Source organism: Sebastes fasciatus, chromosome 14, assembly GCF_043250625.1.
Source record: "Sebastes fasciatus isolate fSebFas1 chromosome 14, fSebFas1.pri, whole genome shotgun sequence".
Taxonomy (NCBI): Eukaryota; Metazoa; Chordata; class Actinopteri; order Perciformes; family Sebastidae; genus Sebastes; species Sebastes fasciatus.
This window is the reverse complement of record NC_133808.1, coordinates 9,923,217-10,467,863: the sequence shown is the minus strand read 5'-3', so window position 1 is coordinate 10,467,863 and position 544,647 is coordinate 9,923,217. Positions and strand designations below refer to the sequence as shown.

The following is a 544,647-nucleotide window of genomic DNA, read 5'->3' as shown; positions in this document are numbered from 1 at the left end:
TGTTGGTGGTTGTTGGTTGTTTTGGCGAGATGCTGGCCTCTATGACTGTTGTCATATGAGTCGTGCTTCATAGACATAGAAAACACATGGTGGGACCTGCTATAGTTATGGTGGAAATCCGCTGCAGGCCGACTCTTGCAGCAAGTGGCACTCTTTTCTGTCTTATGGAGCTGCTTTTGGCTGCTGTTGTCTCCTACTATTATACAGGCTCACTTTGCTTTGGCTCACAGAATGATGCAGTAAATAAAAAGGTTGGTAGGATCTCCATGAAGGGAAGTGATGCTGATTACAACCAGGCAATGATATCAACTAAAATCAATTAGAACCTACTAAAAACAATGCTTTCACCCTTGTTAAAAAATCTTTTCAGATTGTTTATGGCTCACATATTTACAATCAGAGAGCTTTTTTTGGCAAAAGTGTGTAAACTGAGATGGTTAATCTCCAACTATTGTTTTATATTCATCTTATTTAGCAGCTGAAATCACCTCCTAATGTGCCCCTTCAGTGGTTGACCTGGTGACCTCTCCGACGGAGGAAGGTATATGACCTGTGTGGAGTGGGAAAGGTCAGCTCCTCCACACAGTGCGTCGATGCCGGTTCCTGTTCGGCTCCAGCTGAGCTGATATTGATCCGCAGAGAAGGAAGCACTTTTTTCTCTCCCCTTCTCACAGCTCCTTGTGCATTGTTGCCTGTAGGCTACTGTAAGGATACTATACTATCAGTGCACACATGCACCCAGCCGGCCTCACTTGGGCTTGCACGGAGCTTGTGTGTGTTTTTCAGCAGTCACACTTGGACTCAGGCCAAAGTTCAGGAGGAAACCTTTTGAGGTCATGTGATAAGTTCACTGAGCAATTTGAAGCGTTCTGCATGAGTGTAGTTTAAAGTGTGCGTTATTGCGCGCAGGCTGCGGTGCAGCGGAGGTATCGGAGAGGACGTGGAACTTGCTTATCCATATTTTTATTTGCGAAAAAAAGAAATTGTGCGCCCATTTGAGAGTTTTATTTATGACACAATTATAGACAGTTGAACATCATAGTTAAAGCTTCTTTTTTTTTTGCACAATGCACATCTGAATAGCCAGATATGTGTCTATTTTTTTTAATCTAACATCACATCCCTTATTCAATAAGAGAGAATGGCATTATTTTTATTATTATTTAATTCTTTTTTTGTTTGTTTTTACCATGCATGAATTCATCACGTAGACTACTTCAAGAAAACAATTCATTAGCAGTTTATAGCAGGACACAGTGTGTATTCGTTGCATTGCAGCATGAGCAAATTATTTGAAATTGACACATATTTTTATTTATTTGTTATTCCACAAAACTTTTACGTCAGTGAAGATGAGCGTTGCGCCCCCGCTGGTGTGTGTGTGTCTGTGTGTGTGTGTGTGTGCGTGTGTGTGTGAGAGAGAGAGAGAGAGAGAGAGAGAGAGAGAGAGAGAGAGAGAGACAGAGAGAGAGAGAGAGAGAGAGAGAGAGAGAGAGAGAGACTTATAGGCCGTGAGAGGGGACACATTTTCAACACCAGTTGATAGGTAAACCAGTATGAGGATATGTTGGACAACATAGTTTAAATGAAGCTTCACTGTAGTTACTAGTTCACTATATAAAAAAAGTGTTTGTGTGTGTGTGTTGGGAGGAGGTTGAAGTTTGAAGCAGAGAGCGCGTGTGATTGTAGGCCTCCAGGGAATGAAATCAAATCAGCGCGTTCAAGGGATGCAGCGCGCGCGTGTGCTTGCGTGTCCCGGGCTGTACTTGTTGGTCTGCAACCAACAGCAACACATCACACCTGTCAATCAGTACAGGTGAACAGTATTGGCTCAATGTTATTAGCATCAGTGATCGGCGTGTTTGTGGATGTGTTTTGATAATAATAATAATCTCTCTCTCTCTCTCTCTCTCTCTCTCTCTCTCTCACGCACACACACTAATTGTGCACGGTTAACTTGTTTTTCCTTGCAACGTCAGATAAATCCATATTGATGTATTAATGTAATATATGGTGTGTTTTTGCATACATATTCCTCATTTCAACGTTTAATGGTTGAATAGATGACACTATATACCTCCATCAGGGATTATTATTGCTCTAAGTCATTCATAATTCATCTTCTTATATGGCAGCATAATTCTGTGTTTATTAAAGGCAAATATTTTGTTTGCTTTTCATTTTTTCTTTTCTTTTAGTGACAGAGCCTGGTGACATAGATTTGACCTCTTCCTGACAGCCACAACCAACTTTAAGCTTTAAGATATGGAACCATATAACGCACGTGTAGGTGATGCGCAGCATTTAATAAGGACTAAATAGGTGACTTATTTACTGCAGCTTTTACATGACCGACTGCTTTATTAATTAAAAGAGTGTTGTAAAATAAATAAAAAAAATGATGTGTATGTATAATTACACAATCGATTGTTACAATGCAAATAAACAAATAAATAAATAAATAGAAAAACGCTTATAGTGTATCAAAACAACAACGAACTGATATTATTACTATAATCAGAACGTCCTTTTTTATTATTATAAGCAAACGCACACGTTTGTATATAGGCCAAAATACATTCTTTGCAAGTCAACAGCAAATTTACCTAAAAAAATCATATGGAATAAATTATAAAATAAATATTGCACATCTTCTGATGACGCGCTTTGTCCTCATTTAAATTGATTCAATTACACGTGAAGTATGCATGTTTTAGGATGAGGCCTTTCTATTTGCATCATTATGAAATCCGTCAACACCTCTACCTTTAAATTAAAGAGTTTAAAAAAAATATCCGCCTTGTTTGCACACTTTCAATTCGTCTCTTTTAAACCAAATTCGTTCCTCAGTGTGATCCTTCCCAAACGGGCCTCCTCAGTAGAAATAACACTGTGAGGAGTTTTGTCGGCAGCCATGTTTTGAGAGAAAACTTTTAAAACAAACGCCATATCCTCTAATTGAATTGGAACTGCTCTAATGAAATGAATGTGTCCGTTCGCCGGCCTTTGTTATTTATAGTCACACCAGTATCACCCCATACCAAGGGCCTGCTTGCCCTACGAATGTTTTTTGATATGGTTAATAGATTTTACAAAATATTTCATAAAACTATGTAACAATACATTAAATTAAAAAAATAATAATAAAATGTTATAGGCATAATGCAGCTTATTTTTTTCCCTGTAGTATCTACACATACCTAAAAGAAAATGTTTATGGCTTAATATGAATTAAAGTGGATTACAGAAAATGTGCTTATTTTGATGTGCATGCATGTATTAAAGGAGGCAGTCTGTGACAGGGCCTTCATGATAATCTCTCTATCTCTCTAGGTCAGCAGTTAATACAGAGGTCAGCTCAGTATGCAGAATATTATAGCTTATTACTAAGTGGAATAGATACATAATAAATATATCAACATATTAACTTTAATACAGTGTAATAATTACAGTCTTTTCTTTCTTATGGTCATTGTTTGTTTCTGTTTCTTGAGGAAAGTGATATTTCTTTCTTCCTTTCTTCCTTTCTTTCTTTCTTTCTTTCTTTCTTTCTCTCTTTCTTTCATCTCATATCTGTCTGTCTGTCTGTCTGTCTATCTGTCTGTCTGTCTGTCTGCCTGTCTGTCCGTCTGTCTGTCTGTGACATGGCTTGTGTTGTGTTTGTACTGAAGTCCATGTACAGTCTGCCTTCCTGTGCAACGCAGCCCCCGTTGGCCTTTCATCTGAGTTCAGCGGCCGCCTTTCTCACACAGATGAATGTGTTTCTGTGAAAAGAGCCGGAATGGCTGTCACTTCTCCTGGCACGGCGGAGAAACAAACAAAAACCCCTACTCCTTTAAGGAAGCTGGCGCAGGCGCCTCCCATCGGACACAAACACTACAGAGTCAGAAGCACAAATAGCCTCAAAAGCTTAACACTCTCCCTTTCATGCAGAAAAAGCTTGGCATGACTGGCCCTACTCATGCACACAGAGAAACACAAAGTGGAGAGGTGCAGAGTAAATGACATACTCGAGCTCGACTGAGGTGTGCTCATTGTTGTGGTCTCTCCCCCCAAAAAAAGTGTTAGAATTCAACTAATCCCTCACAAACTCAGCATCCTCCCCTGCTGTTGCTTTTGCAGTGAGGTTCTCAATATGGCTCCTACACAACACCTTGCCAATTCTCTGTATTCGCCACAATGGGTAATGTGCCTGTTAATACGAGGCGTTTTTCAGGTAACTCTTTTCTGCTGCAGCCAAGGCTCTTCCAAGACAGGAGCAGGTGTACCATCAAAGAGCAATTATCTGCCAGCAGAACACAGAACCTAGCAGGCACACAGTGGCGAATATCATCAGCTTTGCTTTAATGCATTCACAGTTTATGCACACCTTTTACTCCATGCATGGGACGTGTGATGTGTGTGTGAGTGCAGATGCTGAAATATAAGAAAACAAACTTGTCATGACGTCCCCCACGCAGACGTATGAGCGTAGACTTCCTCTTCCATTCCAAAACCACACTCAGCCGAGGAAATTTTCAATTTCCTCACACCTGTAAACATGCTGTTTTACCTCGGCTCCTTTGATCTTCAAACAGGCCAGAGCTGTGCCCCGGGGGGACGCAGTGCAGAAAGGGTGACTGGGTGGTGTGTGTTTTTATGTTTTATAGGGACGCTGGCAAGTAATGGAACATACCTCTTGGCCATTTTTTTTGCATTTTCATATTTTAAGCTCACGCTGGAAAAAGTCTGCCACACGTTCCTCCTCATTAGAGGTGCCATATCGTGGAAAAGCACACTTTTTCAGTGCTTGTGCACATATATTTGGGTATCTGGAGTGCCTACCAACCCACAAACTGTAAAACAAGACAACCCAGACAGTTTTTTTTGGCTCCCCTTCCTATGTCACATACAGGCTCATAGCATAGCTTTAGAACTGCCTTTGTGTTCCAATACTACCATACTATTTCTGCAGTATGCCAAAAATACCAGGATGTCATACTACATCTATTCTGACCCACAATCCTCTGGGCAGCGGATATATGAGCAAGAGGGTCAAGGTTCAAGACTAGGGCTGTCAAACGCTTAAAATATTTAATTACGATTAATTGCATGATTGGTCATGATTATTTGCGATTAATCGCAAATTTTTGTATCTGTTCAAAATGCAACTTAGATGGAGTATTTAATACTCTTATCAACATGGGAGTGGATAATTTGATTGCTTTATGCAAATGTATGTATATATTTATTATTGGAAATCGATTAACAACACAAAACAATGACAAATATTGTCCAGAAACCCTCACAGGTACTGCATTTAGCATAAAAAATATGGTTAAATCATACCATGGCAAACTCAAGCCCAACAGGCAACAACAGCTGTCAGTGTGCTGACTTGACTATGACTTGCCCAAAACTGCATGTGATTATCATAAAGATAAGATAAGATAAGATAAGATAAGATAAGATAAGATATTCCTTTATTAGTCCCGCAGTGGGTATGTCTGTAAAGGGGATACTCGTGGGTATCCATAGAACCCATTTTCATTCACATATCTTGAGGTCAGAGGTCAAGGGACCCCTTTGAAAATGGCAATGACAGTTTTTCCTCGCCAAAATTTAGCACAAGTTTGGAGCATTATTTAATCTCAAAGCTAGTAAGAAATGGTTATTACCAATGGATTTCTTAGGTTTTATAGTTTCATATGATGTTTAGCTTTAAAACTGAGTCTGCTACAACCTCCAAAAGACCGATTGCCTTAATGCGTTAAAGAAATTAGTGGCGTTAGAATGAATTTGCATTAACGTGTTATCGCATTAACTTTGACAGCCCTATTCAAGACACAATGTGTGCGTACTGCACGCAACAGTATACGTACTTTGGGAGGGCAGCTGCAGTTTGTATTAAAAGTAAAACGAAAAAGTATGCGATTTGGTACGTAACCTACCTTTGCAAAGGTACACCATATTTTTCTCACAAGCAATTCAGAGCAGACTGCGCTTTTTCTGGAGGGCTCTTAAAGAGACAGGCACTAAAACGGAGCGTTTCAGAAAGAGGGTGAATACAGGTATATTCAGACTGTATGAGAAAAGTAATGTGTTTTTTAAACATTAAAGCATGTAAACATGTTCTAGTAGAAACCCAAAATACAAATATGAACCTGAAAATAAGCATGATATATCCCCTTTAAGAAACCACCTCAGATGAAGCTGATGCGAGACCAATGTCAGACCTAGCTCAGAGTCGAGTTCAAGAGGCCAGATCAGGACCAAACTAGGGACCATGATCTTCACTGAAAACTGAATTACAAAGTGCTGCTTTAGCTCCATTTAAATCCATTATTTCAGCTTTGCAGGAAAACTAAAAATACAGCTAAAAGACTAACACGGTCAGGACAAATATATTTGGCACTTTTGATCATAGTGCTTACTTGTTTTAAGTTGGAAAAAAAAATAAGACAAAAAACGAATGAAGTGTGAGACAGAGTGTGAGTACCAGTGCTTTGTTTTGACACATTATTGGCTCAATCGGTCCTGTGTGAAAATGTGATCATGGTGAACAGCCCGGCTTTTGTCGTCTGCAAGATGTTAGTCAATATCGTTATTTAAAAAGACAGCATTGATAAGCCATTAAAGGAAGCACATTTGTGATTTTTCATCATCTTCAATAGTGAACGGCATTTGATTTGTTTTCTCTGACGTTGACAACAAAACGCTCATAAAGACGTGGAATCTGCGAACCAGCTCTCCTGGTTGATCTTTCCTGTCTGAACATTCATTGTGACACATTAGAAAAAGTTTCAGAAGGGCTGTTTTTGTTTATGCCAGTGAACCTGGGTGTGAGCACGCCTCCCCCCTCTGCTGTCACTCACATTCAATCTGAGGAAGTGATCAGAAAACAAGAGTCAGCGCTCATATTCAAATAGATTTATATGACATGACACAGGAATGAGTTGAATATGCCCCCTACTACTCCCCCTACACACACACTAGCCTCCCAGCCATCTGTCACCTGCTCCGCTTTCTCTTCTTTTCACAAACTGTTTATTGATTTCTCTCTAAAATCTTACAAGACAACCCCTTGACACAAGCTTAATCTAAAGGAAAAACAGCGACGTGAGTTCTCAGCGAACCCTCCCTTCACTTTGAGATGATTTAATTTGTGATGTGTTGTGACACGACTGTGTTGAATGTTTAATGTCTTAAAACACATCGGTGGCAAAAGGCTGTCTGACTTTTTCCACAGGTTTATCTAATGAGACAGAAATGAAAGAGGACAGGGATCAAACCAGTTGCAGTCCCCCATGATACAGACTCTTATTCAGTAAGTCATTATCACTCTGATCTTAACAGCGTTTCCACTGTCTGCTTCTCTCCAGAGGGTTCCATTCACCGGGGGAGAGAGACAAACAAATAGCACACTGGTGTAGGCTTTGTCACATGCAAATCAGCACTGCTCAACTTTTTTTTTTTTTTTTTTGCATTTCCTTAAAAAACAGCATTTGGTCACTAGATTGATACAGGCTGTTGATTGTATTTCTTCCTGAATGTTATATTTGATTGTAAATCTGAAGAGGTCAGGCACTTTTTTTCCAGCTTCAACAGTGCTAGCCTTTCTCCGCAGGGTGCCGCTCAGATTGCACCCCATAGACATCGTCAGTTCTCTCAGAAGAGGCTATGGTTTCTAGCCTCTAGTTCTCGAGTTTAGTGGGCTGGAAGGAGCTAATTTGATTGACTTTCACCTCCATTTTTTTCGCTCTCTCTCTCTCTCTCCCTTATTCCTCGCAGTCCCCTGACAGTGAGAGACCTTTCTGGTCAGTGAGTGTATTGACTGGCAGTCAGCTGGCACTTGACATGTCAATGCCCAGTCCAGTCCAGTCCTGTTAGAGTCCGGGTGTTTTTGTGTATTTCTCATTGACGGGATTGATTTTTTTGCCAGCAATCTAACAGGTTACAGCAGTGTTATCCATTGTGTAAGGCTCCTCAAGATAGTACCCCAGTATGACTATAACACTGGATAAATTAACAGTTTATAATTTTGTTCTGTTAATTTCCTTTCATTTAGCAGGCATTTATTTATAGGCATAACAGAATAAAGTGCCACAGGTTAATGCGCATTTTGTTGAACTTCTCTACCCGGATTGCCTGTTGTTATGCAAAGATGTTCCTTTTCCTACATCAACCTCTGATTTAATCTCAGCCATTTGGCCCTGAAATGTAAAACCAAACAAAAGCAACTGAAGCCACGCAAACATCTGCTGTTCAGGTAAGAAAACCACTTAGTTACTTAGTTACTCTGGCTCAAATAATTACGGGTGGCCATCGAATTCTAATTTTAAGCGTCTTTGAGTCCTTGAAAAGCGCTATCTAAGTTGAATTTATTATTATTATTAAGACATCAACCACATTGTCGAAATCATCAAAATAATCAGCCATGACATTACAATTTTTTTTAGATAACACTAAGCTACTCTTTCTATACTCCAACACAACAAACTCTGCCCGGTTGGCACACCATGGATGTATTCCACTATTCCACCATTTTGTTCCGACGACACGTCAAATCGCCAGATTTCAGAATGAGACTTCTCCTTGAGCAAAACTCTTTCCATAATGTTAGACACTTCTAATAACAATCAGAGCATGTCACGGCAAAACAAGCACTTTTATTGGACGTAAATGACGGCGCCAGCTTGCCCCAATAGGATTGCATGGCGGCCATATGAGCAGCTGCTGTCTACAGCGCTCTCCTTCAATACTGGACCAATTTTCAGAAATTGTTGTCCCTATAAGTCAGTTAGACACAAAAACATGGGAAAAGATTGAAAAATACCTAGGTTACCCTTTATGTGCTCTTTGAGCAGACATTCAAAATTGTATTTGTAAATGCTCCTGTTACTTTGCTTGTGAGGTATTAAGTGTAAACATGCACCTTCAGTAGTAAAATGAGTTGCAATTCATTTTGTGAAAGTTTTAAGACCATATTTTTTACCCATTGAAAGGCCAGTGACAAGGCCAAAAATTGAGTGGCATCATACTGATGGATAGTAGCGTGCTATGTCTGCCTACATGTGTGATAAAAAGTGTCAAGGTACCACGCATTCGTCAGTGTGCTTTTACTCTTCTCGATGTCAGGTTTATGCATATCTTTTTTTGAAGGATCCATATTTGTCTTGCGGAACATGAATATAAACATGACTCCAAAAAAAACGCCTCACGCATGGCTCTTTTCAGTGCTCCGCTGCAGACTGACATCCCCTCCTGTCTCCTGTTTTCTCCGCTCACCTGCAAAGGAGGCGTTGATGGGTGCGCGATGCCCTGCTTCAGGAGTGTTGGCTAAGTTTACTTCCCACCTAGAGTCTCCTGAGTCGGGGGAACTGAGGCTTGCCCCTCTGGAACGTCCCCCCCCTCCTGGTCCAGGAGAGCCATGCGGGAGCCCCTGTCCCACCAACACTTGAGAAATAAATCAGACACACTGTTGACAGCCGCTTACAGTGAAGCAGGAGGATGGGGAATTACATGAAAAGAGCGGTATTCATGACAGATATTTTCACGGCTGGTGGAAATAAATAAGATTTGGAGGAGGGGCTTTTTTTTTTATTTGAAGGGAAAACAGTTTAAACACACTCAGATTGAATGAGAAATTCCCCCATGTGTTAAATATTTGGAAAGTGTCATTGCTGGCTGTTGATAAAAGACAATCCTGTGCTGCATCGGGGAACAATGTAGATGACACATTGAGAAGCATCCTTGTTTTTTGTCAGATGCACAGAGAGTTTCGCCGAGAATAACAGCCCCTCTCCCCTCCCTGTGTGCTTTAACACTACACATGCACAACCTCTCTCGCTGCCTTAGATATGCCGTATTTAATGGAGAGGCTATAGACGGGGTGGTGTGAAGCTAAGGGTGGAATTACTAAAGCTTTAAAACTGATACCTTTGGGACTTAGGCCCTAATCAGGTGGCTGAGGTGACAGAGCCATGGGCAAGAGTAGAATTATGACGATTATGCGTGTTAGCACATGTCTGAGGGTGGAGTGGACAGACAGACAGATGAGTTCATCAGTGGCAGGGGTAGCTAGCTCCCATGCTGATCAGTAACTACCACACTATGTCCTCATGGCCTCTCATTAAAAGTGAAGGGAGAGTAATGGCCTATGTACACACAGGTTGTCTTGCAGAATGATTTTAAAGGGAATTCTCCATGATCAACTTATCCTCATGCAACGGTTCATATGATTAATATGAAACGTATTCCTAATTTTTTGTGCATTTCCCTACGAATGTCCAGCAACGTGTCAATTTCCGCCCATTACATACATACTGTCTTTTCAAAATAAACTTCCGTCTTCACAGGAAACAACTTTGTTAGGTTTAGGCAACATAACTACTTAGTTAGGTTTAAGAAAAGATTGTGATTTGGGTTAAAATAACTCTGGAAGTGGCGTAACAAAAGTACGGAAGTTACGTGACGGCAAGGAAAAGATTGACTAGGTTAGGATTAGTCAACAAAACTACTTAGCTAGGTTTAGGAAAAGATCGACTTAGTTTGGTTTAGGCAAAAAAACTACTTAGGTTTAGGAAAAGATCAACTTGGTTTGGTTTAGGCAAAAAAAAATACTTAGTTAGATTTAGGAAATGATCGACTTGGTTAGGTTTAGGCAAAAAAACTCCTTAGGTTTAGGAAAAGATCGACTTGGTTTGGTTTAGGCAACAAAACTACTTAGTTAGGTTTAGGAAAAGATCAACTTGGTTAGGTTTAGGCAAAAAAACGACTTAGGTTTAGGAAAAGATCGACTTGGTTTGGTTTAGGCAAAAAAACTTCTTAGTTAGGTTTAGGAAAAGATCGACTTGGTTTGGTTTAGGCAACAAAACTACTTAGTTAGGTTTAGGAAAAGATCGACTAGGTTTGGTTTAGGCAACAAAACTACTTAGTTAGGTTTAGGAAAAGATCAACTTGGTTAGGTTTAGGCAACAAAACTACTTAGTTAAGTTTAGGAAAATATCGTGGTTATGATTAGAATAACTCCGGAAGTGGTGTAACTTAAGTGCGGAAGTTACGTGATGGCAAGGAAAAGATCGACTTGGGTGAAGTTTAGGCAAAAATGTTACTTAGTTAGGTTTAGGAAAAGATTGTGGTTTGAGTTAAAATAACTCCAGAAGTGGCGTTACTTAAGTATGGAAGTTACGTGACAAATAAATCAACGTTGACTTTTGGTTTCACACGGGATACGGACAACGGCCTCCTCCCTACTTGGCGTTTGGCACACTTTATGCTTCCTGGTTCACCATTATGTTGATTACATAAGAATTGAGTTTGTAGGGTATATACGAATTACAGTGCATTCCTTTTCATAGGTATAGCTACGAACGGTGTAAGAGAACAGCCTGCCATGATTGATATTGGCTTTTTCAATGTTTTTCCTAATACAGTCAAAAAACACTGAACTGTAAACCTCACGGCGTGTTATACTGTCCGTTAAGGTCACACATCACAAGCATGCGCTAAATAAAAAACACTCTTTTCCACAATTTGAGATTTTGACTTTGTAACATGACTTTGTTATTAAAAAAAGCATAATGCTAGCAGATAACCTCTGGGAAGGAGGCTCGTCAACATTGAGCTTGTCTTTCAACATGTGTGTGAAAACATTTCATGCTTTCTGACCGTGTGTGACCCTGCATTGTCAGAGGAAAATGCACTGTAAGCTGGTCGGCATGTCAAGCCACAGTATGGGGTCCTTACTTGTGCTATAATCCCAGCCATGGCCTTTTAACCCTCTACGGCTCGCCATCTTCTCCACTGCTCTCCCCTCTCTCCGCACCTGACAGTGGAACACGGAAAAACAAATGGAGACCTTGAAAACCATAAGGCACTCCTTGTTTGCCCTCTAAGTTGTGCTTTTTTTTTCACAGCCTGTGTTTGTTTGTAGATTTACTTGTGTTTTGTTTATAAATGTAATATCTTTGGCTCAGTTGGCCCTTCCAAATTCACATGCAGCCTGGGGATGGTATTGATTTGCTGTTTGCAGAGTCTGTCTCATCTCTGATACAAGGGCTGCAGTTTATATGTAGGTGAATGTTTTCCCACCTGTCAGAAAGTCAACTCAAGATGAGATCCTGCTTGACATTAAAGTGAGTCTTTAGATGCAGACTTGTCTTTTACAGTCTTATGTGACTACTTTGAAAGATATACCCCAGAGTTTATTTTGCAAAAATGTCTCCAAAATGAAGTTGTATAAGCTTTGGAATGGATTTCTTATTGTCAGTCACAAGATTGTATGATTTAAATCTTGTTCTGATATTATTTAACCAGCCATTCATTGCTTTACATTAGACACTGATAATTAATTCTAGGATTAAGATCTGCCATCACACTTTATTGCTCTCCTACATCACAAGTACAGCTACTCCGTGAACTTGATTTCACTTTTCTCCCTTACCTCCCACCATCCCCCCTACTTTTACTAATAAAGCCATGTTCCCTGCTGATGGAAAATTGTCAGTTTACCTCGAGCTGCAGGGGGCCTGGCAATCAGCCCTTAGAAAAGCAGTGCCAGGTTAACCTGCTGTGATAGTGGACTCTAGGGACAGTGCCCCACCTCTGCCTGACATGCAGGGGCTCCGCTCACCAATAAGAGGCATGCCTAACGCACAATAGAGTTGTTACCAGCCTCTTCAGTTTAACGTTATAAACAACAACCTTCTGGTCGGACCCGTGCATGCTCAAAATTGTTTCATTATTTTCCATATACCGTCTGATTGAAATTTTGATTGTGACGAGGATTGCGCACAGTGTTTGCTTCTTTTATCGAAGCGTTTTTTCTTCTACTTTCTAATTTCATGTGAATGCGTGATTGTTTTGATTGCCTTGCTCAGTCTTGTAGAACCTTCTAGGTATAAGCCAACAAAAGCGCCATGCATTAGAAACACAAAGGGAAGCTTTTGAGAGTCAATCTCGCCAATCTCCTAGAGGAACTGTTAATGGGACACTGGCAAGTATGGGGGGCTGAGAAGTCTAGGATGGAGATGCATTTCTACACCTCTCCGCTGAACTACAGGGCCAGGCTGAATATAGGGAATCACACAGCTTGAACAATACACGGTGCTTCTTAACCTGAGCACTCCATAGCATTCCTAATGCAGATGCTCTCTGAATCACTAGCAATGCAGAATTGTAAGAGCAATGGAATTGGACAATTTGCCCGTCGTTGGATTTACATGCATGTCTATGCACTAGAGTATTTACATCACAATACACAGCCACCAATGGGCCCACAATGCAAATTTGTTTTCATGTAGAGCATGGAGATTGAGGAGGGGGGTGGGGGGAGGGGGGGGGGGGGGGGGGGAGAGTGTTGAATTGCTCTGCTATTTTTCTTCCAGCTACAGATGGAGCACCAGTTTACCCTCACAGAAGGGGTCATTATCAATCAGACCCCGGAACATACTGCAGTGTTTGGTCAGTTTATGTAGCTACAGCTATACTGCAAGCTTGAAGTGTGTAGCTGGCCTGGTGTCAAGATGCGAGGTGTCATCTGCAAGCTAATCACATTTTTCATGCAAACCCCTTCGTATTGACCACATTTGGTTTAATGAAGTGAATTAATTAGACTGAGCTGAATTTGGGAACTCAAGCAACCAGGTTGCGATGTGCCACATTCTGCTTGGCTTCTTGTTTCTGTCTTCGTCTCATGCAACTACTTTTTGACGCTCAATTAATTAATAGCCATTGGACGGCATTTTAATACAGTTCAATGTGGAGTTGATTTCACATGATGTGCTCATTATGTTTATGCTTGCAAGATGTTTCCGTATAGTTTTATTTAAAATATAATATAAAATGTCTCATTTGTATCCATGCTACAATGCGGCAATGGCTCTAGGAATGGCAATGTAAGACAGTTGGTCGGTCCACCACTTTAGTCCAGACTGAAATATCTTAACAACTACAGAATGAAATATAGATTGCCATAAAATTTGGTATAGATATCCCTGGTGCCCAGAGGATGAAGGTTAATGACCTTGGTAGCGCCACTATCGGGTCAAAGTCTTCACTCATTCTGTGAAATATCTCAACATCTACTAGATGGATTGGCACATTTTGCAGAGACATTCGTAGCTCCCAAGGATTGACTGCTAATGACTTTGGTGATCCGCTGACTTTTCGTCTAGCGCCACCATGAGTGGTAAATACTTTGGTTTATGATTAAATTCCTGCAAAGGTAATGACATTTAGACACTGCTGCATATTCTTCTTTCATAATGCTTCCTGTTCCATATCTACAAGGATGACTCCACGTCCTTCTCCGGAGTAAATATAGATTTAAAGAGGAGGCATTTTTTTATATTTTAGCACTCAGCGAAAACTTGTCGACAACAAGTGTCTCATAAAGCTTCCATACTATCATGCTGCTGCCGTTTTGATGGAGTGGGTGATCGGATTCCCAGAATATGCCTCCCCGCGTGCTGTTGTCTGCCACTTAATTAGCCTCCAGTTTTAGCACCACATGCTTCTCAGGTACATTTGTTTGTGTTTGTGTGCGTATGCAGCTGAGAAAGCGAAAGCAGGTGTCGTTTGTTTTGTAAATTGTAATTGTTGTGTTTATGTTTGTTTATGTGCAGATATATACCCATGTGTGCGAAAAGGAGGTGAGACTACAGCGTGTTGCTTACATGTGTCTTCTCATTTAACCATAAATTAACTCGTGTAAATCACTCTGAAAATGATACTTTCTGTCAAAAAACAACATTTTGAAACATAACAGATGCAGATTTTGAGCTTAAATTGGAACGTAGACACAGGAGGCATGTTGTTTTTATGATGGAAAAGTTATTCCACGAGAACAAATATCATGGAAGCAGAAAATGAAACGTAGCCTGAATGCATTCGTTGGCTTTCTCACTTCAGATAAATTAATGTTTACCCTCTTTGGCCCCTGGCTTTAATTTGTGAGCGAGGCTGACCTGACACTGTGTTGGGATATTCATTGCATCCCTTTTAGTCAATTCATTTAATTATGCCATTCTGCCCAGGGTGCCAGCAACAGAGCAGCATCTGAATGTTGCTTCTTCAATCTGCATGTATAAACAATGTCAGCAGCCAGGAGGAGCCTAGATGACCAATAGATTGGTTCATGCATTACTTGCATGTGTGTTTGCGTGATCACCATGTGCGTGGAGCGGCAGCTGAGTTTCACGGAGTACCAAGTTGATCCGCGTGTGGAGTAAATGGCAAGAGGCCTCCTCTGTGCCACACAAACTCTGTTAATTGGGAGGAAACAGCAGTTGGGATTATTGTGGAGAGGAGATGAGTGTGTAACCATTAAAAGGCTCCCCTAGTTCTTTTTAGATGTAGTAAAACACATAGCTTTCACACTTATCAGTGACATGATTTTCTTTTCTTCACGTTAGCATCTTTCGTGACATATGTGAGATCATACAGTCCTCTTCCTCCTCGTCTCTAGACCGTGTTTGCACATATGTGTGATCCCGCTGTTCAGTTCAGTTCACACATGTGCATGCCTACACCAAATTAAATTCCCCAATCAAATAGGTAATAATAATTATTGCCAGTAATTTTCAAACAGGTAACAGCAACTGGAATGCTTAATGTGAAGCAAGGTGGCTAAATGAGAGAAAATAGATCTTTTACTTGTCACCTAAAAGTTGTTCTTTTTCTGCTCGGAAGTCTGCTCGGAAGTTCGGATAACATTACTAGCTTCATCCATCTGTTAAACCTGCAGTAGGCAGAATGTTTTTGGCATCATTGGACAAAAAAATCCATAATAACCTTTCAGCATATTTTAATTCAAGTGTTCTGAGAGAAAACCCTGGCTCTGTTTTTAGGCTTTAAAAAAATCTAGCCCGTGACGAGAGACTTTGACCAATCACAGGTCATTTCAGAGAGAACGTTCCTATTGGCTGTGCTCCGGCTGGTGGGCGGTGCTTGGTATTTCCTCAATTGATCCCAACTTGGCTGCCGGGTCACAAACTTTCTAATTTTACAGCTAAACAGTACACTACTAGATGTTTCTGAAAACATCTGAGGCGAGAAGTAGGCATTACAGTAACAGAATATTGATTCATGTTTGATCGGCACTGCCTAGTTTGACTGTTTGATCGGAGTTCGCGAGTGATTGACAGCTGCTCAGAGACGGAAGCTGGACGGCAGACTCCAGATCAGCTCTGGTTGGTTGTTTTCCTCTACTCTGTGAAATCTTGCAGATGCCATTAGGAGCACCGGAGGACACAGAGGCACATGATTTTTTTTCAGATTACCTGTCTCATGCACTACTGTCAGGATATAGTGACCATTGTTTTAACCATATTTGGTCAATTTCTACCAACTGCAGCTTTAAGGCCTTTACACATTGGGGTGCCTGCAAAATTATTCATACCTGCAGCGATGCAAATTTGCGACAGTTGCCACACTAAATATGTAAAAAGTTTGAATAGATTTGAGTGAATTGATTGAATTTGAGTTCCCTCTGTTACTGTTACTGTAATACTTATAATTATACTAATCTAAAATCTACTTGAGAGTATAATCACTGAAATACATGAAGAAAACAAGGGTAGACTTGTTACACCCATGCCTTTTGGTACTTGCAGCAGCTGCAGGCTTCAGTCAAAACTGAATACGAGAGGTATCAATTTGCAAACTGAGTTGCAACAGAATTCAGTCATTTTTTTGACACGTACATAATGTATGATGGACATCATGTTCGGTGGTTGGGAAAATGGCGGCAATGATTGCTGGGATTGGCCCTCGCCCAAAAACCTCTTGTGGCTGCCACAACATGGAAGCTGAGGAGAAACAGGAGGCGGCGGAGGAGGAGGAGGAGGAGGAGGAGGAGGAGGAGGCGAAAGGAGGAGTTGGAGGAGGAGAACAGGGGCGAGCACAAGCTGTGAAAAAAATGAAAATAGTCACATGGAAATCCTCACCACATAGTCATGCATCCAGCCCACCACTGCCACCTCCTCATTACAAAAGACTCATGAGCACGTTTGCCGTCTTCCTCCGCACTCCTCTGCATACAAAAAGGTATATATTATGAGTGAATTTTAAAGGCAGAATAAATTATTTAACGAAACATGGGGGGGTTGGTGGTGGTGGTGGTGGGGGGGACAACAAAACCACTGCGGGTGGTAATTCAAAGCAAAAGAGAACTGGGACCGGCTTGTGTTAACTGAGATTATGCTCCGTGGCTAAAATACAGTGCAGAAATTCCACTGTCTCTGGCTTTCATGTCGAGGATGAAAATGAGATGTGTTGAACCAAGACTTGTGGTGGTAACGCGGTGATAAACAAACAAAACACCACATGAATACCCAATTATTGCTTTGAGTGAAGGCCCAATAGCATGTTTGGGTAGGTTCGGAGTAACCGAAGCCACTGCTTGGCCTCTCTCCACGGCCTCATCACACTTCATCATACGCTGCGGCTTATGCACTGCATGATGAGCGCCTCGCGTGGAATTTTTGCAAAGACAGTTTCCATACAAACTTGCTGTTATTGTGCCGAGACAATAAGATTTGTGTTTTGTCTAATTTGAGATGTGAGATGAAAGAGTATTCTCTCTCCTAGGAGGAGGACATGTTTGAATTGGTGGATTTGGGCAGTGTGTGTATTCTTTGGCTTTGCGAATATCTTTGTTGTGCTGAAATGGTCCCTAAGCTCTTTTTCCAGTCTGCAGTTTCTTGGCGATGACTCTGAGGAACAAGTTGTGTGTTTGTGTGTGAGTGAGTGCTCTTAATTCTGCAGCTGATTTTGAGCCAAATTTGTAATAGGGGTCAGACATCTTTTGGGTGTTTTTTGGGACTAATTTGAACATTGGAGCGCACCGCGTACAGCTGTGAACCTCTTAGCTTTTTGTGTTGTCTGTGTATCTTTGCATATACTGTATAGGTGCATAAAATGGAAAGAAGAATAAATAAAGAGAAAGAATGATGAGAAATAGATAAAATACCATTTTAAGAATGCTTTTTTTCAGTTTACAGGTATAGTAAGCTCAAATGCGTCTGTGTTTAGCCGGCGTCATCGTTGTTGTCTTTGTCAGTAGCAGGGAAATTCTCGTTAAACTGTCCGTCTTGCTTCTGTGAAGCTAACCTGTCTCTCCAGAGGTGTTCTGATATGGCAGATGGTACTAATTATCAAGGGTCACACACATGCACCCACACATACACACACAAAGTGTTTAAGGTTATTCATGGGGTGACAATACCTCTTAATATAGCTCCTAATATGTATTTTGTGAGAATCCTGCAGATGCCAGAGTTCACACGTAACCGAGGATGAAATTAGTTGATGACGCTGTAGAGAGCATACAAGCATGCATGTCTTTTTAATTTTACAACACTGGATATTTTCTTCAACTGGTAGAACACTCGATAGATTGAGTTTGGTTCTATTTCTGTGCAAAAGGCTGTCAAGTTTCATTTTCAGCCACTCAACTTCTTGCACCTCCAAAAGGAAAATGGATTGCTCTTTTTGAATTTTTCTATCTCTGCTCTCACTCATGTACTCATACGCACGCTTCCACACACACATACACACACACACACACAGTGTGGGGCATATTCTCGGCCGTGTTTAAATGTCCTCCACTTAACGGTGGCTGCAGTTCCTGGTTCTCTGCATTAACCTTTGCAGTGGTATTTAATTAAAGGTCCACACCTGTACCACCACCTCCTCAACCCCCATCCTTCGCCTCCTCCTCCTCGGCTGAGCCGGGGCTAACTGAAGGCATGCTGTACATCCGTGGCAATTAGCATGACCTTAAAAACACCACGAGAGCCTTGGCACTCACCCCCCGCACATTCCCCTTTGCCCTGTGGACCACTGGCTCTGCCTGTCCTTCTCTCTGACCCCGGTGCGCCGTGGCTATGCTCACTCTCAGTGGGGTCCGACCGATTATTGTGGCCCCTCTGCTCCACGGGGCCCTGCGGGACCACATCAGGACACAGGTAGAGGTCATAAGTTCCCTAGGTTGCTTGAAGGGAGCTTCCTTGTGTTCTAACCCCAAATCATCATTACTCAAATGGAGAGCACAGGAGGCGACTGCTGTTGGATTCAAATTGTTGCCCTTAAGGATGGCTCCACTTTGAGGCATGCTAAGACATTTTGAATTATTCTTTCCGCAGCTCCAAAGGGGTATACTCACAGCCTGCTCTAACGTCCCTAAAATGACTCGCTAGCAGTGAATTCTCGCAGCTCGCCTTCAGCGCGGAATAGAAACATCCGCCTCGTGTAACAGAATAATCTAAACTCAAAGCTCTGAAAAGCAAGTAGATCTCTGAACTTTTGTTACACATATTGTTTCCAAAGGGTCACAACTTTGGGTTACTAATTTGCAGTTAGTATATACGCTTTCTGTTGACATAATTAAGAGACATTTTTAATTTACACATTTGTTGATTCTGAACATATCAGTAAAATGTTGACTTCAGCATATTCCGCTCTTGCAATACAATATCAAGCTCAAGGCAACTAAAGGCTGTCACAGCAAACAACTATTTGCTATGTAAAGATATAGCTAGCTTTGCTTAGTTATAGATAGCTTACCCCAAGAAAACACTGTTAGTTCTGTCAGCACTGTCGCCGTTGTTTGGACTGTTTGTGCTGTTACGGCTGGACCACACAGGGAATGTCAGCAGCGCGTGGCAGCTGCCGAACCTGTTGTTTTTTATTTCGGCGTCCATGTTAACAGGTTAGAGCAGCCACACTGCCTCCGGGAGCGGCGCGGCTTGGCTTCGCGGTCTCGCCTATTTTTACCGCGTGCCGCGGGTTAAATATTGAAAAAGTCAAAAGTGACTTGAAGCACAAAGCAGGACGTGTTTGATTCATTAACATTTAACTGAAGCTACAATCAACCTAACCTTAACAAAAGCGCTTTTTTTTGTTGCCAAAACCACCTGCGCTCTGTACGTGCAGGACTTTTACACGTGTACGGTGCATAAATGTAACACATCCTACACTAGAAAACAGGGAACAACATCCAGGTAGCAATTTCATTTACCCCCAAAATGTAATTGGCAAAACATATAGTAGTGTATAAACATAATTTGTAGTAGACAGGGTTGAAGGCCAAGAATAAACTTTCATGCTCAAATAATACGCTCCTAACTCCTAACGGGAAAACATTTTTGATTATTGCATCCCATTGCATTCTACTTCTCTGTAAAAGGCACTAAAGGGTGTTAAATGAACATGCCCAAAGCACATGGCAGTCATGACAATTTCGAAATCATTAAAGACTCCCCTCTTATTATGCTACAGGCATAAGTTGATCAGTCGTCGTTCCTACATGAGCAAATCTATATTCAAGCCTTTTTGGAAATTGCTTATAGTACAGTGCCGGAGCCGCAATAATAGTGATAGCACTTATTGACCAGATAAATGTCTTGAATAGAGTCACAAGCCCACACATGATTAGCCACTCATATGTGCACCCATGCACATATGAGTGTACGCATGTGTCCACATACACCTCGCTAGCCTCTGTGGACCCCCTGTGAGGTCAGGAGCACCAGTGCCCCTGTGGCTTTCTGCCCTATGGTATCATGCTGGGCAGATATTTCTGTACGCTTGGATAACTCCTTGACATGGTGTTTATTTGGATTGGCAACTTGTTTTCATTTGAATCGATATGCAGCGCAGGAATAAAAAAGGAGGGGAGTGGCCATCAGGAGCGAGAAAGTGCCGCTATGCCCTGAACGTGAACGCCTGGAAGAAGCGGAGGAAGTAAAGTGCATCTCCTCACATCAAGGATACCTTCATTTAAAGGTTTGCTATATGATATCCAGAGCACTAATATATCAGCAAACAACTATTTGTAATGTAGCTATAATATATTAATGTTTACCTGAGCAGAGAATGAAGTCACTCTCCCTCTATGTGTGTTGTAATCCGAGTTTCTCCTTTTGTTTACATCGTCGGGCTGGCCGCGCATACCTTTTAGTGAATAGTTGTGCATGAGAGCATGCCCCACTGGCTAGCTAACGGTCGCAGCTCTGCACTGAGCTCATACGGCGGTTACAGCTGATAACGTGAACGTATTGTGTCCTCGCGGAAGCGTAGCATCACCCTCCAGTTAACACTGTTAGCTGTGTCCAAATTATGTTCCCATACAACTAAACTGCATTCTCAATTATGTTTCGAGGGAAACATATTGTCTCAAGGATTATGGTTGCCGTTTTAAACACATGGTTAATGTTATAATTTGAAACAAAATGCAAAAAAAAAAAATACTTTGTTGGGTTCAGTAAAAAAACTTCATGGTTTGGCTTAAAATAACGAAATTGAAACAAAACGCAACAAAATTACTTGGTTAGGTTTAGTAAAAAAAATCATGGTCTGGCTTAAAATGACTTTGGTTGTTACATTATTAAGCTACGGATGTATATTTAAATATGTGAACATTGATTTTTAGTTTCAAACCGGAAATGAACAGCGGTCTCCTGGGTGGAAGTCCTGTTTGTTTGACCCATCTTCCACCCCGACCTGCCTATGTGGACTTCCGCTGACCAACATTACAAACATATTTGTGATACGTCAAAAACAAACATAATCCGCAACAAAATATGTTTTTCCTTCGAAACATAATTGACAATACAATTTAGTTGTACGGGAACATAATTTTTGGGAGACAAGGCTGCTGTTTCAGGACTGTTGCCATCATTTGCACTGTTGTTGTTGGACTGTTAGCATTGTTAGCTGCTTCCGCGGATTCAGCCATTGCCATGTTGAGAGCCGTGTGGAGGCAATAGATAAGCTCTGTATTTTTAATTAAGCATCTTTAAGACTTGTATTTAAAAAAAGTCCCATCATTGCTATCAATGATGATAATCTTGCCTTAAAGAGGATCCATTTATTATTTGGAATGTGTTGTATTTGCTTTCAACTGGTCACAAAAACATCCAAAATGAAAACCCAAATGAGCCAGCCTCCACACCAGGACAGAAGAGATTTTTTATCTTGTTTATTTGTATTTGCATCTTTTTGTATTTGGATGGAATGAACAGTACAAAGAAGCTGTTTTCTGCGGCTCGCTTACCCGCCAGCACTGCCAAGGGAAGGCTAATAAAATGTCATCAGAGTGAAATGAGAGTTAAGTGGAGGGGAAAAAGCTGAATATTCACACTCATTTGGCTGACACCTGGGGGACTGCAGTCACTCATGGCTGCATTGATATGCATTGTATTATGTGCTCCTCACCCCGTTCACATTGACAATCAACAGCTTTAACACCTTTGCTTTAATTTAATTAAAGCTGTGATTGTCAGGGTGAAAACTTGATTTGCACATATACACGCATTCACGCGTGTGCTTGCCCACGCATATGCACAAAACACAAGGGTCATTGTACATGGAGGAGGGCCAATTATTTCTGTATGGATAATTAGACAACTTAAATGGTCGTCCAAGCAGAGCAGAGCGGACGTGGGCAGAAAAGTGTCAGCCCAACACATTTTGCATTGGGTCTCAGTCTACATTCAAGTTTGGAAAGCACCCCTTTCCGCAGGTGGACACCCTCAGGCTTTATCTCCTGGCCAGAGCCGAAGCTGCCTCGAGGCTCTGAGCTTGGATCAACATTCCCCTTTCTAATTCCCTCTGGAGGGAAGATGCAAACTCAACCTATATTGGTGTCTAGAGTAAGAACATTTTCCCATCCAATCTAGTGCCCCAGTGAAAATGGATCAATGTTTTAAATCGAGAAAATGTATAGGTTTTGCATTGGACCTGTATGTTTGGAAAAAAAACATATAATATGAGTTTTCAGGCTCATTACATATGCCAGAATAATGAAAACGTCAATGTGGCGTATCGTGAAAAAAATACAGTTTAAATTCAAACATAAATGCAATATGTTTAGCATTCAGTATATTTACTGAAAGAGATATCGCATACTGAGCCCCACATAGAGATGCAAAACAAATGGATCAAAGTATCAAACATTTCTCAAACCCATGTTCATGTTTAATCTTTGCTTAAACGATGGTCTTGGTGGCATTTGTGGAACATTAAAGGACCGCAGATACAGCAAGCTGATGAAAGTGCAGTCAGGTTTTTCTAAGCGAGGGGAATCACTGAGCCATTTTCTTCACCCTCTTTCATTACAGACTGGTCTTTAATGACCGCACCGATCTGTTGTCAGTTCGCTACATTTCCATGTCATCTCAGCTTACTTAAAATACACGAATAAATCTAACAGGACAGGCTTTGCATTCGTGGTGTGATAATAATTCCATTTTGAAGGAGAAATAAAGTGGCCGTTTGTGGTTGAACTTAAAGGAACAGTGTGTAGCATTCAGAGGGATCTATTGGCAGAAATGTAATGTAATATTAATAACTATGTTTCCTTTAGTGTATAATCACCTGAAAATAAGAATCGTTGTGTTTTTGTTACCTTAGAATGAGCCGTTTATACCTATAAAGTGGGTCCTCCTCATGGAGCCAGACGCCATGTTGCTACGGTAGCCCAGAATGGACAAACGAAACCCTGGCTCTAGATAGGGACATTCATGTTTTTGCATAGGCCACCGTAGTTCCCCGACACACTTGGCATACGGGAGAAGTTTCAGTTTATTGAAATCTGCAACCTCACCGCCAGATGCCGCCAGACGCACTGCACCTTTAAGCTTCATTCATATTTCTGTGTTAATGGGCCACGCCATACGTACAGCGGCTACGTGCATAGGCTCTATAGTATCTATTCTCAAGTGGGCTGATCAGCAGAAGTACTGCCAAATGGTAAGATTAAATCAAAGATTACATTTTTTGGTAATTTGCAAAGCTAGTTATTTTATATCTAAATGTGCTCAAGAATTCACACAAATAAAACAATGTTAAATTAAAATGCACAATTTCGGTGACCAGTTAGGTTTGAATATGACCACACCAATTACGACACATCATCAGGTAGACAAAACGTGTTTGCAACTGTTAGCTAGCTAACGTTCCCTCGGCTGCAGTAACACAAAGCGTGTGGTGAGGAAAAATATGACACTGAATACATGAAATCTGGATTCATAATCATTACAGCTGACCGTGGCATAACACTTGTTTACAGCCCAGTTTATTTATTTTTTCTAATTTCTGTTTTTTTTCCTCATTTATTGGGGAAAGTGGTCCTCGGAATTTTTCAGGAGTGGGCCTTACGTTTCAAAATGTTGCGCAACCCATGCTGGGCTATATGCCGTAAAGCAGATGTTTGCCTTCTCAAAAATGTAACTTTGGGGCTTCAGCGGCTACAGATATACCACAACAATTGTGACTGGTCAGCATGGGCTGCTTGTGTTATCTCCTACAAGTTTCTGATTCTGGTAGAAATTGTTGAGAATGAAGGAGATGCAAGGAAGTTAAAAATGCATGCATACACATAATAACTTCCAGCCTGATAAAAAAGTTTTAATTTCTCACTTCTTTTAAGTCATGCACTATCGGCAACTTTGTTTCCAAGAAATTACTTTTTTATACTTTGCCAGAGCAAATATGTTTGTCAGTGTTTTATCATTTTTATCAGCATAATGAAAACTAATTAAACTAACTAAAAAATAATTTGCTTTCCTTCAATATCTGCTCTTAGTAAAGCATAATTAATGTTTTTGTCAGTTATGTTTAGGCACTCACAGCACTTGCGGACCAGTGTAGCAATGGAATATGATATTATTATTTTATCTAGTGTATAATCACCTGATAATATGATTTGTAATGTTTTTGTTACCTTAGAATGAGCCGTTTATATCTTTATATGGAGCGGGTCCTCTCTTCGCGGAGTCCGCCATGTTGCTCCGCCATGTTTCTACAGTTGCCCAGAACGGACAAACCAAACTCTGTTAACTTTACCTGCTTGGGCCAGAGTCGATAACGTTACTCGCTGCTGTCGCCGCTGCTCTCTCTCCCTCGCTTCACCACTCACTTCCCACATACACACACACACTCTACACGCTGGCTCTGCTCCAAATGGCTCTGGAGAGGGTCATTTGCGTTTTCACGTCGGACACCGTAGTTCTCCAACACGCTTGGCACACAGAAGTTGGTTGCAATCTCCTCACCTCACCGCTACCGTCATATTCTACACACTGGACCGTTAAGGTTATGGTTAGATAATGGTTTTAAACATTGTGTGTTCATTAACAGCTATATCTATATCTTTATTAACATTTAACTGAAACCAGCTCACTAACCTTAACCAAAGTGCTTTTTCCTGCCTCTTGCCCTACTTCACTCAGAAAAAACTGTGCCACTCAGCAATTGCATCCCCTGCAAAACTGTATTTGACAAAAAACAAAAAAAAATAGTAGAATAGAAATGTAATTTCTAGATGACTGGGTTATTATCACCAGAGTTGCCAAAAAGGGAAGAAGATTAGCTTTCCATTCATTAATAATATGGTCAGGTGGTCAGCTTTTCACTTCTGACAGCTCTGACGCCCACAGCTGATAACCTTGCACTCCTTACTTCTTGTATCCTTGTCTCCTTGTTAAAATGTGAAACAGAATATGTAAGCTGAAAGAGTTGAGGACTTATATTATTATTCGGATATACAGTACAGTAGCCTATATGTGTTGCAAAGAGGATTAATCCTATTAAAATGACAAGGAAGACTGCTTTAATGACTTTTTAAATGTTAAAATTCCCTCTCTAATGCTACCCCCAAATTAATGTTGCTTTTATAATTTTCAGCGTCTGTAATCCTCCCACATATATGCAGGATATGTACACACACACGCACACACGCACACACACACACACACGCACACATATATAGGCCTCACACGCACATTCCCCGGGGAAGCCTTCCCTTCGCTTTCCAATTCTCACCTACTTCTGCTTTCTGTCATGTGTGTCTCATTTGTCACAACATTCACATGTTACACTTTGCTTCAATTTGATGTGTGAGATGCAGTCAAACCTGAACACCAAACAAGCCCCCCCCCCAAAAGCACTGTACATTTCACCTCCCCCTCAAAACTGATAGCCATTCTGTAAGGAACAAAACAAATGAGAGCTTTGTGTTTTGCGTTTAGCTCTCGTCCCACAAGTTTCCTACTGGCAGCATAATGATCACCTTTACGAAAATGGCAGGTTAATCTAACCCTAAATTTATTTTTCTTTCTCCTCTCCTCCTCTTCTTTTCTTCCTCTCCCTTCCTCCCCACACCAGGTGAGCATTGGCGTTTGCCTCCATCCTCTCATTGTGTGCGTTTATCCTTTTTAAAACTCTGTTCATCTCAAAAGACTGCATTTCCTTTAGGTTTTGTAGAAGCAGAGTGCATGGAGTGAGGAACAATACCTCCTCCTCCATGGCCTTCTGCACCCCCTGAAGGAGCCTTATCTTTGGGATTGTAATGTAATGAGTGGCCCCTTGAAACAAAAGGCCTGACAGCTCTAGCAGCTCTGTGGCTCCCCGGGACCGCAGCATTGTTATTAGAATCCCCAGGAGTGTTTGTGCGCAGGCACACTCTACCCTTCGGCAGCTTCGTGTCAACAAGATCCAACTAAAAATAATGCAAAATATCACAAACTAATAATAGGGCAGAAATACCATCAAAATTAGTCTTTCAAAAATGCCATTACTGGAAGCTTTGCTGCATGTGTTAAGTCAGACTAAAGAGCAATTTTCCACATGTGGACATAAGTGAATTCATCATAGCCTGGGGAGCTGTTGCCCTATTTCAATGTGTCTGTGTTGACGGATGACACAAGTCAGCTATGACTTAAACTTTAGCAGCAGACATCCCAGTGTTGACCTCTCCACCTCCCCCCCTCATATTGTCCTTGTCCCCGGTGACAATAGGCCCCCAGCGGCTCTGACATTCATCACCTGTTAGCTACACTCATCCATATGAATATGCCACTCAGTTCTGTTCTCCGGCCCGCAGGAGGATTTCAGGGCACGGGGGGATGGATTAAAACAATCAAGAAAAAACATCCTCAACACTGAGAACCAATTGTGCGAGATAACAGACCTCATCCACATTTCGGATCAATTGAAAACTGAAAATCAAAAGCGCTTTACAATTTGCCCTTTCAATCACACACACTGATGGCAGCGAGCTACTGGCCTGACCATTAGGAGCAATTTGGGGTTCAGCTTCTTACCCACTCAGCGTATCGTCATACCACAGTTTGTATGATCTCTTAAGAAAAGTTATTCCTCATTTTTCGTGTGTTTTCCTACAAATGTCCAGCAACACGTGTCAATTTCCACTCATTACATGCATACAGTCTTTTCAAAATGAACTTCCGTCTTCAATGGAAACAACTTTGTTAGGTTTAGTCGAAAAAACTACTTGGTTAGGTTCAGGAAAAGATTATGGAAGTGGCGTTACTTAAGTACGGAAGTTACATGACAAACCAGTCAACGTTTGGGTTTAAATGCGGAAGTAGCGTAACTTAAGTCCTCACAAACACCGGTTGTGTCTAGAAGGTAACCCGCAAATAGTGAAAACTTGTGAAATCTTGTGAAAACTTGCAGAAAATTCCTGTGAGATTCGCTGCCTGATGACCTATCCTATAACCATTCGAGTTCAATGCCTAAAGGCCTAGACACACCAAACCGACATCAAAGAACTAGCGGCGATGAAGGCCGACTGTTGCGCTTCCTCACGTCGCATTTGTCTTAGTTGACAAGTTGCATCTGAACACACTGCAAAGACTACAGCCAACGGCCAGTTAGCATGTACATTCTGCGTCTGCGTGAGATGAAATAACTCTCCCCATCAGCAGGTTGCTGTATTTGTCATTCAAAAAGGGAAACGGGATGACCAGGGACTGCGGATATACACGGCGTTGTTATGATACGTGCATGAAATAAAGCGATGTCTGCCGACCATTTTCACATCACTCCCCGTCGCCACTTAGCTTCATTCCAGATGGCCATGCCGTTGTGAAAATATCCGTGTATTTAAATGATCAGATGAGATGAAGCCTTCTGTGTTTTTCCTCTTGACTTTACTCATTGGCTTGCTTTCCTCACGTTTCTCTTCTCGTGCACTGATTCGCTTAAGCTGAACAGCCAATCATAGTGATTTCTATCATCGACAGGCGCCGATTCAACATGCTGAATCGGCCGAAAAAAACAACAATATGCAGAGCCGACGATGCGGGACACACTGCAAAAAATAGACCGACAGACGCTCGCCTACGGCCCCAAACTGTCCAACGACCGGCCATCGGCTTGGTGTATCAGGGTCTTTACACACGGGGTTGGGGGTGGGTTGTCACAATTATGTGGATTACATACAAATTGATTTCATCAGATATACAGTAATATGGATTACAGTGCATTTCTTTTCGTAGGTATCTCTACCAACAGTATATGAGAACAGCCTGACACACTCTACCTCATGAGCCAAAGCCATCTCAAAATGTTCTCTTTTGTCTCGATTTTGTAGTTTCTAGCCATGTAGATATGTTTTGTTTTATTTACCAAATGTTTTAGGACATCTGTCACTGAGATTTCTACTAGACTACTTTCTGCCAAAGCAGTAGTCCCTCTGAGGACTGTTGACAACCAGGTGGATTATTCAGAGTAACAGGAGCCCTGATGTTGCTTTTGATTTTTTTTTTAAGCACTGCAAACAAAATCCTTCTCTTTTCCGTTGTACTGTATAGAAAATATATATATATATATATATATATATATTTTTGTAATTTGGGGTGAACTGATCTTTCAACAGATGATGGTGGTAATGCACCAATTTGTTGTTTGCCAGCTGCAATAGATGAAAAAGGGCAACCCGGTGGATGTGGATGGCAAATGTTTAGAAAGTGTGAAACCCACTTGACACAGCAATAATATTCCATAAATACTGGAAATGTATTTGTTTTTTGAATCAAATTCTGCCACATTCTGCTGCTGTATCACAACTGGCAAAGTGGCATCCGACGGCATCCGAGTGGCGATGAAAGCAATCCGTTGTTAAAAGCTGCATGTCATGTCGCTGCCTCTCCAGTGTGTTAGGTAAATATTTCATATCTACAAGCTCCTACGTTTTGTGAGTGACATTCTTTATGAGCTAGTGAGCCACTCACCAACACAATTGTGTGTGTTAGTGTGTGTGTGTTGGGGGCTGCTTTGTTTTGCTAGCTGACAGCTCCCCTCCCCGTGTTGGGCCTGGCAGATGTAGAGGTGTCACCATGTTGATTAATTGTTTACGGTCACCTGTCTGCGTGGCTGCCTGTCTGCCATGTCGCCGTGTGCTAGGGGGATTTAGGGTTGTGGGGTCGGAGTGAAAGGGGGGGTGGGTGGATGGGGGGGTGCAGCTGAAAAGGTGAAGGAAGAGGAGACGACAGAGGGACGGTGTGCGGGAGCTTGTGCTCGTGTAAATGATGCCATGCTACCAAACCCCGGCGTCTTCCGCCGTGTCTGCTCCGAACAGCAGTGTCGTCATGTCGAACACGAATCCCAGCTAGCCGGGGCCTGGCAGGGCCCTGTGCCGCTACGCTGCTCTCTGCGGAGGGAAAAGAGGAGGGGAGCGAATTCTAAAAAGAGAGGAAAAAAGACAGAGATGAGGAAGTTTCGCTTTTTTCAAATAGATGGTATTTAGCACAACTCCTCCTGCTGGGTAAATTAAAACCCCTGACGATTGTGTGTTGTTTATTCAAAAAGAACCGGAGCCTCTCAAGTGCCGTGAGGAAATTTGTAATTAAGATTTGAAAAGCCAAACAAAATAGCCATTGCGGCAATGTAATAGTGGTTGGCGTGAGCACTGTGACACTCCCATTGGTTAGCGCTTCTGTCCATCAAAATCCCATTTTGAACACACATCACTAGCATATCTGGTGTAAAATAATGATTAATATTTGATCAAATCTGAGCAAAGAGGTTTAGTCCATTTAAATGAGATTTGAGATTCGTTCAGCAAATGATTTTTTGATCTTTTTTGATTTTCCCTTTTGCTGTTCTGTCTCTATTCTGCGCTTTATAGTTGGAGGATATTAGAGGCATGACATGAGGAGGCTTGACAGTGCTGTTCAGTACCATAGTTTGCTGTGCCCTCATGTAGAGAGACAGACACACTGGACTTCTGCATCATTGAGAACACATATCCTATTCGGTTTGAATGGCTTTTGATTTAGCCCATATTATCCATTACTTACTTATTCATAGGCCACTAGGTTTTCTTCCCTTCCATCCATTCAAATCAATATTGCAGAACCCAGTTGTGAGTGTGGGTTGGGGTTTTCTTCAAAGTGGCAATTCTTCCAACCATCTGCGCCTCTCTCTCTCTCTGTTTCTCTCTCTCTCTCTCTCTCTCTCTGCACGTTTTAAACCCGCCCTTAGTAACAAGCCACGGAGCACCAATCTGTGCCGTGATTCGGCCAAACCCTGCCTGCCGACTGGGAAGGAACATCATCAAAACTATTCTGTGTTGCCATGGAAATAGAGACCTCAATAAGTTCATCTTTTTCATGTGTTTCTTTTTTTTTTTTTTTTTTTTTCGGGGGGCTTGCTTGGCATTTGGTTGGTTGGTTGGTTGGTTGGTTTGGATGAGTGGCAGAGCTGCAAGCTGTTCCCCCCTCAGTGTTTTCTCATCCCGCTTCTTCTGCATGTAGCGTGCGTTTATTTATTTAGTCATCAAACATCAAGAATAATCATTTTCCAGCTAGGTGTGATTCTGTTTGTGTCTATTTGTGCATGCACGGTGTAAATGCATATTACAGTGTGTGTAGCTGTATTGAAATACGTAGAAGCAGGTGGATCAGCTTGTGAATTTGAATAAGAAGAGTAAAAATGCTCAGCTGCATGAATGGAAAGGAAAATGGGTCAGCAGAATACATTTGCTACAAACAATTTGTGTGATAGATGTTGTCAACATATAGGTTCTATTGCTCAGTTTTCTCCTGTATTGTGTGCATTTGACTCTGAGTGCAGCACTTGTGTTCAGCATTGATGTCTTACCGTATCAGTAAGTAGTAGTAGTAGTAGTAGTAGTAGTAGTGGAAATGGGTCCTTTTGAAGTAACTGGATCTCCCCCTTACACAAGGAGAATACAAATGTATGTTAGGCATGTCGGCGTATACAGTTTGTGTGCGTGTGTGTGTGTGAGAGAGAGAGGGAGACGAGAGGAGAGAGAGAGAGAGAGAGGAGATGTGTTCTAGGCATGTCACAGCCATGTATGATACAGCTTGATCAGATGGTTTCCAAGAAATTCTCTTTGAAGTTAATATTATTCATGTGAACTCTGTGAGGTAGTGAACGCCGGCTCTCAGAGGGGGAAACGTGAGAGATGTCTCAGTTATCTCCACCGTTCAAGCCCTAATTCACAGAAGAAAAAAACACTGCAAACTGATCTTTAAAAAAAGAAAGAAAAGAAAAACAGAATTTGGGGAGGAGTACCTAGTTCAGGGCGTGCTGGAACAGCTATATTCCATGTAATTGGACAATTAAAGTGATATCTTGGCATCTCTCGCCGCCCGCTCTGAAGCAGAGGAAACGAGAGCTCGTAATGTATTCCGACCCTCGTCTTGATATGACTGTTGGAAAATAATGCAACGTAACTCTACGTGTCTGTGTGTGGTGAAGCAAGCGTGTTTCTCGGCCTCTGAACTACTTTGCGGTGTTAATGTGATTCCGTTTGAGATGAAAGGCAGTGATGGGGTTCTGTGGGTTATTGCTGCAGAGAAACGGGGAGCGGTGGTGGCCAATTAGATCCTGTAAAATGGCTTGAAACACTGCGAGTGGGTTTTTTCTTTTCTTAAATTCATCCCTGCACTCAAGGATTTTTTTTATACCCATGACAAGAGGATGTTACTTATTTGTGCACTGTCTTGTGAAAAAAAAATCTGATTAACAGAGGCTTTAATTACGTTACTAATTAGATTTGATTAGGATAATTCATTTCTTATCTCTCAGCTGCTGTTAATAAAAGGAAAAGGGAAAATGAAAATCATGTTCAACATCACTTTTAATCCTCTGATCCAGCCAAGGTGAAGTGAGGGCTGCTTGTGTGTGTTATTGCTTATCTTTGCTTGTAATCAGGACTCCACTTCTATTTCCAAAGCTGACCCTAACTAGATGTGGCTGATAAGGCGGGCCCGCTAGATGCATCTGTATGCCGGGCCCATTGTGCTGCAGAGGAGAAGGGATGAGAGGGGGGAACAGAGAGAGAGAGAGAGAGAGAGAGCGGGGTATAGGCAAGAGGGAGGGAGAGAGGGGTTGCGTTTGCTTGAATCTCTCTGAGGGCTGGCTAACCCCCTGCTCCTTTCCTGAAATGGAGATGTTATTACATTAGCAGCTAAAAGGGTTTATTCACAGTTAGTGCAGTTTAGGCATGCAAATGGAGGATTTCAGTGTTCTGTGTTGCCTGGAGGTATAGGACAGAAAGCACAGGAGATTTGCAAGGATTAGTTCCACAGGTTCCTTTTATTATGGAAAGAACCCTCCCTGAATAAAAGGGGGAGGAAAAGGTGAGTTGAGGAGAAAGGATAGAAGAGAGAGAATTTAGGAGGGATGTTTTTTTTTTTCCTTCCTTCACCACATTAGCCCAGTTGTGAGGTATACGTGAATGATTTTTGACATCTTGACTCTCGCATGTTCTGAGGTTATGCACACAGGGCTGCTATTTTTTTTTTTTTTCGCCTCCGGCTGCCGTAACAGTTGGTAAACAGTATGCAACCCCCACGCCTGCCCTCCTTGAAGGGTGTGTGTGTGTTTTTCTGCATGAGCACGTGTACCGTGATATGTCTCACTAAACCCAATCCCGAAGCCCACTCTGAAATAAGCGGCGGTTATGATGATGAGGCCTTTTTGGCAAATTTTACAGTGCACGCTGCTCGGTGCACATGAAATGGAGGGCGGCGACCCGTTCAGATCACTCATGTTGTGGGCGCGTGTCTGAGGGACTGCGGCGCTGCAATCTGATATGCTTGAGTTGTAAAGTTAAAGCCTTCATTATCTCGGCACGAGGCGTAAGGTGTCACCTTCACTGGACCTGACACGTGCACGCTCCCCTAACCATGGGAGACCACACACACACACACACACACACACAAGTGTACATATACAACTCAAACCATGGGAGACAAGGTTGAGAGATGAAGGCTTTTGAGGAAGAGATAGACAGAAAGATTCTGAATTAATGGTTGATGGAAAAGCCAAGGTCAGTCTGGCTTGGGTTTGCTCTGGTGGTCAAGGTGATGGGTCCTGTTGGAGGCAAAGGGACACACACACACACACACACACACACACAAACACACATAGAGAAGGCCAATGGCAAATGACTCAGGTCTGTTGTTCAGCAGGGAGGAGAGAGTGATGGCGAAAATGAAGGAGGAGATTGATGGGACTGTGTGTCTCAATCAGACTCTATGTGATGTCATCTGCTGAACCGCCATCTATACTTCACTCAAACTATATTCTCTAACTTGTTTCTCTATTTTTTATTGAGTAAAGTAGATACTAAATTCAGTCTTTTATTTTGAAAAGACATATTTAAAATACAGAAAACACTGTACAGCCCTTTTACGAACTGTAGTAAAAATGTCTTTGACAATGGATGTGTGTGTGTGTGCGTGTGTGTGTCTTCCGTAAGCTGAGCAGCGGCCCTTGAGGTGAAGTGGCCTGTTAAACCCGAGACGTTGCATGAGAAAAGAAAGTGTGAGCTGTAGAATAAAAGCCTCTCTCTTCTCTGCACCAACAGCAGTCATCTGTCCTTTCTGGCAGAGCCGCTCTTTAATTGTCCGCATTTGGATGCTTTAACGCTTGTGCTGTTAGCAGCCATTAACCACGAGTGTCCTCACACAACTGTGAAGGAGAGACAAAGACTGCAAGTCGTGTGAGACACACACACACACACACACATACGAATTAGCGTAATCAAACACAGTAGATATCTTTTGCAGGCCGTCTTGTTAACAAGACAAAATGGGTAAAGTTGTCTTAGAGCAATGTTATGTCCAGTTTTCTACATGGTTGGTATAGTGTTACAGAACAGCGCATCATTTGTTAAAAGATAGTTTTACCCCAATTGCAAAACAATAACCTACCTTTATGCAAATAGTTAAAATCCTATTTGACCAGATTTTGAATGGACTTTTGTTTGTGGCATTAAAAAGTTACTTTTAAAAATCCAATTACGACACAATGTCCTGGATTTTCCACTGAAGAAATAGTCTCTATGAACACTGTTGATAGGTGGCAGCAGAAATCGAAGACACAGATACCTGAAAACGGACGTGAATAAAACAAAAACTGTCTCAATGGTCAGATGCTGTGAAAAAAAAGAGTATTTTGGTGAACTAAACCTTTAAGTGTGTGCGTAAATATTAACGTGAATGTGTACGTGGATGTTCACATTCATCAATACGTTCGTGTAAAGGTCTTAATGATAAAGATAGCATTATTTCATCATTATCATCAGACTCCATAATAAATTAATTTATCTTGATAAATATTGTCATAAGGAAAACACACATATACATGAGTTTATGCTTTCATGACAAAGGACCTCACGGTCGTCCAAGAACTATTATAAACACATAAAAGAGGTATGTTGGTTGCACTGGGTGACATATTCCTTCACTGTAATGTACACAGCTTCTCAGCTTGTAAACACAGAACCTCATCCCTGAGCATGCTCAGTGACGTCGGCTGGACGAGGAGCTATACTCTCAGCATGATTAAAAATGCATTCAGAATAACTGTCTGTGTTCATTGTAATGGAGTAATAAAGTGTCTTTAACTATTTTTGGGATGACAATGACCGTTCTGTGGCGCAGAGGCTGCAGCTGCACAGACAATTCTACGCCGTAGGATAACTTCATTGTTGGTTTTCGGTCTTTTTCAGGAGATTTGTTGTTAAACATAAAAAAAGATAGAATCCTGCCAGCTTCATCCTTTAAGGCGTGCTTTCATTTATATTCATCAGACACTTTTCTCAACTACTTTCGGTATGTCTGCTGAGTTTAACGGGCACCTCTCCTAGAAAATTGCAATGCAAGAAAAACACCCTTTTGATTTTTTACGTTTCTTTGTGCTCCTCATACCCAAAATTCCAGGTGCTATAAAAAATGAAAAAAGAGACTATTTTATTCCTGCACCCATCACTAATTCCTCCCCTTCAACATGCACAAGCCTTCACAGACACAAAACGTTTTTTTGAACACACACTTCCCAGGCCAGGTGCCCTGGGCCTGGATCCAGTCAGAACAATAGTGGAGCTGCTCCCCCTGCTGCTACTAGATGGAAACTGCTTCTGGGCCCTATCCTCTGGGCTCTGTGTGTGTGTGCCTGTGCATGTATTGGGGAGAGTTTGCGTGCTTGTTTTGCGGGTGTATGCAGCGTGCACATGTTTACCCAGCTCTCCATCCCATCACATTACACAGTGGGTCTATTTTGCTGCATCCTGCCACAAATATGTATGTGACCTCACCTTCCATTCTCTCACCCCTGTGCCGTTTGGTAACAACAGCTCCAGCATCTGCTAGCGATTGTTTGTGGTGGCTGACTGTTACCCCTTCTTGTCTGCCTGTCCCGCTATAAAAGTCTAATGATCCTGTGTGAATCTTTTTTTTTTTTCGTCTTTGCGTGAGCGTGCGTTTTCCCCGTGCGTTTGTATACATACACACTGCTCAGGATGGTTACCGCCATCCGCAGTTTTACCTTAATTGGATGAGAATGAAAACAGATTATGGAGGGAAAACAGACATTTGCACTAAATAAAAATTAACCTTGGTAACACTTAGGGCATGGAAAATCCAGCACTAAGGAGGATGTTTTCATTAAAGGGCATCTCTACTTTATTTCCCTTTCTTTTATTTTCCCTTTCTTGCAGTATACATCCAGAGAGCTTTATTGCCATTTACATTTTATCAGCCATATGGTCACCTGTCATGTTCACATGACCAAGTGATCAAAGGATGCTCTTTGGTTTAATTGTTCCCCACTGTTAGGCTTCAGCCAGGAAGGACTCTCTCCATCTCTACTTCAGCAGGTGGCGTGTGTGTGTGTGTGTGTGTGTGTGTATGTGTGTGTGTGCAAGCATGGATGTGCATAATTCTACAGTGCAGCCTGTAAATATTAGGATAGTTTTGGCTCCATATACTCCAGAATGTTTTGGATCTGGAATGAGATGATACTATGAGGTTAAAGTGTTTTTTTTAAGGCTGTTTACTTTGGATTAAAAGTGTAGGAAATGTTCATGTAGTCCCCCGAAGGCTAAAAGGGGCAACAAGTCTGTTTACCCAAGCGGAAAGTCAGCGTAATATTTTAAATTTAAAATGAAATGTACTGAAGAACCGGCGCAATGGAAAGTTGCCCTTATACTGCAGTAGTTACAAAAAGAAAAAGGTTTTTCTGCCTGCCTACGCAGTCTCTTCAAACATCCCAACACGTGTGTCTACAAATACTAAAAAACCCTTTAAATTATTATAATCAGGTTGGTTTTTGCATGCCTTTGTTCGGGGATTAAACCCCACTGTGTTGTAATTCTGAGCTGAGTCTGCTGCGGTTGCTTTGCCCGGTGTGAAGTAGAGGAATAGAGGCCGGTGCCTGAAGTCAGTGCTCCATGACAGTGCTGGGTGAGTGTGGGTCAAAGGGAGGAGGGTGTCGGGGGGCATTGGATGGGGAATGGGGGTGGGGGTGGTGGGGGTTACATGGAGGCTCACTGGAGAGGGTGATGAGGAGGAGGCTTTAGTTGGAAAGGGGCTTTGAGCGGGCCGAGAGAGATTCACATTGATTGGGTTTTAATTTGGTGGAGGGCCCCCCCTTCGACCCCCTACACCAAGCTGCACCCATCCCCCTCCATCCAAATCCCCCCCCGACACACCCATCACCCTCCCCCCCTTCCTGTCCCGATGAGAGTGAGGAGTTGAGGAGTCGGGGTGGTCTGGGTGGCTGGTCAGAGCCAGCTGATAGGAGTAAACTAAACTCAGCAGGCCTGTTGTTTGTGTTTACTCTGTGTGAGAGAGTGAGTGTGTGTGTGTGTGTGTGCGTGTGCGTGCGTGTGTGTGTGTGTGTGTGTGTGTGTGTTTCCCTCAGCTGAACAGAACAACCCTTCTATTGCTTCACATGTTCCAGCACCTTTAAAGGTTCCTATAAAAACACAATCAATCACGGTCTACTTTCACAGGTGGCCTAAGCACATCACTCTTTGTGCCCTTGCTCCTCTTTTTCCCTCCTCAAAATGTTACATTACATGTACCATTATTCGTATTATTTTCCATTATTATATTACCTTTACCCGCTCTTCCTTATCTCCCTTTAGTGAAGCTGGTGGCGTGTGAAAACCTGGTGTTGAAAGAGCTCTAAACAGTATCAGGACATTTAAAGATGTAGTCTCCCCTCCAGTATTTGTTTTAGCAATCTAATCTCAACCCTAATCTCTGACAAGTTTTCTTTTTCTTCTCTTAATTTGCCGGCTCAAAGAGGACAGAGGTAGAGGTCTAGTCTTAATTAGGTTAGTTATCTGTGCGCCAAAAGGATAGAGTTCTCTCACCAGGACTGTTTCAAATTAACCTAATTGGATTTTTAGGAGAAACTCAGCAAATAGTCCGGGTTAAATAAAGAGTGGGACATAAAGGAGGGAGTTCACGTGAACTGTGCTGCGTGAACCGAGAATAAAAGCCCTTTGGAGGGTCATGTTCAAGGTTTTCCTTTCTACTTTCTCTCAACAAACAGCAGAGAAATGCTGCAGGCTTGCTTCAAGGAGCGCTGGCCTGGCCAGGGGCACGGGAAGCCTGTGTTGGGGCCCCCAGCTCAGGCTGAGCTAACAACAGGGGAGAGAGAGGGCTGAGGCCGTGGCCACAATAAGGCACATAAATCTGAGAAAGCACACATTTAGAAAAAATAACACAAAACAAAAACAACAACATGATGCCAACATCTCCTCTCCTTCCTCATTTGGTTAGCAAACAACTAAATTGTGCATCACAGCCATTGCAGCAGCATTTAGGCCTAGTCTTTTGCCTCAAGCTCTCCATGTTTGCTTTAGCAAAACAGAACAAATGTAGGTCTAAGACATATACTGTAATCAATTTATCAATCATAATGCACTGTTATAGCCAACAGCATAATTCAAATTAGCTCCTTCTCGGCCAATGTTACTGCAACATTATAATTCTGCCTCTGTTAATGCATCAGTAATAAATCTTTATATAGCAATATAATGCTCAAAATAAAGCCATTGCTGAGTTTTTACTGTTAATATCTCTATTGGCCTACTTTAGTTTGTTTTTGACATATTTTTCTATTTTTATTATGAGGCCAGTGGATCCAACGGCTGCAGGGGGGCACTAGTTTATCTGTTGTTCACCCTCCATTCAAATGAATGCCTTCCGGTCTTTTTGAATCCGAAAATGTATAGTAAAGTTGTGTACGCAGAAATTGTTGCACCTTTAAAAATAAATACAACCTCACATTGTGTCAGTCACGTTTACACACTGACTCTGAAACTTTCGACCGTCATTAAAGTTTTTGGAACAGGTTTGATTTTCTGTGTTTTTTCGCATCCGTCAAATGCCAAAAGAGGGTTGTTTGACCACTCAGAGCCACCGTCTGTGCAAACTTCATCACCAAAAAATGGTCTGGTCTGGTAAAGTCAAATCTAGTAAAGTGATTCACTTTACTAGAAGTCTCCCAGCCCAAAGCACTTTACGATAAAGAAATAAAAGAATACAGACTAGCGCTATCCATTGCACCAATGTAAAAAAGCTTCAGTAGGCAGAACGTTTTTGGCATCATTGGGAAAAAGAATTCCATACTAACCTTTCAGCATATTGTAATTCAAGTGTTCTGGGAGAAAACTAGACTTCTGCACCTCATCATGGCTCTGTTTTCAGGCAAATCTACCCCGTGACACACAGGTCATTTCAGAGAGAGAGCGTTCCTATTGGCTGTTCATGGGCTGGTGGGCGGTGCTTGGTATATCCTCAACAGATCTCAACATGGCTGCCGGTTCACAAACTTTCTCATTTTACAGCTAAACAGTGCACCACAAGATATTTCTGAAAACATTTGAAATAGGCATTACAGTGACAGAATAATGATTGATATTTTTTCAGCGCAGCCTAGTTTGACCGTTTGAGTTCGCGATTAAAGCGTCTTGAGATAACTTCTGTTGTGATTTGACGCTATACAAAAATAAATTGATTTGATTTGATTTGATTTGATTTGATTTGATTGACAGTTGCTCATAGACGGCAACTGGACGCCAGACTCACAGCTCGGCTCTGATTGGTTGTTTTCCTCCGGTCTGTGAAATCTTGTAGATGACATTAGGAGCAGCGGAGGACAGAGAGGCACATTTTTTTCAGATTACCTGTCTCATGCACTACTGTCAGGATATATTTTATAAAAATAACTTTTTTTAAATAATATTTGGTCTATTTCTACCCACTGCAGCTTCAATTCAGTTTTGTCTCATATTGCAAAATTTTGCAACAAATATAATAATAAAATGCATCAGACTCAGTATACAAGCTTTCTGTGCACTATGTATCGGATGACGGAATAAAAATGCATACGAAAAATACGGACGGTGTGCAAAGGCCTTAAAGAGGGTAAATCTGAGAATGCTGTTTGCATGTGAAAAACTTCCATCTGCACTTCTGTAGTTTTTATGTCACTTATAGAAAATTGCATGTCCACACTGAAAAGTCAAATAACAGGAAAACCGCAAAAAATATTTTATATTCAGTTGGTAATGAAAATTACACCTACGTTCTGCAAAATCTGTTATGTTTCTATGTACCATGTAAATTCTGTGTTCTACAATTGGTTCTTTAATTTGAACAAGGTGGCAAACAAACAAAAACTGCATGTGAATAACCTCGCTTGGATTTATTTCCCACTCATATCAAAAGTCACAGGAATTATTAATAAGCTTTTTTTCCCCCTCTCTGATATTCGAATGTTATCAAATTAGCACTTCCTAAAGAAGCATGGGCTGCATTAAGAATCCCATGTTCCCCACCACGCTGAAGTGTGAAAATATTCCAGGGGGCAGTTTGATTATAACCAGAGCCGGAGGATGAAACTATTCCCTCGTTCAAGTATCTCAGGGTGAATTAATTAGTAAGAGGAGCAGTGAGACATGTGCCGTCCTCTACAAACCTGGTTAACATTAATCACAGGTGAAATGTATATCATGCTCGAATAGATGGGTTGCAATTTGAAAGGAAGAACAGTATAATGAATCATTATGTTTTAGGTTATGATAGAGGCCGTAGGAGACGTAGATAATGACGTTGATAAGAGTCTGAATGTAGAAACAAACCATATTGTTTTCTCAAAATAGCATGTGGATTCAATGTAACAATTAAAAGTGAAAATAGTTACCGTGTCCCTGACTGGCTGTGTCTATTGTGTGCAGCGGTGATGTATAGATGAGTTCATCAAGCATATTGATTGCTGCAGCAGCGATGCAGAGTGTGGATTTTTAATTAGCGCATGCTCGAGTGTGTTAAAACTCCTGCGCTCTGTCTGAGTGGAACCAAGTGGAACTGAGCACGTCAGCCGAGAACACAGCTCAATGTCCCCGCAACACGGCTCGCACCGGCACCGCGGCTGCCTCCGCTCCCATTCCAAACCGTGGATTAACTCCCTGTGTTCCACCCTCTGCCTCGAAAAGTAGAGGCCGCCATTTTAGGCCTGCCTGGTCCCTCCTGCCCTTCATTTTGAACGGGCCGGGCCCGCGGTAACCCCACTGTGTGTCCGAGCAGTTGTCCTCCCCTGAAGGTCCCTCTAAGGGGAGCTCCTTCGGACCCCCACAGATACTCATTCTCGGAGCTCATTTCATGTATCACATCTCTTCATAAATATTTCACAGTTCTGTGATCAAAGCCCACCTCTGTGAGCCCCTGTTTGGCTAATTGCTTCGGCTGAAAACAGTGTGTTCTAGTGCTTTGTGTGTGCTTTACAGTAAGCTAGCGCTGCAGAAATTATATCACAAAAAAAGATGTGGTTCACACTCATTCAGCTGCATTTCATAACCACTTATAAGCATGTGAAATTACATGTTCAGCTGAATAGAAGTAGCTATTTCTTTGTGTTTTCTTTGTTAAATGGAAGTTAACTTACTTAACTTATATCAGAAAGTCTTTTCAGCCACGTGTGGTGAAGTATCTTGTGTCTATACCTTATAATCGTGTATTTGGACAACGCTGGACAACAGCAGTGTGTGTTTCTGGTCCATATGCTGTCCACCTGTCTCAATAGTCCATTCGTCCAGCTGCAGATAGCAGAAGACTGCTGTCAAACCACTGCTTATTTTCCCTCTCTGAGGCCCACCCTGGTCTGCATACTGTAGGACGGCCTGGAGCTAACTAGCCCGTTCTGTCATACGAACCATCCGCGCTTTACTACAGGAAAACGGGCCGATGCATCGTAGTGAAGACGGTGATGATCTGAAGACGCAGGAGGAGGAGGATCGCGGTAATCGCAGAAGTTGTTGAGTAGGATGCGCTCCAAAAATATTCTTCTTCCCTCTGTCTCTAATTTTTGCATGGTTCTCCCTCTTCTCTGTGTGACAGTTAGTCAGTGGTCCAGGAATGCCCTCTCTCTCACTGCTCCCATTGATTCCTCAGCCGGCAGAGCGATGAAACAGCCGGATCACCTCGCCAGGGCTTTGCTGCTTTTCATGTTCCCTAAGTGCTTGGCTCTGTTCACTAAACTCTCCAGCACTGTTTGTTTAGACTCACTCATCAATCCAGCCGGGCTTTGTAGAGAAAGAATCCCCTCCCTTTTATCAATTGCTCAGTCTTCCCTTTTTTATTTATTTTGCATATTTGGAAGTGTATGTGAAAGTCCAGATTCTTGCCAGTGTTTGTCCTGCATGCCCTTTTGGCTCTGCAACTCCTCTGCCTCCATCTTCCCACAGCTTCCTCCACTAGTGGATCTCTGTGGATTAGGCCTCAGTGTCAGTTTAACCATCCTTATCGGTGCATATTTTCATTATGCAGATTGAGGGAGGGCCGGCAGAGCATCGCACACTGGGTAGGAGAGGATGCATGCTGCTGTTGTGTACCACTCTGTTTGGCACCCTCGCGGCTCTCCACACACGCCGCCCTCCCCGCGACACACACTTCCTCGCTGCAGTCTGTCACATTTCTTTCTACCGAGGACACATGCATGATGAGATCACACGCCAGGCCCTGGGGCCGGTGTTTATTATGTATGAGTGGGTTTATCCTCTAGGTGCCTGGTGTCCAGGTTGGGGGAAACCAGAGAACCAGGGAGAGGCCCAGCGTTTGTCAGCGGCTGACCGAGGGGTGGCGGGGGTAAGGCTGGGGCATGGGGCTCCGCGGCGCGGCAGAGGCCTGGTTCGGGCCTGGTTCATGTGCTCTGTGGGCTCCCAGGCTGGTGTGCTATAGCTCTCAATCTGGCTCTGCTTCAGACAAGCCTCCCGTGGAGGTCAGCTGTGCCGACAGCGAAACAGAGCAGAGAGGGAAGAAACGTGTTGAACAGCACACCTGTCCTCGCCACCGAGCGGGGAGTACGTCCCCTGCAGCACACCTATGGATAATGTGCTAACCAGCATTTGACAATTAGCTGATCTTTCTTTTTTCTCTCCGTCTTTCTGTCCTTTTTTTCTTTTGCTTGTTTTAAAACCTCTATTTTAGTCGTATAGTTTCCATTCAGTCTCATTTTTTCAGTGAGCGGAGGAGAGACAAGTTTGGAGGATATAGCGGCGGTCTAATAAAATGCCCGTCTCCATAGAGCAGACAGCTGAAGCCCTGGTTTGAGCTGGTCTTTGCTCCCCTGCTGGGTGTATTGATAAGCAGCACCGAACCCTGCGGTCAGTGTTTAATTGCATTATTTGGAGTCCTCTAGTCACCCTCCTCTCTCCTCCTTGATGGAAGGGGAGAACAAGTGTTTACTGGTATAGAGAAGAAAGGATCAAAAAGATATGCTGAGGGAGGGAGAGCACAGGCTAACACTCGGGAGCTGCGAGTATGATATTGACGGATAAGTGAAAGCTTCAAACCCATCGCGCTGGCTAATCCTGTAGCTATCGCAGTCATGTTATTACAACGGAGGGGAAGGCGGATGATCGAAGCATAACGGGGGCCTCGGCTTCATTCAGGTCCGACTTCACCGACCTCCCAGAAAATCTGTGGAAATCTATGACATCATTGTTCGGGCTGGCTTTTATCTTGTTGTGGCTTATCGTGCCCACTGTTCCAGACATTCACACATGCACACACACACATACACACACGCCTACAGAGGAGACTTCCAGCAGGGTGGATTAAAACGGCCTGCACACTTTGACAGACCTCAGTGGGCCCCAGCGTCTGTTCTGAGCTCTGATTGGGGACCTTGTCGGTTCTCCGGTGTAGGTGACACACATAAAAGCAGAGCGACACCTAAACATCATCATCTGTCGATCAGAAAAAGATCAACCACTGTTGAATCAGAACACTAAAATCCCTCCTTTCCATAATGTTAATTGTTAATGTTTAATTTACATCTATTACGGCGTAGTGCAGTGGGGCTAAAACCCCCTCCACCCCCTGAGAATCTTGTCTGTGTCCCATTGATAAACAGTGGGTGATGGGGCGAGACTGCTCCAAACACAAAAAGGGAGGTTAGAACAAGTTGCCATGCTTGAGCAGTGTTGTAAACCCCCTTTTTTCCTTCACCTCTGTACCCTTCCTCTCAGACTGATGATGTGTTTTTGTGGTGGCATCTGAAAGTCGCTTTGTCCACTCATCGTGCCCTCCCACGCCCCGGACCCTCTGTCTATACACACACACACACACACACACACACACACACACACACACACACACACACAATGTGCATGCACTTGCACCCACACACACAGAGGTCAGAGGAGAAGAGCATTCATTCATGTCAGCCAGCTGCACCCTCTTTCACCTGGTGACCAATCATGAATGGTCCCTGCATACAAGCATGGAACCTAAGCAAGGACCAACTAAGTATGACTCACACACACATGCACAGCAATCCACTTCTCGAAAATGCCTTCGGTTATTTGCCGCAGTTGCCTACCACACCTGCTCAAATTGTCAGACTGTGCGTTTTGTGCGACGGCGTGGAAGAGTTCCTCATTATGGCGGCCATTGTGCGTGTGCTTCTTTTCGGAGGAGCTGGGGTGGAAAGCCTACTCACTGTGGCATAGAATGGAGTGGCCATCATGTTCATTGTACAGTCTCCAAACTACACTGAAGGCATAGTGTGCTCACACATGCACACATTCACACTTGCAGATGACATGAAGCATATCCCCACTTCCTGGCACCCGACATTTCAAGGATATCAGGGCTAATTACATCATCAGCAACTCAAGCCACGCGTGTTTGCATGTGTGTGTGTGTGTGTGTGCATACGTGCTCAGTGTGACACACGCAGATCTGTGCGTGTGAGTGTCTGTCAAGTTTTAATGAGGCTCCTCAGACAGGGCTCATTGAACCTTTGGTCCGCCACTGAACGCCTCGCAGTTCTGATGCAGGCCAGTGTGTGCGCCGTCCCCCCCAAGAGCCACACAGGGACAAACACTGCTTATCAGATGGCAGAAACAGATGCACTTGCTTTCAGATAGATCAGACACCGAAGACACAAAGTGACGAGCATCGATCCCAAATAGTTCTGAAAGCGTCGTATATGTGCGGTTTTGTTTGTGGTTTTGTCTTACTGTGCGTCGCTGTCGATCTTGGAGAGTATGTGTATGTGACTGTTATGTGTGTGCCTAGGCATGTAACTGTGTGTGTGTGAGAGAGTTGTGGGGTCAGCGAGGAGTTCAGTGTGTCAGAGGTCTCAGAGCCCCGGCTCTTTGATTCCTCTCCCTTGCGGCTCGGAGAATTTCCTCTCCAGTTTCCCAGTGCTGAGCCCACGCTGGGCAAGGAGAGCCACGCCAGGAAAATTTATGTTGATGTCAGCAATGAAAACACCACCACCCTTCTACCACGTCTCACAATATTTGTCAAACAGCAGTCCGTCCATTCTTTCCCTCGTTCCCTTCGTTCTCTTCTTTCTCCCCGAATATTTCCCCATTCTTACTGATGTACGTCTCTGAAATCTTTAAATCCGTGTTGGCGAGGGGTTTCACACTTCACATGGCTTGTTGTCTCTGCGGGGACTTTGGTAACACTGCTCTCTATTGGTCTCCTCAGGGGCCGGGCCAGTTTGGGGGTGTCTTCTAAGGTGTAATCCACACATATTTCCTTCCCTAAGGCCCTGAAAGCTAAAACAAAATCACAAAAGAATTACAAATACAGCATTATCTCTCCTCCGTTTTTTTTTTTTTCTCCATAGCTTCATGTTCCTAGAATAAAGATTTGCCTCTTAATACAGGCTCATATCTTATTCATCATTGCAGCATTAATTCATCAAGTGATAAACTGTTATAACCAGTGCAGCACACCACAGTGGAAAATCAGATTGAGTTTGGAGCTCTAGTGTGTTTGTGTGTTTTTTTAATCTCCAAGGAAAGACCCATGCAGGGACGCCTGCAACCAGACGCCCCACTGATTTCACTGTCCGTACATTAAGTCAACCAATACTGAACATTTTCAGTTATCTTTTCCTTTCATGCATTCATATGCTGGTGCTGGTATGCTGAGGTATCTGAGGCTTGAGACAGAAACCTTTTTATTTCAAGAATGATTATTATCTCACATTATCCTTTTGAAGGTGTCCATGTTTGCTGAATTTATGTCTTCCAGTTTGAATTTCTGTTTCTGAGTTTGTTAATACTGCGGTTTCCCAGCCGCATCTAAACACATCGCACCTTTTTGGACTTTTCCGTTCACCTCATCTGCATTGCAACAGAATCGTAACTCAATGCCGACAGCAGTGAAAGCAGACATGATGTTAAATGTGATTAATCATTAATCTTAAAAAAGTTACACGTCTCTGCATTATAAGTTGAATTCCATACTGAAAGTATAACTGCATGGAATGTAGGGATAGTCTAAAATAAAACCAAATCTATGGATTTCTTGTAAATGTAGTCATCAGTAAACTAAATGCTTAGATAAACTTAGCTTAGGTCGAATGTTTAGCTTCAGGGATTAGCTAAAACATACCCTAACCCTTACTTTACTCACGGAAAGGTGTATAAATAGCTCAACATTACAAGGACATTCTGCGTGTCATGAAGACACATTTTAGCCGTTCGTGTGTTATTTGTACGCCGCTTTTCACATGTCATTTGTACGCCACTCAACAAAACTACGGTAAAATACGCAGTTAGGTTTAGGCAACAAAACCACTAAGTTAGGTTTAAGAACAACATTATGGTCGGTCTTAAAATGAATACGTGAAATAAGTACAATACATACAGAAACATTTCTAACATTAGTACGGAAAAACACGTCACAAACATTAATAACATAACTTACAAAACAACACACCGGTCTCCTGGTTGAAAGTCCTGTGTTTGTTGGACCGATCCACCTCCCCTCCAACCCACCATAAGCAGTCTCTCTCACTTTTTATTCTACATCACTAGCTCTGAGCGTAGCATTTTTACACGGATGCATTTACATTGCGAGCAATACAGACTACACGGCGAACACATGACATGGCAAAAGCAAGAACAGCATTCTTATTGCACGTTTTGGCCTTGCGCATTATGGTGTCATTCATACGCCTTTTTCGTGCGCCGACCATACACTGTTATGCACGAGTTACGTGAGGAGAACTCCAAGGATCATATCATTTCATATTGAGACACCGTCTGTGTCTTTTCTCATCTATTGCTCTCGCATGATATCATTTACTCGAGAGCTCATTTTTCTACTAGCTGCTGCACGAGATCCCATACTGTTGGAAGGTTGCTGTGTTTGACCGGATTTCCATGTGGTTGAAATGCGGAAAATCATTACTGCATTTGTGCTGAATGGTTTTATTGCACCCAAGCTGATGTGGTATTCATCACGCTGTGTTCTATAGATATTTATAGTGTGTTTGGCTACACCTGGAGAGTGCAGGTCTCTGAATTGCAGCGTAAGAGGCAAATTGTTTCAGCAGGTGATTGAGTTTTATGATGATATCCAGCCACATGTTTACAGTATGTGGATTATGTTGCATAACATAAAAAAAACACACTCTTTCCATTTGTCACTTCTATTAATGTTATTGTGTACCTGGGTATGTGAGCGTGAAGGGTGTTTGTTGCTTACCGTGAGATAGTATCCTGCAGGCGCTCCTCCTGCCCATGCAGAGACAGATTTGTAGACACGACACACTCCTGAATGCGTTTTGAAGACCTCCTCTCTCTGGTGTATTGTGTGTCACTTTCTCAGGAAGAAAGGTAAATCTTTTTATCTTTCCTGAACTGTCAACTTAAGCAAAATGAAGGTGGTCAAAGGTACAGCGGCCCCCTTCTAAGCTGAGGCGTCTGGCTGCTCATGCATGAGCATACACACACACATGAACATACAAACACACACATGGTTTGTCCAGTCCGTGTGTTTTTTTTTTTAAAGTCCCATTGCCTGAGGGTCAGTGATAACACTCGGTGCTGATTCTTATTGGCCGAGAGATCCACAGCCTCTCATGACACAGAAAAGACAAGCAACATGTGGCGATCTCTGCATTCTTGTGTGTTTGTAAGTGTGTGTATGTATTTGTATCGCGGGTTTAAAGTATTAGTGGCAAAGCTGGATGAGAGATGAGGGATGAGATGAGTTTCTATGGGGCCGTTGTGGTTGACCTTTTAGGTGTTGGCCTGTTGGTTTTTAGGTGTGCAGAACCCTCCATCTTGGAGAAAAACAGCTTAGTAGTGAAGAAGAGACAGATGAAACTGAGAGATTTGTGTTTTGGTATAGGATGTACAGGATGGATTCAGTCCAATAAGGCCGCTGCCTCGCTCCACCCCACCTATTCTATTCCTCATACTCACACAAACACACGTACAACAACTCTTGGTAGCCATTTACGCTGGGCCAGATTTGGACCTGAGCCATGCCCTCAGGCAGCTCCAGTCCCTTGATTCCCAGCCCCGTCCCACTGGCCCTCAACCCAGCCCCAGCCTCCCTCTACTGGGAGTCAGGCGAAATGGCTCAAGCTATTATCTGGAGCTAAATCACCAGATTGCCGTCGACTTTGCCTCTGTACTGTTTTTATTACTGATGGAATGTAGAATTAGGTGGTTTGCATATTTCACGCACAAACGCTGACACAAATAGGCTCCAACCTTGTACCACCAATGACTGAATCTGTGCTTTTTCTCTGATGTATTTTGCATTTCTACATGCTTTGAATTTGAAGCTCCTCCTTTGCATGTTTCCTATCCATAATTCATGTCATCTGCAATATTAAATGTGTAATCTGCAGCGTCTTCTTTTGTAATCTTAGAGTAGCCCCTGCACTCGTCCTGTGATATTTGCAGATTAACATATTATTGCCCCTCTGTTATTATTATTATTTTAGCCATCATGAAAGCATAAATATGTCTTTTTGCAGGAAAGCTGCTGGTTGCCGCTGGACGTAAGATACAATTTATGAAAAGTCTCCTTGATGGTAGACGTGACAAGCGGGCATTCTGGTCACGTTTCCCCTTCGCCTCCTGCATGGCATCAATCCATCATCTCATTGGTTGGCATGCCTGGCTCCTGCCATCATCACCATGGCAATGTGAGTGTCCTCCCGGTAGCCATCACCATGGCAATGGGAGTGTCCCCCAGCAACCATCAGCATGGGCCGAATGTAAGCCTCTTAACCAGGATCACCATGGCAATATGTGCCTGCCGAAACGCCGGGCCGTGGTTTGTCTGTGGGTGTCAGAAAGAGGGAAAAAAATAATTATAACAGTAACTGTATCATCCGGCATTGGTGCTAAAATTTTTTTTCTCTCTATCATGCACTCTTCCTCTGTCATCGTCTTTCTCCAGCATAGTTTTTCACATCTTACTGCATCGGCGTGGTAGTGGGAGGATGCCGTGACCTCAGTGGGGTCCGGCAGGAGGCTTAAATGGCAACTGATGGAGCCGCGGTCCATCCCATCATGCTGCCGAATACTCCGGGGCCCTTCGTGGGAGCTCACCGGCCCCGTCTGCTTGGGACATCATCTAGTGTCGGTGTCCTGACACACAATAGTGAAAGCTGACAAAACCACAGGGGGTGAATTTAGGAGGGGGTGGGGGGGGGGGCCTGGCGGAGAGAGAAGCATGCCACTGCTCTAGCAAGGACATGGACGCATGACATGCACAATGACACCCTCGTAAACAAACACCATCTCTCCCATACGCACATATTTACACAGTGCACACATACACTCGTGAAAAATGTGCTGCTACGCTTCTGTAAAGACATGAGCTCATGCACACACACACACACACTCACACACACAGAGTTAATTGTGCATATTCATGAGCATACATACAGGGTGTTCCGTTTCGCAAGGCTGACTTTTATTGTTTCCCTGGTGTGTACAGTGTATGTGTGTGCACCAACGCACATGCGGCGTGTTTATATAAGTGTGCATGTGTGAAAGTGTGTGTCTCTGCACGTGTGTGTGTGTGTGTGTGTGTGTGTGCGCATTTAGCTAAAGAGCCTGGTGGGTATCAAGAAGCATAGCTTTAAGGTATGATATGTTAATAAAATGTGTCAAGATGTCTGGAACCCTTTCTCTCTTTATAAACAAACTTACAGCCTGAGCGCTGCTAATTAGCAAGCCCATCTGTTCAGTTTAGCAAAGTTGTTGAGATTTACCACGGAAACTGTAAAAAGACAAGCTCACTTCGACACGGCAGATGACAAGTGTTATAAATCCTAAAATTCAATTCCCTACAGCCCACAGTGTAGTCTCTTATTCAATTACTTGTCTATTAATATATTTATTTATTTATTTATTTGCGAATGAATGAGAAGAGTCTTTCTTTTTTCTTTTTTTTCTCACGTCGAAATGACCACACTGGCACACTCACCGCACCAGCAGGACCGCAGTGTTCGCTGAGGCACAGCATATGAAGATACAGTGTAACATTCCCCAAACAGCATCATCCAAAGCTGTGGCAATTTGCTGGGAGAACATTAATTGCTGTGGCTGGGGCCCAGGTTTTGCATGCTAAGCACTCTGCAGATAAGTCTGTAATATGTGTGTGTTTATGAGTGAGAGAGTTTGCTTGTGTGCTGTGTATGTGTGTGTGTGTGTGTGCTAGTGTCGGGTGGAGGGGGGGTGCACAGGGGGTCCATCTGCTCTCTTCTGCTCCTCTGCACTGATATAAGATTACGTTAATCTGGGTACTTGTCAGGACAGGTTAGTGAAAGCAGACGACTGGGTGGGACTCATGCTAAACAGGTTGGCTAGAAAACGGCTGTTTTTGCCCTCAGACTCGGCGGTGTGGGCTTTTTGGCACAAGGCTGTGGATTGTGAGCAAACAGTCTCATAACTGCAGTGGGTTTTCTTCGCTGCAGATTTACAGACATTGTCATAACCTAAGAAAACGATGACTTTTCCACCACTTTAGGTGATTACGGGAACTTCTTTGCGCTGCTGTTTTCTGTGGACAGTCCTGTGGAAGTCAGGCCCTCGGTTTGCATCCCTGCCCTCCCCTTACATCACCTCTGTTGTGTTTACCCCCTTCTTCCCACCTCCCCACAAACATTTTTATTCAATTAAATAGCCCTCCTAAATCCCATCCTGCATCCTGTGCGCTTCTGTTTTCTCTGTAAGCACTTTAAGGCCGTAATGATTTTGTAACTTGTTATGCTAATTAGAGTGGCCCTCTCAGACCGTGTTGCGTGGAGAAGGATTTATTGCCCGTTTGCTTGGAGGGGAAGAAAAGGAAGAGAAGTTAGAGTAATTAATCCCGTTAACCAAGGATAATTGGGCAAAAAGTAGCCCCGCCACTGGCACTGACTGGGAGGAGTTGCAGTTAACCCTGTTTCCTGTGTTTTATTTCAAACTTAATGTTTCCTCTTGTTTAAACTTCCTCTCAGGATTCCTGCTAATCCGCTCGCCTGCGCCCCATTGGTCGATTGAGGCAGCATTGGGGGCCAGAGAGGAGGTGTCTGAATTCAATCAAACATCAGTAAGGATTTGCTTTCCTGCCCAGTGTGCCCAGTCAGGGTTTAGTTTGGTTAAAAAAAAAAAAAAAGTTGAGTTAAACTCATTATTTAGTCCATTTAAATGTTTCTTATGTTCAGGAAATTGCATTTCATTAATTAACACACTGCGCACAATTAAATGCTCCTGTTTTATGACCTTATTAACTGTGGTTAAGCTTTGTATTCCGCCTAACTGTTTTGCATTAACATGTTTTTATAGGAACAAACATTTTCCGGTTTTTACAGTGGAATTCCCATGCACGTAGCCTTTTATGATCAGCTGCAATAACAGGCAGCGCTAACTCGTTCCATACCCACAATCCTCTCCCTCAGGAAAAACACTCATCTGTTTTTGTCAGTGCCATGCCGGGACTGTATCATTCATCCACTTTCAAGGAATTTACGGGCTTAAACAAGACCTCCTTAAAGACGTATTTGTGTTAGAAAAGAAAAAAGGAAAAATAAAGGGGGGGAAAAAAACAGTTTCTGTTCTTCAAAATGGTTTGGTCAGTGTATCAAAGGGCTGCCATGTTGCTCAGGGAAGATAAGAATCTATATTCAAACATGACCTTTGATGTGATATTTCTGTCTCATTCTTTCGTCAAAGACTTTATTTCAAATGATAAAGGATTCTGTTCCTTTATTAGAAAAAAACATTACTGGTTTATATGATTTCACTGAAAATAGTTCTCTGTATTTTTGCTTTCTCTTTGTGTTTCTTTCTGACTTTTTCTGAGCTCTAAAACCAGGATTGCTATGTGAAAATGTCCCATTGACATGAAAGGCAGCAACCAATTTTGCCCGCATTAATTTGAGAATTCAACATTTCTGGGCCGCTGTTGCTAATTGCTGTTTTGATTGTTTTCAAGTTCAGTTATTAGCCACATTAGGTCAGATTAAGGACAAGCATGCCGAGACAAAGCCAGGTAATTAAGAGAGGATACGGAGGCTGGAGTCAGCCCCGTCCAGTTACACTTGACTTCATTAATACGGCTAACTTAAATCAACCGTCACAATGCTAGCAGGAAGGCTATGTTTTTCTCAATGTGAACTTGTAGTCCTGCCTCCCAGACTTCACAATGGGCTGTTTAGTATCCCCAGTATGGCTATTGTCACTGTCAGCCATAGGATAGGAGGCAAGGGCACGGCAGAGGAGAGGCTACCAGGACAAGAAGTTAGGCGGAGAGGGACCAAGGGGAGAGCACTTGACATACTCTCTTGCAAGCAAAACCCCTCATTAATTACACCCTAAAGATAATTATTTTCTTGATTTGTTTGCTCTCTCTGGTCACATTTCCTATCGTGCCGCCCGTATTTCTTTCTGCTCTTGTTTATCTATTTTTTGTGTTTATCCCCCCCCCCCCCTCCCTGTTTACACCATATGGTTGCAGATCAAATAATGTCAAACATTTTGCCCTTGCAAGTTTTTGCAATTTGCAGTTTCCAAATGTGAGACCTGTTGAAAGCAGGAGTGATAATGGGCATGCTCTACCCCCCGTCGCTTTTGTCCCACCATATCTCCCTTCAATTAATGCTACAGCGGGAGTTTCATGTAATAACACTTGCACTTCTGAGCTGTCCGCATGACAGAGGGAGAGGAGAGGGAGACGGGAGAGAACAGAAGGGAGGAGGCTGAGGCTGGGAAGAAAAAGAACAAGAGGGAGAGAGAAACAATTAAAACTGGGCTGGGATGCCACGGTGGGCCTGCATTGCGTGGCCATGTGAGTGTTGCATGTCAGCTAAATGGAGCAGAGAAGGGGACGATGTGATTGGCGTTTGGTAGAGTGCATGGTAAGCTTGTCTATCATTGTTGCCGGAGCGCAATCAAACTGGTGCCAGCAGGATGGAGGATGCGTTGACAGCTGTAATTACCCATCGCCATGGCGATCACTTTTGGCCTGCCGTGGATGGCTGGCGGAGGCCCCTCCTCCAGTCAGCCTTTAATCAGATTGGGCTGTCAGTTGTCAGGTAGACATGGGTGGGCCTCACACTCTGTATGTGTACCGTCTTGGGTCCCTAAGTGTTTTTAATTAGGTATTTCCATCCAAACAGAAGACACTGTTAAGGCATATAAAATACAGTAAACACCGCACAGTTAAACTGAGTATAGAGGAGCCACTAAGATGCTCGTCTACATGTCTGTTTTTACAGAACAGGAGCGTAGGTGGTGTTTTTGTACGAGTGGTCATTTATAGGACATATTATTACAGCTCGCAGGATGTCTCTTTGTGGTTATCTATAGCATCTCTTTGACTCTCCATATAATAGCAAACATTATCATTGTCTCAATGCGCCCTTGTTTGTTTTTGTGTTAGTTATACTTTGCAGTGATATATTTAATGTGTAGTTAAAGGTATATGAGCCTAAAGGCCCTGGGTTTTAAAAAAATCCAGATGCATGAGGAAAAAACATGTTGTGATTAAGTGAAGTTAGAGTGTCTTTAGCTTCTGTACTGTGAGCATTCCCCTGTGAAATGGAATATTTGAGCGGTGTATAGTTGCAAGAGGGATTTAAATCAAATCCTTTGCATTTGATTGGATTGCTAAAAAGTGGGCGGGCTTAGAAGTACCACCACGCACAAACCCTTTGTCGCTAAAAGCTGCATCTTACGTAAGCACACGTCATATTTTGTTTTACAGCAAGAAAAGATGATTGGATTTTGATAAATACAAAGAAATTGATTTTTTTTGTAATTTCTTTTGCATATGTTGTTTAATAGGTACACAATATGACCGGAGATGTAGTCTAAAAGAGTATTTTTCATTTCATCTTGACATAAAGTTACATTTAAGTTTTATCCAAAATGGGTAATGCTTCATGGTTCACTGATTCAGTTTTAAATTGATTGTTTCAACAACATTTTACATTATAGTAAAACCACGCTACAAGCAGCCCAGTCGCCAGGAAAAAATGTCGGCATTGTACGTTTCTGCAAACCACGGAAACGTTCATTTTTGCATTCGGTCGGAGCAAGCTAAACCTAACCCATAGTTTCCAACATATCCTCCGGTTTGTATGATATCTTACGAAAAAGTTATTCCTAATTTTTTCGTTTTCCTACAAATGTCCAGCAGCACGTGTCGAATGTCCAGCAACATGCACCAATTTCGCTCGTTACATGCATACAGTCTTTTCAAAATAAACTTCCATCTTCACAGGAAACAATTTAGTTAGGTTGAGGAAAAGATCGTGGTTTGGGTTAAAATCACTCTCCTAATTCTGGTGTTTTTTGATCCACCCATCCACCATGACGTCCTCCCTATATTCGACGTTTGTCGCTCTTTATAGTTCCCCCTTTCACAATTACGTGGATTACATAGAAATTGATTTTGTGGGATATATACGAATTGCAGCGCATTACTTTTTGTAGGTATAGCTACGAATGGTGTACGAGAACAGCCTGAACGTTTAACGTTAACCACGTGGCATTGTACGTTTCTGCAAGTATGACACAAGGCTGATATGACATGTATTTATGAAACATATTTTTCTCTCAGAAACGTTGACATTCAACGTACCCTGTGGTTTGCAGAATAGTACAATGCCGACTTTTTTTCCGGTGACTGGGTTGCTGCGAGACCAATGAAAAGCTGAATAAGTGACAAAAAGTACGAGATGCAAACTGCCAGTGCCTGTCTTGCGTTCCTACTGTATACTGACGTTGTACATGACTCACTGTCCTTTAATGCGATGCAGTGGTAGCAGCCTATAATGGTCCAGCTTAAGGTAACAGAGAACGCCAGGTACAGCCTGATAATGTCAGTGTGATAATTAGTGCAGAGAGGCTTAAACCAGCGGCCCACAGGGAGACAGCCCCTGGTGTGGAGAGATGGCACGCAGCTGGATCATACTTAATTAACTAATTGAATATCATTTTGCCAGTTAGCTGGAAATTAGCTGGGAATTAAAACATGGACAAAACACAACACTGAATGGACATTATGAAATTAATTTTGAAAGAATGCCTTTTTTTCTGCAAAAGCTAATGGTCTGGTGATGAGGCTTGATTTCATTCCATTGCACGTAATTTTTCATTACTTGATGCTCATTTTTTCATCCAAGTCATACTGTAGATTTTAAAGGGGTGTCAGGTGTTTTCATGTTCTTACCTGCCTTCACTCACACTTTTAGATATTTATTGACTCTTCACAGCCCCATAAGTGATTCATGGTGTAAATGCATGTGTGTGTGTGTGTGTGTGTGTGTGTGTGTGTGTGTACTGTACTGTATGTGTAAGTATGACTTTCATTAGTCCCATATGAGATAGCCAGAGTGAGGTTCTTGCTGTGAGGAGGGAGGAGGAATACGGCTTAAGACGGTACAAAAATATCTCTGGATGTAATAAAAAGGAGGTCAAGCTTATCCTGGGTGACACTGGAACCCAGATTAAGTTCCACTGATTTGACAGCATTTATCTAAAATTTGACATTCTGTTCCACATATAGTACTACTCTCATTTCGGAGTTTTTTTCCCCCTTTCTTGTTATAATATGTAATATTATTTTTAAAGGCCAATTTTATTGAAGTGTTCATAATATAGTTTGATCTGTTTCTAAACCAGGGTGACCCATCTTAGGTGAAATCTTAATACATTAGGTCAGTGATTCTCAAAGTGGGGTCCGAGGACCTCCAGGGGTCCGTGGCACTCTGTCAGGGGGTCCACGAAATAATTTTCTATAAGTTGTTATAATCTTTCTGTATCATTAAAAAGTACATATCTACAGATGGTGACCATTTGCACCAATAAAACCAGCAAATTGTGTCCATTACTCCCACCTACGTTAGCTTTGGGCCAATAGAAACTCTTATACTGTATAGGCTATAAATGCTCTCAAGTTGAGTCCAAATGTAATGTGAATAAAAACATCCTCTGTATGAAGTATTTAGGTTAAAAAAGTTTTAGAATACAGATAGTTCCAATGGCATCTAAGAGTGAAAATTGTAGTAAACATGTGCTTAATCAGTGTTACGATTATGAGGGGGTACTTGGAAAATTTGTCCCTGGACCCAAAACGTTTGACACCTGCATTAGGTCATTAAAGCCCTTACACTCCCATGATAAGGACATGAGGTATGTTCTGTTTTTGGCTGATTAGACTTCTTCTCCAGACTGTAGGTGTTTACACACTCTGCTTGATTGACATCTCCATCTAGTTCGCTGCACCTGTAAGGGCCAAAGAACTCACACTTTTATCAACTGTATTAGATAGAAAATAATACACTTTAATGTCCCCTTGCGTAACTCTGTCTATGACTCCACATTGCAATCTCAGATCCGTATAAATTATAGACATAAAACACTGTAAAAGACATTCATCTTAATATTGTGTTGTGAGGTTCTGGCTCTTTAACACCTCCAAACAATAGTCAATATTGTTTTATCAGCTTGATACTGAATGACCTTTCCTATTTCCATGAGAACTGCTGTTTCTCAGTGACCCCAGCTGTAACACATTGTTAAATACAATGGATTTTGTTATTCTCATATGTGATTGGTGTTTAAAGTGCTCTTTATGCAGCACTTCTATGTATTTGAACTCCTTGTATTGGAATTTTATAACAGTTTGTTAACATGAAGTTAAACCTCTCTGGGGTCTAATTCAACCCAAACATAATTAACATCACTATGATATACAATATATTTCATTTTCTGTGAATGGCTTTTGGCAAACAAAAATAATTTGTTCATGCATAGCCCATATAACATATAAAACATTCAATATTTGGTGTAAAAACAATGATTTATGGTTTGTATTTTGTCCCCATGAGGCAGAGGGACTGGTCACCACTTCAATATTTTCTATATACGGTTTTAATTAGGTCAGAATAAATGAAAAGTATTTAATGGAAAGTTTAATGCATTATTTTTACACATAGCAGTGGGGTCCGTGGGACCCCAAACAACGAGGAAGTAAGGTCAATATATGACCATAACTTTGAAATACCAACACACTACAAGTTAATTAAAATTAAATATTTATTTACAAAAATATTGAACCACTGGTAAGTAGATATTGAATAAAAAGCTAATTCTCAACTGATATATTATTATTATTATAATATTATTATATATTATTAACATTTATTTTATTGATACATAAACCACAATGATAACTGTTTTAATAAATGGAAAATCCAAGCGGTCTATAGCGTGCAACGACGTACCCTCACTGTACTGTATATTGGAGGAGAACAATGTAATACACACAGCAGATTCAGTCATCTTAATATAGGGATCAGCATGAGGCATCAGTAACCGCAGGAGAAAGCCACTCACTACTATATCCTGTTTGTTGTGCCGCCGCCACCCCAGTTGCTCTCCATGCAGTAATAAACAAATAAAGTGGGAGAAATTAATCCCTCTGGAGCCATTGTGGGCATTTCACGTCACCCGCCACCGTGCTCCCCAGCTGTTTCCGTGTGCACGCGTGTGTGTGAGAGCACATAAATTCAGGGGTGTGTGTCTATGCAGTGGCCTGCGTGTGATACAAGGCCCATACTGAGAGGAGATGAGCAGAGGACGTGTGTGTGTGTGTGACGAATGGCTGAGCAGGGATGCATTCACATTATCAATAAGGATAAAGATCAGTACATGTTTCACCTCAGCTGAAGAGAGAAGAAATCACATGATGTAAAGATATAGCTTCTTGATTTGTAATAAACGTCTACACAACACTATTTATTTTATTCATGACAATCACAAAGACCAAAGATATGCTTGCATCATTTAAAATCTCTTTATATTTTTCCCCCTCAGTGGAATAGAGACTGACAACAAAACCTATATCTGTAATTAGCTCCAGTTCCCGTATTGATTTACAGTTCAACAGCATGCTTCAAACACAACTGCTGCAAATCTGTCTTCAGTGGCAAAGTAGCGACATGCGCAAACAATTGTGCGTCCACGATTTCCTTTCCAGTCAATCACCCACGTAGTCATGTCATTTCAATAAATAAAATGATCACAAAATACAAATTCATCTCAGCCACTCAAAGAGCAAATTGGCTGAAAAGGAAAACGACTTCATATGGCGCTATGTGTTTCAGCGCGGCTGTGTTCGTCCAACGGCAAGGCAGACCACAGAGGAAATTTTTCTTCCTCAGATCTTAACACACCCACACACAATAGGCGTTTAGTATGTGTGGGTCAGCACAACAAAGGGGCTTATGGCTTGTTGTTTCCTAATTAAGAATGTGAAAGGGGATTAGGCTTCAAACGGCACAGTTTTTGTAGTTTCCTTCTTCCCCCGGCAGTCGAGGTACGGGTTACCTCTAATGGCGGCATTAGCCCATTATCATTCTCTTGTGTTATTTTTTCTAAGCACAGTTGTGGCTCTTCCTGTCCTCCTCACTGTCTACATCTCTCTCACATCCCCCTGTTTTTCATCCCCCCCCTCCTTTCCCTGGTGGCCGAAGTAGCACAAAACGTATCACTGGAACCCCCCCCCCCCCCTCCACCCAACAACCCACCCACCCACCCAAACCCCCTTTTTCTGTTTCTCTGAAATAAGCAGTATTCTCTGGCCCTGTTTGATCCTTTGACTATGCAGGGGCTTCATGTCTGGCCAGTGTTTTTGGATCAGCAGGTAGTCGCAGGCAAGCTGTTAAAGGGGTCATCATTCTTCTCTCTCTCTCCGCTCCTCACACACAGATGGGGACCTGCTGAACTCTGCCAAAGGTCAGCGCTAAATTACATATTTTATGAATTCTTGCTTTAGTTCGGGGCTTTTGAGAGGGGGGGGGACGCAGAATAATGAAACGCTGCGAGGAAAAACAATTATCCGACATTTTCATTAATCACACCGGCGGTGTTATTTTGCCGTTTCACCTTTAGATATCTATTAAGACATTTCGGAGATGTTTCTGTAAATTTCCAGCCTCTTAACTCTTATTTCATGCTCACAAGAAATTGAATTATCTCTTTTTTCTTTTTTCTTTTCCGCCAATTCGGCCTTCCCTCCACCCTGTGTGAGTTGAAAGGGCTGTCTGAAATGTGTGATGTTTGGAGAGGAGACATTTTGGCTGCCATCCAGCTCATTGTACACCAGTCTGGACCGGGCTGCCATGGCGGCTTTGACTCGCTGTACAGCAGACAGATGACAACTGCCGGCACGCCATTCAACACCTCAGAAACAACATCTCCCCACCATGTCTGATGCATTAGGAATGGAAATCAGTGTTTCTGTTGCTTTTACTGCCCATCTCCTTTGTTGTAAAAGGATGTGCTTGTTCCCATGCATGCCGAATTGGGGCTGAAATGTCTTCCAATTTTTGTTTAATAGCTACTCCGTTGCTATATGTGCACATGAGTTGAGTTAGGTTGAGGTAATGGTTTGATGTGTTTGGATAATTCAGTAGTTGCTATCAGACTGCAGCATCTGCCATCAGGTGTCTTCTCACCGGGGATTCCGAATGGTACCGGAGACGCGAGTATATCTGCTTTCACACTGCTGAACATGACATTTGAACGTGCATGTACACACAAAAAAAAGAAAAATCGGTGCGTGCACGCACACACACAAGCGCACTCGCACACTTCACAGAGGCTGTGTGAGAGCCAGAATGCAGAGCCTGAGGGCTGTTGTGTCTCTGATGTTTGTATTGTTTACTCTGTTGTCCCAGTGCATGTAGGAGATTGTTGCGCACTTAGGCCTCACTCTAGCCTTGTATTATTTACTATGACTGGTGTGGACAGCAGGTTACAGTCCAGGAGAGCTGAAAGGCCGAGCAAAGAGAGGGGGGGAAGATCGAAGGAGACAGAAAGAGATCATCGACTATACCTTTTCCTTCTATATTTGTTCACATACTGCTTTTCTCTCCTTTTCGGTTTTGTCTTTGATCCCTTCTCCTCAAACCTCTGCCCCCATGGGTCACCAGCTGTCAGACAGCCAGAGGAGGGTGCCGCCTCTCTTCTTATCCTCTCTTCTCTCACTTTTTGCCGTTTGGGATACGCACCGTTTTGCACCCGGGGAATCATTCGGGAACCCCAGGTAAGTGAACCGAAGCCACACAGATGTTAATCTCCCCTCAGCCCCCCTCGACACTCCTTCACCGCCTTCTTGGCCTCTTCCTTCCCTTTTTTTTGCCCTAAGTCTCTGAAATCTCATTGAAGACGGCAAAGTGGAAGCTGAAGTCTCTTGATTAAGTTTCTTTTTTAATGGAGGAGGAGAGGGAAGGTGTGGCAGATAGGGGAGAGGGATGTATCTCGCGGCTGGGTGTAAGGGCCTCACTTTGGGCACGCAGGCAGGTGAGCTGGTCCTCACCTCACTCTGCTCTCCCCCCTCCTCTAACAATCCGGTTATCTGTGTCTATTACAGAAGGGAGGCTGACGGTCTGGATAAGTCCTCGCTCTTCCAGACATGTTCTGGGGCCCTATCAGCTGGGGACAGGACCTTGAGCCCTGATGAGAAAACTGGTCCAGGGAAATTGAATTAGCTATTGTGCCTGGGACTTCATTGATTGCTATTAGAGTTGGCCTGGAGCTGGGTGAAGGAGAGACGAGGAGAGTTAAGCCTGTCTGAGTGGACTGCTCCAGTGGAGAACTTAAGCCATATCAGATTCAAACACTTGTCATGTTACACTCAAACTGTAATTAACAGCAGCGGAAATAAGAAATGCAGAAATATATCAAAGAAAAGTTCGAAAATAATCAGCGTAGGTGAAGGAGATTATCATGATAATGTTCATACTGCCGTGAGTAATGGTGTGAGTCAGTCATGTTAGAAGTGGATAACAATGAGAGTCAAAAGTCTATAAATGTGACAGGTCTTTTGGCTGGAGATGATGGATGGAGTCTGTGATGCAGACACTTCCTGTTTCTCTGGGTGCAGAGCCGCGGATGAAAGAGCTGCGGTGTGTTTTCAAACCGAGGAAGAACAATAGGTCAGAGGAAGAAAGAGTTCCCCTGACCTGACCCCCCCTTCTGCTGAGGCTGGGGCCTGATAGTTCTGACACCACTGATCTCTCCGGCTGACTCACACAAAGAAAGAGATAGGAGATACCTGTGGGCATTGTGCTGCTGCTGCACAGGCACCTGCCTCGTTTAGGAATTTTATTGCAATTTTAGCCTATTATGCATTTAAGAAATACAGATCAGAGCCTACCTCATGAATATGTATAATCATTAGACTTTCCCACCCCTCTGAAATTATGAGAGGTTTTCTTATTATTGCTGCCATTGTGCTTATGCCCACTTATTTACATAGTTTATTTTTAAAATGTTGGACCTACATTTTTCCCAACAACAAATATACAATTAAAGAAAAAAAGAAGAAGATTTGAGCAATTCTACATTTAAAGGTACACACACCCTCATTTTTGAAATAGTGCCCAATACTGACTTATACTACAACCAAATCGGGGAGTACATGTTCAATACTTTAGTGTCAAGATGTCATCCCAGTGGTTTAAAGGTATTGTTAATACTACATTTAAAGTGACATTTCACCCAAAATCACCATTTTGCTAAAAGATGGCTAAATATGCCACTTTTGGCAAAGCGTCAAAACTGCAAGGAGTATAATAGCGTTACACAATAGCAGTGTATTTAGCAATGTTTTGGCATATTTTAGTTTTTAATAGTGAATATTTTGACAAGCATATATGCGGCCACCCGGTCGCACAAAATGACGTATGACTGACACAATAATTCGTAAGGCATTTAGCTTGCAATAACAACACCGTTGGTGATTTTGGTGTGCCATTTGGATGCCATGTAGTTTGTGCTGACTACAATGTAAACGCATCTGCGTAAATATGCTACGCTAAGAGCTAGTGGCATAGAATAAAAAGTGAGAAAGTCTGCTTATGGCGGGTGGGAGAGGAAGACGATTTGTAAAACAAAAACAGGACTTTAAACCAGGAGACGGGTGTTCGAGACCGGTGTTTTGTTTTGTTAGTTATGTTAGTGACGTGTTTTTAAATTTAAATTTAAATTTTGTTGTACTTGTACAATGACAATGAAGATATATTCTATTAATGATGTTTTTGGCGTGTTTTCCGTACTTATGTTCCATTGTTTCCATACGTATTTCACTTAGTTAACAAAGTTATTCTTTGCCCAACGATGAAACCTAAGTGCAGCCGTCACCTTAGTTTTGTTGTGTAGTGTACAAATGACATGGGAAAAGCCTGAAATGGTCCTCATGAAACACAGATTGTCCTTCTAATGTTGTGTTCGCCTTCCCATGATATCGGGCTATGTAGACACTGCAGCAGTGAATTACACTACAAGTGTGGCTTGAGAAGTTTCTATTGACATTTTGCTACTTTTTTGGCTGTGAAAATTTGTCACCTTTGGAAATCCATTGTAGCCAAAATGAATTTAAGCCGAGTGCAGCCACAATTCTCTGTCAAGGAGCAAAATACAAACTTTGTGCAGCAACATCTCAAGCCTGCAGGGTTTAAGTGTTTCATACTAAACAGATTTTGGGTAGAGTAACATATTAATGCAGCTGGTCCTAGTGAGTAGTGTCCTGGTGTTGACAATTTATAATTAATACTATAAAAAGCAAAACAAGACCTTGGATAAAGCCCTGTGATACTAATAAGCTGAATCATGCAATATGTAACTTAGAAAGGCCTTCTGATCAGAGACATACAGTAGCATGTTCAACAGTATCATGCCAAGCTGTATACAGATCCGCTAGGGTGTTTGTGACAGCCACCTGTGCGAGTGTGTGTTTGCCTTGTCTACTACACCACCACATGTCGCTTCCTTCAGGAAACCAGCAGAGATGATTGATGATGGCTTCATTGTTTGCTTCACCGCTCTCCCTGGAATCGTGTTAGTTCAAAATGTATTTTTTTTACAATTTTGTTTTTATTATCATAGTTTTGGAAATCATTCATGTCAGTTAAGATTTAAAATGACTTTGGACACAGGGACCCCACCTTTAAATAACCAGTTTAGATGATTTTGTTGCAGTCAGACACTCCTATAAAGCTGTGCAAGCAGTGTTGAAGTGTCCACAGCCTCTACAAATAAATGAAGCAGGTTATGAAAATTTAAAAATATGCAGACTGGAGGCAAAAAAACTGTTTTTGTATTGATAGCGAGACCATCGGCATACAGTATATTCTCTGCAAACAGATGACATGCAAATCTGTGAAAACTCCTTGTTAGTAGTCTCTGATAAATGAAAATTCAAGGCACACAGAGGCATTTGTTCCATGTATTGTCTGGATGCAGAGAATGACCCTTGTACTCATTAGCATTAGTTGCTTGCAATTGTGGCAAATAAGGAAAGGGAGCCTATTCTATTGTTGCACTTAATCTCTAAATGTCTAAAAATGTAAATGAAAAAAAATGCATCTCTCTGCTTTCACTATAAAAAAACGTGAAAAGAAAAGAAAAAGTAAAGCTTCATTAACTATCTGTTGATGAGCTGCAGATTAATTGTGAATACAAACCGAGACTTTCAGTTCTCCGGCGTGTAACCTCACTTCACCCTACACGTTCAGCAGCGGCTTTCCACCCTCCATAGGTGTGGGCCCAGAAACATCCCACATGGTAGCTCACACTGTGATAGCCTCCAGCTCTTCATATGAGGTATTCTATGTGTGTGCACGTATCTGGTAGTGTGCGTGTATGTGTACGCTATAGCAGCCTCACTCTTTTATTCAGGGATAGCTCTTTCATCCTCGCTGAGAGGGCCGCAGGGTCTTGCCCTCTGAGCCCCAGAGATGAAGTCTAGTGTTTATGTGCGTTAGATTTCCATCCCACAGAGCAGGTCCTCCCCTTCTGCTCACATTAAAGAAGAGATGTGGACGACAGCTCGTGGTTTACATTTTTATATATCAGTTTCTACAAGCTGTAAGTATTTAGGACAAATAGCTGCAGGTAGACTTATCACTATTATTGCTTTTATTACTAGTTATATTGTTATAGAGTGATATTCCTCACGTCTGTTTAGATTTAGAGTTTGTTTCAACACACACAGACGAAAATAGAATAATACTTATTGATGTGTCACTCCTTAGGACACAAGCAAAAACCATACCAAACCATATAATACAAAAAGTTTTAAAGAGGACATATTATGCTTTTGTGTTTTTCCTTTTCCTCTAGTGTGTTTTATAGTTTTTTTGTGCATGTAAAAGGTCTGCAAAGCTACAAAGCCCAAAGTCCACTCCAAAGGGAGCTACTCTCCCCCACAGAAACACTGCTGCTGAACTGCCTTATATGCCTTGCTTGAAGTCCCGTCTTTTCTTCCGTAACTTGGTGATGTCACCAAGTAACACATTTGCATAATACCTGCCTAGCGGCTAGTTTGGCATGCCCTCAAATAAAGCTAGTTAGTGCGGAGCTGGAGCTCGAAATGTTTGGTTCGGTTGAACATCGCAACAGAGTGGGCCAGCTGACCAATCAGAGCAGACTGGGAAAAATAAAGCATTTTTTTAACATTAAAGTATTCACCTAAAAATTGAGCATAATAAGTCCTCTTTAAAGAAAAAATAAATCACTGTTGTGGAACTCTAAAAAGATCAACATAAAAGACAAACAGTAATACACACACACACACACACACACACACACACACTGTAACATCAAACCAGCCATGCCAAAGTGTAAAATCATCAAGATTAAATTTAAGTTATCAACATGAATGAAACATTAGAGCCTATAATCTTACAACTTAAAAAAAGTAAAAATGTCCACTGGTGTGCTGTCATATTTACTTATTTATAGCAGGGATAAATATATGAATATGAAAAGTTAAAAGGGAATGCACATCCACAAATACAAATATGCATGCACACGCTTTCACACAAATGTACATTCATGCTTTCATTCAGATCTATTCACACTCCCAGACACAGGCATGCATGTGTGCACACTGTAACACGCACACACACACGCGCGCACTATGCATAGTTGGTGGATATACACATGCACACACCCTGAGAGAGTGGCGGGTCAGATTGGTAGCAGAGGCCAGAGCTGACCTCTAGTGTGTGTGTAGATTTATTCTAATCAGTACTCTGCTTCTGACAGGTTAACTGCTGCACTCTGACCCGGGGAGCTCTCTGGGTGTCACCGTCCTTGTGTTCCCTGTCCGCTTTTATCGGCAGCAAAAAGAAAATGTAAATTAAATGCAGCATAAAAATAGATGATGGGAGCTTGTTCCTCTCATCCTTTTATTCACCCCATCTTATCTCTCCCTCCTTCCTCCGCTGCTTTTGTATAGCTGCATGCTCAAAATGTAATGGAGGACGAGGTGCTCACTATTTATTTTTTTTTCCTAATTTGCACTTGCTTTCTTTCTGCTCATCAACACATACACAGCTGGCATAATAAAAGCAATGGTGGGGTGGAGAGCAGGTAGTTTCCTGAAGCTTGAGAGGTGGTGATTGCAAGTAGAGTTATATATTTTGGTGAAGGGTTTGCTACAAATAGATTGTGATGTAAAAACCATTCATATACATCACACAGGAGAAAAACAAAAAAAAACGTCCACTGTTTAGTTCAGCCCGGTCTCACCAAATGGCGTATGAATGATACGGTATTTTGTAAGTAATTTCACGTGTCACGTGTCATGTAGTTTGTGATGACTGCAATGCAAGCGCATCTGCATAAATATGCTACGCTCAGAGCTAGTGATGTAGAATAAAAAGGGAGAGAGACTGCTTACAATGGGCTGGATGGGAGGTGGATGAGTCCAATAAGCACAGGACTTTCAACCAGGGGACTGGTGTTCGAGACTGGTGTTTGCATTGAGTGTTGTTGAGTTATTTTGAAGTTACATTAGTGACATTTGTGACAGGTTTTCCGTACTTATGTTACATTGTTTATGTATGCATTTTTCTTAGTTAATGTAGTTATTTCAAGCCCAACCATGATGTTTTTCCTAAACCTAACGTAAGTGGTTTTATTACCTAAACATAACTGCAACCATTACCGCAGTTTTGTTGCCTAAACATAACAACAACATGGCGTAAATGACGTATAAAGCTGTTTCACAACACTAAGACCATGATGATTAAATGACACATGAAAAGCCTTAATTGCGTAATCACGACACATGGAAATGCCTTGCTATTTATACGCCTTCCCATGAGATCGGGTTGGTTTTGTTAATTAGCTTAGTACATTAGAATTTCCATTTGCTGACACCATGATGTCAGCTAGTGTTTCTGGGGTCCGACGCAGAAATCACAAACAATTATATAAATTATATACATTCAAACATCACATTACATACCAAAATCTCAAATTTATTGTCATTTACGACATTGCTGAAGAAGATCAGAAGACTGGATTGTAATCTGTTCTGTACAGAAAGCCGTGAGACATTACGGTGCATTTGAAAAACATTTGTGCACATTGAACAATGGGGAGCTAATCTGGTGGCTCTGTTTTGAGCAATTTGGAATTTAGTTTTAGGTCTTTCTTAGCTGCAGATGACCAAATGACTAGACAGTATTCAAGGTGATACAACTAAAGCTTAGATCACTTGGTTCAGAGGGCTTGATGTATAACATACCCAGAATATTTCCTGGTAACGGCAATGCTCTTATTCATTTAAGTTACGATATTTTCAATGTGTTCAGTCCAAGTCTAGCAACCGACACAAGGCCGACACAATAGTTGAGGATAACTGACCAGCACATATCAAAGTCCAAACACCATACATTTTGTTTTAGAAATATTCAGCAGTACTTTCTTACCACTCAGCCACTGTTCTGAGCTCAATGCTCAGTACATCAGTTAGCTCTTGATATGTCAGTGTTGCACTGTACATAGTTGTATCATCTGCATATATAAGAACTCTTGCTTTGTCTTATACTGATGAGAGATCATTTGTGAATATAGAATACAGGAGAGGTCCTAAGCAACTACCCTTAGGAACCCCAGATTGCACCTCTTTGCCATCAGAAAAGCTACCATTAAAGAACACTATCTGCCCTCTCCTGGAAAGGTAACTCTCCATCCAGGACAAAGCAGTTAGTTTAAAACCATAGCATTTGAGTTTTCCAAGCAACAGACAATGATGGATAACATCAAATGCAGCACCAAAATCCAACATCACTGCACCCACCAGCTGATGGTGAATGACATTTATTTTATGGGGGTTCTGAATATCAATGCATGTGACGACCCACATATGAGCACACCTCACTTGTTCCATGTTGGAGACAGAAAGGGGAAACTCTGCTCCCTACACTACCTGCTCCCCATCCTTGTCTTTTCCTTTTACCACACAATACTTCACCTGCTGTTCTTTCATTCATGAATATACACTAGCACTACTGACTTACTGACTGACATTTGTTTGTGTTAGTTTCTAATAAATCAATGGTTTCTTTGCTGTAACTCCTTGTGTCACCTCTTGTTATTTGTCATGGCTTTGAGCCGGCCATGATAATGCACTTAAAAGGTGCAGAGTGTAGGACTACCCAACATTTCACAAATAGCATCAAGGTATTTCACATCTGCACCAGGCGGACTGGAACAGTAGCCGAATATTAAATGTGGTAGGTAGCCTTCCTGTAGCCACAGAGCCTCTATTTCATTCGTCATCAAGTCATAATACTGTCTGGCTGGAATATGACTCTGAACATAAATAGCAACTCCACCACTATATTTATTCCTGTCTCTTCTGAACAAATTATAGCCATGTATTGCAACCTCTGTATTCTCAAATGATGAATCCAAATGCGCCTCTGCTAGTACATGAATGTCATTTGATTCAACTAGACTGCATATTTCGTGAATCTAGTTCCTTAAGCTGCATATATTTAGGTGAGTGAACAACAATCTCTTCTTTGGAAGGTTAAAAATAGCTGGGAAAGGTTGTTTCTTTCTTTCTGTACAACTGGCCTTGGTGGTTGGAGAAGGTAGCGTTACATCTGTTGTTGTACCTTTTCAGAGCAGCAGAGAGGGCAGTCGAATTAGATAGCATTGTTATGCCTCCATCAGAGCAATTTTCCAGAAATGCCTCTAAAAGCCCTCACACACTTCATCAGTATTATTGTAATTCTTTAGCTCTAGGTTATTTGGCAGCTGCTGTGCCCCACTGGCAAATCCCATTCGTGATGCCGTCCCTTTCACCGCAGCCAGGGATCCATTGATTTTTTTCTTTTCTCTCCTCTAGCCTCGCCCAATTCATTTCGGATTGCTCGATATGAAACATTTTAATTTCTGCTCGCACCTCCACTTGGACAACAGTCAGAGGTTTCCCTTTTCTTCCTCTTTGTGCAACATCTATTTTTCCAACTCTTTAATCAGCCATGATGAGGTCAGACTAAATTGATTTACATCTTTCTTTTCAGTTATTGTTTTTGCAACGTTATTGATTGAAATGAGTTTACAAGTTACATTAATGTGAATAGCAACAAATAATCTTTTTAGCATTCCAAAAAAAATGTGAAAAGGGAGAACAAAGTCAAAAGTCAAAGATAAAATACTAACATTTCACTTGTTTATTTGGTTCACATTACAAAAAAGGAAAATGCGCTTATACGTTTTGACATGGAGCCATCATTGAAGTATACACATTCAGTTCAGTAATCTACACAAGGGCAGGCATTATTTTAGCATTGCATGTGTTTAAATGTGTGCATATGTGCAGGTGTGTAATCAGCAGTATTCCTTCTATGATTGGGCATGGATGTGCCATTATAGAAGCTATGTGCAGTCTGATGGAACCTATTGATGTTTGAGTACACAGGCCCTACTTAATTAGTCCATCACACCCACTGCTTTGGTCTCTATAGGATCCCCGTAAGTGGTGCTCCTTTGCATATGCCATGCGATTTCATAGACAAGCTCCTTTTTTTTTCTTTTAAAGTGATGGGAAGAAAAACAAACATTATATACGTCACAGGGGATAGGACTGTCTGTTTCAGTCGGAGCGTCTGTCTGACTGGCTGTCTTCCTCTCCATACACGCCTGGAGGTTTCGTCACATGTGTGTCTGACAAAATTTGTGCCACTCTGCGTTTTGCACACTAATCTTGGAGCCTTGCACTGGGCAACGCAGACATTTTGGACTGTGTCATTGATTTGGAATCGAGCTCTGCACTCCTTGTCCTTCACTTAGTGTTGAAATCAATGATGCCTGCTTCTGACCATGCATTAAAATCTGCACCTCCCCACACTCCTCCACCCTTCCTCCCCAGGACTTTGACTTGTGCTTTTAATCTGCTCTGTGGCCTGCGTTTCTCCTTCACCGCTGGACTTGGAAATGTGCCATCCATGAATATTCAGATAAGATGGTTGCCATAATATTGAACATTACCTGCTGCAACACTGAGAGAGAGACTCAACCTGCACAAACAAGTGAAGAAGAAAATGGAAAAATTACTAAAATCTCCCTTTTTTTCTCCCATTGATTGACTTTCTGACTGGAATAGCAGTCTGAGACAGCACCCTACTGTAGTGTGTGTATGTATGTTTGTGTGAGTGTATGCCTGTAGTTGAGTGTGGTGTACATATGGGCATTATATATGCTTATATGATATTTGAAGCCAAGTCACCGTACCTGTCCCCTGCAGGTTGATCTTTGACCCCTGCATTCCTACACAAAGTTTGGGCTTTTCCTTTGGTAACCACCTGGAGAGTGACTGGCCCCAGACCTCCATCTTTTTTCCAACAGCATCCATCACTCAGGAGCCAACTGGAATGGCCTGAGCCATGGAGCGTTGACTTGGGATGGGAATGGGAAATCTCTCAAAATAGAAAAGCAGAACTTTGATCTAAGTGTACATTATAGAATGTCCCAATGTTATATTGAAATTGTGGAAAAAGAGCTAAGAAATAGAAATCTTGGGCCAAAATTCCCAACCCAGTCGGCAGAAAATTTGTTTGGCATTGTTCGTTTCTGCAAACGATGTGATACGTTGAATGATCATGAAGATCATGGTTTGTGTTCAAATAATAACGTTACAGTGATGATACTGGCATCATATAAAACTAGAATCCTTTGTTACCAATGTCTACCATGTCTGGCGTGAAGGGCGTGAAGGACGTTAAATGACGCTCCAAACTTGGAATGGATATGTGAATGAAAATGGGTTCTATGGGTACCCACGAGTCTCCCCTTTACAGACATGCCCACTTTATGATAATCACATGCAGTTTGGGGCAAGTCATAGTCAAGTCAGCACACTGACACACTGACAGCTGTTGTTGCCTGTTGGGCTTGAGTTTGCCATGTTATGATTTGAGCATGTTGTTTATGCTAAATGCAGTACCTGTGAGGGTTTTTGGACAATATTTGTCATTTTTGTGTTGTTAATTGATTTCCAATAATAAATATATACATACATTTGCATAAAGCAGTATATTTGCCCACTCTCATGTTGATAAGAGTTTTAAATACTTGACAAATCTCCGTTTAAGGTACACCTTGAACAGATAAAAAAATGTGATCAATTTGCGATTAATCGCAATTAATCATGGACAATCATGCGATTAATCACGATTATATATTATAATCGATTGTAACAATATAACAACGTAGCAATGTAACAACGTAACGTAACAACGTAACGTAACAACGTAACGTAACAACGTAACGTAACAACGCAACGTAACAACATAACGTAACAACGTAATGTAACAATGTAACGTAAAAACGTAACGTAAAAACGTAACGTAACAAAGGTAGCTACCGTAAACAATCGGCAATAGCGGACTTTCTTATGTAACGTTATGTAACAAGAGTAACAACGTTACATAACAAGCGTAAACTCATTTACTTTTGGTTTCACACGGGGCAAGACCAGCGGTCTCCTGGGTGAAAGACCTTTTTTTGATTCACCCATCCACCACACTTCCCGTCCGCCCTTAGCAGACTGTCTCGCTTTTTGTACCCGTTATTTTTACCACGTAACTTTAAAAAAATTCCACATAAAAATAGAAAAAAAAACATCCACATTCAACTACTACTTCTACTAACAAATAAGCACATCTAAAGAGACCATGGTTTATTTTGAAAAGAAGCTATTATTTCCAACATAGAAGCAACCCACCATACAGAGAGAAGGTGACAATAGGTGGGAAGAAGCGAGGATAGGAGAAATAGAGCAGTTAGATGGCCAGGTGGATGGAGACGAAGCAGGAATGAACAAATGAATGGGGGCATCTCATACGCGGCTTCCCCGTGGTGCCAGGTTGAATAGACCCAGCACAGATGTCAAAGGAGAGGCCTCTCAGCCATATTGTACACCTATCTGTCCCCACACCACCCTGACAATAGCATATCCCCTGTCGGCAACTAGGTAAATATTGTGGACGGTCGGGGGTTAGAGGTGTATGCTGGACCTGTAAGATTTAAGTGAAAATCAATGCTGGTGAGCTGCTGAGGCCACAGTGGTCCATGTGTGTCGGCAGTACAGTGTGTTCACCCAGAGTGTTTGGGGTAATGGCAGGCTATCATAATCACAGGACACTTAGAAAGGTCAGCGTGTTTGGTTCAAAGTGAGCACTCTCCCCTCCTATAGAGTATATATAAGAAAATACACACAAACAATGGCGTATTGGTGGCATTCATAAGCAGCTGTTTGTATTTTCCCCCTCTGCGTCTTCTTTTATTTTTTATTCTTTCGCCGTATGTATCTATAAAAAAAAAAGGTTATAGACTCAGCTTAAATATGTGGGTGATTCCGAATATTATAAATGTTTAAAGTCCATCCTCTACCTTTTTGATTTGATTTCTCTAACCGAGAAACACAAAACCTGATTAATCAAAAACCCAGAAAACCCATTTTCTGAGGCGTACCTCTTTGCTCCCTTCGTCGACCAAGCAGAACAGCTATCGCTCACTCACTCAGTAATGAGACCCCGAGCAGGGCAGACGGGCCTTTGGGGCAAACATACACACACATACCTCAGAGAGTTGAGTTAGAGGGGTTAATAAACATAGCTCAAATGTTACTGGAACATGGGCCCGTTTTGGGTTTCATCACCTACCTAAATGTAATTCCATGTTCTAGAAGTGGAGTGGTTAACTGCTACTGCCGCGATTCTATGTTCATGTCATCTAAGAGAAATCCAAGCGTATGATTAGGCCTCGGTAGGTTTGGGTGAGGCCGAGGGGAGACTGTGGGTGGGATAGGCAGGTTGGTGTCAGGGGGACTTTCTAATAGGCATTCAGTTGGTGAGAGCTCCCCCTTTCAACACACACACACACACATACTATATCTACACTGTTATTGCTCTTTCTCCTTCTTTCTCTCTCACTCATTTGGTGATCTCATGGTGCGAGCCTTTTCCATGGAGGACAATAGCAGTGGAAATGGATTATGATTATAAAGGATAGGTAGTGGGTTGGCGGCGTACCTACACTGTGCAGCATTCATATGGTGAAGCTCCCCCCCAGGAGACTCTCTGTCCTTTCTGCTAAACTTGGTGATCGGCTGACCTGGCGTGGCATTTTTCTGTACATACTATACCGTGCCGGTGCGCTACACCTTACATATTATTTGCTGCTCTGTTCAAATCCCTCAATACGCCTCTGCTATGCAACCGAGAACCTTTGAAATCTCCTCTGGCTTTTTTTTCTCTTATGAGGGAACTCAAGTGTGAAGGTTTGATATGGTCAAATAATCAGCATTAATTTAATAGAATCACAAAAGCGATACCTTTTTTTTTTTGTCTGTCTCCTCCATCAAATAATTAGTTGCACATTTTGGATATTTGATAGCAGTTTGGCCATTAATAATTCATGCTCGCTAAATTCATAAAACATCATCGAGTCCCCAGCAAGTAACATTTGATATTACATCTAAGGCCCAGAGCAGAGATGTTTGCCAGAATCCCATCAAATGAAATTTCTAAAAATACTGACTAGCATGTTCTCCCTCAAAGGCTCTCAGTGGCCCTTTAAGAACGACTGGAGGAGGAGAGAAGTCCCCTGCTATCTATTTTCTTTGGCACCACAGCTCTTTTCTGAACGTCTTCCATTTGATTCCCTGCCCCTCTCTCTCTTTTTTCCCCTTCCCTCTCCCTCTCTTCCAGCCCCCTTCTCATGATGTCAATTTAATTCAATCTAAAGGATTTAAAGCAACCAGTATCTTTTAATGTCTGTTGGAAAGGCACTTGTAACACATCAAATTTACTCTCACCTTTCTGCTGGGATTTGGAGGGGGGGAAATAAAGATCAATTATTTGCCGAATTTGAAGTTTCATTAAAATCACTTTTCTCTCTCTGTGTCCTCGCGTCGTTTCAAGTGGGCCATCTGTCTAAACATCTCTCAGGGTTCTTTTCCCTTTTTTTCTGATCATTTCCTCGCCTTATTCATGAACCCTAGGAGTCCAGCTTTGTAGTAGTGTTGGAGCTGGAGCAGCCTACCCCCACTGAATACAGCTCTGGGCCTCAGCCTGCACAAGACTCCCCCTCTCTACCCCGTTACCTCTCCCCCAACTCTCCCAAATAGCCTCCCCTCCCCTTTACCTCCCCTCCACCTCTTCCCCACGAGGACCTACAGAATCTCTGAACTTGCTACACAGAAATGACCCGCCTTATTGAGATCGGTTATCCTCACCCTCTGTCTCTCTCTCTCTTCCCCTCTCAAACCCATTCACTGTTTGAGACCCCCCGCCTCGTCCCCGGCCTTCCCTCCTTCCCTGCCTCTCCTCCTTATTGCGGATTTGTATGCAGGCTGTGACCTGGGTGGCTACAAAGCACCGCACATTATTCTTGATCATTCCTCTGCCCCCCGCGAAGCCAGTTATGAGGAAAGATCCCTTAATGATGCTCTGACTATTAACAGTGTTTTATGTCCAAATGTCTCCCTCGTCCTCCTAACCAACCGGTCAAATATAGATACAAGAAACCGGGGGAATCTACTGTGACAAGATTTTGGTAAAATATACATAAGCCTGTTTGATTATGGCAGTAATTGCCAAGTAAAGCGCCCACTCTGATGACAGTGGCTTCTAGTAGCCTATTACTGAAGGGAAATTTGACTGTGCCTGATTTTCACAACATGGTGCACTTTTGTTAATTTCTGGGTATTTTTTCTTTTAGAGAAAGTTAGTGTTTAAATTGCTCATACTTCCTGAACATGCAGTGATTTGCATGAATAACATATTGAAGTTTTACTCTCTGAATGAATTTGTAATTTACAAAATTATAACTCCTGCATGTCAAAGGCTTGATGATTGTAGCTTGCACAATATACTAAATGATGTCATAATGCATTCTTTCCTATGTAGGACACTGAAAATATTTTTTTTCGGAAAAAGTATAAGCAGCAATTTAGATCACAGACTACATAAATATATAGTCCATGAGAGTATGTGTGTGGGTGCATGTGTGTGTGGTGCGTTTGGTTGGGCGAGATTAGTCTTGATCGGTGGCTGTTGTCACAGTGCCAGTATTGTGTCTGCAGCCAGTCCATCCAGGCCCCCGCATCTCCCATCTCGTCCCAGGCTCATCCCTCTGTCTGTGGGAAGACAAGTCACAGCGCCAGCCTGGCTCAGAGCCAGTGTGGAAGCTCTGGTTAAGTCCCTCTGCCAAGTCTGGATTACACCGAGATGTTAATCATTGGAGAGAATATTAAAAAAACACTATCGCACACTTTCAGTTTCCAAACTGAATCGACATTTCAATGACGGCAAATGTGCCACCTGCGAGCACTTTTGGATCATTGCCTTTTTATGGAGCTATACATATCAGACGATTATGTCTACTTGTCAATTTGCAGCGTTGTTTTGGTAAAGAGGAATGCCCTTTAAATTCCAGCCTCTTTTGTTGCTTCATTGTTGCAGCTTATTGTGTCATAAGTAATTCTAGCTGACTTCAAAGGAGGTTGGGGCGCAACTGTTGGGTTGTGGGAAGCACTGCGAATGTCGAACAACGCAAACGACCTCTCTCAGATGGGACTGTTACAGCGTGTCTCTTGTGAAGATAGTTTGTTTCCCGCTTTTTGTCTTCCCCTCAGATTGATATGTGACCTAAATTTGGCAAATAAAAACGTATAAAGCAGGAACCCGATGCCAAACCTGACCTCCCTATTGTGCATAATGTGTGTGTGTCTGTATGCATGGAGGTGTATTTTATGTACAAGGTTCATATTTAAATGGGTTTTGTAGAAGCGAGTGGGTGCTACCAAAATGGCAAAGGGAGGGAGCAGCACAAAAATAGATCATATTTCTGGTTTTCTGTGTTTTTTCCTAATAAACCAAAGCAATATATCAGAATTACGCATAATCACGGCTTTTCAATATTGGCTAAGTTGATTTGTGTGAGATGTGTGTAGGAGACAAGAGGTCTGTAACCAACTCACTTAGGGAGTACGTATGCATTTGGGCCCCTATAGTGAAGCAGACAGACATTCAAATTAGAATGATGAATTGTGCCGATCTCAATCTATCTATTCTGACTTTGGCTGCACTTTAGAAGACCTGTCACTCACTCATTTTCACCACTGGTTTAATCTGGTTTGAGTTGCGAGATGATGGCGCCCGTATCAGCGTAACTTATGTGGAAAGAAGGGAAATACATGTCGGCAGTCGCTGACAGGGCTGTCGCTAGGTTTCTACTGAAAGAGAGTGAGAATAATCGAGTATGAGAGAAAGACAGAAACAGAGTGAGAGAGAGAGAGCGCGAGCATGGAGAAGTAAGGCATTGTTTAGCAGAGTCGCCAGTAATCAGCAGGAGTTGGACATGCAGAGATTATTGGCGGGGCTGGAGATCGGGGGTCCATACTATCACTGTCTACCCTACTGGAGAGATCTCCGCGGGGGGAAAGAGTGCCCTCTGGCCCCCCTACACTCCCGACATATCCACCCACAGCCCTCACACCTCCTCACGCACATTCCTCACATACTCTTACTATTAGCCTGTCCATCTTCCCCTCACTCTGTGAGTCCATTTCAACTGATATCTTAACTTAACATCACAGAAAAAGGTCTTTATGCACCTCTGTTTGTTGCTGTATAGCGAGCATAGTGGAAACCTGTTGATGAGCGCACAAAAAAAAGGTGTGATCGCATTTGATACAGTAAACAGGAGTCACACTGGTTACTTCTACACTGTGATCATGTTTGCGTCTCGGCATGTTTCTGTCAAAGTTACAGTATACACTGAGGTATCGGGGAACATTTTTCTCTCTCACTGCTCGCGGTAACTGAAAGAAGTTACACCTGCATACTTGCAGCTGTCAAAATGTCCTGCTGATGCTCACATAAGGTTTTTGGAGAACACACACACACTTAACTTACACTGTGTTGCTCTAACAGAAGGAATATTCCTGGTACACCTGCAAGCACACACTGTCACGATGTTGTTGCTTCAGCTCTGTTGCAAATGTAACACACACACACACACACACACACCTTCTCAGAAGTCTTATTACAGTGTTAAAGCTAGGGTCGGTAGTGTTCTTCAAAAATATTTTTAGAAATTAGGGATGCACCGATCTGAATTTTTCAGTCCCGATAGCGATAGCAAAACCTGGGCTTTGGGTATCGTCCGATACCGAGTACAGATCCAATACCAGTGTTTAATTAATCAGCTGTATGGAAGTGACTGGGATCATTCAATTATGTGTAAAGCAACATCAGGCTTGACTTAAACATCGCATTCTTAACTTTGGAAAACAACATGTAACAAATAAATACATATGTATAAATATACTGAATTTATGTTTATTATTAAAATAATAAATCCTACACCAGCAATGTGGTAACAAATCTTCAAAATTATCAGGAATTACAATTAAAGTTTAAATCTTTTAAATGCAGCAACAAATTGGTCAAAACTTAAACAGGAAGTCAAATTCCAGTATATAATGTATATAGTGTACAAACATAGAATTGAACTGAATTGATCAGCCCCATTGTCACAATACCCGATCCAGCTATTTGAGTCAGTATCGGCCCGATATCCGATTCGGTATCGGTATTGGTGCATCCAAGCCGGTCCAATCATTTCATTTGGTCCAAAAGAAATGATTGGACGGCCTGCTTGTCTGCCTTCCTGCCTTCCTGCCTGGCTGCCTCCCTGCGTGCACTTAATGCACGTCACCAGAGTCTTCCACAAGCTGCTAGTTTGACAGCTGTGAGTACTAACAATAGTCATGTTCGTTCACAATGATAATTTTGGGGGAGTGGCTTTGGAGGGAGGTCTGAAGGGACGGACTGTCAGTCTTGCCAAGATTTAGGGACTTTTGGAGCTAGTGCTGCTAGCTGCTTTCATTGGAAAAGAGTTGGCAACACTGGGCTGGGTTTTTCGGCTTGACCATTTTTAAAATCTAGTGAACTCTTGCTAGGTTCTCAACATTATCAACCCTAGCTTTAAATGTCTCTTTATCAAATCGCTTTATAGTTTTATCCCATGGCTTATATCTGTGTGTGTAATTTAACCAAACCTTTGGATATGGCACCAACCAGCTTTCACGGTTTGATGTTGTTTCTTTTGTGTGTGTTTTTTTTTTTTTCAAGCAAGAAAGTTTCAGTTCAACAACCATGTTCCTCTCTTATGTCTTAATGAACTCATCAGTCAATAACAGTCAATGACAGCAGTTCCCCGCGTTATCAGTATTCACGCGGGAAATCGTCAGCTTTCTAATTAAGTGGATCAGAATTAATCAAGCAGCCGTTCACTGTGGCTGTGTGTCAGAGGAGGAAGCAGTTAACACACACACACACACACACACACATAATTAAAGCACATATAGATATTCGACCTTGCAAATGCATCTATTTTATACATCTCATTATAAAATTCATTAAAACTTAGTTAATTAGTAAAAGGCGTACTTTTACATTTTGTAAAATACTCAAAGTGCTCATGTTAGCCTGGATAGGCTTTTTTTTATCTTCACCCTCGCAGATTAACCTTCCTTGTGACTTCTTTACACTGATGGAAATCTAACTTTGTCTGCATCTGGAACTGTTTGGCATTTAAACTCTGGTCTTGTTGATTTTTGGATTTCACTAACCTTTTGGAGGCGAGTCTGCGCGTCTTTGGTATTTGAGCACGTGTTTGGGTACCTTGTGTGCTTTGTGAGAGAGACAGTGAAGCAGTTTGCGTGTGTGTGTGTGTGTGTGCCCACATGCACATATACGTTTACCTACAGTATGTAAGCATGTGCTTGTACAAAAAAAAAAAAAAAAAAGCAAAAAGACACACAAGAGTGTTTGTGTGTGTGCATGTGTGTGTGTTTGTGCTTTAAGGTTGTTGTTGCTCGGATGCCCTCTTCATCTTGAGCCACAGATTCGGCTGGTTGCCCTCCCCCAGCTGACCTTTTAATGTAAAATGCTTGTTTTAAGATGCCATGTTGCATCAGAGCAGAGAGGCTGCTGGATGCGACTCTAGTGTTGCGGGGAATGAGGGGGACAATTCAGAGGTGGAGAGAATTTGTCTAAGTGACCTCTCGAACCTTTGACCTTTTAATGAAGCTTTTATTACTGACATCCACATTCACTTTGTTTTGTTTTGAACTTAACCCTCATTGAACCCCGGAGTTGATGTTCTTCCCTCTCGCCTTCCCTTTCACTCCTTCCTGCCTCCTTGTTCGCGACGTATTCTCCTCTTCCCTCATCTCATTGCTGTTCTATCTTTTCTCTCTATCTTCCTTTCAACAACATGTTAAAGAATTAGTTTTTTTTATTAGGCCAAGGTCTGGTTTCACCTTCCAGTGAGAATCCCAAACTGCAGACCTATTCCTTTAAAGTTCTCAGAGATATTCAGAACATTAATATCAAACAACTCTTTGTAATGTAAAGATACAGTAACGCCTTTCTTGATTTTGAGCAAGTGTCAAACGCATCCGTGTAAATGTGCTACGCTCAGAGCTAGTGACGAATTTTCTCTGTGGGCCACTGTGGATAATTCATGGGTGCCTGTGACGAAGAGATTATTTCGCAGGTGAGGGAAGGGGGCAGTAATTTACTGATCAGATTATGTCAAGAAAGCAGCCTGAAGCAGTGTGAGATATTGGTAGTACCACACAGCCAACAGCAGGAGAATATGAAGCGGAGAAGTAGCAGCATTAGACCAAAATGTCCCTTTAAAATAACTCAACGCGTTGACTTTTGGTTTCACACAGGACACGAACAGCGGTCTCCTGAGTGGCGCAGGGATGATATATATTTTGTTGGTAAACTTGGAAGTTAGAATTTCTGTGGGTTCCCTCGACGAAATACCAATGGGATTTTTCCATTCGGTTTTGGATTATTGCAGAAAATAAGCTCTATGGCAAACAATGTTTATGATACTTTCATGTTTTGTTCAGCAAGATAATCTTCACAAATGAACACCACTTTTATGATTTTTGAAGTGGAAATGTAATTCAGAAGTAAAAAAAGCTAACGTTAGGCTATAAACAAACTACACCACAGTTGCATGAGTTTGAGTATACACACAGAGGCCAGTGGGGTAAAGAGCATCAAAATTATGTGAAAAGTCAGCCAGCTTGAGGAGCTCCTCACAAAGAAAGATCAGCTGATTGTCAGGGCCATCGAAAAAGACGAGCTCGTTCCAACGCTCACGTGGAAACCCTAGCCCAGCTGAACTACGCTCAGTCAGCTCTGAAACAGAACAATGTGACGCTCTGGAAGAAAAACTCCAAAAGCAGCTGGCTGAACAAGAGAGCCACCAGATTGAGTTCACAGAGCAGGAAGAGAGCTTCAAGAAGGAGCTCTCTGAAAAATTAGAATAGTCCAACACATGCTCTGTGAGAGTTGGGAGAGGAGTGGACCAGTGCGAAAAAGAAAAGAGAGATCTGGAGGACATGCTGCCGGTGAAATAGAAGATCTGGAAGAATATGAGGCGGCAGACAGGAAGGAGGACATCCAGTGCCTCATGGACAAAAAACATCCAGCTTCAGGTACGATGCCTCAGCTCATCTTTTGATTCAAACAACGTATTTCAGATGTCTTCAGACCTCTGGAGGTAAAATCAAATATGTTGTCTTTCTCTTTTCAGGAGCTTATAGAAACAAACAAAGAAAAGAAGAGCTTCTGGAGCTGGAGTCTGTGTATATAAACAGTAAAGGCAGTTTGTGACAATGAACCCACGCGTCCTCCTTTACCTCAGTGACCTATACGCTGGCCGGCTCCGTAAGAAAGCCAGCTGTATTTCCAAAGACCCCACCCACCCTGGACATGTACTGTTTACTCTCCTTCCGTCCGGAAGGAGATACAGGACAATTAAAACCCACACAAACAGACTACGAAACAGCTTTTACCCACAGGCTGTCAAGTGTGTAGAACCCCCCCTCTCCTCTCCCCTCAAAGGCTGAGGACACTAGCTGCTGAACCATAATCGTGGCACCTGCACTTTATGATGATCCACTTATTTATTGTTCTACTTTGTGACTGAATGTTTTTAATGTTTGTTTTTCACTGCAAAGAGCTGCTAAACTGTTTTTCGTTGTTTTCAATGACAATGACAATAAAGTCTATCTAATCTAAAAAACCTTAATCTCATCTCCCTTCTCCTTCCACCTCTCCCTCCCTACATTTCTTCCTTCCTTCATTATTACTTTTTAAATCATTAGTTAAATTCATAAACTTTAATCATATGTAGGTTTATGTGTCTCCTATGTGTGTGACAGATCTGTGTGATTGGGTCCTCTTTTATTTTTACTGTATATCAATGATTTAACATGGACTGAAGGGGCATACAAGTGCCCCATTGGGAAAGAACAGTTACATTTGACAATGCTACGGATAAACACAGCCAGTGATCTGAAAGAGCTGGACATAGAGTAGATGGGTTAACCCTGACCGTAACCTGTGATTAGATGGTCAGGTTTATATTTGGCAAACTGTTTGCACAAGTCATCACTTGCAGCTCCCAACCCAGGGTTTTAGCAATACTACGTGATTTCATAGATTATCATTATAATTCAGTGTGTGAGCCTACAACCTAACGTCTCTTCTAGAGAGACTGTTTAGGAGTTTAGTTTAATCCCTCTAGTCATATTCAGATAGTATAGACCTGAGCTGAGGCTGAGGGATTTAGTACAACATAAATTAACTGAGGATATCTCAATGTGCTGTAAAAATGTAACAGTAATTGTACCAACGTTTTTTTTTCCCACATGTCAATCATCATTATGCATACACATGCCTTTAATTCTAGCTATGTAGAGCTCAGAGACTGTGTTAATCATGCAGATTTGGTATAATGCTCCCTAATACACTATGGCAAAACGAGTCTGAGAGGCATGTAATGCATTTGTTTCAAAGCCATATTTTACTTTTTTTTAAACAATTGCGATGCCCTATGCCAAGCTGATGGAAATTATACAAGAAAATAGCAAAGCATGCATCATCATTCTTACAGAAAACCCACTATCTATACCAAATAGGTTTCACAGTAATGATGTTATTATTGTGAATCTATTAGTGCAGAGCAATTTTCATTGAGGACATGTGTTTCATAACCTCTGTTTATTATGTCTCAGTGTATGTGCAGGGTAAATATCGCAAATTAATCGCACATTTTTTATCTTATCAGAATGTACCTTAAAGGGAGATTTGCCAAGTGTTTAATACTCTTATCAACACAGGAGTGGGCAAATATGCTTGCTTTATGCAAATGTATGTATATATGTATTACTGGAAATCAATTACCAACACAAAACAATGAGAAATATTGTCCAGAAACCCTCACAAATTATTCATTTATACAAAGTCACCAGTGAGAAGACCATCGGTTTCATGTACTGAACATAGTCCTCTACTTATAGGGTATAACTTCAATCTAATCAAGGCCCTCGAGTGACAACTATCTACTGTATTCTTCACAATAAAAGGCTCTTCAGTCCAGCTGGGGTACTACGGTTCTCACCAATATCAGCACAGCGATACCGTTTCTTTCTCGCAAAACAAACTAATGATAACACTCAACCTGGAAGAATCCTTTCCCATTTCTCTCTTTAAGTCATACTGGACATTAAAGGCACTTCACTGCTATCACTGTCCACACATCAAGAAGGTGCATAAAAAAACTACGCTCAAATCATAACATGGCAAACTCAAGCCCAACAGGCAACAACAGCTGTCAGTGTGTCAGTGTGCTGACTTGACTATGACTTGCCCCAAACTGCATGTGATTATCATAAAGTGGGCATGTCTGTAAAGGGGAGACTCGTGGGTACCCATAGAACCCATTTTCATTCACAAATCTTTAGGTCAGAGGTCAAAGGACCCCTTTGAACATGGCCATGACAGTTTTTCCTCGTAATGGATTCCTTAGGATTTTCTGGTCTCATATGATAACAGTATTTTCACTGTAGCTTTAAAAGCCGCTACAACCTAAAAATCGCAAGTTGCGTTAATGCGTTAAAAAAATTTGTGGCGTTAGAACGATATTTGCTTGTTATTAGCGTGTTAACTTTGACAGCCCTGATTAAAATACAATCTTTATTTATCAAATGCATCCTGCTGTCTTTCATTTGTCAGAGGTTTATTTATCCTCCGCTGGTAGCAAAACTGATTTGTCAGGTACGGTGACACCTGTCTGTGTATCATACAAAAACAACTGTGAGTGGTTCTTGGGTCTCTTTTTTCTATTCCCTTGAGCTCTGGCAGTTAGTAGATTGAGCAGAAAACAGCAATGAAACCCTTCATTTCCCCTTTGACCAGTCCTGTTCTCTCTACTGTCCCACAGTGCACTTTGACTATGAGCTGTCTGCTTAGCCTGTGGCTGTCTGGCACACTGACCCCCTTAAGAGGCCACATTGTGTGTGTGCATGCAAGTGTGCGTGTGAAACCGTGTTTGTTTGTGAATGAGTGTGTGTGTGTGCCTCCACTCCACTCCGCTACCCTAACATCAACTCATGTCCTGGCTGTTATAAATAATTCATTGGCCATTTGAGGCCCCCGGAGCAGAAGAGCACTTGTGCGAGCCTTTAGTGATGGCCTTTAGTCACTCCTTACAAACACCCACTTAAACAGTCCTCGCACACAAGAATACACTCCTCTCAAACCTCACCAAAGCAGCCACTTAAACTGTCACAGCAGATCAATGGGGAAGCCCAAACTCAACATTATCCTCTCATACCAAAGCTGAGATTTTTTTTCTTTCCACCTGACAACACTCAGAGCAAATAGATATTTTCTTTTTTCCGGTGCGTCCAGAAACTCCAGCTAGTCAGTGCTGATGTCCTGAAGGAGGAGGAGGAGGGTGATGTGGGGTGGGGAGGCAAAGCACCTGGGTTTTTTAAGCTCCAATCTGCTGTCTGCCTCTTGTTCGTGTATTTGATGCGGCGTGCGGGTGAAAGAACGGGGCACTGGCGAGAGAACTAACCGAGAGAGGTGAGGGAGACGTGGCGTGAGCGAGACAGGGAGGAAGAGACGGAGGATGAGGCGTTGGGAGGTCAGAGTAGCATCTCGACTCCCTCGGAGAGGAAGAGAAGTGTCCGGCAGCACCTGCCTCATTACCGTCCGCCCCCCCTCCGTCTGACGTAACCCCGCTAACCCTGAAGAATATACATTAGCCGCGGGCCATACCTATGGGCCATGCGAACACATTTGTACAAGTTTTTGTCGATTAACTAATTCAGAAGTGAGCTTCATTATTCCACTGCCCTTAATTGAGATAACAATGCAAATTCCCTTCATTAACTGTGACATGGACAATTTCTCCCGGGCTCCGCAGGGACACCATTATATTCAGAGCCCATGGAGCAGGTTGCAAGGTGTCATCAGATATTCAAATGGCATGCTTGTTTAATTGCAGTAAATGTAGCATGTCCGGACAGGTTGGCGGAGGACATTTGGAGTGCGTGCCTGGCCGTTTTTGTGTCGGTATGTAGGTGTGTGTGTGTGTGTGTGTGTGTTGGGTAATAGAGGCATTTGGATGGTAGTTAAGGTAGGAGTCAGTTCAAGGTGTGAGTGAGTGTGTGTGTATATGAGTGAGTGTGCAGGGCCAATGGGCCCCCCCACCCAGGCAGCTGTTTGCAGGCCCCTGTGCGATCCCGTGGGGCTCCTGAGGGAGTGTGTTGTTGGACTCTTGTCTTTTATGGCAGCAGCAGTAAACATGACAGGCTGTTTGGAGACCATCTGTTTCCAATGGCTGCCGCATGGTAACAGGGAGCTCAACCTGAGATCTGCTCGGTGTCTGTCTCAGAGGTAACAGTCCTGTCTCCTGGCTGCTACGGGGGGATTCTGACGGGGAGAGAGAGACGGGAGGCGGATGAGAGAGAGAGGAAAAAAAGAGATCGCCCAATGATTTGAACTTGGCATCTGCATGTGCTACCTAGCATCAAACAGCACCCTGAGGACCTACAGGTACGGCCGACAGCCACACATGCACAGCAAACATGCACACACATACACAAAAAAATAGAGTCTTCGACACACAGTGCAGACACACAAACACCTCGGGCCATTAAGCTAAAGCAGTATTATACTGTAAGAGAGGCGGTCCCAGAGCGTGACAGATTGAGTCAAGTTCTTCTAACACTCTCTGGCTGCCGACACGGCGCTATGTCAAAAGCCCATGTCCCTCAACACCTCCTCTTGCCAAATTGAGATGAAGAGAAGAAGAGACTGTTGCACTCCTCTTAACACATAAGCCATTAATATGTCTCTGATGCACTCATTTGTTCACCTCACTCATTAATTTGAGTCCTTTCTCGCTTAAGCGGCATTCAAATCAAAACAGCGCGGATAGCTTTGAGGTGTGACTCGGACTGATTTGCAGGTCTTTTACCTCTGAGGACATCTTGTTGGCATTACAGTATCACAGATGCATTTTTTTTTTCTCTCTGTTGTTGAAATCAGAGTTTAGAAAAACAGCAGCCACCCAAGTGCTCCTAATGGTGGCTTGACACAGTTTTTTTTACTTTCATGAATCCAGAGGTGTATCTGTTTCGACATGGTTGGTTCTTCCTATCTTGGCCTAATTATTCGTTTAAAGTCATTTACTTTCCCATCATTACCCCGCTTAAACACACCCATCCTGAAAGGCCTTGAACCCCTAGCTCTCTCTCTCTCTCTCTCTCTTTCTGCCTTGTCATTTTATTCTCCCTGAACGTACTCACCCATTAAAGAGCCGCTGCGGTCCACCACTCATTATTGCTCAGTACATTTACATTGAATAGGTCATTGGGACCCAACTAAGTGGAACTAATGTGGGACAGAATAGTAGAGGGTTTGGGTTCAGTGTTACACAAACCCTCTGCTCTGTAATAAGGAATCTCTGATTGCTGTTAAGTAGGCAGAGTGCCTCGCTGATCTGAGTCATGTCTGAAACAAATCTGAGGGTTTGTTTGTTGTTTGTTTTATGGTTGTCTGTTGGGGCTTTTCTTCATTTTAAAGCTAGGGTTGGTAATGTTGACAAACTAGCAAGATTATGCTAGATTTTAAAAATGATCCAACTGAAAAACCCAGCCCAATGTTGCAAACTCTTTTCCAATGAATGTAGCTGGCAGCACTGGCTTCAAAAGTCCCTAAATCTAGCAAGAAAGTCGCCCAGTTGGCAATACTTACAGTCCGTCCCTTCAGGCCAGTGGGCAAATATGGGGTCTGAAAAGTGAAGCCAATACGTAAGTGCCTTAAATTTGCATTCTTTCTAATAGCCAGCAGGGGACGACAAAAAAAATAAGTCAGATTATATAGAAGTCAATGAAAAAATGACCCTACTTCTCACTTGATTTATTATCTCAGTAAACATTGTAAACATGAGTTTATTGTCTCAATCACTAGTTTCAAGTCTTCTTCAATACAGCATGATGTTCATTTAGTAAATTATGGTCTCATTTAGAGTAAAATAGACCATAAAGCAGGGTATGATTTAGGGTGCAGGCTACCACTCCACAGTCTGGGAGTTGTCCATGTTTTCGTCTTACAACTTTAATCCTTTCACAGTGTCTTTTCAGTTCATGAAAGTTAATTATAACATTTTGGTCACCTAAAAATGTCTTATTCAGTGTTTGGTTGTGCTTAGCTCCACCGTCTCGTGTCACATCTGGTTGCAAATAACCAAGATGGCGACGGCCAAAAACCAATATGGTGATGGCCAAAATGCAGAACTCGAGGCTTCAAAATGGCAGTCCACAAACCAATGAATGACGTCACGCTGACTACGTCTACTTCTACAGTCTATGGTTCAGGCCTTCCTCATCAGGCCTCATCCAAAGCCACTCCCCCAAAATTATAATTATAAACGTAAACAATGAGCATAGCTATTGTTAGTACTCACAGCTGTAGCGCTAGCAGCTTGTGGAAGACTCCGGTGACACGCAGTGAGTGCACAGGGTAGGTAGGTAGACAGGCAGTTAGACTGTCATTTCATTCGGACCAAATTAAATAATTGGACAAGGCTTTTACAGTCCTGCGACAGCCACGGATACTAAATATTGGTCTATTTTTTTGTCAGAGTATTTAATTTATTGATTGCTGTTGCTGAATTTCAACAAATATAACAAAAAAAAATTTCTGAAGAACATTACCAACCCTAGCTTTAAGGGCACAGAACAGGTCTCTTCAAATTATGAAAACATACTGGAAACCTCACTCATCTTTTACAGTATAGGAAATGTACTTTTAGAGGTTCTATTGTGTTTTTTGTTTCCGGTGAATCTTTTTTGCCCTGCATACAGTATTGGTCTTATGATTATGCAGGGACAAGGATGCAGAAGGCTAGGCCATATGGTAGATGTCTCATCGGCATCCTGACGAAGAGAAGACTCGGGACCGGGCCGCAGGGTCACTCTTTGACACCAACTACCGTACGCCATAAAGAGACAGCAATTATATAGCCAGTCAACGGTAGCCTGCAAACTGTATGATAGGACTGTATGCTTTCAGTGTTCGGTCTGTTGTACTGTGAAACATCTGTTATGTTTATGGAAATACAGTCACAGCTTTTTTTTCACGCTGACAATAAAGTCCATCTTCCTACACAACATGTGTTAGGTCTCCGGTTGAAGTAAACAGGCAGCAATTCTGTATCTAGTTTCTATTTCGTAGGCTCGTCTGTGGGTGCAGATGGGGAGGAGATGATACTTACACCTCTGGCTTAACATGGTGGGTGGGAGCACAGCAGCTGGTTGACTTTTATTAAGACTGTGTGTATGTGAGCGCATGTGCACAAGCGCGGCATGCTTTTCAACCTGTTTACATGTCCATCTCGGTGTACGAGTCTATATACACTGTGTGTTGAAGCAGACGCAATTGACTGTTCTATCAATTAACGCTAACTTCAGCTGCGTGTTACATGACGGGAAAAAAGAAGTGATTTTCTCTTGTCGGTTAGGTGGTCATTTTGCTGAACATGAGAGAGAGAGAAAGAGGAGGACGAACTGTAAGAAAAGAGGGAGTACCCCGTCTATGTGAATCCACTTCAGCTGGATTTAGCTGTATGAAGTGAGATAGATCAAATATTGAGTAAGTGAAGGAAGGGCATCTCCACATCAAAGGCATGGATCGGGAGGCACAGAGAGAGATTAAAGGCAGCCTTGAAGAAGTGGGTGAAGGAGACCAAACTGTGGTGGTTGTAGCCACGCTGGATGGGCCAGTCGATAGTCGACCCACTGCACTGCATCCTCCAAGTCGCTGCTACCTTTTTTCCCTTCTCGGGCTGCCAGATCTTACGGACTCACACAATGATCTTGAAGAGGAAAGGGTCATGAGAGTACAGGGAAGAGGAATGGAAAGGGGGAGATACTTAGTAGTAAAATTATTCCAAGGATGAACACCTTGGAAATTCTCCTTTTGGAAGAAGTTCTCCATCCTATCTTTCATCTTCCTCCTCTCTCCATGTCCCTCCCACCTTATACACCCATTATGTAAAGGTATAAAGATATTAATATCTCAAAATATTGCATATTTCTGAAGACAGCCAAATAATTGAAGGAACAATAAAAGCACAATAGCACGTAAACAAAGTTGAGTGGAGACCCAAACCCCTGCTGATTCTGGCCCAATCAGCCTGCCCTGTTCTCGCCCAGCTTGTGTGCCCGCATGCCTGCCTGAGCTTGGCTAGGTTTGAAAAGTCAGGCTTGTGGGTGGACACTACTCATGAATATGTATTTGGCTTAAGCCGTGTAGTCCCACTGCTCTCTGCTCTGCCTCGCTCACCCAAACCTTATGCTCCTCTCGCTCGTCAGTCCCTCATAAGTTATAAGGATGCAACTTCCCGGGGCATATTCATGAAAAGCTGAACAAAAGAATGATTGATGCAAGTTTTTTTTTTTTTCTGTTACAGGTTACCACTACAGGGGGATTCGACACTATGCCTGGCAGAAGGATGATTCAGTACCGCAGAGAAAAAATCCAGGTAAATGCCATCGTTGCAGAAGCAAATTCTGCCAAATAGAGAATGCAGTGAAACGGTCTAGTAGTAGATCTCACCACTGCTTTTGCTGCACCATTTCCCTGGCATTGAAGCCACACATAAACATCTAGGGATTAAAAGATTTGTGTCAAGACTGTGAAATCTTAGGAAAATCTGGACCTTACTGGGAAGCACTCTATCTATCTATCTATCTATCTATCTATCTATCTATCTATCTATCTATATGTCTACTGTATATCTATCTATCTATCTGTTTGTGTCAGTCTTCACAGATGGCTTCATTAGCACTAGCACTGATTCATTTTCAAAGCTCATTAGCAGGGGACCCTTCAAACCAACCCCATTGGAATAAGTCCTTTAATATAATTTACTGTAAATCATCCCCGCAGACGATTTCATTTTCACCTTGAAAATTGAGATACAGTATGTCCGACCGAGCACATAACCCTGATCCTGAATTTTGATTTAGACTGCAGCTAGTGTTTTTCTGAGGGTGCACTCTTTCTGTATGCGCTTCAAGTCAAAAGGCACAGAAGCTAAGACCTAAGATCTCTGCGTGTACAATCTGCTGGGAATCTGTCATGTGACGATCCCTTTTTATCTACACAGTTGGTGTGTGTGTGTGTGTGTGTGTGTGTGTGTGTGTGTGTGTGTGTGTGTGTGTGTGTGAGTAAGTGTTTGTAAGTGTATGTGTGTTTCTACGCTTGTGTGTGTGTGTATGTGGTAGCCTCATATAAGCATTGAATCACCATCTCTCTCTCTCTCTCACTCCTTTATCTCTGTTTCCTAGGGCGCCCGTTTGCAGTCAGCTTAGCGAGGACGTGCATATCCATATTCTCCAGTTATCGTAAAAGCCATGTCAGACCTCACGATAATTGATTTCCTCTTTGATTTTTACAATTGTATTTGAAGCAGTGTCTTTATCAGAAGCTCTATATTGTCAAGCCTTGTGCTGCTCCTTGCCTTTATTTTATGCTTGTGACAGTTCCTGCCCTTTTTTTTTTTTTTATTATAACACTATTATTAGGCTCAGACAGAGCAAGTGCTTATGTTCTCTGACAATTCTCAGAAATCGTTAAGATCCCCCCCGACAAACAAGACTTAATGCCTGCCTGGAAAAACATAGCTTTAGGCCTTGATCAAATAGGAAGCTTTGCTGTTGTCATTCTTAGATGCAAAGTGCAGCTGTTAGCATAGTCAGGAAGAGAGCACCCAAAGGGCACCAAGATGGTTGTTGTTCCAATGCAACTATCTAGTTAAAGTTAGATAGCGAGTCTAAAATAATAACATGATAACAGATTGATCTTCTTGTTCTTATGTGTAAAGGGTGAGAATCCCATAGCTTGGATATGCTGCTTATTTTCCTCCAGGGCTGTAAGTTGTTTCATTATATTATTATAAAGCAATATGCAACCCAACAAAAGGTGAGACATTTTCAAATTGGAGTGAAAAGACGAGCGCACCGAAAAACAAAAGCACCTCAACTAATGCTTACTACATGATTATGGTGTCTGTAGTTTAATTTATCCTCCACAAGATGTTACACTTTTATTACATAATTGTTATTATTTCTTTTTGTTACTTGGAGTACGCATTCCCCGATTAAGAAATCATCAATTAAAATGCATCATTTTGTGTGCCGTGTGCACACATGTGCTCCGTTCAAAGGCCGATAGCTAAAAAGGGATTCATCATCCATGTGACAGAGAGACTTGGGAAGATGCAGTCATTGTTCTTTATTTTTGTCTTGTTGCATGTCACCCATGTCCCACTTTTGAAACAAATGTATCATAATGTTCTGTGCCTTTTTTTTTTTTTTCAATGTGGAATGATTCTCAAGCTGGGCCAAATTATGAAATATAAATGGGATGTCAACTATCTGTCAAAACACAATAAAAACATCATGCAACATGGAATTTAGCTTTGAACGCATGAGAAAAGGGTTCCTTATGAAGGCTTGTCAGAGGAGAAGTTTAGCGCAGTGTGTCTCTTATCTGAACTGTTGTAGAGAGGATAGAAGAATGACAGTCTCCCGGCCGCGGGCCAAACCGAACCTTTCAATCTTTTCTCTGCAGGGACTGACCACTCAATTCTGCCAGCCAAGAACTGTACACCGAATGCTGCAGTAACCTTGACAGGAGCTAACCTCTGTAATTATAATCCCTATTTTCTGATGTATTGGTGCTCTTTTTGTTGCCGATTCCATGCTGTAGAATGAAACACTAACCTGGCTTTAACAAGCATCAACGCCAGGCCTCACTCCCTATTCCCATCCCCAACTCTGCTCTTATCCTTAGCTTTATGATAAGCCTTTCTTCTATACCCCCGATCCACATGCCAAGCAATATCCCGCTCCCCATCCCTACAGAAAATCACCATTCCCTCTCCTATCCTTACCCCAAGGCCCGTCCTCTCCAGGCCCAGCCCAGTGTAAACTCCTGCGTACAGTAGCCTGTCCACCCTGTGCCCTGGCTGTCAGCTTTCCAGGCCGGCTGCGTTGACAAGGGGAGGCCACTAGGGCTGTCTGTCATGGGGTTATTCTCGGGGCGGAGACGGTTCAGCTGATTCGCTGACACCGGCTGGCGTGTGCGGGGGCTGGAAGGGCGGGCATTTGGCGGGGATTTACAACGTGTGTGTGTGAGTGTGTACGTGTGTGCATTTGGCGGGGAGCTACCAGGGGTTAGCCTTGCCAGATGACAGGTATGAGGGAGGCGGGGAGAGAGACTCGGGAGGCAAAAAGAAAGAAACACAGGGCCGGCTGCATCAACACACCTACGCACAACACATAGACACGCTCACACATACATGGCCAGTTGAAGGACAATGAATAGGGTTCCAGAGCTCAGCAACACAGCTGGGAATAAATGCCCTCAAGGGAGGTGTGTTTTAATCAGAGAGCAGCGAGTAAAAACACTGGACAAAGTTCAAATCATTTTAAGTTTTACTTTGCTAAGGGTCCTGTCTACCTACAGTACCAGTTAAAGGGATAGTTCGGGTGTTTTGAAGTGAGGTTGTATACTTATTCATAGTCAGTGCATTACCTACAGTAGATGATGGGCGGCATGACCCCAGTTTGGAGAAACAGATTGGAGTCTGACACGGGAGTAAAGTAATGTACTGCTGTGGATGGGGCCGGCAGCAAAATGTATTTTATCCACCTAAAAACAAAGGCTCACCTTAAAAAAATCTATATCAGTTTAAGTGTATGCTATATTTAGATTTTTGCTGTCAGATAGTTCTTTCTGACGGGGATCTGAACTGAAAGTGGAACTTATCTGTGCTCCCTTCAAAGCCACCAGACTCAGTTGACATAAACAGTATAGATGTTTCACTTTAAGTTCAGTTCACCGTCGGAAAATATTCTAAATATAGCAAACACTTAAACACATATTGATTTCTTTTAGGTGGCTAAAATATGTTTTGCTGCCGGCCCCGTCCACAGCAGTACATTGCTATGCTCCCGTGTCGGTACTCTGGTCTGTTTCTCCAATCTGGGGGCATGCCGACCATCATCTACTGTAGGTAATACACTGACTGGATAAGTACTGTACCTCATACAACCCCACTTCAAAACACCCAAACTATCCCTTTAACACTATAATCTGCAAGTTTCTCAGTTTTTGTTAAAAGCAGCCATTGCTGTTGTTATAATTTGCTGCACTACTTAGAGACTCTACTCTGTCACATCTTTTTCTTTAGATATTGTGTTGATGATTTGTGAGTCTTTGGCATTTTAATCTTTTTTTGTTCTGCCATGATGGCTGTTTCTGGTCAGACCATAACATCTCTGTATTCCAATGTTAAGTAAATTGCAGCAACACTGTTAATTGGTCTGGAAAAGGTTGACATAATTTGATATTTTAACTGATGTGAGGATGAGACTGTAATATTTCCATTTTCACTAACTTCACTTTAACTTTATCTGTGATAAAGAGTCACATATACACTTAAAACAACTCTTGCGTGCCAGCAGCACAACATGTGCACATCTGCTAGTTTATACGATCTGAATGCCATCCCAGAACAGTCAGAGAGACCCTTGCGTCTTGTTTGGGATCTGAGGATCTAAGGACTGACATTCAAGCTATACGGTGTCTGTGCCGCTTTAGAGGGTCCCAGGCTTTGACGTCCTCCACTGTTTCTTCAGCAATCTGATGCCCCTGCTCAGATTCTGTCCTTTGGGGTGTGTGTGTGTGTGTGGCCTGTTGGGACAATAGGACCCTAGGACAGTAACTTTATAAATGTTGTTTGAGATTAAACAGCTTTTCTGTAACTATATATGTGTATAAATCTACTGAATATGCATTCTGTGTGTGTGTGTGTGTGTGTGTGTGTGTGTGTGTGTGTGTGTGTGTGTGTGTGTGTGTGTGTCTGTGTGTGTGTGTGTGTGTGTGTGTGTGTGTGTGTGTGTGTGTGTGTGTGTGAGGTGGGGATAATCCCTTGATCTCCATCAGAAGGTCCCAGCGACATGCCAATGCTGACTTTGGCCACAGGAGCCAGGACAGCCAAGGCGCCAAGGCAGCCCTGCTCCACTCATGTGGTGCCAGCACCGTGGGCCTTAAACAAACAGGGTCAGTTCACAAAGACAAAGGAGTGACATGGATCCACTGGAATCTAAGGCAAGTCTTCAGATTTGCTCTATTCATAAATCTGTCAGTCTCTCTGCACACAGGCATATTCACAGCAGCTGGGGGGGTCATTATCCAAGCAGAGATGTGTAATGTATTCGATTCATCTGAGCAAGCATCACTGCTTTGTTTGCTTTTTTTACAACTTAAAAGCGGCCCTGAGTGTCTTTCTTGTGATCACTTATTGTTAGGAATATATAGAAAAAAAGTTGCTGAATGTGAAGCATTACCCTTACTTTACCGTCTGTCTTTGAAATTACATTATACCGTGGCATTCTTTGATAATTCCTTAGCTCATATATATACATAACAAAACAATTACTGAGAAAGAGCTCACTCGATAATGTCTTCTCTGCTCTTACCTTGGACCCCAATTATCATCTTGAGAGTTTCCAAGTCTTACATTAGATGAATGGCAATTGACTCTTCTCTGTTTCCTATAATAGAAGCAGCATCCTGACACTGCAAATGAGATAGAGTTCAGACATTAGTATTCTGTTAATTTGACCCTAGGCGCCTCTATGCAATCAGATCTGAAGCCAAAGCACTTAGCCTATGCTAAGGATTAATGACGGCCATCTAAAACAATTTGGGAGCCAATCAGTTGAACTGAGGAGGGTAAATCTAATATGATAATTTATCTGCATCAACGCGACTCGCCTGGCAGGGAGGAGTATGCTAATTGCGCGACCCTTACCTAGTGACTGGATGCACACAGCTGGGTGTGCTGGCTCCGGCTCTGCTATTAGGGAACTTTGAGGGACTTTGGAGTTTGCTGAAGCGAGTTCTCCTTGGAGGGTGATGGGAAGTGAACCCCGCCGCTTCACACTGAGCTCAGCCCTGCTCCCCTCAACCCCTCCATTTCAATTTCCATAATGTGCCCGCCTCCAATGACATGACAGCAAGGCGCAAATAAGTGTCTATATTGGTATCAGATGGAGATGTAGAGGATAGGGGTTTTAATATGGTTGGAAGGCCTCCCCAAGGGACCATTTTTGCCACTACAGAACATCAGTTACACAGTTACAACAATAGTCTCTTAATTGATTCGTTTAATTAGCCGGAGATGGAGCTAGCGCTACAGCCTGTCATCCCGTATCATAGGGGGTCTCCTCGGCAGCCCGCATGGCCAGCCTCTTACCCCACACCAGTCAGACTTCCATTAAAGTGTAATTATATGTAAATGAAAACTACATAAAACCCCTTCTCAAGTTGACCAGCGAAACAATCCTGGCTTTGAGTGCCTCGTTTTTTTCCTTCTCTATTTTTTACTAATGAAAAGGGAGCATGTTGAAAATGCAGCAGCCTGACGTTTCTTTTTTTTTTTTTACACATTTGAAATCTTTTGCCCTACTTGTGAAAGACAAGCAATTAATCAGCGCTTTTGATGGAGAGGTAACTCTGCAAATCAGTTGCCTGCTTTGTATTGTAGAGAGTAAGTGCACTTGGGCGAGTTGGTGGTTTGTAAGGGAGAGTGGGGATCAGGGGGCCTGTATGGGGGTATGTAAGAGTTTCTATTTAAACTGATGCCTCTCAACAAAAACAGCCACCCTTCCAAATCCTACGCACCCACTCCCCCCTCTCCTCCGCCTTGTTGTATACCCCAGGCCCAACTTCACAAGCCCTCTTGGTATGAAGTTGGAGCCACAGAGCTAAGAGCAGGGGAGTGATTACAACTTCCTTCAGTGTGAATGGTGCAGATGTCGGCCTGGCCTCAGTGAAGCAGAACAATGCCCTCAAAGGCGTCTGGACACAATGGGCCTTTCTCCTCTGCCGGAGATGTCTCTCTATAGCAGCTTGCAGCGCGGGGATGCTAAGCAGGTGGCACACAGAGAGACAGAGACGGCACCGGCCCTTTCAAGTTCCCCTCTCGGCTGAAAAGCATTCAGTGGGTACATGTGTGGAGGAGTCGCCGTGGATTGCTTCTGTGGTCAGTCTGGGCATTAGCGTCTGGAGGTGTCATTTAGCTGTGGATTAGCCAGGCTGCCTGTTCGCTGGGGATTTTCCCCCCATTGATGGGCCACTGAGAGAAGCTGGGATTGATGCTCTCTGGCGTCTTTCTCTCTGATCTGCCATGGCTTGGTCGAAGATAGAGAGCTCTTTCGCGCTTTTTTGAGGAAGTTACAACCCCCCCCTCTCATCCCTTTCAATCCCTATTCTTATATGTGTCACTCTTTCTCTGTATTTCTGTCTCAAAGAATTATGATTTGTATTACATGTTTGTAGGTACAATATTAACCAGGTGTGACTAAAAACATTAAAACCAGTATATATAATATTCAATATTATATTTGTGTGTTTACAAATGTATACACTGTACTTGTTATGGGCTTCCGCTTGATTGTGTTTATCACACCACATGTGTTTGTGTACGAAAATGGAAGCACCCTGCTCTTATGGATTTGCAGATTTAATTATGACAGCACGAGCGTCCCACCGTGTGTTTACCACAAAGAGTCCCCCTCTATGGAGCTGAATAATTTGTTCTCCACTCCCCCAACTGCGTGGCATTACTGTGGTTTCCCTGGGCCCAGTGGAGAGCGCTGGGGACCAAATGAAGAAGAGTCACCTGGCGTCTCCTTCCAAGGTCTCGCGGAGTTAACATGTAATGAATAAATTAATATCTAATGAAGGAGAGGGCCACGATTACACTCACCCTGCACTCGTGCCATCAGGGAAGATAGAGGTTGAAGACACTAAATACTGCAGTGGATGCTGCGAATTGACAAACAACATCAAAAGACAGAAAGAGCGGTGCTAAATACTTTGTGCGCTCTCCCACTGTGCTCATTTGAGCAGAAGTTAATGTCATCTGTACTTTCGTTCTTTTGTCTTATTTGTGTTTTCATCTAGTGAGGTTCACGCTGGAACGGTGCTTTCATCACAGTGTGGGCTGATTAAAGATTTTTGACTCTTGTGAGTATTGCTTTTTTTTTTTTCAATAATAATTGTTTTAGAATAGTGAGCAATGATTTCAATCACATTTTTGGTAGTGTTGTCTCTGTCAGACAGTAGAGAGCCTCATATTAATTTTGTCAATCCAGAGGCCTGCATCTAAATGATGAACATTCACTGCCCCACACAATTACTAACTACTACTAACAATCTCAACATCCCTCTGTGTTACCGTCGTATATACAGTATGGCGTCTGGTGTATGATGGTGGCAAAAGAATGTGCCTACAGATTTACCTTTCTTGTATCTTTTGTCATTGAGGGATTTAATGCGTCATTGGCACACGTGCAAGCAGAGTCCTGCTGGGCTGTTGCTAATGTCGAGGCCCCCTCGTGAGAGTACATTATCTCTGAGCCGTCCTATTATTCTGGAACAGTATTGACTTCTAATGTGCCTATCTACACGTCCCCCGGATATCTAGCGTCATTATGAAGCGAACTAACAATCCATTATTTCCATCTCTTGTCATTATTGCAAGCAATACTCTATTAGTTTAAGTTCTCTTGTTTAGCCCTCTTAATTTGCATGAATGGCAATTTCCTGTACGGCAAGTACTGCCACAAAATTAATCTGGACAAAGTGTCACGTGATAACAGATTTTCTCCGTTGTTTGGGTGCATTGTTAGAAGAAAAAAAATGCCCAGTTTTGAGAATACAGTAGGAAACACACCAAAACTGTTGCAAAACATCTCCAAATCCCATAATAATGGTGTCTAATGAACACAATGCTATGATAAAACACTCCTCACTTAAGGAAGCTAAAAGAAAAAATATTTTCAACACGATGCATCAAATCTTAATTTCTGAAGATAAAATGTTTATTTAAGGCAGTCCGTTTAATGTTCCATATCTTGCCTAACATTTACATCAGGACATAGATTCCCATGCACATAGCACCTACTGTAATATATGTTGGATTTAAAAAAAAAATTGTGTAAAAAAATTCCCATCTTGTAAGAATAGTTACTGTAATATGGTGAAAGATTGGCTATTGATATTCTTAGATTGGCATAGATCTCTCCTTGCACCACAGTATGACACAACCTCACATTGTCCAATATAACATGAGAGCCTCTCTATAGATTCTCCCACATTACAGTAAATTTGCACACCGCTACATCACAGGTCTCTCTATTTCCATGTTGATTGTCTCTTTATATGTGACTTCATACTGAGCCAAAGGTCTGTACCTCTCTATATTCTCACACAGTGAATGAGCCTAACCAGAACCAGATTTCTCTGCATTAGGAACAAGCTCTCCAAACTATGTTTTCTATATAATACTGGTGTGAGAAAATCGTTTAAAACTGAAAGCATTTGTTGTTTTGATCACTGCATTCGCAGTTTTAGAAAGCTATTGGCAGAAGCGCATATGAACAATGGATAAATTCTGTAAAAGCGTATAGAGGTGGAAGTGGCCTCACAGAAACAAAGAAAGGGAAACTAATCAAATAAGCCACCAATCAGTGTCTGTGCTGAATGTAAACAATGTAGTTGCCAGGGGTGACATATATTAACCTCTACCCTGAATCAAATATGATATTTTTAGCTCTAGTGAGCATTCACACTGTACTTTGATCCAGTGCCCGTGCGCCAAGAAGAGATCTGTGCTGATCTGCACGTTAGCCGACTCCCCAGAGGAAATACCAGAGTGTTCTCTGGCCACGGTGCACAAAACAATAAATGCAGAGAGATATAGAGAGAAAGGGGAGAGGGTGGGGACATAGTGTAGCCATCCCTGGGCTGCACCTTGCATGGTGGGAACACAGATGTTTGAGTCTTAAAGAATTTCACAATTCATTCTTTTATTCAGAGGTCGTGAAATGAGGTTTGTCCTCTCCTTGTTTTCCCTCTCCTTGTTCAATGTCACTCACAAGTCCTTGGTGGGTGATTGGGATCTCGCTGCAGGCATCACAGTATCAGCTAATGATCGCGTAGTGATGGACCAACCTATTTTCTTAGCGCGAACCTTGTCATTATAATGTCAGCACAACAAAATCAAAATCAGGAGGAAGGGAAAACTAACTAGAATAATTAGATTGAACACAGCCTGGTTGTTAAGTCCAACTAGAATAATTATATTGGATAAAAGCTAAAACAGCATGGGACTGATGAACACAGCCTGGTTGTTAAATATGCCAACGTAAAATTTTATTAAAATAAAAGAATATTGAAATAAAACAAACAATAGTGGTCAAATTGGGAGAAATATAATGAATAAAAGAAAGTTAATTGAAATGTAATTATATCAATTTAATTAGTTTATTCTCCCACATAAAATGATAAAAAATCTTCTATTTCTGGATTATACCAGGCATCCTGAGTTAATCTCATACAGATAGTAAATCAGATTCTACATCACACATGTCGATGATGTATTTCTGCGCCTCTGAAATGGTGCCTGTAATAAGCCTGATAGGGTTTGTGATATGACGCCATAGACTTATTCCACAGAAGGAAGCCAAAAGGAACGGTTTGTAAGTGCAATTAGATTCCCTGATATTGAGTGTTAAAGTGAGCTTTCTTTCTCCACAGGAGTCAGGGGAAGCACATGCACTGTACCTCTATCTCAGATTACACAGATACTACCGGGTTACAACGCTATTGGCAGCAGAGGTGAAAACATTTCCCTGTATTTATATACATATTTTTATAAAGCATGCAACATCGCCTCTATCGCCTTCCCCGGGAGTATGACATATCTTATTGAAGTTTAGTAAAAGAAACACTTTTCTTACATTCTATTACATTTCTAGGGCATATTCTGTCTGCAGTAAATCCGATGTGTTGCCTCAGAGCCATGAATTACCTATAAATTATTGTTCAAATTCAGGCATGAGATTTTTTACTTCACGTTTACTTCTAAAAGTCTGAAAGTGACACAGTGGGTGCTTGTTTTTGCCGTTTCTCTGTTTTTTCTTTGTACAGAGTGGCAGGTGCATGTTCCCTCACCATAAATCTGTGGTATTTACGAGCAGAACCATCAGCACCACACCAAAAACAACAAAATATGTCACTGTTCTGCCTATTCTTGTGCCATGTTTGTGCAATGACATCACTGACTGCTGACTGATTAATTACTCTAATGGTCCATTCTTAGGCAAGAGGGCATTGTAAGGTCGCGACCTTGAGGATAGAGGAAATGGTTGCAATAAGCAGGGGGTCATCCTTCTGCTGATTCTTTGCGATCACCACCCCTGCGTCACCTGTGACCAACTTACTGTCCATTTACCAGTTGCTGCCCGCCCTGGTCGTCCTTTACCAACAGGAGAACAGCGAGAGGTCCCGTCCCCTGCGCTCCACTAGACAAAAGTGTGGCCCAGGAGAACAATAAAACAGTGTCAGTTTCTACAGGAAAATAGAGACAAAGTGAAAGAGGAAACAATTCGTCCACAACAGGACACACGGCCGTGGAGGATAACCTGCCTTCAAAGATGCTGGGGTGGCGTATCAGAATAGTTTAGAGGTGCCGCACTTCAAAAGGCTCGGTGCGGCTCCCGTACCGAGTCGTTTTTCCTGCTATTCTTGTGGGTTGGTTTTGGGATGCTATAAGTAGCCTGCATCCTGTCCCTCTGTGGTCTCAGGTGGATAGGTTTTGTTTTTGTAGCTGCGGCCAGGCCTTTAATGGCTCTCTGTGCTTCCACTGCTTCTGTTGGCAGGGCTGATTGGCTTGTTAGCAATGTACACATATATACTAAAGAGCTGCCAAACTGCTGTGTAACTCACAGTGGTGTAATGGGGTCCACAAAGTTCATATCAGGACAGATCATTTTATTATGTTGTGTTAGCTTTTTTAATGGCCAAGTTAGATAGTCTATCAGTGCAAAATTTTCAAAACAAAACATATGCTACTGAACAGCAGGCAGCAAGCCATGAGGACAAGAGCCAATAGCCCAAGTTTCCATTCAATTGTCAAGTGAATTTTAAGCGAACTTTTGAAATGTCGCAAAAAAAAGTGAATTAGGTGCGTTTCCACCAACTGATTTGGGGTGAATAAACTCGGCTGCAGCGTAGTTTGGTCAGAAGTTGGCGCTATAGGATACGCATGGCTTTAATCTGCCAGTAAACGGAGTAGAAGTAGAGGTTGCGAACTGGAAACCAAACAAGTCGGTAGGAATTTGTTTCAATTTGGCAAGTTTTAATTGTCATTTAATGTCAGATATTATTGGCAATGTTTCATTCTGTACGGAGACAAAGACAATCATTCCCATGTTATGGGAATATAATTTATAATAGTGACAAAAGTAATGCTTTTCAAGACTGAATCAAATATGGTCCAATCTGGTGATAAGTCCATAGTTTATCCACATAGGGTATACAGTACCTGTTTGTTTTGCAGCCTTTATTTACTGTTCATAGGCGTTTTTGTTAAGTTTTAGTCAACAAGGACGTATCACTGAAATACAATACAGTGATCTGAGTCGTTACAGCAAATGGAAGTCAGAGGCCAATAACATTTTAATAAAGTGGATATTTGAGACGTATGGTTTGTTAATGTCTTCAAATCCTCTTTGTCCTTGGGTGAGAAAGCATCTGTCCTACGCTTGTCCTAAGTGTCACTGTATCCGCCTTTATCCTCTAGAACCTCCTGGATAAATACAGGTTTGAAGACGTGCCAGTCTGCAACTTTAGTAGACCCGTCCTCCGTCCGTCTGTCTGCTTCTGGCCTCTCCCCATGCTCTCCCCCCTTTTAGAGCTTTTGTGTCCTTTTGAAACATCTCGTCCACGTTGATCAGCGGTGGTCTGCTGGTTACCTCTGCTCCTCCCACAACACTCAGAGGCACACATGGTCCATTGTTTGGAGCACCAAGCCCGATTAGCGTGCACTCACCGACGGGGTCGGTATAGGCAAGCCACTTAGTGAAGTAAATGACCTCTGTGGTGTAATTACGTACAGTCTGCGGTAACCTGGTGGTCTGAACTCCGGCCAGAGTGCACCTCTGCTCCCCCTGGCCCACCTGCACCTTTGTTAGCCACCAAGGGAAGACTGGGTGGCTAACAAAGTCCATAGTCCCCCATGCTTGCGTCCCTCTCTTCCCCTCAACGTCCCTTTCCTCTTAATGGCTTTCAACTTTGTTTGGCTTTCCTCTCCACTGCCCTGAACCGTAGGTCAGCCTCCCCATTAATTACAGCCTCTGGTGATTACGGGGTGAGAGGGAAAGTGGCGGAGTTTGCCGAGAGTGTGGCGGGTCCAAACAGGGCAGCTTTGACTGTTTATTTAACCATGATAGTATCTCAGGTTAAATATGTTCATGCCATTGTTTCCTTGTGACCCATGACCTCTGCTGCCTGAAATTAATCAAGCTGTCCATGTCGGAGGGTTCACGTTTTTTTTTCATATGACGTACCGCTTGTTTTAGTTTAGGGCTCATGGTGCGGTAAGGCTGACATAGTTATTAGCAGTATACGGTATCTAGCTTTTTTATTCATTTTTTTTTTTACCTTGTAGGAGACAAGCAGTGCCCAGCTCAGAAAAAAGGGAGGAGGGGGGCAGCAGCACACCAGCAAACTCCCACATGCTAACGGGTGCAATCACAGTCTCATATCCTGATTGTGCAGTTGGTAGTGTGGACAATGAGGGCGGAGAGAGGGAAATGTGCAAGGCAGCTTTCCATTATGAGATAGTGTGTATTACTGTAATCCAGAGGGCCTCCTGCTCGCTGTGGCGTGTGCCAGACTCCTGGGTGGGCAATCTCAGAGACGGTGGGGAGGCCCAGCTTATTTCTGGGCACATTTGGCATGGCCTATATGGCTGTTACAAGAACTAGAAGTGGAACAGAAGTCATAAAAAAGACATTTTTTGATGCTTTAAGGGGAAACTTTTTTAAGTGCTAGAGGTTAAAGGTGGGCTTTATCAATTTTTTTTGCTTTTGATTCCGTGGTAACTGTGGAAAATGGGCAGGTTGTTTAACATGATAATAACACATAGGAACATGATGGTGTTTTGGATAAAATATAAAGGATCCAGTAGTCCTGAGTGACCTCTTCCACCCTTTAAATGGCACTCTTGCCGTCATTAAAAAGAAGTGTGTTACATTTATTTCAAACGCAGGGACAAACTAGGGCTGCAATATATGACAAGACTGATTGGGCCTTTGATACAGTTTGTAATTGGACCTCAGATCCTGTCACTTATTTTCTTGTGGTTCAGCTGTCAGAGACCCTCACAGTATGAAAGCCTGCGCTGCCCTGAAAACCACTTGTTGGAGGCCTGCTGATCCTCCCCCGGGTCTGGAACGGCCTCAGGAGACTCTGAAAGCCTGTCGATGTTCTGTCAGAAAGCTTATCCCTGTGCTGATGGCACTAGGCTGGCACTGGAGCACTGCTCTCTGCTGAGACAGAAAGAGATGGTTGGTGTCCCACTGGAAATGTGGCTCATGCCTGTTAAGGTGTCTGCAGGAACATTGGCAAAAAAAAGCTTTTTGAGGGTTTCGCAATGAAAACCGCACAGAACTAGAGCTATGATCGGGCCCGAAAAATCAGGCCCGACCATACATGATCCTGCCTAGTTTCTGTCCAAGCCCAACCCAAGCCGGATCCACTACAGAAGTTTCGGGCCCGAGCCCGAAATGTATTACAAGCTAAGGTTAACTAAAGTATTTTCAGTGCTTAACAGACATTTGTGACACAATCCCTTACAAGCGCCTTCTCCTACCGAATCTTCAGCACAGTTGCACAGTAGTTTGTGAAATTGTCACGAAATTGAATGTATTGATTTGTGTACATCGACACGAATTTCACAATTGTTTCATGATGGTCAACACAAAATTAATTTGTATGTAATCCACATCATTTTGAACCGGGAAGTATAAAGAGCGGTGAACGCCACATATAGAGCAAGTCGGAGTGGATGGGTGAGTCAAAAACACAGGACCTTTGCCCAGGAGACTGGTGTTCGTGTCCCGTGTGAAACCACAAGTCAGAGTTGATTTATTTGTCACGTAACTTCCGTACTGGAAGTTACAACACTTCCGGAGATATTTTAACCCAAACCACGATCTTTTCCTAAAACTCACTGAGTATTTTTTGTGAAGTAACTTCCGTACTTAAGTTACGCTATACTTCCTTTGTTTTTTAAACTCAAACCGTGATCTTTTCCTAAACCTAACTAAGTAGTTTTGTTGCCTAAGCCTTACCAAGTTGATTTTTTCCTAGGCCTAACTAAGTAGTTTGACACGATATTGACATGTGCGTCACGTGTTGCTGAACATTCGTAGGAAAACGCACTAAAAATAAGTTGTTGAAATTGCTAAGCGTGACGAAAAAAAAGTAAATTTGTGCCTATGTACACGAATCAAATAGATTAAATTTTGTGACTATTTCACAAATTGCTATGAGACTGTGTTGGACTATAAGGTCTGCATTTAGAAATAATAATAACCAAAAAACACCAGGATATTCACATTAACATACAAACAAAGACACGCTAATGGGAGTACATTCCAATAATCACATATTTCTACAATAACACTTTAAATCAAGCTTGCACTACAGTATCTCTGATCAAGATATGATAATAAATATATTTGTTTATTATATTATTCCAGCTCAAAAACATTATATTCCAAAAAGGAAATTACTATAATCATCACATAGTGAATATCTAATGTGTGTGTATCTGCATACTACATTCACGTATATATTTAGGTCTAGAGATTCACACCCTCTATTATACACAGAGGGTGTGACTCATAGAGGCGCTTGATTGCCATAGTTACGGAAACAACAATGATGATCGTCCCAAGGTCATGACCTTGCGTGACCTAAGTTCAGGGGGAGGTTGTCTGGGATTTCCTGAGAATAATAAGTGGGAAATCTTCACTTCCCAGACCTCCCAGTAACCCTACAAAGTGGGAGATTTACGAGGCCCAACGAGGACTCCCCTGATTGGCTTTATGACAGGACTTCCACTCTGCTCTCTACTACTGTCATTTGGGGGTCCTCAACTCTAAACTTAGGCTGCTCTGGAAGGTGTAATGCTCAGAGAGCGGCTTGATACAGAAGTAAAGGACTACTAGAGCTGAGTTGCTGCAAGGGTTAATTAGTGGGGAAACAGGATGGGTTAAGGATAAGTTAGCATCGTCAGTGTCTGTAGCACTGTGCACATGTTGCTGCTTATGTAGTGGTGCACCGTACCCCTTTAAACTTGTAAACTGAAATATACTGTGCTCGCATGGATGAACAGCTGACTTTCAGTCTAATAGACACATACACATACACACTCACAGGCATGCACTGGCACTAGTGGAGACATACATGGGTCACCTGGCAGGTCATGCCCCCCCACTGGTCAGCCCTGCTGTAAGACTGCATTGATTATGTGCTTGTCTGCAAGCATGCAGTCAAGCATGTGCATTTTAGCATCTGCACGTACTCTATGTGGGCACAGGTTTTGAGATGCGTTTGTGTGTGTGTGTCTGTGTGTGTCTGTGTGTGTGTGTGTGTGTGTGTGTGTGTGTGTGTGTGTGTGTGTGTGTGTGTGTCTGTGTGTGTGTGTGTGTGTGTGTGTGTCTGTGTGTGTGTGTGTGTGTGTGTGTGTGTGTGTCTGTGTGTGTGTGTGTGTGTGTGTGTGTGTGTGTGTGTGTGTGTGAGTGTGTTTCTGTGTTGTACTGTACTTGCATGTCCATGGACCAAAGTCATCATGACAACATTTTCAAGAGGATTTACAGGATCATCGTGAGGAATTAAGGCTTGTTTTGCTGTTCACTTTATAGCATTAGATATTTACTTACAGTAAGGAGTATCTTCAGCAAAGTCAACAATAGTCAACAAAGGCACACTGATGCCTCATATTTTGTATCAAAAGTTGCCCTGGAACACACTACAAAGATTATGTGACAGCCAGCTGACGTGGAAATAATTCAATAGTCAATAGTATGTATTCTTTGAGCAAAAATGCCATTGAAAAACAAAGAAAGCATACTAGCCAACATTTTTTTTATGCTGCTGTGAACCTCATTAACAGTCTCGTCATGCCTGGAATACAAATTAAGAACATGTCTGCTGAAAAGTTGCAACATGAACTGCAACAATTGCTTTGCTTTGTTTTGCCCTGGTGTTGTCAGCTCATTGTCTTTTGCTTGTGAAAGTAAAAAAACGATATGTTTGAGGCAAAAAAAAATAAGGCGAAACCACACTAAATAAGTGAAATCATTCATTTTCTATAAGCCAAGGTCAAGAAAGCTTTCTCAAGCACAACTAAACAGCAGTTGAGAAGACCTGAATAGTGCAAAAACTTGTTGGACACACCACAAAAGTGATGGGCAGTTGTCAGCCATATAGACACTCAATGCCAGGCTAACATCACTTGATGGACAACTGTCGGCTTGTCTGTCTGACTTGTGTCTCCATGTCAGTGGCTAATAGGAACACCCACTCCCCTTCCACAGAGAGTAAGAGAAAAAGAAAGAGGGAGATGATTCTGTGAGCCCGAGTTGTACCAAATATAATTGACTGTTCAGTGCATTATGATGGCCTGTCAGATATCATCTCATTTGTTTCTTATCTCATTTGTTTTTAGAACAGAGAAATGCAGGCCTCAAGTGGCCCACAAGTGCTTTAACTGAATGCGGCCTGCTAATAGCTGTGAGAAGACACCCTGGGGGAAACCATGAAATATGTGCAAGGACCCATGACCACTGAGATAATAGCCCCTACCCCAGACCATGGATTCTCTCTGTCCACTCTCTCCTCCACTCCACTCCACTCCCACCCAGGTTCGGAGTGGCTCATGTCTCGGACAGATGGTAAGATGAGGCCCCTGTATCTCCTGGCCTAACAGGGGCAAGGACAATGCCTCGTGGGTGATTTAAGGACACACATTTTTTTATCATCACACCAGTTTAATAGCTGTTTTCTTATGATTAGACTAATCAGGCACACATGTCTGTATATGTTGCATTTGGGTAGTGTAGTTGTGTATGTACACATGTGCATAATGTCTACATTATGTCTGTAGTGCTGACATAAAATGGTGTGGTATGGTCTTTTTATTGTACAAGAAAGAAAACCTCTTTCTTGACCATGCAGGTTTATAGTCAAGGCACTAAATACAAGCCACAGTAGGTGAGTGTTGGCTATTTACTAGCAGGGAGTTTTGTGTGTAGGAGCTTTTTGTGTTCATGTGTCGAACCACATCCAGGGCAGGAAAGAAGAGAAGATGGGGACAGCTCTAATTAAAGCCAAAGGAAGAGTGTCATCTGCTGTGAACTCGCAACTAGGGGCCACAGCAAATCAATGGACAGCCAGCACTGCCATCATCATCAACAGCTCCCGATCAGAGCAATTGGAGGGGAACAAAAAGGAATGAGAAAGACTCTACCAGGAAGCTCCTACCACCTGTGCAGAGCAAGAGAAAGCAGGGGAGAGAAACACAGACACAAACAGACAGAGAGAACAAGATTCTGACGCCATGATTCAAACGCTGGAGATTTATCGCTTCTTAGTTTAGGGCAGGCAATTTTGTCATCATCACCGAGGACATCTATTTTGATAAACAAAGGTGCAATTGTATGAAGATTGGCTGTGAACAGAATGATCTAATGACCCTTTAAAGAAATATAGATTTCTTGGGCTTCTGCTAGACGATCAAACTGCTGCATACGGTGAGTGCCAATGGTAAATGTTCCTGGCAATATAAAAAGTGTTCCCCAAGAGCAGATTTAGACTATTGAACCCTGTAAGCGGTATCAGTGCTCTCCTGTCTGTGTGAACTGCGCCTCTTGGCCAGCAAGCCAAGGGAGCGCTGGATCAGATTCTTACGCAAACACAAGCACATCAACGGCATGTTCTCATGGCATTAGCATTCCAAATGTTTTTCAAGACGAATGTGAATGCGACTATTTTTGTCTCATAACCCGCTCTCTCAGATAACTCCTTTTGAATAAATGAATTCTGACAAGGGGAATCTGCATACAAAAACACAGCGGGTTTAGAGGCAGCGGCTGGTCTACTGGTGAGGGCCTCTGAAGCTCTCTCTGAATCTCTTCATTCACTGCCTGCTCCTTATGGACTTATGGTTCTTTAAATGGCCGCCTCTGTTTATCCCCTTTTCACATTGGAGGCTAGTGAGGCGGTGAGGCATACAGCCGCACATTAAGTCCTCTGTGCTTCTGGCTGGCACCTGCACATCCTTTTACCGGATGAAATCTCACACAGAAACTCAAACTTGAATTCTGAAGATGTTCTGAAAAGGTTGCAGTACAGTTTAGTGAAGAAAGACATAGAAAGGAGCATATTCATTGGGACTTTAAGTGAGATCAAATTTACCGTGTTCACAAGAATATTCTACTTGATCGACCCACTGACGTGATATTTTCTGAATGCTCCAAGTAGGAGTGTAGCACAACAATCTAAGCCCTGTGTATATGCAGCATCTAATACATCTATTCTCATGAAACTATAGTGGTTATTATGGTAATTAGAAATTAACTCATAAATAATTTAAGCAAATATTTCTTAAAAACCATACAGTATATAAAGTGTGTATGTCTTAGCTTTTTAATTTGACCATATTTTTGCCCTCTTTTGTCAATATATTTCACAACATTGTGACACAATTACTTGTACATTAGAGAACATTATGGAACATTATTTCCCTCATGGTTATTTAGGTCTTTATTGTGCCTTAACAGTGATAGGCCTGCTTGTGATACACTCTCTGTAGCTATTTCCCAAGCTTTTAATTCCGGGCCTCTTGAAGAAACAGTTTGTATGCCGAAGACTAAAAAAAATGTATAGTATAGTTTGTTGAAAAAATGGAAAAAGTCATTATAGTATGTTGAAAAAAATGCATATCATAGTATGCCGAAAAAATTTAAAATGTTAAAGTATATTATGTCAAAAAAAGAAAAAAGCATAGTATAGTATGTCGAAAACAAAATCATATTAGAGTTATGGTATTGTATGTTGAAAAAAAACTCATAGCATAGTATGTCGAAAAAATTGAAAAAACTCATATCATAGTATGTTGAAAAAAGTTATAGTATAGTAAGTCGAAAAAAATCATAATTGAGTATGTTGAAAAAATAAAAAGTCATAGTATAGTATGTCGAAAAAATGTCATAGTAGAGTATGTGAAAAAAGTTTTAGTATAGTATGTCGAAAAAAAAGCTCCTACCATATTATGTCGAAAAAATTATAAAAGTCATAATATAGTATGTCGAAGAAATAAAAAAAGGTCATAGTATAGTATGTCGGAAAAATGTCATAGTATAGTATGTTGAAAAAAAGTCATGGTATAGTATGTCGAAAAAATTGAAAAAGTCATAGTATAATATGTAAAAAAAAAAGTGATAGTGTAGTATGTTGAATTAAAAATAAATAAAATCATAGTGTAATATGTAGAAAAAAAGTCATAGTATTATATGTCGAAAACTAGAATGGCACTTGGAGAGCGCAGACCTCCGCCATGCACAATTACAATTGGAGCATCATAAAACACTTCTTTCAAACTGGACAGAAACAAAGTAACAAACCGTCATTGTTACTCTTTCCAATAATCACCCAGTGTGCTTTGGTCGAACTCAACTCTAATTTCAACGAGTTTAATGTGAAAAAACGCTGAATCTACAGGTGTCCCCCCATCCCTCCACCCACCGCTCTCTCTCTGTCCCTCTGTAGGCAGAAGAAAAGATGCAGGGTGACGCGTCATGAAAGCGCCATCAGTTACACTGCGCATGTCTTAAAACCTGTGGTGTTAATGCACAGGCTGAACGGAGTTATTAAAATAAATTCCCGAAGCCGGATCGCCACCAAAATCGAATGGATTGTTCATTGTGCCACATCCCACCTCTTCAAAAAATTTAATTCAAATCCATCACAGACTTTTGGAGTAATCCTCCAAACCAACAAACCAACGCCGGTGAAAACATAACCTCCTTCCTAGGCTTTCGGCCTTGGCGGAGGTAAAAAGTCATAGTATAGTATGTCGAAAAAGAAAAAAGTCATGAATGAAAAAATTAAATAAAAGTCATAGTGTAGCATGTGGAAAATGTTATGAAAAAAAAGTCATGGTATAGCATATCAAAAAATTTTATGAAAAATGTCATTAAAAAAACCCTCATTATATAGCATGTCGAAAAATTCGTGAAAAAAAGTCATAATACAGTATGTCGGAAAATTTTGTAAATAAAAAGTCATAGTATAGTATGTCGAAACATTTCGTGAAAAAAAAGTCAGAGTATAGCATGTCGACAAAGAAAAAAGTTATTGTATAATGTGTCAAAAAAGTCATAAAAAGCTCATAATATAGTGTGTGAATAAAAGTCATAAAAAGTCATAGAATGGTATATCCAAAAAAAAAAGTCATAGTATAGTATGTCGAAATATTTTTAAAAAAAAGTCACAGCATAGTATATCAAAAAAAGTTGTTGTATGATATGTCTAAAACATAAAAAACACATAGCATAGTATGTTGAAAATATAAAAAAGGCTAAATAGCCTATAGTATGTCGAAAAGATCATCGTATTGTATGTTGAAAAAAAAAAAAATGTCATAGTATAGTTTGTTGAGAAAAAGTCAAAGTGTAGTATGTCGAAAAAATGAAAAAATGTCATAGTATAGTTTGTGTGGTAGATAACTGGTTGGAATACTGGAGGTTGTGGGTTCGAGCCTTATGTGGTACAGTCTGTTTTCAGGTCTATCTTGTAATGACGAATTCAAATATACGAAGAGAACAGTCTCAAGTGTGTGTGGCATTGGTGGCTTGGTTGCTAAGTTCCCGGTTCTGGCTGGGGCAGCGCAGGGTTCGATTCCCCACCCTCACATCGATGCCCGGTGCCCTAACCCTAACCCTGACCTTTATGATATATAACCCTAACCTTAATCCTGACATGTATGATGTATAACCCTAACCCTGACCTTTATAATATATAACCCTAACCCTGACCTGTATGATATATAACCCTAACCCTGACCTGTATGATATATAACCCTAACCCTAACCCCGATTTATATAATATACACTATATATATATGCTATCTACTATATTTGTGCTGGTCAGTCTTCATCATCTCCTCAGCAGCCCTTGGCCGATGGCGCCACGACCAGGTGCTTAAGGCAGTTGCAGAAACAGTCACCACAGCCATTCAGTCCAGCAAACACCACCCCAGGAAGAAAACCATCCCGTTCCTCAAGGCTGGAGAGAAGCCCCATTCCCTACCACAGACCAGACCATGCCGACTGTCCACAGTCCACAGCCCCAGACTGAGAGTGGATCTTGGACAACAACTAAAGTTCCCTGAATACATACATCACTGATGATGCAGCCCAGCGTAGAAGCAGTAAAACCAAATTTCCAATTTCTGTTTTTCTGTTGCATAACCCCCCAGTTGTATCTCTCTGAAACCCTGGGAGGAGATGATCGTCTCACTCCACTGTCGGGCAACGGGCATCGATGTGAGGGTGGGGATCGAACCATGCTCTGCCACAGCCAGAACCGGGAACTTAGCACTTGGGACTGTTCTCTTCGAATATTTGACTTCGCCATTAGAAGTTAGACCTGAAAACAGACTGTACCACATAAGAATCGAACCCACATCCAGTATTCCAACCAGATATTCCAATCAGTTATCTACCACATTGAGCTATCTGACCAGCGCACTGATGTAGTGTTTGTTGTTGTATTTGAATAAATACAACAAAAAAAAATAAAAAAAGTCATAGTATAGTCATATAGGATGTCGAAAAAACTCATTAAAAAAAGTCATAAAAAGACATAGTACAGTATGTCTTTAAAATTCATGGTATAGTACATCATAAGAGTCAGAAATGGTGTTATAGTGGTGAGCAAAGCTGCCTTCCAAGCAGTTGAGCCGGGGTCGATTCCTGGCCATTGCAGTCATTTAGGAGGTTGTTTAAGTCTAAAAAAGTCCTGAAAAGCATACAAGTATAGTATGTCGAAAAAAGTCATAAAATAGTCATAGCATAGCTTGTCGAAAAAAGTCAAAGAATCATAGTATAGTATGTCGAAAAAAAGTCACAGTATAGTATGCTGAATAAAGTCATGACATTTTTTTATTATAGGATGTAAAAAAATTCATAGTATAGTATCAGCCAGCGATGGTCACTATTAAACTATTTGACTATGTCAAAAAACACTCATAGCATAGTATGTTGAAAAAAGTAAAAGTATAGCATGTTGAAAAAATCATATAGTATGTACAAAAAAGTCATAGTATAGTATGTCGAAAAAAGTCTTTAAAAAGTCATTGCATAGCATGTCAAAAAAAAGCCAAAGTATTGTAAGTCGAAAAAATAAAGTCATTGTAAAGTATGTCGAAAAAATGAAATATAGTCATACGTAGGTAGAAAAACATTCATAGTATCGTATGTCGTAATAAGTCATACTATAGTATGTCGAAAAAATTAAAAAGTCATAGTATAGTATGTTAAAAAAAAAGTCATAGCATAGTATTTCGTAAAAAGTTATAAAAAGTTAAAATATAGTATTTTGAAAAAAGTCATAGTATAGTATGTCAAAAAAGTCATAGTTCAGTATGTTGAAAAAAGTCATACTATAATATGTCGAAAAAATTAAAAAAAAGAAGTCATATTAAAGTATGTCGGAAAAAAAAAAAATTCTTAGTATGTTATATCGAAATAAAGTCATAGGATAGTATGTCGAAAAATCTATGCGCTAACAGCCCAATGGGACGGCGAGGCAACCAGAGAACCGGTGACCCCTCCGTAGCCACGGATGTGCCCCCGAGACTACCGCTCTAACCACGTACGCTACCACACTACCAATCCCCCCCCACATCCCCCCAAACAAATTCCAAGGCTCAACCAGAGTATTAGCTCCGAAAAAACTAAGTTGAACATGCAGTGGGCAGCCTGTACTTACCCTTTACGTGCCTCACAACACATAACACATGCACGATTTGACAAGAAAAAAAAGACATTCCCGAAAATCCACACACAACCTAGTGTCAAAAAACAAAACCACAACACTGACAACTTATACTCACTTAAAGCATAACACCTGTTCCAAAGTGTCTCCGTGTAGCACATTCTGCAATTTACTACTCAATTTACAAACTCTGGACGAGTGGTTCATAGACAAGTTCCACTCATTACAAACTTCATTCACAAATTACAAACTCCGCCCCTACATGTTTCATTCATACCTTACCAACTCTGCCTGCTAAGGAAAAATGCACTACTCACGTACTCAAGTACAAGTTACACAACAAAGGAACACAACAAAGGCTGAAAAAGAAGAATTAGACGAGCCTCCATTTGTTACAGCCCGGCTCTAGGACTGTGGCAAAAACGGGAGACAAACGGGTATACTGAACAAATTAAGTGATTTATTTACCAAAAAGTTTGTAAAAAGTAAGACAAAAGAATGTACGGGAGGAATCTGTAGAGTGAGCCGTGTAGGGAGTGGATGTGTGAAAACGTACTGCATGGATGTTGTGCTGTGAAAATAAGGAAAAGGAACCAAAAACCAAGGAACAGCGGTATGGTGTGCGAGGACATCTGCCAGCCACGGACTGTTGCATGCTCTGTCTTTTAAGCATGGAGCACACCGGGCCCAGGTGTGTCCCATGCCGCTAATTACCGTCAACAGGTCTGCAGCCCTGAAGAGAGAAAGCAAACACAGCAGAGGATCCAAACACAGAGGGGTCGTCACAATAGCATGTCAAAAAAAAAAAAGTCATAGTATAGTATGTCAAAAAAATCATAAAAAAGTAATTGTAACATATGTCAGAGTATATTATGTCGTAAATAGTGATAAAAGAAAAGTCATAGTATAGTATTTCAAAAAAGTCATAAATAAATCAGAGTAGATAAAAAAATACAAAAAGGCATAGTATAGTATGTCATAAAAAGCGTAAGAAGTCATTGTATAATATGTCGAAAAAAGTGATAGAAAAGACATAAAAAAGTCGTAGTATACTTTGTCGAAAAACTTATAAAAAAGTGATAGCATAGTATGTTAAAAACGTCATAGAAAAGTCATAGTATAGTATATAAAAAAGGTAATAAAAAATCATAGTATAGTGAGTTGAAAAAAGTAAAGACAAAGTCATAGTATAATGTCAAAAAAGTTATAAAAAAGTCATAGTATATAATGGCAGAAAAAGTTATAAAAAGTCATAGTACAGTATGTCATAAAAAGTCATAAAAAAATAATTGTATAGTATGTCGAAAATAAGTCATAAAACAGTCATAGTAAAATGTGTCCAAAAAAAGTCCAAAAAAAGTATAGTGTTTTTTTTTATTATTATCTACTCCTTTTTTATTCCTAAAGATCATGATGAATTACAAACACAAAATCACTCACAAAGTTTGAAAACGGAAAAAAAAGGTCCGATAAATGTTGCTGTCAGTCATTGAGTGTTCAGTGTTCACCCTAATTAAACCCCTTGAATGCCAAATATATTCTGTTCCTGACTTCCTATGACGAAAATACAACCTCACTATTTCCATTTGAAGGCAGCTTTATAAATGACATTGTTGCTCACAGGAGAAAATTCAGCAGTATGGTAATTATATGTATTAAACTCATCTGTTCGAAAGTGCACATGAGCAAGGCACTGACTGTGTCAATAATTCAAGGGCTCCTGTAATGTAAATGAAACTGAGCAAAATAATACAGTATCTAATATATGATAGAGATCTTGCATGTTTTATTCATTCAACAAAGACAAGGTCCGGATTATTATGAAAGTTGCTTTAGTTATTTATTTTCTGCAGCTAAATATGGTCTACCAATATGCTTCGTTTCATTCTGCATAAACCTTACATTAGGAGATGGTGCTGCTATTGGCACTCCACTCGTCATCCCATGTGGCACTGGTGGGCATATAGAGCAGACTTTCAAAGCAGTGCCATCTCCATATGTTCACTACGATAATCTTTTATCCGCCATCCCTGACTCTGGTTCACTCCCTTCCTCGCCTGTGGCAACAATTTTATTTCTGCATCAATTAGCACAGTGATTAATACAACAAGCAAACAGTTTAGAGGTAATGGCACACAATTAACATCTTTCCCCATCATAAAGGGTATGCTAAACACTCACACCACCACTTTCTCTGCCTGGAATAGAGAGACGTGTTTAGTCCCTAATTCATATGCTCTGGGATGGAAAACTGGAGTGGGCTTGGCTTTGTGCTATGCCATCACCACATTAATCTAATTATACATAGCTGAAAATGAGTCTTGCAAATCAGGATTGTGTGTGACACCCCTACCCCCCACCCCACGGCACCCCACACACACACACAGACACACACACACACGCTCACATTGTCCCCTAAATAGGAGAGTGAATGAGAATGCCTTTGCTTTTCAATACACTGCCACCATGCAAGTTGCCAGCCCACTCTTCAAATGCCAACGTCGCTGGTGAAAAGGCACCATTCACTTGCTTTGTATCCAAACTTGTTACTGACTTACTTTTTACCGCCTACCCCCGTTCCTCTTTTCTCTTTCCCTGTTTTCTAATTACAAACCCATTGGCACGGGTAGGGTGTGCATGGGTAAATAGAGCTGTAGGGGCCTGTCATGTGTGTAGTAGTGGAGAGAGGTCCTCGCAGCGCTGAGGGATGAGATGATTTGTTGTGATTGACAGCTACCTTGAGACTGGCCTGATGGAGTTGTCAAAGCTTTATGCTAACAGCCTGTTTCCTTACCACTGCAGATGTACTCTGCTCCGCTCCGCTGTACTGCACACACACACACACTCAGACACACACACATTTTCTAGCATTAGGCACATCATGGGAACTCAAATATTTATTAGGACAATGGTTTTTAGATGCAACTCGAGAAGAGACTGTCAGATTTCAAATCAAATGTTGCTTTCGGGGTGATTCTAGTATAAACAAGCATTTTGTACTGACAGCTTCACACTGCCACCTCTTCCATATCACAGTCTTTGTTTTTTCTGCAAAGACAAGACAGAGCTGTATTTGAGGGTGCCGTCTTGGGCTAACACCGGGTGTGAATACAATGGCAATCCTACATCTGGGAACTCAGTGGGAAAACTATCCCATTTCTCACTTGTGCTGTTAGGAGAGGGTGTTCATTTTTACAAGGTGGATAGTGTTACTACAAAATGAAGTTGTGCAAAATTCCCTGTGAAAATCTGGTTGTGAGCGTCAGCTATGATTTTGACTGGTACTATTCATCACATGGGTCCACTGAGAGTCAGCGGAGCACGTTTGTTTATGGTGGGCTGAAATCCCTTCCCACCCTTAGAGCAGGAGAGTTAGAAAATTGTCATTAAAGAGAATTATAGCAACAAAAAAAAATGAATGAAATTGAATGACTATATTTTTTTCTTTGAGTTTTTCATCACATGTAAACAGATTTATGTTCATAAATGAAGACGTATTAGGGGTAACTTTAAGGAATTGCAGCATGAGGAAAGGTGTGCCACGGCTCAGAGGCTCTTGTTTTGTAATAGCGGCTCAGCTTAAACGTTGGTATAGAATGACCAGACTCACTCTGCACATGGGTCGCCGGATTTCTGCTCTGGCCCCCAAGTCTTTTTTCCTTTTCTCTCTCGTTTTCCCTCGCGCCTCGTCCTCCTTGCAGTTATTCATCTCGGGGAACAAAAGCTAAGTGTTTAGCTGTGAGCCAGATCAAGGGCCTGCTTCTTCCTCCCAGGAAAAGGTGGAATAACAAACATGGCCGACACGTTGAAATCAGCCATACCTTCTGTTGGCTCCAGACTCCCACATCTGTGCCGCACCTCTCTCTGTCTCCCACACAGCTGCTGCCGAGGCTGGGGAGGCTTCAGCCCAGTGCCTCCCGGCTCCCATCGCCTGCGAGTCCCCTGGGAAGCAGCTGACTGGCACCCAGACTGCCATCCAGATGATGGATCCTACCAGGAGAATCAGACATGACAGGGGGAGGTGAGGCTGCAGGACTGGCCACCACTGAACCTGAGGACGAGGGGGCAAATGCGGTCAGCTGCCTCAGCTCTGTGTGTGTGTGTGTGTGTGCATGAGAGTGCGTGCTTGTGTGTGTTTGCATGTAGATATGTTAGCGTGCATGCATTTGAATGCCTATATCTGTGGGTGGTTATTTTGGCACATGCAGTTTTTTTTTGTTTTTCATTACAGTCACATTCTCCATCTGGACCTGAAGTATTTCATTAGCTGTAGGATGTTACATTTAATTTTGAAAGCTGACAAAATATCAACAGAGTTTGGCCTGGACCTTCCCAAAACTGGCATACATGCCAAATGACACATGTTGAGAACAGAAGTGGAAGAAATTACATTTCTAGACATAACAGATTTTGACATTAATCTCCTTTCGCATAACTGGTACGCAGTCAAACTGGTACCAACAGGTGAGTCCATTATATCTACAATTTGTAAGTTTCAATTATTTAAAAAAAAAAGAGAAGGAGGAAAAAAAAACGTGTTTAAAACCTTTTACTGGGCTCAGCATATTGTTTTGTCATTTCTGGCATGACCAGCTTGATCTTGTGATACCAGCTGGATGAAAGCTTCATTCTTGCCCCGCGGCGTCCTGCTGTGCCATTGCCTCAACCAGACACTGTGATGGTAAGTGACTGCTGTAATTGTTCTGCTCCCAGCTCTTACACTTCAGCCAACCAACTGGCTCCTTCCTCCTGGTCGTGCCACATTGCCCTCATGGGCCATCTTGGCACAGACCCGCGGCCACAAGGATTTAATACAACTGTACAGTTTGATGTTGATGTGGAATTTCTTTCAGATGAATGCCCGTCAACGACTGTATAGCACTTACAGAACTCTCATCCTGGTATCGATACTATCAAGAATCATTAATATTAAATAGGATTCAATGAGAAATCAGTTTTTTTGCTGACGTGTTTGATGGTGTTGATCGCCAAAATTTATTTGAAAAAAAGACTTCCACTGGCACAACCATTGAATGGAAGTAAACAGAATTTTGTTTACGGTGCTCATAATGAAAAATAGAAACATATATTTCCAAAAACAATGCCCCCTGTTTTTTTATTATTTCTTTTACATAAGACATTGTTTCATTGAAAGCATACACAGTGGGTTGAATCTAGGAAAATAAAATTAAAACCACACGGTTAGATCGAAGAGGAAATGTGGAAGATGTGTGTTTTGCATGTGTGATGAGAGTGAACCGACTTCCCATATTTTTTTTATGATCACTGTAGATATTTTTGTAAAAAAAAAAAAAAGCAGATCTTTTATTTATTTTTTTACATGGTAACAGCCATCATACTCACATCTCCATATCACTATCTACAGTAAGTGTTTACTTAGCAGCCAGCGTGTTTTCTTCATCGTCATCTCTCTCTGAGAGATTATGCATGCACTCAAATGCTCTCGTTGCCTCATGTAGCCTCGCTACTCCACCACTACACCAGCACTCACACACACACGCTGGAAAACAAACGGGAGGGGGGGAGAAAAAGATGAGGGGAGGGTTGCTCACTGTACTGTACATCAAATATTAAATTGTTTACCATGGCATATAGACTCGTCTTAGCCCAGTCTGTTTGAAGTGACAGTCATTGCTGTGCGTAGTGGGTGAAGTGGATCAGCCCTTGCCGTATAGTGGGGACCTACGACTGTAACTAAGAGACTCATTTACCATTCACTCTGTTGTGTCACTTCTTCACACACACACACACACACACACAGACACACTCTTGTTGGAAAGGCACCCACTCTGCATTAGTCAGGACTGACGCTGATATCTTTGCTTTTTGGGTGTTAACGTTGGAACCCTGTCGTGGTCTCTGTTCATTTGCTTATGTAACAAACGTCATACAGTGAAGAGGAGGAGGAGGAGGAGGAGATGAAGTCAGTGAGATATAGTAAAAGGATAGTGAACTGCTCTGCAGAAGTGTGTTAAACTATGTGCGCTAAATTCTGCCGCTACCACGCCGTCCATCCATCCATCAGCAATCCATCTCCCTTTACCTACGGGGTTTGAAAATACACACACATACACACGTGATTACGCACACTCCAACCCAACCTCAGGGATCCATGTGTCTGGCTTTTATCTTGCCTAACCACCAGTAGTCAAGTCAGGAACCTAGTGAATAATTCACTATATTTACCTGCTCCTCTCTTCAAGACTTATAATGTTTGTATTGCAGCACAAGCAAATGAATAAATAAATATATAAATGAAGCACTAGGTGAACATGAATGCATAAATAAGTAAAAGGAGCAGGGAGGCAGGCTGCCGGTGTCTGAGCCAGAGGTATGTTGCCATCTTCTGGTTTTGGAGTCAAACTTCATGGGGGAAGATGACAATTTTTTTGCCCTGAGACCTTCAGTGCTCCATCTTTCATATTTGTCACTTAAATGTAAGTCAAAATTGTCTCTTCGTGAAAAAAAAGAACTTTAAAAAAACATGTGACATTGTTATATTTCTTGATTTCACGTGAAAACAAACCGTTCGCCACTTGTTTGGTTCAGTCAGGGTTAACTTTCAAGGGTCACTTTAATTTGAGTTTTGTCTCTATATCAAAGAATCATAAATAAATGTTATTAAAGATTATGAAATCTAATCTTGTTATGCAAGAATATACATTTTTCTGATAGGTGACTCAAGGCTCTACTTTGAGGTGTCGTTGCCAGAATTTAGATGCCTTTCTTGTTCGTCTAATTTGCATGTATGATTATCCACATATGCCCTCCTGTTCCACTACTGCTCCGAAACTGATCTGTGCTGTGGCAGGGTGTTAATTGGCTTGGCCCCGCGGTGTGCATGTGCACTGGCGTGTGTCTGCGTGCGCGTCCCGTACCTCCACACAAAATGTTTGCGTATGTATATGTCAGCATGTTGACAGCGTGAGCAGTGTCGGAGTCTCTCTCCGCGGCCCGGCACATGTGGCTCTCCACCATGTCTGAGTGGCTCTTTCCTCTGTTCCTAACATGCGCTCTGTGCCTCCCCAGCCCTGTCCGGCCCTGCTCGGCTCTGTGAGGCCCTGTCCGCCACAGACAGGGCCTCACCAAGGAGCCAGCCATTTACTGTAGCTGAGGAGAGTATATTAGATTATATAGACCTATAACCACAGCTGGGCAGTAATTCAATATCATAATTTATTGACTTTCAGTGGAGTCATGCAGGATATCATGTCATGGTCTTGTTTTGCAGAATTCTACTGTATAACTTTAAGCAAATTCTAACTAAAAAACTAACATAGTAAACAGTGGATTTTTTCAATTGAACATCAATTTGATGGGATTTTGTTTATGCATTTACAATCTCATTAGAATCAGAATAAAATTCAAATTTGCAATAGTGATTTTCAGACATATTCCTTTCATTCAACATAATAATAAATATTAATGTCCATAACCATCCCTCCAGCTTTCTTTTACTGAGGCATTTGTACACACTGACAGCAACATTGTAAAAACATTTGTTTTAATCTCAGTTGAAATCTATTCAATAAACTCTACTGCTGTCATGTAACCTTGTTTCCCAGACTTTCTCAGCCAAGTCCTGTGGCATTTCTGTTCATTCCATTGTTTAGTACAAGGATGTCTCCTGGGATATGTGTGTGTGTGTGTGCCTTCCTTTATGGCTTCCAGCAACTACACTACAGCTATGTTTCATCATGTTGCAGTGTGGCGTCCAGGCCCCTGTATACCTGTGTTTGTGTTATACCTGCCAAGTGTTCATGCGAGTGTGTCTGCGTGCTCTATGTGGTCAGTGACATGAGAGGTGCTGTTTCCTTTCTGTGTCAAAAGCGTTTGTGTGACTTCACTTTGTGTGTTGCTCTGCTGTCCGTTGTGTAAAGTTTTTTGGTTAGGGTCGTCGGCGTGGGGCGCTGAATAAGCGGGATGCCACGCTGAGTGGGCACATGCCCCAGAAAGTGCCAGAGGACAATCAACACCGCCGCCAAACACACACACACACACACACACACACACACACACACACACACACGCACACACACACACACACGCACACACACACAATCTCTTGCCCTCCCTCTCTCTCTTTCTCCTTTTCCTGTCTGTATCTTTTCCCACTATCCCTCCTTCCTTCTTTTTGCCTGCGGCAAGACAGCTGTGTCCATCAGGCCGTGAGGCCCGTGACATCGGTCACACACTAAGAGCCCACTAAGATCATGGCAGCTCTTCTGGCTGTTTGTGCAGGGGAGATGTGCAGAGGCTCCGTCATGACCCTCATATACGAACAGTGAACAATACGTTTTTCTCAGCGATTTAAAGAAAAGAAAAATACATTATTTCAATTATCATTTGTCATATAGTTCACTTATTCACAATGTTCAAAGCTGATTTTGATTGTATATATTGATGCCGTACTTCATCGATAATATATTTTGGCTGTTAGATGTGATTTTGTAAATAAAAAAAACAGATCCATGACTTGCTTTCACTGCCCAGGAGCTGACACTGTGCATAATGTAATAATTTGAAAAGAGAAAGCTTGATTAAAAAAACATTTAGGGATTAAAACATAGAGCAGCAGTGAACTATAATTATAATTAGACAGATAATTCAGTCAACACAGAGATTGAAGACAGATTTTCTTTCATTCATTTTCAGTTTGCAGGCCTCACTTCACTCTATTAGATCCTTTCATGTGGTGCTGGCAGCGATAGAAGTACCAGTATGTTTTGAATGGTTCCACAATAATGAGTAGACCATCATCATAGCAGCCTCTGAATGAGATCCATTATGATTTCATGGCTGGTTGGGCAGTTTTAACTGTGTGCTCTTTAAAAAAAAGGTGTCATCAGCTTCACTCAGAATTACCTGGATCTTTTATTTTATGTTGCACGTGGAGAATATTAAAAGAAGAAATTGCGGAAAAGGTAAATCACTCACTTAATGTCATATCGGTTTTGTTTTGCCCCCCCAAGATAAAACATAAAATAATTTGCACATTATTGATGGAAGTCAAATTACTATAATAAAATTACTACCAGACAAGCTCTGGCAGGTAAAACTGAATATTTTATTAAGGCATGTTAATAAATATATAAATAGATCCAGGTTTTACAAACAATATAAGACATAAAAATAGGAAACATAACTGATTTCTAAGCTAAAATATATTTCAAAAACAGAATCACTGATTTGATTTAAATTCTATTTAAATGTTTTTTGTTTGTTTGTTTCAGTCATTTTTTACTAAAGCAGTAAAAAAGTTACCTGATGTACATAAAAAATAATAATTTCTGAATAAATGAACAGTACCACAATGCTGTCTTAAACCATAGGGCTTGAAAACATACTTTTACAATATACTTTTGGGCTCCTGAATCATTAAAAGATGCAATACAAAGGTGGCACTTCATATGTCATCATTGTATTTATCCACAATCTTTATTTTGAATTCTAAAAGAATGTATGTTTGTCCGTATGATTTCACAGTTCACATCATTTACACTTTTCTCAAGTAATACGTTTGGATTTTGTTTCTGTTGTTGTCCCACTGCAGATAGTTTTATTGTGTTCAAATTACAGTACTCCTGCTGCTGGTAATCCATTACCCCACAGCCGTGTGGAGCTGTATTTATAGTAAAAATATTGTCACAAATTGCCACAGCTGCTCCTATTCACTTAATGTCGGGCTTTAAGGAGCAGCTAAAAGCTTTGCTCCAACAGCTCTGAGTCTTTGATGTGAGGGAACTGGATATCCCCCCAGATCTGGAACACAGTTCCAGAATAAACACTGTGGTCTGGAGGTTAACTTGCAGAGCACCATATAGCCTGAATGCTGAAATCCATACGGCTTCAATGAAGGTGCCTCTCTCACCCTTCATTCATTCACTGCTCTCTTTCTCTCCCTCGCTCGGCAGCTTTTGTAACTTTGTGTAGTGTCGGCAGCGTGTGCTCCCTCTCCCTCTATCTTTCCCTCTTCATCTCTCTTTCTCTTGTCCTTTCTCTGGCCCTTTTCACTTGCGGAGGTCCGTTTGAACAGAGGAGCCGTGCTCTCTTTGACCTGTGCTTGTCAGTGTTAATTGTATGGGTTTAATTACAAAAACACATTTAGCACGTTGAAAGGGGTTTAAGTTAAACCCTTCCTCTTCAGACCAAACCTCCAGGATTTAGACGTGGCAGGGCTGTATCAGCTATCCGAGTCAGATTAGATGTCGCCTCTTATCTTACCACAGCCTGCCTTTTGAGCTGCCTTTTATTCAGCTGTCTGTCTGAGGCTTTTTGTAGGCTGCTTTAGATGCTCTTATAGCAAGGCAGCTTGATTTGTACAGTATGATGCGTCCACTCATTGCTTCCTTTAAGAATGATTTGGTGTCACCTTTTGCACATTTACTTATTAAATCAACTCTAAAACAAGCCAAGAAGTTGTGAAAGTGGTCACATTTATTTTTTATTTTTAAGAAAAGTGATATCTGCTACTTTATTAAAAGTTAATGTAAGATTTTAAGTTGGTACAAATGCTTTGGGAAATTCATTCTACTATATCTAATGCATTTATTTAATTGTTTTCATGTTCTCATAAGGTGACTTTTGGTTGGTGAAATGGTACATTTGCAAGAACAATTCAAACAATTTAAATATCAAATACTTTTATTTGAAAAAAAAGATTTTAAGACATTTTTTTAAATGCTTGAAATGCAGATTTTAAAGTTTGATCTATAAAATAAAATGTGCCCGCTCTGTAGAAACGTCTTTAGAAAATAACATAATGACATAATTGTGCGGCACAGACACGTCCAGACTTAATTCAGTTGATTCCAGTCCATTGTGAAGCAGCCAGTTGAAGCTCTGTTTAATCAGAAGGATTTGTCATGTGATTGACGGACTGTTGACAGCAGTATTGGGGCAGTATTTAGCAAGGTCTCAGGACCCCCATGGCTAAAGTGAATTTTATGGAGACACTGGTGGGTCGCTGGCATAACAAGAAGTCAGGCAGTTTTTTAAAGCCGATGCAAATGAAGGTATTTCATGTTGACATCTCACCGTCTGGGGTGTGATAGTTGATCACTTTGTGCACGGTGGGAAAAAACAAAAGTGCACGCAAAGCCAGCCCCACTGAATAGTCTGTGCAAGTGTGTGTGTGAGTGTGTGTGTGTGTGTGTGTGTGTGTGTGTGTGTGTGTGTGTGTGTGTGTGGTTACACCCACCAGTGTCCCTCTGTGTGTCTTGGAGCAGAGAGTATATTAACAGACCTAATTTACAATGTATGGACTCCGCGGACTGGAACATTTGGAGTTATGAGATAGTTAAGCGCTTGGTTAACAATGCTCGGATTGAAAATGGGGCCAATGGCTGGTGGTCACCTTGTGTGTCTTTAATTATGAGTTATTGCTGTGGATATTTTTAAAGTCAACAGTGAGGGAAAAAAAATTCCTACGTGGCCTAAAGAATTAATTTGTATGAAAGTGATTAAAGGTAAGTTAGTGAGGTGGAATTGTTAGTCTGCACATAATGTTATTTGAAATAATTAATGTGAAATAATGTCACATTATATATACTTAACCTCTTGTCATTTATATATTTATTCTTTTTTATTTTTTTTATTTTCCTATTTTTTTTATGTTTTGAAATTGATACTGACAGTACATGTTCTTTCAATATTTAATTGTATCAATACTTGAGATGGACTCATTTACGTGGATGCTGTCTGTTTTAGTTGTTTGTTTTTTCAACAGATTCCAGAATAAACTTGCCCCTAATAAATGAGGTTTTGATTCTTCTCCTTGATGCAAAAGCACGTTTGATTTATATGATTAGTTTTACCAATCACAGCACAGCCAGTGAAACTTTAATTAAGGCTCCCCTGGATTATAGGTTCTAAAAAATATTTACTCAAATAACGTGTTGACGGGTGATTACTATTATTACATTGTGATTATTATTTTTGAAGAAAAGAAAATGTAAAATGTCACACTGCTATAGGTCAAATAGTCTTCTACAATATTGCATTTGTCCATATAAGCAATGTAATCTATGATCTAAATTTTAGGATTTACATTTTAGGTTTTTCAACCTTAGAAATCACGATGAACACATGTATTACACATATCAGGTCTTAAAACTGCAACTGCAGTAATGGGCTCATTCATTCACACATCATGACTGTCAAAAACTAAAAGTAAATGTCATTGACAAAATCCACATGACATGATTTGATGTGTTATCTCTGACCTGCTTTTTGACTGGTACGTATTTCACCCTTTACAGGCAAAATAAAAACAATATTCTGTAAAGATTATACATCTTGAATGTTTTCTGACTTTTTCACTGCAGTCCTGAGGTCATGGTTTTGTGGGCAACAGTGCCTCTAGATGTAACATTGAGAACTACAGTCCTGTCAATATTACAGTTTTTAAAGGTTTAAGGATTTTTTTTGTTTAAAATAATTGCAGGTTTAAATATATTATCTGAATTCACACTAGTACCTTTGAGGTAAATTATCAAAGATCCTTCATTTTCTTGTAATTTGACTATATTTCTATTTGTCTAAATATGTGTTAGGATCTTTAAAGCTGACAGCTGGTCTCTAACCACATTAAAAAAAAAAGCAAAAAAAAAAAGCATAAGTCTTGACTCACATAAGTGATTTCAAATTTGTCTATTTCCAATGAAAGGATAAAAATGAGAATGAATGAATTGCAGCTCTGAGGTTTAATTGCTTTTTCATGATCCAGCAATCCTGCAGGAAAATGCAGCGTAAAAAAGCCCAATTAGAGTCTTTTCACTTTGTGCTGGAGACAGCAGGGTTCAGGCTGATTGTCTTTCTCTGCTAGTTGCTCTGCTCCAGAAGGTGATACTGGGTTGGACCCCTGTTACCCTCCGAGCCTTCTGTTAAATTTGGCAGAAAAAACACCGGGGCTCAAGGAAGAACAAAGGCGCGCCGGTTTCGCCATAGAACCAGAAAAAGAATCCCTGAAGAATGGATTAATTTGGTCTAATCGAGGAGACCCATTCCATGCCTACTCTAGCAATGAGAGCTATTGGAGCAAGCAGGAAGCGGCTCTCCTCCTTATTAAACTGCCTAAAAATGGCTCGGAAGTTCTTTTAGCGTGCTCCCTCTATACAGCAGATGCTCTGCATTAATTGGTCTATGAAGGCCTGACCTGGGGTTCTGTATGTGCAAGGGGTTTAAGAAGCATATCTATTATTTGCTATAACCTGGCGTACATGATGTGTGCACACAAGGGCCGTATTTCGCGATATTATACAGTTCTTAATGTTGTGTGTGCTTCAGGGAGCTGGTGTTTGGGAGGTAATGTTTTAACAGCAGGTAAGTCCTAAACACCATTCATCAGAGGCCTGCTCTCTTCCCCTCATCCGGCCACAGCCATGACTGATGGGCCTGTCTTTTGTATGAATGTTTAGCACAGTGGAAAGCCATATGCCACTGGCACTGACTACTGCCCAACACCTCCTACTGTAGCAGTTGTGGAGAGAAGAAGAAGAAGAAGAAAAGTCGGAGAGAACGGCAGGATGAGAGAGAGAAAAAAACAATTTAACACATGTCTAAACTCCTGAAAGAGCAGCTTCAAATTCTCTTCACTTACATCGGCAAAACTTTTAGTAAAACAGAGGAAGAGCCTTTGTAGTTACTCTACCACTGAGTACACATATACATCCACTCAGCTCCACACATTAATAGTGGTAGAGATGTATTTTTAATAAGAGAAGCTGTGGTGGGAGGTGAGAGGGGAGGTGGTGCCGGGCTGGTCCATCTGTCCCAAGCAGCCTCTCTCCCAGTGCTGCTGCCGCCCCCTCGTGAGAGAAGCACAGCTGTTACTGGAAAGCCCTACTGTCCAGAAAAGGGGCTCGCACTCCTCCCCTCCACCCCTTCCATCCTCCATCCCCTCTGTCCCCTCCACCTCTCTGCCCAAACGCCCCTGCAAGAGGATGAAACGAACCAGCGAGCCCAGCCCACTGTGCAGTCAGCCTGCGCGTCTGCAATTTCAAACCTCTTTAGATCATTTTTCATGCTCACCAGAAATGAATAATGCACACATTAACTGGTGCCAGTTAATAAATTTCCGTCTCACTGCACTATATTTTTCAATAAGGGGGTCTAGCTGCTTCGTTTTGTTTTGCAAAACAGCCTCAGAAGGCTCCTGCTGCAAATTATCCCACCCCTCCACCCACCACCCCTTCTCATCCACAGCCAGAGAGCTTTTTCCTTGACTTGAGAAATGATAAAAATGATCATAAATCGGCTTAAAATTTCACTGTTGCATGCAAATGTCAGCGAGTATATTAGCTCTTTTTGTTTCATCCATGAGCATTTAGTGCTTTTCTCAGCTGAAGATAATACGCCACAACATTTTTCACAAGAGTGCATCCTCAACATTCAGCCCCCAGGGCACGGCTACATAGAAACAGAATCAATCTTGGGGAACTTCCAGGCTTTGTAAGGGAGCCAAATTGGCAGACTATGTCCATTATATCAGTTCAGCAAAGCCCTGGCTAGCATCTGGCCACACTGGACGTTTTATAGCCCATCTCTAACTATTAATCATTGGCCGCGACATCACAGACTCTCAAGAGGGTGGCTGGATGCTCCGTTACAGGGAACACCACTGAAAATGCCAGGGCATGTAGACGCGACGGTCCCAATACCCACTGACAGTAGCCCTCCTTAAAATGACAGAGTGCATCCAAGCCAGACGGACAGAGTGGTGTCAGGGAAGCGCTGTGACAGGCGAGGGGACCCCTCCGAAAATGCCACCGTGCCCTAGTGGCCTACAGTGTTGTAGTGCACTGGTAGTATCTGTTCGGAGGTCGTGTCATGTAATATGATCTAGATGAAGCGGACAGGGTGGGTCCCTCTCCGGGACGTGGACGGGGTGTCAGACAAGCTGCTCCTCTAATAAGGGCTGCCATTCTAATGATCACTCAGTCAGCCTAACCTCTGACCCCTACTGTTATAAGAAACAGAGGGAGGGGCCGGCCGGGGATGGTGGGAAGGACTGCGGGTTCAAATGCGCAGTATTTACATCAATTAGACAGGCAAGATGGAGGTGCCCATCAGAGCCCATTAGGATTGTTGTGGTTGGGGGGGAGAGACAGTGAGGGCCGTACAGAGGCCCAGCGGACACATCACAGGACTGCCCTTGATCACATCCTGACACATTGATGAGAACTCTGTCAAAGCCGCTCTTTACAGATGTACGGTACGTTTGCGACTGTGCGCTTCAAGCTGCCACGCCTGCTTCCAGTCCTTCTCCAAAATACAATAAAACAACTCATGTTAGCCGCAGCATATTATTAACCTCCAAATAAAGGGTTTCCTCAACAATACAGCTGAAATTATAATTTCAAAAGGCCCTGTTCTTGCACACCCAGTCACTCAATTTTCAGGGCGACCATCACGCGTATTCCCTCCGCTGCTTCATTTAATGGACATTTCATTGTAGCAGTTTGGATAAGCCCCGTGTTTCTTTATTTTGTTGGAGGGAGGTGGGGGGCTGTTGGTGCTTATCAGATGCAAAATAGCACACCTGCTGTTCCAAAACACCCTCACTGGGTTCAAATTAGTGCTCCCCTGCTTCTTGTTCTTCTGTTGAATATGCTGCAGCAACAAAGGGATGACAATGTCTTTTTTTTTCATAACGAGTTTGTCGAATTTAGTATTACAGATTTCGGCTGTGAACAATCAAGAAGCGATTCTCCCGAATCCATTGATTACAATGATCAAAACTCATCAGTGTGATTAATAGAACACAATAAAGAGAACCCCCTCCTGGGAGTTGATTTCATCGTATCATCGTGATGGAGCATCCGAGCAGGTAAAAGGTGTACAGTGGAAAACCCAAAGAGAACAAGGAGAGGACTTCATAAGGCTGTACTATCCCCATCTTTTATTAATGTCACTCCCTAGGACAGCAGGTTTTTGTCAGTCAGAATGGATAATGAAGATGTTGGCGGGGCCGGGGAATCCATCCCTTTAATACTCACATATTTTATGATAATGAAAGGTATTCAAAGAATGATTATGATAAAAGTGGGCTCCCCCACTGATGTGCCAGCACAGCTGTGTGCTGCTAGACAGTCAGCTGCAGGCACCCAATGAAAGGATCACACGGAAAAGTAAAGAAAGGATCCATAAGTACATAAAGCGAATGGCTGACGGTTTTGTAGCCGGCCGTACATCGGCAGCACCGCGTGTTACGCTGCATGACGAAAAAATAATATGAGGGGGAAAGCTTTCCCTCTTGAATGTCACTATCCGAAGCGTTTTGATCTTATTCTGCCTGCTCCATAGCATGAAGCCCTTTCACCATACTGACCTTTTACATGAGTCTTGTTGAAACAGGTTCTCATCTTTTACTAAACAACACTTTTAAGTGTGCTGCTGTGTATATAGAGCTATTTGTTGTGGTTTCAGCTTTATCTACCGCGGACTCTTTACATCAAAGCAGCAAAAATAAAAACAGAGTTGAGCAACTAAAGGAAATTTCATCTCGTGACATTAGCTGCATATTTAGGAGAGGACATCGACGGTCGTGTGTGCTGCGGCACCCCTCCCTCCCCCGACGTGCATATCAGTAACATCTTCCGAGCATCAAAGCATCAACTGGTGTATTGTACTGTATGTGTAAACAAACTTAGCGGCCCCCGAAAAGCAAAGCCATACCAGCCCGCCAGAGCTTCAAAAGTTCCCTGCAAGCTGTAGGAAGCAGGTGAAAAAATAGAAGTGCGTTGAACTTTGACCCCGGGTGCACACTTGTTGACTGATGTTTCACACTGGGGTCGCCTTTTCCCTCAGCAGCAGCATTCTTCAAGACGATGTGTGTGTGTGAGCATGTATGTGTGTGTGTGTGTGTGTGCGTGCAAAGTCCCCGGGGAGATCATCCCCTTCTCTCTTTGAAGGCTCTGCGCTATAGAGCTGTTTTCATACAGCACCGGCCGTGGGTTTCCTGTCTCAGCTGACCCCTTGTCTCCTCGTGGACACTTCAGAAAAAACTTGCCAGCACAAACACCTTTCTCCCATTAACTACAGAGGCTTCAGGACCGGGGAGGCAAAGGGGGTTTTGAACCTCAGAGTGCCATCCCCACTCAGGAACAAAGAGACGGGCAATAATAAAAAAAACAAACACGATAACCACATTAGCCCACCAGTGGTCAGCACTAACCAGCTGATGCCTCTCACGGACAGTCAGCGTGCCTTCCTGCTTCGTATAAAGACTACATTGTGGCCGTAGTGCTCTTTGGTCCAAGCCGTAGCAGCTTTTTGAGCCTATAAGGACATTTGGAACTCCTGAAAAAGGGCCAAATCAAATAAATTTTTACAACAGATTCTCTGGATCCGCACATGCATGGTGCTCCGTCCAGCTGACACAACACAGGACAAGAGATGAAAAGAGGATGGGGTTCGCCGTGGATCAGTTCCACATGGCCTTCAAACGGAGCAACAAAACAGCACAGTGCAGACGACCATGTAACCAGCACAGGCATCCAGCACACCTGCACCCATGCACATTTCACACCCATGAAATTAAATTAGACACACAAGCAGTCTCATAGATGAAACAAGTCTCTAATAATAGTTTAAAGCTACAAAAGGACGACTTGTAACTGTGTAACGTATTGCTTTTTCCCTTATAAGAGTTTTTTTGCCCCCCAAAAGAACAAAACTAGAGCCTGATACACAGATCGTGGTCTTTATTTTCAAATGGTATAAAGCCGGAATTAGTGAGATAAAATAATACCAGTGGGCTCCCCTCAGGGTGTGGAGTGTTTAAGCTGGTCCAGTTTGCGTCGCAGCATGTTATAGTTGTCTCTGGTCCCAGGAGCCTCAGGGTCCAACTTTAGAGACATCTCGTAGTGTTTTTTTGCCAGCTCCAGCTTTCCCCAGCGATGATACAGCACAGCTGAGGAAAAAATAGAAACGTTATTTACGCTGTGGCCGTTCTAATTCTGTTCATTTAGTGCTTTCAATACAAGGGCAGGTATAGGCGGCACAATATTGCTTCTGCTAGCACGCACAAATATTCTTTTTAGCGGACAACCAAAGTTGCAGTAGCTCACCTAAATTGCCATGGCAACTAGCAGAGTTTGGGTTGATCCGGAGAGCATGAAGGAAGAAGCCCTCTGACTCCTGAGGACAAAAAACAACAACACAAAAATGATCTTTACCATTACTGTGTAGAGATTTATAGCAGCATTCCCTGCAAGGAATAAAATCATCATCACGCACAAATGAGAAAATTACTTCAGTTGAAATGTTTATACGACACTGACTGACCTTATATTTCTGTAATTTCCCCAAGACGTTGGCCAATGAAAACATGATAGTGTGGTCGTTGGGGAGGAGCCTCAGAGCTTCTCGGCCGATCAGCTCAGCTTGACCCAAGTTGCCTTGAAGACAGAAAACGACAAGTACAAAACATTTTTAGTGGTACGCACACACCACGCATGCAGCTTGGATGCTCCCATGTATTTTTAGTGTAATCTACACAACATGGTAGCCAACATATACAGTATGCTACTACAACGGTGTGTTAACATTCATACTCAGTTTAACAAAACAAATCCAGAGATACGACTGTTATACCAGCTGCTATAGAGAGAATCTGACTGCTTGCTTTATTTTGTCAGCAGTGTCTAGAGCGGAGTTTTTCCCTCTCCACACAGGAGCGGTTTAGTCTCCTAATTAAGGTTGAACACAAGGCCCACTGGGTTATTGATCTCTGTCACAGACCCGTCTGATGTCTGGCCAGAAATGGAGAAAGGAGAGACAGACAAACAGACAGTCAGAGAAGACAGACAGAAAGACAATGACAGTCACGTCCTGAGTCATGGCCTGTGCCCTTCAGACACAGCTTGCCAACATGTGACTACATGTGTCACTGCGTCTGAGCGCTTCTGCCTGAATCTACACTGATTCTGCCTTTTGTTTGTGTAATGATCAAAACAAAAGAGGAGGGGGGGTGAACACCAAAGAGAAAAGAATATTCCCAATTCCTTGCTATTTGAAAATGACACCTATTGTTCTTCTTTTTTTGGGGGGGTTTTGGTGGGGAGCTGGGGGAGAAGGGTAGAATTATTTCTGTCAGATTTTGGGGAACAAATGCGGTGGGGGGACTCTGAGGGGGCGCTGTTCTGGCTGTGCTTGCCCACGTTTGATCAGGAACATACTGGGCCCTGATTGGATAGTTCCAGTGCCCTCCTGGGAGACTCCGCCCCCACGGGAGCGGCTTCTGACAAAACGGCTCGAGCGTTTGGAAATCAGAGCATTCTCCACACGGCAGGGAAGAGTGCCTTCAAAACTCACAACACAAAGCTTTAATACATAAATTTCAAGCATTGCTGATTCCTGCTCTTCCGGTCTAATCTTGTTGGCCATTTAGATTTCCTGCCTTTCCAAAATAACAACGCTGTGTTTCTTGGCTGTTAATGCTGGAACAAGCTGCACCCAGAACACAGAGTTCTTTGAAAGTAAAGCGACTACATCAATTCACAAATGGGTGAAGCTTATTATTATTATTATTATTATTATTATTGTAATATAATCATTTGTTAGAATTATTATTATTACTACTACATGTCATTACATATTTTATATAATATTGTATCACACAAATGATAAGGTAATGTCTACGACCTGCTGAATGTCTGTCTGTTCACAATGTTCAATAAAATGATTAAAAAAATTTAATTAAATAAAAAAAAAGAAAAAGAAAATCACACAAATAATATTTATGATGTAAACAAACCTTTAGCAGCAGTGAAAGCAGGTTCCAATCATAGAAGTGATTTTGTTGTTATTAAATCACTAGAACTTGATTTTATGTAGTGTATGTACACTATCTGTATGTGTGTGTGTGTGTGTGTGTGTGTGTGTGTGTGTGTGTGTGTGTGTGTGTGTGTGTGTGTGTGTGTGTGTGTGTGTGTGTGTGTGTGTGTATGTGTGTCAATACCAGTGTTGTCCAGCAGTATGACCATGTTGTTCCAAGCCAGGCTGTGTTCAGGTTTTAGCACGGTTGCGTTCCTCCATGCGTTCAGGGCATCCACATGTCTGTTCAGGTCAGCATACTATCATGACAAGAGAGAAATAGTGTTAGAAAAACTCTGCTTTCTCTCTGTATTGCAAGAAAAACGACCAATATAAAGTAGTTTTTCCTCTTTTAATTTGGTTGGAATTTTAAAATCGCAAGTTGTAGAAGAGCACCAACTAAAACTGAATATAAACCGTATTTCTGTTTATTTAAAGCAGCACCTGCTAAACAGTGTTTACACCCTGGAGTCTTACCAAGCGTCCGAGGTTGTAGTAGCAGTCTGGGTACTTTTTCCGGAAGCGGATGGCATTCCAATAGCTCTGCTCTGCTTCCGCAAACTTCTGCAAGCTGTTCTGCACTATACCCAGATTCATCCAAGCTGCAGCAAAGTCAGGCCTGAACACAGATTATAAAAAAAATACTATCAGTAGGGAGCTTTTTCAAAATATATCTGGAGTCAGTGAAATAAATTGGTTTGTAGTAGAGAGGTGTATTCTTATGTGTTGGGGCGACGTACTGAATAGAAACAGCTTTAGACAACAGCTGCTCCGCCTCGATCAGTTCATTCCTCTCCTTTAGGATATTCCCCAGGTTGTTCATGGCGTGGACGTAGGTAGGATGTAGCCTGGAAGCCACAGGAAAAAAAATGCAGTTAACGTGACAGCCCTCTCTCACATTTATTGCCACATTTGAACTATAAAGGAGCTGTTTCGATTGCTAGTGCTTGTGAAGAGACATACCTGACTGCCTCTCTGTAATATGCGATAGCAGCGGTAGAGTTCCCTCTGTCAGCCAGGTTCTTACCGACATTATAATGGACCTGAGGAATCATCACATGAGGCGTCGAGAGTGTGACTGGTTGCAATTTATTTCCACGTGTGTACAAACATTTTACGTGTTGTACAAAGGCAGGAAAAACACACAAAAACACAGATATTTACCTTGGCATTGAGCGGACAGACAGACAGGGCGCTGGTGAAGAGGCTTTGCTCTGACCGCCACTGGTGACTGCGGAGAGCGCAGCGAGCTACATACACACACAGCAGCGCAAGCATCGACACATACAGTGGCTTCTGAGAACGGGGAGGGGGAAAAAGAAGGTGACAGAAAAAAGAGGGACATTTTAACAGCCATGTACCGCAAATCATTGTAAGCATTAAAAATCAATTATCTGTGACTCAGAGTGAACAGCCTGCACATACAGTATATCTACGCAACACGTGGACACCACCAGCTGTTATCATCCCCTTTATAGGTGAGTCATTTCTCATGTCTGTCCCCGCTCTGCATCCCTGAGCTACTGAATCATTAGAGCTGCATTAACAGGTGGTAAATAAAAAAGAGTTTAGCATAGTGTGACCTGGTGGCTCATAGAAATAGAAAGGTCACTGGGTTGGAATCTTTGCTGTGAAACTGAGGGTTATAACAGGATGTGGTATCTTTTAGTTTGGTGTGATCTTTTTGGTAGCCCTACCCTGTATTTGGGCCAGCAGCAGCAGCAGTGTCCCATGGAGTAGGCCAGCAGTAGGCAATAGCCAGCCGAAGACAAGTAGAGGACTCTCTCAGCAACGACGAAGCCCACCCTGAAAAAAATGTTACAGGCCGGCAGAAAAGGGACCACCAGCAGCACCAGGCCCAAGGTCAGTGTCCTGGCAGGGGGGAGAAAGAGGTCAGAGAATGCCAACGGATTATATATACACATGTGCATGGCACTCAAAAATGGCAGTCTGTATGGTGAAGAAATTTAGGCTAAGAAATTCAGGCTCAATAAACCACCCAAAAACACAGGAAACTTTCCCCCGCGCTCTCTAAACCAAGACAGAATTTTAAAACTCAATCGAGACGTGGTGCTCTGGTCACACTGCGGTGGATATGGTACAATTTTCATAATCAAGTGCAAGTCTAGAGAGGCCCCAACATGTACTTCATCTCATCTACGGCGTATATATGTGAGAGACGGCTGTGCTCGCTTACCTCCTTCTCTGGCTGTCCTGCGAGCATAAGGCTTGGCTTATCAAGCCTATCAGGACGCACCAGAGCAGCAGCAGCCACACCATCCTCCAATCAGTGGCTGACTTAATGAGCGGCACACAGCCCATGGACCAATCAAAACACAGCCACCAGGGACACAGCAGCAGCCAGGCATTCAGAGAGTAGTAGTAATTATAGTTCACTATCTGCCAATCAAAGAGGAACAGGAAGGGGTGCAGAGTGGGAGAGAGTAGGGGGAAGATGAGAGAAGAAAAGCATTTCAAATTCAAAGTCAATCACTGTGTTTCATGATGAAGATTACTTGGGGCAAACCAAATATTAAATGTTTGATTAGACCATTAGAGTCAGTTCATTTTGCATAGATCCTAACATAGTGTTTCTGATGTTTCAAGAAAATACAGATCATTTAAGGATGCAATTGTGTCTAGCTTTTAGGGCTGTCCCGATTCGGGTCTGAAATTAGTACCCGCCGCCCGCCTAATGCGGGTAAATTGTTGGCAGTGGCGGGTAACATCGACAGGTCTGCCTGCCACTTTGACAGGCAGGGAAAACGCTACAGATGGGAATAGAGAACCAATTCCTAGTTGTCCGATTCCTCGGCATCTCATGCCTCCGTGACTACCGATTCCTCTGTATTGATGCTTTCCGGCAGTAACGCACACACAGTGATGCAACGGCATACGCACACTGTATCATGGTTCAGTTTGTTTGGGACCGGAGACATGGTGGAGAGAAAAAAAAAGGTGCTCAAAAGCATGGCGCTACTACTTCTAAACCTGAGGGAAAGCACCCTAGTTATTCCCTGGTAATGCTGCACTGTGAACAACATATCTGTGTTGAAATCAGCAGGACGAGAGTTAGTAACGTTACCGGTTAGAAGTCGATTGGCAGCGCAGTCCTGCTAGAATAAATAACGGAGCTACTAACGTTAACGGAGGTTCCATTGAGTTACATTATGGTGCGGTCAAGTTCTATTCAGTAGGCATTGGGCGAAGGTAAATTCTACCTTTATCATGATGTGTTCAAGCGTTATTTTGTAAAATTAAGTTTTTGGCGAGAAACTTGAATAAATCCAGTCATTTGAATGAGAAGTTTTCACAGCAATATAAAATAGATAATGGAGAGGGAACACTAGATCTAAGCTGTTTTTTTGCGTAAAATATATCGAACATTGAATGGCATTAGATCTAAAATGTTATTCTTTCATTTAGCCAGTGCGTAATGCAGCCTTTGACGGCTTCCTCTCAGCCCTTTCGGCCCGAGCCCCGCATGGGTTGCGCTCCGACAAAAGCAACGGCGATGAGGGCTCTGGCTTGGCCCGTTCGTCTCCATGACATGACTCGGGAAGGACCTAGAGATGGACGGCATAGCGCTGGAACATGTGTCTTCGGGTTTAATTCAATTCAATTTAAATTTTAAGGATTCTGTTATTCTACAGTATTGTTGTATGTATTTTTATTTGTCATTGAAAAAGAAGCATTTTCCAAAAGGTTCAGTGTGTTTTATGCATGTTTGTAATCCCGAGAGGTTAAAAAAATATATATATAAGTATATCTGAATCACAAAATTGAAAACCGAATATAGATAAATGATGAAAAAAAATCTTACTCACTCTGAGAAATATATTTTCTGCAAAAGAGGCAGGGTTGTCTACTTCAGTGAATGCTGGCGGTCCTGTTCCCATGATCCTCCAGCGTGCATACAGCATTGAGAGTCCTCCAAGACCCATGAGAGCCAATCGTGTAAGCAGTCCCGTTCGCCATATCTCACTTACCTGTCAGAAAAAATATTACCACTAATCACTGATAAATAAAAAAATAAAAAATCCATGTGTTTTAAGTTACTTGTGAGAGCCGTTTCATGACTACGGCGAACTCAAATTCGTATTGCTTTACATAGACAACGTATGTGATGTGACATTAATCATACAAGGGAGTGCATAATTTATGACAGAATGGAGGGGGAGGGTATATAAACTGTAACTCACATCGAGTGGATTCTTCCTAAGGAGTAGCCTCTGGCTGAGTTCATACACATTAACATTACAGATCAGGAGGACATCAAAGGCTGCATTCACACCCTGAAGGGAAATACATCGAGAAGGAGGGAGAAATGGCATTTAAAATGTATATAGGTCAGCAAACAAAATGGATCTTTAGCTCTTATCATACATATGAAAAACATGACACTTTTTATCCACGTAAGCAAGAAGAACAAAATGAGGTCACATTAATTGGTTATTTCTTCATAAAGTGTTAACATATGAGTAATTATCATGTATGAGGTTTCTCTTTTAACATTGTTTTTTAACTGGATGTGAGGAAAGCATCAACTCACAACAAAATGGCTTTGCAAAAGAAAAAAAAGAAAAGACTTTGTACCAAGACTGTGATGCCTTGTTCTTTACAGAGCATCGCTGCAGCACACAGCAAGAGGCTGACCACAACCCACTGGACAGAAAACCTGTCATCTCTGTCACTCCCTGGGAACACAAAGCCGACACCAAGCCGGTTATGGACGGTTAAAGGCTTCAAATGTAGGCGTTCAAACAAATGGGTTAAAAAAAACAAGCAGCTCCAGAATGTTTGATGTTGGCACTGTATACATCAGCACATATGGACAGTACAGTATTAAAGTGTACGTAAAGAATCGTACCTGCGTTAGATACCTACCTCTGATGAAAGCTTTGCAGTAGGTGAGGAAAGAGAGCTGGAAGAACAGAGCGCACAAAAGATCTGCTCGACCCACGATGCCAGCCACCTTGTTGAGATGGAGAAGGAAAAAAGAGAGAAAGAGCCAGATGATAATAGATGCGATATGAAAGGCAGAAAAAAACACAAGTTCAACTACCAAGTATACATTAAGAAGCATCATTATTATATCCATCACTTCATGAATTACTGCATTTTGTATTACATCTTCCTTACATCACTTTCTCTTTTGCATGGGACATCCAGTTATGAATGGAGGCTTATTAGATTTTATTTTGAACATGTAAAAATATATAAAAATATACACACACAAGACAACACAACAAGAATACCCAGCAAACTTATACAGCAGTTTATCAATAAATACATAAAATAAGAAATAAACTTAATGTTAAACCTAAATATTCCAACTTTCCACCCCAGTGTTCACTAAACACCTCAATCAAATCAATCAAATAAAACAAAAGTGAAAAAATACAAGAACAATTCAATTAGAACTAGAATTATCTCCTTACGGTTGTATGCCTCCGCCAACCAGTCAAGTTGCAGTTAACATCCATGTCTGTCATCACTTCATCATTTTATCCTATTCGACATTTGTGTGACATTGTCATAATCGGCATATTCAGTCTTGAGTTATGGCCAAACTGTTTTGTGAGATCACAGTGACCTTTGATCAACAAATTCTAATTAGTTCATCCTTGATGTGGATGTTTGTTCCAAATTGAAAAAAAAATCCTTCCAGGCGTTCCTGAGATATCGCTTTCATGAGAACGGGACGGACGTAATGTCACAGTGACCTTGACTTTTGACCTCCAAAATCGAATTGGTTCATCCTTGAGTCCAAGCGGACGTTTGTGCCAAATTTGAAGAAATTCCCTTCTGGCATTCCGGAAATATTCAGGAGAATGGGTCAGATGTACGTATGTACGGACAGACGGACGACACGAAAACTGAATGCCTCCGGCCACAGCAGTCCCCACCGTGGAGGCATAATAAAACAACACAAATCAAAAACAACCTACGTCTCCTACTATGCCAGTTCCCCTCTCCGATCATCCATCCCATATCCATATCAAAAATAATTTAAACCTGTTAAATGCTCTAAATGTTTTTATTTCCTCACTACAGTTGTTCCATATAATAACTCCTTTGACCGTAATACAAGGATATTTAGCATGACTCCTCAGTGTTTCTTGAACATGAAAATTCCTCTCAGATCATGTTGACTTTCTCTCTCATTTGAAACAACTTTTGGATATGATTAGGTGATATGTTTTGCTCTGTAGAGTTGGATGTGTGGTTTTGTTTACAATTCTTATGTTTCTTTTTTTAAGCATGAAGATTGGATTTGTGTTTCCCCACACTTCCACACAGTCAGTTATAAATGGGACTATAAAGAAACAGTATAAGGTGTATTGTTTGATTTAGAAGATGTTTGACTTTATATAATATTGCAATTGACTTTGACATTTTAGCTTTGATATAATCTATATGTGGTATCCAGCATAATTTATTATCTATTATTACTCCAAGAAATTTTATTTCAGACACTCTTTCAATTTCTAGGGCTGCCTTTTCTTTATCAAGTAGTCGACTAATCGGTAGTTTTGGTCTTAGGCTAAGATTTCTTTAGTAGATTAGTCAGTTTTTAATGCTTTTCTCATGTTGAATGACTTATTTGCAAGAAAGTTATGAGCACATCTCTGGTAAACACAAGATTTAAAGTGGTACTTTTGTGTGACTCTTCGTGGAGAAAGTCAGCTTTACAGATCTGTCGATTAAATCAACTAATCGATTAGTCGGCAAAATCATATCAAGTGTTCGTTGACTACGAATTTCTCGTTTGGTTCCCAAAGATTATAAATTTAGTTTCATTTAAATTCAGTATCAGTTTATTAGAATCAACTCTTTAGTATTTTCTGTTATTTTTCCCGCTGTATCCAAAAGCTGATCCAAATTCTTTCTGCATCAAAATATAGAAATCTCTCATTACCAGCATTACCACCTGTTGGTGTGTGTGTTGTATACAGTGTGTGGGTACAGTATGGTTGGCATCCTGGGGTTCCCTGCTTTGATACATACAGCGGGCCTAAGCCAACAGTCTGCCCGCCTCCTACCCCCCAGGTCTCACCTAGTCCTTGACCTGCATGATTAAAGAGAATGGAGGGGGGGAATTGCTGCCTTCCAGCCAGGCTTTACAGCAAACACATATATGCTGGCAGGTCAATAAGCATCCCAACACAGCTAATAAACAGGCCGTGCTACCACATGCACCTTGGTCCTACACTCCCAGCTGAGACTGGGCTTTTGTTCTTGGCATGGAACCACTGCATGGTTAGTATTAAAAGCTCTGGACTTGTATGTCAACATGCACACAATGTGCTGCTGGAGGGAATTCATGTTCTAATCGTAGCTCAAAATCACAACCAGTGAAATGTCTCAAGGGCCTGTACATACATGCCTGTTCCTGACCCAGCCCAAGTTCAAAGCAAGAATGGTAGCAAGCATAACTGGGGAACTGCTGCATCAGACAATAGAAGGAAAATAAGCTGATCTAAATATGTAAATAACAGATTTTTTGCCATAATGGGTCATGAGTTTAACCTCTTAAACTCCCTGAGGACGCCGGCGTCCTCGGCCGACATACTGTCTTTAAGAGGCTGTAGCATGCTCAGTTTTAAAGCTAGTGAAGTTACTGGTATCGTATGAAACTAGAAACCCTAAGGAAGCCATTGGTACCAACCATGTCGGGAAAGAGGCTAAATAACGCTCCAAATTGAAGCTACAATTTGGCGAGGGAGTCCCTTGACCTTTGACCTCAAAATATGTAAAATTGGTGTTATGTGTACCTACAATTCCCCCCCTTACGGACATGCCCACTTTATGATAATCACATGCAGTTTGGGGTAAAAAAATATAAAGTTGTTTACATGCAGTACAAATGTATTATTTTCGCCTATTCTAAAATGGTGTACTTGAATATTTCTGCATACTGGGCTCCCTCTTAGAATTGCATAAATTGGGTATCACTGTAAAGCTGAGACTCTTGTGGATCCAATGAGCCCAACTGTATTCATGTGTGATGATGTCAGTTCCCATTGTAGCCATTTCATATAGTTAGACCATTTTTTTAAAACTTCACCTCACTGTATAACATGACCTGTGGTGACCTCACAGCCTCATGAAACTTTACATCCACAAACTAAAGACCTAGGGCATGCAGAGGATGTATGGCTTTCCTAGCTATATTAACAATAAGGGTTTTTTCTGAGCAGTTTCATGAACAGAAGTGCCCAATACAATCGCTGAAAAATGCAATTCTTGCAGAAATCTCCAAATATCAAAAGTTTTTTATATCAAATCACAGCATGGCTTTTTCTATGGTGTTCCTCAAGGTCTTGGTGTCTTAATGTGGTATTTTGGAGAGCTTATTGATCATTTCTTTCAATTCTCGAGTGGTAAAAATGGTTAGATTTAGCACCAAAGTTTTGTAATAAATGTATCAACCCAAAAATTGCTGCAACAACTTATGAGATATAATTGAGCATGGAAATGGCCAAAATATGCTTCCATCATAATGTTCTAAACCCTTATACTAAACTTTCAACATTTGAATAGACACCTAACCAAAACACAATTACAAAAATATGACTAGAAAAACTTGACACAGTGCTGAACTGCATCCTCATCAAATTAATCTTCAGGTTCCCGGCTTTCAGATGATGTACACTTCTTCTATGTGACACCTACTGTTGACCTGCTATCTCACCCTAATGACCCCCTGTCTCCCCTAAACAAGACAAACGTGGGTCTATGGTGGGGAGAGGGGTAGTGGAAGAGGTTAAACGCATGTCCAAGAGTTGGATGGAAGACTTTTCACACACAGATCACATAGAAAGAGTGCAGACCTCTGCTTTTTACCAATAAAGAGAAATCTGTTTCTGCAGTGTTGTCTCATTCAGTGAGGGAAAAGGTACAAAACGTTTGACTTCATAACCTGGATGAGATTAAATGCAAACACTTCAGGTTTGTCACTTACTGTGTTGAAAAAATGAAATCAGCGAGAGTAGAAAATGCAACTCTGAGACAAAGGAAGGTGAGAGTATATGGAGGGAAAATCTATTTAGGGTCAACGGTTGCACACTTTTGTTACAGTGTCATATTGGACAATGTGAGGTTCTGTCACACCGTACAAAGAAAATGTGTTTCAATAGAGCTTCCAAGCCTATCCAAAACTGTCCAATCTTCAAACCAGAGTTACAGCTTAAGGCAAGTTAGATATTTTTTTCGGGGGGTTGCCTTTAATTGACAGTAACAGTAATAGTTCTGAAAGGGGGAGAGAGAGGGGATGACATGCAGCAATGGACCGCAGGACGGAATCGAACCTCTGGCCGCTATGGTAAGGACTGAGTCTTAGTACATGGGGCGCCTGCTTTACCAGGTGAGCTACCCGGGCACCCTGATTTAAATTTTTTTTAATGCCACTCAGAATGAAATTGAAGACCAACTTAACAACCAAAATAACCGTCTGTTGGCGGGTTGTTTCTCACTCTGCATGTGGGATTCCACTGCCTTGATTCCCATCGTACCAAGTTTGAAACATTTCCTGCACAAAATACACCGTGCCCCGACTAGTATACATTGCACGGTACTGGTTTCAGCAATGCAGCGATATCTTGATTGAATAGCCAATTTTCATTGAATTTGCACTTCCCCGTGTAGTCGCTAGCTAGCAGACAGTGTATCTGCGCTGAGCATCAACCAGTGTTGATGGTCCCGCCATCCTGATCTGCGATAGGCATTCGGTAAATTAATTTAAAAAAATAGATTATATCATCTGTTTTGAGATATTAAATTGCAATGTCAGAAAAAAAAGAAACGATGAATAAAATCCTATACTTCACATGTCTTAGCATTTTCAAGACTTTTAAAAGATTGATTTAAGACATTTTAATAACAGTTAAAGCCTTATTTTTAGATGAACAAATTCAATGCCTTTTAAGACTTTTTAAAGATCTGCGGGAACCCTGTCCTTCGTATACAGAGCTTTTTTTAATTGAACGTTTTTTGTCATCACCACTAACAATTGAAGCTGTGAAACCAAAGATCTGATGTACTGCGTTAAAAAATGAAGGGTTGTTTTTCTTTCTGCTGTATCTGGTGATTAGTGTTTTCGTGCTGCATTTTCTTTTTAGACGCAATTATGTCATTTTGTGGGTTGTCTGAAAAGTTTTTGGAGCACAACATAGTTTGGAGCATGCATTTGCTGTTGTGCAAACTGAAAAACAGCTTTGATGTATGTTTCACCCACTCGCAAATCTTGCACCATTGTTTCTAACAATGCATCCAAACAACAGAGAACAAACCGTAAATGTGAATCAGTATGCACCATACAAATAACTGAAAGTGTCCAGATCTATGTATGGTTTAGCACTTTGGAGGTGCAGCAGTGTTATTCTTTATCCACATTACTGACAGCATTACATCTACTGTTCTGTGTACAAACAATACAGTGCATCCTGTTGCACTGCTTGTTTTATTTAACGCCACTGTAGGAGCCGAACATGGAAGAATTTCGGTGTGCGAAATGAAAAAAAAACCTTTTAAACTTGAACTCTACTTACACTTTCTGTGTGGACTGGGTGTGCGGCAAAGAAGAGGGCAGCAAGCAGAGAGGTCTTGGGTGCGTGGTTCAGTATCCCACCTTTCTCATCATAGGACAGTCCACCAATCAGTATGGCAAACACATCAATCATGAGGGCAGATATGACAGCATGGAGGAGGATGTTCAGCACGTGGAAGCCAATAGGGTGCAGGCCTCCCGCCAAGAGGTAGTTCAGCCTGCAACAGCAAGAGGGAGAAATACCTGATGTTAAATGTATGGCAGATGTAGGAAGGTAAAGAGGTGTGTGAGTGGGGTAAAAGCTATTGTATACATAATAGCATTGGGGTGTGAAAAAAAGGAGCCATTGTGTGTTGTATCTTTAGGCTTTGTTACATATGACAGTAACTGTGACCTTGTTGTTTAGCAGCAGATAGGACACTACTGTGCTTAATTGAAGCCTGCACCTCATTAAGACTGCATCGAGCTCCAGCAGTAACAGCCTGGAGTGAAGTGGAGGGAGGAATCGTGACCTTGCCAAGTGTCACCCTGCCACGTTGCCATGCAGCACTAGACTCAGACTAGCTCAGTGTTCACGAGTAGCCCCTAGGCGGCGACTCGACATTCCACGCCCTGAGTTAAATGTTGCTCTAAATGGAGCTGTGTAAGATGCTTGAAAATGAGCTCACAAAGGAAATTAGCAGAACTGACTGAGATGCACCAGTGGAGCTGAAGCCCATTACTTCTCCTCCAGCCAGGTTGGCCTGTTAGGGCCCAAACCGGTGCCCTGGGTGACAAGGCCGAGAGACGGAAGGTTTTCTTCTGTGGCATCACAAGTTTGACACCTAACCCACCCCTCCCAAATCCCAGTGACTACCAGTACCTGTGACAAACTGAATGCTTACCCTTGCACCTAAGTTCGTAGTAATAAGTAATGTGTCTCGGCGGAAGAGTATGCAATGCCGAGGGAATGGACCCCACCTCCATCCATTCAATAGTCCTGGACCCTCACCACCCAGCAACCAAACTGCTCAATCAGGACTACGACCACAGATTTTGTCACTCCGGGCCTGAGTAAGTGTTTGCAGAGATGAGGAGAAGCTTCTGCACATTACAGGGCCGCCAAGCCATACGGAAGCACCAGCACAGCTTTAAAGACTGCAATAAATGGGAAAGCGAAGCCAACAAGCCAGTCAGACTTGCCCAAAGCCTGCCTGAGCTCTACAAACCTCTTTCCTACATGCAAACAAACTGATTTGGAAGTTGCCGAGATGCAGATCTCTGTGCCGTTCCAGGCAGTTAAACTCAGAGACAAGCGTTTTAAATGATTCATATAAAAAATCATGTTTATTTGAAAAGCTGTAGGAGGCTCACGATGTACGTTGTCATGCGTGAGTCCTTGTTTTCCCGAATCGCTACAACGGAAGTGAGGAGTGAAAAGTTAGCACGACCCATAGAGCCAAAATAGCCACATTTATGGGAAACACACCAGTTTGAAATAAACCAGAATTTTCCTTTAACATGACATACACCCTAAAGGTTGAAGTGTTGACAGGAACTATGCTGTGGTGCCCTGTTAAATAATGTTAACATCTGCCAGCCAAACAGAAACTTTTTTTTTTGTAACTATGGTCTAACATCAGTGTTTGAGCTCGCACAAGTAGATATATGCCCTTACCGAAATGTAAGGACAGTGAGAGGTCTGTAGGATTTGTGACTAGAGTTGCTACTCAGGTTGCTTCCCCAGAAGTCATTGCTCCAGATGTTGTTCAGGGGTGTTGTTGGTTTCAAGTCCTGGAACAGAAACACAAAAATTAGACACACACATTGAATTTACTTGTAAGAAGATACAGCAGCACATTTACTTTCTTCGCAGACTCAGATCATTTGGAGCCAGTAGCCAAGTGTCCTGTTGTACTGCAGCACAGCCTGGCTCAGTAGTCTCTCTGCAAAACTTAAAACTAAACTTTATAGCCAAATCAAAATCTGCGCGAAGAACATTGGCCAACCTGTGACAGCCTCCTTTCAAGCAGCTCACAACAAGAGCATGCTCAGACTGGCCAACAGCATCTCTTCTGATCCTTTACATGTTTTAAATGGGGAATATCAACTTCTGCCCTCCAAGAGGCGATTCAGAGTCCCTACATTTAACCTGCATCAGGCTAAAGAACAGGCTTTTGTCCATCAGTCCATCTTGTTGCTATATAATAATTAATGTGCTGCTAAAGACGTGTAAATCCAGAGGACAGATGGTAATTTTGTAATGGGTTATTTATGAATAATTGTGATGTGCTTTGTTTTTTTGTCTGATGGGTCTTACTTGTCTGTCTGTTTATGGTAACAGTATGTCTATTGTATGTGTACTTTTTCTCAAACTGAGCTGCCTATGGATGCAAAATGAATTTCAGTGCAAACTGACAATAAAGTTGTATCGTATGATGCAGCACCATTGACATGCAGCAATGTTGTCACTCTGTTGATGCTGCAGAGGCAATGTCATAAAATGAATATTTGTTGCAATACAAAGGTGGTACATAAATAGGTATATGTGGTATATCATATCACTAGAAAGAGAAAAATATACCTTGTTGTTGACAATTGCTTCAGAATCATCAAACACAAACTCCCCGTCATAACTGTTGATGAAGCACAGGAGTGCCACCAGGGCGACAGTGACCTTGGCCTGGACTGGAGCAAGCTTTGGGAGGGGTATCTGGTGATCCCAATACACTTCAGATAATGCCATGATGATGCACCTGGTCTTTGGTCATTCTGTATCATCATCTAGTCCCTGAGGAGGAAGAGGAGGAGAGCAGGCAGACAGCATTACAGTCATCGGTTGTAAACACTGAGATAAGGCTCAATAAGGAAGCACTGTGTTTCCACACTGGGTGATTCATACCTTATCTGTTGAGATCATATTGTCATGAGAGGTCACCGTGTGTTGTGTAACTCCCATGTTAGCTTCTTTGCCAGCTGGCGAACTAACTAGCACACTAACTAAGAGCCAGCAGTCGTACCTGTAAACACAAACGTGTTGATTAGCTTTGCACTTTGTAAACAGAGGGTTCAAATAAGACACATGTCGGTGTTACTTGATGTGAAGGGTAAGCTTACCTTGGAGTGTTAGCAGGCTAGTAAAGCGTGACTGTAGCATGTCTTGTTTCACGTTTACACGGCGTAAACATGACGGTAGCAGCTATGTCGGGATTATCTCTTTTACATATTTTGCAGAGCACTGTAGAGGTGTTCAGTCACAGAGCCCGGTGAGCTGCAGACAGACAACTACAGGCTGTAAACAAATGTACACACGCTCAGGATACAACACTTCCTGTCTAGCGTAACGGCCACGTGTTCATTTTCAGCCAATAGATGAGCTGGTGTCTTCTGCTTCTGCTGCTTCTTCTCTGCAGACTGTTTCATTCACAATGCCACATAGATAGATAGATAGATAGATAGACAGATAGACAGACAGACAGACAGACAGACAGACAGACAGACAGACAGACAGATAGATAGATAGATAGATAGATAGATAGATAGATAGATAGATAGACAGACAGACAGACAGACAGACAGACAGACAGACAGACAGACAGACAGACAGACAGACAGACAGACAGATAGATAGATAGATAGATAGATAGATAGACAGACAGACAGACAGACAGACAGACAGACAGACAGACAGACAGACAGAGAGAGAGATAGATAGATAGATAGATAGATAGATAGACAGACAGACAGACAGACAGACAGACAGACAGACAGACAGACAGACAGACAGACAGACAGACAGACAGACAGACAGACAGACAGACAGACAGATAGATAGATAGATAGATAGATAGATAGTAACTTTATTGATCCTGAGGGAAATTCAAGTTTCCAGCATCACAGTTCCATAATGCAAAAACATGTTAGTAAAAAGGCAGTAAAAAAGATAGTAGTGCAAAGTACAAAAAAATATACCAGATATAAAAATACAAGGAGATGAAGAAAACTGTTAAAACTGAATATAGTGCAGGGTATCAACTGTGATACAGGACTATTACAAAAAAAGTGAATATAGTGTAGAAGAGACTGTTTAAAATGAGTATAGTGCAGGGTAACTCCAGTAGTTTAGTCTGTGAAAGTGCACTGTGTGCATTATTATCTGTCCTGCAGACCGTCCTCCTTTGTCCCCCCCCTCCCTAGAGAGGTGTTGTAGGCTACAGTATGATGGCTCGGGGGACAAATGATTTCCTGAGTCTGAGTCTCTGGAGCACTTGGGGGAACAGCAGCCTGCCGCTAAACGAGCTCCTCTGTTTTTAGGCTAAACAGCTGATTTTGAAGCCTCATACTCTGATGAATCTGTATAGTTTAAGAGAAGTTACTGCTGATCATGCCTTTTATTGATATTTGTCCATACTGACAGTAGGCAGGCTGTCCTTGTGTTTTAATGTGTCTTGTGCATTTGGTTTATTCATTTTTTGTCTTTCTTCCACTGGGATTTCTTTTCCCCCCTAATTTTTGTAAAGGTGTTTGGTGTAGATTTTTTGCAATGCAACAGTTTGCTTTAAAATTGATCCATCCTTTCCTCCACCCCTTCTCACTCTCCGTCTCTCTCTATTTATCTGCTACTTATTGCTGGCTCGGCCTCTGACATAATGTTCTTATCCTGTCATTGATTGTCCATCCTTGTTTTCCTTTTGCTGAACTGCTGATGCATCAGATCAGACATCAGTGCAAAGCATTGTCAATCAGGCTGGCCTACAGTATGTGAACACACACACACACACACACACACACACACACACACACACACACACACACACACACACACACACACACATTGTGTGAGTGCAGCATTCTAGTTTTTGCCAGAAACAAAGTTTAGTTACAATCTGTCTTTCTCATTTAATTTGTTTTCCATCCTACCACCTTAAAGCAAACCACCTTAAATATGAGGAACTAAACACATCAGATTGCAAGGTGATAATAGAGGTGTGTTACTATAACAGCTGCTGTGTTTTTTTTTCTAAAATGGAGAGGGTTTTGTTTTGTTTTGTTTATGCATGTTTCTATATTAGATCACCTTGTAGGGTGTAATGACGTGTACTATACGTTCCAATACCCATACTAGTATACCAGAAAAATATTTAGGATATCACAATACATAGTATGTCGAATGCAGTATGCCAAAAATACCAGGATGTCCTACTGCATCTAGTCGCATTTTGCAGTATGCAAGCCAGGATGCTTTTCTATTCCGACCCACAATCCTCTGCACGGTGGATATATGAGCAAAGTTCAAGGCGAAATGTTATGATGAAGTATGTCCCAATTGTATGCATACTGCATGCAAAAGTATGTGTATGCAAACGTAGTGTTGGTAGACACTGAGTTGTGGTTTTTGTTAGACATGTAAATGAACAGTGGTTTAATTAACTAGTTGGAGGAGCATTCATTTATGCACGGAATGGACAAAGTATAATGCAGGTTATTTGGTTTCATGTTAAGGTAAATTGTATTGTAATAGTTTACAGAAGATCTTTGGCATCACATAATCCCCATGTTATGCATGCCTCTCAAATTACTTTAATTTTTTATTCTTTACATTCTAATATGACATTGAGACGTTATTTTGAAATGCAAAGATCCAAACATAGAGATTTATGTTAGCACTAATACATAGGAAAAAAATATGTATATAGGAATATGCTAAGTTCAGCAGCTGTGGATATGTCCACCCTTTTGTCCATAGACAAATTAATTTCTTCAGCTCCGGGGTTGGATTTTTGAATTATCTTAGAAGAACCAAGTATCGTGATATGATGTATTGTATATATTTCACAAGGTGGGCAGAGCGGAGAGATAACTTTGAAGCTCAATGTTAATTTCATAATAATCCATTAAAGGTGCAGTGTGTAGGATCTGGCGGCATCTAGTGGTGAGGTTGCAGATTGCAACCAACTTAAACTTCTCCCATGTGCTAAGCGTGTAGGAGAACTACGGTGAGCGACACGAAAACGGGAATGGCCCTATCTAGAGCCTGTGTTTAGTTTGTCCATTCTGGGCTATTGTAGGAACATGGCGGAGCAACATAACGGACTCTATGAAGAGGACCTGCTCCATTATGTAGATATAAACGGCTCATTCTAAGGTAACGAAAACACAATGATTCTTATTTTCAGGTGATTATACACTAATGAAAACATACTTATTAATGTTATATTCCATTTCTGCCAATAGATCCCCATAAATGCTACACACTGTTCATTTAAATAAGGAAACTGATGAGCAAGCTTTTCCTTCACTGTCAGGGGATGCAAAACCTTGGTGTGCATTTACCATGTATTATCTTGCACTGGCATGGCCTGAACTTAAAGTGAAAGCGTTTCTGTCTGGTATGGGCGGTGCGCTTGCCTTTGTCAGTGCAGGGAATAACAGCATGGTGTATATATTTCTCTGTCATAGACTGTATGGCTGCAGTCTCAAACGCTGGGAATCTGTTGTCTGTCATAAGAGATGTTAGCAGAAAGAAGTGTTAATAGAAATATGATTGTCTGTAAGAATTAGAGGTGCTGAGGTTGTGGAGAGGCCCATGGCAGGCTCTGGGATTTTGTGCTCCACTTCACCTGTCATTGCTTCGGCAAGACAAGGAATCTCCCTAATGGCCAGAGCCAGGGGCCCAGGGCGACGAGAGGGGGGAAATATTGTCAAGGGCACATTCTCAGACCTTTAAAAATGGGTCTCAGGGTTGGTTAGAGAAGCAGACACTTATTCAGCGAGAAAGCACACATAATTAAGGCCCTGCTTCAAAACATCACCCTTTGGTATCTGCACAGTCAAATACAATTGTTATGGGTGCAACCAGTTTGGTGAAGTTTCAAGGTTTTAAGATTGGTGCCACTAAAAATGTTCAAATTAGTTCAGAGCACTCATATAATTCTTAATTTACTCATTTTTGCATGTGGCCTTGATGTTAGAAGCTTTCAGCATCATGTCTCACCAGGAACATGGATACTTTGGCAGAAGCATTTAGTACCCCCGAAATTGCCTAATTACCAGCCCATGCAAAATGCATGAAGTATGGATTTCATCTCCTGGTTCTTCACCCATGTCAGTCAGTTGGTATTCATGTTATTAGCATCACTTCCAGTGGGCTGGCCAGGGCGGGGTGGTGGAGATAATGAGGGAGAGAGGATGTCCCAGTACCACCAACAGAAGACCAAGTGGCCCAAATGCAGGGAGACAGGGCTGCCAGTGGAGACCCTGTCAGGGAGGGTCCACTGTCTCTGTGATCACGCAGAAGGTGACAGACATTGATTGTGCGCAGTCTGACATAGAATCACAGCAGAAAGGAAAGGTCAGGGTCAAATGGCGTGAAAAGTGAAGAAATGGCTGAGCATCACGCAACGTCCCGAAATGAACGATGCAGCCCGCATGTGTTTTTCATCATTAGCCGTTAATCAGAGTTGGAACAGTTTTCTTTTCTTCTGATCTCAGCGGGAGATGTACGGCGATATTCTCCAAAGCCTTGTTTATTAAAGAAAATGTTTACTAATGAAGAGCAAAGTTTATATTTGTAAAACAAGCTTTGTGGTGAAATATTCTACATGTTTTAAAGATTACAGATCTGGCAAAAATAGATGTACTAGAACAACTTTTGCACCCGGGACAAAAATAATCTCTTGGGCTAATGCGTGTTTATCCCCTTCAGACCTCAAACATGAAATATTTATGGGTTTCAGCCAATGGAAATGCATTGTTTTCAAATTTGACTTCTGCCTCGAGTTAAACTCAAAGAGTGAGAAACTTTAAGTTATGCATTTGTATACATGCAAACCTGACTTTCTTGAACTGTAATGTTGACATACTTACAATAGCCACTTACTTTGAAGATTTTTTTCAATGTTAAAAACACAGAAAGTTTTCAAAATTGAAGCTCTATCCCACTGAACATCTGGCCTAGAATAACATTCAGAAGGCTGATAACAATATTATTCTAATGGTTTATGAAGTTAGGACAATCATAAAACATACTGTTTTCTTTTACATGATACAGTCAGTTTAGATATTATCACATTAATATTGAAGATAGCAAGTCAATTCCATCATATTTTACTTGAAGACAGCTGCAGAGGCCCTGGGGCATACAATAAATTAAGAACTTCCAAAAGTACAAATGGATCAAACTGTAATAACTGGTAGTGGACATAAAAGAAATGATTTGGTATATATATATTATTTTATTTTAGAGAGAGGGGGCCGGAAATAAACAGGTCAGGAAATCTTGCGAGTGGTAAAATTTAATCTGAAAGTCTCATGTTAAAGGTGCTAAATGCAAGTTTGGGAGCATTTCTATTGCTTCTGCACGGCTCTCAACATGGCGACGGCTGAGCCGGTGACTCACAGGTAATGGTGCTAACAGTGAAAACAACGGCAACAGTGCTGACAAAGCTAACAGTGTTAACCTGGGGGGGGAACCGGAGGGTGGGTGCTACGCTTCTGCAATGGCGCCGCCGGTCAGAACGGCGTTATCAGCTGTAACCGCTGTATGAGAGCAGTGCAGAGTGGCGGCTGTGCAGCCAGTGAGGCACGCTCACATGCACTAGCATGAACAAAAAGGCACACACGGCCGGCAACAAAGTGAGGAGATAGAGATAGTATGTATCTTTTCCGTGCGTCCGAAAAGATACATACTACTGTTTATTCACACAAAAGTATGTTGAACGATTGTACACCTATTGAGTATGTAGTGCATAGACATATGAGCGAACATGCACTAAAAGGCACGCGCGTCCGGCCCGGCGATGTCAACAAAGCAAGGAGAAGCTTGGATTACAACACACACAGAGGGAGAGCGACTTCATTCTCTGCTCAGGTAGACATTACTTCTCTATATCTTTACATAGCAAATTGTTGTTTGATGCTGTATTAATGCTCTGGATATCCTAGAAAATCATCTTTAATTACCTTTAATAGCAGCTGTTCATGATATATCTTGTATTTAGAGCTGCTATATGATGTTTCCCAGGTGTGCTGTGTTGGAACATGTCCATAGTTGCAGTCAAAGAGAGTAACCTGTACTTTTTGCCCTGCAGCACACAAACTCTGCCATGGGCCCTTTCTCTGGCAATCTAGGCTTGTGTGATCTTCCGGTGTCTGGACGCGGTGCTCTGCTGCTGCGATAGAAATTGCTTTCGTGGCAAAACTACACAAGGTCAATCAAACATAGTGAGCAGCCAGACCTTAAATACAGAGAACAAAGATAGCCCAAACCAGTGTTTCTCAAAGGCTTCCTTCTTTTATTTGAAAGAGGTGATGGTTGTGCATATTTGCAATGTGCGTAAGTCTGTTACAGCCCAGTTAGGATTATTCTTATTCCTTATTCTGCTTGCTAAAACCCTAGTTGTCTCTTTTTTTTCTAGAAGCAAGAACCATTCCTTGTCTGACTATCTACAACTTCCCCCCTCATTAAAGTCACTGGACTCCAAAGTGTTCTTGGAAAACATTCCTATTTTTGTCTGGGTGACAGAGGTGGAACAGACATCTACAACAAAGGTGAGTGAGATATAATTGACTGTAAACCAGGTACTGAGTCATCGCTTGTCATGCGCCCCGTCTGAACCTCTTTAAAAGGCGCTCTTCACTCATTATTTTGATAAAGCTGCAAGCCTCACCTTTTCTGATCAAAAGTTTCTTAATATCACAATCCACAAAACTTATCCTTAAAGACAGTATTGTATCGTTATACGTGTTTCATCTCCTCTAAAGTTCTTGTAAGCGACTATTGATGCGGTGGAGCTGAACCGTCTCCTTTTGAAATGTTCACCTCAAAGGTGCTGAATCCAAATCTCTACACGATTGAGCTGAGCCACGGGGACTTCACGTGGAAAATCAAACGCCGTTTCAAGCACTTCCAAGCTCTTCATCAGGAGCTGCTGATGTTCAAGGCTCTTCTAAAGCTCCCCCTGCCAACCTGCATGTAAGAACTGCTAATTTGCTCACCTTTTGTCACTCACTTACATATGCAGCAGCACGCACACACGTGCAGAATTACACAAGACGTAGACACAGATACATGCACAAAACTGACTTTAAGCAAGAAACCTATTTATACCCGTCCTTCCTCTCTTATATCCCTGAGTGTTCATCTCTCAGCTGAGGCTACTCAGTTTCTCTTCAGCTCACTCTCATTTCCTTCTGTTCAGCAGCTTGGAAAAATACAGCATGTTCTGGCAGACAGCGAAAATTCATTTATATAACAAGCCCACTGAAGGATTTCAAAAAAACAACTTCTAGCCGAAAGAAAGCTTGCAGAGTCTGGTTAAGCATACATGGGGATTTGGAGAGAATTCTGTGTTTTTAAGAAAATCGACGGTAGTCCACACATTGAATCCTGCAGGCTTCCCAAAGTTTAATGATGCAATGTTTCAACTTTCAAAGTCCGTATCAGGCAAACATGATGTTTGAGTAGAAAACAGAGCTGTTGTCAAATACTGTGTATTATTCTATAGTCCAGTGATCCTCAAAGTAAGGTCCGTGGCACTCTGTCAGTGGGTAATAATTTACTATAAATTATAAAATTGTGCTGTACCATTAAAAAGTGCATATCTACATATGGGTATCATTTGCACCAATAAAAACAGCATATTGTGTCCATTACTCCCCCCCACGTTAGCTTTGGGATAATAGAAACTCTGATATGATTGTGACACACAGCAATAAGTTCATTAATTTAAAGTTGAAGCACTTTCTGAAAGTCAGCTTTAGACTGGTAGATCTAAATATCTGGATTTATTAGGACTATGCCAGTCTTGCTACTGTTCATTTTCTGAAAGCTTTTAAGATAAATTACTTGAAATATAGGCTATAAATGCTGTCAAGGTGGGTCCAAAATGTCTGTTTAAAAAGGTATATAAGTGGTATTAACATTCAATAACATTGCAAATTTCCCCGTTGTGGGACAAATAAAGGATTATCTCATTTTATCTTAACATGATTCAAATTGAAATGTGTTTCTGTTTATCACTATGAAACAAGTCTGAAGTATTTAGGTTGAAAAGGTTTAGAATACAAAGTTACAATGGTTAAGAGTACAAATGTTAACAAGCATAATGCTTAATCAGTTTTAAGATTAAGAGGGGGTCCTTGGAAAATTGCCATCTTGGTTGAAAGCCGTCGCCATCTGGGTTTTTGACTGTCGCCATCTTGGTTTCTTATGGAACCAGAAGTGAGCTAAGTACAAATGAATGCTGAATAAGACATTTTTAGTCGACCAAAATGTTACAATTAACTTTCATGAAGTGAAAACACACTGTGAAAGGGACAAAAACACGGGCAACTCCCAGACCGGACAACGTCAATCACAAGGTAGCCACGCCTTAAAGCATACCCTACTTTATGGTCTATTTGACTCCAAACGGGACCATAATTTACTTAATGAACATCATGCTTTATAGAAGAAGACTTGAAACTCGAGACCATAAACTCATGTTTACTGAGATAATAAATCAACTGAGAAGTAGGGTCATTTTCTCATAGACTTCATTACAATTGCACTTTGCAACCAGAGGAGTCGCCCCCTGCTGGCTATTAGAAAGAATGCAAGTTTAAGGCATTGGCTTCACTTTTCAGAACCAGAGGTTGCCACCTGATTATCCTATTAAGTCTTTTTTCTTAAATGCTTCTGACGATATCATGTAATGAATGTAATAGAATCACAACCCTGATTAAAACCTTCATATAAAGTAGTAATAATAATATTAGTTCTGTGGAGAAACAGTCATTATGCACTCTACAGCTGAGTGGAAAACAGCTGGACTCTGTCTGACAGATGCAGCTGGAGGACAACCTGAGAAACATCCTCAAAAGCGCCGTGCACAGGATCCATCTGGCGACCATAAGTGCGGCTACTTACAGTCAAAGCCTTGTCTTGTAAGAGAATGACATCAATACAGTCAACTCCATTGAAGGTGATCCATCTACACTTTAATTAGGTGTGAAAGCCAACAGTAATTTCATCCTTGTCAGAGTTCTGTGGCCTGCACGAGGAGAGTCCCTTCACAGAGGACGGTGATGGAGAATACCTTGCATTAATGAGGGGAAACACAGCAGGCAGGAGCAAAGAAACTATCACTTAAAGAGATAAGATGGCTGCTAATATCCATTGCCTAAAGAAGAAAAAGCGATGAGATGACACATTATAATAACGATGCATAAGTGCAAAGTAAGCATCTTGCAGTAAAACAAAGTCAATTTGCTCTTAAAGAATATGTGCGACAAACTGGAAGCGAGGTATTATATTCTGCTGAAAAGTTTGCAGCTTCATTAAGCTGCCAATGTGTCACAGTCACAGATAACTTCATTCTTTTCAAAGACTTGGGAGGAGAAATTGGTCATTGCAGTTTCTTTTATTCTAATCTGTTTCCTTTCAGCAAGAAAAGAAGAAGAGTCTTTATATATTTCAGAAGTTTTTAGCACTGCTGTCTGTGTGTTTTGCCTGGACTTTTTAGGCGTCAGTCAAATTTCCTTTGTAAAGAAATGTAAGTGTTTAATTTCATTGTGTTGTATGCTGATGATGACATATTATGTATTATCTGAATTATAAATGCCCAAGTTTAGAAAACTGCCAATATGTTGGTGCCTCATTTATTTAATCCCTTGTAGAATATACTTACCGTGCCACTGATACGTTTTTGTGTGTGTTTGTTGGTTTATGAAGTCAAGGGTTAATCTTGAAGCAAAGGGGAAAAAATACAATTCCAGTGTGGATCCAACGGTGCGTGATACTTTCTAAAAGATAAGAGAAGAAATGATTGCACACTATCCTGTGGTAACATTAGTCCGTATAGCTTACATCTGGTTTGAAACAGATTCAGCTCTCTACACATTGAATTCAACCATTGTGTGTGTGTTTGAGTGTGGTTCTGTGCACTTTGTAGATGTCTGGTGGGGAAGGACTCTTTTGTTCTCTACATGAGGCCGAAGGACAGCCAGGTGGGAATGGTGATCCTCTATGATAAGGGCTTTTTTCATATCAAGATGAGCACCCAGGAGACTGGCGTCCGTCACGCAGTGGCCATCGAGAACCTCTGCGGGCAGGCATCTGTTCTTATCATATTTACATTTTTTTGCTGTGATGGCATAGCTACACATTTGTGCTGACTGCACTCCTACACAGATTGCTTGTGTGGTGTGTTCTATATCTCTGTATACATGCCACATATGTCACATCCATATTGTTTGGGAACAACACATGCTGTCTCCATCAGGCTCTACCAACAAAGAGGTGCTGGACCAACACATCCTCACTCCCAACTCATATTTGGTGTGTCTGCAGGAGTAATGAAACCTGTGTAAAAACTACAGCATGCATGGCTGATCTTTGGTCTTCTTGAAGGGCACTACCACTAAAGTGTTTCACTTTTTGGTAGCCCCCCCAATTCATTCATCAAATCAATCATTTATTAATTCCATTTTTAAAAACACAGGACAGACTTTGACCTAATGACAACCACTATGGAACCTTTACCCTCATCAGGGAGAACAGAAGCACAACAATACATGTGATTTACTTTGAGCCCTTTACCAGCCAGCTACCAAAAAGAGAACATGTATCAAGCAAAAAATGCAAAGACTGTATTAGAAAACTAATGGCAATGACACCCCAGTCACAAAGTCATGGCAGTATGAGGCTGGATAAAGCTGTAGGACAATAATGGGACATTAATGTCCTTGATTCAAACTGGTTTTGCAATCTTTAAAGCTACAGTCGGTAACTTTGAGCAAATATGATAAAAAAAAATATTTTTATAAAACTGTCACTATGTCCTGACAGTATAGTGCATGCGACAAATAATCTGTGAAAAAAAATCATGTTCCTCGACCTCCTCCTAGTGCTCCTAATGGCATTTGCAAGATTTCAACTTGCCCAAAGGAAAACAACCAATCAGAGCTGAGCAGTCTCTAAAGCGGCTGTCAATCACTGCTCGGGAAACTCGCAAACTCCAACATGAAACAGGTAACCTGAAAAAATCTTTTGCCTATGTGTCCTCCGGTGTCCTCCGGTGTCCTCCGGTGTCCTCCGGTGTCCTCCGGTGTCCTCCTAACGGCATCTGCAAGATTTCACAGACCGGAGGAAAAGAACCAGTAAGAGCTGATCCAGCTGAGCCCACCCGCTGTCCAGCTGCCGTCTATGAGAGCCAGCTGTCAATCACTCGCGAACTCAGACCAAACGGTCAAACTAGGCAGCGCTGATCAAATATGAATCAATATTCTGTTACTGTAATGCCTATTTCTCGACTCAAATGTTTTAAGAAACATATTTTAGCTATACTGTTTAGCTGTAAAATGAGAAAGTTTGTTTTGAGGAAGAAATTCTCAAGCAGGGGCAAACAAAAAAAATGAATGAATGAATAAAAAACTGATGAATATTAGTTTATGCCAGAGATTCACACAAGTTCACACCAGAGGGGCGAATTATTCAGCAACACCTGCAGTCATCAACACTCCTCTCGAGACACAGACGGAGATTATTTCCTGTCCAATTCCATCAACTTTACCCAGTGCCTCCACAGGTGTCTATGGCCCTGCCTCCCAGAGTGACGGAGCCATCATAACACATCACAGCTCAGAGTGGACGAGTGGCAGCACCCAGCCAGCTATACTGTACAGTGTGGGGACCCTCGGGCACGGAGATGGGATGGACGCTCCGATCATCCGCTAGATGCCTGGGACGATTCTTTTAGGGGATGGCAGAAACATTTTGTCAGCATGTGACTCCCACAGGGTTCTTTCTTACAGGGGTCAGGATTCAGACCAGAAGAATGGTCGGATGAATCGAGTGGCCGGAGGGGGATTGTAGAAAAAAAAAAAGAAGGGATGTGTGAGACCTGGCGGTGGTTAGGTTGATTTGTTCTGTACTGTGGTCCCTGCTGTTGCCCTCTCCCTGGTGTTGCTCACAAAAGTGTTCCGCCAAAAACCCTCTTGTCGCCACGGCACCCCAGGCCCCGGCATGATTGACACTCTGTCACATTATCTTATGACAGCGCTGGTGGAGAGAGAGAGTGCTGAGGAGTGATACTGAAGTGGCTGGGGACTTGCGCACATACGCAGGCAGACACACACGGTCACACATACATATACAGTAACACACCCTCAGGAGCTCAAACACACTTTAGCTGGGTATTAGAAGTACATTTCATCAGATGTGTGTGTATGCGTGTGTATGTGCATACTCTAGAGGCAGAGATCACCAAACACTGGGGAAGGTTCATAGAGGGACGCAGATGTTTTTGCGTATACATCAAGCTGCAGAGACATGCTATTTTAGGCAGCGGGGTGTATGGTACAGTCCGCTGATTTCCTTTATGAGATGAACATCAGCTTCTAATGCTGGAGGTAGCTCCAGGCTTTTATTTATGTCATTCTATACCCAAGAGATGCTTCATTATAGCAATGTAACATCTCTGGCATATGTGTACAGAGGAGTTATAAATCAGCAAAAGAGGCCTAAAAATAGATGAAAGTCAAGCAAAGAGAGTTAAATGTTGATTTCAAGTTAATATGATGTGAGGCCCAGACAAAGCAGTTCAATCAGTGACATTCTGCTTTTATTGAGGATTTGACAGAAAAACTAGAGCTTGCTGCTTAGGAAGGCATATCCCCAGCGAGGCGCTAAATAATGTGCATTAATGCTATATTCTGTTGTATAATGGTCATGCTAATAATAGAAATGTAATGGTTAGTATTAATGGTTATTTCAATATAAAGGTAATAAGCCACCTGGACTATTATGCGCTCTACATCACCACTATAGGCTTTATTCTCTACTTGCATTCTGATGAGTGAACCTAGTTTCGGTTTCGGTTACAGCAAAATAATAAGTCTTTGCTCATGAGGAGGTACCCTTTGATGGCCAAGAACTCAGGTTGGAGTTTGTATTGCTTAACTTTGCTGAGACATTACTGAAAGCCTTGAGACAGTGTTCACTATTCATTCTAGACTACAAGTAAGCATATTGCTAGTGTTATTATTAGGAATTATGATGAGAATTTCTTTAAATGTAAGTTTTTTAAGACAAAGTCTAGCTACCCAACTAGTGTAAAAATGAGCAAGACAAGAGAGAGTAAGTTGACAAGAGAGGTAGAGCAAGTGAGACAACACTTAAAAGGACTGTTTGTAAGAATCAGAAATTGGTTGGAACAGTGACACATGTGGCCGTTAAGTCAACGAAAGTCAGCGTCCTGTTGCTCGCGCTCGCCCGTGTGCACGCGCTACCTGAATGTGAGTGAGCATCCGTCAAAACAGTGAGACGACACACGTCAGCTAAAACCACAATATCACTCTATATTTCACCTGCTTGGCAGTAATGTTAGCTGACCAGATGAAGGTGTCTCCATGAATCAATGCTGATCCTAGTGTTGGCTTTTCCTGCCTAAGCCTCCTGACCGCGGCCGGAGGGAACAGGGGAGACACCGGCACCCGGTCAGAGGCGATAACGTTTCTCGCTGCGGAGCCCCGTCCCTTCACAAGACACGGGAAACCTCTGTTGGTCTGGAGGAGCTGCAGCATTTATATCTGCACAAACGTCCACTGTACATTCACTAGATATTCTCAGAGCTAAACTAACTCTTCTGCAGTGTGGAGTGTGCGCGCATGCATGTGTAGAGGTGGAGCGAGCTGAGCGAGTGAGAACGTGCGCGCTGTGTGAGTGAAGGCAAGCAGGCAGGCAGAGGAGCAGAGTACAGCAGAGACTCCGGCCCTGGAGACCAAAGCTACGGTCTCCCCCGCGTCCAACACTGTTTTGCAAGACGGGCTTCACTAGATATAACTTTGCGGTTTTGGTGCTTCCGTGTAGTTTGTGTTGGAGTCTGAGTCTGAACAGCGTAGCCACACGCGAGCGCGCATGGGACACCGACCCGGATTGATTTATACTTGTAAGAAGTTACAAACTTTCCCTTTAACGCTCTTTGCTAATTCACTAAATAAAGCAAAAAAATAACCAGGAAACACTCACAAGCTCATTCCTAAGAAGACAGGCATCTTGCTTTTGTGGCACACTCTCAGTCTCTCTATACTCCATTTCATATCCTTTTTGCATGTTCTCCCCGTGTTAGCGTGGGTTTTCTCCGGGTGCTCCAGTTTCCTCCCGCAGTCCAAAGACATGCAGGTTAGGTTAATTGTCGACTCTAAATTGCCTGTAGGTGTGAATGTGAGCGTTAATGGTTGTCTGTCTCTATGTGTCAGCCCTGTGATAGTCTGCGGTGTACCCCGCCTTCGCCCAATATCAGCTGGGATCGGCTCCAGACCCCCCGCGACCCTGAATAGGATAAGCGGTTACAGATAATGGATGGATGGAACTATTTGGGCAGCGCAAAAGCTTCTCCACACGCCTTGCCCCAGAAAGATATTCAACCCTCAGGCCAAAACACTGCCACCCAGGCCATCACATGCCGATATCCTGCTTAGTTGTGCTTCTCTTTACTTTCAACAGACAACTTTTGGAAGTAGATCTGAACGTCTGCCACATAGTTTTCAGAAACGAACTGATTTTTATTTACCATGAAACCTCACAGTGTGACTCTACGCTAAAATACACTAAAAATATGATATGTTACAGGCTTCGGTCTTCGTCAGGAGTCGTTAAGGACAGGTTGACGCTCTCAGGTCTCTAAGTAGAACAGACAGCGTTAACCCTTTCTGTGAATGGGACTCGCAGTGGGCCACCAATGTTTGTCCACATGGGCACGACCTTTTTCGAGGGCCCGGTCGGGGCGGGCATGCCGGTAACAGCTGGGCGAGGATGATGGGTGTCAGACAACAGCACACGTCAAAAACCCAGACAAGCATCTGACAGCTGGATGACATTGAACTGGGAGTTAAGGAGAATTGTTGAGTTCATATTTATTATCGGTGAAATGATTTCATAAAACGTAATGATACGATATTTTACAGAAATGTAAATAGTATGCATTGTGTTTATTTCATTCATGCACGCCACCTGTAAGCTAAACCAGTCATTGGCAGAGAATCTGAACATTAATGTTCCCCCCATCAATTATTTGGCAGGTGTATTGAGCAGCAGAGTCAGGCCAATATGAAGTCCCCATTAGCATCTGAGGCCCACTTTAAGGGTTGATATTCATCCACCTCCGTCTCTCACACTGAGAGGTGGAGGCTAATCTCTCAGGGTACCCCCCTAACACCCTATTGCCTGTCTTTCCATTTCCTAACCCCCCCTTCTCTTCCCTCCTTTCCCCTCTGGAGGCCTGCATTAAACATAAAGACTCTGCATGGATGAGTGAGTCAACAAATTACCACAGCCAATAAATGGGAAAAAATGATCTGCCTCTCTATATGCCACCGGTCTCTTATTTTCTCTTTCTTTCCCCTTCTCTTCCTCCCTCTCTCCTCCCCCCCCTTTACCTTATATACTGACCTCCATTAGGTTATTGTCCCAGGCTTTTAAATAAACATGATCTTAGCCTGAGCTTCTCCTTATTGCATTTAGTTAGAGCATCCCTCCTCATGCTTGACTGGCCGTGTCCATCAGCTCAGGGGAGCCTGACTCGCTGCAAAATCCCAGCTAATACACACGAAACTGCTACAGCTGTTGGTCTAACCTTTGAGTGTCTCCTAAGGAGCACAGTGATATTTGCACTTAATAAAATTATGCCTACCAAGAGAATATGCCGCTGACATTTGCCATTTGTCAAGTTGAGGTGGCAGCGAGGCTTTATGAGTCATTAGTGATCGGGGTACAGTCGAGAGTTCCTCAGCCTGCAGTCGTCTATTACTGTACATGGAGGCAATCTTTGTAAAGATCATACAGTATGTAGCTACCACATTGCATGAAAGGAATCTTTTCACCCTTACACCTGCATAACACTAATTCTGTTTTTTTTTCTTTTTCATCTGTCACACAGCGTGAAGTCAATCACTCTTTCTTTCTAACGCAGTGTCGCATTTGCAGTAGTAGTAAGTGTCAAAGCAGACCTTGAGTGGTAGTGTTGTCTTCTGTGGCAGCTCTTTGCTCATGTTTCCAGAGCGATTTGGCATCAAGTTGAAGAGGAGGTTGAAGTTAAGATAAGATAAGATATTCCTTTATTAGTCCCGCAGTGGGGAAATGTGCAGTGTACAGCAGCAAAGGAGATAGTGCAAAAAACAAGATGCATCAGCTAACACAGTAAAAAAGAGCTAAACAAAGTGTAACAAAATATGAACCATTTAAATAGAAGGAAGTATAAAAATAGGAGCAGTAGATACAGTATTGACAATAAACAGACTATTAACAAAATTGCACAAGTGGAAAAAGCTATTGCACAGTGAGAATGAATGAATGAATGAATGAATGAATGAATGAGTGAATGAATGAGTGAATGAATGAAATTCTACCTGAAAATATCAGGTATATATGTATGTCCTCTATGTGTGGTTATAGATTTAGAAAGAAAGTTAACAGTTTGGATTACGGCCAGCAGCCCACAGCGTATTCTTCCCAATTTACTGTGTACATCTGTATACTAATGGTGTACCTGTACAGTACGTACTGATACATGCATGTAGGTAGTAGGGAACAAGATGTGAAGTTAAGGAATAAGGATAACTTATACTGTAAGTATTTTTTAACTAACAGGTACCTATTCTATTATTATGGGGTGCAGTAATCTGGCATTTGGGATGAATTTAAAAATAATTCATACTATGAGTATTTCTAACTACCTCTGTTTGCTTCAAAGTAAAAGCACAAATATACCCTGTAGTTATTTAATAAGTACCCCGAACCAAAAAGAAAAGAACTTCTGGTATTTAGTTTGCCTATTCTTCTTTTGTTATCGTCTGTACCCAGTGTTGGGAAGGTTACTTTTGAAATGTAATAGGTTACAGATTACTAGATACCCTGTTAAAAATGTAGTAATGTAACTATTTTAATTACTTACTCAAAGTAATGTAACTTATTACATTAGATTACTTTTCTAACAAATGTTTTAAACTAGGCAATAAAGAGGAAAATTCCGAAAAAACATAAACGTACGCCAGGCAGTGTACACAGTACTCAACAGTGATTACTGTCAAACTTTTATTAAAAGTTCTTCAATAGAACTTGTTTAGGATTGGAACAGAGCAACACAATGAATAATGAAAAATATTTAATCGCGATTAACCGCATGATTGTTCATTGTTTATCGCGATTAATCACAGATTTGTCAAGTATTTAATTCTCTTATCAACAAGGGACATGTTGATAAGAGAGCACAAAACAATGACAAATATTGTCCAGAAACCCTCACAGGTTCTGCATTTAGCATAAATAATATGCTCAAATCATAACATGGCGAACTGAAGTCCAACATGCAACAACAGCTGTCAGTGTGTCAGTGTGCTGACTTGACTATGATTTGTCCCAAACTGCATGTGATTATCATAAAGTGGTCTGTAAAGGGGAGACTTGTGGGTACCCATAGAACCCATTTTCATTCACATATCTTGAGGTCAGAGGTCAAGGGACCCCTTTGAAAATGGCCATGACAGTTTTTCCTCGCAAGGATTTAGTGTAAATTCGTAGCGTTATTTAGCCTCCTTCCTGACAAGGTAGTATGACATGGTTGGTACCAATGGATTCCTTAGGTTTTATAGTTTCATATGATGCCAGCATCTTCACTCTAACTTCACTAACTCCGCTACAACCACCGAAAGATCAGTTGCAGCGTTAATGCGTTATCGCGTCAACATTGACAGCCCTATCTACATAAGCATTTTAACCAAAAATAATATATTCAGATGTAACCAGTAACTGTAACTGATTGCAATTACATTGATTTTGTAATTTAATTACATAACTCCGTTACATGTAACTAATTACTCCCCAACACCTGTCTGTACCCCTTTACTGTTGATAAGTAGCATATTGTAATATTGAAATAAATCACAGCAATTTATTAAATGCTACAGAACTGATTACCCCATCTTCTCACAAACTTCCAGCGTTTCTGCTTAGACAGTCGTACTGTATTCCCTTATTCCCTAACTTCACATCTTGTCCACTTGTACCTACAGTATATAGTATGTATCAGTATGTACTGTACACCATTGATACAGAAAATGACACTGTAAATTGGGAAGAATTATGCTGTACATTGTGGATCATAATCTAAAGCATACTGTACATAAAAACAAGGGATCAATGAGGAGCTTAGAATCAGGGGTGCAGTTACCGTAGCAACTTTAGCCCATGCGGAGTGATAGATGTTGCAGGTGTCGTGCCCTTCCCTGATAAAGTCAAAAAGAGGTCATGCTGTGTAGGTCTGGTTCCTCCTGTTGTTGTAGGACAAGAGAAAAGGACAGAAGAAAATGTCTGCTGCAGCATTATTAACAAATGATGGGTCCTCACATAACACAGCCGTTGTTATGATCAGGATGAATTTGGCCCAGATAGTATATACGGTTGTTTGCTTGTTAGGCATTCAGAGCTTGTTGTTGGTGCTTCGAAATGTTGATTCCACTGTAGGTATGTAGGTTGTGTTTTAAAGTGCGTCTTTATTTCTAAAATTACATTTGAAGTCGTCATTGATCACAACAACAATGAGATGCAGTGGGAATACATCAGAGATATTACAATGAGCATAAAAGAAGAACACGAACAACAGAAGTAATGTACAGTGCCTATAATAAGTATTCTCTAGCCATTCCTCCTAGGCTTTTTCATGTTTTATTCCCAAGGAAAAGAAAAAGTATACCCAAGAAGTTCCTGAAAACTTTAGTAGTATTTCTAGTACAAGTGTTTGTCTGTAACATTAAATATTCATGACAAAATAAACAACAACAAAAGTTAACATTTAGAAAAAAAAAAAAAACATCCTTAGGTAAGGTCTAAAAACAGACATATTAGGAACAGTCTTTTGCATTTTGCTGTGGTTTTATGACTTTTGTTTATTTGTTAGTGTTACTGGTTATTCTGTGGTTGGATCTTTTTGTGATTGTTCATAATACATGCTTTTAAGTAATTGTTTCTTTTGTTATCTTGTTTTTTTCTGACAACCTCTATTTTAGTTGGTGCTTGCATAAAATTTATAATGTGTTAGACTCCTCGATGAGCTCTTGTTTAGATTTGCTTCCACTTCAGGACTATCCTCAAACTCACCCTAATGATTCCTATCTCAGCATTCACAGCGCTTTCCCCACATTATTTTATCCGTAATGTTTTATTCAAAAAGCAGCACAGTTACACTAAAAAAATAGACCCAAAAAAGTGTCCTTAATTGCACGCAGACTGAGATACTTTGGAAAATATAGACTGATGTTGATGTGGCTCAGAAAATCTGACAGCTGACAGGACTGATAATGCTGATATTGTGGGTTTGAATCTTGTCTGCATATTTAATTTTTTTCTCTGTGCTCCTTGAAGTACAAAACAACAAATTTACAATATACTCTAACGATATATTGTAACGATTCTCACATGACACAAGTGTAAAGAATCACTTTACTGCTGATTACCTCCATACAGCCGGAGAAAGTAGTAGTATTCATTTAACTCACCCCTCTAAAAAAACTAGAATTGCCGCCTCACGGTTGTCTTTGCCTCCACCAACCAGTCAAGTTGTTCTGCTGTATATCTATTGGTGTGTAAGTTCATTGAGAGAAACAAAAAAACAGAGTCTATTCCTTGTATGTGTTCACATGCTTGGCCAATAAAGCTGATTCTGACATGGCTACACAAAGTTGTAGAGAGCAGACAATGCTTCAAATGTGGCTCTTTGGATGCCTCACACACACAACTTCAAACCGGCAGTACAGAAGAAGATCTAGAAAAGTGTTTTTAGCAGAACATTATGATGTCACAGTGAAGTTGACCTTTGCCCTTCATTGTTTTATCCTATTAGACATTTGTGTGAAATTTGTATCATAATTAGTATATTCATTCTGAGTGTATGAGTTATGTGTTTGGTGAGGTCACAGTAACCTTTGACCACCAAAAGAATTTAAGAAATTCATGGCGTTCCTAAGATATCCACGAGAATGTGACGGATGGACAACCTGAAAAAACATATGCCTGTTGCCGACGCGGAAGCGTAAAAACAACTGCCCTCAATCTGGAACTGTTGATTAACAAGTACTTCCTGCCTACTCTTCAAAAGCTTAAAATATCGAAAGGCTGAACGCTTGTAAACAAGTTATTTGAAGTTTAATTTAATGCCATTCTTGATTTGATTTAATTCCTGTTTTAGTCTTATGTTTCCATTATGACCGATTATGCCCTCTGGTATTTGATGTAATAGTAAGCCTAACATAACACAAACAACTAACAAATAAATAGATATCACTGTAGAGAGAATGGGGTAACAGACTTTCTCCTCAGGACATTTTTTTATAAATTTGTTTACATCCCCTTGACTGATAATCGTCTGCTAAATTCGGTCTATATCTTGCTCCTCTTCCTCTTTTTGGTCATGTGAGGGTGTCATTACGTGGTCAGAAAAGGCAGCATAATGCTTTGGGGATACTTCTCTTCACTATTTCCTTTGTCTTTATAATGCATGCCAGTAAACTGACTAACCAGCTGCTGGAGCTTCCAGAAGAAGGTGTATTTGACCTAAAATCAAACATTTATTACACGCAGGTAATCTCCAGCGATTTCTAAAAACTGGCCCCACCAGTGATGATTTTAGGTGCACTATAAAGGGAGCGAATACTTTTTGAACTTAATTTGGATCCGTTTGAAGACTTTTTTTTCGTATGACATTAAAGAGTTTGTTCCTACTTAATAATTCTTCAGTGATGCAAAGTTGTAAAACCATAAAAACATGAATAAATCCCAGAGGTGGAGCTAATTTTATTGGCATCACTAAGACTTTCCTTTTGTCAATTCCTGAGTACGTAAACAAAAATGGAAACTATTCAGAGCTAATCATATGCGACTGTCTGCTCGGTGTACTACAGCGCTCCTCATTATAAACCCTTTGGAAGATCAAACTTGCGAAAAGAGCTCAGAGGGACAGAAATGGAGGCAGCCTGAACTCCAGGACGCTTCCCCCTTCTTTCACCCAGAGACTGGTACAACAAAAGCCTGTGTCAGCGCTCCAGTGAGTCCGGATCCCTTGGCCTCCATTACTCCTTACCACTGTCTTATATACAGTATGGACTAAGTTAGCAAACTTACACAACAGTCTGGTAATCCTACAATTGTGGTATTGTCTGTTTCTGTGAGTGCCCATAGAGACAGACTCCCTGTAGAGCCACATCAGTAATAATGAATTGTGTGGAGACGGGAGAGGCCCGTTTCTGGCTATACTGTAACTTCGTCCTCAACGATCGGGTCAAGCTCAACAAACCATTTGATGGTACACTTACTGAGTTGCTTGTTTGGTTTCCTTACTGTCTGTTGAACACATACAGTATGTTGTCTGTTTACCAGGAGTTTATCAAGCTGAACTGCTGAATATTCACATGATTGCAGCTATCATCTAGATCAGGGGTGCCCAACTTCTTCCCCTTCGGAGGCTAAAACTAAAACGTAATGGTGGGCCACGGGCCAAAAGCAAACACTTATTGTACTGTAAAGATGCAAAATGATACTAGGATGCCAAATTCCCTTAATTCAAATGCCTTTTGTCTGTGTGCCACTGTCTCTGCCTCTCCATTTTTTCTTACCTCACTCGCTCCAAACTGACTTTTACTGCGCAGTGTCACTCTGCCTGCCGTGCTCAGATTATGAAGAATAATTAATAATTAGTAGGGCTGTCAATCACTTAAAATATTTAATCCTGATTAATCGCATGATTGTCCATAGTTAATCGCGATTAATCGCAAATTAATTGCACATTTTTTATCTGTTCAAAATGTACCTTGAAGGGAGATTTGTCAAGTATTTAATACTCTTATCAACATGGGAGTGGGAAAATATGCTGCTTTATGCAAATGTATGTATATATTTATTATTGGGAATCAATTAACAACACAAAACAATGACAAATATTGTCCAGAAAACTGTCGAAATATGGCAAACTCAAGCCCAACAGGCAACAACAGCTGTCAGTGTGTTAGTGTGCTGACTTGACTTTGACTTGGCCCAAACTACAGAACATGTGATTATCATAAAGTGGGCATGTCTGATAAAGGGGAGACTCGTTGGTACCCAAAGAACCCATTTTCATTCACACATCTTGAGGTCAGAGGTCAAGGGACCACTTTGAAAATGACCATGACAGGTTTTCCTCGCCAAAATTTGGGGCGTTTTTTACCCTCCTTCGCAACAAGTATCTTCATCACTCTACCTTTAAAAGTGAGCCCGCCACAACCTAAAAAATTGCAAGTTGCGTGAAGTTGTATGGAATTAGTGGCATTAAAACAGATTTGCGTTAATGCGTTATTATTGTGTTAACTTTGACAGCCCTAATAATTAGGGATCCTACATTTAAAGTTAATTTTTACATCACAAAACAAATAAAACAGCATAAACACCAATTCATATTACATTTTCTTATATTTATTTTTTTCCACTAGAAACATCTGGCAGACCAAATCAAACCTTATGGCGGACCAACTTTGGCCCGCGGGCCCCACTTTGGGCAGCACTGAAATAAAGTGGGATGATTAGGTTTCCTTGGATAATTAAAATTAGGTTACAAACACGAGTAAAACAGATTTATCCCAATAATATTGTGACCAGACGAGTAGGTGACGCCAGTCCCCAGTGTAAAATTAATTGCTGTGAAGTTGTCATGCCAAATATCAAAATCTTATTTTGAAATCAGATCTACACTGTCTTAAAAGAATCAGAGCTACGCTAAGCCAAGCAGGAAATAATCAGTAACATCACACAATCCATGAAGGACACTGATTTTCACTTTGATACTGTTTGATGTCGTTTGGTTTTGTTTGTTTGCTTTTGGCGCATGTACCCACGTGCGAGTCTGTGTGCACATGAGTTTTTGGAATCTGAAAAAAATGGAGTGTGACTGCAGAGCCGCGAAAGGTTACGTTTGGAAAACAAACTATATGACAACGGCGTTCTCTTTTGATATCGTGATTGGCAATCTTCAAATGCAGCCACACAAAGAGGAATAAAAAAAAAGAGAAAAACAAAACAAAGGAAAGGCAAAATTGAAGTTGTCAGTTTGTACCTGAGTTGTCCCAAACTATCCCATTCTGCAGCCAGTGGGGGTTTCTGTCAGTCGGCAGTACACTTCTATACTTCTATACTCTGTCACCGCCGTTCCATTTCTCTGTCTGGGCTTTAACACATCTCTGGGTCTGGCTGGGGCTTGGAATGACTAGGTTGGACACAGGGGGGGGGGGGGAGGGACAGATGACAAATACATACATTAAAATCATTCACAATTTCCAGAGGAAGGGGAGGGAAATGTGGGCAGGTGCAGACCGACTGAAATTAAAGGCAGTCTTTGATCTGAGTACAATAAGAAACTACGTATGGATGCTTATTGAGCTGAGGAGGAAGCACGTTGTTCTTTTGTGTGAATGCACAATGTTCCAGCATACTATGATGGAGTCTGAGAGCCATTCTCCTTCAGCTTGACCTGACTGTAGCATGTGATGCTGGTTTCTATTTGTTTGTTTGCTTTTGAAGACTTTTACGGTCAGGTAAAAAAATTCCCAGAATACCTTGGAATGATATTGGTGTAGAAATACAGAACAAGATGGTCAGGGATGCAGCCAGGCTTTTTTTTTTTTTTTCAGAGTTGGGAGTTTTACAAAGGTATGGAGGAATGGTTTGATCTCAAGCGCAGACAGATCTTTCTTTTAGAAATCGTTCCTACACAACGCTGCTTTCTTCTGTCATTGTTAGAACATTGCAGACAAATTTCCTAATTCGCATTGCAGTGCGAATGCTTTGCTTCTTCATAATGTCATATCCATTTTCTGCTCGCTTGCTCGCAAACACCATATTCATGCACAATTTGACATAATGGCAGAGTTAAAAACATGAAATTATAAGGAAATGTCTCACCGAGGGCTATAATCACATTAAGAAATGCTTTCCCAGTGATCTGTAAGATTGCTCGCCGCAGTTTAAATTTAATAGTTTGAGCATAGCACCCCCTGCAGGCAGGCATTATTCCTTGCTAATAACACCTCAATTCTCAGGCTGAAGTGGAGACTCTCATTGTTACCCTTTCACTGCAATTACGGGCCTTTCTACTTTGATTGGTGGGTAATTGAATTGGTTTGAGCCTGTATGATTTCCTTCCGAATTTGCCACTCATATTCCAATCTTGGCTCCAGATCAGACAAAGCCCGTCTCCCAGTAATTAAAGACGCCAAAGCCAGGTGTAGAACTGGGGAACTGGGGAACCATAGCCAGATGAATGGGACTGATTAGGTGTTTAGTGAAAATGAGATTTTCTGGCTCAAAGACAAAGTACAGCCTCTCACTTGGTGCGCGGCGATCGGTGGGGTGGCAATTGACTGCTGTTGATGAGGTACATGAGGTAAAGGCCTGAAAAAAAAAAAATGACTTCCTGCATTCATCACATTTACAAAGGAGCCGCGCAGTCAAAGTCTGAGTCTCAAATCTGAGAGATGCATTTCAAGCATGAAACAGGCTTTTAAATTGAACTTATATGGAAAAATAGAAGATGTTTGCTCTAATTAGGCAGAAAACAGCCAGTCCCAGATCAGTTGTGGAGATTATGAAGCACAGAGGAAACCAGGGAAATTAGTAACAGCTTTAAAATGTGTGGAGTTGAATTTGAGTTGAGGCAGTTTTATCTCACCAATATTGTTTCTATGGGAATAATTTAATATCTTACGAGACAGTTTACCCATACATCATGGAATATGTGTTCTTTAAGTTCACATATGGGGAAAAAAAGAGACATTTAAAGGGGAACTATTACTCAAAATGCATACATGTTATTTCTATGGTCTAAGACAGTCCAAAAAATATTAGTAAACATGAAATCCAAAAACTAGAGTGCCAAAACTCAAACATGTGATGTCATAGGGTATAAAGTGTGAAACTGCTCCATAGACGAGGAAGGTTGAGAGATGTTGTAGATGACACTGAGAGCACCCCGGGGAATGTTCTGAGTATATGGGAACATTTTCTGTTTCACAATTGAGAATACAACAATATAATAAAGCTCATTTGGGTATGAAAAGAAACAGAAAACAAACATTCTGTGGGTCCACAACATCAGTCTCCCATTCATTGTCTATGGAGCAGCTCAAGACTTTATACCTTATGACATCACAAGTTTACTTACCTACTTCTCTGGTTTCTGGCTTTGAGAGAGAGGAGCTCATGTTCACAAATATTGATTGAACTTTCCGCGGCCATGGAAATAACATATTGAAGTCTTAATTTAGGTGGTGTTCCCCTTTAATTTCTTGAACATAGTAACTTAAATAAAGGTTTAATTGTACTATTGTGTGTGTACGCATGAGTACAAATACTGTGACTTTTTTTCTGCATATTCAGTGACAAGTGAATGAGGTCAAAGAATCATACATTGGTCCTATAAGTGAACGACAGCTGTGGCCAGGTCAGCGTACTTTGAGCGGTGGACGTACGCCAACTGACTGAGTGGAAAATTAGACTTTTTTTCTCCCTTCATTGAGACTGGAATGGATTTTAATCAACACATTATGCCAGTTGTTAATTGCTTTTGCCGCCCGCTGCTAAAATAATTTGCTACTTTTTTTATTGTAGTAGTAGCCATCTGTTTCAAAACACAGGGACAGGATCAGGCCTAGACCTGCAGTGTATGTTGACATGAGATACAGGCGGCTAATTTGCACTGCCGCCACCTTATTTATGAGGCTAAGGATGTGTGGAAAGGAGGGAAAGATTCACAACAAGGGTCTAAAATGGAGCGCGAGCTATGGTGAAATGATGAATCTTCAGAAAAATATACGTAAAAAAGGGGCCTTCATTCAAAATCACACTTCATTATGTAGTGACGTACCAAAAACAATAAATGACTAGTCACTTCTGTACAAATGTACACGCCGGATAATCCTATGCATCTTTTGAAATAGACGTCATTTTGGCCTTGAGGAACAATGGCCTCCTTATGAGGCTCACCTTGCTTTAACCCCTGTCCGTGTCCCTTAATTGCTCAAGGCTGCAGACAGACACTCTCAATAGTGTCTAGAAGGGACAATAGCCATGAGGAGCTCAGTGAGAGAAAGCTTTTACCCTTCCTCACCTCATATTTACTCTAATCAGTCTTACTGTTGAGGCACACATCACTGGTTGTATAGATTGAGTGCATAACGCCTCTGCTCTTCTCTTTGGTATGATCTCTGACATTTGCTCAATGGTTTACAGGCAAGTTTCTATTTGAGTGAAGGAGTGAGTGTTTGATTTTGCGCTCCTTCATGTGTTTGTTTTATGTGCAGCCATAGATTGCTGCAGGGATGACATATTTTTGCAGGCCAACCCAGAAGCTACTGGTTCCCTCGACAAAATGTCAATGGGATTCTTCCATTGGGTTTGGATTATTGCAGAAAATATGCTCCGCCGTTTCAAACAAAGGTTTATGATACTTACACGTTTTGTAGCAAGATCATCTTCACAAATGAACACCACTTTTATGATTTTTGAAGCTTAAATGCAATCGCCAGGAGTAAAAAGCTAACGTCACATCACTGATAACTTCACATCACCACCACTAAGCTAAAGGCGAACTAGTGTTTGGCGTGATGACGTTTAGTAACCTCATTTGGTCACTATAGCAACTTTTTTAGGACACGTAAAAGGCTTTCTAATAGCCGGCAGGGGCCGACTCCTCTGGTTGCAAAAAAAGTCTGATTGTATAGAGGTCAATGAGAAAATGAGCCTACTTCTCACTTGATTTATTACCTCAGTAAACATTGTAAACATGAGTTTATGGTCTCACTCGCTAGTTTCAAGTCTTCTTCAATACAGCATGATGTTCATTTAGTAAATTATGGTCCCATTTAGAGTAAAATAGACCATAAAGCAGGGGATGCTTTAGGGGGTGGCTACCATATGATTGATAGATCACTACCACGGCGTTGTCCGGTCTGGGTCACAGAGTGTTTTCAGCTCATGAAAGTTAATTACAACCTTTTTAGACGGCTGAAAATGTCTTATTCAGCATTCGGTTGCCACCCTCTTGTGTCGCTTCTGGTTGCAAACAAGATAGCGACGGCCAAATACAAAGATGCCGACAGCCAAAATGCCGAACTCGAGACTTCAAAACAGCAGTCCACAAACCAATGGCTGATGTCACTGTGACTACGTCCACTTCTTATATACAGTCTATGTGTAGAACAAAATGTTAAAATCTCTTAATAAGGTTGTGTTAACCACAGGTCTTATTTCAGGCATCTAACCAAAAACCCTTAAAAAAAAAAAAACATTAACTTCGAGACGAGGGAACTGGAAATGCTCATTCCTCACTCATTCCTGCAGCACTCTATAGAAAATAGAGAAAGTGCAGTGCGCTTTCGTCATTTTTTTCCACCGCCGTGGTGCTTCGATACCAGCAAAGGAGACACGCAATGAAGCGAGAATCCAAGTAAAGACAAAGACGGACAGTAGCTGCAGCCAAGATGGAAAGTGAATCAAGCATTGAGTTTCCTTTTTGCTCTTGGGGAAACATGTTGAAATTTGTTCGGCCAATGATAAATCAGATCGTGAGGAATCCAACCACTCGCATCTGTGCCATTCCAAACAGCAAGGATTTACACATTCAAGGGCAATCACACCTCATTTCCTGCTTAATAATCAGATAACGTGGTCACATTGTCTCTGTGTGAAGTCTCAGAGGTATAAATTCAGACTGTCTGGGGGAGGGTGACAAGTGGTGCTCTAAATCATATCTACTTCCCAACACGTCCTCCTCCAGAACTAGTTTTTAATTAGCTGTGTGGAGGGCCATTAACAAACTGCACCGGATTATGTGAAGTATGTGTGTGTGTGTGTGTCTTTTATATAAGAATCTCTGTCTGTCACGCATACAGCATTTGCATCTCCGTATGTGTGTGTGTGTGGTGGTCTTATACGACATCTTCTGTGATGCTGCTGCCGCCAGGGTTTGAAGGCGCCATCTCAACAGGAGGGGACCGAAGCCATCAAAGCCATCATGTACTTTAATTACAGGTAATCTCGACTCAGAGACACTCCTCCGCTCCCTCCGCTCTTAAGAACTTCCTCCTCAATTACCAAAGTGCCTCAATTAGGCCCTAAATAAGCAGTGGACACGCACAAGGGAGAGATGGGCAAATTGCAATAGAGAGGGTAAAAACAACAGGCCCTGTAAGAGCCAGTGCGATGCAGAGGCAATTAAAAGACAAAAAAAAGTGTTCCACCACGCAGGGCGAAAATGAGAAAAAAAGAGAAAAAGCCCTTTGATGAGCTAGTTCTGAGCTAAGTGGAGCTTAAGAGGCGATGGTTGAGGAGAAGAAAGAACGAGAAAAGAGAAATTAAAGACAGTTGATTGGCAAGAGGGCTGATGTCACACTGTTTCCCTACAGGACCATATGTCGGAGGGGTGGGTGGGGGGGCACTCACTCATCAAGAGGCTGGAATGTGTGAGTAAGTCATGATTTCTATAGAGCAAGTAGGCGTCCCACAGGCAGCTGATTCTCTACACTCCCTCGCATTCATTATCCAGCCATACACACTCCATCAACTGTGAAACTTACTGGGCATTTGAATGGACAAATGAAGACCCCGTCTCTTTTAATGGGCTAATTCTGTGTCTAACAAGGGCCCTTGTTAAGGGGAAAATGCCTTAGCTGAAGCTGGCAGTTGAGCACATTAGTCAATTAGCTCAAGTCTAACCCGGACTGATTGTCTGAGGAATTAACGAGAGAGAAATACATCATCAGGGAACACAAGGAATAAAATGAGAGGCTAATACACACACCTCTGTTTATGTTGTTTGTTTGTTTGTGTGTGTGTGTGTGTGTGTACTCACAGTGCCCGTCTACTGGATCATTCTGTGGACGGCAGATTCACGCTGACCCCGGCGGCCGGTTGGAAACTGAGCTCATCTCGGTCCACAGCAAGCTGCTCATAGCAGATGACAGGACTGTCATCATCGGTCAACGCTGTGAAATGGAGAAAGTGCTGGGCGCCAGGATGAGCAATGACTTCATATAGAGTATGTTAAGGAGGAGGGAAAAAGTATACAATTTAATGTAGTCAAAAGAAACAGCCCAGTGCACCCCAGCTTCAGGATTGAGTCAATTCTCCTTTGGTCTCTTTGGCATTTCATACATATATAGCAAAGACTGAAGTTGGGAGGGTACAATTAGGAAATGCTGAGCAGCTTATCAGGGCAGCTCAGCATGCATCCAGGAGAGGGCAGTGTTATCCAGAGAAGGCACTCTAGTGCTTGATCTGAGCAGATGTGTGCGAGGAGAATCATTAAACAGCATCTGTCCACTCAATTACCCCCTTCGTTAGTCTAATCCCAGGTTTTTTGGAAGGGGTAATTAAATTCCCCATAAATTGAATCACTGTGTAAAACAAGTCACGGTGAAGGGGGCAACAGGCTTTCTAAAGGGATCACGGAATGGCCAAAACAAGAGGGAAGACTCGTGTTACACAGGCTGCACACAACGCATTGTAGTCTATAATCAGCATGTAAAGGCATATAGAAAACTGGAAATGGGCCAAAGATTTTTGTTTTATTGTGGATTAAAAATTCCAACAGGAAAATAGTTTTAACCATATTTAGTAATTTGGGATTTAAACATTTTGAAAAACAAGTTGAAATTTAGACTTAAATTTTGTTTTTTTAAAGATTCTTTTTTGGGCTTTTTTTGCCTTTAGTTGATAGAGATAGCGTTTGTCATGAAAGGGGGAGAGAGAGCGGGGACAACATGCAGCAAAGGGCCACAGGTCAGATTCTCAGGCCGCTGCGTTAAAGTGGCAGTAGGCAGAATGTTTTTTGGCATCATTGGGCAAAAATTCCATAACCTTTCAGCATATTGTAATTCAAGTGTTCTGAGACTTCTGCACCTCCTCATGGCTCTGTTTTCAGGCTTTAAAAAAATCTAGCCTGTGACGGGAGACTTTGGCCAATCACAGGTCATTTCAAAGAGAGAGTGTTCCTATTGGCTGTTCATTCAGCGAAGGCAGCTGTCAATCACTAATGAACTCCGATCATACGGTCAAACTAGGCAGCACTGATCAAATACAAATTAATATTCTGTTACTGTAATGCCTATTTCTCGAATAAAATGTTTTCAGAAACATCTTGTAATGTACTGTTTAGCTGTAAGATGAGAAAGTTTGCTCCGGCTGGTGGGCGTTGCTTGGTATTTCCTCAACTGATCCCAACGTGGCTGCCCGGTCACAAACTTTCTCATTTTACAGCTAAACAGTACACTACAACATGTTTCTGAAAACATTTTACGCAAGAAATAGCCATTACAGTAAGAGAATATTGATTCTACCAGGTGAGCCACCGGGGCGCCCCAGACTTGACCATTTCTATAAGGACGTGTGGATGGTGACTTGTCTGCGTCTGCTAACAGTATGTAATGTAAGCGAAATTAAATCCGACAATTATTTTGCTCATAAATGCCCGTCTGGGCCTTTATTAGAATAGTTGAATATCTGATAAAGCTAAAGATTTATAATAATTTACAAAATATTTCATGTTTAAACTTTGCACAAATACATAAGATAGATTTGACTTTTAATTACATTCACAGTCATAAATCTAAATTGAATTAGCTTGTTCCCCCAACAAGAACAAGAGGCCTGGTTTCAATATAAAGTGACTATAAGAAAAATTTATACTTATATACGATTAATACTGAAGACCAGAAGAGACATTATCGGAGACATGGACTAAAACAGAAGAACAGAGACAAAGCATGAAAGGACATCACAATTTAGTGTAGCCGCGCCACCATGATTACCGGTTTCAAAAGTTGACACGAAACACCAGAACAGTAGAAAACATATAGAGCAGCAGCGTCTTGGTTTGTTGAATGCAACATGTCCTTTCGTGTCGCAGTCTGCCTTAACACCATGTGTGCCTGCATAGAAAAACTAATGAGTGGAAACCGCAGAGGAAAAGTAATACCTATCCCAGAGGTACGAAATCGTCGCCGTGTGTCAAAACGGCTGCTCAACGAATGTCTCGTCGATAACCTGCACGCACAGCCTACCATACTTTCTGAACCTGGATAAAAAGAGACTAGAAAAGGCATTGTTGTCACTGATCAGGGGAGAGCGAGAGAAAAAAAAACTTGAGTCAACCAGCAAGCTTCCCAGCTCATCTGTAGAAAAAACTGCAGGATGTGCTGCGCCTCATTCTCTAAATGTCGATGAGGTCGTCGCCGCTCTCGTCGCTCTCCACGGTCAGCTGGCGGGTCCACCACTTCTTCACCTCTGACCCCGAAGAAGCCTCGTCGTTGACAGGGCCCATCTTGCACACTATGGACTTGACACTTGTGCGACCGGCTACAACAAACACAAAGAACAACAGAGAATTCACAGCCTGATTCTTGCCATGTTAACCTGCATTTCTTTGTCTTCATTTTTTTTTTTAAATCCACATAAAGAAGGCCCTTGCCTCCTGCCAGGCCACTATTGTAAATAAGAGCTTGTTTTTTTAACTGACCTGTCTGGATGAATAAATCGTACACTTTTCCTGTAATGTAAGGTCACAATAAGCCCTGGTTTTCCATGGCAGAGAGACACTCGGTTAAGCTTTGTTCCAACTCACTTTAGAGGGATACAATAGTTCAGGTGTTTTGAAGTGGGCTTGTATGAAGTACTTATGCATAATCAGTGAATCACTTGCAGTGGATGACGATCGGCACGCCCCCAGTTTGGAGAAGCAGACGGAAGTTACTGCACGGAAGAAAAGCAATGTACTGCTGTGGACGAGGCCGGCAGCAAAACGTATTTTAGCCACCTAAAATAAAAAAATCAAGATCAGTTTAATTGTACGCTATATTTAAAATATTTTCACCCGTTTACCTTGCCGTGAGACAGCTACTCAGTCTAGGTAACTGAAGCCGTAATCTATGCTCTCGCCAAAGCCACTAGACTCCATTGAAAAAAACAGTAATTTTACCTCGCAGAACATGGGAGTGGCTGGTTTACCACTGCCTCGACCGGTTAGTTTGTTAGTGTTTTAACCGATCGAGGCAGCGGTAGACCAGCAACCCCCGTGTTCTGTGAGGTAAAATTAAAGTTTTTTTTCAATGGAGTCTGGCAGCATTGGCGAGAGCATAGATGACACGACGGCTTCAGTTTCCCTGTCAGAAAGGGCTGTCTGACAGCAAGGTAAAGTGGTGTACATATTCTAAATATAGCATACGTTTAAACTGAAATGGATTTTTTTAGGTGGGCCTTTCATTTAGGTGACTGAAATACATTTTGCTACTGCCTCCATCCAAATTAGTACATTACTCTGCTCACGTTTTGGTACTCCTGTCTGCTTCTCAAAACTGGGAGCGTGCCGACCGTCATCTACCGTAGGTAATACAATGATTATGGATAAGTACCTCATACAACCCCACTTCAAAACACCAAAACTATCACTTTAACAGAACGTCCTCTACAGAACTGTGCCACGTTGCAATAGACAGTTGACAGAGCCATACACACCTGCAGGCAGCCGCCACTGTCCCAGCTTCCTCTGGGGCCTCCCCAGGTCTGAGGAGTCCTGCCTGTAGCCTCCTCTGTCTGACAACGTGGGGCTCAGTAGCTGCTGGAGACCACTCATCTAAACAAAGAGAAGGTATCCTTTGTTTCACCACTGCAAGCGCACACCTGCAGATTATATGATGTGCTTGCTATATGTCAAGCTGTGAACATGTGTGAGTGTGTATGCGGCGTCGGTTGGTATGGGCGTCGGGCTTTACCTCAGGCTGCGAGGGGTTGTCTGGGTTGTTAGCATTATGGTCCTCACTTGGCAATGTGGTCTCTATGCTGGGAGGGTTGAGGAAGCGGCTCAGCTCCTGCTGCTGGCTCTCTCTCAGGCTGTGGATGATGCTGCACGACTGCTGCTGCTTCTGCAAGAGGCACACGGACATAATGTGGTCAGTGAGTGATACTGTAGTGTTTACCGTACATGTGTGTGTTTGTCAAAATCCCCATAGGGAATGTTGTCACAAGGCATGTTTGTGTTGAGGGACTAACCGCCCGGATGCGTTTGAGACATTTCTTGAGCCACATTCGTATGGTCTGTTTGGCAACCTCTTCTTCAATGGTGTACTCCAACTGTTCCCTGGCCAACAGCTCCTCCAGCTGGAGAGACTTTCTAATGTCCACTGAGCGGTATGACAGCATGCTGTAAGACACACACACACAAGCATGAAACAAAGCCCACACACAGAGACATACAGCCAAAAGAGGGACATACTTAGTGGAATATAATAATGCTTCCGTAAAACTAAAGATTATCAGAGCTTTAATGCAAAAACACACTTCTTACACAGGTAAAGCTGTACAAGTCAACGGTGCACAGAAGCAGCACCAAACCATCAAGATCTAACTGAAGTTTAAAGACTTCTAAACCCTGAAATGATGATATGACTCCACACTTTCAGGACCCTTATTTATTTGTTTTCAATCAGGGAGTGTCAAGTTGTTGAAGAAATGCAGTCCCCACTTCTCTTTAGAAGCAGGTGTTGTTACCTCCTGTGAAAAATTATACAGTTTCTCTAGTGATGATCCCTCAGACCAGAATTTCAATTGGACAGAAACAGCAAATATCTCTGATGCAGCTTCATGTAGAGATTTAATGTTACATTGTGTTACCCTAGTGGGTTCCATTTAAATACTAAGTGTGCTTTGCTTTCACACCTAGGGCTTACGCACCTCAGGTCCGTTTGCCCGGTTAGTACGGTTCATTTGTGGTGTGAAAGCAAACAAATCAAGCACAGGATTTTATGAAAGCGGTTCGTGATTTTAGCATGATTTCAAAAGCTAAACTAACTACTTATAAATCCAACTGCTGATCGGGAAATCTGTTCAGGAAGCGATAATATTGGTCTGTATAAGGTCACATATATACTGTAAGCACGTCAGCGCAGGTATTTTCCCTGATTAATATGTCAAAAGCTGCTGTGCTCGACTCCATGTACTTTCTCAATTCATTAACTCCATTAAAAAGTGTGTGACAGCAATCCCACGATAATACGCCTCATGTGTGTGTCAGTGCGCACCCTGGCGTTCGCACCAGTTATCTGGGAGCGCGCAAAGCGGCTTTTGTACAGTCCTGTCTCTTCCTGTACCCCATTATTCATAACATGCAATTTAAGTTATTAATCAAAGAACATAAATATACTCATCAGAAGCATTAAAGTGCTGTATAAACTTCTGTCAGTCACAGGAATTTGATTTCCCCATGTGGGTCCTGATGATGCAGGATGACAATCGCCAAAACTGTCCAATCAACAAGTTACCTGTCAGTCGTTATAACTTCATATTTACTCCTCTTGGTTAGTTTGTAAAAAAGTCAGCGTGAACAGAAACTGCACCAGAACTAAAATGTAACAATGTATAATTTTTTCCGCTTTGGTTTGGACCAAATGAACCCAACTAAAGGAGTAAAAGCACCCTCATATTGTACACTGTATCTGCGTTAAGTGTATGCAGTGGTCCATGGTCACCTGAGCACATCATGGAAGGTCACATCCCCTCCACTGTGCAGTCGCTCCATCTCGTAGCACATGTGTTTGAACAGCAACTTGTCTTTGTCCAGGTCCACCTCCAGCCTGCCTCGGAGCAGACGGAGCAGGAACTTCACCCTGGATGTGGGGATCACACCCTGGGGAAATCAAAGTCGTAGAAGTCAAAGGGTCATTCAAGAGGCGAAGGGGTCTATGATGCTGAGACTTAGACCTGGATTTTAAATCTCCAGGAGTGTCCAGTTTTCAAGCCTGAGAGGAGAAATCCTTAATGACCCTTTTTTTATTTTTGGAGGTGGTTGGGTGGGAGTGGGTAGAAGAGTCTTGGGTTTGTCAGACTACAGTTACAGCTAGAGACTGGCAAAGTTGGGGTGGGGTCATATATATTCATGTTAGGGCTGCTGCTCACATACTGCATATATTGTTGTGTATGTTATAATTGTACAATTCAAAAGAAGAGCCCACAGTTCTTCCGGATGACATCATGGATAAACTGGAGGGGGTCTACATTTTTAATCCAGCACACACTGTTTTAATTACTTTTACTCCTATTACTCAACGCCAAACTTCATTCCCTTCAGCCCTTCTCATTAGCTCCCATCATGCTTTTTATCTTCTCTATATCGTCCTTTGCTCATAGCTATATGATCATCGCCCTCTGCTGTGTCCTCATCCTCCCTCCTATTGCTAGTTTCTCACCTCCCGTTTGTCATCCACCATGTTCCAGATGATCTGGAAGTGCCTCAGGTCATTATAGCTCAGCAGCTGGTCCTCCTCGGTGGAGTAGAACAGAGAGAAGTTCTCCACGATGATGGCTGTGGCAAAAGCAGGAGATATTAATACTCACGGATGCAAATATTCCATAACATATCAATCATCTTGTATAACAGTGAATGCAATTTGTTCTGCTGACCTTTATAGCTGTAAATATCTGTTTATTTTATGGTGCCATGAGTCAAACAGCCCAGGCGTCTGGGAGATTGAATGAATCATATCACAATAATGCATTGATTGAAACCCAGACTGTTATAATAATGACTCTCATAACACGAGCTCAAGCAAGAAAACAACCCCTTTAACCCTTTTTCCACTTGATTCTCTGGTTTACTTTTATTCATACAACAATTGTTCTTGCTGTTCTTGCTATTCTTGCTTTTTTCATTCATTGCCTCTTTTGTGTGTGTGTGTGTGTGATCTTAAGGTACTTTTTTCATAATTTGTACAAGGTCATATCACAATAAGTATCTGTGGTTTATGCCTCACCATCTGTGTCTTTCCAGACAAGATTACGACCCTTATGAAAGTGAATTATACTGAAGATAACATTCAAAAAGATGTAGAAGGATGGTTTAGTTCCACCTTAAAACTCGTGCTCATTTTGATTCTACTCATGCCCTTCTGTGTATCCCATATCCTTTTTTTCTGCAATGTCATTCTGCCTCTCTCCCTCTTCTTACGTGGTGGCCTCTGATGTGAAAAAGAAATAATAATTTCTGCATGAAGGGGTTTGATCGTTGTGCTGATAATAAGCTGTAATAAAATTAAACTCTCGTCTGGAAAAAACTCTTTGTTGTCTCTTTGGGAGAGATGACAAAACCACACGTTGAGTGTGCTTTATGAGCTCTGCAGTCATCTACACAAGTTTGTCATCCTTTTGAATGGCTTTTATGCATGCTCACAGTTTTGTCCCTGAAACTGAAGGTGAGTTCCCATAATGTGGCTGTTTGACTCCGTCCCCACAATATCATCAATACAAGTACACCGACACACACTGACCTACGAGTAGGTTGAGCATGATGTAGGCTATAATCACATAGAAAGAGCAGAAGTAGATAAGTGCTCCAGCGTAGTTGCCACAGTCGGTCTCCCAGTAGCGATGTTTATCCGGGGTGCAGAATGGGGCTTGCACCTGGGGACAGAAAAAAAAACTTAAATAATTGGATTAAATGTATAGAGCATTAAAACTAGGGCTGTCAGAGTTAATACAATAATAACGCGTATTGTTTTAACGCTACTAATTTCTTTAACGCATTAACCCAATCAATCTTTCGGAGGTTGTAGTGGGCTCAATTTTAGAGCTAGAGTGAAGATACTGGTATCATGAAACTGGAAAATCTAAGGAATCAATTGGTACAAACCATGTCTTTCTAGTTTCTCGGGAAGGAAGCTAAATAACGCTACAATTTCTATGGCTAACCACGAGTCTCCCCTTTACAGACATGCCCACTTTATGATTATCACATGCTGTTTGGGGCAAGTCATAGTCAAGTCAGCACACTGACACACTGACAGCTGCTGTTGCCTGTTGGGCTTGAGTTTGCCATGTTATGATTTGAGCATATTTGTTATGCTAAATGCAGTACCTGTGAGGGTTTCTGGACAATATTTGTCATTGTTTTGTGTTGTTAATTGATTTCCAATAATAAATATATACATACATCTGCATAAAGCAAGGATATTTGCCCAATCCCATAATGAAAAGAGTATTAAATAATTGACAAATCTCCCTTTAAGGGACATTTTGAGCAGATAACAAATGTGCGATTAATTTGCGATTAATCAGATTTAACTATGGACAATCATGCGTTAAATCGTGATTCAATATTTTAATCGATTGACAGCCATAATTAAAACATACCAAATGTCCCTTGAAATGTTTTGTTAAAGGGTTGGGTCACCCAAATTACAAAAGAAAAAAAAAAAACATATCTTCTTTTATACAGAGTGATATCCAGCCATGTCAGCAGTTTTCATTGGCGGCTATTTCTTTGCTAGAAAGTGGTTCTAGTGAAAACTGCTGACAGTGAGGTCTGTGGAGTATACAAAGTTATATGAACAACTGTGAGTAACAAGAGTAACTGTTCATTCTGCTGTGAGCAGCACCACAAACAAAAATCCATTCGCCTCCATTGTATTGCAGAAAATTGAGGTGAAGCGACTCTTTCAACACAAAATATAATGTTTACAATATACAGTATTTTTTTTTTCCAGATTGGGAATAGACTGTGTGTTCTTTTGTCTGCTGGACCTGCAGCTCATCTTACCATGCAGTCATGCATGATTTTATTCCAATCTTCCCCTGTGACAATACGGAATAGAACGGTGATAGCCTTGCCCGCTGTAGAGAAGTTGGCATGCCTGTGAGGAGGGGAGACGGGACAGAATCAGACAACTCAGTGCACATCAATGGGGAAAAAAGCAGCATAATGAAGGTACCGGGCTCTGGCCAGTAAACAGAAGATCTACAGTAATCCTTACCGGTTGATGTTCTCTCCGTATTTAACAGTTCCAAAGAGAACAACGCCAGCGAATGCGTAGCAGAGGAGGAGGAGGAACATGCCCACGATGATGAAGAAGCTCTTGTACATGCTGACAACCACAGTCAGCAGCAGCATCTTCAGAGTCACCTATATTCAACACATGCACACAAAAGCATATGTTGTTGTTACAATACATATGATTTTTTTTGGCAAAAGACACTGAATTGAGCTCGCATATATACTCACATGCTTCCCACATATTGTAAAGAATCTGAAGACAATCACACATGTGCCCATCATGTACGTATAGGCGTTCTAGAGAGGGAAATTATATCGTTATTTGTTTAGTATTTGTTAAAATACTTAACATTGACTTAAAATGTTCCCTTAATGTGACAGTAGTTTGTCTAACCAGTAAGGAAAAATGCAGGACTATCCAGATGACACCCAATACCGTGACGAGCAGGTCGTAGCGATTCCGTCTGCTCTGCCAGTAACCCGCGGGTGACATGGCTATGAGCTTCATGGTCACCTGGGTAACAAAACACCAACAAGTAACATCAGTGAGACGTCTACAGGCCACCCAGAGGAGGCAATCAAACCTGAAAACTGATGCATGAGAAGATAGGGCAACAGGCTTACCTCCAGTACAAATATAAAGGTGAAGACTACTGACATGGTGGCAAGAGGAAAGGTTACTGAATCGTCTACGTCCCACTGGAGAAGAGCAGATTCACACACATGTCAATATGTAATTTTGTACTTGACATGCAAAAGAAACATAAAGTCATAGAGCATAAATAAGAAGCATACATAAATGATATGACACAATGCCATGAGGCTCTACCTTGACCGAGAGCAGCACCGACTGTGCCAGCACCAGCACAGCAATGCCCCGTTTGAAGAAGGGATGTTGAGTAATGTCGTACATCTTGGCCCGGAAACCCCCGTTTTCTGTCAGGCAGAGAGAAGACCAGAGATTTATTGATACCTGCACAGCTGCAATAACATTTCTATGTGGAACATTGTGTATTTCAACATTTTCATACAGTCAGTGGTCAAAGTTGAATGTCTGAACTGGTTGCAGCAGTGGTCTTTAAAAGTCAGCTGATGCTTGAATCTGTGGTAGCGTCCCTTACTGTCCTGCAGATGGCACTCATGGACTGCTTGGGTGTTGTTATCAGTGTGATAACACTTAATTGTGCTGCAGGTTTCACATACATTTATGTATGTAGAGGCGTTTGTGCCGAGATAAGGTATAAAAAATAAATAAAATAACACTAACAGTGCAAATGTGCCTTGGATTTTGTGAATTTTGCATATTTCACACACAGTGAGGTTACTGTTACATCACTGGCTGACTCAGTATTTCATCCTCTAAAACAAAAATTGAGCTTGAGCAGGAGACGTAGAGTCTTCTCTTAAGTCCATTAGGAAACTGTAGCTGCTTTAATGTGATTGGCTATTACTGTAGCTTCTCCTGTTCCAGCAGGAGGACTATGGCTGCGGTCGAAAAATCAAAAAATGACGTCCTAATGTCACAAGGTCAAGGAAAGATGTGAAGGAGAATTCATGAGGACTTAGGAGGAGAATCCGACTGCACTCACACTATGCTCCGTAATTATGATGCGACGGCGGCGGATGTTAGTGATGCAGGTCCGCCGTGGTGAAACTATAATGTTCCAAAGGTGGACTACAAAAGGAGCATGTTCGCCCCGTGCGTTGTTAAATAGCTCTTTCAGTGACAGACTGCTTCACCCACGGTGTGTGAAAGAGAGATACCACAAGGCCTTCTGCTGCTTTAACACTGTACATCAACATATAATAAAGGATTATCTGACTTAACGTGGACGACCGGTGAAAAATATGACTTCATTACTAAGGTTGGAATTGAAATAAAAGAGAAATATATGATAAATATGGAGTTATTTGTTCGAGTTATGGGAAAGGGGTAGGACCATATGTGTAGGCTGTACTTCTTCCTACTCCTTTTCGGACATGTAATATTTATTTATGTTGATAATTTGTGTATTGACAGTTTGCAATATGTTTACTATTAATTTTATTCGTTATTCTTGTTTTGTTTTACATGCTTGAAATAAATAATTAAAAATAAAATGGTTGTCACTGTCCACTCATATTTATCAACATGAATCCCATTAGTATATGACTGTATGAAAATAATATGCAAGATAAGCATATCGTTCGTTTTCATGAACGGCAGAATGGAGCGTCGCTTTAAATGTTGCGGCAGCAAGGACTTGTGGGGCGGCATTATCTCCGTTCCTTTCGTAAAGGATGGTCCAGTGTATCCTATGCTAAAGGAGATAAGAAAGGAAGTAGTGAAGCACCTTTCCTTAGCAATTAGAGAATTGGAACAGCTCTTATCATGGCTGCTACTGAGATACTTCAGGGTCATTAAACTCAGCTAGGAACCTTCCTAAGCAAAAAAACTCTTCGATCGCAGCCTATAACTGCACTACGGGTTTCTAAATTGTATTTCCACATTCACATGCACATTTTCAAGTTCATGCTTGTTTCATGTGTCAGCATTCTAGCTTTGAATTTGAAGAAAGTATTTTATCCTTGTCACAACAGATCCTTGCTGCAAATCCTTGTTAAAACTGTGTCCGCTTCAAAGCAGGGAGCTTAATATCTAATGAACATGAAATAGAAATGTAACAACATCCTCTGTGATAACATATGACTTCTGTCCACAGAGACAATCTTTGCAGGTACTTTGAGCAGGACCGCGTGAGTAAAGGCCAGCTCAGTGCCGTAATGATGTTCCAGTAGTGAGCGAGTGGCGCCGGTGCAGAGGGCCTTTGGATGGGGATCAAAGTCAGGTTGATACTGCTGGTGTCAGCGGCACTGCTGACTAAAACTGAAGCCATTGATTTTCCGTTAGTTCTCAGCCTCGACTGTACTAACGGGCGATTTCCCACACTGCCTCCGAGGCACTTCAACCATTCTCACGACTCTAATCGCAGGACGAAGTGCAACAGTGTGAATGTTCGGTATTCCCGTGTTGAAATGCGATCGATAGCAATATAGAGTTTGATTGTGTGTAAAATTTAAGTAAACTCAGCATTCAGTGGGGTTACTGCTCGTCCATAAATGTGAATTGAGTGTGGCTAAAGCTCACTTCAACATGTGCACATTTGATATATTCGGTGAATACATTTTCCTTAGAAGGCTGTGACATGCATGATTCAGTGTCTGAGCCATGCACGTCTTTTGTCCTCCTATTCAGCTTTTTCATTAGGGTGTCACGATGAATCCCTCGAAGCATCAATCCTCAATGAAAAACAAGGACTATTAAATATGGATTAATCCTGCAGGTGCTGCTAAACAATGCACAGGCACACACACACACACACACCACATGATCAATCAGGGAGTGGGGCAAAGACGTGACATTCATAATGTCTTGCGCTATCACTGCTTTGTATTACAGAATACAATAGAATGTGTGTGTGTGTGTGTGTGTGTGTGTGTGTGTGTGTGTGTGTGTGTGTGTGTGTGTGTGTGTGTGTGTGTGTTTTATTTTGTGTGAGCACCTGGGCGAGGGGGCAGGTGGAGAGGTTGGGCTATTTTCAATCGACTCTTCAGATCCTCCCATCTCCTCTGGTCCACTGTTAGGAGAGCAGTGCCCTGGTGGTGGGAGACACAACACATTAAAATCCTGGAGGCGCTGTTTCTGCTAGCTTGGTGGTCTAAAATGAACAACATGTAACTACAGCGTCACCAGTTTGAATTTGGCCGCACCTTGTTTGCTTCTCAAGTTTCTTTACTGCTACATAAATGTAAAAACACACCTAAAATAAGCTCAAAAAAGTAGGAAGCTGTGTCTTTATGTGTGGCTCTTACCTTGTTCTCGTTGAAGTTTGCAATAACGACGCCTACAAAAAGAGTGAGTCCAATCATGCATCCCAGAAACACAAAGACGTGGATGTAGATGCCATGGATCTGCAGGCACAGAGGTATTTAAACTGTCACATTGTCTCATTCACCAACTGTTCTTAAGAAGAAATTACTTCTTAAAACCCACTTACGCAGCTGACATTCACAAATGTTGTCTTATTTGGGATTTTTTCTTGGGTAAGAACAGAATCTACGCACACTCAAGAGCACTCTTACGCACATTTTAGTGCAAAATAATTGGTTATTGTGTTTTGTTCAATTCTACAGTTGTAGAACATAGGATTCAAATTACAATAATATTTTTAATGTTTTTTTTCATTATGTTACAAAGCATTATTGTCTTTTAAAATAAATAAACACTACATTAACACTTCAACACTGAACAAGTAATAGCATGCATCTTTATTTGTGTTATTTTATATCCACTACTGACACTAAAAACGCTCGTTTGGCATTCACTTCCTGCAGAAGTACCTCCATTTCAGAAATATTGCAAAACATTTAATTGACGTTTGAAGTAGGGCTGTCAAAGTTAACACGATGAAGCTAGACTGAAGATACTAGCATCATATGAAACCTGGGGATAGAAAAGAACAACTTTAATAATTTGATTCAATGTATTGAGCATTAAAACTAGGGTACCATTAAAACTTTGCAGTACCTGTGAAGGTTTCTGGACAATATTTGTTATTGTTTTGTGTTGTTAATTGATTTCCAATAATAACTATATACATACATTTGCATAAAGCACGCATATTTGCATGTTGATAAGAGTATTAAATACTTGACAAATCTCCCTTTAAGGTACATTTTGAACAGATAAAAAATATGCAATTAATTTGCGATTAATCGCGATTAAATATTTGAATCAATTGACAGCCCTCATTTCAATATCATTTATCATTATTTTCACTTGATCATTGATTTTCCGATGCCAAATATTATAAGCTTTGGTCCAGTGAGCCACCCTCGTTACACTTTTGTTTGAGCATTCTTGACTTGATTCTCTCTTTTCAATTTCTCTTTGCATACGGCCCTGTAGTTTCATGCCCTTTTATGGGGATAATTAGGATCAACTGGCACACACCTTCAACTTGGAGGACAATGGGATTCATCATTATAAGAACACAGGAATGAACAATTCTGCGGTTCAAGAACACATCGTGAATCTGACGTAAACTTTTCTTAGGACCTCTCTTAAGAACAAATTTAAGAACAAACTTAAGATATTGAATGAGGCCCACTGTTCTTATAATGTAAAAGTCAGGAGTGAAAAGAGCACATTGATAGAAGTGAGCGGAGAGGTAAAGTAAGGTGAGGTTCAGTACCGGTCCGACGCGGTGAATAATGACATCTCGGACCTCCACCCAGCCTTTGAGGGACAGCACTTCAAACAGAGCCAACATGGCATTTCCAACATTGTCAAAGTTAAAATTACGAGGGTTGGCCCTGAGGAGGAACAGAATGGATACGTCAATCACTGGGTAAAGAAAAAACAATCCTATATCAAACAGTAATCAAAAAAATAAAAAAGCAGCTATACCAGACTCTTGGTACCCAGAAACCAGGCTTCTTCTCTCCAGGCTTCAGTTTCAAGTTGAGGTTTTTGGAAACGCTGACATTTATTCGGAAAATACCGTGACATTCGTCCTATAACCAACAACATAGTTCACAGGAAAACACAGAATGAAGCAACCGTTAGAACAGCAAGTAAAATAGAAAATGAGTGAAGAGCTTTACTATGTATGTTGAATGAAATAAAGACTCAAACACTTCATTTGATAAATTGATAACATGGGAATATGACAATAATACTGTACTTGTTTTTGCATAATGCACCTTATCTTAAAAAAATAAAAAATCACAACAATTTGAAGACAATATTCTTCTTCTCATTGTTATGCACGTTAATGGATCATTTTAACAATCATCAGCACATTCCCAGTTCTCACCAGTTAATTTAGTGAGTCAAATTATATTACTATTAGGAAGCATAGCAAAAATTAATCAAATGTGACCTGCGAAGACCTGTTTGAGCATTATACTGTACAACATCTACAAAGGGTTTTCTATATAATAAAAGATCTACCATGGCACAAGCTGAAAAAAGTATAATAACTGTTGTTAAAGGTATAATATGCAAGAATTAACTAAAAAACAATGTATAGACTGATAATAAAAAGAATCCCTCTCAATCATCACTAATGCCCGACTAGAAATGTGTGGTGGTGTCAGTTTCTGCAGCGCAGGCCTGCCGTGGTAGTTGGTGTTACAGAAATAAAACCCATTGAGTTCATTTTCGTGTATCAGCACCGTGTTATCAATACATAGTCGGACGACGGACGCTACAAACTGAAGAGCGTGTCTGCTTCGTACAGAGTCTCAGCATAGAGCAGCAGGTGTCATATTTCAGACACACGGGACGAGAGAGAGTTGACAGACAAGACAATGGCGGAGGATTAGGTGTCTAGGCGAAAAGCAAAAGCACCTATTTGGCAATATTTCAGATTTGAACCCAATGCTATAAGGGAATCATAACGTTAAAGAGGTAATCGCCTTGAGGAGGACTATGATGTATGCAACTATGCAACTATGATCGGTGTGTATCTGTAGTTTAACGAGAGCTGCGCTGAGCCACAGCCAGCAGGCAGGAAGCCTGCATTCATTCCAAATCCGGCAACTCTGCATCTTCCCGCAGAGTTGTGTGGAGTTAGTTGTGTGTTTTAGAACGTAACTGCCGGGAAACAATCAGAAAACAACTTTTTTTTTCTCCGATTTGCTGCTTTGTTCTCACTAACACCACTCTCTCTCTTCAGTCACTCTATAGCTCACTCGACCATCGTTGCGCTCTCTCCCTCTCGGCTCGTTGAGCTGTGGCCAACTTTGAATGCGGTGTGTTTACAAACAGGAACAGACAACGGTTACATATTATACCTTTAAAACTGGATTATTGATTTGATTGGGAAAACCCCTTGTACAGATTCACTTTGTGGTTCTCTGCAGGGAGCATGGAATGGGAAGGGGTGGTTTAGTGTGGAGATTATATTTCTTGCTGTACCCGTTTCATGATATGGGGGTCGTTGCACTTGGCGAGCTTTCCGGCAAACAGTTGAACCCCGAAGCTTGCGAACACCAGCATTAATGTGAGGAGCAGAATGGAAACCTGCAGGAGAATCAATCATGAGTTTAAGGCACACAATTCAACATAACCCAAGCCTGTGAGTATACAGAGCAAGCTAAGGATGTCACACAGCTGTGGATGCAGAGACCTCAGCTGAAAAACAACCAAGTCAGACCCAGAGAGAATCGGTAACTACTGCAAGCTTCTGATGATGTAATAAAATCCTTGGTAGGCAAAGCAAAAGGTAAGCAAAGCCCAGAAATGGCCAGGAATGTAATAACAACAAGAACACAATCCAATAAAGGTGACTAAGATGCATTTCTGTACAAATCCTGGTTGTATTTTTGCATGTTTTAAGCCATGTACTATAAATCATGAATACTTTACTGCCAACCTTTTTCCAAAGCATATCATAGATTTTTACGCATCTCAGAGCTTTTTCACAACTATTTTTTTACAGTTTAACAATGTTGCATTCAGACCTTACTGTATAATTGCGTGTCAAGCAAATTAAGTTTCTGTTATACTACACTGAAGTGTAAATTAATAACTACCTGCCTAGATAAGGAAAACACAGGTAATGTTTTATCTTATGGTCACTTATGTTTCTAATTATTTAATAATAGAAGTAAGCTAAAGAGTGAGAAGACAGAGCTATGTTTATGCACACGTGCATACACCTGTAGTGCATAGAGAGGCGGAGTCTCTCTTCTTCCGCTTACCTCCGTGGGACCTTATTTCGGAAAAAACATGTACGGTAGTCAACGGCGAGAGACAAATCATTTTTGGATGCCTTTCAATTGTGCCATGAATTACACATACTGTATGATGTTTGACAATTTAAAAGATAATTTTGCAAGTCACGAAAGTCACAGTTTCTCGTAGTATCATTTAGTTTTGTGTGAAACCAACACCGGCATGGCCATTAGCGTTCTTCCAGAACAAGGGAAAAAGTATTGAAAGAGGTAACAATCACTAAGTCTGGCCATGTTGACAGATGCAGCTATGCAAAAGGAGAGTTAGTTGGTTCCTTAAATGCTAGCATGCGAGACCATCTCTACAAGGTTTCTGTGAATGTTAAATGAGCGTAATGTCAGCTAACTAATGTCACTTATGCAACTTTTGGGTGCGTAGTGTTTCTAAATACGTGTTATGTACAGTCTTATACTTAAACAGTTTTACAGCAAACTGAGACGTTCTTCACTTGCCAAATTATTTTTTTAATTGACAAACATCATTTGGGAAATTCAAAGGGGATCAAAACATTATTTGTCTCTCGTTTTTGACTATTGTACATATTTTTCCTGAAGTAATTTTGCGCTCCATTCCCAGTCGGAAATTTCAACTGGAACGCCCCCTGAAGTCGGACGAACATCACCAACCCCGACCTCAAAATCCAAGACGGCTTCTCAGCACATCAAAAGTAAAAAAAAAGCTGTTGTAATAAACGGTTTATTAGCCCTTATGTCTTATTTGTGTCTCATTAAATCAGTTGTACGCACAGCACTGTCCAACTTCTATCTGTGGATATGTTGCTACGGTGTTTGTATGCACAAAATACCGGAGTAATGCATTGTTATCAACTGGTATTGCTAACAATAGCTAACAGTGGATAACCTGGCTGGAGCAAACCCAGCAAACCCCGTTAAGTTTTCTGACTTGCTGTACTGGAATGCGGTCAACTCGGGTGTGAAATCATTCCCAGCTCCGACTTCGGATTTTCGAGGTAAATGGAACGCAGCATAAGGTCCCATGGTGCACCAGAAGGAATTGTATGTTTTAATTAATATAAAGCTCTATTTCTGCTTCTGAGGCAGAGTGAATGTAATGTGTAGTTCACCTCAATGTGGAATGTAAAAAAAAAATATCTTAAATACTTAAAAGCAAGTAGATTCTGAAAAGAGTTGCATTATTTTACCGCACACAAGTGGAAATTGTACGTGGCTAACCACTTGCCAGGAAAATCTCCTTGAATCCTTTGAGAACCTCCCGCACCACCTTCCTCATCTGGGGTACCAGCTTGAAGATCCTGAGCGGACGCAGGCAGCGCAGCATCATCAGCAGCTGAGCCCCAGACTCAGGAGGAACGTCAGGAGGCAGCCAGCACAGGAAGATCAGACTCACCTACACAGCAAGGGCAGCAGTGAATGGTTAGGGGAGAGGAAAGCAGTCTACATATTGTCATTTGATTTACGTCAGCAACCTTGTAACTGTCCCATTTCATTATCACAACCAACCTGAGACAGACGTGTTCTACTGCAACACCACTGAACAGACTAAATCCATCTTTTGCATAATTCACATGCAAATTAGATGGCCATAAGAGAGTGTTATTATAGATATAGTCATTTCAGAGAGCCAATAAAATGTGAAATGATGACAGTGAGGCCACCAAACTGAATTAAGCAATTTATAGTTACTGTCTACTAATTAAATAAGACAAATGACAAGTGATTGGTCCACCCTCCAAAGGTGCGACCAAGTCATTGTATTGCATGTCACAAGTTAAGTCTGAAGTCAGGACAGGCAAGTACCAAGTCAAGTCCCAAGTCTTGTACTTTGAGTTTTGAGTCCTAAACAAATCATAATGCACTCTTCACCAAATGTAACTGTATTTTAACAACAGAGTAACTGGCGCCAACTAGCGCTCAGCGACGTGACGTTAGTTGTTCAAGGTTTTCTCCTGCAAGTTGTTTGGATGCTGTCGGATTGGTTCAAACAAAATGGATCTGGGGAATTAAGTTAAAGATAATCAAATGCAAATCCCAATAATATTCACCAAAAATAAAGAGTCAAGAGTTCAACAAAAAAACACCACTTTTCTGGGATTCAGCAACAAACAACAAAAGATAGACATTCCGTTTGTTCAATTTAGTTCAGTTTTTTTTCCCCCCACGAGTAAATCCTCTTTCCAAACAAAGCAATAAAGGATCTCTCAAAAAGTAAATAAACTCAACAACTCCGACGCTGTCAGAGTTACCAGCAGTCAGGAGAAAAACACCACTATTCTGGGATTCGAGCAGTTGATTGTCTTTGTGCACACACTTTTAAATAACATACTTGTTTAATCTTTGGGCTTTGGGGAAGGTACGTGTCACTGGTGTTAAAGTCCAAGTCGAGTTGCAAGTCTTTTTTTCTATTTTGTAAAGTCATGAAAAAGTCATGGGACTCAAGTCCACACCTCTGCCTTGTGATTTAACCATTTTGATCAGCCTTTCGATTGGATGAGATTTCTCACAAGATAGATGAAGATGTCCATGACTCCTCCAAAGTCTCTGATGACAGCCGTGGGGGTGAAGAACAGACCGTCGGCCATGATCTTCAGGTTGAGCTCGATGCTCATAAAGATCACAAACACATACTCCCCGATCTGAAACAGAGGGCATACGGGTGTAACAGCATCTGTCCAAATCATGCATCTGCTTCACTAACTCATGCAGCCATTGATCCATCTGCTTTTTAATACCTGCAGCGAGGGGGCATGCATGACCCTGGTGAAGGGTGATTCGAACATCATGGAGATGCAGGAGCAGATGGTTACTACAATCATAACCCAGTCCAAATAGGTGACGAGGCCCAGGAGATCGCTGCGGGGACACACACATTAACATAGTTTTGCAGAGAAATAGTATATTCGGCGTAAGTAGGTCAAGAAAGCTATTTGGCTTGCAAACCAGCAAATACTCAGGGATAATTCAAGAGAAAGAGAGAGGGAGGGTGTGTGAGGAGAGGAATCAGAAAGTGAGAGTGAATAAATGTTTATGTGTGTGTATGTGCGAGCAGCCCAATCTGTTCTACAGAAGGATGTCAGTAAAAATCCCCCGGCACCAACAGTATCTGATACAAAGGACTGCCTCTCACTTTAATAATCAGACTCTGTGCTCGGGCTGAATTACGATCGGGTTGCATAATGGGTGAAATCCATTTCACAGCTCTTCATTTCGCAATCTCCATTTCTTACCGCCAGTTTTTGGGCAAGCACAACAGGCAGGTAATAAGGTGCCGAATTAATAAGTATTCCACTGTTGTAGAACGGACAGATCAATAAGAGAGTGAGGGAATCAATAATTCATCACACTTACTACAGTTGGTGGTATTTGGTGTTCTTCACTGCTCCTGTTATGGGGTCCGTTTTGGATCTAGATATGAATTCATACAAATAAAAATATATTGTCAACATTTTGACAGACAAAAAGCAAAACAAAACGGTCTTATGAGCCAAACTCACACAAGGGCATTCACCCATGTTGCTGGTGTGCTGCAGATTAAACATAGTGGAAATTGGAACAACACTGGTATAAAGGAATCAATACAACGGCGTATTAGGGCCATTGTAGGTAACGTTGCCATATGTGGTCTGATGAGTTTGATCCAACCTGGCAAAGTGGAAAAAAAATATATATATATATTTTTTTCTTCTTCTTCTAAATTTACGTCTTTAATCTCATAAATTAAAGTTTTTCTCAGAATATTACCCCCTCCCCTGGCTCTGTAATTATTATTGTTTTACTTTCAATGGCCCTAATACGCCGCCCTAAATCATAGACAGTAAATCTATAGGTTTTTTTGTGGAGTTTACTGAATGCTATGAAGCTCTGAAGTCCAATTTGTGACCATTCTGACCCATGAATGGTTGCCTAGAGAAACTTGAAAACAATAAATTCAGACCATATACAGATATAAGACTGATCTTACGCATTGAAGCGAGCTCGAACAATCATCCTGCAAAAGTTCCTGAAGCGGTGCTCCCGCCCCACAATGAAGAGAGGCTTATCAAAGTAAGGATGGTTTTCCCTCAGTTCCTCCTCCTGGACTTTTCTAAAAGCACAGATACGGGACAAACACCATTTACTATATAGCGATCAATACATACATTTACATGCACAACATAATCCGTTGTTTGCCCTTATTCCGAAAAAGTCTAGGATATTAGAATATTCCTATTAAGCTGTTAATTTGGCTAATGAAAATGAATATTCCACTAGTATTCTCGTTTACATGCAGCCACTCATACTCTGATTAACATAACCGGTGGCGGACTTGTTAGACCGTGTAAACACAGCCTCCCTCTTTCATTCCTTCAACCACCTTCTCGAAAAGGTCGGCATTGTGATATTTGCGCTTATCAAAAAAACCTGTTGCTATCCAAGACTTTCATAATGGTTAAAAGTAGGTGTGTTTCTCCTTCCAACCAGAAATGTGAGCTTTTCTTTTGGGCATGCATCTCTGCAAACTGTCAGTTGGTTCGTGTATAATGCTCCATTAGGAATAAGGCCAAATTCAGAATATCCAAACGGAACATACTGTTTATATGACCCGTATCAAATTCGTAATGTTGTCATATTCGGAATAATAGTGGAACATTAGTGTGCATGTAAAGGATTGAAGCAACAAGAACTGAATGTACAACATACATTTCTTTTTGTCAGAAAACTTACTGATATTGGGTCAATGTGTGTGTGGATACCTTTTCATCTCTGCTTGTTCTTTCTTTTCTTGGATCATCTTGATCTCACTGTCTTCTCTCTGAGCGTTACGATAGCGTACCGTACTGGAATGCTGGGGAAAGAGAAGAGACGATAGAGTGCTGCCGGAATGAGTCTTAAAACCCAGAAAAGAGTTAGCATTTTAGCACTTTTGATTCCCTCGTCTGAAAGTCAATGGTTTTTTTTAAATTGTTTTTTTTAATTAGATGGCTGAAATAAGGTCTGTGGTTAACACAAGCCATTTAACGTTTGTTCTACGATATAAAATACATCAGTAAATACCCCACTTGTGAATTAAAAAAGGCGGTTGCTAACAAGTGGCTAAATGAGACGTCATCACGCCGACTAATCCGCCTTTACAGCTTTTTACTTCTGCCGATTGCATTCACGCTTCAATAATCATAAAAGTGGTGTTTATTTGTGAAGATTATCTTGCTGAGCAAAACATGTAAGTATCGTAAACTTTTCTTTGCCTTATTTTCTGCAATAATCCAAAACCCAATGGAAGAATCCCCCTGGCTTTTTGTCGAGGGAATCACGGCGATGCAAACTTCTGGGTTGGCCTAAAAATCTACGTCACCCCTGCACCACTCTATGAAGATATAAAAGAATTTTTTTGCTACATTTCTTAGAAGTTTTAAGGAATACCGGTGGAATACATAAACAACAAAAGCCTTTGAGAACAGCTGTTCCGAGAACATATAAGCATACAGTACAATGCCAGTATTTGTGCGTGTCTCTGTGCTCACATCCTGAGTGAGCGTCTCGAGCGACTTCCCTCGGCTGATCCTCTGACTAGTGGAGCCATGTCTCAGAGATCTGCAGATACAAAAAGCAGACAGACAGGTATTGCATAGCACCATACAGGCACGTAACATTGCACTTGTTTGCATTTCTGTATGTGTGTGAGTGTGCGGTCAGACCTGCGCTCCTGCCGTATGTGATGCTGGACGCTGAGTATGGAGCGTTCTTTGGCTGGCTGGCCTTCAAAGGATCCACTTAGCATACGCTGTCTGGTACAAGCCCTGTGAAACACAAACATGGTTTTTTTCTCTCCTCATGATCAATATAATGAAGATTAAAAAAATATATCAGCGTGTGAGGTCACCAGCTGGCAAGCACAACACAGCTGGACCTGGTCCATCTTCCTGCCTAACGAGCTGTCTCCGACCTTCGTCATTCCAGGCTCATAAGAGTGGCGATCCAGACTGTTATTTTGAAACAGGTTCCAATCATTCCATTAGTCAGTGTGCGTGTGCGTGTGCGTGTGCGTGTGCGTGTGCGTGTGCGTGTGCGTGTGCGTGTGCGTGTGGGCATTCCTGTCTGTTCCGGCTAACAGCAGAGTCGTGTACCAGAACAGAGCTAATGACACTGTGGGCAGCGGCGGTGTGTGTACTTTAATCATTTACGGGGACTCTGAGCGATTACTTGTTTATTGGCAGTGAGTATGCATGAGTGCCCGCGTATACTGGACCGCGTGTATGTTTGCCTATGTTGGTGCGACTGTGGCGAGCCTAATTGTGTGTTTGTGTGGAAGATGGCGGGCCAGACAGAACGTGTTATGACTACTGATATGCTGTCTATCTTTCAGACTGACTAAATAAGTGAAGGGGGGAAGGGGAGGGAGAGGGAGCCAGATTGGACACGGTGCCGGCGAGCTAATCTACACTTAGTGCCAGCTCTGCCATGCTGAACAGCAAATTATCCATTTACTTCATGGTGACAGTAAATGAGTTTGAAGTGGGTCTGTGTGTGTTTTCCAGTTTGTGTGAGACAGAGAGAGACGCATTAACAATACCAGAGTGCTGTTACAGCAGAGCTACATCTAATATGCACGCACATTATTAGTTTCACCCACACTAACACTATGATGTATCTCATGGCTGTGGACGATGCATACTAAACACATCTACTGTAGCTGGGGTCTCCAAGGATGGTGTCAATCCAAAATGATATGATCTCCTGATTAATAACAGAAGACCACAAACAACTGATAGTCAAAAGAGGGGAGCTGTTTAAGTAGGTCAAAAGATGTCTACACGTGTGGGTTAAAGGGATAGTTTGGCTGTTTTGAAGTGGGGTTGTATGAGTTACTTATCCATAGAAGATGTATTAATTACCCCCAGCATCAAGAAACAGACAGGAGCACCAGCATCGGAGCAAAGCAATACAGTACTTTGGACCGGGACAGCAGAAATACAATTTTGGCCACCTAAAAGAAAGGCTCACCAAAAAAAAAAATTATATTCGTTTAAGTGTACGCTCTATTTTGAATATTTTCTGATGCCGAACTGAACTGAAAGTGAAATGTATCTATACTGTTTTTGTCATCTGAGCCGGCTGGCTTTGGAGAGAGAGATAAGTTTCACTTTAAGTTCAGAACCCCATCGGAAAGGAGAAGGAAAGGACTGTCTGACGGCAAGATAAAGAGGTCAAAATATTCTAAATATAGCATATACTTAAACTGATATAGATTTTTTTTAGGTGAGGCTTTCTTTTAGGTGGCTAAAATAAGTTTTTCTGCCGGCCCTGTCCACAGCACTCTATTGCTTTGCTCCGGTGTCGGTACTCCTGTCTGTTTCTCCAAGCTGGGGGTACGGCGACGGCCATCTACTGTGGATAAATACCTCATAAAACCCCACTTCTAAACCGAACTATCCCTTTAAAACTGAGCGAGATTTGGTTGAAATGTAAAACTTTTTTATAGACATCTGGGTTACATATAACCGTTGCTTGAGCAGCATTTCAGCAGCAATGACTTTTCCTGCTGCACAATGAAAGGTGGAGCAGGAAAAGTCATTAAAATGCTGCCTTAATACACATATAAAAAGACAATTCCCACCCCGGCCGCATCCGGTTCACCCTGCTGCCGTCTGGCAAGCCATACAGAAGTATATCGGCTGCTGTGCCACAAGACTACAAAGCAGCTTCTTACCTCAGGCTGTTAGACTTATCAACTCATCCTCCACGCTCCACCGTAAAAAATAGCTTTGCTTTTTTGTTTTTCTTATGAAGCATAAAGGGACTACAACTGCATTTCGTTGCACAACCCTTTGCTGTACAATGACGACAAATTAACCACGAACCTTGGATTGAAATAGTCACAGAAAAGTTGTTAAAAAGACAATAAAATTAGACCAAATTCAGCTCATTCATAACCTAGAAGTCTATTAACCGGCAAATCACCAAAACCATGCTTATTGGGGAGGTGTAGACGTGTCTTACCGCAGTATTTTATTGATAGTCGTTTCTTTTTCCAGAAGGTTACGGGCTCGTATACTAAATATTGACCTGCGAAGCTGAGAGAGCACAAAGTGACAGTCCATTAGCTGGTAGTTTGTTAAATGTAGTGTACCATCCAAAAACACACCATGCACACAACAGTGAACAATAGGAACAATCTCCTACTGCTACTGCACTTTCTTATTGGTTTATCTTCTGTATATATAGCCACGAAAATGGAATTATCACTTTCTGTGTGTGTGTGTGTGTGTGTGTGTGTGTGTGTGAGTGGGTAAGAGAGGGAATGTGTGAAAGTACCTTTTGGTCGATATACTTGTTGTCTTCGATGGCTGAGCGTTTGGAGTGGTCACAGGAGGAGGATGATGCGGAGGGGAGACGCCGGAACAAACAGCTGTTGTCCTGCTGCTGACGATCAATGAACTGCTTCATAAAGCTCTCCCTAGTGTACACAACAAACGGAACACACACACACACACACATAAACGTGGTGAATTGTAATGAATGGTTTCCTACTAAAGAACTCCATAATGCTTAAAGATAGAAGAAATAATCGCAATTGTATTATAAAGCCAAACTATGTTGGTGCAAATTCAGCTACAAAATGTGTCAGTGGAAGCTCTCGCTGCAGCAAAAAGGGCAGATGGGCTACAGAGGGGGATTTCCGGGGGAGCGAGGGACTCACCTGTGCACTAATCAGCAACTAAATGATAAAATTGATTATGGGGTCCACTGTGTTGGACAGAGTTCAGCTCCCCTGCTAAAAACTGCATACATTAAGATACAAAAGGACTTTGTGCAGCATCTTATTAGTTACCATCTACTAGGAGCGAATCTTTCCTTAAATCATGTCAGTACCGTAGAAAATGTCTGGAAGATGGTGGCAACTTTAAAATGTTTTACATTTCAAGTGCTTGTTGCAATGCTGTTCCCATAATAAACTGGGAATCTCTACTCAATAAAAAGATTGGTTTTTCCCTTAATTTCCTGTCGATGTGGTCTGTTTGGGTATGGTGGATTTTGTTGCTCATTTTAATGACCCAGTTCTTCTCTTTAGGCCAAAAAAATAACTCTTACTGTGCTTGAAACATAAAATGCTTCACTTAGTATCTGCCAAAGATTTTGTTTTTGACGAGATGCCTGTTTGCCCGTCTAGCCTGTATTTAGAACAGCAATTTAACTATTTTCATTAAACTGGCTGGAGATCACACTAATGTGTTATATTGTAACGTGATCCTAAGCAGAAAAACAGACATTTAGGTCTATACACATATCTCAAACTAGAATTAGTGGTTGCCTCCACAAAGCAGTCAAGTTGCAGTTTCCATCCATGTCTGTCCAAAATGTCATCACTTAATCATTTTATTCGATTAGACATTTGTGTACAATTGTCATAATTGGCATATGAATTCTTCAGTTATGGCCAAAAATGTGTTTTGTGAGGTCACAGTGACCTTTGAGCACCAGTCCAAGTGGACGTTTGTGCCAAATTTGAAGAAATTAGAGCAAGGCGTTCCCGAGATATCACGAGAATGGGACGGAAGTAACGTCACAGTGACCTTTTATCATCACAATCTAATCAGTTTATCCTTTAGTCCAAGTGGACGTTTGTGCCAAAGTTGAAGAAATTCCCTCCAAGCGTTCCTGAGAAATGGTGTCAACGAGAATGGGACGGACATGCGGTCACACTGACCTTAGACTACCAAAATCAAATTAGTTCATCATTGAGTCTAAGTGGACGTTTGTGCCAAATTTGAAGAAATTCCCTCCAGGCGTTCCTGAGATATCACGTTCACGAAAATGGACCAGACGGATGCATAGCGCAAAAGCATAATGCCCCCGGCCACAGCTGTCACCGTCGCTGTCGCCGGTGTGGTGGCATAGCAATAAATGCTGTATGAATTGACTTGACGTGTGTCTGACCGTGACTGTGTACCTGATCCTGGGCACGGTGAAATCGGACGGGAGCTTGGAGATCTTCACCATCTGAGGTCTGTTGGGGAACTTCTCAAAGATCCTCAGTCGTAGAGGGAGCTTTTCTTTGGTGTCAGCATTGGCTTCACTTTGCTTGAGCTAGAGGAGAGAGAGAGAGAGAGGGGAGCCGGGGGGTTGCAAGAGAACCAGTTCAGGCACAGAACAGAAGAGCAAGAACAGATACAGTAAAAGGGGAAAGTCAGCCACACTTGATGGGAATGAAGAAGAGAGAGATTCAAATAAGATACGAACGGGGAAGAAGGACACGGTTGCTGTAGTTTGGGTGTGGACAGTGTAGGGATTTTGAGAACTGCATGAAGTTACCCTTGGTATTTTATGGAGAAAAAGTATGGCATTGCAAGACACAACTGTGAAATGCAGAGGTTTCATTACGGAATTAAGAGTGCAGCTCTATGTTTCTGCCTGATGATGGCAGCAACACGCTTACCTACGACACACACACACACCACATACAGCACAGACAACCACATTTAGGATGAGATCCCACTTACTTTTAGAAAAGAATGGAGAAGGCAACAAAAGAAAAAGGAAAGATTACTTTGGAGTGGTTAATGGAGAAAAGAAAAGGTATAGCGACAGTTAGAATAATGTGCAGGCCAAGCACTGTGGCACAGGCTGGCGAATAAAAAAAAGAAAAGATGACAAAAGGAATGAAACCAATTATTTCCATTTAATTACATATGGGGGAGGCTGATTGAAATCCCCTTGCAGGTATTCTGTGTCTGGGTGCCTAGAGATAACCCCTGATGCATTGCAGATTAGGCTTGGAAGTGAAGTGCATTTGGAGCATTGGTGAATGGCAGCTTATCATTCAGAGCGGGCAAACCGCTGTGAAACATATTGACTGGGCTGCTTGGTGGATGTTTCTCTGTCCGTCATGCCGTTTGTCTGTCTGTGAATGCAGGAACGTCTCTTCACGCTGTTCCTGTGTATTGGTATTTTCTGTCTGCGCTTGTCTGTCTGCGAGCGCCCGGACGGCTGGAACAGCCCATCGTATTTGAGGGATAACAGCCGTGGGAAGGAGAGACCTGACAAAGGAGGGAATGGAAATCTGTCTATCCATTTTCTGTTTTCCAGCAGACTAAGATGTGGGAGCTTCTTTTTTTCCCTGAGTGGGTGAGCGGCGAGTGGCACACTGTGAAGACAAGGAATTATGTACCAGCATTTGCTTGCCTCGGCTTTCTGTCTATATTATGTCTCCCAAGATAGACACAGGATAGAAAGAGGCAGAGACAGAGAGAGACGGAGCATGAAGCCAAAATAAGTAAAAGAGAGAAAGGAGGAAATGTATGGGAAAATAAGTATGAGGCAAAACTTAAGGGATGATTACAAATAGACGAGTGGATTGTGGATCTAATATGGCTTAAAAGCAATAAAAACACCATCCTGAACTCCTTCAGCAGTATAAGATTGAAAATAAAAATGTGTTGAGCAAAAATAGAGAGCTTCTTCCTAGTGCTGCAGTTCTCTGGGTGAAACTTGCAGAAACTGCTGCAGTCATCTCAAATAGTACCTGTACATTTGGTCGCTGAGTTCCCAGCAAGCAGAACACACACAAACAACAATTCACAAACAAGCACGCACACACACACACAAGGCAGAATTCATATGGATCATACTGTTCCCAAAGGTCCTAATCAATTGGGCCAACTCAGCGAGATGTACAGTTTAGCCAAGGCTCTGTACCCTTATCTGCAGCAGTATCCCATTACAGCAAAACTTTCTGTGCCATGTATTGTCCTTTGCTGGTCTCCGTGTTCATCTCCACCTCTCAGAAGAATTTGCTCCTCCCCATCACAGGGAGCATCTTTCCACATCTCTTTATAAAAGTCTGCCCCGGACTCAGGATCTTAGTTTCAACTTCAGTTTCTGTTCATTGCCTCCTTCCTTCACTGATCTCCCCATTCTTCCTTCTTTTTTCATTTTCCCAAAAGAGGTAAAAGAGAGCTGCAGGGGGAGGAGGAACATTCAGAAAGAATTGCTATTAAAATCTTTTCTCATAAACACACTAGGGTTATGGGTGTTGCACACTTACTCATGTAATTCAATTTATCTGTTTATTTATTTATATGCTGCATCTGGGGAGCCACCAACTGTGGAAATAAATAAGCAAAGGACGCACTGAATTTAATTTAGATTTACCCTGGGAAAACATTGGAAACCACTGTACAATGGACCATTTAGTTTCGGGAGGGGGGGTGCTAGGGCGCCTTATACCAAAAATGTCGAGGAGGCCAATGTAAGATTTATTGTTTGTCTGCTACAGTACCAAATGTATAGTTTCCTTAATTATTGACACTGTTGTTCAGTAAAATATTAACCTAGTGAGTAGGTGCATTAATAAATTGCCATGGGTTACTATTAACTGGACGAGTTAAAGGTGCTAAATGTGAGATTGAGAGATTTTCTTCTGCCACCATACAGCTCTCAACATGGCGACAGCTGAGTCGGCAGCTCATAGCTAACGGTGCTAACAGCACTAACGGTGAAAACAAAGGCAACAGTTCTGACAGAGCTAACAGTGTTAACCTGGTGGGGAACCTGAAGGTGGGCATTATGCTTCCACGACAACGCCGTTGGTCAGGACAGCGTTATCATCTTTAACCGGCGTATTAAAGTAGCGCAGAGCGGCGGCCTGTGAGCAAGGTTGCGCCCGAAATTCCATATTAACATGCTGTTCAGTATGCTAAAACAGTATGGGAGATATCTTAGTGTGTCCGAAACCTTAGTATGGAACCAAGAGTACGTGAATTGCATACTATTTCCGGTGAAATATTACAGTATGAAATGCTGGACACTACAGCGTAATAAATATCCCACAATGCAATGCAGTAGTGACGACAACGTTCATAATGGATGTTGACGGACAGCTCTGTAACATTAATAACGCTTCAATTTAACTGTAAGTATAAGATTTCACATTTCTAGGCGTAATATATATTTTAAATTAATTAAGACTTTGATTCTCACAAACCGTCTTTTTGATCACATGAGATTGGCACGGGTTACCATGGTTACAGGTCTCCAACCGGCAAGGAGGCTCTCAGGTAGTGACGACGTAAATTACTGTTCCGTGCGTCCGAAAAGATACATACTACTGTTTATTCACACAAAAGTATGTTGAACGATTGTACACCTATTGAGTATGTAGTGCATAGACATATGAGCGAACATGCACTAAAAGGCACGCGCGTCCGGCCCGGCGATGTCAACAAAGCAAGGAGAAGCTTGGATTACAACACACACAGAGGGAGAGCGACTTCGTGCTCTGCTCAGGTAGACATTACTCCTCTATATCTTTACAAAGCAAATAGTTGTTCGCTGCTATATTAATGTTCTAGATATCACATAAAGCACCTTTAACACATTGGACCTTCAGTCTGGTCAATACATAGGATCAATAAAGCACACATGTCCATGCAAGAGCTCAGGAACAGAGCACTTACCAGAAAAAATCTATTCTCTACTGATTATTGATTTTAGGTGTTGCTGTATCATAGAAGAGGAATAGCTCTCTTCTGTATAAGTGCGCACATGCCAATATCATGCATTACATACACATTTGTGTATTTAAATGCACCCAGCATATTTATCTCTGTCAATGTACTGAAAGTGGTTATAATCAATAGTTTGTAGCAACGATTGATTACGACTTGTAGCCTATGTGAAAGGCAAGCTATCACTTGTGGTAATGAACCTGCTAGGAGAGTACACATGTGCCAGGGGGACACAAACAAGGCTCCTAATGAATGCTAATGTTGCTTTGCATCTGCCAGATGTGTGATTAGGCAACTTTGTTAACAAGTTTGTGTGGTAAAAAAGTCAGTTATTCCAGGTTTAAGTGTTAAAGGATAACTATTTCCCAGTGAGTGTGCGTGTGTGAGAAAATGCCTCTGTGTTTCTCTTTATGCCACAGTGAATGGTTGATAAATCAAAACTACTGCTTCGCTTGCCACAGATGAGATTTAGTGTATGGTGGTGTAACAATGGAGCCGAGACTAATGTGTTTTGCCTCGAGACCCATTCAGGTGACCTGCCGCTGCTTTCCCCCTCCATTCAAGCCAATTTCAGGCTCGGCTGAGCTGGGGAGCTTTTCGTCCGGGATTTCCACAGCTTTCCTGACCAACGCTGAGAGCAGAAGAAAAGCTGGGAAGAAAAGCGAACGCTGACCACTGGCATTAGACCAAATTCAGTCATAGCCACATGTCAGTCGGATCATGGGGAGAAGATAAAACAGTCAGCATCAAAATGGCCTCAGAAGACATGCGGCTGGAGAATACAGCGTGGAGTGAAAAGGAGCTGGAAGGAAAAGCATTTCAAATAAGCAAAGAGGGACAAAAGAAAGAAAACCTCTGGATAATGACATTACTTACTATTGCGCTCAGTATTAATACCTCCATGAGAACATACAAGACACTCAAGCTGTCATGACAGCTTGATTTCACAGCTGCAGGACCAGCTAAGTTCCCTCCAAGGCAGCTCCCTGCTGATAGAATGACGACAACTACACTTTGCTGAATGACTAACCCAGTGATTCTCAAAGTGGGGTCCGCGGACCCCCAGTGGCACTCTGTCAGGGGGTCCATGAAATAATTTGCTATAAATTATAAAACTGTGCTGCATCATTAAAAAGTACATATCTACAGATGGGGACCATTTGCAGCAATAAAACAAGCATATTGTGCCCATTACGACCCACGTGAGCTTTGGGCCAATAGAAACTCTGATATGATTGTGACACGTTACGTCAATCTGTCATGAATCACTTCACTCAGGGAGCAATGAACTGTACCTGCTGCTGCTTAGCTTAGCTTATTAGCCAGCTAGCTAGCTGGCGAGCATAGATAAACATTTTAATCAGTCCACATCGTCAATTGATGCTAAGCCCAAACTAGCTAAATTAAGAAAATATGACCACAGTTATATCAAGCAACAGCAGCGGGAGGCCAAAATCCGACGTGTCTGCAAACAAAGTCATGAAGCCAGCCAAGCTAAAGCAACATCCGATTACAATACACCCAGAATATCAGGGCAAAACAAAGTGGCATTAACATGATTCAAATTGAAATGTGTTTCTGTTTATCATTATCATACAGGTCTGAAAGGTTTTAGAATACAAATAGTTCCAATGGCACATAAGAGTACAAATAGTTAGTAAGCATGAAAATGTTCTCCCCTTTAAGGGGTCCCTGGCCCCAACAAGTTTGAGAACTCCTGGACTAACCCATCTGGAGGTTGGACCCTGATCTGTTCGATATGTGCAACCATAAAGTTCTTCTTTTTCAAGCTGCCCTGCAAGTAAGCGAACAGAGCACTGGATCCGATTGGAAAGAGGCAGCTAAAGGTTGGATATTATCCTTACAGCCCTTTTACAATTGATCCTCCAGCTGCACCCGAACAACTTTGAAATCACTGATATGGCAGAACAAACAAAAAACAATCTCTCTCAAGCATTCTGGTCATTTAAGCATTTTAGGATAGGCCTTCATAAAAAGCACAAGCTCAAGTTATTGACTCTGAGAGGCATGCAAATACTCGTTTTCCCACCGTGTAATTCCTCTGAACTCTCTGATCAGTCTTGTGAAAGTGCCTCGGAGACATGCAAAAATAGAGTACGGATATCTTCGAGACTAGCCAACGGAACAAAAGGGAGGTGATGAACAGCCGCCTACAAAAATGCTGCCCACACACACTCGCCTGAAAAATGAAAAATGAAAAATGTTCAAAAAAGCATAGGTAGAAATCTCAAAACATGTGTGGTCCCTGTCATACAGTACATACTAACCTATTTGCCCTCCACATTCCCTTACAGTCTTGGTTGGGTTCCCCCGGCCTTGGGTCAGTCCAGCTGTAATATCCAGGGGTGGAAGAGCTGAGAGCGAGTTAGCAGGGTCACCCTCTCCTCTCATTAGCTGGGTAATGAGCCATGCCATGGAGCTGCTGTAAAGCCACACAGCCTGTAAACCACGAATAGCTACTTCCAACACCCAAAACAACTGCGGATACCATTAATACTGTATCGGTATACTATACTTGTACTATACAGCATTCATCTGTGTGCCTTTGGGTCCAGGTCTTGTGAGAACATCCTTAGCCGGGTGGTTAGGGCTAATGCCATGCAGTAAATCACAAAATCCCAGGCGGAACCTTTATTGGAAGTCATTTCCCTCTCTTTCCCCATGTTCCCTAAGGCTAAAATTCCAAATAAAGTAATGAAAATAATGAATTTAAACATTAAAAAAACATGTGAAAAAAAACAAACACTGCGTAACATTTAGGGGGAACCATAGGCACAAATGGAATATATCATTAATTAGTATATTTTCTTTAGTGTATAATCACTTAAAAATAAGAATCGTTGTGTTTTTGTTACCTTAGAATGCGCCGTTTATATCCACATATGGAGTGGGTCCTCTTCACGGAGCCGACCGCAGATTTCTACAGTACCCCAGAATGGACAAACCAAACATTGGCTCTATATAGGGCCATTCATGTTTTTGCGTTTTTGCATTGGCCACCGTAGTTCTCCTATATGCTTGACACATGGGAGAAGTTTCAGTTGGTTGCTGCAACTTCACCGCTAGATGGCATCAGATCCTACACACTGCACCTTTAAGTGTACTCAAGTATCATGTATGTGTTAAACAAACAGCACTGGAAGACACACATCTTCATCTGCTTGGTCCATACATGTCCAACATCTGTGTGGATATTTACTATAAAACAGAGCTAGTCAGCGAAATGTACCTGTGCCTTGTACAAAATTGTTACCATTTTACCAATAGCTTAACTAAGACATTCACTTGAGTGCAAAATCTGAAAACAAAATTTTGTCCAAACACTTTTAAATGACTGCTTAACATTCCTTGGTATGCCTCCCTTTTAGCCTTCCTTTCCATTCTTTGTTTTTGCAGTTTTGTTTGCAGGAATGCTATACTCAATGGGAGAGTTTACTAAAGGTATAGAGTAACAATCTGAGCAAAATGAATGTGCGATTGCTGCCAGGTACAAATAAGCCAGAAAAAAAAATAAAAATAATAATAATATATAATAAAATAATTTGATACACAGGTATGTTCTGACCATTTTTGTGTGTGTTTTAGAACATGGCAGGGACATGGCACAGTGCCTGGAGTGTCTTCCAATAGAAAACTGAAGGTGACATTCAAGAGATAAGAACACATTGTATTGGGATTCTCCAAGGGGTGCGCTCTTCTGTTCTCTGCTCCCTCTGTCTCCGTCGCCTTTCTTCTCCTCCACTAAATCCCCAAATAAGTCCTTGGTCCATTAAATCACGTAAATGGAGGACAGGCTTCTAGCTTAACTCATAAATAATTAAATCCTTGGTGGGGAACCATAAAAGGCATACACTCCATAACGCATTTGATCAAACTAAATTCTCCTTAACAAAAATGTATATTCAATGCTGAGTGCCTTCTGAAATCCTGTAGCACAGAGCAGACAGAATGCACATGTACAAACACGCCACCCTACGCGTACACACACATGCACATATCGATATTGAAAAGAATGAGTTGTGATTTGGAGAGGCGAGCCCTTATTGTGTCACTGTTGCCACGGTGACACTGTATGTTCCTGTCACAGCTGTGGAACAGTGACTACTCATCCTAAACCTCATTTACACCCAAAGCAAACATCCATCTTCCCTCTCCTGCTGTTCCCCCTTCTCTCCCTCCCCTCCCCATGTGTTTATCTCTTCCTCCACCCTTATCGCTCACTCCATCTCCCTCACCCGCCTCCCCCTCCTCCTGTTTGATCTCTCGCAGTCAACGCCAGATCTTGCTCTGTTCGACTGACAAATATGGAACGAGAGGGTAGACGCAACTCAACTGACAACCGCACACTGTCACTGCCATGCTTCTCTCCACGCCGGCTTTGACAAGCCTGACACACTGGGGGCAGCAATCTGATTACCTCTGTGCCGCATCACACCCTCTGTCTGTTGGCCTGTGGAACTCCCCACAGTGTTTCTTTATGGATGTTCATCTGGTAGGGAGCCCTCCCTCACAACAACGTCTGTTAAACTGATAATATATTGGGAATCTGAGAGAGTAGTCATCCATCATGATCCATCATGATCCATCATACCGCAAATGATGCCCACATAGACCTCTACGGCACAAAGTGGCACACAATTATAAACACACACACCCATTCGTCTGCTCCAGCCATAAATCCTTGAGTAATAACAAATCATAATTCAAATGTTGCGTGCGTAGGCCTTGCACTAGATGGCAGTATGGTTAGATGGTACAAGCTATGAAGCAGAGCAGTCCACTTTATCATTTCTGAGGCTTTTAACTAAACCTCACACGGTCAGATAATCTGGAGATCTTATATTTACAGCGACAATTATCCTTGAGCATGTGCATGGGAAATCCTCTCTGAAGGCCATTGTGGGTCTGGCTCTAAAATAGCGAGGGACAGAGGCTACTGGGTACAAGCATGAACAGAGTACAAAGGATCAGACACCTTGAGAAATCGTCTGGAGCATGGCCAGGCCAGGAAATGAAAGGAATGCATTTGTATGTACGTCCTCTCATGAATAGCTGATGGGTTCATCTTCCCTTCCCGCTAAAATAGAGCCCAATTAATACTGTGTTTTTGAGACTAATACAAATATTGGTACTGTACTGAAGAGTTTAAATAACCAGATAATGATATGTTGGCTAATATCAATTCTTTAAATGGACTTTATGTAACCTTTTACACATATAAAGCGCTTTTTTATTACCAATGTGTGAACAGGTTGTAACCTAACCTAAAAAATTTGACCTTCCGCGACTTTCTGGGTTTCCTCTATCATCCTGTAGACTGATTTTAATGTGAAGAACCCAAGCCCATTTTTCCGGGAAAATCCAGCAGATGTGACGTCATGCGAGCTCGCAAGTGCCTTAGCCGTAGCTAACGTTCGGTGAGAAATGGAGTCCGCTAACGCCAACAAATGAGCAGCTCCCACCACAACTCAGACTCAAACACAAACTCCACGGAAGCACAACACATTTATATTTAGTGAAGCTCGTATTGCAGAACAGGAATGTGGCTGACGTCGGGCAAACACAGCAAAGCCAGTGCGAAGAGTGTGTACGTGGAAAGTGAGTGGTGAAGCAAGAGAGAGAGAGCGGCAGCGAGTGTGTGAGAAAACGAGCCAACAGCGGAGCAGAAGAGAGTTAGTTTCGCTTTGAGAATATCAAGGTTCAAGTTGCAGTTGCAGTTTGTGCAAAAAATCCATTCATGGAGGGAGCTTCATTTGGTAAACTTACATTACTGCCAAGCATTTGAAATATATAGTGATATTGTGCTTTTAGCTAGCTAATGTTGCTAACGTTAAGCAACCTGATGCCTGTCAATCAGTCTTGTGTGTGTCGGTAGTGCGCGCAAAAGCGCAAGCAACAGGGCGCTGACTGCCATTGACTTAACGGCCACAAGGGTCACTGTTAAAAAGCAATTTCTGATTAGTCCCTTTAATATTAACACATAAAATAAACTAACATTTTTGATAAGGATTTCTTAAATTTGAAAGTTGAAAAAAAAACTGTTAACAACAGGCTGAAAACCAGTTTCACTGCCCACTCAGGTTGAGATTTACGTCTGTTTGTCCTGTAATAACACCCAACAGTGATGTCACAGCGTACTGACCACACTAGAGTACACTTGTACATCACTGCAGCAAGGTCAGAAAATAAACTACTGGAGGCCAGCAAGAATAGAAGAAGCTGCTGTTAAGTTGCTCTTTCAGGAATTGTGAACAAGATACAATGTGGGTTTGTTTGTCTGATGAATAATAAACTTGTTTTTTGGTGGACAGACATGGTCATATTTCACTGTTTGTAAAATTGTATTATCTCAAACATATCTGGCATTTTGGTGCTCCTCGTTATTCGACCCACGCTGATATCTACAATATCTGCAATAACCTAATATCGGCTCATATATTTGTCTGGCCAATTTATCAACCGAGCTCTAATCTAAAAATAGACCTATCACAAAGTCAATGCCTGTGTATAATACAGTATGTGACTCCAGGTATCTGCACTCAGGGTGCCGGCTTATACTGTAGGTCATTTCTGTGTTTCTATGTTCTGGTTATAACAAACAGTAAAACAAGATCGACAAAGTAACACCGAAATTGAAATGTTATCACAGAGGTTCCTCATTTTGGCGGCAACATTGGAGAAACCAACAAGAGTGAGCTAGATTTTGAAATTATGCAACCAAAAAACCCAGCTCAGTGTTGCCAACTCTTTTCCAATGAAAGTAACCTTTAGCCTTTAGCGTCAAAAGATGTTAAATCTAGCGAGAAAGTCGCCAAGTCGGCAAGACTGACAGTCAGGCCACCCTCCAAAGCCACTTCCCCAAAATTATCATTATGAACGTAAACAACGAAAATGGCTGTTGTTAGCACTCACAGCTGTCAAGTTAGCAGCTTGTGGAAGATGCGCGCAGGTAAAAGTCAGAGAAGAAAAGCATTACTGTGCCCGTAGAGCACATGTGTCCACTCACACACACCAAACACTCACACAGCTACACCCTCTCCTCTTTGCTCATAAGAATCTGCCAGACTTTGAAGGAGAGCAAGAGAAAATGTCAAAGGACAGAGTGAGAGGTCTCAGGGCTCAATGTGCAAAGGATTCAAATGTCGGTTTGTCTGCATGCAATATGTAAACAGACTGTAGATGAAGGCAAGGTAGCTACGCTTTTAGCTTTTCCCGCTCTCTCTCCCCAGCTTTCTACTTGTTCCTTTTTAACAATTTCCCAAACGTGTTCATCATGACTCATCCACCTGGCCTGAGGACCTGTTTGATTGCCAGACATTTCCACTTTCACACAAACAGAAAGGCAAAAATTTGTGTGTACGCAAAAACGCACACGTACACACAGATTTATCACCACTGACAATTCATACTCATACACACACACAGATACACACAAACACACATTATCATCATCATCAGTGCCCTTAGGGGTAAACACCTTTCTATTTGGTTGATATCTACCGGCACAGGATAAACATTTCCCCCTCTCCCTGCACCTCCCCTTGGTCCTGCAGACATTGCTCTGTGGGCAGGAATGATTTGTTGGATGGAGATGGGCCATCAGTCTCTCCCATCATCAAAAGCCCACCGACCTGTAACACCACCGATGAAGATAGAGCAATAACGGGCAGCAACAATGTCCAATAGACAAACTTGTTGTATCAAATCACATGCAGCTATTGGCCCCTTCTTGTTGTCTTCCTCTGATTGACAAAGGGTGCTTCTTGGTGGCACTTTGACATTTTAGATGTATTGTAGGACTGTCTGCGCTTTTATGGTCACTGCCAGCTGAGGTTACATTGCAAGTTAATGAAAAAGAAGAAAAAAAGGAGACAACATCCCCTGCATTTATCCTTGGAAAAGAACAAAGACTAACGAGAAAAGAGTAAAAATGTCACCCTCTTCGGAATAAATGTGGCATTCCATTAATGGTGTCTCCAAAGTTGCTGTCTAGCATGCATGACTCACTGCCGTTCCAAGCCTGTTAATTATCCAACAATTTAGCAACCAAACACATTCTGTCGATATGCTGAGTCCCTAATTCAACAAGAGATTGAACCATTTTACCTGCAAATCACTAAAACAAATACATGGCTGCGCTGTTGTCATCTGCTCCTACGATAATCTTTAACTTAAACACAATTTCATGCGTTTCAGATTTTTAAACGATGTATAATAACCATGTGGCATCCTCCGATTCTGAAAAGTGAAGCCAGTGCGGAAGTGCCTTGAACTTGCATTCTTTCTAACAGCCAGCAGGGGGCGACTCCTCTGGTTGCAAAAAGAAGGCTGATTGTATAGAAGTCTATGAGAAAATGAAGCTCTTCTCACTTGATTTATTACCTTAGTAAACATTGTAAACATGAGTTTGTGGTCTCAATCACTAGTTTCAAGTCTTCTTCAATACATCATGATGTTTATTTAGTAAATTATGGTCCCATTTAGAGTCAAATAGACCATAAAGCAGGGGATGATTTAGGACGTGGCGACGGAAGATGGCGACAGCCAAATTTGAGGCTTCAAAACCGTAGTCCACACATCAATGGGTGATGTCATGGTGACTACGTCCACTTCTTATATAGTCTATGATAATAAATTAAAATACAGTGGAAACCGCTTATGGTGATCACGTCTGTCTGGGTCAAATTGATCACTATAAGCGGATAATTATTATAACCACATTTTTGCAGTTGTGCATCATTTCTAATGCAGATTACCATCTAATTGACATTTGTATATTTATTACATGAATACAAAGTAATGAAACGGACCGCTTCACTATTTACTGGCTCGCTGCCAATATTTCTGCCTTTTCCCTCACCAAGAGGCTTTGCCGTTTCTGGCTGGCTCTGCAGTGCGAGCGTGCGTGTAGAACGGCACCGCTTTGCCACGGCTCCTTGCTCTCTCAAGCGGTAGCGGCATGGAGGGAGACGGGCACCGGTCTGAATGTGTGCCGCAGAGCCGGTTGAGGATCGGAAAAAGTTTCCCTTTGGGGGCATTACGTGGCCAGGCATTATCAATCCACTTGACAAGGGTGCTTTTCCCATGCGCATTTGTTTTTCATGCAGAGATGACTTTCTTTTTCCCCTTTTTGATATCAATGTGCACGCAGCATCAGCCTCAGGTATCCAGCCGGAGAGCAGACGGTCAGCGAGGCAAAGTATTCAACTAAAGTTGGTCTAACATATTTTTAAAATGTTTTTATGTATGAAAAAAAACGAAAATGAATACTGTAAGCGGTCTACATGATTACTATAAGCAAATTATTTAAACAGCGTTGTTGCACTATAAGCGGTTTCCACTGTAATGTATGTCCTATGATAAGAGTGCAAGAAATCCTGGATTGTGCATTAGAATTATAAGCTAGCATGTAATTCCTGGTAGGGTTTTAATGACTTAGAAGCACTCACATACAGTAAGTCAGACAAAAGACATACAGTACGTTATTTTGATTTGTGAGTTGTGTCGTAACCAATTTCAGACAATATGCTTTGAGACTAACTCCCACATTAGCATCTCCCACCTTTATCCGTCGGAGGGGGTGCTTATTGACTCTGATCAACGCAAGCATTCATGCTTAATCTTCGTAAAAATGCATTCGTTTCGACTGTGCTGTCGCAGTATTAGCAGCGACCCCAAAGTGTACAACCAAACTCAACCAGTTTCTGCTGCACAGTATAAATGTTTTAAAATGACATTTCATGAGCAGTTCAGCACGCTCCCAAGTTCCACATCAGCCATGAACAGAAACACACCTGGGAGTGTGATGACCTGAGTGACCTGTGAGTGTGTGTGTGTGTGTGTGTGGGACGGGAGGGGGGGTGTCTACTTCCTCCCTTCACTTCTGCTTTCCTCTGCTGTCTACCTTTCTCCTGTCCCAGGCTTCATTTCATTAAAAAATTCGAGCAAGCCTAATTTCACGCAATAAACGCATTATCCTAATCAACATTGATGAGTGGAGCATGCACTGGCGCACACGTGCATATATCTCTGTGTGTGTGTGTGTGTGTGTGTGTGTGTGTGTGTGTGTGTGTGTGTGTGTGTGTGTGTGTGTGTGGGTGTGTGATTTCCTACTTCTTCTGTGCTCCTGCCTCATCATCAGTTTGGTAGAATAAGCTGGTTGTTCATTAGCTGCAGCACTGCTTACTCTCACTTGCCTAATTATTAATGACCACTTTTTATGTGTATGTACACGTGAGTGTGTATGCACACGCACTTGTGTGTGTATGGGTTTGTATGTGTTTGTGTGTCTGCGTGTGTGTGTGTGTGTGTGTGTGTGTGTTGAAAGCAAATAACTTAAATTCCTGTTCCTCAGGCTGTGATTACAATGCATGGATTCTGAACTGTTTCACTTGCCAACAGCTCACGTCACGCAACACTAAAGCAACCAGACGTTACAGCACAGCGAGCTAACACTCGTTTGCTTGATCACAGTGCAACTATCCAACAAGCCTCTGTGCAGCTTCTCCTGACGTTTCAAGCTTTGGCTCTTAGTTGGAAAAACCAAATCAAGACAAATGGTCCGTCGAGGTTGACAGATGCAAGTCATTCCCCCGAAAGGTGGGACTGCAATCAGCATACAAACGATGACAGATGTTTCGAGCTACATGCCTTATTATTGATGATGTCATTATCAAATCAGCAGACAAGGGCAGAAACAGTAGTGGTGCTGCTGCTGCTTCACACACACACACACACACACACACACACACACGCACACACACGCACACACGCACACACACGCACACACACACACACACACGCGCACACACACACACACACACACACACACACACACCTGGCTATGGCGACAGTCAAGGAGAAGTAGCTTATATGCATGGAGTGATGGGTGGAAATGTCAAACAGCCCTGATGACAACATGATGACAACCAAAAAGTGTTGCCTGGTAACTCCATCCAATGTAGGCAATAATGGAGCAGATATTTGTGGGTGGGTTGGAGAGGAGAGAAATGCCATTTTAACATTACCAACTTTATTAAAGGTGCTAAATTCGTTATCCAGAGCATTAATATAGCATCAAACAACTATTTGCTATGTAAAGATATAGAGGAGTAAGCCTATGCAGAGCTTTGGTGACATCGCCGGGCCAGCCGTGTGCGCTTTTATTACGTCTGTTTTCTGCTCTGCTCTTATACGGTGGTTACAGCTGATAACGTCGTCCCGATCTCTGTCAGCTCTTTCACCATTGTTTGAACTGTTAGTGCTGTACCATCGTTAGCTGCGTGCCTCCGACTCGTCGTCGCCATGTTGAGAGCCGTTGGGAGGCAATAGAAATGCTCCCAATCCCATATTTAGCACCTTTAAGTTGAAAAGGTAAAAGCTGTAGCATTCCATTTCCTGTCACGTACAGCAATATAGAACCTATTTACTCTGGGTATCTTACAGTATTTCATAATAATTGTAAAATACTGTTAAATATTCATCCTTTGCATGTTAATTAACTGTTAACCATAACAGTAGATAACTGTAATTTATCAGCATAACACAGTATTTTCTGTCAAGCGGTGGAAATACGCACTATCATCGCTTTACAAGTCCAGTCACTATCCATTGACATCGTACTGATGATTGTAGGCTAATGTTTCTGTTATGATGATAACACTTTTTTATCAGTCAAACTGCTCATAGCCTACTACTCAGATTTCAGTGACAAGACGTGACTGGCAATTTACATAGCAGCAGCTAAAAAAAACGATTTGGCCTCTCAGGTGTGTAGCTCTTTATGCGTTATGACTCATAGGTATTTCCCTTTCTATATTCATCCACTGACGCTTCAGTACTCACAGGGCTTTAAACAGGATGCTGCAGACCTATTATACTTAAAAGTGGAATGAATTCCCAAGATGGGTCAGTCAAACTTTTGGCTGACAGAACAACATTGTTAATAAAAGCAGGGAATGGTTTAAGAGAGGAAGCTTGCAGCCTGGAGTCAAAGATCAGGAGAGCTGTATATGGAGATCTACAAGATGTCTTTATGTCACTAGCTGGAGCACGATCATAGAACATGGGGTTGATTGATTCGTTTCACGGAGTTGTCCACAGGGAGGGTGTCAATAATAGCCTATTTTATGGGTGAGAATTGCAATTCTACAATTATTGAAAATATAAACAAATGCTTTCTATTTGAAAACGTTCAATTGTATATCGACCGCCATCCATTCAAGCAGATTCTGTCAGGCCAAGCTCACCCAAAAAGCACCCTGAGCACCATCTCTTCATTTCTAGCACCATCTGCTGCAACCCTCCAACATCGCAGATCCAATTACACTCTACACGTGTCATACCCCATAGCATTCATTCAATCCAATAGCCTTGGTTGAATGCAGGTAAATAGATCAATAAATGTGTAGATCAATAACGGCAGAACACATTGGCTGAAATGCAATCTTAGAACCCACCGGCTATTGTCTGATGATGATTTAGCTTTTTATTTGCTTAAAATTAGCTTGGAAACTACTGCTACTACTTGTGAAACAATCTGGTCGTACACGTTATCTCTCAACTTCAACTCCGGTCTCGCGTCTAAAGCTTCTAATCAGACTGTAAACAATGAGCAGCACACGGAAGAAGAAGTCTTGGCCCGGGTATCCGCTGGCTACACTGGAACCCCAGAAATATAGCCCCTTGCGCCCAGAGGCTTATCCGTCATCAGACTATTAGCCGATGGGTTCCAAGATTGTGTTAAAATCAGAAGGTCGACAGTACTGTATAATGGACGTCACATAGAACATGACATTGCCAACATACATAGAAAATCATTTGAAGAATGCTTCACTATCATCATGCATAATTGTGCGGCGCAGGCGGGCATTGTTGCTCAAAGCTCGGCTGCACATGTGAATTCTCATGTTAATGTGACACGTACGCACCGAACACACACACACAATGAAGACGGCGCTGGCACACCTGCAACCACGCACGTCCTTCATGGGTAAAAGCAAAACACAATGGCGTGTAAGGTGAGCTGACATGTTTGACTGGTTCTCCTACTGATATTTCTGACACACACGGAGCATGACGGGGAGTGGGATGTTAGGGTAAGATAAACTGTCACCAGCTACTTTCAAAAACATTTTCTCCACAGTAGCTACAAATTTCAGCGTGACAGTGAATGCAACCGTGATTAGCTCACTTAGCCAATAAATGCCACTAATTATGCCGCCAACAATGTACATTATCCCCCGTATTGTGTGTAACTTGTGTATAGCATCCCCCGCTTTCCACCATAAACACACACACATCGCTTATTTCACTTCACACAATACCGAGGCAAAAATGATATGATTTGCATGAACTCGCTCTCTGATTCGTTTATTTGGCTTCAATTTGTTATTCCATTATTTCCAATTAATTTGAACACAGCAACTGTCTGTGTGTTCGACCAACTGTGAAGAAAAAAGAATTAAAAAATGTCTCAGGGGAGAGAATACACACATGGCTTTTATGTGTCAAACTCTCTCAATCTAAATATTGATTGATATCCATCCCAGCACTCACTGAAACACACACTGTTTTTGAGATGAGAAAAATACTATTATCAGTACATGGTCATTTTTTTTTCCCTTGTTAAAGAGCTTGTCATGGTCACATTAAGGACAAATAACAAACATTACCAACTCAATGAAGTCATTCATCAAACAGCGGGCAAAAAAAATTATTCATCACATACACTGTACTTGGTTTCTCATCCCTCTCAGCCCACTTGTGTATTTCTTATAGAAAGGTTGGCCATGTCATTGGGCTTTTGCCAAATGTTTGCAGAGGCTTTCTCTTGTGGGAGGGTGATCACAATCTGTGGTCTATTTATATTCGGTCTCCGTATCCGTGATTGAAGCACCTGTAAAATAGGCAATTTTACAGTCACTGCGCCTAATCACTCAGCTGTGGGTGGGAAATAACCTGCCCAGGCAGGCTGAGACCTGCCAGCCGGCTATGAGTGCACGCCGTTTATGTGTGCATGTGTGTGTGTGTGTGTGTGTGTGTGCAAACCTGTTCATGTCAGTGATCTTATATAGATGAATTCATTTACGTTAAAGTTTTGCACCAACATGAACTGACCAGGGGCTTTAATTTAATGTGTTTCTCTCTCACTCTCTGTGACCATTAAAAAAACAATTTCCCTATAGAAGCTCATCTGCAACTGCACTTCATTTGCATTTGATGAGAGCAACTGGTTCACCCGTCGAGCAATGACAAGCGCCGAGGCCTCGTGTGTGTGCAAGTGCCAGCTTTTTCACACAACAGGGTTTTGCTTTATTAAAGCTAATTGCCCACTTACTCAACCCTCCTGAGAAAAAAACAAAAACAAAAAGGTGAGAATGAAGAAATTACTCAGAGCCCTGCCCACATGTGGGCACGTATTACAACCCTGTCACTCTTCCCAGGGTAGCAACAGAAAGAGCTCAGCTTTTGAATAAAACGTTGCAGCAAACAACGAGCAGCGGATAAATCAGCGGGTACTCCAGATCACGTGGAGAGACAATGCATGGGTAACTCTTTATAATACCCATCATTTATAAATGGTAAATTGATAGTTAATCAAACTTAGTTATGTTATTGTTAACACACACAATGAAATGATAATTAAGTGTTTATAAAGTATGAGTAATGCTTACATTAGTTTGTGTAATATGAAATAATTAGTTTATAAATCATATATTGTATCATAGCTGAGAGGAGACGATAACAATTACATTCTGATTACAATAGTAAAGTATTTAATGACATAACATTTGATATACTATATTTAAGTGTTTTTAAAATAATTTTCTTAATTCATTTGAATTGAGTATTTGTTAATGATTACCAAATGGTTTGTAAACTATTAAGAAATCATTTGTAATTATTACATAGATAGATGGACCAGAAACCAATTATAAATATGAAGTAGTTAAATATTAACTATCTATCTAAATGGTGTTTATAGATGCTTTACAAAGTGTTTATTAACCATTTAACAAGGCATTATAATCATCAGTTGCAACTTTATAGTAGCCGTCCAAATAAAGATTATAGACCGTTTACAAATTATTAACCATTAACAAAGTGTTACAAATATCTATCTATGTTGTGTTTGTAGATGTTTTACAAACTATTTCTTAAAGGTTTACAAATCATTTGGTTATCATTCACAAATATAGTATATAAAAATGTTACAATGTGTGCAACAATAAAGTGTTAAAATAACGTTACATAGCAACACATTATTATATAATTAAAACATTACGCATTGAAATATAACAAATTATAACATTACTAATAATTAGTGAACAGTAATAATTATAATTTAATGGTCAACAGTAAAATATCAATTAACTTAACTTTAGTTAACTATCAATTTACCATTTATAAATGATATGAGTACTTTTGCTATTGTTATTCTTATTGTACTGGAATACTTAGTGTGCTTGTATTCTTGCCACGTGCTACTGTGATTAATAAAAAGCCAATTATGTAAATCAAATCAATTGAAACCTTACAAATTCAAAGAATTTATGCACGGGGTGTCCATGTCTACAGGATGAAACATGCACAGTCAACTGTTTTAACATTGCACAAGTAAGAAAGAAAAAAACTGTGACATGCCCGGCGCTGAAGCTCTATGTCCTTAAAATTATGTGACAAAAAAAAAGGCAGCTGTACTGTAGTGTTTTACCAAGCTGCCAAGCATAAGGAAGGAATGAAACGCATGGAGTCCAAAGTGATCACCCTGGCGGAACATCTCTGTGAACAGTGCTGTAGTTGATCAGAATCAGCATGTGGTATGTACTCGGTACAGTAACACCGCCAAAAATAAAGGAAACAGGGTCGGTTACCAAATCACACCAACCATCCATCCGAAAATGATCAGATATCAAAATTACAGATAAAAGCGCTACTGTTCACTGCAACATATTGAAACAATTCAAATAGAACTCTTGAGGTTATATTCTCGACATGGGAAGTTGCCCTGTCATCTTTTCAAAATGAGCAAATTACTTTGTGGTTGTTTTTGCATTTCAACATAATGTTTAGGAACAAGAAAAGATATTAAAAATAGTAATAATAATTAAATAGTGGGTCATTCAAATGAACCACTTAAAGGCACCAAATGTAACAACCAGAGTCGAATGTTAACATTTTGATCAACCAGCCATGGTGGCTAAGCCTGGCAATGCCATGTCACAAATGTAGCTTTGCTCAGTGTAGTCTGGCATGGCCATGGTTGAATTAGCTTCAGAGAAACAGAAGTATGTGTACTGTAAGAGATGATTGACAGTCCTCCTCTTCAGTATAAAAAAAATCCAAAACTGTTCGAGACTTAACTGAAAGCACTCACAGCACTTGTAAAAGGGATAGTTTAGGTGTTTTGAAGTGGGGTTGAATGAGGTACTTATCCTTAGTCAGTGTATTACGTACAATAGATGGAGGTCAGTACGCCTCCATATTTTGGAGAAGCAGACAGGAGTTACTTCACAGAAGCAATGTACTGCTGTGGACGGGGGGGCAGTAGCAAAAAGTATTTTAGCCTGCTAAAAAACTCAGTACCAGTTTAAATGTACGCTATATTTAGAATATTTTCACGGCTTCACCTTGCCGTTAGACAGTCCTTCCCGACGAGGAACTGAAGCCGTTGTATCTATTTATTCTCTCGCCAAAGCCACCAGACTCCATTGAAAATAACAGCTTTACGTCGCAAAAAAAAGAACAGTTTTTCTGCTCTGGTTGCTTTGGTGAGAGCATAGATAACATAGACTATAGTCTCACGACAAGTTAAACTGGCAAAATGATTCTAAATATAGTGTACACTTAAACTGATATTGATTATTTTAGGTGGCTAAAATACATTTTGCTGCTGGCCCCGTCCGCAGCACTGTATTGCTTTGCTTCCGTGCAGTAACTGCTGTCTGTTTCTCCAAACTGGGGGCACGCCGACCGTCATCTACTGTAGGTAATACACCGACTATGGATAAGTACCTCATACAACCTCACTTCAAAACACCCAAACAGTATCCCTTTCTGATTTTTAATCCAGAAGAACAACAAACCTTCATTGTCTAACCACCTTGTCTAATTTTCCACCACAGTGAGTTTCTCAGGTGAAAATTAGGCCTTGCAGGTGGATAGGTAATAATAGTTAGCAAGGCTTGTGGGGTCGGTGAGGTTCTTCTTCTGAGATTGATTTGTAAGTTGTTGCATCTACTGTACATTTAATTTATGCAGTGAAAACTGAGCTTGCAAGCTGTAACTCCCTTGCACAAGGTAACCACTAACTCAGAGACAAATACCGTATATGCAAATGAAAGAGCTGTTCATATTCCCAGATAACGATTGCCCTTATAGATCTGAGCATGAACTTGTTTGGTCTCCAGACATAATTTGTATCGGCTTCTTACCTGTTTGAGCTTCTTCAAGTCTTCATCCAACTCAAGATTGTCCAAGATGACAGCCACAAAGAGACTGAGCAGAATCTGAAATGCAACCACAGGAGTGCATAAGAACATATATCAAGACATATCTTGAGAAAGCTTCCTGTGACCGAAATGTCTAATTAACCTTTTGTGACCCACAATAGACCAGTTTTTGTCTTTTTTAGAGGGGTGCGGGGGTTCTTTAGGAGGATATATAGCAGGTCGACAGTAGATGTCACATAGAAGTGGTGTACATCATCTGAAAGCTGGGAACCTGAAGATTAATTTGAGATGCAGATCAGCACTGTGTGTCAAATTGTTCTAGTCAGAAATAAACATGAATTAATTAATTCATTAATTAAAATAAATTGTTAAAGTGTAAAAGGGTTTAGAACATTATGATCAACGCATATGAAGGCCATTCCCATGCTCTATTATGTCTCATGAGTTGTTGCAGCAATTTTTGGTTTGATACCATTTGTCACACAAATTTGGGGCTAAATTTAACCATTTCTTACCAATCAAGAATTGATAAATATGATCCATAATCCCTCCAAAATACCACATTAAGACACCAAGACCTTGAGGAACACCATAGAAAAAGCCATGTTGTGATTTGGTATCAAAAACCTTTTACATTTGGAGATTTCTGCAAGAATTGTATTTTTCGGCAATTAGATGGCGAGGGCTTCTGTTGTGTAAACTGCTCAGAAACCCGGGAAGGCCATACATCTTCTGAATGCTCTAGGCCTTTAGTTTGTGGTTGTAAAGTGGCATGAGGCTGTGATTATCGTAGATGTCACCACAGGTCATTTTATACAGTGAAGTCAAGTTTAAAAAAATGGTCTCACTGCAATGAAATGGCTATTATGGGGACTAACATCATCACACATTAATACAATTGGGGTCATTGGATCCACAGTAGTCTCACCTTTACATTGATATGATGTAATTCTAAGACAGTTTAGGGACCCCAGTTTGCAGAAATAATAAAATATAACATTTTTGTATAGGTGGAAATAACACATTCATACTGCATTAAAAAAAACGCATGGTTTTGGTAAAAAAAATGCATGGGATTATCATAAAGTGAGCATGTCTGTAAAGGGGAGACTAGTGGGTACCCATAGAACCCATTTTCTGGTGTCATATGATATTTGTACCTTTCTACCTGGCTCTAACACTCAGCCTGATACAGCCTCTGAAAGACAGTAAAGTCGGTTGTGCTCGCCTGGATTAAATAAATCAATATCAGCAGATATGATAAGTGTGTGCGGGAATTGACTTTTTTCTTTTGAATTCGGGGGATTTGATTATCTGCAACACAACGGTGACAAAGCAAGCGGTGTGTGTGTGTGTTACCTTCTGCTCAGTGTGTGAACACCTTACAATATGTAAATGTCATTATCCCCATTACCATAAAAATAAGGCTTTTTCCAAAAGTACAAAGTCTGCTGAGTAATTACATTTGTTGCTTGTTCTGTTCTGGAAGACATCCTGTCTGTCTGGGGTTGAAGTGTGAGTCATCCGCAGACTGTCTGTGTTGTCTGAACGCTCCCCGTATTAGAAGGCCAAACACTGAAATGTCAGCACTTCTTACGCTTGCAAGTCTGATTAACTATGATTAGATGTACCACTTGAGAGAATGCTGAAGGGGTGGGGGGGCACTAATCAAGTGCATTAAGAAAACAATTCATGCATCCTTTTTGCCACTTATTTTCACCATCCTGCTTTTACTGACCACAATACCAGAATAAGAGTGTGAATAGAGTACTGCACTAAAAGACCACTTAACCAAAACGCTAAAAACTCAACAGTCTCTTCAGCTTATTTGACTCATTTGAAACAGCACAGTAAGTTCCTCACCAGGGTAGCGAACAGATGGTAGAGGATGAAGTAAATGGCCACTACCGGAGCCCACATATGACCCACAGACACCAGAGTCTGGTCCATGACGTCTACCCAGCCCTCCTGGGTTAGGATCTGGAACATGGACATGAATGCCTAGAGGGAGAAGAGCACAGGATGAGATAAAGTGAAAGAGGCAAAAGGCTAGAGAGGGCAACCGAGTACACAAGCGGAAGCGGTGGAGAGAGGGAAGAAAGACAAAAACAGGGAGGGAATTACACAGAGAAACGGACAGATCTGACATTTTGAAACATGCTTTTTCACCGGAGCGCAAATATCACACAGCCGATGCGCATTTCCCCTTCTGACCTAGCGATTGTGAGATTGTTAAATATAAGCCAGAGAAAGAACAAAGGAAGTGAGGAGACAGACATCTTTTTTTGTTTTACTCTGTCCTGCTGTCCTCTCCTCTACTTGGCAGAGGTCAGATAAAAGTGTAGAGAACAGCCAGCTGCAACACTGTGGCCCCTGGAGTCAAATGGCACGCCTGCGCCTCCTCCTTAGCGTCTCACCTTCAGACAGCGCCCCCTCGGCACCCCCTCCCTCCCTCCTACCACAACCCACGTCACTGCAGATAAAGATAACCCCAGCAACAGGTCTGCCCGTAGGGGAGACAGCCAAACATCATTAACCATGATGTGATGCGCGTCTGTGTGCATACATGTGGGTGTGTGAGGCACAAGCAATACGGAGAGAGAAAACGAGAGCGAGGACGCGGCATACAAGTGGCATCTGTTTACGAGCAACCCCTCGTGTCCCGCTGTGCCTGGGATCAGTGAAATCTTAGAGGGGAGAGGATGGAAATATGTGGCTAATGAGAGAGAAAGAAGCTCATGAGCACTTAGAAATCAAAGGAGGTACCACATCTGTCGACCCGTCGTGCAACCCATCGTCAACATCTGCAGGCCTCCCCGTTGCTTGTCTGAGGTGTCCTTCTGGAGCTGCTCATATGCATTTCTAAATTTGCATGTAGTGTATTTCACACACTTCCTTGTATCTCCTGGCTTTAATTGTATTTCATGTTTGCCTGAGAGCAAATGATTTGAACATTAAGGCATATTCAGAAAAAGTGTGTTTGGAGCAGCTGAGTCAAGTCTGCTTCACTTGTGCAGGTGAAAACAATACTATTCAAAATCAGGTGTCTGTTACTAAATAACTGCTGATAATGCTGGCTAAATAAATAAACTCAGTGCAGCATTTGTGAGTATAAGGGAGATACATTGATATCTGATAACCAGCAGTCACTCACAGGAAGCCTAGCATAATACAATGAATAGAGAGAGAAAACGACAGCCTGCAGTGGTGCTCAAAGCTGACTATTTATTCATCTATTCTTACCTGCTACGACACCCAATTCAACTGTTATCAGGCCATTAAATGTCATCGCTCGCTACTGAGGGTCAGTAGGGCCCTTCTACACTGTAAAAGTGAAAGCGAAACATAAAAGCAACAACACGTAAAACTGTATGAAATGTTACGTTTTGAACACAAACAAAACAGCATCTTTAGGTTTAGGCTAGGGATGCAACGATCCGACTTTTTCAGTCCCGATACCGATACCTGGGCCTTGGGAATCGGCTGATACCGAGTACCGATCCAATACCAGTCTTTAATTAATAAGCTGTATGCCTCACTGTGTGGAAGTGACTGGGATCATTCTTTTATGTGTAAAGCAACAACAGCCTTGACTTAAATATCACTTTTTCTAACTTTGTAAAACTAAATGTAACAAATAAATACATAGATATACATTTCCTGATTGTTATTTATCATTAAAATAAAAAATGTACACCAGCAACTTGGTAAAAAAAAATATCAGGAATTAATAGGAATTACAACTTAAACAGGAATTAAAATTCCAGTATATATAATGTATATAGTATATAAATATAGAATAGAATTGAATAGATCGGCAGCGGCACAGTAGTGAAGTGGTTAGCACTGTCGCCTCACAGCAAGAGGGTCAAAGGTTCAAGGCAAAAGGACACCCAAAGGCAAAGGCAACTATACCACTTAGTTAAGTTTAAGAAAAAAACATTGTGTTTTAGCTTGAAAATAACTACGCTTCTAAAGTAAAAGTGAAACTATACGCTTGTGAACACAAAGACGACTACACGTCGATGGTTTCACGCGGGATAAGAACCCCAGTCTCCAGGATGAATGCCATGGTAAAAGCCCTGTGTTTTGTGTTCAATCCATCGCCTCCATCCTCCAGACTTCTGCTTTTGCTCCTGTCATAATTACTACAGTCAGTAGAGGTTGGTCTTGTCTTCTTTTGTTCATTCTTTCAGCTATCAACCATGTGAATATATGACAAAACCTACTATTGGGTGTAGCAGGGCCCTACTGACTCACATCTATGAGGCTTATAACTACTGATAATGCCCCATTTAATGACCTGATAACAGTCTTATCGGCTGACTATGAACACAGACAAGCCAATTACAGTAAAGAGTTAATACATAGCAAATGTTACCCTGATTGGAACAGAATATATTTAGACTCCCGATGACAGATTTCCAAAAATCTGTTCCATAAATCAGCCATTTGTGCTTAAGCATGTGACTCAGGGTGACCTTTTAACAAGTTGTGATTCATTTATGCACAGTTTACCTAAAATAACACATACAAAATGCATCTAAGAAATAGGCTGAAGGCATGATCACACCCACAGAAGCTATCTTAAATAGATTGCTTGCGTTTTTTTCTTTCTTAATAATATATACAGATAGCCCTCTTGGTGACAGGGTGAGTGCAAGTGGTTCCTTACCCTGGGGAATGTGGTAAAGCGGTCCAGCTCCTCCACAAAGCAGAACATCTGCAGGCTGATGGCCGACATGACGATGAGGAGGCTGGCTGTGAACACCACCAGGCTGCCCAGTTTTTTCCCCGGACCAAATATCTTGTACACAAAGTCCTCCAGAGCTGGGGAAATCTTAATCAAACGCACAACACGCAGCACCTGAGGGGGGAAGAAAAACACACATTTCTACTGTAAGGTTGCTGTGGAACAGTAGTTTTATAGACCAAAGGAACAGAGAGGTAGCATTTTAAAGATGGTTCAAAAATAAATATCAAAGTTATAAAAGAAAACATAGTAGCACATTGATTAGATATTGATTACAAAAACAGGGCATTGATCTTGACCCAGTGGTAAAGGTGCAGTGATACTGTGCTCTGTCAACTGGCTTCCCTAAATTGCTTGTGGTGACAACAACCCCCAAAAGGTAATGCATACTGGTCAGGCTTTGATCGGGGGTACAGAAGAGTGGCTATTGATCGAGCTCGGCACTGATGCCCCTGGCCAAAGACTTTTCTTTAGATCCATCTCTAAGCCAAATGAATGGCTCCCTTCCATTCCCAGGACACACAGCAAAATAACGGAGCCAAACATGGGATGCCGGTCTAAAAGGGAACCTACAGTAAACAAATACAGTAATAAAACGCACAGCATGATGACAGATGGGATGGGAGGACACTATACCTTCTAGTCCTGACAGACCATGATGATGACCACTATCCATTTTACACCAGATGCAAGCTCTGGGGCTAAGAGCAAACCATAAGAGGGTAGGTTCACAGAGGATATGAGGTTAGAACTTTTAGGGCTGATCCCTCTTAGCAAATTCGTCGACTAATTGGTCCTTTTGGTCTAAGTCGACTAAGATTTCTTTAGATTATTAGTCTTTTGTTTATGCTTTTTTCATGCTGAAGGACTTATTTCTAACAAACTAATGAGCACATCTCTGGTAAAAGAGATTTAAAGTGCTGCTTTTGTGGGATTCTTGTGGAGAAACTCAGTTTTACAGATCTGCTGCTTAAATCAACTAATCGGTTTGCTGACAAAATCGTATGAGAGTTAATTAGGGCTGTGTATTGGCAAGAATCTGGCGATACCGCACGTATCATGATACTGGGGTAACGATTCAATATATTGTGATGTATTGCAATATCGTAAGCAAGGCGATATATTGCGATTTTTTTAATTAAACTTTAGGAAGACTGTGATAGTATTGAGAACACACCAGAAATACACCATTTTAGAATAGAAAAAACCCACAAATGTCTACTGCATGCAAAAAGTACATGTTTTTTGCCCCAAACTGTATGGGATAAGCATAAACTGGGCTGTCTGTAGAGGGGAGACGTGTGGGTACCCATAGAACCCATTTTCATTCACATATCTTGAGGTCAGAGGCAAAGGCACCCCTGTGAAAATCTTAGAATTTAGTTGCATATCTGCAATCGAACAAACAAATGTGACTGTTTCAATAGAAAAGCATATCTTGACTACTCATGCAGACGAGAGATGAGCAATGAACAGCCTTGAATGAAAACGCTTTGATGTGCAAAATTAATTACTTATACGAGGGGTTATCCGAACCACGGTTCAGGCTCAAGGCCAGTTCTGGAGAAGGAAACACGATAAATAACAGAATGTTGTTGCGTGGCTGAATCGAAACCTTGTGTTTTTTCCACAAAGAGTATATTGTGTGTCGGCTACCAACGATTAACTATAAACGACACTCAGAGAATGGCTCTCCAGCTGTGCCGCCTGTGTGTGCTTCTGGCTCTAGCCTCACGCAAGACAAAGCAATGCTTAACATAAAATTGAATTGCATAATGTGTCACATTGTCGCCGTCACAGATATCCCATCCAGAGTTACAAACCCATATTGGCCAAACACCAGCAACCAGAATCGGATCAGTGCATCCCGACCAGAAATGTCCAAAAATGATTCAATGCCCTGCCTTTCTGAATGACAAATGCATCGACTGAACTGTTAAATCGTGCTGCTACTGAAGTCGTTGCAATTCTGAACACACAGAAAGGAAGCGTCGATGTAGGTTGATTAAAAATCATTCTGCCAAGGGCACCGTATGGGCTCTAAAGCATGTGACATTTGGTCTAGACTGAAAGACAATTGGTAAGGCTAACCTTTAGCAGGGAAACTACCTTTGGTTGGATACAATTAAATAAAACTCTGAAACAAGCATTGATTGTATAGTCTAGTCCCTTCTCCTATAGCTGGCACACACACATCTGATTCCCTCACAGAGCCATAAGGTTAATCACTTATGACTAAATGTCACCTGTTTAAAATGGGACCTACTTGGAAAAACATCAGCAGAGACAGTGAATGAGAAATGCTTTCCCATGAGTGAGGGGTGAGGAAGACACTTAACTCCCAGTTGCTCTTTAAAAACTGCTCATTAGCCAAAAGCAGACAAATGATGTGCAAATGTAGAAAGTATTTCTGCAAATGAAAAATCTATTGACATAACACTAAAGACTTAACCCTGTTTGTATTTGTTAAAACATTTTTTTTTTTATTTGGATAAAGTCAAAGGTAGTCATCAGTTTTTTTGACACTTCTTTTGTTAAAGATAGAGTGGGTAACTTAAACAAAATAACTTTTTATCACATCTGCTTGAACCGTAGCTATTAATACATGAGACATAATCTACGAAATAATCTGGTTCCTCTGCTTCCTCCAGTGCTCCGTTATGACATATTTCAAGATTTCACCGTGCCCAAAGAAAAATAACCAATCAGAATGATTCAAAATGAGAAAGTTTGCTCTGGCCGGTGCTTGGTTTTGGCTCGACTGCTTTCAACATAGCGGCCGGGTCACAAACTTTCTCATTTTACAGCCAAACAGTACACTAACATATGATTCTGAAAACATCTGAGGAGAGTAATAGGCATTACAGTAACAGAAGGTTGTTTTCCTTCAAGCGCGGTGGAATGCCATTCTAATATCTTACCTCTCGCCAGCACATGAATGCATCATAATTTAGAAATACATAAACTTCAACAAGACTGCATTTTCATGCAAAAATAAGGTAGTGAAATTTGGGGGGGGGGGGGAAATAAAACAAGACATTGGATATTTTACTGGATTGAATTTCCAAAGTAAAGCATGTCTCAAATCATTGCAAATTAATTTTCATCTTGTACTGAAATGACACATTTAACAAAAAACATGATTGTTTGGAGCAGTAATATCCAGAATATGTTAAAAAAAATTAAAAGAACAGCCAGTCAACAATTTCTTTCAATGGAACACTGCTACAGTATACATGTTAATATGTGTTTGCCTGAGTGTAAGCATTGCACACGTATGGATGGCAGCTGTTGAGAAAGTCAGACAGGATCAGGGCAGCTTGTACGGTCAAGGCTCATTAAAGACCTATCGAGAAGCCCTTTCCCATCAGATCCTCCACAGAGCTTTTCATCGGCTACATTACGCGACCTACGGCAAGGTCACAGGGTTACATTTTGAACGGAGTGCAACACTTAAAGGCTCTGGATGGATGGTAATGCTACAAGGCACCATTGCCACATGGGTCGTAATAGACACAGTTGATTTATATTTCTGCCTTGGGAACTGGAAAAACTGGACAAACACAGGATTTATCGACAAAAATACTGCAGACCAACACTTCTACATACATCTCTAGTTGGGGTGGGAAAAAATCTTTTACTTTTATAAAAAAAAATTGTACGATTTTGAAATTGATTTTGAAAATGTCAGAATCAATATATTTGCTTCATTTGAGTCTATACAGAGGTAGAAGGAAGTTACCACTTTTATTGTATTAGTCTGAGTAATGTGACGTCATATCCGTTCCATATCTGTCAACCAAAACAAACCACAGTTGGCCGCAGTGAGCCAAAATGAAAAAGTAGAAAAAAGCGGAGGTTCCACATGGATACGACCTGAAACCTCACATTTTAAATCCAAAGTGGTAAACACTACACATACAGTAAAGTATGGTACACTTTGGGTTTCATGCATTACCAGGAAAAGCAGAGCTAGACACCATGGCTAAAGCATGCAGCTCTAGCCATGGAAAAAAATGAATGCCTGACAATGACTGATATATTTGACTTCAGGACATCTCTGGCTACATACCTGCTGAAAATCAAACATTTTTACTCTATCATATTTAGATATTTTCCAAAGTAAATGTCCCTAGAAATGTATGATTCAACTTTTTCCCATGATCTAGTATTAAAAAAGTTAACAAAAATCGCTATAAATCGGAATATCGCATCAGAATTCTTGTAGAATCGCAATACTTAAAAAATTGCAATACATATCGAATCGGCACCCAAGTAACGAGTATCGTGATAGTATCGAATCGGGAGATAGGTGTATCATCCCAACCCTAATCTCTAGTGAGGCCAAATGCATTACACATTATTGCTTCCACCTACATCGGACTTCGATCGGGACTTTCCCAGCTCTCTGCCTCACATACAGGAACTGAGGACTGTACACTCAGGCTCAGTTTTATGCTTAATATCATCAAATAAAAACCATCAGAGAACGACTCTTTTCACTGAATACATCAAATGTCCCCCAAAAATGTGTCACGACTGAAAAATGCTTCACTCAGAAATCACTTAACTGAATCTCTGTTAGACACTTGTGGCGACAGTGCATTTAAAGCATTTTGAATGAATAGAGGAGAGGTTTTCACACAGAAGACCGATATGATTGATTTGTACTCATTAATGCATGGTCACAGGAAAGAAATGTCACTAAATGATTCACAGCTTGTGTTCTGCACTGCAAATTTGATCTGAAGAAGTGTGGATGATTCGGTTTCATATTTAGGATATAAAGGGATTTATGTACAGGCATGCATTTGTGCAAGTGCATACTGTAGAAATGTGTGTATCCATACCTGGAAGTAGGTGAACTGAGAGTGGTAGAGGTCAGGGTAGATGTGCAGTGTGGTGCCCACCACCAGCAGAGATTCAAACTTGTGCAGGGAGGAGCTGATGTAGCCGGTGAAGCCCAGACACCAGATTTTCAGAAGTGCTTCGAGGTCGAATAACACAGTGAAGGCAACCTGAGATGGAATGGAGGAAATGTCAATCAGGGTTGATGTTTACTCCCTGACACCACAAGTCTCTCCCAACAATAAGCTATTCTACAACAGTTATAGATTTGGGGGATTTTATTTGTTTACACATATAAAAAAAGGTACAAGTAGAGAATACATAAACAACAACAAATGTGACGGAGAGGTGCAAAAAATCCTCGGTGGGGCATGATCAGGGCACTCTCCATTGCATACCTTGATACATTTTAAAAAGGGAATGAATTATTGAAAAGGATGGTAAAGAGATATAGAAGAAGAAAAAAGAAAAAGATATTAGCATCACATGCATTCCAAAGACAAAGTTAAATGGAATTAAGATTCACATTATAATATCATCAGTAAAAACTCATTATCAGTAAGCAATTTACAGAGATAATCCATAAGGGAAAACATTGGGGAGATAAAAACAAACCTTTTAACAGCTTTCTTAAATTGTTCTGATGACAACTTTAAAATATGAGATGGCAGAGCGTTCCATATCACTGAACCTCGATAAATAAACAATATATATAGGAGTACTTCACACTATTACCTCGAATTCTTGAAGAAAATGTTCTTTTTCTCATATGTCCCCACGGTGGAGTAAATCCCTGATGAATTGCAGTAAATGGAGGCCAAATTTACCAACAGCAAAACTATATCCAAACATCAGTTTACAAACTCTCACACAAGTATAATCCAAGTCTCGTTTAACCAGTCGTATGATCACTTCACGTACTATTTACAACACTTCCGCCACTACCGTCTTATGCTTGAATTTTTGACATAGTCTGTTGTTAAACCTGGCACCTCCATTTACTTTGTCTGTTCACCGTGGAGGCATGCGAGAAAAAGAATCAAGAATTCAAGGTAACATGCGGTGAGTAATTGATATACAAATGGTCATTTTGAGGGTGAAGAATTCCTTTAATGTAGGTAAGCTATTCCTTTAAAAGGAACAGTGTATAACATTAAGGGGGATCTATTGGCAGAACTGGAATATAATATTAATAGGTATGTTTTCTTTAGGGTATAATCGCCTGAAAATAAGAGTTGTTGTGTTTTCATTAGCTTACAATAAGCTGTTTATATCTATATAGGGAGCTTGTCCTCTCCACAGAGTCCGCCATGTTGCACTGCCATGTTTCTACAGTAGCCCAGAACAGACAAACCAAACACTGTTAACTTTTCCTGCTTGGGCCGGAGTCGATAATGTTACTCGCTGCCGTCGCTCTCTCTCTCTTGCTTCACCACTCACTTCCAACGTACACACACACTCTAAGCACTGGCTCTGCTCCAAATGACCAACGCTACTTTTACAACTGGCTCTAGATAGGGTCATTCGTGTTTTCACCAATCCCATCCCGGTTAAGCTTTTATTATAGATAGACGGACAAGATATTGAAAGTCATGAAAAGATGGATTGAGAAAATATTGGTGGTCAGCCAGTGGTGGAATGTAACTAAGCACCTTTACTCAAGTACTGTATTTACCTGTAGGTACAATGTACTGCTTATTTACTCTTCTATTGTACTAAATTTCAGAGGGAAACATTGTACTGCTCATGCTACTACATTTATTTGACAGCTATAGTTACTTGTAACTTTGCAGATTATGATTAAACATACAAAATACATGTTCAATGTATAAAATGATGCCTTGTTACAGATTAAACTACCCAATAGGATACAGTAGCTCAGCCTCCACCAGCTACCTCACTAAAATTCAGTATACAGGTAATGAAAGAAGTTTGACAACTTTAGGTTCTAACATAAGACATTGCCAAGTTGCGTTATGGGAAATGCAGGGTCTTGTGTTTTCTAAGCTTGACCCACAGTGGGGACTAAACATAAGGATATCTTGTTCTCTGCTGCATCGATTTTGACCTTTCCGTTTTAAATCTGTCTCATGCTAGTCCAGAAACTTTATGTGCAATGCTAAATCCTTGGAGGACTCCTTTAAGTAAAGCATCTGAATGCTTCTACCACCACTGTCTTCAGTTGGGGGAAATACAGTAAGAAGGAGAACATAAAATTGGCACCTCACCAATAAAACATGTATTTCTCCATTTAAGTGTAAACCCAGTGCCTCCATTTCCTATTTTCCCTCCACAGACTACACACAGATTGGAACAAATCTGCGGATCGATGGCTGTATGATATGGATGGAGGGAGTGAGAGAAGGTAATATTGTGTCTGTTTTTTTTTTCCTTCGCTTTTCTTATCTCCTCCATTCAGCTGTGTGTGAGAGGCAGAGGTATGAAGGGGACGGGGGAGGTGGGCACACTCGCCGTCTTTGTCGGCGCTTTACCACCTGCATACTGATGACATCAAACCGGCATGACACATACAGTACTGAGTCGTGTGCATGCGTGCACTACTTTAAAACAAAAATGAGTAAATTTTAAAGAGCAAATGTACAAAAGCGAATATAAGTTGATCAATTAATTCACACAAATTAAATGTCTTATGCCCATTATTGAATAATAATAAATATTCAGCTGTATGGATTATAAACTGGCTAATATCCCTAATGGCATCTTGCATAATGTGAGTGGACAGGTTAATATCATGAGGCACTGGGATAATGCCAGATTAAATCCATATTAATAACCGACCATGACATTACGACATTCCAAATAAGAACCAAAACCCACATCTGTGTCATTTAACAGGCTTTTAATAAAAGACGATCTCATACTGTTTTTATCTAATCATACAAATAAAAACAAAACTGTAAATAAAAGCCTTGGTCAAAAGGCTTGTGTTAATGTTAAAAGGGTGTGAGGTGGACATTTGGTGTAAGCAAGAAATGGAAAAAAAACAAACACACACAAACAAATAAAACATCTCACCTCTGCCAGGTAAAACTCATCATAGTGCCTGCGGTAGTTCTCGCCTTTATAATAGTTGCTAGCAGCAACGATGACGTCCACAGCGACCATGCTCAAGATGAACATGTGGAACACAGACGACCGCATCAGTTGCTGTGGAAACAGAGCAGTGTCCATTATTGCAATCAATGTAAATTGCACACAACAGGCGATGAGGAAAGAAGAAGTGCAGGGAAAATCAACGGCCATTTTCAATTCGTTTCCCATTTGAACTTGATCTCAATCCGGTTTATGAACATGAGCCAGGAATACCATGATAATAAAATACAGCATTATCTGAGATAAATCATTTCCAGTTGGATTGAAGGTTAGAAATCAGGTACAAGACAGACAGACAGGAAGATAGGTAAAATATAATGTACCTCTGAGCTAGACTGAATTATTCGGAAGAAAAGTTAAGGAAGCAGGGGTGATAAGATTTCTGAACTCACATCTGCTTTCCCTCAGTGTAAATTTTTTCTCCATATATATATATTTAAATTATATATATATATATATATATATATATATTAAGGCTGTCAAAGATAACGTGTTAACGCAAATTCATTTTAACGCCACTGATTTCTTTAACGCATTAACGCAACTTGTGATTTTTAGGTTGTAGCAAGCTCAGTTTTAAAGCTAGAGTGGAGATACTGGTACCATATGAAACTAAAAACACCCAAGGAATCATTGGTACCAACCATGCCTTACTAACTTGTTGCGATGGAGGTTAAATAATGCTCCAAACTTACACTAAATTTTGGCGAGGATAAACTGCCATGGCCATTTTCAAAGGGGTGACTTGACCTCTGACCTCAAAATCTGTGAATGAAAATGGGTTCTATGGGTACCCACGAGGCTCCCCTTTACAAACATGCCCACTTTATGATAATCACATGCAGTTTGGGGCAAGTCATAGTCAAGTCAGCCCAGTGACAGCTGTTGCTGCCTGTTGGGCTTGAGTTTACCATGTTATGATTTGAGCATATTTTTTATGCTAAATGCAGTACCTGTGAGGGTTTCTGGATAATATTTGTCGTTGTTAATTGATTTCCAATAATATATACATACATTTGCATAAAGCAAGCATATCTGCCCACAGACTGGAACACAGATGATTACTGTCAGAGTTCTTTGCTTTTTGAGGTGCCAACTGTAGACCATACTGTATATTAAGAGGAAACAGGCAAAGAGGGCCAGCAGCTAAACTGCAGCAAATTCAAAGCAATCAGGAGCCTTTCATTGGTTGCTGGGAGAAACATCCACCCAGACAGCAGAATCAGTGTGTATTCAGACAGCCGGAAACAAGGAAGGAAAGGGGCAATAAATGTATGTTATTTCCTGTGGGAATAGCAGTGGCATTGAACGCCTACAACAATATCACACAATAGAAACAATCATGACTTAAAAGAATGTGAGGGGAACTAACCCCCCCAAAAAAAGTCGGACGAAACATGCACTCCTCATTTAGACAAACACCGTTAACTGTGCGTTCCTTTGGAGACAATATGACAGATGTGATCACAGCCCTGAACTGCATGTATGTGGCATAATGAACAGCTTGAGAGTGGGTAGAATAGCTCACCCTAAAAAAAGACTTGCATGTGAGACTGGTAATAGGAAGGATTGAAAAAGTGAAGAAAAAAAATGAGAGGAAGACTTTAAGACAGATGAAGAGTGTTTGCAGCATTGCTGGAAAGATCAAATTCGCCCCAGGAAAACGGGACCACTGCCATCCACCCTCCTACACACAAATACACTTACAGTACAAACTCTTTAAACTGTAGAAAGCCTGATCTGCAATCAGTGCTTTGAAAACAAGTGACGATGATGGAATTAGTAGATAAAACTATCTGTTGGAACTTTGAACTTGGGTAAATGATGTATTGCTGTTTTAAGGAACTAAAAAAAAGTGTAAAAAAAAATCATACTTTGTGACAAACGGAGAGACCAGAGATAGAGAGAATGTCTTCACCAGAAAAAAATGGCAGCATTTAAACCAATGAAATTACTTTGTTTGCATTTACCTGACAAGGACATCTTATGATCATGAATATAATGACAATGGTAAGGGCAGAGCAAGTAGCATGATTGTTATAGCACTGTAAAAATGTAATTGAGAGGAGGTTGGGGTGAATGCTTGGGTCATCAAACTGTGTGACTTTGACATGGAAGACCACTGTTGGCATCCCATCTCCTACCTGTCCAAATTAGTTTATTTTAAACCTGATCTTCCCCTAACCTTAACATAGTAAATTTAGCTGCCTAACTAAACCGTTACCATAGGAGTGGCAAATCAGGAAGCGTTCATACACAGTAAATTAATTTCTGTAACAGTCACTTCTAAAGGCTTTGGAAGGTACTGTCAAACAATGTCATCCTGCTAATAGGGGCGCCAGATATGAAAACAGCCATATGGGTTGTTTGGAGGGTAATGACAAACAATCTATTGTGTGGTTCAGATTGAAGGACTTGTTAGTTTTCAGACCTTGAGAGAGGGCATTTTTGTAAAGTGAGCACTACTAGCCAACCACCATTTCTTCAAAGGACTGTTTGAGGTTTAAGAGTTGGTGTTTAAAGTTAAGGTTAGAACGTGTGAATGAATTCAAAATTCAGAGCATATCTAGTGCCTCCACACGGCTCTCATCATGGCGACGGCTGAGCCGGTGGCTTGCAGCTAGCGGTGCTAACAGCGCTAACAGTGCAAACAACGGCAACAGTGCAACAGAGCTAACAGTGTTTACCTGAGCGGGAACCGGAGGGTGGGTGCTACGCTTCAGCGTTATCAGCTGTAACTGCCGTATGTGCGCAGTGTAGAGCGGCGGCCGTGAGCTACCCAGTGGGGCACGCTCACATGCACAGAGTACATGTAAAGAGGAGCTCAGATTACGACACACTTCTTTCTCTGCTCAGGTAGACATTACTCCTCTATATCTTTATATGGCAAATAGTTGTTTGATGCTATATTAATGCTCTGGTTGTATCGTATAGAGAACCTTTAACCCTGCCTGAGCATCACAGGCTAGTCAAGTCTTTAGCATCTTTTAAATTTACTTCTTAAGACCCAGAAAGCCTTTTCCTCGTTTTTATGAGGTACTTATTTTGCTCTTATAACTTTGTGTTACTCTTGTGTTTTCTGCTCTTATCTTGTCTTAAATTATTAGCTTGTTATTGAACACAACATTCTATTTTAGTCACAAATGTGAATTCTTGCCATCTTCTAAGCTCGACTGATAGCCCAGACCGATAGAGCTGCTAGTCTTTGGTTGGAGTGTTTTTGCAGAACATGCACACATGCAGCCCGCTCTCCAAACACACACAGTGGTTAGGCTCCCTGACTGAGATTGGACGTGACAAAGCAGTTTGACATTTCCAGCAACCAGACGGTCTCCCCCATGGGTGTTTTTGGCTGAACGGAGTTGTGTGTGTGTGTGTGATAGTGTGTGTTTGTGTGCGTGAGGTGGGGGGGAGGGGAGGGGGAGAGGGAGCCAGAGAGATGGAGGCAAACTGACAGAGAACAGAAAGTACATGCTTGTGCGTATGAAACGGTTTTCTCAAGGTCCTGACTTTGCCCGTATTCTCTGTCAGCTTTTGGGAATCACAGGGCTAAGAGAAGCTGGAGAGCACTGTGCATCTGTGACCTCTGTCACATGGAGATACAGTCTGCCCATCCAGCTCTACCACAGAATCACTTTTTAATCTTTCCCTCACATTCCTCTTTTTCCCCCCCAAATCGGCTAAAGATGTGCCTCCATGTCGTTCCCAAAGGCAAAATGGCCCAGCCCTCCCGACGCAGCTGATGGCACTCCATATACGGCCTCAAGATGTCAGAATCAATTTAACAGCATCAAATGTGGGACAAGATGGCTCTCCCCTGCCGTTCGATGTTTCTTAGCTTGTATGTCTCTGAAATCCTTTCACACACGTTTGATGGATGCTATTTATTTGTGTCGCCTCTGGCTGGGTGCAGGTGTTCACTGTACACAAGAACAAGCATGCACACACACACAACGACACGCTGAAGTCAAGTTCTGTAAGCAGAAGCCGCACATTAAGTTGCGGCTTTTGCATTTAGCCAGGAAACATCATTCGCATCATTCCGTCTGATAGCAAAAGAAACACTTAATTTCTAACACATGACACAGTACATTCTGGAAAAATACAGCCCGTACTCAGCTCTCATTTGCTTGACTGCAACAGAATGTACAAGACAGAAATGATGTATGCAAATAGTGTTGCAGATAAAAAGACATCAGTTCAAGTGGCATGCAAATTGGTGTTTGGGGAAACAGTGCTTTCCCTGCAGTAGAAAAAAAAATGAAAAACAACATTAAAAATAAGAAGAAATAAACAACACACATTTCCCTTTTCATCAAGCCTTCTGGCTTCTTGTCAGGGCGCTTGTGTTTTTTTATCACCCAATTTATGCCCAGTCAATTTAAACAGTAAAGCAAAGCCTCACTCTCTAAAAGGCTGTCTGGTCAGCGTGACATAAACTGCAATCTCACAGAAGAGGCAGGACAACTTCCAGCTGTGCTCATGAGAGGCGTCCACATGGGTATGACTTGAATATTCACATTATAAATCCAAAGTGGTAAACACTACACATAAAGTATGGAGACACTTTAGGTTTCACACATTGCCAGGAAAAGACATCATGGCTAAAGCTGCATGCTTACTCTGTCATGGACTGGAAACGTTATTGTATTGCGGTAACATGCGGTCAAGCAACTGTAGTGCACCAATATACTGACATTGACGTCGAATGCATTCAAACGGCCCCGATGGAGCTGACCGTGGATGCATAAAGAGAACGGAGTTGACAGGAAAAGCTAGCGACGGATTTGGCGAAGTTAGCGGAAGTATACACGTGTGACTACGTCCGATTTTCATAATAAGGTGTTAACAAAGGGAACTGTATATATACAACATACATATATGGAAATAAGATTGATTGGATTGGATTCAGAAGTATAAAATATAACATATCCCTTATAAATTAAAAAATAAAATACCACTAATTTGTGAGGGAAATGTTTATTCTTTGATTTTTGGGATGCTGGAAAAAATGTAATAAATAATGCCTGACAATGACTGATATATTTGACTTCAGGACACCTTTGACTACATAAATGCTGAAAATCAAACATTTTAATGTATTAATTTAGATATTTTTCAAAGTAAAAGTCCCCATATATATATATATATGCATCACACCTGGAGCATGTCCAGTGGCTGCAACTGTAACACAACCACGACAGAGACTGACAGACCAATGACTGCTTCCTCGTGCTCCGTCTGTTCACTCAGACTGCCAAGGAGGACAAATGCTCTTTCCGCTGGTACATGAAACAGAGTGTAGCACATGTGCACATAGCTGGCAGGATATAACAGTATTCACACAGGAATTGTCACCCAACAGACGTGGCCATGTTCTGGCACTGTCTCCTGCTACAGTCTTCTCTCTCCTGTTTACTGAGATTAAGAAGAAACTGAGTGGGATTACAGACTGCTTCACTTGACTTATCTCTCAAGTCTCCTCACTGGCATTTGTTGACGATGAATAAACGTGTTTGAGTGAGTGATGATAGTGATGATAATCAAGGCCCTTTTTCACAGTATAGTACAGTATACAACTGAACAAACAGAAAGATGTAGAGCAGGTATTTTAATTCAGAAGTCCATTGTCAAACTGGTGAACATCACAGTTAACCCCTTAACAATCAGACGCCGGCGATTATTCTGTGTTTCAGAGATGGTAACGGGCTCAGTCTTAAAACTAGAGTGAAGATACCGGTATCATATTAAAGTACAAAACCTAAGGAATCCATTGCTACCAACAATGACATGCTGGCTTGTCGCGAAGGTGGTTAAATAACGCTCCAAACTTATGCTAAATTTTGGCGAGGAAAAACTGGCATGGCCATTTCCAAAGGAGTCCCTTGACCTCTGACCTCAAGATATGTGGATGTAAATGGGTTCTATGAGTACCCACGAGTCTCCCCTTTACAGACATGCACACTTTATGATAATCACATTGGGTGAAAAATCATGCAGTTGTTTACATGCAGTACAAAAGTGTTATTTTCGCCTCTTCTAAAAAGCATACTTGGGTCCCTAAACAGTCTTGGAGTTACATAAATTTGATGTTAGTCCCCATAGTAGCCATTTCATTTTATTGAGACCATTTTTTTAAACTTGACCTCACTGTATAAAATTACCTGTTGTGACCTCTAGGATAATCACAGCCTCATTAAACTTTACAGCAACAAACCAGAGACCTAGAGCATTCAGAGGATGGATGGCTTTCCTAGGTAGAATAACAAGAAGGGGGTTTCTAATCAGTTTCCAGAACAGAAGTGCTCTCCATCCAATCGCTGAAAAATGCAATACTTGCAGAAATCTCCAATTCTATGGTGTTTTTCCAAGGTGTTGGTGTCTTAATGTTGTATTTTGGAGGGATTGTTGATATTTTATCAATTCTTAAGTGGTAAAAAATTGTTAAATTTAGCACCAAATCTGTGTAACAAATGGTATCAACCTAAAAATCGCTTTAACAACTTGAGGCACAGAACATGGGAATGGTCATCACAAACTTATATCATAATGTTCTAAGCCCTTATACACTTTCACAATTTATTTTAATGAATCAATTCATTCACTTGTGTTTATTTCTTGTCAACATCTACCATTGACTATTTATCTACGCCTGAACATCCCCTGCCCCCCACCCCTACCCCTCTAAAAAAAAGCTGTTGGAATGGTAAGGGGTTAACTTGTGGCTAAGTTTGTTATCTACACAGAGTTATTTTAATCTAAAACTTTGGTCTGAAGCAGTGGGTGTGTAAAATCTTGCTGGGTGGGGGATCTAGTGAAGTGGGAGCCCCTTGGCTTATTACGGTCCGGACAAGAGCAGGCTGACTCATGTCTCTTGCTGGGAAAACAGGTCTTAATAAAACATGATGGTCTGCATGTCTGCGCCCTCCAACTTGTTTAATAATATCTGCTGTGCTTTGCCACCTCTGCGTCCACGTCCTGTCTGGCTATTCCTTATAGAGCTTTGGTTTATTTCATTTCAGCATATATCACTATATATGTGCATCTGGCTGATTGCAGTCTAGACCGAATAAACAATCCAATACAGTTGTCGCATTCTGTCTAAGACTGTTGATTTCACAGGACTGGTCACATCTTGTTCACTCACCTCTCGCAGGTCATTTTGTTTCGCATTAAACACGTATATCTACCCTGCTATGGCCCAATGTCTTTTTTCACTTTCGCCATCGATAGCAAAATTCTCACTGTGATTACTCTCTTCCTCTCCTGTTTATTTTTTCTGTCCAGCCAATTTCCCTTTTCTATGTGTCTTCCACACGGAGACAAACTGACCTTAACCTTAACCTTGACATGTTGTGTGTATGTGTGTAAGAGCTTAAAATTGTGTCACTGGGAAGATCCAGGGAGCAAAGATCGGTTGCAAGGGGGAAAGGAGGTTTCCAGAGAATCAATAACCTCTGGCTTGGGAGGGGGAGGTCAAAAAGGTGCTCCACTCTCATCGGACCTCAAGTGAGCTACTGGGTTATCCATTACTCTGTTTTTAGCTCTGTGGACAGAGGGCAGAGACGGGGGGAGTGAGTAGCATCAGCTGCTCATCGCCAAATTAATCACAAGATCCTCCTGGATTACTAGAAGTAGCATTTATCATACTTTCATACCGTTCCTAAGTGGTCATTTTAAAGCTGTTTTAATCACGCTCATACAGAAATTCCTTAGTTCATTGATTTTTATGCACAGTTGGGTTAGTCTATGTTGCATTTTAAAGATTTTACTTTTTTAATCCTCTGGTGTACACCTGTATAGAGTGCCAACCTCTATTTTTTGCTTATAGCAGGCAAAGCTCAATTCTGCAGTGTAGTTATGGTATGGTGGAGCACAAGAGGCTAATTAGTACACCAGGTCTGTGGGGAAAGAAACCTCACGCTTCATTAACCTCTACACTGGTCTTCACTGCTACTGTACCACAAGAGCAAAACTGAGAGACTCAGGAAAACTATAAACAACCTTAAAAATAATGTCTGTACTGTGAACAGTTACATGGCAATGGGATACAAACACAGTGTCTTTGGATAAATAAGTCATTACTATATTACGTGAAAGTGGACTGGCGCTTAAATGGTGTGACGCAACGACAGGCTTCTTGTGGGCAATTCCTATGTTAATAATTTGACATTAATGAATGTACTCTAAATACTCATCTGTTTAACTCTAGCTGGCACATGCAGGTCACTATTACAAATGCATATGGCCCATCCATATGTTCAGACTTACAGTCCTAAGTTTCTGAACATACAAATATGTTTCTTGCTGAAGTACAGGGAAATATGTATGAAATGATGCATCTAGAATTTCACAGTAATATCGCAGTCATTAAAATGGATTTTGGGATTTGAGTTTATTCGCTTTCTTGCCCAGAGTTAGATGAGATGGTCGATGCCACATTTATATGTGTTCATGCGATATGAAACTGGTACCAAATTGAAATTTGAACACAATACCATCTTAACAAAATGTGTTTACTCTATGCTCTACAAAACAACAAAAATATTGTTTTTGCAGAGTTTACAGATAAGTCACAAAATCTGTGTTTCCATTCAATACTCAAGTGAACTTTAAGCAAACTTTAGAAATGTCGCAAAAAAAAAAAGAAATGCATTAATTAGTATTAAATTATGAATTAGGAGCGTTTCCATAAACTGGTTTTGGAGCAAATAAACTCGGCTACAGCGTAGTTTGGTCAGATTTTGGTGCCTTAGGCTACGCATGGCTGTAACGAGAGTAGAGGAATGAGAGTAGAGGAAGTAGAGGTTGCGAACTGGAAACAAAAGTCACGTTGGCCATCTGACTATCTACGAGAGAAACATTGAGAGAGGTCTTCAGGAATTTGTTTAAATTGGGCAAGTTTTAATTGTTCTTTCATGTCAGCTGGTATTGGTCATGTTTCTCATGGTTTCCGGAGATGAAGACAAGAATTTGCACATTATAGGAATACCCGAGAAGACGTCGACAGAGAAAACAGCAGATCATTCATGTGAGTAAAATGTTCACTACGTGTTCATTTATTCTGCAAAGGCGTTTTTCCATTTCCCATTTAGCTCATAAACTTCTTTTTGATAAAGGCAAAAAACACCTTTTTTCGCAATTGAGGAAGCATTATCGGATTTTGCCATTTCCTTTTCTAATACAGTACTTCAAAATGTTCAATAAAAAATGAATGGAAACATGGCTACAGTCTGCTAGCAAGACAATTAAGACTTACACAAGCCTCCCACGCCATTGACAAAGTCAGAGACAAGAACGGCAAAATCCCCAGTTGAGATCAATAAATACTTTCCTACATTTTCAAGAATTATATCAATCAAAAAATGTACTGCTGACCTAGAAACGATCAATACATTTCTAAAAACTGTTGGCTTCCTTAGTTGGATGCTGAGGCAGTACAGGCTCTAGATGCTGAGATAACTCTAGAAGAGAGCACGACTGCTATTATGCAATTCCCAAACGACAAAGCACTGGGCCCAGATGGGTTTAGCATTGAATTCTATAAATCATATCTGTCTAATATTGCCCCCCTACTTCTACAGATGCTGAAACATTCAAAAGAAACCTCTCGCTTGCCAAAGTCTCTCTATCTTCCATTATATTGAAAAAAGACAGGGACCCTTTACATATGTCTTCTTACCGCCCCATATCCTTCCTCCAGATGGAAATGAAGATCCTGAGTACAGTAAAGTGCTGTCCAACAGGCTGTGCAATCACATACACCCTGACCAATCAGGGCTTGTACCTGTCCACCATATCGACTCCAATCTGCACTGTCTTGTCAATATAATGTATCACGATCACAAAGAGGAGTGTGCGGTCATCGCCTTATATGCAGAGAGGCATTTGATCATTTTGAATGGAAATTCATGTTATTCACCTAAACCACTCTGGCAATACGTTTATAAATTGGATTAATATCATCTACACTCCACCCCAAGCCTCCACAATGGGGAGAGTCATAGGTTCCACTTTAGAGGTGTTCGACAAGGCTGCTCTTGCTCAGCGCATTTATTTAATTTATGCATCAAAGTGCTTGCTGGTCAAATTACAGTAAACCCAGATTATAATCCTAATTAAATACATGAAAAAAAACACCAGCAGTCACTTTTTGCGGTTGACTAAACATTGTATTTATCGCGCCCTAAAATGTCTTTTCCCCCTCTTTTGTGTTTAATTGAAACTTTTGGAAGCCTTTCGGGATACACTAAGAATTGGGAAAAGAGCGAATTGCTTCCAATACCGGATAAGGCAGATCTATAGTTTCTACGCTCACTGCACTTTAAGATTGTATATAATCAAATTAAAAGTTTAGGTGTTATTGCTTTGCAAAAAATTTATGACCTCTTAAAGTCCAACTGGGAAAGTAAGACCCACAGTTGCGTCATAATACTGAATTCTGGAATACATTACCAGTCTAGTTAGCCGCATTAATACCTTAAAAATGGTTACGCTCCCTGGATTCCTGTCCAGATTCAATGCCTACAGGTCTAAGAGCAAGTGGTGAGTTTATGGTTACAGAATACTGACAGTTAATTAACAATAGAGCATAATATTGATTCAATGTAATTAGTGTATTTGCTAGACAAAAGTTGAGGTGTCAGGTAAAATGGGTTTTTGTTTTTTTGACAAAAAATCTGAGCTGAGTTCAAAAACACCACACCAATTATGGCTTATAGGATGACAAATATGCTGAGGATTATCACATTCATAAAAACATTTACAACTGTCAGAGTGGGAGGGGAGCGCTCCCTGTTTTGAGGGCTATTTTGGTTTGTAGCCCCTCATGAGGGGAAGCTGTCGTTTCATCTTTATCTCCAAAAAGAGCAGGTGGTTAATCAATTACGTGTTATCTCCAACTGCTGCAGCCCGTTGGACCCGGACAGACCAGACTGACACCCCCACACACATGCACAAATGGACAGACGTCAACATGCAGATCGACAGGCTGACAGTCAGAAACACGGAGGCCTGACTCGATACGTCCAGGTGGTTTAAAAGACAGTTGGACAGGTATGGGCGAGCCAGCGGCAGACAAACAGGACGACACACACAGGCCGCCTGTCTGTAGATAGCGCCCACCTGCCAGCCCTGAAACATTTTAATCATTTGACGGCCAATTACTCTGGAGCCAGGCAGAGCAGAACAGAAACTCACACTTCACTTCCCCGGCACTCGCAGATGGCCCTGCAGGCTGGATCTGCACTGCTTGTCTACTGAGCTAGCACTGCTCCCTTCTGATATGGGTGAAAAAGCAATGAAATAAGGTGTTTGGCGAGGCTTTATAGAAAGAGAGCAGGGGATATCCATCATTTATTGAAAATGATACCAACATAATATGACATGCCTTCTCATTCGCTGAACAAATGACAATACAAGCCATTCTGTCCTATAGCTAAACACATACATAGAGAAACAGGTGCACACTACTCTCCACAACATCCTCTATAATGCTCATGCACATTATGCAGTGATCCTATGGTACTCTAGTTAGTGAATCCATTATAATCTGTAGCCTTTCATGTGATTATATAATGACCGCATGGTAGATAATAATATCAAATAGCTTTGGGTAACACTTTATAATAACCATCATTTATAAATGGTAAATTCATAGTTAATTTAAATAAAAGTTAAAATGTAGGTCATAGTTATTTCACTGTTAACAAACCATGACAATATCATTAATAATTATCATTATCAGTTTATTGTTGCACACACAATAAACATTGTATATACTATATTATAAGTGTTTCTTAATGGTTACCAAATGATTTGTCAACTTTCAAGAAATCATTTGTAGAACATCTATAAACATTACAGAGATAAATGGGCCAGATATTTGTAACACTTTGTTAATAGTTAATAATTGGTTTGTAAACAGTCTATAAACATTATTTGGATGGCTACTATAAAGTTGCAACTGATGATTATAATGTCTTTTTAAATGGTTAATAAATACTTTGTAAAGCATCTATAAACATTATTTAGATAGATAGTTAATACTTTGTCAACGGTAATAATTGGTTCCTGGTCCATCTATCTATGTTTATAGATGTTTTACAAACACTTATATACTTAATATAGTATATAAAATGTCATAATGTGTGCAACAATAAACTGTTAATGGATAATTTATTAATTTAATCAGAATCAGCTAGGATACAATATATAATTTAAAAACAAATTATTTAAAATTACACAAACTAATGATAAAATAACAGAAATTATAGCATTACTAATAATTAGTATAGATTATTATCATTTCATTGTTTTTTTAACAGTAAAATAACTAATAACTATGTTTAATTAACTATCAATTTACCATTTATAAATGATGGTTATTATAAAGTGTTGGGTCGCTTATCAAAAAAAAAATGGTTACCATGGTTTATTATCATTTTTCATCCACGAGGAATTTGTTTGTAACTCGCCTTGCTTGCTTGTTGTAGTCATATTAGCGTGACCAATCTCTGTAGCACACACACCTGGTACGTGGCAGCCATATCCCCTCTGTAAAGAGCGTTAGATCTTGCGGTTTCCTGACACCATCAGAAAATCCAAACATTTTCAGAGTGGCTTGATGGCTTGACATGCCACAAAATGACTGTCAGTGTATGACTGGCAACTGAAAGCGACGGATGACTTTTGGAATTAAGCGCTGCGTGACGCATGTCAAAGTCACTCTCAGTACCATTCAACTTTTACGCTACTTGATTATTATTTGCCTCACGCTTGACACTTTGAATGCTCAAGTAGGCAGAAATTTAAATAACAACAAGAGAACTTTAAAGATACTTTTTTCACTAAAAATCTGGATTTTAGTGCCAAATACTCATCCTCTGTAAACTTGAAAGGTGGTTGTTAAAAGTTAGCACCCTCATCCTTATTAGAGACCAGTTCTTGTGGCCGGCTCTAATATATGTATGGATTCCAATCATTTTCAATGATGGGAAATATTAAAACATTCATGGAAACTTTTTCAGCACAATCTGGTAGTCGGCTGTCCATCTGTCTGTTCATTCTGTTCCAAATACTCAAGTTTTTACCAAAGTACTCAAATATATCGCTATACGCACTGCTTTCAATTGTAGGTCAGGCGTACAGCTGCTCCTGCTTACAATGAACACTCACAGTTTTTTCAGTCAAGTTTCTTTGGAATTCATTGTAATTGACATGCATGCAAACACCACCATTGTCTGTGAAGAAGGGAACTTTCAACTTAGTGCAGCAACCTTTTAAGCCTCTAGAGGGGTGAGTACTTAATACTGAAATTAAATTAAGATTACTAATACAGACTTTGTGTGGACTATCACTTTAAATCTGCAAAAGAAATCCACTTGCAATGGCCAGAAAGAGTTGTGTTTAAAAGATGAGTTACAGTTGTAGAGCAGCACTGCATGGGAGATGACGAGTGGAGTTAAAAACTGGAAATCACAACATCCCTCTTATAATCAAGGCATTATGCTTATTCCTTTATATTGATTGAATGATGTCATCTAATCACTATTGATGTTGATATAAATTTTGGCTTCTGTGGTGGACCAAGCTGTTCTCATACACCATTCGTAGCTATACCTACAAAAAGTAATGCACTGCAATTCATATGTATCCCACTAAATCAATTTGTATGTAATCCATGTAAACGTGAAACAGGAAGTATAAAGAGCGACAAACGCTCGCAGGGAGGAGGTCGGGGTGGATAAATGGGTTAGAAAACACCAGACTCTCGCCCAGGAGGCTGGCGTTCATACCCCGTGTGAAACCAGAAATCAACGTTGATTTATTTGTCATGTAACTGCCGTACTTCAGTTACACCACTTCCGCAGTTTTAACCCAAACACAAACTTTTCCTAAACCTAACAAAGTAGTTTGTTTACCTAAACCTAACCAAGTCAATCTTTTCCTAAACCTAAGTGGCTTTGTTGCCTAAACCTAACCAACTCAATATTTTCCTAAACCTATGAGGAACCATGAGGAAATAAGTCATCCTTAAAGATTTGTGGCTGGTGGATTCACTTGCAGAGCCGAATGTCTTCACGCAACTGTGGTTAACAGGACGTCTAGGGGCTTGACTACAATGTCTGACAAATACAGGCTGTCTGCTAGAGCCATGCTCAATGAAGGTTGCTTGAATGTCCACATCCAGTCCAATACAAAGACCCACTGCTTCTTTCTAACACTGAGAAATACTTTAACTACTAGCCTCCTTTGTTTGTTTGTTTTTACGCACAGTACCTCTCTTCTACTCTGTGACCGTGTATCACTGGCAGAGCATTACCATAAATGTCTTGTGTAACACTGGTCCTACTATGAAATATACTCCCCTGATATTAATATGAAGGAAGAATAATACGATCATTATTCCTTTTTATATTTCTCTCGTTCTATGGTGCTTTTTTTTATATGTCAGGCTCTCTTTGACAGGAGACATCTATCACAATTTCTGGGTCATTGCCCAGAGCTGAAGCACTCCCATGTGATGGAGGTGCGAGTTGTTCTGCACTCTGACCTACTAAAACACTGTGCAGCTCGGTCCGTCTCACAGGACGTCGTCTGCATCCTTAAGGCGGTGTTCAGACTTAAAAAGAAAGCGCAAGGGTCTGAGTTTAGTGTGGGTGTATAGCTACAGGTACCAGTGAGAAATATAGTTTGAATCAAAATCCATAAGTTCAAAGGCATCAAAACACAGGGAGTTTTTGTAGCAATTTTACTCTAGAAAGTTATCATGGCGGCAATCATTTCTCCTCCTCGACTGCTGCAAAGTAAATATTATGTCGTCTACATTACAAAGTAATCCACCAGGAATGTGCTCTTGAACGTATATGTAGCTAGATGATGTCATATTGCTGCAAAAGTTAAGCCGGTGTCAACTTTTTTCGCCAGACAGCCCTTCATTGTTTAGTGGGAGCCGTCTGCGTTGGGACCCCCACTTTGCCAAAGCAGCAGTCTCACTGACATGGAAACTGTGTTTTTTTGACACGGCGCTATTGTCGGTCTGAACATGGCCTAATGACTCTCTCTGTCAAATATGTTAACCCTTCATCTTCTTTTTGGCATAGGATGACAGTAATAGCTATTTTGGTTTGAGTGAATGAGGCAGATGAAGCAGCCTTTGGGTGTTCCTTGTAATGGAGCACAGGGCTCAGAGGGAAGTCAGCCGTGTTTATCCCTCTGGTTATCTAAATCTTTCCTCCAACTGATGATGAGGCTCTGGGGTACGTGCTGCTTTAATGGGAATACTGCATATTTCACATTCTGTCTTTTTCTCGTGTCTTCCCTTCTTCTCTGCCCCTCTTTCTCTATTTTTATTTGTGCTCTCTTCCTCGCTCTGGAACGGTATTTTCACCACGAGGGTTTGTTGACAGCTATCCTCCCTCTCATAGCCGTAGCGGCAATTGGCAGTATCTCACAGCGAGGGCCCAGCCTTTTACACCGCACCGCTATCAACAGTGGGCCAGCTGCGAGCAGCGCCCGCTGCTTTCAGCTTATCTTTAAAGCCCAACCGTTTGGATCACAACGTCCACGAAGGCAACAGCGGCGTCCATCATGTAGACGTCATTTAAAACGCATCTATCACCGGGGCAACATCATTAGTGAAGCTCTACACATCAAACATGAGCTTCCCCTCATTTAAAATCCCATCATTTAGTCGTTTGGCACGGCCGTTGAAGACACAGACAAATGTGAAAACAATGAGGTGATACTGCGTGGCACTTGTTAAATGGATGAGGTTTACTGATTCTATATTAATACAACGCATTTCTACATTAAGAGAGACATTCAAATAACAGAAAGTGTCGCTTTTATAGTTCAGGTAAGTTTAAAAATGATGTATGTTCAGATGTCACCTTTGAGATGAATTATGCCTGTGTGTGTGAGAGACAGACGGAAATACTTTACACCAGCAGCGTCAGCAGCATATTAATTATGCGACGTGTTTACCTGGAGGCAGGCAGGCGCTCGGCCATGTGGTTTGTTGACGTCCACAGCTACAAGCTGCCACCCCCCAGCAGAGTCTTCATGAAACATCTGTGGCACAAGGACAGCACATGAGGAGCAGAACACACACACACACAAAGAAAAAAAAATGCACACCATTTATGGCACTGGACAAAACTCAAACACACACATCTACCCTTTGGCTACATCTTCATAAAACATCTGTGGCCACAAAAAAAGCTGAAGGCATCATGAACACAGATTCGTACAGCTACTAAATACGGTATGTAGGCCTAAGGACCTAACACTAGAAATAAAAACAAACCAATATCACAGCAGAGACTTTCAAACTCACAAGAGAGCTGGCTCACTCATGAATATCAATCATTCTTCTGAAACATGAACTCTACAACTTAGTAATAAGCACTATCATGACAACTGGTTCCAAAATGCCATGTCATTCATCTTGTACTCTGTTAACTTGGCAGATGAGTTCACCTGAAGAGCAAGTTTCAGTTAGTTGTCAACCTTTGTCATAAGGAATTATGATGCAATTGTTCCTGACGCCAAAACTGCCACAGTTGTGTTACTATATGTATGTATGTAGCTGCTATATAACCCAGATGGCAACCTCCAATTCTGAAATGTGAAGCCAATGCAGAAGTGCCTCAAACTTGCATCCTTTCTAATAGCCAGCAGGGGGCGACTCCTCTGGTTGCAAAAAGAAGTCTGATTATATAGAAGTCTATGAGGAAATTACCCTACTTCTCACTTGATTTATTACCTCAGTAAACATTTTAAACATGAGTTAATGGTCTCGAGCAAGCGTAAAAACGTTTTTTTCTTTGGGGAAGTTTTTATCAAATTTCCACACAGCTTTTCTAATACGATACTTCAAGATGTTTATAAAAATGGGAATTGAAACACGGCTAATGAAAGTGAGAATTAAGTGAAATTTGAAGGTTGTTGAGGTTTCTAAAACAAAAAACTAAACTTCCAGTAGCATCACAGAGCCAATATAAAGAGCTGCCGCTTGCTTGTAGAAATCCTTCAACCACTCTGCCTCATTCATCATTCCACGCTTTAATTACATACTGTACCATTTTCCCCTTCTGTTTCAGCTTTGTCTTATACCTTCCACGTCGGCTTCACATTTTATCACAACCTAGCACCGTGCTACCCAATCAATAGCTTTTATCATCTTGCATTTAATATAACATGGCGAAGAGAATACTATCTACAACCTTGATGTCAAACACACAGGGTTTGATATCATTCAACTTCAGATAAGCCAAAGTAGAATTCAGTGTAATTCAACTTTAAGTTCAGCCCTTAATTACAATTCCTGTGAAACAAAAGTGGATTTATCCATTGTCGGTTTATCAACACAGTTAGGCTTTACAGTCTAATCTCTATTAAAAGCCTCAATAATCTGGAGAGAGTATAGCAAAGTCAAGGAATGGGTATCGTGGCATGGGTTGTGTCTCCCAGGGCCACCTTATAACAGCACTTCCTCTCTAGGGAACAACAGGAAGGGAGCATTATTGTTTCAGCCTCCGTGATTGACAGTTAAGTGTTACACCACAGCTAATTAGTTTTTCCCCCCTCTAAGATAAAGATTGGGGCATGACAATGTGATTACAATTAATTTTGATAATGGAAAGAAAGGCTAATTGTTTTCAAGGTCATAGCAGTACATACATGCCGTGGGCAGCAGCCTGTTTTCCACCAAGATTGGAGTAACAGAGGTTTTAGTTTCATGACTTTCCAGGAGTATAATTTTAATAAACAACAGTACGGAAAACAGTTCACTGCGTGTCATGACAACTCCATTATGATTAAAAATGTAAAATATTTAAAAAAGGGACTTTGGATTCTTAACAAATACAATCCAAACGTATAACTCCAGATGTGCTTCAGTGACAGGCCAATGATACCTTTTCTATTAAATCAACAAAATATCTGCAAAATACAAATGCCGATCTATGCATTGGCCCACCATATTCATTATTTATCATTGTATTTATTTATTTTTTATCATTTTAATAGCCTGCTGCCATATATACAACACCTTATGTAGTGTTATACAGTATATTCTCTGTGAATTCAGCACTGAAACAAATAACTCAGATTTTCTGCCTCCTTATCTTCACAGTTTTCAACTGTAATGTAATCACATATTTTACAAAACACTTTTCCCTCGCTCGCTCTTGATTTTCTCTGCTTCAAACCCTCTTTGTCAGTCCAGAGTAGTCTAACTGTAAGTGTGGAAGAGGCAATCAAATGGCTATAACGTCAAGAACAAAAAAAGCATTAATCAAGACCAGAGTAACAACCCCTATCATACCGGAAAGGACAATTGTAAGACAGCTAAATGTTCAAACTTGAAAATGCTAATCAAAAAACATAACTGACTGCTGTCTGGACTGAATGATGGTGAGAAATCTATGGGCATTCAAAAATGAACCTTCAAAAACTGTCACCCAAATCACTTCTTTATGACACTGAATGTGTTTTCAGGCCATAAAGTCTGTCAGTATTCCTTGTTATCTCTCTCTAGTCTATATTCGTCTATGGCCTGATCTTATGATAATTTACAAGCAGTGATAGAAAATATCTGGAGAAAAATATGAGCACAAAGAAAGCAAGTTTTGAGGTAAGAGCCTTGTAATTTGCTTTTCAACATCCATATTGGACAAAATAAAATGATGTTTAAAGTAAAATGCAAGTAGTTCAAATGAATATTAAACACTTTAGGGCAAATGTCTCTCATAATATCTGCCAAAGTTGCTAACTTAAACTTTGGGGTTGTCTCTCGCGCATTGGTTGATAATGATTTATTAATACCTTAACATTTGTAACCTTAGATATCTTGTTGTATCAAATTATTTTGGGGTGGGGGGCATTTTGTGTCTTTAATAGATAGCAATTGCAGAGAGATGAAAGGAAATGAGGGAGAGAGATGCAATAAAGATCCCCAGCCGGATCAAACCTGGGATGTGTTGGTTCATGGTCAGCGACTTAGACAAACTAATGTTAAGTCTTTTTGAAGTAACTAAATCACCATTGCTACAAAGGCAGATCATATAAGGATACACGAGGCCAGGTAGCCCACGTGTCCTTTTCCCCAGCAATATCCTCTATGTTCTGGGTCTTCTTCCAGTTAGACATGCCCAGAATGCCTCCAATAGGATGTATCTTGGAAGCATCCTGATCAGATGCCCAAACTACCTGAAAGGGTTTCTTTCAATGCCAATTCTTCTCCAAGCTCAATCCAGAGGTACAACCTCCTCACCATGGCCCTAACACCTCTTCCTTACATACAGCAACCGAGCAAACTCTGGTGAATGGAGCGCAAAGAATTGTCCAAATATATACTACGAGCGATGTGACTCTCTATAAGGAGAGTGATTAACTGGCAATTACTGTCAGCATTGTTTTTAACCAATGTAAATAGGTTGGAGGTGTGCAAATCTTCGCATAAATAGAGCCAGAGCGAGCGTTTTTTCCAACAAGCGACACGTCGCTTTGCCCGTTCACTGATGCACAGAGCAGGATAGGACATCTTCATTGGGAAAAACTGAAACAATCTGATGTTTGCTTGTTCCAAGCCCTCAGGAAGAGTGCCAGGCTTTGAAGCAAATTATTGTAGTTGCCAAACGGTGGTACTACAACTTCCGTGTCCATCACGTGATGCCATATGGCCCCAAAAATACTTTTTCCCCATAGACCTACATTGGGAAAGAGACGTTCATAAATCAGCTGATAATATTTTGGAGGTAAATCAACTTCCCTGTATGAACACTTGAACAGCCCTTTTTTAAATCATTAGGGCCTTTGTTTCCTTCCTCTGTTCATGTGAATGAGCTCCAGTCCGAAGCTGGAGCGAGGCCTGGGAGGCGGAGTTAAAGGACCGTCACTGCGCCTGCTCTATGGGCCCAATGGATGCGGAAGATCGTCGGATGATCCAGGTACTTTATCACTCGGCAGTCGGGCCATTTTGGCTTCATGCGCCACTGAGCAACTCTCATAGGAATGAACGGGCGCCCGCCTACAATGCTGTATCCAGTTCTCTTTATACTTTACATCCATGGCTCGATCGCATCGCTTATACTGTAGTTAGGAAGACGTGTAGGGGTGACCCCAGTTGTCCTGTGACAAACTATTTTCGACCACTTGCAATCTTCAATCGCATAAATTCAGTCAGTGCCCAGAGCTAATGACCTTTGGAGACTAATTGGTAAATCAAGAGCTTACCCTTCGTTCTTTACCATAACAATCTGGTATTGTTGGCGATGCACGAATCTGCTTCATCTTACCCTTACTTGTGAATAAAACCCTGTGATACCTGAACTCCTTAACCCATGTAAGTAACTTTCCTCAAACCAAAGGAAGGTCAATCTACCATTTACAGGCAGAATACCATGGCCTCAGACTCAGAGGTGCTGAATCTCATCCCAACTGTTTGAAACTCAGCTGGTGGTAACAATCTGATGAAGCCAGCATAACCATTTGATCCTGAAGTCACCAAAGCAGACACTCTCTACTGTACCTCTAGCACCAAAAAACATATCTTCAGCACGCTTAGGCTGCCAATTTTGATTTAAGTGAAGGCATTTTATTGATGACCATGCACTCTTGTAACCCTGAAGAAAGCCACTCCTGTCAAAATGTGTCTGTGTTCATTCCTTTGAATCTTCCGAATCCATGCAACTCTGATGAGCTGAACTCTGATGAATGGACACATTTTATTTTTTTTTGCACTCTGTACCAAGATGACCAGCTTTAAAGAAAGCTGGTGTTCAAGGAATGTTTAGAATCAGGTCAGATAAAGTTGTCCATGTGGCACTACTTTGTCAGCTTGTGTGTCTGCGAGTGTGATAGTTGTACCTGTGTTGTAGCGGTAGAGGTGGTGCTACTCCTTGACCCCCACATCTGCTGAAATTGCACTCTTATCTCAGCAAATGTCTCGATGATGACGGCAATGAACACATTCTGTAAAGGGAAAAGACAGAGAGAGTGAAACAGAGACAGTGAGAATGAAAGTGTTATGACAATTAAAAATAAATGACCCAGTGGAGGTCCCTCTCTTGACTTCCTTTCACTATCTGTGACATGATATTATTCTCTCATTAGCCAGAGAACATTCTACTAACAAGGGGGAATTGTTATGACTGTAGGTGGGAGATTAGGTTATGTCAATTAACCAAAACCTTTTGGTGTTCAACCATCCCCTGCTGCCATGCCATGGGAGCTGAAAGTGTTATGAAAAGTGCAGTAGAGAGAGAGACTGGCTCTAACCTTGACAAGCCATGCCAAGAAGAAAATGAGAGTTATAAAGTAGAAGTAGGAGCGCCAGCGAGGGAAACTGTCGATGGCTCTGTACATGAGGAACACCCAGCCCTCCTGTGATGCAGCCTCGTACACAGTAAAGATGCTTGTACCTAAACAAAGACAGACACAAGGAGTCAGAGATGAAAAGCAGAGATTGTTAGTGAAACAAGTGTCAGTATCGGCCTTTTGCTTAACGCGGTGGTGTCTCTGAGCTCCACACCAATTATCATGGCTCCCCTCAAACCTTTCAAAAAGACAATACCATGAGTTTCTATATAATGACAGTACATTCTGACAGCTTACAGGATGAAAAATACAGCTCCCCTTGTATCCTCCCTTCTTTATAATGACAAGACTTTGAATTCTAACTCAGACAGACTCATTAATCTGACGGAATTATTATCTTTAATGCATGTCTTTGTCACTGTCAGCGACAAATTTGGTCAGATGTAGCTAATTTATGTAAATTCTGTGAGTTGGCCAAACTACAAAATGAAACCCTTGCCCGTTTTCTGGTTAATGGACTCTTTGCAAATGAACTGTCTGTACTTTTAACACTCACCTAAAGATGATTTAGTGAGGGAAGAATAACACCCTATATCACCCTACTATTATTTTACTGTGACTGTGTCCTTTTGTGATTTAAAAAGACCAACAGTTTAGTAAATCTTTCTCTACATAGACGACCTCCCTGATCGCATCATGTCATTTTTAGACAGGTAACTTGTAGATGACAGATAGTTGTGGTCGGTATCTCCCAATTCAACTATTAAGCGCATCATATTGTTGTTTTAAGCTTATCATCATAACAGCTCTGAATCAGGGCCTCTGGGTTTCTGGGATGCAGGGCTAGAAATAGTTACTGATATACCACAGTACTACACTTTTTCCACCAGAATTAGCACGTATATGGAGTTTTTTTTTAAACATGGGAAAACCAGCTAAAAATAGGCGTTAGGCATACTCGTCTATTGGAAAAGGGAAAGGAGTGTTTCTGTTTTGTTTGTTTTTTTTCTGATGTGGTGGTTACTTCTTTTTTTATATCTGCTACTTATTTAGTCTCTCTTTCAAACTCTCAAACCAGTTAACCAATTAATGGCAAATTAATTGCATTTTGCATTATTTGTTCAAAATGTACCTTAAAAGGGAGATTTTTCAAGTATTTAATACTCTTATCAACATGGCCAAATATGCTTGCTTTATGCAAATGTATGTATAAATGTATTATTGGAAATCAATTAACAACACAAAATAATGACAAATATTGTCCAGAAACCCTCACACGTACTGCATATAGGATAGAAAAAATCGTGGGTAACCATAGAACCTATTTTCGTTCACATATCTTGAGGTCAGAGGTCAAGGGACCCCTTTGAAAATGGCAATGACAGTTTTTGCTCACCAAAATTTAGCATGTGTGATCCCGTTCACTGCCCATTTTTACACCCCATTGCCACATATGAAACAAATTGGCACGCAAACACAGCCTTCTGCTGCCATGAAAGCAAGCAAATGAACTGAGATCAACAGAGATAACATAACATTAGATTCCACCCGACATGAAAAGCCTCAGCACATCTCTCTGTGGTCCGTGTGCAGCTGGGTTATCAAGGCAGCGAGTATTTGAGACACACAGCCGGTGAAGTGATTCTGACTACTGCTGCTGGCCAGGGGCTAACGCCGTGATGCTAACACACGCTAACTGCTATCAGTCACACGGAAGGAGTGGAACATGGAGCGGACGGGCCACGGCTTTGAATTTGGAACTGTAGTACCCATTTTAAAACACTAGCTTTTAGTGCTACATGTTGCTCATATAATTGTATGTTAATAAATTATAATAACAAAGTCCCTGTTGATTTTACTTATTATATATATATATATTCACTTCAACGCATAGCATCGCACCGGAAAAGGGACGGAATCATTTATCGTGGAAATGAATGTCGATTGTAACCTTTCCCACTGAAGGCAAAAGCCAGATGTTAGTGTGTGTTAGTGGGTTTTTTGTCCAGTGGGAACAGGGTTTTACTATATTTTTATGCATAGTTTATTCCCTCTACATGGATGTGAATATTAATAGCACATCTGAATCCCCACTAAACTCTTTAAAGAGGTGAGAACCACTCCTATAAATAAGGTCGTGCATAATAATAAAATCAGGGTTTTTTTATGGTGCACTTAAGCTTCACAGTAAAAGCTACATACATATTTATAAAATGTGTTGATAGACCGATACATTTAAGCCCGTAAATTGCACTGAATGTGCCATGTTCCAGTCTATAATGTCTAAATGAAGGTGGTGTTTACTGTGAAGCTCTCACTCTCCTTCACGGCTATCTACAGATTAGGGGCACTGCACTGTGCACTGACACTGAATTTGAACAGCGTGCAGCTGATAAGAATGCAGGATGCTGCTGAATGGCACAGCTTCACGCCTAAGCTGGTATATGCAGCACTTTAGTTCTCACTTCCTCACACAGGGTCATTCTTCCACATTGCTTAACAGAATACATTTATAAGTGGAAAGAAACTGTGACAAGAGAAGTTTTTATTAATGTGAATTACTTTGAGGAAGTGGTTGTTTAGTTGTTATCAGACAGTTATGTGTTTAAATGTTTTAATAGATTGACAGCCCTAATTCAAACACAATAAATTGCATTATTGTTCATAGTATTTCATCCTCTTATCAACATGGGAGTGGGCAAACATGCTTGCTTTATGCAAATGTATGAATATATTTATTACTGGAAATCCATTAACAACACAAAACAATCACAAATATTGTCCAGAAACCCTCACAGGTACTGCATTTAGCATGAGAAATATGCTCAAATCATTACATGGCAAACTCAAGCCCAACAGGCAACAACAGCTGTCAGCGTGTCAAGTGTGCTGACTTGACTATGACTTGCCAAAACTGCATGCGATTATCATAAAGTGGGCATGTCTGTAAAGGGGAGACTCGTGGGTACCAATAGAACCCATTTTCATTCACACAATTTGAGGTCAGAGGTCAAGGGACTCCTTTGAAAATGGCCATGACAGTTTTTCCTCACCAAAATTTAGCATAAGTTTGTAGCGTTATTTAACCTCATTCGGAACAAGCTAGTATGGCATGGTTGGTACCAATGGATTCATTACATTTTTTGTAGTTTCATATGATACTTGTATCTTCACGTATCCTCTAGCTTTAAAACTGAGCCCGCTACAACCGCCAAAACATCGATTGTGTTAAAGAAATTAGTGGCGTTAAAACGAATGTATCGCGTTAACTTTGACAGCCCTAGTTTAAAAGCATTAAATGTGTAAGTGTATAGCTTATACCTAGTTCATTGAAGCCACTATAACCGAGCTCCTGTCGGCTGAGGCCCAGCTCCTCCAGGTCCACGCATTTGAAGCCATGAGGACACTGGTAGCCCTCCCCATCAGGAGAACAATGGGTGTCTGGGATGGCCAAGCTGTTCCATGTCACATTACTGACCAAATAGGGGAAGAAAAACAGTTATAAGTAATATGTATGCACTGTGTTCCCTACAACAAAACTGCATTGTGAATTACGTTTTGAGGTAAGCGTATTTTGTCGCAGATTAAGTTTGATTTTGATGCATCACAAATACATTTCTAATGTCCACAGGACGTCCACCCAATAGGCCGCTGTTCGCGTCCCGTTCAAGTCAACGTTCACTTGTTTTAATTTACGTCCATAGCTTAAATAATGTAACAAACATAATCATTTTAAGCCAAACCATGATGTTTTTTTACTAAACCGTAACCAAGGTTTGTTGCCTAAACCTTACAAAATAGTTTTGCTTTATTTTATTTAAATTTACAAAATTAATCATATGTTTAAAACGGTTTAAAACGGTTTAAAACTGCAACTGTAATCCGGGAGAAAATATGTTTCACTCAAAACGTAATTGAGATTGCAGTTTAGTTGTATGGGAACGTAATTTTGTAGGAGACAGGGCTGGTAAGCAACCTAGAATGTGGAATTAATATCTTAAAAAGAGAAAATTATATACTGTAATGTGTGAATAAACATTATTGTAACAGCAAAATGAAGACAGAACTCATGTTTCTTAAAGGTACAAGTGAATTTCAAAGTATAAATTTTGAGCCGTGAGATCATTTTAAGGTTTGACATCACGGATGTGAAGGTCAATTATTTATGCCCATTTACACATAAGAAATAAGCATAAAAAACACACATTCACAGATGAATATTGCCTGTGTGCACACACATACAGAGTACAGGCACACACTCCCCCTTTCCTTTTCTGTCCCCCTGTCTTTTAGCCACAGGTGCTATTCCAGGAGCTGCTTGATTTCTCTAATGAAAATTAATGCCTTCAAATTGGCTGCCCAGACATTCATCCAAATTGTTTATTAAGGGATACGGGATCAGAAGGGATAATTTATTGCACTATCACAAAGGGCAATCAGAGGCATAGTGATGAATCCGATAAAGCTTATTATGCTGGGCCCAATAACACCACTGTATCTTATCAAATAAATCATGTTTCTTGATGACAAAGAGGAGGTAAATGAAGCCTCAAATGAGAGACCAAATGCCCAGTAATAATGGGATATTAATAATTCGGTGAGTCAAATGAAAAACAAACCACATTTGGGATAAGACATTTTTTATGATTGGTTTTATGAATCTATTATTTGATCAGACCAAAATTAATTTGTAATGCTTTGCATAATTGAAAAATGTGAGGTCCTGTCAACAACCTCTGGCCACTCCAGCTAACACTGAATCAGTGGGTTAAGCATATCTCCATCCAATTTGAAAACAAAATAACGTTGTACAATGTAACAATGTACAATGTAAACATGTTTTTTAAGTCATATTTTTCATAGACATGCTTACACCCTCTAAAATGGTATTATTACATTAATTGGCTCAAAATATCTATCACACAAACCACAATCATGTAGCTTTTAATAAATCCATGTCCAGTTCAGTAGATCTAATTCATACTGAACAAAACTATGCATGTTATTCATTCCATGAGTTCAATTGCAGAAATCCTGACCATCCAGAAGACGAGACCCTACTTTGTTCACAAATCCAGTACCCTTTTCTAATATCCATATCAGAAAATGTCTCCCCTGCGATTTTTTCCCCAATTCCTATTAAATCCCTTGTGTGTGAAAAGCTAGGGAGCTCTGACTTTGTGCCAAGGGCATATGGCAGATAGAGATTAGACACATCAGTCCTTGTGTGACATATTTCTAAAATACCCCATTAGAAGCATATATATACGTGAGGGATTTAGGGAAAGGAGCACAGCAGCAAACAAATTAGATGCACAGCTGCCAGGCCACTTTTGGAGTGATGTTACAGAGGGACATCAGAGATATAAATGTGAGCAATGTCGTGTGCTATCTCTCCTGCTACTAATGGTCAATGTACGTGGTGTCCCTAGGGTGTTTAGGGCACACGATCAGTAAGGAGAGATAGATGGGTAGCGGTTGAGCAGGAATGAGCTTAATACATAAGGCTGGACAATGTAGGAATTTTTAATTATTATAATTAGTGCTAGCTCTCCCTGCAGCCTGGGGCTTAAACCATGATGGTCGCTTCCCCCATCTTTTATTCTCTGTATCACATCATCATCCTCAACTGAATGTTTAAATCGAATCCTTCACATATGGGTTTAAATACATAGTGATTTTGTACAGCAATGTGCCCACACTGTCACACCTTCCCAATCCCACATCTCCCCCAGTGCTAGTACCCAAGGGTTTCTATGGAATCATTAAGATACTGGTCATTTCACTTTAATTAGAATTTTTAAAAGACAATTAAAGAGTAGGGCAGTTAAATTAAAGTGCATTGAATGTTTCAATTGATTTTTATTTTTTTTCAATTTTGCCTATTTCACTTTATTTCTTTTTAAAAGACAATTAAAGAATAGGGCAGTTAAATTAAAGTCCATTGAATATTCCAATTGAATAATTGAATTTTTTTTGCCCAATAAACGCTATGTTTTCTTTTAAAGAACATGACTTCATGTCCCCACCCGCCCACAGGTTGTCGTGTTTCCTGCTGCAAGAACATGCTGACCACCAATGTTTAAAGTAAACAAGGTTTTCTAGCAGTGAGCTCCCGCCTGTGCACCCTCTAAATGACTATAATTACTAACATTGGACAAGGAAAGAAGGTTGTGCAGAGGTGCTTGTCCACATAAAACAAAGTCAATTTAAGGTGTAAGGCTGCTGCTTAGACGATCACACCAAATTGATCAGAAAAGATGAGACGCTGTCAGGATGTGTCAGACTCAGCTCGGCAGGTGACAGCTACTGACTGATCGGGCTGACCCATCATTGGTTTGCTCTGCGATAATTCATTAAAGCGGGATGTCACAATGTGGGTTGAAAACAGGATGCTGTTTTCAGTTTTTATTCACCACACCGCACACACTTTTTAACATCATTGCCTCTGTGTAACTCAGCTTTCACACTAAATGTACAGTACTACCGTGGTACTGTGCAAAGGAGGGATATTGTTTTCAAAGGAGGACACAGTCGCAATCTCGTTACCAGCTGGTCTACAAAAAGCACAGTATTATGCGTCAAGCACCAGACTGACGTAGGTCTTGACGTTAGATATTCACCATCAAGTCTTGTCTTATTCACATAACACGATTACATTAAAGAGGACCAAGTTGCCAAAGCTCCATCTCTGTTAGAACTTTTGATAACGTCCCATCTCTGGGACCATGCCAGTATAATTGCTATAAACAGCCCACCAGTACAGATATTCTTCATGATATGGATTTGGTTGTACAAGTTGTTTCAGAATGGAATGGATTTTAACTGTCATATCACAGAAATTGCAAATCACAGCATGTTAAATGTGGGGCTGCAATAACTGCAATATTGCAATACCGCAATATTGACAAGCCAGCCGCAGGGGATGGCAAGCAACCGCCACAACCGCCATGTTCACATTTTTTCTTTTTTGAATCCTTCACAATGGGAGTGCTGCATTTTTACACTTTGCTACAAACTGCAGTGACGTGACGAATGCTGAGCGTTTATTCTGCGTTGAATGCTGCCCCTATGGTGTTTTTTCTGGTCATCGAGAGGTGAAAAATGTTCGAACTTTGGGTAAAACTCCACAATAACCAACCATCATATCCTACATGTAGGCTACAAGTGCTAGACAACATCAACAATGAACGAGACATTAAAACTCATAGACCAGCGGGTCCATCCTCTCTCGCTATGTGCTTTAGCTTTCCCTTCATCCGGAGCAAGTACTCTACTTTGTGCCAACAGTTTGATATTCCGTATCATAGCAACCAGGCGTAACAAAACAGCAGCTGAAAAAAACGCTACACCTCATTGCCCTTGTTTGTTCTGCATTTAGCAATAAACAAATATTTAATTAGTTTTAAATCACTCATCTTTGTCATTTAAAAAGCAACAATATACCTAATAATAGCCTAACAATTAAGCACAGCACAAAAGACAAGTTGCAATAATACCGCATATTGCGCTGTTGAGCCAGTCCTTATAACCGCAGGGGAAAGTCCTGCAGCACGACAGCCCTAGTTTAATGGGACATATCATGAAAAACTCACTTTTTCCGTGCTTGTGCACATACATTTGGGTATCTGGAGTACCTACCAACCCACAAACTGTGAAATAAGACAAGACATGAGATATGAGATAAGATAAGACGTGAGTATCTCCGCCCACAGCTTGAGAACTACCTTTGCAAAGGTGCACCATATTTTTCTCACAAGCATATCAGAGCAGACTGGGCTTTTTCGAACATTAAAGCATGTTAACCATGTTCTAGCAGAAACCCAAAATACAAGTATGAACCTGAAAATGAGCATGATATGTCCCCTTTAAACAATGCAGCTATTAATTTAGGCAATACTACTGATAGGCCAATAAAAGCCGATGGCTTCACACTTTCTATTTAAGCTGAAACAAACGGTTATGTGAGAAGAAAAAGGTAAGCAAAAAAATTAAGAGAGAAGAGCCCTTTAGCATATATAATACACTGCAATATAAATTGCATATGGAATCTGGCAGCTGGGTGTAGTGCAATAAATACAAACCGAGTTTGTCTTTTTAAAGTTTCAGATCGTTCAGTCTAGATTGTGCAGACCCCTGCAGTGTTTCACATAGGCAGATTGTAAAACAAGCTACCACCCCTGCAAACCAATTTCCAGAACTCACAAGTAACATAAACTTTGCGAGCACAAAGCCTGCAGGAAGAACTCATCAACGCTGATGAGTGAGCCGACAGTATATTTGGGGTTTTGCAGTAGCTGTAGGCTATTTATGTTATGATCCAATATGCTTGCAGGCAAATTATTTTAGATTGGCTTTTATAGCCTGTAACGCACAGATTAAATGTCTGGCAGACGTACAGTATGCCTCAGTGTACCAATGGTGATTTGCTTGGTGCACTTAGTGTTGGCTCTATAGTCCATAAATTGTAATAAGAAAGACGCTCGATGTACAGTATGTATCTCCCAGCTTCTTAAAACTACTTCATTAACTATTATTGCTTCAGTAAACATAAAATGCATCACCTCTATTAAAGCTGGGAAAGACAAGGTGTTCATTAAAAAGCTAACGGATGAGAGTTTAGTACAATGGCTTAGTTGAAACAAGTAATAAGAACAACAAAAATGCATCCATCGTTCTTACCCTTCCTCCGTGTCATTAGTAACACAGTGATGATTGAACGTTCCAAACATCTGAACGCCCAGAATTCCATAGAGCAGGAGAAAAAACAGCAGGAAGATGGTGACACTCCAGATCTGTTCCCCGGATCGCCTGCAAAGCAGAAGAGCGAAGAGAGGCGCATATTTCACATGTGCAACTATCCATTTAATTGTGGAGACCGTAGTGAAGAGAAGTGCTCATGACAGTTTCCTACTTCAGTATGTTTGTGATGCGGGAGCGAGGAAGCTCGAAGCGGAAGTAGATCCTGAAGGCCCGGATCATAATAAGCGCTCGGGGGATCCTCAGCATTCCCCAGGGAGACATCTGATCCACAAGCTCTGCTATTTCAAACACCTAAAACAGAGAGAAATGGATTGTTAAGAAGTAATAAAAAAACAGCTACAGCTACTACAATGAATTGCCTTATGTCAAGCTGCACAAGCACTTGCGGGGGGGGGGAGGGGGGGGGGGGGGGGGGGGGGGATGGCAATATAATTGCAGAAAAACCTGTAATTGTAAATGTTGCAATATACCTGCAGCACCAGGGATACCCAGATGAAAAATACCATGAATCCATCAAACATACACCAGCGATCCTTCACATAGGAGTTATCCCCCTGTGCAGAGAGAAACAGAGAAAGAGGAGGCGTCAATATGAGGCCAAAAACGAGAAAATAATTGGAAGAGAAGAACAGGAGCAAGAAATATGAACACGAATAAATACTGTATGTATGATCATTATCCAGGGCCGTAGTTTTCCAGAAAGCTGATGTATTCAAACAATTACAAGACATCCTGTGATGTTTTAGGGCTTTAATAATGCTCGTCTTTATGGTTCTGAAAATTGCCCATATCAAGTGCCAACCATTCTGAAAATCTGACGGAAAAAGCTTTTATTGTGATAGAAAGCCTTTGTGTGGAAAAAGTAATGGCATAGCAAGATCCAAAGAAAACAACAAATTAATGTGCCCATTTTGACAGACTGGCCACAATATTCAAACAGCCTTATTTTCAACATGATAAGACAAAAGAGAAAAGATTAAGCCCCTGAAGTGTGAACAAACTGAAATGTCATGGGGCCAGCAAAAATGGGCACACTTAATTACGACTTACAGAGAGAGAGAGTCTGTAAGAAGCTCTTAGGGGGTCAGTCTTCCACAGGAAGAAAGGCTGCAAATAGGAGGGTGTGTTCCCGAAAAACACTCTACAGATAAGACCATGTTTGATTACACACTGACAAGAACAAAAGCATGCAATTACTTTACCACGCTGTGTGGAATCGTTTGTTTTGTGCAGGCTCTTTCATCAACTAGCTACAAAAATATGTCTTCCGATGTTGAATATATCAACACTCTCTCACTTTCAGTGTGTAAATGTGTAAAAAAAAAAAATGTGTAAATCAGCTTTTATTGTCACATTGTGTTGTACATATACACACAATGTACACAGCACACAGTGAAATGTAATCTCTGCATTTAACCCATCCTAGTATTAAGAGTAGGGCTGTCAATCAATTAAAATACTTAATCGCATGATTGTCCATGATTAATCACGAATTATCGCAAATTAATCACACATTTTTAATCTGTTCAAAATGTACCTTAAAGGGAGTGGGGAAATATGCTTGCCTTATTCAAATGTATACATGTATTTGTAATCAATTAACAACACAATACAATGACAAATATTGTCCAGAAACCCTCACAGGTACTGCATTTAGCGTAAAACAATATGCTCAAATCATAATATGGCAAACTTAAGCCCAACAGGCAACAACAGCTGTCAGTGTGTCAGTGTGCTGACTGGACTTGCCAAAAACTGCATGTGATTATCATAAAGTGGGCATGTCTGTAAAGGGGAGACTCGTGGGTACCCATAGAACTCATTCTCATTCACATATCTGGAGGTCAGAGGTCAAGGGACCCCTTTGAAAATGGCTGTTACAGTTTTTCCTCGCCATAATTTAACGCATGCTTGGAGCGTTGTTTAACCTCCTTCACAACAAGCTAGTATTACATGGTTGATGGTCGAAAGATCGATTGTGTAAGAAAGAAATTAGTGGCATTAAAACGAATTTGCGTTAACGCGTTATTATCGCGTTAACTGTGACAGCCCTAATTGGGCAGCTACTATAACGCACCCGGGGAGCAGTTTGGGGGTCAGGTGCCTTGCTCATGGGCACCTCAGCAGTGCCCAAGAGGTGAAGTGGCACTTCTGCAGCTACCAGTCCACAGTCGGTACTTGGTCCGTGTGAGGACTTGAACCGGCGACCCTCCGTCCTTATGGACTAGGCTACTGTCACCCCCTAAAATACATATTACTAAGAATTTCGAAATTCTACCTGACATTCACAGAAACGTTTTACGAACAACGATGGGTTTTATCTGCCTTTAAGAACTGAAAGAAACATTAAGTGAAAGACGAAGTTCCAGTTTTTGTGCTGTTTCGCTGCACTGGTGATTCTGTGTCCTCCGGTGCCTCCCTGCTTGTTATCCTTGATTTGCCAATTAAGCTGTCCACACTTTTTTATGGCTGTAATTATGGGCCTTTCATCTGCCAGCTGTCTGTTCCTGGATTCTTCTAAAGAACATTATCTGTCTACCTCAGATTTGAATTGTGTTGATTCATCTGAATTTACAGCTCAATACAACTACAGTAGTAAGGTTGAATTTAAAGTATGACTCAAATCTGACGCAACACAGAAAGCTTATGTACTTGTTCAGCGGCTGTTACCTTTGTCCTCTTACATTTTGCAAAAATTGGCTAAACGGTTATGTCTAAACTGAAAATGTGTTTTACAGGGTTCCATTGTTGTTTGACTGGACCAGTAACAGGAAGTTTGCCACCACTGTCTTCTGGCAATATCATCTGGCGACTGTATATAAAAGATGGACGATATGACAGCTCCCGAAAAGTGAAACGAAAACATCTCGATCGTCCCCTGGTGGCTGGCTGCAGTATAGGTCATAAATCCTGCCCCCTCCATGTTAGCGGATGGGACATGGGCCAAACTACAAAGTCAAGATACACGTTAACTAAATTTTTCCTAAAGATTGTTTCTGTCATTTTAGCTAGTCCTTATCACGCTGATGTATGTTCAAGTGTTCCTTTTTCTGATAAGGTTGGTTTTAATTAGTTATTTGATGCTATAAAAAGGAGGTGAGATGTTATGGTCGACAGCTGTGATTGACAGCTTTTCTGAGTGAAGTTTTCACGCAGCCGGAGGCTCAGGAAATGTACGAGAGAGGAGATGTAACTTTAACATTCCTTAACCGTTTCAAGTCTGTGTAATAGAACATGTGGCAATGTGATCATAAGTGTAGTTATAGAGTTATTATGGTTAGTTGTTGTGTTTTTCTAGCCAAACAGCTATCGTGGTGCTAACGCAGCAGCTAGGTGGCTCACGCTAGCAAGCTGGGGCCGTGCTTGGCTCGTAATTGGCTCGGACGGGTGTGTGGGCGGGGCATTGATACCGAGGCTCGGCCCACCTATCACTACTGCTCAGACTCCAGCTCCAAATGACGTCGAAATCTCAAGATGCTGGCCCCCCGGGGATATTTTGGCTTGACTTTGGTAAGGCGGGAGGAAGTGGAGATACGTCTTCCATCTTTTATACAGTCTCTGGGCGATATGCACATTAACTATGATGGCGTTATATGAATTAGTTTAGTGTGAAAGCCACGCCACTGCCGCATCACATTTTGGCATGAAAAGTTAAGCTAATCAATTCAATGCTCAATAAATTTCCATAAAGTTTCATCCAAGTTCGTTCCTTTTTTTCAATATCTTACTAACACACAAATACAAGGACAGAATGGAAAACAATGGCCACATACACAAAATAAAACATTTGATTTTCCAATCATGTAGAAAATGAAAAACTATTTGCTGAAATTCATCCCATTACTTAAAAGGATTTAATGTGTCACAGTGTAGTTTCAAAGTCACAGTGAAACAGCATTTTCCCTCTTTAGTTTGATGTATTTTCTGTTTCCTTCGTTGGCATTTTATAGTTCAATCTTTCAGTATTGTGCAATGGAAATCTTTTAATCGTGTTAATGTGCTTCCTGTGACTGTGTGACTTTGTAAGGAGCTACCTTGATGATTCCTCTGATGTGCATCTTGGCGATCATCTCGGCAGTGTACAGGAACATGAGCAGCGTGTCCAGCGTGAAGGTCACATACTGCAACGGCGGGTAGTGCTCGAATGTCTTGGGGGTGTTCATGCACACGGAGATGACACTGATGATGGAACAGGCCCGCAGCAGGGTGTGTACCCACTACAGGAAGAGGACAAAAGAAGAAATAATGACAAACGGTACTATAATATTTTGTTATATTCTTCGCTGTCCAGCTATTTGGACAACCTTGCCATATTTCTAAAACAAAATTTCATGTGGAAATACATCAAGTGTGACTTAAAAATAATAAAAATTTCTAGCATGAATGGAACATTGTGGCTAGCTGACCCCAACACACATGCGAGTACACTCACTGCTTTGTTGATCCAAAAGATGTCAGCGCTGTCTGCGAGGGTCTCATCCGGCCCAAAGTCGGTCATGGGCTGGGCCTCGACCCGTGAGCTCTGTTTCCTCTTTAGCATGCTGGGGCTCGCTGTGCTATACAGGGAGTGGATCTGACAGAGAGAAGGAGGCGAACCAAACAGTGAACAAAGATAAATAAGGAACAGGAGAACACTCTGGCTGCATCCAAGTCTGGGCAGTGGCAGTACCACTTCTTGTTAACTCCAATCATGTGGATTATAATCAAAATAAATATTTTAATGCAGCTCAGATGTATGGAGGACGGAACCTGTCAAAATAAAAAAAAATAAAAAAAATGAAAATATAAATAAATAAATGAATAAATAAAAAATAAATGCAAAAATAAATTAATTAATTAAAAATAATAAATAAATAATACATTAATAAATAAAAGGGAAAATTAAACAGAAGAGTAAATAAATAAGGGACTTAATACAAAGATAAATAAATAAAGAAGCAAATTAAAACAGAAATGTCAATTTATGTCACATTTTATCAATTAATGGCTACATTTATTTGAATATTAATTACTACATTTAATGACATTTATTTATTTATTGAGTCATTTATTTATTTTTGATTTTGGCAGGTTCCATCCTCCATACAGACGCACTTGGCTTGCCATATATGGCCACATTAACTGACTTTAAAAATACCAGTGCAGTGCACTTCTTAAAAAAATGACTAACTGGACAAAGTTAACCGTAGGTTAACCAATATTTAAATATAGCATTAATGTATTAAATAAGCTGTGTATCAATAATGGCTTCTGGTGGTAATCAGTATACTGTGATTCACTGTATATTCAGCAAAATAAACTACCCTGACTTGAATTGCCAGAACAGAGGTGTGTACTTTGAAATTAAAAATGTGTTGCATTGTTGAATGGCCACCGTGATACACAACGTAGCACACATGGAACACAGGACGAGTGTATATTCACATTGGAACAGCTCCAGTGACTTACCATCGGGAAAGATCATACACGATCTTCATCGTATTGAACACCGAGGCGCCAGTAGATTTAAGCTGTGCCACCTTCTGTACGGTGTGAGGAGGTGTGAGTTGGTTTTACTGTACCTGTGCATGACCATGTTTGTGTATGTTTGTGTGCAGAAAAAGAAAAGTGTACAGGCCGTTTCAACATAAGAACACAAGAAGAAATGACACTCTGAATGGAGACAAAGCGCACATACCAAAGGGAAAAGTAAAGCTGAAATTGCTCCAGCACTGCACATAACATGCGATCAGGCATACCCTGTAAATAACACACAACAGTTAGTCAACATCATGGCTCATATGGTATACAGTACACTACCCACATCTACAATACGCTCATAGAAGACAGGAATGCCCACCACGTCTGACATCAAGGCATATATGCGACACACTCTGTGAGTGAGTGAGTGACTGGGGTGTTGTGGCGGAAGAAGATGGGGTGGAGGAGGACCAGGGGACTCACTGTGAGGCTCCTCATTGGTGCGTTCATCCCCAGGTCACAGAGGGGTGGAGAGACCAACCAGAGAGAGAGACTAGAGATGCAAAAAGGAGAATGTCCTAAAGGCCTGGAGGTCCTGCGGCAGCAGTCAGTGAATGGTAGCAGTCATAAGAGCAGTAGAGAGGTGTGAGAGATCATATTCACAAGTGCTGCAAGGTGCAGCTTCAGCACATATCTATGTAATTAATCCGGTCCACCCAATTTACATAAAAACATATTTTCTCTGTGTAGCCATGCTGATAGTTTTGGTCATATTTGTCCATATTTTGAGATATCTATATCTCATATCTCTGGCGCCATCCCAATACAAAGTCTGTGGGGCTCTCTCAGCACATTTAAAAAAATCTCTTTCTGGAAACAACAATACCCCTTTTACTCTGGAGAATCCACAGAATACACTGCCAAAAATATTTTATGTGAACTATTTCTTTGGCAAAGTAGTTTCAATGAAAACTGTAAAAATGTTGAAGGTAAAAAATATGGGATTGGGGGCATTTCTAATGCCTCTCAACCAGTGTCCGAAATGAACTTTTTGACTCACCGGCCAAGGGGACTATATAGCAGCTGTTTGCTGCTATATTAATGCTTTGGACGAATTTAGCACCTTTAAGTTTCTTACACAGAGTAACAGAGACACAAGCTCAAGTCCATTCACCTCCGTTATAGTGGGACACAGGTAGAAATGTCAGAAATAGATACCTCAGCACAGCAGATACAGCTAAAACTATCTGTATGGCTCGATAGGATTGTGAGAAATTGCACGTTTTGTAATTTGGGTGAAGCAGTCCTTCAAGAAAAACAGCACTGAAATAATTCAGTTATGCCAGATAGTGAAGGTACATCACATCAAACAATAAATTCAATTTGTAGATGTCATGGACATGAACACAAAAAAAACAGAAAAAGAACAGGCATCAATATCCTAATGCCCAGATGAAATGTGTCACTGTCACTGCATCATGAGCGCAAAGGTTCGTGATTTTGATGTGTTCCCATCAATGACATATCTCTAAGCGGAATAAATCAAAATTATTACATTTACAGTATGTATGAATTGAGCAAGACAAGGTCTAGTAGTCTGGTAGTAGAGTTTTTTATAGTATAGTTGATAGATGAGTAAATGGTCTGAAAAGCCATCTACAGTCTCAATCAAACTTCAACATGTAAACATGCAACGAATAAATAACTTGAATACATTTTGAACCTATCCTGAACTGACTGAAATTAAACAAAGAAGTCTTTTTTAAAAGTGACAAAACCTGAATGTACACCTTTTAAAAAGTTAAATCTAAGCAGGAGAACACTTAGTTAGGATGGGAAGAACAATGTAACTGTATCACCCTTGTTTCCTTTTATGTTCCTACCAAGAAAAGAAACTGTCCATATAAAACCCCATGTAGTTAGAAGCAATTTCCCAGTGTAATTGCTACACTTAACATATGCAGATGGAGACGTGAAGAAGAGTGAAAACTAAATTACAGGGTCTAAGTGCTATTATGTGGGAGTATAGGTGGCAAAGACTGCAATTACTTTCCCATTTGGAGAGAGGACGTGTTGCTCATGGGCAGGATGCGATCACTGGGCAGATTAATTGTAACTGTGAGTATTTGTTGGAGTCTGCAAACTTTCTTCACTGGAGTTTTATTCTTTAATAGAGTGTGCTCTGGCAGTATCATCTGAGAAAAAGTTTGGTTGATGTGGGCAGCACATTTGTAAACCTCTTTGTTGGTGTCCCTAGCTGTTCTCATTGACCTTGTTTCCAGCAGCAGCAGGCATTTCTTTTCTGACAAGATGCCCTGATACTGTAAACCCACTGTATGCTACCTGCCCAGCGCCAAACAGAAGAGAAGACAGACAAAGTAAGCAACTAGCTAGTGAACATAGTGGAGCATTTAGCAGCTTAAGAGCCAGAGCGGTAGATATTTCCTTCAGGGATTGTAGGCGACCGAGACAGAGCTAAAAGGATAGTGAATATTGCGTTAGTGGCCAGAAACACAACTCCAAATGAATGCTATGCATACTTGCTAACCCTCCCATTTTTCCCGGGAGACTCCTGTTTTTCATTGTCCTCTCCCGGTTTCCTCCCAGGGTCACAATTCTCCCGATTTATGGCAATTCTTTAACACCTTTTTTTACTTTTCCTTATTTCAACTGGTCTCTGACACTGCACAGCGTGTATATTGAAATCCTCCTCATTTTTTAGGTCTCAAGGTTGGCAAGTCTGATGTTATGAGCAACTTGATGAGTAAATGGGAAACTGTTTGTGACTTTATATGCATGTCAAAGGCAAAGCTGTGTTTAGAGCCAGCTTTGCTGGGTGCTGGGCAGGCAGCATACAGTGGGTTTTATCAGAGCTTTTCTGCTGAAAGCACCTGCCTGCTGCTTCTGAAAATGACATAGATTGCAGCATAGATACATTGTTAATATCAGAATATGAATTAGAGCAGCTTCAAGGTTGAGGCATTAGGTCAAACACTCAGCCCTGAAACAAAAATACCATATCCTTGCCACAATTGACACCGTCTGTGGCATAATGCATTACAAATGTTCATTAGCATTACATACTTAATATGTTTGTGTCATTTGCATGTTAAAATGTTATCAAACAACATTCTGTTTGCAGCGAGGGATGCACCGATCCGACTATTTCAGTCCCGATACCGATTGCCGATCCAATACCAATGTTTAATTAATAAGCTGTATGCCTCACTGTGTGGAAGTGACTGGGATCATTCTTTTATGTGTAATGCAACAATAGGATTGACTGAAACATTCCTTTTAAACTTTGTAAAACTAAATGTAACAAATAAATACATAGATACAATATATATTTAATTGAATAGATCGGCCCCATCCTCACCAATACCCAACCCAGCTATTTGAGTTAGTATCAGCCCGGTATCCGATCCAGTATCGGTATCGGTGCATCCCAATTTGCAGCATTTTAGTGGTCAGTACAAATTTCATAAAGAAGTTATTGTGCGGATAACTTATTTTTTCTTGAAGAAAAATCCATATCAATCTTGGGAATCTTGTTAAAAGCTATACTTGGTCACATTAGATCTGGAGGTGGTGGCAGAGAGGAGGATGAGGAGGAAGCTGGATGCTATCCTGGATAACCCACCGACCCCCTCCATGATGAGTCATGAGGAGCACCTTCAGCCACAGACTCATCCCCCCTCGGCACAACACAAAGCGTCTGGGTCAGTCCTTCATGCTGGTAGCCATCAGGCTCCACAACCAAGGCTGACCCCCATATGAGAACTATGAGGACTAAGGCTGACCCCCATATGAGAACTATGAGGACTTTAAGAACTTTAAACATGCACTATATCTGCAACCATCTTGGACTCTAACCACTGGCGCACTTTACACTTACTTTACACTATACATCCTATATACCACTTTATAGACTGCACATATGTACATATTACATGTATTTATTATACATACTAAATTTATTTATTGACGGACTGTACACACTATGTTCACCCATTCACTCTGTATCTTTTATATCTCTATTATTGTTTTTATCATTTTTGTATACCTTTACCTCTCCTGTGTTTCACTCTGTTTGCTGATGTTGCTGCTTTGGCACCTGAATTTCCCTCTGGGGATTAATAAAGGTTCATCTTATCTTATCTTATCTTATGGCTGACCCACTATGGCCTGGCAGGCTTCAATGGGTGACTGTGAAATCCTTAAAAAACTCTTTTGGGGAAACATGCTCAACCTCCTCATCATCAACACACAACAAGCTGCTGTGTGGCATTATATATGCGTCCTGTTAAATGGCTGTTACACAACTGGATGTCAATCATGATGAAATGCACATCCATACTGAGATGGAGAGCTGAGTGAATGACGGAGCCAAGGTTACTATGGAAACGGATGAGAGCTAAGGTGCTACATTGGGGGAGAAAAACAACAACAAGCTAAACACAGGACGTATACAGAATATAGTAGGTCCTAAACGAAGCTAATAGGATATGTGACAACATGGCCACGTGGTAGTGTAGCAAATACACGACAATATTGTATATCAAGGCCTACTCCGGAGGATGAGGAGGTCTCCACTTCCTGGACAAGCTAGCGCAGCAGCAGCAGCAGCAGCATCAGTAGCATCCTTAAAAAGCACCACAGCTGGATGTCCGGTTATATAACGTTACAGTGCAGCAGCAGCGGGGTTAAGAAGACATACTGAAACACTTACGAGAGGAGGTTGTCCCTTATCTGCCTTGTCTCGTCCTGTCCATGACATCAGCTGTTTTCCGGGTGTGTATGTTTGGGACCGTGTGGGAGAGAGTGCGGGAGCGCGCGCAGGTTTCCAATCACATCAACACACAGCACCGGGCGCATGCAGCGGAGGCGCGCGCAGCCGTCTCCATGGTAACAAGTCGAAGGTCCTCAAGTTGCTGCATCACAGTTTCCCCATATATACTTTTAATTTGCCTCGATTCTCCTCACTTGTTTTGGTCCTATAATGACAAATTGTGGCAGACTAACACCTCCATGGGATGGGAGGGACCCAAAGGGATGGATTTGGGGGTGGGGAAAGGGTGGCGCACAAGTTTTTATTTAAATTATTTTTTGTTGTTAGTGGGGTTTTTGTTTGTTTTTTCTTCCTGTTTGTTTTTTTTGTTTTTTTCTTTCTTTTCTTTTTCTGTAGCTGCTTGCCAATTTCGTATTGATTAGTACATGGATATTTGTGAATATATTCTTTTACTCTATTGGTGATCTATCAAATTGTAACCCCACCCTATATAACTATGCCTAAATACCAATAAAAAGAAAAACAATTTCATTATTTTTTTGGCCTCGATTCTCCTCACTTGTGTTGGTCCTATAATGACAAATTGTGGCAGACTAACACCTCCATAATAAAAAAAAAACCAGTAGGCCTATTCTTAAAAAAACTATTTCATTATTTTTCTCTCTTCTAATTGCTGCTATTTTTAAATAGATAATTCATACAGCACCTTCTCACAAAAAAGTGCAATAAACAAGTGCAATACCTCAATCATATATCTTATATTGTATATGTTCTTAATATGACTTGTACAAAGTATTTCTTATATATGTACATTCATACTTCCTGATATGTATATGTTCTTAATATGCCTATAATACAAAGTATTTCCTTTTATTATTGTAATATAACTTATTATTTTTAATGGAGCTTCCCAGCAAAAAGCTTTTCACACGATTGTACTTGTATAACCGGTGTGACAATAAACATCTTGAATCTTGAATGTTGAATCTTGAATCTTGAATCCTTCAATGACATAAGTGACAAGTTTCCTATTAATATGTTGTTGAAGTTTTTCTATCTCCCTCCTCATGTTGCTCTTCCTGAGTTTTTTTTTTCTTCATTTTTTCCCCATTAAAGGGGACCTATTGTGCTTACTTTCAGGTGCATATGTATTTTGGTGCTCCAAATGGCATCTGCAGGATTACACAGACAGGAGGAAAACAACCAATCAGAGCCAAGCTGGAGCCTGCTGTCTCTGAGCCGGTTGTCAATCACTCGCAAACTCTGATCAAATGGTCAAACTATAGCGCTGATGAATATGAATCAATATTCTGTTACTGTAATGCCTATTTCTCGCCTCAAATATTTTCAGAAACATGTAATGTACTGTTTAGCTGTAAAATGAGAACGTTTGTGACCCGGCAGCAATGTTGAGATAAGTTAAGGACGTACCAAGCACTGCCCACCAGCTGGAGCAAACTTTCTCATTTTACAGCAAAACAGTACACTACAAGATGTTTCTGAAAACATTTGAGGAGAAATAGGCATTACAGTAACAGAATATTGATTCATATTCATCAGCACTCCCTTGTTTGACCGTTTGATCGGAGTTCGTGAGTGATTGACAGCTGCCTCTGCTGAATGAACAGCCAATACGAACGCTCTCTGAAATGGCCTGTGATTGGCCAAAGTCTCCCATCATGGGCTAAAGCCTGAAAACAGAGCCATGATGAGTTGCAGAAGTCTAGTTATCTCTCTTGAACACTTGAAATACAATATGCTGAAAGGTTATAATGGAATTTTTGCCCAATGATGCCAAAATATTAGGACCTATTATGCTTATTTACAGTTGCATCCTTGTATTTTGGGTTTGAACTAGAACATGTCTACATGCTGTAATGTTCAAAAAACACTTTAATTTTTCATACCGGCTTTACCGGCAGCACCTTTTTTCACCCTCTAGCCTCTGAAAAGCCCAGTCTGCTCTGATTGGTCAACTGAACCAAACTCTTCGGTCTCCACTCCAGCTCCACTCTAACTAGCTTTGATTGAGGCCGTGCCAAACTAGCCGCTAGGCAGGTATTATGCGAATGTGTTACTTGGTGACATCACCATGTTACGGAAGAAAGGTGGGACTTCAAGTGAGGCATTTCATGCAGTTCAGGCAGTGTTTCTGTGGCAAATTTGTGATATTGGGCTATAGGCATACATAAAATTGACTTGACTTGACTTCTAATCATTTCTAAAGTTTGCCAAGTAAAACAAAGTATAAACTTTTTTATGCATACCTCTGATTGAAGTCCTCATACATTATTGAGTACAATGCTGTCAGGTCAACTCAGAGCAGTGTAGAGTTCCTGTGGGATGAAAGGTGCAAGCTGAAAGATTCACTTCAGCCTGCTGTGTGTAGCTGACATAGCTGTTCATAGGGTATTCCTTCCTTTGGCCTGGGCTTGTATCAAACAGTTTAAATGGTGCCAGAGTACAAAATGTGCAGACCATTGTCTGGAGGAAGCATTGGATTAACATCATTGGTTGCTTAAAAAAACTCATATCAAACCAATAATGTGGTAGTCCTATGAGGTGATTCTGAAGTGAGGTAATGTGAAGGTCACCAGCTGCAACAGTGTGTGGCTAGTATTGTTTTCACTATGCAAGTCTGTGTGTGTGTCATCATGGCAAAATGTGTTCAAGGAGACACTTACTGTAACGGGAACTATCAAAGAGGCAGTTTTGAGTGCTTTGCCAGGTGTTTATATGTCTGTCTGTCTGTCTGTCTGTGGACAGATTGTGTGCAAGATGCAGACACGAAACTTTACAGGTGTGTAGTTGAGATCAACATGAACGCCACTGGCCGTTTATATTGCGTAGCAGCTGGTGTGCTCCCATTGCAAGATGGTCTCTAGTTTTGTTTTGTTTTTGTTTTTCTCTCATTTAAATAACGTGTGTTAAAACATGTTTTTGTCTATAGTTAGTAATGCACCATACCAGTAGGGGTTATTATAGTGGGTGAAAATTGTCTCAATAATTTTAATGATTTTATAAAAATCTTCAGTGAAGACTTGAAAAAAGTTGCAACTCAATTCAAGAATTTACCTTCCGTTTCTTTCATTAGAGTGCAGACAAATACTCAAATGCAGTCAGAGACACTTGGCTCGAGGACTGACCGTTTGACCATACACAGTTAGATTTAGCAGAAAAAAAACTCTGCTCTTTGGTGGAGCTCTCAATAGTCCATACAGCAACAAAGATGCTGCTGGTAGTGGCTAGAAGGTAACCAGCAAACTGGGGAAACTCTCGCAAGATTGTTAAGGTTAGGCATTTTTTCAAATCTCAGATCAGATTTTGCAATTTGCGGGCTCCCTTCTAGACACCACCGATTCTGCTGGGGGAAGTAATCCTCCCTTAAAGGGACAGTGTGTAGGATTTGGCCACATTTACTGGTGTGGTTGCAGATTTCATCCAACTGAGTACCCCTCCATTCACTCCTTCCTTACCATGACTGCGGTAACGTGAGCCACCGAGGGCAAAACCGTGGTAACACAGTTGGCCTCGCTCAGAGGCGATCCTCACCAAGATAACACTACTTTCGGAGCAACGAAAATCAGACGGCAGCTGGTGGTACCACGGTTTTGCACTCTGTGGCTCCCATTACCGCAGTTTCACAAGCATATCGGAGAACTACGGTGGCCTTCAGGTAACGTAAAACGCAAAAGAGACAGTTTTTAGTTTGTCTATTCTGGGATACTCTAGAAACATGGTGGAGCAACATGGCGGACTCCATGAAGAAGACCCGTTCCCTATGTAGATATGAAAGGCTCATTCTAAGCTAACGATACACTAATGAAAATGTAGTTATGAATATTATTTTCTATTTTTGAGCATAGATCCCTTGAAATGTTACATACTGTTCCTTTTACATACACATACATGAACACTGAGCTTAGCACATAAGGAAGAGATGGGGATGGTGGAGTGCATGCATGTATCAGCACAGTCATAAGAAGTATGAAGGATATCAATCAGTTAATAGTGTCATAGCAAGGAACTATTACTACTACTATTAAATGTCTACTGCAAAAATGTCTAAACAAGTACAACATCAGTACCCTTCCTCAGCTTACACGATGCTTCATTCATTGTTCATGCACAAGAGCAAACAAAGGTATATGTTGCATATTACTCGTCTGACTCCACTGCTATTCCAAAAACCTTCTTGGTCCAAACAACATTAGTATAGATTGGATGGTATAGTGCCTTGACTGTCACTGAACGGCAGACAGTCTTTTGAGACCCATCGAAATAGAATTTTTGCATTCAGCTTTGCTTGAAATTAAATTTGTTCTGTCGGATCAGAGTCAAATGGATGTTACTATTTCTGCAGTGTCGTTTGAGGCCCCCCTCTATTCTCCATTTTGGAAAAATACAGGTGTTACTAATAACATTAACGACGACTCTTTTTCCATCCAAGTGTCCCAGTAAGTTATGACTAAGCTATGTGTGACAGTGAGCCAGCATGCGCAATACCAGGACCCTGATCCTGGAGCAGCTAAATGGGATTGAGCCATCATTATTATGTCATCATTCGCACACATGTGCTTTTCTTACTGTGACATGTCAAAATGTATTCAGATAAAAAAGGCCTATTTCATCATAAGGAAAGATAGAAACAAAACTGCAGCACCATATAGAGAGATCATCTGGAAAAGGAATGGGAAAAAAGTGAAACAAAACATTAAAACAGTCTGCTTCTAATTACATCTCAAACTGGTGACTTAACTTTTTATTTTGGCAGTTTTCCCCGCTCCAGCTCCTGCCCAGGCCTGTGTCTGAAAGTCAAGACTAATCAAAGGCACTTGTACGGAGAGAACTGTTGGCCTCTGAAGGGACTCAGCCAGTTCAGTCCAGCCTGCTGCTCTTTCTCTCCTTCTCTCTTTTTTCTTTTCCCCTCTCACTCTCTCTTCCTGTCCTGTCTGTTTAGGGAGAGAAAGATTTGGGAAATTCCTTTAAGCTACTTTACTTCAGGTTTCTCTGGGATTTAAACATGCACTCTGAGGTTTTGGTACAGTCCATGTTGGCGCCGTTGTTTCTGATTCTGCTCTCAGCCGTGGAGGACACTTTGTTACAATCGGTGAGGTGAGTTTCTACACAGCTTTGTTTTTTCTTGTTTATTTTTGGGGTAGTCTAGAGAGCAAGATGGAAGAGGGAGGTGCAGAGTCTTGCTGACAAAGACAACATTTGGAGATGTGGGAAAGTTTAGGAGTCTCTATACATGTAGTTTGCACTTGCAGCTTTTCCGTGGAGTTTCTTTATGTGGCTTTTTCTTGCCAATAATTCTGCATGCCAAGTCATGGGAGGAAAAGTCTGCTTCTCTGTTCCCATTATTCATAGCACTTTTATAGCACTTTTTGAAAAACCTTAATTAATTTATTTTCATTTGGACACTTCTGCTGACGTGACAATGCTCTGACAGCTTTCATGGTCGTGGGTTTGGTGCAAAGAGCTTTAGTGACATTTTGGCTGGCTGGAGTGAGAGTTAGGTTTCAAAATCTTCTACTGCGCAATAACTTGTAGTCCCAACAAAAATTTAAGTAAGGAGGAAAATGCATAAACCTCATATGTGTAAACACATTCATGCTAAAAAATTGACTGCAAGAAGGAAACTTTTGTACAATACTGTATCATCTTTTTTTTGCTTTTTAATGAAATCAGGAATGTTTCACTTAAAGCAGCAGTGGGTAGAAATGGGGCAAATATTATTAAAAAAAGTTATTTTTATAAAGCGGTCACTATATCCTGACAGTACTGAAAATCATCAAAAAATCATATGCCTCTGTGTCCGTCGGTGTCCTCCTGTGCTCCTAATGGCATCTGCAAGATTTCACAGACCGGAGGAAAACAACAAATCAGAGCCAAGCTGGAGCCTTGCCGTCTCTGAGCAGCTGTCAATCACTCACAAACTCTGATCAAACGGTCAAACTATAGCGCTGATCAAATATGAATCGATATTCTGTTACTGTAATGACTATTTCTCGCTTCAAATGTTTTCAGAAAGATCTTGTACTGTACTGTTAAATGAGAAAGTTTGTGACCCGGCAGCCATGCTCGGATCAGTTGAGGTGCAGAAGTCTAGTTTTCTCTCAGAACACTTGAATTGCAATATGCTGAAAGGTTATTATGGATTTTTTTGCCCAATGATGTCAAAAACATTCTTTTAAAAAAATATCACATTTAACTGGAATCAAGTTTGAAACTGGGAAGGATGACATGAAGTCGATCACTGGAATTGGCTAAAATATGAAAAAAACAAAAAACATTTCTGTTTACCTTGGCCCTTTACAGTAGAGCATGAGTCTGCAAATCTGCTGGCTTAATGTTGCCATTTGATTCAAACTTAAATCGAATGCAGAGGGGGTGTTTTCTCCAAGCAGGTGCACCATGCCTGTGTAGTAATTATATTGTGTATGTTTATAGTGTAGCCTACACTGCATAGCATTTATTAGACAACAGTGGCAAACCCACATATGCTTTACCACAGGAAGCAACATCTCCTGAGAATCAGGTGATTATAGTGTTTTCCTCTGTTTAAATTATGCATTTCCAAACAATTCTTACCTTGCTTGTTTACCAGGTATGTCATCATAACAACTTGACAGTGGCAAAACAAGCAGGTGTGAAACAATCAATAATGAAGTTTATGTTTTGTAACATCAGTTCTAAGAACACAGGTGCAGCCACTGACTGAGCGCTATGACAATGTGCGTACAATGCTCAATCCAATCAACATCCAAAATGTCAACAATTAAGGCTGCCGAGGCAAGATTAAAGGGTAATTTTGGTATTTTTCAACCTGGACCCTATTTATATATCCTATGTTTTTGTGTCTAACTGACTAATAAGGACAACAATTTCTGAAATTGGTCCATTATTGAGTGAGATCGCTGCTCACGGCAGCTGCTCACGGGCTGCAATATTGTGCCACTGGGGCAAGCTGGCACCGTCATTTACGTCCACTAGAAGTGCTTGTTTCTGCCATGGCAGACTCTGATTGTTATTATAAGTGTCTGACATTATGGACAGAGTCTTGCTAAAGGAGAAATCTCATTTTGCAATCTGGCGAGTTGACGTGTTGCCGGAAGACAAAGATGGAAACGTGGAATACATCCATGGTGAAAACGCGAGTGACAGCCGGGCAGAGTTTATCGTGTTGGAGTACAGAAAGCGTAACTAAAAGATTTTCAATTTCATAGCTGAATATTTAGTTGATTTCAACAACGTGGTTGAGGTCTTTGAATTCGATAGCCGCCCGTATTTATTTGAGTCAGAGTATATCGATATTCAGATTTTCGCAACGGGTCCTTTCCATAATGCCTGTCAGTGACAAAAACAAGCACTTTTAGTGGACATACCGTTACATTGATGCTGCTCACTTGCCCCTGCATCTCGTTAATAATAATAGGCTGTTTAGTCAGATTCAGTGGTGTGAATATTGTTTACTATTTCTTCCTATGATGTTTTTCATTTCCTCTCATGCAGTCATAGAAGCATTAGCTTTAGTCTTTGTGTTTTGCTCAAATTAATTATTTTATAGAATTTGTGAGGCAGCATCAGCAGTTTTTAACAGAAGTGGTGAGGCGGCATTACTAAACTTGTTTGGTCCTCACTTACAGCTCAATGTGTCACAGTACTAATTGTAGGTTGCTGCTCACTGAACATATACACACATTGTACCTGCAATTATATCAGTTTATTCCATCCTGCTGGCAGAATAGGATTGTTGCTACAGTATGGACCTAGGCTAACATGTTAGTTCTTTCTTGTGTTTATTGTACAGTATGGCATTAATATCAAGAACCTCTGGTATGTTCATTCTCACAGAGGCTGTGGGTTCCTTTTTTTTCTTCTTTCCCAAATGACAGTGGGGGTAAATGCATTCAGCTGCACTGTCCTGGACGTAAAAGAACACCTGTTGTTCTTAGGTACAGCAGCAGCATGCAACTGTTTGAGAAAAATCTCCTTGGTGGGCTCAAATGGCTCCTTTGACAAAGCCATGAGCCCTACAGGAAGGAATCACTGGGTGGCTGACAGGCGCACAGTTGGCCTCCGTTGCCTCACCCTCTGAGGGAAGCATTTTGAGTTCAGATGGTGAAAGACAAATGTCTTGTTGAAACACAAGTGCCAGATAAAATAAGTTGACATAGCAGATCTGGTTTATGATGTTGTGGTGCAGCCATTACGGGCTACCCCCGAATTGACTGTTATCAGGCCATTAAATAGCTGTTATCAGTCGCTGTAAGCACCTAAAACTATCTACTATGTAATGCTCTCAACACTGGAATTATCTGCATTTGGGTCCAACTCTGTTTTCCCTGAAAAACCTTGACAGGAAGTCATCTCAATGTCATGTAGCCATGTTATCATGGGAAAAGACTGTTATCAAGTCATTAAATGGGGCGTTATCAGTGGTTATAAGCCTCATAGATGTGGGTCAGTAGGGCCCTTCTACACCCATCAGTAGGTTTTGTCATTTATTGACATGGGTTGATCACCAAAAGAAGGAATAAAAGAAGACAACAGCGATGATGGGAGCAAAAGCGGAAGTGAGGCGCTGTAGTATATACCTGTAGATAGCGTGAAACTAGGCATAGCAGGCCCCTACTGACCCACATCTATGTTGCTTATAACAAGCGATAACACACATTTAAACACACATTTAATGGCTTGATAACAGTTGAATCAGGTACAAAAGACTAGGGCTCATTCTGATTAGCAGATACATTCAAAATTCAGTGTGCTGCTTTACAGAGTAAAGGGCCATCTGTGGGTGAAGCCTGTGTGAAATGGAAGTTGTATAACCTCCCCATGACACATGGAACACACATTCTTTATTTCATTTGAATGGGAGCGTCAGGAACACTTGATCTGTGGATTGTTTGAAGTGTGTCTACTGTTTCCAGACTGGACAGTTTGGGAGGGCAGGATTAGAAAAAGAATGTCAGACGGTGTCCAAATGAAACAAATCTCACCCAGAGATCCCGTGGAGTAAAAACGAGGCTCAGCAACAGCTGCTGGAGAAAGGTGAAGCTGGTTCTGTCCTATTTGATTTGTTTGATTTATTAGCTTAATCTTTCACATTTTGTTTTGTGTTTCCTAGGCGTTTGTTTTTTTCGTGATGTAGACCCAAACAGGCTGGCTGTGTGTTTTAAGAGGTTACATTCTTCCCACTATTCTTCATCTTAGATGTGTTTTTCCTTTATGATATTGCAGTGAAATGCTCACATATTAAAGGGAAGTTGAAAATCGAATTTTTGTTATGCTCAAATTTGTATGTGCACAGTATAGGCGACAGAAGATTAAACAGTGAAGCAATGAAACTGTGTTCACTTTGCAGCTAAACACCATTTGTCAAAAGTTCCCATCAAGAGGTCACATGATCCAACAAGCACTCCCCCCTCAGTTGACCTCAGCCGTGTTGTGTGTGTCCTAGTTTAAACCACACATTTATAAAGAAATCTACAAAGAAAAGAAAAGTTTATACATGTAATAATATACAATGCATTATAACCACACGCACATAATGCGATGTAATCTTCTTATAGCACTGTAGAATCATAGGTATAAGCACTCATAAATATACACAATGCTTTATAACAATAATCACAACACATTATAAATAATTTTATATTGAATTATAAGGTCAAGTTTCATAATATTTATTATTGCTGGTGACTCACTGGTATTTTTTTGGAAGAATAGTGGTGTGATATAATTTCCATAGTTGTATGATATTTTTATAATGCATTATAATCACTGTTATAATGCGTTATAATGTGGTTATAAGTTACCATAAGTGGCCAATGTTTTGCTTTAAGTAAAGTGAAAAATTACACAATGTCATCAAATTAATTTTCACTTTACTTAAAGCAAACAATGACTGCTTGGAGTAACTAATAATCACATTAGAATAGTGATTATAATGCATTTTAAAACTTGATATATTACAACTATGGGCATTATAATACACCCTACAACCACAAGAAAATGTCAGTGAGTGACCAGCAATATTAAATGTTTATAATGTGTTATGAATTTCGTAATAAACCATTATGGATATTCATGAGCGTGAATAATTATAATTATACAGTGCAATAAGCATATTATAACGCATTAGAAATATGCTTATAATGCATTATGGACATGGGCATCATAGAGTGTTACTGGAAACGGCTCTGCATTTTGAACCTTGGACTCGTGCCTCATCTATGGGTCTCTCAAACACACTCTATTAAACTATATATAGGAGAAAATGAATGTGTATATCCATACATATATAAATACTATACATACCAAATATCATGAATGGATCCTTTTTGATGCATAAAAGGTAGACATTGCTGCCGCATCTGAGCAGCAAAGGTATTGTATCTTCGCTCAGATGTGGTATTCTGTATTTAAAACAGATACAGGTGGCGACACACTTGACCCTTGACCTCAGAAGTTTCCAAAGCTGCATAACAACTGACCTTCTTTTTTTTTCCCCCAGCCAGGTGGGTGGTGTGTGTAGGCTGTCCGCAGAGTCGTCCCTGCGCCGCTGCCGGACACCTGACAGCAAGATCTGCAGTGGGAGGGGCAAGTGTGACTGCGGCATCTGCACCTGCGAGGCCACGGATCCGGGGAAGTTCTACGGTTCGCGCTGCGAGTGCCACGACTGGGTCTGTGCTACGCTTAATGGGAAAACTTGCAATGGTATTGACACATAAGACAACTTGACGGTTTGGTGTTATAGCGAGGAGTCAAATATATCACAGCGCTGTTTTATTGGCATATTTTCTGATAAAAGTTTGACTGTCCGAGTTTCATGTGAAGTAGTGTACAGGCACATGGCTCCACATATTTTACTACTTGGGCATGGTTGTTAGTGACGGCTCAGTTATTGATGCAGCAGAGCTCCTCACTGTGGGCTTGCAACAGAGAAGCTTGGCAAATGGACTTTCCAGCTGATGTTTCGCGTGTGTTTCAGCCAGGTGCAAAGGAAGCATACAAAGCTTAAGGATGTAATTCAAAAATCTATTTGATTTATTTAGGCTTTTAATATCCCTTTCCTTTTATCATATCAAATAAAGAAACATGGATTTCACAGACTTGGAGTGGATTTAGAGCATTTCGGTTTTATTGCCAAATCAGAGGGGTGTAGTATTGTTTCTTTGAGGCATCACCATGGCAGCACTTCAAAGGGTTTCATTGGTAATAGACAGTGGGTTGATTCAAGTGCGTTATACCAAGGAATTAGCTTTTGTTGGGAGGCACAGCTTTGAACTTAGCCTGTTGCCTGAAATGTTACAAGCTCTCAGAAAGAACACTTGAGAGTGCATCAATTCACTTGAGATACTCTCCACGTTTGCACACGTGCTTTCCAAGATGAGCACAGATTTCGCAGACATGCATATTACAACAAAAGGCTACTTGTAGCTCATTGAGCAAGCTGGACATCATCAGATGAGCTAATGTATTACCAAAAGAGAAAAGTAAAACTAATACAACAGCCCTGTAATAAATCTCACCTTCATGAAGGTTACAGTTTTGTTTTTTTTAAACTAGTTTAGGTTGAGCTAACAAGCCCAGCCTAAACTAGACTAGGTGATTCTTAGCAGCAGTGGTTTTATGGTGCTCTTTTTGTTGAAGCTGCTATAATCAATATTTTTATATTAACAATAAATCAACGACTAGATGTGATGTGAGAGGGATAGCTCGTGGTGACAAACTTGCAGAGATTGATCAACTGGCCCCCCAGTTCCCCTCTGCCCTACGGAGCTTTATCCATCCATCCATCCACCCATTCATCCATCTTCAACCGCATATCCGGGGTCGGGTCGCAAGGGCAACAGCTCCAGCAGGGAGCTTCATATCGTTCTATATTTAGCATCTGTTCATAGCTTGTTGCACTTTTAAAGGTTTTTCAGTGTTTGTGCAGATGCATTTGGGTATCTGGAGTGCCTACCAACACAGAAACTGTGAAATAAGACAAACCAGTGATTTTTTTTGTGGGCTGCCTAGATCAGAAACAATGTGATTCAACAAGCCATTGAGATTTGCCTCCCCTTTCTATGTCACATGCAGGCTCATTAGAATATACCGACCCCGGCTTGAGAACTGCCTTTGCAAAGGTGTACCATATTGTGTTCAGTTGTCACCATATAACTAACAACAGTTGCTATTTTCATTTATACCAGTCAAATGACCACAGAAAACTCCTACTGTATTTCTATGGAACTACCTTTGCAAAGGTGCACCATATTTTTCTCGCAAGCCAATCCGGGCAGACTGGGCTTTTTCAGGAGGGGGTCTTAAAGAGACAGGCGCTAAAACGGAGCGTTTCAGACAGAGGGTGAATACAGGTATATTCAGACAGACCATATGAGAAAAATAATGTGTTTTTTGAACATTTAAGCATGTAAACATGTTCTAATAGAAACCCAAAATACAAGTATTAACCTGAAAATGAGCATGATATGTGCCCTTTAATGTAGGTAGGTTAAAAAGGGGTCCATTTGGGGGAAGTTTGTGGCTATGTTAAATATAGTATCACATTAAACTGAGTTTTTTTCTTACATTTAGTCTACTCTTATTGGTATAAATGTGGCAAACAAACCAGAAGAAACATCTCTCAGTATAACACAATACAACTGAACAGCACCACAAATTACACCCTCTACAATGACCACACCTATAAATCAATTCCTAACACATTAATAAACTGGCAACTGAGGTAGAGCATAAACCTATGTAAAAGAGGACTGCTTGCAACCTGTTACCAAAATTTCCCAGACATTTATCAGATGAGATATCCTTCCTGGAAGTTGTGAGAGAGGCTGGTCCTTCTGGAAGAGAAATGAACCCTCATCTTTTTGTCCGGTGTCCTCGGTAGTCACTGGGCTATGAGTGTCAGGGTTTAATGGAGATATGTGTGCACCTAGAACAGGTATAATAGAGATGTGTGTGTGTGTGTGTGTGTGTGTGTGTGTGTGTGTGTGTGTGTGTGTGTGTGTGTGTGTGTGTGTGTGTGTGCATGTGATGGGTAGAGTGATTTATTTGGGTAGACAAGTTGGCTGCTGTGAGGAGCTCATTATGGTTCAGCAGTCTGGAGCGAGAAGGCCCTTGCTTCAGCCTGATAATGGGGTTTCACTCACTGGTACACAGACTGCAAATGGAACCTAGATGCATCAGAAGAGGGATGGGTTTTAACACCCAGACACACACACACACACACACACACACACACACACACACACACACACACACACACACACACACACACACACATAGAGGATCAGGCTCATTCCCATAGTCTAACAATCATGTGCACACAGAAATGTGCACTACCAGCCACATACTCACAGAACCATATTCCCATGTGCATGAAGGCCCAGCAATTATATTCAAAGCATATTGAGAAGAGTACGCACATCCCTACCAACCCCCCCACCCCGCCTCAGTTGCTCAATGGCCCATGCAGCGTGCACGCTCTGCTGTCTGAGATCGGCAGCCAATTTCTCTCCCTGCGGCTCCCTTATCTCTGCCTCTCACAACTGCCCACTGATAAGATCCAATAGATTTTTCTCCACATAGGGATAAACTGTGCATTTTTCCTTTCCAAAAACATTAGCTTTCCTGGCATTGAGATGTTCTTTTAACTTGGATGGCATTCATCCGGCAAACCCGGGCTAATTCAGATCCTCTCAATCAGAGCAACAAGTCAAGCTGGGGATGATGCATTTTTAAATTTAGGTCTGGTAGCAATATTTTTAAAAATCCATGTGGATATTATTAGTACTATTACTGTCACCACAGGGCAAGAATGCCCTCAGTCTGAAACAACATTCTGTTCCTTTTATGGGGAGTTTTTCTGGTCTTTTCTTTTGTTGTGTGGCTTTCCTTCTGGTGCAGTCAATAGACATCAAGTGAACTGGAAGCGCTACATTCATAAACTATATGCATGCATACAGATGAATATAGTAAACTGCCCTGGGGGGGTTCTTGCACAATGTATGCTGGAATGGAGGCATTATAGAAGCAGTTCATATACTGAAATGTCCATGTTCTCTTTAGGAATGATTAGAGGAAAATAAACAGGTATCCTTGTCATTGTATTCTTAGCATATTATGTTACTTTTACATATGTATTACATTCTTTCTCACAGATACAGGCGTGCTCCTCTGTTTAAGATTTTTTTCTTTTTTTTTGTCACCTTGTGTGATCCCATACATTTTTTTTTTTAATATGCTATGGCCAGTACCATGGTAAACATTTTGGTCAAAGGCCAGAAAAAATGCCAGTAATGTTGCACATTATTTGTACCATGGAATGTTCCATTATAAAGCTGAAAATACATAGATACCAAAGACTTGATTGTGCTCCTTGTAGTTTCTGAGATACAGCCATTTCATTATCATCATATATCTACAGTAGTATTTGGGCACCACTGTTTTTTCCTAAAACATAACGGAGTCTATTGCAAAAACTGTAGTCCCGTGTGCCCAAAGACTAAATATAGTATGATAAGAAAAACTCACTTTTCAGTCAAACAGTTTGACAATTTTGAAAATGTCTTCACATTTGTGCTTAGCAAGCCTGGAGAACACCAAAGGAAATAAAAAAATTCAGTTGTGGGCACATATGGGCTAAGAAGTAACACCGGAGCATTAGTGTTAGAGAAGTTGGCAATGATTTTCTAGGATTCACATGTTTTTCCTTCCTCTGATGCATCCTACATTGTAGCAGAGCAATGGGACAATGACCTAGACTAACATCTGTTGAGCAACTGTGCAAAACATTCCTGTCATTTAATTCTGCTGTTTGTTTTGTGCTTAAATCTCCCTGTTCTGTCTCCACAGTCCCATTTAAAAAAATATATATAAGCTACAGTAGAGAAACATAACCTCTGGTAATTTAACCCTGTTTTTGAGTGTTTGAAGGAATGTTAAAACTACGCTTTTTGAGGTTCTTTTTGATATTTGTGTCATTTCTGTAATAACTCCCCTGTTTTCATAGATTAGGGTCAACGTGGCAATGTCTCCATTCTCACTTTCACAGCCTTCCCTCTTTTTTTTCTTTTTTCTCCCTCATTGACGAGCCACGTGAAATCTCCCCCACTCACTCTTGCTCCGTCTCTCTCTCTGTGTGTGTCTGTGAATCGAGCAGAGTGTTTTCCTCTGGTGTGTGTTCAGACAGGCTGTGCTTCTCTGCAATTTATGGTCTTTCTCCATTGTCAGAGACACAGCGGGTGGCCCAGGGCACTGCAGGCTAGCATTGTCCCAATGAAGAAACACTGTATAATCAACTTGTTAGTAATTACTGTTACAATACTGAGTAGCATTAGACCATTATATCAAGACTGAACCCCTTAGTGAGTGCAACCCAGTCGCCAGATAAAATGTTGGCATTGTACATTCCTGCAAACCACAGGATACGAATATGTTTCATAAATATGTTTCAGTTTTGTATCACGCTTGCTGAAATGTATAATGCTTCGTGGTTAATGTTGTAATGTATGTTTAGGCAACAAAGGTACTTGATTAAGGTTAGAAAAAAACATCATGGTTTTGTGTTGAATTAATGATGCAACAACTTAACGCAACAACTTAATGCACAACTTAATGCAACAACGTAACGCACAACGTAACGCAACAACGTAACGCAACAACGTAACGCAACAACGTAACGCAACAATGTAGCGCAACAAGGTAGCGCAACAACGTAGCGCAACAACGTAATGTAACAATGGTAACAACGTAATAAGTGTAAATAAACAACAACCACCTTAGCGGACTTTCTCACATAACGTTGTTGCGCTTAAGTCAACATTTACTTTTGGTTTCACATGGGACACAAACAGATGTTTTCCTGCGTGAACGTCCTGTGTTTGTTTGACCGATCCATCACCTCTCCCAGCTGCCTTTAGAGGACTTTCTCACTTATTAGGCCTACTCGTTATCATACCGCATAACTTACAATAACGTACGTTCAATATACTACGTCACTTGCTATGACCCAAGCCCCCAGGAAGAGCACCGGGCTTTGAAGCGAATTTCACATAGTAGCCAAACCGTGGAATTATAACTTCTGTGTCCTTCACGTGATGCCATCGGGCCCCAAAAATACTTTTTCCCATAGACTTGCATTGGCAAAGAGACGTCAGTAAATAAGCAGATACTCTTTTTGAGGTAAATCAACTTCCCAGTACGAACACTTGAATAGCCCTAATTTAAATCAATAAGTCCTAAAAGTTGTAAAAGTTAATGCCCTTCTTCCGTTCATGGGAATGAGCCCGAGCCCGAGGCTGGACCAAGGGCTGGGAGCATAGATGTAAAATAAGAACCGGATTCTAGACCCCAAGATGGCACCTATTCATTCCAATGAAAAGTGCTCGCCTTGTGCATATGCCAAAAGGGTTTTCTAACTTCCGGGTTTACTTCTGCGGTATGCGGCCCACTGAATATTTGCAGTAGTCTTTCTCCCGCTGGCCCCACCCGCGAATTTCCGCTCATTGTGATGACATCACCGATTTTAAAATCTCTTTTCTCGGCTCAAGGAAGGTTTTACAAACATAAATGGATCAAAAATTCAGAATATAAAGAGTCATAAAAATTGGAAGCAAGTTATCCAAGGTATTTAGTTCTTATCATACATCCATAGCACGTAACTAACAATAAGTTGCTCGATATACTACGTCTCTTGCTCTGACTGAACGCAAAAACGTTGACCTTCAGCATATCAGTGGTTTTGCAGAAATATTTTTTCCTGGCGACTGGGCTGTAGTGAGCAATCATTTCTGAGTTCAATCTTCATTGAAACATAATGACTCATTTATTTGAATTGTTCTTTATCAAAGAGAGTTGATAGAACACCACTTACTGTAAAACATACAATGCTTGATCAAACTCTCTGCATCTAACAGCTACCATCCCCCAGACACTGATGTAGATTGAGGCACAAAGCCAAGTACGTCTGCCATCCACAACAATCTGTAACTTTATGATTCTGGCAGACTTTAAATATGTATATCCTTCTCTCCCTATCTCAAAGGAGCAGTCGAAATGGATGGATGGTTGTTTTGAGGTTCTGTAGGAACATATGTTAGCCTCTTCCTCTCTCCCTCTCTCTCTCTCTCTCTCTCTCAGACTATGGCTTTTCAGAGCATCTGCTCTTTTCCTGGCTCAGCCCCCAGCCTCTGTGCCCCCTGCCAGAGCCAAAGAAGATCCCACCCAAGGGGGTTTTATGTCAGCAGCACATAAGAAGTCAGTTTGTCCAGTGCTGTTCCAAATCAAACTCCAGATGCACTTTCCATCAGTGTTACACAAGCTTAAGATGTTGCTTCCCAATATGGACACATCACAGACAGATTAGATAAACTAATCACGGGAGAACAACTCACTAATAGCAGTCTGTCCAACATGACTAAAAGGTTTAATACTCATTTCTGTTTCCTAAAGAGAGACAGAGAAAATAGGGACTCACAGTGGAATGCAGTCTCTCAGCCATTACAGCCCATTAAATTGTTCAGTTTTTTTTTTTTTTTTTTGTGTTAGTGCATATTTTGACGTGCTTTCACTTAGATATTCTGAGCTTTCCTGGGCAGTGTGTTCATGGTGAGTCACCTAATGATTCCAGCGTGGGCTGCAAGGAGACAAAGCCACTCAAGTCTATTCAAGTCTACTAAGGCAATTTTGATTGGGACCCATTACAGCTTCCAAAGACTTCTTGCTGTAGGAGCAAGTGTTTCTACATTGCTGTTATCATGCCAGGGAAAGGTTGGAAAAAATATGTACCTTTGTATCACAAGGGTATGATGAATCCACCAAATTTGACAAATGAATGCATGGATGGTGAAGAACAGTAAAAACCGGAAGAATGAAAAGCTGGAGTTCCTTGTTGTGGGGGCAGCGCGCACACACAGAATGAGTTATTACCTGAGACAGGTGTCTCCTAGATCTTTCCTACAGAACACTAGCTGAAGTGCTGCCGTTTCACGCTCCGCCACCCACAGGGAGAGAGAAGCATGGGGGGGGGGATAATTACTCACTGAAATGAGTATCGTGTTATGAAGAACATGATCTAAACAAAGTAAGTGCGGGAAATGACATTTGGAGACGAAAAATCAATTGCGAGTAATAAATGAGCAGAGACAGTCTCGGGGAGTTTTTAGATTTGCAACACATAATGTATGTCTTGCATTATTGCGTTGCTTATAATTGAAACAGCACTGAATAGCCTCAAGATTGCCTCAAATGTAAGTGAGAGAAGTGTTTTCTGCTCACGTAGAGGAAATTTGTTTTTGGTACATATACTTAACCAGTAATCACTCGAAGATTGCTGAATTATTATGTTCCATACAAACCTGTTTCCTTGTTTATTTCCCTCTCAATATTATACTTTGTTTATCATTAAGCAGGGACAAGGTACATTCTAAACCTGAAATTAGCTTGCTCAATGAGTCACCATCCTCTCCTCATCAGCAGTTAATCATGGTAGCGCTACATCACCTATTACAGCCACGGATGCTGGCACAGATGCACCCTCTCTTTCCGACCCCCATGGGATGCATCTGGGCACTGGTCGCAGCCTGATTGGCTGGACGTGCGTGTCGGTCGGTGGTGTGTAGCAAGGACCCTGACACCCCCAAGCTATAGAGAATTACTGCTCAGGAAGCACTAGGAAAGATAAACTGTCGACAGACAGGCACCTTCCCACACACACAAACTTTCGCCTCGCAGACAAAGAGGGTCCATTTTATATGTCAGAGTGATTGCCAAGCAGAGATTAATGGGGGCTAGTGGGTGGCAGTGACTGCTGAATTAAGTTGGAGAGACTGTAATCTAATTCTGTTTTACAGCTAAGCAATTCCCATCTGCAAAACTAAATGATAAATCCATTTTTTTGTTTCGTTTTGTCTGTACTACCATTTTCATTGATTCCTATGTATTGCACTGTGTCGCCACCTCTGTTTTGTGTTTATGTAGCCTATTGCACCAATAATAATAATAAAAAAGAAATGTCCACACTTAATGTACCATGGCTGTGGTCTGAAATATATATTTTAATTTCAATACAGCTTTGGTTTTGCTGTGTTTTAAGATGCTTTAAGGGGACATATCATGCTCATTTTCAGGTTCATACTTGTATTTTGGTTTTCTACTAGAACATGTTGACACGATTTAATGTTCAAAAAACATATTCTTTTCTCATAGTGTCTGTCTGAATATACCTGTAAACTGTCTGAAATGCTCCATTTTAGCGTCTGTCTCTTTAAGACTCCCTCCAGACAAAGCCCAGTCGGTTCTGCTCTGCACTGCTTGGTTGCGAGAAAAACATGGTGCACCTTTGCAAAGGTAGATCCATAGAAATAGAATAGGAGTAGAACGGACATTGACATGCTTTCCGTGGTTGTTTGACTGGTACAAATGAAAATGGCGATTGTTGTTAGTTATATGGTGATAACAGAACACACATCAGTGGGGCCGTACAGTGTGGTTGCAGCTTGCTAATTCCACCATGCTTTAATGCTACACTGGTTACAGAAAATTAGCCGAACAAAGTTGTCACTCATCTGGTGATAGCAATGTGCTTTCCTACGCTGTGACCAGAGTGTGTGGGTGAAGCATTAAGTTGTTAAATTGCACTCTCTAGGCTTAATAACATTACAACTCCCCTGATTGTTTAGTTGTTACTGCAAAACCTCACCACAGTGAGTCTGCGACTTGCTATAAGTCGGTTTAATTTATACAAGAGTTACAACAGTCGCAATGTCAACGGTTCACATTAAAATGGCTGCTGCTCTGACCATCCTGCTACGTTGATTTGAATGGGAATGTCCGTTCTACTTCTATTCTGTTCCTATGGGTAGTTCTCAAGCCGTGGGTAGAGATATTCCAACATGTTCTCATCCCAACTCATCACATACTGACGCCTTGTCAGACCCCTCAGCGCCACTTTTCGGTCACAGTAAACATGTGCTTAATAACCCCTCGGCGTCAATTTCCTGTCGCAGTACACAAGTCACACATTTAAAGGGACTGTTTGTAACTTCTTACACATATAAATCAATACGGGCCGGTTTCCCATGCGGGCTTGGGTATGGCTACGCTGTTCAGACTCAGACTCCAAAACAAACTACACGGAAGCACCAAAACCGCAAAGTTATATCTAGTGAAGCCCGTCTTGCAAAACAGTGTTGGCCGCGGTCGGAGGACGCGGGGGAGAACGTAGCTTTGGTCTCCAGGGCCGGAGTCTCTGCTGTACTCTGCTCCTCTGCCTGCTTGCCTTCAGTCACACACCGCACTCCTTCTCGCTATTTCACTCCACACGTGTATGTGCGCACACTACACACTGCAGAAGAGTTAGTAGCACTGAGAATATCTAGTGAATGTACAGTGGACGTTTGTGCAGAAATAAATGCTGCAGCTCCTCCAGACCAACAGAGATTTCCCGTGTCTTGTGAAGTGACGGGGCTCCGCAGCGAGAAACGTTATCGTCTCCGACCAAAACTCCGGTGTCTCCCCTGTTCCCTTCTGACCGCGGTCGGGAGGCTGAAGCAGGAAAAGCCAACACTAGGAACAGCATTGATTCATGGAGAGACCTCCATGTAGAGCGAGCACAAGCGCGAACCCGTCACTGACTTTTGTTGACTTAACAGCCACAAGTGTCGTTGTTAACAAGCATTTCTGATTCTTACAAACAGTCCCTTTTAATGTTGTAAGTAAAACAAAAATACTTGCTATGGATTAGGCAACAAAATCACAACAGTTAGGTTTAAGAAAAAACAACATGGTTGGGCTTAAACTACTACGTTTCTACAGTGGAAATGTCAATGAACCTTTTGAACACGGAAAGTGAAAGTGAGAACTTAACGCAGGGGACACAAACAGTGGTCTCCTAGATGAAAGCCCTGTGTTTTTTGGACCCATCCACCACACTTCCCGGCCATCTTGTGTGTATCTCTTTCGCTCTTCAAACTACATCACCACACTCCTGGTGCACCTTTCCTGAGCGTTTACTATTAACGCTGATGGGTTTACATTGTAGTTAAAGAAAAGCCCGGTGCGTCTCATATATATCATACGGGACATCGACAGCCGTGACAAAACATCAGTATTCAACGCCCTGGGAATGAGAACGGGCTGGATACTCAGATGGGTCGCAGTAGATTCTAATGAGCCTGCATTTGACACAGGGTGGGGAGCTAAATCTGAATGGCTTGTTGAATCACATGTTTGCTGATCCAGGCACCCCACAAAAAACTGCCTGTTTGTGGGTTCGTTGGCATTCCAGATACCCAAATGTATGTGCACAAGCACTGGAGTTTATTTCCCTCAAAATTGTATTGCCTCTGTGTTGCAGCTTTCTTTGAATGCACTTTCCATATTCTTCTTTTCCTTGAACCTGTTCCCAAGCGTCCCCTGAGACATATCGATAATGAGAAGAGACAGGGGACTTGCCTGTTGTTAATGACTGATGGATAGCCCTTGAAAAGGACACCGCATTTACACGATGAACGAGTCAGGAGAATGATTGAGTGTGACATGCAAGGCCCCTTGCTGCTAAACGCATTGGGTGCAACATTTATAATAACTTGTCAACAGCCTTCATTTGCATCATGTAATTCCTCCTGTTTTTCATATTGCTCACTACGGACATCAGAATGATGAGAAATAGTGACGCCAAACTGCCTGTGTAGGTCCTCTGAACACCGAGGCAACACTCTCATTGAGTGATTGATGAGGAAGCTAGTTTCTTATCATCCTGAAATTTTGAAACCAAAAGGGTTGTATTGCAACTAAGACTGCCTGCTTACTAGATGTACATTTATGCATCTCAAGGGAAATGTAGAACAGAGTCATTTGCGAGTACAATTGGTCTGTTACAATAATTACAAGTCAAGGGGAGTCAAATGAATCCTATAACTCCAGTTCCTGCACTCTCCTGGTAGTGCAATGTGCCATCATACCCATTTAAGATAACACTTGTGTGTGTGTGTCTTGTTTGTAGAGCGATTTGGCAAGAGGGCATGCTTTTCAACATTGATAAACAGCATGTGGCGTGTTTTTGTGTTTCCCTTTAGATCGTGGCTACTGTGACTGTGGGACGTGTGAGTGTGACGAAGGCTGGTTCGGAGATGCCTGCCAGTTCCAGGAGGAGTGCAACCTACCCGGCAAGAAGAGCAAAGAGCTTTGCAAAAACCCACAGGGGGTGGTGTGCTCCAACAGAGGTACTGCGACCACACACACGATAAGCATACACACACACACACACACACACATGTATACACACAATGAGTCTTTGTTATACACAGTTGCAAGAAAAGTGCACTCAAGTGTGAACAAAAGTCTGCATCAAACAAACAACCGGCGTTGCATATTCACAGACACATTACCCACACAGAAAACACACACAACAATCACATAGTGTCTTTTGTATTGTGCTTTTGGTACCACTTTCCAATATTGCAGTCTTTTATAAAAGATTTATAAATTGTACAGTTTAAACTAATGTCTCTTATAAATGCATTATAGACTAGTAATATGCCATTATTAAAGACAAGCTCTGGTTTGCCAGGTTGTGAAATCTACTGACATATATAACTGCAAATCTGATTTCTTATTACAAAGTCAAAAAAATCATGATTTGTAATTAATACAATTATTATTAATTACAATAAAGTAGGGCTGTCAAAGTTAATGCGATAATAACCCGAGTTAACGCAAATTTGTTTAAATGCCACTAATTACTTTAACCTATTAACAAAACTTGCGATTTTTAGGTTGTAGCGGGCTCAGTTTTGAAGCTAGAGTGAAGATACTGGCATCATATGAAACTAAAAAATCTAAGGAATCGATTGCTACCAACCATATCATAATATACTATGGTTACATATGAGTAAAAATTGGCATGGTTATTTTCAAAGTGGTCCCTTGACCTCTTCTGACCTCAAGATATGTGAATGAAAATAGGTTCTATGGGTACCCACGAATCTCCTCTTTACAGACATGCCCATGGTACATTTTGAACAAATAAAAAGTGTGATTAATTTGCGGTTAATCACGATTAACTATGGATGATCATGTGATTAATCACGATTCAATATTTTAATCGATTGACAGCCCTACAATAAAGCTATGAGCTACCACTTATAACCCACTTTAAAGTTATTGTTATTTCTTTCAGTTAAAGCGTGGGTTGGTAATCTTGAGAAAGCAAGAGTACGCAAGATTTTAAAAATGGCAAAACTGATAGCCCGTCACTTCAGGCCTCCCTCCAAAGCCACCATAATGAACGTAAACAGTGAACATAACTATTGTCAATGATTTCATTCGGCCCAAATGAAATGATTGGGCGGGCTTATTACAGTCCTGTGACATTCAGAGATCATTGATTTTTTTTTTGTCAGAGCATATTGATTGCTTATTGATTGCTGTCAGGATGCAAAGAGAATTTCAACTAATATAACACACATTTTTGAAGAACACTACCAACCCTACCTTTAATAATACTGTATTGATATGTTTGTGAAGGTTCTCAGTCATTCAGGTCAGGGTATCCGAGTAAGGGTTAAATCAGCAGCAACTGGACTTGGTTTAGATTCTTGAAGATGTTTCACTTCTCATTCAAGAAGCTTCTTCAGTTCTGGCTAAATGGCAGGGGAACCCAGGAGTTTAACATCTGTGGGGTCGTTCGCAGGATAATAGAAACCACTCAAAACATACACACATCCCGCCATCCAAAACCAACCACATACTCACAAACTTGACCTTTTTTTTTTTTTTTTTTTTTACAACAAATGAGCTTAAACTGTGTCTAAAGATGGTATCTTTAATAGGGACGTGCCACTGTGGTAGCTGCATGTGTGAGGATAAGGACAACAGGGGTCTGGTGACGGGACCTTTCTGTGAGTGTGACGACAGCGAGTGTCTGGACGAGGACACAGGAGAGGTGTGTGGAGGTATGGCCCGCAGTCCCTGTCTCACCCCCTCACTCCCCCCACTAACCTAAAGTAGAAAAAAAAGAACACCTTAGTTTAATATATGGTTATTCAAGGACTGTCCATATTTGTCACTCTGTTTGACATTAATTTGAAGTTTGAACTGTTGTCTCTAGCTGACTACATTGTTATACTTATCCCTGTTCCCTAAAGGTAGGTCCAGTGCCTGCTTGTCATTGTTAATTAGCCATTCATAATTTCCTTTTGAAAAACAAATCATGGACTTTGCTTATCAGGCGTTTGTCGGAAATACAAGTACCTTCATTTGTCTAGCAAGTCTCAAATAGTGGCAATTAAAAGCAGTAAAAACAAATGTTGAATGTTTTATTTATTTTTTTGGTAAAACATATATGATATGATATTTTGAAGAAAATGAAAAAAAAATATTGCATTTTTCTGACTTGGGTTGGCAAAAATACAACATTGTCAGAATTTGTAGTATACAGTCCCCTTAAAATACTAAAAAGTGAACATTTCAATGAGTAATTGGTAATCTGTTTAACTGACTGTCAATCTATCCAAACACGGACAAAGGTGAACTCATCAGTTGTTGCATGTGCATTCTGATCTGCTTCCAGGCCATGGCCAGTGTTACTGTGGAAACTGTTACTGCGCTGCTGGTTGGCATGGAGACAAATGTGAATTCCAGTGTGACATCAGCCCATGGGAAAGCAAGCGGAGATGCACATCTCCAGATGGCAAAATCTGCAGCAACAGAGGTCTGTATATATCTGCTTCCTAGTCTTAGTAGTTCAATTATTTTATAATTATTGATTAAATTATTGAAGCAATTTTTTTAAATGTGATACTGTCATCGAAAATTTTAAATGTATACAAAATATAACAAATAGGGCTGTCAAAGTTACGCAATAATAACGCGTTAACACAAATTAATTTTAACATCACTCATTTCTTTAATGCATTAAGACAATCAATCTCTCGGAGGTTCTAGCGGGCTCAGTCTTAAAGCTAGAGTGAAGATACTGGCATCCTGTGAAACTAAGGAATCCATTGGTATCATGTCATACTAGCTTGCCGCGAAAGAGGTTAAATAACGCTATAAACTTTTTGCTGCTAAATTTTGGCGAGGAAAAACTGTCATGGCCATTTTCAAACGGGTGCCTTGACCTCTGACCTCAAGATATGTGAATGAAAATGGGTTCTATGGGTAACCACGAGTCTCCCCTTTACAGACTTGCCCACTTTATGATAATCACATGCAGTTTTGGGCAAGTCATAGTCAAGTCAGCACACTGACACACTGACAGCTGTTGTTGCCTGTTGGACTGCAGTTTGCCATGTTATGATTTGAGTATATCTTTTATGCTAAATGCAGTACCTGTGAGGCTTTCTGGACAATATTTCTATTTTTTTTGTGTTAATTGATTTCCAATAATAAATATATATATTAATTTGCATAAAGCAAGCCTATTTGCCGGCCATGTTGATAAGAGTATTAAATACTTAACAAATCTCCCTTTAAGGTACATTTTGAACAGATAAAAAAATGTGCAATTCATTTACGATTAATCGCGATTAAATATTCTAATCGATCGACAGCCCTAAAAACAAGTAAGGAAACATTTTTTTTTTCCAATAGCCATTATGCGGATGCGGATATTTATTATCATCGGTTCACAAAGCTACAAGATACTAGAATGTTACGTATGGAAAGGGAGTTCTCTTGTTAATTGTCACTACAGCTTACAAAGAATCCACCGCATAGTAGTGATAATTGAATTGTATTGCCTGGAAACAGGGAACAAACATTGAATAAGGAATCAAGTTCATTTCCTGTCTGTTATCTAGGGGTCATTAAGAGGAGGAGATGACTCTATCCCAGCAGTGGTGAAACACAAATCTTTGATCTGTCACAGTTTCCAGCATGTATGACAAGAGAAACCCAGTTCAGTGTGTCTCCTGCTATCTGACAGATAAAAAAGAGTCATTTTTGACACCCACCTTTTGAACTGAGAATGAAGAAAGAGATGGAGATGAAGGGTGGAAACCACAGGAGAAATACAGAGAAGAGAACGCAGAGAATAGACCGATTTAAGAAATCCTCATGTAAATTCCACTCAAAGTCATCAGAGCTTGGCGGACAGGCAGTCAGAGAAAGAGCTTCACTAACCTAGCTCAAGTGATCCTGCGGGATTTCAGTAAAGCTCTCTAAAATTAATTACAGTGGACTGGCTGAGGGCTGGCTAAGTGGAAGGGCTAAATGGTATGCTACATGGACAGAGCCCCATGATTTATGGTTAAGTGCACAGCTGACTTATCATGAACAACCATCAACTGTGTTCATGGTGTAGTAGCCCATTGTGCTCCTCTTTAGTAAAGAAAAGGGCAGTCAAAGGCCGGACAATCCCAAGAGCTACCAGAGAAAAGAGCAAAAGAAATATGACTTCAATTAAAAAGAGTCCATCTCAGTTCAAATCAACCTAAAGACTGTTTTTTCTGCTTGATCAATTAGCTTGACAGCGTTTTACGATTCTTTCAAGTACCTGCTATCAATGAAATTATTAATTGACTCCTTTATTGATTCCTTTTTGATACACCGTTAGACTGTGGAAAAAGAGGTTTTATAGCTTTGATTTAGTTTTCTTACTCTCTCTGTTTCAATAAAAGCTGCACCCGATTTGACTGTTATCAGGCCATTAAATAGGCATTATCAGTCGCTATAAGCACCATAGATATGGGTCAATAGGGGCCTACTATGCCTGCTATATTGTAAAAGTGAAAGTGAAACCTAAAAGCAACACGTTCTAACATGTAATAAAACTGCATGAAACTTTATATTTTGAACACAATCAAAAATGCTTATTTAGGGTTAGGCAACACAAAAAAACATTGTGTTTTGGTTTAAAATAACTAAGAGCACAAAAACAACTACACATTATTGTTTTACATAGAACGTGAACTCAGGTCTCCTGGGTGAAAACCCTGTGTTTTGTGATCCATCCATTGTCCCTGTCCTCTACCCTTTATGGAGTTTTACGCTGTCTATACTACATCGCCTGACTTCCACTTCTGCTCATGTCATAAATACTACGGTAGCTAGAAGTCGCTGTTGTTCTTTTTTACCTTCTTTTAGCGATCTACCATGTAAATCAATGATAAAACCTACTAATGGGTGTAGTAAGCCCCTACTGACCCACATCTATGGTGCTTATAACGACTGATAACGCCTATTTGATAGCCTGACAAGAGTCTAATCGGCTGATGTAAAGAACAAACATTACGGCATGTATAGGAAATCTCAAAGATTTGACTGACAATAAAGGCACGGTCACACATACAAGAAACTAACATTCTCCTACCGTTTACTTCCATTCTATGCGATTGAAGCGGCGAAAAAACATCAGCTTCTGGTTGGGAAGCAAATTCACATCTTTGGATTCGCATGGAGTTCACCATAATCACTTCAGCAAAGTTGAACTGAGGATTCGAAGAAGCTAAGTTGATTCGGAAGCAAATTTATTTTAGCCCCTTTGCTCGCATAAAACGGAAGTGAATGGTAGGCGAATGTTATTTTTGTGCATGTGTGACCATGCCTTAACATGATACATATTATTAAAAATTGATGAAAGAAAAGAAGATGTATAATGTTTGGGAAAGATTAGAAGAAGTTACTCCTATTCAAGGCAAAAAAAAAAACATTATGATAAGGCTGCCTGCGTGGCTGTAATGTTAACTTTATAATTAATTATACTTGGGTTAACTGACGCCCTTGTGAAAATGCAACACACCTGTAACTGTTAACTGTCCAAGGCACCACTTTCCGACATGCGCTGCCAACAAATGTTGAAGCACATTGTCAGCAGTGTGACCTTTCCTCAAAATATCATAAATCCTGTATTTTTACCCCCAACAGTTTGGTAAAATATGACAACATATTCCAACATCTTTTCATTCTGCCCCGAGGGCAACAGTTCTCAGAAGTCAGACAATTTGGTACTGATTATGATGGGAACAATTCTCAATTCCAATCTCTATATGGCATGTAACCGTTTTGTTCTGAATTAATCCTCATTGTGAAGATAATTCCCGGTGATTATAGGAGATGGATCAAGAAAGATGGTTACATAAGAGGGTTGATTGGATTTCATCACCCTGTATAGATGTAGAGATGTGAAGTGTTTTGTATGAGAGTGTGAAATATCTGCTGCTCTGCTCACACTCTGAAATGAATGAGTGAATGATTTGACTGACAGTCCCCAATAGATTACGGTGTTTCATTCCAACAAACTGACAACCCCCTCCGTCTGTTGGGTTCACCTAGCCTCCTCAGTCGAGCTAATAATACACTAACTGGCGTGCTGTCAAAATGATAACAGCCACATAATGCTGGAGGCTAAATACGTGCATCTATATACGATTTCTTGATCAAAACAATTTGACTCGGAGATAATGTCGTCGCATGAGGCACGCAGGGAGGAATGATTCCCCTTTTGTGTGGAGGGGGAGGTTGCTTTTTAGCTGAAAAAACAGGGATTTAGTCAAAAACTGTCTCTGAATACAGAACGTAAATGCATTCTCTAATGAATCCTGATTTTATAGGGCGTTTATAGAACATTTCTGATCTAGTACAGGTGCTGTAATCTGCTCTGGTGAAGCCAGGCTGTGACATTTGTGGCAAACATTAAAGTGCATGGCTCTATAAATCCAGGGCTCCAGGGTTATGAGGGTGGTGAGGGAGACCGAACCAGGGCCAAGGGCCAGACACGCGCCAGCCGCAGCCCACAGGCTTGCCAGCTGGCCCTGGCTCCCCTGGGGTTCCCCGTGCTCTGTCACTGCTGATAAGAGAAAATGGGATTTCCACTGGCTGCTGTTCGGCTGATGTCCTGGCTAAGATGTAAAACAAATGAGAAAGAGACAGACAGACAGATAAAGGAAGAAAAAGTGAGACAGAAGGGGGACTTTTATTTATCCCGGTGGCTGCAGCCTAAAGTAGAAAAGTAAATCCTCCCAACCTCACCCACATCTGTGCCAGAAGCTTGTCTACCGTTTATCATATCGCAGACAATGAGTTGTATTTACCGTTGCTTTTTTTTTTTTTTTTTCAGTTCACATTAGTGATTTTATTATTGTATGACTGAAAGAACTTACAATGGAGAATTAATACAATGTGAATTTACAGTATGCGTGTATGTGTTTGCTGTGGGTGTCAGGGACCTGTGTGTGTGGAGAGTGTAACTGTCATGATGTAGATCCATCTGGCGACTGGGGAGATATTCATGGAGACACCTGCGAGTGCGATGAGAGGAACTGCCATGCAACCTACGACCGATACACGGATGACTTCTGCTCAGGTCAGCCTGCTGTTTTTTTGGAATCACATATCTGCATGCAATACATTTACAAAAAACCTGAATCCTCTTTAAAAATAGCTAAAGGAAGTGGTTCAAGATTTTGGGAAACACGCTTATTTGATTTCATGCCGAGAGTTAGATGAGAGGATTGATACCACTCTCACTGGCTCTTTCAAAAGGTAACAAAATCTGCCTACAAAAGCCAAGGTGTAAAAATTACAATTTGCTATTATATAGGGGTAAATGTGCTGGAAAATTTCTTTGCTGGAACCATAGACTGTATAAGAAGTGAGCGTAGTCACTGTGAAGTCACCAATTGTTTTGTAGACTGCCGTTTTTGAAGTCTTGAGTTCGGCATTTTGGCCGTCACTATCTTGTTTTTTTTCGCAGTGGCCATCTAGGCTATTTGCAGCCAGAAGCGACACGAAGGGTGGAGCTAAGTACAAGTACAAGTACGACCAGTAACTTCATGGAGTGTCAGATGATTGCCTGGAAGCCCAAAAAAATTCTGGCACATAATTCCCCATAAAACAGCAAGTTGTCATTTTTATTCCCACACTTTGGGGTTTGTATGAATTCCAGTTACATATTTAGCTGGGCTGCTGTATGTACATTGGAGTGATATCAATCTTCTCATCTAACTCTCTGCATGAAAGCAAACTGTTTTTCCATTTAATAAGAGAACCGACTTACGCAATGCACAACTACTGGTAGGCTATATAGCCTAATATTGTTTATGTCCATACCATATATTGATCCTCATCTTTGAATAACTGCAGTTCCAACAGCTTTCCACTTCTTATACTCTGGTGCAAGTTCGAAGCTGTGAAAGTGAACTTTCTGTATAACTTAACAATAAACTATAGGGATGGGTGGGAATGACCAAAATGAACAAAATATGATGGCTGCTACTACTGTGACTAGCGTACTAATAATTTATGTAACAGAAAACGTATCTTAGCCTCCTAGCGTATTCACAGTTAACAGTTCTTTGGGTGCATGCCTTCATGCATACTTCATTGTTCCAGAGAATACGAACACAATTCACATCTTAATGTCTTAAATCTCATCTTTCTCCATCAGTTTCTCTCTCTCTTTCTCTCCTAGACCAGACCAGGTATAATCAATGCTGGCCATCCAGCAGCTTAGAGGAGGCCAGACAGTCAAAGCTTGTTTAGCCAATGCTCTGAGGACAGTAAATCTTCTCACCTCTAGCATATCCTGCCCCTTGTTTGTTTTGCTACCTCCCTTGCTCCCTTTTCTCTCTCTCTCCCTCACACACTAGCTCCCCTTTTACCCTCTTTTCTGCTCCATAACCTATCCAACTCTCCACTTCACTCCCCCCCCCCACCTTAGTATGCTTATTAGAAATTTCCTTGTCCAAAGCCTCCACTTTGTTTCACCTCTCTGCTTCCTTCACCTCTTCATCTCCCCTCTCGGCAGGTCATGGCCAGTGTAATTGCGGCAGGTGTGACTGCAAGGAAGGATGGGACGGGAGGAAGTGCGAGCATCCTCTGTCCTGCTCCCTGTCTCTGGAGAGCAGTCTGAAGAAGTGTCGGGGAACGTCCAATTTGCCCTGCTTCGGACGAGGTACCTGGTCTTCCCATCCGCGCCTGTTGCCATGGTTACTGCAGCAGGCCGGCACTCTATCCTCACCTCTTGATGTAAAATAGGCCATTTCCAGTGTTTAACATCTCTTAATCCATCCTTAAGAGGGCTGTAAATGCACCCGGGTGCCCAGCAATCAAATCTGAGCAACCACTCAGCGTTTATTGTGTCGCACATATCACATATACATGCGGGTTCGTACAGTATTAATGCTTTTGTTCCGTTATGTGCACTTGTGCTCATGCATATGTGCATGTTTATGTGCGTGTGTGAGATTAAGGTGCACTGTCTGCCTGTAAGCTATAGCCGGAACAGCTCTTTCAGTAGAACAAGCCGTGGGTCGATGTGTCTAGATTAATTACACTGCAATGTATGCTTCATTAGTGGCCCTTCTGGACAGAGGAAACTGTTTTCTTGGAGCCTCCAAATGTCAGGCCTAATACTAATATTAGGACTACACTAAGAAACTCGTGCTAACAAAAAAGAAAAGTCCAGGTTGCTCTTCCCTTGTTGTCCCAGTCATGCACCCTTGAGCCTGCTGATTGATGATAGTAAGGTGGAAGTGGGGGAATAGATGCACTATGTGCTATAGAGGCTGTGTGTGTGTGTGTGTGTGTTACTCATGCAGTATCTGCTTGTTAGTGGAATATTCAAATATTGCTAAATCCTGTAGGCCTGGGCGATATGGTCAAAATCTTCTATCCTGATATAGGTCGTCCCATATCACGATAACGATATATATCACGATATAGCATGTTTTCTGGTAATTCAATAAATAAATAGTCTATATGAAATAACCACAAGGTAAAGCCTGTTTTATACTGTGTGAATTTAAATACTTGACAAATGAAAAGTACTGAGTATTTTTCTCATTTAATTAAGACCATTAGTGCATAATGAACAAGCGAAACTATAGAGAAACAAAATTATTAAATATTTCCAGCTACACACTCAGTATGTTTACATGCATGCAAACAAAAAAACAGAGTAATAAGATTAAGACAATAGTTTGATTTAATTGAGTTTGATCTGATTTAAAAAAAAAAAATTTAGTTGGTTTGTGGTTATTATTATCAATTTAAACGAGGAGTTCTCAAACTTTTTGGGGCCAGGGACCCCTTACAGTGGAGAACATTTTCCAAGGACCTCCTGTTAATCGTAACATTTAATCGTAATCAGCAATCGTAATTAAGCATATGCTTACTACCATTTGTGATCTCAGCCATTGGAACTATTTGTTTCTATTGGCCCAAAGTTAACATGGTTGGGAGTAAATGACACAATGCTTGTTTTATTGGCGAAAATGGTCCTCATCTGTAGAGATGCACTAATAAATGATACAGCACAATTTTATCATTTGTAGCAAATTATGTCCCGGACACCCTGGCAGAGTGCCTCAGACCCCTGGGGGTCTCCGGGACCCCACTTTCAGAATCACTGATTTAGGTGACGTAATTGTGCATCGCGATATCTTGATATATGATTTCATCACGATACGATTCCATTTAAATCAGTGAGCTGAGACAGAAACTTTGGCATAAATGTGTGTGTTTATACAGGACCCTATCGCTAAGAAAGTGATTGAGAAAATAGTTTCTTACAGTCCTTTAGATATTGTATTCCATGAATAAGAGCCTGGTTGGCATGTTAAACCCTTGAAAAACCAGGCATTTATCCACAATTACTGTTCCATGGTGGATTAAAAAAAACATATTAAAAATGGTAACAACATTGTTTTTTATCATTTCTGTTAATTAATTATTGTGTAGGAGTAAAACACCCACACTCTTAATATAATTAGTGAAGTGAGGCCAAAACATTTTTATAATAGATCGGGGGAAAACATGCAGTCAGTCCATTAACTGCTCAACTGCTACAGCAATTGATGCACAAACCAGTAATTAAGATTACACTGAACACTACACATGTGCACAGCCCCAAAGCTTCTCAGCCAAAGAGGGGAGAACAAATTACTCACCTGTTGCAAAGCTACGCCGATTAATCTTTACAGGTGGTGGACATAAACGCCCCTGGCCACGTCTACATCAGCGTTAAACTGAAATATCATAAAACTAATTGGGTGAGGTGAGGTCACATTCTGAGCTAAGCAAGCCAAATAAGTATGGCATTTATAGTCAGGTTCCATAATTGCGATTGGAAGTAAAGACAAATGACATCCTAGCAAGTGTTTTCATCCAATCGGCTGCAGGAAGAGTTTGCATTCATGACATTTGAGTAAAGAAAAAAACTGTCAATCATCTATTGTACCTGAAATTACATTAGTTGTGAGTTAATTCATCCATAGAAATACCAGACGACGAAATGCAAAGCCACAATGATGGTATAGCCTTGCCAGACAGCTGCTGAGCCTACGTCCAGAGGTAACAATGCACAATGGCCACGTTACCGTTGTTCTTAGACTGACTGACAACCTGCATTGTTCCAAAGTACGCTATGGCCATTCGTGAATAAGATAAATTGTCTAGTAGCTATGCAGGACAGTCTTCTGAGGCAGCAACCTTAATCAATCAGCTTTACAGTGCTGCTGCATGGGGCATTGTTCTCCATCCATTTTGCTAAACATTATTTTCTGGGGAATACCTATCAGTGTTCCTGCACTTCAGCATGAGAGGACAAAAAAAGAAAAGGTACAGTAAAGTCTGCTGTATTCTGTTGGTCTCACGGTGATCCAACGTCGTACAGTAGTAGCAGTCGCGACCTGCTTGGTCTCAGGGATCTGAGGATTTATCAGGGGGTTAATGTGAAGCATTGATTTCCTGTTTCATTTGACTGTGGGGAGGTCAGTGGGGAATCCACAGCTTTCAGCCGCTGTTCCAAATGAAAAGAGGGGATACGTGGATTGTAGCTTGCTGTATGTTATTATAGCGGCCATAGACGTTCCTCACACCCATGGATGGGAGAGCTGCTGATTAGATCAGGCACCTGAAACCCATAGGGCAGGGCTGCCTGCTACCATGGAGACAGCTACATTAACATCACCATGAGCCAACAATGGAACAGCGACGCCAATATGGTAAACGACACTCACATATTGTAACTACGATATGAAGCCTCGACCTCGGCTAAGTGCACTCTACAAATAGAACCAATTTTGGTGCCTTTGAATGCATCAACTCTTCATTACATATTGTGTCTGTTCCATAACAGACTTTGGTTTTGACGGCCTCAAACCAATTCCACAACAACAGAGTTGAGCATGCATGGTGGCCCCCTCACATAATGAAACAGCAAAGATTAACTTGCGCTGGGAGAGTTAATTAGCTTTAATTCCTGCAGCAGTACCTTTAAATTATCTCCAATTGCTTGCTGCAACAAAATGGAACTTTAAATTACCCTGTGCAATAGAACAATTAATGAGATCCATAAATTCTTCCTTTTAAAAATTGCATTTTCTTTTAGCCATCCCAATTTATTCAGTGGCAGTTTAAAGTGTACATTAACGACACACTGCACAGTGTTGGATACATATTTTCTTATGCATACACCTAAAGGAATAGATTCTGATTCTGATTTTTAATGTTGTCAAATGTGTACAACTGGGAAGCACAGTTTGATAGAATCAGAATTTCTAATGCCTGCTGAGGTCAACAATTTATATCTTTGAAAAGTATATATTAAAAGTATTGCACTGTAAATCGTATATATCCCACAAAATCAATTCATATATCCACCTAATTGTGAACCAGGAAGTATAAAGGCAACAAAGGTTGCGTAGGGAGGAGGTCAGAATGCATGGGTTGGTCAAAAAACACTGGACTTTTGCCCAGGAGACAGCTGTTTTTATCCTGCAAGAAAGCAGAAGTAAATGTTGACTTATTTTTAATGTAACTTCCATAGTTAAATTACACCACTTCTGTTGTTATTTTAACCCAAACCAGAAATCTTTTCCTAAACCTAAGTAGTTTTGTTGCCTAAACCTAACCAAGTATTTCAAGCATAGTTATTTTAACCCAAATGTTACTGTACATTCATAGAAAAACACAAGAAAAATGAGGAATAACTTTTCGTTGTATGAGGATATGATGCTATATTGAAAGCACTGTCTGTATATTGCTATGTAAAGTCGCACTGTCTTCTGGTCCTGTTCCTCCTCTGTTATTAGTAATAACTATCTGAATGTACTATTTACTGTCTCTGTTCAGATAGACAGAGGAGGGAAACTGTCGAGGCTGTGATAAGGAGGAAGGGTGACTGTGCGTGCATGCATACCTTAGTGTTAAGGGTGGCATGTGTGTGTGCATGCGCTTTCTTTTTCATAGGACGCCCTTTTGCTTTAGTGTTTGGAGGATCACAATGGTTTGAAAGAAACAATTGTAACAGAGTTTATTGCGAGGCTTCGGTAGATGGTAAAGGATGTGCAGGGAAAGAAAAGGGAAAGAGAGTGAAGGTCTGTGCAACACAATGAAGTGAGACAGGAAGCAGGGTGGGAGGGTAAGAGAGAGAGAGATAGAGAGAGAGAGAGAGAGAGAGAGAGAGAGAGAAAGTGAAGGAGACAGACGTAGAAAATCACTTAGGCATGGATGAATGCGGCTGGTAGAGATGGCAGCTTGAGCGGAAAAGCCTTGAAATTTGAAACAGCAGCTTCAGACCTTTTCTTCCTGAGAGGTGGAGGCAAGGCGCTTGTGGATAGCACATTCTTTCTGCTGCGGTATTTCCTGAAGGAAACACCTGCTTTCAACATCTTTCTGCTGATTCTAGGGATTCCTTTTTCTGCTCTCTGAAGTGTGGTCTGTAGTAGACATTAATTATGTGTGTCAAATTGCATATATTTAATCCAATCCAAATGTATCTACTCAGCACATTTAAAAACAACGGCAGTTGACCAAAGTGCTGTACAACAAAAAACATAAAACACAATAAATAAAGAGCACTTTAAAAGACAAAAGGGTAATAAAATAATAAAAGCAATAAGGCAACTCTCATACTGAATCAAAAGCCAAGGAATAAAGATGTGTTTTAAGACAAGATTTAAAAGTATAATATGTAATGTCGGTTCCTGTTTGTAAACACACCACATTCAAAGTTGGCATAGAGAGAGCAGCAATGGTAGAGCAAGCTATAGAGTGACTGAAGAGAGAGAGCGGCGTTAGTGAGAACAAAGCAGCAAATCTGAAATATAAAACGTTATTTTCTGATTGTTTGCCTGCGGTTAAGTTCTAAAATACATAACTAACTCCGCACAACTCCAAAATAACCCTGCTGGAAAGTCCTGAGTTGCTGGAATTTGAATGAATGCAGGCTTGCTGTCTGCTGGTTGTGGCTCAGCGCTAATCTCGTTAAACTACAGATACACACCGATAATAGCTGCACTCACAGCACAGAGAGGAGCAGGGGGCTAACGCAACCTGTTCTCATCTCTGAAATATGGTTGCTTTGTATCTAACAGAGTAAAGGGGGACTTGTGCCTCGGTATCAGAAGCCGAAGGGCATGACAAAGCGGCGGCATTTGACCACCTGAACGAGCTGCACACCCTGTGTGCTTCTAAACTTTCCAAATGTTTTCAGACTGAATTGATCAAAGAGAGTGAAATAAGTCATTCCGCTGGAGTTGTGACACTCAAAACAATTTGTCCACCAGTTACAGCTGTAACAGTAGCGACGGAGTAGGCTACGGTGGAGGCTATGATGCACTGGCTAGTGTTTTTGTAGGTAGAGGAAAACAGTTTAAAAAACAACTTTATCAAAAATAAATGTCATAAATTTATCATTGTTATTGTGGAAGATTTTTACCATGAACAATTTCAAGATCGCTTTATCGCCCAGTCCTAAAATATAGGTTTGGGCAATCATTTCAAGAGGGATATGATCAAATCCTTGAGATTTGATTGGATCCCTCACCAGTATTGTTAGATTAGAGTGAGTAAAGGGAGAAATTAATAAATTGGACAGCAACCACACTCTTCAAACACGCACCAACTACTATGATATTGCTCTGCTAGCTCATACGACCCTCGAGTTAACGGGTAAGCACAGTTTCATACTATGGGGTGGAAGTAATCACATTTGATTGGACAGATGCCCCCAAATCCGGGATGAATCATGAAAAAACATTGTAATGATTTACAGGCCTAGAAAAGATTTATGGGACAAAGGGATAATGATGTCAAAACATTCCAAAATGTTTTGTTTGACATATATTTGTTTAAGAGATAACAAATATCAACAAAGACCTTCAGCACTATCTGTGTGTTAATGGTGGAAAATCAGACCCTCTTTCTCTGTAGCAAAGGGTGGTGTGAGTACTGCTCGCCAATGCATCTAAATGGACTAATTACTGCAGCCTACTTATATTATGCACTGTTTTAAACAACTACCACACACTTAATACATCCTGATACTGGCAATACACACATTTTGATAGGCGCTTTACTTTGGGTTCTTATTTAATGCTTTCATTCACACCACAGGATGAGACAGAGCACGGAGGGGGCCGTCATTTGACTGGATTTATTATATTTGGTGGGATGCTGGACTCATTGCAGCTGTCACAGAACTGAAAATGAAATCAAGTCAAAAGAGGTGACAAGCTTTGGAGATAATGAGGCTGCCAGAGCAGTTTTAAAACTGTCAGTCCACAGTGTTATGTGATTTGCAAAATCCTGTTGAGTAGTTATTTCCACTGAATATCAGTGAATACGTTTAGGTTTTACACTGCAGCCTGATGTTTTTTGTTTTTGTCCAGCCACAAAAATGGCAGAAGCGCAAATATAGGTTCATTTTTTTGTGCTTTTGCCCATGTGTTCACAGCTCTATGGCGAGAGGAGTGTCACAGCTGGTTGTGTTTATGCAGATCAGCCAGTGCTGCACAATTTTGGTACTCATATTTTGGCATGAAAATGGCCGTGCATTTCCACTGGGTTCAGACCACTTTACTGAAAATGGGGAAAAATGTGACACTCAGTCTAGTTTGAAGAATCACACACACAGAAACATCTCCAACATCACATGAATCTTTAACTTTTGTTGAATTTTGCAGCTTTCCCTTTGATTTGAAATTGTTTAAGCTCACATTTAAATGCATATCACAACACTTCATTGTGTCCTCTGTAACACGTTACATTACTGGTTGATCCGCTAGCACTGCAGAATGTATGAGTCCCTGCAGCTATGTTCTTATCTGCACTCTTTAATTTGAAGAAGTCCTGCCAAATTGTACTTGATTCAAACAGTGGGGAATTAAAACCTCGGACATGGCACCTAGTTGCAAAATGTTAAGTACACAACCTTCTGCATTTTGGAGTGTAGACTCCCAAGCTATCCTACAGAGACTTCAGGTTTATGCATCGCAGATCATGAGGAGTATAGATGGGTTTCTGTGCAACGTCGTCACAGAGATGCGCGCGCAACAGGGGGCAGAAAGCACGGCATGTCTAGCAGAGCCAAGCTGCAAAGCAAGGAGATGACAAGGAGTTGTTGTGCAGTAAAATTGCACAAAATGGATTGAAAATGTTTCATATTTTGAAGGGATGACATGCTTTTGCTAAAGACATAAGGAGATTATGGATCCAAGCCTGGTGGGCAAAAGCATTCTAGTCACACAGCGCTAGCAAAGCAGCAGGTGCCTTATCGAGCTGTCATGCTCCACAGATCGATAAAAATGAACTGATCAACAACAGGTTGATCGACCCACACTCTAAGGAAATATTTATTTATATTATATTTAGTGACTATGACTGAAAACAAATGTGGTGCAAGACTTTGTAACGGCTTTAAATTGCTAACGTTAGAAAAACATTCATTTCAATTTGAATCGGACATATCCGCAATATTGTATTGACCTTTGGCGTTACGTTTCGGACTGAGGGCTAACCGCTAATGTTACCTAGCAACCAGCAACACGCTGTTTAATAGAGAGCCGGTAGGAGTCTAATGTTGATGTTCATCTGTCCGACATACAAAGAGCTGCTGTGTGACCAGTTGTACTAATAACATGACCAAAATCCACATGTCCAGTTTTATATTGACGGTATACCTGTTGAGGAATCGCTAAGGAAGCGTTATCAGTCGCTATAGGCCCCACAGATGTGGGTCAGTAGTGGCCTACTACACTCACTGGTGGGTTTTATCATCTATTCACATGGTAGATCACCAAAAGAAGGTATAAAAATACAGGACAGCGACCTCTAGCAACCGTAGTAATTATGACAGGAGCAGAAGCGGAAGTTAGGCGCTGTAGTATAGACGGTGTGAAACTCCATAAGGGGTTGGAATCGATGGAATTGATGGATGGGACACAAAACAGAACTTTCACCCAGAAGACTGGAGTTCCTGTATGAAACCAACAATGTGTAGTTGTCTTTGTGTTCATAGTTATTTTTATATAAAACATGATGTTTTCAAGTGTTTCTTGTTGCCTAAACCTAAAGAAGTTGTAGTTTTGTTGCCTAAACCTAGAAGCTTTCAAAGCGTGACGTTTCATTCAGTTTTAAAACATGTTGCTTTTAAGATTCACTTTCACTCTTACAACGTAGTAGGTGTAGTAGGCCCCTAAAGATCCACATCTATGGTGCTTATAGCGACTGATAATGCCTATTTAATGGCTTGATAACCAGAAAAAATGTCTGGTGATGGTCATCAAGAGGGGCTCCCTAACGGAGTATCAATCGAACAGACCCTGGCACCCCAAGTCAAATCCCACTGATATAATGTTACCCATTTCATAACAAGTGATAATAATAAACAAATCTCAGACTAACACGTCATATCATAATGGTATCTGGTGGTCGGACTCTACAGGGGTCTAGTATAGTCAACAAGAATGTACAAATAATGTGAAATCTACATTTATTACAACGGCTGCCAAAGCGGTTTTGCCACCTGAATGCACACAAACCCAGTAATGTTTGTATACAAAAAAAACATCTATAGGAGACGTCCTTAAGGAGTGCTGTACATTCATGTTTTTGGGAGGGGGCTTAGTTGCATTGGGACTCTGTCTCTTGGAAAACAGCAGTTTTCTCTTGGGAGAAGCTTGCTTGGACTCTCCTCCTATCCCATTAAGAAACTGTGAGCTGCTTTTAAAAGGAATGAGGGGAACTGACTTGATTGACCAGCCTACCCTACCACTGGCTGATTAAGTATTCATCTATTTAACAACGTATTAATCCTGCTCTAGCCCCTTTCCAGTGTGTGCTGCAGTGCACACGACTGAGCCGCAGCTGCAGCTCACTAAAATGGCAAAAATGAGTTTGCCACACCCTCGCCTCACCTGTGTTTGCACATACATTTGTGCCCTGTTTTATGAAAACAGAGCCAAGCTGGCGCCTACTGATGTGACTTTGTTCATTAAGGTGTTGCTCACCCCAGACAGGATGACAAATTAAACATCAACACACACCAACACACACTGGCGTAGACGGTTTGACGAGCACGGAGATAATCGATAAGGCAGGGGGTGTTATGACATCAGCGGTTGCTAGGGTAACTAAGTCCCCAGAGCAGATGGTGGTATGTTATATGTGAAGCTAGGGAAGAGAGGTTGCTAGTGCGTGTGGTCATAAAAAGTGACAGTGATGTGACATGGACAACACATTAGACGACACTGTCAGTCGAGTATCTTGCAGATTCACGTTCGGCACTATTTATTACCCCTAATTTCCACTCAGTGAGTCATCACAAGATAAAGGCAGGCACATACACATTATGGATATGTTTTAGGTGTTATTTAGTGGCACTAAACACAAAATGTACCCAGCAGGGAAACAAACAGGGAAACACTCAGAGTGAATAATGAGTGTGCAAAAAGGACATACCCAGCGCAATAAAAACAGGAGAAAAGAGAAAGAGAGGCGCTCGGTGTGCTGTGTTTTAACCATATGTCTTCACTGAGCTGGGAAATTCCCTTTGTGCAAGTATTTTTCATGGTGGGCAGCTTACCTATTTGTAGCCCTTCTGGGTGTATTTTGTCCACAGCTTTTGTGGGTTAGAACATTTTAAAGATATCCAACTGTGTGTGTGTGTGTGTGTGTGTGTGTGTGTGTGTGTGTGTGTGTGTTATTCATTTGTCAGAAGACCGATGCACATTTTAGAGTAATGCCTTCTATTAAGCAGTGTTTTTCTTAAGCTCTATTTAAGATAGTAATAAAAAATGTGCTCTGCATTCTTAGGTTGAAGTTGATTACATTTCACCGCTCAGAAACATTGTTGCTAATGTATTATTATAGTAACATTGTTAACCCCTTAAAACCGGACGCTATTCTGTCTTTCAGAGGTTGTTGCGGGCTTCTATTTTCAAGCTAGAGTGAACTGGTATACTGGTATTATATGAAACTAGAAAACCTAAGGAATCCATTGGTCCAACCATGTCATACTAGCTTATCTGGAAGTTCTCTAAATAATGCTACGAAGTTACGCTAAATTTTGGCGAGGTAAAACTGGCATGGCGATTTTCAAAGGGGTCCCTTGACCTCTGACCTAAAGGTATGTGGATGAAAATGGGTTCTACGGGTACCCACGAGTCTCCCCTTTACAGAAATGCCCACTTTATGATAATCACATGCAGTTTGGGACAAAACACATTCAGTTATTTGAATGCAGTATAAATATTATTATTTTCACCTATTCTAAAATGGTTTATTTGAATGTTTCTGCATACTGGGGTCCTTAAACAGTCTTGGAATTACATAAATTGGGTATCACTGTAAAGCTGAGACTCCTGTGGATCCAATGAGCCCAACCGTATTCATGTGTGATGATCCTGATAGTAGCCATTTCATTGAATTGAGACCATTTTTTTAAATGTGACCTCACAAAATGACATGTTGTGGCCTCTAGGATAATCAGAGAATCATGAAATGTTATCATTCAGAGGATGGATGGTTTTCTTAGGTACATTGACAATAAGGGGGTTTCTGAGCAGTTTCATGAACAGAAATGCTCCACTTACAATCGCCAAAAATGCAATTCTTGCTGAAATCTCCAAAAGTCAAAAGTGATTTGATACCAAATCATAGCATGTCTTTTTCTATGGTGTTCCTCAAGGTCTTGGTGTCTTAATGTGGTATTTTAGAGGGATTATTGATCATTTTTATCAATTCTCGATTGTTAAAAAAATGGTTAAATTTAGCATAAAATCTAGGTAACAAATGGGATCAACACAAAAATTGCAGCAACAATTTATGAGACATAAAAAAACATGGGAATGACCATCATATACTGCTATCATAAAGTTCTAAACTATTATACACTTCTACAATTTATTTTAGTTGATTAATTAATTCATCAATTCAATTTGTATTTCTTATTAATGACTAGAACAACTTGACACACAGTGCTGGGCCACATCTCAAATCAATCTTCAGGTTCCCAGTTTTTATGCGATGTACAGTACACCACTTTTATGTGGCATATACTGCTGACTTTTTATCTACCCCTGAACATCCCGTACCCCAACCCTACCCCTTGTAGCAAAAAGTTCAAAAATCTAACATACAAGGTGTGAGCATTGACAACAAAAAAATGATTTGCACTTTAGAAGACATTTCACCCTTTAATGTAAGTCTCCAAATATCTGTGTGTGGCCTACACTACCCCCCATAATTATCTTAACCCTGAGCAGCCTGCTGCTGTAAAATGATCAATGAGTAGGTATGCTGCACACCTCCAATGATAATTCAGAATAGATGGTGTTTTTTCTAATGAGCTCCACCATTAGCAAAGTATGTTCGCTCAGTAAGTTCCCCCGTAGCTGTCTTCACTGGCAGCTCGCTGATTGAAGTGGGATAGCAACATCTCGAGGTGTGTCTAGTATGCAGCTCATGTGAATGTTTATTAGAGTGAGTGATTTATGAGATTTCCCTGTGTGGCTTGAGGCAATGTTGTCAGGCAGACTAAGTCAAGTTTAAAGTCAGTCATCTACAGTAGGTATGCAAATGACTCCACCTGAATTACAGGTTGGATAAAAAAGTAAGAACTCAGGATGATATGACACACGTCAGGGAAAAGAAAGATAACTCTACTGAACAGCTATTGAAAACACAACTCCTGATATGAAACACTGCTCAGATGTGAGAAGATGTCTCTCTGTTTTTGTAGGTCAGTGCCAGTGTGGACAGTGTACTTGCTACCCACCTGGGGACAGCCGTGTTCATGGCAAAAACTGTGAGTGTGACGACCGTCAGTGCGAGGACATCAGTGGAGAGGTCTGTGGAGGTGAGAGCGCACACACACACACACACACACACACACACACACAAACACACATTCATCTAATCTTTGTGTCCATTAAGGGCTGCTCAAGTTGTGTGAGCAACAGAGGGAATTGACAGAATGAACAGATGGTAAGTCTAAGTTTCAACATTGCTGTTCAAACTAGAGTAGAGAAATTGGTATTTTCAGGCATCCAGTGTTTTTCTGTTCATTTTCAGCATAAACAATGGACCTCATGCAAAAACCACTTTATGAACATATGTCGCATTCACTAATTTTACTTAGAGTTTTCTTGTGGGTACGATTTAAATTCACGAGTGGATAAAACATTCTGTGTGAGTCATGTACAGATATTTCTTTACAGGTGGAGCTTAAAGCAGCAGTGGGTAGATTGGAGCAAATATGATTTAAAAAAAGTTATATATTTTTCACTATATCCTGACAGCAGTGCATGAGACAGGTATTCTGAAAAAAAATCATGTGCCTCCAGTGCTCCTAATGGAAAACAACCAGTCAGAGCCGAGCCGGAGTCTTTGACATCCGTGAGCTGGCTGTCAATCACTCGCAAACTCCGATCAAATGGTCAAACTTGGCAGTGCTGATCAAATATGAATCAATTTTCTGTTACTGTAATGCTTATTTCTCCCCTCAAATGTAAAATGAGAAATCTCAAAATGATCGAATCTCACGAACGTGCACCTACTCAAGAACATGTGACATTCCTCAGGCAGAAACAGGCAAATTTAAGACAAGTTTACCAGCGACAAAAGCAGCAAAACGGCCCAGCGTGGCCAGCTACATTGTCGCCGTTGAAGTGTTGCTCAAGCGTTCATTGACATAGGCTAGTTATGCCGTTAAACACCACCGGGAACTGGCTAACGGCATTTTTTAGACGGAACGTAACAGGGTGAAACAAAAACATATGATTGGTTGATGTTTCACCGCGTCATTGGAGCGCTGAAAAAAGTTGAAACCAGCTCAACTTTGACTTGTAGTGTGTCACGCAGCAACAAGTTTTGTTGACTTGTAGCCTGTTGCTTTGTCGCTCGTAGTGTGAACTCAGTATAAGAGAGTTTGACAAATCCAACGTGGAACGCTCGTACAACCAAGCCTCACGGAAGTGACTACGAGAGGTTTAGCTGAAGGATGAAATTTTTGCTCCAAGGTACTACAAGTCTATGTACATAAAAAAATCAACTACGATTCCTAAGGAGCCTTTCAGTAAGAAATTTAATCCCTGGAGGTAAAGTTCTGTTACCCGCAGTGGTGTAAATATCGACGTTGTAACCGGTGCAGCACACCGGGGCCCAGCAGCTGACAGTGGCCCAAAAATCACCTTCCTATACCGGGTCCTCACCTAATCCGTTATATGCACTTCTGTTGCATCATGTAAACAAACCACGTAGGCTACCTATCAGCTCTGCGCTCGAGATCAGTATGTAAACCTAACCACTTATCTTCCTTCGTTTGTTCTTTGTAAACAGGAAACACATTCAATATTGTGATGTTTACTGGAAATGACAATAAGTGACTAAAGTTCAGCTCAAAACAGCATGCCACGTCATGCATGCGTTGCTCACGGCCAGGAAATTCCAATAAAAAAGGACATGGTTCTTAAGCAGTGTTGTTAACGACTTTGCGGAGTACAAGACCTGTAGGATAAACTTATAATTGGTGAATACTAATATTTATTTATTTATTATGGAGTGGAATCTATAACACTGTAATTGTTACGTCTCATATGTTGGCTGTAGGCTGTTGAATTAGCGTTGATAAACTTTGCACTTCGGCTGCTGTCCGTGGTGCTGATCGAAGGCTGGTTTGCAGAATAGGAGTTGCATGGTGAGCCTCTCCATGGTGGCATAGCAATTGTCTGCTTTGCAATTGTCTGGAGTGTGCATACATGCGCGTGTACACACGAGCATGCTCTTGTGTTTGGGGCGAAGGCCCAAGAAAAAAATTTGCACCAGGGCCAATCACTATTTTGTTACGCTACTGGTTACCCGCTAGTGCTAACAGAAGCTAAATGTTACACTTTGTAGAAACTTGAGCAGTTTAAAATGTTTGGATTCAGAGTCTATTTTGAATGAATTCAGTCACTATGCTGTGCTATTTTCCCCCTGCCTCTGGTCGCACTCCCTCTCCTTAGTGATAGCTGCTGAGACTCATGGGTACCACAGTACTTGGAGCCATTCTTTAAGAAGAAAAACACGAGATAGACATCTACTGATGTAGACATGATTATGCACTTACACTCCTCTCCTAATTATTGCAGAGAAAACTACACACATTTTGTACAGCATACACATACACTCACCCACTTTGAAATTATGCCAGGAGCAGACGCTGAATTTGAAGATCAATACAGTGTGATCCTATCTGCTCTCTTTGATATCCACAGGCACAACCCTCTAAACCCTTGAGCTGAGTTTGAGAGAAATTGCTCCAAGCCTTTGAAGCTTCTGTTTGAGGTCTTGGGGAAGTTTGGGCTCTTAATATGAGCCATTTAGGCACAACCGCTGTAATGGATGGATCGCGCAAAAACATTAGAGGCTCAATTGAAATTGATATTTCCCTTTTGCCGCTGCTGCTGCTGCTGCTGTCAGACAGAGACGAAGAGAATACAGAGAAAGTCAGATGAAGGTGCAATTAAGAATTGTGGTGCTCCGAAAGAAATATTGGAGAAAGATTCTTCTACAGCAAAACCAACAGTCTGAAGGGAAAACTGACAAAATGTGTTATTCATTCAGCCAAAAACATAATCCTACTCTATTTGATTGCCTTTTTTTGTTTTGTTTTACTATTGTTTATGTCATCCACTGTTTAATTTGAGCATGGTAGACACACAATTCTGTATCTTTTTGATACATACATACTTCTGAAGTCTGCTTTTTTGTCTTCGCCACACTTAAAGTGCTGTAAAAGCGTGACACATGCACGGCTTTTCAAAGAGTAAACAACACAAGCGTACAGACAGATTCTTCCAAACCCCTCCCACAACAATGAGGAGCATTTCCCCTTCAGGTGTATATCCAGCAGAGGAGTCACTTTGTCAAACTCTGTTCAGGGTTTCAATCTGTTGTGTGCTTCACTCTAAGACATTCGTTGCTCAAACTATTTGTGTTCTTTCTTAAACTGACACGCAATATGTCTATTCCTTTCACCCAGCTAACACACAGATGTATACGTGTGTAAGTGCCTCTCTCTGTGTGGAGTTTTTTTTTTTTAATTGTTGCTCGTGCCATTTTGTGTCGGTGGTGCATTGCAGCATCTGAGGGTAAATTTCTCCTTTTAAAGGGGGATGCAGTATTTATGTGAATGGATTACTAGGACTCATTGTGTGCTGGGCTGTCCACAAACAATTCTTCTTGAGGCGTCAGGGGAGAGCCTGTCTGAGCACCAAACACCGACGCAGTTACAGTGCGCACATACACACACATACACGCTGTCAGGCTGACAATTAAGTCTGTGTAGTCAGAGGCCCTGTGGACGTTATTGGGTGTTTTGCTTAGAGGCCCTCTAAAGCAGGTACCTTAGAGTGGAAAGTGGGTTCAAACAAAAAGTAGATTTATGGTGAGGGGGCTGTAAAAACAAAACTTCCCAATCCAGTGTAGGCTACAGTGTTGTCAGTGCCCCTGGATGTTTGGGCCTCACTGCAGACTACAGAGAGGAGAGAAATGAGAAATGACACAGGCCCTTTGCATATAATTCAGTCTTTCAGTGTTAAGGGGGAAATATCATGAAAAACTCACTTGTTCAGTGCTTATGTACATACATTTGGGTATGTGGAGAGCCTACTAACCAACAAACTGTGAAATAAGACAACCCAGTCAGTTTTTTGTGGGCTGCCTAGATCAGAAAACGTGATTAGATTTGGCTCCCCTTCCTACGTCACATGCACATTCATTCATTCACTCATTAGAATATACCGCCAATGGCTTGAGAATTACCTTTGCAGATGATGCACCTTATTTTTCTCACAAGCCAATCAGAGCAGACTAGGCTTTTTTCTGGAGGGGGTCTAAAAGCTGTGGACATACCAAGCCGACATCACAGAACTAGCGGTGACAAAGGCCACCAGCTGTGACGCCTCAAGTCACCTTTGTTTTGGCCAAAAAGATTCGTCGACGTTCGGCGCCTGCGTGACATGAAATAACTCTCCCTACCAGCAGGTTGCGGTAGTCTGTGTTTGTCATTCAAAAAGAGAAACCGGAAGACCGAGGACTGCGGATAAACTGGCCGTTGTTATAATACGTACGTGAAACACAGCGGCGTCTGCCCACCACTTTCACATCACTCTCACTCACCACTTAGCTCCATTCCAGATGGCCATGTCGTTGTGAAAATATCCATGTATTGGAATGATCAGATGAAATGAAGATGAAAAATGAGAAGAGCCTTCTGTGTTTTTCCTCTTGACTTCACTTGTTGGCTTGCTTTCCTCACGTCCGTTTCTCTTCTCGTGCACTGATTTGTTCTAAGCTGAACAGCCAATCAGAGGGATTCTTCTCACCGACGGGCGCAGCCGGCAATTCAACATGCTGCATCGGCTGAAAAACCTACAGCACGAGCAGACTAGAGCCAATGGTGTGGGACACACCGAAAAAACTAGGCCGACGGACGCTCACTGACGGCCCCCCACACTGTGCGACAGCCGACCCTTGGCTTGGTGTGTCATATGAGAAAAATAATGTGTTTTTGAACATGTTCTAGTACAAACCCAAAACACAAATATGAACCTGGAAATGAGCACGATATGTCCCCTGTAACAAGCTTGTCAGCCAGCTCAGTCCACACTTGGCTCTCAAGGGTTTTCTCCAAACACAAAGAACAAGAGGAGCGAGCAGCCAAAATATCCACTTTAGACACTGCAGTTACTGTAAGTGCTCATTCTTCAGGCCCATCTGGTCACCTTTTGTGCACATGTGACATTTGATAGATGGATAGATGGTAGAGACGCTGACGTCTTCTGATTAGTGAGCATTCACGCCATTGGACAACTGTATAGACAGCTATATGACTGCAGAGCTGTCATACCGCTTAAAAATACTGCCACAACTGATTTGGGTTCACATGAGGTTTCAATATCAGTTTGGGTTTTCAGGCACTTCAAGTGTCAAGTCTGATAAGCAGTATCAGAGCTTTCGAAATATCCCAATTTCACAGACATAATTAGGACTCGGATGTTGACATGGATTGTATTTAAAAGTCTGAAACCAGTTATTATGTCAACCCCCATGGGACATGAGCGTGGCATTAGACATGCTGCCTGATGGGTGTCAAGGCTCTGCTCTGCTTGAACTAAACTTGTGCTTTTCCTGCTATTACATGTAAAAATGTGCTTGTGAAAAGTCCATACTGACCAAGACTGACCACTATGCCTATAGCTGGCACAGTTGGATACCTGGCTTATGTTAGCCTGAAGATCCATCTGTGACCGAATTCAGGAGCTGGTCCTCAGAGGATCCAGGGTCAAGGGTGACCCTGCTCTTCCTCCCAAAATGAGACGTCCAGTCTCCCAGAGCACAAAAATAATGTTATGTTTGAAGTGCTCCTCATTGCAACACAGTCCCACGGCCGTTAGTGAAATAGTCACAAAATTGAATCTATTTGATTCGTGTACATAGACACAAATTTCCCTTTTTTTCGTGTCGTTCAGCACGACTTTCAACAACGTACTTTTAGTGTATTTTCCAACGAATGTCCAGCAACAAATGACGCACGTGTCAATTTCCGCTCCACTCTTTTCAAAATAAAACTACTTAGTTAGGTTTAGGAAAAGATCAACTTGGTTAGGTTTAGGCAACAAACTACTTTGATAGGTTTAAGGAAAGATCACGGTTTGGGTTAAAATAACACCAGAAGTGGCATAACTTAAGTACGGAATTTACATGACAAATAAATCAACTTTGACTTCTGGTTTCACATGGGACACGAGCGCCAGTCTCCTGGGCGAAAGTCCTGTGTTTTTTGACCCACCCATCCACCCCAACCTTTTCCCTATGTGGCGTTCCCTGCTCTCTATACTCTCCGTTTCATAATTGGGTAGATTACACACAAATTGATTCTGTGCTAACCATGACGACATTTTTTTTAAATTTGTGTCTATGTACACAAATCAATACAATAATCTTTTAATGCTTTTATATGTATTTCACAAACTGCTTTGCAACTGGACTGCTCATTAACTGTTTACATCATCCATTTTCTAGGTTTAGTACCAGAAACAACAAGACAAATTTCATGATCCCCAAATCTATAGTATGATACGTATTGGCACAGACAGACAACTTCCATTTCCCTGTAACACCCTGAGATTATCAACACATCTAGACGGCAAACAAGAGGAAACAGTGGAGTTTATGCATGGCTTCCATTGTTGACATTGATTAACTGCCATGTCTTTTGCACTGATCAATGAGCAGGCAATGTCTAGTAACTACAATGTGGTCACGTTATATTTCCAAACATTATAAGCTGAGGAGGGTTGCCTGAATGCTTCATCAAGTAATTGACAGTGAACAATAGATTGTGGCATGCAGGGGTGGAGACAGACGTTGTAAACAATCAGGGCTCAACCCAAACTATAGGGGGTCCGGGGAAGATTTTTTTCCCATTTACAGAAGCTACTTGCACCATTTTTCAAGCCATTTGAAAAAAAATCCATACATCATTTGGGAAAAACATGCTAATTGCCAAGGAAAAAAGTCATCCTGTAGAGTTTACATCCTATTTTGTATGTTCTCCAACTGTCTTCATCATTCTGAAACCATAACACAACAAATGTTGGATGACTCCTGCCACCTAAAAGGAGGAAATATGTCTGATGTTACTATGTTTAAGTTACATAACATACACAGCTAGGGTAGGAATTCAGCATTAACAGCATTACTAATCTTGAAACCTATTTTCAACCTATTTAGAGTTCACAGAATGAAAGATTAGCTGATAAATTTGCTACAATTGAATCCATGCCATAATAATCTGGGCTGCTCTTGCAAATCAAGGATCCCCAACAATGTAAATGTACTGAATTACTGAATTATACAAGATTTATTTAGGGAATAGCATAATAGTAGTAGTAGTAGTAGTAGTAGTAATAGTATAGAACAACCCCCCATGACAATGTTAGGGCAAACAAAGACGACAATATTTCCCCAGTAATGGGACTTTTGCTCTATTCATTTGCCGATCCAGTCAGAGAGACTGAGGGGAAATGACACAAAGTTGAAGGTATTTTAAAAATCTAAAAGATTCTGGGCTTTTGTGAAAATATTTGGGGCTGGAGCCTTTAAAATGGGAGATGCCTTGTCAGTTTGTTATAAGGTATTTGGTCTTGAAATGTGAAATTATGAGAAGAAAGGTCCTGAACTGGGACAAACACAAAGATCTGCTTTTTATCAAGTACTACTTTTTGTCCACAATTTGAGTGCTTAATGTTTTATTTTGTTAAAAGAAGTTAAACAAATCTGCATAATGAACATTTCAACTTCTTTTTAAGTGTTTAATGTAGGTTTTTTTTTTTTAATAAAGTTTTTTCTTTATTCTAATGCATCTATCTGACTTTACGTATCAAGATACAGACACAAATTCTTGAAACAAGTTGATCTCTATCGGAAACTGGGTAACATGTATGTATTTTTTTTTTTAAAATAGGGATAATAGAACTCAGATATAAACAGATATGATTTGATAAGGTAGAAATGTTTGCAGTGCAGCAACAGCGTGTGCATACTGTAGAGGCGAGCTCATATCCTCCTCCCTCTCTTACCAGTTTTTTTTCCTCTTCACATTACCTACTCAGGTCCATCCTTTCTCTGCGACAATGAACTCTTAACCTCTGACAGACACTCTCTGCATACAGTACAGATCTTTGCTGGGTTAAATACCAGATTCACCACCACCTCCCCTTCACAGTCCATCTCTAAACGCTACAGCACAATGCATGCTCTGTGAAAGGCAGGTGCAGACTAATTGAATGAGGGCTAGGTTGCCCTTCCTCCAAAGCAATTAACCGCTCTCCCAGGCTGGCTGATTGAGGCAGCCATGCATGGCCTGCCATAGCTGCCACTCCACTCCAACTGAGACAGAAGCTAGCTAACTTTCATTTCTAACCTCCCAACAACACCACAGCCACACACACACATCGTCGATACACCATCCCCCACCTCTTCCTCTGATTGATTAAAAACATTAAAAAAAAACAACAGCATCAGGAAGCGATGCAAAGGGAGGGAGTGATAGAGATTGAGAGATAGTGAGCAAAGACGGTCAATATTGATGTATTAGTATTATAGCTGTAGAATGATCCATTGCATGGTTGATGTTTAGCTATATTCTGTCCAAGCTGTGTCCCTAGAGATTTGATTTCTCCCTCATCCATTTGCAAATACAAATCAATTATAACCTCAGTATGGGGTTTAAAGCAAGTAGTTTTTAACCTGAGCCACCAGATGGTTTGTTTACACAGAACCATCTGAGAAGTCATCATTGGAAGCTGTTTGGAAAAGGGCAGGCACTTTCAAAAATACTTGGCAGGTGATTGGCTGAACGATCTGTCAATCAAACTCTTGCCAAAGCCAGTCGGGAGAAGAGCGAAAACACCTTTTCCATAAAGAAAAGCCTTCAGTGCCGTTCTTTGCTCTTCTTTCAATGAATAAAATAACAGTGGGCAACTCTGAAAAGTGAAGCCAATGCTGAAGTGCCTTAAACTTGCATTCTTTCTAATAGCCAGCAGGGGGCGACTCCTCTGGTTACAAAAAGAAGTCTGATTGTATAGAAGTCTATGAGAAAATGACCCTACTTCTCACTTGATTCATTACCTCAGTAAACATTGTAAACATGAGTTAATGGTCTCACTCGCTAGTTTCAAGTCTAAAGTCAATACAGCATGATGTTCATTTAGTAAATGATGGTCCCATTTAAAGTAACATATACCATAAAGCAGGGTATGATTTAGGGCGTGGCTACCTTGTGATTGATAGATCGCTACCAAGGTGTTGTTCGTCTTAAAACTTTAACCCTTTCACAGTGTGCTTTCAGTTCATGAGAGTTAATTGGAACCTTTTTGGTCACCTAATGTCTTATTCAGCATTCAGTTGTTCTTAGCTCCACCCTCTCGTGTCACTTCTAGTTCCAAAAACCAAGATGGCGACAGCCGAAAAGCCAACCTCGAGGCTTCAAAGAGGCAAAACCAATGGGTGACGTCATAGTGACTACATCCACTTGTTATATACAGTCTGTGGTTTCCCCCTGCTTCCAGCCTTTATATACAAATGAGCTTAGCATACATATCTAGTATAGCGATATGTGTGATATCGAGCCTCTCGTCTAATTCTTGGCCAGAAAGCAAAAAAAAAGAATTGATAAAAATAAATTGATATCGCTATAAAAATCTTCGCATCAGCGCTTTGATACGCTTTAAATGTGTTAGTTATTGATAAGTGAATAATTTAAGTAAGTTTTACCATTCATATACAAGTCTTGGGCTGAATGTGCGACTTTAAATCTCAGCTGAGAAATCAAACTTTTATTGAACAGCTGTTTAATGCATCGATATAGCCCTACATAAAACAATTTCCAACAGCACAGTATGGATTTACAATGATGGGAAAATGTTGTGCTCATTACCACCTCTTCAACCTGGCATCTGTAACCAGATGTGAACATAAAGGAATCAATCAATGATGCTATACTGCCTGTACGTGATGTGATTTGCATTGAAGTAAGTACATTGCGAGTGATCCAAGGGTCCTGTTGGAGACGTAGGGTATGAGGTGAATGTGTGTGCTTGTTAGAACCACAGTGTCACTGTCAGCTATGAGAGCACCCAAGCACCCAACTGCCTTTTTCAACCAATTAAACATCCCTGGTTTCATGTGTGTGTGTGCATGTTTGTGTGTTTTTGTCTGCCATCACCTTTCTTTGTTTTTCATCTCTCTCTGAAGCGCTGCAGATTTATTAAGGACAGGACAAGACCAGTGATGACAGTTCCTTTCATGTCCTCAGGGAAAATACAATAAGCTTGCTGCGTCTCTCTCGTCTTCCTGTGGCTCTGTCTCCTTGTACTGCCTATTACTGTCAAGGTTCAGTGTCTGCACTGTCAACTTTCTGTGTTTATTGCCATCTTTTTGCTCTCCAGTGGCATTTCTCTTGACTTTTCACTCCATCTCTGAATGCCTTTATCTATTTATTTTTCCCTTCCATTTGTACTATTTTCTGATGGCCATGCTCCTATATTCTGTCTCCTTTAAATGAAGGCCCTTCTGCCCTCCGCCGCCAGGTCACGGTTACTGTTCGTGCGGACGCTGCATCTGCGAGGAGGGCTGGTTCGGAAAGCGGTGCCAGTTCGCGAGGTCTTGTGACATGACCGACGTTCAGAGCAAGGAGGTTTGTGAGACTTCCGACGGAGTCATGTGCAGTGGAAAAGGTGAGTGAGATGTTTTGCAATACTGCTAGGTAGAAGGTTCCATAAAAGTCCCCTTTTGGCAGTGGTGGAAGAAATATTCAGATCCATTACTTTGTACTAAGTAAAAATAACAATACCACATGAAGAAAATGTTCAGTTAGGCCTACACGTAAGAGTCCTGCATTGAAAATGTTAGTGTTATTAGCTAAATGTATTAAACATACTCATAATGCAGACAAATGCCTCCTATTATATTATTACTAGGGCTGTCAAAGTTAACGCTATAATAACGCGTAAACGCAAGTTTGTTTTAACACCACTACTTTCTTAAACGCATTAACGCAACTTGCAATTTTTAGGTTGTAGCAAGCTCAGTTTTAAAGGTAGAGAGAAGAGAATCTATTGGTACCAACCATGTCACACTAGCTTGTCGTGAAGGAGGCTAAATAACGCTCCAAAGTAAACTCCAAGCTAAATTTTGGCGAGGAAAAACTTCCATTTTCAAAGGGGTCCCTTGACCTCTGACCTCAAGATATGTGAATGAAAATGGGTTCTATGGGTACCCACGAGTCCCCCCTTTACAGACATGCCCACTTTATGATAATCACATGCAGTTTGGGGCAAGTCATAGTCAAGTCAGCACACTGACACACTGACAGCTGTTGTTGCCTGTTGAGCTGCAGTTTGCCATGTTATGATTTGAGCATATTTTTTATGCTAAATGCAGTACCTGTGAGGGTTTCTGGACAAAATTTCTCATTGTTTTGTGTTGTTAATTGATTTCCAATAATAAATATATACATACATTTGTATAAAGCAAGCATATTTGCCCACTCCCATGTTGGTAAGAGTACTAAATACTTGACAACTCTCCCTTTAAGGTGCATTTTGAACAGATGTGCGATTAATTTGCGATAATCACGATTAACTGTGGACAACCATGCGCTTAATCATGATTGAATATTTAAATCGATTGACAGCCCTAATAATTACATATAATATGGGATTATGATTACGATGCTTACTATGTAAGTACTGCTGGAGCTAATTTTAGCCATTTCATATACTATTGGGTAGTTTAATCTATAGCGATGCATCGCATTTTATAAGATTGTCATATGGTTGTGTAAAATCTTAATCTACAAAGTAACTAAAGCTGTAAAATAACTGTAGTGGAGTAAAAAGTTCATTATTTAGGGTTGAGACTATTAGTGTAAAGTAGCATGAAATGGAAACATTCAAGTACAAGGTACCTCAAATTTGTACTGAAGTACAGTACATGAGTGAAGTTACTACCACTGCCTTTTGGGTAAAGTGTTTGGCTCCACACTTGCACATATGCAGTATATACACACACGGAATTTACATATTAAAGAAATATGTAAATCCACAATCCAGATGTCATGGGTGAATTATGACACTCAAAACTGAAAGCTCTCTTTCAAAAAATGTTTAACATCTGTTGAGAGCCAATCATCTTCCTCTGAGATCTGAAATGAATGCTCCTCTGTACTCTGTAAGGCTGGAGAAATGTATATCCAGAGGCAAATTCTTGATGACAGTCAAAGGGAAAAGTTAGAAGAAAGAGAACAGCGGTATAGAAAACAACATTAAGGCACTCTATTTATGGAAGCTGGCATTTTCTTTTTTATGATTTATTTCGATGTGCTCTTCAGAGGTTTAATGTCTGTTTTTATGTCATTTCTCTTGTCTGTAGCGTATCACAAGTTGTCTTCTCCCTAAAGATCACAGAAAATGAGCAATTTCTTGAACGTACCCCTTCTCATTACCTCCTCTGGTGTAATTCAGCTCTTTCAGCATCTTAAAGGAATACTTCTCCCACAAAATGACCATTTGTATGTCAAGTACTCACCCCATGTCACCTTGAATTCTTGAAGAAAACTTTGTTTTTGTTGCATGCTTCCACGGTGAACGGAGAATCAAAAAACGAAGAAAAGACTTGATGAATTGATGTAAATGGAGGCAAGGTTTTAACAACAGCAAAACTATATCAAAACATCCGTTTGAAAACTCTCACACAACTCATGCAGTAAAATCCAAGTCTGAGTTATCCATTCATATGCTCACTACTTCCCACTCTGCCGGAAGTGTTTTAAATAGTAAGGTTGTAGTGAAGATGCCTTTTAGGGAAGTACTGAGCATACGACTGGCTAAATGAGACTTGGGACAGTTTGTAAAAGAATGTTTTTATTAGTTTTTGTGTCATTAAACGCGGCTCCCATTTACTTCAATACATCAAGTCTTTTGTCAATTTTTTGATTCTCCGTTTGCCATGGAGGCATGCAAGAAAAACAAAGTTTCCTTCAAGAATTCATGGTAACATGTGATGAGTAATTGATATACAAATGATCATTTTGTGGGTGAAGTATTCCTTTAACAAACTCTGGATTACAATTCTTGTCTCAAATCTTGCTCAACGTGTTTTGAACTACACACCAATATCTGTTCTTTGTCATAAAGTTTGTTCATTATAATGCTTCTTTTCATACTTGACAAACAGGTCTCAGTTAATGTACAGTATTTACATTCTCTGAATCATTTCCCTTCTCCTGCACATACTCCACTTGTTTTCTGTGCTAATGACACAATAGGTTTAAATGTCACTATTTCAAAACTCTTTTGATCCCCACTGCAACTGAAACAGCAGGCCATTCATGTACAAAAAGCATTTGACGAAACAATCTCTACTAAAGGTCCTCTGTCTAGCTCAACAAAAAGCATGATTCAATTATCATAAGCAGTTATACATACTGCATCTTTGTCTTGGCACTAATCTCACAAATTTACGAAACGGCTCAATCAAAAACTCTATATCTGCAGCACAATCTAACTCTAACTGGCTCTGATATGCAGTCACACTTTCTACATTAAAATGTTATACCAAGTAATTAAACTGATAGCAATGATTTTTAACAGATTTTACAAGATTAGTATAAAAATTCCATTCTGAACCCACAAGTGTGTTGCTCTGTCACAGGTTAATACAATGCTCTTTCATAATTCAAGTAATAATCTAGCCCAGATTTATTTAAGCTTCCTTTTTGTTGTAATTAGGGCTGTCAAAGTTAATGCCATATTAGCACATCAACTCAAATTCGTTTTTATAGCCACTAATTTCTCTAACGCATTAACACCACTTCTGACTTTTAGGTTGTAGCGGGTTAAATTTTAAAGCTAGAAGAAATACTGAATGAAACTAGAAAACCTAAGACATCCATTGGTACCAATCATGTCATAATAGCTTGTCGCGAAGGAGACTAAATAACGCTCCAAACTAAGGGGTCCCTTGACCTCTGACCTCAAGATATGTGAATGAATGAATGAGTTTGCCATCAGACAGCCTCCTGTAGGACTGAGCATATAACAGATTAGTTGATTGATAGGGAACTACTTAACAAAAATGTTCTCATAAATGAATTGTTCACATCATGTGTCATGCATAAACGGCCAAACAAATGTGACCATTTTCTGCTTTTCTCTGTTTCATTTCATTGTTAACTGAACATCCTTTGGTTTGGAACTGTTAAAGGAACAGTCTGTAACATTTGAGGGGGATCTATTAGCATAAATGGAATATAATATTAATAAGCCTGTTTTATTTTGTGCATAATCACCTGAAATTAAGAATCATTGTGTTTTTGTAACATTAGAATGAGCTGTTTATATCTACATACAGAGCGGGTCCTCTCCACGGAGCCAGCCGCCATGTTCCAACAGTAGCCCACAGTGGACAAACCAAACACTGGCTCTAGATGGGGACATTCGCGTTTTCACGTCGGCCACCTTAGTTCTCCTACACGCTTGGCACACGGGAGAAGTTTCAGTTGGTTGCAATCTGTAACCTCAACACTAGATGCTGCCAGACCCTACACACTGCACCTTTAATGTAACAAAACAAACAATCTGAAGGTGTCCCCTTTGGGACATTTTTCCCTATTTTCTGACATGTTGTCTACTAACTATGAATAAGTTAATCGGAAACAAAATTACCAGGTTAATTGATAACATAATAATAATTAGTTGCAACCCCATGTACTGTAGCTGCCTGACAACTGTATCCTATACATTTCTAATGAGATTCAGCACAGCGTCACTACATTGTATGTATCATTAGGTGGCAAATGACGCCACACAACAGGATTCCTTCTCTGCTGCTCAGCGTTGAATCCACAGAAATAGACAGACTGCAGTGGGTCCGGCCCTGCAGAGCAGAGCACGGTGTGAAAATGAAGATGAGCATGTTCATTCTCCTCGCTCCACTACATTCAGACACCAGAACAATCTTCCCCTCAGCTCCTTCTCTGCCTCCACCTCTCATAGTGGCTTCCTGTAACTCGGCGTGTGTTGATAGAAATTGGGGAGATTGAAAACATAGTTGCTGGACCTCTGGGTGTGAGCTTTTGGGGGGGAAAAACTGAAGCAGACAGCAGTAGATTTGTTTCCCTCTACCAATCCTTAATACCTTATTATCCTGCTGCTGCCCTTGAGAGAGAGAGAGAGAGAGAGAGGAACAGACCCTGATGGGGAAGAGAGGAAGTTTAAAGTGTGGGTGGATTGGTTTCCTGGTGGCAAAAGTATATTAGTAGCTGTTTCCTCAGGGAACATCTCATATCCACTCAGCCCAGGACTATTAATCTTCTGTGTAAAATAAAGAATTTGCAGGAAATAATACAAACAGCATTTATAAAACACACAAACAGTAAAAGGAATGGTGTTAAAAAAAACAACAACATATACACCATCAAAATGTTACTCAGCTTGGATCAGGAAAGTGCGATGTTAATTAACAGTGTTTGTGTGCGTGTTGCAGGTTCCTGTCACTGTGGCCAATGTATCTGCTCTCCTCAAGACTCCTGGGTGTCTGGAGAGTACTGCGAGTGTGACGACCGAGAGTGTGACAAACATGACGGCCTCATCTGCACAGGTAGGATACACACACACACACTAGAGGTCTTTATGGGTCCAAAATGTTGGACCAGATCCGAAACAGAATCATGGAAAAGCCACCAAAGGAGACCCGAGCATAGTCAGACCCGAGACCACATGGATAATAAGATCCAATCCAAAATGCAATTGACCCGGACTGACCCTAGCAGAATGAGGACACCAGCACCTCAGCACCATCAGTTAACAAGCAACCCCAGTTGAAAACAACAACACTATAACGAGAATGTCCGAAGAACAAATATGGAGTTACAGAAACTATTCCAAGATTAATTTGTTTGTACCTGTCAAACACTAATTGAAAGTTCTATTTTCATCTCCTGCTCTCTCCTCCTACATTTCAGACTGAAATATTCTACTTGTATCTCCACAACATTTACTAGACATCTGTAGATAATACTGTAGTTGCTTTTCACATAAAACATGCTATCAATTTATAAAATAAGATGAATTGTTACAAATTAAGCGACCCAGGAGTGACACAACTAAAACTAGAAGTGCACTCAGAGAGCGCAGACCTCCGCCAAGGCAGGTTTCATGTACGTCGCTTGTCTGCGCATGTCTTAAAGTCTGTGTTGTAAATGCACAGGCTGAGCGGAGTTATTAAAAAAACATTCCCCGAAGCCAGATCATGATCCGGATCGCCACCAAAATCTAATGGATTCTTCATTGTGCCACAACCCACCACTCCAAAACATTTCATTCAAATCCATCGCAGACTTTTGGAGTAATCCTCCAAACGGACAAACCAACCAACAAACAAACAAACAAACAAACCAACAAACCAACGCCGGTGAAAACATAACCTCCTTCCTAGGCCTTCAGCCTTGGCGGAGGTAACTAGCCCCACGTCAACCTACAAAAACATTAGAGTACCACTTACATGTTGATGTATAAATAGTATTGATCCAATAATATAATAATAATATAACACTGACAAGGGCCATTCTGTATTATGTACTTTTACTGTATATAGTTAGATACAGAAGTGCATTCTGTTACTAATGTACTTTTACTTAAAGGTGCTAAATTCGAGATTGGGAGCATTTTTATTGCCTCCGCACGGCTCTCAACATGGCGACAGTGTTGACAGAGATAACAGTGTTTACCTGAGGGGGAACCGGAAAGAGGGTGCTTTGCTTCTGCGACAACGCCGTTGGTCAGGATATTGTTATCAGCTTTATCCACCAAATGAGAACAGTGCAGAGGAAGCCCCCAGGAAGATGTTTCTGAAAACACTTGAGGCAAGAAATAGGCATTACAGCAACATAATTTTGATTCATATTTGATAAGCGCTCCCTAGTTTGACTGATTTAATCGGAGTCCGCGAGTGACTGACATCTGCCTCCGTTGAATGAATAGCCAATAGAAACGCTCTCTCTCTGAAATTACCTGTGATTGGCCAAAGATTTTGTAAAGCCTGAAAACAGAGCCATGAGGAGGTGCAGAAGTCTAGTTATCTCTCAGAACACTTGAATTACAATATGCTGAAAGGTTATTGTGGAATTTTTGCCCAATGATGCCAAAAAATCTGCCTACTGAAACTTTAAGTAAATTATATAAATACTTATTTCCACCACAGTTTAATAACATACTCATTTACACAGGTTACTGATTTCATATGCTCGAATCCACTCATTTACATATTGACAAACAGACTTGAGACTTTTGGCAGCATAATAAGACCCGACCCAATCTGATTACCAAGTATAATTTGGAGCTGGACCGACTCATCTTCCCAATTGGTTCTTGGTTCCTCAGAACTGAGTGGACCTATGACACACACACACACACACACACACACACACACACACACACACCATTGTATCTGTAGATTCTGTATCAATCCCACTAACGTGAACGGCTATGGTTGTGAGTCAGAGAAGAGAAAAATGAATTGTGACGAGACAAACCTATGTACCACACACGCACGAACGCAAGCACTTTCTCTCTCTATATAGCCGTTTATCCACAGGAGCTGTCTTCTCCCCACTGGTAAAGGAGTTCTCAGTACATGTTTATAATTATTTTTGCCCCGGGGCCTGTCAAAATCTGGACAGCTGTTCAGAAGTGTTTCTCATCATTACTCCATGACTCCAAATGTCAGCCTTAATGTCATTCAAATGAGCATCAGTGGCTCCAGATGCAGACAAGCGTTGCTTCATAATTGCGGAAAACTGGGAGGAAACAAAGGAAATGTGCGGCAGTGTCTGTTAAATGTTCCTGATGACCTTATTACTGACTGGAGTGTATATATACATGCGTGGAAATTAGCATATGCATGAGAACCATTATAATGCTATGGCGTTATACATAAAAAGGCTTGAATATGCAGGTAAAAGTAGTCACTGCTTCACCAGGTATAGCAGTGATGGAGTCATTTTTTTTCCCATGTAAATGACACAAAAATTTGTTCGGCAAGTTTGCAAACAAATTACTCTGCAACTGGAAGATTTCATGGACCCTTAAAGCCGTACAACTGATGAGTGATGTGGAAAATTCAGAGTATTAGGAATGCTTGCTGGTTAATTTCATGCACTGGATATGACAATTTCAGCAACTTTTTCAGAAAAGGGACACAAAGGACTGTTTGTCTGTGCAGCGGTGTAACAACAAACTAATTACAACATTTTGTCAACATGCAACACATTTAATTGTGTTTATCAGTTTCACCAATTAGGTTTTTTTTCCATCAGATCTATTAGAATAACCTGAAAGGTTTTAGTGTGTCTGTTGGTTTGAGTGAACTACCATTTAAACCGAGCATTGTTCCCACTCCAATCAGAATATGGGTGGTCCAATTAATAAATCATTGATTTTGCTTTTAAAACATCAAAACTGACAATGAATTCCCTACTAACAAGTATTCTAAGCCTGATATATATCTTATTTCTCTGTGCCATAGAGATCCATTGTTATCAAAAACACATAAGCGAGCCACACCGCTGGCATGTTTCTTCATCACCATGAACACACACACACACGCACACACGCACACACCTGGTAGTGTAAACAGTGACGAAAGAAGTATTTATATGGTTTACCTAAGTAAAAATAGCATGTAATTTAAATGTAATAACATGTAAACAGACTCCTGCATTCAAAATATACAAAAGTAAAGAAGTATTAACAGCAAAATGTACCATAGCTGCCAAAACATTCAGTGGACTTAAAAGTACAACATTTCCTTCTGAAATATAGTGGAAGCAGTGGTGAAATGTAACTAAGTACATTTACTCAAGTACTGTACTTAAGTACAATTTTGAGGTACTTTACTTGAGTATTTCCAATTCATGCAGCTTTATACTTCTACTTCACTACATTTGGAGGTAAATATTGAATTTTTTACTCCACTACATTTATTTGATAAAATTAGTTACTTAACAGATTCAGATTATTAATACAAAATAGAAATCAACGAATAGATTATGATGTATTATTAAGGATTAAGCTACACGGCAGCATTGAAATTAACCCCACCTGTACCAGCTGGAACATTAGTGGTACTAATTAATTGTATTAATAGTGATGCAAAATGAATCCATCAATACTTAATATAATACAATCCAGTAATACAACATGATTTTTTTATGAAATGAGCCATTCTGCATAATGAGTACTTTTGGTACTTTAAGTATATATTTTGATACTAATTACAGCCGTCAAATTTAACGCGAATTTGTTTTAACAAATTTAAAATGTTTCTAACACATTAACGCAATCAATTAACGCGATCTTTCAGAGGTTCTATTGGGCTCAGTTTTAAAGCTACTGGCATCATATGAAACTAGACAAGATAAGGAATCCATTGGTACCAACCATGTCATACTAGCATGTCACAAAGGAGGCTAAATAACGCTCCAAACTTGCGCTCAATTTTGGAGAGGAAAGACTGGCATGGCCATTCTCAAAGGGGTATCTTGACCTCTGACCTCAAGATATGTGAATGAAAAGGGGTTCGATGGGTACCAACGAGTCTCCCCTTTACAGACATGTAAATCACTTTATGATAATCACATGCAGTTTAAGGCAAGTCATAGTCAAGTCAGCACACTGACACACTGACAGCTGTTGTTGCCTGTTGGGCTTCAGTTTGCCATGTTATGATTTGAGCATATATTTTATGCTAAATGCAGTACCTGTGAGGGTTTCTGGACAATATTTGTCATTGTTTTGTGTTGTTAATTGATTTCCAATAATAAATATGTACATACATTTGCATGAAGCAGCTTATTTGTCCACTCCCATGTTGTTAAGAGTATTAAATACTTGAAAAATCTCCATTTAAGGTACATTTTGAAGAGATAAAAATGTGCTATTAATTTGCGATTAATCATGGACAATCATGTGATTAAATATTTTAATTGATTGACAGTCCTAATGCTAATACTTGAATACTTTAGTAGGATTTAAAATGCATGATTTTTACTAGTAACAGAGTATTTACACTCTGGTATAACTACTTTTACTTAAGTGAAAGATCAAAGTTGTTCTTTCACCACTGAGTGGGAGGTATAAAGTTGCGTAAAACTGAAATATTCAAGTAAAGGATAGGTACCATAACATTGTACTTAAGTACAGTACTTGAGTAATTGTACTTAGTTACATTCCAAAACTGGACATAAATGAGCTTTCCAGAGTTAAGTTTTGAGAGACAGAATAAGGCTTTGTTGGTTTTGGTCTTTTCATGGGATTTACTGACAATAAAAAGAATAAATAGAGTAAGGTCAGCCTTATCCTTTAATGAGAAGGAGGTCTGTCTAGTCTGCACCCTGGATTCAGCAGATCAACAAGCAGCTTACCTCACTTTTATTGCTCTTCTTTTCCTCACCTACTTACCCATCTCTGCTGCTTTCTGGGTTTTTTTCACATTACTTTAATCCAGTTTTTTTTGTCCATCACCCTTTTCCCTCCTCGGACTCCTCCCTCCTCTTCCACTGTGATATTGTGCAGAGGATATGTCTTTTCAGCATGCGTGACAGACAGGAGGCCAGCAGGAGTCCTCCTTTTAATCTCAGCATCCTCTGTCTGACAGCTCAGGCATCTTGTGGAGAGTTTGGGGCTACAGGATTATAACACATTCAGAGTAGGGTGTTATCCTTTATTCCTAAATATAAAAAAAAAATCCTCATACATAAATTAAAGTTTAGTAGGTTGTTTGTCCGTGCATCCTAAAACTTAAAATATGATAGTACTGCTGATCTAGCTCCACTCTTGGTTGGTCAGTTGAGGCCACTTGAACTACTTAGTTAAGGTTAGTGAACGATGGTAGGAGATGGGACATAAAGTCAAGTCTCTTGTGTTGAAATTAGTTGTAGGAGACTCCTCAATCCACCCCAAATTCCTACTTGCGACTTCTAACAACAATATTTCTTCCTTTGCTACTAAAACATGGATTGCTGCAAGCATTTTTTTCTGTAGAGGACAGTCTATAATTTATATCTAAAGTAAGGCTGTCAATCGATTACAATATTTAATCGTGATTAATTGCAAATTAATCACACCTTTTTAATCTGTTCAAAATGTACCTTAAAGGGAGATTTGTCAAGTATTTAATACTCTTATCAACATGGGAGTGGGCAAATATGCTTGCTTTATGCAAATGTATGTATATATGTATTATTGGAAATCAATTAACAACACAAAACAATGACAAATATTGTCCAGAAACCCTCACAGGTACTGCATTTAGCATAACAAATATGCTCAAATCATAACATGGCAAACTGCAGCCCAACAGACAACAACAGCTGTCAGTGTGTCAGTGTGCTGACTTGACTATGATTTGCCCCAAACTGCATGTGATTATCATAAAGTGGGCATGTCTGTAAAGGGGAGACTCGTCGGTACCCACAGAACCCATTTTCATTCACATATCTAGAGGTCAGAGGTCAAGGGACCCCTTTGAAAATGGCCATGACAGTTTTTCCACGCCAAACTTTACGGTAAGTTTGGAGTGTCATTTAGCCTCTTTTGCAAGCTACTATGACGTGGTTGGTACCAATGGATTAATTCGTTTTTTTTTTGTTTCATATGATGCCATTGTCTTCACTCTAGCTTTAAAACTGAGCCCGGTACAACATCCGGAAGATCGATTACATCAATACGTTAAAGAAATTAGTGGCCTTAAAACGAATTTGCGCTAACTGTTAATATCGCGTTAACTTTGGCAGCCCTAATATAAAGCATAAAGACTTTTATCTCTTAACTTTTCTCTTCTGCTGTGTGGAATAAACCACTAACTGTCCTGAGCAGTGAAGTCATCCTCCCTCCCCCCGCAGAGAGCTGCACCCACAGGGAACCAGGGTGTGAAAAGAGGAACCTTGTTAAAGGTCAGGCATGATGGCACAGCTCTTAATTCACAGCTTTTCTTCTCACAGGGAATGGGCTGTGCAATTGCGGCAACTGTGAGTGCTGGGACGGCTGGACGGGGAACGCTTGCGAAATCTGGCTGGGAGCCGAGTACTGAGGTGGAGAGGACGCTGGCGTTAGAAGACAAGAGAGGCCTGGCTGCCCGGAGCGACCAGGAGCACCGTTGATTGTCATACTCAAGACCAGGCTGGTAAAATCACCTCGGCCAGGAAAACCCACGGGAGGATTGGACAAGACAAAACTAAACATGGATGTAATTCTGCATATCACTAACAGCATTCATTCTTTTATTGTACTGGTTACAAGTGATTGAAAACATATTACAATGTAAACATTTGTTTCCAAAACAGCTTTTTGTATAATTTCTTTTTATAATGTAGGAATGCTTATCCAGATGGCTACACATAATAGGATGCAGGTACATGACAAATCCAAATGTTGGAATGGGAAGAATTATTAAAAGTGACAAAACAGATCTACATTATCATCCGCAGTATCCAAATACAGCGGGTGATAATGTAGTTCGTCATGTAGATCTGTTTTTGACTGGTACAGAGCGCTATGTTGTTTCACAATCGGACGGAAAGTTCACTCGAAAGCTCGAGGCAGAAGTTACTGTTTGAGGTTTTTATTTGTTTTTAATAATAAAACATTAAATGTGCCGCATGACACAACATTTTGCATGGAAAACAATGCGAAGACCTTAATCATACATGGTTACAAATTTGTTATAACATGACATAACTCCAATGGGCATACTTGCAATGGTATATATTTTTTTTTTTTGTTGAAAATAAATCATTTTTAATAGTGCCTATTCTTCTCCAGCGGGAAATCAAACCAAGCCGTCAAAAGCCACGCTGTACCACGAAGGTACGCCGTGGACGTTTCTCACTCAAACACATAACTAGTGACGAGGTTAAATCCTAAAGTGGAGGAAACAAAGAGAGGGCATACATAGTTCAGTTGTGGCATGCTGAATGTCCATGTCACTTCCAAAAGGGTGGCATCAGGGGATGAGAGCTGCATTGACACAAGAGCTCAGTCACCACTTGAAAAGAGGACCGATAAGAAGTCACAAAGAAAATTTAATGTAAATTCTACTTTGGCCTTTTTTCATGCTTTTAAACTAGCCAACCCTCTCATCCGTTTTTCTTTGTCCCATCAAAAGAATGACAGGTGCAATAATATACTGCACACTATATTGCATTGAGTATGTTACTGACATTACAGTACACCTTTATATAAATATTTTTATTCAATATGTTGTATGTGTGTATACAACAAACACAAACTGTATAGTGTAGACAAACTCGTTGCATATATGTATGTAAAATTAGCGGTACATACCAACAGTTCTTGATAGACATAGCCTACTACATGCAGTTCATCAATGCCATCCTCTCCCCATGCAACAGATGGAGGACAATGTACGAAATAAGAGGTCGGAAAAAAACAAAAGCGACGAAGAAAAACTAGAATATTCTTTTAACACATCTGAAGAGAAAGCAAAAGGTGATAGGTATCAGGAGACGACATCACGCACGACCCGTATATACGAGAGAAAAGTAAGGACGAATCAAAAAAACAAATAAATAAAAATAAAATGGTTGGCTACAGATATCCAAACAGAGATGTACATTTACACACCGGTCATTTACAAAAATAAAGTCAGCCCCGGAGGAGCCAGTTAATCTGGACTGCAGGGCCGGAGCAGCAGCCAGCCCAGCATGTAGAGTTTGTAAGAGTGGAGGATGATTGGCTGTAATGAGGACAGAACGTCGGCCCCAAATACAACTACAGTAGTTTCCAGCTCCTCTGTGTGTGTAAGTGTGTGTGTGTGTGTGTGTGTGTGTGTGTGTGTGTGGTACGCCATTTTTTATTAACAGCTTTGTACAGACAAATATTGAATTCAAACTAATGTGCTGTAATAAGAAATGATCATGTGTAATCCCAATAAAAATCATATTTACCAAATCAACTTGTTAATATAATTGCAGCACACAGCAGCAGCAACAATCTACTTCATATTATAAATCTTAAACTATTAGGATTAAAAAAATCAGTAAAAGCAAGACAAAACGTTAGAAATGGATTGATCAGATTGATAAACTGCTAACAGTCATGATGACAATGCAAAAAACAGAAAGTGCAGCGGGGGTTACCATTCGGATTAGCTGTGAGTGTGCTGTAACCTACGACATGCCCGTTCCAACTCCCGCGCCGGACTTCAGTGCTCTTCAGCTTACAACAGAGTGATACCCATACCTTGTTTCCTTATAGAAAATGCATGCACGTGATTAATTCAAGGTATACGTACTTCTCTAAAATGACATCAGTCAAAGACCTTTGGGGGGGTCTGAGCGAGCGGAGTTCTTTCGGACAGAACAAAATGCTATCACAGTGAAAGCTTCGATGAGTTGAATCAGATTTTGTTTTTTCTTTTTTTCGTAAAGAATCAGTTCGTCCCAGGATGAAAAAAAGACTTTGGTCATTTCAGAATGAATACATCTGAGTGTGGCTTCTCAATGGATAATGCTACGTGTCCTCTACATGGATGTGTCGGGTGGGTGAGGCACCTTTAGCCCAGTGGGGACTGGGAAACCTGTTTTTGCATGCCGGGAATCAAGGGTCCAAACAGGCACGTGGATAGGCCAAGATGATCAGAACTGGACTCTGCATGCTGAGCTAGGAGACAAATCCTCTCAATAATAAGAACAATATCTAGTCATTTAAAAAGTTATGATTCATAATAGTCATTTTCCCTAAGTTTTATACAGTGAAAATGTTACAATATAAGCCATCTCTTGTATAACTGCTGCAAGAAGAGAGAACACAACATTAAACCTTGCCCATGCTTTAGTTTTGCTGAACCAAATAGGGATGCAGCCAGTGTAAATGTCGCCTACTGGTTTCTCAGCCATGTTGTTTTCTGGCTTTTTAGGTAGACGCTGCCGTAAGATGGCTGCCAGTGCTGCAGTTGTAGACCATCTGGGTCAAAGCCACGAGCTTTGCCTCGGAGTCCAACAAAGTCAGTGAGTGAGGGACGGAGGCCTACAAGGCCTAGAGATATTCCTAGAGCCCACGCTCGGAAATAAGATTAAAGAAAAATAGACTTCAGGTTTTTCTATTTACCAGAGAAGGCGGACTGAACCGCTGGTGGGACTTAAGATAGTGATATGTATACACCATTCCTTACAGCGCTCTCCCACCCACACACACATCTGTTTATAAACGCGTGTGTGCGGCGTGTGTTTGTATGTGTGTAGGGAGCTCCTCGCATTGATTGCAGTGGCGGTAATTAGCACTTCATCAACTATGATTGCAGGCGCTATCTGCCAGCCTCCAGTGTGTTTTTATCAGCTGTAAAAAGCAAAACCCCCCACAAACTTTGTGTGTCTGTAAGTGTGTGTGCATGTCGTGGGCAAGACAGATTTTTTTTTTTTTGTATGTATATATATGTTTGTTTTTATGCCACATCTGTGTGAATGCGTTTCTTAGAAAATCACACAACCCCCTTGCAAAATGTTTTTATCTTTTCTAGGTTACTTGACAAAGAGAAAAGTGTGTTGACTAGAGATAGAAAGAGAGGGGAGAAGGGAACATACTCGTAAAAAATAGAGGACGACAGTCCAAATATTTACTCTATCTATACAGTCTCTATCCCAGAACATAGCTGGTGAACTGTGGTATAGAAAATAGATCTGAAGGTACACGGGCTCTGCTGCAACAGGGCGTTATAGAGAGGAGGGTTGGGGGGGAAAGGTTTCTTGAATGAACCGTCAGCAAGCAAAAGTACCACGAGCGTGGTTGTGAAACATTAGTCACATGAACTCTCACAGTTTTCAGAGGAACCTAAAGGCATTCCATGATCAGAGGTCCTCTTCCTCCCCCGTGCTGGAGAAACTCGGCCGCCTCGCAATCCGTGCGTCCATGTTGTGAGACAGCTGGAGAAAAGGGGAGGGTCCGAGGCGGAGAAAGTGGGAAGGAGGAGCGAGAGAAGAGAGGAAGGGTGGTTCGCCTGGATGTGGTCCACAGAAGGAAGAGGGTCTAGAGTCTAGTCGGGGAAAAGCCCTGCCTCCGTCACGTATCCCCCCTCAACCCCTACACCCTCTCCACACACAAACACACACACACACACACGCTGAGCACTGGTCAGGTGTGGCTATGTGGCGGGCTTGTCGGGCTTGCTTACAGGTTTACCTCCGTTCATCACTGCCGGCTCAGTTGTGCTTTTACTGGGAGGTACTGCCGCCTTGGGCACCGTCTCACCAACATCATGCAACGATGGCTCTCTGTACATGGCAACTGGAAGGAGCAGACGATGAGGAAAGGAAGCAGAGAGAAAAGAGAGAAGCCGTTAGCGAGGAACCTCTTTCCTGCACTTTTGAGTTTACCTGTCTAAATCGATTTAAGGAGCTTCTTTCCCCTAACAATACTTGCTGTTGTGTGTACTTTTTCAAAAGGTTGTTATACAGAGAAATTTATTGATGGGAAAAAGCTGATATTTTTTTTGCCTGTGGGCTTCACGCTACAATCCTGACCTGCTTCTGTCTCCATCAGGGCTGATGCTGAATCTAAGCAAATGCTTTTCATGAAAAAAACAGCAAAAAGTGTCTCATTATTCTCCACTTCACTGCCACTAGACTACAGCTGCCTTGACAGGACACTTCAACTTGATTCCATGTTTAAATGACGGGAAGCAATCAGGCTGGTAGCTGACGAGAGTGATGCTGGCATCTGCTGGACTATCAACATTTCATACTGCACTTACAGAGCTGTCCTGCCTCCTGCGCCGTACTGTACGCTTACAGCAGCAAAATCGTGAATCAGCACATAAATACAAAAATATGTCCGACAGAGACATTTCACATAGTTGGACCATTACTATAGGAGCACGCCTCATAGTATGGGGTCTTGTAATGTAAGAAGGGTAGTCATGCTCATTTTTTTTTTCAGTTTGTACTGTTTTTCACCCAAATACATCCAGATTTTTTGTCATATCTCCACCTAGACGTTATGTTTCCTGCTGCAAAATGACACCACTGTTTACAGTAACAGTGTTGACAGCTGATAAACTCCTTCAAGCGCTAAAAAGTGAAGAGAAAATGGAGAAGGAATTATGTTTTTTTTTTTTATATATATATATATATATTTTTTTTAAAGGTCACCCAAAACATTTAATTATTCACATAAATCCCTTACGGCAAGTGGAAACTGCCGAAGCAGATAGCTTTGTTGGCCTAAAATAGGAGAATCTCTGAGGAGGTTTTCACATCAGGGACCCGGGCCAGGATCCGGGTGCACTTGACCCCGAAGTCCAGTTTGTTTGATTAGTGTGAACGCTCCGTACCGTACTCTGGCACGGTTTGTTGATCCCTACTCGAGTCCACTTGAAAAGGTGGTCTGGAGTACGGTTAATGTGTACTCGGGTACGGTTCACATCAGGTGTGAAAGCCAACCGTACCGAAACACAGGAATGGACTGCTATTTAACACGAGTAACGTTAGCGGTCAGTGAGTAGTTGTGAAAGGATCGTCTTTTTTCTCCTCCGAAATCTGTATATGCGCGCAGCATGCACCGTAAAGCAGGAAGGCAGGAGAGAGGGTCCTTAAGATACAGACAATAGTAGGCGAAGGGGTTGAGTGATGTTTGTTATTTTATTTAGCTAATTTAATGGTCTGCCTCCGAAGAACAAGAGCTGCTCAGCGGGCAGAGACAGAGAGAGAGACAGTAGGGGGGAAACAGCGAGTAGAGGCATATTTTCACATCAAATTCCATTGAAGTAAGGGTTTATTTCTACCAAAACAGAGTTGGTGATTGTTGGAAAGACTAACAGCAACGGTTTTGGTGAGTTTTATTTTGTTTCTGCGAAGTTTGAATGAAGTGTTCTACGAAGCTCTGCCACTAAAACAGCTGATCTTAACATAAACAAATACACGTGGATGACCGACAGTAGTGCATGAGACTAACAGACTAATCTGTGAAAAAGATCATGTTCCTCTGTCTCCTCCTAGTGCTCCTACTGTAACGACATTTGCAAGATTTCACTGCGCCCGAACGAAAACCAATCAGCTGTCAATCTCTGCTCATGAAACTTGCGAACTCCGATCAAACTGTTAAACAAAGCAGCTCTGATCAAATATGAATCAATACTCTGTTATTCTAATGCCTATATGTCTCGCCTCAACTGTTTTCAGAAACATCTTGTTTAGCTGTAAAATTAGAAAGTTTGCGAACCAGCCGCCATGTTGAAAGCGGTCGAGCCAAAACCAAGCACCGCCCACCGACCGGAGCAAACGTTCTCATTTTTCAGCTAAACAGCACACTAAAACATTTGAGGAGATAAATGGGCATCACAGAAACAAAATCTTGATTCATATTCGATCAGCACTGCCTAGTTTGACCGGAGTTCATCGGAGTTTCATGACCGGTGATTGACAGCTGCTGTAGAGACTCCTCAGCTCTGATTGGTTGTTTTCCTTTTGGTGCTGTGAAATCTTACAAATGCCATTAGGAGGAGCACAGGAGGACACAGAGGAACATGACTTTTCATATTATCTGTCTCATGCACTACTGTCAGGTTATAGTGACCATTATATCATCTCTCAACTCGTTCCAACTCAGCCCGAAGTTCACTGGTTCCTAATGAAGATGTAAATCTTTAAAAACAGACCATTAAGGTATATAACTTGTTTTTAAAAAGGCTCAGTAATTTCCTTAAACAGTTGGGCACTGTAGTTTTTAGCAAATGATACTCAAACAGAAGGAAATAGTGCATTTTGTCAGGGACTATTTGCGGATTAATACACATTTGGTTCTCTAGTAGCAGAATGGTGTATGTGAGTTTGATAAACTACAGTGCCCATGCAATGAAGGAAACTGTCACACATGGAATTTGTTGACAAAAAGAAAACTATAAAAACATCACCACACCTATTCTTATACAACGAAAATAAAAAATGATAAATTCTCAGACTTTCACATATATTAAAAAAATAAATAAATGAGCTGTAGACATTAGCTATGCCTACCGCATCAGAAATGTAGTGTAAACTAACCCTAAGCCTCTGTAGTTTTAAAACGTTATCAGTCTGATGTGAGTGTCTATGACAGTACGTACCTTCTAATGGCTTGGGCAGGAAGTGAGCAGCTGGTTTGGTTTTTTTCACTCGGTTCCCCTTCATGGCTTGGCCGTCTTTATTGAGCCCTAGGAACCAAGCTCTCCCCGACTCCTGTTGTCTGTACAACATGGACGAGTAGATCACATAGTAGTTCTCAAACACCGACTCTTTGAACTTGCACTCCGCTGTAAAGAGTTCCTGCGGGGACAGACACAAGCACCAGATGGACGGTAAGAGCAGGCTCTTTCAAACCAAAAAACAACACACACAGGATTTCATTTGAATATAACACGTGGAAGACTCCGGTTCCAGTGGAAATGAATAAGTCATGGTTCATATTATGTAAGAATGAAACAGTTGTCAAATCCGTAATTCATATTTGAATTTTTATGGAGGTCAGCGGGACAAATGCCACCTTTAGTTCACGCTCACAACGTATAGAATAATGTTCTGGCGGGGGCAGAAACTGCCTCGCCAGTTGAAATGGACTTCATACTTCTAGCTGTCGTGAAAAGGATTAGAGTCTTTCTCGCTATAATCATGTCTCAAGCCGAGCCTAATGACCTGCTCTGATGAAATGCAACTCTCATTCTCTCCTTGGCCTTAACCTTGACATCGGATGTGAGAGCACTCGTTTAGTCAATTAGCTCATGTTCCCAGCAGAAGTATATATTGTTAGGCAATGACCCCGGCACCTCAGCACTGGAAATATCAGCACTTTTCCCCACCAGATGTCTCCTTGTTCCTCAAACATTTTTTAATTGGTAAAACCCAAATAGGATCATCCTTTCCGACTACTATGTCTTTTATTAGCAATTTGTCTAGGACTGCCTTCTGAACTTGATAGGAATCATGATATAGGACTAATCAAGTGACTCCTCCATCCTTTACGCCTCAATCTGGCCATGACGAATGAACACCGGGGACATCACATCTCTCTCTGCTGTTGCCCATTCATCTCCAACCAGAAGGGTAATAAAAAGCGTTTCCACATTGTGCGCCCTGCCAGGCTAAAAATAAAGGCATTCATCGGGTCGTATTAATCAAAGCGCACTCATCACAACGGAGAGTTTCACCACATCTGTTGTGGGCAGTTCACACTGAGCTGGCCCTTAGAACCACTGACAGTAAAATAAATCTTCTGATGCATCGCGTACTGCCGTGGGCCTCAATGTCTGGGTCTGGAGCCTTTAGGAAGATTCTCGGGGGAGCCAAAATACGGAATACTTTAATTTAGGGCTGTCCATCGATTCAAATATTTAATCGCGATTAATCACATGGTTTTCCATAGTTAATCACGAGTAATCGCAAATTAATTGCACATTTATCAAGTATTAAATACTCTTACCAACATGGGAGTGGGAAAAATACACTTGCTTTTTGCAAATATATGTGTATATTTATTATTGTAAATCAATTAACAACACAAAAAATTCAAAATATTGTCCAGAAACCCTTATAGGTACTGCATTTAGCATAAAAACAATAGGCAACAACAGCTGTCAGTGTGTCAGTGTGCTGACTTGTCTATGATTTGCCCCAAACTGCATGTGATTATCATAAAGTGGGCATGTCTGTAAAGGGGAGACTCGTGGGTACCCATAGAACCCATTTTCATTCACATATCTTGAGGTCAGAGGTCAAGGGACCCCTTTGAAAATGGCCATGCCAGTTTTTCCTCGCCAAAATTTAGCGTAAGTTTGGAGCGTTGGTTAGCCTCCTTCCCTACAAGCTAGTATGACATGGTTGGTGCCAATAAATTCCTTAGGTTTTTATAATTTTATATGATAACAGGATCTTCACTCTAGCTTTAAAACTGAGCCCGCTACAACATGAAAATCGCAAGTTGTGTTAAAGAAATTAGTGGCGTTAAAACAAATTTGCGTTAACACATTATTATCGTGTTAACTTTGACAGCTCTACTTTCATTTCTTAGTGATAACTAAGCAAAATCTAGATGCTTTTGTTGTATCTAGTGTCATCTTCCTACATTATAAATTACTTTATGTGCTAAATTAAAATAAACATACATAATCAAGGGTCTCTAATGAAGAAGATCTAAAAAAACTCGCTGATGTTTAGCAGGTGTAATGTTTACCATGTTCACAGTCTTAACATTTGCTAATTAGAATTGAACGCAAGGCTGATGGGAATATCATTAGTTTTGCAGGTATTTGGTCATAAATTAAAGTAAGATTTTGACCTGATAATGGTGCGAGATGAAAAGTTAAGGGATCACTAAAGTTACTACTTTGCTTTGCAATCTTCCCCACTTTGTAATGCAACTGCTGCACAACAATTTTACAATTAGTTTTATCTTATTACAATTCATCCTGAGAAGGATATGAATGTGTACACCAATTTGTGTGCCAATCCAGTTAGAAAGTGTTATTTTTAATTTGTGATCTAATTTATTTATTTAAAATTTTCTTATATGCCACATACTGTAAGGGACATATGATACAAAACCAATACATATGCATCCTTACAAAATATAGGAATATCAGCAAGTTATGGCAGAGTCATGAAGCCCCAAGACAAAAAGGGACACAAATTAAAAGAAAAAATAATTTAAATAAGAATCATAACATAAAATAAATATGAACTACTTGCAAAAACCAAACCAAAATTAAGAAAACAAGGCTGAAAATTAATTAATAAATAAATAAATTAACATATAAAAATCTATATACTGTATAAAAAAATTATTAAATTAAAAAGACAAACAAAAAATTGGTTCAGAATGTGAAATAACCATGAATGTCTAATGTATAATAATGTTTATAAATCTCTTGTAATGTAGCTGCACAGGACATTATTTATGGGTTAAATGCTCAGTTTCGAACACAGGACACACCATGCCACGGTGTAATTAGCCCTTTGGTGAATTACTCCTGTCAGAGCGTATCCTCCAGACAGCGTTTAGCTGGAAGCAGAGCTGAGCAGGAAGGAGCGGAGAGACACTTGGGATGAGCCGTAATGATCCTGAGGAGCACCCGGCTGTATTTTAAGTGTCCTCTCCACCCTTGATTGAGGACTCGTGGGCCTTTCTGAGTGCAAGGCACAAACGCATGATGCATAACAACAGCGCCGGCTGAGATGTCACCCGCATTGCATTTACAGTGAGAAACAGTCAAAACTGTCAGTGCCGGCGCTGAGAGGTCAGAGTGGTGGTCTGTTTATGAGAGGTAAAGTACGTGTTGGGGAATTCCTACATCCTGACTTTGGTCTGTCTCGCCAGCGATTACATTACACAAGAGAATTAACCTCAGACTGTTGGGATTAGGATCAAAATGCTGCTTCCGTAGCGGACAACAACAGCTGAGCAGAGCAATACATTGACGGGCAGACACTCAGCAGGCTGAATCAATAAAAACTGAGCCCCTTACATGATAAAACCCTGAGCAGGAGGCCGTCTGGCATGTTTAATATCATATAAATAAAGACTCCCTCCGGACGCACGGGCTCAACCCCCTCGTTATTCATTTTATCGTGCACATTAAGATTTATTGTGTGTCCGCGGCAAGCAGCAGTTTATCAAATGGCTGCTTATTATGTCCAAGTCGTCAGAAAGGCAGGTCTGTGTGTCCCGTCTGGACGGGTGACAGAATAGGATTTTACACACGGTACACATACAATTTAATAGATTTAAACTACAATTACCAACTTACCAGTCTGCCAACCAGTCAAGTTGCAGTTTACATCCACGTCTGTTCAAAATGTGATCACTTCATCATTTTATCCTATACATTTGTGTGAAATTGTCATAATGGGCAAATGAATTCTTGAGTTATGGCCAAAAATGTGTTTTGTGAGGTTAGAGTGAGCTTGATATTTGACCACCAAATTTTAAATCAGTTCATCCTCGAGTCCAAGTGGACGTTTATGTCAAATTTGATGAAATTCCATCAAGGCGTTCCTGAGATATTCACAAGAATGGGACGGACGTGAGGTCACAGTGACCCCTTTGACCTCCAAAGTCTAATCAGTTCAGCCTTAAGTCAAAGTGGACTTTTGTGCCAAATTTGAAGAAATTCCTTCAAAGTGTTCCTGAGATATCGCGTTCACAAGAATGGTACGGAGGGACGACCCGAAAACACAATTCCTCTGTCGCCAGCACGGCATGAAAACACTCGCTTGGCTGATTTCTAGCCCACAACACAGACCAAATGTCTTAATTGCACTGCTTGATCTGTTAAACCTAATAGCCTTTGTTCCCCTGAAAGAATGTTTAAACATGCTCTTTTCATGCTGAAGCAAACTCTGTTGCTGAGCCGATTAGAAGAAGGCAAACAGTTTTACCTTCATGGTTCCCTGAGTTGCCTCAATGAGGTAATTAATTATACTTTTTCCTCGTCAGGTGAGCGGCACCGCGGGTTGGTTGGCTGCTGTACTGTAATTAGACACAACATTTCGATGCCGGTCCAGGTATGGCCCGGCACTGATTACTGATCGGCACGTACAAAGCAGCCTCGAGTCAAACAAATCAAACAAGCTGGCGCCAAGGCTGTAATTGTGACTAATCAAACGCCTTCACATAGGCGAACAAAAAAAAGTGTGTCTTTGTTTACGGAGGCAAAGCAAGTGGAGGTGGTTTGTTTGCGGAAAGATGCTTGATGTCAGTCACTATAAGCAGTTTGATTTGAAGATCAGAGCACTGACGGCAGCTGACTTCAGATACATTGTTTGTTGATTGCATTTTAAGTGAGTCAAATGTAGATGACAAGCCGAATGCTTTTATCGTGTTCTTCCTTCATCTCGTCACAAAACAAGAAAGATTCTCTCCTTTGTGATCAAACATGCTTCACTCGTACGTCACAAATTGTTAGATGTGTGACCAGTCAACTGTAAATGCAACAGTGTGTAGCATTTAGGGGGATCTAGTGGCAGGAATGGAATAAGTATGTTTTCTTTAGTGAATTTAGCACCTGAAAATAAGAATCATTTCATGTTTTCGTTACCTTAGAATGAGCCGTTTATATCTATGGAGCGGGTCCTCTTCACGGAGCCGGCCACCATGTTTCTACAGTAGCCCATAATGGACAAACCAAACACTGGTTCTAGATAGGGCCATTTGCGTTTTCGCTTCGGCCACTTTAGTTCTTCTACACGCTTAGCACACAGTGGAACTTTAAATTGGTTTCAATCTGCAACCTCACCGATAGATGGTGCCAGATCCTGCACACTGCACCTTTAACAAGTTTGCCATAACAACCTAATAAAGTGATAATATGTCTGCGTCGACTGGGCATCCCCATCGTATTCATACATACTAATAAGAGAGAGTTTCTTGCTGTTTAATTCTACCCAACATATAGAGCTGCAACGAAAAACTCTGATTCCAGCTTCTTAAATGTGAATATTTTCTGGTTTCTTTACTCTGTAACAGTAAACTGAATATCTTTGAGTTGTGGACAAAACAAGACATTTAAGGACTTCATTTTGACATTGACATCTTTCACCATTTTCTGTCATTTTTTAGACCAAACAACTAATTAATTAATCCAGAAAATAATCCACATATTATTAAAAAATTTAAATAATCATTAGTTGCAGCCATACCAACATCAATCTAATATTTTTGGAAAAAATATGGGTGACATTAAAGAAGATAAAAGAGAGTGAGACAGACACAGCGCACACTTTCACACCAGTGGCAAATCGAATCGTTTTGAGGCACCAAACGGTTGATTTTCTTCCCACTCGATCCCCCCGCCCGGCGCTCCACATCAGTGGCTCCCTGCTCTGAAACGGAAGGCCATAATTGACCTTGGCCACAGACAGCGTGAGGGCCAGAACTGCTCAGCCCCACATAATCAGCCCCAGTCACCAAGGCAAAAAAGACAGCGACAGAAATAAAGGAGAGATGAGCAATCAGGTGAAGGCACAGCAAAAAAAAAAGAAAAAAAAAAGATTTACTATAGAGAGAAAGGAGCATTGTCGAGGGGAAGGGGCACATCCTGGGAGGGATACAGTTTCTACCGAAAAATAACACACAAAAAAGAGGGAGACAGATGGAGAGAGTGGGAGTTTGAAATAAAAAGAGTGAATAGAATTTAAAAGACAAGAGAGCAAAGAGAGTCACTCTGAAACAAACATCCTTTGGAACAAAAAAAATCACAAAACGGGTCGTGATTTTTGAGCATGACCGCCGAAAAGTAGGTGAGAAGAGGCTCGCGTGGGGAGGGGGACGCACATTAATATGCAGAGTGACTACTCACTACCTCACTGTGGAAACCAAGAAATTGTTTATTAATGCTGCCAGCATAAAACCTATTACTCCATGGAAAAAGGTCAACCTCCAGAAAGCTGAGCTGCATTCACAATGCTAAGCCGCCCTCATATGTATAAGAGTCACGTCGACAGTGTGTGCAGACAATGGGGGCTTCAGCAGACCTGTCTGATTATCAAACCCAGAGGAGGAAGAGGAGACAGCGACCAGATGAGGAGAGTCAACGGTAAACAGCTGGATGGATTGTGTGCACAGACGGTGTACAGTTTCAGTTTTCCTTTTTTTTTTTTATTACCTTGAATGATGTGAATACATGTGACATGACTGGAAGGATACGTGCTGATAGGACAGCCAGATTATAGCACAAAAAGATAATGAAAAATAGAAATTTTGGTTAAATAGATACAGTATGAGTTGAAGGTCTGAGAACAGTGATGGTATGTTTTTTATGAAGATTAAGCAGCAGATTTGAGTGTGACAGAATGAAAACAGTTAGTATGATCAAGGAGAGTTCCTGGCTGAGCCTCAAAGTCACAATGTCAAAGGAATGTTCCTTGACTTTGCTCTTTGTCTTCAGATACTTGATCTGCAGCCAGCGCGCTTTGCAACACTGACTCAAATGTTGTACAAGATGAGATGTAACAGATATTAGCAACAACTGATGAAGACATCTGCAATTCATGTTTCATGAATGAAATTATGATTATGAATAATTTTAAACAAAGACTTCAAAATGAATTGTTGCTGTTAGTGCTATAATGATTACTTAGTGTATTAAAAAGATGGTTTGGGTGTTTTGAAGTGGGGTTGTATGAGGTACTTCTGACGGTTGGCGCACCCCCAGCATCGAGAAACAGACAGGAGTACCGGCACCGGAGCAAAGCAATACGTGCTGTGGACGAGGATGGCAGAAAAACTTATTTTAGCTACCTAAAAAAAATTAATTATATCCACTTAAGTGTACGCTATATTTAGAATTTTTTCCGACGGCAAACTGAACTGAAAGTGAAACGTAACTATACTGTTTTTGCCATCTGAGCCTGCTGGATTTGGAGAGAGCATAGATAAGTTTCACTTTCAGTTCAGTTCCCGTCGAAAAGGGCTGAAAAGTGGTGAACATTTTTTAAATATAGTGTACACTTAAAGGGATATTGATTTTTCAAGGTGAGCCTTTCTTTTAGATGGCTAAAATACGTTTTGCTGCCGGCCCCGTCCACAGCATTGTATTGCTTTGCTTTGGTGTCGGTACTCCTGTCCGTTTCTCCAAGCCGGAGGTGTGCCGACCGTCATCTACTGTACGTAATACACCTACTATGGATACGTACCTCATACAACCCTACTTCAAAACACCCGGACTATCTCTTTAATATAAAAACTAAAAATAAAGCAAATAACAAATTTAAAAAATGATTTATTGTTGCATAATCTTGCAATTTAATCAAGTTTTGAACTATATTTCTTTAAAGTGTTTTGCATCATTTTATCTGGATACAGATGTAGTGAATTTTCATCCCCTTCTGCACTCTGTCTACTTTAATGAATAAGGAAATAAAATGTCTCCGTCTACAGATAATGAAAAACTTTCATCTCTGCAGCCATAAAACAGTGAGCCAGCAGACCGCACTCTAAAAGCCTTTCTTCAAATTTACCAGATGATATATGACTTTATTTGAATGTATTCCATATCAGACTATTTGCATATGGTCACCTTAACATGATGTTGTTGCAATCCTTCATTTTAAACCCAAGCAAAAATATACCTTTCACTGAAAAGGTGACAAAAAGCACTAACACCTTTAAGTTATTTGGCCACCAGAAGCACTTAAGTGTTCAATAAAACTTCCCTGAAGGGAGAGACCCTTTAACACTGGCACAGTACAGCTCCCCTGGCATATTTCATACACACACACACAGTCCATGCTTAGAAATGTTACACAGAAGTGTTGCTATTTTCAGGGGGAGACAAACTTGTGGCATGCAAAGTCCGATAAAGGTTTTAGGTCATGAACTGGGTTTAAAAAATGTGCTAAGGGTATCTCTCTTGATGTGCAGCTCTCTGCTAGCCAACTAAGAGACTCAACTAGGTAGAAAATGAAACAACTGAAAGGCGGTTCTGAAAAGTGAAGCCATTGCTGAAGTGCCTTAAACTTGCATTCTTTCTAATAGCCAGCAGGGGGCGACTCCTCTGGTTCCAAAAATAAGTCTGATTGTATAAAAATCGATGAGAAAATGACAACAACTTGTTCAATACAGCATGATGTTCATTTAGTAAATGATGGTCCATTTAGAGGTAAATAGAGATAAAGTAGGGTATGCTTTAGTTTAGGGTGTGGCTACCTTGTGATTGACAGGTCGTTGCCACGGTGTTGTGCGGTCTGGGAGTTGTCCGTGTTTTTTGTCTCACACCTTTAACCCTTTCACAGTGTGTTTTCAGTTCAATGGTCGCTGAAAAATGTCTTATTCAGCATTGGTTTGTCTTAGCTTCACCCTCTCGTGACACTTCTGGTTCTAAAACCAAGATGGTGACGGCCAAAAACCTAGATGGCTACAGCCAAAATGCGAAAGTCAAGGCTTCAAAACGGCAGTCCACAAACCCATGGGTGACGTCACGGTGACTACGACCATAATGCAAACTGCACTTCAGGCACAAGTGATTTAGTTTGAGTATAGAAGAGAGAAAATCAAGCTGAAGATTTAGGTCAGTTATGTCATCATGACCAAACACCACATTTTCTTCATTCAACTGTGTTCTCAGTGACGACGCTTTGAAATATGTATCAGAATGTTGAAATGATTCGCTGTTTTTGCTTTTTAAAATCTTGAAATTATGTATGTATTTATTATTTGTTGGGTGGGTTTTGAAGCTGCAATGAAAAACAGTAAACAAGCACCAGCCTAAAGTGGTTGTAAACAGCAGGGACTCAAATTCTAGGTTCATCGGGGTCAGTTTAGATAAACACACACCGAGAAAGCCACGACTGGAAAGTGGCAAACATCATAAGCCTTTGGAATAAATCATTGAAGAACACAGTAAAGTCTGCGAGAGGCAAAAATACGCTGCTCATACTAAATAAAAAAACATTGTAGGAGAGCCTTTTGGTGAGCAAACACTAAAGCAAATAAAGCACAACCGCCTACATCTAGATCAATGGGATTTCAAGTACTTCTCAGTGTGTGTGCACTTGTGTGTGTGTGTGTATGTGCGTGTACTTGTGTGTTTGTGTGTGTGTGTGTGTGTGAGAGTCCACTCTGCTGCTGTTGATCCGTAAATTGGTGCCAGATTGGTGGCAAGGCAGCCAGATTTTCGCGAGATTGGCTAGTCATTTCTTGTCAGGCAAGCCAACAGTCGGCCCTGTGCAACAAGCTGACAAGCATATAGCAGACATTTCACACACACACACACACACACACACACACACACACACTCACATACACTAATCTCTTGACGTGCCCACGCACACCCCCGCAAGTCCAAGTACACACACAAAAAGAAATAAATAGATGCTCATCGTACAGCAGAGTTACAGTGTGCATAGAGAAGGAAAAATGGAAGAGGTGTCTCCAGGTATGGAGCTGTTTCTCATCTCTGTGTGTTTCTGTCTCTTCTCTGTTTGTGTTGTTTACACCCTCAGGAGCAGTGTCCCAGTTTTTTTTTTTTTTTAAAAAGGAAGTGCATGTTCTCTCCTTGTAGATTCACTTGGCAGTGACTCTCTCTCTCTCTCTTGCTACTTTGCACTTAAACATCTTCCTCATCTCAGCTCTGAACTTTAGTGAGCATTCATTTATATGAAAAGAGCGCAGCGTGTGAGGAGAGAGCGAGAAAGTGTTGATTTTAACATTCAATGTGTTGGTCTTCTTACTCATGTTAGTAATGGTGTTTTTATTTTTAGTAGCAGCAGTGGCATTGCTGCTGTTTTTGTTGTTAGTCGAGTTTCTGGGGCTACTTTCATTTTTGTTACTGTTGTTGTTAATGGAGAAATCCAGGTCCCTCTCTGTTTTACTGGCTAACCTACAGAATTACAGCCGAACACATGGCTGAGAGGATAAGACTGTCAGTATACTATACATTTCTTATTGCCATCAAGACAGTCTGTGTATCCCAAGCCTGATATACGTATCTTATTATCTTATTCTTCTGTGCAATAGACCTCTAAAACTATTAAACACACACAGTCACTTCCACAATAGGTGATATATTCCTTCATTACCATGAACATGGGTAGTTTATTTTGAGTCAGTCCCACAAACAACATCCTGTTGCCGTTAATGCTTACTAGCATTAAATGTGTATTAATCCGCAGCTAGAAATATTTATTTGGTGACAGTAGGAACAGGTTTAGGGCTGAATGCCTCGGTACTGTTAGGGCCCTATTTAAATGATCTATAGCGCATGGTCTAAAGTGCATGGCTCAAGTGTATTTAGTGTATCCATCTCCACTTTTGCTAGTTGAATGGCACATAATCTGGGCGCAAAGTAAGGCGCAAGGGTGAAGGGGGTTGTATTTAGTCTCTTAATTAATCATAGGTGTGTTTTGGGCGTAACAGGAATTAAATCAGAGTGTCATCTACCATTCCCTTTAAATGCCAGGGGTGCCTCCACTTGCCGCATTGCTATTTAAATGGTGGATTCAGCAAATTGGAGAAGTGAGCCGTTTTCTGCAGTGAAAAGTTGTTTTTGAAAGGCTAAACGCCAACGAATATGGATGACAGCAGAATATTTCATTAGATAAAAACATGTTGTGAATGTTGGAAATGATTACATTTATCTTTATTTAAAAATTTTGGACTATTGGACTTTACAACGCTCGGAGTTCTTGGAAATGTTTGAATCACATGAGTCGGAAACAATCATAAGCAGCCACCACTGGATTCTAATCCTACAAATAGTATAATACTAAGATTTTTTTCTCTATCTGTAACTCTGCAGAAGACATTTAAACAGAATGAATAGACATTCAAAATATTTGTGGCGTGGCTACCATGTGATTTACAAGTCGCCACCACGGCGTTGTCCGGTTTGAGTGTTGTCTGTGTTTTCTTCTTAGAACCTTAACACTTTCACACTGTGTTTTCAATTCAAGAAAGTTCATTGTAACATTTTGGTCTCCTAAAAATGTCTTATTCAGCGTTTGGTTTTACTTAGCTCCACCCTCTTATGTCACTTCTTGTTCTAAAAGACCAAGTTGGAGACGGCCAACATGCGGACTTCACGGTGACTACTTCCACTTCCTATATTCTGCCTATGATTCTAACTTCATACAGTGTAAATTATCACAAATTTGAGGTTTCCCTAGAATACAACCTTAACTCCACTGACTGTTGTAGTTCATTGTCAACACCTTTACCCTTAACCACCGCGGGGCATCCTGGTGGGGGGGTTAGAGCATGTTACAAGCATTTACTTATAGATTTTTATATCATCAAACAAATCAACAAAAAATGTGAACCTTTACAGCAGGTTTAAATATCCATGTCCCTACTATCTAGATCCTTGCTTGTGTTGTACGAATTGTCTCTCAGATGTACGTCGTTTTCGACAAAAGCGTCTGCTATATGAAATTGTAAAATTGTAGAATTGTAGCATTCATTTAAAAATGGTCAGCAACAATGTAAATTATAACTGATTTGTAATTGTAGAGCTAAAACAAATATACTGGTATGATCCTTTAATGCAAAACTCCAAAGACCATTCACAGGATTATCACGTTAATATATTTTCCTTCGCAGGATTCGTATTGTTGTGTAGTTATACTTAGATTTAGAACGCCAAGTTTAAGCATAAATCAAGCCAAACCGATTACAGCTGTCTGTGTTTCTGAGAGGCATGTCAGAGGAAAGTAATATTATAAAATAAGCAAAATGAGGTTATAGTGGTTGTAATGCAGTGCATAATCTGGATGATAGAGCATTGCATAAGTAGACATACCTATTACTGCTGACATTATGAACAGTTAACCAGTGACGGTGAAACATAAAGCCAGATGTTTGAAGTGCAGTGTAGTTAACCTGAAGACCTGAACAGCTGGATCTAAAAAGCTAGACTAAAGCTGTGATTTCTTCAAAGTGCCTGGTTTAATATGTAATAGGATGGAGGGATTTGGTTAGTCCTGCTATCCCTTTGGTATTTTTGAAATTTGACTGCCGAGGGGCCATTTCACAGCGTCCATCCCTCCTGAAACCCTGTTGACAAGCAGCCAGAGCACTCAGCCTGAGTGTCTGTGCATGAGGGGAAGGCAGGAGAGGATTCCCCGACAGTCTGTCTCTCTCCGAGGATAAAATGTGGCACGGCTACAGCTGCAAGGCTGAGTGATTCAACCAGTCAGCCAGAAAAGAACCACAAAACCAACCGACCGGCCCATCAGCTGTCACATTTGATTTGGGGAAAACTGTACTGACTGTAGTCAATACTTCACCTGCAGCTGATCAAAATTCAGCTGTACTGAAGCTCTTATGAATTACTCCAATACATGTAGTCGGTCTCATAATCAAACGGACCAAACACAATTTATGGGGGAAGAATACTAATCGGTGCCTTTCTGCAATGTCTCAGGACAACCTCTATAAAAAGGGCTCTATTCGCAATTTTGAATCAATTTCTCATTTTAATACCACCCAGTGAAATTCCTAAAGGTACACTGAAGCAGCACTGTCTGCTTTTCTTCACAGAGGTCATTTTCATACAGGGTTTTAATCAATTTCTTGAGACTGACTGTTAATACTATTCATTTGTGTGTCTATATTTCAAGAAAGCTCAAGCTGATACCTGAACTTGCGATAATACCAGCGTGATAAAAAACATATATAGTTATTAGTATTATTGTACAGCCGTTTACTGCTGACCATGTATGGATGTGATATGATTACTGTCTTTGTTGTATGGCCTGGCTCAGGTTAAACCCTTTGTAAAACATGAACAAATACATACAGAGAATGAATGCTATAGAACTTTATTTTATTAGTCAGTTTGTCAGTTATGAAGAACATAAATTAATGAAGCTAGGAATAAATAATAACTCTGTATTCTCTTAGCTGTCCCCTCAGTGGACAGCCTGTATGCTAATTTGTCCTGCAGGGTGCAATACTAGGGTACTTCCACCCCCTACACATTAGCCATGCCCCCTTTCATTACTCATGAACGTAGAGTCTTGCGGGAGGTAACATTGTACTCAGCAGAGAGTTCCTTTTTCAATTATATGGGTAAACGGAAGCCTTTCATCCTTTACATTTCGTTGTTTTACTTGTTGGATTTTCGACTGTGAAATATTTTTCTCGCTCTGACTACCGTTACACTCTCCACTAGCACCGCACTGTTTTCTATCGTCAGGTGACAAACTACCTGCAATCAATTCTTCTTCACTGCTCTAAAATAGTAGTTGCCAGTGGCAGCCATGATACATCAAGGGCGACAGCAAAGTGAAGGCTACTGTTTTGGAGCGGCGAAGAAGAATGGATTTCCGGTTAAACAACTTGTATTTTTTTCTGGATTAATTAATGGTATCGGATCGGTGCATAGACTGGCGTACTCGTCAATATCCGATACCGAATTTTAGGCAGTATCGGATGTATTTCCGATACTGGTTTTGGTATCGGAACAACAAAAGCAACGGACTTTCACCCAGGAGACTGGCGTTTGTACCTTATGTGAAACCAGAAGTCAATGTTGATTTATTTGTTATGTAACTTCCACACTTAAGTAAAGCCACCTCTGCGGTTATTTTAAGCCAAACCACGATCTTTTCATAAACCTAACTAAAATAGTTTTGTTGCCCCAGACCTACCCAAGGTGTTTCCCTTGAAGACGGAAGATTATTTTGAAAAGACTGTATGCATGTAACATGTGGAAATGGACACGTATTGCTGGACAATCGTAGGAGAATGCATGAAAAACTTTTTGTAAGATATCGTGAGGATACGTTGCCCTGGGCAACTCCGGCAAAGGAGAGAATCAAGCCCCATTCAAGGGCCTGCAGGAGCCACAGCCCGTGCCAGTTTTTTGTGGTCCTTATAATGTTAAGTCCTTTGTGGTGGTCTGGGACACATGTGCAGACATGTGGAAGACATTACTGGACATATGGACACTGGTCACTTTATACAACAGGAAATTGTGTGTGACAGGGTTTGAAGTGGCTGCTTGTGTTTTTTTCTGAGAGCCATACATGTGCTGGCTTCCTTTTCCTGTGTGCATGTGAATGTTTTCTAGTACAAATAGCTTTCTAGTGGAAGAGTGTGCGTGGGCGGATCACACAATAACAGCATCTGACCTGCTGGCCTCTGTGGTGAAGCTGTGGTGTAAGTACCGTGACCACAAGTACAAACATTTACAATGTACGGGTCAGAGCTATTCTTACTACAGTATACAGTATAATTTGCATTTAATTTTGCACTACATGCACCATGTCCACCACACATCATATATGTAGAGTATAAAATTCTCCCAGTTTTTATTGAAGTTATTGTTTTCAAGTATAGGTTATGTATTTTAACACTAGTTTAGCACATGTGCACACAAACACACCTGTTCCTGGACTTGGCAGTTTCTAGTGCTCCTGCAGTACATTGTTGTGTTGCCTGACTCACGGTGTGAAGAGCCACATAGACACAGTGGAGAGAGGATTAACTCAGATTTAAGGGACGGAATTTTCATGATTTACAACCTTTCTGTACGAGCTCTCACTGTATTGATTTTTACAACTCCAGGGGTGAAGCTTGATAAAACGTTACTTTCATTTCATGGGTGGAAACAGAAAAAGGACGAAGGATTCTTGTGGAGGAGAAGAGAGGACTGTGGCTATTACACCTGCAGGCAGGCCATTGAGGACTTCTTTGTCGCAGCAAAAGAACCGCCACCACCCACACACATTTTGATCCAGCTACAGAGAACAGCTTGCACAAGACTTGAATCTAAACCCCAAAGGCATGGCATTAAAGTCCTTCTAAGGTTGTAACCATGGTAGAATAGCCGTAACCCTCCAGAATTTCTCTTTATGACTCATTCCTTGATGCTAAATACTATCAAGGAAAGATAATCTACGTCGTATACTGTATCCACTGTGACTTTCCTACGTAATGCAAGACATACATATATATTTCACACAGGTTCTTTAGACTTAGCAACTGGAAATTTGATGGTGACCCCATGTCTGTCACAATGGTGCGAGCCTCACGTGAGTATTAGGTTTTCATTGAAAAATACCTGGATTTTTCAAAAGGAGCAGATTGGTTAAACTGATTTCCACTCAGATTTTAAGTTCCCACACATCCAAAAGTTGTGGTGTTTCCTGTTACAAAAGTGGAAATGTTTACTTCAGTTTATAGTTAATGAGGTCCACTTGCAGCAAAGACAGCTCAGAATATAAATGTAGAGAACGTGCAAATGAGCTGCTGATTCTGCAGCAGAACCCCTCAGTCATTAAAAAGGGTTAGATCAAACTAAAGATTTGACCTGATGATGGCGCTAGAGGAAACGTTAAGGCGTCATGAAAAGTTATTACAATTCAAGCTAAGGGGGATATCAATGTCTGTGCCAAATTGTATGCTCAGGTCTGGTAACACCAGAGTTGCAAAAATGTGCAAATTCTTGTGAGACTCGCTGCCTGACGAACTATCCTAACCTTAACCATTTGAGGTCAATGCCTAATCTTAACCATCTCGTGAGTTTCACAATTTGGGGCATTACTGTCTAGACACTACCAAATATAGTTCCCATAGTTGAGACATTTTACACAAAATCAGAAATGTGATCCTCGTTGTGCTCGAGGAAAGGTCACAAAAGTCATTGGGGTTCATCCTGTGGGAGCCCTAAATGTATGTACAAAATTTGGTGTTGATCCATCCAGTAGATGTTGGGATATATTACTAAATGAGTAAAAGGTTTTACATGTTGGAGGTGCAACAGGGAAAGTCAGGGGATCAGCAAAGTCATTAGGATTCATCCTCTGGGCACTATGGATATCTGTGCCAAACGTCATGGCAATCCTGAGAAATTTTAAGTCTGAACCAAAGTGGTGGACACACAAACAGACTGACATTGCCATCACTAGAGCCACGCTGCTAGTATGGCTTATAACACATTGTGGTTGTGGTTGCAGCAGTGTGGCATTTTTTTATCATCTGATATTTCATATTTTTCAAATCTGATTCTCACTATTTTTACAATATCAAAGATGAGGAGGAGCTCAAACAGAGTGTTGGTGGACAGAGGATGAAAGGTGATGCAGCACAGTCGGTATGAGAAAAATAAAGTGTTTTTTGAACATTAAAGCATGTAAACATGTTCTAGTAGAAACCCAAAATAAAAGTATGCACCTGAAAATGAGCATAATAGGTCCTATTTAAAAGAAAATACTAATGCATTGTTAAACTGGAAATTATTACCCTGGAAAAACTGAAAGCATGTGTGTTGGCATATGCAGGAACTCTCTAATGGCTGTAGGCAGGAAGTCCTAAAGCATAAAGAAACTTCCCCAAGGTTGAACAGGCACATCTGGATTGGCTACTGTGATAACAGAACTAGAGTTACAAAACAGATGGACAGCCAAGAAGGACTGATATGTGCACAATCCGACGTGAGTTTGTAAGTGATCTGCATCCAGTTACTGTTTGGATATGGAGTTCCTGAGGACTACTTGTTGCTTTACGAGCCCTCATCCCTCCGCTGCTCATTTGCACATTAAACCGCTCTTGAGGCAACGAGCACAAGTGTGCCATTTGTATTTGCATGGTGCTTGACATTTACACACTGGGAAAGCAATTAGGCCAGAACTAGGGTCATTAATACAGTGAACAGGCTAGACGTGTTTGTTCTGATAGCTACTGCAATATCTTGTCATGGAGAAATGACAATGATGCCATCGACATACTAACATATCATCTGAAGGTCTCACAGAGGAACAAAGATTCAAATCTGCATTCCCCATTCTGTTAGCCTACTGTTGTTCTGTTTCGGGGGCTTGAATCTAAGCAGGTCCACTCTTTGAACAGGCATTGTCTCAAGCTGTTTCATAGGAAAACAACAAACCTTAACATTAACAGAGACTCACAGTGCTCAGTATGAATAAGTGTTGCAGATGCCAATTCAAAGTAGAAGAGGTGGGTAGGATCAGAGGTTAAAAAAACAACAAATGACTGAATCAATGAGTAATACTAATTGCTGACATGAATAGGGTTACAGTCACCATGGGTGAATGACTCAAGTCTGCTTTTAAACCTAAAAAAAGTATTTCAAAATACAGCTTTTCTGATGGAATTCCTAGGTTGGGCAAGTTTGTTTCTTTGACAAGCAAATGACCAACCTGAAGACATCACACAAAAACAACTGGTATTGGTATTGGTTGCTAGGTGACAGTGGCACTGGGGTGCATCCCAAACAATGATGGTGGTCACGACTTATGACAGATTATTGGATTTACCGCCTACCGAATCACGACTGTGCCCAAAAGTATTGTGGTGATATCTGGTTGGCAAAGATCATTTCTTCACTTCTTACATAAGCAAGAAATGTGCCACAGCTAAGCAAAGGGTGAGCATCAGTGAACTGTCTGGACAGCTACTGACTTAGGGCCCTGACACACCAAGCCAAAGGTCGGCCTTCGGACAGTTTGGGGCCGTTGGTGAGCGTCTGTCGCCTTAGTTTTTGCGGTGTGTCCTGCCCCGTCGGCTTTAGTCTGCCCGTGTTGGAATTTTTTCGGCCGATTCAGCGCGTTGAATCGGTGGCGGAGCTCGTTGAGGAGAGGAATCACTCTGATTGGCGGTTCAGCTAAAACGAATCAGTGCATCAGAAGAGAAACGGATGTGAGGAAAACAAGCAAACCGAATAAAGTTGAGGAAAAACACTGAAGGCTCTTTTCATTTTTCATCTTCTTCCCATCTCATCTCATTCCAATATACGGATATTTTCACAACAACATGTCCATCTGGAAGGAAGCTAAGTGGTGAGTGAGAGTGGTGTGAAAATGGTCGGCAGATGCGGCTTTATTTCATCTACGTATCATAACAACGGCTTGTATATCGGCAGTCCTCATTGAATACTGCCACCTGCTGGTAGGAAGAGTTATTTCATCTCACGCTGGTGCAGAACATACATGGTAGTTGGCCGTCGGCTGTAGTCTTTGCGGTGTGTTAGAATGCAACTTTTGGCCAAGACAAAGGCAACAGCAGCTGGTGGCCTTCGTTGCCGCTTTGATGTTGGGTTGGTGTGCGTGGGCCTTAATAATTGTAGTTGCAGTCATCTTATAAGATGGTTTTGATAAAGGCAGCAGGAGGACAGACAATGGGCAACTGTGCATAGAGACTTTTACTCCAGAAGTTGATCAAAGTTTCCTGTATGTCATATCTATATATTGTATTGGACAACGAGTACTATTTGATAGCGTTACTCCTTAATTAAAAACCTTTCATTGTAGTCCTTGTGACCACTAAATAACATCAAGCCTACTTGTTTCCCCTGCAGCAGTGAAGGCTTTGTGCCAATATCCACATTAAATCATAGCAACTTTGTGACAGCAGTTGTGAATATAGATTTAAACTACAGTATTATATTTTGCTGAGCTCCTGACAGAAATTGATTAGTAAGTGTGCCACTCAAAATATATATATAAATATATATATTCTCTTCCAGGCTATAATTGGCCCCAGATTATAGAAATATATTTTTCACATCAATTTACCAAGATTAAAAGTAATTGCAGAAAAGGCCTTTTGATGTTTGCTCTATATATTTTCAAATGTCCTTCAAAAGCAAGTTATCTTAATTTTTTATTGGCTTGTTATTTATGAATAGCCCTTGACTTTGAAATACAAGTAATCATTTGCGAATACCACGCTGCATGTGTGCTAATAAAATATGATCCCTTGTGGTTATCAACTACATAATTAAAAATGCCATTTAGCATAATTCGGCACATCTTTCATATCTAATCATTTCAGCACTTAGTGGAGAGATCAGGTAGCAGTTGGAGGTATTAACAGGAAGTTTATTGGTAGGCAACCACAGCACAGCCCGAATGAACAGGTTAGGGCTCCTTAATGGGAATGAGAGTATGGGATGGGATTAATAACATGTCCATTGAATACACCACATGATGTTAGGAATGTTAGTAATGTTAGTACTCTGCTTTAACCGGCTATGATGAGAAATGAATGAATTAATATTCCTGTGTGTGATTCTAAAAGGCTGTTGGTTTCATTGGATGGTGTGTTGCTCAAAATGGTGAATGCTTTTAGCTGAAGGAGCTACTGACAAATGGGGGCAACACGCAGAGACTGTCTGCATGCAACACTGATTATATTGCCAAACAAGCCGCTGAGTTCCCGCTCTCTTCCTTTTTCTCTCCCAACTCTCCTTCTCCCAACCAGTCAATGCAGTATTTGTATTCTTTCCAGTCTCCTGCATTCCCATTACCTGTCAGCAGCACATAACTTATAGCTACAGTATCTCTGCAGCATCAACCAACTAACAACTCTTTTGTCTGTTTTTGGCCACTCCATTTTAATAGAGATGTAAGGATTATCCCAGATGGATGAGGGAGATTCAGCTTAAGCTCTAGCTGACAGATCGATAGTTGGCTGATGGCCACCATGGTAAGAAGTCAGCCCACTCGGGGAGGAGAAATACAGCTTGAACATGCTTCTGTGAAGATACCGATAAACAACTTCAGGGATGCAGAAAAGGGTTTTCTGGGAAGCTCACAGAGGCTTGCACAGGCTCTCCGAGCAGCCAGTATGCACACTTCTATAACTGTGCAACTGTACAGTGAAACACTAAGGGAAAGGGCATTGTGCAGCATTGAGGTGGGGCCATCACAGAAGCAAAGCGTTGAACTAAAGCAAAGAATCCGATTGCAAAAGTGAACAGATCAAAGAGTTCAAAGAGTGGCTTGCAGACAAGAGTCATCAGTACAAAACATGTATGACATATATAAACACCTTGAAAGAACGGCTTGTTTTCTGTTTCCTTTGTGCACCACTCACTGTCTGGTTACGTATATACAACAGTACACATATGTCCCATAGCACACACGTAAAAGTTACGTGCAAGTATATTATTAGACGCCCACAGTATTCCGGTTAGAGGAATAATGGAGAATCGCAACCCAAGTATTGGTCGAATGGTCTGCAAGCATGAGATCAGAAGTGAGGATTATTAAAAATAAAAATTCAGTCATAGATACTTAAGGAATTGACCATTTATAGCAAATAGAAATACAGTTAGATTTGGCAGGAAAGGCTCTGCTGTTTGAGGAAGCTCTTGAAGAATCCAAGGAACAAGGAAGGTTTTGATGTGAGAGAATCCGAGAGAATCTGTAATTTGTGGTTAGCAGTGGTTAGCACCGTCGCCTCACAGCAAGTATCTGGCTTGGGGCCCTTCTGTGTGGAGTTTGCATGTTCTCCCCGTGTTAGCATGGGTTTTCTTCAGGTTCTCCGGTTTCCTCCCAGAGTCCAAAGACATGCAGGTTAGGTTAATTGTTGACTCTAAATTGCCCGTAGCTGTGAATGCGAGCGTGAATGGTTGTCTGTCTCTATGTGTCAACCCTGTGATAGTCTGGCGACCTGTCCAGGGTGAACCCCGCCTTCGCCCAATTTCAGCTGGGATCGGCTCCAGCCCCCACGCGACTCTGAATAGGATAAACGGTTACAGATAATGGATGGATGGATGTATGTCATAATTAGCATAAGAGTTCTTGAGTTATGGCAAAAAACGTGTTTTGTGAAGCCTCAGTGACCTTGACCTTTGACCACCAAAATCTAATCAGTTCATCCTTGAGTCCAAGTGGACATATGTGCCAAATTTGTAGAAATTCCCTCAAGATGTTCCTGAGATATCACATCCCAGAGAATGGGACGAACGTCAGGTCATAGTGACCTTTGAGCTCCAAAATCGAATCAGTTCATCCTCGAATTGGCATCCTTGGTGCCAGATTTGATGAAATTCCCTCAAGGCATTCCCTAGATATCACAAGAATGACACAACACACATTTCCAAAAACATAATGCCTCTGGCCACGGATGTTGCCGGTGCAGAGGCATAAAAAGGTGGTTATAACGTATGATTGAATATCATTTGTCAGGTGGTAGCCAAGAAGCTAACAAATGTGCAACTGATAGTGAAGCATAAATGAAGCAGCTGATGCCAATCAGCTAATGTAAGCACAACTTCAGTGCTCTATTTGAACTAACTCTATGCTTTATATACGACACATATCCACCAGGACTACTGAAGGGAACTTTGCTGGAATCTTCCTGAAAGTCATTGACAAAAAAAGATTTAAAAGCCTCCTATACATACAGTACACAGTTGAGCAGGTTAATGATGACGATCTGGACTTACAGCGTTAAGAAACTCTTCATGATCCATTATGTATCCCCAAACGTTCCTCCCAGCATATTCATTCACTTCACTGCAATTAGGGATGTCACGAGAACTGATACTTCGGTACCAACTCGGTACCAAAATTAAAAAAATGTGACGGTACTCGTTTTCTTCGGCACCGAAGGTACAGAACGATGCCTGTAATGGTCATTTGGTACCGTAGCGGAGGTACTGGAGATGCGATTCTTCCGAATCTAATGGGGGTAGTATACGCTTACAAGTGTTCTCATCTGCCGTGAAATGAAGGAAGGAGAAGAACGCCGTAACAGCACGGAAAAAAACTAAAACACAAGACGTGAAAGATGGCAGCTGCTGCAGCGCTACCTTCGCCTCAACTCGTTGAGAAAGCAAATAGCAAGATCCGGGTATGGAAGTACTTTGCGTTCGAGGCGGATTTACAAGGAGTAATAATAGATTCGCAAAAACCAGTATGCGGTGCAGTAACGGTGCCGTCGTACTTTTCTTTCCAAAGGAGGAAATACTTCCAATTTAGCAAAGCAGCTCAAAGACAGACATCCAGACATTGTTTGTTTTAAATACTTGAGGGCTACATGCCACTGTTCTGTTTTGCAATGTTAATAGACATTTCTTTTTATTTATTACTTAAAGGCTACATGCCTCTGTTTGTTGTAATGTTCAAATGTTTTAATAAAGGAGTGCGTGTTGAATTACATGGGATTTATTGTTTTTTTTACTGTGGTATCGAATTGGTATCGAGAATCATGTAAATTCACTGGTATTGGTATCAACTATTAGAATTCTGGTACCGTGACATCCCTAACTGCAATACTGCACATCATAAATATGTGTCAGGTAAACTAGTGATTCAGAAAACAGCTGCACTTTCCGACTCTTAATTGCCTTAAATAAACAGGGGAATAGCACAGTGATTGAGGAGCGGGTAGGGGGGGGATGTGACATTAATAGACTTTAAGCTGTTGACCTGGAAAGAGATAGAGGACAAATCAGCTGTGTTGTGTATTTATGATTTATTGTTCACAGAGGCATAATCCCCACTGGTAAAGCCAAACACACTGTGGGGGGACTCCCTGTTTTATGGGAGGGTGACTCACTGTTGTGATGCAAAACTCTTCTTTCCTCTGATACATCCCAAACTACAACTCTATGGAGCGCTCTGAACTGACATGATTCCGGCAAATAACAATATTCTGCCAATGAGAGTTCATCCGTTAGAAAGCCATCAAGTGATATTAAACAGCTGAAGGACTGGTCTGTCTATTCTTAGCTCCTCTTGGCCCTGACCAACAGTTCACTAGTTCAGCTTTGACACCTACCTACAACCTTGTTGTTCATTAATGCATGAAGCTGCTCTCCCTCCAGCCCTTGTGACCGCTACCCTTCCTGACACTAACACTGCATTAAAGGGAAGAGAGAGCACCAACTTTAGAAATAATGAGGCTCCCCCCACCACGACTCTGAGCCTGACACGCCTCCGGAGGCGAAATCATTGGAGTAATTACTATAGGTATACTCTGCGGGAATGTGGAAATATTATGGTGGGCACCTTTCTCTGCTTCGGCTCTTAGACTACTGTGTTTTATGTTTTTCTGTGAGTTTGTTTAAGTGGTTTAAGGTGCTAAATGCAAGATTGGGAGAATTTCTGCTGCCTCTGCACGGCTCTCAACATGGCAACGACTGAGCCCGCGGCTCACAGCTAATGGTGCTAACAGTGAAAACAACAGAAAAAGTGCTGACAGAGCTAACAGTGTTAACCTGAGGGGGAACCGGAGAGTTGGTGCTACGTTTCCACAACGGCGCTATCGGTCGGGACGGCATTATCAGCTGTAACCGCCACCGCTGTATAATACACAGAGGGAGAGCGACTTCGTTCACTGCTCAGGTAGACATTACTCCTCTATATCTTTACATAGCAAATAGATGGTTGCTGATATATTAGTGCTATGGATATCGTAAAGAGAATCTTTAATGACATTAACAGGAACTTTTAAGTAAGTTTTCCCTAAATGATGATACAAGAGATTTTTTCTGTAAAATGAACTTACAGGTGCCACTTTTGTTAAAGCAGCAGTGGGAAATGGAGCAAATATGATTAAAAAAAAGTTATTTTTATAAAATGGTCACTATATCCTGACAGTAGTGCATGAGACAGGTAGTCTGAAAAAACATCATGTGCCTCTGTGTCCTTCGGTGCTGCTAATGACATCTGCAAGAATCAGAGCCGAGCTGGAGCCTTGCCGTCTCTGAGCAGCTGTGAATCACTTGATCAAACGATCAAACTAGGCAGTGCTTATCAAAAATGAATCAATATTTTGTACTGTAATGCCTATTTCTCATCATGTAGTGTACTGTATAGCTGTAAAATGAGAACGTTTGCTCCGGATGGTGGGTCATGCTTGATATTTCCTCAACTGATCTCAACTAGGCAGCCTGAAAACAGACCCAACAGGAGGTGCAGAAGTCTAGTTTTCTCTCAGAACACTTGAATTACAATATGCTGAAAGGTTATTATGGACTTTTGGCCGATGATGCCAAAAAATATTCTGCCTACTGACACTTTAAGCAGGACTTTGGCTATTTGTTATTTTCTCTTCCAGGCTAACAGTGACTCCTTTTCACATTTGTGAAATGACGTCCGTCAAGCTGAACGGAGAGGGGGGGCGGAGGTCTGTGCTCTCCGAGTGCCATTCTAGTTTTTCAAAATATCAGTTTGATTACTGCACACGTGTAAGTAATTTACATCTCAATGCCAGAGGCTCCATTTGCATAAAAAGAAACTGAGATGCTCCCGATCGCCCCACCTTCATCTGTCCTTCCATAATACAGCCATGAAACTGTGAAAGAGACCATTTCCATTCATGGCACATTTGAAATCAACACCGATAAAACATGTTCACACAAAGCCATCTGTTGGGCAACAATGCTACATATAGCCTACACACTCACACACGTGTGCTCGTATACACTTGTGAAGAGGTGTCACAATTCTGTTGCTGTACAGTATATGCAAGTGCATAACTAGAATTACTTTTGTCATATCTATTTACATTATATATTTTTTTTATTTTTACACTTAGGCCCTGTTCACACCAGAATGTGGAATAGCAAAATTCCTTAAAGCATCCTCATGACATAGGTGCTGACGTATTGACTACTGATGCACAATGGCTGACAAGAAGTTCACAGTTAAATCAGGAGACATGTTTGTACCATTGACTATTGTTTCTGCAGACCATGCCTCTGTTGTGGAGCAGTTTATCCTCCAGCAGAGCAGGGTTATATAAATGTGTCTGTTGCATATGGTGCAGCACGGCATCTTACCCCAGTTTACCCTATAGAAGATATAACCTGCATGTGCACACATCTCAAATTGCTCTTTTTAAAATATCTTCTGTGATCTCACACTGAAAGGTCGTTTTAATATCAGGTGGAACTGAATTCTCCACCTATGAAATGCCATGTCGTTGTAAGACACCTGAAGAAGAAAGCAGCGGAGCAAAAAGGGCGTCCATGGTGGGGTATCCCTTAGTAGGCAGAACATTTGAGAGCAGCATTAGAAAAATGGCAAAAGGAATATGAATAAGAACGTTTGGGGGAAAATATCAAATACCCAAACTCGGGGGGACTCGTGGCTTCTCCGAGGTCTCTCTTGGTTTCACACCGCTGACTCCTGAATAAGCCGCTCTTTTCTATTTTTTCCGTCGTGCTCTTTCATTTTCATACTGATGCAAACTGAGGCAGCCCTCACATCAGGCTCTTTGGGAGCTTTCATACATTCTGAATTGGGCACTACAGGAAAGAGAAGCCCTCAAGTCTGCAGTGTTCGTGCCGCTGATGATACAGCCTCTAACAAGTGAATCTAAAGCCACTGCACTGCTCCAGATTGGTCCTCTCAAGGATTTCGTTTTCTAAAAGGACCGCTCAAGTGATGTGGCAAGTCAATTTGACAATCATGAAAGGTAGCACTAACAAGTGCAGACTCCTGATAAAGAAAGCCTGCAGTGAGAGACTCCAGCGAAGGGAGGGAACGGGGGGACTAGCCCTAAAGGAAACCAGCCAACCATGAAATGCCCAACCTTTACACTTGAGAGATGGTAGGAGACTGTATTAGGAGGACAGGAAAACAACAACAACAACAAAATCAGCACTAGGGAGTTGCATTCTCTGGCACCATCATTTCATCATGTGTAACAAAAACTACACAATCCAACACTTATTTGTTTGCTTTTTGGGAGAATTTAATGTCACAGTTCCTACAGAATAATTAAGCTTTTTATGATTTGTCTCATTTGAATGTGTCTGTTTTTTGCATAAAGACTTCTATTACAGTTATCTAGAGACTAGCACAAGTCGTGTGTCTGCTACCTTCTACAACAAGCTGGGAGAATTCCTCTCCCCTTATTACATTTCAGAAGAAATGCCTGATCCAGGGAGCAGCCTGGAGGAGAAATTAGCCGGGAGTTTATTGGCTCGGATACAAAAGGAGCAGATTAAAAAAGGGCTGAGATGATTGAACTCCCCTTTATTCCACGGTGTGTCCTTTGTGCCAGGCTGTGCAGTCACTTTGATGCTATCTCTGTCATTCGAGCCGCACGCGGCGCCTTGGGTGCCTCGCACAAAAGAATATGATGCACTACCAGAGGCCTTGAATGGGCTTCCCATCTATTTTCTAAGAGTGGTGCTCTCCTTTTGATTCAGCTCATCGGTCAAAAAAAGAATCAGTGTCACTTATTATCAAAGCACGTCATCACAGTAAAAGCCTTGCATTATTGCAAAAGAAAAACAACTGACCGAGTGAATTCTAGTTAATAAAAATGACCTGGCTTCAGAGAAATGAGGCCATATTGAGAAAGAATACTTTTTTTCCAATAAACAGGTTGTTTTTTTGCAGATTTCCCCTATATACTGTGTACCCCATCAACTCCAAAGCAACATGTTCTTCTGCATTAATATAACCTTCAAAGTAGCTTCTGAAAATGTGAGTGCACCATAATCAAATAGCCTTAATGGGTAGAAAAGGTCAACTGTCAGACTCTCGCTTGCGAAGGAACAGAGTGATAATGGGAGGAATGGTTGTACCTTGCTTAGAGAGGAGCATAGCAGAGGCAGAAAGAAGGAAGGGGGAGGAAGAGATGGAGTAGGATGAAGAACATCTTACAAGGCTGCCATTACCGGAGTAATTCACACACTAAGGAGCAAAAAGAGACCTCTGAGGGGGCGGCTGGACAGTTGAGGTCTGATCAGAACCTCCATTAGCACAGAAATAAGCTGCAAATGGAGCAGGGGAGCTGTGTGAAGAGAGGAGCGACGCAAACTGTGCTGAAGGAACACATCGCCCCAACCGGGCTCAACGAGACACACTTCACAGCACTTCTGCTTGGACTAAACATGTCCAGCAGATAAAATACTTAAAAAAACACTCCATGATAAGAGTCTCTGAAGTAACGTTATCACAGTTACAAATACTGCTTCACAAAGGGGGCTTTAGGTTAGTTTGAATGCCAATTAGCAGCAGCATTTATCAGCTATAAAGCTGGCAATCAACACTTATTTGTGAGTTTTCACAGCAACAATTGTCAACTTACTACAGAGACGCTAACCCGTCAACCTCCAGGTGTCAAAAACACCTCACAATTATTGAATGTGACAAGTGGAGCAGCATGGAAAATCATAAGAGCATATGCCCAACACAGACAATCTGTGTGGACGAAGTGAAACAGCAATAACAATTTCAATCCAACCAACAGAGATATGAAAGCTTGACAGTATGTAATGGGGTTTGTATTGCTAATATATATTTTATTTGACCTAGCTGTGTGCTAGTTTTTTTAATGATGAGTCAGTTACTTTAGGCTTAAGGGGCCACTGTGTGAAGGATCTGGCGGCATCTAGTGGTGAGGTTGGAGATTACAACCAACTGAACTTCTCCTGTGTGCCAGGCATGTAGGAGAGCTACGGTGGCCGACGCGGTAACCTGAATGGCCCTCTATGTTTAGTTTGTCCGTTCTGGGCTACTGTAGAAACATGGCGGACTCCGTGAAAAGGACCTGCTCGCATAGACTGTATATAAAAAGTGGACATAGTCACCGTGACTTCACCCACTGGTTTATGGACAACGGTTTTGAAGCCTCGAGTTTGGCATTTTGGCTGTCGCCATCATGTTTTTTTTTTTTCCAACCAGAAGTGACACAAGAGGTTGGAGCTAGGTAGAACCGAACGCTGATTAAGACATTTTTAGTCTACCAAATGTTACAAATTAACTTTCATGAACTGAAAACACACTGTGAAAGGGTTAAAGTTGTAAGAAAAAAACATGGACACTCCAAGACCGGACAACGGCGTGGCAACGACCTGTCAATCACAAGGTAGCCACGCCCTAAAGCATACCCTGCTTTATGGTCTATTTGACTCTAAATGGGACCATAATTTACTAAATGTTTACAATGTTTACTGAGGTAATAAATCAAGTGAGAAGTAGGGTCATTTTCTCATAGACTTCTATACAATCACACTTATTTTGAAACCAGAGAAGTTGCCTTCTGCTGGCTATTAGAAAGAATGCAAGTTTAAGGCACTTCAGCATTGGCTTCACTTTTCAGACCCGAAGTTCGCCCGCTCTGCATGTAGATATAAACGGCTCATTCTAAGGTAACGAAAACACAGCGATTCTTATTTTCAGGTGATTATACACTAAAGAAAACATGTTATATTCCATTTCTGACAATATATCCCCCTAAATACTACATACTGGCCCTTTAAGGTCATTTATTGTGCAGTGATAATTTGATTACTGTATTTTGTCTGCCCACTATACTATTGTTGTAATATACAGTAACATGTACCATACCTGGAATGTTATACAGGTAGATTTATGACTTTGACTTTGACAGCTGTAACTATGTACTGTATGTACAAAGCATGTATATATTAACATTATTATCCCATATTCTTGTGTCTCAGGTTTTATCTAGAGTTTTTCAACCCTTTCTCAAATGTATCCTTATGCTTTATTTGCCGTTTTGCAGATTTTAATGTTTGTCTAAATGTTGTCTTTTTGCTGTTATCGTCCAGTGCAGTAGGGTATATAATAATAAAAAGTCTTGCTTAAAGTGTATACATTTATAAGAGTTAGGTTTCCAGGTACGCTGCTACAATCAAACGTGTTGGGAGTGTGTGTCTGCAAGGAAAAAGATTGTGTGTGATGAACATATTGTGCAAATTATACCTTCTTGTGTGTTATGCAGTATAGTGCACCCACCCATAGAATATATTAATTCATAAGCCCCTACTGCGCTATTCCTTAACAACATCCATAGGATTCTAGGTCAATCCTCCTCAAATGAATTTCATTTCCTGGCTTAAGTCAAGCAGTGATTAAGTATTAAGAGAATTCCACTGGAATAACCGGTGCATTGTACAGTAAGAGAAGTAGCCCCTCTAAACCTCCAAGGTAATGAATGAAGAATAAGATGGCAATCCCTGCTCTGCGCTCTGAGGATTAGGAACATGAGGACAGCAGAGGGAAGAAGAGACAGTGATTCTGATGGATACTCCTGTCTGGGAGAGGAGCGGCGCTCCCAATGTTCTTCCCGCTGATTGATTTGAATGAGAGGATAGAGTGGAGGAGTGAGACTAGAAACACTACAGTATCTGTGCTGGGCAAGGTCTTATCACCCCCTTGGCTGTCTAGCACGTAGAAGCCTAGTTTATTTTGAACAGAGGTAGTCAATAACAGCGGGCAGCCACAATGTGAAAAAGCATTTCTGTCCCTCAGATGTCCTTCTGTCACTCTGGTCAAAAACAGCTCTGCATTTCAGTTACTTTAAGATATTGTTCACATAATGCTAAACATATTTATCACAGCATTGCTCTAGTCATTCCTATAGACTAACAGACCAAACGACTGATACTTTGCAATGTTATCTGTATAACATACTTTGCAATAGTATGAAATATGTGTTCTTTCTGAAGTATGTCACTTGATGTAAATGTGTTTTTTTTCATATGGAATGAAAACTCTAGGGGCGTTTAATCTGATGAATATAAATGTGTATGCATGGATTTCTGCTTAATGGGATCTCTAACCTTCAGTGAAATGCAATTATACTGTTGCAAATATGGTGAATATCTGAGGCATGTTCAGGGACCCATATTGGAAATAAGTGTCTTGATTGCTGTGAAAAATTGATGAATTTACCCATATACACACACATCTATATTTAAAACTCTATTTTTTTCTATGTAAAACTAGGGCTGTCAAAGTTAACTCGATAATGACGCGTTAACGCGCCACTAATTTCTTTAACGCATTAACGCAATTTGCTTGGACTTTTAGATTGTAAGGCCTCAGTTTTAAAGCTAGAGTGAAGATACTGGTATCATTTGAAACTGGAAAACCTAAGGAAGCCATTGGTTGGAATACAATTTTGGCTTGTAAAAACTGTCATGGTCATTTTCAAAGGGGTCCCTTGACCTCTGACCTTAAGATATGTGAATGAAATTGGTTGTATGGGTATCCACGAGTCTCCCAGACATGCCCACTTTATGATAATCACATACAGTTTTGGGGCAAGTCATAGTCAAGTCAGCACACTGACACACTGACAGCTGTTGTTGCCTGTTGGGCTGCAGTTTGCCATGTTATAATTTGAGCATATTTTTTATGGTAAATGCAGAATCTGTGAGGGTTTCTGGACAATATTTGTCATTGTTTTGTGTTGTTAATTGATTTCCAATAATAAATATATACATACATTTGCATAAAGCAAGCATATTTGCAGACTCCAATACTGATAAGAGTATTACATACTTGACAAATCTCCCTTTAAGGAAGATTTTGAACGGATAAAAAAATGTGTGATTAATTTGCAATTAACTATAGACATTCATGCCATTAATCGCAATTAAATGATTTAATCGATTGACAGACATATGTAAAACACACATTGTACAGATACAAACACACCTTAAGTCAGGAGACATATTTAGCATAATGTATTGTGCTTGTGTGTAATGTGGGTTTTTGTACGCCCTTATGTCTAGACATAATTATGTACGTTTTCAAGACATTGACAACAGAATAGAATAGAATAGAATAGCCTGCTTACTGATGTGTACACATGGCCCTCCCCGTTCATGGCGATGTATAACCCTGTCTTCACGGACTGAATGGCGACAACTCGGAGGCCCACAGGAATAAGGTTGAACAAAGCTGAAAAACACACATGCATAAAAACGTTATTACCATAGTCAAACCTAGAAGCATTAAGCAACATTAAATACACTGGAAAATTATTGTGTAATTCATCATCCAAATGCAAGCTGCCTGTCATTAATGCTCCACAAGGCACAGATAATACAATTGCTATAGCTGTTGCGTTTAGGTAATCTCTGAAGATGAATTGCAGCATGGCTGGTGAACGTGACTAGCCTAGCATAGTCGCCATGGCCACCCAGAGCTACCTGAGAAGTAGCTGTAATTGGGGCCACTATTGGTGCGTGCCAGATCTAATAGGGCTTTTGTTGTTGTAGCAGACTCCTTGGGCCTGGTAGGTAATGGCTAGCTTGTTTGTATTAGTGAGAAAAAAACAGGACTGGCCTGGCTGTGGCATTAAGTGTGTGTATATGGGAGACTTAAAAGGTACATAAATGACCTCTGCTGACCCTGTAAGTAATTGGTATTGGCAGGTTTGGATGCTGGCGGGAAGGCTGAGTGAACGACTGCGTGACCATTGGTGGCTTTTGGCCAATTTCAAAAATGTAATGTGGCTCAGTCAGTGCCAACACTTGATTTGATCTTTTAGTTTTAATGATATGACATATGTCTTGTGCACACTATATGTTTTTTCCCTCTATTTCAATAAGTCCCTTCAGCCTATCAGATGCGACATGTGCCACATCTCCTCATGCTGACAGGAGTTAAGTGACACAATGTAGAGTGTCAGGCTAACGTTAGCACCAAGCACTGGAATCAAATTAACCACCTAGCCTGGAGCGCTAGAGGAGCAGTGCCAGAACAAGCTAATAATACCCTTTTCTCCCTGTTAAGCCTACTGTTTCCTGGTCCACTTTCCCTCTCAGAGGGGAGGTTAAATCTGTGTGATACTATAGTTGCCATTTAAGAAGACATTTTGGCTCCAAAGGCTGAAAAATGAGGGAAGATTTTGGCCTGAAAGTAAAAGAAGTGGTTCAATTCTGCTGCCTGTCTGCCACACGGCCCCCCGTATGATATCCTTGTGCCTGTCTACAGATTCCAATTGTCCAACATGGTGTCAGCAACCACTAACTCTTTTTCATACTTGTTTCGGTGTCTGTATTATTATGATTTTATTATTATTTTTATACAGTTAAGTATACAATAAATGAAATAAAAATTAAAAATAATAATAAAAAATAATATATATTATTTATTATTAATATTAATTTATATATCTCTCTATATATTATTATTTATTATTTATTATTTATTATTTTTATTTCATTTATTTATATGTTTTTCCCTCTTTGTGATTAGTTAATGTAACTCCATGTTTAAATTGCAAAATATTATAAGTACCAAATTATCTCAATCACTTCAAAGAGGAATAGAAATATGAGTCTAGGATATCATTGTTGCAAAATATGTAAAATGCCAGTCCCTTTATGGTTGTACTGTTGTACTATACTTTTTATGCCAATAAAAAAAATTAGAATAAAGAGGTGGTTCATTTCCTGCAGGGATAATAAAGGAGGGTAGGCAATCCAGATACCCAAATGTATGTGCACAAGCACTCAAAAAGTGAGTTTTTCATGACATGTCTCCTTCAAGTGCCAGTTACTTGATAGTTTTTCACAGTGTCCTCTGTTAGGCAATTCTTCAAAAGTTTTTTGACACCTATCAAATGTTTGATCTAAAGAAGCCCAACAGACACTGTCAAGGTACTCACAGGAATTACTGCTGTCATCCTTGGTCCCATCAAGAGAGCCATCGGGGTTCATTTGCAAGTAGTATCCCTGCCTGCAATATAACCTGGTCACTATACCCTTGAGCTGGGGATCTGCAGGAGAGAAAGAACAGGAGGAAACATTAGCAATCAGCAAAATGAAGAAAACGCCTGTTACAAGGAATGCTGCAGCAAAACCAGACAAGCTTCAAGAAATTACTATAGTAAGATATTGTATTATGTTGCTTTCTGCAGGTTTTCAACAGCAACACACTATGAAACACTGTGCAGAACTATTTCCCAGTACTTGGTGACTCCTGTGTATGTTCACAGGCAAATCCTACAGCCAACTTTCTGGGCACATAAGCCCTGCCCTGCTCGGAGATAGGCCATCCAATTATAGGCAGCAGAATTAATCTGTGGTCGCCTGACTCCCATAATGAACCCAACAGCACCCTCTCTGGGTCCTTAGTGCGTAGGATGTGAATGTGTCTGTGCTCTGTCCCTTCCAGCCGACCCAACAGGGGAATTAGCCACAATATCTAATGTAAAATAAATCACTGCTGCGGTCACATTGCCCAGCGACACTGCAGCTCAACCAGTCATGTTGCAATTTAGTTGTTATTTTGTGGGTTTTTTAATAACAGGGAGAAAAGTGAAAAAGTAAAACGTAAAGGAACGGAAAACATTTTAATAAACCTGCGTGTGGCTGCTCATTAGGACACGCTGTGCGAGAATATTTCTTCATCTGGGCTTGTGTGTGTACGTCGCATGTGTGTGTGTGTGCACGGACAACCACTGGGGTTATATACCATCGACATTACTCTTATTGTAGAGACAGCCATCACACCAGATTTCATTCTAAGAAAGCCCTGGGGAGGTGAACAATCAACTTCACCTGAGCCTAAACCGTGCTCCTTGCAAGCAACCGTGTGTGTGTGTGTGTGTGTGTGTGGGTGGCTGAGAGATAGAGACAGAGAGAGAAAATGAGAGTAAAAAAAGAGAGAGAGAGAGCGCATAGCCACAGAGGAGAACTCAAGAGGTCTTGCTGAGGGCAGAGAAAGGCTTTTTTTTCTAGTCGGTGTACAGCTCAAGGCGGTCTCTTCTGAAACGGTCTCTTCTCCTGGGTGAGGGCATTATGTTCTGTAGCTCGGAAACCTTTCCATGCTGCCTGAAAAGGAGGAGAAAATGCCTCTCTGCCGGTGTATCCGAGAAATAGCGCTATAATGGCATTCAACAGCACTGCTCTGTGGCCTCACCAGAACAATAAAAAGGTGGCTATAAAGCAGGATCTGACTCTGCACTACGCATTGAGCAGGCTGACAGGACGGTGACGGTATCTCTCTGGTTCACAATAATACTCAGTGGGTGCAGTCAGAACGATGTCACTGTGAGGCCATCATCCTTCCTCTGTTTGCTGTGTTTAATACCTGATGGACGTATACTGTAGTAGGTATTGTGTCCTCGGATTCTTTCATCTGTGAACAGGACACAACTGGTAATCCTGTATTGTCCTGACTCTGTTACCCACCTGCAATTTTATGCTATAGGGTTGCGGAAATTTTCATTACAATTAACCTGTAATTACTAGGGCTGTCATTTTAACACCATTAATTTCTTTAACGCATTAACGTGACTTGCAATTTTATTTATTGTAATGGGCTCAGTTTTAAAGCTAGAGTGAGAATACTGGCATCACATGAATCTAGAAAACCTAAGCAATCCATAGGTACCAACCATTGTCATAATAGCTTGTCGCGAAGGAGGTTAAATAATGCTCAAAACTTCCGCTAAATTTTGGCGAGGAAAAACTGGCATGGCCATTTTTAAAGGGGTCCATTGACGTCTGACCTCAAGATATGGGAATGAAAACGGGTTCTATGGGTACCCACGAGTCTCCCCTTTACATACATCATACAGTCATAGTCAAGTCAGCACACTGACAGCTGTTGGTGCCTATTGGGCTTGAGTTTGCCATGTTATGATTTGAGCATATTTTTAATGCTAAATGCAGTACCTGTGAGGGTTGTGAAGCCATAGTAATTATTTATTGTTTCGAAAAAAATTATTAATTTAGAAAAGGAACATTTCCTCAAGTAAAAAAAAATACAGAAGATGAAAAGTTAGTCACTCTAAGGCAAAATTATGAAATAGAAAGCCTAAATGTTGACATAGTACGTCAAATTCTCCACCTTTTAACTTATAATCTTAAAATTTTGACTTAGTTAGTCAAAATTGTAACTTAATATCTCATAATTTTTATTTACCATATTAATATTTTTTTAATCATGACTAACTTTTCATTTATGGCAGAAATGGGCTTCCGCAGTTTAGTCCATAAAATGTCTGAAAAACCCCAAAATTTCCTGAGCCCAATGCGACACCTTCAAATGTCTTGCTTTGTTAAACCAACAGTTCAGAACCCAGAGATGTTCAATTAACAATTCTACAAAACAAAGAAATGAAAGAAAGTCCCACATTAGAGGCATTGCCTGGAACCAATAAATGTTTGGTTGATAAATGGCTTTTACCAACTCCTGATTGACTGCCATGTTGCAATTTAGTTGCCATTTTGTGGCTTTGTACAAACACAGAGAAAAATAGAGCAAAATGTAAAAAGTAAAGCAAAAGTCACTAAAAGGGATACATTTCAATAACCTACAGTACATGTCGGTGTCTGGAGAAATCCTGCATGTGCTCAAACTGCGTAATAATATGTCTTAAAGAGACAGTAGGATTTGGTGACATCTAGCGGTGTGGTTGCAGATTGCAACCAACTGTTCCCTTTCGTTCACTCCTCCCTTTCCATGACTGCGGTAAAGTGAGCCGCCGAGTGCAAAATCGTGGTACACAGTTCGCCTCACTCAGAGGCCATTCTTACCAAAATAACACTACTTTATGAGCAACGGAAGTCAGACAGCGGCTGGCGGTACCACGGTTTAGCACTTGTCAGAGAACTACGGTGGCCTTCAGATAACGTAAAAATGTGAAAGGCTCTCTCTACAGCCAGTGGTTTGTCCGTTCTGGGCTACTGTATGGCGGAGCAACATGACGGACTCTATGAAGAGGACCCGCTCCCTATGTAGATAAGAAGGGCTCATTCTAAGCTAACAAAAACACAACGATTTTTAATTTCAGTTGATTATACACTAATGGAAATAGTATGAATAGTTATGAATATTATATTCCATTTATGCTAATATATCCCCCAAAATGTTACACACTGGTCCTTTCATTTTTTTTCAGTCGACTAATTGATTAATCTACTAAATGTTCTGCACTTCGTATGTCAGACACTTAAACCGTGTTGCATCAAAGAGATGGCTCAAGCCAGTGAGAACCAGAGTTGGACAAAAACAAAAAATTGAAATGCACTACTGCCTTTTTTATATCACTCTCAACCTCTCTTTTCATTATGTTTCTCTCTTTCAGCCACTGCAAAGGACAGTGGGATATCATAACAAATGAAAGGGCTAAATCTATTGATTAATTATTACCACACAATCAGATACCATACACTACATAATCTCAAGACCACACACATGTTCCCTACAATTTAGTGACGGGGGTTTAGATGTGTGAGCAGGAAAACACACCCCTGCACACAAACACAAGCTTTACGCACACTATTTCAACATGGGTTTTTAATGACTACACAATTCCCTTGAGCAAATACTCTTGTGCGGACACACAAAGTTGGCCAACCCGCGATCAATTAATGACTTTGATCAGCAGCCTTTTAAACAATGTGCGGAGGACAGATCCGTGGGGGGTGATCTGTAATAATTAAAACTGCATAACTGGTTGCTGGCTGTGTGAACATTCCCTGTTTGTGTTAGTGTGTGTGTGTGGAGGTGAACTTGGCTCCAACATCATGCTATAAATCATGTGATGTTGGCTGCGTTCTCTGGGGCGAGCCAGCCAGGATGTCTAACACACACACACACATGCACACGGATTCCCCCTCCGGTTTTGAGCTTCAGTGTCTCTGCAGCAAGAGTGAGCTGCAATCTGTAACATTTAAGCTAATTTATCAAATGGAATAAAACTACATTAATAAAAAGTCATAAGGAGAATAAGTTTCAGTAATATATAGTTATTGACGTATAATCCTTTTCAGAGGGGGGTCTGAATAAATGTGTCCTGAATTGAATCATGTCCTCGCATTATTTATGACTGACAGTTTCACATCAGACATTCATGCATGCTATAGTGAATACATTAGAAAACAACATAATGGATTTTGTAATTCGTACTGACATGCAACTCATGTTGAAGGTCGAACTTACTCATGGGCCGATTGATAAAATGTTTCCGATGGATTTGAGCCGATTAATTTCCTTGCAAACCGAGATTCATTGAGCATCCCCCATTATGTACACCACAGAGACTCGCTCTTATTTATTGTGCATTGTTTATAAAATATTGAGCAAGTGAGCCAGTCTATAAAATCCCAATGAAAAAGAGAATTGCCTTATAAAACTATGACAAAGGGAATATGAGAACGGGAGGATAGAAATGAAAAAGATTTGAAGGAAAGTGTTTTAAAAGGACAGTGTACAGGATGTGGTGACATCTAGTGGTGTGGTTGCAGATCGCAACCAACTGAGAACCCCTCCGCTCATTCCTCCCTTTCCAAGACTGCGGTAACGTGAGCCGCCGCGTGGAAAACCGTGGTAACGCCGTTCACCTCGCTCAGAGGACATCATCACCATAATAACACTATACGTTAGGAGCAACGGAAGTCAGACGGCGGCTGGCGGTACCACGGCTTTACACTCTGCGGCTCACATTAGCGTAGTTTCACAAGTATGTCAACGAACTACGGTGGCCTTCAGGTAACATAACAACGTGAAAGGCTCTCTCTAGAGCCAGTGTTTGGTAGGGCTGTCCCGAATACAACTTTTTGGGCTTTAAAGCTTCGGTGAGAAAAAGTATTCAAAGCTTAGCGGCGCAGCGGAGCAGGCCGACATGTTCTTCTGTCTGTCTGTCTCCATCTCCCCCGTTTCAGTGCCCAGGACAGTAGCATCTGAGAATAACTAATAATTATTCATGTTGAATATGAATAATGAATAATTTTGTGGGATTATTCCTTATTTCATGGGTTATTTGGGGATTCATACTTTATTTTATATATATATATATATATATATATAAATAAAAAAGCATTCAAATAATGATTTGGAGGTCGATTATCATGGCAATGGTCAAAGCTTCGAAGCCCTAGTATTTGGTTTGCCCGTCCTGGGCTACTGTAGAAATATGGCAGACTCCGTGAAGAGGACCCGCTCCCTATGTAGATATGAAGGGCTCATTCTACGCTAACGATTCTCAGTTTCAAGTGATTATACACTAATGAAGACATAGTTATGAATATTATATGCCATTTCTGCTAATAGATCCCCTGAAATGTTACACACTGTTTCTTTAAGAATGACACAGCGTTTTCAGTTGGGTCAGGCAAGCTTGATAATGTGTATGCACTTTTAAAAAAGGACTGCTTTGAACATGTCTCTGCGGGATTCCCTCAGTCGAGAGGGTCCTCGACTCATTTGCCTTCTTTCTTCTGTTACTCATTGTCTCTATTCTCTCTGTTTCTTTCTCTTCGTCTGTCTGACTAACTGCTCTCTCTCTCTCTCTCTCTCTCTAACATAACAAATGGTGACACAACAGTGCTGCTTATCACCTATGGAGTATCCAGCCTCTACTGCAGTTGAACTCTCCCAGTTGCCCTGGTATATTAGCTTTTTACAACAGACGTACTGTATGTATCTAGATGCCATTTCTTTGTTTCTAGGGAAACAAGAGTGGTGGTTTAGCAGCAGCAGGGGGTTTCCTTAGAAAAGCATCAGAACCGTAAGATCTTGAATCGGGTCGTTCTGCAGCAGAAGTCCTCCCTGCATATAAATCAAACTGTCACAGAAAGGTTGTGATTTCTTCTTTCTTCTTTTCAAAAGTGGCCTCCCTACAGCAACCTTCCTGTCTTATTTTCTGTTGTGTCATTCCTCTGTCTGTGTGTGTGTGTGTGTGCAAAGACACAAATTCGGCAAAGCAAACAGCCAGAGTATAAGGACACACACACACACACACACATGGGCGCAGCTGCAGCAGCAGTTGTAGACTGCTGTCAGCCCGGCCCTGCCTGACCCACTTTGGATGTTTCTGGAATAGGAGGAGAAGGGCTTTTCCAGCCTGCGAAGGAGAAACTCCATCCATGTTGCTTCTGTTGTCACAGAAGAAGTAGATCAAGCGAAAGGGGAAGCTGCCACGCCTTTTCTCATCCCGCTCTTATCAACAACATCTCTAACATCTCGACGATAACTCATCTGATACGGACAGCTCCGAGAGTTGACTAATGACGCACTGCTGTATGCTGTCAACACACTCCTGAATAAACAGCCACGGGAAGGCATTCATCTCCAATGGGGCTTCCAGATCATGTAAACTAATCTAATGGTCTGATCTATGTAACATGATCTGATGATCTGTGGGTCTAATCTAGTGGGATAATTAGAGCCAGAGCAGTGGGATTATGGGCGAGCCCCAGCTGGATGTGCCCACAGCTCACTTACTGGGTTTGAGTGTAATAGGATTTACAACTCACATCTAATCCCTTAAAAAAAAAATCTGTGTGATCACTGGCTCTGCATCTGCTATCAAAATGCATGGATGACTTAAAATTAAAGCTGATATGACGTCCCCAGCAGATTCCCTCAAGTGCTGGACGAGGACAGGAAACCACATCTGTGCATTCTAATGATTTTTTTTACATTTTGTGTTGTTTATCTAGGTCTCTGTTTTCATGAAGAAGCCTGTCATAATAACAGCATTTAGAAGATGAGGATTATTGCTATTTATTTGTGATACATTTTCTTGGAATTTCAAAAAAAACGCTCTGGCTCAAAAAAACACACAATGTACGTCGGTGCCCAATCAATACGGCCCATAACTATAGTTAATCTAGTGTCTCGCAGGATCAATACTCAAAGCCAAAAGGGAATACTGGTGTTGGAGTACATTTCAGACACCTCCACTCCCTCATCCTGACCGATCTCAGCGGGAATATGAATGCCTGACTTCAATATATAATCACGGTGTTGATGGTTAGAGAGCTGCTCTGTTCTCTGCAGGCTCCAGCTGTCAGAGGGAAGCCCAGTGTCTCTCTCTCACCTGGGAAATGAAGACAACTGTGTCTGTGTTATCACGCCACATATGATATGGGGGGGGGGGGTACTTTTATTCGCTCACAAAAACAAAAAGTCCCTTCTGGTGGGGGCCGATATTAAATCAAGCACACCAGAACGAGCCATTAAGCTGTGTGCTGCTGTGATAATACGGCAAAGAAGAGAGAAGAAGGGGGAGAAGAAATGTGCAGTATGTTCAAAGCAGCCCCATTGACAGCAAAGCCTGATATCACTTGGTAAAGATTTTCCTAATTCTCATGTGAGGGTGAAATTAATGGAGTATATTCCCATTAGGCACTCTTATCACAAATAACAGTGAATTAAAGCAAGAGAAAAACCCTGTGTTCTGATTAGAGCTTCAAACATGAGGACAAAATACTCATTTTTAAAAAGAAAGGGCTTCCCCCTTCCATTTTCTTTTCACTTTACTGGTTCTCATCTCGCAGGCAGCTGGGTTTTTGAAGCCTCACGACGACACGGTTCACCAACACTTTGTGCTGCATGGCACTGTTCCTGTGGATTATCATCACTATCCCGAGAAAGCTCATGGAGGCCCCCTAAATTGCTCTATATGAAATGGCCGTTGCAGGTGTGAAGCTGTCAAGTCATTTCAGGGTTACCAGTGCAGTTTGACTTGGCATCCACACATCTGACTCACAGATTTATTCGGGCCAGATCCCAATTGTTCACATCTTACAGAACCTTGTGTGGGTTTTTTTTCTATTCCCCTGGCCAGACACTAATTCCCCAGACCAAATGACAGCATCGTCTGTCCACAGCTCTGCTGTGGGGGCTCAAATAACAAAAAATAAGATATGCCACAAGCCAATTCCAATGTGACGGAGAAGGACAGACACACAAACAGTGAGACAGCCGCACACACAGATCCTAACACATGCACACAGTGGGCAGACGCAGCAGTCTGGAGGTTATATCAAAGCCATTTTAATCTGTGTAATCACTAAGGGCTAGTGAAGGGGACATCAGAGTATTGTTCAATTCCAATATCAACACAGAGAGAGAGGCTCAGCTATCAAAATGGCTCTCTTTGTGCAACAAGATGAAAGACTAAACACTGCTTCTAGGTGGTTTGTAATGCAAGTTTGCCTTTAAATTGTGCAAAAAATGGTGTTATAGTAAGTCTGGTGCAACAGGTTTGATACATGATGATTCCAACAGGAGCACACACAGTCGCCCTCCATCATTCACTATAACAGGGATAAATAATTGGAGTCATTTCTTCTTCCTAAATGAATTATCACAATTTTTGTAAAAAAAGAAATTATCCTTGCAGTTGTCAGCTGATTTCAGCAGTGAAATAATAGTTGACAGTGCTCTTAAAAACAAACCCAGGTCGCCACATTAGAGCAAAAAAAAAAATGTTCATGACATTTTCATAAGAATATCAGCCGGAGCAATAAGAGGCCATTGGCCCACGAAGTCATAAAAATTATGCGAGAAAAGATTATGTTTGAAACCTCAATTCCTCGGGAGGTTTTTGACCTTTTTTGCTTGCATAGAAATGAGTTTCATTTCTGGCTTATGTGCTAAGCAGGTCGTTGCTTTATAACTCAGGATCGCCGAGGTGACAGCTCAGTAAACCTGTCTAAACCATTTGGTACAACTCGTCAGGAGCCTGGCAGCTACCTGGGATGTAAATCAGAGGTATGGTGTTTTGTGTTCAACCAACTGGCCCAACATACAAAATACAACGCTCTCTCCTACTGAAATTGAACTTTTTACGCACGGAGGTGCAATTTGGGAGGTTGATGTAATCAGTAATAAATGAGTGTCATTCATTTCATTATCACCTTGTGTACTTTAACCATATCCTCCTGAGACCCAGCCCATCGACATGTGTCCTCTGTAGTGGACAATTTGTCCACATGCATATCCTTTTACTCTTTTGACCTACTCTATCAACCCCTGGTGTATTGTAAAGAGGACATCCTAGGCTTTCCAGTGATATGGCATGTGTTTGTTTTTTTAAATCAAGTTGAATGTATTCTTGGTTTAATATCACTCTACCGCCATAATCTGTTCATTTGTTTTTTGTCTTTTCACACTGAAATGGTCCTGTGGTCCACTACAGTGGACATGCTGTAAAATAAAAAAAAACAAAGTTCAAAAAGCATAAATTGTATGATTTTCTTTTAACCCTAAATAGGAAGGAAATCTCATAAAAAAGTAATTGGAAGATTATTTTTTTTTACTCGGTTCCCAGGAGGATATAGGAGGCAGTGTAAACTATGATTTGTTAAAGGCCTGATTAGCGCTAAATCAACCAGTGGTCATGTCTACACTGAATGCACCAACAAAGGCACAGAAGGCACCTTTCTTTGCACACTTAAAAGTTTCCCAGACCTTGTCTCCGTAGTCTCCGCTTCCTGAGGCCGAAGATGCGCACTTTGGAGAAGATGTCGACCAGGTTCCCATTGCAGAGCCCCTTATTCTTACTGGGGCTCTTCCTCCGTCGGTTTGGTGCCGGCCGGTCCAAATGCTGCTCCCGTGCCTGCCTCTTCTGCCTGATCAGCCCACTTGCGATAGCAGCAGCCATGGCTCAAAATGTCACAAGTCTGCACACACGGAGGCACAGACTATACACAAACAGCCGCCTCTCAAGAGCTCGCAGACCCGGGTCACAGTCCCATGGTGGCGGCTGAGTGCTCCGTCCGATGTGAAATGTGAAATATATTTTTTTTTGTTAGCAGATCTCTTTTTTTTTTGTCCAAATACTACATGGTAATATTTAATAAAAAGCTGTCATCATCAAAAAAATCTTGGACATGATGATGGGGGAAAAAAATGAGATCAGTTCATGCGTAATTTCCATACATGCATCAGTCTTGATGGAGAGCTATGCAAAAACTCACGGAGATTTCACAGGATCATTCATACCTGCAGGGTGGTTTTGTTCATATAGTCTGTGACATGTTCAGTATAGCATCAGCTCCTTTTAATGTCCAAATACCGGCTGCATGCAGCGTCCTCTCAGCAGCAGCACATTCATTCGCCTTCCGTTTTTTCTCCTCCTTCTTCTTCTTCCAGACGAGGTTGCTCTATCACAAGTCGCTGTTTTGGGGTATATGCATGTGCGATCCAGAAAATGGAGCGAATACAGGCTCGCCTCCAACGAAGAGAAGACCACCACTCGAGTGAAGTCTGCAGCAGCACCGGGCGAAACGAACTCCAAGTTTTTTTGCGAGGAGCGATCCGCGACGTCGTTTGGAGATGGAACGAAATACGCAAGTAGAGTTATGTACACTGATGCTGCAGGCTGCTAAAAAATGAATGCAAACTTGTATTCCAACTATACCTGCCGATCTGCCAAAACATATTTTCTTCACTGTATTCCATACTCAACACAACAGGAGCCAGGGAGAAGGAAGAAAAAAAAAACATCACCAAAGCTGATCTAAATCCTGTAGAGATGACGTCTGCATTGTGTGACAAGCTGCATACAAATATATAAACTTAAACCCCCCTTCGGAGATCAGCAGCAGACCCAGCACCACTGGGTTTTCCTATGGAGCCCACAGCGTGGTGAGATGCATGTATGTATGGCGATCGGTGCGTAAAAGGGAATAAGGGAAAGTAACGCCACTTGATATATACAGCGCGATTTATTTTCCCACGCTCAAAGGAAGAAAAAAAACCCCGATAGGAAGCCGCTTCAGTCTATATACCCCCCGATCAACAAATCCTACCCATCAACAAGTCCTAACAGCTCGTTAGTACCCGCCTGAGTGGAGAGGATGCCCTCCCCCCACTACCTCCCTCCCTCTCTCTCCCTCTCGACCACCAAGCCCCTGCTCGAAGGGGGAATGAGCAGCCGGGTCTTGATGCTGACGTTTTGATGGTGAGATTTTTTTATTGTTCAGTTTTTGAGCTCTATACAGCACATTCACTTTTAAAGGAGGCACCACTTTTTTAGCTAAATAACTGGAATTCTCTACAGAAATGACAATAAAGACAGAGTGGTATTTGTAAAAAAAAATTGAATCTAGAATAGAGACTTTATTGTCATTGTCATTGCAAACAACGAAAAACAGTTTAGCAGCTCTTGGCAGTAAAAGCACACATTAAAAGCAAACATAAAGACATTCAAATAAAAATGTAGACAAATAAAATTGTATTTCACCTCACAATTTCAGTGAAATCTGCATAGTTTAAATAAAAAAAAAAAAAGTAGATAATAACTTGTAACATGTTCTTCTACCTCATACTGGTGATAAAGAAGCCCTTTCCTATATTGTTTCAATTGTGAGCCCTTCGAGGCAGCGCGCTCCATTAGACTCTATGATGCGCTTTCAGCACCATGGACAGCGACGCCAATTTCAGCACCATATACAGCGACGCTCATTTCAGCGCCGCACAATGATGGAGGGAAACGTTTCATTCGGTCGGTTATTAGAATCTTTTTACTTCAACGACCACAAGCAACTGGGGATCCACTTCACGCTCCACTCCACCTTATTTCCTCTATTTCAGATGAGGAATTGGACGCGTGGGTTCCACACAATAAAAGACAAAACATTTCCTTTTCTTGTTCTTTTTTTTGGGGATGGGGGGTTAATATCATCTAAAGTCTCAATCACAGGCACAGAAATTAAAACTCAAGAGAGCCATCTGCCGTTTGTGGCTGTAATTAAACATTTGGGCTCATAGGAGGACTGGAGGAGCGTTGTGTATTGCATGCTTCACGTGCAGTTCATTCTCCAGCGCACGCCAGACGCACCTGTTGATATCCATCCAGCTGTTTAAGAATATATAGGATGTGTTGAGCTGTTAGACATACAACTATAGACTATATAGGGTCACTATTGTTCATTCATTCCCATCACAGCAAAACAAAAAAAGGGGGTAAGAGAGTAGATGTCATTTAAAAACAGAAGAAATGATGCCCCTGCATTTACTGCCTGTAGAATTTAAATACATATTATCTTATAGATGCCTTATCAAATTCACATTATTTAAGATCCTGCTTATTTCAAATCATGCTCAGGTATGTGACCCGGTGGTCAGGTGCCTTCCTTCCTTCCCCCTCACCCCACTCTGCTCACTCGAGCTCTGGCTGCGGATGCGCACACGAGTTTATGTCCCGTGTCTGCTCCTGCCTGGTGCTGCAGCAGGAGACACTGCAGTTAACGCTCCAACCAGCAGCGGACACTGTCAGCTCAACAATGGTCCCTCACCCACAACCGCCTGCAGAGCAGCAGCAGCACTGTCACAGCACTGCTTCTGAGCCGGAGAGGGTTTCTATTTCACTCACATAATCTATCTCCTTCGGTTATAAATCATAGAGACGTGCATTGCTTGAATGTAACATCACAGCTCAAAGGATGTTGGAATATTATTCTGCAGGTTTAGCAGGAAAATGAAGCAGCAGCATAATATAAGACTGTTCGTTCATTGCTTTTTTGCAAATAGTTAATTGTATGTACTCGATAAGGATGATAATATTAGAGTCTTCCCAGTGTAACTTGACCAGCTACAAGTTTTTCTTTTTCAATTGCAGTTTGGAATAAGAATTTGTTAAATCATGAGCTTAAAAAACATGAGACAAATTGAAAAAGAGACACAATGTGCTGCAAAATGAATTAGGACCAAAGAAAACAGTGTTGAAACTGTCCATCCATCCATCTTCAACCGCTTATCCGGGGTCGGGTCGCGGGGGCAACAGCTCCAGCAGGGGACCCCAAACTTCCCTTTCCCGGGCCACATTAACCAGCTCTGACTGGGGGATCCCGAGGCGTTCCCAGGCCAGAGTAGAGATATAATCTCTCCACCTAGTCCTGGGTCTTCCCCGTGGTCTCCTCCCAGCTGGTCGTGCCTGGAACACCTCCCAAGGGAGGCGCCCAGGAGGCATCCGTGCTAGATGCCCGAACCACCTCAACTGGCTCCTTTCGACGCAAAGGAGCAAGGACTCTACTCCGAGTCCCTCACGGATGACTGAGCTTCTTACCCTATCTCTAAGGGAGACGCCAGCCACCCTCCTGAGGAAACCCATTTCGGCCGCTTGCACCCGCGACCTCGTTCTTTCAGTCATGACCCAACCCTCATGACCATAGGTGAGAGTAGGAACGAAGATTGACCGGTAGATCGAGAGCTTTGCCTTCCGGCTCAGCTCTCTTTTCGTCACAACGGTGCGGTAAAGCGAATGCAATACCGCCCCTGCTGCTCCGATTCTCCGACCAATCTCACGTTCCATCGTCCCCTCACTCGCGAACAAGACCCCGAGATACTTAAACTCCTTCACTTGGGGTAAGGACTCATTCCCTACCCGGAGTAGGCAATCCATCGGTTTCCTGCTGAGAACCATGGCCTCAGATTTAGAGGTGCTGATTCTCATCCCGACTGCGTCACACTCGGCTGCGAACCGATCCAGTGAGTGCTGGAGGTCGCAAACCGATGATGCCAACAGGACCACATCATCTGCAAAAAGCAGCGATGAGATCCTCAGCACACCGATCTGCAAACCCTCCTCCACCCGACTACGCCTCGATATCCTGTCCATGAATATCACGAACAGGATTGGTGTTGAAACTGTATGCAGTATTAATATCTCATATTCTCTGCTTACAACAGAGGCAACAGAGTGTGCTTGAGTAATACAAGTATCCCCATTAATTCTACAAATGTGGTAAAGAATAAAAAATAAACACATTGGGCCGGATCCAGGTTTGGGATAATACTAGAGAGGAGAGGCGAGGCTTTGCCCTGTGGCTTTTACCTTTTTCAGTCACACAGCATGAATGCATGGACAATTAGACAAGCTCTCTATACATAGCGCAGACATGCACATGCAAAAAGCCTTACCCTGGAGGAGCTAAATATTCAGTTCAAACCCAGAGATTGCTCTCATATCAAACAGAATACAATGCAGGGTGTCAAAAAGCAACATCAAAACCTTGTGAAATATTCATGCATGAAGCAAAACGTGGGCGCACATACCTACATTTTTTTTCCTCCTACATGTGAATGCATGAGAGTCCATGGCGGTCCCATTCCAAAGACCTTTTCCTGTGACTTCTAATGCCCCATTTATACTGCCCCACCTATAGGACCTAACGTGGTTAGAGTGACAGTCTGCCCCGAGCTGTTCACGTTAATTTGTTCACAAACGCGTTAAACACTTCATTCATTCTTTAAGTTGGGTCACAGAGAAAGGCAGTTGGGTTAACACATTTGGACATTTCGTCCGAGACTAGCCACAAATGAAAAAGGACTAAATGTTGCCTTGGGATCTAATTTGCAAGAAATTAGCCTGCTGCAAAGAAAACATGTGCGTTTCAGCTTTTTTTATACAAACATACGCATAGTTGGCCCGTATGGAAAACATGGAGACCCAAACATTCAGCAAAGCAAGAATGTGACGCAGACTTGTGAAGCCACAGCCTCATCAGGTCAAAACATTTTAATCCAATCTCCTCTGAGGAAATTGCATTAGTGTTAGTTAGATGTCCTGCTGCCGAGGCAAAGCAAATGTCACCCAATGGAACCGGGATAAACAACCCATTTGATTATTGCTATTACTTTGCCTCGGGGCCATGTTCTTTTATCACCCATCCTGATAGGAAAAAACAGCGAGCGGGACTCAGCACTTCTCAGGCCCATGCAGTGAAAATAAAAGGGGCTTAACTTGCCGGAATCAACTATAGACCTACATTGTTTTATCAAAGAAAGAGAGTTAATTTAATTTGAGATGAGTAATGATTTCGCTTAGCAAGGATTTGTGTCGTTTTCTTTCCTCCCTTGTTTTTCTCTTCCTCCCGATGCTTTAGCTGTTTAATCACTGAATATCACGAGTCCATCTACTGAAGCTATAAAAGCTTAGAGAGCCCGCTTATGGACTGTGAGTGTTCATGTGTATGTGTCTCATTTGTTCCGATGACTCTAATAGTTTGAGCTAATCAGTGAGCTAAGATAGACGAGAGCACATCAAGAGCTTGTGAGGGGGAATGAAAATGGAGAGCTGTTGTTAAATGGTCTCAAATTGAGAGTGGTGAGGCCCCTGGAGGTGGGCAAGGGACAGAAAGCTCAGGGGGTCATTAGTCAAAAGCCTTGACGCATACTGGCACGTTTTCTTTTAAATTCTAGTTGAGATCCAAAAGTTTCCAAAGATACCAAAAATGCCCCGGCTGAATTCTGGGAAAATGTGTTTAATTTATGCACAAAACATCTGGAATATTTCCATTTGATGGAATGGTGGAGCCATCAAATTCATGGAGTCTTGGGTTTGAATATTTTGTAAAAATCATATAGACCATTTCACAGTAACCTAAACATTCCAAATGTGTCTCAGTTTATTTCCTGTTGCAGTGTTTGTGAATGACATCAGCTGACGGGAAGTAAACCAAGCTGTTGCCGAGCAATGCAAAGATCTATAGCTTGAATGAAGAGCTGGTTGTGTATATGGCATACTGTGAGGCAGTGTAGAATAAGATAACCTACTTAGCAGCGAAAGCAGTGAAAACAACTGCATCAGTGCTGACAGAGCCAACAGTGTTAACCTGAGGGTGAACCGGAGGGGTGCTACGCTTCCGCAATGACGTCATCGGTTGGGAGGGCGCTGTTGGCTTGAAGCGCCGTATGAGAGCAGTGCAAAGCGTGCACAGCCAATGGGGAACGCTCACATGCACTAACGTGCGCTAACAGGCATGCGTGGCCGGTCCGGCTATCTCAACATAGCACAGAGACGCTCCGATTACAACACGCATAGAGGGAGAGCGACTTCATTCTCTGCTCAGGTAGACATCACTCCTCTTTATCTTTACATAGCAAATAGTTGTTTGATGCTACATTAATGCTCTGGATATCTTATAGAGAACCGTTAAAGGGGAAACTGCAGCACTGGAAAAGCCTCCATCCAGCCTTCAGATTTAGACTGGAAAAGTGGGACGAGATCTGAGGCGTCTGGAGGCGGAACAGAAGCTGAAGAAGTTGGAGATGTACAGTTAACTGGTGCCTGTCCATACAGTGTCTATATAATGCTTTTAAAAACTGTTCTTTAGTGCTTTATACTTTATATTCAAACTGGATTCAAAGTGTCCCACGATTCAAAATAAAAAAACTGTAAATTCAATGGTCAAAATAGTTTTGCAGCAGCTAATGGGTCCAATAAACAAGTGTATGTAGTCCTCTGCATAGAAATCCTCATTTAGTGAATAATGAATACTTGAATGATTTCAGATAGATGCAATGTGACATGAAGGCGGAGCATTCAGTTCCCTTCCTTGTGACTATTGCCCCTCAGTTGTGAGGGTTTCCTCAGGCTGTTTCCTCTCATAACATGCAGGTGAATGACTGAATGAGCTTACTGCAGTGATCAGCCGAGAAGCAATCCTTAAGTGTTGCTTTATTGCCGGCAAAACCGCTACTGCCGCACTGCCAATGAATAATATATCTGAAAAGCATAGAAAACAACCCTGGGGGAGCTGATACATTAAGTCTCCGCTCACAGACCTTTAAATCGCTGGTTCATCATCTCATGCAGCTTGTCATAAAATCACTCAAATGTACATCACATAATCGCCTCTAGGTGTACTAAATATGCCACCAGAGAATATGTACAGCCACATTACAATATGTCTCTCTGTTGCGAGTGTGACGGGGTGCTGCCCCCTCCCTCCAGGGACGAGATTAGAGTGGGCCTGAGGTGTGGAGCCCTCCAACAGAGACATTAATGAAACACAGTGGCTTCAGACTGTGAGCTCCACTCACAAATAGCTTACTCTCAGATTGGAAAAGAAACTTAGTTAACTCTTATGTTGCTGAGCTACACGCACGGTAAATCAACCGCAGTGCACGGCCTGTGCCCCTGCAAGTGAACAAATCTGTGCTTGTGGGAAGGACGTGATGTGAAGTTGTGGGTCTCTTGATTGAATTGTGAGTTTCCATGGCGATAAGGCCAACGGAGCAACCCTAATTAAGTGATCTTGGCAAGTAGAACATTGGAAAGAAAGGTCAATTGGTAAAAAAAAAAAAAATACAAAAATGATATGTGACTGGGTTTTTTTTTTGCCATCTGCTCAGACTTTTTCACATTTAAAGGAAACCTGATTACAGCAAGTGGAGGGAAGCATAATTGCCTACGAGTGCCAGCGATTAAACACAGCCCTGCAGCCCTTCACCAGCAGTGATTGGTTAACTACCGAATAATAGCCCAAACCAGTTTGGTGCACAATTTGGGATGAAGCAAAAATGATGCCATTTGAGGGTGCTACTATGAGCAAAAGAGACACATCTGAAGAAAGGGACGCAGAGGCAAAAGAACAGTCACAATTCACTGAGGAATCAATATGCTGGTCACACACACATCCTCTCTCTCTCTCTTTCTATCTGTCTCACACACACTGCTCCATCCTTTGATCCTATTTTAAGTCTGCAGCAGTGTTGGAATGTGCCTCGTCAGCAGCACTGCAGAGCGTGGTTCCTTGGAGAAGCCCTGGGCAGTTTGGGAGAATATCAATTAGTCCAAACCCCTCTGGCAAGGCCTGCATCTGTAGCTGAAGGCTGACACCAAGTGTGTATAGGTGTGTACGTGTGCTTTATTGTTTATTTCACAGGGAGTAAATGTGTTGGTGCATGGGTGTGTGTAGGTAAGCAAAAAAAATGTGTGTGCCAACTTGCGAATGCATAGAGTGTATAGGTTAGCACATTAATATTAATACATTTCTGATGCAGGTGAAGGACCTGGGTATTTTCGGTGCTGGGAGGCTTAATAGAATGGTAATGAGGGTGATGTCGGGTCAGGCCGAGTTTCGTTTGTGAATTCAAAGATGTGATAAGGGGGAAAATCAGGTCAGTGAATGCCACTTTGGATGGAAAAGATATCGGTTTTCTTGCGTCTACAACACAAGCTTGCAAACACATAACACAACAAAGTCAAAAGGATGCATATTTCAAGACAATATGTCTGTTAAAGCAGCAGTGGGTAGAAATGGAGCAAATATGATTAACAAAATATATATCACTATATCCTGACAGTAGTGCATGAGACAAGTAATTGAAAAAAAAAAAATGTGCCTCTGTGTCCTCCTGTGCTCCTAATGGCATCTGCAAGATTTCACAGACAGGAGGAAAACAACCAATCAGAGCTGAGCTGGAGCCTTGCCGTCTCTGAGCAGCTGTCAAACACTCGCAAACTCCGATCAAACTGTCAGATGTTCTCAGAAACATCTAATAGTGTACCATTTAGCTGTAAAATGAGAAAGTTTGTGACTTGGCAGCCACGTTGAGATATGTTGAGGAAATACCAAGCACTGCCCACCAGCCGGAGCGAACTTTCTTCATTTCTGAAAACATTTGAGGTGAGAAATAGGCATTACAGTAACAGAATATTGATTCATATTTGATCAGCGCTGCCTAGTTGGACAGTTTGATCGGAGTTTGCGAGTGATTGACAGCTGCCTCAGTTGAATGAACAGCCAATTGGAACTCTCTCTCTCTCTCCGAAATGACCTGTGATTGGCCAAACTCTCCCGTCATGGGCTAAGTGATGCATGTAGGTAAGCAAACAGATTATGTGTGCCGGCATAAATGCATAGTGTGTGGGTCTGTACATGTATCATAATTTTCCAATGCAGGGAAAGGGCCTGAGCATAGTGCAGAGGTTTAACAGAACTGCAATGAGGATGATGTCTGGTCAGCTCGTGCTACAATTGTGAATTCAGCAATGACTACAACAACTGCAATCAAACAAAAGTGCAACCACACAGTTTAGCCACAAACAGAGACCAACATGAGGAATTAAAAACAACTTAAAGCTGCAAAGAGCTGCAAAGTTTGAGGCATTTTTTATTAATATTAGCATTGCAGTAATAAACTTTTTGACATTACGGGAAGGACTATATTTGACTCACTGCTTAATGGAGCTTTGCATGTATGAACGACTGTATTGGGAAAAAAGAGTAGACTACATAAACGTGCTTTGCATGTGAATTATCAACTTTTATGACGACATGAAAAATGTCTGCTTGTTAATGAAACCATAACCATAAAAAATAACACATCCATGAAATGTTATGTCTAATAAGTGTGTTTCATATCGCTCATGTTTTAATGTTTCCTTCCTCTATTAAGGTGTGCTCATATGATATGCACCATAGATCTCCAATGAGACAGTGTGTGATTGGGACCTCAGCCACCTCTGATTGAGAGCAGCAATAAAGTTTTCCCCGAGAGACAATGAAAGACTAATGATGTCTGTAAGTGCAGACGATTAGCGCCATAACTTTGGCCGCTGTGACCCCTTGGACCCGAGAATAAAAGTGAGAAAAAACAAATGATGCCCTGCCACTACAGAAATAGTGTGTGTGTTTGAGCTGACGGAGGTGACGGGGGACAAGGAGTGCAGCGATTAGTCTGAAGTGATGGGGTTAATACTCCAGTATGACAGCAGTCATTAACCGACAGACATTACCGCACACTCAGACACCCATTAACGCTGTCACAGATAAAATGTTACCAAAGCTCTGAATACATCAGATACTTCACGTACTGTATCCCAGGGTCTTATCAGAGGTGCACCACAGTCGTGGTGTTGTTAGTCGATGATCCCTTATCTGAAAACTAACGAACAAGATTAATATTGAAATTACAAACAATGCAGGATTTGGCGGCATCTAGTGGTGTGGTTGCAGATTGCAACCAACAGAATACCCCTCCACTGACTCCTCCCTTTTCAAGACTGCAGTAATGTGAGCTGCTGAGGGCAAAAACGTGGTAATGCTGTTCGTCTCCCTCAGAGGACATCCTTAAAGCTACAGTAGTCAGAACGTTTTTGGCATCATTTGGCAGAAAGTCCATAATAACCTTTCAGCATATTGTAATTCATGTGTTTTGAAAGAAAACTAGACTTCTGCACCTCCTCATGGCTCTGTTTTCAGGCTTTAAAAAATCTATTGGCTGTGCTCCGGCTGATGAGCAGAGTTTTGTTTTTCCTCAACTGATCTCAACATGGTTGCCAGGTCACAAACTTTTTCATTTTACACCTAAACAGTGCACTATAAGATGTTCCTGAAAACATTTGAGGTGAGAAATAGGCATTACAGTAACAGAATATTGATTCATATTTGTTCATAGTTGTATGCTTTGGTAGAAAAGTGGTTGTGACTATTTCTTTGCAAGTTTTTGCAATTTGAGAGTTACCCTTTAGATACGACCTAGAAACAGGGCGGAGCAACACGGCCGACTCCGTGAGGAGGACCCGCTCCCTATGTAGATATGAAGGACTTATTCTAAGCTAATGAAAACACAACAATTCTTAGTTTCAGGTGATTATATACTAATGAAAACATAGTTATGAATATAATATTCCACTTCTGCCAATAGATCCCCTGAAATGTTACACACTTCCTTTTGTGTGCCTGTTTTTTCCAATAGTTTTTTTATTTAAGAATCAGTTTGAAGAATTAATAACTGCAAATGTTATGTTTTAACTTCTTTAACAGACAGGTGGGTTTGTATTTGAATAGGCTGCTGTACTGATAATACATCTATCCCTACCATTTACTAGCAGGGTTGTGTTACTCTTGTCACTGCATGGTTTTACCACATTCATTTAGTATCATTGACATTGAGGTATAAGCCTATATTTTATGTGATATTTTACTATGGATTATATCTGTAGTCTTTGCTTTTGTTTCAGTTATTCTAAAAACTATGGTCAACACATTCACACGCACTCACTACAGACACCTAAAATCACCTGTTGTAGATTTGTTCATGAGCTGGGAAGATGCCTCATGAAGCTTGTTTGCTTTTTACACATTTTCTGCATTTTCTTTTGGCCAATCAGCCAAATTATGTACCGCAGACACTGATCAGATTCTCCTTAGGAGACGAAATGCTGCTCCGTCCGTGTTGACACAGCATAAGGTAAGACAGCTGATGCTACTGTAGTCTGAGGTAATGCAGATCACTTGTACCTTGCATATTGATGTATATCAAAAATGATTATATACCTTGGTTTTTGAGCTACCAAGTTATATTTAAACGATCCATGTGGTGTGGATAAAAGTTAAAGGGGGTATATCATAAAAAACTCACTTTCTCAGAGCTTGTGCACATAATTATCCACAAACTGTGAAATAAGACAACCAGTCAGAAAACGTGTGATTCAACAGTCAGACTTGGTTCCCCTTCCTATGTCACATGCATGCTCACTAAAATACATCGCCCCCAAACAGAGTATCTCCACCCACGGCTTGATGGAGGGGGTCTTAAAGAGACTGGCGCTAAAATGGAGCGTTTCAGACAGAGGGTGGATACAGGTATATTCAGACAGACAGTATGAGAAAAATAATGTGTTTTTTCAAAATTAAAGCATGTAAACATCTTCTAGTAGAAACCCAAAATACAAGTATGAACCTGAAAATGAGCATGGTATTTCCTCTTTAAGTGTGTCAGCTGAACCAAACCACCAAAACACATTTACAAATACAAGAAATCTTACATAGAGGCACTCTGGGGTACTCTAATATTCATACTATACTGTATGTGGTTATTAGAAAACTCTGCTGCATAAATCAAGCGCTTCCTAAACTAACAGCTAGAGATGCACCATCAATCAGCAGCCGATTGAAGCCGGCCGTTTTTCATCAGTCCCTCTCATGTATCTGAGATGTCACCCCTGACACACACATGTCAGGGGTGTGGAAGTTCTTCAGCGTGAGTGAAGAAGACATAAAGCTGCAATTTGTCACTACTAAAGTCCAAAATAAGCCGTGGAGGAACAACCTTAAAACATTTGGAACAACTAACTTAATCAGACACTTCTTATATTGTAATTCATTCCCATGATGCTGCTCAGAGTGATCACAGTGACCAGCTCATCTGTCGACAGCACGGAGCACGTTGTGGTGCGTTCGAACTCTGCTGAGTAAAAATGTTTATTGGGCGATGGTAAATAAAATAAGTATAACCCTATCATGATGCGTTCAAATGTAATTTTGTAAAATGTAGTTTTTGACGAGAAACTTGAATAAATCCAGTTGTTTGAAGGAGATGTTTTCACAGCAATATAAAATAGATAGAGGGAATTATGAACTGTTTAACTTCCTAACACAAGCTCTAAGCAGCTTGTAATATATAGTTAAAACTACTGATGCCAAGATTTTTTTAATCAAAGCAAATATTTAAATAAAAAAAAGAATAATTTATTTCCAAATCATTTGAATTGTGTGTTTTTATGCAAATAACCACTATAGATCACAACAACAAAGTGGAAGGACAACATTTAGAGTTTTTGACTTGAAATGTAGCACATCACGGAAGTGAAAGCAGCGCTTTGTTTATTTAAATGTGAAATTGCAATACAAATATTTTGTCCCTTAAATCTATGATTAATTGTGATAAATAATCATGATCTCAATATTGATCAAAATAATCGTGATTATCGTTTTGGCCATTATCGTGCAGCCCTAAAACAAGTTTCAATAACTTACCTCAAGTTCAGTTATAAAATAAGTTCTTTTATCTGAGAGTTTTGAGGGTTGATGTTAAAATTTAACATAACGTGTATTTTTCAGTTAATTAGTACCCGCCAGCCCGACAAATTAACTCATTGGAATTCAGTGACATTAAAGCAGCAAAAAATACCAGATTTTCCAACTCAAAACACTGTGGCTCCACAAGTTCACCATAATCACTCTTCAGGTGAGTGTGGAGCCTACTGCACCAGTAGCACTTTAAAAAGAGCTACTCACTGGTTGATCACGTTGCTTACAGTAAAAATGATCATGTCGAAGTTGCTCTTAGCTAAATACAGTAGTTAACTTGACACATATTTAATGACAGTTCCCTTACATGATAAATCAGGTAACAATGTTTTCTCTTTTTATCTATTTATTGCTATTATTATATTTTATTAACCATCTGCTGTCCTTTACCGACCTCTTGTTTGTCAGTTTTACTGGCCTGTGATTGACATAACATTTTGGATGTTGTCTGTGTGTTTGTGATGGGGTAAGCTGTGAATTGAATTGCCCTTCTTGGGATCAATAAAGTTGTCTGAATCTGAAAAAACATATTGCTGTATAGTTTGTTTGTAGATGTACCAAGGTCTTTCAAACGGTCAGACAAAATAATTGCATTTGGTGAACAATTATCCATCTCATTTTCTACACCGGAGCACGCCTGCAGGCTTGCAAAGAGTATGTGTCGTGCCAGCTTCACATTATCTGCATGTAATTTGTTTACCAACCTTTGCACGTTGTTTTTAAAGTGAGAATGAAAATGCAGACCCTGTTGAGGTGATATTGACCCTCCTGTCATGCTTTAATTGCTTTGCTGCTTATAAATTGCTTTACTACTTTTCAGCCACTAGAGAGCAGTACAGAGCCCAGCAGGACACTGCTGCAGGATTACAGTGTTGATCAAGGATATGCAAACTGATCAGCACAGAGAATATATTCTGATGTTCTATTCTAAAAAAAGTGTTGTTGTTTTTTTGCTAAAACAAAGGTTACAAGTCTTGTGATGGCTTCTATACTGACAACAAAACAAAAGACCTCCCCACTGAACCCCATCAACTTTAAAGAAGCAACACAGAGTGAAAAGATCCATCATATTAAACATTGAGTAGATTTCTGGGAAAGTGTCTGTCATGTTAGTCCTTTGTCCCGACTGTAACCACTACATTTAATATTTGGTATCTTCCACTGCATTTAGATAACCAGTTACTGAAGCATTAGACTGAACAAAAACTGGAACCCTTCACAAGAAACAAAACGCTCTTTGTCTGAAGACAACCAAGATGCCCTCAAGTGGCCAAAACAGGCTACATCACGGAAGCTGTGTTTGGACATGCGTGTCTGATAGTGACATCCCCTGGTGTCTCAATCAGTTTATCAAGTCACCAATCAATCAATTAACTCACAACATGTGACATGATGGAAGTAGTGGTGAACTCTATATGTGGAGATATGACCTGACTAGAGTAACTAAGTCATTAGTGATAAGCCATAATGAGATTGTGGGTTTCTCTGTGCTGTAAAAGACTCATTGATCCCCTATTGCCAACTGGTATTTGATGCATATATATGCATACATATATACTGCATATAAGATTGTGTGTATGTGCATTTGGGTGAATGAGATAGATGCAGAGAGAGAGAGCAGAATGGAATAAAAAGCATGTCAGAAAAAAAAACTAGGAAAAAAGGAAAGAAGCATTTGTTTTAATTTCCGTATGTTATGCAATGGAGGCACATACAGTAGGGCTCTACAATATATAGATCAGAGCCTTAGGACACACAGTTTCCAATAGCAGTCCGTGCTGCAGAGCCGTAGGATCATGTGAACAGAGGAGCACAGCCAGATGATCAGATGGCGTTGCGTTTATGTGAACTTGATTTAATTTAGAGATCAAATCTTTACCAATCAATCACCGACCCTCAAACTGCACTATGTCAAAATAAATCACTGAGACGGAATTACACATATGTAGATAATCTCACTTTTATGGAGACATTTTTTATTTTTCTTCCTATTTGCCACAGGATAGAGGGATAGTTTGGGTGTTTTGAAGTGGGGTTTCAATGAGGTACTTATCCATAGTTTATGTATTATCTACAGTAGATGACGGTCGGCATGCTCCCTGCTTGGAAAAACAGACAGGAGTACCAGCACGGGAGCAAAGCAAAGTACTGCTGTGGATGGGGGCAGCAGCAAAAATGTAGCACCTAAAAAACTCAACATCACTTTAAGTGTAGGCTATAGTTTCACCGGTTTACTTAGCAGTGAGAAAGCTACACGGTCTATGTTTCCGAAAGGAAACTGAAGCCGTTAACGATGCTCTCGCCAAAGCAACCAGACTCCAGTGAAAAAAAACTGCAATTTTACCTCGCAGTACACGGGAGTTGCTGGTCTACCGCTGCCATGATCAGTTAGTTTGTTCTTGTTATTGTTTGACTTTGGTTTGTTCAGATTCTCCAAAGTCACACAATAGCACAAACTGACAAACCGTACAAAGCAGCGGCAGGCCAGCGACCCCCGTTCTCTGTGAGGTAAATTTACAAGGTTTTTACAATGGAGTCTGGTGGCTTTGGCGAGAGCAAAGATAGGTACAACGGTTTCAGTTCCCCATCAGAAATGGCTGTCTGACAGCAAGGTAAACCGGTGAAAATATTCAAAATATTTATTTATATCTAATCTAATATTTTTTTTAGGTGAGCCTTTCTTTTAGGTGGCTAAAATACGTTTTGCTGCCCCCGTCCACAGCAGTACATTGCTTTGTTTCCATGGGGTAACTCCTGTCTGCTTCTCCAAACTGGGTGCGTCATCTACTGTAGGTAATACACTGACTATGGATAAGTACGTCATATTACCTCACTTCAAAACGCCCAAACTATCCCTTTTAAAAGGTCTTGGTAGAGAGCTAAGTTGAGCAGGTTAGAAGAGAAAAGAAGTCTCACGAGAAAAGCAGCACAATAGACAGAACAAAAACAAAAATCAAAGCCTAAACACCATTCTTTCTGTTTATGCCCCAAGGGCTGAATTAACATATATGCAAATCAGGATAATGAAATAGCAATGATAGATATGGAGGCTTTATTAAAATGGAGGGATGAGTACCTTTAAGCTGTTTTTTACCCCATGTCAAACTGAAAGATATAAAAGAGCGGAGGGAAAGATAAAAAAGCCCACTGTCAAATAGAGTGTTTCATTTGCATGTCTGCTGTTAGGGCCTAATGAGAAATGACACATTTGTAATTACAGTGGACTATAATTAGCTGGTGTGTAAGTGAGATGCCAGAACCCAGGTCTTTATGACTGGGCTACACATCGGAGAGGATCTGTTAAAGCCATTTAAATGTAAATAGAAAATTACTTAAAGTTCATGCAACAAAAAAAAAAAAAGCTTTCAGATTGTAATTTTCTTTCCACATGAGACAGACTGCTGGGATGGGACTTGGTTTGAAAGCTCAAAAATTGGCAGGACAAAGCCTGCAATGTGGACACCGATGTTGGCCTTCACTGTACCGCTGAAGCTCACTCACCTCCTCCATCACGCCTACCTACAGAGGAGGTGGAGGAGGACGAAGAGGAGGGACATGTTTTTATCTCGGGCCTCGGGATATAGAAGAACGAGGTTTTGGCAGGAGAGAGGACTGCAGATGATGTTGATGATGACGTTTCTGATCGCTGCGTGGCCAATTAGCCTAAAGTGATACTCCACCTCAACTTTGTTTTTGAGTATCAAACATCATTATACAACTTTGTATACTTGCCAGGTGGTTGTAAAAAAAAATAGTAGTTTACTTTTTTAGAAATAGAGTGGCGTTCTTCAGCTTGAATTCATGTTGGTTGCAATGGATTCCAAATAACACGTTTTCTCTGTGAAAAAAAACTGTATTGTACTTGGGTACAATGGATGCATACACTTGGAGTATTTCCATTTTATACCACTTAATCCTTTCACTACATTCCAGAGGAAAATATATCTTAAGCCATGGCATTTATCTGATAGCTGTAATTGCTTTGCAAAACATAATGTCAGTTTATGAAGCATGTAGCGTTGCTATAGATCAAACAACCCAGGAGTATATAAAGCTCCTCCCCAACCAGCTACACTGTTAAAAAGCTGCTTAAATGTGAGTCCACAGTCAACAATAATAATCCAATATATCAAATACATAGTAATAATATAACACTCTCAACAGGGACGTTCTGCATTGTTAGAACTTTTACTTTTGATACTTTAAGTTAATTTAGCTGATATAAATCAGTGGGCAACCTCCGGGGTCTGAAAAGTGAAGTCAATGCTGAAGTGCCTTAAACTTGCATTCTTTCTAATAGCCAGCAGGGGGCGACTTCTCTGGTTGCAAAAAAGAAGTGTGATTGTATAGAAGTCTATGAGAAAATGAGCCTACTTCTCACTTGATTTATGACCTCAGTAAACTTTGTAAACATTTATGACTCAATCGCTAGTTTCAAGTCTTCTACAATACAGCATGATGTTCATTTAGTAAATTACGGTCCCATTTAGAGTAACACAGACCATAAAGCAGGGTATGCTTTAGGGTGTGGCTACATTGTGATTGACAGGTCACTACCACGGCGTTGTCCGGTCTGGGAGTTATCCGCGTATTCGCCTCATTTTGGTCGCCAAAATATGTCTTATTCTGTGTTTGGTTGGCCTCTCGTGTCACTTCTGGTTGCAAGAAAACAAATAGGCGACGGCCAAAATGCCAAACTTGAGGCTTCAAAATGGCACTCCACACACCAGTGGGTAACATCACGGTGACTATGTACACTTCTTATATAAAGTCTATGTTAAAAATGTACTTACTACAACTAAAATGTTGATGTAGGATTTTTACAGTACTTGCAACGGAGCTTTTGTGTTTTCATTTTTTTTGTGGTATTGCTACAAGTACTCAGATTATTTACGCACTTCTTCCACCTCTGTTCTTCAGCTCCGTACATTCAACACAGTCATTGTTTTGCCAAAATACAATAATACTAATATCTTCTGTTGGAGCTTCTAGGGGGACAATATTGCAACAAAAACACAGAATATAGAAAATATGAATGGTTGGAACATACTAGACATAACACGGTAGATGTGGCATAATGACGCAGCAGCGGCTTCAGGAGCTTCTGTGAATGTTTTGATACTTGTATCGACATGAAAACTTAACCTTTGGAATCCTTTGTGAAGAAGAGAACTAAAAACCTTTCACATCCAGCGTTCAGGCTGACATGAGGTGAGTATTTGATGAATAATTTGGGGTTGAGCATTTTAAAGACAAATGAAGACTGGAAGGTTTCATATAAAGATCGGCCAAAAAAATACAGGATCACTCATTTCACAACAATCATTTATGGGATGATTTTTTTTATTAACACCCCAGAGTGCAAAATGGGAAGATTTTAAAGAAGCAACAGTCTTAATGGAATATAGTGGTATATTGAGGCAGGATGATGACTCCAGACAATGCGAATTTTACAAGGAAAAAGCCCATTCTACTGGCTAAACCACCAGTCAAAATCACATCACACAGTGTCATCACAGCAGAGCATTGTCAGGGTGATGCAAAGCATGTAGCAGGTGACTGAGGCATTTCCCAGAGGATGCATGTTTTCCCTGTTAAACCGTTGTTTCAGTGTTTTTCCAGCCGATAGAGGAGCTGACCTTTCGACACGGCTCTAAAAATAGCAGCATCCTCAAACAAAGGGGAGCTCCCGGGATAAGTAAGACGCTTTGTGAAGTACAGGTGCACACAAATGTCTGCACTCACAAAAGCTGATACACACATTGCAGGCACATTAACGCACACACACACACACACACACACCACGTTGCCCTCTCCATCAGCCCCCCTGACACCTGGTCAATTTCTGCTCAGGGAAATGCGCTCCTCTCCTATCGACGAGCTTGAATTAGATTGGTTTAACTCATCTGTCTTATAGAGAGGTCGGAGTCTTGTCTCTCCACAGGCTAACAGCGAACACGCTGTTTTTTTTGTCGAGGATCAATCGCAATTGTTAGCATGCATAAATGCATCTGTTCACAGGAGAACAGTGCTGTCCTCACTGCAGCTTTTAGTGATGAGATTCTGGTTATTTCTGCTCTTACTCTTGTAGCACAGCAGTGAGGATGAAGGTCCTGATGGGATCACTGATCAGACTACAAACCCCCTAATCACTGTAAAAAATATTCCGTCGATGGCACTGGTACTGTAAAACCCCTCGCTCCTACACGTGGTGCAACATATCGTCATACAACAGTTCCTATGATATCTTACGAAAATGTATTCCGCATTTTTTGTGCGTTTTCCTACAAATGTCCAGCAACACGTGTCAATTTCCGCTCTTTACATGCATACAGTCTTTTCAAAATAAACTAAACTGAACTAAACTTCTATCTTCACAGGAAACAACTTGGTTCGGTTTAGGCAACACAAGTACTTAGTTAGGTTTAGGAAAAGATCATCTTGGTTAGGTTCAGGCAACAAAACTACTTAGGAAAAGATCGTGGAAGTGGCGTAACTTAAGGGCAGAAGTTATGTGACTCACATGGGATACAAACAGCGGTCTGCTGGGCAAAAGTCTAGTGTTTTTGGACCCATCCATCCACCCTGACCTCCTCCCTACATGGAGTTTGTTGCTCTTCATACTTCCCGGTTGACGATTACGTTGAGTACATACAAATTAATTTTGTGGGATGCATACGAATCACAGTGCATTACTTTTCAAAGGTATAGCTACGAACGGTGCATGAGAACAGCCTGCCATGGCAATAAGCACGATAAAGTCTCAAATATCGTGTGCAAAGTTAGCCACAAAGCTGCACCGATCCATATATTTTTTACAAACAATCTAAAATAAATACTACATCTAATATTAACATAGCTCACAGCGACAAACCTGCAGAAGGTTCACCTGACCCAGGAGTTCCCTCATCTCTTGTTTTAGTGTCTTTCAGCTCACTCGTTGTTTTGGTATTATGGAAGCAACTTTACTGTTTTATTTCACTCTCACTGCTCTCATCAAAATGCTTCCTGCTGTTTTTTTAGCAAAGCTCTCATAAACCCGATGTAGGCTACTTGTACAACACCAGACAGACAAAGTTCAGGACTAGCTGGTGAACACTGTGGAGCATTTAGCAGCTAAAATGCCAGATATTTCCATCAGGTGTTGGTGAAGACCAAAACAAAGCTAAAAGGAGAGTCAAAATTACACCTACAATTGCCAGGTGGCCAGAAACGCGACTCCAAATGAATGTTCAGCAACGTGACATAATTGTGATTGGCCCCGGTACAATTTTTTTCTTGGGCCCTCGCCCCAAACACAAGCACATAGAGGCTCACCATGCAACTTCCATACCAAAAACCAGCCTTAGATCATCACCACAGACAGCAGCCGAAGCCAACATTTCTCAACACTAATTTAACAGCCGGCCCTGGACTCAGCAGCCAAATGTTCTCGCAGAGACAGATTACAATAGGTGCACATTTTTAAACATACGAGACATAACAATTACAGTGCTTTAGATGTAAATTCCTGATCCCACACCATAATAACAAAAATAAAAACCAGTACTCCCCCATTAGAAGTTTATCCTACAGGTCTTGTGCTCCGCAAAGTCATTAACAATACTGCTTAAGAAGAAAGACCATGTCATTTTGTATTGGAACGTCCTGGTCGTGAGCGACGCAGCGCGATGTGGCACGCTGTTTTGAGCTGAACTTTTGTCAGACGCCCAACTGTATCTATTTATTCCTGTTGTTCGCCTTAAATTCGCCTCAATGGACCAGGAAGTGAGTAGTTATCTATACAAACAAGATAACCCGAAATGAGGAGTTATCTATACAAAACCTCCTCTTTTCACTACAATAACCTAAATAAGGTGGCAGGTGGCTGGATGGGAGATCGCCGGGAGCTGAACATTTCCTACTCCTGTTGGCTATATTGGATGTTATTTCCAGTAAATATCACAATATTAAACGTGTGTTTTCTGTTTAAAAAGAACAAACGAAGGAAGATAAGTGGTTACGTCTCCAGTCTGATCTCGAGCACACAGCTGATAGGTAGCCTACGTGGTTTGTTTACATGATGTAACAGAAGTGCATATAATGGATTCAGTGTTGACCCAGTGTAGGAAGGTGATTTTTGGGCCCCCCGACAGGTTCTGGGCCCCGGTTATGGCGCACCGGTTGCACCGTCGATATTTACGCCACTGCTAATGTTACTCCATATCTGCTGGATATGTAAATGATAGGCACATTTTTGTTGCTAACACCAAACCAACTTTATATGCTGATAATATGTCAACGGTGTGTTTACCAATTTACTACCACGTTCACTTCACGTCTAAAAGGGACACAAGGTGACAGTCAGTGCTCAGCAAATTCCATAGTAATCTGTCCAATAGATTTTGATATTTCTTGTGAAAACTTTGGTGATGATGCTAGTGGAGTAGAAACCAAAATATCAGTATGTGAACCATAATGCATATGCATATTGCATATTGTAAATTGTATATTATAAATAATAATTTGTGCATATAAGAAAAGATGACAAATAGTCAATATGATTAAGTTAAATATGTAAGTAATTAATTGGTATTCTGGATTGATAACAAATTTATATTTTAATAAGAATAATTATATCAGTAATTAATTTATATTTCTGTATGACACAGATCAAAGGTAATAATTATAGTTAGAATAATTTTAAATAATAATAATTATAGTTAGACAAATTTAGGAAAATTTAATTACAGTATATGTATGGCTCAATAAGGAAGCTGGTTAATATGTATTAATTGATTTATGGAGAAGGGGTGGTGTTAAATAAGTTTATACTTCTCACTCCTTTTCGAATATGTAAATCAAGGCATCAAGTGTTTGACAATTTATTTTTCTTATGCTTTTCATTGTATGTAAATATTACTTGTTTATGACTGTCCATTTGTTGGTATGATCATTCTTTTTCTTTATTTTTTATTTAATTTTTTTGTATTCTACATGTTCGAAATAAATTTTGAAATGAAATGAAATGAAATAAATATACAAAGAAAAATTCAAAGGCAGTAGTTGCTGATATATTTGGTTCAGGACAAATGTGAGGCTGACTGATGGGCAACAGCAACCTCAGGATGTGACACTAATAGCCCACACATGCAAGTATAGGCCTATAACTATAGAAGCTGCATGCATAAAAGTCCAGATTTTGTCAACGAAGAGACCAGGTATACATTCAGTCCCCTGAGTTAAGCTATTCCATCAGAAATCTGTTGATTCACCACACAGAGAAGTCGGTTCAAGTCTCTCACTCTGACTCTGTGTTTTGGTCTCTTTCTCCGTTTGTATGCGCGCTGAAATGCACGTTTGCAGAGGGACGTAGGGAGGGATGGTGCTCCTTAAGAAAAACTAAAACAGACTCTGCAGTGCAAGCACACCGTTGCTAAGTAACACACAGGAAGCTCCCAGAAGTACGCTCCAGTAAGTTCTGTGGCTCGTCACAAGCCTACACATGGAGCACAGGTAAACATACTCAAGTCAAGTTTGCATGTCTGTCTGTTTCCCACAGTACACCCACATGAGTAGGTTGAGCAATAAACATCCTTAGGGCACTTCTGCTGAGGGAGATTGTTTTTTTAACATTTGCATACACCATCTTGACATATATATCGACACCGTAAGTTTTGATGACATTTAGTGTGCGACAAAAAGCAACAGAGAGAAAAATGTGATAGACTGTGAATGAAAGAGTATGAGAATGAGTGAAGACAGAGAGAGACAGACAGAGAGAGAGAGAGAGAGAACAGCGCTGTGCTGCAGCAGCAGAAAAGCCAGGCCATGTAATTTATGGGAGCCCATACTCATAAAACATGAATCTTGTCCATGAAGTGCTGAATCACTTGGTGTGCACACCCCCACCGGTCCGCCTCTCGCTCCCACATATATGCATGTGTGTACACAAGCAAATATGCACAGTAGGGACACACACTGTGCCCACCCACACGAGTCCTTGTCCCATTCACACACTCCTCCGACATGATTCCACTTTACATGAAGCACCTTTCTACCGAAACCTGTATGATATATTGACAAATTCAATATTGAGCGCACACACACTGCCGGCTCAGAGTTCTGTCTGTCCGACTCCTTCTACTACCCCCGACTCCTGCAGCACCCACCTACTCCCTCCTTCCGCTGCACTTGATGTGCTAGCTAGAGTATTCCCAATAAAACTATTATTCAACATGAAACTATACATTCATGTTGGGGATCTATTTGTAAATGCATTAGATTTGACTCTGTTGAGAACCGTTTGTTTGTCTTGGATCTCTCCTTACTGTATGACGTGCTCTACAGCAATTACCACAGCTAAACAATATATATAAAGCTCTATTATGCTCCATAACTTCCAGAGTTGAAAGTAAATGATTGGAGGGATACCAAATTAGAATTAAATTATTTGTTCTACAGTGTCACAGTCAAAGTCTGCTGCCAATTAGAGAATGAGCACAAACTCATAAACTTAATATTTATTTGGCATGCTGCAGAGGGGGAGTTGTTGCACTCGGGAGCTGTCCAAATGTTTCATTTTCAGCTTATTCATGGTGAGCGTTTTATCACGAGTGTTTAATGGCAGTGGCATTGCTACTGAGAAACAAAGCCAAACAGTGAGTGCAGGAGCTCCTGAGCGTCCGCAGGGAAGATGGAAGTTGCTCTCTCCGAGGCAGCTCTACAAACATGCTTCCATCACTTCTCCCTCTTACTTCACTCATTTTGTTCTCCAGATTCCTGTCTTTATCGCTATACTTCACCATCATTTGCTACAGTAAACTAACAGTGAGCAATGCTGAGGTTCAGCAGCCAATTAGGCTGTTATCAGGTCATTAAATGCGCAATAATCAGTAGTTACACAGCTTTTTTGAATACTCGATTGGTCAATCACAGCTTTTTACGGTCTGTTATTTCTTTATAGCAGACCGTTGCTATTGTCGTAGTTCTGATGTCTGACTCTGGTGGACCTTTTTTGTGTCAAATTATTGATTTATTAAGTAACTGGCTGTGTAATAAGCGGGATAATGTACAACTAGCGGGTCATTGTTGTATAATAAACCCCTTCATGGCGATGCAAGACCTCTCCGCTTCACTTTGGGGTCCACGGGGTGCCGCATCGCCCTGTCTGGGTTTATTTCACAACAATGAACGGCTCGTTGTACATTATCCCTTACTTAAAAGCATTAAAACAAATTTGCGTTAATTATCGTGTTAACTTTGACAGCCCCTGTCAAAATACAATGTTTTTCCCTGAACCTCACTAAGTGGTTTTGTTGCTTAAATCTAAAGAAGCCGTTTTGTTTGTGTTCAAAACGTAACGTCTCGTGCAGTTCTACATTTTTGAACCTTTTGCTTTAAGTTTCGCTTTCACTTTTACAACGTAGTTGGCGTATAGAAGGCCCCTGCTGACCCACAACTATCATGCTCATAGCGAGCGATAATGCACATTTAACGGCCTGATAACAGTCAAATCAGGTGGTCCAACACACTGGCTGGTACAGTAACAGAGAGATGAGAGAGTGTGTTCACACGCAGAGGGCACACATTGATCTTTGCTGCATAGTAATAAACAGTGGACACTTTGTTGAATATTCATGACCCTCCGTGCTCCAAGGTGATGAGTCTGGAGGTGGACAGGGGGAAAAACCTGTCATTGAGAGCGCACCAGGGCATCATGGGAGGACTGTGAATCCTGTGGCTGGTCCACTCCACTCACTCACTCACTCACTCACCCACCCTCCTCCTCTTCCTCCTCCTCCTCTTCCTCCTCCTCCCTTTTCTCCTTCATTTTAAAAGCACTGCGAGGCAAAAAAACATCATTCCAATATGTTGATCTAAGAGAGGTCACTCATGCACATTGCAGGAAAATACACATTTACGAGGTCAGAGTGGAGATGAGAATGTTTTATATATGAGAGGCGCTCACATGAAGTGGATGAAAATGAGAGGGAGTAAATCACAGGGAGCACATGAGGGCAAAATCAGCTACTTCTACCAAACATATAATAACATAGTAATGGGCTTGTTTTCAGCTTTTATGATGCATTAACATTCTCAGTTCAAATAGAGCAAAGCCGCCCTGGATAATTAGCAGATCTCTCTTCTGCCTGTCACTGACACTGACTCGTATATTTTAAATAAACACCTCTGATCTCTTTAATTCGGCGAGGTGCTGCAACATCGCCACCCCTTCCCTGTCATCACTTATTCTCTGTTTAGCGTGAGAAAAACGCAGGCCATTGTTTTCGGTGTGTGACCGCTTTGCAGGCATTGTGAGAGTGTGACAGCAACACTTTGACGTGTGTTATCTCATAACCACCAGGTAATTCATCATGTATATATCCCCAGTAGAGGCCCAGTCCTTTGTGTTAAAAGCCTCTGGAAGACCTACACTACACAGCGGTGTAAATCACCAAGACAGAATCAGGGCTGTTGGAGCTAGCCTCGGCTTTCAGTACGCTCCTATCTGTTTTAAAATATCTTCTGGCCTCTTATAATAAACCCCCCTCAATTACAAACAGCCTACTTTGAGAGGCACCTAGCTAAACAGTTCACACTGAACTCAAATCTGTGGACAGTAGAGAGTGGTACCGTAAAGGGACTGATCACATCCTTGAGTTAACTTCAAAGTGAAAGTTGAAGAAGTAGAACAAATGCAGATACTGAAACTTTTGGATCCGTGTGTATATCTGAGATTTCACCAGTGTGTACTTCTGTCTCAGACATACTGTATATAAGAAGTGGAGGTAGTCACGGTGACGTCACCCATTGGTCTGCGGACTACGGTTTTGAAGCCTCAAGTTAGGCATTTTGGCCATCGCCATCTTGGCTTTTTGGAACCAGAGGTAACATGAGAGGGTGGAGCAAATCAGTGTTAATGACGTTAACTAAAACTATGACGAAATATGTTCGTCAACGACCTATTTTTCCATGACCAAGACGAGACAATGACGAGACGGCAGCGCCGGCATTAAACACTAACACTGACGATATCAAACATGCAATATCGTTGACAAAAAAAGAAGAAACTAAAATGTAGTTTAAAAACATAAAAACTTTACCAAAATCTCTCTGTATTTTTGGCACCTTGCACCGTCTGCTCCTCTCTCTCAGTCACTCTCTCCGTGTCTCAAACACACACACTTGTCTCAGTTCTCAGTCCTGACTTGTGCTACGATAATAACAAAAGTTGGCGGTTCGCGGGTCGGGTTTGAGTGGTTGTTTCACGCATATGTTCACATGTTGGCAGTGCGGATTGGCTCTCAAGACGGACTGGTGGGTGCGACTGAACCGTGCATCACTAATGAGCACAGTCAGGAGGACATGGAGTAACTGCAGAGCTGCATTCAACAATTTGTCTAAGAGTAATGACTAATAGTTGATTAAAAAGTAATAACTTTTCGCCGACTGAAGCTGGCCAAAAACGTTTTGAGTTGTCGTTGACTAAAACATTAAACTAAAATAAGACTAAGATTTTCGTCTTAAGACTAAGACTAAATCTAAAATAGCTGCTAAAATTAACACTGAACTGAACACTGAATCAGACATTCTAAGGCGACCAAAATGTTACAATTAACTTTCAGTAACTGAAAACACACTGCGAAAGGGTTAAAGTTGTAAGACGACAACACGGACAACACTCAGACCGGACAAGGCCGTGGTAGCGACCTGTCAATCACAAGGTAGCCCTGCTCTAAAGCATCCCCTGCTTTATGGTCTGTGTTTCTCTAAATGGGACGATAATTTACTAAATGAACATCATGCGGTATTGAAGACTTGAAACTAGCGATTGAGACCATAAACTCATGTTTCCAATGTTTACTGAGGTAATAAATCAAGTGAGAAGTAGGCTCATTTTCTCCTAGACTTCTATAATATCAGACTTCTTTTTGCAAACAGAGGAGTCGCCCCCTAGTGGCTGTTAGAATGAATGCAAGTTTAAGGCACATCCGCATTGGCTTCACTTTTCAGAACCGGAGGTTGCCGCCTGGGTCTCAGAGTTAATCCCACCGAAGCAACAGTAACTACAATCAATAGTTCCTTCCTTCCTTACAAACATGTTAGCTGGGATGTAAATTGAGAGCATATCTATAACTAAGAGGAGCACAGACACTCAAACACACATCGGTGGAACATTTAATCAACAGCAAATGATGTCGATAATTATGTAAAACTATGCGGTCAGAAAGGTGCTACTTATGAAATCAAGCAGTGTATTTTTGAATCGATTAGCGAGTGGTTCTTTATTGATTTTTTACTTTGAAAAATACTCAGCATCAATCAATAACTCCTGCCACCGACAGTTACAGACGCGTACAACTGAATATAAACAGATAAGAGGTCACGGTGCAGGTGTAGATTGCGTGTTTTTTTTACTTATTACTTAAATTATTATTGAAGTTCTGATGTTGAAGGCATGATAACCTGAACATTAATAGCATAACATTGTAGAATACTTAAAGTGTTAATTTCATCTGATAAGTAAAACCTTAAAATGCAAAACAAAACAAAAAAGAATAGTGCAAGCAAATGAGTGTGTAGGTGCACAGGGATAGGAAGGTGGGCTGGTAGAGGGCGCTTAGCCAAGACTGCTCCTGTGAGCTATGAGCATCCTATATCCAGCTCCATATGTCCTCCACCTGAGAACAGATTTACGGACAAAACGCCCCACTAACACATGTGGGGCTGTTGATCCATGAGGACAACTTTATAAACAGGAGACTTTGCCAAACACATCAGGGCACCCTGCAATGATTATTGCTCCTAAGAGGACTAAAGTAGGCATGAAAGACACATAGAGCACATTCTAAATGTATGGAGATGTTTTTATTTCTCTTTTTTGCATGTCCGTGGCACAATGGGGTGTGAGGGCTCCTTGTTAATTCAACATGTGATGTACTAAACTGCAGTTGGAGATCCTCACGGATTGTTAAAGCCACCTCGAATTCAATAAGAAAGTCTTTAATCAAAGACTTTGTGCTATCCTGTAATTAAGTGAATAAAGAGCTCTCTGCAGCTTCTCCAAGAGCCTCACTTAACCTGCAGGCAAGCTCCCAAGAGGCTACCTCCTACTCATGATGTACTCTCCCAGGGTGCTCTCTGTCTCTATCTCTTCATCACTATCTATCTCTTTATCAGTATCTACGCACTGATAGCTATCATTACTCAAGACAATATACAATATCTATGATTATTGTAGACAAATAGTAAGACAAGTCCAGCTTTACACAAACGGAGTGATCAAAATGATGTGTCCATTGCCATCACAGTGTCCCTCACAGGAGCTCAGGGACATTCTACCTCTTCATTGTGTCATGATTCGTAGGTAACAGCCTTTTATCACTTAAGAGTATATGACATACTGTATACTCATAATATAAAACCACCAATGCGAACAAATAAACATACTGTTAGATGCCTATGACTCTGTGTCATTCAGGCCTTGGGATATCTCCTGCTGGTAAATCAAAAGGTGAGTGGACCGGCTGTGTATTCTATCAAACGGATGAAGTGCTAAAGCTGAACGTTGTGATTTAATACTTTTAGATATAAAATGTAGAGAATGCTTCATGCTTTATAAATCACTCTCAAAGTAACTTTTTAAAGTAGACTAAAGTATTTGTGAGCAAGCACGAAGAGAGCAAGCAAGAAAATGACAGTGATGATAACTGGCTATCTAGCCATCTCTTCAGTTGGCATGCATGGACAGATGTAATGAATAGGGAGGTCATGCTTCTCCAAATCCACGATTCGATTTGACTTTCGATATTAAGGTCACAATTCGATTCTATTTTCAGTTTAAACATGCCATTGTTAGATTATGGAGCCTTGATTCGTAAAGATCAACAGATCATTGGTTTTATGCCCTGACAACTGTTTTCTACACTTTCAACAAAAGAAGATGGACTTCACAACAACAGCTAGAGTTTCTCAGAGTTTACGAGGCACACCTGAATGCACCGTGACGTTACTGTCGGCGCCTACATGATTCACACTACAGCGAGCATAAACCCCCACCGTACAAAGCGATGTAGACACACAATCGCTATTAAGCGGAGACAGCGAGACCGTGGCTTAAATTGCCAAACTGTTCGATGAGCACTGTTTTCTTTGGTCGCTGCAGTCTCTAAATCTTCTCGAGCCTACAAACTGTAGGTTCTCTGTCAATGACACGTCCGTTGTCTACATAACTCATGGAGAAGGCAAAATGTCGCCACACATCGGTGACATCAGCGAAGCAGGAGCATTTTCAAGTTCTGTTGTTTCTCCGTCATCTCCAACTCCAGCAGTGGCCATGGTGTACTGGTAAGATACGCTGTGTTGTTTTTGTAGTGATTTATTTTTCCATCGAACACGCGCAAGTAGGTGGAGAGAAAAATAAATACTGTGAGAATCGGCGATCCTGCTTTTGATTTCGATGGTCAAAATCGGAAGCCGATTCCGATCGATTTCCAATTTAGAATCGAAATTGTGACAACCCTAGTAACCCAGCATGAAGCTGCTGATATCAAGTGAGGCTTGGTAAATGACAACTAGACAAAGCAACATCTCTCTATGTCTCTCTCCTCCTGACTGTCAGCTATTACAAGATAATGTATCTGTACATACAGGAATACCTTTGATGGGAATATAATATGACAAAGCCACAGACCCAAACTCTAAAACTCTAAAATGTATAAATAATGCACTGAATGGCATTTTAAACCTTTTAAGATCTTGTCATTTTTCACATTCAAAGTAAAAGTCTGCAATAGACGCAGGGAACGTACAATGAATGGCCCTCCCTAGAACCAGTGTTTGGTTTGTCCGTTCTGGGCTACTGTAGAAACATGATATAAACGGCTCATTCTAAGGTAACGAAAACACGATTCTTATTTTCAAGGTGATTATACACTAAAGAAAACATACTTATTAATATTATATTTCGTTTGTGCCTATAGATCCCCCTAAATGTTACGCTGTTCCTTCAAAAAACTGAAGGTTGTGGATTGGACCAGATCCAGACAGTGAAGTTCAGCACCATGGACAGCAACACCACTTTACACTACTGTGAGCTTATTCAGAGAGGAGGACTTCCTTCAGCAAATAGAAAATGCACCGCATTTACACAGCGCTTCTCAAGCTAAGCAGGACAAAGTGCTTTACAATGCCTCTCATTGTAAAGCACAATGAAAAGCACACACACACACACACACACACACCTCCATGGCAGCTCTGCCATGCAAGGTGTGGGTCAGATGATTTTACAATCTACAAACTGCAAGCAATCTGAATGGGAAAGACTATAGACTGAGAGAGCTGATCTCGGGATTCACAGCTCTAAGTTTTTTCTGAGTAGATAGTACAACAATGGCAAAAAAAAAAGCAATTTAATTCATAATTCTGTACTGTGCATGCTATTTTGTGCTGCTACAAAAGTGCGTGGTTCAAAGCACTGACAGCCATGCTGGCCACTTTGTCCTACTCAGAATTGACAGATCTATGTAACAATTACAAATACACAGATATATAAGCACACTAGTTAAGCTAGGAAGGTATCCATTTCTTTCCATAACATATTTCAAGAATATTAGGGAACATATAAAGCAATGTGTTTTCAGTTCATGAAAGTTAATTGCAACACTTTGGTCGCCTAAAAATGTCTCTGTATTCAGCGTTCGGTTGCACTTAGCTCCACCCTCTCGTGTCATTTCTGGTTGCAAAAAAAACAAGATGGCGACAGCCAAAAACCAAGATAGCAATGGCCAAAATGCGAAACTCAAGGCTTCAAAACAGCAGTCCACAAACCAATGGGTGGGCTACGTCCACTAATTATATACAGTCTATAACAGGTGGTCATGTTACAGTATAATCCCTCCTTTCTGAACTCTACAAACCAACCGTGACACAGCTCTTTTACTGAAGTTCAAAGTAAAAGAAACAATCAACCAAGGGATTGGTCATCCACAACCTACATCACAAACGCACCTAAAAAACATAATTTGATATGTATGCAAAGTTGTACCCAGCTATCTGATTGGGGCGGAGCGACTTTGGCGTAGATTGATGGGTTCAGAGGATCAGTCAGCCATGGCAGCAGTGCCCTTCATCAGTCAATCTCGACTACACACTGGCCACGGGGACCGATTAAGCTGTGACACCCATAGGACATTCAGAACTCACCACGGGGGGTGGGAGGGAAGGAGGGACGAATAAAGCTGTGACATCAATGATACAGGAGTGGAACAAATGAAACCTGTGAGGACTGGAGAAGTGCAGCGGTGACATCTGCTTTTCAAACCACGAAAGGATCAACAACACGTGAAAGCACCGCCTTGACTTTTGTATTTTAAGAGGGACAAGTAAAGCACACAGACACTTGAATCAAAGGCAAAGTACAATAGCCAGAAGGGGTAAAGTGAAGCAGGGAGCTGTAAAAGGATCCGGTCTTGACCCATATTTTGACCATGCTATCCAGGACAACCTGCTTAGCTTCATCCAACTGTTCTCTCATTATATCGTAAGTGGGTCTTGCCGCACACAAATGCCTCTCAGTGCTTCTCAGCATTCACAGATACTCAACCCTGATATGCACAAACCTCGTTTCTCATTCACACGCACTCCAAACTGACACAGCAGTCATTCATACACACTCAGCATCACATTATGCGGAGTACAATGTGTGTGAAGCACAAGCAGAGAGGAACGAGGACCTAGGAAACAAAATCCCTAAATGCTTTCATCACTGACAATAAAGAAGAGGTGATTGGTGGTCTTTTAAAAGAAGATTTCTATTTTTTACCTTCTGGCAAAATTGCAAAAAGAAGAAAAAACACTGAACACTAAATTTCAAATGATAATAACTAGAATTTAATCATTTAGCAATTCTTGTATATATATAATGTGTGTCCTAGAGTGACAACACATTCGGGTCTCCTATAAATGTTGAAATGTTATCAAGAGTGCTAGAGTGTTGGTAAAGATCCTGGCCAAGTATATCTTCTCCACAAACTATTTGGAAAGTTTCAGTCTGCTTGCTGACGTCAACATGCAAATAAGAAATAGGATGACGAGTCTAAAAAACCCCAATAAATAGAAATGACTTTGTCTGGACCTTCAGTGTAGTACAAACCCGATGTGGTCTGACACCTCCTTCCGTCTCTCTGGAGCACCGCCTTGTGTTGACTCTAAACAACAGATGGGCATGAATATGTCAAGTGGTTCTTAAATGCTCAACGACGTGCTACTGTAGCAACACGCGTGTAAGTGTATTCATTCACACACACACACACGCAGAGGTATAAAGAGAATCACTGACACACCTCAGGTCAAGTCTAAGAGCTGCCCTTTCACCTGCTCCCCATTGCATGTCATCTCTCACATTTGCACCCAAGAATTGCTCCACTACTATGTAAAACTGATATAGTCCAGGTTTCTGAAAATGTAACTGGTTTAGATTAACAGATATGGATGTAACTCCGGTTCAATAATCAGATCAGAGCGGATGCTCAGGTTACTGAACTCTATTATCTCTATGCAACGCGCTGAAATCAGTGATAAAAAAACTGGGTCCATGGCAGGAATACCTCTAATGAAATTATCGAAGCAATTATCCCGACAGAAATCTCTCAATGTCTTACACATTACAAGGTACAGTTTACAAAAAACTGTACTTACATTCAGATTTCTTAAACTCAAAACCATGATTGCATGTACAGTATGGAGTACACAGATAAGCTTAAAGGGGACATATGGAAAAACACACATACATTTGTGTATCTGGAGTGCCTTCCAACCCACAAATTATTAAATAAGACAACCAGTCAGTTCTTTTTGTGGGCTGCCTATATCAGAAAACGTGATTCAACAAGCCATTGAGATTTGGCTCCCCTTCTTATGTCACATGCAGGTTCTTTAGAATATACCGCCCACAGCTTGAGAACCACCTTTGCAAACATGCACCATATTTTTCAATCAGAGCAGACTGGGCTTATTCAGGAGGGGTTCTTAAAGAGACAGGTGCTAAAACGGAGCGTTTCAGTCAGAGGATAAATAGAAGTATATTCAGACAGACAGTATGAGAAAAATAATGTGTTTTTTTAACACTAAAGCATGTAAACATATTCTAGTAAAAACCCAAAATACAACTATGAACCTGGAAATGAGCGTGATATGTCCTCTTTAATTAAAAAAAATAGAAATGGAGTCCGCTAATGCCAACAAACGACCAGCCCCCACCACAACTCAGACTCCAACACAAACTCCATGGAAGCACAAAAAAACAAAGTTATATCTGAAGCCCGTCTTGCAAAACAGGAATGTGACCAACGTCGGGTGGGAAAACTAGGATCAACATCAGCCGAGCCTTCGATTCATGGGGACCTTCATTTGGTTTTGGGTATCAAAACGGACCCCGAGCTGGCAAAATTCCTATTGGACAGGTAAGATAACATTACTGCCAAGCATGTGAAATATATAGTGATATTGTGGTTTTAGCTGTCAATCATGTTTGTTGCTCGCTCTCGTCTACGTAGTGCGAGCACAAGCGTGAGCAACAGGACATTGACTGTTGTTGACTTAACGGCTACAGGTGTCACTGTTAACAAGCCATATCGGATTCTTACATCTCGCCCCTTTAAGACAGTGGTGTCATTGTTCATTAAATGGGTGTTTGGTTGTTAAAAGGTAGCTTTCTCAATATTTGCGTGTGAGCTGTGTGTATGTTAACCTTCTAGTCCCTCCCAAAAGCCTCCATCTGATAAAGGAGAGCAGTAGCCATATAATTAAATTAAAGACCAAAAGAAAATATGTTTTTTTTATTTATTTATTTTTTTGTTCAGAGCATGAAAACGCTTATAACGTGTACAAAAAAAGTAAGCGGATATTTACACATTGCTCCTCTGTACCTGAAGAAGAGCCAATTTGGGCTAGAACACTATATTTTTCCAACATAATCTACAGTGTTTAAAGTGTTTTGAGTCCTTGGCAGGCAGAAATCCCAGTTACAGTGTACATTTTTTTAGGACTGGACAATATGCGTGTGTTTTGCACACAGATAAATGCATAATTAATAAATATATAGATAAACCCAAAAATATGACAAAATAAGCAGCCAACACATGAGATACACAGTCATTAATTGTCATAATTAATTCCTCCGATGAATTATCCATGACAACTGAGCATCAAATTCCATTCGTTTGATGATGAAGACTGTGTGATACAGGTGACAGCTCTGGAAAAAGTTAGTATGCGGACTTAGAGATGTGATTGTCTTTTTGTATTGTATCTTATCTATGTTTACATAATTAGCTTATTACTTTTACTCTTGTTAGCACTTTTTATTATGCTCATGAGCCAGATGCAACATAATTTCGTTCTGCTGTGAACTTGCCTTGTGAATAGTAGGAATCACAATAAAGTCAATCTTGAATCTTGTTTTGAGAAATCAAAAGGTGTGCTTAGCTTTTATGGTCTGCTTTTTTTCCTTTTCATTCCCCTCGAACAATTATGCTACAGTAAGTCTGCATTGCTTTTATGTCCATTGAGGACACAAACATGCCTCCTTGTCCAACGAAGCTGGTGCAACCAGCAACCAATAACATCAGTTGTACACAACATGGATAGGCGCAGCATAGTTTACCTTGCGTAGCAGCTGGATTCCTGCGATATCAAGAGATCACACGAGAATCGCGGGATCACATATCACACGAAAATCCATCTTGTCAGGCTTGAAGTCATGCATTTGTGTCCGGCCAGCCAGTGACTGGACCAATCAGTGTCCTGTGAGGAGCTACTGGCAGCTACAGGTGTGGTTTAGGTGTGTGCGATGCCACACGGAGAGGCGACCATTTGTTCTAAACAACACTGGCGGCTCCTCAAGAGGTTAATGTGGATGCTATAGCATCAGTTATATCAGAACTGGAGTCTTCACTGAAAGAAGAGCAAAGACACTGAAGGCTTTTCTCGATGGAAAAGATGTTTTCGCTCTTCTCCCGACTGGCTTCGGCAAGAGTTTGATTGACAGATGGTTCATCCAATCACCTGCCAAGTATTTTTTGAGAGTGCCTGTCCTTTTCCAAACAGTTTCCAATGACGGCTTCTCAGATGGTTCTGCGTAAATAAACCATCTGGCGCGTCAAGTTAGTTCATAGTATGGTGGCACCATTACTTCCCCTGGGTATGTCAAAATGTAAGGACCATGAGGCTCAAAGCCAACCTGTCAAACCAGTGGCAGCTTCAGCATCTCCTTACCTCCTCTCAGCCTCGGCACTTACAGCACATTAAAAATATATCACTGCTACAAGATCTTCTGACAACACCATCTGTTCTCTGTTGGCAACGATGACGGCAAAACAGGTTAATGGTTAATTTACTGCTTTTGCATGACCGAGAGAGACCCCTTCCTGAACACACAGTGAACTTAGCCACCAGTAATGCAGCGTCAGTGAATCATCTGCTGTGGAGTCGCAGTCTGTCGGAGACGTTCAGGGGCGCCACTTTCTGTCAGCGAATGAGGTATTTAGGGGAGGTGATTGCAACTGTTGTGTCTGTAACCCTGGGAAGGCTTCTCACCTCCTGGAACATGATGAGAGCTGACTCACTGGGTGGGAAAATGCTGGCATCTGATAGTCATCTGTGAATTTATCACTTACAAACAAGGCAATTTGGGATGTTGAGTTGTGTAATTACAAAAAAAAGAACCCTCCGTCTATAATGCAGGCTTCCTCAGCTTTTGTACATTTCCACATTTAAAGACACCCCCAGTATAGTCCAATGAGGGTGGCACATAAAGAACAAATGTAACACATAATAAACTTAAGTATATCTATTCACTATAACTTAACACATCATGTTTGATAAAGAATTTGCGCAACCACAACCCTGCACATTCATGCCTACATGTGTAATGTACAGTATTTCAGTTTGCAGGTGTGAAGGATTTCCAACCACTCGTGCATGATCCACATCCACAGCAGCAGTGATTGTGCAGGATCAGAGGGCTAATGAGTTAACACTGCAAGGAAGTGTGAGCAATCTAGTATACCTGACATTTACCAGCTCTAAAGGTGTTAGTGGCAAAGACATATCAGACACATGAAAGCTAGGTGTGAGGGGGTAAAGAGAAGTAAAAAGGGAGGGAATCTGCACAAAACTGGTTGTGAAATGGCAAAAATCAAAGAAGAGATGAGTGTGTCAGTGAGATACAGAGAGCGAGAGATGTATTGTAGTGAACTAACATAAGACAAATACCCTTTTTCCACCAAAATTAGCGTGTATATGCAGGGTTTTTAAACACGGGATAACACGCTAAAAATAGGAGATAGACTCCTCTTCCATTGTCGGACGAGTATACTTTTCTGTTTTTTTTTCTGGTGTGTCAAGTTCAACGTCACTAACGCGGCGGCCGGCATCGGAAGCAGGGTTAGTAAACAGTGAAAACTGAAAATGTTACTTCTTTTTAATATCTGTTACTTATTTAGTCTCTCTTTCAAACTCTCAAAGAGTTGGTGATTGTTAGAACAGTGGAAAGACTGCCGAAGACAGTTTTGATGAGTTTTATTTTGTTTCTGTCGAGTTTGATTGAAGTGTGTTTTACAACGATCAGCGAGATAGAATGACTGTTGTCTGACTGGAGGCTTTGAGGAGAGATTATTAATTGTATGTTTTGTACGTAATAGCATCACACCGGAGTCATCTGTCCCAGGAATGAATGCCTATTGTAACCTTTCCCACTGAAGACAAAAGCCAGATGTTAGTGTGTTTTGTTTTTTTTGTCCAATGGGAAAGAGGCTAAAGCGAATTCATGGAAGAGACGGTGGTCTGTGGGGAGACTTCTTAAACGGGAGCTGGGCCTCTGACAATGGAACCAGTACTGTTTGTTCCCTATTGCTGCCATGTAAAGAAGGCTTATTGTGGTTTAGCACAGATACCTTCTGGGACAGGAAAAAGACCCAGAAAGTGTTTCAAATAATAAAGTAGAGCAACAGTGGTAAAGAAACGTCTTGATCTGTTAGGCTGAGCCTGATTGCTTTCTTTTGCCTTTGTTCACATATCAAGAGGAAATCCTGATATGTTACTCATTCGAGATAAAGATACATTTGACAATGATGGAAAAGACATGTTATAATCTAATATAGCCATAAAGCAGCCCTGCTCTTTGAATAGCAATATACTGTAGCTAAAAACATCAGATTTCAGCATGTCAAATGATTATTATAGCCCCTTATGTCTAGGGGTGCAGTCGATAACTAAAATGATGATGGATGATTAAGATGGTGAAGTTAGCTGTTAGCAAGCACATGTTAGCTATGCGTTAACAAGCTACTGTAGATAGCTAAGGCACTTGCAAACATGATACTGCATAGCTTTCTGATTTATCCACATTATAAGACAATATACATACTGTCAAAATGCTTTAGCTTAACCCTCTGAGACCCACAACAGACCCAATTGTCTTTTTTAGGGGGGCACAGGTGGGTCTTTAGGGGGAGATAGCAGGTCAACAGTAGATGTCACATAGAAGTGGTTTACATCATCTTAAAACTGGGAACCTGAAGATTAATTTGAGATGCAGCTCACCACTGTGTCGAGTTTTCTAGTCATAAATTAGAAATAAACAGGAATTAATTGATTAATTATTTAAAATAAATTGTAAAAGTGAATAAGAGCTTAGAACATTATGATCGAAGTATATGATGGCCATTCCCATGCTGTCTCATAAGTTGTTGCAGCAATTTTGGGGTTGATACCATTTGTTACACAGATTTGGTGCTAAATTTAAAATTTTTTTACCAATCGAGAATTGATCAAAATGATCAATAATCCCTCCAAAATACCACATTAAGAAACCAAAACCTTGAGGAACACCATAGAGAAAACATACTGTGTATCAAATACTTTTTACATTTGTAGATTTCTGCAAGAATTGCATTTTTTGGCAATTAGATGGCGAGCACTTCTTTTCTGGAAACTGCTCAGAAACCCCCTTATTGTCAATCAGGAAAGCCATCCATCCTCTGAATGCTCTAGGTCTCTAGGTGGTGGTTGTAAAGTGTCACAAGGCTGGGTTTTTCTAGTTTCATATGATATCAGTAGCTTCACTCTATAGCTCTAAAACTGAACCTGCTACAGCCTCTGAAAAACAGTAAAATCAGTCGGGATTTCCCGCGATGCTGCGGGTCTCAGAAGGTTAACTTAGTTATATATAATATAACAAATAGTTAGCCTAAAACTGACCTTTGGACAAAAGCTTTCTGCACACGTCGGCACACTGAGTGTCAGGATTCCACAGTTTTCCCATTATTCTCATTCATGCCTCACTTTTGTCTTTTTAAAGGTTTTTCGGTTCATCAGATTATTAAAAATTTAGTTCTGGATTATTTGCGCTCTGTCTCTCTGCCTCCTGGTAATTGTAAATTTAAATTAATAAAAAAAGAGGAAGTAAGACTTTCCAAAATTCTGTATGTTTGGTATATGTGGTAATAACACCCCAAGGTCTAGGGGTGTGTCTACTGCTCAGTAGTGCAGGATGGATTTCAAAAACTTGCTGTCTAAATGAATTCTTTAAGCCGGCTGCTATACAGTATATACTACATCAACACGTCTGCCAAAGTAACTTGGTTAGATTATGTAAGCCAAACAACAAATGAGTGTGCACTATTGCCTATTTAAATGTTTTAAAAACAAATGCTACATTATTAAAAGGTAGAGGAAAATGGACTGACTCTCATCCCACCCCGTTCCCCTCAGAAACATGCTTGTCTGCCCCAATGCAGTTTCCTTGTACAGTTGACATGAATAACGCATGTTGGGTGTACGACAAGGCCTATCCTCTGTGTCCAGTCACTTATCATTAGGGAGATTGACACACACTAACTGCACTATGTCATAATTAGACACTTCACTTGGAATCTGGAGGAATAACACTCAGGACAAGCTTTTACTGGGGGGTAAAACACAAGCAGCGGCTGCTGCTGCTGCTGCTCGCTGCTGCTGCGACGGTAACTACAGCAGTGTTTTCTAAAAACAGAGATGTTTCTCAAACTTAGTTTTAGTCATGTGTGTTTTGAGAGTAAGTTTACTAACTGTTAGCTATAGAGACACTAGAGGATGGGCAATAAGGACACACGGAGTAGTCTTCCCAACACATTTAGCTTTGTAATCTAGAAGGGCTGCAATTATTTTTATAATCATGTTGATTCTTTTTTAAATTAATCAAAACTACATCTGTATCACGGTCTAAATAATGTCAGAAAATAGTGAAAATATCACAATTTCCAAAGCCCAAGGTACCAACAGTACACAAAGATATTCACACAGAGAAAAGCAGCAAATCCTTACATCTCAAAAGCAGAAAATAATTCCTGAAATGTTCAGTGTCACATTCATGCTGCCATGCACAGCACACCTGTTCTGGCCTACACCGGACAACAGCAGGCATACTTTGGCTCAGGCTGTCGCTTTCCTCAATCCCCAGCTGTGGCTGAGGCTTTCTATGTGGAGGGAAATAGGCTGGTGACCCCTGATAATGATACATCTAGATAGATGTTTCCAAGGCTACAGCAGCAACGCCTCATCCCGAACATGAACATGTACATTGCATTCAGACACTACACAGGGGTGACCGACCTGAATCATTTGCATGCAGAGGCTGTTTATAAGTAGTGGATGTAGTCACCGTGACGTCACCCATTGGTTTTAGGACTGCCGTTTTGAAGCCTTGAGTTTGGCATTTTTGCTGTCGTCATCTTGCTTTTTTTTGGCCGTCGCCATCTTGGGTATTTAGAACCAGAAGTGACACGAGAGGGTGTAGCTAAGACAACCGAACCCTGAATAAGAAATTTTTAGGCGACCAAAATGTTACAATTAACTTTCATGAACTCAGAACACACTGTGAAAGGGTTAAAGTTCTAAGACAAAAACACGGACAACACCCAGACCGGACAACGCCGTGGTAGCGACCTGTCAATCACAACATAGTATACCCTGCTTTATGGTCTATTTGACTTTAAATGGGACCATAATTTACTAAATGAACATCATGCTGTATTGAAGAAGACTTGAAACTAACGATTGAGACCATAAACTCATGTTTACAATGTTTACTGAGGTAATAAATCAAGTGAGAAGTAGGCTCATTTTCTCATAGACTTCTATACAATCAGACTTCTCTTTGCAACCAGAGGAGTCGCCCCCTGCTGGCTATTCGAAAGAATGCAAGTTTAAGGCACTTAAAGGTAGCCCACTGTGTATTAACATGGCATATACAGTAGAATCAGTCTCAACCCAAACAAGAATACTAGATATACACTGTTACGTTTTTTCTCCAAAGAAAAAAAATCTTCAGTCAGACCGTTGTTATATCAGTAAGGGTAGACTAAATATTAGAAACACCTCTGATTATAACACATTCTACAGAACCGAACTGCAGCAGTCTCTAAAACTGTTGACAAAAAAACTGAACATGACGATGCAAGTCATAAACTGGCAACTGAGAATAAATTGTCACATTCAAAGTTTTTAATCTATTTGCACACTGTATTCTTGCCTTTAATCTAAAAGTTGACAGTATAGAGTGAACTGAAAAAAAAACAGGGAGGAATTTGACATGCAACTAATGTCCCTGGCGGAGTCTCAAACCAAAGATGCCATGGTTACATGTTGTGCCAATAAAGATCGCTGCTTTTTTTGTACGTCATCATTCTGGGCAAGTCACCATCACCTGCGTCACCATCAAAACTCCACTTCTACTGTAAATGGCACAATGAGATCACGTTTCTTTCTGTGAGGAAGCGCAGGCACAGGAATTATTAGATTAGCTCAGGTCTCAGTCTCTTCCTTCCAAGATAGCTTAAGATCAACTATGACTCAAATACCGTCTTTTGAAAATGTTAGGCTGGATTATCAGCACAAAGAATGCAAAACGGTCTCTTTTTCCCTCTGCCTCTCCGTCCTCTCTTTTCTTTTTCTTTCTGATAGAATAGCACGCAGGCACAGTACACAGCATTTTCCGCTGAATAAACCACATGTGTCATCACAGAAGATCCAGTGTGTGATCAGCGGAGGGAGGCGAGAGGCGCAGGAAAAACGTGGAAAGGTTAAGTGTACACAAAGATATTGACGTGTGACTCAGAGAGAAGAAAGAGGAGTGGAAAGCTGCCGGATGGTGAGGCATTACTAAACAGAGAGAAACGGGAAAGGAGACAATAGGCATGTAGGTAGAGAGGGGTAGAGGTTGAGACGAAAGAGGGTTAAAGTGAGAGACGGAGAGAGAGAGAGAGAGAGAGAGAGAGAGAGGAGGTACAGGGAGGTACAGCAGTGTGTCCCCTGTCCCCCTTGTGTCTAGCTGCACTAATCAGCAACACAGTGTCCCCCTGGGTGACTTAAGCCCCTGCAGAACAGGACTTTGGATGTCAACAACCCACTGATCCCCCGCTTCCTGGTGGGAAACATACACACACACAGATGCGCAGGCACTCGAGCAGTCACTCACTCGCTCACTTTGCAGCATACACTCCCACACAGGGTAGCGCAGGGCAGCGTAGGGCTGGCATCAATACAGTATTATCAGTCCCATCAGGTGACAGGGCTATTCTTAGAGTTTCCATATGCACCAAAGAGGGGGGGGATAGAGAGGGGAAAGAGAATGGGGATGAGTGTGTGTGAGAGAGAGAGAGAGTTAAGAGAGACAGAGGAGCTATGGGGAGGAAAGAGAGGAAAGTATGCATTATAATGGATGAAGGGGATTGGAATGCACTGGTTTCAATACTACACTGCTGCATTAAAGTGGCAGTAGGCAGTATATTTGTGGCATTTTTTGGCATCATTGGGCGAAAAATTCCATAATAACCTTTTAGCATATTGTAATTCAAGTGCTCTGAGCGAAAACAAGACTTCTTTTCCATAGATATTGCATGGCAGCTCGCTGCAGGCCGTTCTTTGCCGCTGCTCTGGTGTGAATTTGGCGTGGCGGCACATTTCCACCAGACCCGGTGACGGAGGGTGAATGCCGAATGCTTTCAAAGCTTCGACCCTTGCCATGGTAAATAACCTCCATATCAGTAATGCAGTAATCATGTAATAATTATAATGTATAAATCCCAAAATAGCCCATTTAATAAGGAATAATCCCATAACACTTTTCATTATTCATATTCAGCACTGAAACGAGTGAGATGGAGAAAGACAGACAGACAGAAGAACATGTCAGCCTGCACGTGACAGTCCTTATACGCTTTCCATTCATTTCCTATGAAAAGCAGGAGAAACAGTTGCCCAGTGCATGGTGGGAGTGTTGCGACGTGTTGGAGAGGGTCTGTATTTGCATAAAGTTGAAAAATGTCTTTATGCAAATTAGCCAGTCCAGCGCAACGTCCCTGGCTCACGAAACTTGGACCAATCTGTGAAACTAGGCGATGCTGTTCTAAAATAAAACGAGATTCAGCAGTGGCATAGCTTATTTCTCGCTTCAAATGTTTTAAGAAATAGATTTTGGTGGATTGTTTAGATGGAAAAACAGAAAGATTATGAGCAGAGAGCCTTGTTGTGTCCTGTTTGAAGTGGCGAGCAGAGAACCAAGGACCAATCAGGAGCATTTCCATGATAGCGTACGTCAGCGCTTGAACGGCCAGTTGAGAGGAGCAGCGCGACCCTTAGCATCCTCGCGGGATCTGGTGAACATGTAGTGAACATGCCCTATATTTACCACTGAAATCTTTAATATATCATTTATTTGTCCTATCTGTATTTATTTACCATAATTGTAGACTCCCAACACCCTGCATTTGAGAAATGATCTGTTCTGCTTGAAATAACTATAAAAATACACCAAAAACTGAAGTCGAGACCACATCTGTCATTGTTCATAACCGCTCCTTGCATCATTATTTAAAATTGGAACCAATATATCTTTCTGAACATTCAAAACTACAATACTAAGAATTTAATGCAAACTATAATGTATTATGAAATGCTCTTGATTGTTTTAATTGGCAACAAGCTTGGTGCTACAAAGAGATCCAAAAATAAGTAAAAATGTTGCCTATAGCATGCATTCTCACATGCCATTTAAGTAGAAATAGACATGCCTGTTGAAAAGAAACGCAGACTGAGAAGGAGAGGGGGAGATTAATGTTATATGCTCCATTAGACAGTGGTGTAGTGCCTTTGCTGTGGGGAGAATCTGCACTGAAACAGATTCATCAGAGCTACAGTGCTCCGGTCTGGATGGATGCCATTTGTATCTGAAGGCAGATCCTCCCCACTACTATAACTCACAGAGCGCGCACTCACATAAATACTGAAATGAAACGTGCCCTCTCAGACAAACTGCATGACTACTACACTTTGATGTATGACACGAGCGAACAAGCGGTCAGTCTTGCACCACCAGACACACACACATACTCAAGTTACATAAAGTACGTACACATACGCACACCAAGTATCACACGCGCACACACACACACACAGGATGTGCCCGGAAAAGCATTAATGGAAAAACACTCTCCCTTTTTCTTGCCCGCTGTCTCTTGGTCTCTGAAACATGCACAAAAAGCAAAACGAAACGCCCCACCCTGCTGTGAGAGTGCTCCACCTTTGCTCGCACTTGCTGTACTTCTGGTGCCCCCTGTCATATTGTGTTACTGCAGCGGGCACTAAGCTTACACACAGCTAAACTAAGCTAATCCGCAACAGGCACAGTACACTTCACTACAGATATTTGACTTAAATATCTAAAGTGACAGTGATAGTCAATCCAGACTGTGATTGGCTGATTTTGGTCCACACCATAGACTGTATATAAAGATGACAACTCCCCAAAAGTGAAGCCAAAATATCTTGATTGCCCCCTGGTGGCTGGTTGCAGAATAGGACATAAATCCCTCCATGTTAGCGGATGGGACATGGGCAAAACTAAAAAGTCAAAGTACACGTCAAATACATTTTTCCCAAAGATGATTTCTGTCATTTTAGGTAGTTCTTATCACATTGATGTGTGTTCAAGTGTTCATTTTCCTGATAACTTTGCTTTTAATTAGTTATTTGATGCTACAAAAAAGGGGGTGAGACATCATGATTGGCGGCTGTGAGACTCTCTCGCTGATTAGCTGCAGCCGTGCTCGGCTCGCGATTGGTTCAGGCGGGTGACCTCGATACCGCAGCTCCACTGCCCCATCACTACTGCGCAGACTGTGGCTCCAAATGACAAAATCTCAAGATAGCAGCTCCCATCGTGGTGGAATTATGAAGAAACATGGGAGAAATAAACTATGGAACCAAAAAATTGTGGTTCTGATAGATTTTATTAACACGGAATAACGCCGAGGCAACTCTGCCGAACAGTCTGTGTGATAATAATCAGACATCACCTTTTCTACACACACACATTTATGATGATACAAACATCATTAAATCATGGGTCGGTGCGCCCTGACATTAGTTCATGATGCCGCAAACTGCAGACGTGAAAGATTTGCTTGTCCTTTGGACAGTCATTTGAGGACATGGCAGTCATTTACGGGATATATATACGGCGTATGGTCCTCATGCACAGGACATGCACACCTAAATGTTGAGACTGCTGGCCACAGCTACCTACCAGAGTGTGGTTAGAGCTTATGTTTAAAATGTATGTGTATGTAAAACACATGTAAAACACTGCAGCTGTTTAGCATATCACCCACTGTGAGTGACCCCTCCATCTCAATCTATCTCTGTTTTTTATCTTTTCATCTTTTACCTCACACACTTCTCTCTCAGCTACGCACACACCATGGTGTATTAGGGAAAATTCTGTTGAACGGATATGTTAGTACTAGATGAGGATAAGACGAGTGTTGGCCAAGACGTTGTACTTGGACTTATGGGAGCCTCAGTACATTTTCCAGTTGCCAGCAGTCAGTGGTGATAAATCAGATGTCTGAGCCAAACACCCCTTCTCCTGCTGTGATGGATGAAGGGAGGACAAAGTTGACTTGAGTTCAACACAAATGGGCAATGAAAAACAATTAGCTATAATTAATTCTGTATTTTGTCAACTAAAATAAAAATATAAATAAGCCATAATAAATGAGGTTGCAAATAACATGAAGGGTTTAGAGAAGTCCGGTGTGCATATAGTAATAGTTTACTGCTACTGTACTAATATGCCAGAAAAAAAATCAATGTTTAAATAATTTCATAATAATTTCAGTATCCTCGAAAGCCAAAAAGTCTAAATGAATTAGAGTCCCAACCTGCGCGTCCAACATTTTTCCCCACTGGCTCCTAAAGCCCTGCATTGACTCTCATTCTCAGCCACTTTGTCTTCAACTAACCTAACGAACCGACTTAGTTTGTTGTTAACACGTATACACAAACACACATATAATAATAGGCAATTCTGTGATTCCCTATTATCATCTTTTTTACACATTTATGGCATTCTACACAAACATTTTTTAGCAGTAATTTAAAGTTCTGGTTACTATCCTGCACAACAGGAAGCACCAGAACTGAGTTTGTATCTGTACATACATGTGTAACAGGTGCATATGCACTGATAAAAGTCGCTTTTTGTGTTTCCTGCTGTGTACATCTCATTTAATGCTGCGGTTATCACAGTGACCACTCAGTGAGCAAACATAGCAAGTGTTTACTGGCTCTATCAAGACAATATGAAAATATATTAGTAATAGTAATCAAATTTAGATGCACGACACTCAAGCTTGGGTAGCTTAGTGGGTTAAGCGGGACGTCCTTTAACCACAAGGTTGGCGGTTCAATCCCCGGCTCCTAATGTCTGCATGACGAAGTGCCCTTGAGCAAGACACTGAACCCCAACTTGCTCTTAAATGCTAAGGATGGGTTAAATGCACAGGTCAAATTTCATGTATGTATCTGTATGTATATGATGATTGTAATAAAGTTTAAAGCTGAATAAATGAGGCATACTAACTCTTTTATTTGTCTGTTGACAAGGAAAGAGCTTCTTGACACGAGACCTGCTCACAGCTCAGCTACTGAAATGAATGTAATTCAGACTTTCCATTATGGACAATGCACTCTTTGGATTATAACGTCTCTTTTACTTGGTCATTTCAAATAGACCTTAAAAGACATCCTGGTTGATTTTCTAAAGTTAGGCCACCGTAAATCCCTGCTGTTTTTTAGTCAACACTATCAGGTGGAACAGAAACTCAGCAGGACCAAGACTTAAACACCACATGGTCTACACAACTTTAGTACTTAATGAGCTTTCCATTCACAATTCAAAAGCTATATATTCCAGACAGTAAGTAACCTGATATCAAATGCAGTATAATTATAGAGGGCAGAACATGCCAAAATCAAAAATAAATGAATAAATTACTCGATCAATAAATTAATATGCCATTAATTGTACCAAAAATATAATTAAAAATGTGTAGGCCTTAATTAATTCATTAATAAAATGTGGCATAAATTGTTATTTCTTTTTAAATTCCCTTAGTTATCTACTTTTCTATTTCACTGTCCCTTTTATTGATTTATTGATTTATTTATATTTATTAACTTACATGTATTTATTTATTTTTGCACTTATTTTTTAGTAATTTAAAAGTATTTTTTCTTATTTTTATTTTAGCAGGTTCTGTCCTCCATTTATAATTACAGTGCCAGCACCACTGTTGAATAAATCAAGGCTTGCATCCGGCATACCACTATTGTTAGTTGAAAGTGTATAGAGTTTTAAAATGCGGTTTTGTCGCTAGATCTGGTGACCTTTAAATCCCTGTTAGTCACTTTTTTCTGAAAACAGCCTAGCATCATCAACTTCAGCAACGTTCCTGGTCAATGAACCAACCAAGCATTAGTGAAACAATATGTGTAATATATGTGTAATTATCTATTATATAAACACAGGCTGATGCCCTGGACCACAACGATAAAAGCCTGCACTGGTATCACAATGCCCCACCTCCCACACATGAAAACTGTGCAAATGCTTTAAACAGTTTGTGATTATACGGCTAAAGAGGTCTTCATTTATGATATCACGATAAGTAGGTGCTATGCCTTTCTATTTGAATTTTCAGAAACTTTCCCTCCATATCCATGTGATGATACACAAATGAGTATGAATACATCATAAATACGCAAATTAGCATATGGATTGCAACCTTTCATGCATGCCACATTCCATTGAGAAATCCAAGATGCAACTCTGCAAGATGTGGAGGAGGGTTGATGAGTTACTTTATAGAAGAGGCTGTGGCAATGTACAAGTTTCTGACATGCAAAGACCACCTGGTTTGACTGTTATCAGCTCATTAAATGTGTGTTATCAGTCGTTATAGGCCTCATAGACGTGAATCAGTAGGGGCCTGCTACACCTACAATGCTGTAAAAGTGATAGCGAAACTTAAAAGTAACACGTTGTAAAACTGAATGAAACGTCACGTTTTGATGACAAACAAAACAGCTTCTTTAGGTTTAGGCAGCAAATCGACAACTTCTAGGTTTAGGCAGCAAAACCACTTAGTTAAGTTAAGGGGAAAAGTATGTGTTTTGGCTTAAAGTAACTACATTTGAAAAGTGAAAGTACTATGTTTTGTGCCCCATCCATTGCCCCCGACCTCCACCCTATTATGGAGTTTCAAGCTGTCTATATTGCAACGACAGACTTCCGCTTTTGCTCCTGTCATAATTACTACGGTCGCTAGAGATCGCTGTCGTCTTCTTTTATTCCTTCTTTCGGTGATCGCTCATGTGAATCGATGATAAAAACCTAGGCACCTACTGACCCACATCTATAGTATGAGCCTTTAAACCACTGATAATGCCCATTTAATGGCCTGTTAACAGTCAACTCAAGCTTGCCAATGTACTGTAAAGTTACTATATGTAATAATGGTTTCACTGGAACACCACAAAACGCATCATGCACATGGCGTCTTCTAGTTTAAGACCTTACTGTTAACTTAAAAGCCTGCTATACCATGCGTCCAAAAGTGCTTCCTGCTCCATGTTCTAAACAGGGAGGGGGGTTTAAAACCATTATAAATTTAACAGGACAGAGTGCAAGCAACAGCTGTTGTACTGTATTCAACTGTACCAGGCCACCAAACACACACCTGCATGCACATATACAGTACACTCTTAAACAAACTTGCCCTGAGTGCTGTACTACAAAGCTTGCTTTATATTTGATGTGTATTTTGAATGTGGAAAAACAGATTACTTTTAAGTGCTTGCCTGCTGTTCCCTTATGGAATTGCGGTAAAACATTGACAAAAAACATCAGGCAACAACGCAGAGCTCCATTCAGACTTAAAGGCAGCAAATGTGGGAAGAGAGGACAAGGAATGTTTAGATAAAACTACGATGATAAATGTAGATTTCACCTGTGAGTCATACAAAGACACACACATACTGTGTTCGCACATTATTGACCCAGACTCAATTACACCTTCTATTATTTCCCGAGAACAAACAAGTACAGACTTGACTCCAGGTGGGAAACGATGGCACTCCAATTAGAAGTGAAAAGCAGGGCAGTGGGTTTGTGTGCGTGCATGCACAAACATGTGCAAATGTGTGTGACTAATATGTCGTGGGAGAGGTGTTTTGTTCCTGTGCGTGGCCACCCTGGGTGAGGTTGGACTCAACAAAGGCATCGAGGTGTTGAATGAATCCCAGGTGAACACAGGTGGTTCACAGCAAAAAATACACAGGTGGAATAAAAAAAAAAAATGACACAGGACCCCACACACACACAAACACACAAACACACACTACTACTTTATTGCAAGCACACATTTTGCAGGTTTCAGTGAAACACCCTTAGCAGACTTCCCACTTGTCAGCATTTCTTCTGTACTCCAGTCACACACACACACACACACACACACAAACATGCACACACATAACACCTGCTCTACCTGTAGCTAGCCTGCTGTGACAGCAGTAGTGAATTCATTCATTGAGATAACCACACAGGGGATTGACGCGGCTGGTTAGAAACAAGGAAAAAAAATAGTGTTCTGAGAAAGGACAGAGAAATCATCATATCATCAAAAGCACAACCTCACTGCCGTAGTCTGTGTGTGAGAGCAGGTGGGACTTCCGAGTCTGGGCCTGCCGAGCAGTTATCAACTATAGAGGTCATGTTTCCCCAGGCTCACTACAAACAAACTGATTTAAACAACTGCAACATCGCTGATAGCAAAAAAAAAACAAGCTATAGCACTGGAGCTGCGGCCTGGCTACTGTAAAGATAGAGCGGTGAGACACAAGGCCAGGGTAGCTAGAACGCTCCATAGGTTGCACAGCAGTGTTCGCAGCTGTTTTGTAAGCATGTTTGTCCACATTAAAAAACACTCCCCAATTTCCATCGCATGCATTGCATCAATAAATAACACATTTCTAAGCCATGACAATTCCATTATGAATATTTCACTGTATTGTTTTGTATTTATTTTTAACATTACACACTGCTGAATAGTTAATGCTTTTCCAGCCTTAACCAAGGCCTCCGCAAAAAAACAACATTTAACTCCAAACAACCTCTAGAGCAGAGATTAAAGTAGCAAGTCATCACTTGGCCTTCAACACAAGTTCACATGGAGTATATGATGTTGGTTGTGTAATTATTTATGCTCCTGGGAACTATTCTTAACATTACTCAACTGTAGGGGTGTAAGAAAATACACTTGAGTATCACGATATTATGTTTTGTAACTATCGATTCTCAAACACACTGTATCAATTTTGAATTAATAGTTTACATGCAAAGACTTTTGGCAGACAGTGGCTCAGATTGCACAAAAAAGTCAATTGTTCGTTCCATTGCAATGTCTGCGCCCAGCAGCAAAGCTACGCTTCCGCCATTTTGGACTGAAAGCGACTACCGGATGCCAGTAAAACTTCAGCCTACACAGTGCCTTACAAAAGTAAAAGTAAATTATTTCTATTCTTATGTCATAATTTTAATGTCTCTACTGGAACGTCCTGTGTTGAACAGTGAAATTGTTATAAATATGCCTGGCTGCTTCCCAGAGGAGCATAAAGTGAGTGATGGACATAAATCGAAGTTAGGAAAATCCAGCCCACAGATTTTGAATCTCAAACCTTTTCATGTCAAGGACCTCCAAAATCAATGTCCAACAGACCACAGACCATGGATGTATAAGAGCTTGTGTCCTGTGCTTTTGCCCTGCGTGTTAATAAATAACCTACAACTATATTACATTCCGTTTATGTCATGCTACTAGCACTACTAGCTACTGGACGATAGCCGGTTGTTTGGGAACAGAGACATTAATACATCCACCACAATACAGGTTTACAACATACAGCCCATGGGTGTATTATAAGATAATAAAAGTGATGAATTACAGCCAATATATCCGTTATTACAGCCACATACAGCTAGCAAGAACCGAATATGTCATATGAGCGTGAAGGGCGGTGCAGTCCCGTGGGTCTGATGCACGTTCATTATGCCGAGAAAAATAACTCTGGATTCGGCTGTTAGTTGATATACAACTTTTAGGACATAACGATTTCAATGAGGGCTATTTAAGTGTTCATGCTGGGAAGTTAATTTCCTAAAAAAGAAATGATCCTGTGATTTACAGAAGTCTCTTTACACATTCATGGCAATGGACTCATTGGCGTTTTCAGTGGCGGCAGTGCTACCGCAGCGCCATCTAGCGGCTGTTGTCAAAAAGCGCCGTAGTTTCGTCTCTTTGCTTCTATACTACTATACTACTACTAAACTATCCCTTTAACACCAATGTCAATATTATTTGCAATGAAAGTCAACTATGCACATTTTGTTTTGACAAAATAGTCATTATACAAGCAGATGAAAACCACAAATATTCCCTTCATGTCCCCCCTTAAGAAGAGCTTGTAGTAATTTCTACGTAGGGAGTAATGGCCGTATGTGGCGCATACAGTACATGTTGTCTTGCACTATACATCATGTTGAGGCACAGGGCAATAAGAACAGGCCTGGACCTTCTGTGTGATATACTGAACCATAAATGGGCCATGATCATTCTCTCACCATGACACAGTGTGGATAAACCGGCGACACTTCAGACCATCCACAAAACATATATCTGTCACGTTCATATTTACTGGGTCACGAATACCTTGTGTTGTGTCATTGAATTAAACGCTTGTCAACTCAGTTAATACTCACAGACATGATTTGATAGCAGCTGACATATTTATGACAACGGTTAGTGCCATGATAGACCTCTCAAATCACTCCGAAGACAATAAAAATTCACTTCACAATGCAATGCATATGGCTTCTATCACACACGCACATTAAAAACTACAAGGAGTCTATTTGTTTACTGACAACATGCGTTCCTGGCGCCTCACTGCACTGATGGCTTTTTTTTTTTGCTTATGTTGTATTTTTACTACAATACCATTAACCCTCAGGTGTCCTGTCTTCCACTTTCTCCTTTATTAATACATACTATAACAGTGTTCAGTGGTCTGTTCCTCAATCTATTTTTATCCCGGCACTTTTAATAACATCAGCTCCTAACACATATTAATATAGAGAGTCTGAGAAGGCAGTTTTCTGGAGCGCTCAGCAGCAAGGAGTGACGTGGCGCAGGATGTATGTGACACAAGGACCTTGGTGCTTGGCTGAGCGTCCTTGTCAGTTACTCTTACCTTTCCTCATCGTCAACGTTGCTGCCAACGTCTCGCATCAATGAGGTAATCAAATAAGGGCCGGCGCGAATCAGTAAATCTGACAAGTGGATTAAGCCAGGACCGGTGTGGATGGGTGTGCCACAAACACGCCGACACTAGTATGTATGAACTAAGATCGTTCGTGATAACATTAGATGGCAAGCACCCTGCACATTATTTATGCTGTTAAGGGTTTTCATGATGAAAAATTCAAACCTTAAATATCAATTTTGCATCAGCTATTGAAGTCATGGAAATAAGAAACGGGAAAAAACATTGCTGAGAATGAATAAACCACAATGGTAAAAAAAAAAAAAAGTATTACTCCAGCAACATTAACCCAAAAGAAATACATTAAATTGGATTAATGTTGATGGAGCAGTTTGTTGTCTCAACTGTAGAGCTGCCACGCAGTGTATCTGACCACCCTGCATGTTCTTTAGTCATTTTAAGCTAGTAGATAGTCTAATTTAAAGGTGCTATTGATAACATTTAGCCACTAGATGTCGCATTCTCTTTCCCCGTTCCATTACATTTACTTCACAACAAGTCGTTGCCAGACACTTACCACCAATCTCATCCATTTATCTGTTTTTCCACACCGAAAACCCAGAGATACCACATGATACCAACGTCGTTATACTGTCCTTGTTAGAAGTAGGGATGCGTCGATACCGATACCGGATGGGATATCGGGCCGATACTGACTCAAACAGCTGGATCGGGTATCAGTGACAATAGGGACGATCTATTAAATTCAGTTCCATGTTTATATACATTATATACTGGAATTTGAATTCCTGTTTCAGTTTTGACCAATATCTTGCTGAATTGCAATTCCTGTTAATTTTAAAGATTTTTTACCAAGTTGCTGGTGCACGATTTATTATTTTAATAATAAATATCAATTCAGTAAATGTATATCTATGTATTTATTTGTAGTTATTTGTTGCATTTTGTTTTACAAAGTAAGGAAAGCAATATTAAGTCAAGCCTGATGTTGCCTTACACATAAAAGAATGATCCCAGTCACTTCCACACAGTGAGGCATACAGCTTATTAATTGAACACTGGTATTTGATCAGTACTCGGTATCGGTCGTTACCCAAAACCCAGGTATTCGGGACTGAAAAAGTTGGATCGGTGCATCCTTAGTTAGAAGTGGGAACTGAACGTCAGATATCTTCCACAGAGATAAGCAAAACATTCATTTTGGACCCGCCAACATTTTTTAAATGATTAATTCACAATCATAATTTTTTCAGGAAAAGCCATATTTTTATACGGCACCTTTCTAAAAGCTCTGTGGGTGTATTTTTTTTTTTTTTAAATATTCACAGGCATAAAAATGTTATCAATATAACCTTTAATAATTAACTGTTTATCCCTGTGAAACAATCATCTTCTGTGCTACACAAAAAAGGCTAAGATAAAGCACAGATTATTGTCTTGTCTTGTGTGGAACTTTTCTCCTTTTTCAACGGTCTGTCTGTCTGGGACAAAACATGATGACTTTCCTTTTTTCTGATCGAGACGGTCCAACAGTGGCAGGGGATCAGCTTCCCTGTCAATACTCATTCTATTAGAAAGTCTGGCATATTTAGCTCTTGCTCGCATTGATCCGCGATTGTCGCACATCCCTATTCCGACTCTATTCTCACTGCTCAAAAAAGGCTGCTGATTTGGTTAGCGTGAGACGCATGCACCCCTCTGCTGTCGCAACCTTCTTTGTCAGTGTCAACAGAATCTAGAGTTACCGTGGAGATATTAGGAGACCTTTTCTTGCTGCTGTGGTGAGTTAGAGGGCACCGGGAGGACATTTGGCCCCCATCAACGAGACTTTTGGCATGCAAAAGACCGGTCCTGCTCATTCTAAAAAGGATCAGATTTTACTGACAGGTCATTTTGGAGCAGGTCTAGGGGAGCCAATGTCGCCCTTGCAGGGAAAAGTGATACAGCAGAGGAGGAGGAGGAAAGGGAAATAAAGTGCACCACAAACAGATAAGGGGGAGATAAGGAGCCCACCACGGAGGCTGCGGAGGATTAGACAGTTTGCTTAAAAAGGCAAAGAATCATCTCAAGGTAGCATTTAAACACCCAATGCTAAACACACCAGACCTCACACACACACACGTGAACCGGAAATCAAGAGAAAGTTAGTTTAACGGTTGACATCATCTACAAAGTGTCTGTGTTTTGCTCCAAATACATACAATATGTAGCCATTACATGGCAAAAACCAAGCATGTAGACAGCCAACAGCCCTGCTCTTTTGAGTTTTATAGCAACAGAAAGACGAGTGAACATGCTGAATGCCCAGGGGAGACAGATGCAGCAGTCAGATCAATCAATCACGGGAGTTGGTTAGAGAAAACAAGATGCCAATAAAACGTACGAGTATACAAAAACAAGTGCAAAGAAGCCAAAGAATGCACAACTCAATAAAAGTCAGTAACCTCAACCATATTAACCGGATCATGTCTCCATATAATTGTATTAATTATACTCCTTTTACAAAGGACACCCACGCATGACACGCTCAACTGAGCACACATTCATCCTGGGTTTGACCCATTCATGAGACTGCTGTCACGGGTTAATCCCTCTGCATCACCGTTTAGAGACTTGAGTGTGCTACTGTAGATCTATACACTTCTAATCCACACAATTACATTAACATTACATAAATAAAGTTAAGCTTCGGTTAAGTTTCTCTCTTGCAGTCCCTTTTTTTCTAATGATCTTTATCTTGCTCTGCTCTTATCTTATCTTAACTGCAAAAAAAAAACAATCAATATCTTTGCATTAAAGGGTAACTTTGGTATTTTTCAACCTGGACCCTATTTTCCCATGTTATGTCAAAGTGACTGATGGGTACAACAATTTTTTAAATTGGTCAAGTATTGAGGGATAACGCTGTAACCAGCAGCCGCTAAAGGGGCTGCAATATAATCGCTCGGGGCAACTCCTCACCGTCAGTCGTTCACTGAAAGTGCTTGTTTTTGCCACTGACAGGCTGAGATTGTTATTATAAGTTACGGTGACCAGATGTCCCGGTTTGTCAGGGATTGTCCCGGTTTCAAGCTGGGTGTCTCGAGTCCCGACAAATATCTGTAAAACCAGTCACAACCAAATTGTCCCGGTTTTCACTACAAATAATACAAATATACTTGTTTTCAGCGCTTACATATACGTTTATCATGTTCTGTCCCACTCTTTATTACCTAACCCAATCTAAAAACATAAACAATGCACCACGCGTCTGAATTCAACACCGATTTGTCTGTATGTGTGTCAATCAATCAATGTGTCGTTATCAAGGCTGTTGCTATGACGCTTGAGGCTTTTTTCTGACAGAACCTCTCGGAACAGTTAACGGTCATGCCCAGGAGAAAATCGGTCTTTTCTAAAGAGCTCCAGGAGGCTTATTCCTTTTGCACGGTGGAAATGCAGATACAAAAGATCATATTAATATGGCCAGATGGCAATATACAATAGCTGGCATTTAGCCGGCAGCCTATGCACACTGACAAATACCTTGTGTTTACTTTTAAAAGGTGTCTGACAATCAGTAATTATATTACACCAATGCGATCCTTGTGTTTTGTGTTTACTAGTGTTATTATACAGTCTCCAAATAAACTATGATTTGGTGGATTTTGGGAGATAAAAACATAATTTTTGGTCTGCTGAGGCTCTGTCCATGGTGCTGAAATAATAGTCCTCTATCCTGATGAAAATGCCTACGGTGCATAAGCACATACTTGTGCACTTGCATCAACTTGTGGTACACTTAAAGATCCCGGTTTGGGGGTTTGAAAATATGGTCACCCAATTATATATTATTGTGTCTGACAACATAATGGAAAGTACCCTACAGAGAAATACAAAGTTTTTCTTTACCGATCCGGTCTGTTTGTTATTGTGTCATGTGACTTGTTGCCAGAAAACAATGGTGGAAATGTGAGTGACTGGTGTTGTCAGATTTGTTGTGTTGAAGCTTAGTGCTATCTAAAAGATTTCCAATGTCGTGGCTGAATATTTAGCTGATTTCAACAACAAGGATGGGACGCAAGATTTCAGAACAAGACTTCTCCGAGCAAACAAACCGGATCAATCAAAAGGTAAAGAAAAACATTTTTATTTCTCTGAAGGGTCCTTCCATAATATTGTCAGACACTTATAATAAATTGTTGTCCCCATTAGACACAAAAACATGTGAAAATACCCTATTTTCTAGGTTGAAAAATACCAAAGTTACCCTTTAAATACAGAGCCAGAGCCAGGACATGTTTGGCATAACTTAGCATAAAGACTGGAAACAGCAGAGATAGCAGGTCTACCCATTTCCCTAAGTGGAAAACTATGGGTACCAACGTCTTAAATGCTCGCTAATTAACACGCTGTATCTCATTTGTTTAATCCGTTCCTAAATAGAAATGCAGAACACTAGTAGAAGTATCCAGTTAGACGGCTTTCTCCAGTAAGCTGATTCCTTAGACATTATGTAGGCCTAAACAAGAAATCAGTTTTCCTTAATTGGGTTAGGGATCGGGTTACGATCCATCAGAACTAGTTCATACGTTTCATTAACACATTTCATATCAGCCTTGTATCATGCTTGCAGAAACACACAATGCCATAAGGTTACTACTGGGTTATGGTTAGAAAAAACATCATGCTTGTGTTAAAATAATAACGTAACAACGTAATGTAACAACCCATTGTGACACCTGTAACAATGTGACAACCAATAACAACCGCCCTTAGGGGACTTTTTTACGTAACGTTACATAACAGTGTAAACTCAACGTTGACTTTCGGTTTCACGCGGAACACGCGGAACACGCCGTCTCCTGGGTGAAAGTCCTGTGTTTGTTTGACCCATCCACCACTACCACTCCCATACGCCCTTAGCGGACTTCCTTGCTTGTTAATACTCGTTATTATGACACGTAACTTTCAATAACGGTCGCTCGATACACTGCGTCACTTGCTTGACCGAATGCGAAAAACGTCCACATTCAACATATCCGTGGTTTGCAGAAACTTACAATGGGTTGGCCCACATCGGTGTGATCTAAAAGTACGATCAATGACGCATGACCACACTGTGTCATGTGATGCAAAACGCTGCCGAGCAGTTATTATCTTGAGCTCCGGAGATTTGTCAGCTCCGAGAACTCCTAGAAGCCATCCTGCGACAACATTAATTTACCTGCCGAGCCATTCATATACTATGACATTTCACAAGTGATCGCTTCTCTCCACAGTGTATCCATCACTGCTCTACACCAGTGATTTAGGAGGACTCTCTACTTTATTATGAGAGGGTTTTTAATGGCACACAGGTGCAGCATTTTGCCCACAACTGTATCAATAGCAGGGTTTTAAACACAGTTCTCACTTTACACCACAAGCAGGGCAGTGACCTCTGTGAGCTGTGAAGATACTCTAACAAAAACGTGACTCTTTGCTTCATTGATTGTTAACAAAGACTCCTCTTTCTGTCAATCTGTCATGTGATTCTCAGCAGGAGAAAGTCACTCTTCACCTTTCCTTTCTCATTTGCCCTCTTCTGTCTCTACTGGGAAACCTGAACACCCCTCCACCGCTCTTGTTCTAAATTTAACTCTCTTAATATACACAGTGACACACACACTATTATTTTACACTTAAAGCAACATTAACTTACATTGGATGTCATTATTCTTCCATCTCAATTTACGGACAATGATTTATATATTATTCCATGAATGAAATGTTCAATATGAGGTAACTTTATCCCACCAAACAGTAAATCTAATATTCCCCACTGTGAGTGCTTGAACGGTTGCTTCCCTATTGATCTCCTTGGAAATAGTGAGAAGGATATATCACAAAGATGAATAGCATGGGGAGGTCAGATAATTAGGTCAGCACTGTAATGTTATATTCGGTTTCCCTAAGTGCTTAGGGGGGTTCTGAAACAAACCACAACGTTTCAATTACAGTGTGTATAAGGGGAGATACTAAGGGGGATGGATGGTTTCGATTTTTATCTCTGTTACACTATAAACATTCCAACACCAGATACACACATACTCAATGGAATGGTAGTTTGGTAAATATTAGGGCTGTCAAAGTTAACGGTATAACGTGTTAACGCAAATTCATTTTAACGCCACTTACATCTTTAACACATTAGGGCTCAGTTTTAAAGCTAGAGTGAAGATACTGGTATCATATGAAACCTTAAAACCATAAAAACCTAAGGAATCTATTGGTACCAACTTGCTTGTCGGGAAAGAGGCTAAATAACGCTCCAAACTTAAGCTAAATTTGGGCGAGAAAAAACTGGCATGGCCATTTTCAAAGGGGTCCCTTGACCTGAAAATGGGAGGAAGAAAGTGCAGGTCTGAGAGTTTATAATTACTCAGTAAAAAGGGATTTCATCTTTACACATCTTCAGCCACGGTTATTGCCTGAGCAAAGCTCTGTGGAACACCATGGTCGGACCTTTTCTTCCTCTATCTGTCTCTGTGCTGTACATTCAGCGTTGTAACACACTCCCACATTCACACTGCACAACCGTCCTCGACACAGGGAGGTTGCTACTGGCTCAGGGACTATCATTAAAGCACCGTGTAAACCCTTAATGATGCAGCAGAGAAAAATGTCCATTGCATAGAGGAGTTTCCCACAAAAGCATTCAGGACAGGATTTACTAGGAAAAAGGCGCAGAGCAAATGTGCGTCCACTTCAAATTCAAGTTCATGAACACAAAAGAGACGGGCCTCCCAAGAAGAACGACAGCACCAGTAATTCAACAGTGATTTCTAACAGTTTGGGAAGACACTGACAAATTATGTTGTCCTGCCGATAGTGGCGTCAGATCAGAAAACGCTTGGAAATTGGTCAATGTGTCGTTCTAGAGGGCATGGACAAACAACAGATTTTGTTATGTAATTTGGAGGACTTGTTGACAGAAAACCACAACACTGTCTGGTTTGTTTGCTGTTAAAAAATACTCAAATATTGTATTCATTAATAATTATTATTGCTCTACTTTTCTTTCTAGGAACCATTTTTTGTTATTTTTATAAGTTTATTTTATAACTAGTACAGAGAATCTCTCCTAAGTCATTTCTCCAATCCGATCCAATACCAGTGTTTAATTAATAAGCTGTATGCCTCACTGTTTGGAAGTGCTTTCCTAACTTTGTAAAACAAAATGTGACCAATAAAATACATAGATTTAGATATATTGAATTATTATCTACATCAACTACATATATGACATTTTAAAACAGTAATTACAATTCAGCAACATATTGCTCAAAACTTAAACAACTATATAATGTATATAGTATATAAACATAGAATTGAATTTAATAGACCGGCCCCATTGTCACCGATACCCGATCCGGCTGTTTGAGTTAGTATCGGCCCAATATCCATCCGGTATCAGTCACGGTGCGTCCCTAATACAGTTATAAAATATTAAAAAAGAAATAACAAGCTGATCAAAACTCAGACGAGCAGCTTGTCACTTAAAGGAGATTAGCTGGTCCACCTTAACAGCCCACCTTAAGTGACTTAACCCCCCTCACGTTAATCAGCAAGTGGCTGGCAATCAAGACACAGGACCTTGGCTTGGGTCTTGAGGAGTTGTAGCATTTACTCACCGACAAACTGTACACACTGCACTGCTATGTTCACAGCTATAACGTTACTGATAACTTCATACTCACCATCACACACACACGCTCTGTCTCTTGACCGAATACTCACTAACGTTACGCCGGGGCTTGCAATAAACTGGCAGAAACCCTGACAGAGTACACCAGGCAGACACACAGCTGACAACCTTGCAGCTATAAACTAATGATGTGGTGGAGACTTTTACTGAGAAAATGGCTGCATGTGTCCACGACAGTGCACGCAGCATCGTGGCTGCTACAGTAACTCCCCCGGACGGGTGAACTGGGGACTCAGTTGTCTGTTTTGCGCATACACTGCAGTTGGCGACAGATTATGGATTCAACTTGTTTTTGCATCGGCTTATTGTTGCAGCTGTCAGCTATCGGTCAGAAAAAGAAAAAAAAATCATTATCATTACTATTCTGTAGAATAAAGGCTGGTTCATTTCTCCACCACTGCCTCCTTTGTGGCTTGTGCAAATCCAATCTGAACTATTTTGGTTGGTGGAGAAATTTCAATGTAAAACTGACCATCATTAATTGCATGACCTTAGTAAATCCAGCAGAAAACTCCATAAACATACCCCCATCTATCATTTGCATAATCCTCTATTATATGCATATGCAATAAGGAGAGGTGCAAACACAAACAAACAGGGATTCAACAGTCATGCCATAGAAGCCCAATATACAGGTGCTCAACTATCTATTTAACCAACTTCCTCCTATTCCTTTACTTATTTCAGCTTACTCAACACGCGTAAGGCTGCAAGACAGAAGTCAGAGTAAATATTGTCATTTTTGAACAAACAAGTGTGTTGATGGGAAAATGTTGGCCAATGTGGGTGACAAACGTCCCACTTGTCTACAAGCAGCAGAGGAATTAATCCATCTTCACATCGCATCTGGTGAGTCTCTCTTTTAAATACTGTACGCTTTTATCTCTTATTGGTGTGTCGTGCCGTTACATAACTATTCAACCAACAAAACCTAAAGAGAACTCTGAGAAGAGATGACTCTATTGAGAGCATCACAAAAGGGCGGCCTTGAATCATGACTCTGTTGCCATAAGAGCGGGTCTGTCAAAGTGACTGCTTTATTAGCCGTTATAAAAGAGCGATTCTTAAGTCACATGTTGGGTAAGGTGTTGAGGTCTGACCGCACATTAACTTAATGTGAGCTGGGTAGGTCTGTCACGATCTCAGAGCTTTGCATGTTGTTTGTGTGCATGAGAAGAGAAGAGAAGAGAAGAGAGGAGAAGAGAAGAAAAGAGTTTTTGTGCCACTGTAGATCCACAGCCACGCATCAATCTTCTTGGCTTCCTTGCTTGGCCTCGAAAACAGGTTAATATTTTATGCAGGACAAATAATACGGAATAAACTCCAGGAGCATTGCATACATAATGAAATAACCTCCTCCTCTTTGGCATGCTGCTGCATCAAAAATAATTGGAAGAGTGGACCACACACACATAGACATGCCAACATACTCTCACTCACACACACACTACAAAGTGTGACCTTCACAGGTTTGATCATCTGCAATGCAGTGATTAGTTTTATTGGTGTGGAAGCAGACTGCATTGATAAGACTGTTTCCCTGCTCATATGGACTTCACATCATATCTGTCAGCAAAAAAAATCTTGTATGTCCTAGGGGTGGGAAAAAAATCAAGCCGTCATCAGCCGTTACTCTCATCTCTGTGGTCAAATTGACCGATGCTACAACTGTAGAGCCCCCATATACTGACATTTATGTTAAATGCATTCAAACGGCCCCGAGGGAGCTGACCATGGATGTATAAAGAGAACGGCGCTGACGTTAAGAGCTAGCGACGGACTTGGCGAAGTTAGCGCAAGTATACACGTGTGACTACGTCCGGTTTTCAAAATAAGGTGTTAAAAAAGGGAACTGTATATACAAAATATACAGAAATAAGATTGATTGTATTATATTCCCCAGAAGTATAAAACATTACATGTCCCTTATAAATTAAAAAAGAAAATGCCACTAAATTGTGAGGGAAATGTCTTTGATTTTTGGGTTGCTGGAAAACATGTAATAAGTAATGCCTGACAATGACTGATATATTTGACTTCAGCACATCTGACTACATACGTGCTGAACATTTTTACTGTATCAATTTAGCTATTTTCCAAAGTAAAAGTCCCTACAAGTGTATGATTTAACTTTTTTCCATGGTCTAGTGTTTAAAAAGTTATCAAAAATCTTAATAAATCTTAATATCGAATCGCAATACTTGTAGAGTCATAATACTTAAAAATCGCAATACATATCAAATCGGCACCCAAGTATCGTGATAGTATCGAATCAGGAGATAGGTGTAGTATTTCCTGTGTTTAACCCGTCTACTGTCATGACATCTATACAGTTGGACTATTTTAAAAAAGGGGCAACAAGTGGAATAATTGTGTCTTATCCAATAGCTCAGCGAGCTCTCTGTTGGGACTCACCGTGTTCTCCTTCAGCCTTTAGCGCCTTGCGTAAACGCCGCTCCACAATCTTAGTAAAAGATGCCACCTCCATATCTGGCTTGCAAAATCAGGTTTGATTCCTCAATTCATTTTGACGATAATTTAAATTTAGATTGCGCATATCCTTTTGCACTGCTGCTCGGCTTTTCACACCCCTCGTGATGTCCCGCAGAGCCCGACGCAACCTTTTAACCCAATCGCACGAGCATAGCCACCTTCTAGCACACACATACGTCACCTGTCACCCACTTATGAAGGCCCCCCGACACCATCTCCCAACCAGAACCTTCCAACGTCCAGATAATCATATCTCACAGATAGCACCGACACTTCCTCAGCTGGGGACATAACCTGCCATAAAAATGTCAAGTGCTGGCATGTCATGGCGAAATGGTGTTTGGTGAAATGGCAACTTATAAACATGCCTGTATGGCAGTGTGACAGAAATTGAGACCGTGTTTTGAGTTCCCAACAAAAAAAGGTCTCTGAAAAATGTAGTGCAGCTGGTGAGTTTAGCAACATGTCTGTGTTTCAGCCTCCACTATGTCCCCTGGTGCTGTATTTGTCTGGTCTCTGACACACTGTTACCTGAGTGCTTCAGCGTCTCTAGCCTAGTGTGCATAACTGAAAACAAGTGGCCTTTCTGCGCAGAGAGCCGAGCACTCGCCACCACAAACAGGTTACTTAGTCACTGCCCACCCCATCATCTCCCCCTCTCTCTCCGTGTCTGAATAAAAGGACAGCAGCCACGGGGGGGGGGACCAGCTTGTAACTGTGGGAATTGAACTTCAAGACAGGGATGTGCGAGAGGTGAAAACAAGCACGAAAATAAGAACTTCCAAAAGGTCGTCGTAAAGATATTGACAAAGCTATACAAGTGCCCTGGACAAAACAAGGAAGTGTTGGACTTGTGATGAATGAGATGGAAGCTCTGGGGCGAATGCCATTTTTATTTTTCACACAGCAAAACTGTTTGGAAGTGTTTCACTGCTCCCAAACAATGTACACAAAAATGAATGCATACAGAGAGCGAGATAGAGGGGGAGAGGGAGAGAGAGAGAGAGAGAAGAGGAAAGACAGAGGCAGCAGCAGCACAATACTGCCTGCTGCACTGCAGCAAAAATCTACACAGCATACCGTAGCCACCACACAACCTCCAGCACTGCACAGAGCAGACCCCTGTACGGAGGGAGACGAGTGATGGAGTGATAGACAGAGTGAGGTAGACAATGTCTCTGTGTGTGTGTGTGTGAAACTAGGAAACACAAGAAAATGTTATTTTTTGTTAGTACGTGTTTTTTCGAGGATATTCAACAAATGACTGACATAAATCAATCGCATCAATCAAAAACCGGCAGGACTTTGTATATGCGTCTGTGAAAATATGCATGAAACACACTCAAATGCTAAACACTGAAATGTGCAAGAACATCCCCTGAGTCTAAAGCAACACAACAAACAATGGATGATGCACTGAATTAGGCCACTTTTACTCAGGATTCAAAAGCAATAAAATTGGAAGAGCACATCAAAGCCGGCGAGTCCCAACTGTTACAAAGCTCTGTGTCGACTAAATGTTGAGTCCCTTCAGCCAGCAGCTCACAGGGCATTCAGACTGAAAATTGCCCTGCATTAAAGCTAGGGTTGGTAATGTTGAGAAACTAGCAAGAATACGCTATATTTTTTTAAATATCCAACCGAAAAACTGAGCCCAGTGTTGCCAACTCTTTTCTAGTGAAAGTAGCTAGCAGCACTAGCTCCAAAAGTCCCTAAATCTAGCGAGAAAGTCGCCAACACTGACTACGTTTACATGCACAAAATATACCGTTTGCCCTTATTCCAAAAAAGACATTATTCCTAATAATTCCTGAATAATATCGGCATATCCCAGATGTCTTAATCGGAAAACGCTCCATTCGGAATAAGGCCTAATTCAGAATATCCAGATGGAATATGTTGCTTACATGACCCCAAATTAAATTTGGAATATTGTCAATTTGGAATATTAGTGGGCATGTAAACGTAGTCACTGACAGTCCGTCCCTTCAGGCCTTCCTCCAAAGCCGCTCCCCCAAAATTTTCATAATGAAAGTAAACATATCATAATGAACATAAACAACAAACATGGCTATTATTAGTACTCACAGCTGTCAAGCTATAGCAGCTTGTGGAAGACTCCGGTGGCGCGCAATGAGCACGAGCGGAGTGCGCACAGGTAGGCAGGTAGGTAGACAGACAGATCGCAAGGTAAACAGTAGAGCTTTAATGTATTTGATTGGCCAATGCAGCACCTTGCTGGATGACGTCACATTTCAGTCCAGCAAAAGATGAGTCAAAATCGCACTTTTTTTGCAGGAGGATCCTGCATCTTTTTGCGAGCATCCTCAACGGTCTGGCCTTATTAATTGCATTTTTTCATGCAGGCCTTAAGTCGTTCTGAACTTGGCCTAACAGTACATTGCCTCAGAGACTTCAGAAATCTGGACCAAATTACAGCCAAAGAAAAAGAAAAGGACATCAACCACTGGATCTATTAATAAAACTCAAAGTGAACTTCAAAGCAATTTAGCACAGAACAGACAATTCGGAGTGACAAATTATCTTGGTACCATGAAGAAGAAGATAGAAGAGATACTGAAAGACGGAGTGACCACAACCTGGCCATTGAGACACACCTGACAACATGGACAATAAAAGGTAGAGACAGAGCAACACCGCTACACCAAAAGAAATAAGAATAAAGTTCTCTACCAAAATAAAACTTAAATACTAAGTACTAGGGCTGTCGAAGTCAACGCAATAATAACGTATTAGCGCAAATTTGTTTTAACGCCACTAATGTCTTAATTAAGGCAATCGATCTTTCGGAGGTTGTAGCGGGCTCAGTTTTAAAGCTAGAGAGATGATACTCTAAACTAGAAAAAACAAGGAATCCAATGGCATGCTATGGCAACCATGGCACGAAGGTGGTTAAATAACATTCCAAACTTGTGCTAAATTTTGGCGTGGAAAAACTGTCATGGACATTTTCAAAAAGGTGCCATGACCTCTGACCTCAAGATATGTGAATGAAAATGGGTTCTATGGGTACCCACGAGTCTCCCCTTTACAGACATGCCCACTTTATGATAATCACATGCAGCTTTGGGGCAAGTCATAGTCAAGTCAGCCCACTGACAGCTGTTGTTGCCTGTTGGGCTGCAGTTTGCCATGTTATAATTTGAGGATATTTTGTATGCTAAATGAAGTACCTGTGAGGGTTTCTGGACAATAATTTTAATTTTTTTGTGATTTTAACTGATTTCCAATAATAAATATATACATACATTTGCATAAAGCAGCGTATTTGCCCACTCTCACGTTGATAAGAGTATTAAATACTTGACAAATCTCCCTTTAAGGTACATTTTGAACAGATAAAAAATGTGCGATTAATCCTGATTAATCGTGGACAATCATGCGATTAATAGCAATTAAATATTTTAATTGATTGACAGCCCTACTAAGTACTCAACTCACTCCCAAATCAAACCAAAATATATATTTATTTGAGGGAAAAAAAAAACTGACATCGCCATAGAGGCAACAAAATACAGTTATTGATCTCTTTTCTCTTTTCTTTTCTCTCAAATAGTTTTCACCATTATCTACACATTCAACAGGTAAATCATACGTGCAAACCTTCCATTGTCTTCCTACTTACAGTATATTACACTGTGGACCTTGTACACATGCTTTGTTAATACTGTATCTCTTTATTGGCATGATGACCGTAATAAGGCAGAGAGAGAGAGAGAGAGAGAGAGAGAGAGAGAGAGAGAGAGAGATGGATAGAGAGAAAGAGAGAGAGAGAGAGAGAGATGGATAGAGAGAAAGATAGAAAGAGAGAGAGAGAGCGTCCTGCTCAGCTCATCCCGTCAGCAGGGAGCACAGTTAGATGATGGACAACAGTAATAAATGAGCTACAGGCCAACAGTGAGTCATGAAATTACATCAGCAATCAATCATAATCAAATCATTAAAATGTACTTCCAGCACAGGAAAGACGCAGGCCCAGCTGACCTCGCTCTGTGTTTCCCTCCACCGGTCCTCATTGCTCTAAAACAGTATACAGCAAGCCATCACTTTAGTGTGTGCCTCTGGCTGTATGATTTGTAGTAACACGTACTGTAGCTCAATAACACACACACCAGTATATGTTCAGTGTGGTGTGTTTGATAAAGGTTAAAGACGCCACATCCCTGTCACCAGAGCCACAGGGAACATGACCCAACCTGCTCGGCGTACAGCGCAGCAACATGCTAAAGTGACTGCATCATATTCCACTCCTAGATAACGGACTGGAAAGAATATTAATGTGAACAGGGAGTCACTCGGCATACTCTGTCAGCCCTTAAAGGGATAGTTTGGGTGTTTTGAAGTGGGGTTATATGATGGACGTATCCACATTCAGTGCATTACCTACAGTAGATGACGGTCGGCGTGCCCCCAGTTTGGAGAAACAGACAGGAGTATCAGCAAGGGTGCAAAGCAATATAGTGCTGTGGACGGGGCCGGCAGCAAAACGTATTTCAGCCAACCAAAAGAAAGGCTCACATACAAAGATTCTATATCAGTCGAGAGTGTACGCTGTATTTAGAATATTTTCGCCGGTCGACATTGCCATGAGACAGCTATACAATACAGTACACGTTTCCGATGGGGAACTGAAGCCGCTACCTATGCTCTTGCCAATGAACCATTGATAAAAAAACAGTATTTTTACCTCGCAAATAATTTTACCTACTTTGGTGAGTTTGAATTCACCAAAGTCACACAATAGCAAAAACAAACTAACCAATCGAGGCAACAATAAAACAGCAACCCCCGTGTTCTGCGAGGTAAAATGGAGTCTGGTGTCTTTGGCGAGAGCATAGATAGATACAACGGTTTAATTTCCCCGTCGGAAAGGGCGGTCTGATGGCAAGGTAAAGTGGTGAAAATATTCGAAATATAGCGTACACTTAAACTGATATTGATTTTTTTAGATGAGCCTTTCTTTTAGGTGTTAAAATACGTTTTGCTGTCAGCCGTCCTCAGCAGTACATGCTTTGCTTCCGAGCGTTAACTCCTGTCTGTTTCTCCAAACTGGGGGTGTACTGACCGTCATTTACTGTAGGTAATACACTGACTCTGGAGAACTACCTTATATAACCCCACTTCAAAACACCCAAACTATCCCTTTTAAAGCCCTCAGGTAAAACATCAACAGGCTCTATTAGCATATAAATAAAAAAGTGCAGCCAAATCATTTTGTCTGTATCAAAATTACAGTATTGGAAACTAATGACTTCCATGAATGTTGATTTCTTGTTGTTGTATTTCTGACATTATTCAGATTCTATAATCCACTTCAGTGGTTTGTCAGATTCATTTTCTACAGTACGCGTTTGTTTCCTATTGGATTTATTTCATCTCATCTGCATCTGTATATTTTCCACTTCTTTTACTTTGTATTTCTATCAAGCATGAAGTTTGCCGCCTGTCCTCATCCTGTGTACCTGCTGTGTACCGTGTTCTCAGAGCCGAGCAGACTGTTTATGATTCCATCCTCAAAAGGAATAATTCAGAGCCAGATTGAAGTACTTTTGTCACTTGCTTGAGTATTATCTTCTGATTTAAGCAGGTTACAGCGGCTCTAAGAGATCACTTCTGTGCCCAATATGACATCCACTCACCCCATGTACACATAAAAAAGTTTATGATCAACTTTTAATCATGCTATAATTTTGGTAGCATTACAACTTTGACTTCCCCCTTCTATATTTAGAGAAAACATGAATCTTTCTGTCCCATTACCTAAAGGGGGAAGTCAGAGTCTGATAAACTCAGTGTCAAGATATCATATGTAAAATAATAAACCTTTAAATTTCACCAAAGATATGTGGTTTGTCTTACTGAAAATGCATGTTAATAATGTCAATAATTTCATAATTTACAAATAAAGGGAATAAATAAATAGTATGACCTACATAGTGTTACCTACCTAAATTCAGGGAATCTGCGATACTAAATACCAATCCAATACCAGTGCTCTCCTTTTTCCTAATGTTAAATTGTGTATCACTGGGTGGAACTCATTGGAATCATTATGTAAGATAACATGATGCCAGGGATAACTAAGGTACTAAAACGTGAGTCAGCAGGGCACCTCTGCGCCTGGTTGAGCAGGCGACATGGGGGCTGCGGATTGGTGTGACTTAATATATGAAACTGATAGCGGAAAAACTGAATTTTAAAATGACATTTACTCAGGAACTGTATTAATGTCATTACCTAAAGGGCAATTGATTTTTAATCAATAGTTTACATGCAAAGACTAACTCAGTCAATACTTTATTTAATTTGCAAAGAGATGCACCCTCTCAGTGTACGTGCCCTCTCAAAGTAGTGCAATGATGTTGGATGTTACAGTTACTGTGATAAATGCTGATCCCACTAATCTGATTGCATAAAAAAGTACACTTTATTTACTCTGATTTTATGTGTTCTTTATACTGTGACAGTTTTCCTAAAATTATATTTTTTTAAAAATCGCAATATATCGCCTTGCAATATATTAAATCGTAACCCCTGTATCATGATATGAATAATATCGCCAGATTCTTGCCAACACACAGCCCTACTGTACGCAATGCTAAATGCATATGTCTTTACTTTACAGTTACCTTTTATAATGGTCGTCATGGGTGACACTGTGATGAAGGGCTCCAGGAAGAAACATTAGCAAGATACTCTTGACATCACTTAAAATAAATTGGTGAGTGCTACCTGGAGGGTTTTTGGTGTCTGCATTACCTTATAGGCGATTTACACTGATGTGGTCATCTCTGCAGTAGCTCCATTACAACTACAGTGTGACTGTACTGGAACTGTGCCAATGGCTTATGTGATCTACTGGTCATAGGAAACCAAACTGAAATAGCTTTAGAGACACTCGTATTGTGTTCAATTGTTTGTTTTCAACACAAGCATAAATCAATGTGACTGTGTTACAGTAATACACATATAAAAGTAAGTAAGTTATAAATGCACAACATTACTTTGGGCTGGATCCAAATACGAGATAATACTGGAGAGGAGAGGAGAGGAGAGGAGAGAGGACTGTAGACTGTATCAACAAAGAACCACTAAAGACGAATGTGTGAGAGTGTTTGTACTGAGGAAGGTATTAGAATGAAGGGAGATTGATACATGGTGGGGTTAAGGAACAGAGCAGCTAGCAGAGGCTAGTCTACAGGAGGCAGAGCTCAAACCATACAACATCTAAAAAACATGGACTAGTGGGATGACAATCATAGGTTTCTCTGGGGGCATTTTAAAGTCTATTTTGCCAGTTTTTTGGGAGCTGGGTGCGATGGATTCGCTACCTAACACTTAAGAAGTGTTTTGTTTATGTTGAAAACGTAAAGTTTCATGCAGTTTTACAGCGTGTTAGTTTCAAGTTTCGCTTTCACTTTTACAACGTAGAGGGCGTAGTACTGTAGGCCCCTGCTGACCCACATCTATGATGCTTATTGCGAGCAATAACACACATTTAATGGCCTGATAACAGTTGAATCGGGTGGATGAGGAACTATGTAATTACTGCGGGCATGGCATGGCAAATTATTTTTCTTGCATCAAAAAAAACTTAAATGGTGAATGGACATGAAATCAGGATGAAAATACAGACCTGCTCTTTATAGAAAACCTGGGTATTTTTCATGAGACATGTCAACAAAGCACAGCGTTTTGCCTCTGGTGTCAGATTGTGTTATGTTGACTTGTATGGCTGAAATTACAGCTCTCTGTAGTTGCTTTCAGCGGGAGCTAAATACTCCCTTTAAAAAACATCTCCACTATAATCAAGTCAGCTTTCAATCTAAAGAGGAAATGTCAGTGGGCTAGAGGGTTATTTAGGAGTTAAGTTGCTACCACAGGGTGAATGGTGTTGTCACTGAATGAAGGGGAAGGGCGAGAGCACACGAGGAGGATGTGGAGAACAATGGCGCTGGTATCAATACCAATACAAGTTTTACATTCAGTAGAACAGTAAAAAAATATCCTTGGTTGTTTTATTACAGTTTCACTCCAAATAAGGTATACCTATATAAAGAACACTATAGTACTATAGAACAATAACACTTTAGTTATACTTATAGCTGCAATGACGTGTGCGGGAGTCAGGAACTGGTACCAATTTAAGACCAGTTCTCACAGCATTTCCCAAGGACAACACTCTTGTAGATGACTCACCGATCTCAAACAGAGGAAAGCTTGCCACCTGCTGCGTTAAGTTAGGATGTTTGGTTTTTATAGAGAAGGCATAAACTGCCGCAAATGACGTGAAATGGGATAATTTCACAAATGACCTCGGACATACAGACCCAGGTTGTGGAAAGAATAGCCTTGAAAAGGTAGCCCACTTTCCTCTTTATAACTGCATGAGTCCACAGACGTCAGCAATGCCCCATTACTGCCGTTTTTCTAAAGATCCGGTTTGTTTTTATTGTAACTTGACAGCTCCTGTCCGTATAACAGGGCTTTGTGTAGATCATTAATACACTAAGAATAGATTATTAGATGTGATTATTAAAATAGAATAGCTTGGCCAAGTTTCAGTTTTACATGTTAGGACGTGTTGCTTTTAAGTTTCACATTCACTATTACAACGTAGTAGGCGCAGTAGGCCACTATTAACCCACATCTATGGTGCTTATAGCGACTGAAAATGCCTATTTACTGGCCCGATAACAGTCGAATCGGGCAGTCAAATCTACTTGCTCAAAGTCAATTTTGACTTGCCCCTATACAACTTGTTTTATTTATTAGGAGTTGTCAAATAACAAAGAAAGTAAATTGTTTAATCTTCATGTTTATTTATTGAGAAGGAAGCGAGGTGGCTCACTCCTTAGCTACTTCCATCAGCAGCTCCGGAAAAACCCTGAGCCCTGAATTACCACTCTTATCTAGATATATGGAGTGAACCACATAACATACTGTTGAATAAGGCTTCCCATTTTTAGTTTTCTTACTTCTGGAACACCCTGACTCTCTGTGGCTATTCAGGACAGGTCACAATATTGGTCCCCGAGAATGAATAATTCTGGTTTCTATCAAATCAACAAGGCATATGGATTGTGATCACACTTTCAAATTCGACAAGGCTGTTCACACAACAGGGAACGAAACAAGTGTTTCAACAATTCTCTCCATATCGTGGCATAAAGCACATGGCACATTGGCTGCAGAAGCATCGAATCAGTACTGATTATTTAGATTCTAAACATGCTACCTGTAGTTGTCAAGGTTGACTGCGTTACACTGAACTGTCACAGTGATCGTTTCCCTGAACTCTGACACTAAAGCTCTCCCTGGAGACAAAAAACCTTCACATAAAATGTTCTCATCCTGGATGATCCACTTACACAGTGTTAACTTCAATTCCACACAGGGGCACTTCTGATGCCTCAGTATGCATTTTTGGTAATGATGATGATGAACTTCAAAAAAAAGGTGCATGTGTTAGCTCTTCTGTACAACTGTGTACAACTGTTCAAACTTCTGGCCACGTAAATCAATAATCTCGTAGTCTAACTGCATTATTTACTCTTGCTCTTCATCTCTCGCTCTCATCACTTTGTCACTTTATTGTGAATCACAGCGCAGTGCATCGGCCCTGCTCAGCAGCTCAGCAGCTCCAGGAAAAAAATCACAGCAGCTCCACAGCGCCTATCATGTATCCGATCCTCTGGGGTTCTGGAAGTAGTGAGCATTAAGATGCATCGTGTGTTAGGTTTCAACATCATGTGTTTTACACCCCAGCTCCTCGCACAACCACTCACAGAAGTGGGGGATATGTATGTCACATAGCTCCTACTATTAAGGGCAGAGGATGAGCCAAATTACAAGATGATGGAGCCTCCATAATACACAGGGCAGAAAACCAAGTGGGGAAAAGCACAGGATATACTATCTTGCTGTGATGACTATTTTGAGATGTAGGCTACCTCAATTTCCCAGTGTTCCTGGAATATAGTAAACCTGTCAAAATTATGCATGCACTCGGTAAAGCCAGTTATAAACTACTGAGGTCAGTAAAATCAGAAATTAATGATATGTGGCAATTAAAGAAAAAATAAATCTTCAATTTTAAAACAGGGTTATTACGACTAGCACATCCACTTCGTACTATTTACCCACCGTGTGGAAGCCAGACCTAGTGGACAGGGAACTATAGTGGGACTAACTAGCTCTACAATGCAGTACAAGAACATTTCTTTATTTCCATGTCTTCTACACAGATCATCAACCGTTGGAAGATGTTGATTTGTTGCCAGTGACATGCAGCTTTAGCCTCAGTCTTTTAGCCTATCAAGTGCATATGAAAGACACCTTTTTATAAAACGTTAGCAAGAGACAGCGTTTTGATAGAGCTACTGTTGAGCTCAATCATCTAGCTAGCCACAATTGATAAATCAGCCAGTGACAGTTGTCATTTCAGCCAGCAACATCTAGGAAGCTTACTAGAGATGAGAATCCTACTTTTTTGGGGGGACATCCCTAAATGTCAGTGTTAGCCCAGACGTAACTGACTACTATCTAGGCCGCTACGGAAAAAAACACAGCCTCCTCCTATAATTTGAATAGGGCCAGCCTGGAGACGCAGCGGGGGTGCCAACCATAGACTGTATTTAAAGATAAACAACATGACAGCTCCCAAAAAGTGAAGCTAAAACATCTTGATCGCCCCCTGGTGGCTGGCTGCAGTATAGGCCATTAATCCCGCCCCCTCCATGTTAGTAAATGAGACATGGGCAAACAAAAAAGTCAAAGTACACGTCAACTAAATCTTTACCAAAGATGGTTTCTGTCATTTTAGGCAGTTCTTATCACGCTGATGTATGTTTGAGTGTTTATTTTTCTGATAAGTTTGGTTTTAATTAGTTATTTGATGCTATAAAAAGGGGATGAGACATCATGATTGATAGCTGTGATTGACAGCTGTGATTGACAGCTGTGATTGACAGCTGTGATTGACAGCTGCTCTGAGTGAGGTAGTCGCGCAGCCGGAGGCTCAGGAATTGTACAAGAGAGTAGATGTAACTTTAACTTTCCATAACTGTGAAATAGAACATGTGTCAATTTGATCATGAATGTAGTTATAGAGATATTATGGTTTGTTGTTGCCGTCTTTGTAGTCAAAGTACCCATAACTCGAAACAGAAACAAAGCTGCCATCAGAAACTGTGAAAAGAAAAAAGTGCCAAATGCTTTTGAGCAAGTTACCAGAGGTTACTCAGTGTGACCACTTAAATTATGTTTTGAATATTGCGGGTAGACAATCTAATAATAAAAAAAGACATAAAGACTTTTCTCACAAAGCTATGTTTTGCTAAATCAGCATCCTTCACAGTAATCACAGTGTAATTCTCATTCAGCCACATGATGTCCCTCACAGCAACCTTTCACACCACAGGCAGACAACTGGATCTGTGATTCAAATCACAAAGCAATCAAATAATCACCACTTTGACTCAAATTCTAGTCGTTGGTTCATTCTGTGGGATATTTGTTTGGCCTCTAAGGCTGCAACAAATATGTCAGGTATTCAATGTGTTTCTTAACACCTACTTGCTTAAAATTGAGAGTGTTGGTGTGCACCAACATTTATTTGAGCAAAGCACAAAGAAATGTGTCATATTTTTAGCTTCAAATGTTTTTACACATTTCTCTGGGAAAGGGAACGAGGAATTAGGTGGTCCAACAAAGAAAGACGGAGAGATGTAACCTTTTAAAATGGTAACCAGGGCAATCACAGTTTATTCAAAACGACTATTATCCCTAATGTCTTCAATCCACTAAGTGCAAGTAACAATAAAGGTAGCCTCTTGGCACCATTAGCTAGAAACACAAATCCATTCTCTGTGCTTTACCTCCATTTGGAAAGACTGACAATTTTCACTGCGTGTGTTATTATCTGAAATTCAACCTAATATTGACCTCATGAGCAGACGGAAAATGGATCACATAAGTTGGCTTTGAAGACCAAGACAGCTCAGCTCAAAAAGCTCTCAAATGACACCGTTAAGACTTCGCTCAGCTGAAACTGACTCCTGTCTAGTCTGCGTCTTAGCCGTTTTTTGGACTGAATGTTTGAACCTGAATTCGCAGATTTTTTTGGACACTTACGGAAAACAGAAACAAGCTCAAGCTTTAACTCTGTTTTGGACTCTACCGTACCAGCTCCTGAGGGGACTATCTGGCTGCTAAACGCACCACTATGTCCACCAGCTAAATGCTAACTATGTCTGTCTGCTGTTTGGTGAGCAGGTAGAGTACCGTGTGTGTTTTTAGTACTTATTCGCTGAAAACAGCTGCCTGCTGCGAATGGAAACGATGCAAACGAGAGCAGCGAGACTGAACCAAAGCAGACAAGTTGTGGGCCGTAAAACCAAAACAATTAGACCTGTAGAGTCGGGTGATAATTATCTGTGGGTTCATCAATGCGAGCAACACTGTCACACTCATTAAGTCATTGGATCCACTGTTAATACAAAAATACAGATTTCGCAGCTTTAAATCCAATAATTCAATTTACAGTTCAGTGCTGAAAAAAGACAAAAGAACATAATGGCTCTGTTTTTAATGACATGACTCAATGAGGTCTCTTTGCAAAACGATGTGTGATGAAAGACGATAGACACCGCATCAGTGCATTTTCATTTTTGCATGCACACCTACACTAATGAACCTCTAACCGATTACAAATGTTAAACACCAGAGGATCAGACAAACAAAGAGATGTTATCCATCCCAGAACCTGTGAGAGAACTGATCTATTTCACAGTGTCTCCCCTTCATGTGAACTCCCATCAGGCCTAACCTTGAGGGAACAGAGAGCACCTCTGTGTGACACCGCCGCCTGCAGATCCAGTGGCCAACCAGTCACCCTTGGAGGCACCCAGCCAGGACCGCATGTCCCATAATTTCTCTCACCTCTGCAAACAGGAGCATCTGGGAAGTATCCAGAGCATTCTGGGAGATGCCTCATGTAAACTCAGACATTAATCATACCTTTCTACAGCCCAATTTCTCTTTTGCCCTCTTTTTTCTTCTCTCTCTCTCCCTATATACATACACTATATATACACATGTGCCCTCTCATCTGAACTGATTTGAATGTAAACTTGATTGTCTCTCAGAGGGAGGTGGAATAACAGCCAGGAACTTGAATCTCATCACCCCTGCAGGTCATATTTCTCAAGAGCAGGACAGAGACAGCCCAAATTAATTCAGTGTGGAAACTGATGATGCCGCTGCCATTATCACGCCCAAAAGAGATGAGAGCGAGACAATGTCTCTAGTTGACCTGTGACATGCCCACTGCTGATACACGCAACCTCATCTCTCTTTGCAAATGATCACAAAATGCATAACAGCAATCACCAACCCAGTCTCACGGGAAGGCGTATAAATAGTACGACATTTGGATATTTAGATAGACATTTTGACATTTTAGCCTTTTCGCATGTCATTTGTATGCCGCTTTTCGCGTGTCATTTGTACGCCACGCAAACGTCCGCAGTTAGGTTTAGGCAAGAAAAAAACAATTAGTTAGGTTAAGGGAAAATGTCATGGTTGGGCTTAAAATAAGTACGTAAACTGGGTAAAACATGTACGGAAACAAATGTGGAAAACACGCCACAAACGTCAGTAAAAAACACGTGACAAACGTCACAAACGTAACTCACAAAACAAAACACCAGTCAACAACAGTCAACAACAGTCTCGAACAGGGGCCTCCTGGTTAAAAGTCTGGTGTTTGTTGGACCTATCCACCTCCCCACGGTGGATAGGTCCGCTCCCTTTTTTCTGTATTCAATTACATTGTGAGGTGGGTGCATTAGAAACAAAAGGCTCATCCATGTGACACGTTTGTAGAATGGCCCTTATAACTGTGCGATCATTTCCTAAACTTGTTAACTGTAAATCCTAAAGCTGTGACATGCCAGGTCCTGCAACACCTCTGTGTATTATCAGAAAAACTACTGCAGTTTAGCCATTTACGAACTTACTGCACTGTTTCTGTAAGAAACCTAGCAACATGCCACCATGGTGGTTGGAGGAGGATATATTTAGCCAACCCTGCTGTTATTCTAATTGTAGGACTTCTTGTTTGAATCTTACCCATCCCCTTTAATTACACTGCTGTTTCTTTGTTGCCACGAATTAATCTAGCGTGGGTATAAGCAACACAAATTAATCAAGCATCTTTTAACTGTAGAAAAAAATGTATCATTTTGAATTCTTCAACGGGCATGATTTTTGGGAAAAAAGCTGAATTTGAGATATATTGCTCTTGCTTTGAGGTGAGAACGGAGAAAAGACACCAGCGGCGTAATCTGAGTTATTAAAATGCATATATAATTTCAGATTATACTGTGAAAGTCCCTGCTCAGCAAAGAACAGTGCACAGCAAAATTAATATTTTACCCTGAGCAATGCATGAACTTGTTATGACAGCAAACAGCATTTAGACACATGCATCTGATGAAGGGGTCATTCAATATGCTGTCGCAGTACTTTAAAAAGGTATTACCAGCCTCGTCATTAACCTGTCAACTACAGTTTGTAGCCATATACAGTACCTGCACACCGTGGAAACACAAGTCTTTCAAAATAAAATGTTGCCATTGTCCTAGGGCTTCACGATTATGGCCAAAATGATAATCACGATTATTTTGATCAATATTGATTTCATGATTATTTATCACGATTATTCTTTAATTTTAGCAACAACATATTTTTATTGCACTTTCCCATTAAAATAAACACAGCACTGTTTTCACTTCCATGCTGTGCTACATCCCTGTTAATGTACAAATTAGGGCGGCACGATGTTGGAAAGAAATGACATTGCAATATATTTTTTTTCTGCTATATATTGTTGCAATATGAAAAAATACAAGAATATTCACCCTACCTTTTGTTAGCTACATTTTAGAGTTAAATGCTTCAATCTTTCGAGAGCAAAATTAGCAACAATAACAGCTAGATAAACAATTGTATGCTCTTAATTTAATCATAAACATTATTGTACAGATTATATCTATACCCAAAAGTGAAGCCAAAACATCTTGATCACCGGCTGGTGGCTGGCAGTTTAGAAAGCGCTTGATACGATACGCTGCAGCGTTTTCTATGTGCAGAGCGTGCAGTTTAAATATCAATATCGCAGGCGATCATGTTAATTTAATTGTGGGAAGCCATAATTGTGATTGTGATTAATATTTGATCAATTGTGCAGCCCTACATTGTCCAGACAAGTACCTTTTTATTTATTTATGTCTTTACTTACACACTGTTTTTTTTATGATTATTATGAGACGCAATAAATTTGCATCCATAGATTTATCTCTGAGTGGTTTATGTGCCACAAATCAAATAATTTTAATATCCAGAGTTCTTATTTTTTAGCACCAGTTCAAGGTCCTCCAATAGTCTGTATGGTTGGCCATGCCAGAGACCCACACTAATTATCTTGGGTCACTGCTTCATGAGTGTGAGGTCAAACTATAGAGCTTAGGGTTAAAGCCCCAGTATACCCATGGAGCAAACAAGAGCAATAAGCATCACAGTGCTGGAGCTTCGGTTCGGCCTCTTGGCTCTGTCACACACAATGAAGCTGAGTTTCCCTTGATATGCTATGAACCATCCTCACTCACGTGGATGCCTGGGTGTTCACTGACCTGTACTGTCACTCTGCTGTCAGTGAGCCACTGCTGCTGTGCTACTCTGAGGAAGCCACCTACTGACTTCACACATCCACTGCAATTCTGCTCTTTCAGCAATCTGGCTATAAATGTCATCCACGTTTACAGCATTCAACGCACTTTTACAAAAATGTAAAGCACAAGAAAGGCCAGTGAGCTCCCATCAATTGTCTGTCTTAGACAAAAAAAAAATCCTCTAACGCTTACCACCAAATGCCCTCATTCATCATAGTTATATGACCCATTCAATGATGTTCCCAAAGTTTTAAGATGACAGCTATGTGGTCATTTGCACAATCATCAATGCTGCACAGGCTGCAGGGTGAAACGTACTGCATCTCCATCCTTTCCTTCCACTCAGCTAGTTCATCACTTAATTGACTTAATGAAGTACGTTCACTCAGAGACATGTACCAATGCTATGATATGATATGAGAGTGAACATTAAGGGTTGGCCAGCGATGCCAGCTGTACCAGACTACCAACCCTAAGGACAATCTACCATTAGATAAAATGAGAATTTTGCTGGAAAACAGTGACATGGCTGAAAGGATATTAACTTTAAAAAAAAGGCATAGTGAGACTAAAAGGCTAAAAGTGGACGTGCAGTCTTTACACAAAGGCAAGCTGACACATGCAACGAAAGTGCGTAGTTCTGTTGTGTGCTACAACTTTGACCCAGCATGTTCTGGTGTTTGGTGGTTTATCTTATCTAAAGACAAGGGAAGTCAAAGTGACAACTTTGGATGACTCAAAAGGGAGAAGACGCTTTAAACCCTGTAATGTCAACCCCTTAAAAGGTCCAGTGTGTAGGATCTGGTGGTATCTAGCTGTGAGATGAGGAGACTGCAACCACCTGTAGCCGTTGGAGAGCTACGGTTGGCGACGCAAAAACGTGAATGGCCCTCTCTAGAGCCATCTGGAGCAGAGCCAGTGCGTAGAGTGTGTGTGTGTGTGTACGAGGAAAGTGAGTGGTGAAGTAAGAGAGCTGCAATGACGGGAGAAAGTAACGTTATCAACTCCGGCCCAAGCAGGAAAAGTTAACAGAGTTTGGTTTGTCCGTTCTGGGCTACTGTAGAAACATGGCGGTGCAACATGGTGGACTCCGTCAGGAGGACCCGCTCCCTATGTAGATATGAACGGCTCATTCTAAGGTAACGGAAACACAATGCTTCATACCATCAGGTGATTATACACAAAAGAAAACACACTTATTAATATTATATTCCATTTCTGTCAAAAGATCACCCTAATTGTTACAGACTGCTCCTTTAAGCTAAACTGTGTTCATGGTATCTGGCTTCCTCATAAAACCATGTGGTATATTTCAAGAAATATTCCATACATTATCTACCTTATTTGTGTATCAAAACAGCTGAGACTAATGCATTACCACTTAGTTTGAAACAAAAGAGTGAATATTTATTTACTCCACCCTTTTCTGTTGTGTAGTGGCAAATGAATTACACAAGGTGAGGGACATCGAAATTGATGCAGACAAAGCTAAAAATGAGAGATTGGGAGCATTTTTATTGCCTCCACACAGCTCTCAACATGGCGACGGCTGTAACCACCTTATAAGAACAGTGCAGAGCGGCGGCAGTGAGCTAGCCAGTGGGGCACGCTCACATGCACTAAAAGCATGTGCGGACGGCCCGATTATGTCAACAAAGCGCTAAGAAGCTCGAATTACAACACACACAGAGGGAGAGCAACTTCATTCTCTGCTCAGGTAGACATTACTCCTCTATATCTCTACATAGTATATAGTTGTTTGCTGCTAAATTAATGCTCTGGATATCGTATAGAGCACCTTTAAAGATAATAGTAGAGAGAAAGGTGAATGAGCAATGGCATGAGTGAAATATCAAGAAGCGAATTATTCTATATCAACCATGAACTCTCAAACTAAAAGCATGTTTTTCGATATCATCTATCATTAAGCCGTGATGCATCACTTAAATGGAATGTTTGACATGAGTATAGTTCTGTGCAGCTTTACTTTCCAACCTGCAAATCCTCAGCTCTCTGTTTATAAGTCTGAATTTGAAACTCACTTCATTTATAGAAACACATAATCACAGGCACCATATAGGCAAACTCTCCACACACACATACTGTATGGCTATATATATATATATACTAAATACCAAAAGATCTCATCTCACCCCCACTTTGCCCCTGACAAGTGAATATGAATCCACAATAGGCAAAAACCCAAGTGCCATCTGCTGCAGCAGAAGGCACTTTAAAGAATCAACTTTAACCTCTCCAGATGCACTGGGGACGTACGGCAAGTTTGCTTTTGTATGTGGAAAGAGATTCAGATGAGAATATGTGACTTATAAGACCTATGTTTCTATGTTGACAAAGACTGGCAGTCGTAGTGATACAGCCCAGTTGGCTTAGTCTCTGTGTTCTCTCAGTTATGTTGTGTTACTAAAAATACAGAGCTGGAGCACTATATGTAGGCCTTTGCAGCTCAGGCAGGCCTAGTGAGCACTATACTGGAAACACCTGCCTCTGCTGACAGAGGGCCACACAGAGGATTCTCCGTCTATGACAAAAGGTACGAGAAAATCCTCCGAGGTTGTTTGAGGCGCCTCTGTAGCTGAAACAAAATGTGTTGTGTGTTTTGTTTGACAGTGTGCATTCAATGAGTTAGCAGTTTTTTAAGTCATAAGAAACAGTACTGCACCCCACTGACAGTCTGCATCTTGGCCTACTTCATTTATCCCCAGTAAACCACACTGGCTCTACCTGCTGCTTCAGCACAAAACCCTGACGATTGTGCCCACACCATCAGTTTATGATAATTCAATAGTGAGCCTCCACAAAGGTAAACGTGGGCTATACTCTCACTTTGAAAGACATCAAATCTCAAAAACACCTTGACAGTGAGTCTCAGCTTTGATCGATTTGCTGCATGGTGTTGAGCACCAGTTAGGGAAGTTAGTGTCTTGGTGCGGCTTTTCCACTGAGCAGCAGTCAGTCAGTCAGTCAGTCGGTCGTCACCATCAGTGCCTACTGGCTTAGCTCCACATTGTGCCTTTCATGTAACGTTAACATGAAGATAAATACAAGCCAAGCTTTGAAAAAAAGAAACTCACAGGTTATGTGACAACACTTACCACCGTTTTTTTAGATATTTCCAGGTTATTCAAACATTTGGAGGAGAAACAACATCCAGTTTGCTTCATAATTTTTAACTCTTTCAAAAACTAAACTAAATATAGCCGGCGGAAGTGACGTAGCATATCAGCGTCCCTACGAACAATATGCGTGAAAGCAATTTATATGAAAATATTAAATAATATAAATTACAAGTAATACAAACATATACATATTGTGTATGTTTGATATAAATATAAATGAACCTATTAATACATTATTCCTAATTGGTGGGACTTCGCTTCTACGAGACTAGCTACCCAATATTCCCCTTCCGGTTTTGACATGTGGTGGTGCCTTCAAGTGACACTCTTTAACTCGGGTTTTACAATATGACAAGTCGAGTATGCGATGTGCTTGGCATTCAAGGGGTTGAACTTGGGAAAAAAATTACTAAGAAAAACAATATACCAGTAAAATTACAATATATTAACGAATTATGTACCGAAACATTAACTTCCATCATTACGTCATTTTTTGACAATGTCAACAACTTGTGAAGTCGGAGCATTCAGAAACTAGAGGAGAGCCGTAAATACGACCCCATTTGAAGGCACCAATTGGCAAACTGGCAATTAAATTTGCAATTAGGGAATCCAGTTTAAAAAGTCTGAATGTTTTTGTCCCTGGTTTTTAGGAGTCTTGGAAGAATCTAGAAATCTTTATAAATTTGTGGTAAGTGTTCTCAAAGAACCTGCGAGGTGTTTCCAATGTGTATAGCTTGTATAGACTCGTCTTTGAGGAAAAACTACTACTTGACAGCTCTGTGATATATAAAAATAGCAATTTAATAGTCTTAAATGGAGAAAAAAAAATTATGATTGCTATGTGGAAGGCACAAACAAACCGGGGCTAAATATTGCTTGACACTCATCAAGAGGGAAACAGAATGGTGTTAAACAATAAATTTGTAGTTGATAGTAAACAATGTGTTTTGTGGTTGCTCCTGCAGTGTCAGCGAGGCTAAATAGTCCCGCTACAGTATGATGATGATGATGATCTACTATACTGCAGCTGCAGTGTCGAGGAACTGTACTGCTGCTGAGCTGATCTGAGCTGAGCTGAGCTGAGCACATCATCTCCAAAAACCCCACAACATGAGGTAACAAGTAGCCCTGCACTCCATGCTGTCCACCTGGGGCTCCTCTTTCATATAAACCTACAAACAGCCTGTTGAAATAAGCTCTAGAAGCTCTACAATGTTTACATAGGACATTTAACTATAATGATTGCTGGTGTGATGCTGAATAAAAGAGCTTGCACATTGCACACAAAAAGACTGCTCAAGTGCAGGATTTTGCATTATAGTGCAGTGGAGCCGGGTTTCCTTTCTTACATTCTGCACCTCAGCTTGCTGGCTTCTTCTTCTTTTTCTACACAAATCAACTCAAGTGCTCAGTATAAAAAAATCATATTTTGATGCATATTGGCCTGCAACAGCACGAGGGATAGACATGAAAGAATATAGTCTGTCTCCTCCGGCTGCCTTTGCTGCTGAAAACAGCCCATTTAATGGAGAAGTGTGTGTTGCAGACAGACAGAGGAGGTGAATGCTGCTGCAGTAAACCCGGGGATGGAACAATCTGCTGCTTATAGGGGGGAATCACGTTGGACAGAAGAACTGTGCGTGGATTTGATCCTCTGAAATAGCATCTTGTGCATGTGTGTGTGTGAGCGCTATTTAAAAAGTTAGGAGATCATGGTGCCGTGGTGATGCAGGGGGTGCTTTTAGTGTGTGTGTGTGTGTGTGTGTGTGTGCTCGCAGATATACTATACAGCTGCACAGAATAAGTTGTTCCCCCCTCCCAGCTTCTCCTCTGCATGATCCACTCGCTGCATAAATATGATTGCAGATCTATCACCATTACAACAAACAAACAGAATATAACGCACATCCACACACACACTGTGTCTCACACACATATGCAAGCACAACGCCGGTTGTCACAGCGAAACGTTGGAGTATATAGGCAATAATGGGTGATGATGATGAGCTTACCACTTGGATTCTTGTTTTTCTTAAGACTCTTGCCACAAAGACACTGCAGCATATGCGTTCCTTTGCTGAAAATGTTCCAAAGAAACCACATTGATTTGGGCGAAGAGCAGCAATCCAGTGGCTTAAACACCCAGATATAGATGAGATCCTTGCGGTTGCATAATAATAATAATAATAACACAATTGGATCAGTTCTCCAGGACAAGGCTACCACCAATTGCACCATATAAGAAAAAAAAATAGGGTAGATATCCAAGTCCTCATATGCGTTTTTTCATTCACGTGGCACAAAAAAAAAAGATTCAGTGTCTTGTCACAGACTTCAGTGTGTTTTTTTTTTTCTTTCTTTCTTCTGGCGTATATTAAAGGATTGCCTCCTCAACTATAGTCGAGAATAGAAAATATACTCTGTAGATTGCATGTGTCGCACCGGTGATGGAGACTGGGCCAACCAGTAAACAAACACAACTAACGTGAAAACAGTAAAACACGGTGGGTTTCCGCGGAGAAAACCATTGCCTGTTTAGTTCATCACTCTGAGGAGAGGAGGGTGGATCTGCACAGCATCAAAAGCCAAGGGAGGATGCATCCTATGCACAGACTGCTGCTGCAATGATAGCCCCAACAAAACAGCACATTGCCGGATCAAGTCCAATGCGTTTTGTCCTGTAGAACCAAGCTGGTTTTTGGCTGAGGTCAGATCACCTCAGTTTGCATCTCTTCTTATAGTCCCCCACACTGCAACAGAAACGTTGCGTTAAAGCCAGGTTTCTTGGTGTGTGTGTGTGTGTCCGTGATTTTCCTGGAGTGTGCGTTTCTTCCTTTGCTTTTTGTTGAGTATTTTTTTTTCCTCAAGCCGTTCCTGGCATCTCCAAAAAAGTACGGTGCGCCTATGATACAAACATTTGCATGAATTTCCCCTTTCGGCGTCGGACCTCTGTTAGAAATAGACGGAGGAGGAGGAGGGAGGAGGAGGAGGAGGGGTTAAATTGAAAAGATTGGCTTTCCATTACGTAAACACGTGGTTTCTGCGCCGTCATTTCAGTGATGCTCTCGGAAATTTTGATGATCCGACTCTGAGACTATATTATTGTCCCAGCTTGGATTCTTGGAAAATGACATCAGTGGGTTTTGATGCACGAGAGGGGCACGTGTGTGCACTGCACGTTAAGGGGGTATGATTTTCACAGCCCTCATCTCTTTTCATCTTTGCTCTCTGTTCAAGTTGTTGTCAAGCTTTGTGTAACCCAGTTAACCGTGAGATTATGTACACAAGCTCCCAAAAAGTCACAGGTGTGACAGACTCACCTGTGATAGGTTGGTTGGTTGGCTTGTTGTGTCAAGTCATCTAAGCATTACTGGAGCAGGGCTGCAGAGTGCAGAGTATATAGCCTATAGGCCACTTCAACAGATCACTATTACTTTGGCGTGCTGAATGAATTGAATCCAATATTGGCTGCAGAAAAAAAAATTGATTCACAATAAAAGTTAAAACTGCAGTGGGTAGAAATGGATCAAATATGATTTAAAGGGACTATTTGTAACTTTCAGAAATGCTTGTTAACAGCGACACCTGTGGCCGTTAATTCAACGAAAGTCAGCGTCGGGCTCGCGCTTTGCTCGCTCTAAATAGACATGAACGAGCATCGCTCAAAACAGTGAGGCGACACACGTCAGCTAAAACCACAATATCACTCTATATTTCAGCTGCTTGGCAGTAATGTTAGCTGACCAGACGAAGGTCTCTCCATGAATCAATGCTGATCCTAGTGTTGGCTTTTCCTGCCTCAGCCTCCCCCGAGGGAACAGGGGAGACATTGGCACCCGGTTGGAGACGACAACGTTTCTCGCTGCGGAGCCCCGTCACTTCACAAGACACGGAAAACCTCTTTTGGTCTGGAGGAGCTGCAGCAGTTATTTCTGCACAAACGACCCGGTAGATTTATACGTGTATAAAGTTACAAACAGTCCCTTTAAAAAAGGTTATTTTTATAAAACGGTCACTATATCCTCTACCTGACAGAAGTGCATGAGACGGGTAATCTGAAAAAAAAAAATCATGTGCCTCTGTGTCCTCCTCCTGTGCTCCTAATGTCATCTGCAAGATTTCAAAGATCGGAGGAAAACAACCAATCAGAGCCGAGCTGGAGCCTTGCCGTCTCTGAGCAGCTTTCAATCACTCGCAAACTCCGATCAAACTAGGCAGCTCTGATCAAATATGAATCAATATTCTGTCACTGTAATGCCTATTTCTCTCCTCAAATGTTTTCAGAAACATCTTGTAGTGTACTGTTTAGCTGTAAAAATTAGAAAGTTTGTGACCCGGCAGCCATGTTGAGATCTGTTGAGGAAATACCAAGCACCTCCCATCAGCCTGAGCACAGCCAATAGGAACGCTCTCGAGGGACACGCTCCCTGAAATGACCTGTGATTGGCCAAAATCTCTAGATCTTTTAGAGCCTGAAAACAGAGCCACGAGGAGGTGCACAAGTATTCTATTTGCCCAATGATGCCAAAAACGTGTTGCCTACTGAAGCTTTAATACAGAAGAGCAACTTTAAATATCTATGGTCTTCTTATAAAATATATAATAATGACAGGGCACAAAATTGTTTATCATTTGTTTGACAAAACATTCAGATGCAATATTGGGTGTTAGCTGTTTTGTTCCCTCATCCCTGAGGACAAGGGGCCAGCTAGTGTTGCTCATGACGACCGTTTCCACTGTATTTCTCTGAGGATTTAAAGTTTTCCATCACAGGCTGAGGGAGAAGAAGACAATGTTCTCCCCTGATCATGCCTGCCCTCACCAGGCCGGGGTTGTGGAGAGATAATGTCTTTGGTGGAAGGACTGAACTTTGCCTCACACATACTTTAAATTTGATTGCAGTGGTGTTTTTGCGTGTTAGGCGCTCCTTCCTCCTGTATGTGTTTTTCATATTTCACATCTCGGATTTAATCCTCTGTCAGCGTCACTCCCTCCCAGCACAAATGGCAGATGTCAGTTTGTCTGCCAGTGTTTGGAAGTAGACCCCATTTGTTGCTGGATATAGTGTTGACCCCCACTCACAGGTGTTGGATACTGTTTGCCAGTAAGCTATCTCGGTTAGGCTGCAGTACAAAGAATACAAATGACCTGCATTATGGCCCCAGCCAGAACAAATGACCTATTTAGAAACTGTATTTTTTCCTTCTTTCCTGTCATTTTAAATGTATTAGTCAGGGAAGAGTATTGAATTCTTGATTATATGGCTTTTTTTTTTAAATATGAGCTGAGGGAAAAGCTTGATCCATACTTATAAGGAAAGAGTGTTGCATTAGATCACCACATTGATTCTTCCATTTTCCAAATGACGCACCAAAACCAGCATGTATGTAACATGTATCACTTTGACATGTTTTGCGTGATATGTACGTATCATTAAGCACCCAACCTCTGGAGTATTTTTCTTAATCATGTGCCGATGACAACTTACAGTTGAACTCAAAAGCTTCTTTTATCCGACGTAACGTCGAGCGAGAGCCGAGGTTTGTGTAAACAATATTAACCACAGCACAGGAAGCTTGATGAGAGACTGGAGGGGTTCATTAGTGGGGTTGTGTTGTGTGTTCATCTCTGAATTACAGCATTAATCCACTTTAATGACCTAGTTTTCGTGGCGCCCAGGTCTTGTCAGTTGTCTGTGATAACTGGCTCCTCGGGGATGTGGGCCACTTTGAAACAAAATGTTTCCTCATTGACTTTTTTAACACGGCATTATAATTTTGCCGTGTCTCTCTTTAAAGGCCAGCTGTAAAGAATTACTTATTGATTTTAAGAGGTGGCTGTCAATGTTTCAATTACTGATAGTTTGCTCATGTTGTGCACCTGCTAACACATTCAGTGTACGTGAAAACACATATAACTAGTACACTGCCTCAGACGACAGGTGAATGTAGTTATTTAAGCAATGTGCACGCGTGTGCTGTAGACTTACATTCACATGTGTTCCTGTGAGGTCAGACGGACTCATTGGGGAATCGGCACAAGTCGGAGCAGTGCACTGCAGGCTCTCCAGCTCTCTCCCTCTGCAGAGGCCTCTCATGTCATCCTGCCTATCGATCTGTACTGTAATGTAAAGTATCATCGCACCCTGGAGGATATCGTCTGACAATTTTGTCAGGGATCATTAGAATACTTCTTTTTGATTGCCCGGGCCACGGCGGGCAGGAAGTGGCTCCCTAGTGAGTTTTTAACAGCCTCTTTTCTCCTGATGGGGAAAAATAACTTGATTTAAGATGCACAGAGATAAATGGACTGGTTCCAGTATTACTGGTCTGGTCTCTGTGGTTTTACTGTACACATTTTAACGGCTCACACATGGGGGAGTGTGAAGATTGCATGAACTGCATGAGTGTTATCATTTGGAAATATATAGAGGGATTCATATCCTGTTATCTAATGTGAAAAATATAAGAATATTTAGAGAGGTCTATGATAACACCGGGTACTTTAACTATTTTTGGACTTCTTAGTAATAATCTGCACACACATACTGTGTAGTGTATTTGTAATTAGGGTGAATTGACTAAGTTGAAAGGTGGAAGTAAGCATGATGAACTTTGTTGAGATAATTGGAGTATTTGACAATTATTAAATGATAACTTTAAAGTATAAATGCTCACACACATCAATAGCTAGTACCCTAACAAGCCCGTTCAAAACATGCCTGTTCAATACACCTACCATGACTAGAGTATACGCTTCATTTGGGTGCAAAGGTTCACACAGACGTCAAGGGAGAACGAGCTGTACCCAGCATGCCATTCGGTGATGTAACAGTTAATATTGTAACAAGCAACAGAGAGCGAGCTTTACCCAGCATGCCATTCAGCGGTGTAACAGTTAATGCTGTAGCAAGCGACAGAGAGCGAGCTGTACCCAGCATGCCGTTCAGCTACAGTTAATAGGGGTCCCTTATGGATGTACTGTATAATAAGATACGGCGCCGACGCTCAGCCTTGCTTCCAATTTTTCCCAGTGACCACTCGCGGTATTGCAACGAAAAATCCCACTGAAAAGCATTTTCACCATAGACCACCATTTTCAAAGAGACGTCTGCAAAACATCTCAAACTGCAATTATGACTCTTTGAATAATGCATTTTTTGATCCACGAAGGTTCTAAATTTGTAAAACTTGTTTTTTCCCGTAGACCTCAAGAGCTCCCACTCAACACGCCACTTCCTTGGGTCCTCAGCAATACACCGGCCAAGAGTGAAGCCGATCAGATGAATGGACGTCGAGAAATTCAAAGGACAGACATACAGACGAAGACTCCTTCAATATTAGTTAGATGATTAAAGGTAGCATGAATAAATAAGCCTGAAAAGTACCACAGTTTCCACCACAGACTAATAAAGCACCATGTAATTCTGGGTAATGATGAAAGGTCTGTGATTTTATTAGTTATTAAAAACACACTGGGTGCAAATAGTACACATACTATAATGTTGGACTATACTAAGGATCAGTGACTGTATTTCTGCGATTGATTTGAAGCATTTATAAGGGACAAACTGCATGGACATCAAGGCAATGTACTGCTGTGTGAATGATAGTTGTGTAATATAATGTGTGACGTCATTTTGTCTTCTTTAATGTAAAAAGCATTACGTTTTATGATCAGCTTGTCGTAGTTTTATTTAGATTCTAAATGTCATGTAAAGTCATGATCATTGCTTTAAGGGATTTGTAGACTGCGACCAGCAGTGTTAAAACATCCGCTCCCCTTCACCCAACACGCCCGTGAGCCAAGACATCTACCAATCAGAGAAGGAGCGTGAGCGTTGTTTGGCATTGCTTAGAGCAAGTGTTCGCTGTAAAATGAACAGCTGCTGTGAACCAAGTCATGACCAAAGACTTCATTCAAACTCCAACACAGGGCCAGAACTAGTCTCTGTGCTTCACTGGGCTCAAACTGCAACACTACACTGTATTATGCAACTTCCTGTATATAGCACACATTTACAGATATTATTTTTATCAGAGTGTATTGCATATGCATACAGCACATCTGGACAGTTGATATGTTTAACACATATTAGCATGCCTCTTTGATTCACTGTCAGTTACCGCTCACTGGTACTTGGCTCAAACGCAACTCCATATGTGATGTTTAGACGTCGGCTCCAAACACCTCTCCAGTGCCCCCACATTGTGACTAATAGGGCAAAAGACCAATAGAACCAAATTGAGGAATCCCACACACATAATAACCAACTCCTCTTTAAAATCCATTGTGACCAACGATATTCATTATAGCAGAGAGATGAGGGCAACGGCTCTGGCCCTGTGAGGATTCAGGCATCCTCCACTGTATAGTGAGCCAGCCCACATCCACTCATAGAGTGTTAGTTATACAGGCTAATTCTATCCACCAGGATACAGAAAAACAGTATGCATGGTAAAAAAAATTACTTGACAACGAATTTCAAATATGACATTCAGCATTTAATGGAGTCATAGTATACGCTTTAGAATAACTTAAACTTAACCTGCTGCTGTCTCGGAGTAATGATTAAAAAAACATGAAAAGTCTTCCCTTTTCCTCCTGGGATGCATTGTGCTGTGTTAGTTGTGGGCAGTGGTGGGTAGAGTAAACAAAAACTGTACTCAAGTAAAAGTAATTTTACTTTATAATTATATTGACTCAAGTAGAAATAAAGTACTCATAAAAATAACTACTTGAGAGACAGTTAAAATGTTTCTCGTAAAAAACTACTCAAGTAGTGAGTGAGTAACTTCAGTAGATGCGACAAATGACAAAATATGTGCTGTTAAGCACAGTTTAATCTCTTAAAACTAGGGCTGTCAATCAATTAACATATTTAATCATGATTAATCGCACATTTTTTATATGTTCAAAATGTACCATAAAGGGAAATTTCTCAAGTATTTAATACTCTTATCAACATGGGAGTGGGCAAATATGCTGCTTTATGCAAATGTATGTTTATATTTATTATTGGAAATCATTTAACAACACAAAACAATGACAAGATATTGTCCAGAAACCCTCACAGGTACTGCATTTAGCATAAAACAATATGCTCAAATCATGACATGGTAAACTGCAGCCCAACAGGCAACAACAGCTGTCAGTGTGTCAGTGTGCTGACTTGACTATGACTTGCCCCAAACTGCATGTGATTATCATAAAGTGGGCATGTCTGTAAAGGGAAGACACGTGGGTACCCATAGAACCCATTTTCATTCACATATCTCGAGGTCTGACTATTGGTGCTTTCACAAAAAATTTACACAATGACATTTTTGATAAATAATCACCAGTAATGTGGATATAATGACTAAGTGGGTAAAGGAAAATAATAGAACCGCTAGAACAGTCTGGTAAATTCAGAAAATTAAATCACTCTCCTGTAATTCAGCCTAAAATCGAAGACGATATCTAATCTAATATCACAATATTGATATAATAACTATATATTGCCCAGCCCTAGTTACTACCCACCACTGGTTTTGGCTTTCATTATCTCCTCCCCAACAAACTTCCAGGCCAATTTCATAGATGCTCAATAAACTCAATTTTCAGAAATATTAGGAGCAGTTGGAGATCAAATCAAGTTTGCATTGATTTCAAGTGCTTTGTGAATCTGTTGGTGTCCTTTCAACATCAAACTGTTCCTCTGAAAAGTCAATTCTTCCTCTCTGTTAAAGCTCTAAGCTCATTCATGGGTTCAACACAGTCTTAAAAGTATTGTCTATATTTGGAGACATCTGTCGCAAAGGCGTGTGGTTGAAATATAGATGATGAAAGATGTTCTCGGTTTTGCTTCGGGGCGAGTCAAGGAGTGCCTTCACTGAGTAGTCACCTAGAGCATGGGGAAGGGCCTGCAGTCAAATGGAGCAAGTGAAGAAGTGAGCGGATATCAGTAATGAATGCTACAATGGTCACTCTCATGCCAAGCATCGTTCGGCGCTGGCACTGCCCTTCATCTGGCCTTTCTACCCACGCCCTCATCTAAGCTTTACCCAGAAGTGATACACACACACATGTCTTAATGATGCGCAAGGCCTTAAATAAAGCCCACTCTCAAATCATGCCCTTTTATAACCATCTCTCTGGGAGTTTCCTGTCCATTGAGAATTGTCATAGTCAACGTATTTGCTTCCTTATCATGAAAACCATTTTCCATTTTTAGCCTCTCTGAGCTCTCTTCTTCTGCTGCTTTACAGTTTCGTTTGAGCCTTCTGTGATTTTAACACATCTATTTGAAGTAGTTTTCTTTGTTATGTTTTTCTTTAAAGGTGCAGTGTGTAGGATTTGGCGGCGGTGAGGTTGCCGATTGCAACCAACTGAAACTTCTCCTGTGTGTCAAGTGTGAAAAAGAACTACGGTGGCCTTCAGATAACGTGAAAGGCTCTCTCTAGAGCCAGTGTTTGGGTTGTCCGTTCTGGGCTAGAAACATGGTGGCCGGCTCCGTGAAGAGGACCAGCTCCGTATGTAGATTTAAACAGCTCATTCTAAGCTAACAAAAAAAAAAAATTTGTTTATATTCAGGTGATTATACACTAAATAAAACATACTTATTAACATTATGTTCCATTTCTGCCAATAGATCCCCCTTAAATGCTACACACTGTTCCTTTAATCAAAGGAAGATGATCAAAGATGCACCAACAGTGGCCACTTTTAAATCTAGACTCAAGACCAAACTATTCTCAGACGCTTTTCTTAATTGATCAAATACTGCACTTTACTGTCTTTTGATTGTTTTTATTATCCTTTTAATTTTTTCTTTTAACTTATACTTTTATATTGTTTATTCGTTTTTATCTTATGCACTTTGTGCTCTTTTATCTTGCTTTTATATATGTAAAGCACTTTGTGTATGAAATGTGCTATATAAATAAACTTGCCTTGTCTTGCCTTGCCTTGCCTTGCCTTTAATGGCAGTGAGATGCATTGCGCTACTCTATATGGCTGCTCCAGCAGTGCAGTTACATAGTCAAGCTCATGAACATACAGCCATGTGCGGTCATGCGATTGATTGGTTCCTGCAGTGCCAACAAGATAATCGATATTACAGCTATTTCACCCCCTCTTTAACCACCGATCTGCCATGTAGTGAGCCATTCTGTTCTGCTCTACACACTGTCTTTATCCAGCACATCTTGTACAGACAGTAGAAGTCACTGTAACAGCGGGGATAAAAGAGCATCTTGTTCTACTTGTACCAGAATAAAATGCAACAAGTAGGTGGACAATAAATGTGACACACACACTATCAGGTTATTTTGAGCGTCAGGCATGAGGTGAAGGTTTCCTCATGAACCACTTTACTCCATTCTGGAAGGTGCAGTCTTTTGCGTTACTTGACCAGCCAGGTTCAGGCAGTGTGGAAACAACCAAACTGGCTCACTTTGTCGTAATTTATAAACAGAGATTTGGCAGATCACATAATGCCTTAAAGGAACAGTGTGTAACATTTCAGTAGATCTATTTGCAGAAATAGAATACAATATTCATAACTATGTTTTCCTGTGTTAAATAACCTGAAACTAAGAATTATTGTGTTTTCGTACTTTTATAAGCTAAAAAGTGGGCCAATTTAGTCCCAAGAAGTATTGAATTAGTACACTTAGTACACAGTATACTACTAGTACATTGATCTTAGTATACTTACTATATAAAGTATACTTCGGGGAAATATACTTGTACTTTTTTTAAGTATACTTCATAAAATAAATTTGAAGTATACAACGTTTTTGTAAGGGCATGCTTGTGAAACTGTGGTAGCGTGAGCCATAGAGTGCAAAACCGTTGTACCAGCAGATGACGTCTGACTTCCGTTGCTCCTAAAGTAGTGTGATTATGGTAAGGATGGCCTCTGAGCGAGGTGAACGGCGTTACCACGGTTTTGCACTCTACGGCTCACGTTACCACAGTCTTGGAAAGGAAGGAGTGAGCAGGAGTACTCAGTTGGTTGCAATCTGCAACCACACCACTAGATGTCGCCAAATCCCACACACTGTCCCTTAAACAGGTTTATTTTTTATCTCGTTATGTTTTGAACCGCTTCATTTTATACATTTTGTTGTCACTATATGTAGATGGTTAATGATATTCTAAGTACATTTTGTTATTATGCTGCCTGAAGGTGACAATCTTTTTAATACGCACATAGTATTCATCTGATCAAATAATCACAAATGATTTTATGAAGACTTTGTTGTTTTTGAATAAAATGACATCTTAAATTCTCGTTATCCTTTTCATGACAGCATACAGTAGCACTTCGCTGGTCAGCAGCCGACTCTCGTATTTCTGAGTCTCTTGAAAGCACCTGAACACAACACAAGTCAGTGGTAGACTCAAATCAGATCACATTAGCTCAAGTAAGTTACAGGTCTTTGAAAGGTCAAAGGTCTATATAACACGACGGTATGCTTTGGAAAATGTGGACCAGTCATGTAAAGAATATATGATACAATGAATACAATAATGATTAGCTCCAAAGCTGCACAGGTTAAAAAACCCGGTTAAGCATACAGTATGACTTCAACATCAAGGTTTTTTTCTCATTTAGAAAATCTTAAGAAGGACAAAGAGTGGGTAAACACACACTAAAAAACAACATGTACTCACTATCAAAGAAAAAAACAAGAATTCAGAAAAGTCACAATTGAGATAAATTGTTTGTTTTTTGAAGGTTTTTAAACCAACACACAAGGATGAGGGACCTTGCCAGTAACCAAGACGCTGAGATGTTCAGAAGAGCTGAAGTTGCCAAGGGAGACAGGAGAACATTTATAGTTGTGAACAAAACAACATAAGGTCACATTTAAGAGCACAAATCTGAGCATAAATCTGTGTTTGTGTTAGCTCCGATTAGTCCAGCACGTTACTGAACTCGGTCTCACTCCGCCTAATTTGTTATCCTCATAACTCATTCCACTGTTATGTAACAGCACTGTGGGTCTTTTTTAAACTTGTAAAGACGGTATCTTTCATAATTTATACCCTTGCATAGCACGGATCTATCTGCGATACAGGCCTGTATGGGGTTTGAGTATAAAAATGGGGCAAACTTCCTGCATTCAGGAGGAAGTGCAGCATATGTGCGCCAAACTGTCATCAGAAGAGACCACTTTTAGTGGAATAAAGCCTATTTCCGAGTCAAAGCATCCATTCCTCTGTAGCTCAGCAGCATTAATGGAGCAGAAGGGCTGAGAGTATAAAGCCTTGGCGTCGTTACCTATTCTATCATCCATTAGCTGAAAATTGTGTTGACTTTAAAACTCCTTTCTATAAATGAAGTGTGAGGGGTTTTCAGATTAGAGAGTTACGGTTTTGTCACTGGTAACCAGGGGAGATGTAGAAGTTTTGTTTTTTACACTAAGAAAGGAGTAGGTGAGGGGGAAAAAGAAAAGAGGGGCTGATAACACTCACATAATAGCCAAACAAGGAGTGTTGACAGTGTGCTTTCTGATACGATTAAAGATTATTATACACTCTATCATACTAGATAATGGCAGAACAGGGCCATCTCCAAAAGAAGTAGTGTGCCCAGAGATGTCTCTAATGTCTGTTTCTATTTTTAAAAAAGGTCAAGACAGCGTTTGTAATGCTTCATCAACACCAATCTGATAGATGATCACTGAGTGCGGAGAAGAGAGCTTTTAAGGAGAGAGGAGAGAGCTCCTTCTGGCAAAACCTTCCTGGCCCCGATTCACAGCGCATCACTTTTGAAGCCTGTTAATCTGAAAGGTATGAATAAAGTGTTGCATTTGAGCCAACGAACTGTGTAAACATACGGGAAAAAGTGTTCCAACAAAACCGTAATTCTTCTTACTAACATAACTCCTCCATTACACGTGTTTGTTTAGTAACCCCTAACAAGCAAGCTTAGAGCCAGTGTGATGCAGCTACCTCTAAACAGGATCTCCTCATGGGACCTGTTACCGTAGTTACTTTCCATCACACAGATTAAAAAAAAAATACTTGATTCTGACCTTGGGGGAATGCACTAACTCCTCCTGCTGATATCACTGTGGTTCTGGCAACAGGCAGAAAAATATATATAATATAATAATATGTATATATATATATATTTAAAGCTATATACCTGCACTACCATACATAACATTATCAAATAGGAATGGTAATGATGGAGTTGAGTATTACACTCACAAGTACAAAGAAAATACACCACGGTTGTTGGAATTAGGGCTGGGTATCATTTCCCAATTAGATTTGATTTTTGATTCAATATTGAATTAGGGATATTTGAGTTACAATATCAATTTAGCTTTGTATATTAAAGAGATTCTCAGAGAATTAATGCTGTATATTCTACAAGGAACCCTCTAACCTGGTGCATTGTTAACAATATTACTGTTTACTTAAAGGAACTATGTGTAGCATTTAGGGGGATTTATTGGCAGAAATGGAATATAGTATTTATAAGTATGTTTTCTTTAGTGTATAATCACCTGAAGCTAAGAATTTTTGTGTTTTTGTTACCTTAGAATGAGCCGTTTATATCTACATATAGAGCGGGTCCTTTTCACAGAGGCGACCGCCATGTTACGTATTGGAGGTGTAAGAGAATATCGGAAATATTGAGTATCGCGATATTTTGTTTTGGGATACTATATCGATTCTCAAAAAAAAAATTTGATTAATAGTTTACATACAAAAATGTACTCAGTTAATACTATTTATTTGCAAAGAGCTTTGCCCTCTCAAAGTAGTGCTCTGATGTTGGATGTTACAGGGACTGTGATAAATGCAAATTGTATAAAAAAGTAACTTTTTTTTTGCTCAGATATTATGCATATGGTGGTGTGTTCTTTGTGCTATGACAGTTTCCTAAAATAAAATTTAAAAAATCTCAATATACAGTATGCTTGTTTACAGTATCGCAACATTTCGCGATATATTGAATCGTATCACCAGATTCTTGACACACAGCCCTAGTTCAGCAGCCCAGAATGGACAAACCAACACTGGCTCTAGATAGGGCCATATGCGTTTTCACATTTCTGCGTCAGCCACCGTAGTTCTCCTACATGGCTTGGCACACCGGAGAAGTTTCAGTTGGTTACAGTCTGTAAGCTCACCACTAGATGTCTCCAGATCCCACACAGTGCACCTTTCATATTATTGTTGTTGTTAGATTTGTGGTATTCCCAAAATATTTCACCTCAATTTTGCACAGCTTACATATGGCTTTGCTTTTGTCCAGCTCTTCCCTATCTTCATAATTTTTAAATCCAAAATGCAACCACACATTTACCTTTAGGCTTGGCGGTGCCTTCCGTGGAACAACTACCGCCATGTTTTGGTTCAACTGAGGTGCGCTATAGTCTCTCACGTGGCCAGGTCTCAATGCACAAAAGAATCAAAGGCTGGCCACGCGAGACTAACCAGATTAAAGCTTCACGCATCCACGGGAACAGCTATACGTATATCAAAAGATCTCTGGTAGTTATTAATCGATATTGGATCATTCAAATGAAGATAGATTTGACTCTGAATTTTTTTCAACCCAGCTCTAGTTGGAATAGCATGAGAATACTGCAACAAAACCAACCTATGGCCGTAGTTGATGACTTTAAGAGTGTTTTACCCTTTCAATAGCAGCAGTTTGTATTTCCCCTTCTTTCTGTGATTGTTATACTACACAGTATATACAATACAATGCATCCTTTCCATTACATACGTTCATCTACGCTTTAAGATTAAAAATAGCTTCGTCTGAAAAACATTACACACATAGTACACACACACACACACACACACACACACACACACACACACCGTTATTGTTGATATGTGTAACAGGTCTCCTTGTACGTCTCCAGTCCCAAAGAGACCTCCTTATTCCCACAATGGTGCAATGGAAGATCCACCAGTGCACCATTGAGACTTCCCTGGAACTGGTAGCATCCCCTGCCATTCAGGACATGAAAACAAGCTTCGTTATCTTAAATACATCATTATCTCCCTTCTAAATTGATGACGATACTTACAGAGCCTACAGAAGTGTTTAAATTTTTCATTGGTTTTGTTGTTATTTTGTTGTTTGTTACTACATTCAGTGACAATGGATATAATTGAGATTTTTGACAGTGATGAATAAAAAAACAAATCTCTACATCTTGATTGCATGAGTATTCGCCCCCTTTTAAAATGACACTTGTAAAGCATCCCTGATGAAACCAGTTGTTTTTAGAGGTGGCATAGTAATTTGAATGGAGATGTGAGTAATCAAAGTGTGGCAAAGTGTTTTTGGTTATTTAAGGAAAGCAAAAACTACTTCGGACAAACTCACACCAAGTTTACTTAAAATTATTAATCAGGGAAAGGATACAAGAATATTTCTGAATAGCCCTCAAAGTCAAATAATGAATGGTCAATCATGAAAATGATAATAATATTGTGCAGCTTTAAATTTGTTGCGTGCAGCGTATGTTCAAAGTGTTTGTGTGAGATGGCCACAAGTTTCAAGTTGCTTTTCTGTGTTTACTTCTGTGGGTTTCATCTGGATGCACCAGTTTCTACAGACCAAAGGTATGTAGGTTAGATGAACCACAGCAGAGACTCTAGATTTCCAGAACAGTTTCACAGAGAGTTGGTGAAATCCTCAGTGTCTGCTAAGTGGATGCAGACCTATCATCAAAACAGACTGTAACAGCTGCCTCTACTTAATCTTGACTTGAAAGGGGGTGAATACTCATGCAGTTATTTATTTTTTTGTTTTACATTTGTAATAAATTTGGGTCAACTCAAGAGATTCATAATCACTGTTAATATGAAAGATTTGTTTTTTTGGTCACTGTGGAAAAATAAAGTAAACACGAAAAGTCAGTAGTTTCACTGTAAACAGAGGTTACAGAATATCCTTATTATGAAACATAATACAAGAGAAATCTGCATCAATTTTGCAAGCATAGTGAATGTTTTTTTTATTTGTTTTTTTTTGCAGTATCCCACTTGCAGCTTATTAGACTGTTGTCAAGCTATTTAATAGGCATTATCAGTAAGCCCCATAGATGTGGGTCAGTAGGAGCCTACTACACCCACTAGTAGGTTTTATCATCTATTCACATGGTAGATCACCAAAAGAAAGAATGAAAGAACACGACAGCGACCTCTAGCGACAGTAGTAATTATGACCAGAGCAGAATTCGAAGTCAGGCGCTGTAGTATAGCAACAACTTGTAGTTGTCTTCGTGTTCTCAGTTATTTTAAGCGAAAACACAATCATTTTCCCAAGTTTTTTTTTGCCTAAACCTGAAAAAGTTGTAGTTTTGTTTTTAAAACTAAAGAAGTCTTTTAGTTTGTGTTCAAAACATAAAGTTTAATTCGTTTTACATGTTAAAACGTGTTGCATTTAAGTTTTGCTTTCACTTTTACAACATGGTAGGCGTAGTAGGCCCCTTATGACCCACATCTATGGTGCTTATAGCGACTGATAACGCCTATTTAATGGCCTGATAACAATCGAATCGGATGTCACTTGAGGCTACATAAGTTAACAAGGATTTTTTTAATTTTTTGAAATGCAAAAAAAATCACAAAGAAACAATGTGGCAGATTGAGAGGCACCTAACTCCCAGTCCCTATTTCATCACCCTGGTATCTGCCATCTGTCCCATCAACACGTCTCTTCTTGTACAACAAAGTAACAAATTGGACTGGAAAGGTTTTATTGCCTATAATTCATTCATGAGGGTTCTTCCTATATGCACTGAGATGTGACCGCGCCGGGGGAACAGTTAATTGGCCTGTGAGGGCATCTGTGTGGAGATGTCAGACATGAGGAATCGCACTTTGCCATGGCAGCTTTACAGCAACTCCTAGTTACACGCAACCTCATTATTCTGTAATGTACTCATAAAAGTATACGTGTGCAGTTATTTGCTCGCATAACAATTTCTATCAAATTTCGTGGAGCTATCTTATAGAATGAAAATGTCCATTTAATGGATTCGTCTGTGTCATTGTCTATGTATAAAAAGAGACTTAGAAATGCTCTGCTGACAAAAACATTTGATTTGGAAAAAAATGATCACTCTTAGAAACTGTAAATATGGCAATTACTCCTGCTTCTCTGCATTATTTGAACTTTACCCCCACACTTATTTTTATATGTGAATTTTTTTGAACACTAATATTTAAAATGTACTGGTGATTTTACTCCCAGTTTCATGGTAATATTTTTACCTATAGTATGTCCTTAGGGTGTGTTTTATTTAAGCCATTATAGGTTTCTACCACACCCTCACACAGATTTCACATTCCTTTCATGTGAATTCTATTTCACTGTCTTTTTATATGTGTGACACAAATAAACAGAAACATTCTGGCGTGGGATTTGAATTGTTAAATTACACCAGAATCGTCATAACCAGCTGTGGTCAGTAGGGGGCAGTGTTGTAATATAGATGTTCATTCATGAAGTCATATATCACCTCAATGGGATTCATTCAACAAATCTTTGATGATATGCTCCATTGTGTTGTACTGTCTCAAACATATACTTTACATGATAAACATAATTGAACATAATTTATCATGCTTAATTATATTATCATGCTAAATTATGCTCCACGGTGTGTTGTACTGTCCCAAACATATATTTGGTCATTTACATGATGAAATAATTTAGCATTCTACTGCATAGTATGCAGTACTATGTGGTATATGTATTAGATTTAATTTAAGGTATTTTTCTTATTTTAAATAAACTTAATTACTCTTGTTACGATCAGATATCAACCCACAGTGTATGTGTGTGTGTGTGTGTGTGCGTGTGCGTGTGTGTGTGTGTGTTTCCGGTAGATTCTGTGGGTGTCATCTTTACAAACTGTGAATGTGTTTGTTTTAGTTTCCAAGAAACTGTTACAAAGGCTGTGGTTGTCTGCACGCAGCAAAAAGGACACTACGGTAACCTACCTTGACCTCAATAAAAATGTAATTTCATTAAATGTAATAATTCTACATTCTATTTGATTATGTCACGATCAACATGTTTAACAGATCCATTGAACTTTGACCCTAACAGAAAGTCTAATTAGTGTTAAAAAATGAGTGTCACCTTTTTATTTTTAAAAATAGCATGAACAAATTTTGAAAATTCCGTTTGTATCCCGGTTCGTTTTCAGCTTTGAACTCTGCGAAATGGTGTCTTCACACGGCAGCTCATTTTACAGTCACTCTCTAGTCACTAATTAGCCTATCTCTATGCTCGTACGCGTTGCTCTGTGTGGAACTTGCCAAACAAGCACATCGTTTGAAACCGTTCATTCATCTCCCGCTCTCTCTTCAGCTGCTGTCATGGCAACCATGTATGACTGGCAGAAAGCAGACTGCGGTCTCTGAGCTCCAGTCAACGTGGACGCCTCAGAGCACGAACACACTCTTATGGGCAGATGAAGAGTTGTGATATCGAGACAGCAGGGCAGCCGCAGACTGTGAGGTGAGTCAGAGAGGCCTGAGCAGGAACTGGGCTAGGTAGCATATTGTACGCGTTTATGTGATTAATTCTGGGCCACAACACTAATGCACAAATGATACATCATTAATCTTTTTGTGGTGAAGGTTGGGGGCTGGTGGTGTTGCACTTTTGCTTAATGTTTTGTCTTGACAGGACCGTGATGGCGGATCTGGCACATCAACCCCTGCTTCCTGCTGGAAACAAATATCTGCAGCAGAAAATGGGACAAAGGATTTACGGACACAGCAAAGAACTAAAGCACCGTGCAATTCTTCCAACTGCAAAATCAATATTTGGGTTACATTTCCAGAGTATCAATATCACTTAGCTGCATTCACTGTAAGTAAAATAGTGACAAGCAAAGTATTTTCTCTGCAGCTTTAATGTCAGAGGATAAGTAGTCGGAGTTTGATCATGCTTTTGCAAAAAAAGAAGACAAATTATGATCAAATAGACCAAATGTGGCAATAATTTATGCTGTGTTTCAATAGCGCGCACAAGACTATGATGAATGAACGCTCCACCCATGCCTCAGAGCATGTCTGACAGGGCCCCATTTGAAGAAGGCTTAGCCTCCCTCATCACTGGCAATCATCCTCCGACCTCCTACAAAGTTGAAGTAAACATGAAGTCATGTTCACTGGGGAGAGACGAAATTTCAGCGTGCAAAAGTGACATCCTGCTTCGGCAATAACGCCGCTTAGATTTTATTCCTTCATTAATCATCTTTCTCCCATTGCGTCCAGATTGCATCACCGTGATATGACACTTCAGAGTGTTTTAAGAGACGGGATGAACTCTCCGCCCACAGCCGTCTTCCAGACGACCACCGTGTGAGTGTTTTTGGAATAAGTAAACTACACACCAATCACAGAAAGATGTTTTGCTTTTATGTTTATCTGTATCGTAGATGCCAAAGTATAGGCAAAGATGGAAAATAATACACCTATAATAATTCAAGATGTGCTAGAAGTCAAATAAGCTCCACCTTTACTTGAAAAATTAAATTGCATCTTACACCTTAAAGGTGCTAAATGTGAGATTGGGAGCATTTCTATTGCCTCCGCACGGCTCTCAACATGGCGACGGCTGAGCCGCTGGCTCGTAGCTAACGGTGCTAACAGCGCTAACGGTGAAAACAAAGGCAACAGTGTTGACAGAGCTAGCAGTGTCAACCTGGGTGTGAACCGGAGGGTGGGCACTACGCTTCTGCGACAACGCTGTCGGTTGGGACGGCGTTATCAGCTATAACCGCTGTATGAGAGCAGCAGCTGTTCACGAATATGCACTAAAAGGCACACGTGGCCGGCCCGGCTATGTCAACAAAGCAAGGAAAAACTCAGATTACAACACACACAGAGGGAGAGAGACTTCATTCTCTGCTCAGGTAGACATTACTCCTCTATATCTTTAGATAGCAAATAGTTGTTTGCTGCTATATTAATGCTCTGGATATCGTATAGAGAACCTTTATTGACTCAGTAATAATAATACAATTTTATGTACATAATTTAAAACACTCTGAAAGGGGCCAACTTGCATTATTAGTACTTTTACTTTTGGTGCTTAATTTTATTTTCCTGATAATAATTGTGTACTTTTAGTGAGGTAAAATTTGGTATTATCTATCGTGGTATTACTACTTTATTTAAAGGGACTGTATGTAACTTTTATAAATACTTTTTTATTGCAAATGTATGAACAGGTTGTAATCTAACCTAAAAAAATTAGACCTTCCGCGACTTTCCGTGTTTCCTCTATCAGCCTGTAGACTGCTTTTAATGCGAAGGACTTGGGTCGGTGTCCCAGCAGATGTGATGTCATGCGCGCTTGCGTGTGTCTACTCTCTTCAGCGCAACTACAGGGATAGCTAATGATAGCTAACGTTAGGTTAGAAATGCAGTCCGCTAACGCAAACAAATGACTGGTCTCCACTACAACCCAGACTCCAACACAAACTCCACGCAATGTTTCCTGAGTCTTGTTTCCCTGCTGCTGAGTGAAGTGACGGGGCTCCGGAGCGAGTAATTCTTACATTGAGTCCCTTTAAAGGAGGTAAAGGATGTCATTATTTCTTCCACCACAGACCAAAAGGCCAAATCTGAAGACAAGGATAAGAGTGAATGAAAAACATGAGCATTCGTGTGCATGACTCAGATGCTACATTTTAATGGCAATAAAAGCATCAAGGAAGTTCATAGTGTGAACCACACGCATGTCCCCAAATCCATGTTTGCTCAGCAAGTCTGCATACCGGCTCTCTGTCCTCTCGGTCCCCTCAGTCTGGACAAGCATGTTCAGAGACTGCAGAGCAGAGTAGGGTGTCTGTCCGTCCAACATGGTCTCAGCTATGAGCACTGCACATCCTAAGGCCCAAAAGAAGATATTGTTTGTGTCCAGTAACTGCTGCTTTACAGACTCAAACTTCCTCATAAAAACATTCCTGACCTTTGTCCTTTATTTTACCAAAGTCACACTTTGATGCAGAGCATAGCATCCAGGAGGTTGTCTGTATGTCTGACGTGTGCCGTTATGAAACCGTGGCTCTTCAAAAGCAGACCGTATTCTGTTGCGCTCCTCTGTCTCCCCTCGCTCATGCTGAGGGCCTGGAGCACCCCACGACTCGGGCCCCTTCTGTCTTCATCCAGGAAGATCTCGCTCAGCAGGAGGCCACAGCCTGCCAGCATGGTGCAAGTGCATGATTTGTATGCAGATATACAACTTTAGAGAACAATAGTGTTTGGTTTTGCTAATCTCTTATACCCTTGCATCCCTTTGCTTTATGCAACGAATAAAGATCAAGAAGGAAAACAAAAACACCGTCAAGTTGGTATTTTGGCTTTGATTTGAACTTGCCAGCTTCTTGACAAAGTGCTGCTTTATATGTCACAAAAACAGCTTTTAAATCAGTTGAACACAGACACACAGACAATGGCAGGTTACAGCAGCGGTTCCAACTGCCTATGGTATAAACAACAACGTCGCTGCTGTATTTATTCCTGGATGACGATATGTCGAGTGTCAATGCAGCAGCTACAATGTTTGCATAGCCTGGCACTAATCGAGCCGAACTCCATTCAGAAAACAAACATTTTAAAAGCTGTTTGCTTGTTGTTTTGCGAACAGATCTGACAAATTGACATCATTATGTAATTACTTTGGCATCCTTTTGAACCGATTATTGTAGGGCTGCCAACAAAATCAGCAAAATCGTTTTAATGCCATTCATTTCTTTAACGTATTAACGCAATCGATCTTTCGGAGGTTGTAGCGGGCTCAGTTTTAAAGCTAGTGAAGATACTGGCATCATATGAAAGTAAAAAACCTAAGGAATCCATTGGTACCAACCATGTCATACTAGCTTGTCGGGAAGAAGATTAAATAACAATCCACACTTGCGCTAAATTTTGGCGATGAAAAACTGTCATGGCCATTTTCAAAGGGGTCCCTTAACTTATGACTTCAAGATATGTGAATGGAAATGGGTTCTATGGGTACCCACGAGTCTCCCCTTTACAGACATGCCCATTGTATGATAATCACATGCTGTTTTGGGGCAAATCATAGACAAGTCAGCACATTGACACCTAAACTAACCCGTGTTATGATTTGAGCATATTTTGTATGCTAAATGCAGTACCTGTGAGGGATTCTGGACAATATTTGTCATTGTTTTATGTTGTTAATTGATTTCCAAATAATAAATATATACATACATTTGCATAAAGCAGCATATTTGCCCACTCCCATGTTGATAAGAGTAATAAATACTTTAAAAATATCCTTTTACGGTACAGTTTAAACAGATACAAAATGTGCGGTTAATTTGCGATTAACTTAGAATGGACACAAATGATCCCAGGGGTCAAACTCGCGTGAGTTACGCAGGGCGAAAATTTGCATCGCTTTTGGTGTGAACCCAGGTTACTGAAACCAAACAAATTAGCAGCTGATTTATTATTAGAATGTGGGCACTAACTCGGTTGCTACAGGCTCGCTGTAGAAATGAAAAACTGCAGACTGAATGCATGACTGAGAACGTTATACTAACCGTGCGTATATTAATAATACATTTGAATTATGTTAGCATTCATTGTTCAGTCAAAACATGTAGTAAAAAAGCTTGAAGGATTTTTACCTGGTGTGCACGCGTCTGCGATTCTACTCAGCAGAATATGCACCTTCTCATCAGGCCAGTCATGGAGAATTCTCGCAAGGACATACAAGTCTGCTTTGGGCAACTCATCTTTGAAGAAGTCTCCTGTTCATACAGAGAGGACAAAGCTAGGAGTTAGATGTTTTAAATGCGTGTTCTGCTCATAGAAAAAAACAGTGCGGCATATCAAATCAAGCACTTCCTAAACTAACAGCCAGCCACCAGCCGGCGATCGAGATGTATAGATATTATCTATACAATCAATGTGTTTATAATTAAATTGAGAGCATAAATTGTTTATCTAGCTCTTATTGTTGCTAATTTTGCTCTCAAAGTGCAGTGGATTGATGCATTTAACTTTAAAATGTAGCTAGCAAAAGGGTAGGGTGAATATTCCTGTATTTTTCATATTGCAATATATATAGCAGAAAAAAAAAATATTGCAATGTCAGTTTTTTCCAACATCGTGCAGCCCTAATTTGTACATTAGCAGGACTGTAGCACAGCATGGAAGCGAAAACAGTGCTCTGTTTATTTTAAAGTGCAATCAAAATATGTTGTCGCTAAAATCAATGAATAATCATGACATATAATCATGATCTCAATATTGATCAAAATAAATGTGATTATCATTTTGGCCATAATCGTGCAGCCCTACTATGAGTGAGATGTTACTTTGATATCTAATACAGCATTAGCCAGCTTTCTGTCATTGAACATCAACATCAACATCAACTGACCTGCTGCAAATGATACCCTGTTGTCTGTGTGCAGAGGATGGAAATGTTCACTCATCTCAACAACTGCTGCCAAGTCAAACACTGTCACAGACAACCCAGGATGGGCTTTAGTAAACTCGTAGGCCATGGCACCAGTGCATCCTGGGAAAAATAAATAAATAAAAAGATTTGTAAAGGAATGGTTTATTACTCAAGGACACAATTTCAAACCTTTCCGTTCTCTCCTTACCTCCAAGGTCGCAGGCGGTTTTAAAAGCGGAGAGGTCAAAGGCTGTTGCTACAGCTTTGCCTGTAACTTTAGCAATGCTGTGCATGGCATTCATGAATCTCAGTTTGACTTCTTGACTTTTGTAGTACGTATCCTTTAAATAGAAACAAATGACAGAGTAAAATATTTTCAAATGTTTCCCCCCCCCACATTTTATTCATCTGAGGGAGATAACCACCTGAAACACATCCTTGGATTTCTTGCCAAAAGCCTTTTCGCGCTGGTTGGCTCCCTCCCGCACAGCACTCTCAAGGTGGGAGAAAAGAGGCCACACTGTGTCGTTACAGTGCTGGATGTAGCCCCGCAGCGAAAAAGGAGCGTCTGACGGCAAAAAACGCGTGGCCAGATCTGTGTTCTCGTACACCGGTTTCTGGCATGCTGGGAGAGGAGACACCATAAAGCATGTTACAGGTTCAATTTAAATCAAGTATTAAACGCTTTCTCTGTACAATACAGTAATGATAAACACAGATATGTGCTGATGACTAACTTCTCTCTTTGCTCTTCAACAGTCCCAGAGACACACAGGCTTCTAGCAGGCATTCAGTGCCCTTCACAGAGGCTTTGATCTCCTGGGCCACCTGTGCTGCATCCAGCCCCGGCCTGCTTTGTAGCAGGTCAAACACACGCATCTTGGATGCAGTAAATAGTGCCTGGAACATTTTGGGAAAGGTAGAATGGATACAGAAATTAAGTGCAATTTTATATATGTGAATGTGATACATGTATGTGATTTTAGACTGCCTGATGCTTGCAGATTGTGTAAATCAAAGAATCCCGCACCTACCCCTCCCCCCCATAAAACCACAACTAGTCATTTTTTGTACAGAACGACAACAAACAAAATACAACACATTAATTAGTGAGCTTTAGAGGTGCTGACAGAAGGGTTTATTTAACTTCTAAGATAGTTTTGCCCTGTGCTTCCCAATGTTTATGCTCGCTGTACTGACATCCAGGCTGTGGCTTCATATTTAATGTACATGAAAGTGGTATCAATCTTCAAATCTAACTCTCAGAAAGAAAGCAAGTAAGTGTATTTCCCAAAATGTCGGACTATTTTTTTAAAGGGACAGTTCACTCCAAAATCAAAAATATTTATTGTATCTTTTACCTGTAGTTAGGGTCCAAAATTAGCACCCGCCACCCGCCAAATGTGGGTAAATTGTTGGCAGTGGCGGATAAAATCGTTAGGCCATCCGCCACATATTCCTGCCATATTGGCAGTAGAGATGGCACTCGGCTTGTGGTACATTTGAAAAACTCAACAGCAATGTCTCTTTCCAAAAATTATGACCCGGTTACTCAAGATAATCCACAGACCTTTTTGTGAGCAGTGTCATGTAGGAACTATTTTCTTTCTACCATATCACCGTGCAGAAGGAAGCATGCATCTACTCATGGACGAGAGGCTCGTGCTCGGGAGAGCCTCTCGTCCATGAGTTGATGCACGCTTCCTTCTGCACGGTGATACCACAAGCCGAGTGTCCTCTAGTTCTATTGTATTGGAGAGAAGGCAGGCATCTCTACGGTTGATATCTCCAACACTCAGCAACTCACATAAAAACAATCTCGATTGATAAATAGCACTACAGATAAGAAGTACAATACATATCTTGGAGTGAACAATCCCTTTAAGTTGAGCTAAATGCTTCATTACATCCTCTAGACGTGAACTATAACCATGAAAAAAAAACTATGAAAAAAACCCATCACATAGAGCTTTAACAATATAGGAATACACAATTTATCTCTAATTACCTTTGAGGCTTTGAATCCATCCATCAGATCAATGATTCGCTGCAAGTCTTCTTTGTTGGGCTCAATGTCCTCATGCTCTGTTACGTTAAGCTCAATCACCTGCCCTCTGCTGGTCATCAGTGGTAGTGTCGCATTCTCAGAGTCTCTGAACTCTCTATCATCTGTATGTTTAGACAGGCTGTTGACCAACGTCCAGGAACTCTCATCCACCTCACTTTCACTGCCTTTCCTTTTCACCTATAAGGGAAGACTGTTACTTATAAATAACGACAACAAGTTAACAGCTTGTGCTCATAGGGTGAGAACCACTAACCTTATGGAGGGGACTGTCTGAAGAGTTGTTCTGGGTATGCTGTGTATGATTGGCAGATGGGCTGGATGAGGGGTTGTGTTCGGCTGAAGAGCCGGGACTGTGGCTGGACTGAGCTGGCAGGTCAAGTTGGGGCCGAGTGAGTATCGAGGGAGTGTGAGTGCCGTTGTGGTTCAGCTGGACGGACACACTTTCTTGGTCCGAGGAGGAAGTAGAGCGGTTGTAAATAAGGTCCAGCTGTTTGCAGAAGTGGTTAAGGGGGAAACCCACAACATTGAGGAAGTCTCCGTGAACGTACTCCACCAGCATCCCACCGAGAGCCTGAATGCCATAGCCCCCAGCCTTGTCCCTGACACACACAAACATAGACTATAAACTCAGAATAAAACAATAAAACCTGCACACATGAGTTGTATGTGTAATGAAATTTTTTCTACTTCTTCTTTCGCTGACCTCAAGATTTTATCTTTTGCTGACACAATCCCTGTCAAAAAGGCAAACACTGCTAAATCTAAACTCAGGCACCAAAGTCCAAAAAGCAACAGGTCCATGAAACTCGACCTTAATGACCTCCCTTGAGTGAATGCTTAGTCATGTCTCAACACCAAGAGAAATCAATAGCTATTATATATGTGAGAGTTCAAACGTTCATACTCACATGGGTTCACCACTATTGATGTACTCCCACAGCATAGTTTCGGAGAGATCTGCAAACTTCACCTTTGTTTCTTCGTGGAACTCAATCAACTGGTAAGCCACTTCTTCGTCTGGAGGACAGGGAGGTTTAGAAGTAAAGCCAGTATGAAATCCTACAGTACATTACTGTATAGTTTTTCTTCACAGATATTCTTGCTGGACATTAAAGAAATTATATTTTATTATAAAAAAAAAAGAAGTGCTGCAGCTGTTCTAACAAGTTTGCTTCATCAAATATCTACAGAAAAACATCTGTAATACCCATTTCACACCAATGACCAGGGTTGGACCAGGGTTATCTGAGCCTGGATCAACCCTCCTTTTTTTAATTCAAACCTAGCCAGTCAACCCGGGTTAATCCTTGGTCAGGACAGTTCAGATATGACCTGGGTCACAACCCGGGAGCGATGCATACCAATTAGCTCAGGTGCTGGAAATGAGTGGAGGGTTTACACCTCTGGAGAATAACAGAGAGAGGGGATGATAGTGGCATCATCAATGTGTGTAAAAACGTGAAATGTCGCAGAATGATGCATGTTTTTGGGATACAGGGTAAATATAGTACGCACAGCATTTTTAACTTTATAAAATGTCTAACTATGTTGTATGTATGGAGCAGTAATGTATGCAAAAACATACAGTCAACATACAGATTTACAGTATCTTTCAATCAACACTCATGAACCTTTTCTCCTCTGTCTATCTACAGTACCCATTGATTATATTGGACAACATTGTGTTATCTAATATGACAACATAGGCTACATTTACAAAAGGATTGGAAACTTCTGAAGACTGAAATGCATATTTCACTCACTCTATCATCCCAGCAAAGATTTACTACATGTAGTAGACCTACTAAAGTTTTTCTGCTGGGCTTGTGGCAACTGTTGGAAAATGTAATAAAATGAGTTTATATTTCATGAAGTTTGCTAATTGCTTGATAATGTAATGAACTGGGACTGGGTTTGGTACTTTATAACAGATGGAAGAGGCGACAGATGTTTATTTGGTAACGTTACAAATAGAACATGTGCAAACACGTTTTAAAAACAGATGTGCTCACAGCCTGGCAGTACCACAAGGTGGTCTGCGTGAATGGCGTGTTTCTGTGTAACCTAACGGTGGATGCCTCTTCAGCAGCCTTGTTATGTTCGTATACACTACGTTGTCCCGTCATCTACCGCTTAATTTCTTCCTCACCGCAGACGGCCAGGAGCTCCCGCACCTCAAAGTCTTGCCACATATCAATGTTGTTCTCGTCCATCGTTCACCTCAAGGGTGTCTGACAACATTCCTGCTGCCGTCGGACCGTTTGTTTGAGCTACGGCGACCTCATTTGCAACCAAATAGATTTGTCCCTCCCCGGTTTTTAGAGACCCTGGTGCTTGCCATTCACATCAAAATCCACCCTGGTCTGACGTACCTCTCAACCTGGGTCGCGATGCCAAGTCAGTCAACGCGGGTTCACCCTTTCATATACACAATCAACCCTGGTTGAATCCTCGGTGTGAAAGGGGTATAAGTCTAACCATTATTCTGTTGTGACTTACTTTCTTTCTCATGGCAGAGGACAATGGCTACGCCAGTGAAGACGCTGTGCTCTTTACCACTCAAGCTGGAAAACAGAAAAATAAAGAGGAGAGAAACTGTAAACAAGATCCTGCCCGTTTTTGTTTCTAATGTTAACTCAGAAACAATGGAAATGACACTCACCTTGACAGCATCCTGTAAGCATCATCTTTGTCCACTGGTTTCTCCAGAATCATGCCATCTACAGTCTGTGGAAATGAAAAAAAACAACTTACAACGTATATTGCAGAGTAAGCAGACAAGATACTGCAAAGCTTTCGTCCTCTTACCACAATCGTGTCTGCTCCAATTACTATGTCTGGAGTCTTCAGGTGTTTCTAAAGGAAATGAACACACACAATAGGTTATCAAGTAGTCATTCAACAGGATAATATATATCATCTTACTAAAAGGAGCTTAGCTCACAAAGGGCATCCTCCTGGCCACCTCCAGGGCCTTCTGTTTGGCTGTCTCAACGGCATACTCATAAGGTGCTTTGAAAAGTCTCTTGTCAAGAGTTTCTTTAAACCAGGATGGTACCACCTCAAACCGTAAGCCCTGAAATGTAGGAGAGAAAAAGTAACAACAATATTATATTCCAATCCACACTGGATTTTTGTAGCTGATATCAATATTTGAATCATCATTTCACATAAAAAAGAACTGTGACTAAGAAATACACTGGGTCGTGGCTAGGAGGTAACCCCAAAATTGCGAAAACGTGCAAAAACTCTCTCGAGACGCGCTGCCCAATGACCTATCCTAACTTTAACCATTAGAGGTCAATGCCTAACCTTAACAATCTCGCAAGAGTTTTGTAACTTGGGGGTTATCTTCTAAACATGACCTATATACTGGGTTGGGCTTGGTGTTCTCTGGTGGAAAACATATTCAACTGCAACACTGTTTCCAAATTACCCTGAATACAACTTCTGTACAGCAATTGCTTGTTACTTTCGACGGACATACAGCTACATTAATATGGGATAATGCGAAAAAAAATTCACCAATGTATGGACAGGAAACGTTATCATATTGCGGTAACGTGTGGTCAAGCCAGCTGTCACTCTCATCTTCGTGGTCAAATCAACCGACGCTACAACCCATATACTGACATTTATGTTAAATGCATTCAAACCCCGATGGAGCTGACCATGAATGTATAAAGAGAACGGAGCTGACGGGAGAGCTAGCAACGGACTTGGCGATGTTAGCGGAAGTACACACGTGACTACGTCCGATTTTCGGAATAACATAGTAATAATAATAGTGTTAACAAAGGGAACTGTATATACAAACATATATGGAAATAAGATTGATTGGATTATATTCACAAGAAGTATAAAACAGTACATGTCCCCTATAAATTAAAAAATAAAATATCATTAATTTGTGAGGGAAATGTCTTCATTCTTTGATTTTTGGGTTGCTGGAAAAAAAATTAATAAATAATACCTGACAAAGACTGATATATTTGCCCACAGGATATCTCTGACTACATACATGCTAAAAATCAAACATTCTTACTGTATCAATTTAGATATTTTCCAAAGTACATGTCCCCTGAAGTGTGTGATTCAACTTTCTCCCATGGTCTAGTGTTAAAGAAGTTAACAAAAATCGCAATAAATTGTAATATAGACTCGCAATACTTAAAAATCTCAATATATATCGAATCGGCACCCAAGTACTGTGATAGTACCGAATCAGGAGATACATAGGTGTATCGTCCCAGCCCTAATAGTTATGAATAAAATACTCACTGTCATTATGTTCATTATCATTGACACCACTATCATCAGATAACACAAAGTAAGAGATGTGACAAATCATTTATGATTCATTCAGCCCAGAGTGTGTTGTGGAAATGTATTATGTTAGCACTCAGAAATAAAACACACAAGGCATTTGACGAGTTTGAAGCAGTGATATAATTCAAGAAATATAATGTGCATCACAGTCCAAATTTATATCTATGTATTTATGTGTTACATTTTGTTTTACAAAGTTAGGAAAGCCAATGTTTAAGTCAAGCCTGTTGTTGCCTTACACATAAAAGAATGATCCCCGTCACTTCCACACAGTGAGGAATACAGCTGAGCCTATTAATTAAACACTGGTATTGGATCGGTACTCGGTATCAGCCGATACCCAAAGCCCAGGTACCGCTATCGGTATCAGGACTGAAAAAGTCGCATCGGTGCATTCCTAATTTATATGACACATACATTCACGGGACAGCTCTCTAATTGCTAAAGTCAAGATTTATATAAAAGCGGAGTCATGGACCAGAAAAGAGAAACCTTGCTCCAGCTGAACTCAACATGTACAATTTCATGTGTTCACAATCGTGCAGTTGTTATGATGTATACACAATTCCTATGAGTTTAACCCAGAGGGCAACATACCGCATTGCTGAGAATCTCCAGTCTCCTTGGAGAGGCACTTGCAAGCACAACCAGTTTACCGGTGAGCTTGGAAATGACAGGGTTCAGCAGCACCATGGTGACCTTTTCGTCTAACCGCCCCCTAAGGTGAGGAACACAGTTAAACATTACATATGTGGCCTTGTTCATGCAGAAGAAGACTCAGCAATAACCAGTCAGATGACTGCAGCTGTTCAACTATGCACTGTCAGGAGGACAGGTCCATATATGGTGCTGAAACGATTCATTGATTATCTAATCAGTCAATCAATTTAAGTAATTCATCAAGGAAAAATACCAAACATTCACTGGTCTTAGTTTCTCAAATGTGAGGATTCCCTGCTTTTCTCTGATTTAAATCGTTTAAAATTGTATATTTTGGACAAAACAAGCACATTACTTTCTGTACTATGATATTGTAATGGCCATTTTTTTTTCTACTTTCGTAAGGTTTATGGACTGAACTATAATAAAAGTAATAGTTAGTTGCAGCCAATGTTTTGTCATACACACATAATAGAATAATGCATTAAAAAAAAGACAATGAGCTGCTGTCAATACTGCAGAGACAGTTCCACTCACAGTAACGATAATTAGGCTACATAATGCACAAGGTTAGACATTTAATAACAATAACAACAACTGCACTATACTGTATAATGACTGTGCATTATCATTATTACAACACACATACTGTGCAATATTTTCAGGTGGAATTTAATTTCATTCTCACTGTGCAATATCCTTTTCCACTTATGCAATTTTGTTAATAGTATACTTTGTATACTGTTCCTATTTTTATACTTCCTTCTATTTAAATGGTTCATATTCTGTTACACTTTGTTTAGCTCTTTTTTACTGTGTTAAGATAAGATAAGATAGAAATGTATTAATCGAGAAGGGGATTATTGTGCCAGAGATTGCTCAGAAATACAACAAAATTACAACAAGTTCAAGTGTATAAAATAAGAAAGTACTATTTCTAGCACCAGTGCCTATTAGAATAACAATTAAGTAAGATCAATTTAGTAAAATGAGTAAATAAGATAAGATAAGTAAAATAAAAAAAGGTAAAGTAAGCTAACAAACAGAAAAATAAGTAATATTGCACATGTTGTAGCTGATGCATCTCGTTTTTTTTGCACTATCCCCTTTTTTTGCACCTTTCCCCACTGCAGGACTAATAAAGGAATATCATACCTTATCTTATCTTAAATAAAGTTACAGCTTTTGCAAACAATGTGATGTTAGACTAATACCAATGTGTGTATTGTGCAATATATGGCTTCTCTGAAAGTAGACAAAGTGATAAAATGCATATGTTCCAAGCATATAACCTGACAACATTAACAATATACTCCATACTGTACATAACTAGCCAGTTCACAACTCAGCTAATGACATCATCCTAACTAGGATAACTTGCTGTTAGCTAGCAGCTAACACGTTGACTTACTGTGACTGTGTTCGGTTTAGCGAGTTGTCACCACAAGAAACTGGTACGGTTGAATGAATAAAGTTGGTAAAATGATACAGGTTTGCTGGTCAGAGCGTTACATTGTAGTGGATGTGTGTTATACCACTTACCTGCTGCAGACAGGACACTGACAGAGCTGCAGCTGGCTAGCTTGCTACGACAACCAACGTGACCACGCATGCGTGATGACGTTTCATGACGTGGGCGGAACCACCATTCGCACATTGTCAACCATAATGCTGTCAACCACCATATTCAACCACCATATTCAACTACTACTACTACTACTACTACAAGGACTACATGTAATATTAATAATAACAATAATAATAATAATTTATATATTTTATTTAATTTTTAATTTTAAATTTTTGTCTCTCCATTTTGTTTTATCCATATTTCATTTTATTTTTTTATTTTATTATTTTATTATTTTGTTATGAGGGAAAGAAGGAAAAATAAAAATAAATAAATTAAATTAAATTAAATTAAAAAAAAAAAAATATATATATATATATATATAAAATAAAACAAAACAAGAAAAAAAAAAAAAAAAAAAAAAAAACTCCTCAACTGGCCGGGCACTGGGCTCCACCTCCATCTCCTCTGTCCTCCCTCCAATGATAGCCTATGGATAGAAAAGGGCATAAGCCCTGAGCTATTAAACCAGGCTCACGAATTTACAAGTATGAGTATAATAATAACAATAATAATAATAATTTATATTTTTTATTTTTTATTTTTGTCTCTCCATTTTGTTTTATCCATATTTCATTTTATTTTTTTATTATTTTGTTATGAGGGAAAGAAGGAAAAAAAAAATAAAAAAAATAATATATATACATATATTGATTTTTTTATATATAATATATATATATATATATATATATATAAAATAAAACAAAACAAGAAAAAAAAAAAAAAAAAAAAGTCCTCAACTGGCCGGGCACTGGGCTCCATCTCCATCTCCTCTGTCCTCCCTCCAATGATAGCCTATGGATAGAAAAGGGCATAAGCCCTGAGCTATCAAACCAGGCTCACGAATTTACGAGTATGAGTATAATAATAACAATAATAATAATAATAATAACAATAGTACATTTATTTTTGTAGAGGAAGAAAACAAAGCAAAACAAAAAAACAACAGGAGGAACTTGAAAGAAGTTAAAAAGGTCAAAAGGTCAACAAGACCAATGCATAGTTAAACACAGTATAGCCTATAGATATTTACAGAGATATGTACAGAGATCATGTTATAAATGTTCAAATGTTCGGTTAGAAAAGGCTTATATGATACAAATATTTTATTCACATTGTATTTTCACTTGTGCATGCTACATAAAATAACAGAAAATAACTGTTTGGGATGCTTGTGGCAGATATTAAAATGTAGATATTAAAACACATATACAATGTTTTTTCATACTTTAAAATGACACATACCGTGTAGGGGGAAGCAAGAGTAATGATTAAGAAAGAAAAAATTCCCAGCTGCGGAAGTAAAAATGATTTTGAAATTGTTTGACATGGCATGAACTTGACACTCAGGGCAACCCTTAACACACCTGCTATCTTTCTCTCACTTCCTTTTCCCTCACTATTTCTTCTCTTCCTCTCATTCCGTGTTTCTAGGCCACGGTGTACCGTGCCCTCTCTCTCTGAACCTTTCAAAGCGCAATGTGGCGAGTACAAACTCTCTTTATGCTCAAATGTTCAGTTAGAGAAGGCTTATATAATACAAAGATTTTATTCACATTGTATTTGCACTTGTGCTCGCTACATATATGCATACTTGTGGCAGATATTAAAATACATATACAATAAATGTTTTTTTAATACTTTAAAATAACACATACCGAGTATGTCCATGTTAGTTTGTTCTGTGGTGCACAAAAAAAAACTGAAGTAAAAATGATTTTGAAATTGTTTGACATTGTAAGAGCTTGGCACACTCAGGGCAACCCTTAACACACTTGCTATCTTTCTCTCACTTCCTTTGTCACTTACTTTTCCTTCTCTTCCTCTCATTACGTGTCTCTATGCTACGGTGTCGCCGGGTTCTCTCTCCGAATGTCCCGTGTACAGACTCTCTTTATACTCCATCTTCATTGCGTCCACACTACTCAGGGTCTGCAGGTTAATTATCTGTCTCAACTTTTGTCTGAAATCCTTGCAAGCAAAGTAGTAAATGAACGGATCGAGGCAGCTATTCACGCAGCTTAAACAGAGAGACAGTTTGTAGGCCATGTATATAGACTTCTTATAGAAGAGTTTCAGCACAGTGTGAACTAACAGGAGGATGTTGTTGGGAGCAAAGCACAAGGTAAAGACCAGGAGGACAATGACGGCAAGATGTATCGCTCTCTTTTTCTGGGCTGTCCTGGAATCTCTGGCCAGTTTGCGTATGACTCTGACATAGCAGAATGTTGTGACACAGAAAGGGAAGAGGAAGAGGACGAACACCATGCTTAAGAGGAAGGTCGCCCAGGCAGCCTTGTTCGGAAGCATGTTTCTCTTCAGCATGTCAAAGCATGTGGTAATCCCGAGTTCAGGAATGTCAAAGGTCAGGTCTGTGGTCATCAGCGGGTGCAGAACAATCAGGACCAAACCCCACATGAGGAGGCAGCAGAAGACAGCGATGGGCTTTCTAAACCTGGTCAGTCTGATCTGCATGGGCCTGACGATGCCCAGGTAGCGGTCAATTCCAATAGCCATCATGGTCAGGACGGAACAGTACATGTTGGTGTAGAAGACAAGGGTCAGGACGCTGTGGGGGGATACATAGAAGAAGAGTGTTTTATTTAAAAACTGGTTAAAGCAAAATGAAAGATGAGATGATCAATACCACTCTCCTGTTTGTCTGTTCAATAGAAAGCAACAGCCAGTAGCTGGGTATCTTAGCTTAGCATAAAGATTGGAAACGGGGGAAACCTGGATCTGTGCACTCCGAAGGTAAGAAAATACACCCGCCAGCACCTCTGAAACTCACACATTAATGTGTGTTGTTTAATCTGTACATAACCTGAAGTGTAAAAACGACCAGTTGTGGTCATACTTGCCAACCTTGAGAGCCCAAAAATAGGGAGGATTTCAAAACCAAAGCCGGAGGTCTGGAGGTCTGGGGGTCCTCCACCCACCATAAAACATTTAGTTTCAGAGACTTTGTTTCCTGCATTCTGGTGACTTTTAAAGAATGAAAATAACGAAATAATAAGTACAGTACAATAACTTTTCGGCCGATTCAGCATGTTGAATCGCCAGCGCTGCCTGCCGGTGAGAGAAATCACTCCGATTGGCTGCTCAGTTTAACGAATCAGTGCACGAGAAGAGAAACGGAAGGAGCTCAAACAGAGCGTATGAGAAAAGTAAAGCGCTTTTTGAACATTAGAACATACCCCAAATACAAGTATGCACCTGGAAATGAACATAATAGGTCCTCTTTAACATCGTCTTGTAATTACAGTATAAAGAATACCTGCACATATTTGCTCCCAGATTCCAGTCGTATCCTTTGAGTTGGTAGACGATCTGAAAGGGCAGGGCAACGCCAACGGCCAAGTCGGTGAGGGTGAGATTAATCATGAAGATGATGGAGGGGGTCTTGGGGGAGGTACGGAAGATGAGGAGCCACATGGAAAGGCCATTTCCTACCAGGTTGATGACAGTGATGAACATGTAGATGACGGAGGTGACTATGCTGGCGTTTACATTCAGCAACATGTCCCGGGTGGCGTTGTCTAGTTTGAAGGTGCTATTCCCCGTCATGACTGGACGGGAATGGCTTCTCATCAGCTGTGAGAGGTCCCCTGTGGTTTAAGAAAAGGCTTGTGAGGCTTGTGGTACAGTTTTTATTTTTCTTACAAAATTGCCCTACTGGTGGAAATAAAGCAGAATTGTGTACGTCTTTATTTATGTCATGTAATTTTTTTGTGATATTTGAATGAAAAAGCATAAAACATCAGGAAACATACAGTACCACGCAAGAAAAACAAATACAAGTGATGCGTGCTACTGGTTTCCTCTTTTTGAGAAAGCGTCAAACGGATTTGTCTAAAAGGTGTGAAACAGCACAGTATCATTCTTATCAGGACTCCATTACTCTCTGTTGTTGTTGCGTGCGAGCAAGCACATGTGTTGGGTGGAGTTTTCACACAGGAAAAAGACATGCTGTGGTGAAGAGTGCCAACTGTCGCTGTGGGTAGCTCACCAACGATCGACACGCGAAAAATGTTTAGGGAGTACACTTCACAACTGCTAGTGGTTATATTCTAAAAGGCAAAACTGAATTTGATCTTTGTGCCGCATGATAAAGTTAACACTTCAACACTGTTGCAATGCAATCACTTTCTATTGACACGTGGTGCACATGTTGCTTGTGGGGGGGGGGTGGGGGTTACCACAACCTAAATCATGGTGAAATCAACAGAATTTTCACTGGAAGTTATGCAATAGAAAGTACCCAAAACTACATCAAGGATAAGAATTACAGTAATCAGCATAATCTTTCTGCCTGCATGGTTATTTGTTGTGTTACTGTAATGGAACCAAGGCTTTAACTGGTGTATATTTATACCACAGTATGACGTTTTTACATGAATACTTTCACAATATATTTATGTTAGTGTGATGTAAGGTACATGTCTCTTACCAAATAGAATTTTATTCAAGTGTGCTATTAGTATTCTTATTCTAAACTTAAAATAAGAGTATATACTTTCAGTATACTTTTTTATGTACACTGAAACAGAGGTATACTTAAGTATACTTTGTACAATACTTCGTACTTCGTTTATACAGACAAGTAAACAGAAAAGTCTAAGTATACTTGGCTTATACTGACAAATATACAGTAAAGTCTAAGCATACTTGGTTTATACTGACAAATATACACTAAAGTCTAAGTATACTACAAGAATACATACATACAATACAATTTAAGTGTACTTTCATAAACTAAAAGTGGGCTACAAGTATATAACTATTAAACTAACAGTATACCTATTCACTTGAGTATATTTACAGTGCAAAATACAACTCAGATGTAAACTAGTTGTGTACTCAAAGTTTACTGTCCTTAAAGTACACTTAAAAGTATACTTTTATAAACTAGAAAGTGGGCCAATTTAGTCCCAAGAAGTAATGAATTAGTACACTTACAGTATACAACTAGTACATTGATATTAGTATACTTACTACATAAAGTATACTTAGGGGAAATATACTTGAACTTTACTTAAGTATACTTCATAAAATAAACTTGAAGTATACTACTTTTCATAAGCAGTATGTCACATGCTGATGTATGTTCTCTATGCTAATCTTGTACCTTAGATCAGTGGTTCCCAAACTTTTTTTACATCAAGGACCCCTAAACTGAAACAAATTAGACCACGGTCCCCTGTTTGATAATATTTTGTCCCAGAGTCCCACATCTGATAGGATTTTTGCTTTTAGATGTTTTATTACAGAAAGTGTATGAAACCCCTGACCAGAATAGTCATATGGACAAAGATGGAATTATAGTGAAAACAAATGATTCCCCTTTTTGCTGGAAACCCCCTGAAACCCCTTCAAGGACCGCTGGTGGTCCCCGAACCCCACTTTGAAAACCACTTCCTGAGATCTAAATCAGATTAAGTTCTTGTGGCAACTGTGTGTAGATGGTTTATGTGTTTAAAAAGAAATTAAAACACAACATAAAAAAATAAATACTACTATGGCAATCTTTCACGTTTTCTTTTCACTGATGATATTTAGTCACTGAGCACATTTAAAAGACAACAAATGTTGACCTAAAGGATTTTGCTGATAAATTTAAAGTATGCGATGTATAGTAGTAGATATTAAGAAACCGACACGTGGAGCAGTTTAGGTCCATTTCAAGTCAACATTTAAAACATCAAAATATTGATAGCACTTTCCCTGATAAATCTCAGTTAAATCAGTTGAACACTCACCTATGAACACGGAGGCAGACGAGACAATAGGCAGGTACAGGCATATGAGTGGCAGTTGCAGATGAAGGTGTTGATATTGTGGCTGCTGAGGAAATGAGATCTGAACGTGTTACAGTTCCTGAGAGAGGAAATGGATCATGTGACAATCTTCATAGGCTGCAGCAACTGCCACCCCGTTAGATTCAATCTTGGAAATGACATGTCTGAAATTCACTCACAGCATGGAGAAAACACACATTTACCGGTCATGATTATCTGGTAGCCCTATCCCTCACATTGTGGTTCACGACTTATCCCTACTGTCTCTAAAACTACACCTGCACATGTGGGTAGACTGAACAGTATAGAGGGTTTACAGGAAACCTGAATGGGAAAGTGATAGTTACACTTCTGTGCTACTGGAAGGCTTGGGAGTGCATGGTGTGTGAAGGGTTTCACTTTTCACTTTCAGTCATATCACTGCTGTAATTAAAATGGGAAGAAAAAAACAGAGAGATGTCACTGTGACATGTATGCAAATGCTGAAGAAAAAAACAAAATCCACGTGTGGGTTGAGATGGAATTGGATCACAAAGAATAAAGACTTAAATATGTCTTTACTCAACTGTACTCCAATATTCAAACTCACACATATACACATGTGAAGTGAGAACACCAGATCTCAACTCCTTGTTCACGAGATTCGTTGTTATGCTGCCGGCTTCCTGTTGTTCATGATAGTTCTGCTTTATCTCACTGGAAAGTGCCACAACAGTCAGTTAGATTGTTCAGATTAATGCAATACAGAACGTTGTGTAAAAAAACTGTTGTCATCCACAACAAGTGGAAAAACATCAATTACTACATACCTTCTGCCTTCCAAGTGTGTTCCCAACATTTAGAGAGAACATAAAGGTTGAGTTTTATGTTAGCTTTAGGATAAACTGCTTTCTGTATCACTAATGAAACACCAAGGAATGTCCACACCCACTGATGCTAACATGCTGCTGTGTATTCATATGTGTTCACACACTACTTACTACGATTGAATCATATCTGCCATTTGTAAATGTGTAATATGGGTAGTGCTTGAAACAAATGCTGCCTTACCCAAACTGTCAGAGAACTACTACAATGACTGAAACAATGATCTCGTTTAACGGTACAAGAGCTTTATTTTCTCACAACTTAAAGAAGAAAAACCCTAAATGATACAAGAGGTATGATAGACAAATGTTGTTCAACAGACACACTTTACCAATATTTGTGGATTTTCAATTTACATTTACTTGACAGAATGAATAGAAAACAATGCACAGCATAAAAAAAATATTGTTTTCATTCATTGGTTTCATACTTTGCAACTTTACTTTTAGGAAATGCTTTATAGATATGTAGATAATGTGTTCTTCTTGGCTCATGGGTGATCATGTACAAAGCTTTGCTCACAAAAAAAAAAATCTTGTCTGTGTTGGGTGACACCTCAGAATAAGATGGACCAAATGTAATTCAAACTTTGAAAAAACTGTGAAACCTTATCCTCTTTATCAATAATAACTCCCCTCTCATTCGGTCACCTTTACACACAAAAATACAAACAGGATTTCATCTGTGAAATTTTCTACATCCATTGTTTGTAAATTCTACTTACAATATATTTTCATTTCAATAAAATCTATAGGATTATTAAAAACATCCAGGTTCAGCGGAGTCTACAAAGGCTTAGAAACTAGATCTGTTGCGGAGGATGAGGTCGTGGTTTCACCAGGAAATTGTTGATGGATAACACGGTGAGCTGCCTCTTATAGGGACACACTTCAAAAATATGATGACCAAAAGGAATGACACTAAACTGTCTGATATGGACTGTTGTGCTGTCAAAAAGGTAACTATGATTCATATCTCCGCCAGGAGATTATGTACTCGTTTGTGTGTGTGTGCATGTGTCTGTCTGTCCACGGTTAATTTGCATACTACTGAACCCATCAGCATAATATTCTTTGTGCTCATTTATGACTGTATGCTCAAGGACCTCTCATGGTTACGGGGATTCACAGTTTTTGAAACCACATTTCATTGACTTCGCACCTTTCTTAACTGCCAATAGGCCATTTTTTTTCTAGGATGGCAAAGATATGACCCACCCTACTCTGCCTCTGATTGGCTTACCCTGATATTCTTACGCTAACCAATCTCACTCCTCATGCCTAAACCTAACCAACCCAACAAAGGCAACGAGTACTAGCCAATCAGAGGCAGAGTAGGGTGGGGTCATACCTTCACCACCCTAGGAAAAACTTTTTGGTGGCCAGTAGAGGCCACAAGTGATCAACAACTGCTTCGGTTTGGACTCTTGTTTCTGCTACGGATTACAAATTTTTCCTCTCTTGATTTGCACGCTCATAGGTAAGACAGTTGCATGTATGTATGTCCAACTCAGTCTCACAGCAGTTTGTGAAATAGTCACAAAGTTTAATCTATTTGATTCATGTACATGGTCACGAATCTCCCCTTTTTCGTGCACTCAGCACGACTTTCAACAACATGTGACGCTACTCGGTTAGGTTTAGGAATAGATCAACTTGGTTAGGCTTAGGCAACAAAACTACTTAGTTAGGTTTAGGAAAAGACCGGGGAAGTGAAGTGCTGTAACTTCAGTACGAAAGTTCCGTGACAATAACTACTTGGTTAGTTACGTGGCACATAAATCAACTTTGACTTGTTGTTTCACACGGGACACAAACACCGGTCTCCTGGGCAAAAGTCCTCTGCTTTTTGACCCACCTGTCTACCCTGACGTCCTCCCTGCACAGTGTTCGCCGCTCTTTATACTTCCTGGTTCACAATTACGTGGATTACATACGAATTGATTTCGTGCTTTAAAAAATTTAAATTTGCGTCTATGTATACGAATCAATACATTACAATTTCGGGACTATTTCACAAACTGCTGTGCGACTGGGCTGAAATGTATGTATGTATGTATGTATGTATGTATAACTATCGCTCAGTAAATGAAAAACTGAACGGAGCACTGACTACAATGTAGCATGTCTACTTATGTCGGTAGGAGGAGAGCTTGTTAGCTGTTAGCAGCCAGTGGGAGTCCTACAGTATGTTTGGCTAAAAGAGCTTACAGTTAATGGAAATAAACACACAGTAGGACTGATTCAGTTTCTGTTCAGAGGAAGGGTTAAATAGAGAGGTGAAGTCCTGCCCCTTCCGGTGAACAACTATGGGATCTTATTTTGGAAAAAATATGAACAGTAGTCAAAAATTAATTTTAAATTTACAAACATCATATGTGTGATTAATGGCGCAATTCAAATGGGATAAAAAAAAATATTTGTGTCTCTCTACGTTGACTGCAGTTCATATTTTTTCCGAAATAAGGTCCCATTGGGTCCACCGGAAGGGGCGGGACTTCTCCTCTCTATAGTCAACATGAAGCGTGACACAGTGAACTGCAGTTTCGCTGCACAGAGCCGGTGCAGACAGCTGCATAGATTCAAATTAGAGCACAACTGATAAGTGAGGCGTGCAAGTGAAATTTGCGTCTGATACAACTGCGGTCTAAACGGTGGGCAATTGTGGTTTCTAGCATAACAGCAGTGGTTGCAGACACACCTGACGGAGATGCACTTTCCTAGTTTACCCCTGTTCTTACTATTTTCGACATGGTTTATTCCAAGAATACTAAACAGTGAGACAGTTAAAATATTTAGTGTTTACTAAAAATGTCATGCTCCAGCAAAACAAAAACCTTACCCAAGATTCAAAGCTCTGAATTCAGTTACATCTAATACAGAAACGAAAATGACTAAAAGACCGTTTGCTTTTGAAGTGCCTTCCTCCCTCAATGGAGTATATTATTTTTTTAAAAGCTCAATGATAACCTGTCAAATCTGTCGCCATCAACCTAAGCTGAATAAATTATTAGTATTTTCTATAAACATCCAGACTGCTCACTGTTCATCTTTGATTTTCTCAAAGCTTTTCTCAAAGCTTTTCTCAAAGCCCTTCTCAAAGCCCTTCTCCAGCCCCGTTGCCAGGGTGACAGCCTCATAGCAATGCTCCCCCCCGGGCTCTGGGGAATGGCCCACAGGGATGCAATCGTAGCCTTTACCTGCAGAGCTCATGCGCTTCCTGTTGCGTGCGCCAGGCTGATAGAGCTGCATGGCCGGGCGGTCCTGCAGGGGAGACAAGAGAGCAGGGACATGGGAGAGACAAGCAGCACACACTTTGAATATGCATATTAACATATACATACTTATTTATCTTCTTTACATGTCTATTCTTTTGGTATTCATTTGTTTTTACATAACATTTAAGAAATAAGCTTAAAGAAAGCCGAATTACTGAAGAAAGCCGAATGTAATAAAGTGCTATCTCTATGCTGGCCTTAACGCCTGAAAGAGACAGTCTCTATGACACAAATACAATGAAAGGAAAAGAAACATGTTATCTCTGAGCTGATGATTTTTATCTGTAAAACCAAACACATATCAACCACCATCTGAACCACAGTTACAAGTTCACATCGTGAGAAACAAAGCGATAAGTTTTGACCTTCCCCCCATCTCATGCTCACCTTCTCGCTCACCTTGTTTCGGAGGCGTTCCTTCCTGTTACCCAGGTCCTCCCTGTCCTCCTTTCCCAGTTTGTCTCCACTGTCCGGACAGTAAGAGTAGCCATGATGGTGCCCCTCTTTCTTAGCTCGGTCCTGGCAGTAGCCCTTCCCCCATTTGGTCTCGTCTTTGCGACGCATGAACTTGTCAAACTCGTAGTGGTGTCTCTGTCGTTTCCTCTCTTCGTCTTTCCCACGGTGATCCTTGTCTCTCTGTCTGCGGCTGTGCTGCTCCCTCTGCTCCTTGTCACTCTCAGGCTGCCCTCTAGTGGTCAGAGTGGAGATGGCATAGACACCACAGAATTATTACATACAGTAGTTGTTATCATCAGAATTCTTGATATCATTTTACAGCAATGTGTGTGTTTCTTTCTACCATTAAATATAGATGTAAATTCACATTTAAAACTCTTTTACCCATAGGTTGCAAAACAAGGTTTTAATAGGGTGACCAGATCCCAACAAACCAAATGTGGGACAAAGAGTATGTTTGTGTGGGACAATGTGGGACATGTTACCTAGGCTGAGAGGTAGTCTACAATTTTTTATATAATGTCTATCTAACTTAAATAATAAACAATTCTATTCTGCCCCTTATCTTGTAACATCTCTATGCTTTTCCCTGCTTTCTTCACAGCCATTGGATAAAAGCCAGATTTTAAAAAAGCATCTGTCCTGCAGTGGTTTGACTTTTGAAAACTAGAGCCAATGCAAATGTGGGACATCGTCTCAATATGTGGGACGTGGGACAAGGTATAAAAATGCTATGCAGTCCCTCGTAAAGTGGGACACCTGGTCACCCTAGGTTTTAATGACATTAAAAATAGAATTTTCTCAGATTTCGTTGTTGTTTTTAGTGCTAATACATTCAATAAGATACTTGAGTAGAGTGATAGCAGATTCCAATCCAGCTATGTTTTGAATTTAGGTGTTGGGGCTGCTCCTCTTTCTTCATTTGAAGTGTTGTGCCTTTAATTAGTGGTTATGTAATAATATATTAATGTGTCACAGTTCAGCAATTATCCATTAGAATAAATAAAATTAATATTTGGACTGGCAGGTGGTAAGCTCATACTTATGGATCCCTTTTGGCTGTCATCTATCCTCTGCAAATACTAATTGTTTAAAGTAGCCCTTTATTTAATCAGAACAGACGCCTCCCACTGACTGCTTGACCCCTGACCTGCTGGAGTAAAGCCACTTACTAACACTGAAAACTGCAGGATTGCTGTTGCATCGTAACATGTAAATAAAATCTTCAAGTGCAGGCTTCATTGATCCCCTCCATGAAGCATTGCGGGGTCTCCCACGTGATATTACTCTATCAAGCTGCAGTAATAAATGTTAATATTTTGAAATATTTTGTTGTAGATGCTCCACAGCGTTCTTTCAGAAGGTAAGGAGTGCAATATTAAATGGAAAGTTACCAGTGACTTGTATAGAAACCAAAAGTATGCCTGAATGTAAAGTGGTAACACATTTAGGTAACACCTTCTATGATACATAGCAACAATAATAACACATCATAAAGCAATAACGGTGACTCGAAAGGTCACTTATGCCGCTCACTGACATTTGTTTTGCAAGGATCATAGTGTATTATAATTCCCATAGTTGTAGTACATTATACTTTTTTTAAATAATGCATTATAATCACTGTTATAACACATCATAATGTGATTATAAGTTACTCTAAGTTGTCAATGTTTGCTTTAAGTAAAGTGACAAAAATATCTTTAAATCTATGCAAGAAGAACACACAAAACTTAGAGTAACTTATAATCACATTATAATACAATATAAAGAAAAGATTGTAATGTATTACAACTATGGGAATTATAATACTATATAATAATACTCTGATCCATGCAAAAAAAATGTCAGTGAGTGACCAGCAATTATGAAGTATTATGATACTTGACCTTATATGTCATTATAAAATGCTTTATATTGTGTTATGATTACTGTTATAAAGCATTATGAATATGTATGAGTGCTTATAACTATACTAACTACTATACTAATTATTCAGTGCTATAAGCAGATTATAACATATTATAAGTATGTTTATAGTGCATTATAGACATGCATCGATGCAAGCGTTACCCTAATTTTGAATAGTGGCCCTCTCACATAATGCCCCCACAATCCTTACTTCTCTTTGGGGTCCTTGGACTTGGTTTGTCCTCCAGTTTTCTCCCATTTGCATCTGTCTGTCTCCCCAATGTCACCTTTGTCCTTCATTCGGTCTGAATCCACGTCATCGTCCCTGTCGCTCTTCTTCAGGAGCTGGATATGCAGATAAAACAAGAAAGCTCTGTATGTACATGGAACTGCTCCATCCAAATCACTAAGATAAACAAAACGATTTATAGTGATGAAGCGTTACCTTGATTTTGATGTCTTTATCAGACAACTTCTTTTGCTTCTCTGCCTCTTTTCGTTTGCGTCTCTCCTCCTCTCGCCGCTTCCTCTTCTCCTCTTCCCTTTGCCGTTTCTTTTCGAGCTCTCTTCTTCTCCTCTCCTCTCTCTTCTCCTCTCTTATCCTCTGTAAGAAGAGATGTGGCACGTTAGAGAAGATTCTCCATATTATTCAAAGCAATTTGTGGGTCATTTATTTTGTTTTAATTATTTATTTATTTGATTTCTTACCTGTTTCTCGATTTTCTTGTTTTTGATGTACTCCAACAGGGGTGTTGTCCGTTTGGCTGAAATCGATGAAAGGAGGGGAAAAATGGAGACAAGTAAACAGAAGTTCAGTATTTTTTTGAACTCATATAGATCTAAATCTTGATAGTTATGGTACTGTACCTATGAGCTCTCTCGTCTTGGCCTCTATCTCTCCCAGCAGAGTCTCAGGGTTGGCCATAGACTTCTCCTCATCACAGGAGTAATTCTCCAAGAACCGCCTATATTCTGGGTCTGAAGGAGATCCAGGATAAGTATACAATATCCAACGATTCAAAGACTGATTTTCAGTAAATCCCATGCAGGGACATTATAATCCCAAGCTGAATATGATGTTTACTGTATAGCCGGGTATTTTTTTAGTGATGGCTCAAGCTCTGTATATTTCAGTACCTTCTTCAATGCTCCCGGCTTTGGCATCTTTCTTTTTTAGCTTCTTCTTGGAGATTTTCTGGAAGGGGGCAAACTCCACCACGGCAGGGTATTCTTGGCCTGAGCAAATATTGAAATAAAAGGCAGCTCATCATTTAACAGACCCGCAATCAAATAGTAACAATGGCAACAAAAGCTCTAAGGTCGCCTCACGGCCCATTAAATTCAGCCCGCAGCTGTAAAACAAACACATCGTTGTTTGCATTTAATATATGTTGTACTGTGCGTGTCATGCCCAACAAAGTCTAACTGAGCTTAAACAAAGAGAAATACCCTTGTTGTCAATGAAGACGTAGCCATCAAATCGGTCCCTGAAGAGCAGGATATCATCAGTGTTTTTAAAATTGATATATGCTCTGGAGAACAGGTGGGGATAAAGACTGTGGAAAGAGAGAAAGAGGGAGAAGTCTTAAACATGTAAGGGGGGGGGGGGGAAAGGCAACACGATTTGGTGTCATAAATATAGCATACGTTATTTGTTGATTGGATAAAATGGTTGTCATGGTTACCTTTGATCGGCTGGAAAGAACTCAAAATAGTCATAGGATGGAAGCGGACTGAGCTGCTCCTCTAGCTGGTCCTTTGACAGGTTAGGTGGAAGCCTTCGAATCACCACCTGTAAACAAACATGCATATGTTATTTCTCCATCTCAGCACGAAGAACCTTGTTGATAGTGTATGTCATCATGTATCACTGTAAAACAGATGGTTCAGGTTTTCAGCGCTACAGGGAATTTAAAAAACAAACAAACATACATTTATGTTTGTTTATTTTATTTTTATTTTATTTATTTATCTATTTCTTTTCTCTTTTTTTTTACTATGACTATTTTTTTTTATTTGTATATTTGTGTGTATTTATTTATATATTTATATTTATTTTTGTACACTTGTTTTTTTTTGAGTGCCCTCTGGGTATTGTCAGAGTTGTATTAACAAAATTCTGAAATAAACTCTGTTTAAAAAAAATGTAACACACTCAAATGTACACAGACAAAATAATAATTTTTAAATGCACCACTCTGTCGACAAATTTAACATTTTATACACTAAATAATCACTCCAGTAGCTATATGAAATTGTCAGAGCTGATTACTATGGATGAATTTAAGTCCATTTTAAAGGATCGAGAAAGTGGCACTGGTCGATGTGATTGCTCTTGATTTTCTCACTGAATTGTTTTGAAATTGACCTATTTGTGTGTTGTAGCAATTTTTTTGTGTTGCATTCAAACTAGATGTCATGCTCGTTCACTCGTGGTGTGTGACTGTTGTATTTGTCTGCTTGTATTGTTTTCTTTTATTGTTGTAACAATGTCTGTGCTGCCCTCTTGGCCAGGTCACTCTTGGAAAAGAGATTTTAATCTCAATGAGTTTTTTACCTGGTTAAATAAAGGATATACTGTATATATATATATATGTATACATATATATACATATATATATATATGTATATATATATACATATATACATAAATATATACATATATACATATATACACACATATATATACATATAGTATATACACATATATATACATATACACACATATATATACAGTATATACATATATATATATTTAGTGTAATAAAAACTGAAATTATTGTTAATTGCAGCATAACTCAGATTCACATGACACCCTGGCAACTCTTTAGCTACAGTGGAAATGAGGATTTAGGATCCTAAAACCTGGATTACAGGGTGTTAAATGTTTTGAACACATAGATGATGCGAAAATGTGGACTGTGTTGGACACAGTATTGCGATGACATCCTGCAGTCAGTATTTTTGTGTAATGTAAATGTAAATGTAAAATGGTGTGAGATTGCAGGTCTAGCTGCCAGGTTGTGAATCGTCCTGCTGTCGCTGTCCTTGGTGCTGAAACGCTCCCTCCTCCTCCATGTCTGTTCTGCACGCAACGTAAACAATGCGACACATCGCAGAAACGCTCGGCTTACCCACCTTAGTAAACACCTCTTTCTTCTCTTCTTTCTGCTTGAGGTTACCGGGAATGTTCTCCTGCTCTCTCGGGATGTCCCGAAACTGTATCTCCACGACGCTTTTCTCCTTGCCCACGGTCATCTGGTCCTTTTCAGACCTCATTTCTCTCCATCTCCCTCTCTCGGGCTGTTCGGTCGTCTGTGTACTCGCGAGAGTACGGTAATATCGCGAGTGGAGCGGGATTTAGACAGACAGCTTTGATATCCTGTGTAGATAGATAGATAGGTAGATAGTGACTTTATTGATCCCGAGGGAAATTCAAGTTTCCAGCATCACAGTTCCATAGTGCAAATCATGTGAGTAAAAAGGCAGTAAAAAAGTTTGTAGTACAAAGTACAAAAAATATACCAGATATAAAAATACAAGGAGATGAAGAAAACTGTTAAAACTGAATATAGTGCAGAGTAACAGCTGTGATACACGACTATTAAAAAGTGAATATAGTGCTACTTGTATACTTTTTTACTGCCTTTCTACTAACATGTTTTGCACTATGGAACTGTGATGCTGGAAACTTGAATTTCCCTCGGGATCAATAAAGTTACTATCTATCTATCTATCTATCCATCCATCTATCTATCTATCAAGTAGCCTCCAGTACTTGAATAAATGTACTTTGTTACTTTACACCATTGTACACAACATTCCTAACCTGTGCAACTATTTATATTTCAAACAAAATGTGCAACATGTCAAATTCAACCAAAGCATAATAAATGGTCGAGCTGTTTTTTTAAATACCATAATAAAACACTTATTTCAGAAACGCATTTATTTCTTTGAGATCAAACATCAGTGTATTCTGGGGAAAAAAAAGCTATAGGCTGAGAAACACTTTATGCACCATGCAACAAGTATCCATGGTGTGAAAATAAACCGAGTCCTATACTTGATGTGCCCATCAGTGAATGTCCCAGTTGTCATTCATAATGTATATAATTGCAGGTTGGAGGAGCCAGTTAAGCGGTCCCGAAGCCCTCCGTGTCAGCGTGCCGGTCCTGGGTCGGGCTGCTGGGCTTCGCGCTGAGCTGCCCGGCACAGTGCGCGCTGCTGCCCGGCGTGGCGCTGTCCGCGGAGCTCCAGCAGCAGTCAGGGTGGTAGGATGACTGGCTCACTGACCGGCCGTGGACGTCTCGGCAGGGAACTGAGGGGAAAACAAAACTTCTTCAAATGGAAATATGAGACTTGCACTATCGGCCTATATGAGAAAAAGCAAATTTCTTAAACTGCTTTTACGCATCACTACACTGCGTAAAAGCCTGGTGGACACCTTCATGTACATGTTATCAGAGGCAGGAAGGTGGTGGTGGTGGTTTAAACTCACCACTGAGGAGGGTTTGCCTGCCATTGGTCTCCACACTCATCCGAGGTCTCTCTGGTGTGGACACGGAGCTCTTTAGGCTGGGGACAAAAGTGGAGCAGGTGTCCAGGTCGCAGCACACCTTGTCTTGGCTGTAAATCACGGCCGATTTAGACGGAGTACAGCCCATCTCTTCTGGAGTTACTACAGCCGCTCTCCATTGGAAAATAAAAAAAAAATGTCCAGGAGGGAGGTAAACGGAAAAACACTGGATCTGGCCTGTGAGTGTCAGAAAAAGGGATGGAGATGGAGATGGAGAGGAGCTGTGAGGCTGGGAGACCTCCCTCCTCCCATAAAAACCGGAGCATGACAGGATGAGAGGATGGTCTGAGCTCCAGTGGTTGTCTCTGGAGGGGATTCTCGATTTTACATTGTTTTATAGCTTCACTGCACAGGGACGCAGCACAAGATCTGCAATGGATTCACTGGTTAACAAGTGTTAAATGTTTGAACAATTCCAATCTTGCTAATTTGCAATTTGGTTTGACTACTAATGACTATATTATCTAGGGGCAAATATCAGAATAATTATCTAAGCATCTCCAAGACAAAATTAACTTGGGTATTGAAAATCACACTGGAAAAATGATTGCCTGTGATTCAAACACTTAGTGGTTTACTAGAACATGATTGCAAATAGGAAAGATTTCATGTTGCAACAGGTTTTAATTGCAACTCATCCATTTTGACACCACAACTATAATCTAATCTTAAAGCTGCAGTGGGTAGAAATGGAGCAAATATGATTAAAAAAGTTATTTTTATAAAACAGTCACTATATCTTGACAGCAGTTCAGGAGAAATCCATCCTTCCAGCCTGCCATCTCTGAGCAGCTGTCAATCACTTGCGAACTCCGATCAAACGGTCAAACTAGGCAGCGCTGATCAAATATGAATCAATATTCTGTTACTGTAATGCCTATTTCTCTCCTCAAATGTTTTCAGAAACATCTTGTAGTGTACTGTTTAGCTGTAAATTGAGAAAGTTTGTAACCTAGCAGCCATGTTGAGATCAATTGAGGAAATACCAAGCATCGCCCACCCGCCAGAGCACAGCCAATAGGAATGCTCTCTCTCTCTGAAAATGACCTGTGATTGGCCAAAGTCTTCCCTCACGGCTACATTTTTTAAGGACTGAAAACAGAGCCATGAGGAGGTGCATAAGTTTTCTCTCAGAGCTCTTGAATTACAACATGCTGAAAGGTTATTATGGATTTTTTACCCAATGATGCCAAAAAATATTCTGCCTCCAGCAAGTTTAATGAGGATTTGTCAATATGACAAGGGGTAGAAAATAAGGAGTAATGGTAGAAAATGAAGGATAATATTACAAGTTTCCCAGCTCTTTTGCCATTACGACATGTGTTCATGGGTTCATGGGTTTTACAAATCAACCACTTTATTCTGATCAACACAAAACACAGACATGCTAAAAAAAATGTTAAGATAAATGCATGGTTTATTGTAGGAATTACCAAGAAATGTTTTGTATTTCGCTGGCTCTTTATTCAACTTGTAAATCCACAGGAGGGTTCCTGCCATAGGCAGTAATAAGTGACGTTAGTCTTTTAGATGTGATGCGAGGTGTGCGGCTGTGTTTTGCTCTGTTCAATCAAGTGTCACGGGGCCACATGATCCCAGTGTCTTCAGGCTTCACCCAAGGTCCAACGCTAAACCAAGGCACATGTTAATTCCCCCTTTAAAGTGCATTCTTGCAAAATTAATATGATGTACAGCAGGTGCTGTATACAAATTCACCCACATTTATAATGTTCACACTGGCATTTTCTATGTTTTGTCACTTACAGAAACAACCATATCTAACGCACAAGAGGGGGAATCCACAGGAAACCTTTGGTGGAGGACACGTGCCAAAGTTTTGGTTTGATAGTCGTCCTTGGGCTCGGATGTGTGCACCTATATGACAACCTGTTGCTCCGACAGTCCCACCTCCCGACAGGACGAGATCACGTGCTGGTGTCCGACAAGGTGTCCAACATCACGTCACTCTCGTACATATCGCACTCGAGGGTTAAAGAAAGTCGCAGGGGCGTCTCCAGCATCATCTTGTCCTGATTTGACAGTGGCGTCTCCAAGGACGTGATGCTGGTCTCTTCCAATCTCGGGGTGGCAGCGAGGTCGCCAGCCTCCGATGTGTTCAGCATCTTCATCAGCGCTGGAGTGTTCAAGCTGCCTCGCACCTTGTCATTGATGTCCGTGCCTTTGTGGAAACAAATGGCGACACATCGTTTTGAATATTTGTAACAAAAGGAACATTTTGGCTGACCCCCTTACTAATACCACTACAGCTGAATTCTGACTTTGAGACTTGACTCTAATTTTTGAATTCACTCTTACAAAAAGCTAAGGGATAAAATGATGAAACATGAAGCTTTTTCCACATCAATTTTTCAAACATTAAAACAATTCCTCTGAAGCTGCAGCTGCAGCAGATGTAACTGTATCCTACCTATGTAGGCATCTGTGTCACCAATGTACATCTCAATGCAGTGGCCAAGCATCGTCACAGAGAACGTGTCGTCCCTTTTCAGTCCGAGTGCCTGCACAGGAAGAAACCAAACCAACTTCAAACATGTCTTTTGAAAAAAATATCTGTTGACATAAAGAAACCATCAACCAACCAATCACAGGTGATGCTTTAATGTTATACTGATTATTGAAAAGAAAAAACACAATATCACATACCAACAACCTTTACTGTACAATATATTTTTCTATTTAGTCTAAATTTTCATTTCAACTTACAGCTGGTGGTGTTTATTTAAAGCTGATCTTATGTTTGTTTTTGTTTTTTTAAAAAGACAGTTAGCTTTTCAACAAATTGACCTTCAATGACACTCCACTCTGTCTCCGTTAAAAGTTCTGATCTCCATGGTAACTCCTATTCCTTCTTGCACTCGTAGAGGAGGCATTTCTTGCTAAACACTCATTCCTCAGGGGTTTTTCCAGTGAGAAACAAAACCCTTACAGGCTAAAGGAAAGGCACTGTACCGTGTGAAAGTAGTCGATAGCACTCTCGAAGTCGCCCATGAGGCTGTGCACATAACCTATGGCAGCGTAGGTGGAGGCGTGCTGAGGGATTAACACCAGCGCCTGACGGTGGTACTCCAGAGCCTGGTCATACTTTCTACGGAAAAAACAAACACCGCAAAATACAAAGTCCAAATCAATAGATTTAACAAAATATCATAATGATGTTTGCAGAAATTAGACAAAATACATTTGAAGAAGCTAAAAGTTATCCACGACAACAAATACAGCGGATACATCTTGATAAACAAGGCCGTAGGTCTGTGTGCCATCTCCAGACAAGGAACGTGATAGCATCAGCAATTTTGAAACTTGTGCTTTTTGTAGGTAATGAGTGCTACACGGGCAGCTTTTTTTTTATTTTGATATCTGCTGCGTGTTTGAAATTTACCATTTTAAATGTCAAACCTGCAAAATGTAAAAGTTTTGTCAAGTTGTGTCACTGTGGGATTGTAAAAATAATAGGACTGCAACTAACGATTATTTTCATTATCGATTCATCTGTCAATTATTTTCTTGATTAATCGATTAGTTGTTTGGTCTATAAAATGTCAGAAAATGGTGAAAAATGTTGATCAGTGTTTCACAAAGCCCAAGATGTTTTGTTTTGTCCACAAGTCAAAGATATTCAGTTTACTGACATAGGGGAGTAAAGAAACCAGAAAATATTCACATTTAAGAAGCTGAAATCAGAGAATTTAGACTTTTTGTTTCTTAAAAAACAACTCAAAACAATTAATTGATCATCAAAATGATTGGAGATTAATTTAATAGATGACAATCAATTAATTGTTGTAGCTGCCATTACTTTAGCGAGGGTTGGTAGGTATGTGTAGATCTAGTGTGACAATGACCAAACAGAACTTCCTAGTGGACGCCTGTCTGCTGATAGTAGTGAGAACAAAAATAGATAATGTCCAAAGTACATAAATACTTCACTTATTATCATTTTGAAAAAAGTGCAGCGAACCGAATCTGTTCAGCTCTTAGGAATGGAAACTTAAAAACACCAAGGATGTATCGATGACGCACCAACAACCTACGTGAGGCATTCGCTTTGTATGGATGAAACGCTCTTTCTATATAAAAACTCCACGAACCTTACACAACAACCCCTTATGTGCCCCTTATATCTATTGAGTGGTGGCTATGCATAATTCATTAAAGGTTTTTTTCATGAATTCTCAATGAGGACTCTACCTATGCTGAATGACTGCAACAGAACAAGTGAGCAAATCTCTGAAAATAGTTTGTAGGAGGGAGGTGAGAGAAATGAAGCGATGAACGTATTAGAGGAGAGTGCATTGTCTTTGATCATCCACTCGGGATAAATCTGGCCTCCCATATTAGTACTATAGGTGTTAATTCAAAGGAGACCATGAAATCCATGATGCTTTTTGGACAAAAAGGAAGAACTGCAAGTGCAACCCCCTCTCCTATAGGGGTGGGGAAAACAATCGGTTCACCTATGTATCGTCATTTTTTTTTTTATGATTTTGAAATCGATTGTTTAATGCAAGAATCGATTTATATGATTCATTTGAGTCTTTACGGAGGTAGAAGGAAGTTACCGCTTTTATTGTTGTAGTCTGAGTAACGTGACGTCATATTCGTCAAGCAAAAGAAGTGTATGATTAAACTTTTTCCCATGATCTGCTGTTAATAACAAAAAATCGCAATAAACCATAATATCGAATCGCAATACTTAAAAATCGCAATACATATCGAATTGGTACCCCAGTATTGTGATAGTATTGAATCAGGAGATGGGTGTATCGTCCCAGCCATGCTCTCCTATTGAGCCTATTCATTCAAATAGAAAATAGCACGGCTCCGTACTTACTTCAATTTCCGACAGACGTGACCCAAGTTGTTTAACAAAGGCTCCCATTTGTCCACAGTGACCTTAAATTTAAAGAAAAATAGACAAAGACTTAGTCGTGTTTTCAAGACATTCAACATTCACACTTTTTCAATGAAATAAATTAGCAGTTACCTCATTCCCTATGGCTTTGATCTTCTCCATTGCATCAAGAAACAACCTCTCTGCTGTCTTCCAGCTAAAACAGTAGATGTGAAAAACTTTCTTAAAGCACATGATTTTTTTTTTATAAAACAAACCAGATATCAAAGTGTGTAATTTACATCAGGTGCATTATGATCTACATAAATCTGAGTATTCCTAGCTTTAAAGTGTCAGTACACAGACTACAAAAAAAAACTAAACATTTGCATATATATTTGATTTGACTCTTTGAGACTTTTGCTGCCACCTGAATATAATATACTGTAGGTAAATGGGATTTTGTTTTTATCCACATTTGTCAAAACCGATTATTAGGTTGTAGCAGGCTCAGTTTTAAAGCTACAGTGAAGATACTGGAATCATATGAAACTAGAAAAATCTAAGGAATCCATTGGTATCTACCATTTCATATTAGCAGCTACTAGCGGGAAGGAGGTTAAATAACGCTCCAAACTTGCACTAAATTTTGGTGAGGAAAAACTGGCATGGCCATTTCCAAAGGGGTCCCTTGACCTCTGACCTCAAGATATGTGAATGAAAATGGGTTCTATGGGTACCCACGAGTCTCCCCTTTACAGACATGCCCACTTTATGATAATCACATGCAGTTTGGGGCAAGTCATAGTCAAGTCAGCACACTGACACACTGACAGCTGTTGTTGCCTGTTAGGCTGCAGTTTGCCATGTTATGATATGAGCATATTTTTTATGCTAGATGCAGTACCTGTGAGGGTTTCTGGACAATATCTGTCATTGTTTTGTGTTAATTGATTTCCAATAATAAATATATACATACATATGCATAAAGCAAGCATATCTGCCCACTCACATGTTGATAAGAGTATTAAATACTTGATAATCTCCCTTTAAGATACATTTCTAACGGATAAAAAATGTGGGATTAATCGTGATTAACTTTGGACAATCAAGCGATTACATATTTTAATCGATTGACAGCCCCAGAGAAAATATGTCCTTTTGTAATCTGAGTGATCCGACCCTGTGAGGGATAGTTCAGATCTTTCTGGTAATGTAAGAGTAAATCTGAGGCATTTTATGTAAATCTTCCAGCCTGCCATGAGACTTCCAGACAAAAATGAACAGCAACAGCTCCTCAATTTGTCAAGCAAGTTATTGGTCTTTCAGTGATTTCATTTCAGTTGCTGGACGGCACATATTTAGTTATAGTTATAGTTCATATTTTAAAATAGACTTCTCAATCCGTTAAAACCAGCTTGTACAAATGACACCACTGTGTGCCAACATCCCTTTGTGCTGCCAATAACATTTATGCTACCTTTGTCAAACTAGAAGCTTAAGTGTTATTGTGTGGCTGCACGACTCACTCTCCATTTTGAAAGGCGACCACCGCCACCTCATGTATGACGAATGGGTCCTCTGGAGCGATACTAAGAGCCTGGCTGAAGAAACGCTCTGCCAGCTTGGAGTTGTTGGTCAGACCGTACTCCAGGCCGATGTAAAGCATGGGTAAGTGACACCTGGAGCACAGAGAGCAGGAGACATCAAGTGTCACAGGTGTCATCAGAAATGGCAGAAGTGCCAATGCAGGCTGACAATAAAGGCATGTCTATGACTAAAAAGACACCCATTTATAAAAGCACAACATGTGGAGTCATTCATTTACCCACCCTTTCATCAGCTGGGCAGCAGTGAAGTAGGCAGCCATGGCTTGGTCGTGCTCACTCTCCACTGCAAATGAATGGCCATAGGCAATCCATGCAGGACCATATGTCCTCTCCAGTGTTGTGGCTTTGCTACAGGAGACATACAGTACCCAATAAGTATAACTGCACCTAAATATGAACAGTCTGCAATGTGACCTCAAACAGGATGTACATCCCTTTTGAGCGTGCGAAAACATACCTGAGGTACCGCCGAGCATGTTCGTTTTTATGGCCAACCATGAGATAGTAGCACCCGACAGCAAACCACGATACCTGATAAAAAAAAAAGTTGTTATTTGGTTGCGATTTCTTGGAAATTGGGTAAACAGGGGAAATAGATGAATGGCGATATCGCTGCTACACTTACTGGGTTGTTGGGATACAAGTCTACAAGTTTGTGTGAGAGGTAAAACAACTCTGCAGGAAAACAAACAAACATACAAAACAGCTTAGTGAGCAAAATGAACTGATCGGTAGGCCAAGCAATCAAACAACATTCTTTATGTGTGAATCAGTGGTTGATAAATATTTTACCATTTGCTTTTCCAAGCTCCACCAGAGTTCCTATGTGGACGGGTAAACAGTTGGCATGGAAGGGGTCTTTAACCATCACCCTGAAATACAAAAACAGAGCTGCATTAAGTGGCTGTGCATTATTTTACAGACGTTCTACTGCAGCAACTTGTTAACATTTTCATAGAGCTTCATGATCTCCCAGTCAGTCAATAGTCAAGAGTATGAACTATGATTCATCAAGCACAATTCATACACATTAGGAGTGTTAGAAAATATCGATACACATGAGTATTGCGATATTATGTTGTGTGATACTGTATCGATTCTCCAAAACACTGTATACACTCAATTTTAAAGCTACAGAGAAAATACTGGCATCATATGAAACTAGAAAAACCTAAGGAATCCATTGTTATCAACCATGTCATACTAGGAAGTCAGGAAAGAACTCCCAAACTTGCGCTAAATTTTGGCGAGGAAAAATTGGCATGGTCCCTTGACCTCTGACCTCAAGATATGTGATGGTAATGGGTCCTATGGGTACCCTATGAGTCTCCCCTTTACAGACCACTTTATGATAATCACATGCAGTTTGGGGCTAAAAATATGTAGTTTTTTGCATGCAGTATACATTTGTTGTTTCTGCCTGTTCTAAAATGGTGTATTTCTGGTGTGTTCTTTTTACCATGACCGTTTTCCTAAAATTAAATATAGAAAATAGAAATAATCAAAATATGTTGAATTGTTACCCTAATATCATGATACGTATCGGATCGCCAAATTCTAGCCAATACACAGCCGTAATACACATACAATCTACAGTACTTGGGGGGGGAAGCAACATCTGCTACAGTTTGTTTATGATTGATTTTAAATTCATAAATACAAGTGACTTGGATGTGGGTGTTTCAGTGGTGTAAACCACACAAAAGCTTAAAGACATTGTGTTCTTCCAATATGCTTTGGACATTGGCTGCTGCGAAATAACAGAAGGAAGCATGTGAACAAGGTGATAACGAATGAAATGATCCATTATGACTGAAATGCCACAGCCTACATTTTCAATCACTGCTATCTAAAAAAACAGAGTAAATGTAGTGGTATTGTGCTCAAAGGGCATTATTTATTAGCTTTTACTGGTTTGACTGTTACACCGCAATGACTCCACAGATGTGTATTAGACCAAATTGCTTTCTCTTGAGGTAAGGTGCAGTATGAATTTGAGGCAAAGCTGCACAGTAAAGCAGGCTACACATTGTGTACACAGCTGACAATTATCCTTGTCGTGTGATTTTACAGCATATGATGTAGGCCACACATTTCCAGAGTAGCTCCTTATAAATCTCTACATTACTTGCAGACCAATTCAACACACAGAGATCAACAACAAACTTGAGAGGAAACCTGAAGGCACCTACATTGACGTGAGTTTGTAGCACATCTTGAAATCACAGTTATAATAATGCCTCTCAGCAAGAGACACCACTACATCCAAGTTGTCCTGAAGACCGTTGACCATCTCTGGCACCACCAAATCACTGGGCTTGTTATACTGCAGTGGGAAGGAGGAGAGCATGATGTATGTGTGTGTGTGTGTGTGTGTGTGTGTGTGTGTGTGTGTGTGTGTGTGTAGGGTTTAAATGTGAGTAGGTGGGAAAGGAGATAAAGCAAGGTCATGAAAAAGGCAGAGAAAGGAGACGGATGAAGAGGGGTTAGGACAAAAGAATATCCATAATATGCATTTGCATTTCAATGAATACTAACCTAATACAAATGAACCCTGAAGCTCGGCAACAATGGTCAGCAACATTTAGTCGTTAGCGCTCTATGAGCTCAAATTAAAGGATAAGGCAGGACGCTGTATTTGAGATTGACTCAAAACAAACTGCCGTGCACATGCTCATTGTAATGAGGGAACATGTCATCCTGTGCAAAAAATATGGCTCAAATATGTGCTTTTAATATTTTTTTGACAACAATAGAACAACAATGTGCCTATGGCACAGAGGAATAAGTTATATCAGGCTTTAACTACAAAGATAATACTTGTTAGTCGGATTAATTCATTGTTGGATTTGTTCTTTTCACAGGATTAGCCGACAAAAAGGAAAATATAGAATATCATCATCCTTACCCTTTAATTAATCAATGACCACATGTAATATAAAATAATTTTCAGAACCCCTACCTTCTTCAACTTATTCTCAAATAGGAAGTGTAGCAGCTCCTCCTCTTCCTCAGTGCATTGTTGACCCAGAGGAAGTGAGTCAAGGAAGTCTTTCTCTATTGAAAAAATTAACGACATGTTTCACATTTACTGCCATTTTTACAAGTTCTTGAAATAATAATAAATGGCACGTATTGGTAGAAAAGGAATAGGTCAGTGCACATCGTCGCCACAGATCAGCCTCACCTTCCTGCGCAGTCAACATGTGGTGGGACGTTAAAAGGTCAAAAGCTTCAAAGCAGTATACGTCCAGTTTCAAGGCCTCTTTGTAGCTGGAGGTGGCCAGCGGCCTGTTGTCCATGGCGTCATAGATCTTACCCCGCAGGAGGCAGATGGAGCTGTTGATCTGAAATATTTCAGAGGGAACAGGGAGAACAGAAAGAGTCTCTAGTAGATGTATATAATATTACTCACAACAACTTTATATAGTGTCAAAAGCTCCGTCCACGGCATTGACAAGACTGGACGTAGGCAGAAATCTGAAACAACTCTCATATCCTGACATGGAGGGTATTTTATGACAACAGTATATGACACATAACTTGCCCGCTCAAAATGATATCTGCTGCACTCAACTGTTATTATAATGGTTGGATATGGCCACGTCTAGAGCAAGAATGAATTGTTTTTAAACACTGAACACGATACTATCCTAACCAGTCGAGCAGACTCAATTATGAGCCGGTGAACTCCATAACATAAAAGTCAGTGCAGATTACTAGATCTGTTGTGTAGTATTTTAACATTATAAATAAATCTGATGTTGACTTTTTTTTAAGTTTTCCTCTGTGAAAAATATGAAATATGATTGTTTTCATACCAGGTTATCTACTGTGCAGACAGTTTTTTTTAACTAAAGAAAACATTGCTACTGATGGTTTCTAAATTTGCGAAAATAAAGGAGTTATAGGGACTGAATATGTGGCACTGCATTTGAGGATTCTGGGAACCTTATATTACTCCTACAATACTAAATAAGGGTTAGAAAATAGTGAATGTATATCATTTCTACCAACAAGGCAAATAAAACTCAAGTTGCTGGTGGGAGTGTTTGTGGGAAGTGGTGGCTGAAAAGTGAAGACACTAAAAAAAAAATCAGATAAGATCATGCAACACTGACAAACAAGACAGTCCAAAATCTGTAACCTAGTCGGAGCACCCAAATCATAGACTGTATTCAGTACATTCCAGTATTTCAGTGGCAGTCCACACTTACAGAGGCAGGGGACATGTCCCAATCCTTGGTTGACTCTGGTGTTGTGGCAATGTCCTCTTTCACACTCCTGTCCAGCAGCCTCTTACTAGCTGTCTCCTCTGAGTCCAGGATATCCAAGGCCTGCTGGAACTCTTTGGCAGCATACTAGACCAAACAGACAGAAACAAATGAATCTAAAGCATGGACAATATCCGGTAGGTTTACAGTATCATATTCTGCATACACGTAGAAGAGGGTTTAGAACTGATATGGTCTGTATTTTCCAGTTACTTACATGGCACCTAGCAGCAAGATACTGACAAGCTCCGTACAACTGTGAGAGAAAACACAAGAGTTGTTTCAGACTGGGGACTGACTTAAAGGACACCGGTCCAACTTTTTCAGTCCCGATAACGATAACAATACCTGGGCTTTAGGTATCAGTCGATACCGAGTACCGATCCCATACCAGTGTTTAATTCATAAGCTGTATGCCTCACTGTGTGGAAGTCACTTGGGTCATTCATTTCTGTGTAAGGCAACATCAGGCTTGACTTAAACATCACTTTCCTAACTTTGTAAAACACAATGTGACCAATAACTACATAGATTTAAATCTATTTAATTGTTCACTATTATTAAAATAATAAATCATACACCAGCAACTAAAAAATCTTCATAATTAAAAGGAATTACAATTCTAGTGTAAACCTTTTTAACACAGCAACAAAGTGGTCAAAACTTAAATAGAACATTAAAGTATATAATCATAAAATGTAATTGAATAGATCGGCCCCATTAACACCGATATTGGATCCTGCTACCTAAAAAAACACACACACACACACATCCTTCACACATTGATTTGTGTCATAAACATAAACCTGATCACTCACTCTCCAGCACATAGCTTTGCACATCTCGACAACTCACACATAATCCTGCAATTTACCTTGTCAAGTTTTCGTGAACGGATGGCATGGGAGGCTCTGTGGTACTGTGAGGTCAAGTAAAGGCACTGAGCTAGCCAGTAGATATCCTGGGGATCCTCTGCATGCCAAACAAAGAGATAGTATAGTGTCATTAGTTAGAGTCATCACTGACTAGGCTACACAACAACATAGCAACTGTTGGCAAGCTACTGTACTATCTGCACTCAAAATAAGGTTTCTTTTCAGCTGTGATTTAACAATGATAAACAAAACACGAATGACCTCCCTATAAAACAACAGCCCTACTTACATTAGCTTTGTAAGGCAAGGCAAAGCAGCTTTATTTGTAATTCAAAGTGCTTTACATAAACATTCAAGAACATTCAAGACAAAGTGCAAAAGAACATTAAGACATAATTAAAACAGTTATAAAAACATTAAAGATTAGAAAATAAAAACAAGCTAAAAATAAAAGCTATAAGATAGAAGCTAAAATAGAGTATAACACACAAGAGTAAAAGCTCTAGTGCAGTATGAGATCATTATCTGTAATGTTACAATGTTATCTGTGTTTGTAACTTTAGGTGACAGATTGGTGTCATGCTGGCTAACGTTAGTCAGTTTAAACAGTGCTATAATAATATAATATCATTTTCCACTTGTGCAATTTTGTTAATAGTCTGTTTTATTGTCAATACTGTATCTACTGCTCCTATTCTTATACTCCCTTCTATTTAAATGGTTCATATTCTATAACACTTTGTTTAGCTCTTTTTAACTGTGTTAGCTGATGCATCTTGTTTTCTGCACTATCCCCTTTGCTGCTGTACACTGCACATTTCCCCACTGTAGGACTAATAAAGGAATATCTGATCTTATAAAAACAACAGCCCTACTTACACTAGCTTTGTGACTTTAGGTGCAGACTGGTGTCATGCTGGCTAACGTTAGTTAGTCCACTTTGGAGGGAACAAGTCTCATAGTGATTTTTTTAAAATGTCATTGTCCCTATGTGTTGGAAAATGCATGACAGCATTGCAGCAATGGTAGCTTTCTATGTGCTATCACTCCTTTCTTCATCCCTCCATCATTACATTTTACACATAGATCCAGTATAAAAGAAGTTAACCAACACACAACATCATGAAGTTACATATCATATATAATGATATGCAAAACACGAATGATCTCCCTATAAAACAACAGCCCTGCTTACACTAGCTGTGTAACTTTAGGTGACAGACTGGTGACATGCTGGCTAACGTTAGTCAGCTTAAACAGTACTATAACAGGACTCACCGCGAGACAGGGACGCTATCTTGTCGGCCCAGAACAGAGCACTCTGATACTGTTGCTGTAAACAAACACACAGAGACAGAGGAAGAGTCATTCACACGTGTGTATTGTTGTGTCTGGCTGTCCAGGGTGAGAGCTTTACCAGGCAGTCACATGCACTGAAGGTTTGTTACTGCTGCTTTGCTCTCTCTCGCCTTAGCATCAGCTAGCCACACAGAAAGTCACACTACTTCTTCTCACCTGATCGATGTACTGCCGGACTCGCTTTCGAAGTCTGTCGAGATTCATTTTGATTAATGTTTTAAAGAATTATCACTTTGAATATCACAAATGTGTCATTATAGGAGACAGTAATAAAGACAGTGTATGAAACTCTGCACAGAGCAGCAGGGCTAGCTGGCTAGCTGCGTGAAATCAAATCCGCGGCTTCTTTCTGCAACGAGTGTGCTGCGAAATTGTGCCGTGCGGAAACTCATACAGGACAGGAAGTTCCACATAGTCTTTTTCACTTTCGCTATGTCTAGCTGTGAAATAATTGTATAAATATAAAAAACTATATATATATAAATATATATTATAATATATTATAATAACAGTCCTTTATTTATCTATTATTGTATAAAAGAAACAATATATATATATACATACATATGTATATATATAAATATATTATAATATATTTTAATATATAATAATAATAGTCCTTTATCAATCTATTATTGTATAATAGAAACAATATATATACATATATACATGTACATATATACATGTATATATACATGTATATATGTATATATATATATATATATTGTATATTGTATATATATATATATATATATATATTGTTTCTTTTATACAATAATAAACAATACAATACAATATATATATATAATATATATTATATATATATTATATATATATATTATATATATATTATATTATATATTATATAATAATAATAGTCCTTTATTTATCTATTATTGTATAAATGAAATAAATTACAAAAGGGTATCATGAAGACAATGGAGTAGAAGCGCTGCTGGGTCTCTGTGGTAATCACATACAGGTGCTCTTTGGATCCTCCAGGTGTATTGGGCTCATTCAGTCTTGTGAAGGGCTCAATGCATTGGTTGGAAAAAAGTAAAAAATGCAAGTCTCCCTCAAAAATAGTCCAAGGCACACTGTAGTGTTTGAACACAATTAAAATGCCTTTATTTTACATGGCAATAATTGTTTAAAATGAATGAATTATTTTTGAGGGAGACTTGCATTTTGTATTTTTTTCCCACCCATGCAATGAGCCCTTCACAAGACTGAATGAATGTTTGTGAAAATTAGATATAGGGATGAACCGATACCGGATCAGATATTGGTGATACTGACTCAAATAGCTGGATCGGGTATTGGTGACAATGGGGCCGAATTAAATTAAATTCTATGTTTATATACTATATACATTATATACTGTAATTTTAATTCCTGTTTAAGTTTTCACTAATTTGTTGCTGAATTGTAATTACTGATAATTTTGGAGATTTTTTTTTTGCCAAGTTGCTGGTGTACAATTTATCATTTTAATAATAAATAATTCTTTAAATCTATATCTATGTATTTATTAGTTACATTTTGTTTTGCAAAGTTAGGAAATCTAAAAAAAAAAAGAAGAAAAAATGTTAACCTTTTGCTGATTTACCCTTCTTCCTGGATAATGTGCAATGCTGTCTAACACTTTGCGTGTTTTGAGCCAGCACTCTCGTCAGGTCATAGTGAGACTTGCACTGGCTCAGATGGAGCTGGATCATTTGATTCTCTTTGGTAATACGGAGCAACTCCAGCTGTCGCTTCTCCTTGCCGAGGCTACAATGAAGAGTAAACACAGGCTTTACAATTGGGTCTTTAGTTTCAAGGGCCAACTTCTTTCTTGGCACATACAACTTGTTGCCTCACTTGAATAGATGCACTTTTACACTGATAGTTCTGCCACAACATCCACTAACCCTTTTCTGTCATAATACTTCCTGTTGTCAACTCCTCCAGTTGTCCTCATGATGTGGGATATCTTCTCCAGGAGCATGTTGTTTTCCCTCTGAATCTTCATTGTCTTGATCATTGATCTTCATCTTCTTCAAGCAGAGTTCAATTACATATGGTTGGACATAGAAACACAGTATTCAGGTTTAACAATACAATTTTATATTTTGAATTAAGGTTTTTAAAACATTCCTATATTTACTGGGCTATTCATTTCTCATAGTTTGAGACTTCACTGTATGGTTTCAGCACTGACATATCTGCTGCCACCCTGTGGACACAGTGTGAGTTGAGTTGAAGACATGAGAGATAAAACAGCAACCTTTAGTTCTTCAGCTTGACAGCCAGGTGACTATAGGTCTTTGGTGGAGTCATGTTTATTGTTGGTTTAGCTGACTTCACCTTGGGAGAGAAAAAAACATACAGCTTTGTATAAAGCGATGAATGGCACTGAATAATTCCAACACATACTAACTGGTTGGAAAAATAGGTTACTTTGGTTGGTTTATGACTTGAAAAAAAGCTTTAGATGAAGGTCAAAACATTCAAAATATGGGATAAAACAGTAAGAGCAACTCCTTAAAACTCGGGCTCAGTTTTCAAGGTATTGGGAATACACTGATATCACATGAAACTAGAAAATCCATTGGTACCAACCATGTCATGCTAGCTTGTCGGGAAGATCAAATAACGCTACAAAATTACGCTCAATTTTGCAAGGAAAAACCATCATGGCGAATTTCAAAGGGGTCCCTTTACCTCTGATCTCACGATATCTGCCTGAAAAAAGGGTTTTCTATGGATACCACAAGTCTCCCCTTTACAGACATGCCCACTTTATGATAATCTAATGCATTTTGGGGCAAAAACAACGCAGTTTCTTGCATGCAGTACAAATGTGTATTATTTTCACCTATACTAAAATGGTGTTTGAATATTTCTGCATACTGGGGTCCCTAAACAGTCTTGGAATAACATAAATTGAGTATAACTGTAAAGCTGAGACTCCAGTGAGACCAATTGTATTCATGTGTGATGATGTTGGTCCCCATAGTAGCCTTTTCATTATAATGAGACCATTTTTTAAAACTTGACCTCACTGTATAAAATGACCTGCTGTGACCTCTAGGATAATCACAGCCTCATGAAACTTTACAACCACAAATTACAGACTATAGACCATTCAGAGGATGGATGGCTTTCCCATGTAGATTGGCAATAAGGGGGCTGCTGAGCAGTTTCCAGAAAAGTAGTACTCAACATCCAATCGCCGAAAAATGCATTCTTGCAGAAATCTTCAAATGTCAAAAGTTTTTGATAACAAATCACAGCATGGCTTTTTCTATGGTGTTTCTCAAGTTCTGGTGAATGTGGTATTTTGGAGGGATTATTGATCATTTTTATCAATTTTTTAAATTTAGCACCAAATCTGGGTAACAAATGGTATCAACCCAAAAATTGCTGCAACAATTTATGAGACATAATAGAGCATGAGAATGGACATCACAAACGCATATCATCATAAGCCCTGATACACTTTCACAATTTCTTTTAATTAATTAATTTATTCATGTATTAATTATTTTTATTTCTAATTAATGACTAGAACAACTTGACACACAGTGCTGAGCTGCACCTCAAATTAACCTTCCAGCTTTCAGATGATGTACACCACTTCTATGTGACATCTACTGTTGACTTTTTATCTACCCTGAACATCCCCCACACCCACACCTCTAAAAAAAAGAGGTTGGAATGGGAAGGGGTTCCCAAACCAAAGTACATGTTTGTCCTAACTTTTCCCCTGTGTAAATCATATGCCTTTGTGACGGCATCACAAACCTGCAGATCTCAAGACACACAGAGTTCCCTGTTTTGTTAAACTGTCTAATTTTTTCCATTGGATGGAGATTGTTTAAGGCTTATGTGGGAATTAATTTGTGCTTTATGCGTACAGTTGGGTAGGATAGTCACTTAATGCATAGAAGCATATGATACTATCCCTTAATTCCTTGCAGATCGACCTCTCGGATTTCAGTTTTTGAGGCGGCGGATAAAGCAGCCAAACAGCTGATGGGAATGTGGGAATATCTCCGGCCAGGATAAATAGCTCTTATTCTTTGTGACACTGAAAGTGTATCTGGACTACTCTTCATTTTGGATCCCTCTCTTTAAGTATTTTCCTAGAAGGGTAATAAGGGTGGTCATGTTATTCATGGCTATTTTCTTGTCAGTCTAGGCTCAGGCTCTTTGTGACATCTAACTGATTTCCATTACTCAGATTTTGTTCTTTCGATGAGGAGAGACAGGGAGGGAGGGTGGACTGAAGTTCAAATATGACAGTGTAAATCACACATACGGTTTGTTTTATTGTTAACACACGCTGAATGCATCAAAACACCATATACTGCAATACGTTCCTGCCGCACTGATTGTCAAAGTCTGTATTGGTTCAATAAATCCAGTGCTTCAGACACTGATCGGTTATTTTTTAAAGGCACCGAATCGTTGTGTAGCAGCAGGAGAACGTCAGGCTCGTGAAACACAGATGGGCGTCACAAATCAAACAGCCGAGCCTGTGTTCCCTTAAAACATGATGAAGCATTTCCAAGAAGGGGATCTGCATATCTGTTCACTTGCAGTGTCCCATCTGCACCCGCTCACCCTCGAATGCCTCGACTTTTTGTGTACGAGCATCAACAGCAAAGCCTTTGCCGAGGCCTTTCTAATGAAAACCATTCAAGTCAATCAAGTTTACCAGAGACCAAAGGCCAGTGTAATTTGGGAAAATTGCTGAAACTCCAAAGTAATCTTCTGTAACGTGATCTTGCCCATTGAACACTGGCTGTACTGTACGTGTCGGATAAGAGCTCAGTCATTTTCTTCAAATGCAGTCTTGACAAGCAGCATGGATATCCACCTGCAAGTAATCATCATTCTAGTGTTAAGTGCTTTGATATTAAAATGACTGATTTAAGAGCATTTGCTGCTAGTAGATAGCGATTTGAAAACACTTCCATATGTTGATAGCGAGGATAAGCTGGGTTTGTTGTGTTTACTGTTGCAGAACAGCCAGTGAAAACACAGTCATGACTTCAGAGGAAGCAGACTATACATTCAACAAGAATGATGTAATCAAAGCCTGTTCAATATTAATGAGTGCAAAAGTTGTATTTTATTTAGTGTGTGGATTGCTTTGTGTTGTAACTTCATTGAAGTTTCATGCTACTTCTAGTGTAGCCACTTGGGGGCAATGTAAGCTAAAAAAAAAAAAAACTCTACCAGAGGCTGATTTTATCAAGTTACATTGTTTGTTGACAGTCTTATCAAAGTGACAGGAAATGACAAATTTCACCACTGAGATATTTGAAATTTTGCAAATATGCATGTCAAATGTTAGTTGAAAAATAAATAGTGTTTAGACCGGAAGCGTCCCTGTGAGTGACTTTGGGAAGGATACGCAGAATCCAAATGGTTGCATGCAGAATAACAAACACTCTCTAATCAGTCAGTTTTTCTTGAATTGCCTCTCGAAAACTGAACTCATGCGTCTGCACCTGTTTCAAAGAGCAGGCTTGTTTATCAAAGTCCTCCTCTGTCAACAAACAGAATAAGCGCGGTGATGGCTGGCTCCTCAGCCCACATCTGATTTCAGCAAATGTGCAATTGTTCAAAGTGAGTTGTGCTTCATTGATTTGTTTCAAGGCAGAGGAAAAATAACCTCAGGGCTTCTACCAGTTAGAAATAACAATGGAGTCCTTCTCTGCTGTTTGTAGTTTTTTGGCCTGACTTCAGTAGCAGAACATGGAGGGATTTTCACTGCGGATTTAACTGCTGGTTGGGACTGTGTAAAGTAGTACTTTTGATTGGAGATGTTGGTGTATCAGATAAGTTAATTATAGTCATCATTCTCTAATATTACAGTGATACAGTGTAGATTATAAATTGATTTATGTCTGCTTTTCTTTGTGGTGCCTCATAATTTAAACATTTTTTGATTTGTTTGACTTTAGATGATTTAAAGCAGCCTAATAGTTCCATATTTTGGGAAATGTTCTTATTTGCTTTTTTTTCTTCCTGAGAGTTAAAAAAGAAGTGAAAAGAAGTCTTTGTGCTTAGCAGGAGCGAGGAGGTGATTAGTTTAGATTAGCATAAAGCCAGGAAGCAAGAGGAAGCAGCTAGCGTGACTGTTCGTTCAAAGATACACCTACTAGCACCTCTAAAGCTCACTCATTTATTTGTTTCTTTAACTTGGACACAAACAGAAATATAAAAACTAGGGCTGTCAACGTTAACACGATAATTAACGCAAATTCGATTTAACGACACTAATTTCATTAACGCATTAACGCAATCGATTTTCCGGAGGTTGTGCCGGGCTCAGTTTTAAAGCTAGAGTGAAGATACTGGCATCAAATGAAACTAGAAAACTAAGGTATCCGTTGGTACCAACCATGTCATACTAGCCTGTCGCGAAGGAGGTTTGCAGGGAAAAACTGTCATGGCCATTCCCAAAGGGGTCCCTTGACCTCTGACCTCAAGATATATGAATGAAAATGGATTCTATGCGTACCCACGAGTCTCACCTTTTACAGACATGCCCACTTTATGATAATCACATGCAGTTTGGGGCAAGTCATAGTCAAGTCAGCACACTGACACACTGACAGCTGTTGTTGCCTGTTGGACTGCAGTTTGCATGTCATGATTTGAGCATATTGTTTTATGCTAAATGCAGTACCTGTGAGGGTTTCTGGACAATATTTGTCATTGTTTTGTGTTGTTAATTGATTTCCAATAATAAATATATACATACATTTGCATAAAGCAGCATATTTGCCCACTACCATGTTGATAAGAGTATTAAATACTTGATAATCTCCCTTTAAGGTACATTTTGAACAGATAAAAAAAAGTGTAATTTGCGATTACTCGTGATTAATCATAGACAATCATGCGATTAATCACGATTAAATACTTTAATCAATTGACCGTTCTAGTTTTAAAGATGTTGGAAGGTGTAATCTAGCACTTTGGATAGAGCTAGGCTAGCTGTTTCCCCCTGTTTCCAGTCTTTATTATATGCTAAGCTAAGCTAATGGCCACATGGCTTTAGCTGCATATTTATACAGTAGGGCACAAACATTAAAGGTGGTAACAATCTTCTTAACTAACATTTTGCAAGAGAGCAAATAAGCGTATTTCCCCAAAATAAAGAAAGAAACAAAAAAAAACAACATTTTATTACCACGTGTTATCGATCTGATCGCTCATAACTCCCAACTTTTACTCAGGAATATGTGAACATCAGCGGCGTAATAGGGAACACACCACCACTCAGCTCACAATCAGAGCCCATTTGGCCCCCGCTAAAAGCCAACAACAAGCTCATTAACATATGGAAATATTTGTTGCGGTCAAATACGAGAGACTGTCTCCCCTTCCTGTCTCCATGTGATGTGTGAGGTGTCACTCAGAGATACAGTAGGGGAGGAGACTCTCTGTGCTGAAATGGTTGGTGACGGGGCTTTCATCCGACCCACTGAGGGCTCTTTGTTGTTATTTTGGGAGCTCTCATGGGTGCAATCTGAGAGTGCAGCAGACAGACGGGTCTCATCTCTGCACGAGCACACACACACACACACACGCACACACACACACACACACACACACACACACACACACACACACACACACACACACACACACACACACACACACACACACACACACACACACACACACAAATGCACATGCACACACTAACAGGCACCTGCATATACAAAAAAAATGTAATGACATGCGCGTAGTCATGTCAATCAAATTGGCTGCTTTTCGGGAGGTATGTGTGCATATGGAAACTCCATTAATTCTCAGTAATGAAGACATAATTAGAATATTTCAGAACAGAAGAAGTATTTGTTCCACAAGCTGTGCTATAATTTGTGTACTAATGTTTGTGAAGATAAGAATTAAAATAATCACAGTAAGCCAAAACTATGAGAAAATAAGTCAATAAGAATTCGTAAGTCAAAATTGATTTGACTTATCTCAAAGGTTTGACTTACTTCCTGATTATTTTGATTTATCATGTCTAACTTTTGATTGGTTTTTTTTCTTTCCGTCTCAGTGGTGAAAATTTCCATTTAAAGGTGCAGTGTGTAGGATCTGGTGGCATCTAGTGGTGAGGTTGCAGATTACAACCAACTGAAACTTCTCCTCTGTGCCAAACTTGTAGGAGAACTATGGTGGCCAACGCAAAAAATGCAAATGGCCCTCTCTAGCCAGTGTTTGGTTTGTCCGTTCTGGGCTACTGTAGAAACATGGCGGCCGGCTCAGTGAAGAGGACCAGCTCCGTATGTAGATATAAACGGCTCATAAGGTAACACAAACACAACGATTCTTATATTCAGGTGATAATACACTAAAGAAAACATACTTATTATTATATTCCATTTCTGCCAGTAGATCCTCCTAAATGCACACTGTTCCTTTAAGTACTAAGTACTAAGTACTAAGTACTAAGGCTTGTTCTTATGTTGCTTAGATGTGAGTTATTTTATTTTGTGTTATAAAACTGCCCTCGGGAAGAAGCTATATCCGCCGCAGCAATCAAGAACATTTACAAAAAGTCTTTCATACCAAATGCAATAACTTTACTAACTTCATAAACACCATTCACACTGGGTCCATGTCTGTTATTATTATCTGTACTGTGCATGTTGTGCTATTTATTGTATTTACTGTGATTTACTATGATGTGTTTTAACCAACCTGTGAAGCCGAAGGCAAATTTCCACATTTGTGGACAATAAAGATTATTATTATTATTAAGCTAAACTCCTTCTGTGGCACAGATGTGACTGAGATCTCAGCTCACTTATCCTTAGTGGTGTAGCCACTTTTCAAGTTTTCATTCAATCTGCCAAGGCTCTGAGACATCTTGATAATCATGGTCCCCGTCCGGACTCGAGCCGATGACGTTGCTGTTTATAGTTACATTCTCAACCCCTAAGGTACGACTCGCTACGTAGCAAGTCGTAGCCGTAGTTATGTCTCATGTAAGATTTTAATATTTTGATTATAAAAACAAAATGTAATTCACCTCCATTGTTTTGGGATGGTGGCAAAAGTTTCAAAGATGGATAATTCAAAGCCTTGGTGCATAAAACCCAAATTATCTGCATGGCTAGATACCGCTATAGGGCTGAGTGAGAAGTTTTTTTGTAATTAAGGTAAACTTACCATTTAAAGAATTAAAAACTGAACAAAAGAAACCTAGCATATTCCTTGCCACAATTGTGCTTTTGAAAATTACACTGCATGAATGGAAATGAAAGTCTCCAGTTAAAAGCTTAAGTCTATTTGATTTCACATTCAAACACTAACAATGATCATAACCTCTGACAGTGTAAGATGCAAAACAAATGTTTAGCCTATCAATGGCTTGTGCCGATAAGATATTTATGGGGTTGACAAAGTTGTCTTTGCGTCTGTCTTGTTGTCTGTTATCGCGAGTTGAAGGTGCTTCCGCGGTGGCCTCTGACACGGATCACAGGCGGCTGCTGTTTAAAACAAGCGAGGAGATGGATTCCTCTCACTGTGCGATGATGACCCTTGCTCTCAACCCCCTCCAGCGGCAGTTCATCCTCCAAACAATAACAATCAATCCCCTCCACATCTGACAGAGCCGGAGAACAACTTATAAATGATATGCATCTCCTGCTGGTCCCATGGCAACCGCCTTGACTTTATTGTTGCGTTTCTTTGATCCCCGCCAAGCTTTGATTCATTTCTCTTTCACCCTTTTAGCTAAACATATCATGTGAATTTGAAGCTTTGTTCCTGACAGTCCCCGTCTTACCTCGCTCTCTCCACAGGCTCCTGACGCCTCCCAGAGGAGCCGCGGAGGAGGAGAGGAATTCCACTGGATTCAAAGACTTCTCCGGGTTGCTTTTGACTCTTCCGCCTGCGTTGCCTTCCTCCCCCCCTCCATGCACTCCTCATGTTGACCTGTTCCTCGTGATCCCCTGCCAAACGATCTTCCTGGCCCTGGGGGACCGTGGCTGTATGTGCACAAGCATGCACATTACATGTGGGCATGAAGGGTTTCAAGCTTTTATTCAAGTTCCAAATGGTAGGGAGTGTGAAGGAATGGGGAGAATGAGCTTTGGTCTGATTCTTTGGGTGTTTCTCATCAAGTTTGTTGACAGAGCCGTAGATAAGTTGCCAGGTTTCTCACAAACTGTGTGTATTCTTATAGATCCCATTGAGAAATGCATCGCAGGCACTTTGACATGGTTTTTGAGAGAAGAGTGGGGCATTATAGCTGAAGGACTTTCACCCAAATGAGAGCGTAATGAAAAATGAAAAGTGTGTGTTTTCTCAGTGACATCTGGTTTCAATCGTGGCAATATCCTAAACATGACCAGTTTCTCAAATCGGCTACCCTCAGCTTGCCTCCCAGATGTTAGGCACTCATTATTCCAGTCAGGCCTCTCCGACAGCTACACAACATCTGACTTTTTTCACCAGTAAAGCCCAAATAGAAGTCACTCGTTCACTTCATAATCACTTTACAATAGCTGTTTTCATTGTTATAATGTGGTTCATAATGGAGCATTATTTTTATCATTCATCATGTGATTTAACCTAGTCACTAATAAGACTCCAAGGAAAGTCTTTATTTAGGTGTTGATTAACACTGTCAGAAAATATTAGCCTCCTGTTTTTACAATTTTACTGTCACATAAAAAAGTGGACACAATTCAGCCATTATGCACTGATTATAACTTCATAATGACCAGCATATATTTTAGAGGTATATTTGAGTCTGTGAATAACAAGGGGGTGATCTGACTTTTAATTTCACTCAAGGCTTGTAATTCAAAAGGGAATATGAGATTGTAACAAAATCAGAAAGTGTTAGAGATGGGCAGATCGATACTGTGGTATCAATACTTTGATACTCACAAGCTACTCATTTGGTATCAATTACTTAAAAAAAAATATCGATAATAAAATTACATAAATACAAACGTGGGTGGCTGCATCATACTTGTGCATGTGCATTCATATCTTTGTATTTTTGATAGAGGGGAGAAGACGTGTCAGTTAAAGGCGTTAAACAACATGTGACTTGAACTCCAGGCTCCATCCCCTTTAAAAGAACTACTGTATATATTTTTACACATCAATATATCATTTTGAAATGAATTGTTTGGCATAATAACTGTTAACAAATTAAACTACTATATGGTCTATATGACCGCCTGCCTCTGTCTCAAGCCATATGCACTATGAAATCAGCACAAATCAGCACCACATTTCCCATAAACTTCACTACTAACTGCTGCAAAGAGGGCGTTCCTGCTTGACAGAAGCCCCAAGGGATAATTCTAGCAATTAGAACCCAGGCATTACATACAGCCTTACTATATGTAGCTCTAGTTAAAAGCTATTAAAACACATCCTATCATAAACTCACACGTTTAGCCTACCTCCAGTGCCAATCAATGAAAAGTCTCACTAGATGCATATGTTAGAGATGGGATGGCAGCAGCTTTGGCTGTGGCTCTCTGGTTTCACAAGTGCATTTTGTATGAGTATGGGAGGCTGTGCATACATGTTTTCTTCAGAGGTATTTATTTATTTACATACTTTATGAAAGGCCCTGCACATCTGTGCAGGAGTTTTTTCACTTATGCTCGCTAATTAGACCTCTGCTGCCCAGGTTGGAGCTGGGCGGAGCTGTGCCGGGAATGATGTAAAATCACATGTACCAATCAGAATGATAAAGGTGCGAGTTGTGCCGCCCCAAACAGGTGCATCAAAGCTAACAGGAGCACAGTCTGTACGTATGGTACATCCCCACACAGTCAGGAGAAGAGGTCTAGTCAGGCACAGTGAGTGAAAACAACTGTATAGGTTTCTAGAGCCTTTAAGAGCTTCATTTCTTAAAGTCTGTGAAACAGCTCAGTCATGTTATAGATGTGCTCTTTAAAGCAATGCAACAGAATCACTGAATAACTTTATGAATGCAGTAATCTTGCAGTGTAAAGTGTTATGGGAAGCATCCCCATGACACAGTACAGTAGCTTCTGCCACCAGTCTAAGGAGCATAAAATCGC

The 544,647-nt window shown here is 40.8% G+C and overlaps 8 protein-coding genes and 3 long non-coding RNA genes across 35 annotated transcripts; 4 read left to right on the top strand and 7 right to left on the bottom strand.

Annotated features, from left to right (window-relative positions):
• The first annotated feature begins 20,675 nt into the window (after positions 1–20,675).
• LOC141782836 (uncharacterized) lies at positions 20,676–51,329 on the top strand. Its single transcript, XR_012597173.1, has 3 exons — positions 20,676–20,769; positions 48,367–48,537; positions 50,845–51,329. It is a non-coding gene; the product is annotated as an uncharacterized LOC141782836 (long non-coding RNA).
• A 43,278-nt stretch (positions 51,330–94,607) lies between these two features.
• LOC141782116 (uncharacterized) lies at positions 94,608–105,562 on the top strand. The gene is made up of 2 exons (XR_012597047.1): positions 94,608–95,706; positions 105,266–105,562. It is a non-coding gene; the product is annotated as an uncharacterized LOC141782116 (long non-coding RNA).
• Positions 105,563–129,308: 23,746 nt separating this feature from the next.
• tmtc4 (transmembrane O-mannosyltransferase targeting cadherins 4) lies at positions 129,309–145,330 on the bottom strand. The gene is made up of 19 exons (XM_074658676.1): positions 145,085–145,330; positions 144,870–144,987; positions 144,552–144,758; positions 143,646–143,761; positions 141,990–142,206; positions 136,324–136,411; positions 136,033–136,133; positions 135,639–135,731; positions 135,264–135,425; positions 133,634–133,836; positions 133,134–133,308; positions 132,601–132,732; positions 132,400–132,479; positions 132,177–132,284; positions 131,914–132,055; positions 131,582–131,696; positions 129,907–130,019; positions 129,690–129,759; positions 129,309–129,532 (listed from the first exon to the last, which is right to left on the bottom strand). Exons 3-19 carry the CDS (start codon positions 144,711–144,713, stop codon positions 129,384–129,386), a joined length of 2,226 nt encoding a protein of 741 aa, XP_074514777.1. The 5' UTR covers positions 144,714–144,758; positions 144,870–144,987; positions 145,085–145,330; the 3' UTR covers positions 129,309–129,383.
• A 30,142-nt stretch (positions 145,331–175,472) lies between these two features.
• nalcn (sodium leak channel, non-selective) lies at positions 175,473–274,738 on the bottom strand. Of its 17 annotated transcripts, none has more exons than XM_074658660.1 (46): positions 274,549–274,698; positions 270,196–270,411; positions 270,034–270,095; positions 268,789–268,929; positions 268,391–268,573; positions 264,827–264,910; positions 264,508–264,647; positions 264,276–264,404; positions 258,915–259,066; positions 255,555–255,697; positions 255,144–255,248; positions 250,257–250,343; positions 234,192–234,323; positions 231,158–231,325; positions 226,230–226,421; positions 223,418–223,555; positions 221,537–221,611; positions 200,525–200,661; positions 198,889–199,030; positions 198,574–198,647; positions 196,272–196,373; positions 196,098–196,167; positions 195,330–195,421; positions 194,558–194,680; positions 193,945–194,001; positions 193,329–193,449; positions 193,101–193,232; positions 191,819–191,986; positions 189,800–189,904; positions 188,285–188,391; positions 188,070–188,190; positions 186,688–186,786; positions 186,378–186,471; positions 183,665–183,771; positions 183,460–183,534; positions 183,230–183,349; positions 183,064–183,132; positions 182,816–182,964; positions 182,602–182,695; positions 181,334–181,466; positions 180,257–180,372; positions 179,540–179,697; positions 178,065–178,215; positions 177,788–177,928; positions 177,531–177,648; positions 175,473–176,375 (listed from the first exon to the last, which is right to left on the bottom strand). In XM_074658660.1, exons 3-46 carry the CDS (start codon positions 270,073–270,075, stop codon positions 176,230–176,232), a joined length of 5,232 nt encoding a protein of 1,743 aa, XP_074514761.1. In that variant the 5' UTR covers positions 270,076–270,095; positions 270,196–270,411; positions 274,549–274,698; the 3' UTR covers positions 175,473–176,229. The 17 variants fall into 17 exon arrangements, with proteins under 17 accessions (XP_074514761.1, XP_074514762.1, XP_074514763.1 ...); XM_074658661.1 differs by having other exon boundaries at positions 270,300–270,411; XM_074658662.1 differs by having other exon boundaries at positions 270,196–270,369; positions 274,549–274,692.
• Positions 274,739–279,423: 4,685 nt separating this feature from the next.
• itgbl1 (integrin, beta-like 1) lies at positions 279,424–340,265 on the top strand. 2 transcript variants are annotated; one of them, XM_074658646.1, is made up of 11 exons: positions 279,426–279,723; positions 285,131–285,333; positions 296,703–296,849; positions 298,458–298,580; positions 299,198–299,338; positions 303,791–303,931; positions 305,375–305,521; positions 317,594–317,710; positions 327,990–328,136; positions 332,947–333,060; positions 339,461–340,265. In XM_074658646.1, the coding sequence occupies exons 1-11, from the start codon at positions 279,632–279,634 to the stop codon at positions 339,547–339,549; spliced, it is 1,461 nt and encodes a 486-aa protein (XP_074514747.1). In that variant the 5' UTR covers positions 279,426–279,631; the 3' UTR covers positions 339,550–340,265. The 2 variants fall into 2 exon arrangements, 1 of the variants encoding a protein (XP_074514747.1); XR_012597104.1 differs by lacking the exon at positions 339,461–340,265 and having other exon boundaries at positions 279,424–279,723; positions 327,967–328,136.
• A 1,153-nt stretch (positions 340,266–341,418) lies between these two features.
• fgf14 (fibroblast growth factor 14) lies at positions 341,419–472,560 on the bottom strand. 3 transcript variants are annotated; one of them, XM_074658647.1, is made up of 5 exons: positions 471,599–472,560; positions 379,080–379,190; positions 377,262–377,365; positions 346,576–346,774; positions 341,419–343,760 (listed from the first exon to the last, which is right to left on the bottom strand). In XM_074658647.1, exons 1-5 carry the CDS (start codon positions 471,822–471,824, stop codon positions 343,618–343,620), a joined length of 783 nt encoding a protein of 260 aa, XP_074514748.1. In that variant the 5' UTR covers positions 471,825–472,560; the 3' UTR covers positions 341,419–343,617. The 3 variants fall into 3 exon arrangements, with proteins under 3 accessions (XP_074514748.1, XP_074514750.1, XP_074514749.1); XM_074658649.1 differs by lacking the exon at positions 471,599–472,560 and adding an exon at positions 469,560–469,697; XM_074658648.1 differs by lacking the exon at positions 471,599–472,560 and adding an exon at positions 388,625–389,263.
• Positions 469,922–480,535, top strand: LOC141782377 (uncharacterized). 2 transcript variants are annotated; one of them, XR_012597105.1, is made up of 4 exons: positions 469,922–470,274; positions 470,552–470,701; positions 479,909–480,100; positions 480,220–480,535. It is a non-coding gene; the product is annotated as an uncharacterized LOC141782377 (long non-coding RNA). The 2 variants fall into 2 exon arrangements; XR_012597106.1 differs by lacking the exons at positions 479,909–480,100; positions 480,220–480,535 and adding an exon at positions 476,793–477,204 and having other exon boundaries at positions 469,932–470,274.
• Positions 480,536–491,251: 10,716 nt separating this feature from the next.
• asmtl (acetylserotonin O-methyltransferase-like) lies at positions 491,252–502,756 on the bottom strand. Of its 4 annotated transcripts, none has more exons than XM_074658641.1 (16): positions 502,625–502,756; positions 501,020–501,140; positions 499,038–499,169; positions 498,902–498,949; positions 498,756–498,820; positions 498,593–498,657; positions 497,002–497,110; positions 496,347–496,692; positions 496,034–496,270; positions 494,763–494,925; positions 494,451–494,650; positions 494,234–494,366; positions 494,005–494,145; positions 493,247–493,369; positions 491,557–491,785; positions 491,252–491,474 (listed from the first exon to the last, which is right to left on the bottom strand). In XM_074658641.1, the coding sequence occupies exons 2-15, from the start codon at positions 501,113–501,115 to the stop codon at positions 491,580–491,582; spliced, it is 2,064 nt and encodes a 687-aa protein (XP_074514742.1). In that variant the 5' UTR covers positions 501,116–501,140; positions 502,625–502,756; the 3' UTR covers positions 491,252–491,474; positions 491,557–491,579. The 4 variants fall into 4 exon arrangements, with proteins under 4 accessions (XP_074514742.1, XP_074514744.1, XP_074514743.1 ...); XM_074658643.1 differs by having other exon boundaries at positions 491,575–491,785; XM_074658642.1 differs by having other exon boundaries at positions 502,494–502,671.
• Positions 502,757–503,592: 836 nt separating this feature from the next.
• On the bottom strand, positions 503,593–508,625 carry p2ry8 (P2Y receptor family member 8). The gene is made up of 3 exons (XM_074658639.1): positions 508,472–508,625; positions 505,990–506,320; positions 503,593–505,281 (listed from the first exon to the last, which is right to left on the bottom strand). The coding sequence occupies exons 2-3, from the start codon at positions 506,301–506,303 to the stop codon at positions 504,552–504,554; spliced, it is 1,044 nt and encodes a 347-aa protein (XP_074514740.1). The 5' UTR covers positions 506,304–506,320; positions 508,472–508,625; the 3' UTR covers positions 503,593–504,551.
• A 965-nt stretch (positions 508,626–509,590) lies between these two features.
• On the bottom strand, positions 509,591–518,341 carry upf3a (UPF3A regulator of nonsense mediated mRNA decay). 2 transcript variants are annotated; one of them, XM_074658637.1, is made up of 10 exons: positions 518,160–518,341; positions 516,707–516,813; positions 516,471–516,577; positions 516,159–516,257; positions 515,889–515,999; positions 515,730–515,785; positions 515,467–515,625; positions 515,233–515,366; positions 513,042–513,342; positions 509,591–512,640 (listed from the first exon to the last, which is right to left on the bottom strand). In XM_074658637.1, the coding sequence occupies exons 1-10, from the start codon at positions 518,298–518,300 to the stop codon at positions 512,416–512,418; spliced, it is 1,440 nt and encodes a 479-aa protein (XP_074514738.1). In that variant the 5' UTR covers positions 518,301–518,341; the 3' UTR covers positions 509,591–512,415. The 2 variants fall into 2 exon arrangements, with proteins under 2 accessions (XP_074514738.1, XP_074514739.1); XM_074658638.1 differs by having other exon boundaries at positions 513,054–513,342.
• A 2,658-nt stretch (positions 518,342–520,999) lies between these two features.
• Positions 521,000–532,930, bottom strand: cdc16 (cell division cycle 16 homolog (S. cerevisiae)). The gene is made up of 18 exons (XM_074658636.1): positions 532,727–532,930; positions 532,490–532,544; positions 531,211–531,308; positions 530,554–530,592; positions 530,280–530,423; positions 529,250–529,409; positions 529,025–529,119; positions 528,255–528,388; positions 526,855–526,934; positions 526,688–526,737; positions 526,520–526,593; positions 526,285–526,410; positions 525,982–526,134; positions 524,606–524,669; positions 524,453–524,514; positions 522,571–522,706; positions 522,029–522,119; positions 521,000–521,779 (listed from the first exon to the last, which is right to left on the bottom strand). Exons 1-18 carry the CDS (start codon positions 532,772–532,774, stop codon positions 521,526–521,528), a joined length of 1,863 nt encoding a protein of 620 aa, XP_074514737.1. The 5' UTR covers positions 532,775–532,930; the 3' UTR covers positions 521,000–521,525.
• Positions 532,931–544,647: the final 11,717 nt, after the last annotated feature.

Bases quoted from the DNA above. Each gene is read 5' to 3' on its own strand.
- tmtc4 (XM_074658676.1), bottom strand. From the start codon at position 144,713: ATGGCATTATCTGAAGTGTATTGGGATCACCAGATACCCCTCCCAAAG. The intron at 142,207-143,645 runs GTAAGGGCATAT...TTGCTGTTGCAG, and splicing joins CTCACTGTCCTTACATTTCG to GCTGAACTACCTCTTGGCGG. The intron at 129,760-129,906 runs GTCAGTCAGTGT...TTTTGTCCTCAG, and splicing joins GGAAATTACAGAAATATAAG to GAGTCAGAGGGCTTCTTCCT.
- nalcn (XM_074658658.1), bottom strand. From the start codon at position 274,596: ATGTCATGGACAGGACGAGACAAGGCAGATAAGGGACAACCTCCTCTC. The intron at 194,002-194,557 runs GTAAGATCAGTC...ATTCATATCTAG, and splicing joins GTTCGAGCTCGCTTCAATGC to ATCCAAAACGGACCCCATAA. The intron at 176,376-177,530 runs GTGTGTATGGCT...TGTTTGTTGTAG, and splicing joins ACAGTGGCGGCTGCCTGCAG to CCGGTCGCACAAGTGTCAAG.
- itgbl1 (XM_074658646.1), top strand. From the start codon at position 279,632: ATGCACTCTGAGGTTTTGGTACAGTCCATGTTGGCGCCGTTGTTTCTG. The intron at 299,339-303,790 runs GTCTGTATATAT...TGTGGGTGTCAG, and splicing joins CAAAATCTGCAGCAACAGAG to GGACCTGTGTGTGTGGAGAG. The intron at 333,061-339,460 runs GTAGGATACACA...TTCTTCTCACAG, and splicing joins TGACGGCCTCATCTGCACAG to GGAATGGGCTGTGCAATTGC.
- fgf14 (XM_074658647.1), bottom strand. From the start codon at position 471,824: ATGGTGCAATTGGTGGTAGCCTTGTCCTGGAGAACTGATCCAATTGTG. The intron at 379,191-471,598 runs GTAAGCTCATCA...TCTCTCCTGCAG, and splicing joins GAAAAACAAGAATCCAAGTG to ATCCCCAGCTCAAGGGTATA. The intron at 343,761-346,575 runs GTACGTACTGTC...TGCTCCTTCCAG, and splicing joins CCTGCCCAAGCCATTAGAAG to TTGCCATGTACAGAGAGCCA.
- asmtl (XM_074658641.1), bottom strand. From the start codon at position 501,115: ATGGTGCTGCTGAACCCTGTCATTTCCAAGCTCACCGGTAAACTGGTT. The intron at 499,170-501,019 runs GTATGTTGCCCT...CCTACATTTCAG, and splicing joins TGGAGATTCTCAGCAATGCG to GGCTTACGGTTTGAGGTGGT. The intron at 496,693-497,001 runs GTGAGTATGAAC...TGTGTGTGTCAG, and splicing joins ATCAATAGTGGTGAACCCAT to GGACAAGGCTGGGGGCTATG.
- p2ry8 (XM_074658639.1), bottom strand. From the start codon at position 506,303: ATGAGAAGCCATTCCCGTCCAGTCATGACGGGGAATAGCACCTTCAAA. The intron at 505,282-505,989 runs GTATTCTTTATA...ATCCCCCCACAG, and splicing joins CTGGGAGCAAATATGTGCAG to CGTCCTGACCCTTGTCTTCT.
- upf3a (XM_074658637.1), bottom strand. From the start codon at position 518,300: ATGAGGTCTGAAAAGGACCAGATGACCGTGGGCAAGGAGAAAAGCGTC. The intron at 516,258-516,470 runs GTATTTCTCTTT...ATATTTGCTCAG, and splicing joins CGTCTTCATTGACAACAAGG to GCCAAGAATACCCTGCCGTG. The intron at 516,000-516,158 runs GTACTGAAATAT...GATCTCCTTCAG, and splicing joins AGCCGGGAGCATTGAAGAAG to ACCCAGAATATAGGCGGTTC.
- cdc16 (XM_074658636.1), bottom strand. From the start codon at position 532,774: ATGAATCTCGACAGACTTCGAAAGCGAGTCCGGCAGTACATCGATCAG. The intron at 532,545-532,726 runs GTGAGAAGAAGT...GTTTGTTTACAG, and splicing joins TCCGGCAGTACATCGATCAG to CAACAGTATCAGAGTGCTCT. The intron at 526,135-526,284 runs GTGGGTAAATGA...TCTGTGCTCCAG, and splicing joins GCTGCCCAGCTGATGAAAGG to GTGTCACTTACCCATGCTTT.